At 36.7% G+C, this 503,624-nt stretch overlaps 3 protein-coding genes and 1 pseudogene across 13 annotated transcripts in view; 3 read left to right on the top strand and 1 right to left on the bottom strand.

Moving 5' to 3' along the window:
* The first annotated feature begins 70,020 nt into the window (after positions 1 to 70,020).
* On the top strand, positions 70,021 to 88,631 carry LOC150106297 (venom protein 302-like). The gene is made up of 4 exons (XM_090392329.1): positions 70,021 to 70,110; positions 73,297 to 73,349; positions 78,851 to 78,968; positions 88,426 to 88,631. Exons 2-4 carry the CDS (start codon positions 73,300 to 73,302, stop codon positions 88,573 to 88,575), a joined length of 318 nt encoding a protein of 105 aa, XP_090248455.1. The 5' UTR covers positions 70,021 to 70,110; positions 73,297 to 73,299; the 3' UTR covers positions 88,576 to 88,631.
* A 25,767-nt stretch (positions 88,632 to 114,398) lies between these two features.
* On the top strand, positions 114,399 to 418,048 carry FipoQ (F-box/LRR-repeat protein FipoQ). Of its 3 annotated transcripts, none has more exons than XM_090393073.1 (7): positions 114,399 to 114,693; positions 203,679 to 203,889; positions 265,347 to 265,610; positions 310,857 to 311,123; positions 334,621 to 334,787; positions 379,735 to 379,937; positions 417,608 to 418,048. In XM_090393073.1, the coding sequence occupies exons 1-7, from the start codon at positions 114,610 to 114,612 to the stop codon at positions 417,957 to 417,959; spliced, it is 1,548 nt and encodes a 515-aa protein (XP_090249199.1). In that variant the 5' UTR covers positions 114,399 to 114,609; the 3' UTR covers positions 417,960 to 418,048. The 3 variants fall into 3 exon arrangements, with proteins under 3 accessions (XP_090249199.1, XP_090249197.1, XP_090249198.1); XM_090393072.1 differs by lacking the exon at positions 114,399 to 114,693 and adding an exon at positions 186,542 to 186,781; XM_090393071.1 differs by lacking the exons at positions 203,679 to 203,889; positions 265,347 to 265,610; positions 310,857 to 311,123; ... (1 more) ...; positions 379,735 to 379,937; positions 417,608 to 418,048 and adding an exon at positions 137,033 to 139,741.
* Positions 418,049 to 446,476: 28,428 nt separating this feature from the next.
* On the bottom strand, positions 446,477 to 497,834 carry LOC150106295 (hexosaminidase D pseudogene; annotated as a pseudogene). Of its 2 annotated transcripts, XR_016548296.1 has the most exons (3): positions 497,708 to 497,828; positions 481,936 to 482,086; positions 446,477 to 448,781 (listed from the first exon to the last, which is right to left on the bottom strand). The product of XR_016548296.1 is annotated as a hexosaminidase D pseudogene, transcript variant X1 (transcript). The 2 variants fall into 2 exon arrangements; XR_016548297.1 differs by lacking the exon at positions 481,936 to 482,086 and having other exon boundaries at positions 497,708 to 497,834.
* A 108-nt stretch (positions 497,835 to 497,942) lies between these two features.
* LOC150106294 (N-acetyl-D-glucosamine kinase-like) overlaps positions 497,943 to 503,624 on the top strand; it is a 285,728-nt gene continuing 280,046 nt past the window's right edge. For 2 of the 7 annotated variants that reach the window (XM_090392323.1, XM_090392321.1), the window contains exon 1: positions 497,943 to 498,194. In XM_090392323.1, coding sequence (XP_090248449.1) covers positions 498,151 to 498,194 — 44 coding nt within the window. In that variant the 5' untranslated portion in view covers positions 497,943 to 498,150. Of the gene's footprint in view, positions 498,195 to 498,428; positions 498,476 to 498,505; positions 498,931 to 503,624 lie in introns of those variants that run through there. The other 5 variants (XM_090392325.1, XM_090392318.1, XM_090392319.1 and 2 more) reach the window with 5 other exon arrangements.

The raw sequence follows: 503,624 nt of genomic DNA, 5'->3' as shown, positions 1-503,624 counted from the left end.
TTATTATTATTCAGGTCTCCATGGAGTCAAAGGACTCATTGTGGGAGATCTTTCCTAGGAAACACAGTCTATCATACCACTCCTTGAACTCATTGACCATTCTTGCTCTCACCACTCTATCAGGCAACTGCATTCCACGATTCAACCACCCTCCATGCAAAGAAACCACTTCTCACCCTCTTGCTCACAGCTTCCTTTTGCAACTTCCAGGGGTGAAACCTTGTCATCGCTCCTTTCCGCTGTTCCACCTAGCGAAAGAACTCCCCAGTGTCAACCCTGTAACTACCTTTCAACTGTTTAAAAGTCTCAATCATATCACCTCTCCTTCTATCTACCAAACTCTGCGGTCCACATTCCCTCAGTCGATCCTCATAACTAACATTGTACGGTCCTGAAACCATGTTTGTTATCTGCCTCTGTACCCTTTCCACAGTTAATTTATCCCCTTCAAATCCTGGGGAACAAATTTGAGACCAATAGTCTAAGTGTGGTCTGATCAGGTTCTTATACAACGGAACAATAACTCTTTTATCTCTGCAGGTCAGCATCCTTCTCAGTATCGCAGCAATATTCTGGGTTACCTTCACCACCTTTGCAATATGTTCCCTGAATTTTGGTTTTCTATCAATCATCACCCCCCAGATCTCTTGTCTCCCCTACTTCCTCCAGTACAGCTCCTCCAATTGAGTATGCAGTCTCCCATTGATGTATCCCAAACTTCAAGACTTTTGCTGCATTAAACTGACACCCCCATTCATTTGCCATTTGTCTAGTTTATTCAAATCCTCTTGCAGGGCTGCTGCATCTGCACTGTTACTAATAACCCTTCTCAGCTTCACATCATCTCTGCAAACAACTGAATATCCCCTGCAATCCACTGGCAATGTCATTAATATAAATGATAAACATCCAGTACTGAGCCCTGTAGGGCCCCACTTGTAACATTCTGTTTCCTTGATACTGCCCCACCATAAATAACTCTCTGAATATCTGTCAGACAGCCAATCCTGAATCCATTTGACTAACCCAACATCTAAACCCATGTGCTGCAACTTAAATATCAGCTTATTATGTGGCACGTCAAATGCCTTTGCAAAATCCAAAAAAAAAAAAAAAAATGGCAGTATACACCTTTCCCTCATCAACTGCTCTTGTCACTTTATTATAAAAGGCAATCTTACTAAATTAAGAGCACCTCCCCAACAAATCCAAGTTGACTCTCACTGATAACATTACCCTCATCTGCATATGGTCCCTCACTAATTTTTCCAAGATATTAACAACTACTGATGAAACACAAACTGGCCTATAGTTAGAACATCCAATACTAATCAAAATTAATTTAGGGCAGTCAAGTAATGGTTCACAGAATTCCAAGTGATCATTAAATTTGAATTGCATTCTATGAAGTTTGTCATCTAAGAACTTGACTTTTGTGTTTTTCAGTCATGCAGCAAATTCAGCTAAGCATCCACCTTAGCTGGCACAACCAAGAAATTTGGTAAATGAAAGGAAAGGAAATAGATAAAAGAGACAAGAAATAATAAGTATTAATAAAAATATGAATATACTATGGAAATCTCAAAAAAAATATTAATATTAGAAGAGAAAATAGACTATATATTAAAGATTAAAAAAAAAAGTCTAGAGAAAGGGCTAGACCAGAGGTGGGGGAACCAGTGATCTTTTGATGTTTCCAGCACCCTGATGTACTTGTTTTTCTTCACTTTTTTGAATAAATTAACGCTGTTCACTAATAATGTAATGATTATATAAATACTAACTTATAAAATTATTATTATATAAATATTTGTATATTAATTGGCCTTATGAGATTCCTCTGAAATGGGATGTGGCCTACAGATTAAATAGGTTCTCCAACTGTCAACTAGACAGTATTTTTGGAATTAGAGTACCATAAGCACTGCAGAAACCAGAAGACGATGAGAGTATCAAGAAATCCAACTGTCTAAAATAGAACAAGGAATGAAAGATATGAAATATAATATAAAGCTAGGAGAAGACAGAATTACATCAAAATGATTAAAGCAGATAGAGAAATATTAACAGAAGAACTAAAAAATCTCTTTAATAAATGCCTATAAGAGAAAGAAATACCAAACAACTAGAACAATGCATATCATGATACTCTTGTTTAAAAAGGCTAATGAGAAAATGAAAATTACAGGCTAAGACTACTTTCACAAATATATAAACTATTTTTTTAAATGATAACAAACAGAATCTAGATTATTAGACAAAGCCTAATGAACAAGCTGCTGGGTTAAGCACAATTGACAATCTGCAAACGATGAATAAACTAATAGAAAATTGAAGAGAACACAATTTATCATTGTACTTAGGTTTCATAGACTATAAAAATGTCTTTGATTTTGTTGAAAAACATGCAACCTTAACAGAAATGAAGAAACATGAAGCCAAAATTATATACAGGTAGTTCTCACTTTACAAATTCCCGTTTATGAATTTTTTGGATCAGAATTTTTATTTTAGATTGTGTGTGGTGAATGTGATTAGGGGCATGTATAGGGAATTATGCAGCATGTAATGACCAGTTAGAATGAGCCACAGTCATTCACGAGTCTTGGCGATGCAAGTGTGTTATCCGTAGTTTTCATCAATCACACCTGATTTTTTATTTCATTTTCTTTTTAACTATAACCCTTTCACTTTTCCAACATGTCAAAAATAAGCAACAGTGGAAAACCAGAAAATGAGGAAAAGAAACAAAGAAAACCAATTACATTAGAGAAACAATACAAAATTATTACCAGCCATCAACCATTTCTGAGAAATTTTCACTTGCCACTTCTACAGTTTGCATCATTTTAAAGGATAAAGAAAATATTTGAAAGAAGCAAAAAATGCCCAATCTATACATTCTACATGGTTGGTTGCATAATAAAGAAACAGGCAGTATAATTCCTCACATGGAAAAACTATTGATTGCTTGGATGAGTGACCAAACTCAATGATTAAACATGCCTATTACCTATGCAACAATGAGGACAAACTTTCTCCTCAGTTTAATGATAATTTCGAAGGTTTTGAAGGCCCAACAAAGATTGCCACTTCTGAAAATCAAGCGATCTTAGGTATGACAAACCAGTTGCAAATGGAAGTTTCGGAAGGTGATGTTAATAAGCTGCTTCAATCTCACACTATGCAACTCACCCAATGATCTCCTTGAATTATTATTATTATTTAGGTCTCCAATCCAAGGAGTCAAAAGACTCATTGCAGGAGGTCCTTCCTAGGAAACACAAAGCCTATCAAGACTCTTCGTGGGAGGTCCCTCCAAGGAAACACAAAGTCTACCATACCACTCCTTAAACTCATTGACGGTCTCACTCTCACCACTCTATCAGGCAATGCATTCCATGGTTCAACCACCCTCCATGCAAAGAAACCATTCCTCATCCTCTTGCTCACAGTTTCCTTTCGTAACTTCCAGGGATGGTCCCTTGTCATTACCTTGTCTAACCTTCCTGCTGTTCAACCAAGCGAAAGAACTCCCCAGTGTCAACCATGTAACCACTTCTCAACAGTTTAAAAGTCTCAATCATATCACCTCTCATACTTCTATCCACCGAACTCAGCAGTCCACATTCCATCAGCCTATCCTCATAACTAACATTGTACAGTCCTGAAACCATCTTTGTTATCAGCCTTTGTACTCCTTCCACAGTTAATTTATCCCCTTCAAATACTTCCTCCAGTACAGCTCCTCCAATAGAATATGCAGTGTCCCATACCTCAAGACCTTACATTTTGATGCATTAAACCGACACCTCATTCATTTGCCCAACTATCTAGCTTATTTAAATCCTCTTGCAGGGCTACCACATCTGCACTATTACTAATAATCCTTCCCAGCTTCACATCATCTGCAAACAACTGAATATCTACTTGCAATCCACTAGCAATGTCATTGATATAAAGGTTAAACAATATAGGTCCTAGTACTGAGTCCTGTGGGACCCCACTTGTAACCCTCTGCCTCCTTGAAACTGCTCCACCATACACAACTCTCTGATACCTATCAGACAGCCAATCCTGAATCCAGTTGACCAATCTGACATCCAGACTCATGTGCTGCAACTTAAATATCAGCTTATCATGTGGCACCCTGTCAAATGCCTTCGCTAAGTCTAAGAAAATTGCAGTATATGCCTTTCCCTCATCTAATGTTCTTGTAACTTTATTATAAAAGGCTAGCATGCTAAAACAAGAGCGCCCTTTCACAAATCCATGTTGACTCTCACAGATAACATTACCCTCATCTGCCCCAATGCTGTATACGGTCCCTCACTACTTTCTCCAAGATCTTAACAACTACTGATGACACACAAACTGGCCTATAATTAGACACTTCCAGTCTGTTACCACCCTTATGCAATCTTACCTTCCTTCCATTCCCTGGGCACCTTTCCTGTAGCCAGACTTTCATCAAAAAGCCAGGTTAAAGGCACTGTCAGTTCCCTAGCACATTCTCTCAAAACTCGTGGTGAAATGCCATCCAGTCCCAAAGCTTTACTAACATCCAGAGTACTCAGTATCTGAAAAACACTCTCCTCCTGTACCTCTAAACCTCGAACTTGCCCTATCCCTCTAGTATTAAAATTTACTCCTCCTGGATGAAATACAACAATAAAGTGTTTATTGAACAATTCAGCTATGTCTTCTGCATCTGTCACTCTATTTCCATTTTTATCTGGCAGTGTCATTCTTCCGCAATCATTTCTCCTCCTACTGGCCACATAGCTAAAAAATTCCCTAGGATTTTCTTTGGATCTTAGGGTCAATCTCTTCTCATATTCCAGTTTCGCCTTCCTTACCATACTACTCACTCTCCTGGCCTGTGTCTTATATTCTTCATGCATCTGCTCTTCACCTGTCTCCTTATATCTCTTCCATAGCCTCTTTTTCACATGTAGTTCCTGTTTAACATTGTTTGTCATCGACTTTACATCAAATTGTGTCCTCTTCTTCACTTGTGGAATACAGGTTACTATTGCTGCTAACAAATATTCCCTCACAATTTCCCAAGCACTAATGACCTGGCCTTCCAATTCCTCCTTCCATGAAACTTCCTCAAGTTGATGTCTAAGACTGTTATAATGACCTGCCTTATCCATATATGTTCCCATTAGAGGAACAAGAAAGAAAACGAAGAAAAAAAAGACAAAGAAGATAAGTAATATGAAGCTCCAACTGGGTTTTTCACTTGAAAAAGCCTAGAAGAAGCATTTAAACTTCTCGAAAAAACTCGAGCAATCTTTGAATCACAAGATTCAGACTTGGATTTATTTAGTAAATTTTCCTGTGAAATGAATAATGCTTCTGCTTGCTATGCGCTATTTTAATCAAAAAGATGCAAAAGTCAATGAAGCAGATGACACTCGAAGCCTTATTTGAAAAAAAAGATGTGCTATAGCTTCCTAATATATCTCCTACTACCTCGACAGCTGCCAATTCACACAGTGATATAAAAATGAGCTAATTTTTTTTTTTTTCAAAGAATCTTTTTTAATTTAAAATTTCTCTTATGTTATTTTTTAAATACAGTATGTAAATCTTTGACTAGTAAATTATTTTCTTAACATTTAATATTCATTTTATATATTCCTTCTTACAAACGTAATTCTTGCTTATAGCATTATTTCTAAGGCAAATAAACTTCCGCTTTATGAATTCCTGGTTTATGAACAGTCACCAGGAACCAATTAATTCATAAAGGTGGGCACTAGCTGTATACAGGCAATAAACAAAATATATGAAAAAAAGCAACTACTAGTATCCTTATATATAAATAAAACAGTCTATTTAAAATATTAAATAAAGGCGTGCATCAAGATACAATTTTGTCCAAATTATTCAATGTCATATTGAAATGTGCGAATGATAAAGGGATTAATATCAACTGTAAAAAACTGAAATGTTTATAATACTGATGATATTGTGGTAATAGCAAACAATAAAATAGAGCTAGAAGAAATTATTATTATTCAGAATCTCCATGGAGTCACAACTCATAGGAGACCAAGACAACACAAAACTATCACAGAGTTAAAATTTCTAGCTTGTTGTATCTATGTTTGTTAATAACTGGCAAAAACTACATAAAAAGAAAAGTAAAGCACTTTAATAAATTAAATTATTAGTTTCATACAACATTATTGTGTACTTCTTAAGATTTGAACAAAACAGAAATAAAAAAGAAGTATTTACAAAGATTTTCTGAATTAACAACTGTCATTTTTTAATTCATTCAACATGCAACAGATGTTATTATTATTATTATTATTATTATTATTATTATTATTGTTCCGGGAAACTCCAAGGAGTCGACAGACTCATCGAGGGAGGCCCTAACATCATGTCTGGAACAACTATTCAACATTTACACAGTATCTATCATATCTTGACTTGAACTCATTCACGGTCGTAGCACCCACAACAGACTCTGGAAGCTTATTCCACTCATTCACCACTCTCCAAGTAAAAAACCTAGCTCTAACACCCTTGTCAACCACGCTCTTGCCCAGCTTCCATGCATGGCCCCTAGTCCTCCCACCACCAGTCATATTTTCAAAAATATCTTCTGGATCAATCTTATAAAAACCCTTCAGTAATTTGAATGTCTCAATCATATCACCCCTCCTTCGCCTATCGTCCAATTTCTGCAACCCACAAATCCTCAACCTATTCTCATAAGGTTCATTCCACAGACCTGCTATCATCTTGGTCACTCGTCTCTGGACCCTCTCCACTTCCTCCCCATCACGAAGAAACCCTGGTGCCCATAACTGGGCACAGAAGTCCAGATGGGGTCTTATCAAGGCTCGATACAGAGGAACAACAACTTGCTTCTCTCTGCATGTTAAAGTATTTTTCATAAGCCAAGTGATTTGGTGAGCTGTTTTAGTTACTTTTGCAATGTGCCCCCTAAACTTCAACTCCCTATCCACCAGTACTCCCAAATCCCTGGCCTCATCAATCTCCTGGAGTACGGTTCCACCTATGCAATATACTGCTGCTATTCTTTTCACCCCAAAGTGCATAACCTTACACTTTGCCACATTAAACTGACATCCATTTTTCCTAGCCCAGTCCTCCAAATTATCCAAATCATCCTGTAAAATTTTGACATCCTGTGCACTCACAATTGCTCTACCCAACTTTGCATCATCAGCAAACAAGTGAACACTTCCTCTCAAATCCTTTCCAATATCATTGATGAACAAATTGAAAAGCAGTGGTCCAAGAACAGAGCCCTGTGGCACTCCACTAGTCACAAGACGTCTTTTTGACTCCACTCCTGATATTGTTGATATCATGTATATGATATCCCATTTGTTACAAGTATTGCATAGCTTGTCTCATAGCTTAATTCATTAATATGTAGTTCATTTACATATGCCACCCAGAGATGATTTAAGATTAGATCCTGGTTTTTATTACACTGGATCAGACATTGTATCATCTCATTTATCTCCTTAAATCTAAGTACATAATTATTAAATTCTACACATGCATATTTAGTGAGTTGCCAATTAGCTTGATGTTTATCAATGTTGGTGTGAAAAGCTGGTCCAGATTTCTGTGCCTGTTTTTTTTTTCGATGCCACTAATTCATCTCTTTTATTCCTGATACTCCTGGCATTTGTATAAAGAAACATCAACAAATTGTCAGTATTTCTAGACCTATTATTATTCCTTCCAGATTCCATCTGACTCTGTATAACACCATACGTTCCTCCATATTCTGCATATCTATTCCCACAAGAAGTCACCCCAGCTTCCATCCACCTTGACAACTCTAGTTCCAATGCATTAATACTTTCACTTGCCCCAAGAATAACATTCTCCCTAGATGCCTACATCCTTCCTTGTTCAAATGCAGTCCATTCATCACATACAGCTCTTTTCTATCCTCAAATTCACTTCAAGTACACATGATCCAATCCTCTCTTTCGACACATTCTCACTATCATGTTATTCATCACTGATGCTCTTTTCCCTCATCTCTTCATTATCATCACTAGATAACATGCATTACTATCTTGCTTCTCACACATTTCTGTTGTACAGCTTCAAGGATAAATCTCAAATCTCTTGCCACCCAATCTACACTATCTCTGAGGTCATTTTGTACCCACCATCACAACTGTCTCATCCAATCTTTCACCTCATTTAATTGCCATAGTCATGCTCTCTATCATCATTCCAGGCAAGCACTTCTCTGTCATTCTATCTTAAACTCCATGAATCACCGAATTTCCATACATCACACCTCTTACTGCTCCATTCATTTCATGCTCAGCTGTATCCCTAACTCTCTCCCTCTCTCTCTCTCTCCTTGCATTCCTACATACATTCCTGTCATCACTCCACACCTAGCTCCTGCACTATTTTGCCTTCCTCTCAATCCCCCTCCTATCCCTTGGAATTCTTCCCTTCTATCATTCTCATAAGCCACTCTCATTCCCTACCTTATTTATCTCACATCAGTCAGCCTTTCCAGCATCCTAATATCCTCTTTCATGCTTCTGAACTCATTCTTTGTACATTCCATCTCCTCTCTCTCAGTCTCTCTCTCTCCAAGAAACCTACTCTCACTCAACATTCACCGATCCAATCATCGTCATCCTCTAAATCTACTACGTTTGTTTCCACATGAGGCTCATCTTACTTACCCTTGATGAAGCTACTCGTCTCTCTCTGGAATTCACTTATTTCTGACACGGTGATACCATAGTCACTAAAATATAAGCGATAAAGGTTGCCAAGCTCCTCCCATTTCCTATATTCCATGAAGACGTCCACTCCCTGATTGCTGTACCCATTTTTTAAAAGAATGGCAGGCACATGAACAGGCCAGAAGGGAAACTAGTGTGGTAAGAAAGGCAAAAGCATATTATGAAAGGAAGTTAGCAATGAAGGATAAAGAGAATCCTAAACAGTTCTTTCGATATGCTGCAAGTGAACGAAAGAATGTATTTGGCAAAATGATTTTAATGAATGCTGATGGTAGGGAGGTAACTGAATCAGCCAAAATAGTAGAATTACTAAGTGAACACTTTGCAAGAGTATATCATCCAGGTGGTGATATTGCAGGAACAAGGGAGCCAAAGGCTTATACAGGAACTGAGGTAAATGAAACTCGAGTTGGCATAGCAGCATATACCAGCTCGAGTTTTATGTGAAGTGTCGAAGGAATTGTCAATTCCCTTGACCATATTGTTTAATCTAAGTCTAAGCTCTGGGTTAGTTCCAAGGGGGTGAAAAGAGGGGAAATAGTTCCATTGCATAAAGGAGGCTCAAGGACTGATGTAACAAATTATCGACTGACAGCATATCAGGAGTTGTTATCAGAGTATTGGAGAAGATGGAGAAGAGCAAAATACAGGAATGGATGAATGGAAATGGGATACTGTAAGGGGGACCATGGTTTCGTGAAGGGTAAGTCATGCCTCAGTAACTTGTTCATTTTATAATACAGTGAGAGCTGAGTTGGATGAAGGAAATTGGTTTAGTGATACTGCTGAACTTTGCAAAGGCCTTTAACAGAATACCACATGGAATTCTAATCAGTAAACTGCAGTACATGGGGATGGATATAGGGTTGGTGAGATGGATAGGAGGGTGGCTGATGGAGAGATATCAGAGTAATTTATTCAGGAGTAGAGTCCAAAAGAAGGCCTGTGACTAGTGGCATGTTGCAGGATTCTGTTCTTGGACTGCTACTGTTTAATTTGTTCATTAACAATAACAATATAGGAAAGGATCTGAGAGGAACTGTTCAATTATTTGCCGATGATGCAAAGTTGGGTAGAGTAATAATTAAGTATTGCTCTCCTCAATAATACAGATGATGTCATAATTTTGAAGGGTAATTTGCATAGATTGACAGACTGAGCAAAGTAGAATGGATGTTTAATGCGGCAAAGTGTAAGGTTATGCATTTTGGGGTGAAAAGATTACCAGCTGTATACCACATTGGTGGAGCTATACTCCAGGAGATTAACGAAGACAGGGACTTGGAAGTGTTAGTGGATAAGAAGGTAAAGTTTAGGGGTCTTATAGCAAAAGTGGCTAAGCAGCTCATGAGATCACTTGGTTACTGAAAAATACTTTAATGAGCAGAGACATGCAGGTTATTGTTCCTCTTTATCGAGCCTTGATAAGACCCCATCTTGACTAGTGTGTGCAGATCTGGGTGCCAGGGTTTCTTGGTGATGAGGAGGAGATGGTAGAAGGACCATGGAATGAACCTTACAAGAATAGGTTGAAGATTTGCAAGTTACAGAAATTTACAAGTTACAGAAAACTTTGATAGGCGGAAAAGGGGTGATATGATTAAGACACACAAATTACTGAAGGGTTTTTACAAGATTATTTCAGAGGAAATTTTTCCGAACAGGTCTTGTGGTTGGTGAAGTAGGGGCCATCCATGGAAAATGAGCAAGAGTGTTAGAAATGGTTTTTTTGCTTGGAGAGTAGTGAATGAGTTGAATAGGTTGCCAGAGTCTGTTGTTTGTGACATGACTGTGAATAAGATCAAATCAAAGTATGATAGATACTGTGCAAATGTTGGATAGTTTTTGACATGATGTTTAGGTCCTCCATCAAGGAGTCTAAGGACTCCTTGAGTTGCCCATAATAATAATAAGCTTTTTTTGTTGTTTTTTTTAAGATTGCCTGTTTTTTTAACTAAACCAAAGGCTTTCTATAGTCTACGAAACCTAAGTATTGTAAATTGTACTCTCTGCATTTTTTTCTTAGAATATGGAAAGATATCTTATAAGACATCTTTCCACCTGATACTTACATTTTTCAAACATTATTTAGAGAGCACTTTCTTAAAATTTCTGGATTGTTGTTTTGAACAGTCTGAAGGACTGGCCATGGACACCGCAATTTCTCCACACTTAGCCATTTACCTTTGCCTATACTGCTAGTCTATTTAGATCTTCCTGCAGGATCTCTGCATCTCCTTCATTTACTATAGCTCTTCCCAGTTTAACATCATCAGCAAACAACTGAATATTTCCCATCAAATAATTTCCTATATCACTGATGTACAAATTAAACAGCAGAGGACCAAGTACGAAGTCCTGTAGTGCATCACTAATTATCTAGAGCTAGACATTCTGCTGGAGTCGACTCATCCATAAACCATTCCTTCATATCTGTCCATCAGCCACTTTCATATCCAGATATCCCTGAAAGTGTCCCTTTAATGGATATTAGAAAGATGATAACATATCTCTCTCTCTCTGCTTTGAAGAGAACCAGGGACACATTAGCATCCCTCTATATGTGAAAGGGACACTTATGGTGGAGGTAGTGTGACAGTTTTGGGAGGCATCTCACTGGATGGACACACCAACCTATATGTGCTTCCTAGTGGAACTGTGAATATTACAACTTATAGAAATTGGGTCCCAGACTCCTATCTTTGCTTGTATGCTAGTGCAATAGGGGAGGCATTTATCCTACAAGACAATAATTCTCATGGAGTGAAGCCAGTCGAACAATATCTTTAAGAAGGACTACAGCAAGGTGACAAATACCTTGGACAGGGGAGATGCATATACAGTAGTGTACTTAGATTTTGCAAAGGCTTTTGATAGACTGCCACAAGACAAGCTCTTAAATAAACTGAAACAGATGGGATTGGATAACAGACTTCTGAGTTGGATCAGTGACTGGCTGTCAGATAGGTATCGGAAAGTTGTATATGGGGGTGTGGTATCCTAAAAGAGAAAAGTCACTAGTGGTGTGCTGCAGGGATCAATTTTGGGGGCCATTGTTGTTCAATTTGCATGTTAATGATGTTGGGATAGGTTTAACTAGTGATATGCAGCTGTTTGCAGATGATGCAAAACTGGGGAGAGCAATACAGAGTCAAGTGGATGTTATGGCTTTACAAGAGGACTTAAGAGATTGCATGAATGGGGAGGTAAGTGGAACTGTTAGTTCAATGTTAGAAAGTGTTGGATTTTGAGATTTGGAAACCAACTATGGGATGCAAAGTATACACTTGGTGGGGAAACTTTAAAGGAAGCAGAGGAGATGACAGATCTAGGAGCGATGGTGGACAAGGACCTGAAATTCAAGGGCTACATTGCACAAGTTGCAAAGATGTCATACTGGATAATAGCAATGATGTGTAGGACCCTAACATGCAGAAATAGAGAGGTTATGATTCCATTGGATAAGGGTTTTTGATCAGGCCTCAAATGGATTATTGTGAACAGATTTGGTTGCTGGGTTTTCATGGTGATGAGGATATGTTGGAAAGGGTCCAGATAAGATTCACAAAGGTGGTCAGTGGTCTTTGGAATGTGGAGTATGAGGACAGATTGAGAGAATGTAATTTGCAGAGCCTTGTGAATAAGAGGAAGGGGGGGGGGTATGATTAAGACACATAAGCTGGTCAGCAGCTGTTATCAGGTTGACATGGAAGAGATTTCTCATAGAATGGGAGAGGGGAGTAAAACAAGAGGCCATCACTGGAAACTGTTCAAGGAGGGTGTGAGCAGAATAGTGAGGAGTAGGTTCTTTGCATGGAGAGTGGTTGGTGAGTGGGATGCATTGCCTGAGTGTGTTGTGTGTGTAAACACACTGAATCAGTTTAAGCCACGATTGGGTGAGCATTGTGTGCAACAATGTGTACCTCCCACGATGAGTCTCCGACTCCATGGAGGTCAGATGTTAATAATAATATGGACTGTCCAGCCAGTTCTTGTGACCTTAATCATATTGAGCATGTCTGGGATGCTGTAGGTGGACATGTTGCTGCTCTCATCCCCCCCCCTCCCCAAATTCTTGAGGAACTTAAAAAAGCTCTGCAGAGGCAATGGTTATTATTACTAAATGAGTTACTGAGAGTGCATTTTGTATGCACACATTTTTGTTCTGAACTCTGTATTGCTGGGAAGGGGTGAACGCATTTCTTACTGAGGCACTCTGACAATATTATTTTGCCCTCGTTTTTTTTTTTTTGTTCCTTAATTTATGGAAATCAGTACACATCAGATTGCATTACTGTAGTTTATTATTGGTGGCAATGATAATTTTTTAATTGAATTTTTGAAAGTATATTTGATTGCTTTGCAGATGTTATCAGTATTAATCAGTCATTTAAAACGAGGTGTCATTTTTTTCAGTAATTTTAAACAAAAAAAAGGTGTCAATGGACTGACCTTCCTTCTTGCAAAGTGAAATGTATTGATGGATAGCCATGACTATGCAAGCAAATGTCAGGTGAAAGCAGGATATGTAGAGAGCATCAGAGGCTGAGAAGGGAAATGAAAAGCATGAAAACTGAGATGAGGATGGAGAGATAGAGACATCAGAGGTTAACTAGTGCAAGACAACAAGAGCAGGCAAGGGGAAGAAACTGAGAGTGAGAGAGAAAGGGGGGGGGAGAATGGAAGAGGCAAAGAGAAAAATGTACGAGGGAAAGAAAAAAAATGAGAGAGATGGAGTTTGGGATGCAAGGGATGGAGATATAAGCAGAAAGTGAAAGATATAGAGAAATGAGAGGCAGAGAGAGAGTGCACAATTAAACAGAAAGGGGTGAGACAGGTGGCAGTGGGAGAAGGAGTGTATGAAGAATCGATGATTTTTGAGAATGCAGATTACAGTGTTAGATGAGTGCATGCCTAGAGAGATAACCATGTGTTGATAGCAATGAAGCAAGGTAAACATGTGGATGAGATTAGAGTTGGTATGAATGACCAGAGAGGTAGCGTTTATGTTGGTACAAAGGACCTGAGAGTTTGGAATACCTGTGCGCTTGTAGTACATTTGATGATAGAAGAGAGCCATATTTAATAGCATTTGAATACAAAAGAATGCAAGCATCTGCATATATATAATAGACAGTAAATATAATAGATTGTATGAATGGGAAGCAGTATGGAACTGTCAATTTATTTTCGCCAAGTGTATGGTTCTGAAATTTGGTAGGCAACAATGGGATGCAAACTATACACTTTGGTGGGGAAATTTTGAAAGAAGATGAGGGTAAAAAGAGACTGGAATGGTGACCATGTGTTTTAAGGAACTAGTCATGCAACTAATCTGGCTGTTTAATGAAATTTTCCTTCCACTACCCCATTGCAAGTGCTTGAGGAATGGAAGATAGTGACATTGTATAAGGATAGTGATACAATGAAGGCATTAAATTCTAGACTGTTGGAAGTTTTTCCACTTGGTTATATTATAAATTAAAGATACCAAGAAATTATATACTTGATTTAATCCTTTATCCACATGTAAGCAAACAAAGTTTGCACCTGAAGTATTTTCAGGACTGGGGCAACTAGTATATAGAAGCTAATGACTTCACATCGATTGCCTTAGTATCCCATAATGCAAAGCCAGTCTGGGTGGTAGTGACCCTACATGTATAAAGACTTCAATAAAGGTTGAAACCGGTCTGGAGAGTGACCCTTCCCATAATGCATAGCATTATGGGAAGAGCCTCTGTAGCGCAATTGAAGAACGACGGTACATTGCACCCTTCGATTGGAAAATGCCTAAGTTCGATTCTCGTCATGATGGGAGGAATCTTTATATGGACTTTTTCAATCAAATCTGAGTTAGCCGATCTCATACGGAGGTAGCAAGGTTTTTTCCTCCCAGAAACTCGGGTTTTTCATCCTACATACAGCCAAATCAACCTTTCAGACCACATGCAATTTACAGACAAAAAAATACTAGCAGTGGTGGTGGTGGCAGGCAATAGATGCCACTGATATAGTTGATTGGTAGTAGAGGTTTGGTGTAGTGGTGGAGACGAAGAGTTGTACAATGGGTGTCCTCTCAAGATGAGTCTTTCGGACTCCTTGGAGGTGTCATGAATAATAATAATTATACATGTCTGCAAGGATATGTACTTTGCATTATGGGATACTAAGGCAAGTGATGTGAAGTCATTAGCTTCTATATATGAGTTGTCCTAGTCCTGAAAATACTTCAGGCACAAACTTTGCTTACAGGATAAAGGATTAAACCAAGTATATAATTTCTTGGTATCTTTAATGTAAACTCTAGAATGGTTTGTATTTCTCCTGTGTTTCTTTTGGAAATATTGGTAAGAGCTTATATTGAGCAGATTAGGGCAATATTATTTATGAAGGACAGCATGGATCTGTTAAGGAGCACTAATATTTTAGTAATCTGGATGCTTTTTATAATAAAATAACAAGAGCAGTGGATGAAGGGAAAGAAGCACACACTGTCACTTTTCTGGATATTCAAAATCATTTGATAGGATGTCACATCAAAAGTTAATACATAAGTTGCAGTATGGGATCAGACAACAAGTTAGTGGACTGGATTGGAAACTGGTTTTCTGATAGCTATAAGTGAGATGCGTGTTGGGGAGGGACAATGTTGGGGGTAGAAAGGTTGTTACTATTATACAATAATAGTAATAATAATAATCAATAATAATAAAAATTTTTATTTTTATTAATGGTTTATTAATGTTTGTTGGATATCCGATAAGTATCCCTATGCTAAAATTATTGGTTTTTCATCTTCTACACCTCGTAATTACATACTATCTCAGTCTTGATCCAAGTACTGTCCAACCAGATTTGCAAGACCCCTCAATACTTCTGCACATGGCAGAAGAAGCATAATCAATGTGTTTCATGGGATGAGTGTTTATTATTATACGTTGGAAAATCAGCTTTTCTTTTGTGAAAATTCTAGTTTTTAAAGTGGTAACTATTTTGCTTGTACAACAGTTAAAAATTTTACATATAAAGCACATAATTTCGCGTGTTGGTGAACAAATCTGTACATCGCCTTATTAGTTTCTCCCTTTCACTATGAATTGACTCTTCTTGGAATTGTGCAAGACAGGGTTCTGGCATCTGTGGTTGGAAAGCACTATATATTATCTTTACCTTCAAAAAAATGCACACAGTTTTTTCAAATTAATAATCTTTATTTAATATAATCCCATTCATTTAGCCTCATTGTAACTTTGTTCGATTAATAAAAAAAAGGGTGTTCCATTACCAAAAATAACGTTGCTTTTATTGCTTAATATAAAAAATAAGCGCCTCCATAATGCAATTGGAAGAACGACGGCACATTGCCCCTTCAATTGGAATAGGCCTAAGTTCGATTCTTGTCGCGATGGCAGGAATCTTTATCTGGATAATTTTCAATCGAAGGTGAGTTAGCCGATCTCATACGAAGGTAGCAGGGTTTTTTCTCCCGAAAACTCTGGTTTTTCATCACACATACAGACAAATCGGCCCTTCAGAACAAAAGCAATTTACAGACATAGAATACTAGTTGTAGTGGTGGTGGAGGTGAGCGGTAGATGGTATTGATGGAGATGACTTGTTGTAGAGGTTCAGTGTAGTGGTTGAGAAAGTTGTATCAGTTGAGACAGTTGTAGTGTCCTCCCGCAAATGAGTCTTCGGACTCCTTGGAGGTGTCAGGAATAATAAAAATAAAAAAAAAGGAGCATCATGATTTGCAAAATTTAAAGCTTTAAATCATTCTGATTGTATGCCTATATCAAAATTCTAGGAAGTCACCATCTTGAACAATCATTAATTTTTTTTTTTTTTGATAAAAAAACACTGACCAGGCATGTAAATCAGGAATACATATCCGTACATGAAGTAGAAAAAGCCATCAAAAGCCTGAATTGTGGAAAGGCAGCAGGAGTAGATGATATTCGACCAGAAATGCTCAAGTATGGAGGTATAAAAGTCTTGCAGTGACTGCACTGCATAGTTCAAACAGCCTGGACACAGGGACAAATTCCAGATGATTGGACTAGAGCTCTCATAGTATCCATATACAAAAAAGGAAATAAAACTGAATGTGAGAATTATAGAGGTTTTCCCCTACAGTATTCTGGTAAGATTTATGCAATTACACTTGAGAAATGAGTTATGTTGTGAGATAGAGATGGGCAAGACGGGATATTTAGTGGGGTGTTGCTACAAACCAAGGAGCACAGAGTGTGGGGACCGGGAGATGTTTAGACAGTTGAGCTTGGCAAGTGCAAGAATAATGATTGTTATAAATTCAAATTGAGGAGAGGAAGATGTAGCAATAAGGGAATGGAATTTCTAGAAGTCTTGAGAGACAAATGTCTTAGGCAACATGTAATAGAGGAAACAAGAGGTTCAAGAGTTTTGAATTTGGTCATACCATCAGAAGAGTTGATAATAACTGAAATGACATCTCTCCCACCAGTTGGAGAGAGTGACCATGTGGTTTTTATTTGGAAAATGAATAGACATGCAGGAGTATCAAAGAGACGGGAGCATATGTGGAATTATAAGGCAGGTGATTATAATAGTTTTAGACATCAACTTGGGAAAGTTTCATGGAGGGAGGAATTGGAAGGCCAGGATATCATTAGTACTTGGGAAATTGCGAAGGAATATTTGTTAGCAGCAATAGTAAGCTGTATTCCACAAGTGAATAGGAGGACACAATTTAGTGTAAAGTGGATGACAAACAATATTAAACAGGAACTGTATGTGAAAAAGAGGCTATGGAAGAGATATAAGAATACAGGTGAACAGCAGATGCATGAAGAATATAAGACAGGCCAGGAGAGTGACTAGTATGGTAAGGAAGGCAAAACTGGAATATGAGAAGAGATTGGTTCTCAGATTCAAAGAAAATCCTAGGGAATTTTTTGCTATGCGGCCAGTAGGAGGAGAAATGATTGTATAATTATGAGATAAAAATGGGAATAGAGTGACTGATGCAGAGGACATAGTGGAATTGTTCAATAACCACTTTATTGGTGTATTTCATCCTGGAGGAGTAAATTTTAATACTAGATGGATAGGGCAGGTTCGAGGATTAGAGGTGGAGGACAGTGTGTTCCAAATACTGAGTGCTCTGGATGTCAGTAAAGCTATGGGACTGAATGGTATTTCGCCACAAGTTTTGAAAGAATGTGCTAAAGAACTGACAGCTCCTTTGACCTGGCTTTTCAATGAAAGTCTGGCTACAGGAAAGGTGATCATGGAATGGAAGGAGGGTAAGATAGTGCCACTGCATAAGGGCAGTAGCAGACTAGCAGTGTCTAATTATAGACCAGTTTGTGTGTCATCAGTAGTTAAGATCTTGGAGAAATTAGTTACGGACCGTATACAGCATTGGGCAGATGAGGATAATGTTATTTGTGAGAATCAACATAGATTTGTGAAGGGGCGCTTTTGTTTTAGTCATATGCTAGCCTTTTATAATAAAGTTATAAGAGCAGTAGATGAGGGAAAGTCATATACTGTCATTTTCTTGGATTTAGCGAAGCCATTTGACAGGGTGCCACATGATAAGCTGATATTTAAGTAGCAGCACATGGGTTTGGATGTCAGGTTGGTCAACTGGATTCAGGATTGGCTGTCTGATAGGTATCAGAGTTGTGTATGGCGGTGCAGTTTTGAGGAGGCAGAGGGTTACAAGTAGGGTCCCACAATGCTGAGTACTGGGACCTATATTGTTTAACCTTTGTATCAATGACATTGTCAGTGGATTGCAGGGAGATATTCAGTTGCTTGCAGATGATGTGATGCTGGGAAGGGTTATTAGTAATAGTGCATATGTGGTAGCCCTGCAAGAGGATTTGAATAAGCTAGACAGATGAGCAAATGAATGGGGGTATCGGTTTAATGCACCAAAATGTAAGGTGTTGAGGTTTGGGACATATCGATGGGATGCTGCATATTCTATTATGAGGATAGGCTGAGGGAATGTGGACTGCAGAGTTTGGTGGATAGAAGGAGAGGTGATATGACTGAGACTTTTAATCTGTTGAGAGGTGGTTATAACACTGACACTGGGAAGTTCTTTCACTTGGTTGAACAGCACGAAGGAGTGATGATAAGGGGCCATCCCTGGAACTTACGAAAGGAAACTGTGAGAAAGAGGGTGAGGAGTGGTTTCTTTGCATGGAGGGTGGTTGAACCGTGGAATGCTTTGCCTGATAGAGTGGTTGAACCGTGGAATGCATTGTCTGATAGAGTGGTGAGAGCTAGAATGGTCAATGAGTTTAAGCAGTGGTATGATAGACTTTGTGTTTCCTAGGAGGGACCTCACACGATGAGTCTTTTGACACCTTGGAGGGGCCTAAATAATGCATACTTACATACATATACATCTTCAAGGCCCACTTTTCCTAATTGGGTTGTGGGGGCAACAGCTGCAAGAGGAACTTCCAATGGTCACGATCCTCTGCCACCAAGCTCAGGTGTTCTGGTGGGATTCCCAAACGTGTCCACCCAAGGTTTTGGATATGATCTATCCAGCGAGACCTTGGCCTTCCACGTGGCCTCCCACCCTCTGGCTTGGCAAAGAGGGCCTGCTGAGGGAGCCTCTCTTGTGGCATTCTGACCAGGTGCCCGTACCAACGTAACTGTGATCTCTCAACACGGAGAAGCAGCGGATGAGTATTGAGGGTTTCCCAAATTGTAGAGCTTCTGACTCTGTCGAGGTTTGTCAGCCCCGCAACCCCTCGAAGGAACCTCATTTCAGCCGCTTGGATTCGTGTCCGCATTCTTTCGGTCATTACCCAACTCTCATGACCATAGGTGAGGATGGGGACATAAACTGTATTGAAGACAGCCAGCTTTGCCTTCTGGCTTAACTCCCGCTTCAATACTACCTAACGGCCAAGCTCGTGCAATATTGAGTTTGCTAAGCCAATTTGAGTATCTAGCTCTACGTCCCATTTTCCATCATTTGTGAATATGGACCCAAGGTATTTACTTCTCCACCTGACTCATTGGGACTCCACTTACATTTAGAGTGCACTGGGAAGGTTGTCTTGAGACCACAAATGTTTAAAACCTATCCAGTTTTGGCCACACTGATCTTCATTCCGGCATCTGCATAAACAGCTACAAACCTATCCAGGGTCCACTGGAAGTCATCTGTGGAAGAGCTAAGCAGAACTAGGTCATCTGCAAAAAGCAGATGTCCAATGCTACATTTTCCAATTCTGACACACTCACTACCTCGGCTGTGCCTATCAATCCAGTCCATAAATATTATGAAAAGGAGAGGTGACAGAACACACCCTTGAAGGAGGCCAACGGAGACTGTGAAAGGTTCAGACTTTGTGCTGTTTACCCTGACACAAAACTCTGGGCATTCATACAGGGACTTGATGGCAGATAATAGTTGACCATCCACTCCATACAGCTGTACTACTTGCCAAAGCTTATCCCGAGGAACCCGGTCATATGCCTTCTCCAAGTCCACAAAACATGTGTAGACATTCTTGGCATATTCCCAAGATTTCTCAGACTTGCCTTAAAGTGAAGATTTGGTCAGTTGTGCTTCTACCAGGACGAAAGCCACATTGTTCTTCCTGGAACTTTGACTCAACTATGCTCCTGCACCGTCTTTCCAAGCACTTAGCATACACTTTCCCAGGCAGGCTGAGCAGAGAGATGCCACGATAGTTACTGCAATCCTTCTGGTCTCCCTTCTGGTCTCCCTGTCTGCCATTGCTTTGGTGCTCGCCCAGATATCCAAGCAGCCTGACACACTCGAGTCAGCCAGAGAAAACCGTCTCAATTTAAGGCTTTTAGCATTTCACTCCGAATTTCATCATCGCCAGCAGCCTTGCCCGATTTTAGCGATTTTATTGCTAAATGGACCTCTTCTGCTGTGAGACTAGTCATTGCCCAGATCTGCACCTCTTGGATGTCCACAACTGCTGGGCCACCTGGGTTAAGAAGGCTCTCAAAGTATTCCCTCCATCTGTGGAGGATATCCTTCTCTGTTGTTAAAAGTGCACCATCAGAGGCCTTAATTGCCCTTGCTATGCACGATTTCCTCCCTCGAAAGCAGCGGATGGTCTGCCAGAATACTTTGATTGTATTTGCATAGGATGAGTCTAATCTTTCTCCAAAGGATTCCCAAGCCTTCTACTTTGCTGTCTTTACTGCTAAGGCAGTAAAGACAGCAAAGTAGAAGCTGAGGCACAAAAAGCACAGCTTTTTGTGCCTCAGCATACCGCAAACGCATCTCAGGTGACCTGACTCTAAGCCATGTTAGGTAGGACTCCTTTTTTGCCCGGAAAGTTTTTCAGACTTCTTGGTTCCACCAAGGTGTCCTTTTCTCACTGCCCATTGCCACGCCGAGCAGCTTTCTGCCACACCATGAGAGTGCAGAGGCAGTGACAGCTGTTCTGAACAACTTCCATTCCTCCTCAACATCTGCAGTATGCTTGGGAATCTCTTTGAACCTGGAGGAAATGTCATCTGCAAAATTCTTCCTCACAACCTCATTTTCCAATGTCTCCCATTTCACGCAGTATAGCTGCTTAGGCCTACCAGTGTTGATGGTAGCATCTGGTTTCTGAAGCCGTACAGTGCACACAACAAGGTGGTGGTCAGTTGACAGTTCTGCCCCTCTTCTCACACGAACGTCCAACACTGAGGAAAAGAGGTCTGCTGAGACTATAAAGAAGTCAATCAGAGACCTTTGTTCTAGTGTATCCCTGTACCAGGTATACTTATGGACTTCTCGGTGCTGGAAGGTATTCATTATGGACAGGCTGTTAGTACAGCAGAAATCAAATCCAAGAATTTCAACCCATTCGCGTTAAAGTCAGGAGCACCGTTCCTCCCAACCACACCCCTCCATAATAATTAAAAATTAAATAATAATAATAATAATAATTAAAAAGGTTTGTGGAAGAGAAGCTTGGTGAAGCGCAAGCTGGATTCATGCAAATAGAAGCTGTCAGGATCAGATTTTTACTTTACGACAGATAGTTGAGAAATCATGGGGATATAACAAAAATCTGTATTTAAATTTTGTAGATCTGGAAAAAGCATATGACAAGGCGCCAAGAGAGAAGCAATTCAAAACACTACAGTTTGGTGTTAGTGGGGAATTATATCAAGCAATACTTAGTCTTTATTTGAGTTGTAAGTCAGCAGTTAGAATTGAAGGAAGTACAGGAAGGTGATTTAATGTTAAATCTGGTGTCAAACAAGGATGTACATTATCCGTCTGTTATTCATTATCTATATGGATCGCATTATGAAGGAAAGTGGTATTAAACATGATATCAAAATTGGAGATGTTAATGCCAGCTCTTTGCTTTATGCAGATGATGTTATACTTCTAAATAAATCTGCTACAAGTCTGCAAGATTCCCTGACTAAATTGAATAACTGTTGTAATAGATATGGTATGAAGGTCAGCAATAACAAGACAAAGAGACAATGAAAATAGGCAGAAGCATTGAAAATATCAACTGCATCGTAAATAGAGAACTTATAAAACAATTAAAACACTTCAGCTACCTAGGCACAATTTTTAGTGACATCAGTAAATTAAATATAGAAATAAACAACAGAATCAACAAAGCTGGTATAGTAGGAAGTCAACTGAATAAATTTATATGGAATAAGAGAGAAATTAGTCAAAACACTAAATTAGCTATATACAAGACAGAGTTCAAACCAATTTTAACTTATGGATCTGAGAGCAGTGCTAGAAATAAAACACTTGACCAAAGACTGGAGACCGCAGATATGAGGGTCCTGAGAAAGATCATGGGCGTGAACAGATGCCGTCAATGGCAACATCATATTAAAAACGAGGAAATTAGGAAAACTTTTACATTGTTAGCATCCAGGAATGTGTTGGCAGAGCTAATTTCAGGTGGTATGGTCAATTAAACAAAATGGGAGAGGAAAGATTAGCAAAACAAATGTTCTCTGCCAGTTTGGCAGGAAAAAGGCCCAGAGGAAGACCAAGATATAGGTGGATTGATATGGTAAAAAGTGCCTTAGAAGATAGAAATATAAGATCTTACAATGTTGGAGTCTTGACAGGTAACAGATTGATTTGGAGGAAAATTGTAGATAGGAAGTTAGTAATGATGTAAATTTTTCCTGTAGTACTATCATATCCTGTACATCCCCCCCTTGAAGGTACATGTCAGGAATTTGATGATGATGATATGTTTATATAGATATTAATTTAATAGTTCTGTTAGAACAACAGTGCATCTTCTGTATGTGCAACTGTGATCTAGAGTTATATAGCCAATGCATCTAATGCATAACAACACTCACCATTTTGTTTGTGATGTATCATTTTTCTCATTCATGGTATAATATTTCAAGATAGCACCAATGTTTGTTTTTCATTATCTAGCACAATGGACCACAAGTCTATCACAAGAAGAAGTGAAATAAAGTTTTTAGATGCTATTTATAAATTCACATACATTAACTAGCTATAGTAATTAATCAGGATGCTGTGGAATGATGTGTTTATTATGAAATAATTAGAGATATTGTATTCATCTGGAGTATTTTTGCTGTATATTCTATACTGCACTTGAGTGAATTATGTAAATGCTTTTGTGATGTATCATTTTTCTCATTCATGGTATAATATTTCAAGATAGCACCAATGTTTGTTTTTAATTATCTAGCATAATGGACCACAAGTCTATCACAATTTGAAGAATTTTGAAAGATCCAGTTAAAAATTTGATAACATGCTCCATGTACAGTATATGTGTGTTTCCTGATTATTGAAAATGTAGCATGAAAGGCATGCAAATATTTATGTTTGTCAAAAATGTAGGAAATGGAAAGACTGAGAGCCATGAGTAAAACTTTCTGGATGGAACAAAAGTGGAAAAAATGAGCTGAAGTGGGGATGAATGGTTCTTAGTAACCATACCAATGACTTTAAACTGAGAGAACCGAACATCACGATAAAGAGTGACCATAGCATTTGGGTTGTTAAGAATTACAGGCAAAGCAACTAAGGCTATAGAGAATAGTTGATTATGTCTGGCAACTGCATGTGTTCTCCTGGCTGGTTTGTGGTGTGGGAAGAAAAATTCCATTCTTTAGGAGGAGAAACCTAGCAACATCTATATTTATTAAGAAAAATATCTTAAGAAGATTAAAGATAGCAAAATTCTTGCTAAAACCTAGAGGAAAACCAAGAATAAGACTGATAGATACCATTTGGCAAGATAGCAATGCAATATTGTAATATCCAAACTGGAGAAGTAAGGTCTTGGAAAGACGTGGTTGGAGACAACAAATCCAGGAGGAGAAGGCTTAATTTGGGCTGTGGAACCATAGGAGGCAGAAGAAGAAGAAGAAGAGATATATTATTATTGCTGCTATGTGACACCTCCAAGGAGTTCAAAGATTCATCGAGGGAGGGCACCCACTCTACAACTCTCCGTCTTCACTACTCAATCCACCAATTACATTGAACTACATCATATACACCAACGTCATCCACTGCCCACCACCACTAGTAATTTCACAGACAATCACAAACAACCATGCCCACAGTGGGATTCAAATCGGCAGCCTTTTGGTTGGAGAATGGATACACTAACCACTCAGCCCACCAGGGTGGCATATATGTATGTACACCAGATGAAGATCTTAATGTAAAGGCAGAAGCAACATACAAACTGTGCAAATAAGAGTGGAAGGTATTGTGCTGTCATAATATTTGCATTTATTTTCTTAACTGTGCTTTCAATTATGCTTTCAGAAAGCATAATTGAAATGGGTAACCCAGTATATATTTATACTGGGTTACCCATGCATAAATCTTCATGTCATCTGTCCTTCAATGTGTTAGATTACTTCTAACTTACTGAATCAACTTCTCATCGTCTGCTTTCATTCCATCAATCTCCGTTCTTTGGAACATAATTCCCTCAGTGTTTTCCTCAAGGACAATGATATCCAGCAATTCAAGAAATCTATCAGCAGGTGCACACATGTAAATGCTTTTATGAGTTTGTGATGTATCATTTTTCTCATTCATGGTATAATATTTCAAGATAGCACCAATGTTTGTTTTTAATTATCTAGCACAATGGACCACAAGTCTATCACAATTTGAAGAATTTTGAAAGATCCAGTTAAAAATTTGATAACATGCTCCATGTACAGTATATGTATGTTGCCTGATTATTGAAAATGTAGCATGAAAGGCATGCAAATATTTATGTTTGTCAAAAATGTAGGAAATGGAAAGACTGAGAGCCAGGTTATGCAAGTTTAACAAGTTTTTGCATAAACTCTTGCAAGTTTATATATATATATATATATATATATATATATATATATATATTTATTTATTTATTTATTTATTTATAACTGACGAAAATACTATCATTGGTCTCAAGGTATCAGTTACTGAATGGGAAAAATGTCAACAATGCATGGGAATCTTTGAAAAGGTGCTTAAATAAGATGGTATTTGAAAGTATCCCTACTGTTCAAAAAATAAATAGGTTGGGAGTAAAACGGATGTGCAACCAACCTTATTAAGCAAGAGATCTACAAGTTGAAGATGATGTGGAAAGAATATTATGAGAATAAGGGTGAGAGGAGTTATGAAATATAAAAAGTAGAGGACAGAAAAGTTACAAGTATTGTGTGCAAAGCTAAACCATAGTATGAAAATAAATTGACTATGAAGGCTAAAGGCAATAATCCAAAAGAATTTTATTGTTATGCTACAAGCAAAAGAAAGAATGAACATGGAAGAATGAACTACTGAAAGAATAACTTTACTGAATTTACTGAATGCAGTACCGACCTCACTTTCCTAAGATGTATCAACCAGGTGTATGTAACATGTTACACAGTACTACTTCTACATTGGATGAAGAATTAGAGTGCATGAAAATGAGGTTGAAGAGTTGCTGCATAACCTAGACAAGAATTTGTCAATAGGGACAGATGGAATATCAGCATGTTTGCTAAAGGAATGTTCAACCGAATTGGCTCGGCCTTTCACATGTTTGTGCGAGTTGAGTCTCAGCTTAGGAATGATACCACAGGAATGTATGATAGTTCCACTGTACAAGGATGGTCAAAAACTGATGTGTTTTACTACCGACCTAACAGTATCTCTGATGTGGTAATGAAGAAGAAGAGAAGTTGGCAAGAACCCATATAGAGAAATTGGTCTACTCTGCAAGGAGCAGCATGGATTTACTTAAAGGAAGGTCATGTTCTAGCAATTTGCTCATATTTTATAACAATGTTATGGCTGAGTTGGATAAAGGGAATAGATCTATAATAATGTTGGATTTTAATAAGGAATTTGAGAGGATATGACACAAAAGGTTGTTGCATAAACTGGAGAATACGGGATTGGAATATAAACTCTTGACTTGGATCGGTGGATGGTTGACAGACATATCAAAAAGTGGTATACAGTGGGTGTGAATCTGCCATATTTAAGGTGACCAATGGTGTAAATAATCATTCACTACTTTTGCCATTGTTATTCAATCTATACATTAATGACATTCGGAAGGGTCTAACAGGAAACGTGCAACTGTTTGCCGATAATGTGAAGATAGGAAGCGCAATCAGAGATGCAACTGATACTCAGCACTTACAAAACGATTTGAATAGGCTGGAAATTTGGACAAAACAAAAATTGGCAGTCAATTTAATGTTAGTAAGTGTAAAATTATGCACTTCGGTGCGATCAGATTTCCAGCAGCATATTATCTTAGCAGGGTTATGCTACAAGAAACTGATGAGACTAGGGATCTTGGCATAATGGTGAATATGAATTTGAAGTTCAAATGTCACATAGTCAAAGTTGCAAATACAAGTCAGAGGATAATTGTGTTGTTGACGTGAACCTTGGCATGTAAGGATAAGGAAGTCATTTTGCCATGATAAGAACACACCTGGATTATTGTGTGTGCAAATTTGGTCTCCTAGGTTCTAAGGAGATAAGGCTGTGGAAAGGGTGTAAAGATGAGTTACAAATATTATATCCGGATTATTAGTGATGGAAAGTGTGCTGAAAATGCTATAAAAGTGAGGGTCAAATGTGCAGGCAGGTTGCAAGATTGAAGCAGTGGACGGGACAGAGAAACTGAGTGCAAATGTCTGTGATGGTGTAATGGTAGATAGAACTGAAACAGGGTTAAAAGTCACATGATTGAGAGAGAGCAAAAATGTTGATCAAAAGAATAGCAGCATGATGGATGTAAAGAATGAAGTTGGCTGTAAAGAGGTGAAGTGGAGTCATGCACAGGACGAAATGGGAGATGCAATAAATACAGGTGACCCATTCGCCAAACAAAAATGTTTGGTGAGTGGGTCACCTGATATCAGAAAGAAAGAAGTGCGAGAAAAGAGAACTGAATGCTTGAAAAAGAGAGAAGGAAAAATCAAGGAATGAGTCTTTTATGGCAATTCTATCACAAGAGGTGTGATTTGCTTCTCACAAGCAAAAATTACTGATGTTAGTGAGGCTATTAGAGTGCAAAAGGATAAAGTTAACGAGTTGAATGATTTGAAAGGAGAAATGTATGGCAAGAGGGAGGACCATAATAGCAATTATGATGCGTATTTTATGCAGGAGGAATCTATATATGAACTGACTTTGATGGGTGAAAAGACTTATACAAGAAGGATGGTTTGCATCTAAATGAATTCGGAGTTCAGAGTCTTGAAAAAAAGTTGTTGAATGAAGTGGATGTGCAAAATCAGGGAAACTAGAGCTTTAAGGGGAAAAGCTGTTCAGTGGATATGCAGATATCAGTGAAACAGTTGAGTGTAAGAATGTGCATAAAATGCCTAATTTAGTACCACTGGTAACAAACCATAATGGGATAGTTAATATAAAGTGTCAGGATAATGGTGGACCTAAGGGACTTTTGCACTTATGTACACTAATGCCAGGAGCATTCGGAATAAGCAGAAGGAATTTCTAGCACTGGTCAGTTCATCCTGGCCAAAGTTTATTGGATGGCTAACAGAAGAATATATGGTTAGTGGGATAGAATATGAAATGTATAGTGTATTCATAGAGAGCAGATAATGGGGGGAGGGTAGCGTTATTGATGATAACCGATGAAATGCTGTAATAGATGCTGTCTGCTGGTTATATTTATATATACCGTTATTGTAATATTTTCTTTTATTCTTTATTTACTAATTAGTAGTGCACGCTTTTCCTCTGGTGACCTTTCTCACTTATTCTACTGCATATTATGTTTTTCCACCTTCCGTATTTACTAGTCGAATGTCTAGGAACACTGAAAAATTTATTTAGACTGCGCCATTAGCGTATCAATTATTCGGCATAAGACTAAATTAAACTTCCGGTAGATCTCCCTCTCTCTTACTAGCGAAATTTCCTTTAACAAAGTTTACATTAACAGTCATGGTTCGCAAGTAACTAAACTGCGCTTTTATTGCCTTAATTGTTTCCCGCTCACAAGTCCGATTATTTTTAGAAACAGTGGAGTTGTATAATAAAGAATCAGGCAGCACTCTTTTAACAAATACTTAAAACACATTTATTTACATATTATACATGAATTGAACAATAGGGAGATTGCTTTCGCTATCCATTTATAAAATCTTTAGCATAAAATTAGAACCCTTTTAGTTTAACATTAAATAATCTCTTTAACTCAAAAACTTATTTACTCTCTGCGTACAATTTCAACTTATTAAACTCCTAGTTTACCCGCAAAGAGGCTAGCTAACTCTCTGTTAAATTATTTTTACAATTTTTGATATCAACTTCCAACATGCCAATTAATTCTCTTAAAGACACTTCTTATTACTACTAAACAAATTCTTAATAGTCCATCTATAACATACTATAAAGAGGAACTGTACAAAAGGATGTAACTTACAAAGGCTTTGTATCGCACATTCAGTCAAAAGTCTTGCACAAAAGTTTTTATGACATTTCTTTCATTTCCGATCTCTTCTCGAGCTTCCTTCAGGAAATCTGGCATCAGCAGTATCTTCGTTGGGAAAATAGTGGGCTGTGGACTGTGACCTGCGGTACTCATACAGCTCTGCAAAAGGTTGTTCTCCCATGGCAAAAAGAAAAACTTCCGAGCAAAGCTACTTCAGGTAATTTACATCGGCTTTTTTCCTCTCAAGCTTGGACTCAATGAAATGCCTGTAGGACTGGCTCTTCTATCCGCTGTCTCTAAGAGCTGAAACTACCGCAAACTCTGTCTGACAACCAGGATCTCTCTATCTTCTAGGCAAATGGAAGCCCTTTCTGCTCGTCCCTTTTTATTATGCCTTCTCTGAGACCTTGCACGAAGGGTTGTAACCAGTGATGAGCTATAAGGGGCTCGCGCGAGCCCTTTGTTAAATTTTTCTCAAATTTGCGAGCCCCTTGTTCATCTTGTAGAACTAGAAAATACCACCATGGAATGTATACATGCTACTATAATTGCTACTTTAAATTCATATGGATTTTCTGATAACTATATAAAAAATCATCTCATTGCATTTTGTTCTGATGGAGCTAGTGTAATGTTAGGAAACAAATCAGGTGTTGCAATCAAACGTCTACAAAAATTTCCCAACGTTGTGATTTGGCATTGTGTAGCTCATCGTTTACACTTAGCATTAGACGATTTGATAAAAAAACATTAAAGAAATAAATCATTTTGAAATATTTATGGATAAATTATATGCTTTTTATCATCAATCACTAAAAAATCAACGAGAATTAAATACGATTGCAAAAGACCTTGGTATCGAAATTTTAAAGATCGGTGCCATGTGTTTGGACCACGATGGGCAGCTTGCAGTTTACGAATGGAACGGCTCTTGCTTTGTGGAGAAATTACCCAACTTTATGCATGCATTTTGCATCGAACGATAAATATAAGAGCTTTTTAAACTGACTTCTAAATTTGGAATTTTTAAAAGATCTAGCATTAATGATTGATATCCTACAGAAATTACAGGGTGTTCGGGATAAATTTGACATATTTATAATTAATTATATTTTTCCGTAAGTTACATGTATTAACACACACTTCTCTTCATTTAAAAGGTTGGACCCTTCTTCATTCATATACAAGATGTCAGAAAGGATGGATAGCTGGAACCCACCTGAATCATGGAAGAGAATAACTTGTATCATGATGATTCGTGCCGGCCATCAAAATAAGGATATTTCGACTGCTGCCCAATGCTCCCTGAATACAGTAAAAACAATCAGGCATGAACTAGAGACTTGCAATGGTGACTACGAGGATGTAGAAAGAAGAAAGATCCCTAGCAGACGATCTGATTGCGTTCGTACAGCAGAATTCCTCGCAAATCTGCAGGAACAGGTGTTGAAGATCCCTGGCATTGGAATTCGGGCTTTGTCACGTGAAATGAATGTTGCAGCCTCTACTATGAAGCTTGCACTCAATGAAGACCTCCGCTACTACTCATACAAGCGCCGCAAAGGTCAGCTGCTTACAGAAAAGGCCCGTGAAAAACGTTTGATAAACGCGAAGAAACTTCTAAGCAAAGTGAAACATCCTGCGGAACCACAAACAATCTGGTTCTTTTCCGATGAGAAAAACTTTTGCCAGGATCAAAAACACAACACGCAGAATAACAGATGGCTTGCATACAGTACAAAGGACATTCCTCGTGTAATGCAGACTAAATTTCCCCAAACTGTGATGGTTTTTGGATGTGTATCCTCTGAAGGCAATGTGATGCCTCCGCATTTTTTCCAAGAGGGCCTCAGGTTGACTTCAGATGGCTACGTGGAGTTGCTAAACACTGTAGTCAAGCCCTGGATAACAAGGGTAGCCAATGGTAGGCCGTATGTATGGCAGCAGGATTCGGCCCCTTGCCACACCTCTGGGAAAAGTCAAAAATGGTTGTCTGAAAATTTCTACGACTTCACCAGTCCAAATGTTTGGCCTCCAAACTCCCCAGACCTTAACCCCATGGATTATTTTGTATGCGGCGCAGTTGAAAAAGACACCAAACGCACTTCCAGTAATACAAAAGCCCAGTTAATGGATAAAATTAAAACAGTTTTTGCGGCCCTTCCCAGGGAGACTGTAGCATCAGCTTGTTCGAGGTTCCGAAGCAGGATTGAAGCTGTGATCGATGCTAATGGTGGTTATTTTGAGTAAATCTTGTTGATAGTATTGTAATTAACTCTGCCTGTAATGTTTTTTGTCAATTCATTAAATTTAATAGATACAAAGAAGATTTTCTTTTTCCTTACGAAACTGTCAAATTTATCCCAAAAACCCTGTATATCTGTCAGAAGCTCTACAAAGTATTATAAGGGCTAAGTTAGGCTGCTTTTTTTTTTTTTTTTTTTTTTTTTTTTGCTCGACGATGCGAGCCCTTTGTTAAAATTTCCATAGCTCACCACTGGTTGTAATCCCCCAAGAATTCGTCACGACTCTTTCATTTTCTTTTAAGTTCAACCTGCTCTTCGTTCTAGTCCATGTACCCTTTTGATCGTAAGTTGCCGGCCAGTGGAAAGTTGTTTGAACCTTTCAGACTGACTTTGGAGGTGTTTATGCGCAAAGCTTGTAAGCACTTTCTCATACACAAGAGTCATATACAACCTTTCTTATGCCCTCAAAGAGAACTACTACACAACGTTCCGGCGGCAAAACATTGCCTTTGTTTTTAACACTCTAAAATATTCTTGTTAAAGGAGTATTTACGGTTAATTTCCAAAGGGTTATTTACAATAATATCTAGCAAAAAATATACAGATACAAACAAGGCTAATTTTACAATATTCTCATGGGATTCAAACTCTGTTGTTATGTCGCCGCCTCGTCACTTTTACTTTTATTCTTATGTTATATTATTCTATATGTATTATTTATCTCTCATGCATATCAGTTATTTCATTGGCGACAAATTTATATTTTGTTTAGAACGACTGCGCCAGCTGGCAACTAAACTGATATTCAAATAAATAACGCTAAACAACAAAGGGATCACGCGATGTGCAGTCGTGGCTCCCCCCCCCCTTTTCTTTCTTACGTAAATTGCTTCCCCCTTCACTCATACAGGTCCGAAAGTTTTATAAGTGGTAATTCAATCTCAGAAACAACAGACTCATTAACTTTGACATAAAGAAATACATTTATTGTAAATACTTACACTTGCATAGATACACTTTAAGTAATAATTTCAATGCTAGAGAGTCTGAACTCCCCCCCCCCCCTTTAGGTTAAGATATCCAAAATTTCAATTCTTATGTTTAAATGAAACAATCCTATATCTCTGTTATATTATTATGTTCAGACACGATTATTCCATACAGGGTTACTCAGTGCTCATTTTCTAAGCACAATTAATACACAATCTTTATACTAAGTATGTCAGACGCATTTTGTCTTGTATTTTATCATGGAAAAATAATCTAATTTGTGCTTAAGCTCTATCCCCCCCACAACTTAATTAAAATTCAGGCTAATATCTAACATTACATCATATAGCTTCTTCCTGACAAACAGTTCAGAGGTTAGGTTCCTTTCTCAGCACAAGCTTAGATTGGCACCAGCTTATTTGACACAGACAGATCAGTCCAAGCAGTCTTTTAGGCACTATGGGTAAGTTAATGTGTGGAGCTCCTTAAATCCTTGGCTCCTATTCCTTTTATGATTACAATTCTATAATGAGTATAAAAAATTGTACATTACCACCTTGTTCTTTTCATGGGGTTTCCGTGACTTCCCTCCATGCTTTCACTTCCGATATGCAAGACTTCCGTATTTTCTCACCACGTGTTTCTGTGGCATCAGCGACTCACTTCCACTATCTTCGAAGGTTGCCCTTCGCTGACTTCACGTTGCCATAGCTTACCAACGGCTCTTTACTGGAATTCTGACTTCATTCCTTTGGTGGCTTTGTTCGACTCGGTACAACAGCAACCGGGAGATTGTTGCTGGGCACCGGTGACAAGCTTCCATAGCTATCCAGGATTGGATGGGAACCCAGCAACAGAAAACGAGAGCATTTGAGTCTCGTGCCACGCCTTATATTACAAATGCGAGTGCCCTCTCTCTCTCGGTGACTACGTCATACTCTTAGCCATGGCTGATTGGTCACCGTAACTCCGAACTGTTTTTGACATGGTTCTAATACATAGATCTCTTATGCACATTTAATAATAACAATTTCGGTCCTGAGACACAATTTCCCTTTGCTTATTTTACACAGACATTATCAATTCTAAATACAGATTTCCTAGGTTTACTTAATATTAACAATCTCAGTCGGTTTGATACACTTTTGAGTGAACGTATGTACAACACTCTCTTAGCCCTGTCTCTGGAGACATAAGCATGTCCTTATTCTTAGGTCTAATTGTCGTTGTGTGTTGGGTCGGAAACAAGATGGCTTACAAATAGTGAGTCAGCTCCTTTTCCGACACAACACTGTAAAATCAATGTAAAGCGCTTTAGTATTTTTAAGCTACATCGAATTTTTACAATGCAACCAAAAAGAGTAGAATTTCAACTGTAGGCCAGTGAAAACAGCACATTTTAGGCTATCTGGTGTGAGATAGAGGCCAGCAGAACAAAATATACAGTTAGATGCTTTTATAGACCAGGGGGATGGAAAAGTAATGGGGATAGTATGCATCTTCATATAAGCTGATTGAGTGGAGGGTGGGTAATTATTATGGGGGATTTCAACTATGGGAACATACATTGGAAGGAGGAGAGGACACATGGGAGGAAGGAAATAGACTTTATGCAGTTACTAAGGAATAATTAACTGAGACAGCATGTGATGGAATATACTAGGGGGTTTGAGAGTGCTAACTGGTGAGAGTGATCATATTGTCTTCACCTGGGAGGTGGCTAAATGAATAGAATTTTCACTTAAGAAGGGGTATATGTAGAATTACAGGGATGATAAGTATGATAAGCTTAGCAGATTGCTTGGATCAGTACCATGGCATGTGAAATTGCAAGGGCTGGATGTTGATAGTGCATGGAAAGTAGTAAAGAAGTGTCTGAGAGAAGTAATGGCAGGCTGCATACCTAGAGTCAGGAAAGTAAATCAAGTGGAAATTAAATGGATGAATATCACCATTAAGCTTGAGTTACAAAAAAAGAAAAATTTTCTGGAGGGAATTCAAGGAGAAAGGTGATCAACAGGCACATGAGCAGTACAAAGCACAGGCCAGAAGGATAAGTGTAGTAAGAAAGGCAAATGCAGAGTATGAAAGAAAATTAACAGTGCAGGCAAAAGATAATCCCAAACAGTTCTTTTAACATGCTGCAAGTAAAAGGAAGAATGTTTATGGCAGAATGATCAGTGGAAGTGGTGTTCATACTCCTCAGCACTAAACCGCCCGAAGACTGAGTTTAAGTCAAGTCAACGACTAGAGAAATTTTTACCAAGCTTTTTTCGACTAGTTCTCAAGTTAGTCGATTTCTGGTATGGGCAAGCGGGTTTTTTCTTCTGGAACTTGAGATTTTCATCCCGTAAACTCAAGAAAATTGACCTTAGAATCCACACTATTTCAGACATTAAAAGGGTTAGGGACCACAAAATGGTGGCACTTGTTGAGCTGTGTCTTCACTGTGCGCTGCTTAATTAGTGATAGCCTTGGGCCAGCTATATCTGATTGGCTACCAGTGGAGACTGAACTGCCCATTCGGTCTCCAAAAGTTAGATAGGGCTAAAAAACGGCCTACTTTATATATGGGAATAAAAAAGTGTTAGCTGATGCTGACTTATATGGGAACTGAGGTAAATGAAATGGAGGTGCATAGCATATTACAGAACCATGATGTGAATACAGATATAGGATTAGATGGTATTCCAGCTCAGGAGTTGTTGTCAAGGTACTGGAGAAGTTAGTGAAGAGCAAAATACAGGCATTAACCCCCCCCCCAACCGGCCACGACGTCTCTAGTCGTTGAGCTAAATCTGGATACGAAGCTCTAAAACCCATTAAATAACATGGATAAGAAGTGCAATTTGTTGTCACTATTTCATCTACATTGTTAATATAGTTAATATTAATTTAATATTAACTTATATATAACAATAATAATACAGTATCCTATTTTCATCTATTAACCTCCCTAGAGATTGTTAATATTAAGTAAACCTAGGAAATCTGTATTTAGAATTGATAATGTCTATGTAAAATAAGCAAAGGGAAATTGTGTCTCAGGACCGAAATTGTTATTATTAAATGTGCATAAGAGATCTATGTATTAGAACCATGTCAAAAACAGTTCGGAGTTACGGTGACCAATCAGCCATGGCTAAGAGTATGACGTAGTCACCGAGAGAGAGAGGGCACTCGCATTTGTAATATAAGGCGTGGCACGAGACTCAAATGCTCTCGTAGGGAGGTTAATAGATGAAAATAGGATACTGTATTGGGGGAGGGGGGGCATGGTTTTGTGAAGGGTAGGTTGTGCCTCAGTAACCTACTCACATTTTATATTAGTGACAGCTGAGCTGGATAAAGGTAATAGGTTTACAGTGATACAGCTAGACTTCGCAAAAGCCTCTGACAGGATATCACATGCAATGTTAATTAATCAACTGCAGCACATGGGTATGAATATAGGGTTGGTGAGGTGGATAAGAGGGTGGTTGATGGAAAGATATCAAAGAGTAATTTCTACAGGAATAGAGTCCAGAAGAAGAAGGCCTATGACTAGTGGCATGCCACAGGGCTCTGTTCTTGGGTTGCTACTGTTTAATTTGCACAATAATGATACAAGAAAGGATCTGAGAGGAATTGTTCAGTTGTTTGCCAATGTGCAAAATTGGGTGGTGCAACAGTTAATACAGACGATGTTAAAATTTTGCTGGATGATTTGGATAGAATGGCAGTCTGGGCAAAGGAGACTGGATGTTAGTTTAATGTGGCAAAGTGTAAGGTTATGCATTTTAGGATGAAAAGATTACCAACTGTACACTACACTGATGGAACTGTACTCCAGGAAACTGACAAAGCTATTTATTTTCGAGTGTCGGTGAATAGGGATTTGAGGTTTAGAGGGCACATAGCAAAAGTAGCTAAAGAAGCTCATCAGATTATTTGGTTACTAAAGAATACTTTGACAAGTAGAGACAAGCATGTTATTATTCCTATTTATTGAACGTTGATAACACCCAATCTTGACTACTGTGTGCAGATGTGGTTGCCTAGGTTTCTTGCAATGAGGAAAAGGTGGAGAGAATCCAGAGTCGCATGACCAAGATGGTAGCAGTTGTATAGAATGAACCAAGAACAGGTTGAAGATTTATGGGATACACAAATTGGTTGACAGGCAGAAAAGGGGCAATATGACTGAGACATACAAATTACTGGTGGTGAAAAAACTAGGGTCCATCCTTGGAAAATGAGCAAGAGTGTAGTTAGCAGGGGGTGTTAGAACTAGATGTTTTGCTGGCAGAGTGGTGAATAAGTAGAATAGGTTACCAGAGTTTGTTGTGGATGCCATGACTGTGAACAAGTTCAAAGCAGAGTATGAGAGATACTGCGCCATGTTTGAACAGTGCTTGGTATGTTTCAGCTACTTCGATGAGTCCAAGAACTCCATGGAGTAGCTCATAATAATAATAATTATGGGTTTCAGATCATGCGAATAGATTGTGAGTAGGTGGATAACAGACTCTGGTTAACAGGATAAAGAGGGGTGATATGATAGAGGTCTATAAACTTTTGAATGGGTATTATCTGATGAAATTTTTCATTATATGGAAGGTGGGGAGAGAACAATGGGGTATCCATGGAAGTTAATTTTGTTTGCAATCAAGAAAAGAGTAAGAGCTAGGTTTCTCTTATAGAGCAGTGAGTGAGTGGAATAGTTTGCCTTTAGGGTAGTGAGTGCATCTAGTATGAAGGAATTTAAGGAAAGGTATGACAGCTGGTTTTGGTGATGAGTCCTTGACTCCATGGAAGTCTCAGATGATAATAATAATAATAATAATAATAATATATATATATATATAGGGGTTATGCAACCTCTCTCTCTCTCTCTCTTTCTTGCAAGTTTATATATATAAATAATATACATAAATAAGATCACTGTCATCCACTCAATCACCATCATTTTCAGCCATTTTCTGGCCATTGATGGACAGAAAGCCTTCCCCCAAAGTGCTCCATTCAGTCCTATACTGACCTTTTTTATGCTACTGAGTTCCAGCCCATCACTTATCTCATCCTCCCACCATCTCTTTGGTCTTCCGGTAGCTCTCTTTCCATCTCTGGTATACCATTCAAATATCAATTTTGTCCATTTTTGAGTGTTACTTCTTGCAATATGAGTTATCCATTGACACTGTATCTTTTATTGGGTGTTAGAATGTCTCTCACTCTAGTATAGTGTTTAATGATCTTTTCATTTTCCTCTGGGTAATCCTTAAGTTATTGGTCAATTTTTAGTCAAAGTCCACGTTTCACTTCTATGTGTCATGACTGGAAGTATAAAATTGTTGGGTATTTTTCTTTTAAGGAAGATTGGGATTTTTCCTTTGAGCACTTCATGGCATTTTCCAAAGGTTATCCAACCAGATTGAATTCTACATATAATTTCTTTACTTATTGTGATCTTTTGTCCTAGGATCCTGGTGTTCCATTTCTACTGGCTTTTTGGTGTATTTATTATGCATTATTTTTGTTTTATCTTTGTTTATATTTAATCTTTTATTTTATCTTTCTTTATATTTTCTTTTTACTTTCTGCATTCAATTCATTGATCATTTGTTGAAGTTCTTCTGCAGAGTTTTCTAAAAGAACAATGTTATCAGCAAATTGTATGTGATTTAGTTCCTTCTCCATTTACTGTAATTCCTCTGTTTTTTCCAATTCAGAAAATTTCTGCTAGAGTTGCTGTAAATGGTTTAGGTGAAATGGCATCTGCCTGACTATCCCTTTTTGATAGGAAATTGCATATTTGTTCCTGATTTTATAGATGCAGTTGAATTTTTATATCTACGACTAAGTATATCAACATAACAGACCGAAAAGATAGAAGATGGCGTAAATGAAAGAAATGGAAATGAAACAAATGATAGTGAAACTGAGGGAGTGAAAGAATGTGGAAGCAAAAGTTAGTGATAAGGGAGCAAAAGAAACTATGAATGAGGAAACGGAAGTAAAGTGTAGCAGAACAAGAGGTAGAGAGACTGCGGGAGTCAAGTGTTGGAATGCAAGATTTGAATGAAAATGAAAAATGAAATGAGGAATAAGCAGCGTGATGCAACATTTAGTGGAAACTAATGAAGGCATGGAAGAGAATAGAATGAAAGAAAAAAAAAGAGTAAAAGAGGTGATGAGTGATTTCAGGAAAGCAGTATATGGAGCTTCCATAGTTAGAGGATTAGTTAATGAGAAAGTTCATAAGGTCTGCTATCCAGGAGGGAGAATGAGTAGGATAATTCAGACGTTGAACATGAGGAAGAAACATGCAAGAGAATTAGTGATGATTGTGAGGACAAATAATCTAAGTGGACATAAGGAGCATGTGAAGACAAATATCAAGAGGTTATTGAGAAGAGTGAAAGATAATGGTGTGGTGGAAAAAGGTGTCAGTGTGTTGCCGAGGTACGACAATGATGAGTTGCGATGGAGAGCCAAAATCATGAATGGCATGCTAGTGGAGCTGTATGAGGAGAAGGAAGTACAGTTTAACTCAGAAAAACTAACTGCAGAACACATGATAATATATTATAGTTAGGATTAAGAACACAAGACGCAACAACCTACTATTGCCATATTCTTGTGTCACTTTCACATAATCACAGCAGCTAGAAAATATCACTGTCTAGCAAAGACAAGGATGAAGACAGGCCACCAATGAATTTCCAAAACTTATGACTAAAGTGCATCACCTATTCCCTTTAGAAAATGAACAGATGTAGATAATTTATTTATTTATTCACTCATTAGGAATTATTCAAATATTTATCCAATGAACATACTTGTTAAGTATGTTTATTGGATTGCATTATTATTATTATTATTGTGTCTCCATGAGGTCAGAAGACTCATTGCGGCAGCCACAAAATTGACGCACTAATCGTTATTCCCACAATACCTATTATACTTCTCCTTAAATTCATTAACAGAAGAGGCATTCACAACCACTAATCCTACTAACTTCAGCAATATTTGACATACAGTTATTCCTTACATTGCTTATGCTCTCGGGATTCAGCTCAAGGATATAAAAATAGTGTATTGGGGCAGAGTGAGAGTTGTTTCCTAACACCTCTAGAGAACACATCGTTCAACCGATTTCGATTAAATTTGGAATATAGCTGTTTTGTGACATTGCTTAATGTCTTCTGAAAAGTCAGCCCAGTCAGACAAAATTTCAAATCGTATTTTATGTTGTTAAAGATTACCTCAGAAATTAGGATAATCGAACCATAATGATGGGAAGGGAAAATTCAATAAAGGCCCTTTCTCTGATAGACATTACAGGTTGTATCATTCCAACTAAATTTGTAACACATGCTGTTTCATATGCTGGACACGAAATGAATGGAGGAGCTTCAAAGAATAAAGAGAAGAACATAAAATAAATACCTAAGGCTATATACGTAACGGTTTAACCGGGACAGTACCGGCTTCGGATTATTTGTCTCAGTGTCTCAAAAGATAGTGGTTATGCCTCAGTTTTTGAATACAGAAATTTAAAAAAAAAAAAAAAAAGTTAGGTCATCTCGAATACATTGTATAGTATTAAAATTATATCAAATCCAAGAAATAATAATACATAGGAAAATATCAACATTAACATGGCATTCTCTTTCAAATTACAGAAACAGTTCATTTGTTTATTTATTTACTTACTTCTGGTAAACGGCCCTGTTCGGGCAAGCTCATGTGTATGACTGACAGTCTACGAACCGAACAATCAGACCAGTCAGAGCGATAATACGAAGTTACTAATTACAAATTGCATTTACTTTCAGTTCACGATGGACCAACAGCTCAACCGAGTACTTCGTATTGTAAACAATATTTGGACCAAAGATTAAAAACAGAGTGAGTATGAATATTGTTAAAGCAATAATTTCAGTGAACGTTAAATGTTATTTAGACTTTTATAGCAATGTCAAAGGATACAAATTTCCTCCGAAATATATATAATTCAGAAGAATATGTTATTAATTATACTTTATAAATATAATTTTGTCTAAAGTACCTATGTAATAATAAAATGTTCCACAGTACAGTATATATCATATACAGTCAAATAGGCCATGAGAACACACGCAATTCACAGACAAAAGATACTATTGATGGTAGTAATTGTGTCGTGTAGATGGAAGATTAAGTAGGGGAGATGGTGAGCTGTGCGTAGTGGAAGTAGTGGCCTCCTATGATGAGTACTTAGAGCTCTTGGAGGTGTCACGTACAGGGGCGGCTCGTGCATAGGCACTGCAGAACGGCAGTACCCCCAATTAAAGGATTTAATGTAATGTCCAAAAATTGTAAATCCATTCCTTTAATTACAATTAAAGGAATGAATTTTTTATTTTTAAGTAATTTTGAATTATACTAAACTATATAATTTTATCGATAATAAACAATATTTTTTTCATTTAAAATTTTTTTTTTTTTAATTTTTACCATATTTCGAAAGTTGCAGCACAACCACGATTTCAAGCCACGAGCCACCGCTAGCCACGTATATGTCTTTTTTGTTTGTTTGTTTTTGTTTTTGAGTCTATGTTTGTCTTTCTAAAAATCTGATCACCTTAACAGACACTGCAACAGTCGCATCGTTCAATTGATATCAACGAGTTATTCTCCGACTGTTTTACCTACCTCATCTTAAAACAAGTGGTAATTCATAAAGAAATATTTGATATACAAAGTAGCGAGCCGAGTAATAATTGCCTGCAATTTATAAGAATTTTTTACTTAGCTGAACATAAAACTTATATTTGTTTCAATCATTAAACGATACCTAATAAGCTTATATTTGTACAAAACAAGAACCTCCGCAGCTCAGTCGGAAAGACCTGGGTTCGATTCTTGTCCATCACCGTGAGGAACCTTTATCTGGTCTCTTCCGACTAAAGGTGAGTTAGCCAGTCTCATACAGAGGAGGAGAATTTTTCTCACGGAAACTCGGGTTTTTTGTCCCTCAGAACAGGCAAACCGGTCACGTGAACACACATAGACAGACATAAATACCTTTTTCCCCAACGTTAGGCTCTGCAACAAGTTAGTTGGGATCGCGTAAAGTCACATCATGTAAAAGGCTGACCTCAAATAGATGGGAAAAGGCACATGAAGAAGAAGATTTGTACATAAAAAATTTACAAATGTATGTATATTTGTCTTTGTTTATTTATATTTTATCTCTAAGCATCTGACAGCTAGTCGTTTGGCCTAGTTATGAAACCAGTTAGTTATTTTCAGGATAGCAGTTCGTGATACCACAGGATATGTTTCCTGCAACAACAGTCGATGACTGCCTGCGTAACAGGGCGAATAATAATAATAATAACAAAAAGGATGAGCAGTAGAGAGACGGGCGCTAGTGTAATTATAGAAATTCAATATATATATATATATATATATATATATATATATATATATATATATATATATATATATATATATATATATATATATATATATATATATATATATATATATATATATATATTTAAAAAAAATTCAGCCTATTTTTCTACCCACTGCAGGGTGAAGGCCTCTCCCATTGTGGGAGGTTTTTGGGTCTACTGCTACCAATATGGTGACTCAGTCCATATTGGGAGAGGACATATATATATACAGTATATATATACAGGGTGTTCGGGATAAATTTGACATATTTATAATTAATTATATTTTTCCGTAAGTTACATGTATTAACACACACTTCTCTTCATTTAAAAGTTTGGACCCTTCTTCATTCATATACAAGATGTCAGAAAGGATGGATAGCTGGAACCCACCTGAATCATGGAAGAGAATAACTTGTATCATGATGATTCGTGCCCGCCATCAAAATAAGGATATTACGACTGCTGCCCAATGCTCCCTGAATACAGTAAAAACAATCAGGCATGAACTAGAGACTTGCAATGGTGACTACGAGGATGTAGCAAGAAGAAAGATCCCTAGCAGACGATCTGATTGCGTTCGTACAGCAGAATTCCTCGCAAATCTGCAGGAACAGGTGTTGAAGAACCCTGGCATTGGAATTCGGGCTTTGTTCGTGGAGTTGCTAACTGTAGTCAAGCCCTGGATAACAAGGGTAGCCAATGGTAGGCCGTATGTATGGCAGCAGGATTCGGCCCCTTGCCACACCTCTGGGAAAAGTCAAAAATGGTTGTCTGAAAATTTCTACGACTTCACCAGTCCAAATGTTTGGCCTCCAAACTCCCCAGACCTTAACCCCATGGATTATTTTGTATGGGGCGCAGTTGAAAAAGACACCAATCGCACTTCCAGTAATACAAAAGCCCAGTTAATGGATAAAATTAAAACAGTTTTTGCGGCCCTTCCCAGGGAGACTGTAGCATCAGCTTGTTCGAGGTTCCGAAGCAGAATTGAAGCTGTGATCGATGCTAATGGTGGTTATTTTGAGTAAATCTTGTTGATAGTATTGTAATTAACTCTGCCTGTAATGTTTTTTTGTCAATTCATTAAATTTAATAGATACAAAGAAGATTTTCTTTTTCCTTACGAAACTGTCAAATTTATCCCGAACACCCTGTATATATATATATATATATATATTTTTTTTTTTTTTTTTTAATTTTTAAACAAAAGCTTTTGCATTTGTACTTCTTTTTGCAGAGTGCGCTTCCGCGATGAGTCCTTGGAGGTCTCACGTTATAATAATAATAATAATAATAATAATAATAATAATAATAATAATTTCAGCGCCTGTGCTGTGACCTCCCATCTGGGCTGCTGTGTATATTCTCAACACTGTCCCCATGATGAATGTAAACCTTTCCTCTCTCTTTAAACAAGATCACATAATTTACGGGTTTGCGCTTTTTTGTTATTTAACTGAAAATTCGAATAATATTTCGATTGTATTTTTTCGGATGGAGAGAATTTCACATAAACAATAATAACATAAATAAATAATAAAAAAATTAATAAAAAAATGAGAAAAATCCTTAGCACACTCATTTCGTGAGTGAAAAAGAAAAAGAAGAAAAAAAAACTCATCACTTGCTATAGTCTGTCCCTCGCTTTCCAGGTCAACTTTTGAGTGGCATTCACTAAGGTAACTGGTTAGTTAGAGGACAAATTTGTGAGATTTTTTTCTATAATTGAATCACTACTTTACGTACATTATACTTAAGTTAACATTTCTTCCACCTTCTTCTAGCACACGTCCATTCCAACAATGGTATCTATTCATTGTTGGAATGGACGAATACCCAGAATACCCAGACGAAAATGCAAAGGAGGGTTATCGCAATTTCAGCAAGTTGCAGCTGTTTATCATTTCCTGCATATGCAGAATGTCTGAATTTATCTACACAGCAAGCTGAATAGTTTGGATATCATCTTCAATATGATATCCACACGCACATATCATATACCAAGCTACTTTTAAACCTGGTTTTAATCCATTTCCCAAGTAAGCAAACAGACAAGAAAGTCAAGTTTGCGCCTGCAAGTAGTGCAAGTCTAGGTGACACGCACGTAGTGCAAGTCTTACGCAACTCGTGGTAAAGGTGGAATAAGCTCTGATCACTATTCTTAATATTTACCCTTAATGCAAAGCACATCTCCTTGAGGAGATGTATGATGCTATGCATTAAAGGCAAGGGGGCCCACTACCCAGATCGGTTTCGACCTTTCCTGAGGTCTCATCAGTGGGAGCCAGGCTTAGAAATACCAAGGTTAAGTAATACAGAGCTTATAAGTATTTTACCAAATCAAGTTACCACAAGGTGCTCTGACCTTATTAAATAAAAATCTCAGGATGAGAGATAGATGTAAAAAGTTTTTTACCTTGGGTATAATATACGTTAAAGATACCAGGCTATTTAAACCTGGTTTTAATCCATTTCCCAAGTAAGCAAATAGACAAGAAAGTCAAGTTTGCGCCTGTAAGTAGTGCAAGTCTTAGGCAACTCGTGCTCTGATCACTATTCTTAATATTTACCCTTAATGCAAAGCACATTTCCTTGAGGAGATGTATGATGCTATGCATTAATTTTTTGCGCGATTCTTTGATTGTGAAGCACGGCACTAGCAAGCGTGTTTGTTTACCAGGCACAACGCTTATTTTGGGGCCCGTTTAGTCTGGCTCAATCACTGCGTTTGTATGTAAATAGCGCGCGATTCTTTCATTGTCTTATTATTTATTCTCGTTGTTGATCCGTTTTATTGTTTTTATTGTGTTAAATTATTGTTGTCGATTTTTGTTTTATAATTTATTTTAAAATTTAAATTTTTATTACTCCATAAATAGTACAATTTAACTATGAACAAAATCGATAGTTTATTGGAAAAACGTTTCTCTTTATTAAGTCTAGAAGAAAAATTGGTAATCAAAAGACTTGGCGCATACCGACCCAGAGATGTGCGTATTACTCAACAAGATGGTAAAATAACAAGAACATTTTATTGTAACCTGGTTTGACAAGAAATCATGGCTTAGTGTGAGTTTCATATAAACAGTGCGGTGCACTGTTTATATGAAACTTCAAAATGAACATCTTATCTTCCATTATCCTAACAATTTTAAAAAACTAATAGCTCAATGCATCAGTGGATTCTGACTAAATAATATTGCAATAGAAATAATAACTATAAATCAATAATAGAACCCACTATATAAATATAAAAATTAAGTTGTTTTTGGCCCCTGGCCCATCTGTTTCTATTGTCACCAGCCGCCATTATTACTATTCGATAGTTTATTGGAAAAAAAAAACGTTTCTCTTTATTAAGTCTAGAAGAAAAATTGGTAATCAAAAGACTTGGCGCATACCGACCCAGAGATGTGCGTATTACTCATATATATATATATATATTCACTTTCCTCGTTACTTTTGAGGAAGTTCCGATATAAATGGAGGTTATTGAACCCGACATATGTGATCCTAGCACTGGGTTAACCTTCTTAACTCGAAGCAACTCCTGATTTTTCGCAAGTAATTAATTTTATCCTCATTTTCATCTTGGGGGAATAAACAGGTTTCTACTTCCTGTTTATATCCCATCCGTCATGTAAATTGCTTAATCAATGCTTATAATAGTGTAGAATTTTTTTTGGAGGGGGACGGAGAAAAAAAAAGGTAATGAGAATAGTTGGAAGAGTGAGCAGATATTTCATACTTCGACATGCCAATTTGTTGACAAGTGTTATTATTTATTACTATTTTATAAATAATAACACTTGTCAACAAATTAAAATGTATTTATTGTAAATGAAGTTAACTTAATGAAATTCAGGAGCAGAAAGATAGGCACATGTTAGTGCAGAGCAAAAAAAAAAAAAAAAAACAGTTTTTTCGTAAACAGCAACTTCCAACCTCTCGCCACACAATAAAGTTGACTTTTGCAAACGTCTCCAAATTGACAAAAAAAAAGCAGTAAGATAGATTACCATTAGAACATTTGGGGCAATTTAAAAGTAACTATATGGTAAGAGGGCTGGGTTAGGCAGTTTGGAATTACGGGAAAAGCAATTAAGACTATGAAGCCAATGTATTATGTCTGCTAATTACATGTGGTTTTCTGAGGCTGATTTGCTTGGAAGGAGGTAAACCTTGAGTTAGCAGAGTTTACTTTCTTTCTGAGGATAAACCCTGCTAACAACAACAGGGGTGGCAGTGTTTCCCTTCAAGAGACCAACTGAGTCACCTTCAGTCGAAAACCCTTATAAAGGTTGTTCTTATCCTATAAGGGATTCGAACACAGCACAGGTCTTTACCAAAGGGCATCGTCATTACGACTGAGCCACAGAGGCTCAAGCGAAGAGGATTTAGAGAATACTGCTGATTTGCATGCTTATGGAATATGGGAACAACGAAGGAATATTAAATAAAATGAATGCGGCCTTTCTGACAATATTTTATGCCAGGGTATGACAATATAAAACAAAATTCTTCTCATTTGTTCCAAGAAAACATTTCAGCCACCACTGCACGGTACACTAAGGCTCATGAAAATCATTGTTAAAAAAAAAAAAAAAGAGGACCTGTGTTCTTTTGACTGGCTTCAAGATTTGGAAATCTTGAAGCTAGTCAAAAAACTTCTGGAAGCCTGGAAAGATGTAGTTTAAGATTTTTAGAATAACAATAAAGCTGAAAATGATAAGCGGTTACTTAATCATTTTCAGCTTTATAACCACAAGTACCAAAAGAATGGGGGGGGGGGGGTCAGGATGTCATTTAAGATTCCCTTCTTTCATTCTCATCCAGCTTTCTTTTTGGAAGACCTTGATGTAGTGACGAGGAGAATAAATCATGACAGTAGGACATAGTGGTAATGGTCATTGGATAAATGAATGCTTCTATGGCAGGAGACTATTACTGATTTTTCAAAGAAGAAATGTGAGGATACTCGCAAGATAAACTGACATATTTATAAGCACTTAAATCTGAATATAATTTCTGGCTTGTGGAAATGCGTTTCTATCCATAGCGTCAAACTGCCCAAAGAAAGGCCGTTCTAAGTTCGATGACTAAAGGAAGTTTTTCTACCGGTTTCCAAGTTACCGAAGGGAAGGGTTTTTCTCCAGGAAATTTGGGGTTTTAATCCTGCAACTTAAGAAAATTTACCATAGAGTTCACACTATTGTAGACAACAATGAATTGGTTAGGGACTATGTGATGGTGGCAATTGTCGACCATGCTCTCTTCACCGGATGCTATTTAAAGTCATTGGTAATTTGGAACAAGTATGTCTGATTGGCTAACGATAGAGATTGAGACTACCCCTCAGTCTCCAAAATGTTAGATAATACTAAAGTGGCTTCCCTTTGGGGAATAAAAGGCATTAGTGGATATTTTTATATATCTATTTTTATTTTCTTACCTATTATAAATGGGGTAGAATATATAAGTACCTGCTTGGAAATTTAAGTTCAATTCACGTGGTTGTCTTCTGTGTGGCCCCTGGGGAAATGATCCACGAAGAAAGATCATTCTTAATACTATTCTACTCCCAAAGAGGAACTTTTCTAGGTCTTTCTTTGGCCGATTTTCGAGTTAGTCAATCACACATCTCAAAAAACTGCCGTAAAACTCACACTATTAGAGACAATAACATGTTAGGGTTAAAGGCCACAGTTGTCTGTCGTACTCTCTTTTTCAAAAGCTTTTGTTCAATGATAACTCAAACTCGCCATCACTGAAGCCTAAATGAGCTCCACCAAAATGAGCACCTTGGGAATAAAAACCGTTAGGTTTTTATTCCCAAAAGGGATTTATTTATCTATATTAAATTCAATTCAAAAAATAATTTTTCACTTGAAGAAAAAAAAATCATTGAACAAGTCTACTTTATTATTATTACGTGACACTTGCAGGGAGTTCAAGGACTCATCGCACCCAGGTTTCCCAAGCGCTCATCCTCCTAAGTACTAACTGGGTTAAGGTTTGCTTAACTTCAGTGATCAAACGAGAACTGGTGCTTTCAAACCGATTTTATTTTATTAAACAATAACAAGTATATGCATCGTAATAAAATATTTACATAATAAATAGATTTTATACATAGAGATATATGCATATTATATTGACATCTGCTTAACCCTCCTTCCGGGTTTCACCATTTGTTACGAACATTCATACTTGTGCATATGCTAAGTGAACTTTAAGGATTTGAAATATGTAATCAGAAAATGTGATAAAATGGCTAACAATTAAAATGTTTAATAACAGTAATACAAGGATATTAAGATTTACAACCTGAATGTAACTAATCATGTAACTGTTAACTGTCTACAAGAAGTAATTTCACACAATGAATTACTTGTAACAGATAGTGATACAGTACCCCTAAAGAGGTTAAAACAAATGTAAATATATGATGTGTATATATGTATATTACTACTATGTAAATTGTTATTGTTCTACTAGCAGTAAAACAAAGGTATTAAGATTTAAAACCTGAAGGTAACTAATCATGAACTGTCAGTAACAGTTCACTGTTATTTACATCAAATATTTACATCATATAATGTAAATATATGATGTATATATCTAGTCAATATGCACTTGTTTTACTGTTATGCATTTATATTTAGTTGTATAATAACAGCAAAACAAAGGTATTAAGAGCTAAACCTGATTGTAAACAATCATAAAACGTCATGTAACTTATCACTGTTAAAAACTATGAAAAATGAATTCTCAAAATTAACAACCTATAACAAATAATAATAATTAACCTAAGGAGGTTAAAATAAATGTAATTACTTGATGTATGGATCTTCTTAGGATGTGTTTATTTTTACTACAATCTACTTGTGATTAGTTTAATAACAGTAATACACAGGTGTTAAGAATTAAAACTTGAATATGTCTAATAATGTAATGTCATGTAACGATTCACTGTTAATGATTGTACGAAGTAAATTGAAAAAACGGTGCTTTCAAACCGATCTGGCCGCTGGCTTATCCAGTCATATTTTGTCATACTTATTGCCATACTTATGGTTATTACAAAAAAAGGATGCAGATCTTTTTTTATATATATAACGAAAACAGAGTCATACATGATCGTAAGAGTAGATCACTAAAATTATATATTAAAAAATGCATAATCAACGTTCCGTATCATTTAGTTAGGGTTGCTCTTTTTATTTGTAAACATGTATGAATGGATCTAAGGGGAGACTGGTGAGTCAAATAAATTATGGATCATAGAACATAAAGTAGCAGATTCAGCCCACTTCTTTATTCAATGACAAAGGAGGACTGTGTTGGTGGGTGTAATTACGACTGAGGCACTAAAGACATAAAACTAGTATGTCATGGATGATAATTGCGTGTTCGCCAGCTGTTTCGGACATGCCACTGCAGAGGCATTTTCGGAATAAGAAGTAACTGTTTCTTAGGTTGATTAAAGCTATCCGAGAATTTCAGAATGGAGAGAGATTATAAAGAAGGGGGAGAGAGGGAGCAGGGGCGCGCCAGTAGTGGCCGGCGCCTATGTGCAAAACTTTAGTTGGAGCCCCTATACCAAGTAGCACGCTAGTAGTGTCCGGCGCCTGTGTGCAAAACTTTATTTGGCGCCCCCCCCCCCCAATAAAAAAATCACTTTAAAAAAACGTTTTTTTTTTTAAGTATTCCCTCCTCTTTGGCACCTGTGTGCGTCACACACATTGCACATATGGCCGGCGCGCCCCTGAGAGGGAGATAGAAAGTAAAATGCCATAAGCAAAGCTACAGTCGCATTGGTCAACTTATTTACTGGATTTACTTACTTCATCCTTAAAAACTAGTCATTATTCTAAAACATCTCATATGTAAAAAGGAAGAAAAAAAAAAGAACCAAAGTACTGAGGGAATACGAGGTTACTTACCGTAGAAAAGTGGCTGACGTGAAAGCTTTCGCATCGTTCAGTAAGTTACATTCTCAACATTTAAAACAATAATGTCAGTCAAGTAGTCACTTCTGAATTGCTACAGAGAAGTCTCAGGAACATAACCAAGTCCTGGAGACTTCCTAGTCATATTTCTTTCTGATATTTCTATGCCTAAGGGACCTGAGGTCTGGAATTTTACTTCACATCATGAAAGCATTCTCTGTAGTTTATTATTACATGTAAGGAGTATTTTAATGCTTTTAGTGTACCCCAAATAAGGTTGGACCTGTTCTCAAAATTTATAGTACTAGCCATAACAAACAGTAATCTTAAGCATCTGCTGAATAAGTAGAGATATGTACAGCATAACTATTTGTTGTGTCCTGAATCCCTGCTTTGACTTTTTTGTTATGTAGATGTTTGATAACATCACAGCATTCAGCTTTCTTTATCAGCATTGGTAATTTTCATCAGTAAAAAATCTCAGTCGCAGCTCTTGAGAGAGAGTGCATCGTGTTCTAAAATAGTCATATAATGGTACTCAATTCAAGTAATATCAGTATATATACGGAGGGCTACACTATATTATCAAATGTTATAATTAAATGACATAAAAAATGCATGTTCATTCCGAGTGACTTACCTTTCGTGGTGTATCTTTTGATTTCCTCTCTTCAACTGTCCCAGAGAGTCAAAATACACAGGGAAAGAAGCCCCTAAGTCGGTCATCCATCCCACACACGGCTTCTGGACTGAAAACTAATTGACCAAAGTAGTACCCGGCAGGGGATATTTCAAGAAGCACTACTTTCTTCGACCTCATTTCAATTTGACCTAGTGGAGGCAGCATTTCTCCCGATCATCTGATGCGTCTCGAATACTTTATTATTGAAATACATGACGGTGAACATAGAGTGAGAAATCTTAAAATGTGATTTCGTTAAGAACAAATCGAAGAAGGCCAAGGATCTAAATGTAAGACCAGGACAAGGAAAAAAGAAAAGTTGCATTTATTGCGCAATCAATAAATTGTGTAATAAAGATGATCCTAGTTACGATACAGATAGGCATAGCTATAATGACTTTGTAACCATAATGTGATATAATATTTTGGATATATCGATATAGCCCATCAACATATGAATTTTATACAATCAGCGAGTTTGTATTTAAGTTTGGTACAAATTGTTGAAACTTGGCATACATAGACTTAAATCATACGCAGAATTAATTCTTGAAACCATTGACAATAACGCGAAGTCAGTGGATCAACATGAGAATTACCATTATTACTTTCAAATTTCTGCGGAAATTATATATATATATATATATATATATATAATTTCTATAATATATATAATTAAAATTATATATTAAAATATATTAAAATTATATATAATAATATATATAATTATATATAATAATATATATATTCCCGTCTCCGACGTGAGGAGCTTAAGGATCTTTCTCAGACATAGTCAAGTTAGCCGGTCTTGGACGTGGACAGCAGTGTTTTTTCCCTCCCGCAAGTAGGCAAACCGGCCCAGAGACTAGCTGTGTGCCTCCGGAATATATACCGGGAGGCATAGGACTAGTCACCTTATCCTCGGGACGGGTACGACTTAGAAGAGTTCAAGTCAGCTCTGTAACAGGCCAGTAAGCCTAATTCGTAGTAGGGAGAAGAAGAAGAATAAACTGCATCAGTGTTATACTTAAGACAGAACCTTGGGAAACAACTGTTTTTGATAATATGACTGAGACAGCATGCTTCCCACTCTAAGTTGGAAAACTGGGAGAGACAGAAAGTTTTTAAAAAATACTTTTTAAAAGGTGTTCTCTGAGACCTACTTTATAGAAGTCATTTATGCCATATCTCCAGGCTGCGTCATAATCTTTTTCCATGTCAAAGAATGCTGAAACCAGATATCGTGTTTTCAGGAATACGTTTCTTATACAAGTTTTTAAACGGACCAATGGTCCAAAGTCGAACGATGCCTTCGAAAGTCACAATGTGAATTGGAGAGAAGACTGTTGCTTTCTAAATATCAGAGAATTCTGGCATTAACCACACGAAGCTGCCCTTGAAGGTGATCGAAATTGGACGCATGCTTTGTCTCCTAGTGTCGATTTATATATATTGTATTCTTTTGATATTGACACTGACTCACGACAAATTAAACACACTTGCTTATCGTCGATCGGCACAAAAAAAGTACAAATTGGTCCACTTTTCATTAAAAACCCGACAAGAATCACTTGATTTACTCTTTTTACTCATAGACGGATAGTGATGGAAGGTGAACCCAAAAATGATCCAAAATGGGCGTGTAATGGTTATTATTATTATTATTACGTAACACCTCCAGGGAGTCCAAAGACTCATCAAGGGAGGGCACTTGCTCTACAACTTTCCGTCTGCACCAATCCACCAACCGCAACTACCTTCATCATCTACCGCTGACAACCACCACTAGTATTTTCACAGACAATCACAAAGGTCCATGCCCATGGAGGGATTCGAACCTGCAGCCTTTGGTCGGAGAGCGGATATGCTAACCACTCGGTCAACCAGGCCAGCATTATCCACTGAATATGTCTTGCACTGATGAAAAAAGTCTGGCAATATAAAACCACAATAGGCTATGGCTGACACGACGAATCTGTGTGCGCTTAAACACCAATATCAGACTGTTCAACTGACTGTGGATGAGATCCTCTTGTATTTATATGAAAATAACGAAGTATCGAGAACCTTCGAGGTGTATCTGGAAGGTACTAGATAGCGCACTCGAACGAACTACTGCTTCAGCCATCTACCTGCGACGTTAGTACCAGTATACTTAAGTACCGCTTGGCGCTAGTAGATGGCTGAAGAAGCATGTCTATTTAATATTTATTTTTATAGGATTTTATGTAAAGTATCAAATGCACAGCGTTCCTTGTGAATCTGGAAAGCATCTTACAATTCTAATTACCGCAGTATAGCTTAGTGGCCCGCGGGCTTCATTGAAATTATTTTTTTATTTAATCGCGTTTTAATGTTAAGTAGTTATTTTTTCAAAATGGCCGGCGGGCCATTGTTGAAGACCCCCTGTCTTAAGTATTGATCTCTTCGCAATTCTCCGGGGGGATAAGGACATTCTAATGAACTTCATTGCTACCAAAACACACTCCTGTATTATTAAAAAGGGAAAAACCTTTTACCTGACTTCCTCATAATTTAGATAATACCCGAATCTCCAGTCAAGATCACTTGACTGAGATGTCTCTTCTCAGGCTGAATTACGTATCTCGCCTGTCCCAGTATAAACTAGTCATATCTACAGTCTACTCAGCCTCGAAAAACACTGGTGTTCTCTTCAGTTCAAGACACTTCTCACCTATGCAGCTCCTAACAATATATAAATATCAAATTCGCCCCAACTTAGAATAGTGTTTTTATTTTCAGGATGGCACATGAAAACCTCATTATGAATGACTGATGCTATCCAGAAGAGGACAATCCACTTAACTATCTCTCATATACTAACTCCAATCACTTTCTTATATATTCTTTTTCTGCTATTTCTTCAGGTATTTTCATGGGCGCTGCTTCGCCCGTATTCTTCCGCTTTCTTCTAAACATATAAAAACAAGAAAAGCCATATACAGTTCCGCTTCAAACTTGCAGAACAACAATCTCATCCTCCACTGTCCTTCCATCTACCTCTGTTCTTTGGAACAATCTTTTTTGTTACCATGTAGAATGATGCCAAAACATACTGCGGATATCCAGAACTTCCTAATATTCGACGGTACAACAGTAAAGTAGTTCTGTAGGCTGGCCGCAGATTAGTGTACTGGACCGAACTAGATGGCAGCACGTATAGCAGGCTTTCTGATCAGCTCGAGAATAATCTCAGTTATTTATATTGCCAGATCATGCTTGGAGGGAGGATATGTAATAGTATGCGAGGAGCACTGTTGAGGCCGCTTTATGTCATGGAGACTTGACTTTTTCCAGTCTTCTGGTGTCCATTCACGGTGTTCCTGACACCACTATAGACGAAACCACAGAAATCAGTGGTTTCCGTATAAGTATGCGACTGCCAATATCGATCCCTCTTCAATTCCGTGCGCATAGTTCGGTGAGATATGGGTCGGGAACAGCCATCAATACTTCGTTTAACTGCTGCACACAGGAAGTTCTGTTTGTCCGTACACGCCTTCTCAGAAGACGGAAATCTCGTTCCTGACTGACTTAGAACCATAGTTCCACCTCTAAGACAAGCAATGTGGATTATTTTTACACTGATTAAATACCCCGGATATCTCACCTTTGAGAAACTAGTCAGCTCTGCTGTTTTCAAAATCATAGCCCCAACTAGACGGGCACCCACGAGGAGTCCTTTATCGAACTCTAGAAGATCCTTTGTTTTTCCTATTTTGATCAACACTGTTGACGATTATTGCCGCTTGTCAATAGGCAACTTAAACAGTTGCCTAGAATAAGTGGTGATGAACGTGACCAAGTATTTCGCGTATACGCTGCGAAGTTACGTTTATGTATATCTGCATAAAGGTTTCTAATTCAGTGGCCGGTGTGTGTGTGTGTGTGTGTGTGTGTGTGTGTGTGTGTGTGTGTGTGTGTGTGTGTGTGTGTGTGTGTGTGTGTGTGTGTGTGTGTGTGTGTGTGCGTGTGCGTGCGCGTGTGTGTGTGTGTGCGTGTGCGTGCGCGTGCGTGCGTGTGTGTGTGTGCGTGCGTGCGTGTGCGTGTGTGTGTGTGTGCGTGTGTGTGTGTGAAGTTATCATTCATCCCAAATTATTAAATTCTCTGTTCTGTATGATGTAAAATCTGGATCCTGTCATGGGTACATTTCTACTGACGTTATTTTATAAACCACAATTGTTAAATTGTTGTCTGAAAGGATGTTTAAGAGGTTTCTTGTTTCCGAGTCAACTTGGTAATTTTTATAGTAGGTATAAATTAATATAAAAACAGCATAAAAAGTGTAGTTACTATAAAATCAAATCGACATTATCTGAAGATAAGTTTAATAGCTTTGTGAATATTTTCTATATTGGAAAATGTTCATAAAGCTAATAATCACCTTAGTCCGGACTAAGTGAATACAGTTTTGTTGGCACGTAAAAGATCGATTTTCTGTAAATTGGGATTAACATGTTGTTACAAGATGAAAATGTAATCAAGTTCACGCTAATTAACATTTAGCTAGGTATACAGGTATAAAATATAGCCTCCACACACGAGAGGTTTCAAAACTTAAAGTTTGCCACACATCAGTTTAAAGTTTTAAACACAGAAGTGTGGGGCGGGAAAGGATAAGATTTATAGTTAGAGAAGAACATTTGTTCACAGGAGTGAGCAATAGCATAGAGCAGAAGTGGTAGAAACAATTTAATAGTTAATATGTAATGTGATAAGTAGTGATTACTTGTACTCCTCTGCAACATTTAAGAAGTATAATTATATTGCTACACTTTGCTTCTTTACCTATTAGGTATCATATTAGATTATATCTTTAAAGTATCTTTAAGGGCATTAAGAATTAGAGTTAATAACACGTAAGGTCAAGAAAGAGATACTGAAATAACTAAAACCAATTACCCAGCTCATTAGAACATATCTAGCAGCTTCGCGGAGTCAGCTCCATGTAGTTTCTTTATCATAAAAATAGCCGTCTCTTACAAATATTTAACTTACTTATCAAAAGAAAAAGAAGAAGTAATCAGCCTAATCCCATACTGGACATAATTTAAAAAAAATCCGGCAAAAATGTCATTGGTTGTCCTCTTACCAATGATAGATTCTGAGTTTTAGTTAAAGGCTACGAAAGCAGATTTCAATTATGGGCTGCCTTCATGGCATCGGCATTGGATTACATCAACAAACATGCTTTTCATGGTGCTTATCGTATATAAAGCAACGCTGCCGCCCCCTAACTTATCTTCATCCGAATTTAAACCACTTTCCAAGAAACAATAACCTAATAATAACCCAGTAGATAAACGAAGAAGACTTGTTATACAGGACAAATATTATGGAAAATCGTCATCTAACATCATTCCACTTACCAATGTATCTCAAGAAACTTGATGCAATCTCAGATCTACAAATTAATCTTACGAAAAGGAATTTTAAAAAATGTAAGATTAGAACACACTTTCCTGGAGATCCTGGAATGTGTGGGCTACTTAAAATTCATAAAGTTAATATTTCCACTGAGACCAGTAGTGGATTTTTTTAAGGTATCCAACATATAATCTAGGGAAGCAACTATCGTTAAGCCTCTCTGGCTAAATGCAAATACTCCTCTCATATATAAATACCGAAAACTTCGGAAATAAGATAGCTAATCATCTCTTGTCTGTTACGGATATCGTTATCAGTTTCATATCGTTTCATTTTACAAATATTCCCTAGGCTGATTTTCCTTCTGACATTTTATTTTCAAACTATCTGAGTTTGTAATCAATGCTGACTGACATTGATACGAGTATTTCAGAGCTAAATACATAATATAAACAAGTTGGAACTACTATGTATTCGCTTGTCTCAACTACTATGTGAACTTTGAAAAGTATATCATCCATCACTACTCGACATTCTATATGGATACCTTACGTTGAAAATGTTTTTGCCATACGATAATCCTCTCCAATCAGAACTTCAAAAATTTCTACATGAAATCAAATCCATCCCATCCAGCAGAAATGTTCTTCAAATGATACAGCATCACTAATCACGTTATGCAAATACCGTTGACTTATTGGGATATATATAAAAAAATAGAGAGATCTCGGTTGAGTACATATTTTTCGTGGCGAGTAGGATTTTGCATAATTTGTCGATCCCTAGTTATAGTCATTAGAAAGAATATAACATTCACCTCATAAACTAATTACAATAAGAAGAAGCAACTTCACCCACTGTCCTCTACCTCCTTAAGATCGGCTTTCGTTTGCATGTCCGCCGAGTTTCTATTCCTTGCGTCCAATATGTTTCTCAGAAGATAGCAAGACTTCTACGCTCTGAAAAATTCATGTCTTCTCATTTCACTGTGGCCTCAGGTTATCTTCCTTCTTTCGTTCTCCTTAACACAAGTTAAATTCATATTCATTTTCTGTAAGAGAGTTTACAAGATATCCCGCCCTTATATCCTTCATATTTTAAGCCGTTTAGGCCTTCATTTTCTTAGGAGAAAAGAATCATGTACTATCGATATACAGAGTCCGAGATGTTCGGTCTTGCTCAGCATACTATCTCTGCCAAACAAGTTTCAACGGAATACAATCAAAGTTTTTCAAAAAGGCAGCGTCTTCAAGCAAGGACTTCCCAAAATGTGCAGTGAATCATTGTTCCACAAAACAAATTTAAACGGGATGACAGTTCAGGTTTTCCCAATTTTGGGAAACTCCGTTAAACATCCAGTATTAGTGTTAATTTTAATTTACCTAGTAATAACCCACTGAAACCCAATGGTATTTTAGATCCAGCTCATTAATGATCTGTACTGTCACGCGAATCACATTATGTCTTATAATTAAACATTATATTCCTAAGTGTTTATTATTTTAGCTTAAAATGCATCCTATAGAAGATAGCTTCAATATGCAAAAAAAATCGACTTCTAATTAACATTACCGTAAGTTGTAATAGACGACGATAAAAAAAAAAAGCATATACAGTATATTGAAGTACATCGAGCAAGATTTAGTAGCATATAAAGAGAGTTTTTAAGAATACAATGCAATGATAAATGGTATAACGGTTTTCTTTATTTCGCTGAAACTATTTTCCTGCACCATTTCTGAAAAATTTTATAAGCAAACGTATATCGATTTTACTCGCTTGAAAACTGCTATAGTAATGTAATCCATGATGAGAAGAAATAAAGGACTGTTCGGAAGGTGGAATATTATTGCAGGTATTACGGCTGCGAGAATAATTGGGAAGCAGTGGTTCCTCAACACATACGCAATTCCAATTTTTGTTTCAATCGGGCGGTTTTCAGGGGAACACGTGTCGGATTTTGTATTTACGCCACTATGATGGAATTTGATAATTAACATTTGGGATGTACACAAGATATCAATCTGATTCAATTTTGGTTTTAAATGAATCATTCTGCCAATAAAAATTATCCGACTGAAACGAAATGTTATGTGCGAGGATTTGTGGAAGGCATGTAATCTGCAGTGTCATAGATAGATGATAGATGACAAAGAAAGATATGATAGAGAACTTTTGAGAGGCATTTATCGAATAAATATAGAAGACATTTTTCAAAAGGTAGAATAGGAAAAGGAATACAAGAACTAGGGACATTTTTAAAAGTTGTGAACAAATGAGTGAGAGTAATTCATCGATCGAATGTACTGTACTGTGAACGCTAAGAGTGTGAATAAATTTAAGATTAGGCATGATACGTATGTAATAAGTAGAATATACCTTCCACCATAAGTTTCTTGTAATAATCAGTATCGTAATCAAAATCATCTCCCTCGATGAGTACTTGATTCCTGGAGAACTGTAATAATAATCCATCCATCCATCTGTTCATTGAACATCAAGATTGAGCTGAAGTGTTCTTAATGATCTCACACTTCGACCTGACTTAACTTTATCAAGGATTTGTTCTCATTCTTCTTTGTCATTACAAAGGAATACTGTATCATCAGCGTACCTCAGATTACTAATCGATCTACTACATATCCTAATTCATGTCTTAAGCTCATCCAATGCTACACGCATGATGTCTTCAGCATAGATACTTAACAGTATCTATCCTTGTCTACTTTCTCCTCACTACGGAAAACTAGAAAGCTACCTTTCTCGTTTTCCGACATGAATCCAACCAGTTAATCCAACATCTGTTCTTACCATGGCGTTTTGCTTACTGTTGAAGTTAGCTATCAACCTGATAATATGTTGAGGAAAACTCATTATTTTCATTACTTCCCACAGTTTCATATGTTGAACACAGTCAAAGGTTTTGGAGTAGTCTGTGAAACACATTACCATAAGGAGTCTAAATTCTTTATACTTTTCGATGATCTGTCTTAGGCAAAGGATCTAATCTCTGATACCCTTGCCATTGCAAAACCAACTTGTCCCTCCAGGATCTTTGCCTCCACTTTGGCATCATTCTATTTAGAATGATATTCAGAACACACGTAATTTACAGACAAAAATACTGTTCTTGGCGATGATGGGCGGTAGATGGCGTTGGTGATAGTAGTATGGTAGAGAATTAAATAGTGGTGGAGAGGGTGACATGTATTTAGTGAAGTAGAGTGTCCTCCCGTGATAAGTCCTTGGACTCCATGGAGGTGTCACGTAATAAGAATAATATTTAATAAAATTTTGCTTCTATGAGAGATTAAACTAATAGTTCTATGGTTCTTGAAATCCTTCGCATCTGCCTTCTTGTGTAGTGGTATGAAAACTGACTTCTTCCAGTCTTTAGGCCATGATCCTGTCTCCCATATCCTTATAATCAATCTATGACACACTCTTATCTCTTCATCCCCTGTGGCCTTAATTAACTCTTCTGGGATTCCATCTTCACACGGGGCCTTATTGTTGTTACGCAACTTAACTGCTCTTTCAACCTCATGCCTAAGTGAAAGAGGTTAGAGGTAGGAGGGCTCCAAGTTTTCCTTATCTTCTCTGCTGTACAGTTCCTTACAGTATTCTTTCCATCTGTTTTTGATTTCCAGTTCTTCTATTAGTAATAATAATAACAATAAATTGAACCACATGAATACCAGTATATAAGTAGAATACATCCTAAAATTCATGTGTAATAGCGACAGAATTAGATAAAACAAAATTATGTTCAAAGCACACATGCCAAAAGAGAAAAAGAAGCATATATGCTCTTTTCTCATTTGATAAACCTTACACTTCACAATCAGAAATTTAAAATATACCACTATCTTAATTAGATATAGATTTCCATACCAGTTCAATGGTTTATTTCCAAAAGCTAGTCTAAAGATTGATGATGGTCCCTTATTTAATTTTCGCCGTTCTGAAATTTACAAATAAAGAAATAAATTTAATAAATAAAATCCGCTAACGCCTTTTATTACCCTATAGGAAGTAGGCGAGGTTGTTTAGCCATATCTAATTTTTGGAGACTGAAGCTTTAATTTCTAAACTCTATATCGGAACAAACTTAAATTTCAGATTTTAAAAATTCATATTTTATTCAAATTTTTACAAATAACATATTCATTCATTGGCAATACTAACAGGACGTAAGGGATCACGACCTGAGAAATAACCTTGGCTTGCATAACTATCACTTTAATAAGATAAGGTAGGTTAGTCTCATATCTATAAATAAGTCTTGGTGCGTAAATTGATCATGTGTTCTCTTCGGTTTGTCCTATTGCGGGAAGGAAAACCCTGCCTTCCTTATGATGTTGGCTAACTCATTTTCAGCTGAAAAGCCCTTAGAAAAATCTACACGAGATACGAACCCAAGTCTTACCTGTCGTGTAAATATTCATCACCTATTGTTACTTCAATAGTTGCTTATTGAAATCGTGGAAATAACCACAGTAAAAAGGTGATACACATGCATTTAGTAGAAATAATAATAATGGATATTTTCCTATCAACAACCAAACAAACACGTACAGTTCTCAGGGATTAAATATAAAGCTCTTTCTCTTCCCCCCCCCCCCTACTATGTTTATCAACTGCGTGCTCTCACCAGCTTACAGGACAAAGAAATCTTTCAGCCCTATCTAAGTGAAACTAATTTACTCCTGCCTGAAAAAGGCCTTGGAACTTTCTTCAGTCTAGACGGAATTTGAACCCAGATCTCTTTTTTAGGAAAATGACGTGGGTTCTGTAAGTCACATGAGATATTATACTTAAAAGACACGAATTCTGTCCAAGAACCCAATATTTGCTTTTATCGGTGGAAAGGTTTTCACCTTTTCCAGGCGTCAGTGGCCTCTTGATTGATACCTAATTCGAAGTTAATGAATGAAATAGATCAGAAGATGGCAATGTCCTCTTCGAAACATGTGCAACATTGTTTTGCTTATTTACTATGATATAACGATCCTATCTTTTTTTTTAAAAAAAAAAAAAAGAAAAGAAAAAAAGTCAGACGTTTTAGGCTCTTCTCCCCATTAATTACGGTCTGCACACAGATCCAGAGCTCATTTAAGAAAAAAAATGCATATAACTTGCAATCATAAGCTATTACAGTATTTCTCCCCCCTTGATCTTTGATGAAAACTAACAAATCAAAATAGCTAAGCGGTGTATTTAAGCACGGTCTATTTATTTCTACATCGCAATTTCAGAACCTGTAATTCACTTTAAAAAAAAATTACAAAGAATTCATTTAAAGAGTAGATTCCTGACTAGACCGTGTCTTTTAATTAGCAGAAAATGCGTATTGCAACTTTTAGTGGGCAAACATTATTGCCAGCTTGGTATAAAATATTCATCCCTTGTATTCTTCAGTATGTAAGTGACAGGATTGAGTTACATTCCAGAATGTTTCTTTGTAATTTTACTAGTTCGAGTTTATCTCTATGTTATCAAATGTTTATATTAGCAAAACAGAAGTCTTTTAACTTAGTTTTACACAGAATATGCAGATCAGAGATTCCGTAGCTTACTCGGTCTCGATAATGCCCTTTGGCTGGAGAGTCCTGAGCTTGAATCCGGTCTAGGAAGTAAGGAACTTTATATGGGATTTTCAAATGAAGGTTAGCCGGTCTTGTAAGGAGATGTACAAGATATGTTTTTCTCTGGTAGAAATTATGGATTTTCATCCCATAGAATGCTATGACATTAATTACATGAAGCCAAGTTACTTGGTTGTAACAGACCATTGAACCTAACACATTAAGAAAAGATGAGATTAGAATATGCAGATTTAAAAAAATAAAAACTCCTTCAGGTTGTAAATCAACTGTAAGTTATGTCCTCAGGAGTCACTGGCTCACCTACAGTACTGGTGTATAATAGGATTTTCACAGTGGTTGGGATTGCTATAAAAAATCCTACATCGCATTTGGTTTAATGTTAAAAACGTGCTCATATACTAACATGCTTTTAATAGAGCCAGTATTTTAGCCTCTCGAGTATAAACTATTTAGCCATCATATTACCTATTGTGATAACTATTTATTACGTGCCAGAGATCGTCGAACCTGCACCTGCTAAGTCAGTGTTGAAGCAGGTGCTCCCCTAAACGTCATGTCAAGCACTCTCTCTCTCTCTCTCTCTCTCACACACACACACACACACACACACACACATTTTTATCATTCTGATATTTTTAAATGATGCTCGCTATTTAATAAGTCCAAAGTTATTGCAAACAAGAAGAAGGAGGTAAAAAATTGCATCGAGCAGTTGGAAAATAGAAAATTATATATATTTTTCTTACTGCACATCCTCTTTCATTCTTACTCAGAAGGCTAAAGAACATCTTAACTCCACATCTAAGTCTGATTTACAGGAAAAATTGAAGAAACAACTGAGGTACCCGAGATACTACTCAGGTACTAAGGCAACGCCATCGCTTTTTACAGTTTTTTATACTTTCTTTTATACGTTTTATACTAGTTTTTTAAACTAGTTTTAGTTTTTTTTCCTATTTAATGTGATAATTATGCGTATGAGAAGAAATTTTAGTTTTAAATATATTAGTAAATGTCAGTATAGTTGTTCTTTAATGTTCGTATAGTTCAGTACTAAAGATGTATTTATTTAGATAGATACGAAAAATTTTTCGTATCGAGAAGCCATATAGGGAATAATTTACAGTAAGCATCATCAGAAGAAGTTGCACAAAAACAAAACCCATTCCTCAAAAAAGAAAAAAAGGAACTGAGTACACACAGTATATTGAGAGAATGTTTTCTGAAGCTTATCAGTTGCCAGATGTTTTAAAATATCAATAATTTTATTCTCATGCGTTAAGTCATTTGCCATATTCCGCATCTTAACGTGTATTATCCTTCAATCAAACTGTCTTAACTTCCTCTACCTAAAAACTTGCGAAACAGTTATTAAATTCTCTTCCACTATCGCAATATTTGGTTTTTATTATAAAAATACTGAGGTGTGATCTCTTAGCCTATAACTTAATTATAGCTTAAAATAGTTAATTCAACGATTTCGTTAATAATAACTGTGGTTGTATTAATCAGTTATCAGCTGATTTTTTTTTCCAGATCTATATTTCCCGAGGTTTTTTTATTGACCTATTTCTTTGAGAACTCGACTGCTCGTTCAGCCGACTCAAGTCATATGAGCTTTTAACTTTGCTTCTCAGAATAAACTAAAATGTCTTATTATGCAAGACATCTTCAATTAATTCTCATTTGTTATGAATATTCCTTCGATATACACTCACTTTCAATTTTAAAGAATCATATTTATTAAACACTATAACATCTTAAACTCCTCTTCCATACATGGATTTATTATGTCGTGAATTCATTAAATCGATTAATGAAATTCCTTATAAGCAGTATACCGCTCTTCATCCATTTTTAACTAGTAGGTCTCTCCTTGACAATGTTATATTCTCATTACTTACTTTCTCATCAAGAGTCTCACCATTAACCCAAGTTTTAGAAACTCCTAGAATATGAGACTAACTATGACGATAGTAACTAATCTGAACTATAGAATGTTATTTCTTAAACTTTGTGCATTTGTATATAGAAGTGCTATAACTTTCGAATCATTCCTTTCAATATCGTGAATTCCTTATATATCTTCACCGATTTCTGACACACTTTTCTTCTTATCCTATTCTCGGTCGATTGCAGTGACTACTCTTTCTACTGAAAAAATTTTTGTAAATGTTACAGCTCTTCTGGCCTTACAGAACTTAGTAGATCCTTCAGCAAAATGTACTCAATCGCTAAGAAAACATTTCCTGTTCATAAGAAATCGATTCCATAAATTGGCATCCCAATCTGCTGCGCTCTTCTGATCACTGAACTTTCATTATCAATTCTAGGCATAATATTAATATTAATAAAATTTACTTCGAATTCGCAGCTATGAGTGCTAGGAAATCCTCTTCTATTTTTTTTTAAATGTGATATTCGATATCCTTTTCATATCTGTCCAGCAGCCACCCTCGTAACCGCTTAACCTGTGTCATATCCATCCCCATTTGTTCTAATTTGCGTAACAGAGTTCCATATGGTATTCTGTCAAATGCCTTTGCAAAATTCAGCAGAATCATCGTGTTACCCATTTCCTTTATCCAACTCAGCAGTTACTCTATCATACAAAGGCATGACGAGTCCTTCACAATGCCCTGTTGATCCTCATCCATTATCATATTTTTATCCACCCATTCTTTAATTCTCTTTTTCACCAATTTTTCCAGTACTTTTATCACCAAGCCTGAGATACTGATTCTTCTATAATTTGTTACTATAATCTTAGAACCTCCCTTATGCAAGGGAATTATTTTGCCTACTTTCGACTCCCTTTGAACTCTACCATAGCTGAGACTTAAGTAAAAGAGCCTAGTCAGAGGCACTGTCAGTTCCCTTGCGCAAAATTCGAGCTGATATCTCATCTGATCCCACAGCTGCGTTTAAATTGAGATTCTGCAATATCCTAAGAACCTTCATTTCATCCACCTCTGTGACCACTTGGATGATATACCTTTGCAAAGTGATCACTCAGTAACTGAACTATTTTATCTGCATCTGTCACCTCGTGATCATCACCACTCATCCAGGTTAATCTTCCATAGGCATTCTTCCTCTTACTCGCCACGTAACGAAAGAACTCTTTGGGATTTCCTTAGGCCTGTTCGGTTGGATTCTTCTCGTAATCTGATTTTGCCTTCCTTACCATACTAGTCACCTTTCTTGTATGAGCGTTGCCCTGTTCATGAGTTTGCTGGTCACCCTTCTCCTTATACACCCTCCACATTTTTTCTTCTGCGGCTCATGCTTAATGATATTACTCAGCCATATAATTCCTACCTGACTAACTCTCCTTACCTGCTTTCTCTAGATGCCCCTTGTAACTGTCCCCCATTTACTACTAACATCCTTCCATTGTAGTGTTTTATTCCATGACACAGATTCAAGCTACCTTCTAAGTTTGTCATAATCACCTACCTTGTAATTTCATATCTGAGGCATCACTGAGACCCAGCGGTTGACTGAAAATGACATAGTTACAGGGATAGAATGCAAAGAGTATTGTATTTTCAGGGAGGATAGAAGCAACAGGACAGGAGATGGGGTATTGCTGATGAAGGTTGTAGAATATAACCAACAAAATTAGAAGTTAAAGAGGATATTAAGTCTGAGGGAGATGGTTCATTGAGGCTGTTTGGCGTGAGATAGAGGCAAATAGGACCAAATACGTTTTTGGGAGCTGCTACAGACCAGGAGGTTGACATGAAGATGTAGATGCCATGTGTCGGCAAATCAACACAATGAGTGTAGACCAAACAATTATTATGGGAGACTTTAACTATGAGGACATCGATTGCAGGGAGGAAAGGAAGCATGCCAAGATGGAACTGGGATGTATACATTTGCTGATGGATAATTACATGAAACAGCATGTCATAGAGGGGGGGGATAAGGGGTTTGAGGGTATTGGATCTCATAATAGCATCAGATGTATCCATAAACAAGGTGCCTCCAATTGGGGAGAGTGACCATGCAGTCTTGTTCTGGGAGGTTGCCAAACATGTGGAGTTCTCTGTCAAGAAGGATGTTCAACTATAAGGCTAGTGATTATGAGAGACTCAGGAATCATGTTGGAACAGTGCCATGGCTAGAGAAGCTACAAGGAAATAATGTCAGTAGTGCATGAGAAGTGGCCAGAAACTGCTTGAGGGTAGCAGTATCGGACTGCATACCCAAGGTCAGGAGGATAAACCAAATTGAAATTAAGTGTATGAGTAGGGATATAAGGCAAGAGCTGCAAAAAAAAGAAAACATTGTGGAAGAAATATAAAGAAAATGTGATCAACATACTTATGAGCAGTACAAAGTTCAAGCAAGAAGGGTAACTAGTATGGTAAGGAAGGCTAAATCAGGTTATGAGAGAGAATTAGCCAAACAGGCCAAAGTAAACCCAAAAGTTTTTTGTCACGTAGCAAGTAAGAGGTAAAATGACTATGGTAGAATGGCTTTAAACAATGCTCATTGTAGGAAGGTGACTGAACCAAAAGAAATAGTTGAATTGCTGAGTGATCATTTTGCATAGGTGTATCATCCAGGTGGTGATTTTACAGATGCTGCTGTTACAGATATTACAGAGATACATATCAACATTGAAATAGATAAACAGGAAGTGTTCAGCATATTAAAAAATATGAATGTGATACAGCAATGCGGCTGGATGACATATCAGCCAGTGTACTAGGTGAATATGCAAGAGGTAGCAAACTGCAGACCGGGAGTGGTTGTTAAAGTATTGGAAAAGTTGGTGAAAGGTAAAATACAACAATGGGTGGATTGGGATGCGATACTCTATATCGGGCAGCATGGCTTTGTAAAGAGTAAGTCTTGTCTTAGTAGCTTATTCACATTTTATAATAATAATATGACAGCAGAATTGGAGAAAGGTAATGATTACACCGCGGCTCGACTTTGCCAAGGCATTTAAGAGCATACCACATCGAAAACTATTACAAAAACTAGAGAGGATGGCAATGGACATGAGGCTAGTAGCATGGATAGGGGGATGGCTGACGAACATACACGAGAGAGTGGTATATGGTGGAGTGGAGTCTAGGAGAATGATAGTGACTAGTGGAGTACCTCAGGGTTCGGTATTAGGGCGACTGCTATTTAATTTGTATACCAATGACATAGGGAAAGAATTAAGAGGGGATATTCAGTTGTTTGATGATGATGTAAAACTTGAGATAAAGTTGATAAAGGTGATGTAGATATCCTGCTGGATGATTTTAATAAATTGGCATCGTGGGAAAAGGATAATGATTGTCAATTTAATATTGCAAAATTTAAGGTTATGCACTTCGGGCTGAGAAGGTTGCATATTGTGTATCATATTGATGGTATTGATTTGCAAGAAAGTGATGAGGCTAGGGACTTGAGGTAATGGTGGACAAAGAATTGAAGTTCCGAGGGCATATTGCAAAAGTTGGTAAAATAGCTCAATGAATTACTTGGATGTTGAAAAACACGATAACAAGTGATAAGGAAGTTATTATCCCTCTTTATAAGACTATGATTCGCCCATATCTTGACTACTGCGCACATATTTGGTCATCTGGATTTCTTGAGGGACCAGGAGGTGGTCGAAAATATTCAGAGACAAGTTACCGAGATGGTGACAGGTCTGTAGAATACTCCCTACGATGATAGGTTGAAGGTTTGTGGGTTACAAAGTTTAGTTGATAGGCGGAAATAGGGGGAATGATAGAGACTTTTAAGACATTAAAAGGGTTTCATAAAATTGACGCAAGTGAATTTTCAATATATGACAAACAATCAAGAGCCTGTGTAGCTCAGTGGATGTGGCGTTTACACACCACCGCGCTAGGCCGCACGAAGGAAGTCTTGGTTTCGAGTCTAGTCGGCGACTAGAGGAAATTTTTCTAAGCCTTTTTTCGACCGGTTCCCGAGTTAGTCGATCTCTGGCACGGGCAAGCAGGTTTTTCCTCCCGGAAACTCGGGTTTTTCGTCCTGTAAACTCAAGAAAATCGACCGTAGAACCCACATTATTTCAGACATTAAATATATTGTGTTAGGGTTAGAGACCACGAGATGGCGGCACATTTGAGCCGTCTCTCTTCACTGCGTACCGCTTAATTAGTGATAGCCTTGGGCCACCTGTCTCTGATTGGGTACCAGTGGAGATTGAACTGCCCACTCAGTCTCCAAAAGTTAGATAGGGCTAAATGGCCTCGCCTACTCCCGTATATACGGGAATAAAAAGGCGTTAGCTGATTTTTTTTTTTTTTTTTTTTTTGACAAACAATCAGAGAACTAGGGGCCATCCATGGAAGTTGTGCAAGAGTGTGGTTAGTAGGTGTGTACGGACCAGATTTTTTGCGTAAAGAGTGGAATGGATTGCCAGAATTGATTGTGAATTCCTGACGGTGAATAGATTTAAGGAGAGGTATGATAGGATTTGTGTGTACGATGGCTGATTTTAGCCTCCGTAGTTCAGTCGAATATCGCTCATCGAATCCACCCGTAGCTGGGTTCGATGCCGTCAGTGACGTGAGGAATCTTTATCTGGTCTCTTTCGACGAAAGGTGAGTTAGCCGGTCTCATGCAGAGGTAGGTTTTTTTTTACCCGGAAACTCGGATTCTTCGTTCCCCAGAACAGACAAACCAGCCTCGTGAATACATGTAGATTACAGTCATGAATACGTCCCAGACATATGCCGGTCCCGGGCCTGGAAAAAATTGGAGGGGGGGGGAAAGCAATGGTGAACAATGGAAGCAATGGTAAAAACCTTACCAGAAACACTTTGTGGGCAAAGTCTACAAAGTCACCTAGGGTCGGAAACGACTGAAAAGGAAAAACCACCAACATGACAGGATTTGTGTGTGTATGATGGCTGATTTGGGTCTCACGCGAAGAGTCTCCGGACTCCATGCCGTAAATAATAATAATAATAATAATAATATACACCCCTTCTTGACAGAATATTCGTCATGTTTTGCAATCTCCCAAGTCAATACCGCACAGTCACTTTCACTCGGAAGCGATGTGGCCACCTTGGTTACGGATAGCTTTTCTGATCCTATGATCAGGTCAAATATTTTCACACCTCTGGTCTCCTCCATCACATACTGCCTCAAGTAATTATCTCTCAGTAGGTGTATAAATTCAATTCCATTTCCTTCCCGCCATGTGATCTTTCTTCCTTCCAGTCTATACCTCCATAGTTGAAGTCCCCCATAATAATCACTCCACCTATACTCATTGTACTAATTTGCCGATGCATGTCTTCCATATAATCCGTGGAATCCCCTGGCCTATAGCAACAACCAACTATATTTTATCTTACTGGCCTTGATCTCACACCAGACTTCTTCAAATGAACAGCCACCCTCCTGCTTATCTCCTATTCTTTCTGGCTGCAATTCATCCGCTCTCATCAGCAGTACAATATATCCCTACCCGATCCTATTTTCTCTGTCTTTCCCGAAAACTAAACTTCACATTCTATCCTTGTAACCGCATCATCTGCTGTTAGCGAAGTCCCACTAATGCCTATAACCTTTGGTGAGGTTGCACTAACGAATGCCCAAAACTTCTTCCTCTTGTTCCTGATAATATATTAATAATATCAAGGGACGGCCGGAAAGCATTGATAAACACCTAGAACAAAAATGATAAAGCAACTGATATATCCACAAGAAAGAACATACTAGTAGCAGAATTATGAAGCTAACTTATGTTCTGAATTACCTGCCTTATGTATTTAACAAACGTGGAACACTTGTAAACAATAAAAAATTACAATTCAGCAAAGAAGAATATATTGTGCAAAGATCAATAAGCTTGCAGTCGCTTCAGTTACATACACGCCTATATAAACGTAATTTTTAAACTTAAAATTTGCCCTTTTTTTTAGCCTTTTTTATAGTGCTGGAATACAAAAGACGTACATTTTGATTGGAAAGGCCTGCTTCTAAATCCTGTACAGAACGCGAAGGACTTTTCGACTAGTAAGGTTAGCCAGTGTTATAAGGAGACGATAGGATTTTTCCTCCTAAAAATTTGGCCCTCCCTGCTTCATACACACAAACCAACCAAAGTCCACAAATGATAGACGTAATACACGTGGCTCATAGCGTCAGATATCTTTCGTCATGACCTCTTAAAATCTTGATTAAATTAATTTTATATGAAAGCAAAGTCTGCGGATTTGTATTGTATTGTTACTGGCTGCCAGCTGAGCACTGCTGTATACAAAAATAAACAAATAAATAACATATAATAAATTAATAAATAAATAAATAAAATATAAAATAAAATAAAGACTATCTCTTTAATTTGTTGTACATTTGTACGAATATTAGAAGATATTTTGATTTCCAAAATTATCTCAATAATACACTGCTACAGTTAGCCGGGTGGCCGGTCTCATACGGAGGTAGAGGTTTTTTTCTCCTGGTAACTCGGGTTTTTTGTCCCTCAGAACAGGGACATTCAAGTGTATGAAAAAACAGGTTGAGCCCTCCTAATCTTGGAGGGCTCAACCTGTCCTAAGGGGCGGTCGAGGATACCCTACACGAATAAATTAAAAAACTACTACAGTTAATATGTAGCATCTGAAAGAGTCATTCTGATCACAATTTATCAGTTCAGTCTCGAGGACAAACTTTATCACGTATTAATCTTTAAACTAACCCACATATGTAATATATTTGCCCATTACAAAATATAGTGACTTAAGTGCTGCAACAAGAATAATGTAATATACATTCCCACTTCTTTGATAATGGTACCCTCATCTGGTAAAGATCTCACGGAAGCTATTCAAAGTACAAGTACGTTATCAAAGCTTTTTGTTGTTTTAATATGCTAGAAAGTGATTCTTTCCCACTGAGACCCATGCCCATGTGATTCTTTAATGGTATTCCTACCCCCCCCCCCCACATCATCTAACAAATTGTAAAAAACATGCAGACGCAAACACATATATAACCGCTCTAGTGTACGTTCTTCTTTTTCTTATTCCTCCTTTCCTTTCCGCCTGAACCGCTGTTTTCTCAATCAATAAAAGGTAAAGATCAAATTATTATAACAAATTAATGTTCATTTTAGTAACTTAGTGAAATCATACTCAAATTTGCTCTTAGAAAATATCAAAGTTAGAAGTTATATTGTATTCATTCTTTGGCATTTCGGTTTTATTGCAAAAAAGCCATTTTTTTTTAAGAAACAGGTATTTATCCTCTTATAAGTCTGCTAAATATTTTAATATTTATGTAAAATAAGACATTGTCCATGTCGATAATGTCTGCAAAGGTGATTATGAATATAAAGGAAATTAAGTAAGAATTTTCATGGAGGGAAAAAATCTACTAGACTATACATATTGCATCTCTTACCGTCCATATTCCAAGTCTTCTAAAATAAAATGTTCATACTGAAAAAGTGGAACTGGTAGTTTCATCAGCTATGTTGCTTGTGTCTTCAAATTTTGGCTTTGCTGAAAATACCTTGAATACAGACTTAGCCCTGTCATAGGACACACCAGGTTCAAGACTACTGTCGTACAGCGAACCCCTGTCCTTTTTTCCTTCTTTTTTTCTTTCACTTGTAGATGCATAGTGATTTAAAGTTTTAAGAAGTATTATATGGGTTTAAAAAAAAAAAAAAAGCCTTCATTTCTGTCAGATATACGAACGAAAATTTTAGAATAAGTTTCGCAAAACGAAAAACGTATTCTGAATGGCTTGGCTTAATGGAACATCCCAACCAGTTTGGTCAGCAGTCTACACCATTAATAGGTTTTCGATTTCCGCAATAAAATTATCAGGTTTACAATAACCATAGTATTAAGTAATGTTAGCACTTTTCACTTCACTAAGAACTTTTTTTAGTATTATTTAAAGCAAAAAAAGTTGACTAAGAACGTTTTGTTTTTAACAACCGTAACCAAAGTAGTACGAGGTAAAATTAGCCTGCAGTTTAGTGAGGATGGCGTATCGAACGCCATCCTCACTAAATTCACCAATTTTAATATTTTAGTATGTCATGTAACAGGTTTATGCGTCTTCTCACTGGAAGCAACAACAGTTACCTTACTTTGAATTTTTTATGCTATTATTAACAACAATAAAATAAAATTAATCGTTATAAAATGTTCATAATTCACAGCGCAACGCCAAAAACGCAGAGATGTAACGAGCAACGACGACGTAAACAAACAGTTCAAGAAAACTGCAGATCGGTTGAACTGCTAAAACCGTCTTATGAGCGAATGCGTCATATAAATATGCAAAGCGTTGTATGAGCAGATCGTCGTAAGACAGACATTACTGTACTTGGGGAAAAATGTATGCCAGTAAACTGTTACGTAATGTTCTGATGTATTATTTTTTATTGTAACGGGATATTTGGTTAGAAAACATATTTTGTCAGTAATCGCAAAGATTTGGAAATTTGTGATTAATATATTATATTTTCTAAATATTTCGTTAATTCATTTATTATCTTCTTAGTGGGTAGCATGAGCGTCCATTTTCGATGTCACTCATGTATTGGGTTCTTGGTCTCCCTCTACTAGGTCTTCTGTCCATCATTCCCCCAATCAAATCTGTAGACCAATCCGAGTGTCTTAGTAGTATCCTATCATGTTATTACTCCTTTTTTCTAACGTACGGGTATTTGTCTTTTTTCTTTTGTCTTTCTTAATACCTCTTCATTTGTAGCTCTTTCTGTCCATGAGATCTTTTACATTCGGCATCAACAACACATTTCGAATGCCAAACCTTGATTTGTCTCATAGCATACTCTTTGATATTAGTATTCTTTTCTTGTTAAATGTGCTATTCTTATTCTTACATGTCTTCCGCTTTTCCCATCTGATGTTATTAGCCTCCTAGGTAGGTAAATTCTTTTACTTGCATTATTTTCCCTTCGAGTGAGATATTTATAATTTGCTCTCCATTCTTGGTCCATTTTTTTTTTACTTTTTTTTTCTCATTGATTTTCATTTTGTATCTTTCATTAAGAAGTTGATTCATCTTTGCAAGCGATTCTTTCCGTTTTCTGCAATTAAGGCTATCTCGTTTGCAAATCGTATTCTATTATAAAGCCTTTTTTTCCACTACTGAGTTTTTTAAATTCCTTCATAGACTCTTCGATGTAAATATTAAAAATGTAGTAGTGAGAGAACACACCTTTGATCAGCGCCTTTTCTTATTTTAACTTCTTTCCCTTGTTTTCCCATGACTGCGGTTTGAATTTTACGAGCTGTATATCAACTCGTATATAGTCGATAAATTAGTCTTCTGTCATTGTAATCTATCTTCAGATTTCTTAGGACTTTGAATATGTATTCCAATCAGTGTTGTCAAAAACGATTTCTATATCGATGAATACTATGGTGTGGGTTGTTTATTCCAAGTGCTTGTTCTAAGATCATTCGTAGATTTAGTATAGCTTCTTTTGTCTTATTTCTTCTGAATCCAAACTGGTCATCGTAGATGTTCTTAAAAATTTCTTTCGTTACGCCATTGATAAGTCTAGTTAGGATTTTAAGACTGTGAGGTAACAGACTCAACATGCGGTGATCCGCGTGTGATTGTGCTTAGACTTTCTTTTTGGAAATGTTTTGCTCAAAATCTTTTGGAATTTTCCAGTCGTGTACATTTGACGGATCATTTTAAACAGATCACTTTTATGCTTCTTCGCCTAATGCTTGTAAAATTTCTCCTAGGATTTGGTCTATTCTTGGTACTTTAGACTGGTTCAGCTTTTTAAGAGCATTGTCAAATTCTGACATTAAGAAAGATGGTCCTTTCTCATCCTGCGCTACTGGCATTTCATCCTATAGGAGCGATTTATGTAACTTTTCTCATTTATACACTATAAATTATAGTGTATAATGTTTATACAATATACTCTATAGAGGATATATCTCTATATATAGCATATAGGGATATATGCTCTTTCAGTGGTACCTTTACCCCGTATATTTGTTGAATCCATTTTTTCTTTTTTTTTGCTTTCTTGGTTTTTCTGTTTATTATTAATTCATTGTTATATATCATATCACTTATTTTATATATATATATATATATATATATATATATATATATATATATATATATATATATCATATCACTTATTTTATATATATATATATATATATATATATATATATATATATATATATAATATCATTTATTCAAAATAATATAATTCACTTGATCTAATTTAATTTTAATTAATTTCACAGGAAATGAATTATTTCATGCTTACAGCTGGACTTCTTCTTTTATGTGCAGTGAGGTTAGTAAATTTGCTTTAAACAGTGCATTTGTAGTGCCAAATAGAATACTTTATTTTACTGACTAAAGATTTGGTGGCGTATCTCTCTTTTTACTGTGATGACCATTGGCGCACCCGGGGAGGGGGCCAAGGGGCCCTGCCCCCCCCCCCCAAGGAAAAAACATTAGAAAAATTTCCAAAAATCTTTTCCTAATTAAAATCCATTTTTTTTAAAAAATTATGTTGTGTCGTGTCTTCTATTTCTATGTTACTTATGAATTAGCGGTCACATAAGGTGGGAATACCTTATAGTGCTCGGGAATCCTCGCCGCTGTGAACGCAAGGCGAACGAAGTAGTGCTCGGGCGCTACTTCGTTTGCCCGAGGCGGGCCAGAGGAGATCACGGGTATCATGTATTGGCGATCACTGCAGATGCTCAGTCATAGCTCGTATGCAATGCGTAGTGTGTATTCTCAAATCGTCTACTCCAGTGCTTCCCAAACTGTGGGCCGCGGCCACCTTGAGGGGGAGTAGGTTTTGTTGGGGGTATGTGAAATAAAACATTTAATTTGTTTTTATGAATGTTATTAAGTCTTAGATTGCTTTTTATCTTAAAAGAAACGTATTTAATTTTTATTTATTTTTTATATTTTAATGGAAAAAAATTACACATTGGTGTGCGGGTTTACAAATTTTGCTTCCTGCGTATTTCGGCGCTTAATGAATATTAGTAAATATATTCTTATTCATGTAAGTTTCATTTCAAAGCAGAAAACTAAGAATTGCAGTTTTAAATATTTCACCGGATACTGACTTTTTTTGTAGCAGTACTGAAACATCCATCACAATAAATTGTTATTAAACTCTTTTATGTTCTTAATTCTTTCTTTATTACTAATCGTTTTACGTTTCATGTGTTTGTACTGCAAATGTAGAATAACAATATGTCTATCTATATAAAAATCTGAGATAATATGGCATGTCAATTGTGTATGTAAGATGCTAAAATGTAATATTTGTATTTGATTTTTGCAATATTCGCTGTGTATGTTTTGTATTGAATATAAATATTATAATAATATAAGTCTACATTACGATTTTGTTTTCGAGGGGAGCTGTGAAATATTTTAATTTTTCAAGAGGGGCCCTGACATCCAGAAGTTTGGGAAGCACTGGTCTACTCAACTCGCCCCCCCCCAAGATTAAATCTTGAGTACTCTTCCCCCTCCAAGATTGAGTGCGCCACATTACTTTACCGCAACTGTAGGATGATAAAAACCGTAGAAACTACAAAATACAGTAAGAATGATCATATGATAGGATAGGATTTAATTTCAAGAAGCAACTATTTTTCACATCAAATTGAACTTGCGAAATCGCAGCACGGAACTTTTTTTTGCAGAGAATCTCTTATTTTCACCCGATGTTTTTCTTTGTTGGCATTATACAAAGATATCACGAATAAAACTCCTTTCTCTCCAGGAAATAATGGCAATGATTTTTCAAGAAGTAATTTTGAACCGTGATATTTTTTGGGAATGAAGAAAGATAAATCCATACTACACAAGTAAACTCTCTCTCTTTCTCGAGATTCAGAGGTGAAGTCTGGACAACTTCTGAGCCAGAGTCCATAGTTGGAGAATCAAATAGCATGCAACGAAATTTTTGTGTTAATGAGTGTACCTAAACACGCAATGAATGACTAGGAAAAAAATAATTGACGACCAACCGCAAAAGGTAGTTCATAATACGATAGTTCGTATTATGAACTACCTTTTTGCGGTTGGATAGTTCGATGGGGCGTACGCCCCACGTTGAGAAACACTGGCCTAACCGAACTAAAATGAAAACATTGGGCCCTTTCTCCGAGGACACCTCCGTAGGTCTCCACGGCTGATTTCGACTAATATATAATTATTGTTTACACTCCCATAAGAATTTCAGTCCGATCCGACAAAACTAGTGGTGGCGTTTTTAGGAGGAGACTATGCTTTTTGCCGACACTTTTACAGGTAACAACTGACTTCATCCAGATGGAATATATCTGTTTATAACATCACTAAAGACCCTCTGAAAATTTCAATTAAATTGGACTAAAGTGAAGGAGATTGTAGTAGACGAGAAGCCACGTTCTACGCAGACACCTATTGATCAAACGTTTAAACGCTTTTGTTTGAAATATATGTGACCACTAAAGCAAGCTAAATTCGGTCCATTATTTATGCACCCATGAGCATTCCAGCCCAACGAACAAACAACAAAGAGCAACTAGAGGTGCAGTAGCGCACTCAGAATTTAATCTTGGGGGGGGGGGGGTTGAGTAGACGATTTGAGAATACACACTACGCATCGCATACAACCTACGACTGAGCATCTGCAATGTTCGTCAATACATGATACCCGTGATCTCTCTGGTCCGGCTCGGGCAAATGAAGTAACGCTCGGTCCGCTGAGCACTACTTCGTTCGTTCGCCTTGTTCACAGCGGCCGTGATTCCCGTGAGCTATAGGGTATTCCCACCTTATGTGACCGCTAATTGATAATTAGTATAGAAATAGAAAACACGACACAACATAAATAAAAAAAATGAATTTTAATTAGCAAAAGATTTTTGGAAATTTTTCTAGTGTTTTTTTTCCTTAGTCTTTGCGGGGGTGCCAGGGTCGCTTGGCCACCTCCCCTCTGGGTGCGCCACTGTGGAGGTGAGTCGCATCAATCGGAGACATTCGACAAGTTACATTGCTAACCAATTTCCACGAAATCTGTAATATAGCTATTTCTTAGTTGCTAAATATCTCCTGAGGAATTCAGCGTAAGTGAATTAAAATAAAGGAGGAGGATGGATCAGTGGCGTAGCTAGGGGGTCGGAGGGATGGTCCACCCCGGGCGGCACTTTTCACATGAAACAATTTTTTATTTTAATTTTTTAGTGTTTTAATTTATTTCCCTATATGTCGTTTTGACTTTTCGTAGTATTTTTTTGTGTGTATTGAGAGGGGCGACAAACTCAGGAACCGCCAGGCGACAAAAGCTCTAGCTACGCCACGGGGATGGCTTCAACGAAGGCATTGTTATTGGAGTAACCCTCTCATCAGACACCTAAGATATTATCATATAGCAGTTTTCTTGTTTTCAGAAATTTGTTTTTCCTTATGCTGTTTAAAATCGCATGATAATTTCTACTCAACTGGACCAAATGGAGAGCGGGCTATAAAGGGAAAAAAAAAAAAAATCGCAGAACAAACATTTAATGACGTACTTTTGCGGTTACAGACAAAAGTGTAATAACGTATGAAAGATTCTCATCCCAAGTACCAGTTCCGTATGGCAATGTTTCCACCTTCGAGCTTCACATAATCTGCCCACATATTCAGCAGCGTTACAGCTCGTGATGTTAATTTGATTCGAAAACGTTGTTCTGATATTGTGAATATCTAATTGACTATTTGATATCGTATTTGTTTTCACTTAAGTATATAATTAAGAGGCTGATAACTAACACGTTGCTCGTTTAACAAATTATTTTTGTATAAAGGATTGAAATGTAACAGAACATTGATTTCAATTCTAAGCATTGCATGAATACGCACGGATTTCTCAGTCAATTGTAATGTAGCTAACATACGAATCTTAAGTTTCTTACGAGCAGCTACTATAGACATTGGTGTTCAGACTAATCGGCGAATATCCTCTATCAAAGTCCAATTTAAAAATAAAAAAAAAGTTTAATTAATTCACTATGAAAACGAAACTCTGTGATGAGTCAATGATTAACATTATAATAATATAAATCATAATAAGAGCTTTTCTGTTATATTCATGACAGAAGTAATTTTAGGAGCATTTCACAAAATGCGTTAAGCGAATAATGTTACTTTGTCTATTCATCTGGATGTCGTATACATCGTTCAGATAGTGATTCGCAAAATTGCGCAGCTATAAATAGCTGCACAGATTCTGAAGAAATTAGAAATTCATATTCAGATCACTAGTAAAATTGTTGAGCTATTTCAATGAAACCCAATAACTTTAATTAACTAAATCATGCGAAATAATGTAAAGTACCGTATTTGCCAGCCTATAAGACGCACCCTCTTTTGTGTACACATTTTTTAGGAAAAAACTTTAGCACTGAATATTATAATAAATTTACAGTATTTCAGATATAAAGTAATAAGTAGGTCTACTTTCAGATTCTGATGTAGAAGAGGTTTCAAGTGTCTCTTCATTTAGCTCTGGAGATGAATTTCTGGGCTAAATGAAGAGACACTTGAAACCACTTCTAAATTAGAATCTGAGTTCTCATACAACAAATTGTCCTCTGTACCATCCAGTGCATTACTGATGGCGTAACCTCAAAATCAGAAGACTGCATCCACTTCTCCTTCATAAATCCCTTAAATGGTTTATTAATACAGACATCTAAAGGTTGAAGCTGACTAATTAGACATTCTGGAATTACAGCTAACTGAGTTTTCAATTCCTTGAGTTTATTTTTAACATCTTCTGTTCTGCGAGAACGAAACTGATCCCACACCAGCATGGCAGGCCACAGAAAAGAGGGACTTTCAGTCCCGCTTTTCTGTGGTCTAAAATCCAAGTATGCAGTTCTGAACATTTTGCAGTTCCACTTCGTAGGTTATATTTACTGTGAGTTGCTTTTTTTAGATCCTCTTCCTGATTCCGCCACGTTCTTATCATTTTATCAGTTGGGGATGGCTCGAAATGTCTCTGCAGCCCTGTTTCCATGTTTTTTAGCATACGCAATCACATGTAGCTTGTATGCAATATTGTAGCAATGCCGACGTTTTTCAGCTATAATTTTCCAAGAAATTTAGATATCAATTAACAGCAGATCTGATTTAAACAGCTGCGATAGTCGATGACAGGGCATGCGCATCCATTGAACTCTACGTAACTGGAATGCTCTCATACACCGCAAGGAAGCAAGAAAGAAATCGCGTAACTCTGAATAGAGAAAATTTCCAGAAATGAAAGTCGGCGTATAAGACGCACCCTCTTTTTCACACCACTTTTCAAAGGGAAAAAAGTGCGTCTTATATGTAGGCAAATAAGGTATATTGTGCACTGCTGGGAGGCAGTGTAGCAATGAAAGTATGAAATTACTACAAAAATGACTGCATTCTGTCTCTCATGCGCGCGACTGACATCATTTTGATGCTGTGTTCAGTCAAAACACAATGTAAACATAAACAAAATAAGCCATGGTGGTGAGTGACATTTTCGCAGTAAATACGTAACTTAGTTTTAATGTTGATGCCATGAAGCGCATGCGCGACAAGACCAGAAAGAAAACAATTTTGACATGAAACTTACTTTTTTCGTGTGCCACAAAATTATATTTATTATTTTTTTATTTTTTTCATTTCTTCACTCTTCCATTCCTTTAATACAATCACGAAATCTTTGTTGCGCAGGCCAAATAATATTCATATAAGCTTCCTGATCTTCACTATAAATGCATATTATCTAATTTATATATATATATATTTTTTCCTCAGCACACTGGCCTTGGATTGTCCAGAATGTGATAGATCCACATGCCCATATCTTGACAAAGCTAAATGTAGACGAGGTGTTACTACTGATGTATGTGCATGCTGTGATGTTTGCTATAAGGTAATTATTTTTCTAATCAGTTAATGACTATTGCAATGGTAGGATTTGGAGGGAATAAAACAAGTGACGAAAGCATTAAAAAAGTAGTTGGAGTTTATAATTTAATTAAGTATAATTAACAAGTATAATTGTATTAAACTACGTTATTAAGTATATAACTTAAATAATTAGGTTCAACCTTTGCTATTGTCCTACCATTATGAACCAAATTTAACAAAGAATTAACGTAAGGAATAAGCAAAGATAAGAAAAAAATTTCCCAAGGAGGGAAAATATCCAGATACTTTTCCCGACTGACAGATCGCACATCACTGCCCAGCATAGCTATACGTGAATCTCAGGTATATGTTTAAGGCTGCGAGCTCTCTTCCGAATCTCGGATATGTTCTGATAAGCTGGAGAGCGGATACGCTCTCCAGCCAAAAGACTGGGGTTCGAATCCTACCGTGGGCATGGATGTTTGTGGTTGTCTGTGAAAATAGTGGTAGTGGTGATGGTCGGCGGTAGATGGCGCTGGTATAGATGATGACTGTAGTTGAAGTTAATGGAGTGGTGGAAACGAAGAGCTGTAGAGCAGGCGCCCTCCCTCGATAAGTCTTTGGACTCCCTGGAGGTGTTATATAATAATAATAATAAATGAGGTTCAAGATAGAGGGCTAATAAAAGATAAGTAGACTCCTGGATGGGGGAAAGGCAAAACTAATCCTTGGTTTAGCAAATAAAGGAAATTCTTATTTTAGTAAACAGTTTTAAATGGGTAATACTACATTTATGCAAAACTTTGGATATTTTTATGGGATTTATTTTACCGTTAGTGAGGACTAAAGAATTTTAATCATCGCTTAATGTAAAATCAGTTTTTTTTCCTCCAAGAATTTGACGATTCTGTTAAGTAGGACTACCAACAGAATCAACTATCTTAAAAGACAACCTGATTTCTGAAATCTTGTAAGACCATTCTGGATAAGCTAGCATAATGTCCTGTGTGACTATCGTTTTGATGTTCAATGAGTTTATTAAGTTCGTTGAGCTATTTGACGGAATCCTTGTAAAAGAACATTTCATTTTTCTTCTTTATGCGTTGTAATCCATGACTAAAGTAATGACCTTTTCCCGCTCTGATAATAATTATTATTTTTCTATTTTAAGGAACAAAGAGCTTTCACTATAGCATCAATTATGTTTAATCTAAATGTGTCTGAATCGTAATAAAAGGCGTTAACAATTTCTATGCACAACTTCCATACATGCCACTAAAAAAAAAAATGACTAATGATCCATGACCATGAGAAAGTACATTTAGTTCATCCTTTATTAAAGCACTATTAGAGAAAGGAAGAACGGGCTTTTTTTTTTTTTTCCTTTTCTTTTTTGTTGTTGTTATGAAGCGAACTCTCCACAGTACAGAACGTTTTTGGATACAGTCGCCTTAAATTAATTTACTGAAAGTAAGATTTATTATTGCGTTATTTAAAGAAAATAATAATATAATGATGTCATTTGCCTACCATTGGCAGGTAACTTAATTTTCAGTCTTTTCAAGGAAAAAGTCATTAGAAATATGAAATTCAAAATTATGTAAAGAATATGGAATAAGAATAATAAAATTCTGGAATAAATTGGGAATAAAATTATAATATGAAAATAATACAAGATAAAAATATAGCGAATGTCACCAGATAAGAAATAAAATATAAGAATAATATAGTGAATATGATCAAACTAGGAATAAAGAGAATATATAGAACCAGAATATATATTATATTACCACATACATACATATATATAAAATGTTGGTGTACAATTTAAAATAATGTTAAAGAATGAACCTGTCCACCTCCGGTTTCACACGGAAGTGGACAGGTTCGACCTGACTGGCCAGGTCATCAACCCAGTAGGCCGTGGATTCGAATTCTACCGTGGGAATGGATGTTTTGTGAATATTTGTAGATGACAGATGAACTGATGCCTAATGTAAGAAACTCCCAGCTTATTCGGGTGGTGGTGGTGAAAATTCCATGTTTGGTCTCTAAATCACTTCCGGATTATATAACCTTTAGCCCCCACTCACGATACTAATGTGAATAGGTTTCAACCTTTTGTGGATTAGTTTAACATAATAACTTTGGTATGGTGGCTTTACCGAAATGTAACCCAAACTTCAGTTTAAAACTGGGTTTACTAGTTACATAACATATACTGCATCTTTAAACATGTACAAATAAATTGTTATTTTCTATAATAAAGAAAGAATAAGCTTATACATTTCGAATGAAATACCGTATCACAATAATAGTATCATCGTATTGGTTCTGTCTTTCATCCACCCTTATATTTGCTAGCTGTTGGTTGACCCCACATTCAAACATAAAGAAAATTATTATACTGCGCCACTCTATGTTTGAATTCACACAATTATTGTGAAGGAATCGAGCATCAAATAGCACAACAACAACATGAACTTGCTATAGGCAAATTTTTTTTTTTTATATACATGGGGTTTTCCGCAAGATTCATATTTCAATGAGCGATGCAATAAAACTGAAATTAGGCAAGCATAAGAATGAAGTTAAACATGATATTTAATTCTCTCACAAAATTATTCTTACATAAGAAACAAGAACTCTATTAGGATCAATACAATTAGAAAATAATTTATGCTTTCTACAAAGAATTTAGATTATACTCAGCTGAGTGTGTCATTTACTGCTAGAACTTATAAGGCTTTCACAATTCTCATCCGTGGATTTCAACTTAGATTCACTTTAAACAACATCAATATTCAGCAAAACACTTAAAATTTAATTCCTTTTAGTCTCATAGAATAATCATAAACTTCAATTTTTATCAAACACTTAGCTGGCATCATCAGTATCTATCAGAGGATTAAAATAGTTTTTAAAAGACTCAGTCTTGAATTTACATATACATTGTGAGATAATACATTCAAACACGAACTATTTCTTCAATGAAGTTTCTCACATTGGTTTCACAAGGAAAATGTTTTATAATATCACTCATTCAAGCTTGACTAGCTGGCTCCAGCAACACGAAATTTGACCGAGTCTCCGGACACAAGCAACACTATCACACGTTAGTTATAGAATAGATATTCTTACCGGTATGATCATCATAGCTTGCACATTATGGAAAACTCCTACAACACTTCTAGGCACTCGATAATCTTCCACTATAGGCAACACAAACCTTATAGTATCCCTGAGTTCAATAACTTATTTGTTAAGACTGGAAAATGTATTATCTTGCTCGTAATAACTTATCTTACGATAAATCTCGATCATATTATTATCCTTTCACTCGGGTAAATTCCTTTACAAGGTGACAGGAAACTATAAATAAATATGAGTTCGAAGTAAGATTCATTAAAATCGGAACAAGTTTCCAAATCTTTGTTACGTCATACGATCCCAGGTTAGATCACATCTCACGACCTTCCCACACTCTCTCCAATTTCCTTCTGGTTCCTTCATCCAATTTTTCATAAATCCTCTTTCTTTTTTCCGCCCCAACTTTTTTTTTTCTTCGCTCGTTCAGTTTACAGCGAAATTCCCACGTGATTGTTGTACAGTTCCCAAGGCTAAGGCACGCGCTATCTCGAAATAACTTATTTTTCTGACAGCAGCCAATCAAATCATATTAGCATAGTCCCTTAGAAACACTTTCAATAACAACAAATAAAATGCATATATTACAGTTCACTTAGGATACATTTATTACAACTTATATAAAGAATTTATACAAGATAAAATAACTAAAAAAAATTACAATTATTATTTCAATGAACAAATAACAGTAAGTGTTTAAATTGCAATTTACTTAGGAGCAAAATTAGCTCAGAACATGCAATTCATGTTAAATCATGAATGAAGTATTAATAATAATAAAATTCTTCATTCACAATTTAACAAAATAAATCTTTATTTTCTATAATAAAGAAAGAATAAGCTTATACATTATGAATGAAATACAGTATCACAATAATAGTATCATCGTATTGGTTCCCTTGCATATCGGATACTGCGCTAATCCAGATATTGTACTGTGTTATAATAGAGGAAAGACTTCTTTCTTTTATTTAAGTTATAAAAGACGGCGAAAGAATCCAAAAATTGTGAGATGATTTCGACGTATTTGCCTCTATTGTGGTATTCTTTAAATTCATCCTTGACTGGCTGGTATTTTTACGACAAGACATCCAATTGTTATGCGTGTAACCCTCGAGTTCCATTTTCGATCGAAATACTAAACGATTACGCACTATCCAAAGTATATTTGAATTTAATTAGGTCTTAATAAAGATCTAAAGTTTTTTAGAGCATCAGTTAATAAAATTCGGCTTCTCAGATTAACACATTTATTCCTCTGTACTCGAAGCACTTTGAACAACCCGTTATATTCTCTGGCTGTTCTAAGGTTTGTCTGTTTGTGGAATGTTTACAGGATTATGGGATGGGTTGTAGGATTATTTCCAGGGGGAATAAACTTACAGCTTCGGCATGAGAACTCTTCGTTGAAAAAAGCATTTTTATTTCATATAAATGTTCCTCACTTCGTTGTCTAAAATTGAACGCAAAGAATGCACGTCGCATTTTCCTGAGTGCGCTATAGAGTTAACTTCCTCTTTAGCAAATTAGGTCATGCATTATTTCTCATTTCACTAATTACTCGGCTTTACATGGTATCTATGAAGTCACCAATATCAGACGATAAAGATTTTGATGCAAAAGATAGGAAGGGATTCCTATTGAAATGTCTGCAGGTCGATGAAAACAGAAGGAAATATGCAGTTACCAAACCAATAAATAAATGTTAAATAATTGGAATAGGAGAAAGGTAAACCTGCGTATCCAATGTGAAAAGAAGTACGTTTTGTTTCCTACCGTCTCATAGCTGCAAAATATTGGATTAAAGTTCTGATTATAATTAAGTTTATTAGGTTGGAATTTTAAGCTTTGTTTCAACAGATTTATAAATATATATTATCATCATCATACGTATCAAGGATTTAGGCCTAGTATGGCCTGTTCCGGCCTTAGAAGTCATCGTTTAAGAGGACGTCCTGTTTTCTTTTTCCTCATGGCTTGTACTTTAAGGCTTGTTTTGGTAATCTTTGTTTTCATTCTTTGAACGTGTTCCATCCATCTATGTTTATATTTTTTAATTTTTTCAATTACTGGTTCTTGGTTTAATTCTTTCATAATATCTTCGTTTCTTTTGTGATCAAATAGGGTATACTTTGCAGTTTTTCTCATAAACTTCATTTCTGCTGTTGTTAATATTTGTTTGTCTTTTTGTTTTATTGTCCAGATTGCGCTTCCATACATTAAGACCGGTAGGGATAATGTATTGTATACTTTTAGCCTGGTTTGTTTTTGAACTAGGTTTGGTTTAAATATAGAGTTAATTACTCCTGTTATTTTTAAATATTTTGCAATTTTTATGTTTATATCTTTTTCATTTTCATAAGTGATCATACATCCTAGGTAGTTAAATGAATTCACCTGTTCTAAGATCTTGTTATCTAATACTATTTTAGTTCTTGCTGGATCTTGTCCTTTAAAGGCCATAGTTTTTGAATTTTCCGTTGATATTATCATACCATAATCTTTGGCTATCTCATTTAGATTTAAAATAGCTTTCTGTAAGTTATCTTCAGAATTTGTAATTATTATTTGGTCGTCTGCAAAGAGGAGAGTGTTTAAGTTAACTGTAGGTGAAAGTTTAATTCCTTGATGTAAATTTTTACTCCATTTTATTATTATTTCATTTAAGTAGATATTAAAAAGAGTTGCTGAGAGGGGACATCCCTGTCGGACCCCTTGGTTTATCTCTCTTGTATATGATAGCTCATGATTTAATTTTATTTGTATTTGATTATTTTCATATATATACTTGTGACAGCTTTTAGGATATTATTTGGTATTTGTCTTTCTTTTAATATGTTAAATAATATGTTTCTTTTAACTTTGTCAAATGCTTTTTCAAAGTCAATAAATGCAATATATGTTTCTCAATTGTATTCTCTTCTTTTCTCTATTATTAATTTTAGGCAGAAGGCTGGGTTCATACATGATCGTCCTTTTCTAAATCCATTTTGTACCTCTAGAATAAAGTTTTCGGAATATTTCATTAGTTTGTTATTTAAGCTTCTGCTGTATATTTTGTAACATGAATTTAGTATACTGATACCTCTATAGTTTTTAGGGTCATCTCTATTACCTTTCTTAAAGATAGGAATCACAATTGCTTTTTTCCATTCTATTGAGGGGATACCAGTTGAGTAAATTTTATTTAAAAATAATAAGAGTCTTCCTTTGAATCTTGTTCCTGCGTATTTATATAGTTCTGAACCTAGCTTATCTTCTCCAGGTGATTTTCTGTTTCTTGTTTCTTTCAGGCTGATTTCTAATTCTTCTTCAGTTATTTCCTTTTCATTTTCGTTAATTGTTTGCCAGTTTTAAAATATTTGTCTGTCCACAGTTCTGTGTAGTAATTTAGAAATTCTTCTAATTTCAATTCAGTGTTTAATTTTATGTTTTCTTTGGTATCTGCATTTAGGTGTTTCAAAATCTTATATACATTGGGTCTTATTTTATATAAATCATGTTCTAAATTAGAAACAAATGTATTCCATGATTCTGTCTTTTTCTGGCTTCTCTTTTAGCTATGGCTCTTATTCTTTTATATTCTATTTCATCTTCTAATCTTTTACTGCTTAACCATTTGTGATAGGCTTCTTTTTTCTTTTTGATTATTTCTTTGATTGTATCATCCCAGATCTTCAGTGTTTTTCTTTTATTGAATTTTTTGGTCTTTCCTAAGCTTTCATTTGCTGCTGCATTTAGTATCGTTTTTATATTAAGCCATTCTATTTCTATTTCTTCATTTTGTTTTATTTTATCTAGATACTGGTTAATTCTTTGTTCATATAGCCATTGTACATTTGTGTCATTCAATAGTCTAGTTTTATAAACAAATGTTTCAATTTTTCTTTCTGTTCTTGTTACTTGTAGCCATTTAGGTGGTAATCTTAATTTTATTTTAACAAGGAAGTGGTCACTGCTTATTTCATATCCTCTGTGAACTCTAACATCTAGTGAAAATTTTGATGTCTTTTCATTTAATATGAAATAATCTAATATTGATTTCCATCCTCTTGCTGCCCAAGTATATTTATGTATGCCTTTATGTTTATAGAAGGAATTCATTATTTTTAGGGTATTATAAACTACAAAGTCAATCAATTTTTTACCATTTCTGTTTAGAGTGTGTTCTCCATGTATTCCTATATTATTATTAATTTTCGTGTTTCCAATTCTTGCATTTAAGTCTCCTGCTAAAATTATGTAATCATTTTTATTTATTTTATTATATATGTTTTGTAGCTGATTATAAAAATCAATATTATCCTGTTCTCTTCCTTCTTCTGGGGCATATAAACCAATTATTGTTAAATAGCCTCTATCTATTTTTATTCTAGCTTCTATTATTCTTTCATTCCATAATTTATAATGTTTTAACTGTTTTGAAAGGGAGTTATGAATCCAAATCATGACTCTTGCTTGTGCTCTTTGGTTTCTGTCGACTCCACTGTATATCACATTAAAATTTTCAGTTCTCATAGTTCCTTTTAATTTCTTTTTTGTTTCATTGATTACTGCTATTTTAAAATTTCTTTCATTTAATAACTGGTCTAATTCTATTTCTTTATATGCTATTCCTCTTACATTCCAGTTTGCTATGTGTATTATATTTTGTCGTTTCCATTTTCGTTTTCCCTTTTCCATTCCAGGGTCGTTTCCCATAGATTCAATACGATTATCTTTTTCTGTCAGCTTACAAGTATGGTTATGTTCTCCATGTCAGGGGACTAGCCTGACAATGGAATAGTTCAGTGGTAGGGCTGCTACCTTAATGCTTCTGAACTCGCCTTCTTCCGAATTTAAACCCATAGGAGGAATAGGGTATATTGAAGGGGAAAGGGTAGATTATAGAAGAAATATAGTAAGGTTTATAGAGAGGACATAGTTGTAAGGCCAGAAATGGAAAGACCCCATGGCCCTCGAGTACTCTAATAGCACAAGGGTCAAAGTAAGAAGAGTTGGCTGATAAGGCCTTATAGGAAAGATTAAAGTAAGTGGGTCTTCCTCAAAGTAGAAGGAGAGGATAGATCCAGCTAGGGGTCCATGGGAGTGCCGCTTCCCTTACAATCAAGATGATGGCCCTGTTGGTCCACGAGTCCTTATTCAGTATATTCGGTATTCGGACCACCCCACCATATATATATATATATATATATATATATATATATATATATATATATATATACGCACGCACGCGCATGTACACCCACACACATGGTGGGCTCCCCTATCCGCCACCCAGGGGACGCGCTCTCTAGGGGTTACAGGGTCCCCTGAGAGAAATATATATATATTGATTATGATTATGAAAAAAAAAATATATTATGATTTTAAATATTATCTTCAAACTATCTGTATCTTGAAAATGGGTGTGCAGACATCACAACTTCGAGAATACGGATTTATTTTTCTTTTATTATTATTCAAAGAAGTAAGACTTGTATTGGGAAATTTCTTTTTTAAAACGTGCTACGTTTCTTGTTCAGCAAAGATGGAGCCTTAAAATAGGTTGAAGTCCTACTATATGCTTATTAAGCTTATAATACTACAATTACCTAAATTCCTTCCTAAAATAAAGACTATCGCGTAAAAGAATAAAGTGCAATTTACATAAGCAGCGTGTATTGGGATGTAACGCTGTTCATGATAGAAAATTAATGTTTAACCAGAATTGATAGTTTGGAGGTGAACATGCCGAGATATTATAATGTTAAAGCCGGAAAATTCCTCAAATTCAAAAATTCGGATTTAGTTGATGTTTTTAAGCGTGCTTAATTTTCAAGAAGTGCGTGCAGTTCACTAACATTCATTTCTCGCATGTTTTGCGTTAGTATTCTCTCTCTCTCTCTCTCTCTCTTTCTTTTACGTCCTCCAGGAAGCGTGCAGTTGTGCAATAACAAAAGCATATAATTAAATGTTGTTTAAAAACACAGAGTTAAATTTACAGCACAGCCTTAAATAGCATGGACGATGTGCAACATGTACATGCAACGTTTAAGTGTCTGCGATAGATTCTCAGTACTAAAAGCAGCAAAATTTTAAAATCTGTAAACTTGCTTGGGTACTGGATCGCAAATTTCTGGCGGTTTTATTGTTTAACTGTAACAAATATGCAACGTAACTGTTTTTTTTTTTTTTTTTTTTTTAATAATTTTAACTATTAACTAAGAAATTTAACTATACTCATAGTTAACTTTCATATTTGAAAGTAACGTGTGTGCTCTGTATTTGGCCATTGTCATGTAAGGATATAAGAAAAAATGGTACTCAATGAATTGTATTTTTATTTGCAGAACTTTGGCGAAGAATGCGGAGGTCCATGGAATGTACATGGTCAGTGTGGTCACGGCCTAGTCTGTTTGAAGCCGATTCCACCAAGTGAGAAAGATGATGATGTTGTTTTTGAATTTAATGCAAAGGGAAAATGCGTCATTCCTGTGTAGACAATTTCACAGGAAAAAAATTTACGTTACTTGAATAAAGCATGTTATGTAGTCAACTTAGCTTATTTAACGGTTGCACAACTTCAAACACCACTTCTAATTTGTAATTTTTCAGTTATTTAAGTTCATGAACTTCATAAGGAATGTACATGATGAGTGACCTATTTTGACGTGAACGGACGTATTATTTTAGGCTGTGCGTGATTAGTTTGTTTACAAGGTTTTTCACGAAACGCGCACTGCACTGGCGCAGACAGTTTGTTTCCTACTCTCTCCCCTTCTGCATAAAACATGCAAGAGGTCTAATGCCGACAGGCCCCACTCGCAATAAGGACCAGTGGTGGATTTATGGTTTTATTTAGGGAGGTAGGATTTCAATTTGTAGCTAAGTGATTTCGTGACACTCCTTTTCCCTATCATAGGACAGCTAGTTGTATTTTATTATTTATTATGTGACACCTGCAGGGAGTCTAAAGACTCATCGAGGGAGAATGTGGCAACAACATCGAACGATTGTTCCCCTTCCAACTACTAACTGCGCTCAAATTAGCTTAACTTTTTGCTAGCCATTAGTAGCAGAGGCTCTACCAATCGACTTACCAACCTTTGCTGGCAGACACCTAAAGAGTGTCTACGGGATTTGCTAGTGGACCCTCAAAAGTCCACAGGATTATCTTTAACCTGCTCGGGACACCTGAGCAATCTCTACTCTTTCTCCATCTGTGTCTTAACACATTTCTAAATTATTGTCATGACAAAACTTCTGAATGAGGCCAAATTCGAGGAAGTATACATGGAATTCCTCAGACTAGGAAAGCTGCTGAGTGATAATTGGCCAGGAAAAGTCAAGCTCTTTGACACATCTCCCCCCCCCCCCACACACACACAGCAGTCACAGAGGACAATATGGATGACATAAGTGAAGAGCCAATAACTCTGACGCAATCAGATTTTGCACTCCCCAACTAGGGAAGATGCTACATCCCAAGACAGCAGTTATCATACCTTGGAAACAGATACAGAGTTCCAAATGGTCAAAAAGAAGAGGAAAATCTCCACCAATGTGGAAGAACCCAAAACAACAGAGATAGAAGCACTCAATGGTCCTAAAGAAAAGATACCACCAGTCATATTAAGGGATAAGGAAAAATAGATCCCTGTCTCGACAGCCCTCAGAGAACAAAACATCTCATTCTCATGGGCCAAAAACTCAGATGAGGTAGTTAAAATACAACCCACTACTGTCATGGATTACAGACAGATGACCAGATTTATGGACAATGCTAACGTCCCATATCACACCTTCACTTTACCCAGCAAAAAGAACCTGAAAGTATACTTTCAGCTATCCCACGTAGAACCTACATGGGATAGCTGAAGGACCATTGAAGATGTGAGCACCGATCTCTCTAGACAGGGCCTGTCCCCAGTAAAAGTGAGCAGGATGCTCAGATCTGATAAAAGACCAATGCCTTTGGTGCTGGTGGAAATAAGCAACACACAAAAAGCAGATCTATGAACTGATAGTAGTATGCAGATCTTCGCCGCACTTCAAGCACCTGAAGGCTGCCTTACATAATTTTTGGGCATGTCCAAACCTTTGGCATCTACGACACTGACCAGCAGATCTCTTTTCCTAAGAGGCTCAGTCATGCCCAAAAATTATGTAAGGCAGCCTTCAGGTGCTTGAGGTGCGGCGAGGGACACGAGACCATCACATGCACCAAGCCACGCACAACTCCAGCATGCTGTGCAAACTGCAGAGGACCTCACCCCGCCAACTATAAGTGATGCCTTTACAATCCAAAAAATCGAGGATCAACAAAATTCAATCTTGCTCCTCCACGTAACAACGTTTTAAGCAACCAAACAGGATCGTCCTCCAGTCCGAAACACCTCGCCTTCAACCTCACAGGAAGGAACAACCATGACCAAAACATATGCTGAGGTTCCAAGAACTAAGCTTCCTACATTTCTCGAGCTAGAAAGCTCCAACACAACATCCATTTTAACAGCCTCACTTGCCACCATGCTGCAGGAATTCAGCAAGACATGCCCCTCACCATCTTCCAGAAAGAGATTCCTGCAAGGCACTCAAAACATTATAACAGCCATCTGTCATGAGTAATAAATTTAAACCAAAATCTCTTAAGATAATCGCATGGAATGCAAATGGATTGATGAACAAGGTTTTGGAACTTCAAGAATTTGCAGTGCTGATATCATCTTGATTGGTGAAACACACCTAAGACCAGCTAATAACCCAAAAATCCGTGGATACACTATGTACAGAAACGACAGAATTGGCACAAGAGGTGGAGCACAGCCATATATATTAAGAGTTATTTGAATCATAATACAATAGACAAGCCCCAAACAGTAAACCTGGAGGTGACCGGTGTGGAGGTATATACCTTCAATGCTGGGAGTCTCAAGATCTATGTTGGTTATAACCCTCCGAGCATTCCTCTGCTGACAACAGATCTGGACTCACTCCATACTTGGTCCAAATGACTCCATAATAATAGCAGGAGATCTCAACTCAAAACACACAGCTTGATACAGCTCATCAACTAACACCAAAGGCCACACTTTTCAACTACGTAATGCTCAACTCTGTTGTTGTGGCCGACCCTACCTAGCCCACCCACTTCAGCCCTTCGGGTGGCTCGGATGTACTAGACATTGCCATCTTTAAAAATTTAAGATACCAATTCAAACTGGAATCAGTCAACGAATTATATTCTGACCACATTCCCATAATGCTTAATCTAGGTTCATCAGATCAATTCTCTCCTCTGCACACATTCATACCATGGGACAAGTTAGCCAAGGTTCTTCCCGATCATATTGGTCCGGTGCCCAATATCAGTAAAAAGGAAGAGATTGACACAGCAGTAAATAACTTAACCATACAAATTCAGAAAGCAATAGAATCAGTCAGACAATCCACTGTCTTCCACCCAACCAACCGTATCCCTGAAGAAATCATGGAGCTAATTAGGGCAAAAATTAGAGCCAGAAAGAGATACCACAATACCAGAGCCCCACAAGATAAAACAGTATTGAACAATCTAAACAGGCAAGTCCGGGAAGCTCTTCAAAAACACAGAAACCATCAATGGGAAACCAAATTGGCTAACATCAATACTGAAGATCATCCTGTATGGAAATTCTTAAGAGCAATCCGCACCAAAAAGCAACTCATATCCCCTATACAAACCAAGAAACGGACAGTTCACAAAGATGAAGAGAAAGCCGAAGCATTAGTAGATAACCTAAAATCTCAGTGCAAGCCATCTTATACAAATCTAAATATCAACCTTATGTACAAGATTCATCGTCATGTTAAGACAACCTTAAGACAGAAGACTGTTAACTCCGAACATATCACTCCTACAAATCCGGCAGAAATGATAAATATCATCTCCCATCATCTAAACAGTAAAAAAGCTCCAGGACCGGATGGCATAACTAACAGAATAGTAAAACTATTTCCAAGAAAGGCCATAGTCCATCTCGTCAACATTACAAATGCGATCTTTAGATTCCAGCATTTCCCTACTACACGGGAAACAGCCAACATCATGCCATTGAAGAAGCCAGGAAAAAATCCTCACTTTCCCGAAAGCTACAGACCCATAAGCCTATTGTCCTACCTCGGAAAGGTGACAGAGAAAGTGATCCTCTCAAGATTCCAAGCAGAAACAGATAAGTTAGGAATTTTGCCTAATGAACAGTTCGGCTTCCGTAGAAAAAGGCTGGTAGAAATCATTACTAAAGGTTTTAACTGGAAACTCAATACAGCTGCCATCTTCATCGACGCAGAGAAGGCGTTTAACAAAGTATGGCATCAAGGCCTTTTCTACAAACTGATAAAATTTTACTTGCCAGTCATGTTAATAAAAATAATACATTCTTACCTGAAAGACAGATATATGCAGGTCAGGGTGGGCGAAACGGTTTCGACCAGACGTACCTCAGGGATCTCTTCTGGCACCTCTCCTGTTCTCAATCTATGTAGCGGACATCCCTCTGAACCCAAGAACAACATTCACTGCATTATATGCAGATGATACTGCACTGATGGCAAGATCACTCAGCCCAAAACTGGCAACTAAAAGACTTCAAACCAGCATACATATTTTAGAAAAGTGAATGGTAGACTGGAGGATCCAAGTTAACCCCCAGAAAAACTCAGCTATATTGTTTACTAGAAAGAAAACCCCTACCATGGAGGATATTTATTTATTGGGTGTAAAGATTCTATGGCAGACTGAAGTTAAATATCTTGGAGTGATTCTTGATAGTAAACTCCTATTCAACAAACATATTACATTACCTCAAAGACATCCAAAGTCTTAGCACAGCTCTACCCTATGATCAACAGACAAAGTAAACTGGACACGCAAACAAAAGTAACAATTTACAAGATGGTAATTCGACCGGTCATCACTTACGCATCCCCAGCGTGGAGCCACACCGCGAATTCAAACATTCTAAAACTTCACAGCTTATTCTGTAATCTCTGAATGCTCCTAAGGATGATTCTGGATGCCCCTTGGTTTATAAGAAACACCCAGATCCATAGAGAAGTTAATATCCTTTATGTCTTCCCTTCTCCTAAATCTAGCTGAGAAGTTCTTTACCAAGACAAGTAACCATCCAAACCCGTTAATCAAGGAAGCCTTGGAATATAATGAAGCAGAAAGTTACAAATATAAAAGACCAAAGTCTATCTTAAGTTCAGCTGAACGCAACTAACTTCACTGCCCTCAATGGGCGAGCATATAGCTCACAAACACTCCATTCAAAGTTCTTTCATTACAAAACAAAGGGGAATATGAAAAGCAATTTTGCTTCAGCCATCTAACCAGAAATGTTAATGTTAAAAGGAATATACATGCAGTATTCAGGTATTATTTCATTTGTAGCCAAACCAGTTTTTAGAGGAAGTTGTGATATCGACGAAACAGTATACAAGCAAGTGGATAAAAGAAAGTTCATTAATGAGATATACACCAAAATATTTCGATCCAAAACTCACTGTAAAAAAAAAAAAGGGTAAGATAACAACAATAGACATCAAAAAGATACAAGCCACTTGCTAGAGTGATAAAGCACAGTTAGATATAAGGGGTTGATACATGTGTACGATTAAAAAATGTTATTCTTTAAAATTAATAAGGATCGGAATTTCCCAAATTTTTGGTAAGTATACAGGGACGAATGCTGCTCTTGCAATTCAAGCTTGCTCTTGTTATCATTGATTGAAGTCTGATTAGCAGAATAATAAATTACTGACCATTTAAAACTACATAATTAGAAATTTATGTACATTTAACCATACAAATACAACATTTATTTTACAAACGAGATTCTATCTTTTTCAATTTATCTACTTGAATACAAATTCTACCCTACGGTTCTTCTTTATGAACTGGTCAATAACATCGCCATAAAAAGTTGGTTGTAACTTAATTTTCCCAAGCAACACGCACACTTGTAAAGGCTGACTGAAGCTCAATGGCTATAGCTACTTTCACTGCGTATGGCCTGTGTTTAAGACGACGTGCAGGGAACGGAAATGGCTATACGCGCGCATGAAATCACAATGCTGTAGTGAGGACCTGGAAGCTCCAACAACGGAGCAAGCCAAGGCTTTAACTAGACGAGCAAGCATCGGCCTTCGATACACAACGCAAAGCTCAATTATTGTGGAAATAATTGAGACGTCTTAAGCGCAAGCTTAAGACGTCTTCTGTCTACAAAAATAAAAGTCTAAATGGAATGCTTACAGATGCATGCATTTATTAACAAATAAATATTACTTCTTTCTCAAGTAATGAGCTTGCGCAGCAAGCATAGTAAGCATGGAGAATTCCCCCCCCCCCTCTAAGTATACAGTACAGCCATTCACGTTAGGCCTATGTAGTAAGCGCTTTGCCACTCTCCTTGAACAAGCGCTAAAATTAAAAAGAGCATCAATGTAAAAGATGGGCCTTCTACTAGACGATTCCGAAGTCAGTATAGACTACATACTTCAGCTAGCCTACACTTTTTGTATTTTCTAGCGAATGTAGGGCTGATGTTCTTTCAACCTCTTCTCAACAGATCATCCTGTTTGTCAATGTATGAGAGAAGACAATTACAAGGATCCTGGTAAGCACCTGAAGGGAAAGAGATTGTTTTTCCTTGGTGGAAGGTAATAACATGGAAGAGTTTATTGATAGAAAAGAAAGTAGGCACCAAGTTTATATATATCTACAACTCTCCGTCTCCGCCACTCATTCCAATTACACCGAAAGGCAACTACTACTCCAACGCCATCTACTGCCCACCACCACCACTAGTAATTTCACAGACAATCACAAACATCCATTCCCACGGCAGGATTCGAACCCGCAGTCTTTTGGCTGCAAAAGTGTATACGCTAACCACTTGGCCCAACCCAGACCGGCGGATGAAGGAGAATGCCATTGGTTGATCTATTTGAATTACTCAAACATGTAAATATTGGTACCATCATTAATAAGTCATGTGAGAATGGAAAATGTAAAGGAAAGAATAAATGTGAGTAGAAATACTTTCATTAATGGCAAACGAATTATTAATAATTGATATTTGTGATTATTTGTGTCCTATACTTGCGGTAGAGCGAATAGTATGTGATTCTATTAAGTCTACACATGAATAAGTGAATTTATGATGGCATAATTAAAAAAAAAAATAAACTTATGAGAAGAGGGAAGGAGATTTGTTTGCAAAGCATTAGTAACTAACCAATAATAAACAGCCACTATAGGGAGAGGCCAATCCAATGAACTAATAATGTTGATCAGGTGATTCATATAGGCGTGGCAGGAATGCATGTGGTTTGATGGAGCAGCAAATCACCTCGTAAAATTTGTTGTGCATGTTATGCGTATTTCTTGGGAGTTATTGAGTCTCAGTAAACAAATGAAAATTCGTTTCAATTTTCTTTTGTTTACTGAGACTCAGTATGCATTTTACGCAATAATAGGATACATAATATCCGATCATTATCGGAATTATCCACACTTTCGGGAATCCTACATTCGTTAATTTTTTTTTTTTTTTTTTTTTTGTCAGCGTCTCTTGTCTTGTCAATAATAAATATCTCACATGTGCTAGTATTTTGTTGTAGATGAACAATCTCTTTTAATACACAGAAGTATTTATTTTTATTCAGAAATGGATACATTTTTACTACGTCTGTTGTTTAGAGAGCAGAATAGCATAAAAATGTTATACCGTTAAAAAACTTTCCGACCTCAACAGATGCTATATTGCACAAGCAAGAAAAACAAGTAGCTTTGTAATTACTTTGTTTATCAATCGAACGAATGGAAAATGAATCCTCTCCAGCAGACTATGCTGCATGCATGCGTCAGACACAATAACCAATCGCAGCCACTGGGGGCTATTGTCTCAGTGCTACCTTGCCTCGCCTTCTGGGCTGTTTAAAACCACTGGAACGCTAAGAATTTGACCCGCTGCGTCATCTGTACGTCTGTTCAAAGAGCTTAAAGGTGTGTGTATTTGTAACCGCAAACCCCGGCTATGAACGCGAATGTGATGCAATGTTTCAGCGTCGAAAAGTGTATCTTCAAGAAGTAATTAATTTTAGGAATCACTATATAGTGATTCCTAAAATTATATCACTATATATATAATATTTAAATTAATAGATATAATTAAATTAATAATTATATTAATCGATAAATTAAAGTATTAAAACTTATCCTACAATTAAATGCATTGGACCAATTAAGATGAGTGCTAATGCGCTATGTACTCTTAAAACTTTCATACATCGTTAAATATGCAGTCATACGGTCAAATTGACGTGCATTTTGCAGCACGGGTTGTATAAGCCACACGATAACACACACCCACACTGAATGAGCACGCGATGCCACTGATATATATATATAAGTCTCTACATGCTCTAAATGGTAATCTGTCTCCTTGAGCAAATTACTGGAGGGTAGAGGTGTAGACTCTTCCTGGCACTATCTTCTATTTGCTTATAAATTTTGTTTTTACAGATAAAGAAGCCTAAATGCCTGTCATCTCGAACAGTTTAATTACATCTGGAAAAAACACTTGAAGCAACAATTTAAGGAAACATCAATAAATAAAGATTAAACGTCGAAACTTGCCATATCTGTAGGTTGTAAAAATAAGTTTATTTATTTTTGCCAAGAAATCTGGCGTTTTTTACAAACGGATGGGAGTGGCTAATAAGAGTGCCTAAAAGTCATGACAGAAACTCTGCTAAACAGTAAGTAGAGAGTCAAAGAAAGAAAGAAGCTATTATTATTACTGCAATTAGTATTATATTATTACTATTAATGCTATTAGTATTATATTTAAAGACCTGCAGATTTCTCTCTCTCTCTCTCTCTCTCTAGGAAATAGACAGAGGAGAGATTATTCCGAAAGAAGCAGAAAGAATGACTGAAGAGGATTATTTTTTTTCCCTGTAAATTTGGAGCTCAGTTCTTGAAGGAACAATGAGTACCTATAGCACGTGCTTTAACAAAAAAAAAAAAATCTCGGCTTGTCCAGAGATATGGGTGTTGTTAAAAGTAAAACTGGTAGATTTTTTTTTTTTTTTTTTTCGCAATGAATAAGAGAGGAATGTGTTTTGATAGCACAAAAACTGAATGGTTTGAAGATTAGTATTTAGGATTGCAGAAGTTAATATTCTGGGCGATTACATATATATACATACTAGGGGGGATCCTCCCCCCCCTTGGCGCCTACGGCACCCAACTCCTCGAGTTCCGGGCTGGTAAGCTGGAACTCGAGGAGTAAGAGCCGGTAAGTTGGTAAGACAAAAAACGTGACATAAAAACGTTCCAAATTTCTGCTTATCTTTTTATATATATAACAGGAGAGACAGAGCGTTGTGGAACATCAACATTAGTTGCAAAGTTTGAGGATCCCTCTGCCATAACACATAATATGCATCCTGATAGTAACTAACAGCTCTACTGAAGAAGCCACAAGCCAGATCATATGATGGAAATAGACTTTTGTGTCAAGCAAGACGAAATGCCTTTGAGATATCAAAAGCGACCACTTTTGATATCTTTTGGAAAACTTTTTTTTAAGGTTTACAAGAGCAGAAAACCCAGTTGATGATACATGCAAGGGTGGCTGAATAATACCTGAGAACCCTTACAATGAGATACGAATGATTACGAAATTTAGCGGAGGGTTCCGAAAGCGTTCGAACTATTTGAATTTAAACTTTTAATGCAAACATTTCAAACCACGCGGATGGAACTTACTCAGGCGCGGCCTTAACGGAGGCCAAGTCGATATATGCCAAAAAACACATTTTGTATAAAACTTCCTTTATATTTTTTAGTTATTGAAAAATTAATTATAGAATGGGTCTGCAGTATCTGCGAAAATATGGCGACAAAAACATAAAAGATAAAAAAATGGGTAATGTAATTTAAAAAAAAAAAAAGTGTGTCGTACCCTCTGAAGACTTCTCGAGTATCCCTGGGACTACGAGTACACACTTTAGGAAACACTGCAATAGAGGATAAGAGTTCCGTTGTTAGATACCAGATAATAATAGTGATTACGAAATGTAATGAAAAATTCGACTGAATTTTTCAGTACATCACCTATCAAGTGAATAATGAATTCAATGAATAATTAAGTTCTTGCAACTACGAGAGAGAGAGTATTGATATGATAAATGAAAGAGACAACTAGCGTTAACTAAGTTTTTATTTAAAATTTTATAAAACAAAATTTAAATTACGGCTATCTAGGAAATGCGAAGTTGAATACGAAATACTTTTGTAGATAAGACAAATGGGATAAGGACAATCGAAAACGAATTCACGAGAGCAATGTTGGATGATCTCGCTAATGCTGTAGAAGAATTAATTTTTTCTGCTGTTGAATGTTGCTGCAGAATTAAAAAAATGAGTAACACTGTTTTATATGCAATCCCTGAGAAAAGAATAATGTTGTTGGAATAGTCCACATAATAATTAATTATATATTACATTAAACTTGATAAGTTACACCATAGGTCAGGGGTTCTCAAACTTTTTAAATTTTGTACCACATAAATAAGAATCAAAAAATATATGTACCACCATAAAAGCATTTCCCGATTAAAAATCAATACATCCCAAATGGAGTGTTTATAATCAAAGAATAAAACATTTTAAATTTATATTATTTATTTATATTCGTAAATTGAAACTTTTGCATTATAATGAAATATAGTAAATGGTGGGTAATAAATACATTTTTCTGAACATTTATTTAAATATTTTGTGTAAAAATTGTACCACCAAAAATAACGTAATGTACCATTAGTGGTACATGTGCCACAGTTTGAGAAACGATGCCATAGGTTATTTTAATATTATTATTAAAAAAAAAAAAAAAAACTATTTCTTTGTCCCAAACCCATTTCTTAAGAATTTATTTATCTAGATGCAAGATATACTGATATCCCCTAATTTTTTGAAGAAACCTTTCTTTCATGTTAATCAAGGAAGAAAAGAAAACACGAGTAAAAAAAAATATATATATATATAAAAAACTATCCAAACAGGCTTGTTCCCTATTTAGATACAAGCAGCGTTTTTCTCGACGTCCTAGTGAGAAGCACGTCCGGCATCCGACTAGGTACCCGGGACTGTCATTAGTATAAAAATACTAGCCAACGCTGGAACGCCGTTTGCCTCTTTATAGAGCGCTCCTTCTCGTGTTGGTGAAGTTTACCACTTCTTCTAGGCATCAATGTTAAACAACTTTTAACAATAGTAACATGGGTGGTTCACCAATGAAAATAGTTCATATGACAATGCCGGATGAAAAGCCTAAAGGCTAAGGAAAATGACTTTTAACACATGGAACTTATCCCAGAATTGATTTGTAATGCTTGAAGAAGTAAGGGGAAAAATTACGTCTACTAACCTGTACTTTCAGGCCCTATATTCAACTATTACGCTGCTAATTCTTATCAATCGAAATTCACCTAGAATTGCTTCAGTACTTTCTTATGTTTTAGTAGAGAAAAATTTCTATGCCACTGTTAAGATGGTCCAAATAAAGTGCTACATCTACAATAATCGTGCGCTGCAAAATCGTTTCCAGAACAGATGCAAAATTTTCATAATAACTTCCTTTTTATATAAGAATTATTCTATATAAAAACGAAAGTTATTATGAAAACTGTTTTTTTTCTTCTTATTTTGAATATAAAAAAATGTAGTGATAGAGTTGAAATGCTGGAAATATAAGGAGATCGCATTTACCTAAATAACGAAGAACATGAAATTGGCGATTTTTCAAGACACAGTATTTCAAGACACAATCACGGAGATGGAAACTGCAGTTCAGCGTTTCATATTTATTTACATGGAAAGATGAAGGCAGAGCATACTGAATTAATGGATGCTGCTATAAACCAAAATTTTATTTCTTCCGCCTTCACTACGCTTAATTGCGGAGTAAAATCCAAAGCACACCTCCCAACAGTGCCCCCTCGGGAAATACTGGCTTCTTCAAATAGTCTAACGTGGCTGATGAAGCATATCAGGGCTAATTACTCGTTATGCAAATTTTTGCTGATTAACAGGAATAAAAGATACAGAAAAAGCATGTGGCCTTCGAGTTATGAAGCCTTCGAGGACGTCCACACGGTAAAGCAAAAATAAGTAGGCACTCAAAACATTAACTCTAGAGAAGCCCACTCATTGTATCCACTTACAATGTTCGTACCATCTTGATATGTGGTAATGTCACATTTTACAGTCAACAACCCTTGATGTAGCTTATATCCAAGAACACAGGTGGAGAACAGACTTTTTATTGCAATAAAATCACGTTAATCTGAATTTAAAAAAAATTACATCTATAAATCAGAGACATTGGTAATGGAGGAATCGGAATCCGAGTGGACAAAATGATCTATAGTTGCATCTCATCTATCGCCAAAATCTCTGATAGAATAATGACTATATTTCTAAACTCAAACCCCAAATCAACAATACCTGCACCTACTAAAACTTCAGATGAAAACTCAACAATGAAATTTCTACATAATATATTGGATGGGATTTTCATGCACAGATAGGATAAAATGTTTTAGAAATCACACAAAAAAAAAGGACTTTTCACGTACCGCAATAAAACAAATGACAATGGACATTTTCTAGCTTAATTATGCAACACTCATAACTATCAATTTACAGAGCATATTTCCATATAAAAATGGAAGAAAATGGACCTGGAAACATCTTGCCCACTTTCGATGGAAAGTGGGCAAGATCAGTTCAAACTTGAAGAACTTACAATAGTGCAGAACTAAACTCCTATTCTTGGAGTTTAAGACAGTAAGCGCACACACGAGTATAAATCGTCTCAGCCCTTTTAAACCTAAAACAAGCACAGTAAATAAATATCACTGGAATGACTGAACTCGTCTATACCAACCCAGCATAGAAAAGCACTGCAAAACAAAGTAATCGAAGGCCCAATGCCTTAAGAACTACCTCCAAATGTTTCACTTATATTGCGCAGCCTATCCATGAAGTACAACCAGCAACAAAATAAAGTAACAAAAACCTGAAGAATTAATAACGCAATGACCTAGGCAGCAATATAGGAATCACAGGAAGCACAGTCTACATACTCAGCGAAAAGAACTAAATAATCAAGTATATACACTCTTGGAAAGAATTTAACGGACACGCCCATGGGTAAGGTGAATCGTGCTATGTAAAGAGTCATGTGTTTGTAGTCGCTATAATATGCTCCCAAGTCAGTTGTACTGACTTGGGAGAGAAGGGAACTCACGGAGTTTGGAAGAGGCGTTGTGATAGGATGCCAAGTTGCACGTCTATCTGTTCGACAAACTGGGCCATACCATGTCAAAAATAAGTGATACTTACTGAGATGGAAGCGCAGGGAGTCAACTGCAAGTGCTACCCGCAGCGGAAGACCTACCACACTCACCGAACGTAACCGTAGGGTGCTACGAAGGATAATATGTGAAAACCGCCATTCGTCGACCGACACATTGAACGCGAAGTTCCGGGCATCAACTGAAACATAAATGTGCACAAAAACATTCAGAAGCTAGACTCACAACATGGGTTTCATGGTAGGACCGCAGTATGCAAGACCCACATTACCAGAACCAACATACAGCGTCGTCTTCAGTGAAGCAAAGAGCGTGTACAGTAGGACGGGGAAGTTTGGAAAGCTGTGTTATGGAGCAAGGAATCAAGCAACATCCTCTACTGAGCAGATGGATGGTTTGGGTGTGGCGGTGAATGTCTCTTACCAGAGTGCGTAACCCCAACTATGAAATTCGGAGGTGGCGATGAGATGGTACGGACCTGTTTTTCCTGGTTTGGCCTCGAACCTCTATTGTGCCACGAACATTCTGGACAATGCAATGCTTCCTGCTTTATGGCGTTTCTATGGAAATGCCCACTGTCTCTTTCAGCAAAGCAATGCACTGTGTCATAAGCTGCTTTTGTAACTGCGTGGGTTGTGCACGTGAATGTCACCACACTTTACTGGCCTCCACAGAGCCCTGATCTCAACCCTATTGAATATCTGTGGGATGAACTGGAGCGTCGGATAAGATCAAGGGGTCCGCCCCACAACAGTCCAGGACCTCATTACCTGCACACAGGAAAAAAATGGTCCAAAATTCCCATTGATCGCTATCGTACGCTTGTGGAAAGTGTGCACCCGTAGGATTGTTCCAGTGATCCCAGCGAAAGGAGGGCTTGCATCTTATTAAAGTAGGCGCTATGGCTGTTCCTCACAAAGTATGGTGTCCGTTAATGTCTTTTCAAGGCGTGTGTATAAAAAGTATTTATTTATTTATTTTATTTTATTTTTATTTTATTTATTTATTTCTACCAGAGGTCAGGCTAGAATAACCGAATATCAAAGCGGTTAGATTCAGCTTTTAGTGTCATGTAGCTTGTGTTTTGTTCATATGTATGTTTTCCTGGTGATGATGACCTCGATATAAAGGCCGAAACACGTGGAGTGTTGTTTTCCTAATTATAAGTAAAGTAATTGCTCTAACACCTATGTTTTCGTCTCCATAAATTCTATAAATTGAATGCAGACCTCCAAGTAACCTCGAAAGAAAGATATATTTATATGAGTGTTCATTATAATTTGTCATCGTTCTTTGAAAGCAAAAACTGATACGTTCAAACATTAACCTGACCTTAAAATCAGTGAAGATACCATTTCATGAGGGGGAAAAACAAAGGATATCCTTGACCCATGTGTCGACAATATATAAAGTCATGCAGCTAGGAATAGCAGCCACATAAAAAAAAAAAATTAAAAAAAAAGTTGATCTCTTTTCCTTTATTTTCCATTTAAAGGCCAATTTTGTTATTATACTAGAATTGCAGAATAACCTCCTTTTCCTCCTCTAGCTCGTCACATTGTTCATTGTAATCACCATCTGATTCGTATGATCTTGGAAGTAAGGCACCATTGATACGAGTAAATATCAAAACAGTCTAACGCGCCAAATCAAGTTCAATACTAGAATTCGCTTAAAACACTTCGCAATAAATCTTTCAAAATATGGCAAATAAATAAATAAATAAATAAAATCTTTACCAAGTGCTAAAATTTGCATATACTCCTTGTTACTTAATCCTTATAGAATACTTTGCATTCGAAACTAATTTAATATGATGCAGAACCGAGTTATGAACCAAGTGAAGTTGAACACACAGTCACGATTAAAAATTTCAATTATGCTCTCTGGTTAACGGATGAAAAATACTAGTCTTGTTCAACCTTTTTATCACATTTGCTACAAAAGTTTTTGGCTTATACAAAACATATTCGCCATATGCAATTCAATATCAAATTATAAAAATTAACCTTCTTCAACGATAGGTTGATTTTTATACGGCGAATATCAAAAGGTAGTAACTGATATAATAAAATTTTAAACTATATTCCTAATTTAATTTAATAATAAAATTAAATTTCTTAACAAAAATTATTTTTATTAAGGACTTTTAGTTTACAACGCAGAATTTTAATCCTATATATTAGCGACTGCGTACATAGATTTTTTTTATTATTTTAATATTACAGAATTACACAATAACGTTAGTATTCGAAATATAAATTTGTCAACCCATCTCAACCAAACTGCAAGGGCCCAGGAGGCCAAACGTGAAATTATATACCGCATTTGTTTCGTTCTGGAAGGTTTTAATAAAATTTGGTTTTAGGTCGTACAAGATTATATCTATGCAGTTCATTTTTGGTTTCAACGGAATCGTAATTATTAGCAAAATCTGACAAAACGATTCGGGCAGACAGTAAAAATTCCTCTCTTGATGGATAGAATTGAATGAAATTTGGTATTCAGAATAGCCATTAAAATGTGTCGAATTGTTTCAGTTCTGGTTTCAATCACACTATTTGGTGAGATAAAATTAGTCAAAATAAAATTACATAAGTCAAAAAAGGATCGACATTGAATAAACGCATTATATTTGGCGCTCGTCCGTTCGTACAGATACCACAGCTGTTCTCACGAAAAAAAATGACGGAAATACCAACAATCGAAAATTCAACTCTGAACAATTTTAAAGTATGTAATAAATGAACTCGTTAATGTGATGTGTATCCATATAAATATGCCACGATGTGCTGGCTTTTAGTCATAGGTACAAGGTTGGTGAGCACGGTTTATTATTAGTAGTAGTTAGGGCCGTCGCCAGATTAGATCGCGTCCTGAAACAAACAATTAAATATCGCCTCTGATGGATTATAAGACAAAAATATAAGAAACCTTCAATTGCTATTTTGTTTTTATTACAAGAGAAACATTAATGCAAAACAATTACATACTAATATTAATTAAATGTTTACTCTACGGGGAATATATAAACAGAGCTAAAGATAAAGCTTATAAACAATAACTGTTTATAAGCTCTTCTAAATTAAAATTATATGCGATGTTCGCCTCTATCGATATAGTTGCTAGACCAACCAACCAATATTTCTTGGGTCATTGCTGTTCTCAAATAATTTTTAATCAGTTTTTAAGCTTGGAAAAACTTCTTTCCGCACTTACTACGCAAACAATTCCTGTTAGCGTAGCGACGGCGCCTACTGCAATATGGCTGAACGAGCGCCCTTATTAAGCCGTGCCGTGAGGCAGGCTGCCTCTATGCTACACCCTGTCGACGGTACTGTTAGTAGTATTAAAGTTCAATACTGATTAATAAATAAGTATTTTCTGTTTTGTTTTTTTTTCTGTTTTCGCTCTAACTGGAATTTCATCGTCTGATTCTGCCTCCGGTGTAATCGGTTGCGCCGTGGGTGGCGACGTTTCTTTGTTCTCTCTGCAGTATAGACACTTCCATTCCTCTCATTTTGCATTGGATTTGCCTTGCCATGTTGTTTCTGAAATTACGGAGATGTAAAGTGAAGATTCCTAAGGCATTTCCTTCAGGTTATGTAATTTCCGTCGGACGATAAATCCTTCAGGCACTTCATGACTCACTTTTCTTCCCTTGAGCAACTTTAAAAATGGCGGCGTTCTTTGCTCGTTGCTGACCACGAGCAAAGAACTTTGTTCTGATTGACCACGGTGAACTGTGTTCAATGTTCAGCACTCAAAATTTGGATTCTGCTTGGTCGATTTCGGTGAATTATATATCACTGTCTTTAGCGTGACAAGTAGAATTACTTCATAACACTTTTAAATTAAAAACAGGAGTTAGAACTACTTTAAAACTATAAAAAACTGGAGCAGCGATACCACATTTCAGCCGCTCATATGCCTAGCCTACCATATGATAATATGGTAGGCATATGATAATATGAATACCATATAATAATAATAATAATAATAACAATTATTTATTGATTTCGAAAATATTCACATAATTACAATAATCATCTTTAGTGACATTCCAGCTCGTAATTTTTACAAAATTCAGCACTAAGTGCTGCACATGTGTTTCATTTTCTACATTGCATTTCAATTAAATTTTTGATAATAATACGTTTTTGTTTGCATCTATATTTACAACACGTGTTCTTCTAATATTAACAATGAAGATTACACGGAATTTTTGAATAATGGATTATAATAATAATAATATGATAATGTCCGAGATAAATAACATACATCTGATTATTACAGACATTTTGGCATGCTTACACATTACGTATAAAATAACATTTTTTCTATTTTCATCGTACAGAGTATTTACATATTTACAATTAATGCATATTACACTTGATGCTCTTACATCGCGCTGTTGAGCGGAGCGATACATAGAGCAAAGCGGCAGCTGGAGCGTATGCACAAATGTCTACCGAGTGTACCAGCCAATAAAAAAAAGTATGATAGGAAAAATAAGAGCATGATTGTGAACGTAAACAAAATGAAGGAGCGAGTGCTGTATGGAGATTCGTTAGTATGAGGTGTGATAGTAGAGACTTTGACAAAATCGTACCAACCTGGTGCGACCATTAAGGACGTAAGTGAGTCTATTAGGGAGCAAAAGCAAAGGGCGAAAGAAATAATAGTGGTGGCAGGTACAAATGATTTGAAAAGAATAAAATGGAAATGATAGAGGAGCTGAATGAATTGTTTGAGGTAGCAAAAGAGAAGAGTGAGAGAGTTTGGATGATTAGCCTTTTTCCAGCAGTATGACAGTGAAGAGTTTAGGAGGGCCATAATTGCAAATGACTTTATGCGTGGGTTATGCAGGATGAGTGGTGTGGAATTTGTAAACGTGTGGAGTAAGTTCGATGGGCGAAAGGATCTATATAAGATGGATGGTTTGCATTTAAATGGATTCGGTGGAAGGGGACTTGAAAAAGTGTTGTTGAATGGAGTGGATGTGCAGAATCAGGAAAACTAGATTTATTAAGGGAGGGGGGGGGAGTAGATATACAGACCTTAAGGAAGCAGTTGGGTGTATGAGTATAATATGCCCGAGCAAATAAGGACAACAAATCAGAATGGGATAGTTAGTATAAGGCATCAAGGTAGGGATGGGGCTAACAGGGGGTCCGCAATTCAGGTACACTAATGCTAGGAGTATCAGGAACAAGAAGGAAAAATTTTTGGGCTTGTTTGGCACTTCCAGACCACAGGTTATTGGCATTAGTGAAACATAGCTGACCGAAGATGATATAGCTAGTAGGATTGAATGTGAGGGGTATAGTGTGTTCAGGAATGACAGGGAGAATAAAATGGGAGGAGGAGTATTGTTGATGATAGCTGATGAACTGCAGCCAAGGAGAATAGAAGATGAATTGCAGAATAGAGAAAAGAGCACATTTGAGGCCATTTGGTGTGAGATTGAGGCTAGCAGAACAAAATATAAAATTATTATAGAACAAAATATAAAATTGCTATAGACCAGGTGATGGAAAAGATGGTGGAGATAGTATGCATAAGCAAATAGAAGAAACGAGTGGAAGGAGGGTGATTATTATGGGAGATTTCAACTATGGTAGCATTGATTGGAGGGAGGAAGGAATTCGGTTTTATGCAGTTATTAAGGGATAACTATCTGCAACAGCAGGTAATGGAAAATACTAGGGGTCAGACAGTGCTTGACCCACTAATTGCACCTGAGGATTTGGCTGTAATGAATATGACCAGATTGCCACCAATTGGTTAGAGTGATCATAGGGTCTTGACTTGGGAGGTGGCTAAAGGTGTGGAATTTACAATTAAGATAGGGTGGTAAGTATGACAAGCTTAGGAGATTAATTGGTTCTGTGCCATGGCATGTAAAACTGCAAGGGCTGGATGTTGATAGTGCATGGGAGGCGGTTAAGAAGTGTTTGCATGAAGCAATGGCTGACTGTACACCTAGAGTCCGAATAATAAATCAAGTAGGGATTAAATGGATGAATAACAGTATTAAGCTTGAGATGAAAAAAAAAAGAAACAACTGTGGAGAGAATTTAAGGAGAAAGGTGACCTGCAGGCACATGAATGGTATAAAGCCCAGGTCAGAAGGGTAACAAGTGTGGTAAGAAAAGCAAAAGCAGATTATGAAAGAACATTCGCCATGCAGGCTAAAGAGAATCCCAACCAGTTTTTTCGATATGTTGCAAGTAAAGGAAAAAATGTATATGGCAAATTGATTTTAAAGAATGCCGATGGTAGGTGGGTAACCGAATCAGTTTATATAGTAGAATTACTGAGTGAGCACTTTGCAAGGGTATATCATCCATGTGGTGACATTGTAGAAATGGAAGAACCAACGGCTTGTACGGGAATTGTGGTGAATAGAGTGGAGGTGAATAGTCTATTGCAAAACCTCAATGTCAATACATCCGTGGGATTGGATGGTATACCAGCTCGTGTCATACGAGAAGCGGCTAAAGAATTGTCAGTGCCTTTGACCATTTTGTGTAATTTGAGTCTCCGGTCTGGGTTAGTCCTAAAGGGGGGAAAAGAGGGGAAAATAGTTCCACTGCATAAAGGAGGTTAAAAGACTGCTGTTGAAAATTACCGGCCGATCAGCATATCAGGAATTGTTGTCAAGGTCTTGGAGAAAATAGTCACGAGGAAAATACAAGATTGGACAGATGAAAATGGGATACTCTATGGGGGACAGCATGGTTTTGTGAAGGGTGGATCATGCCTCAGTAATCCATGGAAGCTTGGTAAGAATGTGGTTAGCAAGGGTTAAAGCTAGGATTTTTACTTGGGGAGTGATAAATGAGTGGAATAAGCTGCCAGAGTCTGTTGTGGTTGCAATGGCTGTAAATGAGTTCAAGGTGAAGTATGATAGATACTGTGTGAATACTGAATAGTTGTTCTTGACATGATGTTGGGCCTCCCTCGATGAGTCTAAGTACTCCTTGGAGTACTTAGATTCATCAAGGGAAACCCAACATTGAGCTGCCCGTAATAATAATAATAATAATTATTATTATTATTATTATTATACTGTATGCAGTTTAAGGCACATTATTTCTTTTCAATATTTTTTTCTTTGGCTACAAATTCATATACTTTTATATATATATATATATATCTGTATCTTCATTATTATTATACACCGTACTGACTATTTTGCTACTTAATTTGCAGTCATTGATTATGAGGATTACATGTGGATGAATGAGGCGGATTAATCCCACCTACTTCGAAGTTTGGGTTAGCTTTTATAAAGAGAGTGGGATTAGCCTTCACTATTTATGTTGTTGTTGTTACTGATTATCGATGGGATGTAGGCATTGGATGCTGGTGATTTGTGATGTATATGTTAGTGTTAATGTATATTAACATTGCTGGTATATTTTCCAGAGTTCGTGTTTTAATGTTCTGTAGTTGTCTATGTAGAGCCGCCGAGAGGGGTGATATCTGAGACTTTTGTCACGGAACCTGCATCGAAAAGGGCTCGACCGACGGGCCCCGACGTGTCACATAACTTGTGTTGATAATGCATGGTTTTAATTCTCGTAACAATACAACGATGATAAAGGATAATGGCATATCGAGAATGATACTGTGTTTTGTTTTAGATAGACGGTTACGCGCTTTAGCTCGTCGTGAGTGTCCGGAAGATACTGAATCTCTCGGCGTGGATCGCTGTAGTTATAGCGGGTGATGACATTAATAGGCGTTCCTGTAAGGCTGTTGTAGTCGGCTGCGCTAGCGCTAGCTAGTAATTGCATTCACAGTAATGTTCCCTGCCAGAAAGAAGCGTTCTGGCAGGTGATTAAAGATTTCGCTAACCATAAAGTGAGGAAGTGGATGAGGCTGATGAAGTAATAAAAATTTTTAAATTCTCTTTTTTATTTAATGTCTGTATTTTGTATGGTATGTAATGTATCGAATTTTGAATTTATTGTAAATAAATGTTTAATGTTTTGTATGACTTTTTTTTGTTAAACAAAAGTGATGCACTTTTTTAAGTGGGGCCCGGACCACAGACTTCTCACGGGCCCCACTTAAAACAAGCAGGGCCCGCTTTTTTAAGTGGGTCCGTGACAGGGTCTCGGAGGCCACATACACACAGGGTCTCGGCGGCCCTGTGTGTATGTGTTTTAAATTTCTTGGTAGGTTGTTGAGTAGCGTGAGTATCTGATGTGATACTCACCGTAGAACCATATGAGATGCTGAAGGGTGTGGGGATGTAGAAAGTTGTTCTGAGTCGTGTTATACGATATGTGTTTCTGTTGTTTCGATAGGTGATGTTAAGTAATTCCTTAGTAATATTATGTAGTGTTTCAGATTTTTAATGCTCAGGATTCTGTGTATCGCTGTGTGCTGGTCGGATATTGGCTGTTGTGTATAATGTGTCCAAATCACTGTTGACACGATTTTCCTATGTAATATTTCTAATTTTGTTAGATGGATGTTTGATGTTTGCATAGATTGTTATATCGTATCTGAGTAGGGATTCGCAGATACCCTGAGGAGTGTTTTTATGTTAGATGGAATAATGCCTTTTACTTTGAAGAGTTTCGCTGCGATGATGCGGAGTTTAGTATGTAGGTATTCCATATGTTTGTCCATTTAAGGTGGCATCTATGTAAAGACCAAGGTCTTTTGCATGTATTACAAGTTTAATTTCGGGAGATGGCAGGTTTTTTTGTTATTAATGCAGTGGTATGTGTGACAGTGTATCGATAGTGGTGAGGGGCGCATGATTCTCGGGTTGTGTATTATTAACATCTGTGTTTTGGTCCCGTTGATTACAATTGCGTTTTGGTAGAATTATATTGCGATTTCATTTAGGTCTTGTTGTGCTTTGGAGAGAGCCGTGTTGATGTCTGTGTGGATTGCTAGTAGTGCGGTGTCATCTGCGTAGTGAAATATTTGACTTCTTATGGCCAGGTTATGAACATCGTTAATGTATATGTTGAACAGGGTGGGTTATAATTTGGCGCCTTGAGGGATACCGTGTTTTATTTGTATACCCCGGCTGTGACATGTACCTATTTTTGTTACTTGTGTTCTGTTTGAGAGATAGTTCCTGAACTAGGTATGCAGTGTTCCTCTTATACCTATTGAGTATAGTTTGGTGAGTAGTATGTCATGTTCAAGTGTATAAAACGCTTTGGTTAAGTCAAGCAGTATAAGGACGGCGTACTTGTTTTTGTTGAGAGCTTTGTTTATTGCGTTGGCGATGTCTTCTAATAAAGTGATGGTGGTGTTTGTTTTCTGAACGCCGTATTTGTTTTATGAGATGATGAGAAAATAACACACACACACCAGACTACAGAACTATCTACAGACTAGTGTGTGTGTTATTTTTTCTAGAATTTTTGAAATGACTGGTAGGGTAGTATTGGTGTGTAGTTCTGAGTATCGTTTCTTTTACCATGTTTTTAAATTGGCGTAATTATTGAAGTTTTTAGTTGTGGAATAATACCAGTGTCGAATATTGTGTTCACGACTTTCAAAAGTATTGGATTTATTTATTCAAAGTGTGTTAAAAGGTCTGTGAGTCTTATTTTGTCTATTCCTGGAGTGGTCTTTGGTTTTAGCTGTAAGAGTGTTTCTTTCAGCTTCTGATTTGTTACGGGTGGGAAATACATCGTTTGTTGTTGACTTTGTGTCGGTAGTTTTTTGTTGATCTTTGGTAGAGTGTCTTTTTTGAGTTGTGTGATATTGTTTGTGAAGGCATGGTTGAATGAGTCTGCTAGTTCCTCTTGGTTTGTATCCTGACCGAAACTTTTTGCAATAAAATCTTGGGCTGAAGTTTTCTTGTTTCGAGTTACTAAGTTTTTATTTATTTATTTATTTTTTTTATATAGTTTATTATCTCTCAAATAATTACATCAATATACCAATATTTAGGCAACAATGCATCTTTTTCTTGCAAAATGGTTCAGTAAGAATTATAATTACTCTGAATATCATTATCATTTGCAGAATTTTTCATTGACACAAGAGTAAAAAGTGTGTATTATTACCATTAATAATAATCATAGTAATCGTGTGTATTATTAATGACTCACAAGTTAAACAATATTATTTATGTTGCAGTTTACATAATAATAATAATAATAATAATAATAATAATAATAATAATAATAATAATAATAATAATAATAATAATAATTTAACAGTGTAAGAAGGCTTGCAAACTGTAAAATATATCAAAATTAGTGTTAATGTAATAACTGACAGACAACATAATCTGATGAAAGAGACATCCGAACTCCGTCAAGAACTAAATTCCCTAAAACAATAATATGAACTTTTAAATCAGCAACAATAAATCTTGCCATAAATGGTCTCCTTGAAATTGTGCATTACAGAAAATCTCAGACACGTAGTTTTAAATTAAGGCCATGCTATTGACATCTGTTTACAGCCTAACGACATTCAGACCGTAAATTGCATTCCTCAGAAAAGCAAAAGACAAGGCTTGCCACGACCCACTCCTGTCGTAATTCTTTTCCAACCAAAACCACAAGAAATAATCTCATAAAAGCCAGCAGACTGAAAAAAGAAAAAAAAAAAAAGTTGCGAAGGACTTGAAGTCATCACAAGATAATACATCAATCTTCCTATTTGAGTATTCGTTCTACCAGAATCTGTTGTACCAAAAAAAAAAAAAAAATTACCAATTGTTGTGGATCAGAGATGATAAGATATTCTTGAGGAAGTTACAAATTTCAAAGTCTGTACAAATCAAAAGCTCAGAAGACATAGATAGGCTGCCATAGTGAAAACAAAAGATTCATAATTACATCAAAAAAGAAGACTTCAATACAACAACAACAATAAAAAAAAAGAATATGAATCATCAAACAGATGTAATAATACCAGAATATACCAACAATTGTACATTTGACTCGCTTGACGCATGGAAGTAACATATAGTTCAAACCAGAAGACGCTCTCCATCTTGCATATTAATATCAGAAGCATCCGAAAACATTAGCTAATGTTACAGGCTTATCTCAAGAATTATACCGGTATTATTGATATACTAGTGATAACGGAAGTTCTGTTACTGGAAAAAAAAACACTCGAAGCTTCTACATTCCGAATATGGTACCTTTTGAATACAGAAACCTTACAAACTACAGCAACATAAAAAGGGCCCTAAGATGAAATGTCACTTCAGGCTTTTCAGTTCAGTAAACGCGTCATGGGATTCCTAATTCACGTGCGCGCGCGCGTGTGTGTGTGTGTGTGTGTTAATGCTTATATTACGTGTAGCTTACAAATACTGATTAACATTTATATTTAAATTTTTGTATCAATATTCATGTGTGTGTGTGTGTGTGAATTTCTTATTCAATGGATGTGGTAAATAATAGATCTATCAAGCGTCAGTCTACTTCCAACACAGCAAGCAATAAACAACTAACCGGTGTCATTCTCATATAAGCTGAATAAAAAGCATCGAGGATGGCAGCTGAGACATGACACCTCAACTGGGATCAACACACACACACACACAAAAAAAAAAAACATTTGTTACAACTACAAGATTTAAATGCATTAAAAAAATAATAATAAACGTCTTAAAGCAAAATTTGTAAATATAATTTATTGTTAGTGTATATATACTGTAAAAATGTAATTTTATTCGACTGCAACTATATATATAATAAAACTCTGTATCTTCATTGGTAATATTAGAGCAATATGCGTTGTAAATACATACTATATGAGAAGAAAAATGTTTTTAAAAATTACTGAAATGTAATGTAGGAAAATGAACCATATATGCAGCACTTAGATTGAACTGTGTAAAATAATATGTTGAAATATCACTCAAAACGATTATTGCACATATGTAAATATTTTATAAATAAATAAATATATTATTATATTATTGAGATTATATTATTATTATTATTGAGATATGCACAAATCACTGCGGTCATCCGCTGGCGATCAGGTTGCAATCTACTCTGGTATGAATTATAATAAACAGGTTTGTATAAATATGTTGAAAAGGGGAACGTACTGTTTCTTATTTCTTAATTCAAATTAAGTCTGTTATTATTTTATGATGATTTCAATGAAGTTGTTTACATCTTTATGAGATCATCTAGCTGCTTTTCGGAATCATCTGTTGGAAGTCACTGTTGCTATAATTACAACATTCACGAGCTCCTAATCATGTAGTTAATAAAAGAAAAATAATCATCCAGAAAACCAATATAATATGAATGGAATAAATTGCTATATAATTGATATGAGAGACTGTATTTAGCTGAAGAGTGAATGATCTGATGTTTATTAATAAAATCATGAAAAAAAAAATATATATATATTAATTTGTAATACAATGATAAATTTATAAAAGAAATTAAATAATAATTAGGAAATGATGTGCTTTCTATCAGAAAAAAAAGTAAAAACAAAATGACCCAACAAATAATGCCTGGCAGAATTAACATAATTATAGTAAAAGCAAACAAGTCAATTCGATAACCATTTGTGAATAACGTGTGAATATTTTCTAAAATAACAGCAAATGCTAATAGATCAAGTCCAGGTAAAAAGAAATACAGTATATTACGATACGATTACTTTGAGATGTGAAATGAAATTCTGAGTTAGGGTTATGAACTTGTACTAGAGTTCTATCTCCACAAGTCGACTGTCCTGTTTGTGTGTAGATACAGAAGTGCAACATGTCTTTAATTCTTTCATTAGATGCTATCATTAGTTACAAGAGCAACACTCCTCCCTATTGTCTAGGCCAATGAGCTGGCTGTAAGCCAGAAAGACAGCCGTAGAAAGCTGCTGAGATAGCCACTTTAAACATCCTGCTGAAGAAATGAACAATTGAGAGATGTTTGCAAGGCATGGGGCATTGTAATAGCTCTCCCTAGATAGATCCTATGCGATATGAACCTAGTTCCAGGGATGCACTTGTAGGGATAAGCTGTGTGCGATATGCTTCACTTTTTTAGTTATATAAGACAGTGTTAATTATATTTATTGTGCTATTTACGTTAAATTATAATCCCCCTCCTTTCTGAGCGAACATGGATAAAGCTTTAGCACGTGCATTAGTGGAAAAAAAGGCTCATCTAAACGGTGGTATAAGTTCTCCATTATCTGACCTCACGGTAAGTTATTTTTTAAACAAACGATATTACACTAATTTCACCCCACTGAGCGGTGAAATTAGTGTAATATTTAGGGATACTTTTCATACAAATGCATTCAAATTAATTGATATATATATATATATATATATATATACAGTATATATATATATATATATACACACACACACACACACAGAAGTTGAAAGAACAGTTTCTAGATAACAACAATGAAAACCTTTGAAACTTTTAAAATTGTTTATGGATATTCCCAATTCACCATCTGCACAAGTAAACACGCACGCATGCACGCGCGCACGCGCACACACACTGAAAGTGATACGGAGATGACAGTGATATTTTCCTGCCGAAACTGGGGTTTTTCATCCCGCAAGACAGGAAAACTAATCAGCAACTTATGCACATAATTTATACACTTGCTTCAATCGCAGTCGCAAAACAACAAAAACACACGCCTGAGTTTTGTTTTACATGAAGGTCTGAAACGAAAATAGATAAATCTGATAATTTTTCCATGCTGAATCCGAGCTTGATGCCCTTCAACCTCCACTTTTTCAAAAATCAGAATTACGTGTAGTCATATTGCACTTAACTATACCATTTTTTAAAATATATTAGTTTGGAAAGATTGCCTTAAGGTCTTCTGCTTTGTTTTGCATACAACTAGTATCCGCAGTTTCTTCGATTAAAAAACGAACAAAAAATCAGCAAACATGAATTTCTCATGCCAGGATACTTGTTCAATGCGGTAACTCTGTTGCCTTGCATACCTATAGCATATCTTCTGAATCTCTGTAATTGTCATTTTGAGTAGCTGCAAATATTTTGTTGGCTTTGAAATTTGCTTTCTTCTCTTTTCTTTTCCTTTTAATGTCACTTATGATTTCATCAAAAAAAAAAAAAAAAGAATTATGATAAATTACTTGGAAATTTGTCCTTTTAAAACTGTTTTTATTCAAGGACCACGAATCTTTTCATCAAACCGAGTTTGTTAACACTTTCATTGCCAAGCTGAAAATTGGAATTTCTTGTGGTGGCCAAATTCTTTTTATTTTTTTATTTAGTTAGCGACGTCCACGCGATAACGCGTGATCGGCCGTTTGGTGAGAGCTCGCATCGCGCGATTGGCAATGAACGTGTTAACGAGACATAGAGAGAGAGAGAGAGTCTCGAGAAAGAACATCGGCTAACCTAATAATAACCTAAAGAGAGAGCGAGAGAGAGAGAGAGAGAGAGAGAGAGAAGCCTTTCTTCTTCAAAGAAAATCGTTCTCTACGCTTCACAAGGGAGGGGAGGGTGTTGATAACGAAATCTGATCTTTTGAACCTCATAACAGCGATGTTTAGCTGAAATATGCCGACTTGGTTGGCCGAGTGGTTAGAGTATCCGCTCTCCAGCCAAAAGGCTGCGGGTTCGAATTCCGTCGTAGGCATGGATGCTTGTGATTGTCTGTGAAAATACTAGTGGTAGTGGTGGCCAATAGATGGCGTTTGTAGTAGTTGGGGTTCGCCGCTACTTGGTGGATAGAATGCTGGAGACGGAGAACTATGGAGGGATGCCCTCCCTCGATGAATCTTTGGACTCTTTGGAGGTGTCACGAAATAATAATAATAATAAACTCGAGATTTAAAGAGAAAAAAAGTCATTTTCTTATCACATCGGCTAACCTAATGATGAAAAAAAACAACAACAACGATATCACTTATCATTATAGTTGAAACTGATAGCAGTGTATATGAACAAAACTCTCCCACTGAAGTGACATATGCATACATGCATTTAATCACATAATGCAGTGGAATAATCCTGCACTTGCATGTTCTGGACATTGTTTCACTAGTTTGAAGTGACTCAGTGTAACTTAACGCTGACAACTTATGCCAACCAAAAGATTTTTTTTTTTTTTTTCCCATTAAGAATGCTGTAGTTCAGAGAACAACCTGGACCTAACTTTGTATTTAGCTCATACTTTTATCTCGGGCCCTAGAAGAGATTTGAACATTTCAAATTCCTTCTAGGACCAGGAATACATAATATAGGCTTATAAATTGAAGGCGAGTTAGCCAGCCTTGTACGGTGGCGGAAGTATGTTCTTTCTCGAGAATCGAGTTTTTTTTTTTTTTTATGGAGAAGAAATTGACAAACTGGCAGAAAACAGAAGCAGTTAACAGACGTGTTATACTGGCCTCATATTACAGTCAAACGAAACCAAAAGCCTGAAAATAGACAAATTTTGGTGTTGTACAGCGTAATTACTTCTTGTGGGTCTGGGCTTATTTTTAACACACACACACACACACACACACACACACACACACACACACACACACACACACACACACACACACACACACACACACACACACACACACACACACACAGGATTCTTCTTCCCCCCATCCCCCCACTCTCCTTCCGGAGAGAATGAAAATGCTGATGTTTAATCAGTAATAACGAGCTTGTGAACGTTGATGAACTAGCAGCAGAAGTATCAAAACAAAATTTATGCTGCTCAATCTGTTACACAATCAAGTTATAGACGTCAAAGAATCAAGTTTTAATAATCTTAATTTGGAACTGACTAGAAGAAGGGTGGCTAGTAAAGAACAGCCATATAAAGTAGGGAACCTTTTATAATCCGGATGATAGAGTTGGGAAGTTGCTCTTTAAATACTTCTGTCTGATGAAAGACTGGATTCGCGTATTTGTGTCGTAGTACATTCACGAATTCACACTGTGCAAAACTGCATATTACAAGGACAAAGCGATCCGGTTTCTCAACGGAAGTTTATGGTACAAGATCAAAAGATCCTAAATAAAATTTAGAGTGATTTCGAAATAACCTATGGCGAAACGAATAATTTTCTGTTAAGAAGAAAGGTGCTACGTATTACCCGCATCCTGAAAGTAAACTTTGCCCTTTATGGATGCTAAATTGCAGATGACACCGTTGCTCAATATTGAGGTAACTCTGACCTAATATATCGGCATCAAGGGTAACGAGTCAAATAGTGTCATGAGAAATTATAAACAACACCACAATGTACTAGCAGGTTAGCCAGTTTTCGCATATAAATGTTGCAATTTTGCATTGACCGAAACACACTGATGTAACAATTAGCATAACCCTCAACAGAAGTTCAAGGAAGATACTTCATCGGACCACATTACCCTATCTAGTAAATAACTTTCATCTCGCAAGAATGAATGACCTTGCAAAACTGTACTCCTGTATCATTCTTCATTTGGTACAGATAATCCATAATTTGTGATTAAATACTTTAAAAATACAATGAAAATTAGGTGACCGTATTTCGCGTACTTCATTCAAGATTACCCTTCTTCTAGGCAGATTTATTTATTTATTATTATTATTTTATTATTATTATTATTATTTTTTTTGAGCTAGTAGACATGTTACAGTGGAATTCACGTTGAAGTTTTCAGGATCAGTTTCTTTCCAGGAATGTTCGACATACTGCGAAACATCATCGCCATCAAAACAGTAATATGGATAATAGACGTTTCATCAGTTCTGGAATATGAATCTGATAATACGGCTCAAATATTACTGTAATAAATTCTTTTCATCGCTTTATTTGTGTTGTATATCTTTGACTTATAAGAAAGAAACAAATCTAGCTTACAAATAAAGGAATAACAGGAAGCCCGTGGTGCAGTGTATATCAAACCCTAATATGTACTTTAAATCATCTCGGCTGTAAAAATCTTATCTAAAACAACGCCTCTTCCTGAGCACAAAGTTATGAATATGAGTAAATGAATTCATTTAGAAACAAAACTGATTCAGGAACAAACCTTTTTCGTTGCATGCTCTCAAGCAGAATTATTTGGTAGTATGCATTGCAACGATAATGAAGATTATTTGTACAGAATGTTAAAATGCGCTTATGAGTATAAAAAGTATTGATAGTTTCCAAATATAAATTCGGAAAGTTCTGTAGCGAATATATATACAATTTGGGGCTCCAGCATACTGCTTGTACGACGAAACGTGAATTTTCAGCATACTACTATTACTTCACTGAAATGTTATCACGAATTAGTATACACGTGCGCCGTTTGCTTGCTAACATCTTATCGCATCAACATTTCGGATAGTTTTGCATTAAAAAAAAAATCATAATGCGAATGCGATACATTGTTTAAAAAAAACACGTGAAAATTAATGTTTCTCATTCTCACTGTCACACAGCGAACCCTTTACACTTTCAAATGTACCTCCACTTTGCAATGCTTTCCTTTTGCTGCTTCAGCTGTCTATGCCTTGTCGTAACTTGGAAAACCAATTCTTGGATAATTCTAAGAGTCATAAGTATCGCCTTATATTTTATCTTCTCTGAACCTTTACCTTTGTTTTGCACAATTTCCATTGTTATGATCCACCATCATTATGTCGATAAAGTTAATTTTGGATACGAATAGGAATGTGGTCCCTGCTTGCAAAATGCTATTCTGTGCAAAACAGAATCACTTATTTCTGCTGTTTCTACAATTAATAAAATTGCAAACCACACTGACAAAATACATTAATTCAGAAGAATTAGGTATTTATTACTCTGATGGGGGGGGGATAGCTAAGTCTAGCAACCATTATCAGTCTAGCATCCCAACATTACCGAACCGATTTTGGACTACGCACTGCGGAAGTTAAGTGATTGTTGTTTGTAACGTATGCAGTGGTCCACAGATTGTAATTCAGCACTATAATTCTTACAGAAGTGGGGAAGACAGTCACGCTTCTTTGTGCAATGTGGCATAAACAGTTCGTAGTTCAATTTTTATTTCTAGAGCGCAGTATTACTATTAGCAACAGCTGTAAGGGAAATTAATAGTATGACAGATATTCATAGATACGTTCATTTAATAGACCACGAGTCCTCAAGTTGCTATCTCTGTGCAAAATTTCAAAGGTCTAACTCAATTGTGAAAATTATTATTATTATTAAAAAACCTCCAAGGAATCAGGAACTCATCGAGGGAGGCCATACTATTCGTACCAGCTTTCATACCTGTTCTAGAATAAATTTTTGCTGCTTGCACACACAACATCCAAGCAATCCATTCGAATCACGCACTACTCTATGAGAGAAAAATCTAGCCCAAATCCCCTTCCCCCTTCTTGACAGCATTCATTTTCAACTTCCATGGATGCTCTTGCGTCCTTTCCCCACCTTCCATAAAATGAAAAATTCCATTTACTGAAATTCTGTATAACTCTTTCAGACGACATCCTTCCCATCCAATAACTGATACCATGGCACAGAACCCAGCATACCCCTCAGGTGGTCATAATTTCCTGCTTTGTAGTTCAGCACGTAACATTCATAATCTTAGCCACTTCCCACTGAGTACCGCATGATCACCTTCACAACTGGAAGCAAGATAGTTGCGTCTTTAACTGAAACCCCCTCTGACACTACAATCAGATCTGACAATCTTTGATCTCGAGTTCCTTCTGTCACATGCTGCTTGAGGAAGTTGTCTCGCAACAGCACAATGCATTCAGTTACATTCTTCTCATGTGATTTCATAGCTATTCAATCAATGTTCGGATCATTAAAGTTTCCCATTATGATTAATCTTTTCGCACCCATCGTATTTATTTGTTGATGCATTTCTTCGTCATTAGCAATCGATCCAACAACAGACGGCTTGATTGGCCGAGAGGTTAGCGTATCCGTTCTCAGCCAAAAGGCTGCGGGTTCGAATCCCGCCGTGGGCATGGATGTTTGTGATTTTCGGTGGAAATACTTGTGGTAGTGGCGAGCGGTAGATGGCATTGGTGTAGTTGCGGTTAGTAGATTTCAGTAATGAAGACAGAGAGATGTAGAGTAGATGTCCTCCCTCGATGAGTCTTTGGACTCCCTGGAGGTGTCACGTAATAATAATAATAATATTGCAGTCATAGATCTCAGCTCTAACTGGATTTAAGACATTTCATATCATTGGAGCACCCTCCTCCTCTCCTTTTCTCTATATCCTTCCAAAAAATGCTGTACTCTTTGCACTCGATATCAGTTAGTACGTCTGCTTCTGACAGTCAAGTGTCACTAATGTCTACAGCATGAGGTCGCAATATATTAAACAAGGCAACAAACTCTACTACTTTGTTTCTGATACTCCCAGCATTCGTGTACATACAGAATAAATTACCTGCATGCTCTTTTGCATACAGTTGTCTGTGGTCTGCATGACACAGTTCGACAACTAGCAGATCTCTGTTCTTTTTTTTTTTTTTTTTTTTTTTATCTAGTTCCTTACTTATGCATACATCGTTACACATGCTTCACAGGTCCGAACCGGACGAACACAGAATCGTTCTCTCTTCATAATCATTTCCATAATTATTATATTATTATTATGTGACACCTCCAGGGAGTCCAAAGAGTCATCGAGGAAGAGTGTGCCAACAGCATCGAATGATTGAACCCCTTCCAACTACTAACCGCGCTCAAACTTGCTTAATTTTGAGCGCGGTAGTAGCAGAGGCTCTACCAATTGACCAACCTTTGCTAATAACCATTCTCATCATTAACACGTATTAGACACATGAATATTGAGATCCAGCATTGTAGTGAATTCTAATCTATGATCAAAATGTTAGTAGCAGTATGTAAGCAATGATATGTTACGATACGAGTGATTCAATAATTTCAAAAATTATAGTGTTATGTGCAGTACAGCTATCTTAATTACTATTCTTCTGTAATTAAACTATTTATTACTGAGACGTTCATATTAGCTTTTACCTAGAATACTTATCGTGCATGTTTACTGATGCCAGAGACATCGACATCGGGAATGAAAACGAGAAATCCTCGGCATTAGTAGAACCAAAAATGATTGGCAATAGTAATAAGACCTGATTGACAGAAGAGGACATCCTTATAGGGATATAATATGATGGGTATAATGTATTCAGGGTAGACATGCAGAAAAATATGGGAGGCTAATTATTACTAATGACTGTAAATGAATCGCAGCCAACTAAAGAAGATGTTGGGAAAGAATGAGATACATAAAAATAAAAATTAAAAAAGTTAACCTATATCGTGAGAAATGTGATGGGTACGCATGAGTCTGATATAAAAACAGGCAGGAAAGTGACATCCATGGCAAGGAAGGTAAAATCAAGGAAGGTAAAGCAAAATAAGCCAAAGGAAATTCGAAAGAATTCTTTCACCATGTGACGAGTGAAAGGAAAGACAAATGTATGTAAGGATTCCAAATATTAAAATACTAAATATGCCCATCCTGAAAATTGCCGCCAGAGACAAAACAACAACAACAACAACAAAAAAAAGCTCTTAGTGTTTACGCATCTCACGAATCGCGCCGTAAAACTATACATCTAAACAAATAAACATGATACCATTTCTAAGGATACAATGGACAGTTTAATAAATGTGTCTCCTACATAATTATACAGAAATCATTACGCAGGTTCCGATAATGCTATAATCAGGGTTGAATATTCCAAAAGTGCGGAAACTTGCTGATAGTGCCTCCGTGTAAGCGTAGAAAATGATACTAAATTATTATATATCATCGCATCTGCTTGCATTAATGACGTTTCAGAATAGTGTCTCACCTGGGGTTATTAAAAATCTAAATCTAAATCACATTAAAACTGTTTTCAATATGAAATTAAACTTGGGCCTTTCATTATAATTTCTATTAAATTTTATTATGGCTAATAAAAATGCAAAATTCTTACTTGACTACATTTCGATTGTCCTGAAATATTAGAAAATACCTTCAGATAGCTGTCTTATAAAACTATAAAAACAACAAAAAAGAAGAAGAATATAACACTTCAGCACTGACCACTAAATAAGTGCAATAAATAACTCCTTCCTGTACATTCGAAGATGCGCTAATACTCTCGCACCGGTAGTTAAGTATGCGAAATTGAAAGAACTTTTCAGACAGCGTCCCCTAGCAGCAGAGCTTGAAGTTTAACTTTCTGTAGCCCTAAGCTTTCTCGAGTTCAATAAGAGTTTGTAAAAATTAGAATTATATTAATTATTCCTGTGAAAAGTTTTCGAAATGAATAAAAACGGCGCATCTTCTGTTGCTGTTTTTTTTTTTTTCTTTTTCACAAAAGCAACAATCAAAGGTTTATTATTTTACAGAGTATTTACACATAAAAAGTTAAATAACACTGTTACTTTTTTGGGTTAAAATTTAGCACAGGATACAATTCGTTCATTTTTAGTTATGAATAATAATAGCCTATGTAGCTCAGTGGATGTGGGGTTTGCACACCACAGCGCTTGACCGCACGAAGGAAGACTTCCTTTCCAATCTAATTGCCGACTAGAGGAAATTTTTGTAAGCCTTTTTTCGACCGGTTCCCGAGTTTGTCGATTTCTGGCACGAGCAATCGGGTTTTTTCTTCCAGAAACTCGGGTTTTTCGTCCCGTAAACTCAAGAAAATTGACCATAGAACCCACATCATTTCAGACATTAAATATATTGTGTTAGGGTTAGGGACCACGAGATGGCGGCATTTGTTGAGCCGTCTCTCTCTCTCTCTTCACTGCCTGCCGCTTAATTAGTGATAGCTTTGTGATAGCTATTACTCATTGGCTGCCAGTGGAGATTGAACTGCCCACTCAATCTCCAAAAGTTAAACAGGGCTAAAACGGCCTCGCCTACTCCCTATATGGGAAAAAAAAGCCGTTAGCTGATTTTTTTTCTGATAATTTTTTTCTTTTATTTTAATTTTTTTCCAAACTTTATTATTTATAATATATTACATGAACATATATATAGAATAACAATAGATATAATTTCTCTATATAATATTTTTTTGAATAATAATTTTTTTCTATTATTATCACACAGAGTATTTACTAGGTTGTTGAGTAGTGTAGGTATCAGGTGTGATCTCGCAAAAGAACCATGTGCCTTGTTGAAGGGTCTAAGGATGTAAAAAGTTGTTGTGGGTCGTGTTATGTGATATTTTTCTCTGTTGTTACGATCGGTGATGTTGAAGTAATTCCTTAGTGATATTATGTAGGGCTTCATATTTTTAATGCTCAGGATTCTGTGTATCGCCATTAGCGGTACAGATATTGGCTGTTGTATATAAGGTCTCCAAATCACTGTTGACACAATTTTCCTATGCAATGTTTATGATTTTGTTAGGTGGCTGTTTGATGTGTTGGTGTAGACCGTTATACCATACCTGAGTATACATTCGCAAATACTGTGATATAGGAGGTTTTTTATTTTTATTTTAAATGGAATCACATCTTTTAATTGGAAGTGTTTTTCTGCGATGATGCGAAGCTTAGTATGCAGATACTCTACTCTCGTATATGTTTGTCCATTTCAGGTGACAATCTATGTAAAGGTGACAACCTAACATTACTCAAGGACAAGCTATCCAAAAAAAGTTAGCCTTGCTTACACATTGCATCAGGTCCGGTTACTTCAAATTTCAAGATAATATATACAAACAAAATCATGGACTGGCTATGGGTAATCCTTTATCCCCTGTACTCGCAAATATTTACTTAGAGGATTTTGAAACCAAGGCTATCTCTTCCTTTATTTTAACACCTAAAGTTTGGAAACGTTATGTGGATGATGTCTTCATTGGTTGGAGCCATGGACATGAATCCCTTATGGTTTTCCTCGAACATCTCAATAGCCGACATCAAAGTATTAAGTTTACTACTGAGCTTGAAACGGATAATTCCTTGCCTTTTCTTGATGTCAAACTGACTCGCTCTTCTGGTAAACTAAAAATATCGATATATAGAAAGCCCACACATACCAACAGATATCTGCACAGTCAGTCTCATCATTTCCCTCCTCATAAACTTGGAATAATTTCCGCCTTGGGACATAGAGCCCGTTCTCTTCTTGATGACCCAAATGGACTGCTTAGAAATAAACCATCTGAAAACTTCTTCTCTGGACTCAAAATCACCCCAGAACCATTCAGAAAGAAAGCATCTCCTGGGCAGTGCTACCGATGCCAAAAATTTGGCCATGCCCAGAAGCTATGCAAAGCTCATTTCAGATGCCTAACATGTGGCGAGAATCACCCCAAAAAACAAGCCAAAATCCACCCCAACTAAGTGCTCTAATTGTGGGGGTCCTCACCCTGCTAATTTTAGAGGGTGTATACATCACCCCAAAAACAGATGCAATGATCCAAATCATCAATCTACCTCGTCATCTTGTGCGAGTGTTCCTGTAGCTCAGGCTCCTCAGTTCTCCAAGAGTGAGATCATGACAACAGGTTCTCGCCCATCATTAACTGAACCCCTTAAGAAAACGAATCTTCAACATCAAGCGATAAGAACATATGCTGACGTGGTCTGCTCCAAACAGATAGTACAAACCCAGAACCTGAATAATCCACATTCAAATCTATCAGCTATTATCACCTCTTCTCTTGCAAACATGCTGCAGGATTTCAGCAACTCAAATCCATCCCTAAGTGTCACAAAAAGATTCTTACAGCAAACCCAATCCATATTATCTGCACTCTCTGATGCATAGGAAAAAAATCTCCCCAAATTCTCTTAGGATTATTGCTTGGAATGCCAAAGGTATAAAAAATAAACTGTTAGAAATCCAGGAATTTAATAATAGATACAACCCAGATATATTGCTAATTAATGAAACTCACCTGACGCCTGTTGACACCCTGAAAATCAGAGGGCACCAGATTTACAGAAACGACATGGAGGTGCAGCCGCCCTTATCAAAAACTATATCAATCATCATTCAATAACCAACCCTACTACCGCCAACCTCGAAATCACAGGAATTAAAGTCCTCACCAACTCAATTGGAAACCTTAAAATTTTTTCTGCGTACAACCCTCCATTAAAGACATTATTGACCTCAGATCTGGATGCCATCCTTGGAGTAAAAGGACCAGTCGTCATCGCTGGAGATTTCAATGCAAAACATCATACGTGGAACAGCATATCTACAAATAAAAATAGTCGCATCCTTTCTAGCTACACAGGATCAAACTATGCTGTTGTGGCTGGACCTACTGAACCAACTCATCTCAGTACGTCTGGCACTGCTGACATCCTGGTTATAGCTATCCTGCAAGACATTAAACTACAGTACAGCCTTATATCACTAAACGAGCTGTCGTCGGATCACAACTCAATTCTACTGCAATTGGGAGAACAAGAATGCCTGTCTCCTCCCTCTCATTCAGGCATATCGTGGGAGAGATTGTCCAAAGCACTTAGGGATCAAATTGGACCCGTCCCCCACATATGCACACCAGAAGATGTGAAATCTGCAGTGACTAGCTTCGCCCAACAGATTAAGTCCGCTATAACGGTTGCAACCTTCCAGAAACCTGTTCCCAAGCCTGATAGTTTGCCTGAGGACATTATGGACCTGATCAGAGAGAAGAGCAGATCTAGGAAGAGATTTCATAACGCTCGTGCTCCTCAAGACAAGACAGTGCCTAATAGATTGAATGAAGCAGTAAGAGATGCACTTAAAACTCATAGAAACCAAGTTTGGGATAAAAAGTTAGCCTCTATCTCACCTATTGATCACTCTATCTGGGGACTACTGAAAAAAAAACATCAAAAAAAAAACATCCCTTCCCCCCATGATCTCAAAACAGGGCCTAGTCCACACAGGTGTAGATAAGGCAGAAGCCATACTAAAAAAATCTTGAGGATCAATACAAACCTTCTTATAACAACTTAGATTTCCATCATCTGTACAAAATCCACAGACAGGTTAGGCATGCATTAAACCTCCCAGATACCAGTGCTGACCATATTGCACCCACTTCACCTGTTGAATTATATGATATTATTAAAAAAACTTAAGAACAAAGCTCCTGGACCAGACAGAATCTCAAACAGCGTGATCAAGCTGATGCCTTGAAAAGCTATAGTGCACCTGACCAGTATAATAAATGCAATCGTAAGACCTCACTATTTTCCTTCCATCTGGAAACTGGCTGATGTGATTCCTATACATAAGCCAGGCAAAGACCCACAATTACCGCAGAATTATCGTCCAATCAGTCTCATCTCCAATCTGGGTAAGGTTGCAGAGAAGGTCATCCTCTCACGACTCCAAACCTCAGTAAATGACCTAAACATCCTCCCTAAAGAATAGTTTGGATTTCGACAACACCATAGTACTACCCAGGAAATCCACAGAATTGTGGAATATATCACCACCAGTTACAACTGGCGCCAGTGCACAGGAGCTGTTTTCCTAGACCTATCCAAAGCATGTGACAAAATCTGGCATTTTGGACTCCTGCACAAACTTATCTCAGTCGGTACCTCACTAAAAATGGTTCATCTAATCCATTCATATCTTCAGAATAGATCAATGCAAGTTAAAATCAACGGTCCTACATCGTCCCAGCGCCATATCTTTGCTGGAGTGCCGCAGGGATCTCTACTGGCTCCATTGCTGTTTTCTGTATACATGTCAGACATCCCACACAATCCGATGACTTCCATTTTGGCCCTATATGCGGACGATACGGCAATACTAACCAGATCTCTCAGACCCCATTTCATTACCAGAAAGCGTCAAGAAAAACTTCTAAAGCTGGAGGGTTGGTTCTCCAAGTGGAGATTGGAAGTCAACCCCCTGAAAAGCTCAGCCGTTCTTTTCTCAAAAAGGTCAATGTCTCCTGCAGGAGATGTGTTACTATTCAATACTAAAATTCCATGGCAGACAGAAACAAATTACCTGGGTGTGATTCTCGACAAAAAGCTATCGTTCAACCAACACATCAAATCTGCGTGCGCAAAAGCATCTAAAGCCATAGCTCAGATCTATACGCTAATTAATAGAAATAGCAAGCTCAGCAACAGAATCAAATCGCAACTATACCAGATGACGGTTCGTCCTATAATCACCTATGCCTCTCCGGCCTGGAGCCACACCTCTAATGATAACATTATCAAAATACAGCGAGTGCAGAACTAGTGCTTGAGAATGATTCTGAACGCCCCGTGGTATGTTAGGAACAATCAACTCCACACACACACACAAATATTCCCTATATTCTCTCTTTTCTACAATCCTTAGCATCCAAGTTTTTCCTAAAGACGTCCACATATCCCAACGATTTGGTTCAGCAAGCTGCAGCATACGAGCCAACGGACATATTCTAATATAGAACACCAAAAGCTATATTAGCCTCCTATAACGATGCATAATCTCCATGCCCATTCAGGGCGAGCAAACTGTTCGTAAATTTTACCCTCACTGTAACCACAACAGATAGCGGGGAATATGAAAAGCACTTTGCTTCATCCCTAAAGACATAAATGTCAATTGTCAATTGAGATAACTCTGAATACTTTAATTTATCAATTAATATGCAGATATTTACATTAATTTATCAATTAATGTAAATATCTGCATAGAATGGGACACAATTTGTTTGTTTCAAGATATATTATAAAACAATAATGAAGGAGAAGTCTATATTTTTTGTATATTTGAATTACTCAAAGATTTTTTGGAAGAGCCTCGAGGATTACTTCATTCAACCACAATCATGCAATTCGCAAAATCACTGGCAAAAAATCGGATATTCAGTAGATCGTCAACAATGTTTCCTATTGTAAATATGGGCAAAAAAATTATAAATTATTTATCGTAAAATAATATACAGTAGAATCCGCTTATTGTGATCGCGGATAATATTATCAATCGGCTATTTTTATCAAAATCAGTCCGTCCCAAAACATATCATTTAAAATGAATTAAAAATAATCCATCTATTATAATCAAAGTTCCGGTTATTGTGATCAAAATCCTCGAATGTTTTGCCTTTTGTGTCTCAGAATTCTAAGAAATAAGGGTTAATCAGGAGAAAATTTGATTTGACAAAAAAAAAAACATTTGTCGAAATCTGACTTTTCTGTTAATCTTCCTTTAATCTTATTCTTCCGTAAATCTTATATCTTCCACGCAAATGCAGATGGGTAATCTTAATCTTTCGTAAATTTTAAATCTTCCAGGTAAATGCAGGGGGGGGTATATAATTACAGGCTAATTGTGATTTTTCAAGTTTATTTTCGTGCTTTCCTTCAGTAAGTGAATTTGACTTTAAATGCTCGTTAAAACAGCTCTTTCACTTGCTTCTGCCAGAAGCAAGTGAAAAACTTGCTTCTGATATTGTGCTATGATAATTTGCCCAAATTGAGTCAGCATAGTGTGGCTATACATTTAAAATTTTCAAGATCTTAAAAAACAGATCAAACATTGAAACTTCAGCTCTTACTTACTAATGAAAACATCTATCGGAAGAGAAGAGCTCGATCTCGTAAGGATACTCAAGTAGAATCAGCATTAAATTTGGTTTAGTAATGATCCTGAAAAGAATGCTTCGATTAATCGGCCTTTGATGCTTCAAAGAGCAGAACTTGCAAAAACAATGGGAAAGAAAATTTTACAGCAACTGATGGATGTTTGTTTGACATGATGGATGGATGTTTAACAGGTGGAAAAAGCGAGAGAATATTGTGCACAAGCGTATTCATGGTGAAGAAAAAAGTGCTGATTTTTTATCAGCTGATGCGTGGATTAAGACCGAATGGCCAAAAAATATGAGGATATTTACAATACAGCGAAACAGGACTCTATTTTCGTGCAATGCATGAGCATACTTATTTGTTTAAAAATGAAAGTACTAAAGGATTTAAATTCTCAAAAGAGCGACTGATAGTTCTGTTGTACTAATATGAAAGGTGAAAAACGAGAGCTCCTAGTGATTGGAAAAAGTAAAAATCCTCGGTGTTTTAAAGGTGTTCAAAAATTTGCCTCTTGACTACTGTTCTAGTGCAAATGCTTGGATGACTAATGATATTTTGAACAATTGGCTAGTTAAGTAGGATCTTAAATTAAAGCAAAAAATTGTCTTGTTAGTAGACAACAGCACTGTACACAATTTAACTTCAACAATTTATCGTTGAAGAACATCAAAGTAATTTTCTTGCCTTCGAACACTACATCGTTACTTCAATCATGTGACCAAGGCATCATACGAGTTTTAAAAGCTTATTATCACAAAGAAGTTCGTGCGAGAATTATAGCTGAACTTGATTATATAAAAGAGCACAATCTGATGCAAGTGCAATTGCAAAAAAGATTTCCCTTCTTGATGCATTGCATTTGGTAGCAATGTCATGGAAGCAAGACTCAGAGAAGACTATTAAAACTGTTTCCAAAAAAGGTGAATTTTTTAAGACAAACTCTGAAACTCCTTCCAAAGAATTTGAATATCTTACAAATGAAATTTTTCATAAAACGCCAGACGGTATGTCAAAAGAAGAATTTTAAAATTGGTTGGATATTGATAACAATGCTGAAGTGGTGGCTACAATGACAGTGTCGGAAATATGTCAAGCTGCTTCCGATGATGAGAACTTTCAACTAATAGAAGAAAGTTAACCTAATACAAGCAGAATAACAAATTTTAGAAGCTCCACGAATACTTCGTCGCTTTGTGCAACATAGAGCGACAATCCAACACGAGACATTCGACACTAGATAATTTTTTAAAATAAGTTTTATGCTGTTGCTTATTAAAAAGTTGTTTATAACAATAAATTAAATTAAATAATGTTCATAACAATAAATTGAAATAAATGATGCAATTTTTTATATATAATTTGCTTAATGTTATCAGCCGGTTATTGTTACCGAAAAACGACTGTCCCAAAATGATCACAATAAGTTGCGTCTACTATATTAGAAACGTTTATATCGGCGGTGTTCAAAATACGTCAGTTCACACTTCACGCACGCAAAACAGATGAAATTAAAATTAAAAAAAAAAAAAAAAAGAGAAGCAACTCATGACAAATGGCAACGTTCGGTTGGTTTGGTTTAAAAAATAATCAATCATAGCCACTGATTTCTCGGTGCTATTCTCTCAGTGCACACCGTGCCTCATCTTCTGTTGGTTCCTGGAAGGCTAAGAATTTAACCCGATGCACCATCTGTACGTCTGTTCAAACGGTTCAACAAAGGTGTCTGTATTTAAGCGAATGTGATGCAATGTTTATGAGGCGAAAAGTGTCCTCTTCATGAACCATTAGTACATTGTGTTTAATTTTAGGTCTCACGTGAAGCCACAAAATATTTAGGGGAGTATTTAACGGGAATAAATGCAAAAATATTGTTATTATTATTATGTGACACCTCCAGGGAGTCACATAATACCTAATAATAACACCAAAGACTCATCGAGGGAGGGCACCCACTCCACAACTCTTCATCTCCATCAGCAAACCACATCATCTACACTAATGCCATCTCATTTAGACTGCTAAATCCATCCTTCTACGTTTGGATGAACACCGTAGAGATATCTCCTATAACAGGACTAGAGCTAGCGCTCTCTCTAGCCACGTTCTCTTTTCAGCTAACTCAGACGAAGGCCGCCAGCACATTGTAAACGGGACTGAAACTTCTAACATCCATGTGTGCTACGATGAACTCGAAAGAAAGATTGTTGAATCTAGAGAAATTTCTCTAGATTCCTCTCATATCAACAACAGCCTGAGTTACAATCTCTCTGACGCACACGTTGCTTCTGTTCAGTACTGGCGCACTCGCGACAGCACGTAGTATGCGTTTGTTTGGAACTCAAGCTCGCATTTTATTTTCAAACACGCTACTGTCTTTTTATACTTGTTCTGTTATTACAATTTTAAGTCTCTGTAATTTTTTATGTACTTCTTTGATTGTGATACCTGAGGATGAAACTAGTAAACTAGTAGTATCTTTTTTAAATATATCTTGTCATCTTTTTATCTCTCGGTAACAGTCATTAAAGCTTTTTTATAATATTCCAACCGAGTAAAAATGAATTTAAAAAAAAAAAAAAAATATATATATATATATATATATTGAGAGGTTTTTTACCTTGGATTTATTATACGTTAAAGATAGCAAAAAATTTTATACCGTATTTAATCATTTTAGCAAGGAAACAAAACAATGTTTTGGCATGAATATATTCACGTCTGAGCTACGAATATATAGAGGCTAATGACTTCATATCGTTTGCCTTAGTATGTATCCCATAATGCAAAGCACACCAACTTTTCGAACATGTATAATGCTATGCATAATAGGAAGGGCCACTAACCCATACCGGTTTCGACCTTTATTAAGGTCTCATCAGTGGGAGCCAGACCCGAGAGAGAGAGAGAGAGAGACACCAAGGTTGAAGTAATGAAAATAGGGTGTGATTTGCATTATGGGATAAAAAGGCAAGTGATATGAAGTCATTAGCCTTTATAACAAAGCAGCTCAGACATAAATATATTTCAAGTGCAAGACATTGTTTTGTTTCCTTGGGAAAAGGATTAAAACCAAGTATAAAATTTCTTTGCATCTTTAACACACACACACACACACACACACACACACACACACACACACACACACACACACACACACACACACACACACACACACACACACACACACACACACACACACACACACACACACACACACACACACACACACACTGCTCAAAACAATTAGGAGATATTTTGATATTCTTGTAAATTATAAAGTAGTTATAAAAAGGATTGATTTACAAATTTAACACATTTATTTTAAAATATTCTTAATATACAACGGTGTAGAACACGAAACTGCATAAAAAAATCATGTTAAGCCTTGTCGAAACGTGCCTTAGCCGTATTAGCACGTCGGGAGGGTGTAAAAGCGTGGCTTGTTGCGCTCACTTCCACAGCGCATAATTATCACTTTAATTGTAAACTTGTGTCATCTACCACCCATTATTTTGTTAAAAATGACAGAGCAACATGATATCCCGGAATCCATGGCTTGGAGCCATCGGTCGATTAGAAGCTGAACAAACGTTCAAGCGTGTCATGTATCTCAAAGCGTAATTTCGCGATTTTGGAATCGCTTTCTGGAGACGGGAAATGTTTGAGGAGGACAAGGTTAAGGCCGTCCATCAATAACTCCAACAGACGATCGGTATTTGTCATTACTTGCCAGAAGAAATCGAACATTTAACGCAACATGACTTCGAAGCGAACTTGCCACAGCAACGGGGAGGCTGGTGTCGACACAGACAGTACGAAATCGTCTTCATGTCATGGATGATAGATTTATATGCTGAAAACAAAGTGTTTCCATTCCACTTTCTGCAAATCGCAAAAGAGCCTGAAGAATTTGGATACAAGAACACCGCAATTGGACAAATGAGGATTGGGCTCGTGTACTTTTTAGTGATGGAACCAGGTTCTACAACCAGATAACCGACGTATCTTGATATGGCGTGAGAGCGGAACAAGAAATAACCCAGTTTGTTCGTGAAAGACCCCAACATCAAGGTGGGAGTCTGATGGTATTTGCTAAAATAAGTGTAGGTGGCCATATTGATCTATATGGCCATATAGAAAAATGAACATATCCCAACCTAGGGATTGGGATATGTTCATTTTTCTAAATTAACTGACTTAAAACCTGAGAATTATAACACAATGACATTTATTTGAAAAAACGCAACATGTTTCGTCAAGAATGACTTCATCAGGCGATAAGAACATAGAAAGAACATATAAATAAAACCTAAAAAAGGCCTGTGTAGCTCAGTGGAAGTGATGCTTGCGTCCTCTGTGCTTGGCCACTTGAAGCTACTAGACCTAGGTTCTAGTCTAGTCGCTGACTAGAGGAACTTTTTCTAAGCCTATCTTTGACCGGTTCCGGAGTTAGTCGATCTCTGTCACAGGCAAACGGATTTTTTTCCTGAAGAAAATCGACCGTAGTACCCACATTATTTCAGACAATGACATATCTTGATAGGGTTAGGTACCAAGAGATGGCAGCACTTGTTTGCCTCTTCATCTGTGGCTGCTAAAATTAGTGATAGACATGGGCCAGCTATCTCTGATTGGCTACCGTTGGAGATTGAACTACCCACTCAGTCTCCAAAAGCTAGATAGGGTATAAAGTCATCGCCTACTCTCTATTAGGGAATAGAAGGCGTTAGTTGATTTTATTTTATAAAACCTAGTGAAAAATCACAGAAAAAAGGCGAGCAATTGATCTTGAAATGAAGTTGCAAGTTCAACGTTAGTGATGATACTACAACAAGGTCCTATCAGTGATTGGAAAAGCTACTTCCACCATGCTTAGATAGGGTTCCCAGACGTCCCGTAAAATACGGTATCGTCCCGTTGTCCCGAGAAAGCTCTTCGGGACAGCTTTTTGTCGCGTATTTTAGAGTTCAAGACTGAATAACAAAGTCGATGAGTTACAATTTCTATTTTATTACAAACATCGCTCTCCGTTGTTATTTTCTCAAGGCGAGTGATGGCAACACTGCAACAATGATAAGTTCGTTGGAACAGTGCGCATGTGCATTGACATTTTGGCGTGTGCCGTGATATTGGCTCAGCTTTAAATAGCACGGAACAGTCCGCTTGGCCCACGCCATTTTAGAAGCTTGCTCCAAGAGAAATAGGTCGATGCTTGCAGGGTACTAAGTACTGTACGACTGCTGTTAAAATGTATGGTTTTTCAATTCTCCTGTGGCCCCGTTGAACGTTGAAAATGTCGAAAAAGAAGTGTGATTATACAGACGCTTTAAAAACTCAATTTCCGTTTAAAAAAAAAATATCTACTAAATTGGGCGTGACAGATAAAGTGGAGTGTACGGTTTCTGGTGGTTTATTTAGCGTTGAGCATGGCGGATAGTCCGACATTATCCAGCTCTTTGATATAAAAAGAGATAAATCTGCATCGCAAGCTAGTACAAGTGCAAAAGTCAGTGATTTCTTTACCAAGAAACAGATGGTGGAAGTGAGAGAAAATCTTGCTGCAAAAGAAGCAACTTTCGCGTATCACACGTGTATTCACAACCAGAGTTTTCGATCAATGGATTGTACATCTAAAATAATACGTAAGCTATATGATAGAAAATCTACGTGTGGACAAACAAAAACACAAGCATTAATTATAAATGTTTCAGCTCCATTTGCAAGCAAGCAATTCAAACTGGAAATGGAGAAAGCAAATTATATGTCTATCCTGATTGACGCTCATACCATGGTGCTTCCACATTTGTAAGACTGGCATATGTGGAAGCACCATGGTATGAAGCGTCAATCAGGATAGACATATAATTTGCTTTCTCCATTTCCAGTTTGAATTGCTTGCTTGCAAATGGAGCTGAAACATTACAGCAAAAATACGGGACACTTATGACTGAGGGTGAGTTTACTATGCGCATCCATCATAAGTGTCGCGTATTTTTTTCCAATGTATCTGGGATCACTATGCTGCTTACAGGACCTGAACCAAAAACGCATACCGCTTAGCACTATGACCATAACCACTAAAGCACTAAGTCTCTTCAGCATATTGACGGAGAAAGAAGGACCTGATTACGACTACGAATTCAATGCTTCCTCTGGTTGGTTTATGAAATTCAAGTAGCGTTTTGAACTGCATAATGTGAAAATGTATGGTGAATCTGCAATTTCCGATGAGACGGCTGCCAAGGAGTTTGTGAAGAAATTGGATAAAATTATTACGGAGGAAAATTATTTGCCACAGCAAATTTTTAATAAGGATGAGATCTCCTTGTTTCGGACAAAAATGTGAGAGTGGACAATTCATGCACAAAAAGCTAAAATCTATGCCTGGTTTCAAATCTCTTAAAGACCGTGCTACGATTCTGTTAGGGGGGATTGTAACTGGATATAAACTGAAACCATTTGTGCTATGGCACAGTGAGAATCCATGAGCTTCAAAATCATTAGGAAGCATACTCTTTCAGTTCATTGGTGGAGATATAAGAAATCGTCGATGACTCAAAAATTTGCGGATACCTTAGTCAACTGTTATGCGAGTGAAATGGAAAGCAATTATGTAAAAGAAAATGTAGAATTTAAAATTTTATTAATTCTAGATAATGCTCCAGGTCATCTGTCTTATATCGGTGATATTCACCAAGTTCAAGGTCATGTTTCTCTCCCAAACACTACTTCATTGATTCAAAGGATGGATCAGGGAATTCTAATAGTGTTTAATGTTTATTATCTATGGAGAACTTTTTACAAGCCATTTCTGCTAATGAAGAAAACGACCACACTCTCATGCAATTCTGGAAAGCATTCAATATTTATCATGCTATTAAAAATAATGCTGTAGTTTGGGACGAAGTGATCTCTCAATGTATGAGTGGCATGTTGCAGAAGAGGAAGAACGAGAAACGGAAGAGGAAAAAGTGAAACAAGGTATGATAGTTAAACAATTCATAGTGAAAGGTCTTGCAGAAATGTTCTCAGCAGTTAGCAATGTTTTCAAAATAGATGAAGACATGGACCCTAATGTTGAACACTACTTATTAGTAGAAAGCAAAGTACATGATGCGTTTGCTTGTTATAAAGAAATTTACGATGAAAAGAAGAAAAGGAATAAGAAAAGCACATCGGCCATTTTCATCAAAAAAACAAAGGTTACACCAAAATAGCCACAGCCTGGTCCTATCATAGGGAAGGTAATGAAGATATGATTGTGGAGGAGATTTGGTTTTAATTTTTAATTGGTAGTAACGCAGTTTAAAAATTAAAATGACAATTCACTTATTACAGTTAAGTCCTAACTTTTACAACTCTGTTGATTTAATGTATCGACTTACGTCCTGCCTTATTGAACGGAAGTCAGACATTAGTCGAGGGATGACTGTATATAAAACAGCTAACGGCTTTTTGTTTCCGCATAGGGAGTAGGCGAGGCCATTTCAGCCCTATCACACTTTTGGAGCCTGAGTGGGCAGTTCAATCTCCACTGGCAGCCAATAAGGGAGCCAGTCGAGAAAAGGCTTAGAAAATGTTCCTCTAAATGCCGAGTAGATTTGAAAAACCCGCTTTCCCGTGCCAGAGATCGACTAACTCAGGACTCTAGTCGCCGACTAGAGGCCTGGATATCATGGATATCATAAATAGAGTAACCCACGTTACTGGGTTTCAACTTCTGGAAGACAAAATGATGTAAAGCTTAAACACATTGATATATAGATGAAAGAATCACTGGTTAAATAAATGAATAAACAAAATAAAAACATGTTTTGTGCAATATTTATCAAAGATTGTAGAGAATTAGCTATTTTATCAGTGTTTATTTGAAGATTATTCTAATGACTGAATGATATTTCAACCGATTTTTTTTATATTATTTACCTGTGATGTTTATTTTAAACATTATATTGGCGATATAATAATATCGATATAAAAATTAAAAATCACAAGTATGTTTTATTTTTGTTCAACAGATGGCGGTAAATGACGGAACATCTCGTGACATCTTTTCGTGAAGTTTGCTGATGTTTGAATCGTTGAATGATGTTTCTTTTGTCGACATTTTTTTATTTTTCATATTTCTTAAATATGGCAGCATGTAGAAAATACGTGCCTACTTAAAATCGAGTGCGTGCAGTGATATTAATGCAATAAGTGAAAACGTCAGTGAAGTAATGCATTTTTTTTTTTTTAGTACTGGAGATTTCCCTTTAATTACAGAACGGTAGGCTTAGAGTATTATGTACAGTTTTCAGTTTATAGAACGAATTGTCAACTGGTGAATATTTCATAGATAAAGGAACAAATACGCCAGCGCATTTTGAGTAGTCTTAAAATGGCGACATGTACGGAAAGTTCATTATTTGTAGACGCTCAGCTTTTGTTTGAGAAACTGAGAAGTATTGGCGATAAGTACTCAAAAATAGTGGAATCCAAGAATATATTAGCAACTTACAGGCAGTGCATATTTATTTGGCATGCCGAAGAACATTGCATTTTATTAGTAAAATTAAAGAATTCTGCTCAAGAGGAAATTAAGAGTCAACGATTACAGACTTTGTGCCTTACCAATCCCCCTCTGTTCGAAATTGATGAGATTTCGGTTAATCATTTAGGTAGTCTTTTAGCACTCAGCGGCCGTAATGGAGTAATGGTGGTAAAATTACCGTTCCAGTGGGACAGACTAGAAATTTTTGATAGAACTAGTGAGAAAATATTTTGTAGATCATGGAATATTGCCGAACGTTTTTTCGTTTGTACTAACCACATCAGTATATCTAAAGCTGCATGGTATCCAGGTAGTAACAATTATGCTCATATTACAATCCTTAGTACTGATAACTACCTAAGAATTTATGATGTAACTGACCCACAAACTCCTCAACAAGCAATTTCTCTTAGTACTTTGACAAGTTACTTTCTATCGGCAGAATCCGATTTATCTTTTTCTGCATGTCTTGGAGAGACAGCAGTAAGTTTTGATTTTGGTCCTTCAGTTTACCAACATTCAGAAAGTGCTGCTGATGATGTAGTGTGGCCAATTTATATACTTAAAGGCAATGGTGATGTTTATTTAATAAAGTCAGCTCTGACAAAGAGCAGAAATAAAAAGTATAAAGTTGAGGGACCCTTAACAATGTATCCACCAGCAGAAGATAATTATGGCGTGGATGCATGCAATTTGATTTGTTTAGTTTCTACACCACCGATTATTGTAATATCCATGGCTTCTGGAATGTTATATCACTGTTTGATCCTGGATAGTGATAGCTGTTCTAAATCTGAAGATCTAACAGATTCAGAATATTTGTCATCACAAAATGCAGAAAATAGTGACAGTTCATCACTGTCACTATACGTTTATGAAAGCATCCATTTGGCTCCCTCTTTGACAGATGTTAATTTAGAAGACAGTTCTTGGCCTATTAAGTTACATAAAGACATATCTGATTATTCTAGATACTACTGCACTCATGTTGCAGGTATCTATTCAGTACAGTTGCCCATTGTACTACTCTTAGAAGAATATGCTGTAACAGAAGATGCAAATAGCTGGTTACCACAGTTGCAAGGTAGACAGTGTATAGTAGAGCATCTATTGTGTTCACAACCATTATCAGATATTGATGCAATTCCCATTCTTGGTTTAGCAGTTGCTGCAACACCTGTAGGAGCAACACTTATCTCTCTCCTTGCATCATGGGATTTTATTTGTTTTCCTATAGTTCCAACATATCACACACCTTTACCTTCACTATTATCCTCAAAATCAGAAGTAACTTCACCACTTTCTAGCCTTATAGATAACACTTTTGACCACCATATTAAACAGCTGCTGCAACGTTCTATTAGTACACCAATTATAAAATCTGTCCCATCTTCAACCTCTCAGACTTCACATCAACAGTGGTTAGAACTCCTTTGTAACATTACTCATAGATTTAGAGAAGAATATATACAACGTCTTGATGCAGTTCAAATTCAAATTGAACGGCGAATTAAAGTATTACAGCAGCAGAAACAGCAACAGGTGCAAGATCTTGGAAAATATTTAAAAGAAAAGGAAGATTTACGTGAGTCAGCAGAGAGATTAGCAGAAAAATACGATGATGTTTATACTAATCAGCAGAAACTTGTTATGAGGACCGAGCAAATACTACATCATTTGCTTCGTCAACTTCCTGTTGTTTCTAATGCAGAAATGAATATGAAGGAAGAACTAAAAGCCATAAGGGAAAAGCTTCATGGTTTTCAGACCTCTCTTCAGCAGGTACGAGTTAAGCAAGAGTATCAGGCAAAAAGAATGAAAGAACAGATGGTTAGTGAAATCTTGAAAGACAAACTTGTAATAGAAGAAAAAAATATTGGAAAAACTCAGCTTCAATACTTGAAAGATATACTTGCAAAAGAAGGTGAAAGAATTGGAGATCTCATAAAAAAAGTGAAATGGATTAAAAAAGAAACAGATATATAATATTTTTAAAAGTAGTCGAAACTTCATTTTTTGCTACCTTCTGTTCCATGCATTGATTTGCTTAAAGCATTGAATCAGAATTCAAGAGACTAAGACTTTTAGTATGTGATAAGGTTGTAAATCAATAAAAACTGCAACAGATAAAAATTAATACTGTATGAAAAGCACAAATGTAAATTTTGCCAGAAATAAATTATTTTTTTTTTTGAAGGAATATCCTATAAGATTGAAGTGGTTTTTTTTTTTTTTCTTTCATAATGAACTCTAAATACTACTTAAGAGTGCAAAAGGCAGTTTCTCCAAAATTGGTATGAAATTCCATCTAACAATTGTGTGTAGAAAGAATGCATATCTTTTTTAACTCTATTTATATGTAGAAGTGATTATAAGTGTAAATATTAATGAAAAAAAGTTATTAGTAATCTAGCCAATATATCTTCAGAGCAAATTAAATTTTAGACATGATCATGCAATCCGACAACATAGTAACTATCTAGCCATTCTATAGAATAGGCAAACATCCCTGTAGTTTCAGCATGTTAATTGCCATAGTTAAGGAGAACAGTTTTTCAAAAACTATTCTCCATAACTATGCATGATTTATTTACATTGAAAAAGGTTTTTTTTTTTTTTTTTTTCATATGATTCGTTCAATGGATATAACTTCTAGTGTGTTCTGATGGTGTGAAACATGATTTACATGTTTTTAAAAAAATTAGGTAAAAATTTATTCTTAATGATGACAGGTATTCATCCTGTTTATTTTCATTGTTACTAAACTTTCTGAATTTAGTAATTCAGGAAAATGAAACAAATTTTCTAAGTCTAAAGATAAGTAGTTTATAGATTTCATCTTTTGAGTAATCTCAGGTGGAAGATGAATATCATTGTTTTTGTGAGACCACTGCCTTGCTTATTGTGAAGGCCTGAAGTTGCTTGAAAAGTTTCCATGTTTGGTCTCTATAATAGAGATTCAGCACTAGGTAAAAAATGAATAAAAATCACACAATCAAAATAGAAATAATCTTTATAGAGACACTGCTTGGAAAGAATTTCACACATCATAGTGTGAGGAACAAATTGCCATGGTTTCCATCTTAAGATATAGGACCACTGATGACTGCATCAGTATGTATGCCATCCTATGAGGCATACTTTCTGCAAGCATACTATAGTGATCAATGGGAATTTTGGACCATTCTTCCTGTAAGCATGTAATGAGGTCCTGGACTGTTTTGGAGCAGAAGTCCCTTTACCTCACCCAATGCTCCAGTTCATCCCACAGATGTTTAATAGGGCTCGGATCAGGACTATGGAGATCAGTCAAGAGTAGTGATGTTGATGTCCACAAACCATGCAGTTATGACACATTGCATTGTCTTGCTGAAAGAGACAATAGTCAGTTCTGTAGAAATGTAGGAAGCATTGCATTGTCCAGAATGTTCAGTTACCTCTCCGAGTCCAAGGTCAAACCAGGACCATACCATCATGTCGCTATCTCTGAATTTCATTGTTGGGGTTACACACTCTGATAAGAGACATTCATCGGGCATCCACCATACCCACACTTATCCATCTGCTCAGTAGAGGATATAGTGGTTAATTGCTCCATATTGCAGTTTTCCAAGCTTCCATTTCCCACTGTACATGCTCTTTGCATTACTGAAGACAATGTATATTGGTTTAGATAATGTGGGGCTTGCATATTGTAGTCCTACCATGGAAACCCATGTTGTGAGCCTTGGTTTTTGAATATTTTTATGCAGATTCGTGTTCCAATCAATGCTCAGAAACCTGCATCAGCTGATGAATAGTGGTTTTTACACAATATCCTTTGTAGTACCCTATGGTCAGGTTTGGTAAGTCTGGTGGGTCATTCACTGTGGGTAGCACTTGTAGTCGACTCCATGTGCTTCCATCTCAGTATATGGCATCACTGATTGTTCACCTGAGATAGCTCAAATTTTCAACAGTTTGCTGAACATATAGACTTGCAATACAGCATTCTATCACAATGCCTCTTTCAAACTCTGTCAGTGCCCTTCTCACAGTTATTTCACCTGGATGCAGTTGCAATGACTTGAAAGCATCATCTTCCACCAATTTATATCAGCTACAAACATGGGTATCATTACATGGCATGATACACATTCCTCATGGGAGTGTCTGATGTTTTCTTTCCGAGCAGTGTACACACACACACACACACACACACACACAGTCACTTAATCAAAATAGAAAGAAAAATCCTTATCCTACTCATGGTGTGAATGCACAAGAGATTTACAAATAAACTTTTTATGGGTGGGAGCCATATGAAAAAAAGTGATAAGGTAGTTATGACTGAGTGAGTGATTTATTAAATCTTGAATTTATTCAGTAGGAGTCGGGGGAAACCTGTTAGTTGTAGAGTATCATCTCTTTTAAAATTTTGTCATTAGATAAGAAAAAAACAAAAAAAGGAAACAAATATATGTATTCTCTGCTGTCCCTAAAATAGTAGCTGTGGCACCTATCTGTGTTTATTGCAAACACAATTATGGAATAACAAGTTAACATATACATGTAAGTACAAGTGTTATTAAACCCCATGTAGGTTTACAGTTCATTTTGAAATAAGCAATTACAAAGTTTTTTTTTTAAGTTTTGTAAAGTACCAGTAAAGTAAAGAGAAGTGCAAAGAAATAGATTTAACGAAGACTGAGAGAATCAATAAAGCACATGACATTGAGTGAGTTGATGCAAAAAGGAAAGGCAAAAGGACTAATTGTCTTGGTTACTGCAAGTGTTTGAGAGATGAGAAATATTCTATGAGGGAGAATGTAAAGAAGTTGTTAGAAGAAGCAAAACCGAAGAGCAAGAAGGTGAAGATTGTAAGTCTTTTGCCAGGCTATGATAGAGGCAAACTGAGGAGGAGGATGTTGGTAGCAAATGAATCGATATGTAGGATTTGTAGATCTGTAGTCTGTGTTTAACAGAAAGGATTTGTATAATGCTGATGGACTGCATTTAAATTGGTGTTATGTATCTAGAGAGCTTTGTAAACCGAGTAGGCTGAATCGCAAATTCAAGTAAACTTGAGGAATCTGGATGAAAGTGGGTGAGAATGACCCCGTGCAGAATCTAGTCTCTCAAGCAAAAATATTGAACAGGATAGTCAATTCAGGAAGTAAAGGTGGATGGAGCCTTAATGGGATGCTGCAATTTCTATATATAGACTAATGCCAGAAGTATCAGGAATAGGAGGGAGTTTTTGGCATTGGTTAGTGCAACCTCACCAAAAGTTATAGGCATTAGTGAGACATGGCTAACAGCAGATGATGTAGTTACAGGGATAGAATGTGGAGGGTTTAGTATTTTCATGGAAAATACTAAACCCTCCACATTCTATCCCTGTGGGGTTGGGTGGGGGGTATTGCTGATAAGAGCAGACGAATTGCAGCCAAAAAAAATAGGAGATAGACGGGACAGATGGCTGTTCATTTGAAGCAGTCTGGTGTGGAATTGAGGCAGTAAGACAAAATAAATATACAGGTGGTTGTTGCTATAGCCCAGGGGGTTCCATGGATAATCTGGTAGACATGCATAGGCAAATTAGTACAATTAGCAGTGATGAGTTGTGTCGTGTCTTCTATTTCTATACTTATTAGCAATCATTGCAGATGCTCAGTCATAGGTCGTATACGATGTGCGTATTCTCAAATCATCTACTCAACTTCCTCCCCCCCCCAAAAAAAATAAGAATAAATCTTGAGTGTGCTGCTGCAGAAGGAAATGGAATTTATACACTTACTGAGATAATTACTTGAATGATTGCTAAACAAAATGTCTTCTAACCAAGCATTCATAACATTCCCTCAGAATTACAAAAATATTCATGAAATATAACTAAATCATGCTTATTCAATATCACAAAGGACATGTATGAAACTGAAAGCATTCCTAAAGAATACACAATGCTCTGTCATTCCTCAAGAAACCCAGGAGATGAGGAAAAGGTGGAGAATATTCAGAGGCTGAATCTTCACCAACTAAGATGGTGAGTGGTCTGTGGAATGTTCCCTATGAGGATAGATGGAAGGTGTGTGGATTGCAGAAGTTGGTTGATAGGAGAAAAAGAAGGGAATATAGAAACATTTAAGTTGCTTAAAGGAATTTATAGGATCGATGTAGGGGAAATGTTTCAGCATTTGGCTAGAGGGGCTATAACAAGAGGTCATCCTTGGAAGTTTAATACAGGTGTGGTTAGTAGGGTATGTGAGGATGCTATATTTTTTGTTTGGAGAGTGGTGAATGAATGGAATGGCTTGCCAGAGCCAGTTGTGCTTTGTCTGTTATTGGCTCAAGGAGAAGTATGATAGATTGTGTAGATAGTTTGTCTCTTCCATGATGAGTCTTCGGACTCCATGGAGGTGCTCGTATAATATAATAATAATTATAAAAGGAGTGAGTCAGCAGAATAAAAGTAGCACAGCTATTAAAAATAAACATCTGAACATTCTTTATAGATAAAGAAGAAATTTCTGAAAAATGGAAGGAGTACCTAGTCCTAGAAGAACTCTAAAGGATAACATCTAGACAATGAGGCTGTAGAAGATGAAACAAGACTTGATGCAGAAGAAATTGGACCAACTGTATTACAAGATGAATTCGAATGGTTGCTAAACAAAATGCCTTCTAACAAGGCACCAGGCATTCATAACATTCCCTCAGAATTACAAAAATATTCATGAAATATAACGAAATCATGCTTATTCAATATTATAAAAGATATGTCTGAAACAAATCATTCCTAAAGACTACACAGTGCTCTGTCATTCCCATTTCTAAAATAACACAGTCAAGTGTGAAAATCATTGAACCATAAGTCTAATATCACATGCTTCAAAAGTATTACTAAAAGTTATACCAAAAATTTAACAAATAAGGCTGAAGAATATATCAGCATTGACTAGTTTGAGTTCAGGAAACAAGGGACAAGAGATGCAATCCTAGCTCTTAGTACAATTATAGAAAGAAGATTTGAAAAGAATAAAAATACTCTGATAATTTTCCTTGACCTGGAGAAAACCTGTGATAGTCTTGACTGTTACCAAATGTTTCAAATCTTAAAAACAAAAGTAGATTGGATAGATAGGAGGCTCGTATTTAATCTCTGCAAGTACCAAATAGAAACAATCAGCAAGAATACATAAAGGTGAAAGGTGAAGAAGCAATAAACAAATTAACAGAACTAATAGAAACAGGAATTAAGATAAATTTAATTGAAATTAACTGGCTATATATAGCAGTTATCACTGATAATCAGGGGTGTGCCAGCAATGTGTGCAATGCACACAGGCACCAAAGAGGAGGAAATACTTTAAAAAAAAACGTTTTTTAAAGTGATTTTTTTATTGGAGAAGGGGGGGGTGCCAACTAAAGTTTTGCACACAGGCACCGGACACTACTGTCGCGCCCCTGCTGATGATGAAGATAAACTAAAATCCATCTTGACCAAGTTGGAAGAAATTTTCACACAGTACAACCTAAAAATGAATTACAAGAAAACTAAACTACTAATCACAAGTAAAGGGAGTTCCATAAAAATAGACTTGAAAATAACAAACCAATATAACAAGTAACTTCCTTTAATTTGCTTGGTTGTCTCATCACGGAGGATGGAAGAAGCTAATCAGATACAAAAGCAAAAAAAAACTTGGCCAGACTAAAAAAAGAGACTGGTGAAAACATACATATTGAGAATAGCATTACATGGATGTGAGGCTTGGACTTGAACAAAACAAGATACCAAAAAGTTGGAGGCATTTGAACTTTGGTGCTTATGAAGGATTATAAGAATTAGTTGGATAGAAAGAAACACTAATGAGGAAGTGCTAAGCATGGTTCAAGAAGAGTGGTTACTACTGAACCACATGAATAAGAAAAAAAAAAAAGGCCAATTGGACACCACCTAAGCATTGAGGACTGTTTACAGTAATAAAGGATGGGATGTTAAGAAGGAAAGAAGCCAAGAGGCAGATCAAGAGTCTCTTATATAAACAACAGTAATAACTGGGGTTAAAAGGCTACAAAGAAATAAAAGGGCAAGCACAAGATAGGACACTATGAGATACTGTTGACGCCATCCAATCTTCAGATTGTCACACCTAAGAGAAGAAAGTAACAGATTCAAAGGTGTATCCAATTTTTTTTATCCTACACATGGGAGGTACAAGAACCTATAGCACATCAGTGCCATATGTGAGGTGGAGGTAATGGAAAGTAATGGCTTATTATTATTACTGTCACAAACACAATAGTATGTTATTTATATATATATATATAGAAACATGAGCACTGGATACTTGATGTGTATTTTTGGAATACTTGGCCCAGCTCTGTTATATTATTGCAGACAAATTTACCATGACAAACTCAAATAATATTAGTATGCACCCTTGCAAATAATGGGCAGTTATTTTAATTATATCCACATAAAATCGTTTTTCCTACCTTCTTGTTTTATTATAAGTGGTCTTAATAATTTCAATAATTACACCATGATTGCCATCTCAGACAGGTAGAGGCCATGTGCACCACTATACCTTGAGAGTGAACCATTATATTAGTGTTGATTCATCTGCCCAGGCCAAAATATGTATTTTTAATAAATTCTATGAAATTTTATTCAGAGGCAAAACAGAACTTTTGCAAGACACTTGAGGTCACCAGTAAGAGTTGTGGTGTTAAGCCAAACAGTGAAAATCATCTGTTAATTGACATTCACAAACTTGTAAGTTGGAAAAGTGGTGAAGACGGGCTGACACAATGGCATGCAGGAGGACGCTAAGTTATATGTTATGCACAAAGGTATTATATATAATAAGTCACATGATTAGGGCCCACCAAATTATCTAAAACTCTCCTTGTCAAGCAAAAAGTTACTTGCTGCAGACCTCCCAATTGTTTTTTAAAATAGGTGAAAAAAATAATGTTTTTGACCCTACATATTCTCTATTTGGTTAATCAGGAGGAATGTTTATAACTTCTGGAACTTACAGTAGAATTTAGAAAAAACTATATCAACATAGGTATAGGACCAAACAATTATGTAATTAAAAAAAAAATGACTGTGCAATTTTTAATGATAAAAAAGAAAAGAAAACTTTTTTTTATAAAAGCACCACACAAATTACCTTCCACTACATGAGAGGTGAAATGTAGAGCACAACAGTGCCATATATAGGCAAGGAGGAGAAAAAAGGAACCTGTTGATGTTTCATGAATAGCTGGAGGTTGTAGTTAGAATGTTGTTTCAGTAAGCTGAACTAAATATGGATGTTGACTAGTAACATCTTCCTTGTTCAGAGAAAAGATGAGAAATGGCAAGGCAGTTTGAAGCAGTATTTCTGAAAATACTGGTAGAAAAGGCAAAAGATGGAAACAGAACGTCATGTGTAAGAGGTCATCAATTAAGCAGATGACTTCTATTAGTATTGTATAAAAAAAAATACTTATAGGCTATATTTATAATTATTACAGAGAAAGAAAGAGGGCAACACATTTCATCACCTGAGATGAAATGTGTAGTGAAATAGCATATAACATCCAGATCTAGCGCTGTTTACAAAACATCCAACAACACCTCATTCCCAGGGTAAGCCAGTTGAGAATAATTAGATTTTATGATCAAAATCAGAACCAAGATCCATTTTGACAACAAATGCAGAACATCTCATTAAATCAGAGGTGGGGCTAAACAGAGCTTTAAATCAAAAATGGAACTGGTTTCGAAAGTACATTAATTGGTATATCAGATTTCATGTAACTTGCCTTTCATAAATACTACACACACATAAAAAGGGTGATCTCTTAATGGAGGGGTAATTGACAGAGTGCATAATTTACCAGTTCTCTAACCAACAGGCTATGGTTTTTAATCTAAGTTTGGGCATGGATGTCTGTGAATGGTTTTCACCTGGTGTGAAACTGCCACCCTGCCTATTGGAGGTTGAACTAGTTTAAAAAAAAAAAGTTCCATGTTGGTGTCTCTGAAGCAGGGTTGCCAAATTATCTAATCCTTAGCCTGCCCATCCACAGTATTAAATGTAATAAGTTTACGACCTTCTGTGAATGAGATTCACACTAGTTTCACATATTAATTCACTTGTGGACTGGTTAATGGGGGAGTACCTATATAGCCGTATAGAAATAGCTATCCGATCACTAAATTTGAATTGAATCTGGTTGCTGACTATAGTAACTTTTTCTTTAACCATTTCCTGAGTTTGTCAATCTCTTGGCATGGGCAAATAGTTTTTGGAGCCAAAAACCTGTGTTAACCCAATATCTCAAAAAAAAAAAAAAAAAAAAAAAAAAAAAAGCAACTATAGAACTAGCATGGAATGCATTGACTGATGGAGTGGTGAGAGTGAGAACAGTCAATGAGTTTAAGGAGTGGGGTGATAGACTTTGTGTTTCTTGGTGGGGGGGGACCTCCCCTCGATGAGTCTTGATAGACTTTGTGCTTCTTAGGAAGGACCTCCCACAATGAGTCTTTTGACTCCATGGAGGCCTGGATAATAATAATAATAATAGAACTAGCACTATACCAGACAATAATGTGAATGTTAGAACCACAAGATGGTGGCATTTGTTTTTCCTAAAAGAACTTAAATACTTGAATATACAGGGTGTTGAAAACTCTGAAAGCATGATTTATTTATAAATAATGTTAGTTACCTTTTCAAATATGCTCAGTATTTGAAACATTTTCCTTCAACCTTCAGATACATTTGCAGACAAAGAAAAACGGTTTCTCTGTCTTTAACTGAGCATATCAAGATAATGTTGATTCTTAATAATTTATCATTGATCCCCCCCCCTCTCTGTCTTCAAACTTATAGGACACCCTGTATATTTAGGTATAAGACTGACCACCTTATCCTAAAAAAATGATGGCTGTGAAGAACAATCTGGGAAGGATCTTAACAGCCTTTAAGTATTGCACACTGCTTATGTGGTACTTAAAATGTTTGTCTGTGTGCACACACACACACACACACACACACACTCATATGCAGTGATCCATAACGATATAGTAATCCATAAACATGACCACCAATATTGTTTGTCCTATTAAAACTGTTATAATTGCTTAGTTTCAGTTTTTGATATTATTATTGCAGAGGCACTTCCATGGAGTCCTAAGACTCATTGTGGGAGACTCAAACTATCAACACAATATCTATTCTACCCACCTTGAAATCATTAACAGACAACTGACTCAACTTTGCATCATCAGTAAACAACTGAATATCTCCCTTCAAATTATTTCCTGTATCATTTATGTACAAATTAAACAGTAATCCAAGCAGAGAACCCTGCAAGCACGCCACTAGTCACCTGCCTTCTATATTTTACTCCTCCATATATTACTTTCTGGTATCTGTCCATCAGCCACCCTTTTATCCATATCACCAGTTCATATCCATCCCCCATTTGTTGCAGTTTGTGTAATAGAGTTTCGTGTGATATCCTATCAAACACCTTTGCAAAATCCAGCAGTATCATTGTGTAGCCATTCCCTTTATCCAGCTCAGCTATCATCCTATTATAAAAAGTTTATAGATTACTAGAGCATGACTTACCATTCACAAAGCCATTCTTCCCCCTCATAAAATATCATATTCTTATCCACCCATTCTGAATTCTCTTTTCAACTAACTTTCCTAGTACTTTTACCATCACCCCTGAGTAGGGTTACCATATTCTAAAATGCCAAAATGCTGACACCCAATCGCCTGATCAACTCATTCCAGACACAAACATCTAACACAAAAATAAATACATATGTTTGAAATCTTTACCTCTGTAAGCTTTTCATTAATTAGATGTGATGAGTATGCTTATTAGAACACACAAAAATATAAGATTTTAAGTGTCATAAGTTCAATGAAACAAGAGTAGGCCTACATGAAAAAGAATTAGACTTATCACACTACATACATTACATTGCAGCCCATGCATATTTTTCACTAGACCTAATTTTCTTTAGCAGTTCTTTGTTTTGACACAAATAGTCGCATATTTTACAGGTAAAGTGTCTGTAATTAAATTTAACTATATCAAGACCTTTCACAGATTCTATGGTAAGTCTATTTCTTTCCTTGGTGTCCACTGAGCTTGTATTAATGAAAAGAGCCTTTCAACACTGGCAAATATTTTCATTATCAAAATGCAGACATGTCTGCATAAATGCTGATATGATAACCCTACCCCTGAGATACTGATTGGTCTATAATTTGCTACCACAGACTTAGATTCTCCTTTATACAAAGGAATTATTTTGTCCTCCTTCTACTCACTTGGGACTTTGCTAGAGCTGAGACTTAGATTAAACAGCCTGGTCTAAAACTTTCCCAGTTCCCCTGCACATTCTCTTAAAATGCAAGCCAATATCCCACCCAATCCCACAACTGTATTTGCATTTAGATTCTGCAGTATCCTAAGTACCTCCAATTCAACCTCTGTTCTCATATCAATCCTCGTCGCCTCTGTCATAACAATATCTTCCCTTGAATTATACACTTGCAAAATGATCACTCAGTAGCTCAATAATTTCATCTACCTCTGTTACCTCTCTTCCATCTGCACTCATTAAAGTTATCCTTCCATAGTCATTCTTCCTCCTGTTTGCCACATAACAAATAAATTCTTTGGGATTTCCTTTTGCCTGTCAGATATTTTTTTCTCATAATCTGATTTTGTCTTCCTTACCATGCTTGTCACCTGTCTCCTTATATACCCTCCACAACATTTTATTTTTTGCAGCTCATGCTTAATCATACTACTCATCCATTTAACTCCTACCTGATTTACCTTCTTGACCTTGAATATACAGTGGGATATTGCTTCTTCTTCCAGATATCCCTTAACTATCTCCCAAGTACTCCGAACATCTTTGCCGTGCAGAACCAGTGTTGGGTCACTCCAATACTGGGAAGAAAATTAATCAGCCGAGATATGATGGTGGTGATGGGTTCATTGAAAGGATCTGATCAGACTACATGGATTACTGTGATCAGATCTGGTCACTGGGATTTGAAGGGAATCAAGAAACTTTAGAGATAGTAGAAAGGCAGGTAACAAAAATTACATCAGTACTGTGTAAATGGTGGTTATGAGGATTTATGAGGTTTTGCAGAGAGAGAGTTTATAATCTGCAGTCTAGTGAGCAGAAGAGGACAAAGGATGATATGGAGGCAACACAAGGGGAGTGGTAATAATCAATTCCATGAGAAATACAAAGAACAAGCAAGAAGGGTGATTCAGATAAGGATGGCAAAAGTTCAATATGAGAAGCAGTTAGCTAATGAAGCCAAAAAAAAAAAAAAAAAAAAATCTTAGGGAGTTCTTTCGATATGTAGCCATCAGAAAAAAAAAGAATGATTATGGTAGGATGGCACTGATTGGAGAAATTGGTATAAAGACAACTGTGGAGAATATAGTTGAAATATTTCATGAGCAGTTCATAAAGATCTTTCATCTTTGTGAATGCGACATCATGTAGAGTTTGAGAGCAGTGGATGATGAGGAGGAGAGACTAACTGTGAGTGAGGAAGAGGTATTATGCAATTTTTTTTGAAGGAATGTATGTATGTATTTTGAAGGAATGTACCAGTGAGTTGACATTTGCCTTGACATATTTGTTTAATATGAGTCTTAAATTGGTTCAAGCTTCAGAAACCCTGCTCTAGAGACAAATGCTTTTTTCAAGCCACTTCATGCCTACAATAAGTGGGAATGTGATCTCACACCAAGCAATGAATTCATCTCCCGCCTAAAGACAATCACAAACATCCATGCCCAAAGAGTGACTCGAACCAGCAGCCTTGGTAGAGTAGGTATGCTAACCACTTGTCTAACCAGGTAATCGATTCTTGAGATTTTAGTATGTCCAAGGCCTGGTGAGTGCGATTATCCACCAATGATCTAGAGGGGAATTAGAATTGGAGAGACTGAGAGCTTGTTGCTGAGAGGCAATGAATTAAATATGATCACTTTTCAAAATAAGCACAAACATGGCATATTCTATATGCTGCCTTAGGTGGCTGAGTGTAAAGCGTTTCCTCCTTCACCAGTAGTTCATGGGTTTGAATCTTACTGCAAATATGAGCGTTTGTGAATTTCCTTAGGTACAAGATTATTTCATCGTCCAATACTTGTTAAAGGCCTGAAGTAGCCTAATAAAGTTCAACGTTTGGTTGAACTTTATTATTCTCTTAGCCAATACTGTGCCAACAGGTATTGGCTAACTCAACTTTACATGGGTAGAATTCATATCAAATAAGAAGTATATTGTAATGTTAAAAATATTGTCTGTTTATAATGCCATGTTTATATTCAAACAACAGCAATAAATTATTAATAAAAATATACGAACATTCTTATTATAATTTTAATAAATAATGATTTTCAAGTATGTAAGATAATTGTTTAAATAATTAAATGACAATCAATTATGGTTCTAAGTGGGATTTTTCTCCTGGAAACTCTGGGTTTTCTTCCTGTAAACTCAAGAAAATCATTGTTGCATACAGTAACACAACCTTTTAGGATTAGGTACTAAGAGATGGCAACAATTGTTTGCTGGTCTCTTCATCGGTTGCCACTTATAATTAGTGATAGTCATGGGAGCTATCTCTAATTGGCTACTGGTGGAGATAGATAGGGTAGCACAACATTACTTCTTTACTCCCCATCCCCAATTTTATCAGGGCTCAGGACCGGCATATGGCTGGGATGTATTCATGACAGTAAACCATGTGTGTTCATGGGCTGGTTTGCCTGTTCTGGGGGACAAAAATCACGAGTCTCCAGGTGAAAAACCCTTACCTCCGTATGAGACCGGCTAACTCACCTTTCATCGAAAGAGACCAGATAAAGGTTCCTCACTTCACTGATGGGAATCGAACCCAGGTCTTTCCGACCAAGGGGCTTTGTCTGTGCTGACTGAGCTATGGAAGCTCTTGAAGAACATGGATACCAAAGTAGATTGATCATGCAAAACTTTATGTACTTTCAATCAATTTTGACTACTCATTGCTGGAAGTCAGCAGTTAGATGTAATTGGTTATTATTCCATTGCCCATTGTGCTGGACCAAATAACACTTACTTTCGCCTGGAGACCTCGAGGCCTGATAAAAACTTTTTTTTTTTCATTTGTTAGTTTTGAACCATCAGTCTTTAGGACCTGTTCTTTCTACTCGGCTAACAACCAAAGATAGTATGTGCTCCTTGTATGTGATGTACTTTATTCAGATAATTACCAAACTCGTTCTGTGTTGCAGAAGGGTAAGAACACCATAGCATTAAGGCAGTTTCCAAGCACACCAAACGGAGCTAGTGACAGGATATTTTAACAGTTATTGAAATTGTTACATTGAAAAGGTGTGTAGCTGCAAATTTACCAATGTTGGCAGTGACTTGGCTAAGCTACTGCTGTGATGTCCTATATATCATCATCATCATCATCAAATTCCTGCCATGTACCCTCAAGGGGTGTACAGGATATAACAGTACTACATGAAAAAATTACATCATTACTAACTTCCTATCTACAATTTTCCTCCAAATCAGTCTGTTACTTGTCAAGACTCCAACATTATATCAGATCTTATATTTCTATCGTCTAAGGCACTTTGTACCGTATCAATCCTCCTATATCTTAGTCTTCCTCTGGGTCGTTTTCCTGCCAACCTGGCAGAGAACACTTGTTTTGCTAATCTTTCCTCTCCCATTCTATTTAAGTGACCATACCATCTGAGATTAGATCTGCTAACGCATTCCTGGATGCTGAAAATGTCAAGTTCTTTCCTAATATCCTCATTTTTAATATGATATTGCCATTGATGCCATCTGTTCATGCCTCTAATCTTTCTCAGGACTCTCATATCTGCGGTCTGTAGTCTTTGGTCAAGTGTTTTACTTCTGACCCAGCTCTCAGATCCATAAGTTAAAATTGGTTTGAACACAGCTTGTATACAGCTAATTTAGTGTTCCGACTAATTTCTTTCTTATTCCATATGAATTTATTCAATTGACTTCCCACGATACCAGCTTTGCTGATTCTGTTGTCTATTTCTATATTTAGTTTACCATCTTCAGTAAAAATTGTGCCTAAGTAGCTGAAATGTTTTACTTGTTCCACAGGTTCTCCATTCACAACACAGTTGACATTTTCAATGATTCTGCCTATTTTCATTGTCTTTGTCTTTTTATTGCTGACCTTCATACCATATCTATTACAACAGCTATTCAATTTAGTCAGAGAATCTTACAGACTTGTAGCGGATTTATTTAGAAGTATAACATCATCCGCATAAAGCAAAGAGCTGACATTAACATCTCCAATTTTGATATCAGGTTTAATACCACATTCCTTCATAATGTGATCCATATAGATAATGAATAACAGAGGGGATAATGTACATCCTTGTGTCACACCAGATTTAACATTAAACCATCTTCCTGTACTTCCTTCAATTCTAACTGCTGACTCACAACTCAAATAAAGACCAAGTATTGCTTGATATAATGCCCCACTGACACCATATAACTGCAGCGTATTGAACAGCTTCCTTCTTGGCACCATGTCATATGCCTTTTCCAAATCGACAAAACTTAAATACAGATCTTTGTTATATTCCCATGCTTTCTCGACTATTTGTCGTAAAGTGAAGATCTGATCCTGACAGCCTCTATTTGGCCTGAATCCAGCTTGTTCTTCTGGCGAAAACAACGGGGGCCTTGTTTAACCGGGCGATGCCCCAGCCGGCATGAAATTTTGTCATGTTGTACCGTCATTTTTTATTTTGGTTTAACCAGTAAGAATACAATTTGGTCAGCTAAATCCCAAATTGACAGCCCATCCTCGTTCGTTCAGTATCAAAGTAGATACCCAACAGGGTGCACCACGAGAAGGTGAGGATTGGACATTAGGTCAGAAGCCCTGGTCGGTTCTCCGCATTCCTTTAAAGGCTATGTGGAGGTCTCCTCTCAGTTATACAGCTTTGACCCTTAAGCACCCCTGACCCTTTAGCACCCCCTGTCCTATATATATATATATATATTATGTTATGTTTATATATATATATGTATATATACATTAAAGATACCGAGAAATATTATACTGTACTTGGTTTTAATACTTTTCCCAAGTAAGCAACACAAAGTTTTGCACGTGAAATATATTCATGTCTCAGCTACTTGTATATAGAGGCTAATGACTTCATATCACTTGCCTTAGTATATATCTCATAATGCAAAGCACACCCCCTTGCAAGCATAATGGTAAGGGCCACTACCCAGACCGGTTTCAACCTTTATTGAGGTCTCTTCAGTGGGAGCCAGACCTGGGAGAGATACCAAGGTTTTTTAACAGGTCTAACACTACTGTCATAATGGGTGAAGCAAAAATGCTTTTCATATTCCCCTTTGTGAAGGAAAGGGAGCTTTAAGCTTGCCCTCTGGGGAAAGTTGTATTAGTTATGATCAGCTGGGAGTAGAATAGCCTTCGGTCTTTTGTATTTGTAGTACTCTGTTTCGTTGTAATTGACAGCTTGTACGATCAGCTGGTTTGAATGCAAACTTGACTTGACAAAGAATTTTTCTGCAAGATCACGAAGAAGGGAGGAGATGTATGGAATGCCGGTTTCTTGATGAATCTGTGAATTTCTGATAAACCATGGGGCATCTAGAATCATCCTTGGGCACTTATTTTGGATTCTTTGTAGTTTTAAAATGTGTGATAGTGAAGTGGTGTGATTTCATGCTTGTGAGGCATGGGTAATAACTGGACGTATAACCATCTAGTGAAGTAGTAATTTATTTTGTAAGTTCAGTTTACTCTTGCGGTTGACCATTGGGTAGAGTTGAGCTATTACTATGGATGTCTTGGAGCCAATGAGATTGATGTGCTTGTTAAAAAGGAGTTTCTTATCCAGTAGTACCCCAAGATATTTGGTCTCTGATTGCCATGGGATCTTTTGACCAGAGAGCAAGATGTCTTCTTTAATGAAGACCTTTTTTTTTTTTTCTAGAGAATAACATGGCTGAGCTTTTAAGGGGGTTTACTTGAATCCTCCAGTTGGTGAACCATTTTTCCAGTGCATTAATACTTCCTTGCAGTCTACTGATTCCCAGGCGATGGCCGAGAGACCTTGCTAGAATAGCGTTGTCTTTGGCATAAAGGGCCGTAATAGTTGTTCTTGAATTTAGAGGGATGTCTGATATATATAAATTGTGAAGAGTAGTGGGACCAGAAGAACCAGCTAGAATTTTGCGCCTTCATGAAACAATTCTGTTGAGTTTTACTTGCATGTATCTTTCGCTAAGGTATAAGTTGATAAGTTTTACTAGTTTAATTGGGATGTTGTTTTCAATAAGTTTGAAGATAAGGCTTTGATGCCAGACTTTATCAAAGGCCTTGGCAATGTCCAAGAACACAGCAGCAGGGAGGTGCCAGTTGAAACCGTGGATGATGTGTTCTGTTAATTGGTGAATTTGTTGCACTGTGCTGTGAGCTTTGCAAAAACCAAATTGCTCATTTGGGATTATTTTATGTTTGTCCACTGCAAATTGTAGCCTTGTTAGGATGACTTTTTCTGTTATTTTACCGAGGCAGGAAAGAAGACTGAAGTGCCTGTAGCTTTGCTGGAGTTGTGGGTTATTACCACACTTTTTCAGAGGGATGATGTCAGCAGTTTTCCAAGCTGTGGGAAAGTACTGGAGTCTTAATATGGAATTATATGAACCAGATGAATTATGGCCTTCCTTGGAAGTAATTTTATTATTCTATTGGTGATGCCGTCGGGACCAGGAGCCTTTTTATTCTTCAATTGGGATATAACGCTGATTATTTCTGTTGGAGTAGTGGGGGATGATGAGATCTGAATTATCCTTAGGTTGTCTTAAGGCTTTTCTGACCCGACGATGAACTTTATTAATGAGATTAATATTTAAGTTTTCGTAAGATGGGCTGCATTGATTTTCCAGGTTGTCAATTACGGCTTCTACTTTTTCTTCATCTGAGTGTGCAATTCCATGTTTGGTCTTCAAAAAACACTGGAATTCCAATTCAGAATTCCTGTGTTTCCGGAGAGCTTCTCGAACCTGTCTGTTCAAGTTGTTTAAGTTTGTTTTGTCCTGCAGTGCTCTCATGTTGTGGTTTTGCTCTCTGGTTTTGTTTTTAGTTCTGGTCAGGTTCATAATCTCTTCCGGAATCCGACTGGACTAGTGGAAGACAGTGGTTTATGTAGCTGATGCTATTGCTGTGTTAATTTGTCTTGTTAGGTTGCTTACAGCTAAATCCATTTCTCCTTTTTTGTGAATGACAGGAGGTGGGCCGATGTGCTCTGGGAGAATCTTAGAGAGCGTATCCCATGCTATAAAAGAGGGTTGATCCTGGGTACCTAACTTGAGCTAGATAGGATTATGATCTGAAGTAAGCTCTTCTAATGTCTCCAGCTGATATTGATATCTGATGTTTCTGAGGATGACTATGTCTAGTACATCCAAACTTCCTGATGGGCTGTGGTGGGTGGGATCGGTAGGTCCAGCTACTATTGATGAGTTGAGTTGAGTGATGTGTAGTTAAATAAAGTATGGCCTTTGGAGTTGATTGATGAACTGAAACAAGCTGTATGTTTGGAGTTGAGGTCTCCTACTATAATTATGGAATCCGTGGAGTCGAGGATGGAGTCTAAATCTGATATCAGTAGTGGAATGCTGGTAGGATTGTACGCTGCATAGACTTTAATTCCATCTGCGTTGTTGATGTGCACCTCCACACCTGTCACTTCAAGGTTTAAAGTTTGAGGGTCGGTTAAAACTTTGTAGCTTAAATAATTTTTAATAATTTTTATTAAAAATTATTAAAAATGGTTGTGCCACCACCACTAGAGTTAAGTTTGTCTGTCCTATATAGTATATGTCTTCTTAATCTTGGGTTATTAGATGGTCTGAGGTGTGATTCACTGATCAAGATTATGTGTGGATTGTATCTGTTTGCAAATTCTTATAGTTTCAGAATTTTATTTGTCAGCTCATTACCATTCATGCTACTGTATAATCATGAGGGAGTTTGGTTTGAATTTTTTATACATTGTAGAGAGCTGTCAATATGGATTGGGTTTCTAGATAGAATCTCTTTCTGGAAGATGGTGAGATGCTTGCTTTGCTGAATTCATGCAGCAGGTGGCAATTGAAGCAGTTAGAACTGATGTTATTAACTTGGAGCTTGTTTGCTCTTGAGATGAAGGAATCTGAGTTCGTGCTGCCTCTGCGTATGTTTTGGTCATGGATGAAAGTTGCATATGCCTTCCTATGCTGCTGAATGTGCGGTATTTAGAACAGGAGGGTGACCTGCTTGGTTGATTATGGTGTCATTGCATGGGGGAGCAGGGTTCACTCTTGTTGACCCATGATTTTTTGGGTGGAAAAGGCATCCCTTGTAATTTCAGACATACATAGGCAGTTCTGCACAACTTTTGGATGTGCCCGAATTTTTGGCATATATGGTATTGCCCTACTGATGCCTTCTTCCTCAGAAGCTCGGTTGTAATTTTGAGCCTGCAAATATCTGTCACTTCATATATCCTTTTCCGTGTGTTGCTGATTTCTACCAACACCAGCAGCATTGGCCTTTTGTCAGATCTCAGCATCCTGCTGACTTTGATTGGGGTCAGTCCTTGACTGATGAGGTCAGCAGTGATCTCATCAGTTCTGATGCCCTCAGCAACCCTTCTAAGCACCACTTTAAGATTTTTCCTCGCTTGCTAGTGCGAAGGTATGGAAGGGCAATTTGGAGTTGTCCAGCATTTTCGTCATCTTATGATAATCTGAAACAGTAGCAGGATGAATCTTTACACCCCCATCAGTGTTTCTTGCCCTGGAGAAATTGATGTTTTGTTCTCCTAGGGACCTTCAGATCCACTTCTCTTTGTCTTGGAGGATAACTGGAGGGATCTTTTCTTTTCTGTCTTGAGTATCATGTGTTGCTACATTCTCTTCCACATGATCTTCAGATGTTCTTCGCTTTTTGTTTGATTGTTCCTCCTGAGAACAATCATATTGTCAGGGAGTCTTTGGTGGGTGGGACAGGTGTGAAGTCTCCTTCAGTGTCTACATCACTTTTTTCCATGTCATTAATCTGAGTGTAAATATTCAGGAAGCTGGGATATACTGCCTCAAATTTCTCCTAGTGAAACTGTAGCAAAACTGTCGTGAAACTGTAGACTACTGATTAAAATCCCAAAGATCTTCCAGCACAGTCCCATAGACATACAAATGTGTCTACCAGCAAATCAATATTTAAGTTTAAAATACCCTAATTCATGGGAAAGGAGTCTCAAGAATTCACTTGGCCACAGGATAAAAACCTACCTCCCTAAAAAAACATAAATCCACCACTGGTCCTCATTTTGGGTGGGGCCTACACGGCCATCAGACCTTGTGCATTTTTTATGCAGAGGGGGAGACAGTAGAGATCAAACTGTGTCAGCGCCAGTGCAATGTGAGATTCCCAAAAAACCTTGTATGAAATCTAATCACGCTCAATCTAAAATAACACGTCTGATCTCGTCAAAAGTCCAAGCAAAACTTTCCATCCTATCCCTACTCCGATACCAACGTCAATGATCAACGATCAACATTACTGGCATAAAGGGTGAAGCAAATGCTTTTCATATTCCCAGCTATCTGGTAAGGAAACGGTGAGTGGGGGAAAATTTATGGGCCAATTGCTCGCCCTGGGCGGGCTTGAAGATTAAATGTTAGAATTGGAGTTTAAGATGACTTTTGGTCTTTTGTGTTTGAAGTAGCCTGTTGCATCATAATTTCCAGTTAGTTGAACCAATTTGTTATGGTGTACAGATGCTTTTTCGAAGAATTTTGTTGCTATAGTCTGCATGAAAGCGTAAATATAGGGGACTTCTGTGGCTCGATAGAGTTGCACATTTCGCATGAACCATGGTGCATTAAGGATCATTCATAGACATTTGTTTTCTACACGTTGTAACTTGAGAATATTAGTATCAGAGGTGTGGCTCCAAGCCGGAGAGGCATAAGTCAGTATAGGACGAACCATCAGTTTGTAGATAAGTAATTTGATTCTGGTGTTCAGAATCAAATTACTGATTGCTATGTTTTTCTGGGGGTTCACTTTCAGTCTCCATGTTGCAAATCGCCTTTCAACCAGTAGTAAGTTTTCTTGCAGTTTCTTGATGGCAAGATGCAGCTGTAGAGCTCTGGCTAATATCGCTGTATCATCCACATAAAGGGCTTTGATAGATGACAATGGATTGTGCAAGATATCGTACATGTATAATAATATTTGTATTTTAAATATATAAGTTTGATCACAAAAGAAACGAAGATATTATCAAAGAATTAAACCAAGAAACAGTAATAGAAAAAATTAAAAAATATAAACATAAATGGATGGAACACGTTCAAAGAATGAAAACAGAAAGATTACCAAAACAAGCCTTAAAGTACAAGCCATTAGGAAAAAGAAAACCAGGACGTCCTCTTAAACGATTCAACGATGACTTCTAAGGCCGGAACAGGCCATGCTAGGCCTAAATCATTGATAGGTATGATGATGATGAATATATAAGTTGTCCCACTTAGCTGTAAATCGGGAGGCCGAAATTTTTTTTAAAATTTGGGATGTCCTGCCTAATTTGGGACAGGTGGCAACCCTACTTTGTGCAGATGTTGAGATGTTGAATGGGTGGCTTTCCCCACAGTTTAGACATTTAAACTCAGCCTTACACATCTTCTGGGTGTGTCCAAATTTTTGACATCTGTGGAACTGTCTTGTTGAAATCCTTTTCCTTAAGGGTTCTAGGCTGATTTTCAGCCCACAGATGGACGTCAGGTCGTATATGTATTTATAAGCTTGACCGGTCTCCACTAATACCATTGGCATCGGAGACTTGTCTTTCTTGGTCATTCTGCTGACCTTAATAGGTGGTAAGTCTTGCTGATTTAGTTCAGCAGCCACTTCTTCTGTGGATACATCTTCAGATACTCCTCTAAACACTACCTTCAGATTTTTCTCTGATCCAAGTGAAAAGGTGTGATACTGAATGGCTCTGGCATTCATTTCACCTGAAAGTTTATGGTAGTCCATCACTGTGGTGGGCTGAATCTTGATGCTGTCAGTGACATTTTTTGCATATTTGTAAGATATCTGTAGATTGGACATGGTAGCTCTTAGAGACATCTATTTACGTTTTTTATGCAAAATAATTAGGGGTATATTCTCTCTAGTGGATATATAAGATCCAAAACAGGACTGTCTTCCTCAATTCCATCCTCTTTTGAAGGTTCGGAGGCCGTGATTTTGCGCTTTTTGTGCGCGAGGACCTCCGTGAAGTCTGAGGGGGCGGAGATCACTAAGTCCTGCCTCTTATCCGCCAGAGCACTGTCGTCTTCCTCATCATCATCCCCCTACATAGTTATTATTATTATTATTATTAGACACCTCCAGGGAATCCAAAGACTCATCGAGGGAGAGTGTGCCAACAGCATCGAACGATTGGTTCCCTTCCAACTACTAACCGCACTCAAACTTACTTAACTGAGCCATTAGTAGCAGAGGCTCTACCAATCGACCAACCTTTGTTAAGCTCAAATTTTTGAGGATCTTTTTTAGTATATTAATGGCCAGTCCTCTGTCCAGTGACTCCACCAAGGCGTTGGCGTCCATATCGCACTCATACTGGGAGAACAAGGTGCGAAATCACTGCTTAAGATCGTGGGTTTTTGAGTCTGCATAGATATCCTGTAGACCCAATCAGTGGTCTACCCGCAAAGAAAATCCCGCAGCCGTAAAAGACAAGCGTTAGAAAAACGCGCGAAGTAATCGCACTTTTAGTTTCATCGTACCCTAATAAATGGGAAAAGGAGTCGAAAACTCACTTGGCCACAGAGTAAAACCTACCTCCATAAAAAACCATACATCCACCACTGGTCCTCTTTTCGGGTGGGGCCTACATGGCCATCAGACCTCCTGTATGTTTCATGCAGAGGGGGAGACAGTAGGTTTCAAACTATGTTAGTTCCAGTGCAATGTGAGTTTCACGAGAAACCTTATATAATTCAATCAGGTACAGACTATAATAACACGTCCGGTCACATCAAAAGTCACAAGCGAATCTCCCCGATACCAAGGCTGAAGTAATGCAGAAGTCATATATATCTCATATACAAGTAGACAAAAGGTGCTTAACCTTCTTAATAAAAATCTCTGGACGAGAGAAAGATGTAGAAATTTTTTTTTACCTTGGGTGTAATATACGTTAACGATACCAAGAAATTTTATACCAAGTTTTATTTTTATTAAGAAGGTCAAGCACCTTTTGTTTACTTGTATATTAGATATACAAGTCTTTATGGAGAAACTTGAAAGTTAAAATTTTTCTCAACTAGACCCTAAACTCACAGTGTGTGGAGATATGTGGATGATATTTTCATTGTATGGAAAAACACAGAAAAGGATCTGTCTGATTTTCTTACCAAGATCAACTCCTTCCATCACAAAATTAAATTCACCTTAGAACTTGAGAAAGAAAAACGATTACCATTTCTGGACACTTTAATTAAGAAACAATTAGATGGACGCATCAGCCTTACAGTCCATCGCAAACCAACCAACACAGGTCGATACTTGCACTTCACTTCTTCACCACATTTCTCAGAAACTTAGCATCGCACACATGCTAAAAAATAGAGCCTCTCTCATCACTACAGAATATAAAGACCTCAAAGATGAACTATCCCTGATATCAAAAAACCTTATAAACAATGGTTACTCAAGAAAATTGATCCACAAGATACTTTTCTGTGACCCCCCACAACGACAACTGAAGAAATAAATTATAATTCCACTATCGCGATTCTGTATACGGGGACAGTTTCCAATAAGATTGCTACACTCCTCAAGCCACATGGAATATGAGTGGCTTTTAAACCTTCTAAGACCATCCGCCAATTCTTAAGATCTCCGAAAGACAGTCATCCTTTCTTCAAATATGCCGGAGTCTACAACATCCCTTGTTCGTACGGATTAAGTATATTGGTCAGACCTCTAGAAGTTTTGAAATCAGAAAAAAGGAACACGTAGGAGACGTAAACAATAACAGAGAAGACAAATCGCGGTTAGCATTTCATTTCTCCAGGACAAACCATACCATAGAATGGGACAAAAGCTCCATGCCCTACTTAGAGGGCATGGAGCTTTTGTACCCGCTCCCGAATCATAAAAGAAGCCATAACAGTGATCCGTAAGCGTTCTTTTGTTTTTTCTAAAAAATACAATTTTATTCGGTTCTTCCTTCATTAATAGTTTTAGTTAACAGTTTTAGCGTTTAAGTTGTTTTACATCTAATTTTATCCCGAAGAAGCCAAACAGCTAAGTTGGCGAAACTTGTCGGTATTTTCTTACTTAGTTTCAAATAAATTTGACCTATATGAACCAAAACTGAAGTCCATCTCTCTCGTAGTTCTTTTGATCAAAAATAACTTTTTTTATCATTATGTTCTAGTAATAATAAGTAATAAGAAAATAAGAAACAAAGATCCTATTTACAAGCCATCTATCTCTCGATATACTGAAGTACAAGTTTCATCCAGTTCAGTTGTTGCATCATTCATCAGGCAGCCAGAGGTGACGTGACTCCTTTCGTGGCAGAACACGAAAACATATTCAAATAAACTTGTAGATACTTTCGTGGATAAATAACAATCAACTGCATTTCAAAATGGATGATTTAGAAATGCAGTTGATTGATTTTCAAAGTAGCTCAATTTAGACGCAGAAATTTGTTGATCTCAGAGTTGACTTGGAAAATATCGAAAAGGAGCGATTAGAGTCGGAAGTAACAGAGAAAAGTGCGGAAAAAGAGGTAAAGAACTTGGAATGCTATTCCCGAAATATTTGTATGTTTAAAATCCCTTGCAACAGCATTATTATCCATTTTTGCATCTATATATTCTTGTGAATTATTGTTCTCAGTGATGAACTTTGTTAAGTCTCGTAACAGGAGTAGCCTTACAGATGAAATTAGTAGTGCATGTACATCTCTACAGGTTATAAAATATAAACCTGATATAAACTATCTGTCATTAGTGATGCAACAACAGCAGAAGTCTCACTGATGCTAAATAAATAAAATGTCCACTATTTTTCTTTCTCTAGTTTTGATTTGATGTTTTCAGCTAAAAATGGTAAAAATTAATTTCTGTTTAATATATTATGTAGGTAAAATAACAATTTATCTGTATAAGGGATTAAGAAGAAATAAAATTATATCTTTAATTTTATTTTCTTTTATTGTGCTTTAGTAAAACGATTATGAGACTGTGCACTGTAATATATTGGAAAAACTTGAAAAAACTTGTCTGATTGATCTTTATAAAAAAAAATTCATAATTATTGTTTACTCTCGCTGATGTTAAAAATTGCGTCTTTAAATTGTGCGGCTTTATATGTCAGCTAGAATTACACTTAAATGCAAATAAAAAATATTCACGCTATCAACATGGTAGAAGGACTTTTAAGTAAAAATTCCGTCACTAATTTTTACATTCATTTAATCTTATATGACTTACAATAATCACTCTTACAATATACTCTTACTCTTACAACTCTTACTCTCATTCTTACAAGAACGACGGTACGCTGAGCCCTTCGATTGGAAAAGGATTAAGTTCGATTCTCGTCATGACGGGAGAAATCTTTATATGGACTTTTTCAATCGAAGGTGAGTTAACCGATCTCATACGGAGGTAGCAGGGTTTTTTTCTTGAGCGCGAGTTTTTCATCCCTCATACAGACAAATCGGCCCTTCAGAACACACGCAATTTACAGACAAAAAAATACCAGCTGTGGTGGTGATGGGCGGTGGATGGCGCTGATGTTGTTGATTGATGGTAGAGGTGCGGTGGTAGTGAAGAAGACAGAGAGTCGTAAAATAGGCGTCCTCCCGTGATGAGTCTTCGGACTCCTTGGGGGTGTCACGAAAAAAAAAAATCAGCTAACGCCTTTTTATTCCCGTATATACGGGAGTAGGCGAGGCCATTTAGCCCTATCTAACTTTTGGAGACTGAGTGGGCAGTTCAATCTCCACTGGCACCCAATCAGAGACAGATGGCCCAAAGCTATCACTAATTAAGCGGTACGCAGTGAAGAGAGACGGCTCAAATGTGCCGCCATCTCGTGGTCCCTAACCCTAACACAATGTATTTAATGTCTGAAATAATGTTAGTTCTCCGGTCGAGTTTCTTGAGTTTACAGGACGAAAAACCCGAGTTTCCGGGAGGAAAAACCTGCTTGCTTGTGCCAGAGATCGACTAACTCGGGAACCGGTCGAAAAAAAGGCTTAGAAAAATTTCCTCTAGTCGCCGACTAGACTCGAAACGAAGTCTTCCTTCGTGCGGCCAAGCGCGATGGTGTGCAAACGCCACATCAACTGAGCTACACAGGCTCCTGGGTGTCATGAATAATAATGATAATAATAGTAATAATAATAATAAATTATTATTATTATTATTATTATTATTATTATTATTATTATTATTATTATTATTATTATTATTATTATTATTATTATTATTATTTGATTTTACCATTTTAGTGTGATTCTTGATTATTTGAAAAGATCTTCCCAATACTTAAAAGACACAAAACAATAATATGTACCCCAAAATTTCGGTTGGCACGTGAGAAAATTTTGCATCAAAGATTTGGCGATTTAGGCATGCACACTAAAAAGAATTGCTCACCCCTGGTGTCGAGGCTAGATTTAAACAAATCAATCATACTGCTGCGCATTTGGAAGTTTACGGCTATCAGGGAGCTGCAGCGAAAACGCCCACCAATCTGACCAGTGGTGATGTGACTAAGCTTCAGATTGTCAGAAATGCTATACGTCTTTTTGATTTTTTTTTTTTGTAATATTTTTGGTGTGTATTGAGAAGGGTGGCAAACTCAGGGACCGCCCCGGGCGGCAAAAGCTCTAGCTACGCCAATGTATAATAATACATTTAATATATATACATATTTAAACAGAATGGGAGAGGAGAGATTAGCAAAACAAGTGTTCTCTGCCATATTTACAGAAAAAAAGACCCAGAGGAAGACCAAGTTATAGCTGGAGTGATACAGTAAAAAGTGCCTTAGAAGATAGAAATATAAAATCTGATAATGTTGGAGTCCTGACAGGTAACAGATTGATTTGGAGGAAAATTGTAGTTAGGAAGTTAGCAATGATGGAAGTTTTTCATGTAGTATAAATGCCAGCAAAGGTTGGTCGATTGGTAGGGTCTCTGCTACTAATGGCTCACGCAAAAAGGTAAGCAAGTTTGAGCGCGGTTAGTAGTTGGAATGGGCTGATCGTTCGATGCTGTTGGCGCACTCTCTCTCGATGAGTCTTTGGACTCCCTGGAGGTGTTATATAATAATAATCTAATAATTTAATAATATCCTGTAAGTCCCCTTGAGGGTAGATGTCAGAAATTTGATGATGATGATGATGATGATGATGATAGATAGATACATTTGGTTTCCTTGCAGCCGCTAGTTTTAAGTGAATATAAAGTACCAGTATAGGAGGGCCGATTTAATCATAGAAAGGCAACACACTATTAAAGATAAATGTTAATGCTGAAACTGAATGTGATTGGTTTAATAGGTGACAAGAAACGGACTTTTTTAGATGACCTGCGGGCCACCAAACGGGGCTCCAAATAGTGTGTGTGTGTGTGTGCGCGCGCGCGCGCGCCTGCTTCAGAGAGAGATATAAACTGGCACAGATAAAACCTGAAATAAGAGGAAAAGGCTGGGAGATAAAAACAAAACAAAACAAGAAATTGTGATGTGCGGAGATTCAATAATTATGATCCTGAAATGATGCTTGAATAATCAAATCATATTTTCCTAGAACAAACAGGATATAACTGAAACTATGAAGTTACAGAACAATCTAGTGAAAGGTATAGTAGTGGTAGGCTTGCCAGACGTCCCGGTATATACTGGACTGTCCCGTATTTTGTGTCGAATTTTGCTGTCCCTTATTGTACTTATAGGGATAGCCTAATGTCCCGTACTTTTAATGAAAAGATAAAATTATAAATATTATGTTAAACAATTATAGTTTCGATATTCTTTTCGAATAATCCAATGTAGATTGATTTGTAAGCCATAAAAACTGACAATTCGAGGAAATTAATTGTGTTTACAGTTTACGGCGGTGGCATGGTAGCGAGGTCTCTTTCATTTAGTATAAGCATTTTATTTATAATTCTGTACAGATATATTGCATTTGCTTATTTTCAAAGAGTTCTTATTTGGACATTGTGCAGTGAGGTATCTGTACAGTACGTGGATTTTATTTCAATAATTATTAAAAAATAATATATCGCCTTTTTCGAATGTGCGATATTTGGTTAATACATAAAATATATAATTAAAGGTAAATTAATTAATTAATTATACACAGCTAAATTAAATTTTGTTTCTTTTCTTAAGCCCTTAACATTGCCAAAACGAAAGTGCGTTTTTAAATGATTATTCGAAAGAATGGAATTTTATTGCAAAAGGAAAACATAACGACGAAGTTGAATGCAAAATCTGTAGATGAACGTTTAGTATTGCACATCGGGAACAATCGGATATTACAGAACACATTAACACTCAGAAACACAAATTGAGCATTTCGAGTTCCAGTTCAGTATTGATACTTATTTTGTAAAACCAAATACAGCAATGAAAGAAAAGTTACTGCAGCCGAAATAACTGTAGCATTTCATGGCATAAATCATCATCATTCTTTTGGTCACCCATGTTCCGTATTTGGTTTTCCAAAATTTGGCAACCCTAAGTAGTGGGAACTAATGATTTGGATAGTGAAATATTTTCTTAGAGGAAGGGTACGAAAGAGCTGTCAAAAGTGAATGAAAAGAAAGAAGAAAGATTTATGAGTGTTCTACGTAGGTATAAGCAGTGAGTTAAAGAGAACAGGAATTATTGTGAATGATATGAAGTTGGGGTTGTATAAGAAATGGAACGGATTCGTTTTATGAATGCTTGCGATGAGCTTGATAACAACAGCAAAAAAATGATAATAATAAACAAATAACACAAAATTATGGCTTGCACTTAAACTGGTTTGGCGCTTGATATTTAGATCATCTGTTGATAAAGGAAAGAGTGAATGGACAGAAATAGGGAAATGGACACTTGTTGGCTATGAGGTAGACAAGGTTCTCGGTAAATAGACCAAAAGTCAGTAATCTGTACGTGTTGGATGGAATTTTGCCAGAATCGAACTTTTGTAAGGAACTTAGTTCAGAATCGATTCCTTTCATGTTGGTGGAAGGGACAGTTGTCGGTGAAGTCAAATTAGGTTACAAATAATATGGGTCATCTATGAACAAAGCATACGGTTAATTTGAGGTCTGAGATTATACACACATCTATGTATACTGATGCTTGTAGTGTTGGAAAGAAATCGGGGAAATTGTAACATTAATTAAGTTAATTTAGCCGAGAAATTTTATGCAGAATAAATTGTGCTTGTCAGGGAACAACATTGTGTCGATATAGAATGTGCTAGCTACAATATATTTTAGACAGTATAGACTCTTTTGATAAAGGGAATCCTAATCAGTATTTTAGACCCTGTTGGAAGCAGAGTTTTGTTATTATGAAAGGAAGTTAGCAACGCAAGCTAAAGAGAATCCTAAACAGCATTCTCTTTAGCTTGCGTTGATATGCTGCAAGTAAAAGAAAAAATGTATAGGCAGGATGATTTTAAGGAATGCTGATGGTAGGGAGGGTAACTGGATCAGTCAAAATAGTAGAATTACTAAGTGAACACTTTGCAAGAGTAATATCATCCAGGCAGTGATATTGCAGGAATGAGGGAACTGATTGATGGTTATACTGGAACTGAGGTAAATGAAATGAAGGTGAATAGCAAATTACAGAACCTTAATGTGAAAACATCTGTGGGATTGGATGATTTACCAGCTCGCGTCTTACGTGAAGCCGCAAAGGAACTGTCAGTGCCCTTCACCATATTGTTTAATCTAAGTCTCAGCTCTGAGTTAGTCCCGAGGACGTGGAAAGAGGGAAAAATAGTTCCATTAGATAAACGAGGTTCCAAGAATAATGTAGAAAATTACCGACCGATCAAGATATTAGGAGTCGTTGTCAAAGTATTGGAGAAGTTGGTCAAAAGCAAAATACAGGAACTGATAGATGGAAATGAGATGCTGTGTGTGTGTGTGTGAGGGGGGGGGAGGCCTTTGAGAGGATACCGCATGGAATCCTAATCAGTAAACTACAGCACATGGGAATGGATATAGGGTTGGTAAGATGGATAGGAGGGTGGTTGATGGAGTGATATCAGAGAGTAGTTTATTCAGGAGTAAAGTCCAAACGAAGGCCTATTACTAGTGGTGTGCAGCAGGGTTCTGTTCTTGGACCACTGCTATTTAATTTGTTCATTAAAGCTATAGGAAAGGATCTGAGAGGAAGTGTTCAGTTATTTGCCGATAATGCAATGTTGGGAAGAGCAATAGTTAATACACATGATGAAAAAATTTTGCAGGATGATTTGGATAGATTGGCAGACTGGGCTAAGGAGAATGGATGGCAGTTCAATGTGGCAAAGTGTAAAGTTATGCATTTTGGGGTGAAAAGATTATCAGCAGTATATCATATTGGTGGAACCGTACTCCAGGAAATTGAAGCAGAAACTTGGGAGTGTTAGTAGATAGGGAATTAAAGTTTAAGGGGCACATAGCAAAAGTGGCTAAAGTAGCTCATCAGATCAGTTACTGAAGAATACTTTGACGAGTAGAGACATGCAGGTTATTGCTCTTCTTTATCGAACCTTGATAAGACTCTATCTTGACTACTGTATGCAGGTCTGGGCATCAGGGTTTCTTGGTGATAGGAGGAGATAGAGAGGGTCCAGAGGCGAGTGACCAAGATGGTAGCAGGTCTATGGAATGAACCTTACGAGAACAGGTTGAAGATTTGTGGGTCACAGAAACTGGTTGTTTGGTGGAAAATGAATGATTTGATTGAGACATTCAAATTACCAACGGGTTTTTACAAGATTCATTCAGAGGAAAGTTTTCAGAACAGGTGTGGTGGTGGGAGAACTATGGGCATCCATGGAAACTGAGCAAGAGCTTAGTTAGCAAAGGGTGTTAGAACTAGTTTTTTTATTTGGAGAGTGGTGAATCAGTGGAATAAGCTGCCAGAGTTTGTTGTGGTTACCGTTACTGTGAAAGAGTTCAAAACAAAATATGATAGATACTGTGCAAATTCTGAATAGTTCTTGATATGATGTTTAGGGCCTCCCTCGATGAGTCTAAGGACTCCATGGAGTTTCCCGTAATAATAATAATAATAATAATAATAATTTTTTTTTTTTTTTTTTTTTTTTTTTTTTTTTTTAAACATTTTATTATGTCTCAGTATAAATTACATACAATAATAATATTTACAATATTTAAAATAAGGTTTATACAGAATTTTTTAATTTAGAATATAATAATAATATTTTTTTTTTTTTTTTTTATAAACGACTTATTTGTTTTTGTTTTTACAATGAAAATGATAAGGTTTACTATCACACAGAGTATCTGCACACACACAATGAAAAACATATTATCTTTTCTGTACAGTACGAAAATTTGATATACAAAATGCAGTGTACATTTTATAAATATGAGTATACATTTTTTTTTTTAAACTAGCTAAATATGGATTGGCATCAATGTGCACTCAATTCACGATACAATGCAGTAATGCAGCATACACTCACAATTCAATAGTAATAATAATAATTTTTTTTTTACATTTCATTATGTCTCAGTATAAGTTACATACAATAATAATATTTACAGTATTTACAATATGGATTATATACATTTTTTTTTTTTTTTTTTTTTTTTTTTTTTATGTCTCAGATGAATTGCATACATAGTTGCTGTAGTAATTATATGTATATAATATTTATAACGCATTACAAGTGTATAACAGATACTTGCAAGTTAGTAATTTTCTTCCTCGAAGCTTAGCAGAGCTTATCTGAGGAAGATAATAGATGACAGAGGGTGGTGGTTTTATGGTTGTGTTCCTATAGTGGTCACAAGCCAGGTGTTGATTTTACTGTTTGTTGGTACATGCTTAAGACTTCGACTGCTATTACAGTTTAACTTTTTTTTTTTTTTTTTTTTTTTGTGAAAATAGGGTTGGATTTAGACATGGTGTGTTTGTTGCTTTGTGTTCTTGTAGTGATAGTTTTTGGAGAGGGGGGGTTGTCATAGGTTTTTGTGTGTGTGTGTGTGTGTGTGTGTGTGTGTGTGTGTGTGTGTGTGTGGTGGGGGAGAGAGAAACAGGAATTGCTCTAATTTTCATTCTCACTATAATATTTATATAGTGCCTGTTTCAGCTCTCTGTATGTTCCTAGGTTTCTGTTGTCGAACGGCAGTTTGTTTATCATGTCAGGTACGTAGAAGTTTCGGGTGGCTTTGCCGTGGTGATTGTTGTACTTATATGTTATGTAGTTTGTTGACTGTGGTCTTGTTATTTGATATGTTGTTCTGGTTACTCTATATGTTGGACTGTAGTAGTGTTTTAACATGACTGTGTAGTGGCGTAATTGTTTCACCTTAAATATTTTGTGTTTTGTCCGTGCTTCGTGCATAAGAGTGGGTTGTTCCCAGAATATCAGTTTTATCATTTTATCTTGCAACCATTGTAGCCTGTTAAGTCTGCAGTCTGCGCAGAATGCGTATGATGTGATTGCATATCTTAAAATGTTTTCACATAATGCTTTATAGATTAGTATTTTTATGTGGGTTGGGGCAATGTCTTTTAATCTGTATAGTTTGCTTGCTATTATCCTAAGCTTGGTATGTAGGTAGTTTGTATGGCTATTCCAACTTTGATCTGCATCGAAGTGAAGTCCAAGGTAGCGTGTTGTTTTCACCTGTGTGATGGTTGTGATTTTAGGTTCTGCACTTTGTGTATAGGAGGATGAATGTTTGATAGTGAGATATTTTGTTTCTATGGGCAGGGTTTGGGGGTTTTTGAATATCATTAGCTTTGTTTTTCCAGGGTTTATATATATGCCGTTTTCGGTTAACCAGTTAGTGATTTGATTGATGTCGTGTTGCATATTTTTGTAAGCGATTTTTGCAGTGTTGTGAATGGATACTATGGCAGTGTCGTCTGCATACTGGAAGATTTTACTTTTTAGGGGGAGTTGGCTTATGTCGTGTGTGTATATGTTAAATAGAATGGGAGATAGGACAGCTCCTTGCGGTACTCCACAGGTTACTTGTACCTCTTTGCTGTGTGCTGATCCTATACGTGTGATGTGCTTTCTGTTTTTCGTGTATGCTTTAAACCACTGGAGTAGACGACCTCCAATTCCGATATGGGTAAGTTTCGTTAACAAGGTTTTATGTGTTAGTGTGTCAAATGCTTTTGTTAGGTCAATGAATACCACTAATGTTATTCTGTTTTTATCCAATGCAGAGTTTATTAGATCTGTGAAATCTTCCAGGAGTGTTGCTGTTCCTTTATTTTTTTTGAAAGCCATATTGTGTTTTGGGTATGATTTGAAATTTTTCAACGTATGTGGAGAGTTTCTGATGTACAATGCGCTCCATGATTTGGTTGATTACAGGCAGCGTGGCGATAGGTCTGTAATTACTTATTATGTTTCTTTTTCCCTGTTTGTGTATGGGTGTGATTAGTGCAGTCTTCAGTGTTTCAGGTATGTGTCCCGTTTCGAACATTTTATTTAACAGTTTTTGTATAACTGGGAGTAGGTCGGTTGAGTGTTTCTTGATGTCTTTTGGTCTGATTCCGTCTATCCCCGGTCCTTTGTTAGGATTAATTTGTTGAATTGCCAGTGATAGTTCTTCTTTTGTTACTGTGGGGAACCACATCGACTGGGTTGCTCGTGGACCTAGTGGAGAATGTTCGTGTGTGTGAGGAAAGGTTGTTTCTTGTAGCTTTTGGACAGAGTTCACGAAGTGCTGATTAAAGTTGTTTGCCAACTGTTTGAGGGATTTGGGGTCGCAGGCAAAGCTGTGTTTTATTGTTTCTGTGGCAGTGGTTCTGTGTATATTGTCCAGCATTTCGTTAATCAGGTGCCAGGTTTCCTTTATGTCGTTCTGTGCTGTTGTTAATTTGTTGCTGTAATAGTTTCTTTTTGCCGTTCGAATCTGGGTTGTTAGGAGATTCCGTTTTCTTTTGTATTCAGTTTTTAAAGCGATATTGTTCGGTGACTTCTTAAGTTGTTTCCATAGGGCATCTTTTCTTTGTATGTCTGTTAGTATGTTGTCTGTTATCCATGGATTTTGTTTCGTTTGGGGGCGTATTTTTATTTTTGTTAATGCTTTGTTGTATATTTTGTTAAATGCAAGTTTAAGATTATTATATACAGCTTCAGCAGAGTCTAAAGATGCTATCTGCATCCAGTCTGTTTTTCTGATTTCATCGTTCACTATTGCTTCGTTTACAATGCTATGATATTGTTTTGTAGTCTCAGTGATTTTTATGGGTTCTGGTTCAGTGTGTAACTGCAATGCTGTGAAATAATGGTCTGCTAGTTTGCATGTTATGACGGCTGCTGTGTGGCTGTTTGGAGGGGCCCTTATATTTATATGATCAATGCAGGTTGAGGTTGTTGTGTTTCCGACTATCTCTTCTCGTGTATACGACTGTATGGATGGGGTTATGTTGTATGCCGATAATAGGTCTAGGTATTGTTCTGTGTTGTTATTTATGTTCCTAATGTTTATATTAATGTCTCCTATTATTATCAAATATTTTGAGATGCCTACTTTCGTGGCTGAAAGCCATCTGTTTAGTTCTTCTAGGAATTTTGTGGTGCTTAAGTTGGGTGGTCTGTATATTGCGTTTAATATCACGGAGTTTTCTTGTTTGATGTTTTTAATTTCGATGCATATGTTTTCTGCGTATTCTAATTTATAGTTTATTTCTGTTACTTCTAGTTTATGTTTGGTAATTATTATTATACCACCGCCTCGTTTTGTTTGTCTGCAGTGTTTGTGTTGTTGGAAGTGTGGCATTTGGTAGGAGGATGCCTCTTCGTTTGTCGTAGATACTTCAGTCAGTATTAAAATGTCTATTTCGTCTATATCTTCCTTCAGATAAGCTTGCAGGGTCAGCCAGTATTTTTGAATGCTTCTGATGTTGATGTGGAGAATAGATAGTCCTTTTTTGGGGATTGTCAGTTGTTTCCATTCTGATATTGATTTCAGAATGTGGCAATTATCATGTTCCAGGGTGATTTCGTCTGCTTGATGGTGTGCATTCATGTTGGTTGGGGTGCTGGTCCTTCTTTACGAGTTGTCGATATTCCTTTCAATGTGACAGCCTGTTGAGGTCATCTACGGATTTTATTTCGATTGGTTTTGAGTCTTGTGTCTTTCTAAGGAATATTTTGCTGTCTCTTATCCATATAAACTGGTAATTGTTTTCTGTTTTTACTTTCCTTGCTTGGTAGAATATTTTCTGATAGTGTGGAGTAAGGTATTCAGACAAGTATATTGGGGTGTTGTCGTGGTCTCCTTTCAGATCCTTTACTACTGGATTTTTAATCTTGCTAGCTTTTATAAGCGTAGTTTTTGTTAGGCTGTTGGTGAGTCGCACTACGACGGGAGGTGGACGGGTATTATTTTCTCTTTTCCTTTTTTGTGGTAACCGATGCACTGACTGGATGTCTCTTGGTTCAATGGGGGAGCCGATTTTTTGGCTTAGTTGTATTACAGTGTCTCTTAGAGGTTCCGTAGCTATTTCTGGGAGACCATTTATGAGGAGGTCGTTTTTGTGCTGCTGTTGGTTTGAGAGCTCGTACTGTTGCTTTAGAGAGTTTAGTTCTTGCCGTAGGTCCGTTGTTTCTTTAATTAAATTATGCTGTCTTTCAGTTAGCTCTTTGATGCAGTTTTTAATTTCTCTAACGGTATGTAACATATCTTCTATCGAGTTATTATTAAATTTAATAAATGCCTCGTATTGGTTAAATTTTTCTGTAATTTGCGCGGTATGTTTTTTAAATAGTTCTCCAACAAAATCGATTAAACAGTCTTTTAGGTTTTGTAATCTATTTTCGAGTAATGCATTTAAAGATGGCTCACCTGGGTTTCCGTTGTTGATTTCTTTGTTTTTATTTCCCTCTGTTGTTGATAGCTGTTTACTGCCTGCGGTTGTTTTCTGCGTTGGCTGTTTTCCGCCTGCGGTCGAAGGCGAGGTTCCTTTGTTATCTCTGCAATGGGGACACTTCCACTCGTCACGATTCTTGTTTGATTTTCGCTGCCAGGTAGTCTCGGACAATCCTGAACATAAAAAATGCATGTTTCTTTGGCAGTTCCTACATGTTACGTGGTTTTCTTCGCCCGTTAGGTCTTCTTGGCATTTGTAGCACTTCATACTTCTTGTTTGACGATCTTGCTGTATTTTCTAATATGGCGTCCTCCTTTGTTCTCTTCTCGCGTAGTTGACCAACGTATACTTCGAACTTTGAATACTTATATTTTACTTATTACTTAACAGATACTTACAGTTTTTACATCTATATGTTCGTCTTGAAGAACGGCGTTCACTGATGTGCTTTAAATTTTAATTCACAAGAAAAGATCTACTTTGCAACTTAAAATATGGGAGCATCGAAATAACGTGCTTGCGACTGCTTGCTGCTAAAGCGCCCTCTTTTCAAGAATAATAATAATTTCAATAATAATAATAATAATAATAATTGTTATTATTATTATTAATTAACAAAAGACGTGCCTCTGAGAATGCAGGATCTGGAAGGAGTGGCAATAATATCGACGTTATTTTGTGCTAAGCATAAGTAAATGGATCGAATATTTGAAGAGTGTTTGTACAGCGTATGATAAATTGAAAGTAATTTGAATAAAAATGCTTTAACAGGTGATTATTATGCGAACTTTATGCGAAAGCTAACAGAGGGCATAAATAGCACATAGGGGTATAAAATTGTCTTTAAGTTACTGAGAGACCATTATTTACAGGGCTTTCGGTAGTGTAGGTTATTAGATCGCAGGAAGTGATAATGAATGAAATAGAATGAAAAGTGGTTGAGGAATGAAATTCGATTGGAAATGAATATGAAGAAAATACTTTCGAAGAGGTGGTCAGCTGCCATTACATGGTGAATTTTAACTAGGAGGGTAACAAGTATAGTAAGAAAAAGAAATTAGAATACGAAAGATGACTGACAAGTAAGCAGAATCCTAAGGAGTTTTTAGTTATGTATAAGTAAACAAATGTTTACTACTGGAGAAAAAAGATTTATTACTAAAAACTGTTCGCGCGGTTAGCCTAGTGGCTATGCGCTTCGCAACCATATGCCTGGGGAAGGAGTGTCCCGGATTCGATACCCGTCGGCGACGTGAGGAGCTTAAGGATCTTCCTCAGCCATAGCCAAGTTAGCCGGTCTTGGGAGTGGACAGCAGGGTTTTTTCCCCAGTTTATCTGGGGTTTTTCATCCCGCAAGCAGGCAAACCGGTCCCGTGAACACACACACGAATACAGTCAGGAATACCTAAAACAATCCCTCCAGCCATAGGTCTGAATTGTCAGCTATGCCGGTCCTGAGCCCGGATAAAAATATGGGGGATTGAGGTGGTGCCATACCTCCCCGTAAAAGGGGCTCACGGCCGTTGAATCACCATACGAAATGAAATGAATGAACTGAAAACTAGCTTAGTGAATAAGAGGAAGACAGTAGAAATACTCAATAACTATTCCATGTTAATGTGAATATGTTAGCATCGAATATATATATATATATATATATATACAGAGGCGGACTGGAACTAAATATATTGGTTGCCAGGAGACAAAGGGGGCCCACCGACAACTATAAGTCTATCATTTAATTTTTATAAGAAATAAATAAAATTTGAAAAAATACAAGTTGAAAAAAGGTACAATTAAAATTTTTGGGAAATAAATGCATATATTTTTAGTAATTACAGTGTACATGTATTGTACATATTACTGGCAGTATAAAGTAGATACTAAATTTAAATACAGATTGTTATAATTGAATTTTTTAATTATTATTTTTTTAATTTTAAATAAATGGTGGATATTTTTAAATAGTTTGCTTGTACTGAACATTTTACACATTATCAGGTAACTCAAAAGTATATTTCATGCAGTCCACTATATTATGAGCAATCGTTTGAATTCACTAGATGATTGTGCGAATCTGTCAATTATTCCTTTGCATCCAATTCATCTAACAATTCCTTTTCAATTTATAGCAACATGTATGATCCCAAGTTCTTCTCAGACAGTGAATTTCTTAGCCTTGTCTTTATGATCTTTAGCTTTGAAAAGGTCCTCTCACATTGGACTTGAGCAACTGATTGTGTGCAGATGACTTTATAAAGTTCATAAAGGTTATCATATGCTATGTCATGAAGTCTGTTGGATGGCAGAATTTTTAGTACACACGATGGGCAAGTGCTGCAAATTTTACACTTGTTGCAACTGGAATCCATATTCTCACCATCATTAAGCAATAGCTTTAATACATCAAAGTTGAGAGCAAAAGAAAAGAATTCCAATATTGCTTGATCTTTGCTAATTTGTGGAGACAGCTTAATACCTTCCAATGCTTCATCTTCAAGTCCCTTCTCTGCAATAGTTTTAAACTTTGCTGCGTCCAAGCAGGATAAATCTTTATACAACATTTTGTGTTTTACGAAGCATAAATCTAGTGAAATCATGAAAATTCTGAATGAATGAATCTGGACAATGCGATCCATTATTAGGTTAAACACATTTACTCAAAAATTAGCTAGGGAATCTGAGGAATTCCCTTCATCATCTATAAGCTTATCTGCCATTCTTTTCTTCTTCCTCTGCCTCTTAACTGACAATGCTGTTTCCAAAAGGGTCAATTTCCAATATTTGATTTTCATCCATATTCAACTGTGAAATCTTGTCATTACATTTATTTACAAATTCCAGTGCCTTGCTGTGAACGTTATCAAATGTTCTTGTCTGTTCCTTCAACTTTGTTGTAGCTGAATCTATTAAACTCCATGCAGCACACATAAACCACTTGTCTGTAAATAACTTGATAACGGGGCTGTAGTTTCAAATATATACAAGTAATTAAATACTGTCAATATTGTTTCAAACTTTAGAAGACTTTGAAGTAAAACATTTGTTTCTTGTTTTGTTTTTGCATCAAACTTGTCTGAATCTGGTATCGTTGATAAGCATGTCAATAGATTTATAAAAGTACTGACAGTGGCATCATCAAAACGTCCAAATATAGGTGTTGCTGCATTGGATTTTCTTGACCATCTTGTTTCACCAATTAACTTTAATCAGTTCATTTTTTCTTGTCCTAGATGTTTTCCAACAGCTTCTATCCACACAGCCATTCTCGAATATGATGTTTTCACAAAAGCTGCTAAATTCTGGAGCAAATTGAAAAAAGAAACTGGAGGCAATCAACATTTTGTTGTTTCAGTTATCACCAGATTCAAGACATGGGCATAGCACCATATATGAACATGATGATCAGCCACATCAGTAATTTTACTTTGTAAACCATTATACTGGGCATGGTAGCTTGCAGCTCCATCTGTACTATCAGATAAACATTTTTGGGACCAATTTTAAGATGCTGTAATGTTTCAATCAATAGATCAAAAAGTCTCTGTCCTGTACCATCATTACTTGGCACAACTGGAAGTAGCCACTCACAGATAACACCTCTAAGCACATACTGAATAATAATGCTAAACTGATTGATGGATGAATTATCTTGTGTTGAATCAACTTAAATAGAATAATATTTTGCTTGAGAAACTTCACGACTAATTCTTTCATTTATCACATTCTCCATAATTTGGATTAACATGTTAATAGTTGTTTTACCCAAGTATGTAACAAGTCCACCATGGCCTTTACTTTGAGCCTTTGCTTGTTGTTCTAATCGTTTGATTCTTTGTGTAGACTTGTTTTGTACTGCATAAACGTGAGCTGCCATAATGGGGTCATATTTTGCCATCAACTGCACTGTAGCTAAAAAATTACCATGATTCAGAACCTTATTATCCAGAGTGCAGGCCGATTCAATTCTGTGTCCTCCAAAAGGAATTGTTTGCTTGCCTAACATCTTTATGATGTCTATAATCTTCATGACAATACTCCTCTGCTTCAACCCTTCTTCTTTCTTTTTAATTAGAGAAGATGCAAAAAAATTATCTAAGATGCCATCATTAACCACACTGATAAATTGCTGAACTTTTATGATATGTGTTGTCGATTCATGTAAAGCCTCTGGCTAATACGCCTGTAGTCACTAAACCCACATACAAAGGGTGATGGATTACAAGTGTTGGGAGACTCAAAGGCCAAGCAGTATGAACAATATAAGCACCTATTTTCATTATTATATGTTAGCCAATTTCTTGGAACTAAGTCATTCATAATTTTCCTCTCATACAAACGAGCATCAAATGAAAGATCATCAAGTGGCTGAAATGGATGTTCAGCAAAAACCTGTTTCAGATTTGCTCGTATGGATATTGGAAGATTCCAGCAGTTGATCTTTCATTTTTTTGTCTAGGTTCATTTATAGGATGTGCTTCAGAAACCAAGTCATGTATGCTTGAAGGTATATCTGAATCCCTGTAACTGGTTGAAGCTATGTGTTCAGATGTTGCAACTACAGGTAGTGAAGATACCGGAACAATGAAGCCAGAAGAAGTACTGGGCCTAGGTTGGGGAGTAAAGAATGCTATTGTATTTGTCTCTACATTCAAAGTAGCTCTTTCCAGTTCTTGTAACTCACAAGTCATTGCATCATCACCTTGAGTATTGTTTCTTGCTTCTTGATTATTTGTTGCGAAACTGTACATCGATGTGGATGGTGGTTGTGGTATTATAAAATTTGTAATAGGCATGCACCGCTTGGCTGATTCCTGCCTTTCTGCTTCTTGTCGCTCTTTGCATTTCAGTGATCCAGATGTATACTTTTTCTTTTCCATGCTGGTACGGATAATATTCCTGAAATTAAAACTTAATTATAAATAATCCACATTGGGAAAAATGAACATCTACAATTTACAATTACGCCGCAAGAACACATCAATGGAAATATGCTTTATAGATGCATATATTATTAACAACAATTTTAACAATCACAGTAATTTTAACTGTAGAGTAAATAAAAGGTATCATTATTTATTGAACTTGCATTATGCGTATATATTATTATTTGAGACTGCAGCTTAAATATATTTACTATCTAGTATTTTTATACAAATTTTATACAATGAAAGAAAATACATTATATTTAAAGGACATAGTATATAAAAATATTAATTAAATACATACCTTTTATAAAACACATAAAACACAGCGAGCACGAGGTGAAGAGCTGACGAAGCACACTCAAATTGAGGTCGACGCAATGAAAAATATTTGCTGTCTTTTCAATGTATGCAATAGCTCGATACAAAGTTGACTCTGGCTGTACGTCACGATCCCAAGCTGGGATTCTCAGCTACGCTTCATTGCGCAGTCGCAATATTAAAGATCCGAGCCTATATAACATTATAATAAAACATGCAGTTTCAAAATTCTAAATTTAACATTTCACAGTCTTTAAAGAATTGAAGAAACAGCATTCACACAAATATTTAACTTACTGTATTATAGACCAATTTATTTATTTTATTTAGGGAATGATGCGAATTTAGCGCTAAACAGACCAGTGTAAGAAGGGTAAAGAAATGCGAGATTGTTCTCTCACAATGCTGCATAAAATGGCATTCATTAAGGATTAGGATAGATTACTATAGTTGAAACCACAACCATATAGGAGTACATAAAAATGTAGATATCCATGTGCTCCAGAATTTAAGATTTTTAAAATCATATTTCACGATGATTTCCATGCGTACACAGGTAGATATAATCACAAATACATAATAATCATAACATTCATTCTCATTATTTCTTAATGAGATATCGTTAAGCGGTATCCATATACAATATTCACAGCTTTTAATATCTCAATATAAACACGCTTGATCGTATTTCTTGGACTACTACTAATGCATATCTCGACATATTTTACAACGTATCATGATCATATAATTCACTACTAATAAACTCACTAACACAATCACGCATCTATCATATGAACATCTGGTTTCTTATCAACACATACATATCACCTGTAATCATCAAGATCTTACCACTACACAATAGCAACAACGTTTAACTAAGCTACCGCCTATTCCTTTAGTCCCTACAAAACCTCGCTAGGCAAAAACCCGACCAGATTATTATCGCAAAAAGAAGAATCACTAACATTTAAAACAAATAAATAAATTAATTAATTTAAAAAAAAAAGCTGGAACAGATTGCTTAAAATGACCCACTACTTTTATATACAATATTGCAAAGTGAAAAGGGAAATGTAAATTGCCAACGTATAATAAATAGTGACGTATAAACTGATTGAAAAAAAAAATCACTAGTGTGTGTGGGGGGGGGGGGGGTAGAAACGCAGATGGAAATGGGTTGTACACGTACTGAGAACGGACAAAGATTCTAAGAATAGCTTGGATGGATTAATGGATAAGGAAAAAGGAAAAGCTGAAAGCTTAAATTAACTTGGCAGAGAATGCTAGAAAATGAAAGAAGAATAGCTGGAAGGGTGAGTTGAAGAGAAGCTGAATTAGGGACACAAGACAGAGGAATATCTGAAAGATGTGTATCTCAGCCTTATGTGCCATCAGAGCCGGCGGAAGTGGGGCATGCGATGCATGCGGGCGTCAATACGATGGGGGTACTGCCGCCGGGGCACAGTTCATAAGTTCATTTTTAATAAACAAAATTTTTATCATAAAAACAAAAAATTATTAGAATGATCAATATTAAAATAAATAAGACTGGATACACTGAATAAAAATTTAAGCGTCATGCTGCGAAAGAAGCAAATATTAAGAAACAAACTGGGGCTCTTAATAAATTTGTTAAAATATTAAAATATTCTGATGCAGATTGTAACCAACTTGATTCATCAGAAATCAGAGATGATGAACCGTGAACATCATCCAGTTTGTATGAAAGTAATATTGCAACTATTGAACAAGATAACAAGATGCACGATTTAAGTGAAAAACAGTTAGGAGAAAATTTAGTTGTAGTTGACCACGAAGCTAACACATTGTTAGTCTCTGTAAATTTAGAAGATCCAGGTGAATGGGGAAATATTGATGAAAAATTACGAGTTGTTTTAATTGAAATGGGGCCTGTTCAAAATAAAAATATAATATATCCCAGAGATACATATGGTCGTAAATTTGGCGACACGTATTATAATAGAAAAATGGAAAACGGGGAGCTCCTGCCAAGAACATGGCTCATTCATTCTGAAACTTTAAATTCTGTTTTTTTTGCTTTTGTTGCAAACTTTTCGCACCTACTGAATCAAGTAGTCTTGTAGAAGGTTATAACGATTGGCGAAATGCAAATACAACTTTGCATATGATACATACATTACGTACATTTGATTACATATGATACATAACATTACTTACATTTGATTACATATGATACTTACATAACATTACTTACATTTGATTACATATGATACTTACATAACATGCATTTGATTGCATATGATACATTCTTGATTACATATTTTTCTTTTAAAAAAATTCAATCCTCTTTTTTATTATTAAAATTATGATTATATATTGTGATTACATATTTACAACACATAAGATTACATATTTACAAACGGTTTAATTGTTTTTTTTTTGTAACAATGAAATTTGTACAGTTTTTTCTTTCTTTTCTTTTTTTCCCCCTGTATAATGTATTAACAATAATAATACAGCATTTATTCATTTAACAATGAGTTATATATATTTACAATTTAGATTTTTAGTATATTTAAGCACTGTAACTACAGCACTTAAATGTGATACATGGATTTGGATCCCCCCCCCCTTTTTTATATTGATCTTGGATGAGATGTAATTTCTCAGCTTTCATCCTCGAAGCTTATTTGTTAGGCTTATCTAAGGATGACACCAGTTAGTTATTATTTATTGGTTTCTTTGCTGTGTTGGGAAGTAGACTGATGTTTAATAGGCTTTATTTCCACTGCAGCCATTGATTGAGAAATTCGCGCACGCACGCACGCACGCACGCACGCGCACACACACACACACACACACACACACACACACACACACACACACACACACACACACACACACACACACACACACACACACACACACACACACACACACACACACACTGGCAGCCTATATATGTCTTCCAGGCTTTTTTTTGTATCGACGTTGATGTTTGTGACTTTCTCAAGAATATCTTGCTGTGTCTGATCCACAAAAATTTATAATTTTTTTCTGTTTTTACTTTTCATGTTTGGTACAACAGATTCTGATTGAATGGGGTTTAATACTGATAGAAAGATTGGGGGATTGTCTTGTGATGTGTTTAATTCCTTGGCAACTGTTTTTTTCAGTCTGCTGGCTTTTATAAATTGTCTCTTGTGGACGTCCTTGTCAGACGAACTATGACTGGTGCAGGTGGTGGCAAGTATTGTTTCTTGTTCTTCCTGGGAATCCGATGTACGGTCTGAATGTCATTATGGTGTATGGGGATATCAAGTTCATGGCCTAACTTTAAAACTACGTCTCGAGATTTTCTGTGGATGCAGTTTCCTGAAAACCGTTTATGACAAGGTCTTCTTAATGTTGTTGTTGATTTAAAGGTTCGTATTGTAGTTTTAGGGAATTATGTTCTTGACGGAGTTCGGATGTGTCTTTCATCAATTTGTGTTGCCTGTCAGTTAGTACGTTAATGCTAATTTTAATGTCTTTTACTGTTCACAAAACTTCTTCGACTGTTGAATTATTATATTTAACAAACTGTTTATATTCGCAATTTTTTTTTATTTGTTTATTCTGTTTATCAAAGAGTTCTTGGACAATATCTAATAAGCTGCTTATATACTCTACACCTTTTTCTAGTAATAAATTTACGAAATTTAGAATTCAAATTATAAGACTCACCAGTATTTATTTGTCTGTTCAGTTCATCGTCTGATTCTGCATCCAGTGTAATCGGTTGCGCCCTGGGTTGCGGCCTTTCTTTGTTCTCTCTGTAGTATAGGCACTTCCATTCCTTTCGTTTGGCATTGGATTTGCGTTGCATGTTATTTCTGAAAATCCGGAACATGTAAAGATTCCTAAGGCATTTCCTGCAGGTTATATGACTTCGGTCGGACGATAAATCCTTCAGGCACTTGTTGCACTCCATGACTCACTTTTCTTCCCTTGAGCAACTGTAAAGATGGAGACGTCCTTTTTTCTAAGTTCGTTAGTAACCACGATGAACTCTGTTCAATTTCCAGCACACTCAAAATTTGGACTACACTTGGCCGATTTTGCTGAATTATATATCACTGTCGTCAGCGTGACAAATAGAATTACTTTATCATTATTATTATTATTATTATTATTATTATTATTATTATTATTATGTGTGGCGTTTGCATACCACGGCGCTTGGCCGCACGAAGGAAGACTTGGTTTCGAGTCTAGTCGGTGACTAGAGGAAATTTTTCTAAGCCTTTTGTTTTCGACCGGTTCCCGAGTTAGTCTATCTCTGGCACGGGCAAGCGGGTTTTTTCTCCCAAAAACTCGGGTTTTTCGTCCTGTAAACTCAAGAAAATTGACCGTAGAACCCACATTATTTCAGACATTAAATACGAGTGTTAGGGTTAGGGACCACGAGATGGCGGCACCTGTAGAGCCGTCTCTCTTCACTGGGTGCTGCTTAATTAGTGATAGCCTTGGGCCAGCTAACTCTGATTGGTACCAGTGGAGATTGAACTGCCCACTCAGTCTCCAAAAGTTAAATAGGGCTAAACGGCCTCGCCTACTCCCTATATACGGGGACTAAAAAGGCGTGAGCTGATTTTTTTAAATTTATTATTATTATGTTACACCTCCAAGGAGTCCAAAGACTCATTTCTAAGTTCGTTCGATGTGACAACAGCATCGAACGATTGATTCTTTCCAACGACTAACCGCGCTCAAACTTACTTAACTTTTTGTGTGAGCCATTAGTAGCAGAAGCTCTACCAATCGACCAACCTTTGCTAGCTTATGACGCTTTTAAATTAAAAACAAGAGCCAGAACCACTTTAAAAATATAAAAAAGTAATAAAGTTCAAAGAAATATTTAACATATATTCAAAGTATTTGAAGCATTTTTTTATATATTAAAGTATTCGATGAATCTGAATATTTGAAAGTATTTGACATATATTCAAATTCATAAACAATTTCTGGCAGATTCGTGGAAAATTTTATATTCCACGAATCATTTATTCGCAAATATTTAATGGTTTCCGCATTCACAAATATTTAATCGTTTGTTTATTCATAAAATGAAATAAGAAAAAAAATATATATTTAAAAAAAAATAAAAATCAGCAGAAAAAAACAACAACAACAACAACAGTTGAGTTAGTACCTAAAAAGGCTTCATTGTCTGTCTACTAAGATAAAGTAGTTTTCCTGACGCTCTCGGTTGGCTTTCTCACCATTATCTGGCCCAAACTTTCTCGAGTATCTTGGCATTGTACTATGAAGTTCAACTAAACTTCTGAAAAATGAGGTTCAGTTGACCTTCGTAGTGTAATTATTTTGATAAGCCCTCTTGTAGAAAGGCAAACAAATCAACTATGAACTTTTTTTTCTTTTTTTTTGGTTAGCCTTGCAGTTAACTGCGCAAATATAATTTATTGCAAATATTACATGTTATTATTGCTATGATAATAAAGTTTCCTCATGAATTACATGAATTAAGAACTTGAAGTAATGTTTCGCTTTTTCGATTATCGGTCAAGATTATATTCCCTTGACAGTGCTTAATATTCCTCTCCTCAAAAGTCTGTTATCATTTAAACACTGAGTCCAAAGAAGTGGTGTGTGTGTGTGTGTGTGTGTGTGTGTGTGTGTGTGTGTGTGTGTGTGTGTGTGTGTGTGTGTGTGTGTGTGTGTGTGTGTGTGTGTGTGTGTGTGCGCGTGTGCGTGTGATTATTTGCAAATTAGTGAATAAACTTGATATAGGCTTTCTAATTTAGACCTTTTTAACTGTTTGTATCTTTTTGCATATAGCGATCTTGATTACTAGAAAGATAAAAAAATAACTCAATATGATTCATCACATCCTCAGAGTGGTATGTTACGCGAATAAAGTACTCAAATATTCCAAAACGAACAATTAGTGATCATTTACGAATATCTGCTTTCTTTCACACACGACTGTAACTTGATACAATTCCAGTCTAACCTCGCATCTCAGACGATTGTTTACCAAATTTAGAAATCGCAAATTTCGTTAATTAAAAGATAAATAAAATTCAGCATATTTAACTAAAATATATATATGAATGTTTTTAATTTGAATATTGAATTTATGAATTACAGTAAGTATTTTAATTATTGTAATTGCTTCAAATTTTCGTTAAGAGAGGCCGTGATTGACTAATATATACTATAATAGCTTGTAATATTTCTATGCTAAAAAGAATAGTTCGCCATTAACAAATATTTAACAAAAACAAAATACTGTGAGTACAAGAGAAGAGACTTGTATTTTTCATATCTTAGTATTGTAGTTCATATGTCGAGGAGCATTCCATTTTCGTTGGCGGAGCTGGTAATATCAACTTAAGGATAAAAATAGCACTTCTCCAACTAGTGGGAAGATGCATGACGTGGAGTAAGAAGTTTACTTTCCGCTAGAAGTTAGTCTTTTTTTTTTTTTTTCTTTCATTCTTTTTGTCACTGTTGGCAGAATAGTAGGAGAAACTTATAATTAAAGAAGCAAGGAACAAAGAAAAAAATTTCAAAAAGGTTGCCAAATTGTCCTGTATAAAAGGGCTTTGAGGTGGCACAATGGATCGTCGTTTGTCAATGTGGGCCATCACGCAAGATGTGTCTACTGCTGCCATTTCGAGTATTAAAGACAAGGAATCTGGTTATAGTAAAAATGGCGGATACATCTACGTGCCTTCTGCGGTGAGTATATGTATATATTAATACTTAGAAATCAATGAATTTTTCTCTTCATTTATTTAGATTCAACACGCGTAAACACACATAAGTTGTGTTTAATAAAATTCTCTCTTGTATAATGAAACCTGTGGAGTATCCATAACTATAGAATAATGTTATTCTATAGTTAATAAAATTCTAACATCTGAGAGTTTTGCGTCAGATGAATAATGAGAATATATGTTAGCAGTCCATACTTGCTTTTCTAGGGTAAGATGGGGAGTGGGGGGAATAACTTACGTATACATTTTGTAATGATGAGTACATATTTTTAAAATATCTTTTTTTAGGGTAGTGGCATTTTAAGCACCTCGAATTCATTAGACCTTCGCTGGTCTAAGAGATATCATGTGAATATGATATCTCTTAGCGTCTACTTAATGAGTTAATGTTATTTTGAGATTACTGGATATCTATTAATTCTCGGAGTTCATGTGTTATGCAGGTTTATCGATAATTATAAATGTAACGAAATTTGAATTTAGGTATTATTATTATATAAGCTGCAAAGATCTAAGAATGCACTAGCTTCTCACCCTTGTATGCTAAGTCCCGATTATAATATGAGGCAATTAAGGCCACATAAGACAGTATGATGTTTGTTGTCACCTGTGTGCATCCTTGGTTTTAGACGGGCGAATACAGATGATCGTCCTTCCTCAGAAATTAAAATAATAAAAAAAAAAATGTTTACATTTTTATATTGTAACAAAAAATGAGTCATATATGAATAATATAAAATAAATAAAAAAATTTGTCACAATAATAACAACAGCGCGAATTTTTATTTTTGTTTCATGTTGATCACATAAGCAAGAGGTCACACGACCCAATAATACAAAAGTACTATATGGGGAAAGGATTAAAGAGAAAGAAGGAATCTGTTAACAAGCTTATTGAAAAGCTTGGGGGAGGGGGGTTATGTTCATGGGGGAAAACAGTACGCGAGAGGTACTTTTAACGAAAAGACATCACAAGTAGATGAAATGAAGGGAATTATGAGAAGCTGTTTCGCTATGAACCAAAGTAATAGAGTGAACTGTATATATATATATTGTCGAATGGCTACTCGTATTCTTATATGATTAGAAGAAAGCAGAAGAATGGTAGTGGCCATTTCGGTAGAACAACCCATGAAAATACCTATTTAAAAAGTTATAATGCTGAAACATTATATTTAGCCTATGAAAAAGTAACTGATGGAGTCTGTGAACGAGGTCACTTATTTAGGAGGAGTGTCCTCCTGTGCATTGAAATCAAGAATTCTTTTGGATGTGTGGAGTTCGCAACTCTAAATGTAACATCATTCTAAGTTTGGTCAGATGCGAGATTTATGAAGCGCTAGAAGTTGTAAGAAAAAAGTAGTGTTTTGAACGAAAAGGAATAGAACGAAAAAGAAAAGAACGAAAACCAAGGTCTTTTTTTTTTTTTTTTTTTTTTTTTTTTTTTTTGAGATTGAGGAGACTATGGAATAAGAGAAACTGATCTTGGCTGGTGACTGAATGTCATCAAAAGTGACAGAGAATGAAGCATGGTTTCTGTTCCGCCCAATAAGACAGGATTGTGTTCTAGTAGCATAATAATATGCTAAATTACGAGGGTGGTCTGAAAAGTTCTCGGCCTAACATTGAAAACGAATTTATAATTTCAAAATTATTTTTATTTTTCACCATAATCTCGCTTAAGACTAACACATTTATTCCACCGATGATCGAGCGCCATTATCCCGTCCCTGTAGTGGTTCTCAGTAATATCTGTAAAATACCCCTGTACAACTGCACCTCTTGATTCGAAGAAAAACGCTGATCAGCGAGGAAGAGTTTTAATTTTGGGAAGAGATAGAAGTCAGAGGGAGCCAAATCTGGGGAATAGGGTGGATGTTCCAACAATTCATAGTGAAGATCCCTTAATTTTCCCATTGCCAAACACCTTGTGGGCAGGTGCGTTGTCCTGATGACAGATGATATTTATCTTCTGCAAACCGGGTCTTTTCTCAGGAATTTCTTCGTCTAGTCTGGTTAAAAGATCGGAATAATATTCCCCGGTTATTGTTTTACCCTTTTCAAGATAACTAATAAACAAAATGCCTTTAGCATCCAAAAACACCGATACCATGACGTTTCCTGCTGATGGAACCGACTTTGTCTTCTTTGGCGTTGATTAACCGGTTTCTGTCCACTGTTTTGACTGCTGTTTGGATTCTGGTGTGTAATGGTAAATCCAAGTCTCATCTATAGTAATAAATCGATGCACAAAATCAGTTTTATTCTTTTTAAAACGCTCCAAGCACTCTTCACAGATTTTCATGCGAGTGCGTTTTTGATCTGCTGTGAAGAAGCGTGGCACCCGTCTTATACAAAGCTTTTTCATTTGCAATTCTTCATGCAGAATATATCCTACACTTTCTTTTGAAATGCCTATAGTCTCAGCAATTTCACGCACTTTGACTTGCCGGTCATCTAATACCATAGCGTGCACTTGATCATTGATTTCTGGTGTTGTTACACTTTTTGGACGTCCTTCACTTGGATCATCTTCAAGGCTGTTACAGCCACGTTTAAACTTGCTAGCCCATTTCTTAATTGTCGAAAAGGAAGGAGAAGAGTGCTTATAAACTTTTCTGAACTTCAAATGAATTTCTTTTGTCAGTGAACCTTCTTTTACAAAGAATTTTATAACCGCACGATACTCAATTTTATCTATTTCAAGGGATACAAACAACACTTTTGCTTCAGACAGCTGTATAAAACAAGCTACTTGATATCATGACTTGCAATTTCACATGGATGCTTATGACAGATGTACCACCTTTGAAAAAAAAAGTCTTGCCGATAGCGTTGCCATCTATGGTCGAGGCCGAGAACTTTTCGGACCACCCTCGTATCTTCACCCACTTGAGAATGTCTGGAAAATCGGTGCGTAAAAACCATCGGTCATAGAAGATTTTGAAGCTTGAGTCATCTGAGTACTAAAAGGATTTTGTGAACGACAAAGAGGAAGGGAGTGTACTGTCATCAGCAAAACTAGGAACAGGAGTGACTGTCAGTGAGAGATCGTTGATACATATACGAGAAAGAGGATAGGTGAAATGGTCGAATACCCAAGGCACAGAGCCTTGGGTATTCGACCATTGATGGAAAAGTCAGATGAGAGTGTGCCATCCACCATGACACAGTGGACGACCAGAGAGAGAGAGAGAGAGAGAGAGAGAGAGAATTTGGCAGTCCACTCACAAAGAGGAAGAGGGAGACCATACGATTGTAGCTTGTTGAGAGGGCCTCGATGCCAAACTCAATCAAATGTCTTATTACATGGCATGGAAATATCTAGAGCCATTAAGTGTCTTCAGATCTCTCCATGGCCTGCGCCCAAAGGTGGACAAAGTTAGTGAGGAGGCCTGCTGCAATACGTGAATAGGGAATCTATACTGATAATTACTTAACTGGTGTTGTTATTCAGTTAGTGAGGAGGCTGGTCGTTGAAGCCCTCAATCACTATCGAGAGTATTGAAGTGAAGACAATGAGACCTATTTTGCCGGATGACTTTTTTTCTCCCCATTTCTAGGGAGATGCTAGACAGATGTTTGCTTCCATGCTAATGCGTAGATGTCCCAGTAGTAAGACATCTTATACTGATGATATATGACGGGATGACTGTGATTTCAATGCTTCTTTTTTGTGGTCAGAATACCGATTCCATTCTTGGGATCCAAACATGGCTTCTGCTGAATAACAAATAGTCCTTGGTAGAATGAGTGCCTCCTTTCCACAACCCCCCCACCCCCCTCCCTAGCCATTATCCAAGCTTTCGTTCTCCAAGTATGCCAACGCAGTCAAAAATTTAGCATACCTCAAATGGCTCAAGAAAACTTCATCGTTGTATTCCAACGACACTACAGGAGCATCATAGTAAAAAACAATAATAATAATAAAAAAATCTAAATGGCTTTGAAATGGTCAAATACAGAAACTATTTGCTGTGTTTATTGGTAGTCAAGAGATCTGGTCCCTCACCTTAGCAAGGTAACAGAAGTCTCAACTGCCATTCAACTTCTCCCCTTCCATGTTGCACATCTCTCATATTTCTGATAACGATACCATGCTAATCATCCGAAGATAAGACTGACCTCTTGGTGTCAGTGTTCTTCTTTTTCCCACAAACAGCTTACTGTATGCCTCGTTTAATCTTTCCAAAAAAGTCAGAAAATCTTCATTATCCTATACCAAGAAGTCTCCTGTTCCACATTTTATTCATCCAAAATACATTTCCAGGAATAGTACCCATTCTATATCAGCGATACAGACTGTTGTAGTCGTCTTGCGTCCACCAACGAATGAAAAAAGGTCTATATTAGCACACCTCAGAAACAGGGGATAAGAATCAGCCATTACCGTCACGATCAGTCTCCTGAAATTAATGAAGAAAATTGTTAACACCCATTTTTTTTTATTACTTGACAATTAACAATTGACATTTATGTCTTTAGGGGTGAAGCAAGATGCTTTTCATATTCCCCGCTATCTGTTGTGGTTACAGTGAGGGTAAAATTTATGAGCAGTTTGCTCGCCTTGAATGGGCATGGACATTATGCATCGTTATAGGAGGCTAATATAGCTTTTGGTCTTCTATATTTGAATATGTCCGTTGCCTCGTATGCTGCAGCTTGCTGAACCAAATCGTTGGGATGTGTGGACGTCTTTAGGAAAAACTTGGATGCTAAGGATTGTTGAAAAGAGAAAATATAGGGAATATTTGTGTCTCTATGAAGTTGATTGTTTCTAACATACCACGCGGCGTTCAGAATCATTCTCAAGCACTTGTTCTGCACTCGCTGTATTTTGATAATGTTAGGATCAGAGGTGTGGCTCCATGCCGGAGAGGCATAGAGGATTATAGGACAAATCGTCATCTGGTATAGTTGCAATTTGATTCTGTTGCTATTTCAATTAAATAGCGGATAGATCTGAGCTATGGCTGTAGATGTCTTTGCGCACGCAGACTTGATGTGTTGGTTGAAAGATAGCTTTTTTGTCGAGAATCACAGCCAGGTAATTTGTTTCTGTCTGCCAGAGAATTTTAGTATTGAATAGTAACACATCTCCTGCAGGAGACATTGGTCTTTTTGAGAAAAGAACGGCTGAGCTTTTCAGGGGGTTGACTTCCAATCTCCACTTGGAGAACCAACCCTCCAGCTTTAGAAGGTTTTTCTTGAAGCTTTCTGGTAACGAAATGGGGTCGGAGAGATCTGGTTAGTATTGCTGTATCGTCCGCATACAAGACCAAAATGGAAGACATCGGATTGTGCGGGATGTCTGACATGTATACAGAAAACAGCAATGGAGCCAGTAGAGATCCCTGCGGCACTCCAGCAAAGATATGGCGCTGGGACGATGTAGGACCGTTGATTTTAACTTGCATTGATCTATTCTGAAGATATGAATGGATTAGATGAACCATTTTTAGTGAGGTACCGGCCGAGATAAGTTTGTGCAGGAGTCCAAAATGCCAGATTTTGTCACATGCTTGAGATAGGTCTAGGAAAACAGTTCATGTGTACTGGCGCCAGTTATAGCTGGTGGTGATATATTCCACAATTCTGTGGATTTGCTGGGTAGTACTATGGTGTTGCCGAAAACCAAACTGTTCTTTAGGGAGGATGTTTAGGTCATTTACTGAGGTTTGGATCGTGAGAGGATGACCTTCTCTGCAACCTTACCCAGATTAGAGATAAGACTGACTGAACGAATTTTTGTTACTTATTGGTTCACCAGTCGTTTTAAGAAATTCATTTTTGCTTTCGACATTTCCATCAAGGTATTTATACTGTGACAATTTCTGTACCCCAGCGCACTCCCTACAGAATTGAGCGAGACCGGTTCCGTTAGTGGCGCTGTGCGCAGCTAACCTTTGCGTGTTTATCATTAGAGCACATATGTGCAACCCCCGGCCCTCTACTTCTTTTGATCCGGCCTAATCTATTTCAGCGAAGTATGCCTGATTCATGGTGGGAGGAAACATGGTGTGTTCTACTAACTCACATTAAGCCGAGGCTTATGACTTGCGCAAAACACACTATGTTTTCTCCAACCAAGGTCTCTTTCTCACTTTGACTAGCGGCGTGTGTGACCGTGTTACAACGTGTCAGTTCGGTACTTGCGTTGGTGTTGTGCTTTGTTCGGTGCCTGCATTGATGTTATGTTCTGTTCGGTGCCTTCGTTGATTTTGTATTCAGTTCAGTGCCTATGGTGTAGAAGACAGTTTTGTTTGACAATTCTGAATATCGCTTATAAATTTTTGGACAATGTCAGGGGTTATTGCAAAAAAAGAAAGAGAAGTAGATGCGGAGAATCTTCAATTTCAAGACAACTGAACGGAGGATTATTATTTTATTCTGAATAAAGGTTTGCTTGTATGTTTGCTGCGCAACGAATCCGTATTCGTCAACAAAGAATACAGAGGGCAAAACAGCAGCAAGAGCGTATGAGCAAAAGTCGACTGAATGAACCAGCCAATAATAAAAAGTATGACAGGAAAAATAGACGTATGAGTGTGAACATGAACAAAATGAAGGATCGAGTGCTGTATGGAGACCCGTTAGTACGAGGTGTGATAGTAGAGGATTTGACAAAATCGTACCAACCTGGTGCGACCATAAAGGATGTAACTGAGTCTATTAGAGAGCAAAAGGAAAGGGTGAAAGTAATGATTGTTGTGGCAGGTACGAATGATTTGAAAGGAGACAAAATGGAAATGATAGAAGACCTGAATGAATTGTTTGAGGTAGCAAAAGAAAAAAGTGAGAGAGTTAGAATGATTAGTCTTTTGCCACGGTATGACAATGAAATGTTTAAAAGGAGGGCCATAATTGCGAATGACTTTATGCGTGGGTTATGTATGACGAGTGGTGATGAATTTGTGGACGTATGGAGGGAGTTCGATGGGCGAAAGGATCTATATAATATGATGGTTTGCATTTGAATCGTTACGGTGCGAGAAGACTTGAGAAAGTGTTGCTGAATGTGGTGGATGTGCAAATTCAGGGAAACTAGATTTATTAAGGGGGGGGGGAGTAGATATACAGTCCTTAGGGAGGCAGTTGAATGTAAGAATGAATATAATATGCCCGAGCAAATAAGGACAACAAATCAGAATGGGAGATAGTTAATATAAGGCATCAAGGTAGGGTTGGGGATAATGGGGATCTTAAATTCATGTACACTAATGCTAGGAGTATTAGGAACAAGAAGGAAGAGTTTTTGGCCATGGTTGGCACAGGTTATTGGTATTAGTGAAACATGGCTGACTGTAGATGATATAGCTAGTGGGACTGAATATGATGGGTATAGTGTCTTCAGGAATGACAGGGAGAATAACATGGGGGGAGGAGTATTGTTGATGGTAGCTGATGAGCTGCAGCCAAAGAGAATAGAAGTTGAATTGCAGGATAGAGAAAAGAGCACATTTGAGGCCATTTGGTGTGAGATTGTGGCTAGCAGAACTAAATATACAATTGGGTGCTGCTATAGACCAGGTGATGGAAAAGATGGTGGTGACAGTATGCACAAGCAAATAGAAGAAATGAGTGGAACGAGGGTGATTATTATGGGAGATTTCAACCATGGTCGCATTGATGGGAGTGAGGAGAGGACACACGGGAGGAAGGAATTAGATTTTATGCGGTTATTAAGGAATAACTATCTGCGACAGCATGTAATGGAAAATACTAGGGGTCAGAGAGTGCTTGACCTAGTAATCACATCTGAAGATTTGGCTGTAACAAATATGACCACATTGCCACCAATCGGTGAGAGTGATCATAGGGTCTTGACTTGGGAGGTGGCTAAAGGTGTAGAATTTTCGATTAAGACAGGGTACGTGTGGAATTATCGGGCTGGAAAGTATGACAAGCTTAGGAGTTTGATTGGTTCAGTGCCATGGCATGTACAACTGCAAGGACTAGAAGTCGATAGTGCATGGGAAGTAGTTAATAAGTGTTTGCATGAAGCAATGGCTGACTGTATACCTAGAGTCCGAATAATAAATTAACTAGGGGTTAAATGGATGAATAACACCATTAAGCTTGAGCTGCAAAAAAAGAAACTATGGAGGGAATTTAAGGAGAAAGGTGACCGGCAAGCACACGAACGGTATAAAGCGCAGGCCAGAAGGGTGACGAGTGTGGTAAGAAAAGCAAAAAAGGATTACGAAAGAACGTTTGCTATGCAGGCTAAAGAGAATCCTAAACAGTTTTTTAGATATGTAACAAGTAAAAGGAAAAATGTACATGGCCGAATGATTTTAAAGAATGCCGATGGTAAGGAGGTAACTGAATCAGTTGATATAGTTGAGTTACTGAGTGAGCACTTTGCAAGAATATATCATCCAGGTGGTGACATTGCAGAAACGAATGTACCAGTAGATTATATGGGAATTGTGGTGAATGAAGTGGAGGTGAGTAGTCTATTGCATAACCTCAATGTCAATACATCTGTGGGATTGGATGGTATACCAGCTCGTGTTGTACGAGAAGCAGCTAAAGAATTGTCAGTACCCTTAACCATTTTGTTTAATTTGAGTCTCGGGTCTGGGTTAGTCCCGAGGGAGTGGAAAGAGGCGAAAATAGTTCCACTTCATAAAGGTGGTTCCAAGACTGCTGTTGTAAATTACAGACCGATTAGCATATCAGGAATCATTGTCAAGGTCTTAGAGAAATTAGTCAAGAAAAGAATACAGGATTGGATAGATGAAAATGGGATATTGTATGGGGGACAACATGGTTTTTTGAAGGGTAGATCATGCCTCAGTAACTTACTCACGTTTTATAACACAGTGACGGCTGAACTGGATAGGGGTAATGGGTTTACAGTAATACTACTGGACCTTGCCAAGGCTTTTGATAGGATACCACATAGAACTCTAATCAGTAAACTGGAGCAGAAGCGGATAGATATAGGGTTGGTGAGATGGATAGGAGGGTGGTTGAAGAAGAGATACCAGAGAGTGGTTTTATCAGGAGTGGAGTCTAAAAGAAGGCTTGTGACTAGTGGAGTGCCACAGGGCTCTGTTCTTGGACCACTGCTTTTCAATTTGTTCGTCAATAATTTGGGAAAGGATTTGAGAGGAATTGTTCACTTGTTTGCTGATGATGCAAAGTTGGGTAGAGCAATTATGAGTGCACAGGATGTCAAAATTTTACAGGATGATTTGGAGAGTTTGGAGGACTGGGATAGGAAAAATGGATGTCAATTTAATGTGGCAAAGTGTAAGGTTATGCACTTTGGGGTGAAAAGAATAGCAGCAGTATATCACATTGGTGGAACCGTACTCCAGGAGATTGATGAGGCCAGTGATTTGGGAGTGTTGGTGAATAGGGAATTGAAGTTTAGGGGGCACATTGCAAAAGTGACTAAAACAGCTCACCAAATCACTTGGCTTCTGAAAAATACTTTAACATGCAGAGACAAACAAGTTGTTGTTCCTCTGTATCGAGTCTTGATAAGACCCCTTCTGGACTACTGTGCCCAGTTATGGACACCAGGGTTTCTTCGTGATGGGGAAGAAGTGGAGAGGATCCAGAGACGAGTGACCAAGATGATAGCAGGTCTGTGGAATGAACCTTATGAGAATAGGTTGAAGATTTGTGGGTTGCAGAAATTGGTTGATAGGCGAAGGAGGGGTGATATGATTGAGACATTCAAATTACTGTAGGGTTTCTATAAGATTGATCCAGAAGATATTTTTGAAAATATGACTGGTGGTGGGAGGACTAGGGGCCATGAATGGAAGCTGGGCAAGAGCGTGGTTGACAAGGGTGTTAGAGCTAGGTTTTTTACTTGGAGAGTAGTGAATGAGTGGAATAAGCTTCCAGGGTCTGTTGTGGGTGCTACGACCGTGAATGAGTTCAAGGCAAGGTATGATAGATACTGTGTTAATGTCGAATAGTTGTTCTTGACATGATGTTAGGGCCTCCCTCGATGAGTCTGTCGTCTCCTTGGAGTTGCCCGGAACAATAATAATAATAATAACACAACTTGAAGAGACACTTTACTTCGAGACATGCGGATCACACAAAACTTGATGCATAACTACGAAAAGATGAAATACAGAAGTTGAAGAAGAACTTGTATACCCAGCAGAAAACGTTCAACAAGCAAAGAACGCAGCACCACAGCATTGTCAAAGCCAACTTTGTGGTAAGCGAAAAAATCGCTAAGCATTCTAAGTCATTTGGTGAAGGAGAATTTATCAAAGAATGTCTGCTGGATGTTGCAAGTATAATATGTCCTGAAAAGAAAAAAGACTTCGAGAATATTCGTTTGTCGAGACGTGCTGTTGTCCGACGGATAGAAATTATGGCTGATGATATCAAAAAAAGTTTAAAAGAGAAGATTGCTAGATTGGAAGCATTTTCAATTGCTTTGGATCACAGCACCGATGCCTCCGATACAGCACAACTAGCAATATTTATTCGAGGAGTTGATGCGGATTTCACCATCACAGAATAATTATTGGCGCTTCGGCCGTTAAAAGGAACAACTACCGGTGAAGATATATTTGAAACAGTCAACACAATCTTCGAGAGATTTGGGCTTAAATGGAGTTCACTATCTGGCATATGCACTGATGTAGCCCCTGCAATGGTTGGTGCACAGAAGGGATTTATTGGAATAGTTCATGAAAGAGCAATAGAACTACAGATCCATCCGGAAAATTTACCAATTTTTCACTGCATTATCCACCAACAAAATCTGTGTGCAAAATCGATTAAATTCACAAATGTTATGGAAGTTGTAGTAGCCAGTATTAACTTTATTAAGTCATGTGCACTTAATCACCGCCAATTTAAGGAGTATTTGGCAGACCTATTTTCGGATTATGAAGATGTGTCTTATTATTGTGAAGTGAGGTGATTGAGTAAAGGTAAAATGTTAAAACGATTTTATGATCTGAGACAAGGTATTGCAGATTTTATGGACATAAAGGGAAACACAATTAACCACGTAAAAGATGATGAGTGGGTGTGCGATTTAGCAGTCCTTGTAGATGTCACCTGATACCTAAACGAACTGAATCTTAAATTGCAGAAACAAGGACAATTGGTTCATTAACTGCATGGACATGTCAAAGCTTTTTGTAATAAACTAAGATTGTTGGAAAGTCAGATAAGAGCTAAAAATTGTAATCATTTTCCTACTCTAGCAACTCATAAAAATATCCCTTATAATTGTTATGGAGATGAACTGAAGGCACTAATAGAGCAATTTGATACAAGGTTTGCCGACTTCAAAAACAAAGACTCCACATTCGCTATGTTTCCTCGTCTGATGGATGCTGATGTAAATAATGTGCCAGAAAACTTACAGATGGAACTTATTGAGCTTCGGGCGGATTTAGTGCTAAAATCACAATTTAACAACATTGCTTTGACGGATTTTTATAAATTTTATTTGGTGTAAGAAAAATATACAAATTTACACGCCTTTTCAAGAAAAATCATTTGTCTTTTCGGAAGCACATGAACAGTTTGTGTGAACAGTTTTTTTCGAGGATGAAATACAATAAATCAAAAATTCGGACAAGAATAACGGACGAAAACCTCGAAAATTCTATGCGATTATCCTTAAGTAATATTAACGTCAATATTGATAGTCTCGTAGTTGAAGTACAATGCAAATCTTCACATTAAATTATGTCGTTCATTATATTATAAAATTTATGTAGAGCTTTATACCAAAACATTATATTATAAATAAATGAAATATGAAGCAGCAACTTGTTTTAATTCATTTAACATTAATTTATTTTATTTAATAATTTGGTCCGGCCCTTGACTCGGAGACAGAATGATAATTTGGCCCCCGAAATAGGAAAGGTTGCCCATGCCTGCATTAGAGAGTGGTCTAGTTGTATGGGTTAACATGCAGTGGGGAGATTATGACAACCGTGTAGCTGTAATAGCACTTGACGTTGTTGGAATACAGATACCTGTTTTTTTTAACACACTAAAACACTAGGGATCAGTAGGATGTTTGTGTATCGGACTATTAAGCGTTAAAACGATACAGTAGACGTATCTAACCGGCAAAGAACGCGTAGACCAACCTACTTTAAAACAACAGCTTGTGAGGGTTGCGAAAACTAGCATTTCCTGTAATCCTGTGAAAACGGAGAAAATGTTCTCGCGAGAGATGAATGTTTCGCAGAGAACGATGTCACGTGTACTAACCGACGACCTTTGGGTAAGAACCAATCATCATTCTACTGGACACTTCCTAACACCACAACTTATGCGACAGAGAGTGATAAAATCAAAAGGCACTTCTCCAGCAGTACGCCAATTAAATTTGATTTGAGAGCAGAGAATGGTCAAAACGACGTAGGGAAAGAAATTAAAACACTATATTTGTTTATTTTAGTTGTAAGTATAGTTGTTGAAAACTAATTATTAATTAAGTAATCAAATTACTAAGTTAACATAAATAAAATAATCGTTCAAAATATAAAATTGTCTCACGTGAAAAGTGCAGCTCGGGGCGGACTTCCCCCTCCGTACCCCCCTAGCTACACCACTGGGGGAGTGTTATTGATGATAGCCGATGAAATGCAACCAAAGAGAGTAGAATTTCAACTTGACAATGAAAATAGCATATTTGAGGCTATCTGGTGTGAGACAGAGGCCTGCAGAACAAAATATACAGTTACATGCTTTTAGAGACCAGGGGGATAGTATGCATCTGCAAATAAGCTTAATGAGTGGAGGGTGGGTAATTATTATGGGGGATTTCAACTATGGGAACATAAGTTGAAAAGAGGAAAGGACACATGCAAGGAAGGAAATAGAATTTATGCAGTTACTAAGGAATAATTATCTGAGACAGCATGTGATGGAATATACTAGGGGTTTGAAAGTGTTCCATCTCGCAATTGCATCTGAGAATTTGTATATAACCAATAGGACCACGTTGCCACCAATTGGTCAGAGCGATCATATGGTCTTGACCTGGGACGTGGCTAAATGTGTGAAATTTTCAATTAAGAATGAATATATGTGAAATTACATTACCTTCAGGCACTGTAATTTCACATATGTTCATTTCTTGTATATATGTGAAACGGCTTTTTTTTGCCATTTCACGGATTTCTTGTACCGTGCCATGGCATGTGAAACTGCGTGGGCTGGTTGATGGTAGTGCATAGGAAGTGGTAAAGGAGTGTTTGAGGAAAGTAATGGCAGACTGCATACCTAGTCAGGAGAGTAAATCAAGTGGGAGTTAAATGGATGAATATAATAATTAAGATGTAGCTATAAAAATATGTTGAGGGAATACAAGGAGAAAAGTAACTAGCTGGCACATTAACAGTACAAAGCACAGGCCAGTAGGGTAACCAGTTTGGCAAGAAAGGCAAAAGCAGAGTATGAAAGGAAATTAACAGTGCAGGTCAAAGATAATCCCAAACAGTTCTTTCGATATGCTGCAAGTAAAAGAAAGAATGCTTACAGCAGAATGATTTGAATGAATGCCGATGGCAGGGAGTTAACTGAATCAGGCGAAATAGTAGAATTACTAAGTTTAATATAATAAATTTAGTTTAATCCTTTATCCAAGTGTGTGCAAACAAAGTTTGCGCCTGAAAGTATCTTCAGAACTGGGGGTAAAGTGGTACAACACCGGGCAACTCGTTGCAAAGGTGGAGCAAGCCACCAACACTCCCATCTCAGTATCTCCCATAATGCAAAACACATCTCCTTGCGGATATGTATAATATTATGCATTAAGGGAAGAGCCACTTCCCAGACTAGTTTCGACCTTTATTGAAGTCTCTTCAGTGGGAACCAGGCCCAAGTGGAGATACAGGCAAAAGCATTAGCAAGGTCATCTTCTCCTATAGGAGTTGCCAAAAGGTGTGCCACCTTTTTATTAAATTACTCTGGATTTAGAGAAAGATGTTGAAAGTTTATTTTTCACTTGGTCAGACTATAATAAATTTAGTTTAATCCTTTATCCAAGTGTGTGCAAACAAAGTTTGCACCTGAAAGTATCTTCAGGACTGGGGGTAAAGTGGTACAACACCGGGCCAAAAAATTTTTTTTTTCATCAAGAATTACTAAGTGAACACTTTCCAAAAGTATATCACACAAGAGGAGATGATGCAGTACCGAGCGAGGTGACGGCTTGTATGGGAACCGAGGTAAATGAAATGGTGGTGCATAGCATATTGCAGAACTTTAATGTGAATACAGTTATGGAATTAAATGTTATACCAACTCCACTTTTACGTGAAGGTGCTAGAGAATTGTCAGTGCCCTTGATCACATTGTTAATCTAAGTCTCAGCTGTGGGTTAGTCAAAGAGAGGAAATTGTTCCATTGCATAAAGGAGGCTTAACACGTTCATTGCTAATCACGCGATATCGCGTGTTGCGAGTTCTCACCAGTCGGCCGATCACGCGTTATCGCGTAGACGTCGCTAACTAAATAAAAAAATTTTAAAAATTTGGCCACCACACGAAATTCCAATTTTCAGCTTGGCAATGAACGTGTTAAAGACTGTTGTAGCAAATTACCGACCGTTGAGCATATTAAGAGTTGTTGTCAAGGTACTGGAAAAGTTGGTCAAGAGCAAAATATAAGAATGTATAGATGGAAATGGGATACTGTATGGGAGCAACATGGTTTTGTGAAGGATAGGTTATACCTCAGTAACTTGCTCATGTTTTATAATACAATGACAGCTGAGTTGGGTTTACAGTAATGCTGCTGGACTTTGAAAAAGCTTTGACAGGATACCACATGGAATTCTTTTGGTAGGTAGGTAGGTAGGTATGGTGGCTATCAGGAGAACATTTTTTACAAGAGTAATAGGCTTCCCTTAGTTTGGACAAAGACCTATTGTCATAGTGCTCTGAGCACTGTGAGAAATGAAGTTTGGACATTGTATTGACATTCTGGTCCCTTATTGTTACATGCACTGTGGAGGGTGTATAGAATGATCTAGTTAATTATCAATATATAATACGGCATGTTAAACTGCAACGGGTGTAGCAATGTAGTTTCAGGAAATGGAAGTGTGATGGACTGACAGGTCAATGGCTGTTGGATTCTATGAATAGTTATTCTATGAATTGTTGTGGGCGAAAATATGTCTACCATCACTGTAAAACTGAATACAAATTTGATGGAGAAATTATCAAAATACTTGTTTTCATTTATCAACATTTAGTGGAAATTCTATCCAGGACGTTTGGATCTGTAATTGGGGTCAGTGATATACTGAGGTTTTACATTTTATATGGTGTCCTAGTTTAGAAATATGCATTGGGCCGTACATTTCAAAAGAAACTTATCTACTATGCACTATTAATGCAGTGAAACACTCTGCAGTGGTATTATAAAACTATTGAATTATAATAAATTATAAAAAAATTACATGAAAACATTTTTTTTTGGATTTGACACTTGATTATTCATTAATTATTTTACTGCGAAAAAGGGTAGAATAGTAACTTGGCGATATATTAGTCACTGGTTGCATAAATTGTCTTCTAAAATTACCGAAATGCACCAATAGGCGCAGGCCGCATAATGAACTGGTGGAACTATTTCTTGATTATTATCATTATTACGTGACATCTTCAAGTATTTTTCACGGGAGGGCACTCCACTCTACGCAGTACTCTACTACTTAAACCTTCATGTATACATAACGCCACTATCTACACAAAAACTCCACAAAGCACCGTCTACTGCCACTAATAGTATTTTTGTCTATAAATTGCTTATGTACTTGGGTCGATTTGCCTGTATGCGGGATGAAAAATTCGCGTTCGTCGGAGAAAAACCCTGCTACCGCCGTATGAGTTCGGCTAAACCTTCATTTGAAAAAGTCCATATGAAGATTCTCTTCATGACGAGAATCAAACTGAAGTTTTTTCAGACGAAGGACGCAATGTTCTTCGACTGGAAGTGCGCATGTCTACTTCCTGTGTTGATATGGCAGGAAGAGAGAAAGTATGCAAATTTGGCATAAAATAAATAAAGTAAAAACATACCACAGAGAAACGATCATAACACTGACATTGTTGTATAAAGTTTATTTTGGGGACTTCCAATTTTACCCAAGGCTAAAATTTATGAATTGCCAAAATTACGAAGAAAAAATAATGAAACTAAAAAGTGTGTCGAGAACTAGCTAATTCACCCGTGTTATTCGCCTACATGAACAGGAAGGCAACCTCGCATATATTTTCCTTACTTTAATTATTTTAATTCTAACACTTTATTTTGGCTATACCAAAATAAAGAAGTCAGTACTAAAATCTATAATATTTCTTACATTTTAGCACTTCATGTTGAATATCAATTATGTATAAACTAACTAATATTCAACGCTCGATGTGATTCCATTAGCACTGTTAATTAACGGAGAGTGAGAGTTCATTGTATAGCATGTTGATGAAATTCGCCAGTATAACTAAAAATATATATTTAAAAAAATGAAGGTCTATTAAAAACAGCAAGTAACAACAACAACACAACGAAAACTCATAGGTCCTTGTGATTAATGGGAGACAGTGGCTTAACGTATCAGAAATGGGAGTAAAGTGTTACAGCTATCAGATTTTCTAATCCTTTCCGCTGTTTTTATTGGAGGGAGAGGCTGAAATTACTTTTTACATCGTTTAAATAAGTGAGGGCTTTCCAGTATTTCATGCATTAGATATAAATTGCCACTTTTTAATTTGATTATTTTTATTTTTACTTGTCGTGGTACACAGGACTAGCAACTTAAACACCAATAATCCAGTTATACTTAAAATAACACGAGGCAATTGATCTAAAAATAATTTTGTTCTTTTCAGACGATTGAAAAACTTCCAGATAAGGTTCTTCTGAAAATATTTGGATACCTTCCACATAATGAAGTGGGTAGATTGGCTCGTGTCTGCAAGAAATGGAGGATGATTTCATGTGATTCTCGCCTATGGAGCAATGTTTCATTAAGGCCAGAAGTTTCGGGACTTCATGTTTCAAGCATTGAATCATTGCTAGCTTTAATCGCAATTCGTTTTGGTAAGTATATAGGTATGCTTTTGTCGGAGTAAATATTTTATTTCTGAAAAAGGTTGTTCAGAGACGTATTGAAACATTATTATTCAACTCCCAGGATTATCTTTTCTACCTTCTCTTGCAGCTGAGAAGTGAACATTTTCTGACGTATTCCCTCTTATAAAAATCTTCACTTTATATTTTAGGTGTGTAGTTCATGAACGCGTGATGTGTGTAAAATGTGTGTTGAGCGGTGAGAAGGCAGAAACGTTGAGTGAAAGAAACGACTGTGTTGGTCTAGCAAAGGATCCTAAAGGTAAGAAATTTGTAATGATATGATTAACGAATCGTTGTTGGAAGTAACGAAAGATTAAAAGCATTGTGACAATAAATTGTGAGATTGCAAATCTGTCGATTCAGTATGACTGAAACAATCGAGAAGGGATGTGAAAGCGTCCGACTTCATTGGGGACTTCCAATTTTACCCAAAGCTAAAAATTTATGAATTCCCAAAATTTTCAGATATTTTGGTATAATAAAATGTGGGAAAGAAATTATTATTATTATTATCTGAAACCTCCAGGGAGTCAAAGACTCATCGAGGGAAGCTGCAAATTATCCAACCCAGCTATCATACCTTCCCTTAAATTCATTTACACTAGATGCACTCACTACCCCTAAGGTCAAATTATTCCACTCACTTACTGCTCTCTGGGAGAAAAACCTAGCTCTTACCCCTTTCTTGACTGGAAAATAACCTTAACTTCCATGGATACTCTCATGTTCTCTCCCCGCCTTCCATATAATGAAAACTTTCATCATTTAAAATGCTATAACACCCATTCAAAAGTTTATAGACCTCTATCATATCACCCCTCTTTCTTCTGTTAACCCGAGTCTGTAATTCATATGCAATCTGTCCTCATAATCTAAATCCCATAATCCGGATATAATCTTTGTAACTCTTCTTTGCACTCTTTCCACAGCTTCTTTATCCCCTTGGAACCCGGGAGACCAAATCTGTGCACAGTAATCCAGGTGTGGTCTTATCAAAGCCTTATAAAGAGGAAAAATTACTTCCTTATCCTTACATGTCAAGGTTCGCTTCAACATAGCAATTATCCTCTGAGTTGTATTTGCAACTTTTGCTATGTGACTTTTGAACTTTAAATTCTTATCCACCAATACACCAAGATCGCTTGTCTGTTCAGTTTCTTGTAGCATAACCCAGCTATATAATATGCTGCTGGAACTCTAATCACGCCAAAGTGCATAACTTGACACTTACTAACATTAAACTGATAGCCATTTCCATTTGCCCAGATTTCCATTCTATTCAAATCATTTTGTAATTGCTGAATATCAGTAGCATCCCTGATTGTCCTGCCTCTCTTTGCACCATCAGCAAACAATTGCACATCTGATGATAGACCCTGCTTGATGTCATTAATGTATAGATTGAACAATAATGGCCCAAGGACTGAACCCTGAGGCATACCACTGGTTACCTTAAATCTGGCAGATTCACACCCACTGTATACCACTTTTTGATATCTGTCTGTCAACAATCCCCTGATCTAAGTCAATAGATTATATTCCAATCCCATATTCTCCAGTTTACGCAATGGCCTGTCGTGTGGTATCCTATCAAATGCCTTAAAAAAATCCAACATTATCATAGTGTATCCATTCCCTTTATCCAACTCGGCCGTAACATTGTTATGAAATATGAACAAATTATTAAAACACGACCTTCATTTAGTAAAGATATGCTCTTCCCTGCAGAGTATAGAATGCTTGTCTACCCATTTCTGTATGCGAGTTCTTACCAACTTCTCTAAAATCTTCACTACCACACCAGTGATACAACTATTTCTGCTTACTTAGAAAGTATTTATTGCATACGTTTCAGTATTTTACCACTGGTCTAGCGACAACACTTGTTCTTCCATTTTTTCTTGCATATTATATTAGCAGAATGGTTATTAATTGAATAGGGTTGCATTTACTGAAAGCAGTAACTGTAAAAATGCAAGAACAAGTGTTGTCGCTAGTTACATACGTTCCAGTGGTAAAATACTGAAACGTATGTAATAAATACTTTCTAAATAAGCAGAGATAGTTATATCTGCTTACTTAGAAAGTATTTATTGCGTACGTTTCACTGATTAGAGTGGACAGCTATCCCTTTCAGAAGTATCAGGAATATGGAACAAACTGTTCGTTGCATAGAAGATACTAATCGCGCAAGTGTAGTCTTTCGTCTTGTTAATGTTTTAAGCAACCCTCCCGATCCATATTTCCAGTTCCTCACCTTGCTTGTTACTGGCTCAATGTATGCTCTGACGCTTCCGTTCTCAGGTCAGTTTGTCATATTTCCTGGATGCAAAACCCTGGCAGTGATCTGTACAGGATCGGATAACCCAGTCTAGAAAGCCTTTTTATTTCTTAGAGATGTTCATCGCGTTAATGAAAATGTAAACATGTGAATGAAAATTCACAGAGCATGCGCATCACTACTCATCCTACGGTGCCCTGGTAGTTCAATAATAAAAACTAGAGTAGGACAGATACAGATCCCATCATGAAAAATTTTAACCTATTATGCATGATTCTGGTGAGGGTGGGATAAAGATTCTAGATAATCAATAAATAGGCTGACCATATTTCCTTGAGACAAAAACGGGACATTGGGATGGCAAAAACGGGACGGGGGTTATGTAATATTCTGTATTTATGAAAAAGTAAGACGATAAAAAAAGTTTTATTACATAAACATATTGAGCTTATCATTATTCTTCAGTGACAGCATACAAAAATTTAGGTAGATGTAGAGGAGACTGTATTTCAGGTAAGGAAATAAAGTCTATAATTTTGTCTCGAACACCGCAATTTAGCAAAACGTGCCGCACAACGATTGGAAAAAGTTTGCTGTCTTTTTTTTGTTTGATGCATCTAAACTGACTGTAAGGCTTTTTGTATTATTCAAATCCTGTATTACTTTGCGCAATATCTATGGTGATAAAACGTTGGTAACTATTGCTTCTGATTTGGCACGTGCGGAAGAAAATTTTCGTTCATAAATTTTATTCATCAATGTCGACAAGCATTCATTTGCGCGAAAACTTTGGCAGTGACTCACAATATGATAAGCAACAAGAGCTTCATTTGCTGCAATTTTATCGAATTTCAAATTTCATTATCACCGCTCACCATAAACGAGCTGATGTTTTTAACTGAAGTCTTTTCAGCATCCTTATGTTTCTGGCTACATAGATGTTGGTTGATGTCGCTTCTGCCTCCATGAGGAACAAAAAAATAGACATTACAATGTTGGTACAAAAGAATCGTCAGAAGGCTGTCTTCTTGTTCCCCTTTCTCAAGTCATAAAACGTGCAAGTGCAATTGCGGGCGTATCGGGGTCGACTGTTAAAAGAATTCGTAGGGAATCAAAAGGTGAAGGTAAGCCAAAATTTAAATCTCCTAAAAAAAAAAAAAAGCGCCAAAGAAAGAAAACCATCGAAACCGTAGCTTTGAATGATTTTGATGTAGACGTTATAAGAAGAGCTATTCACGAATTTTACGTGGTCGAGAAAAGAGTGCCAACTGTTCCGAAATTGATTCCTGTGCATAAAGAAAAAAATAATTTTCCTTGGAAAAGAGAAACTTTAAGGAAAATACTTCATGAAATCGGATTTTGTTTTAAAAAGTCCCAGAATAAAAGGAAACTTATCATGGAGCGAAGTGACATTGTTTTATGTAGAACGCAGTATTTGCACGTATTAACACTCTACGTACATTTTCCCAACTGTTATACAAGCAAAATAGTTACACTTTAAAAACAGCAATGTTCGTAAAAGAAAAGCTAAATTTTCCGACCTGTAATAATAAACAAGCTCAGTTTGTTTACTATTACATCCCAGAAGACAGACTGATTACCCTATTATCGGAATGGATTCTCCTTTTTCTGACATGCGCAGAAGTGTCGAGGGACCTCAAATCGGTGGGCGAACTATATTGATATACGATTATAGATTATGAATAATAATTTATGATTGACCAATATTAAAGTATATTTATAGTTTTTATTAAAAACGGGACAAAATTGACATTTTTATGAAAACTACAGGACGGCCGGGAAGTACGAAACAAACGGTACTGTACCGTTCAAAACGGTACGTATTGTCAGCCTATCCATAAACTCTGATTTTGAACCAATCGAAGTTTTTAAGCGCTTTAGGTTTTCAGCAAGTAGAGTAACGGTATTCTGACATCATGATATGATTTTGAAGTCTCATCTAATTTTTTTTTTTCGAAGGAGACAAAAAGAACAAAGTGTTCTTTGTGTGTATGGGGGGGGGGAAGGATTACTGCTAATGATGGCAAAATGATTCGATCCAACAGGAATTCAGAATGAAGGAGATAGCGTGGGATAGAGAGGCAACAAACTTGACATTATTTGGTGCCAGTAATAGCAATGGATTGTAAAAAAGTGGAATGAATGTAATTGTGTAAGAACATTGGTTCCTGGAGTAGACAAAGTAATCATTATAGAGAATATTGATTAGAAAACTATAATAGAAAATGCACAGAAAAGAAAAGGAATTCATAGAGGTTCAAAGTTAACTCTTAAATCGACCATAGAACCAACACTGCTTCAGGTGTTTTGCGGGTGACAGATGCAGAAACCTGCTCAGCTATTTGTCCCTTTTACTACGAACTTCAACCTAGTGTATGCATCATGTAGTTCAGTGCCTCTACACTGGATGACCGTTTTAGTTATCTTCCATTAGCTACTAAGGTTGCGCTTTTTAGAATTGGCTGTTATTATTTAATTGCCTATTCTATATCTCTGTGCTGAAGCTGTTTGTGACACTTGGACGAAATTTTTACCTAATTATCTACGTTTTAATGTGAGTTTTCCTTTGTTTAATACTTATTATTAGTTAAATCATTTATACCACCGAGAATTAGCATCTCTTTTACTTTCTTTTCTGTTTTTGAATTGCGCTTGTTATATTTTTAATTTTCGCTCCTGTAAACTCGACTGTCATCAGTGGCATATTTGGAACTGCCGTACCATATCCTTTTTAATGTTCTACTTTACTCACATGACCATTACTCACCTACTTCAGTGCGTTGTTGTTGTTGTTGTTGTTTCTCCTTTTGCCGCTTGATTTTCTTTGTCCTTGTAATAATTAGCTTTAGTCTTGAGATTTCTTAAGTTAAATGATTTTTAATAACTTCATTTGTTTCAAACACCTGGTATGCTATTGTTTAATGGGGGATAAGCTTATTTAATCTTCACCACTCAGATTAGTGTTTTTTCCTTTCTTGCTGTTCTGGTTTTTGTGTTTATGAAGCTATTTCATGGCATTACTTTTATATTGCAATACCTCAACAATCATATCATGAAATATGTAAAAATAAAAAATAAAAAAATAAAAACATGAAACAGATAAAAAAATTATCTATTTTACAGGAGTGCTGAACAAACAGGCATTTAAAGATATAGATTTAAACTCTAATTTTTGTTCTGATAAAAGTATTGCTTTATGAGAGACTTCGGAATTCTGAAGCATTTCTGGAGAAATTCCTGATTGTGTTTGCAGATAATATTTTGGAAGCTGAACCAATTGATATAGCTGATAAATTAAGAGGAATTTTAGCGAAATCTACCAACACAAACCGGTAGCGCTTTATAATGAAGTTTTAGTAATAGACCCGAAATTCTGTTGAAAATCTTCCAGTATTTTGGATTTTTGAAAGGACAACTAAGGCTTTCCTGGTTGGCCAAATAGTTAGCATATCCGCTCTTCAGCCAAGTGGCTGCAGGTTCTCTGGAAATGGATTATGGGACCCTGCCGATTCTTCTATCAGAAGGGGGCTTCACTCCAAAAATCTAATGAGGCACAGGAGTGACTATACGGCGTAAAACTGACATCTGATCTGATCCTGTGGCTTCCTCTCTTTGAGAGGGTTGCAGCTGATTACATCAAATGTGACAAATGCAGCTGATTACATCAAATTATCAGTTATTCACATCAGATGTGAATAACTAATAACTAAAGGAAAACCATCTTAAGCACTATGTAATGGAGGGTACACAAGATCGAGAGTTCAGATCTGATCTTATTATTGGAGAATGCGATTGTGAATGGGGCACCCCCGTCTCCGTCAATTTGGCGGTGATCATGGGGTAATCTCCTTGTAGTGGCAGCTATATGAAACATCTTTAAGAAAATTATATATATAGAACTACAGGGTATGAAGGTAAAGACAGCAGAAGTACATTATGACCAGAAGCACGGCAAGTCAATTAGGACAACAATGACAAGCTGAGAGCTTTCAGCAGTGCAATGGCATAAGAATTTGTAGGGAAGAGATGTTGGTAGTCAAGGAGTATTTGAAGAAAGCAGTATCAGAATGTATACCCAGAGTCATCAGATGGATAAATTGGGTAGGAGTTAGCTAGAATTAAGATTAAGTGGCTCCATGACAGAAGTATCAAATTATAGGCCAATCAGTATCTCAGGAGTGGTGCTTAAGGTAATGGAGAATTGGATGGATAGAAATATGATACTCTATAAGGGAACGTGGTTTTGCGAAGGATTGCTCTTGCCTTAGTAATTTGTTTACTTTTTATAATTATCTGACAGTGGAGTTGGATAAGGAAAATAGTTCCCAAAGCCATTATAATGCACCCCACCCACCCACACACACACACAAACTTTTGGCCAATACGAATCGCCTTATTTCCCTGACGAGTAGTTTTACATGACCAGCAAAAAATTTAAGACATCCTCTTATGTGAAGTTCTGCCCGATATCTATAAACAGTCCAATCCACGATGTCAGTCATAAAGTGGCATCCACGTGGTCGTGCGCATTTTCCCGCCAGCGACCGTATGCTGCATATACTGTATGCATGTGATTTGTACTAATCGTGTTATGATGGTGGTTTTAATTATATCCGCCCTGGTTCTTCTAGAGGCACAATCGTGGTCATTGTAAATCTGGCAGATTCATTAATCGTGTGGTGGTTTTATTTATATCCGTCCTGTGTGCTGCTTGTATTCATTACGTTATGATGTTTGTTTCTGCATAATCCATGACCGTACGGATCTTGTTGTCTGCATGCGATGGATTCGGTGTTCTCAGCCGCATATTCCCGCAAGCGACCGTACTAGTTACGGAACTTCGCTAAACGGGACGTGGGCAGCTATCCTCCTCGCCAGCAGAGCTGAGCGTCACTGTGATGTCACTTTGCATAACTTTCGTTTCATCTCGATTTTGTCCGATTTTGGAAATGGATTAATTCCAAACCCGTAACGACAATAATCGGAAACTGTAGTACAATAAATAATGCGATATAATTATGTTACTACTTACTTTTAATGAGATGGCTCAGCTTCTCGGCCTTTGTAGAGTTGCTGGATATCTGGCTCGATATTGGTCAACTTCAGTCGAAGATCCACACACACACACACACACACACACACACACACACACACACACACACACACACACACACACACACACACACACACACACACACACACACACACACACACACACACACACACACACACACACACACACACACACACACACACACACACACACACACACACACACACACACACACACACACACACACACACACACACACACACACACACACACACACACACACACACACACACACACACACACACACACACACACACACACACACACACACACACACACACACCACACACACACACACACACACACACACACACACACACACACACACACACACACACACACACACACACACACACACACACACACACACACACACACACACACACACACACACACACACACACACACACACACACACACACACACACACACACACACACACACACACACACACACACACACACACACACACACACACACACACACACACACACACACACACACACACACACACACACACACACACACACACACACACACACACACACACACACACACACACACACACACACACACACACACACACACACACACACACACACACACACACACACACACACACACACACACACACACACACACACACACACACACACACACACACACACACACACACACACACACACACACACACACACACACACACACACACACACACACACACACACACACACACACACACACACACACACACACACACACACACACACACACACACACACACACACACACACACACACACACACACACACACACACACACACACACACACACACACACACACACACACACACACACACACACACACACACACACACACACACACACACACACACACACACACACACACACACACACACACACACACACACACACACACACACACACACACACACACACACACACACACACACACACACACACACACACACACACACACACACACACACACACACACACACACACACACACACACACACACACACACACACACACACACACACACACACACACACACACACACACACACACACACACACACACACACACACACACACACACACACACACACACACACACACACACACACACACACACACACACACACACACACACACACACACACACACACACACACACACACACACACACACACACACACACACACACACACACACACACACACACACACACACACACACACACACACACACACACACACACACACACACACACACACACACACACACACACACACACACACACACACACACACACACACACACACACACACACACACACACACACACACACACACACACACACACACACACACACACACACACACACACACACACACACACACACACACACACACACACACACACACACACACACACACACACACACACACACACACACACACACACACACACACACACACACACACACACACACACACACACACACACACACACACACACACACACACACACACACACACACACACACACACACACACACACACACACACACACACACACACACACACACACACACACACACACACACACACACACACACACACACACACACACACACACACACACACACACACACACACACACACACACACAGACGATTTTTGTATTTTGTGTTTACTTGAAGGAGCGATGAAAATCCTTTCTCACAAAAATAGGTTGTAGAAAATTGCATGATGATTTTCATCTTCTTCAGATAATTAGAAATTCACTTCTCACTGAAGGCGAGATCCAGAATCAAGCCAAACCAAGATCACGGAATTGCATTTTAACTGTTAATTAACTGTTATATTTTTGATAACGAAAGGTCGTTATCGTGACTATAATCCTGAATTAGATCTTGAACCCACAGAAATTTCTTATAAAAGTTATTCGGAAAATATGTTTCCAAATTCTGTTTCAGAGTTTTGAGATGGTCACAAACCCTTTCCAGAAACTCAGAATCAACAAAAAGATCATTTTCCCTAAAAAGATTCCAATGTTGGAAAAGGTGCAAATTATCTGTCTTTTACATAACTAATGCACAACACCAGTTGTTTTTTTCTCTCGAATGCCTTTATTTTGTCGTAGGCATCAAGAACAGTTAAAGAATTTCCCTGAAGGGAGAGATGTAGTTAATTTAATTTTCGAAAAAAATGTTTGAAAGATAGGACAATGCTGATAACCATGCTTCGTCAACAAGGAGAGACGCAAAATTAGAATTATGTTCATTTACAAACAATAAAACTTCGTGCCTTAATTGAAAATAATCTTGTTAGTACTTTGCCCCTGGAAAGCCAGCGAATTTCAGAATGAAGCAAAAGTTGCATATATTCACTGCCCATTTCATCGCAGAGTACTGAAAATAACCTGTTATTTAGCGGTCGAGCCTTAATAAAATTAACTAGTTTTACATCATTGTATAGCACAGTTTTAAATTCTGGTGGCAATCCTTTGGAGGCCAACCTTTTCCTATGTCATACATTGTTTCATAAACAATATGCCCGATTCATATCCAGAGCCACTTCCTTAACCATAGAAACAACCCCCTACTATGCCTGCCTGTAAGGGCTCGAGCTCCATCCGAACAAAAGCCCGTGCATTTTTCCTACTGGATCCCTTTGTGTATTATATAATTATTGAGAGTGAAATATTTTTTCTCCAGTTGTTCGAGATGACAAAGTTCCACAAAACAGAATATCATCATGAATGTTGTTATCATGTACATATCTTATGTAGCATATTAACTACGCATCATCTGTAACATCAGTAGTCTCATCTATTTGTAATGCATAATAAGGGCTCTTCTTAACTCTTTCGATTAACTGAGATTCTACGTCACCTCCCATATCATTAATTCTGCGACCTACAGTGTCATTGAAAGAGGAGTCAAATTAACATCTTTTAGTAACTTGTTGCCAAACATAGTTTTTACCACATACTTTATAGCTGGAAGTAGTAAATGTTCCCTGATAGAATGAGGTTTCCCTGTTTTTGCTATATACAAGCTTAAGAGATTGATGCTTCCAGTGCCTTGCTATTAATCGATCCCATGGCCGAAATACATCTTTATATGATTTAATGTCGCTAATCGTCGCTGAAATTGGCTTTTTTCCCCACAATTTGCTTATTTTTCACATCACAATGTTTAGTTTCTAAATGTCGGAGTTTTCCGGGTTTCATGTACTTGTTCGACAACACTTCATAACACAAAACACATTGAGGTTTCTGTTCACTTTCATCTCCACACCAAGTAAACCCGAATTCCAAATATGAACTGTTATATTTCCTGCTGTATTTTTTCTTTGAACTGCTTGTTTCTTCTACTTTAATAGTATCAGATTTACTTTCCGTTACAATATGTGTATCACAATTAGGGTTAGCATCAGAACTAGGACTTTTCAAAGTCCTAGTTCTAAGCTACTTTTCCATTATTAAAAATACATTTCCGAAAAATATATAAATATATAAATACTGGGGTTAACTCATGACACACTTTGTCCCAGTGGCGTAGCTACGGGGGTGCGGAGGGACGGTCCGCCCCGAGTGGCACTTTCAACCTTTTTGAACCTTTGCAGTTAATTCTAAAATACAGTCTCGAGAACTCAGTTCCAAGTATTGGAATCCTACTGCGAATTTTCCTCAGAATTGCTGTAACTGTTGCTAGTTGTGAGAGGAGTTTTTCTAAATAACATTTGATTAAGAATTATCTACATTACTATGAAATCGACTTCACCAATGTCATCTTGCTAACAGAAAAGCAAGAAAAATAACATTTTAGAATGTTGAAATTAAGTTTTATTTCAATATTAAATAATAAATTTAATTTAATTCCCTATACATCGTTTTGACTTTTTGTAGTATTTTTGTGTGTATTGAGAGGGGGCAGCAAACTCAGGGACTGCCCCTGGCGGCAACAGCTCTAGCTATGCCGCTGCTTTGTCCAAGTATCATTTAGCACTTCTGAAGGTATACTGAGTTTTGGTTGAAGGAAGAAAACCTTCAGTAATAAAACTAAATATACAACAAGCAATGGTTGAAATGTGGATAACACATGTTCACTTCAAATCTGACAAAACAGCAAGGGAAGGTGGAAGCAATAAAACTATATTGTTGTTCACTTCACCCCTCTAATTATTCATCATTCTGCCAAAATGTCGAGTAATAAAAGAGGGGGTGAGGTGAACAACAATATAGTTTTATTGCTTCCACCTTTGAACTTTCTGACGCTATTTTTTTAAAGTCTCTATTTGATTTCAATAATTTTTACTTATTCAATTTTAATTTGTTTGGATAACTAAAAAAATATATTTATTTAATGAATTTATGTCTGCCTGCGGACCACCTGTTTCATCGTCCACAGGTGGTCCATGGACCACACGATGAGAAACACTGAGGTAGTCGATATGATTATATGCTGCATTTTCGGTTTAGTACAGAATGTTAGATAACAACAACAACGACAACAACAACAACAACAACAACAACAATAATAATAATAATAATAATAATAATAATAATAATAATAATAATAATAATTATTATTATTATTATTATTATTATTATTATTATTATTATTATTATTATTATTATTATTATTATTATTATTATTATTATTATCGGTTAAGGTATTGTGTCTTTGAAGTTAATTGTAGTGATTGACTAATGAGAATTATTTGATTAAGCCATGCTAATCCCACCTACTTCGAAACTAGGGTTAGCTTTTATGAAGAGAGTGGGATTAGCATACACTATTTATATTTGTTATTTTTTATGGGTGGAAAGCAGGCATTGCATTGAATGCTGGTGGTTTGGGAAGTGAAAAATAGGCGTGAATGCTATATTAATTGTTGGTATAACTTCCACAGTGCATGTTTTAATGTTTTGTAATTGTCTTTGTGTTTTAAATTTTGTGGTAGGTTGTTGAGTAGCATGGGTATGAGATGTGATCTCACTGCAGAACTTTATGAGTTGTTGAAAGTTGTTGGAATATAAAGAGTTATGGTACGTTGTGTTATGCAATGCTTGTCTCTGTTGTTATGATAGGTGCTGAAGTAATTCTTTACTAACATTAAGTAGTGTTTCAGATTTTTTATGCTCAGGAATTTGTGCTTCGCCATATATGGTTTGGTTATTGGCTGTTGTACGCGAGTCCTCTAAATCACTGTTGAAATCATTTTCTGATTTAATGTTTCTATTTTCACTAGATGGCTGTTTTTTGATGTGTTAGCATAGATTGTTATGCCATACCTGAGTAGCGATTCACAGATAACATGATATAGGAGTTTTCTTACTTTATATGGGATCATGTCTTTTACTTGGAAAAGTTTTGCTGCAATGTTTCGTGTGGTCAAGATGTGAATGTCGTTAATATATATATTGAACAGGGCAGGTGATAATATAGCACCTTGTGGGACTCCGTGTTTTATCTTTATATCCCGGCTGTAATGTGTGCCTATTTTTTGTCACTTGTGTTCTGTTTCAGAGATAGTTCCTGACCCAGGTATACAGAGTTCCTCTTATTCCGAATGAATGTAGTTTGGTCAGCAGTATATTATGTTCAAGTGTATCAAGAGTTTTAGTTAAGTCAATAACGATAAAGACGGTAAACTTGTTTTTATTAAGAGCTATGTTTATAGCATCAGCAATATCTTCTAATAAGGCGATGGTGCTTTTTTGTTTTCTAGAAGCAGTATTTGGTTTTCTGATATAATGTTGTACTTTTGTAAATAGTTCTGTAGTCTAGTGTGTGTGTGTTATTTTTTCGAGGATTTTGGAGTTGACTGGTAGGTCAGCTATTGTTCTGTAGTTCTGTGTATCGTTTCTTTTGCAACGATGATGATGATGATAATGATTATTATTATAATTATTATTATTATAGAAAAAAATTATTATTACTTTATTCACATAATTGATACACAGTCAAAACAAGATATCATTTAAACAACAATTTGACTGGTGATACGGAACAATTCTGATTCTACCCAAGTATCTAAGAATAGTCTGCCAGGTAGCGTCGTAAAATATGGACTGTTCCAAGTAATGGTGTTTTTTTGTAGGTCATGTGGGGTAACTTCATTGATGTTTAATTATTATTATATAATTATTATCATAATTATTAATATAGTATTAATATATTAATATATAATAATAATTATTATTATATTGATTATTATTATATAATTATATATATATATATATATATTTTTTTTTTTTTTTTTTTTTTTTATGCTAGAATATTTATACATACAATAAACATCTTGTGTGACATTGCACCTTATAATGTTACAGAGTTCAGCACTAAGTGCTGCAATTCCTACATTGGATTTCAATTAACATTTTTAATAATACTTTTTTGCCTTTATATTATGTATTTACAACACATTTTCTTCTAATATTAACAATGAAGATTATACAGAATTTTTTGTATAATTTTTTATTTTTTATTTTATTTTTATTTTTTTTTAAGTTTGAGAAAGAGTGATTATACATACAAATTTCTGCATTTGCTTATAAGGATTACTTGTAAATGAGTGAAGCAAGTTAATCCTACCTACTTCGAAGCTTGGGTTAGCTTTTATGAAGAGAGTGGAATTTAGCCTTCACTATTTGTGTTGTTGCTACTGTTTATGTATGGGATGTAGGCATTGGATGCTGGTGATTTGTGATGTGTATATTAGTGTTAATGGTTTCTTAACTTTGTTGGTATATTTTCCAGAGTTCGTATTTTAATGTTCTGTAGTTACCTACGTGTTTTAACTTTCTTGGTAGGTTGTTGAATTGCGTAGGTATCTGATGTGATCTCACAAAAGAACCGTATGAGTTGTTGAAGGGTGTGGGGATGTAGAGAGTTGTTGTAGGTCGTGTTATACGATATGTGTCTCTGTTGTTTCGATAGGTAATGTTGAAGTAATTCCTTGTTAATGTCATGTAGTGTTTCAGGTTTTTAATGCTCAGAATTCTTTGTATCGCCATGTGCTTCTCGGATATTGGTTGTTGCGTGTAAGGTGTCCAAATCACTGTTGACATGAGTTTCCTGTGTAGTGTTTCTAATTTTGTTAGGTGGCTGTTTGATGTATTTGCATATACTGTTATTTCGTATCTGAGTAGGGATCCGCAGAGACCGTGATATAGGAGTTTTTTTATGTTGGGTGGAATAATGTCTTTAACTTGGAAGAGTTTTGCTGTGACAATCCGGAGATTGGTGTGTAGGTATTCTATATGTTTTGTCCATTTAAGGTGGGAATCTAGAGAACGAGGTATTTTGCGTGTGTTACAGGTTTGATTTCGGAACATTGGCAGGTATTTTTGTTGTTAATGCAGCGGTATGTGTGACAATGTATCGATAATGATGCGGGACGTATGATTCTTGGGGTGTGTATTATCAACATCTGTGTTTTGGTGCCGTTGATTAGAATTGCTTTTTGGTGGAAGTATGTTGTGATTTTGTTTAGGTCTTGTTGTGCTTTGCAGAGAGCTGTGTTAATGTCTGTGTGGATTGCTAGTAGTTCAGTGTCATCTGCGTATTGAAATATTTGACTTCTTATGGACATGTTATGAACATCGTTAATGTATATGTTGAATAGAGTGGGTGATAATATGGTACCTTGAGGTACACCATGTTTTACTTGTATACTTCCGACTGTGACATGTACCTATTTTTGTTACTTGTGTTCTGTTTGAGAGGTAGTTCTTGAACCATGTATGCAGTGTTCCTCTTATACCTACTGAGTATAGTTTGGTGAGTAGTATGTCATGTTCAAGTGTGTCAAATGCTTTGGTTAGGCAACTAAAGTTGAAAATTCTCGTATAATGTTACAGGATCATTTATTTTACAGGATCATTCCAGTCTGTATTTTTTACTTGGTTATCGACAATGCTCTTTAGTATGATCAAGTTTGTCGACTTTTGTGGTGGTGGTAGGGGGGGGGGGTAGGAAACGTAATAAAACGAAGTTGAGACAAAGTAGTGATCGGCAGTTTTTACGTTAATTACTGATGATGTATATGTATGGATGTGAGTCCATATGTTGATATGATCAATGCATGATTGTGTTAGTGAGTTATTGAGTATTTCTTCTCTTGTTGGGGAGTTAATGGTAGGGTTTATGTTGTACTGACTTAGTATATCAAGATATGTGTTAGTGGTTGAAAAAGCTTGGTCAAGAGTATTTATGTTAATATCTCCTATTAGGATGAGCCTGTGTGTTGTACGCGGTTCGATGCTGCTTAACTATGTTTCTAACTCGTGAAGAAAACTGACTGGATTATTATCTGGGGGTCTGTATATTGTGTTTATTGTGTATTTGATACTATTGTGGCTATTTGTGATTTCCAAAATTAGTGTTTCCGCATGTTCGAAGTGAGTTTGTTTTTCTGTCACATTGTATTTTTCTTTGATAAATGCCACAATGCCACCTTCTCTTTTGTTTGGTCTACATAAGTTGTAGGGTTGATAATTATTTATGTTGTATGCGTAAATTTCTGTGTCGTTTATTGCAACTTCGGTCAGTATTAGCGCATCTATATTTATCATGGTATAATTGAGCTGTGTTATCAATGTAAGCCAGTGTTTTTTTTTAACTTCTTATGTTTGTGTGTATGATAGTGAAGTTGGTGTTGGTGGAAATGTTGTCTGACCATTTCTTCAAAGAGTCAAAGACCTTGAAGTTTATGTTGTCTGACTGGACATGTTCGCCTAATATAATAATAATAATAATATATTTTTTTAAACACTTTATTTTCTTTGCATGCATATAATAATTACATTATAAATTAGAGAAATTACAAAATTTAAAGATTATAAAAATTACATTGATTTCTGAAATCTTTTTTACACAATTACAATAATTGTCTTTAATCACATTTCAGTTTGTAATTTTTAAAAATTCAGCAATGAGTGCTGCATGTGTGATTCATTTTTTATATTACATTTCAATTAAAATTTTGATAATAATACTTTTATGCGTATATATTTACAACACGTGTTCTTCTAATATAACAATGAAGATTAAATGGAATTTTTGAATAATGGATAATAATAATAATATAATGTCTAATATTAATTACATATATATGATTATTACAGATATCTTTTTGCATGTTTACACATTATGTATAAAATAAGAATTTTTCTATTTTCATCGTACAGAGTATTTACATATTTACAATTAATGAAATTACACTTGATGCTCTGTACATTATACTGTACACAGTTTAAGGCACATTATTTCTTTTCAGTATTTTTTATTTGGATAAAATTCATGTACTTTTTTTTTAATATTCTGTATCTTTGTTATAATTATACACCGTACTGACTGTTTTGTAACATAATTTGCAGCCTTTGATTATGAGGACACGTGTGGATGAGTGAGGCAGATTAATTCCACCTACTTTGAAGCTTGGGTTAGCTTTTATGAAGAGAGTGGGATTAGCCTTCACTATTTTTTATTGTTGTTACTGTTTATGAATGGAATGTAGGCATTGGATACTGGTGATTTGTGATGTGTATATCGGTGTTAATGGTATATTAACTTTGTTGGTTTATTTTCCAGAGTTCGTGTTTTTGTTTTAATGTTCTGTAGTTATCTATATCTTTTAAATTTCTTGGTAGGATGTTGAGTAGCGTGGGTATCTGATGTGATATCACAAAAGAACCGTATGAGTTGTTGAAGGGTGTAGGGATGTAGAGAGTTGTTGTAGGTCATGTTATATGATATGTGTTTCTGTTGTTTCGATAGGTGATGTTGAAGTAATTCCTTATTAATGATATCTAGTGTTTCAGATTTTTAATGCTCAGGATTCTGTGTATCACTATGTGCTGCTTGGATATTAGTTGTGGCGTATAAGGTGTCCAAATCACTGTTGACACAATTTTCCTATGTAATATTTCTAATTTTATTAGGTGGCTGTTTGATGTGTTTGCATAGACTGTTATACTATCTGAGCAGGGATTGGCAGATGCCATGATACAGGAGTTTTTTTATATTAGATGGAATAATGTCTTTTAGTTGGAAGAGTTTTGCGGCGATGATCTGGAGTTTGGTATGTAGGTATTCTATATGTTTTGTCCATTTTAGATGGCAATCTATATAGAGACCAAGGTATTTTGCATGTGTTACCGGTTTGATTTTGGGACATTAGCAAGTTTTTTGTTGTTAATGCAGCGGTATATGTCACAGTGTATCAATAGTGGTGCGGGGCGCATGATTCTTGGGTTGTGTATTATCAACATCTGTGTTTTGGTGCCGTTGATTACAATTGCGTTTTGGTAGAAGTATATTGTGATTTCATTTTAGTTCTTGTTGTGCTTTGGAGAGAGCCATGTTGATGTCTGTGTGGATTGCTAATTGTGCGGTGTCATCTATGTACTAAAATATTTGATTTCTTATGGCCAGGTTATGAACATCGTTAATGTATATGTTGAATAGAGTGGGTGATAATATGGCGCCTTGAGGGATACCGTGTTTTATTTGTATACCCCGGCTGTGACATGTGCCTATTTTTGTTACTTGTGTTCTGTTTGAGAGGTAGTTCATGAACCATATATGCAGTGTTCCTCTTATACCTACTGAGTATAGTTTGGTGAGTAGTATATCATGTTCAAGTGTATCAAATGCTTTGGTTAAGTCAAGCAGTATAAGGACAGCGTACTTGTTTTGTCGAGACCTTTGTTTATTGCGTCGGCGATGCTTTCTAATAATGTGATGGTGCTTTTTGTTTTCTGAAAGCCGTATTGGTTTTGTGAGATCATGTTGTACTTGTGTATATAGTTCTGTAATCTGGTGTGTGTTATTTTTTCTAGAATTTTCGAAATGACTGGTAGGGTAGCTATTGTTCTGTAGTTCTGAGTATCGTTTCTTTTGCCATGTTTTTAAATTGGTGTAATCATTGCAGTTTTTAGTTGTTGCGGAATAATGCCAGTATTATTCCACAACAGTTATTCAGTATCAAAAGTATTGGATTTATTTGTTTTGTTAAAAGGTCTGTGAGTCTTATTTTGTCTATTCCTGGAGTGGTCTTTGATTTTAGTTGTAAGAGTGCTTCTTTCAGTTCCTGTTTTGTTACGGGTGGAAAATACATTGTTTGTTGTTGACTTCGTTGGGTAGTTTTTTGTTGATCGTTGGCAGATTTTCTTTTCTGAGTTGTGTGATATTGTTTGTGAAGGTATAGTTGAATAAGTCTGCTAGTTCCTCTTGGTTTGTGTCCTGACCAAAACTTTTTGCAATAAAATCTTGTGCTGAAGTTTTCTTTTTTCGAGTTACTAATTCGTTGAGTGTATCCCATTTGTGCTTCACGTTGTCGTTATATTCTATGCATTTTTGGAAGTAGTAGTGTCTTTTTGTCCTACGAATTTTTGTTGTTAGTTATTTCTTGTGTTTTTGTATAAGGTTTGTAAATGTGTATTACTGGGTGACTTTTTAAGTTTTTTCCATAGATTTTCTTTTATAGTTATACTATTTAGTATGTCGCCATTTATCCATGGATTGTTGTCTGTTTGTCGCCTCGTTTGTGTAGGCTTTGTTACTTTTTTTGTATATTTCTGTGAACATTAGTTGGAAATTTTCATATAATGTTACAGGATCAGTTACTTAAAGTAGGAAATTTCAATCTGTATTTTTTACATGGTTATCGACAGTGCTCATTAATATGATCGAATTTTGTCGACTTTTGTGGTGGTGGGAGTGGGGGTAGGCAACGTAATAAAACGAAATTGAGACAAAGTAGTGATCGGCAATTTTGAGGTTATTAACTGATGATATGTATGTATGGATGGCAGCCCATATGTTGATATGATCAATGCATGATTTTGTTATTGAATTGTTGAGTATTTTTCTTTTCTTGTTGGGGAGTTAATTGTAAGGTTTATGTTGTTCTGACTTAATATATCAAGGTATGTGGTAGTGGTTGAAGAAATGTGGTCAAGCGTATTTATATTAATGATCCTATTAGGATCAACCTATTTGTTCTACGGAGTTCGATGCCGATTAGCCATGCTTCTAACTCATGAAGAAAACTGAGTGGATTATTATATCTGGGGGTCTGTATACTATGTTTATTGTATATTTGATACTCTGTTTGTGGCTATTTGTGATTTCCAAAATTAGTGTTTCCGCATGTTTGAAATGAGTTTGTTTTTCACTCATATTGTATTTTTCTTTGATAAGTGCCTTTGATAAGTCCTCTTTTGTTTGGTCTACATAAGTTGTAGGTTTTGTAATTATTAATGTTGTATGAGTAAATTTCTGTGTTGTTTATTGGAATTCAGTCAGTATTAGGTTTGTCATGGCGTAGTTGAGCAGTGTTATCAATGTAAGCCAGTGTTTTTTTTATACTTCTTATGTTTGTGTGTACGATAGTGAAGTCGATATTGGTGGAAATGTTGTCTGACCATTTCTTCAAGGAGTCAAAGACCTTGAAGTTTATATTGTCTGACTGGATATGTTTGCCTATGTTTGAGATCTCCATTATATAGTTTTTAAGTTGTTTCTAATCTTGTTCTTAAGGATGTGAAGAGTTAGTGTTTATTTATTGGTAGGCTGTGTAGGTCAGATTCTCTTGCAGTTATGTAAACTCGAGTGTTTTCATTCTTTCTCATAAATATCTGTGAATCCTTAGTCCACAGGAACTTGTAGTTTTTCTCTGTTTTTGTCTTCCTTGCTTGGTGTAAAAGATTTTTAAAGTATGATTTAAGGATCGACGTTGTGAGCCTTGTTTTCTTGCTTGCTGCAAGAATGGAGTCTCTCAGACTTCTTTTGGTAAAACGAGCGATGATTGGTGGCGGTCTCTCTTTATTTTTTTTTGTGGGCCTCGGTTAATAGAGGCGATGTCTGTGGTTGCGACTTGAATGCCAATTTTGCTGCCGATCAGTTGCATTATGTTGCTTAGATGGCTTTTCATTTGCTATTCCCTCAATTTGAAGTTCTTTTTTCTTTCATTTTGTAACATATGCTCCATTTGACACCTGAGCGTGTTTACCTCTTTCCGCAGTTTTCGTGCTTGAGTGTTTCTATTGCTATCGTTAATTTTGTCTTTATTTCTCGCATGGTTCCTATAACATTTCTTCAGAGGTCATGTTATTAAACTGTATGTAATGTTCATACTCCTCAAATTTTTTGTTGATTTGTTCCATGTGTGTATTTAGCACGTCTTTAACCATGAGTTTGAATGAATCAAAGTTATCTGTAATTGTTGCTTTTCTTTGGTGTCTGTTCTTTGTTCTTCATTTTCTCACGGCATTGTAGACAGCACCATTCGGTTCATTTCGTGGCTCCTTTTGCTTTCCACGTGCTTTCTGAGATTCCAGAACATTGGTATTGTCATCTTTTTCCACATCCAGAACAATGCGGCCCATCCCCTTCGTCGCTTAGTGGTTTATTGCACTTGTTACAGCTCATTGTGCTTGACCATTTTAAAAGTCGTTAGCGACTTTTAAAATGGCAACGTCGTTTGTTCTATGTTGGTTGGTGACAGCAGTTCCCACTATGACTTTCAACACTGAAAATTTGGATATTACTTAGCCGATTTTGATGATTTAAATGTCCCTGTCTTTAAATCATGAGTAGAAGAATTAAATAGCAGCACTTTCAAATTAAACACGAGTTAAACCACTTTAAACCTATAAAAACTGGAGCAATAATGATAATAATAATAATAATAATAATAATAATAATAATAATAATAATAATAATAATAATAATAATAATAATAATAATAATAATAATATGGGATGTAGAAGAAAGGGTGATTATTGTAAGATGATCTAATAGACAAATTATAAATTCATAACTGCTGTAGTGGATGTACTTGAGGCAGCATCGAGATGTGTCATACTCAGTGTGACATCATGAGAAGCTTACAGTAGAATAGTGTTTCCCAAAGTGTGGTAAATGCTACATTTTTTTAAATTAGTTTCTTATTCTTTTTACATTTGGTCGGCATAATATAATGTCACAAATAAGTGCAACTGTGTTCTGTAATTAATTAAAAAAAAAATCTAAAGGAAGCTTTAAACAAAATGTGTTTCTTGGCATATATTAACTGACAACATGACATTCAATGTATGCCAAGAGATACATTTTGTTTAAAACATTTTGTACAATATATTGTTGGTGCTTCATCTGGTTGACTGCATGATTGCATTTCAACCACGTGGTCCGAACTGTTTGCATTAAAAGTTTAATTTTAAATAGTTCGAACCACACTGTTGTTTCACTACCGATGTGTGCATTTATACCTGTTTTACCATGTTTGGGTCATTAGCTGCCTGCATGATATATATATATATATATATACAATGTATATATATATATACAGGGTGGTCCAAAATTCCACGTACAAACTTTGAAGGGAGGTAGAAAACATCAAAATCAATCATATTCACATAGGAAAGCATGACTGGAAACACTGCCCGAAAGTGATAGGTGGCGCTGTTCGCCAGTGCTCCAGGTGAGAAATCAGGGTTTCCTCATTCAAGCTTTCAACATTGTACAAAGAACATGTCATCTCAGTATTTGTTTTACGAACGCTGAGGTGTATCACGTACCATTTATCGCGAAAGGTATCCAAACAGACATGTACCATATCACCAAATGCTTGTACATTTGCATCAGAATTTGTGTGACTATGGATCATTCAGAGATCACAGGCATGATAGTGGGCGGCCACGATCGATGCGAAATCCCTCCATGGAAGAGGAGGTGTTGCATGTGATGGACAATAATCCAGAGACAAGCACACATGCCATTGCCTCTGCTATAGGAGTATCTAGATCCAGTGCATTGCGCGTTTTGCACTCTGAGTCCTTACATCCATTTCATCTGCAACGGGTCCAGTTACTGATGGCCGAAGATTATCCTCGACATGTGGAATTCTGCAGAAATGCAGTGGTTTCTGCAGAAAAGCCGTAGACTTGGATTTTCCAACTTGTGTTTTGTTCAGAGATGAAGTTTCATTTACCTGCGAAGGGGTCTTCAATCACCACAATGCTCATTTGTGTGGGCCCATGAGAACCCATACGCTGTGCAATCACATGCTGCACAACAACACCTCACCATTAATGTATGGGCAGGTATCGTCGTCGCTGACTATTTAGTCTGCTCAAACCTGTTACCACCCCGACTGGATTCCCAGAAGTATCGGACCTTTCTGGAAGAAGTTCTGCCGGATTTACTGAACAATGTTCCAATGACTGTACATCAGCAGGTGTGGTTTCAACACAACGGGGCTCCAGCCCATTTTGGTATTTCTGTGAATCACTATTTGGACAGGTCGTTTGGGGATAGATGAATGGATTGGGTGTGATAGACCTGTCGAATGGCCCCACGCTGACCTGATTTATCGAGCATTGATTTCTTTCTGCGGGGAACCCTTAAAGCTATGGTGTAAAAAATGCCTGTTGCCTCTGACATGGACCTTGTGGCAAGAATCGCCATCGCCACTGCTAATAACCAGGAAACTCCAGGTATTTTCGAAAATGTACGGCAATCATGCATCGTCAGTGTCAATGCTAATGGTTGTAACTGCTAATGGTTGTAACTTTGAGCAGCTGATGTGAAACCATATTATATATCCAACATTGAACTGTTCAGTTAAGCCTAATAAAGTTTTTTTACACTACTTACTGCCTTGTGTTATTTCTGTATCTTTGTGTTCCTGTTAGTACCTTCCATTGGCATTTCCGGTCATGCTTTCCTATGTGAATATTGTTTATTTTGATGTTCTCTACCTCCCCTCAAAGTTTGTATGTGGAATTTTAAACCACCCTGTATATATATATACGTGTGCGTGTGTGAAAAGTTTTTTACCTTGGGTATAATATATGTTAAAGAGATGTGTTTTACATTTATGGGAAATACTAAGGAAAGTGATCAGAACTTAATCCATCTTTACCACGAGTTGCCTTGGTGTTGCACAACCACCATAAGTCTTGAACGACGTTCAGGCACAAACTTGACTTACTTGTCTGTTTGCTTATTTGGGAAAAAGGATTAAAACCAAGGTTATAAAATTACTTGGTATCTTTAACACACACACACACACACACACACACACACACACACACACACACACACACACACACACACACATATATATATATATAGGGAGAAGGGCAGCAGTTTAGCCCTATCTAACTTTTGAAGACTTTAGGGAAAGTTTAACGTCCACCGGTAGCCAATCAGAGATAGCTGCCGAAGGCTATCACTACTTTTACATGACATCCGATGGAACGAGGCAACTAGAAAGTACTGCCGTCTCATGGTCGCTAATCCTAACACTATCTTTATTGTCTGAAAAATAGTGAGTTCTGCAGTCGACTCTTTTTTTTTTTTTTATACTCAAATATTTAAAAATAAACACTTTTGTAACTGTTCGTGTTTGAATGAAATCTTATTATAGCTTCTGCAATCGTCTTTACACTGATCTTAAAACATCATCAGTGTATCTATAAAAACAATAATAGAAATTGAACACAAACAACAGAAAACCGTATGGATTGCATCCTTTTAACGACTGGAATAAAGCCACCTATTGGGATATGCATGCCGTCGCTTACACACACACACACACACACAAACACACAAACACAAATTATATAATACAGCTGAGGATCATTTCTGAACTTTTTGGAATTGACAGGTGCGGATTAAGCCGATTGAGGACCACTGGCTGTAAAATTTATGGGGCTCCTAAAAAAAACGTGTATATATGTATAAGCTACAAAGAGAACTAGGACTTGACTATAACAAAAAATTAAACACAATATGTGATTTAATATTTTTATTTATAATAGCTATATATATATATATATATATATATATATATTTTTTTTTTTGGTCCTTTTTCCCAAATAAGCAAACAGACAAGTAAGTCAAGTTTGTGCCTGAACGTGGTTCAAGACTTATGGTGGTGGTGCAACACCAAGGCAACTCGTGGTAAAGATGGATTAAGTTCTGATCACTTTCCTTAGTATTTCCCATAAATGTAAAACACATCTCTTTAACATATATTATACCCAAGGTAAAAAACTTTTCACACACGCACACACCATTATCACCAACACACACACATATATATATATATATATATATATATATGTTGGTGATAATGGGCACTAGTTGGAGAATTAAGTAGTAGTAGAGAGGATGAGATGTATTTAGCAAAGAAGAGTAGTGTGCCCTCCCACGATGAGTCCTTGGATTCCCTAGAAGTTTCATGTAATAATAATAATATTAATAACAAAATCATAAAATATTTTAAGAAATAAAAGAAAGAAATATATTTAAGTTGGAGTAAAGAGTGAAGTAAATTTTTTCCTCGATTTTTCTCTAGCAAATTCATGAATTATTTTCGAAGTATGGGTGTTATTAAATATTTCTTGTTTCATATACAATAGTGCTATACTGTTTAACCTTTCTTCTGACGTACTTCTTAGGTAGTTTTTTTACCCTTTTTAAGACAGAGAAAGATCTTTCTCCCGATGAATAGGAAATAGAAATATTTAAAAAAAAAGTTTAAATGATTTCTACATTTGGAAAAGTTAACACTCAGGGCTCCCTTTGAGCTCAGACTTCTGCCATCAACAGGTCTTACACCCACTTGATCTGCCTCTGGGAATAGAAAGAAAGTTATTTTGATTTAAGTTAGGGCAATGAAGCCCAAGCCTCTGGATTTCTTTTCAAATTTAAAAGCACAGTCATGTGAAAGTTTAGTATTGGCTAGTGTTATCACTTCCATATTGAGTGACACCATATCAGATTTATGATTGGTGATCTGGATATGGCTCTAGTGTTCTGTAATATTTTTTGACATTTTAATTTAAAATAATCTTTTTGACTAACCTTTTCACCAAAATAAGGCAGGCTGCAAGAACATCGACAACCAGGTAACTTGGTAAATAAATCAGGTAGTAGTAATGGCGACAGAATTGCACATTGAGTTGATAGGTTTGAAGATAGTGATGAGTCGGAATTTTTTCAAAATCTTTGCCATCTTTTCAGAAACGGTTTTAATATTGATGGTGGTGATAGTGAAATGTATAGTCAAATTAGCCAATCAGATAAGAAAAGGGTGATCATTATGGGTGATTTAATTATGGCAATATAGACTGGAATGATGAGATAGCAACTGGAAGTAAAGAAAATGAGTTTCTTGTGTTTTTGAGGAATAACTACCTCAGACAGTATGTAACAGAGGGCACATGAGGATTAAGGATCTTGGATTTGGTCATCTCATCAGAGGATGTAATTATAAATGAGGTGTCAAATCATCCACCAATTGGTGGGAGTGACCATGAGGTGATTATCTGGGTGGTTGCCAGCAGTGCGAGGACCCCAGTGAAAAAACGGTATATGTGGAACTACAAGGGGGGGGGGGTGATTATGAAGAGCTTAGGAGACAGCTTGCGGGTGTAGTGTGGAATGAGGAGTTAGCTGGAAAAGAGATCAATGCAGCTTGGGGGATTTTCAAAAACTATCTAGTAGATGCAATGTCTAAATGTATTCCAAGGGTGAGAAGGTTAAATAAGGTAGGTGTGAGATGAATGAATAAAGAGATTAAGCATGTGATACAGAGAAAAGGGGCATTGTGGAGGCAGCATAAGAGAAGTGGAAATAACCAATTTCATGAGGCTTACAAAGACCAGGCAAGGAGAGTGGCTTGGTTGGTGAGAGTAGCTAAAGAGAGGTATGAACAGAAGTTAGCTAATGAAGTCAAAAAGAATCCTAGGGAGTTCTTTTGATCTGTGGCCAGCAAAAGAAAGAATGATTATGCAAGAATGACACCTGATTGGAGAAAATGGTATAAAGACAGCTGTTGTAGAATGTGTGGGAGATACTTAATGAGCAGTTCATAAAGATCTTTCAATCTTGTGAATGTGACTTCATGGAGAGATTGAGAGCAGTTGATGATGGGGAGGAGAGACTGACTGTAAGTGAGCAAGAGGTGTTTGGGGAATTGAGTAAATTAGATGTAAATAAGGCTGTGGGACTTGATAATATATCACAGCGTATTCTGATGAAATGTGCTAGGGAGTTGACACCTGCCTTGACATATTTTTTTAATAATCGTCTTGCACTTGGTCAAGTTCCTAAGGAGTGGAAGGAGGGCAAGATTGTGCCACTTCGTAAAGGAGGTGATCGAATTCAAGCATCAAACTATAGGCCTATCTGTGTGTTAGGTGTTGTGGTTAAGTTGTTGTGAGAACTAGGATCCAGAATTCGGTTGACAACAATGGCATTATCTTTGATGGACAGCATGGATTTGCTAAAGGGAGGTTATGTTTTAGTAATCTACTTACTTATTACAATAAAGTGACTGCTTCTTGGACAGAGGAGAAGGACACACAGTAATATACTTGTTGTTTTAAGGATACTTGCGACATAAGACTGAATGATATAATCACGTAATCACAAGAAAGATATTTATTTAACCAAATATTTCGGTCTGGAAATAGCAGACCATCGTCGGTGGTATTACAAGAACAGTTTAAAAAATATACAAGCTAGAATACTAATAATAGATCGTTGAAATTAGAACATGCCGCGTGATGTTATATCACTAAGTATGAAACGAAATATTTTGAAGTAGAAACATGATTGAATTTGCTATTTAAAAAAAAAAAAAAAAAAAAAAAAAAATTAATGAGTAATCTTGATTAGGCTTTCCCAGATTTTTGATATAGATATGCAGTCATTACGATTCAGGTTGGGATGATGGAGCAGGCCTCCACGCTTTCCTTGAACAGACGTTCGAACCTATAACGCGATCTATGTAAGAGGCGCGTTTTGGACCAAAGGATGCTGTGGTCAGTTTCAATCCCGTGTTGAGCCAAACCAGACTTTTCAGGTTTATTGTGAAGAATGGATGATTGATGTTCTTGGATTCTTTTTTCAAGAGAACGTCCAGTCTGTCCAAAGTAAGAGAGATCACAGTTGCAAGGAATTTGATAAACTCCAGGAAGAGATAAAGTTGAGCGTTTGTCTTTAGGAGAAGGAAAATGAGAAGACAATTTGTTAATAGGAGAATACGTAGCTGTTAAATCATATTTCTTCAAAATTCTTGCGATAGGTTCTGAAATACCGGAGATATAAGGAATAGGTACTCGACGTATTGAATCTTTGTATTGAATCAACACATGAAACTCAATGGCTTTTCTGAAAAAAGTATTCAATGTCTTCTTACATCTTATAATCCTCCACAAAACAACAAAGATTCAATACGTCGAGTACCTATTCCTTATATCTCCGGTATTTCAGAACCTATCGCAAGAATTTTGAAGAAATATGATTTAACAGCTACGTATTCTCCTATTAACAAATTGTCTTCTCATTTTCCTTCTCCTAAAGACAAACGCTCAACTTTATCTCTTCCTGGAGTTTATCAAATTCCTTGCAACTGTGATCTCTCTTACTTTGGACAGACTGGACGTTCTCTTGAAAAAAGAATCCAAGAACATCAATCATCCATTCTTCACAATAAACCTGAAAAGTCTGGTTTGGCTCAACACGGGATTGAAACTGACCACAGCATCCTTTGGTCCAAAACGCGCCTCTTACATAGATCGCGTTATAGGTTCGAACGTCTGTTCAAGGAAAGCGTGGAGGCCTTGCTCCATCATCCCAACCTGAATCGTAATGACTGCATATCTATATCAAAAATCTGGGAAAGCCTAATCAAGATTACTCATTAATTTTTTTTTTTTTTTTTTTTTTTTTTTAAATAGCAAATTCAATCATGTTTCTACTTCAAAATATTTCGTTTCATACTTAGTGATATAACATCACGCGGCATGTTCTAATTTCAACGATCTATTGTTAGTATTCTAGCTTGTATATTTTTTAAACTGTTCTTGTAATACCACCGACGATGGTCTGCTATTTCCAGACCGAAATATTTGGTTAAATAAATATCTTTCTTGTGATTACGTGATTATATCATTCAGTAATATACTTGGATTTCGCAAAGGCTTTTAATAGAGTACCTTATGATAAGTTGACAGTCAAACTAGAGCAGATGGGGTTGGATATTAGATTAGATCCAATGTAATTAGATTAGATTACATTGGATTGGAGACCGACTATCTGATAGGTATCAACAAATTGTGTATGGGGGGGGGTGCGATATCCAGGAAAAGGAAAGTCACTAGTGGAGTGCCTCAGGGGGTCTATTTTAGGGCCATTACTGTTTAACTTGTATATTAATGATATTGGCAAAGATTTGGATGGAGATATTCAGTTGTTTGCAGATGATGCAAACCATAAAGAGTAGTAAAGATGTTGTGGCCTTGTAAGAAGACTTGAATAAATTGAGTGATTGGGCACAGAAATGGAGATGTGAGTTCAATGTTGCAAAATGAAGGTTTTAAAATTTGGAAAACAAAGATGGGATGCAGAATTTATGCTTGGTGAGAATACATTGTTGGAGGTAGAGAAAATAAGAGATCTGGGGGGGGTGATAGTGGATAAGGATCTAAAATTTAGGGGACACATTACCAAAATTGTGAAGGTAACACAAAGGCTTCTGGGAATGATGCGGAGGTCACTGACGTATAGAAGTAGGGAGATTCTTGTTCCGTTGTATAAGGCTTTGATTAGGTCACACATGGGCTATTGTGCCCAGATTTGGTCACGGATTTTCAGAAGGATGAAGAGATGTTGGAAAGGTTTCAAAGGTGACTGACTAAGGTAGTTTCTGACCTCTGGAATGTTGAGTATGAGGAAGATTGAGAAGATGTAATTTTCAGAGTCTGGTGGAGAGGAGGAAGAGGGAAGATATGATAGAGACCTACAAGTTGGGAAGGGATTGTTATAAGATCAATGGTGGAGAAGTTCTACAGAGAATAGTGGGAGAACCAGAGGTCATCCCTGGAAACTGTATAAAGAGGGTGTGAGTAAGGGAGTGAGAGGCAGTTTTTTTTCGTGCAGAGTTGTGAATGATTGGAATGCCTTGCCTGAGAGTGTGGTGTCTGCAAGGAGTTTGAGTGTGCTTAAGACACTGTATGATGAGATGTGTGTGTGTGATAAAAGGACCTCCCAGATGAGCCTTTGACTCCATGAGGTCTTGGGGTAATAATAATAATAATAATAAAAGAAATAGGAGTCCTGCATACTTTTTTCCTACCTTGGAGGATGAGGGAAACTGTCAGTGGTTTTATGTGAATTCAGGACCACCGCCAGATCAGATCGCGCCCTGAGGCAAACAATTAAATATTGCCCCTAATGGATTATAAGACAAAAATATAAGAAAATCATTTGCTAGTTTGTTTTTTTATTACAAGAGAAACGATTATATAATAATATTAATTAAATGTTTGCTCTACAGGGATAATCGCACAATAAAACTATTTATAAGCTCTTCTAAATTTAAATTATAAGCTATGTGTGCCTGTGTTGATAGAGTTAAGAGACCAACCAATCTTTCTTGGATTATTGCTGTTCGCAAATAATTTTTAATCAGTTTAAGGTTGGAAAAAGTCTTTCTGCACTTGCTATGCTAACAATTCCTGTTAGCGTAGCCATGCCGCTTACCTCAATATGGCTGAATGAGCGCCCTTATTAAGCTGCGCTGTGAGGCAGGCTGCCTCTATGCTACACCCTGTCGACGGTACTGTGTGTATTCTTGGATTATAAATGTTTAATAGGACAATTTTTTTTAGTGTTTAATTCTTGTAGAAGAGATACTTCAGAGTAGCAAATTTTATATGCTCTAAATACTAAGGACGTTATTATTATTCTTATTGTTATTACATGACACCACCAATGTGTCCAAGGACTCATCAGGGGGGAGAGCACTCTACCCTAGAATTCTCTATCTCCCCCCCCCCCCTTTAATCCACCAACTACACAGAACTGCTATTACCATCATCATCTACCATAAGTACCATAGTTTTTTTTTTATCCAAGTTATGGTAGTAAACTGTCCACTACTACTACTACTAATATTTTTTGTCTATAAATTGGTGTGTTCTAAAGGTCAATTTGTCTGTATGTGGGATTAAAAACCCTGATACTACTGAATGAGATCTGAAACATTATCTCTTGAGTATTTTCCATTCGAAGGGCACAACATGCAGTCATTCTTCCAATTGTGCTACGGAGGTACATGTACACGGTATTCCACATTGGACCTCCCTGGTTTCAAAGAATGGTAAAAAATCAAAATGCGGAAATATGTAACATGTTCAAACATCCTAGAGACTCTACAAGTTTCATCCAGAATTTTTTTTATAAAAACTTGGTGATTTTGACACTATGGTCCATACACTTAAGTAGTAACACATTGAAATTAGAGAGGTCCAATGTGGACAACCTGTATCATAATTCCATATTATTGAGATGGATGGTGTGCAGATGAAATAGGAATATAGCAACTTGTGAAAGTTGGTTTATGGTAGACAGAAGTTAAAAGCAACTCACAAATTCTCATTTGATGTACACGTCTAAAAAAGATATTCCTCTTTTCAACTCTTTCTCTAAAGTAAATGTGATTCAAAAATGTAAATTATTAATTTTATGAAGAAACGAAAGGTGAAATGTCCATAAGTAATCATAAATGAATGTTATATCACAGTGCCATAAGCTTCCTGTTTCTCCTTAACCAGTTTCCTTTTTTAGATTTTTTACATAGCACAGAAAGGAATATTGGTCATCTCTACTTAGGCCAACAGCCTTCATTTCGAATTCGGTACCAACCACCCTCCTGAACTAAATTTTACCTTCAGAATTAAACACACTAAGATAGCTATAATGCAACGTTGTCATTGTGTAAGCTAACAAAGGCAACATCACTATTGTTTCAGACTCTAAAGCTTATGATGGTAAGCTTTGGAGTCTGAAAAATCAGTTTGCTTCTTCGAGGTTGAAATATTTATTCTGTGATTAGTAGTGATCCTACCAAGTAGATAAGTAAGATAAACAAGTATATAAATAAGGTAAACAAGTTATTAGATAAGATCACATCCATTGATCAAGGAATTCTAAAAGAAATGTAATAAATAAAAAAAACCCTCTGAACATACCAGAAGGCCCCATAGAATCGAGTGGTGTGCACTTAAACTACATAAAAAATAATTGTCCCATTAGACCTATTGTTGACAAGTTGTTGACAATTTGTAAATGTTGTTTATGCTTTCCACATCCTCTCATTGGTCACTCAGTATTTTTGATAGAAAAATTTGACAAAATTTCACTCAAAAATAAAATACATAAAACTTGAATCTTCAGATGTTATGATAAATTTTGGCATTGTATTCCTTTTCAAAAATATTCCTCATACTGAGACAATGAAATATCCATCTGATATTATTGACATGTTCAAAGTTATGATCTCTGGATTTTTCGCCTGGAAAGATAAAGTTTATGAACAAGTTGAAGAAACTGCAATAGGCTAAAGCTTATCACTGAATTTGATTTTTTATTTGGTGCACCTTTAAGAAAGAATTTTAACTATCTATTCTAAACCTTCTTTCAGGCTACACTATATGGATGATGTTTTGGCTATTTGGAGTTTCTCTGAATTAGGGCTCCTTTCCTTTCTTCATAAAATGAATCATTTTTATCCTTGAATCAAATATCTTTGGATAAAGAATTGTCAGGAGGAATATCTTTTTGTTAGATGTACATCAAATGAAAATTTGATGAACTCTTTATTCTTGTCACTCAGGACTTCCAGAAATTCAATTTCCTTACCAAACGTTGATTCATTTTCAAATTGATATTCCTCTTCTTCAACCTGTCTGTCCCTGAAGATGGATAGAGTCTCCTGATTAGGGGGGTCTCTGCTACATCCCCAAAGGGCAAATATTTATGCTTGTAGATCTATATTCATTGGAATGCTTTTCAAGTTCTGAGGGATGAAAACCTGAATTTCTGGGAGCAAAAACCCTCTACCGCCATACAAGACTGGCTAACTCCCCATTTTATTATTATTATTACGTGACACCTCTAAGGAGTCGAGGGAGGGTACCTACTCCACAACTCTCCATCTCCACCACTCAATCCACCAACTAAAGCAAAACACATCATCTATACCAATGCCATCTTCTGCCCACTACCACCACTAGTATTTTCACAAACAGTCACAAACATCCATGTCCACGGCAGGATTCGAACCTGCAGCCTTTTGGCTGGAGAGCCTATATGCTAACCACTGAGCCAACCAGGCTGGCCTGATAAAGGTTCCTCACGTTATAGACAGGATTTGAACTTAGGACTTTTCAACTAAAGGACTCATCTACATCAACTGTGCTAAGGACTCTCTAATGAGTATTATCATGGTTGAAATCTTCCATCATGATAATCTATCCCACAGTTGCTAAGTGAATTTCTTTAAACATCTCAATTGTTACCTACTGTTCTACTAAATAAATACTCAATATCCTACTAAATATTCTTTCCTGCTCTGCCTCATTTGATATACTGTAAAACTAATGATGAAATTTTCCTCCTATTTTCCTACCTCAATGGATACCACTCTTCTTCTACTTCTTTTATTATAAGTATGTGATTTTATTTTATTATTATTATGTGACACCTCCAGGGAGTCCAAGGACTCATCGAGGGAGGGCACCTACTCTACAACTCTGTCTCCATCACTCAACCCGCCAACGAACTGCAACCACACCAATGCCATCTACCACCCATCACCACTATTTTCACAATCACAAACATCCATGCCCACAGTGGATTCGAACCCGCAGCCTTTTGGCTAGAGAGCAGATACGCTAACCACATGGACAACATATCATCCTCCCTATCCCAACACTTTTTCCCTGTTCTCCGAAAAATGCTAGGTCCTTTAAAGGACTTATTTTTCTGTCAAGATGCAATTTTCTGTTAATCACATTTCACTAATGATAATAATCCTCCCACAATGAGTCTTGATAGACTTTGTGTTTCCTAGGAAGGACCTCCTGCGACGAGTCTTTTGACTTCATGGAGGCCTGAATAATAATAATAATAATCTTCAGATGGACAGCCTATCAATAACAAACCCATTCCTGTTAGTCTTATACTTTAATTTATATGGCCCAAAGCCAGTTTTTTTCATCTTCTTTGATTTTCTTTGTTATGGTTAGAATAGTATTTTTGTAAGTGTAGTATTATATTGACAGAATGACTGTACTAATTATTATTATTATCACCAAGCCGCAATTAATTCAAGACTCATCATGGGATCATGTTCATCAAACCACACCTTAAACTAATTTACTGTTTTTGCACTTGCCACATACTCAGGCAATACATTCTACTCACCCACTCTCTAATCAAACCATCTCCTCACTGTCTTGTTTACCTCATCCTCTGTACAATGTCCAGAGATAGGTGGAAGTTGTACAAGTTCTGCTGCCCCCTCATCTCCTCCCACTTTATAAAAAAATTGTTCTTAATAAATGTTTTGCAAATCCATTGCCAACTTATATGTCTCATATTTTAACCTCCTAGTAAGTTATGATTTTATCTTACCTTATGAATCAAAGCTGTAGATTTTGTAGATTTTCTTTTCTCAATCTGTTCTCACACCAAATATTGAGATCTGACATTGTCTAGTCACTTTTCTCTGGACTCTTCCAAAATCTGTTCATCTTGAAAACCAGATATATATATATATATATATATATATTATTATTATTATTATTATTATTATACAATCACTTACCAACTTATTGACCACAATATTTGATATTAATAATAATTATATACAGTGTTGTGGTCAGTAAGTTATTATTATTACTATTATTATTAATGTATGGGCACCTCGATGGAGTTTAAAGATTCATCATGAGAGACCCAAACTATCCACACAATCTTATCAATCATACTGCTCCCTGAACCCATTATTATTATGATGATGATTCAGGCATCCATGGAGTCAAAAGACTCATCGTAGGAGGCCAATCCTAGAAAACACAATGTCTATCATACCACTCCTTGAACTCATTGACCATTTGTTCTCTCACCACTCTAGCAGGTGATGAATTCCACAGTTCAACCACCCTCCATGCAAAGAAACCACTCCTTATCTTCTTGCTCACAACTTTTTTAATAACTTTCAGGGATGGTCCCTTGTCCTTGCTCCTTCCCTCTGTTCCAACAAGCGAAAGAACTCCCCACTGTCAACCCTGTAACCACCTCTAAACATTTTAAAAGTGTCAATCATATTACCTCTCTTTCTATCCACCAAATTTTGTAGTCCACATTCCCTCAGCAGGTCTTCATAACTAACATTGTACAGTCCTGATACTAGCAGAGATGCCATCTCAGTTATTATCAGCTCTTCTGATGCTATGACCAAATCCAGAACTCATGAACCTCGTGTTCCTTCTACTACATGTTGCCTAAGACATTTATCCCTCAAGAATTCATAGAAATTCCATTGCCTTATTACTACATGCAGTTTCCTCTTTCCGATTTATACTGCTGTAGTTAAAATCTCCCATAACCATCGTTATTCTTGCACTTGCCAAGCTCAGCTGAATAAAGATCTCCTGCTCCTTGTGCTTTATGCTCCCTAGCATGTAGCAACACTCCCACTAAATATCCTGTCTTGCTCATCCCTTCCTCACACCATAAGCTTTCAAATTCATTAGTGCCATTTCCCTCCAAATCCTACACTCTTAGAGAACATAAGTCATCACTTACCATAAGCAGTACTCCACCATCGCATTTTCCCTTCCTATCCTGTTGAAAAATGCTGTATCCTGTTACTTCTATTCCTGTTAGTATATCATCTTTCCTCAACCTCGTCTCAGAGATCACAATAATCTTTGAACTGACTAATGCTATCAGCACCACCAATTCGTTTCCTTTATTCTGGATACTCCTGGCATTAGTATAAAGAATAAAAATGTCACTGTTTCTATACCTATCACTATCCCCTCCAGATGTCACTGAAATTGGAATTACCTGATGTATTCCCCCTTCTCCCAAGCATCTATTCCCACAAGAGGCCACCCTGATAATTCTAGTTTCCCTGCACTGACACACTGACTCATTCAGAGAACAGCAATCTCTCTAGATGCTGACATTCTTCCTGATTCAAATGCAAGTGGTCTCTCACATACAGTCCCTTTCTGTCCTTAAATACCTTCCAACCATCCACGTACTCCAAGCTTCTCTTTTGACACCTTCTTGCTAGCATACCATTCATTATTAATGCTGTTCTCCTCAGCTCTTTATTATCATACATGGACAATCCACATTACCTTCCATCTCTCTGAGTCTTCTTCCCTACAACCTCAAGCATGTATCTCAGATCTCTTGCCACCCGATTCATACTGCCTCTTAGGTCATTCATGCCCACCATCACAATCATTTCATCCACCCTTTCACCCCCACTTAAATGCCATAGCCACACTTTCTATCGTTCATCCAGGCATACACTTCTCAGGCATTCTATCTTGCATACTACAGATCATCGAGTCACCATTCATCATACCTCTTGCCACTCTGTTCCTTCCTTGCTCACCTGTATCCCTCACTCTCTCCCTCTTACACTTTCTTTCTTTGTTCCCCTACTTACCTGCTGTCCTGGCATCTCTCTCTCTCTCTCTATCCCTGGTTCATTCCAGCACTCCCTTGCATTTTTCTTATTAATCTCTTCGCTTAATCTCTTCTTTCAGACTTTTCAACTCATCCCTGAGACATTCGATTTCCTCTTTCAGATCTATCTCTCTCTCTCTGCAAGCTACTCACTATTGCTTGCCATTCATCCTCCCAACTAAGACCATCTCTGAAAACTTCACAATGATTCAGACTTTCCACACTCCCCACTTTTATTTTTTTATTTACATTCCGCTCATTATTCTTGCAGCTTTGTTGGTTGAGTGGTTAGTGTATCTGCTCTCCAGCCAAAAAGCTGGAGAGCAGATACACTAGCCACTCATCCTTCGGTGGGGAGGGTAGGTAGGAGCCAACACTTTAAAATCTGTTGCCCATGTCCTAGTGTATTCTTGTGCAGAATACTGTGCTCCAGTGTGGCATTCAAGTCACTATGTCAGCAAGGTAGATGTGCAACTTAATGATACCATGAGAATTATCATGGGTTGCATAAAGTCTACACCTGTTGAGTGGCTACCAACACTCTCTAACATCATACCATCAGACATAAGGAGGAAAGCTGCTGCTAACAGAGAGTGGATAAAATGTATGGAAAAAAAACTTACTCATCCATAAGGACTTCCAAAATCTATCACCTATTCACTTAAAGTCCAGCAACCCAATCTGGAAAACTCAGCAACCAGATACATATTCTCCTGAAACTGAATGGAAGAATTGCTGGCTTACTTCAACAATAAAAAATGGACACCTCATTACAGATCTCACAACAGAGGCCCCTGGCTTTGACCTGCCCAGACGACAATGGAGCACACTCAACCGCTTGAGGACAGGTCATGCCAGATGATTATTACTATTCAAGCCTCCATGGAGTCAAAAGACTCATTGTGGGAGGTCCTTCCTAAGAAACACAAAGTCTATCAAGACTCATCGAGGGGAGGTCCCCCCCTAAGAAACATAAAGTCTATCATACCACTCTTTAAACTCAGTGACCGTTCTTGTTCTCACCACTCCATCAGGCAATGCATTCCATGGTTCAACCACCCTCCATGCAAAGAAACCACTCCTCATCCTCTTATTCACAGTTTCCTTTCGTAACTTCCAGGGATGGGTGCTACCATGATGTACAAGTGGGACTTGTGTCAATCCATTACTGACTGTCAATCATATTTCCAGGACTGTCCACTGCAAAGTTTTAAGGGCATATTGATGGACCTGTTCCAGGCTATCCCAGATGCAGTCTAATAGATTAGACAATCTGAACTTAAATTTGTTATTTTTAGTATCTAGTGTTAGTATATATATATTCATTTTTCTGTTTTTATCTTTCTATTTGCACAAATGCAACCCATACAAAATGTATATATATATATATATATGAAAATGAATTTTTAACTTGGGGATATTGTATATTAGGATAACCAAGTAATTTTATAAGCTTGGTTATTTTTACTCCTAATCCCAAGTAAGCAAACATTTAAGTTTGCGCCTGAAACGTAGTTCAAGTCTAAAGATGGTACAACACCAGGGCAACTCATTGTAAAGGTGGGTAAAGCTCTGATCACTATTCTTAGTATACTCACTGAGGAGACCTCAAAAAAGGTTGAAACCGGTCTGGGTAGTGACCCCACCCATAATGTATTGCAGTATAGATCTTTTAGTGAGATGTGCTTTACATTATGGGAAATACTAAGAATAGTGATCAGAGCTTTACCCACCTTTACAATGAGTTGCCCTGGTGTTGTACCATCTTTAGACTTGAACTACGTTTCAGGCAAACTTAACTGTTTGCTTACTTGGGATTTGGAGTAAAAATAACCAAGCTTATAAAATTACTTGGTTATCCTAATATATATATATATATATGATGATTAGTACTATTAACTCGGGGTTGGGATATGTTCATTTTTCTAAATTAACTGACTTAAAACCCGAGAATTATAACAAATAATTTCAAATAAATTTTTAAAATAAACGTCATTGTGTTATAATTCTCGGGTTTTAAGTCAGTTAATTTAGAAAAATGAATATATATATATATATATATATATATATATATATATATATATATATATATATATATATATATATATACAGTATCATATTTTTATCCACCCATTCTTGAATTTTCTTTTTGAACCATTTTTCCAGTACTACTTTTACCACTATGCCTGAGATACTGATCGGTCTATAATTTGCTGCTACAGTCTTAGAACTTCCCTTATGTAAGGGAATTATTTTGTCCTCTACCAGAGCTGACTTAAAGAGCCTAGAAGAGGCATTGCCAGTTTCCTTCACATTCCTGCAAAACCCACAGTGATATTCCATCTAATCCCACATCTGTATTTACATTGAAATTCAGCAATATCCTTAGACCCTCCAGTTTACCCACGTCTGTTCTCACATCAGTCTTTCACCTATTACGGTAACCTTACGTGAATAATATAACCTTGCAAAGTGGTCATTCAGTAATTCAACTATTTTATCCGCTTCTGTCACCTTGTGACCATCATCACTTTTTAAGGTTAATATCCCATAGTCATTCTTCCTCTTACTTGCCACATAATGAAAGAACTCTTTGGCATTTCCTTTGGCCTTCTTGGCTATATTTTTCTCGTAATCTGATTTTGCTTTCCTTGCCATGATGGTCATCTTTCTTGCCTGAGCTTTGTACTGTTCATGAGATTGCTGGTCACCTTTCTCCTTATATACCCTCCACAACATTTCTTCTTCTACAGCTCATGTTGAATGAGTTGTGGTTATGGATAGCACTTCTGATCCTATAACCAAGTCCAATACTCTCACACCCCTACTCCCATCCATCACATGCTGCCTCAAGTAATTATCTCTCACTAGGTATACAAATTCTCTTTCCTTCCTGCCATATGATCTTTCTTGTTTCCAGTTTATATATCCACAGTTGAAGTCCCCCATAATAATCACTCAACCTGTACTCATTGCACTAATTTGGCAATGCATGTTTTTCCAGATCATCTGTGGAACCCCCTGACCTATTGCAACATCTACTATCCGTGATCTCACACCAGACTACTTCAAATGAACAGCCACCCTCCCACCTATCTCCTATTCTTTTTGGCTGCAATTCATACACTATCACCATCATCATCATTATCTCTCCCCTATCCTATTTCCTCTATCTTCCCTGAAAATACTAATCCATTTACATTCTATCCCTGTAACTACATCATATGCTGCTAACCAAGTCTCACTAATGGCTATAACTTTTGGTGAGGTTGCACTAACCAATGCCAAACACTCATTACTCTTGTTCTTGATGCTTCTGGCATTAGTATATAGAAACTGCTAGCAAAGTCTCACAATTGCCTATAACTTTTGTGAGGTTTCACTAAATAATGCCCAAAACTCCTTCCTCTTGTTCCTGATGCTTTTGACATTAGTATATAGAAACTGCAGCATCCCTTTAGACTCCCACCCACCTTTACTTCCTGACTTGACTACCTTATTCAATATTTTTGCTTGAGAGATTAGATTCCGAACTTGATCATTCTCATACTCATTCACCTCATGGGTGCCTTCACACAAACTTACCTGCTTCCACCCCAATTGCTTAAGTTTATTTGAATTTTCACTTCAGCATGCTCAGTAAACAAAGCTCTCTCTAAACATGTAACACCAATTTAGATGCAGTCTATCAGCATTATATAAATCCTTCTTTCCCTCAATGTTCTCATTGAGGGAAAGAAGGATTTATATTCTCAAGGGACTACATTCTCAAGGGACTACAAATCCACAAACCCCCACATCATTCCTTCTGCAAGTTGACAAGTGCTTGTATGCGTGTATAATAATAATTATATATGTATATATATGTGTATGTGTGTAGCTTGATCAAGGCTTTTTCAACTTGAAAAAGCCTTGATCAAGCCAAATATGTACAGATTTGGTCACCTGGTTTTCAAGAAGATGATGAGATTTGTTGTCAAGTTGACATTGTGCTGTATTTCTAATAAATTTAAGTTTCTTGAGTGATCTCTTCAGTTCAAAGAAAAAAAAAAACAATGAAATAAATGGACATCTCTCTCTCTCTCTCTCTCTCTCTCTCTCTTTCTCTACTGATACATTTCAGTATCCAGTATTCAGTTCTAAGAGGATTCGCTCTTTTAGTGCTAAGTATGTATAAAAGAAGAAAAGTATAATAAAGTGATTGCTTGTATAAATTCCAGCATTAATGTTAATCCCCTGTCAATTTCTCAACAGAAAACTACACTGCTGGTGACTGAGACAGCTCATATCACACAAGTGCAGTGAGTTGTTGTGTCCTGAAAAATTCAATAATGGGCTATGCTACTATTATTATTATTTTTTATTATTAAGTGACACCTCAAAGGAGTCCAAGGACCCATTGCAGGAGGGCACTCTACTTCACTCCGCTACACACAACTACCATCAACGTCATTTACCACCCATCACAACCACCAACAGTGTTTTTGTCTGTAAATTGCATGTGTGCTGATGTTCTGTATGTGGGATGAAAACCTGAGTTTCTAGGAGCTAAAAACCATGCTACTTCTGTATGAGATTGGCTAACTCATCTTCAGTTGAAAAAAACTATATAAAGATTCCTCTCATCACAACAATGTACAGTCGTTCTTCCAACTTCTCTACGGAGGTGCTTACTAGTGCTCTGGTATCTCAGAAACTACCTGGAAAAACAAAGGAAGTTACCAAACATACACAGAATTGTCTACCCATATTGTCTCAAAAAAATGAAAAACTAAAGACAATCACCATGCAAAAACCATTAAATTATTTCAGGAAATTACAACGTATACTAAATATTAATTAAAAGAAAACTTTAAACGATACTTCCTATATTTCGGCAACGTAACATTGCTGAAATATAGGAAGTATTGATTAAAGTTTTCTTTTAATAAATATTTAGTATACATTGTAATTTCCTGAAATGATTTAATAGTCATATGTTACCAATGTATAAGCTTATCAACAAGAATCATCATGCAAAAACAATGAAATACAGCACGGCAAGTGTCCTTCCTGATTTCTTCAATGCTAATAATTTAGAGTCATTCAAACACACTGTTTAAGATATATATACATAATTCCCATATGGTAAAGAATATGTACATAATTTTATAATGTATGTACTTTTTGAAGAATTTTATGCATTTCACCAAAAATTTATTTAATTAGTGATACTGAAAGTAATGCATATTAATTATCAAGGTGGTTAGTAGAGTTTTAGTAAGTTGTTAGTAGATTTTGTAGTGAATTTTATGCATGACAGTTAACAGAAGTAAAAATGGTGGTAAGAACTAGGACAACCAGATGCACATTGCAAAAATTGGGTGTGCTGAATGGTCTGGGTTTTAATAAGATAATTTGTTCTCAGAAGTGTGATATGTATGTCTGGGGGAATGTGTTTATTGAGAGATTAAACAAGAAAATTGAATGAGTGAGGATTTGTAGAAAGAGTGATAAGTTAATGGACTGCAGTGATTTGAATGAAAACTGGGAACTAGAAGTGAAGAATACCAGACTAAATACAAAAGGGTGATGGATGTAAGACTAAGAATGAGGAAGAAGAGTGAATGTGATAGTGAATAGAGAAATTATTAAAAAAGGAAAACTGGGCATAATTATGGAAGCAGACCATTAAAATAACAGCTGGTGTGATTGCAGGAATAGAAGAAAGTCTGACTGATGAAGCAATAGCAGGAATGATAACTAGAATGCAAGAATTGAAGAATGAAATGATTAAGATGAGGAATGAGATGAAGTGTGTACAGAATAAAATTAGAAGAGTGTGAAACAATAAAATAAAAGATAGTGGAGAAAAAGAAGTAGCAAATGACTGAAGAGTAGCACTAAATGGAGATTCTATCATAAAAGGTGTGGTGGATGAGAGGGGACACAAAGTAAGTTTTCCAGGGGGGAGAGAGAGAGAGAGAGAGAGAATGCATAGAGTAACTGAGGTGCTGGATATGAGAAGTAAGTATGTGAGGGAGTTAGTGGTTTTGTTAGAATGAATGATTTCATTGGGTATAGGGAGAATGTGAGATTGGATATCAGAATATTATTGAGGAGAATAAAAGACAACAGTGTGATAGGATGGATAGTTTGTGTGTTGCCCAGGTATGACAGTTGCTTGATGTGGAGAGCAAAAATCTTGAATGGAATTCTAACAGAAATGTCAGAAGAGAAAGGAGTGCAATTTGTGAATGTGTGGGATGAGTCTGAAAGAAGAATGGAACTGTATAAGAGTGATGGACTGCATCTGAATGGTTTTGGAGTGAGTCATTTGGAAAGTTTGCTGCTGGAATGAAGTGTAATGAGTGATGCAAACAGGGCTGTCGCCAGATTAGATCGCACCCCTGAGGCAAACAATTAAATATCACCCCAAAAATATAAGATAATATCCAATTGCTATTTTGTTTTTATTACAAGAGAAATATTAATGCAAAATGATTACATAATAATATTAATTAAATGTTTGCTCTATGGGGATATCGCACAATAAAACTGTTTATAAGCTCTTCTAAATTTAAATTTAAATAAGCTATATCCGCCTCTATCGATATAGTTGCTAGAACAACCAATCTTTCTTAGGTGTAATCTAATCCTGTGGCCTCCTCTTTAAGAGGTTTGCAGCTGATGAACAGTCCACTTCCATGCCTCTCTATCTCTTGCTTCTGTAAGATTCTTGCCCGTCCAATTTTTGATGTTGTCTTTCCATTGCAGTCGGGGTCTATCTCTTTCTCTCTTTCTTTGGTCATTGCTGTTTAATAATAATTAATCAGTTTAAGCTTTGAAAAACGTCTTCCTGCACTTGCTACGCTAACAGGAATTGTTAGCATAGTGATGGCACCTACTGCAATATGGCTGAATGAGTGCCCTTATTAAGCTGCGCCGTGAGGCAGGTTGCCTCTATGCTACACCCTGTCGACAGTACTGGATGCAAACACGGTATTAGTAAAGTTAGAGATGATGTGAATGAGCAGAAGACTGAACCAGGTGGACTGATGTGGTTGTGAATGGAGAATGTGAGAACAAGAATGCAAGTTGGACATGGAAATGGGGTGGTCCAGAGAGGTCAGGGAAACATGGTGTAATTAGAGTGCATTCTGAATGCAGTAATGAATGCATGTATGTGGATAGTTAGCATAGGAATGGAATGGCCTGGAATACACAGAGGTTTGAGTCTGGGGGAGGGAATATATAGGACAGAAGGTAAGCAGACAGGAGTAAGTGAGGAGAAGTCACAGATGGGGACAGCATAAGTAGAACTGGTTATAGACAAGAAATGAATTGTTATGCTTATTTACAAATGCCAGGAATATCCGAAATAAGGATGATGAAATTGTTGCATTCGTTAAGTTTATGTGCCTGAAAATAATTCAAATAAGTGAAACATGATCGGATGAGAATGACATCTTGATGGAAATAGAAATGGAAGGACATGATGTATTTTGTTAAGATAGGAAGGGTAAGAAGTTATAATAATAATAATAATAATAATAATAATAATAATAATAATAATTATTATTATTATTATTATTATTATTATTATTATTATTATGTGACATCTCCAAGGGGTTCAAAGACTCATCGCAGGAGGGCATCTACTTTTACAACTCTCCATCTTCTTCATCACTTAACCCACCAACCATTCTGAATCGCAACTACCATCATCTACATCAATGCCATCTACTGCGCACTTCCACCACTAGTATTTTGGTCTATAAATTGCATGTGTTCTCAAGGCTGATTTGTCTGCATATGGGATGAAAAACCCGAGTTTCCAGGAAAAAAACTCCTGCTACCTCCATATGTGATTGGCTAACTCACCTTCAACTGAAAAAGCCCATATTAAGATTTCTCTCATCATGACGAGAATCAAACTCAGGCCTTGTCCCCAATCGAAGGGTGCAATCTACCGTCGTTCTTCTAATTGCGCTATGAAGGTGCATACAAGGGGAAAAGGTGGCAGTGGGTTTGAAGTGAAGCAGTGGCGGCCGGTGAAAATTTTAATTAGGGGTGCTGCATATACAAAATAATAATAAAAAAAAATATTTTTTTCCTAATCAGTAACCAATTTATTAATAAATATATTTACATATTAAAAAATTGCTTTATTAAAAATATTTCACCCTCCCCACGAACAAACACCAATAATAAAAGTTTCGTATCGCACAGAAATAACGTGCGCAAGCATACGATATACTGCCCAAATGAGCAGTGTCAGAATCACTTGTAACGTGCAATGAGTAGCGCAAACGAATATCGGCGAGATTAGCTGCAATGTGATAATGTGATCTAACACAGTGTCTGAATGTGATAATTCCAATGCTGTGTTAGATCACAGTGCATTTGTGTCATAATCTAAAGCGTTAATCGAACAATTCCAATTATTAACTATTCAATCAATGTCAAAACATAAGCTGTAATAACCTTTAACATGTTTTATTACATTTATATAATGTTGTATGTATTGTTATTATTTATAAACACAAACAAAATTAAAAAATTTTATTTTTTCCTTGGGGATGCTGCAGTGTCGCAGTGCTTATGTATGAGCCGCCACCGAAGTGAAGTGAAGTGGAAGTTGACAGAATGAAATATTTGGTTGGTTGTTGCTACAGGCCATGGAATGTGGAAGGTGAAGATAAAGAAATGTATAGGCCACTAAGCTTAGTGGGAAAGCGAAGGGCGATCATTATGAATGATTTCAGTTACTACAGTGTTGATTGGAATGAAAAGATACTGTCAGGGAACAAGGAAATTAATTTCTCGAGTTCTTAAGGGATAACAATATTAGGTAATATGTAATGGAGGACACACGAGGATTAAGAGTCTCAGATCTGGTTATATCATCAGGGATGTGATAGTGAATGTAGTGTCTAATCTTCCCCAAGTTTGTGAGAGTGACCATGAAGTGATTACCTAGGATGCAGCCAGTCATGTAACAACTTCTATAAAGAAGGGATATACATGGAACTACAAGGCTAATGCACTGTATGGGCATTGATCAACAGCTGTTTAATAGCAACAATGTCTGAATGTATTCCAAAGGTGAAAAGGCTAAAGAAGGCAGAGTAAAACGGATGAAGAAAGAAATTAAGTATGAAATCTGGAAGAAGACATTATTTAGGCAACACAAGAAGAATGCTAGTAATCCTTGTTGAATGCTAGTAATCCCTGCATCCTTGTTTAATTTGAGTCTCGGGTCTGGGTTAGTCCCGAGGGGGTGGAAAGAAAGGAAAATAGTTCCACTGCATAAAGGTGGTTCCAAGACTGCTGTTGTAAATTACCGACCGATTAGCATTTCAGGAATCGTTGTCAATGTCTTAGAGAAATTAGTCAAGAAAAGAATACAGGATTGGATAGATGAAAATGGGATATTATATAGGGGACAACATGGTTTTGTGAAGGGTAGATCATGCCTCAGTAACTTGCTCACGTTTTATAACACAGTGACGGCTGAACTGGATAAGGGTAATGGGTTTACAGTGATTCTACTGGACCTTGCCAAGGCCTTTGACAGGATACCACATGGAACCCTAATCTGTAAACTGGTGCAGATGGGGATGGATATAGGATTGGTGAGATGGATAGGAGGGTGGTTGATGGAGAGATACCAGAGAGTGGTTTATTCAGGAGTTGAGTCTAAAAGACGGCTTGTGATTAGTGGTGTGCCGCAGGGCTCTGTTCTTGGACCACTACTTTTCAATTTATTCATCAATGATATAGGAAAGGATCTGAGAGGAAGTGTTCACTTGTTTTCTGATGATGCAAGGTTGGGTAGAGCAATTGTGAGTGTACAGGATGTCAAAATTTTACAGGACGATTTGGATAGTTTGGAGGACTGGGCTAGGAAAAATGGATGTCAGTTTAATGTGGCAAAGTGTAAGGTTATGCACTTTGGGGTGAAAAGAATAGCAGCAGTATATCGCATTGGTGGAACCGTACTCCAGGAGATTGATGAGGCCAGGGATTTGGGAGTGTTGGTGGATAGGGAATTGAAGTTTAGTGGCACATTGCAAAAGTGGCTAAATCAGCTCATCAAATCACTTGGCTTCCGAAAAATACTTTAACATGCAGAGACAAACAAGTTATTGTTCCTCTATATCGAGCCTTGATAAGACCCCCATCTGGAGTACCATGCCCAGTTATGGGCACCAGGGTTTCTGATGGGGAGGAAGTGGAGAGGATCCAGAGACGAGTGTCCAAGATGATAGCAGGTCTGTGGAATGAACCTTATGAGAATAGGTTGAAGATTTGTGGGTTGCAAAAATTGGTCGATAGGCAGAAAAGGGGTGATATGATTGAAACATTCAAATTATTGAAGGGTTACTATAATATTAATCCAGAAGATATTTTTGAAAATAGGACTGGTGGTGGGAAGACTAGGGTGTTAGAGCTAGGTTTTTTACTTGGAGAGTGGTGAATGAGTGGAATAAGCTGCCAGAGTCTGTGGTGGGGTGCTACGACCGTGAATGAGTTCAAGGCAAGGTATGATAGATACTGCGTGAATGTCGAATAGTTGTTCTTGACATGATGTTAGGGCCTCCCTCGATGAGTCTGTCGACTCCCTGGAGTTGCCCGGAATAATAATAATAATAATGACCAGTTACATGAAGAGTACAAAGAGCAGGCCAGAAAGGTGAGTCAGTTGGTAGAGACAGCAGAAGTGCAGAATGAGAAGAAATTAGCCAATCAATTTAAGAAAAATGTGGCAAGCAGAAATAAAAATGACTATTGGAGGATGATGCTAGTTGGTGACATTGGCAGAATGGTAACTAATGCAGAGGATATGGTTGAAGTATTTAATGATCAGTTTATTAGTGTATTTCCTCCTTGTGGATGCAGCACTATGAACTGGAGTATGGAGAAGGAAGGACTGGTGGAGAATGAGCAGGACATATAGTACATTTAGTCATCCTCATTTGCCTTGATTCCACTCCACCATACACCACACTCTGATATCTGTCTATTAGCCACCTGCCTATACATGTTACCAGCTTCATATCCATTCCCATTTGCCCCAACTTATATAATAGTTTTCCATGCAGTATTCTGTCAAATGACTTTTAAATGTCCAGCAGTATCATGGTATAGCGATTTCCTTTATCCAATTCTGCTGTCATCTTATTATAAAATATGAATAAATTACTGAGGCAGGACCTACCTTTCACAAAGCCATGCTGCTGCTGCCTGTAAAGTGGCATATTCCTATCCACTCATTCCCGAATTTTACTTTTAATCAACTTTTGCAATATTTTAACCACCACCCTAGAGATACTAACTGGTCTGTAATTTGCTACCTCTGTCTTGGAGCCACCTTTATGTAATGGAACTATCTTATCCTGTTTCTACTTCCTTCGAATCTTGATAGAGCTGAGACCTAGATTAAACAACTTTAATGTCAGAGGCACTGCCAGTTCACTTGCACATTCTCATAGCACGTGACCAGACATACCATCTAGGCCCACTGCTGCATTCACATTGATATTTTTCAATATCCTGAGTACCTCCAGTTCATCTACCTCAATTCTCACATCAGTCTCTCTCACGTCAGTAACTGCAAAGTCACCACCTGGATGATATACTCTTGCAAAGTTATCACTTAGTAACTGAAGTATTTCTTCTGCTTCTTTCACTTTTCTAACATCAGCACTGTGTAAAAGTTATCTTTCGATAATCATTATTTCTCTTACTTTCTGTGTAGCGAAAAAACTCTTTTGGAATTATTTTGGCCTGCTCAGCTAATTTTCTCTTGAAATCTTATTTACCCTTCCTTACCATAGTTACCCTTCTTGCTTGTGCTTTATACTGCTCATGGGCAAGCCTTTGATGTCTATCAGCCACCCACCTATCCATGTCACCACCTCATATCCATTGTTGTCAAACACCTTGTTGTTTACATTCCTTCCACAATGTTTTCTTTTCTTTTTTTTTTTTTTTTGCAGCTCCTGCTTTATATTGCTAGTCATCCACTGGATCCCTACTCGGTTTATCCTCCTAACCTTGGGTATGCACTCTGATACTGCCTCACTGAAATAATCCTTGATCACTTTGCATGCACTAATATTGACATTCATTCCATGTAGTTTCTTATGCTGTGGCACTACTCCAAGTTGCCTCCTAAGTCCATCATAACTGCCAGCTTTGTAGTTCTGCATAAACCCTTTCTTTGACTGAAATTTCCACATGTTGAGCAACCTCCCAGGACAAGACTGCATGGTCACTTTCCACAATTAGAGATTAGAGATGCTACTGCTGTTATAGATAGAGTTTCTGATGCTATTACGAGATCCCACATTCTCAAATCCCTGGTCCCTTCCATCATGTACTGTTTCAGGTAATTATCTCTTAGTAACTGTATAAATTCCATTTCTGTTTTACCATGTGCCCTTTCCTGCTTCCAATCTATATTGGAAGTCTCCCATTTGAAGTCTCCCATTATAATTGCTTGGTCTGCACTCATTGTGCTAATGTGCTGATGCATGTCTTTCACACTTTCTTCAGGACCCCAAGATCTATAGCAGCAACCAACAATATATTGTGTCCTATTGGCCTCTATCTCACACCAGATAGCCTCAAATAAATCATTTTCATAAGATCTACAATCGTCCTTAACTTCTATTTTTGTCGGTTGAAGTTCTTCAGCTGTCATTAATAATAGCCCTCCTCCTCCTCCTGCCTATTTGTTCTATCTGCTCAGAAAATACAATATCCATTACATTCTATCCCTGTAACTACATCATTCTCTGACAATGAGGTCGTCTTGCTGATGGCAATAATTTTTGGTCAAGTTGAACTGACAATGCTAAAAACTCCTCTACTTTATTTCTGATACTTTGGGTATTCGTGTACATACATTTCAACATCCCCCTTGGGCCCACAGTCACCCTTACATAACATGTCATTACCTGCCCATTCAGATTTGAAACCTGAGAAACTGCTCCCAGCTCTTCATAATTATTCTTGCACTCATACATACCTATCCCAGGTGTCTGGACACATGCTTGATTGCTTCCCCCCCCCCTCCCCCCCAATATTCCAGGCACCTAACTCCAATACCATTTAAGTGCAGTCCATATACAGGTCCTTACATCCATCAGATTCACTCTGCACATTTATAAACTGCACACCATTCCTCCTGCACAATCTTCTGATTGACTCCTTGGTAATCATGGCCCTCATACCGAGGCAGTAGACTCACAATCTTCACTCTCTTACTCTTCATTATGTCCAAGCAAGTTAGAGATGCAGGGGAGAAATAATGGTACTGGTTTTGAGGCAGTATGGTATGGTGTGAGATAGAGGTGAATAGAATGAAATACTTTGTTAGATGTTGCTATAGACCTAGTAATGTGGAGGGTAGTGGCCAGGAAATGTATAAGCAAATTAGCAAAGCAATTGGAAAAGGGTGATTATTATGGATGATTTTAATTACTGCAGTATAGATTGGGATGATGCAAACTGGAAGTAAAGAAAATGAGTTTCTTTTGAGGGACAACTACTTCAGGCACAGAGGGCATGTGAGGATTGAGGGGTCTTGGATTTGATCATCTCATCAGAGGATGTTATCATAAATGAGGTGTCAAATCTCTTCCAGTTGGTGAGAGTGACCATGCAGTGATTACTTGTGTGGTTGTAAACCATGTGGGGACTTCTGTGAGGAAAGAGTATATGGGTAATTATGGTGACAAGGTTGATGATTATGTAAAGCTAGGAGACATCTTGCAGCTGTAGCATGGAATGAAAAATTGAGTAGAAAGGAAATCAATGTTGCTTTGGTGACATTCAAGAACTGTCTAGTAGAAGCAGTGTCTAAATGTATTCCAAAGGTCAGAAGGTTAAATAAGTTTTTCTTCATGTTTGTTCTTGAATGGCATTGCTATTCTTCCTTTTGTTGATCATTATTGCCAGAATATAACACCCTATACTTATTATTTAGTATAGGGTGTTATATTCATCCTATATTAAATATATAGTATAGCCAGTTATGAAACTGTTACTGTTCTAGAGTAAAGCAAGAAAGCAAAGCTGATGAATTCAGCTCTCAGTATAAACAATTCCAAACTGTACATAACAGAATACTGAACTCCATACTAGTTATTGGTTCTAGTAAGAAAAAAAAATAGAAAAATAAATAAAACTGTTTCTGTGGACTAAGAAGAACATGCAGATATCTCCGAGAACAGAGGAAAATACTTGTGCTAATGTTCTTTCACATGAATCTGACCTAATCAACCTTCCTGTATAGTGGTTAACCCCTACCCTCAAACTTCAGAGAAGCAATTTTAAGAACTGCAAACAATTAAGGATAGAAATTAAGCATGTGGATAGGATTAAGGGAGGCTGTGCATTTGAAGTTATCCAGTTTGAGATAAAAGACAGGAGGAAGGAGGGGGAATATGATAGAGACCTACGAGTTGGTAAGGGGTTGTTATAGGATCAATGCTGGAGAAGTTTTACAGAGAATAATGGGAGATCAGGGGAGAACTAGAGGTCATCCCTGGAAACTGTATAAAGAAGGTGTGAGTAGGGGGAGTGAGAGGCAGGTTTTTTTCGTGCAGAGTTGTGAATGATTGGAATGCCTTGCCTGAGAATGTGGTGTCTGCAAAGAGTTTGAATGTGTTTAAAACACGGTATGATGAGCTGTGTGTGTGTGTGTGTGTGTGTGAGAGAGAGAGAGAGAGAGAGAGAGAGAGATAAAAGGACCTCCCAGATGAGTCTTTGACTCCATGAGGTCTTGGGGTGGTAATAATAAGACAATGGGACAAAATATAGTTGGTTGCTGCCACATGCCAGGTGTTGCAAAAGAAGATGTAGATGACATATTGGATTAGCTCAATGAAGAGGGAAAGTAATCATTGTGGGAGACTTCAACTAAGGAAGATAGCAGCTGCTTTCTTCCTTCTAAGCTAGACAATTGCCTAACACAACGTGATGGAAGAGACTTGAAGTTTGAGAGTATTGGATCTGGTGACAGCATCGGAGAATTTGTATATAAACAATGTGACCACTGAATGGAAGAGTGAGTAGCTTCTGAATGGGAAAGGGGATTATGCAGTCTTGACCTAGGATGTCTTTAATCATGTAGAATTTCAGTTAAGAAGGGATATGTGAAACTACAAAGCAGGTAATCATGACAACCTCCCAAGGTAGCTTTGGAGCAGTACAATGGCTTGAGAAACTGCAAATGTTAATAATGCATGAAAAATTATCAGGAGAATAGAGCTGAAAAAGAAGTAAATGTTGTGGATGTATATAAGGAGAATGGTTATTAACCGACTCATGAGCAGTACAAAGGTAAGAAAAGCGATCAACATGTTGAGGAAGGCAAAATCAGATTATGAGAGAAAATTAGTCAAGCAGGCAAAAGTATATTGTAAAGAGTTCCCAAATAGCAAAAGGAAGAATGATTATGGAAGTGAAGAGAAAGAGAAGAAATAATTGAATGGTTGAAATGACTACTTGGTGAGTGTGTGTCATTCAGGTGAAGCTATTGTAGTTGCAGATATAACAAAGATGGAGTGAGAATAGAGGTAGATGAAATTAAGATGTTTGAGAAATCTCAATGTAAATCCAGTTGTGAGGTTGGATGAAATATAAAGAAGCATGAAAATGGCAGTGACCTCACAAGTGCAGTGATTTCACACTGCACTCTGTCAGTATTTAGATCTTAACACTGACAGAGTGAAAGGAAATTGGCCAGAACAGTTCTATTACACAAAGGAGATTTGAAGATAGCAGTAGAAAATTATAGACTGATTACTATATCAGGATTGATAGTTAAAGTATTATAAATTTTGATTAATTGCAGAATTCAGGAATGGGTGGACAGGGCGAACTTTGCATCATCTGAAAACAACTGTATATCACTATGTAAGCCCTTTCCAATGTCATTTACATACAAATTAAATGACAATGACCCTAAAACATACCTCTGGAGTATGCCACTAGTGGCTTTCTTCTTCTGGGATATCAGTTCCCCATACACAACCAGTTGATGCCTATCATACAGCCAATCTCCATTCCAATGCACTAATCTACTATCCAACACTAACACTGTCTGTTCCAATTTAACTAGTTTGTCATGTGGTAATCTATTGAAAGTCTTTGCAAAATTTAAATATACTACTGTATATGCTTCCCTCTTGTCCAATGTATTCTTCACTTTGTTATAATAAATAAGCAGATTGCTAAAACAATCTTTCTTCAGCAAACCCATGCTGTCCATTAAAGAGAATTCTACTGCTATTCACCCAGTTCTGAATCCCTGTCCTCACTAGCTTCTCTACCAGCTTGACCACAACTTCAGACAGGTAGATTGGCCTATAATTTGAAGCCTTTAGTCTTATCACCTCCTTTATGAAACAGAACAATTTTGCTATCTTTCCATTCCTTTGGGACCTGGGCTAATCTAAGACTCGTTAACGATGTATGTTAAAGCTATTATTAACTCCCTAGAACATTCCCTCAAGACATGAGGTGATATACCATCAAGTCCCATGGTCTAATTGACATTAAGTTCATTCAATTTCTGATATACCTCCTGCTCATTCACTCACCATCAGTGATTCCTCTCCCATTCCCGCTGCTCTCAAATTCTGCATTATGTTACAATCATAAGGATGGAATACTTTAATGAACTGCTCATTTAACACCTCTACTATATTCTCCTCAGTGTTTTATCATCCTTCCATAATCATTTTTCCTTCCACTTGCCACATATTGAATAAAACTCCCTAGGATTTCTTTTAGCATCATATGCTAACTCATTGCTGCTCCTACTGCACTTTTGTTATCCTTACTGAGTCAGCTTCCTTGCTTGCTTTTTGTACTCCTCATGTAACTGATTATCTCCACTCATCTTATGCTGCTTCCACAATGCCTTTTTATTCGAAATTGCATGCAACACCTCTTTAGTCATCCATTTTATATCTAGCTTATTTAATCTCCTGACCTTTGGAATATACTCAGTCATTGCCTCTACCAGATGATTCCTGAGTATAGACAAAGCAGCATTGATTTCCTTCCCATGCAGTTCCTCATTCCATGATATTGTTGCAAGCTTCCTCCTGAGTTTGCCATAATCACCTGTCTTATAGTTCCACATATAGCCCTTTTTCACAAAAGTCCTGATATGGCTGGCCACACCCAAGTGATCACTTCATGGTCTGTTTCACTAACTGGAGAAAGATGTGACACTTCATTTACAACAATATTATTATTTTTATTATTATTCAGGCCCCCATTGAGTCAAAAGACTCTCGTGGGAGGTCCTTCCTAAGAACATAAAGTCCGAGGGGAGGTCCCCCCTAAGAAACACAAAGTCTATCATACCACTCCTTAAACTCATTGATCGTTCTCGCTCTCACCACTCCATCAGGCAATGCATTCACGATTCAACCACCCTCCATGCAAAGAAACCACTTGCTCACAGTTTCCTTTTGTAACTTCCAGGGATGGCCTCTTGTCATCATTCTTTCCCGCTGTTAAACCAAGCGAAAGAACTCCCCAGTGTCAACCCTGTAACCACCTCTCAACAGTTTAAAAGTCTCAATCATATCACCTCTCCTTCTTCCATCCACCACTCTGCAGTCTACATTCCCTCAGCCGATCCTCATAACCAAAATTGTACAGTCCTGAAACCATCTTTGTCATCTGTCTTTGTACCCTTTCCACAGTTCATTTATCCCCTTCAAATCCTGGGGACCAAATCTGAGAACAATAGTCTAAGTGTGGTCTGATCAGAGACATATACAACGGAATGATAACTCTTTTATCTCTGCAGGTCAGTGTCCTTCTCATAATTGCAGCAATCCTCTGTGTTACTTTCACCACCTTTGCAATATGTCCCCTAAATTTCAGGTTTCTATCAATTATCAACCCCAGATCTCTTGTCTCCCCTACTTCCTCCAGTATAACTCCTCCAATAGAGTATGCAGCATCCCATCGATGTTTCCCAAACTTCAAACCTTACATTTTGCTGCATTAAACTGAGACCCCCATTCATTTGCCCATCTGTCTAGCTTATTCAAATCCTCATGCAGGGCTACCACATCTGCACTGTTACTAATAATCCTTCCCAGCTTCGCATCATCTGCAAACAACTGAATATCCCTTGCAATCCACTGGCAATGTCATTGATATAAAGGTTAAACAATATAGGTCCTAGTACTGAGCCATGTGGGACCCCACTTATAACCTTCTTCCTCCTTGAAACTGCTCCACCATACACAACTCTCTGACAACCAATCCTGAATGCAGTTGACCAATCTGACATCCAGACCCATGTGTTGCAACTTAAATATCAGCTTATCATGTGGCACCCTGTCAAATGCCTTCGCTAAGTCTAAGAAAATTGCAGTATATGCCTTTCCCTCATCTAATGTTCTTGTAACTCTATTATAAAAGGCTAGCATATTGTTAAAACAAGAGCACCCTTTCACAAATCCATGTTGACTCTCACAGATAACATTACCCTCATCTGCCCAGTACTGTATACGGTCCCTTACTACTTTCTCCAAGATCTTAACAACTACTGATGACACACAAACTGGCCTATAATTAGACACTTCCAGTCTGTTACCACCCTGATGCAATGGCACTATCTTACCTTCCTTCCATTCCCTGGGCACCTTTCCCACAGCCAGACTTTCATTGAAAAGCCAGGTTGAAGGCACTGTCAGTTCCCTAGCACATTCTCTCAAAATGCATGGTGAAATACCATCCAGTCCGACAGCTTTACTGACATCCAGAGTACTCAGTATTTGAAACACACTCTCCTCCTGTACCTCTAAACCTTGAAACTGCCCTATCCCTCTAGCATTAAAACTAACTCCTCTAGGATGAAATACTCCAATAAAGTGTTCATTGAACAATTCCACTATGTCCTCTGCATCAGTCACTCTATTCCCATTTTTATCCCACAATATCATTCTTCCACAGTCATTTCTCCTCTTACTGACCACATAGCTAAAAAATTCCCCTAGGATTTTCTTTTGATCTTAGGGCCAATCTCCTCTCATATTCCAGTTTCGCTTTCCTTACTACACTAGTCACTCTTCTGGCCTGTGTCTTATATTCTTCATGCATCTTCTCTTCACCTGTCTCCTTATATCTCTTCCATAGCCTCTTTTTCACATGCAATTCCTGTTTAATATTGTTTGTCATCCACTTTACTCCAAATTGTGTCCTCTTCTTCACTCATGGTATGCAACTTACCATTGCTGCTAACATATATTCTTTCACAATTTCCCACGCACTAATGATATCCCGGCCTTCCAATTCCTCCCTCCATGAAACTTCCCGAAGTTGACGTCTAAGACTATTATAATCACCTGCTTTATAATTTCACATAAGTTCCCATCTCTTTGATACTCCTGCATGTCTATTCATTTTCCAAGTCAAAACCATATGGTCACTCTCTCCAACTGGTGGGAGAGATGTCATCTCAGTTATTATCAACTCTTCTGATGCTATAACCAAATCCAAAACTCTTGATCCTCTTGTTCCCTCTGTTACATGTTGCCTAAGACTTTTGTCCCTCAAGAATTCTAGAAATTCCCTTCCCCTATTAATACATGCATCTTCCTCTCTCCAATTTATACTACTGTAGTTAAAATCTCCCATAACAATCATTCTTCTTGCACTTGCCAAACTTAACTGTCTAAACATTTCCTGGTCTCCATCCTCTGTGCTCCTGGGTCTGTAGCAACACCCCACTAAATATCCTGTATTGCCCACCTCTACCTCACACCATATGCTCTCAAAATCATTTGTCTCACTGCCTTCCAAAGCCTCCACTCTTAGAGGACATAGGTCGTCACTTATCATAAGCAGTACTCCACCACCACGCTTTCCCCTCCTATCCTGCTGAAAAATTCTCTACCCAGTGACTTCTATTCCTGTTATTTTATCCTTTTCTGTCAACCCCGTCTCAGTGGTCCCAATAATTTTTGGCCAGGCTGATGCTATCTGCACCACCAATTCCTCTCCCTTATTCCGGATACTCCAGACATTAGTATAAAGCATATAAATGCCATTGTTTCTATACCCAGCATTATCCCCTCTAGACTCCACTGGGCTCAGTGTTACCTGATGTCGTCTCCCATCTCCCAAGTATCCATTCCCACAAGAGGCCACCCCTGCTATCATCCTCCCTGGGACACACTGACTCGTTCAGAACAGCAATCTCTCCAGATGCCTATGTCCTTCCTCATTCAAATGTAAGCGGTCTCTCACATACAGTTCCTCTCTTTCCTCAAACGCACTCCAAGCATCCACATATATTAGTCCTCTCTTGTCACACATTTTAGTTATTATGTCATTCAATATTACTGCTCTTCTGCTCAGCTCGTCATTATCATACCTATGCAAGACGCACACTATTTTTTCCTCTCTCTGTCTTCTTCCGTACAGCCTCAAGCAAAAATCTCATATCTCTCGCTGCCCGACTTACATTACCACTCAAGTCATTTGTTCCTACCATCACAATCTTCTCATCCACCCTTTCACCTCTCTTAATTGCCATAGCCACCCTTTCTATTGTTCCTCCTGGCAAACACTCCTCACGCATCCTATCTTGAACACCATGGATCATTGAGTCACCATACATTATACCTCTTACTATTCCCGCTCTCCTATTGTTTCCATTCTCTCCTCTTCTTTCATTCTCATAGGTCTCTCTCATTCCCTCTCCTCTTCTGCTATTTTCTCTTCTAGCATTCCCATACCTCTCTCTTCTACTACTGTTTCCATTCTCTCCTCTTCTAGCACTCCCATACATCTCTCTCATTCCCCCTCTCCTACTGTTTCCATTTTCTTCACTTCTAACACTTCCATATCCCTCTCTCATTCTGTCTCTCCTACTACTGTTTCCATCCTCTCATCTTCTAGCATTCCCATACCTCTCTCTCATTACATCTCCTACCGTTTCCATTCTCTCCTCTTCTAGCACTTCCATATCTCTCTCTCATTCCGTCTCTCCTACTGTTTCCATCCTCTCATTGCTAGCGTTCCCATACCTCTCACTCATTCCCTCTCTTCTACTGTTTGCTATCTCTCCTCTTCTAACACTCCCAAAATTCTCTCTCTCCCCTACTCTGATTCACCTTGCATTTATCTCTTCCATTCTCCTAATCTTATCTTTCATACTTCTGCTCTCATTCACAAGACATTCCACCTCCTCTTTCAGCTCATCTGTCTCCCTGTGCAGGTTAGTCACTTTTAATCTAAATTCATTCTCCCAAACAAAACCATCTCCTAAACTTTCACAGTCACTCACACCTTCCACACTATCAATATTATTTTCTCATTCTCTCCTATCACACTACTTGTCTTCCTACATTCATTCCCCGTTCCTGGAGCAACAAGGTCGGATATTGATATTTCTAATGCACTTATTTCCTCCAACTGCCTGCATTTTGTGCACATACGTTCTCCGCTCTCTTTCACAAGTCACATATCCAATTCCCGAGACACATACATGCCACAAGTACTGCATGCCACAAAGTCCCTTATGATATTGCTTATAATAGAGTTCTTAAATGGAGGAGGACTTGGCGATATGCTACTTGCGACTACAGCTGAATCTGCCATCATTCCTTACTGCCGGGTAGCGTAATCTTTAATAATTATTCAATTAATAAATTCCATTAAATAAAGAAGAAAAAAAAAGTACAAACAATTACAAGCAAAACAAAACATTTAAGTACACTAAATATAATTAAATAAAATGAAATATAACTAAATACAGTAATGAAAACTGAGCTTCGTTTTGTCTTCCACCGTTATGCTTCGATTCCGACGGTAACCAAAATATATTATATCTCGACTGCAACTAACTTCCAAAAAACAACTACTGAAGTACACTCGTATTCATAGAAACAATTTAGCACTCAAAAGCGTAGAAAAACAGGAAAAAAAAAACGGACTATTCGATTAAAAATCACTTTCTTCTGCACAGCTCAAATTCACTGCCACGTGCTCTGATATCTGATGAGATAATCAAATCCAAGATGGTCAATCCACATGTGGCCTCTGTTATGTACTGCTTAAGATAATTATCCCTTAAAAACTCAAGAAATTCATTGTCTTTGGTTCCTGATGCTGTCTCTTCATTCCAGTCTATGTTACCATAATTGAAATCCCATAACAATCACCCTTTTTCTTATTAGACAGACCAGTTGGTCTAAACATTTCCTTCTCACTGCCTTCCACATTACCAGGTCTATAGCAACACCCTACTATACATTTCATCCTGTCCACCTCCACTTCACACCATGCTGCTTCAACGTTACTGTCAGTATTTGCTCAATGCATCTCCAGCCAACATGTGCACAAATTCTCTGCCATTATCAGTAACACTCCCCCTCCTCCTCCCTTTTGCTTTGTCTGTCTTTGTTAAAGACTACATATCCCTCCATCTCTGTTCCTGAATGTCATCCTCATTCAACCATGTCTCATTTATAGAAACACTTTTTGGGTGAATGAACTCTATGAATGCTACAATTTCATTCCCCTTGTTTCGAATACTTCTGGCATTTGTAAACATACACACAGTGGTAGCTTGTGGCTTGAAATCGTGGTGGTGCTGCAACTTTTGAAATATACATACACACTGTAAGTACAGTTTATATGCGTTTGGATAAAGTATCAAAATTATGGTAAAAATTTAAAAAAAAATTAAACATGAAAAAATATTGTTTATTATTGATACAATTATACAGTTTGGTATTATTCAAAATTACTTAAAAATAAAATATATTCTTCTTGTTTTTTGTTTCATGAAAAAAATATTGTTTATTATCAATAAAATTATAGTTTAGTATAATTCAAAATTACTTAAAAATAAAATCCATTCCTATAATTGTAATTAAAGGAATGGCTTTACAATTTTTGGACATTACAATTAAATCCTTTGTCCAAATATTTAAAGAGATGGAGTAAACATGATAAGCACTACGAACACTCTACTACTGGCGCAAACTGCATGTAAACAACAGTGGAACTGCACGATGGACAGTGCCGCATTATGCTAATAGCTCGCATCTCACTATGATGTGCATATGCTTGCATGCATAGCAATATGACACTGTGGTAAACACAGTGCTGCTAGCATCCTTCGCCCTCCTAAGTGCTACAGGATGGATTTTTATTATTTTTTATGGAAAATAAGAGAATTATATAGGATCGTTGATGATAAAATTAAAGATTACAAGCAAATATAAAACAATTAATAAATATATTAATGAGCCGTCTCTGCATACACACTAGCTCATTTCTGTTTTTATAACAAGTCCTGCTAACCCCATTTCTCAGACATTACTCCTCTACACTCTCCCGTATCCATATCTGTTTTTCATCACTGATATTACACCCCTTCTCAGACCTATATGTTTCACCACTGATATTACACCCCCACATCTTTGACTGTCTTAATCCTTTCTTGTGCACTCACATATCTATTCCTGAAACCATCATCTACACTTTTTCATGCAGTGTTCCCCCATCCGTTGACCTCCCCCATTTTCCTGTTCACTTTATGTTCCTTCTCCCTTATTCTGTTCACTTGCACTACTCACCTCTCCATTCACAAACTTGCCTACCTTACTCTCCTTCTCTTCCACAACACCACTTGCTTCCTCAGGTCTTTCATTCACTTCAGTCATTTTCTCTTGTAGCAACAGTTTATCCAACAGACTTACACCAAATCCATTCAAATGTAGTCCATCTCTTTTATACAACTTTCTCTGCCCCTCAAGCTCATCCTAGACATTCACAAAATGAACTCCTTTCTCCTCACACAACTTTGCTAGCATACTGTTCATAATCTTTTCTCCCCTTCTCAACTCATCATGATAATGATGAGTATGATAATACCTGTGCAACATGCTGACTACCTTACTCACCACACTGTTATCTTTCACTCTCTTTAACAACCTCATGACATCCCTCCTTACATTCTTCTTGTTACCAGTCAAGTTGTTCATGCCAGCTACCACTACCAACTCTTTTGCTCACGTACTCCTCTTATCCAATGCTTCCACCACCTTGCTCTCTTTCTACCTCCCAGAAAACATACTTTGTACACTTTTTCATTTACCACACCTCTTATCATTGAATCTCCGTATATTGCTACTCTCAAATCATTCAATATTTCTTTCAAATCTTTCATGCCGTTCTTCCTCACCATGCAAATCCGTAATTCTCCCCAGTTCATTCCTCATACGTTTAATCTCTTGCCTCATCTTTGCCAACTCTGCTTTCATATCTTGAATTAGTTTTTCAATGCCATTTTCATCACCTTACATGTCTGCTGTCTTATTGTTCTTCAGCACTAACTTTCCACTGGTTTCCATACTGCTTACTACTGCTAACTCACCATTATCTACACACGCTGTCTTACCAATGAACATTGCTAACCGATCGCCACTGTCTTACCGTTACTGCTCAAGCACTCAGCCGTATACTGTCAACTCCACTTACATTCAATGATTTCTCATAATCCATAAGTATGTTGCACTTCTTACACACCAAAACTTTCTCTATTGTGTTTATAAAGATCTTCAATCTCTCCCCAAGCATACATACTGCATTCACAGCAACTCACCATTTTTGAAAAATCCATGCCACTTGCATTCATCTTTCCCACCAATCTTATGTTTCTTTGCCATTTCACTCATGCTCAAAGCTACACACAAGAAACACAAAAAATATAATAAATACAGAATTATAACTACACTGAACACCGTACCAATCACAACTATCACACAACAATATTTAAAATTCTAATTATTGCTAATGCCACACACAATTTTAAATTTTAAACTTATCTTTTCACAGCGATCTCAACAATCACAACTCTTTGTCGCCTGTTATTATTATAATAATAACAACATAATAATACTAATAATAATAATAACATTCCCTAAAGCCAGAAAAGCATTTTGGTGCCTCAACAATGAAGATTAATTATAAGTTCTGGATTCTATAATGAATCCTTGCTACATCTATGCTTTAAAAAAATATATATATATATAGTTGTCTTGGCTTTGCAATTTTAGGTAAATCAACCAATATGATAAATTATGATATTAATTAAATATGATATTAAATAAATGAAGTAACTTTTTCTCTGATCTACCAAATATTGATTATTAAAACAAAACATGTTTTGTGACATTAATAAATCAGATTTTCTTAGACATTTTTGAATTAAAGATATTTCACAATTATAAACAATTATTATTAGGCTTATAATCAGTTCTTTAGTGTCCTACTGAACAGTATCACAATAGCAATGAAATGAGTATTATTTTATTTTTCTTGTAATAAAAATATTTTTTCTATGTTTAGGTCCTTCTTTAAGGTATATTGAACTTCCAATTGAGCTGATTACACATACAGTCCTCCATGAACTTGCAAACAAGTGCACCTCACTTACTCATATGCTGTTGGACTTTTCTACTGCTATGCAACTGCACGATTTTAGTGATCTTCAGACATTTCCAACAAAGCTTCGCATCATGTGTATCTGTTTATCAGAAGTAATTTTCATGGAGGGTTTCATGAGAAAAATATATAATTTCATCAATGGTTTGGAAGTTCTTCATCTCATAGGTATGTAAAAATGTTATATATGCAATTATATTAACTAGGTAGTCAAGAAGCATATCAGCAAAATATTTTCAAAATTATTATTATTATTATTATTTTCTTGACCTCCCTAAAGTCCAAGCTTCACTATGGGTGGTCAATGCTAGTCAATATAAAGTCTGTCATACCACTTCTTAAACTCATCCACTGTATGTACTTGCACCATCTTATTATACAGCACATTCTCTTACTCTTATACTCTTACCACTCTCCTATGCAAAAAACTTACTTATCCTTTTTCTCACTTTACTTCCTTTTACAGCTCCCAGGAATGGCCTCTTGTCCTTGTTCCTTCCCCTCATTCTACCATATGAAAAATCTCCCAAGTGTCAATCTAATAATAACCCTTCAACAGCTTAAACGTCTAAGTCATATCTGATCAAATCAGATTTTGAGAAGACCTTAGCCAAGGAGATCAAGGGTAATCTCAAAGAGTTCTTATGTTATGTGGCAAGTAAAAGGAAGAATGACTTCGGAAGGATAACTTTAGTGGGTGCTGATGGTATTGAGGTGGCAAATTCAGATGTAATAGTAGAGTTATTGAGTGATCACTTTTCAAAAGTCTATCACCCAAGTGAGGATATCTCTGTACTTGTAGCAATAACTAATGTGAGAATTGAAGTTAAGAAATCAGAAGTACTTAGTATATTGCAAAATTTAAATGCAAACACTGCTGTAGGTTTAGATGGAATATCAGCTTGGGTGTTGCGTGAATGTGCAAAGGAATTGTCAATGCCTCTTATTTGGTTATTTAACTTAAGTTTGAACTCTGGTATGGTTCCTAGGGAGTGGAAGGAAGGCAAAGTAGTTCCTTTGCATAAAGCAACTCTAAAACTGCGGTAGTTAATTACAGACCAGTCACCATCTCAGGAGTGGTGGTAAAAGTATTTGGAAAAGTTGGTTAAAGACAAAATTTAAGAATGGGTGGATCACGATATGATACTCTATAGGGACATACATGGTTTTGTTAAAGGTTGATCCTGCCTTAGCGATTTATTAACTTTTTATAATAGAATGACATCTGAGTTGGACAAAGGAAATGGCTACATACTTTTCCAACAGTATCCCCATGGAATACTGTTGCACAAGTTGGAGCAGATGGGGATGGATATGGATACTAAACTGGTGATATGATAGGAGAATGGCTCAGGGAGAGATACCAGAAGGTGGTGTATGGAGGAAAAGAGTCCAGGATGGGGCAGGTGACCAGTGGTGTGCCTCAGGGCTGTGTGCTTGGGCCATTGTTGTTTAATTTGTACATAAATGATATAGGAAATGGCTTAATGGGAGATATTCAGTTGTTTGCCGATGATACTAAATTGGGAAGCAATAAAAAATCAAGCTTCCAATTTTGTTGGAAGCTTGATTTTAAGAGTTTGCAGGATGATTTAAATAAGCTGGCAAAATGGGCAAAAGGTTATGGATATCAGTTCAATGTGGAAAAGTGTAAAGTTATGCATTTTGGGATTAAAAGATTACCAGCTGTGTACTACATCGATGGAATGGTACTCCAAGAGATTGATGAGGGCTAGAGACTTAGGGGTGTTGGTGGATAGGGAGATGAAGTTCAGGGAACACATTGCTAAGGTGTCCAAGATTGCACATAAGATTACTTGGTTATTGAGGAACACACTAACATCCAGAGATAAAGAGGTTATTATTCCCCTTTATAAAGCATTGATACTTTCACATTTGGATTACTGTGCTCAAGTCTGGTCACCTGGATTCCTTGGAGATGAGGATGTTGTGGAGAGTGTTCAGAGGAGAGTGACTAAGTTGGTGAGTGATGTAAAAAATGCTCCCTACATTGATAGATTGAGAGCTTGTGGGTTGCAGAGGTTGGTTGATAGGCAGAGAACAGGGGGGATATGATAGAAACATTTAAATTACTAATAGGTTTTTATAAGATTGATGCAGGGGAAATGTTTCAGCTGTGTGATAGTGATGGAAGAACAAGAGGTCATCCCTGGAAATTAAGGAAAAGCGTGGTTAACAAGGATGTGAGAACAAGGTTTTTCACCTGGATGGTGGTGAATGAGTGGAATGCATTGTCTGTCTCAGCTGTGAGTTCTTTGTCTGTAAATGAATTCAAGAAGAGATATGATAGATATTGTTTTGATAGTTTGGGTCTTCCGCAATGAGTCAACTGACTCCATGGAGATACTCGTAATAATAATAATAATAATAAATATTCCCTGATACTGCTCCTCATATACAAAACACCACTGATGTCTATCAGAAAGCCAGTTACCAATCCAATCCACTAACCCAACATCCAGATCCATATGTTGCAATTTAAAAACCAACTTGTCATGTGGTATTCTGTAAAATGCCTTTGCAAAAAAAAAAAAAAAGAAAAAAAAAGACACCATATACCTTACCCTCATCCAGTGCTCTTGTTACTCTGTTATAAAAGGTAACCAGATTATTAAAATAAAAGTGCTCCTAAACAAGAGCCATACAGCTTCATTTCAACAAATTAAACTTGCTATTTAAAATTCAACATTATTTCAAAGCTGAATATAGGTAGAAATTTCGAAAGTTTTGAAATTTTGACCAGAGAGCTTATGAGAATACAATCTGCAGCATCGAGTTGTATTAGCTTGCATTACTTAAAATACATGAGCACTGCCCAAGCGTCCATATCTTTGCCTTTTATTAGTGCATGTTAATGGTTTCATTATCCTGATAGCTGTTTCAAGCTAGTTAGTTCTCTTTGGAGACCAGATTTGTTTAAGTGCAGGCCTTCTCCAAAAATTAGGTTATCTTTCAGATCACCCAGTCAGTGAGTGGCCCAAAGATTCACTCATTAATTCATCCATTATTCTACTCAGTGACAGGTTCACCCTACCACTAAGCAGGACCACTCATATTCCAGGGGAAAGCATCCACCAAAGCGACCCCGATAAAGGCTACCACAATGGATCCCAATCTGTGGAGGTTCAAGAGAGCAAGAACTCTCCAGGTGATGTAAAAGTAAAGGCCTCTAAAAACTCGGGCGATCCCTCGGGTGACCAAAAGATCATTTACATTCTACTCATTGACAGGCTCATTCTACCACAGAGTGGAACCACTCAAATTCCAAAGAAAAGCATCCACTGAAACAGCCCCAATAAGGGCCATGTCAGCTGACTCTCCATGGAAGCTCAAGAGAGTAAAAACTCTCATTCAGTACTAAAGAAATCTGATGTGAGAGTTTTATTTTTCCTAAGTGAACTATTGGTCAGTATGTAATAGTAATTTTCAAAAGAAAGAAAAATACAGCTTCATTTCAGCAAAGTAAATTATATAGAAATAGTGGATATTTAAGATCCAATATTATTTCAAAGCCAAATGTATGCATAAACTTTGAAAGTTTCAAACTTTTGACAGTGGTATGAGAATACAATCTTCCACATCAGAGTTGCCTTAGCTTGCACTGAGTGCTGCCCAAGCATCCATATATTTGTCTTTTACTAGTGCATTTGATAACAGTTTCAATGGCCTATTTCAGCAAAGTAAATTATATAGAAATAGAAATTGGCTTTTGAATGGGTTGGTTCTCTTTAGAGACTGAATGAGAATGTATGAATATCAAATAGAATATCTCGCTCTCTCTCTTTTCAGAATATTCGATATAGAATGGAATATTGAATATCTCTCTTCAGAGAATGTATGTAGAAACTTTTGAAGTTTCTACATACATTCTCTGAAGTTTGATATACCTCCATTCCACCATAATCTTTATGCAATGACACTATCTTACCCTTCTTCCACTCTCGAGTAACCTGTCTCGTAGCAAGACTTTCATCAAACAGCTAAATTAAAGGCACTGTCAGTTCCACAGCACATTCCATTAAAACACACTGTGAAATTTTATATAGTCCTCCTGCCTTACTGACATTTAACATACTCAGTTTTCTGAATACATCTGCTTCATTCACTTCTAATACTTCACTGTTCCTTATTCCTCTAGGAACAAAGCCTGCTATACCTCCATGGAGCCACTACATGCATCTCACTGTCTCCCTTACTACTAAATCCTTGAACTACACATAATTCATCATTACCACCACCTAATTCTCAAAGAACACACAACACCATTCTAGGACCACCAACGACAATAGTAATTTTTGTCTGTAAATTGTGTGTGTGTGTGTTCTCATGGCCGATTTTCTTGTATATGGGATGGAAAAAAACCATCTACCTCCATATGAGCTCAGCTAACTCATCTTCAACTGTGAAAAAGCTCATAATAAAGATTTGTCTCATCATGGTGAATTGAACTTGGATCTTTTCCAGTCAAAGGGTGAGGGAAAAATATCCTATTGTTCTTCCAATTGCAGTGTGAAGGTGCTTCCCAAGATCCTTTACCTCCTCCACTTTTCTAATATAGTTCTACAAGTAGACTATGCAACTTTCTATCATTGGATCCCTGATTTAGTTCCCTAATTTGGATCCCTAAATTAGTTGAGCATGTAAAAAGAAGGTGATCCTGATGGGAGACTTTAATTACAGACTGGAAGGAGGAGATAGTGTATGGGAATAAGGAGAGCGAGTTTGTGGAATTTCTGAGAGATAAGTATCTCGAGCAGCATGTGATTGAAGCAACTAGAGACTTTAATGTTTTGGATTTGGTGATAACTTCACAAGATGTAATTGTTAATGAAGTGTTGACACTACTGCCGGTTGGTGAGAGTGATCGTGAGGTACTGGTTTGGGAAGTGATTAAACAAGAAAAGGTCATTGACAAAAATGGATACATGTGGAAGTATAAAGCAAGTGATTATAGGAAACTTTGTAGTCAGTTAATTAACATCAGTACGTTGGGTAGATGAGCTGAGCGAAAAATGTTAACAATGCATGGAAACTCACAAGGCAGTATCTGACAAAAGCAATGTATGACTACATACCAAGGGTTAAGCGAGTAAATAAAGTGGGAGTGATAATGAAGTGTTGACACTACTGCCGGTTGGTGAGAGTGATCGTGAGGTACTGGTTTGGGAAGTGATTAAACAAGAAAAGGTCATTGACAAAAATGGATACATGTGGATAAAGCAAGTGATTATAGGAAACTTTGTAGTCAGTTAATTAACATCAGTACATTGGGTAGATGAGCTGAGCGAAAAATGTTAACAATGCATGGAAACTCACAAGGCAGTATCTGACAAAAGCAATGTATGACTACATACCAAGGGTTAAGCGAGTAAATAGAGTGGGAGTGAAATGGATGAACAGTGAAATCAAGCAAGCAGTGCTAGAAAAGAAAATGTTATGGAGGAGATACAAGACAGTTGGTGGTGATCAGATCCACGAAGAGTATAAAGTGCAGGCTAGAAAGGTGATGAGCACAGTAAGGAAGAAAGAAAAGGAGCAGTATGAGGAGATTGGCTGGTCAGGCGTAAGCTAACCCAAGTGAATTTTTCCGCAACATGGCAAGCAAGAAGAAGAATACTTATGGCAGACTAACATTGGTGGATAGTCATGGCAGCAGACTAACAGCTGCAAAGGATATAGTGGAATTATTGAACGAGCACTTTATCAGCGTATTATACTGGTGTAAATGATGCAGTGCAATATATAGAAGGAAGACAAGTATTAGGACAATTGAATGTTAAAGAATCAGAGGTATACCAGATGTTGATTGGGTTAGATGTTAATAAGGCTGTGGTAATGGATGACATATCACTGCATATTTTTCAGGAATGTACACAACAGTTGGCTGTACCCCTTGACCTGGTTATTTAGTGAAAGCCTTGCAGTAGGTAAGTTCATAACAAAGTTCATAACAGTGGTGGCTGGTACATAAGCACTGCGACACTGCAGCACCCTCAAGGAAGGTGTAATAATAATAATAATAATTTTAAGATTATTGTATTATTATTTTGTATTTATATATTATATATTATTAAGTTGTATTTAATATACAACTTGTTTCTTCTAGACAAAAAGCTTATACTCACAAGTCATATTAAATACCATGCCCCTGGACAGTCTGGACTTGCGGAGCATGCTATAGACACTAAACAGAGAGTTCATTTAAACAAGAGAAGAGTCCTTCATAAAAGTCATTTCCTCATAGAACATCTTTATAAAGAAACATGAAACTTTACTTCATTGTCCTAACTTAAACATATCCAATTCTCTACAACTATCCTCTTTGTGGGAGATAGATCCAATTCCTATGTGAATTGGATCTACTATGTATTGGATCTGCTATATCCGCAGGTAACATCTACTATGTTATCTGCAGAGTTGTCTACAGTATCATTCTTCCATAATCATTTCTCCTCCTCCCACTGGCCACATTATGAAAGAAAGTCCTAAGAATTTCCCTTGGATCATAGGGATAATCTCTTCTTTTTTTTACTTTTGCCTTTCTTACTCTACTAGTCTCTTTCCCAGCTGGAGTCTGATATTTCTCATGCAACCTCTCCACCACTCTCTTTATACTTTTTCCATAACGCCTTTTTTTTTTTTTTTTCATCTGCAGTTCCTGTTTGTTTTAATTAGTCTTCCACTTTATGCCAAAATGTGTTATCTTTTTTTACTTGAGCTATGCAACCTGCCATTGCTACTGATTAGGGTTGCTAGATTTTGGAAAACCAAATACGGGACATTGGTGACCAAAAGAATTATGATGCTTTATGCCATGAAATGCCATAGTTATTTTGGTAGCAATAACTTTTCTTTCATTGCTGGTATTTGGTTTTACAAAATATGTATTAATATTTTTGGAAAGCCCGCAATGCTCAATTTATGTTTCCGAGTGTTGTGTAATATCCGATCGTCCCCCATGTATAATACTAAACATTCGTCTACAGGTTTTGCATTGAACTTTGTCATTATGTTTTCCTTTTGCAATAAAATTCCATTCTTTCGAATAATTATTAAAAACGCACTTTCATTTTGGCATTGTGAAGGGCTTAAGGAAAGAAACAAAATTTGATTTACCTTTCTATAATTAATAAAGAAAATTAATTTACCTTTACTTATATAGGTACATTAATAAATAAACTAATTTACCTATATAAGTAAAATTTACTTATATAGGTAAATTAATAAATATTTTTATAACTTTATAATTTAAATAAATTATAAAAATAATTTACAAATGTAACACACATTTATTTTAAAATATTCTTAATATACAACAGTGTAGAAAACAACAACTGTGTACAAAATCATGTTAAGACTTTTTGACACGTGTCTTAGCCGTATTAGCATGTGGGGGATACAAAAGCATAACTTGTTGCATTCACTTCCACAGTGCATAATCATTTTATCACCTACCTTTTATCACCTACCACCCATTATTTTGTTAAAAATGGCAGAGCAACAATGATATCCCAGAATCCCATGGCTTGGAGAACCATTGGTAGATTAGAAGCTGGACAAATGCAGCAAGTTGTCGCTCAAGCATGTCATGTATCTCAAAGCGTAATTTTGTGACTTTGGAATCACTTTCTGGAGACAGGAAATGTTTGAAATCATCTTCATGCCATAGGTTTATATGCTCGAAGACCAATGGTTTGCATTCCACTTACTGCAAATCACAAAAGAGCCTGAAGAATTTGGGCACAGGAACGTCACAATTGGACAAATGAGGATTGGGCTCGTGTACGTTTTAGTGACGAGTCCAGGTTCAGTCTGCAACCAGATAACCGACGTATCTTGATATGGCATGAAAGTGGAACAAGAAATAATCCACAGTTTGTTCATGAAAGACCCCAACATCAAGGTGGGAGTTTGATGGTATGGGCTGGAATAAGTATAGGTGGCCATATTGATCTCTATTTTATCAGAAACGGTTCCTTAACAGCCCAAAGGTATTGCAATGAGATTTTGGAACCTATAGTTCATCCATATGCTGCTGCAATTGGATAAGAATTCATTTTTATGGATTACAATGCTCGTCCACACCGTGTAAATTTGGTACAAGAGTGGTATGAGGAAGAAGGTATTGAATGAATGGACTAATTCCCTGTTCACCGGATTGTAATTCAATTGAACATTATTATTATTATTATTATTATTATTATTATTATTCAGGCCTCCAAGGAGTCAAAAGACTCATCGAGGGAGGTCCTTCCTAAGACATAAAGTCTGTCAAGACTCACTGAGGGGAGGTCCCCCCCCTGAGAAACACAAAGTCTATCATACCACTCTTTAAACTCACTGACCGTTCTCACTCCCACCACTCCATCAGGCAATGCATTCTACGGCTCAACCACCCTCCACACAAAGAAACCACTCCTTACCCTCTTGCTCACAGTTTCCTTTCGTAACTTCCAGGGATGGCCTCTTGTCATCACTCCTTCCCGCTGATCAACCAAGCGAAAGAACTCACCAATGTCAACCCTGTAACCACCTCTGAACAGTTTAAAAGTCTCAATCATATCACCTCTCCTTCTTCTATCCACCAAACTCTGCAGTCCACATTCTCTCAGCCGATCCTCATAACTATCCTTATACAGTCCTGAAACCATCTTTGTCATCCGTCTTTGTATCCTTTCCACAGTTAATTTATCCCCTTCAAATCCTGGGGACCAAATCTGAGAACAATAATCCAAGTGTGGTCTGATCAGAGACTTATACAACGGAATGATAACCCTCTTATCTCTGCAGGTCAGTGTCCTTCTCATAATAGCAGCAATCCTCTGTGTTACCTTCACCACCTTTGCAATATGTCCCCTAAACTTCAGGTTTCTATCAATCATCAACCCCAGATCTCTTGTCTCCCCTACTTCCTCCAGTATAACTCCTCCCATAGAGTATGCAGCATCCCATCGATGTTTCCCAAACCTCAAGACCTTACATTTTGCTGCATTAAACTGACACCCCCATTCATTTGCCCATCTATCTAGCTTATTTAAATCCTCTTGCAGGGCTACCACATCTGCACTATTACTAATAATCCTTCCCAGCTTCGCATCATCTGCAAACAACTGAATATCTCCCTGCAATCCACTGGCTATGTCATTGATATAAAGGTTAAACAATATAGGTCCTAGTACTGAGCCCTGTGGGACCCCACTTGTAACCCTCTACCTCCTGGAAACTGCTCCACCATACACAACTCTCTGATACCTATCAGACAGCCAATCCTGAATCCAGTTGACCAATCTGACATCCAGACCCATGTGCTGCAACTTAAATATCAGCTTATCATGTGGCACCCTGTCAAATGCCTTCGCCAAGTCTAAGAAAATTGCAGTATATGCCTTTCCCTCATCTAATGTTCTTGTAACTTTATTATAAAAGGCTAGCATATTGCTAAAACAAGAGCGTCCTTTCACAAATCCATGTTGATTCTCACAGATAACATTACCCTCATCTGCCCAATGCTGTACACGGTCCCTCACTACTTTCTCCAAGATCTTAACAACTACTGATGACACACAGACTGGCCTATAATTAGACACTTCCAGTCTGTTACCACCCTTATGCAATGGCACTATCTTACCTTCCTTCCATTCCCTGGGCACCTTTGCCAAAGCCAGACTTTCATACCTGGGATGCTTTAGGTATGCACATTTCTGCTCAACTGGTGCCACCACAATCGCTTCAGGAGCTCGAAATTGCTCTCACAGAAGAGTGGGCACAGGAATTATTTCACAAGAAGTGTTTGATCATCTTATCCGGTCCATGCAATCAAGATGTACTGCTGTTTTTGGCTGTTAATGGAGATCATACGCCCTATTAAAAATTAACAAAAGCATTTCTGGATATTCTTGTTATTATTCTTGTTAAAATTATTTCATGCTAAAATGTATTTGTTAAATTTGTAATAAATATCGATTATTTAAATAATATCTCATCAATTACACCCTATCCATAAGTAAGAAATATTTATTCATGTATAAAGCACCCAATAGTTACAATTATTTGCAGAAATTTATAATTATCCGACAGAAACTAAAATATCCCTTAATTGTTTGGAGCAGTGTAAGGTTCAAAGTTATATAACTGAGAGGAGACCTCTACATAGCCTTTAAAGGAATGTGGAGAACCGACCAGGGCTTCTGACCTAATGTCCAATCCTCACCTTCTCATGATGCACCCTGTTGGGTATCTACCTGGATAATGAACGCACGAGGATGGGCTGGCAATTTGGGATTTAGCCCACCAAATTGTATTCTTATTGGCTTAAATCAAAATACAAAATGATGGTACAACATGACAAAATTTCATGCCGGCTGGAGCGTAGCCCACTTAAACAAGGCTCCCATTGTTTTCGCCAGGGAACCAGGGCGAACAGTGAAAAGTCAGCTACTGGAACAAATCTGAAAATTCACTCCAACTCAACATCACCAGAGTTAAAGATTGGTACTATCAACATAAGAAGCCTGAATGGCAAAGAAATGGAGCTAGCTGAGGAATTAGATAAGTACCAGATTGACATAATAGGGGTGACTGAAACAAAAAAGACAAAAATTGGTGTGAGATCTTTCTGAGCAATAAATACAAAATGTTATATTCAAGTTATAACACATCAAGTTATAACTTGATGTTATATAATATCAAGTCATTATAACAAAATGTTATAATGACTTAATCATCATTATATTAATGACAATCAAGGAAAGGAAGAAGTAGCCATAGTATTCAACACTAAATACGAGGCTAATCTTCTTGAATGGCAGGCAGTCTCAAGTAGAGTGATGTGGGCAAATATGAGAATGGGGAACTGGACAGTGAGACTTATTTCTGCCTATGGTCTCACAGAAGGTTCTACTAAGGTAGAGGTGGAGGAATTTTTTGATGCTTTAGAAAAAGCAACTGACACAATGAAAAAGGAAAAGTTGATCCTTGTTGGGGATCAAAATAGCAGAGTAGGAAATGATTGTCAGACATAAAAAAATATTTTGGGAAAATTTGGAGAAAAGAACAAAGTAAATAATAATGGCAGATACCTGTTGAATTTCTGCTTAGGACATGCACTGGTTATTACTAACACCATGTTCCAACATAAAAATGTGCACAAATTCACATGGAGATAAGAGGCAAAGAATTAGAAAAGTCTCATTGACTATGTTATTGTTGATAGTGTACAGAGGATTTGAAATTGGAAGTGATCACTATTTAGTCTTGAGCAGGATAAAATTGAATTTCATATTGAAAAGAATAACATGTAAGAAAGTTTTAAAGAGAATAAAAGTTGATTAGCTCTCAGATGTGAACTGTAGACTAAAATACACAAAGATTATTGAAAAAAAGAAAGAGTTTGAGAACAGCAACCAAACTTTCTTCACTGGCAAGCCTTGAAGAAAACACTGATTGATTCAGCCAGAGAGGCATGTAGTGAGGTTGTCTGCAAGGATAGAAAAATCAGAACTCCATGGTGAACACAGGAAGTTAAAGAGGCAGTGAAGGAAAAGAAGAAAGCATATCAAAAGTTCCTGGCAAAGGTTGGTCGATTGGTAGAGCCTCTGCTACTAATGGCTCAGTTAAGTAAGTTTGATCGCAGTTAGTAGTTGGAAGGGGCCAATCGTTCGATGCTGTTGCCACACTCTCCCTCGATGAGTCTTTGGACTCCCTGGAGGTGTCAAATAATAATAATAATAATATTAATAATAATAAATAAGTCAGCTTGTGCTCTGAGAGAATACAGAGACAAATGTAAGAAAGCTAAACACTGTGTAAAACTAGCTAAACAAAAGTCATTGGAGGACTTTGGCAAAAGCATAGAAAATAAATATCAAGAAGGTGGTAAGATATTATGGAGGTTGTTGAAGAAGCTTAGAAATGGAGGAAAGAGTGCTGTAAAAGGAGTTAGAGATGATAAAGGTGACATGAAAATGGGAGAAAAAGATATCCTTGAAGTATGGAGTAATTAATTCGAAAAATTGGTAAATGAAACGAAAAGTGATAGCACAGTGGTAAAAAACACTCTACAGGCATACAATCAGGAATACATATCCATACTTGAAGTAGAAAAAGCCATCAAAGGCTTGAAATGTGGAAAGGCAGCAGGAGTAGATGATATTCGACCAGAAATGCTCAAGTATGGTGATATAAAAGTCTTACTGTGGCTGCACTGCATAGTTCAAAAAGCCTGGACAGAGGGACGAATTCCCGATGATTGGAGTAGAGCTCTCATAGTACCCATATATAAAAAGGGAAATAAAACTGAATGTGAGAATTACAGAGGTATTTCCCTACTGAGTGTTCCTGGCAAGATTTATGCAAGTATACTTGAGAAATGGTTGAGAAGAATTTTGGAAGAAAAGCTTGGTGAAGAACAAGCTGGATTTAGGCCAAATAGAGGCTGTCAGGATCAGATCTTCACTTTACGACAAATAGTTGAGAAAGCATGGGATTATAACAAAGAGATATATTTAAATTTTGTCGATCTGGAAAAGGCATATGACAAGGTGCCAAGAGAGAAACTATTCAATATGCTACAGTTATATGGTGTCAATGGGACATTATATCAAGCAATGCTTAGTCTATATTTGAGTTGTAAGTCAGCAGTTAGAATTGAAGGAAGTACATGAAGATGGTTTCATGTTAAATCTGGTGTGAGACAGGGATGTACATTATCCCCTCTGTTATTTATTATCTATATGGATCACATTATGAAGGAAAGTGGTATTAAACATTATATCAAAATTGGAGATGTTAATGTCAGCTCTTTGCTTTATGCAGATGATGTTATACTTCTAAATAAATCTGCTACAGGTCTGCAGGATTCCTTGACTAAATTGAATAACTGTTGTGATAGATATGTATGAAGGTCAGCAATAAAAAGACAAAGACAATGAAAATTGGCAGAATCGTTGAAAATGTCATCTGCATTGTGAACGAAGAACCTCTGGAACAAGTATAACATTTCAGCTACTTAGGCACAATTTTTAGTGAAGATGGTAAATTAAATATGGAAATAGACAATAGAATCAATAAAGCTGGTATGGTAGGAAGTCAATTGAATAAATTCATATGGAATATGAGAGAAATTAGTCGGAACACTAAATTAGCTGTATACAAGACAGTGTTCAAACTAATTTTAACTTATGGATCTGAGAGCTGGGTCAGAAGTAAAACACTTGACTAAAGACTGGAGACAGCAGATATGAGAGTCCTGAGAAAGATTAGAAGCGTGAACAGATGGCATCAATGGCAATATCATATTAAAAATGAGGATATTAGGAAAGAACTTGACATTGTCAGCATCCAGGAATTCGTTAGCAGAGCTAATCTAAGGTGGTATGGTCGCTTAAACAGAATGGGCGAGGAAAGATTATTAAAGCAAATTTTCTCTGCCAGGGTGGCAGGAAAACGACCCAGAGGAAAACCAAGACATAGGTGGATTGATACTGTACAAATTTCCTTAGATGATAGAAATATAAGATCTGATAATGTTGATGTCTTGACAAGTAACAGACTAATTTGGAGGAAAATTGTAGATAGGAAGTTAGTAATGATGTAAATTTTTCATGTAGTACTATCATATCCTGTACACCCCTTGAGGGTACATGGCAGGAATTTGATGATGATGATGATGATGACCAAATATCACACATTCATTCGAAAAAGGCAAGATATTATTTTTTAATGATTATTGAAATAACATCCACGTACTGTACCAATACCGCACTGCATAATGTCCAAATAAGAACTGTTTGAAAATAAGCAAATTCAATATATCTGTACAGAATTATAAATAAAATGCTTATACTAAATAAAAAGTGACAAATGAAAGGGAGTGTCGCCGCCATAAACTGTAAACACAATTAATTTCCTCAAATTCTAGTTTTTTTGCTGTCCAGATTATTATAATTATTATAATTATAATAATCTTATAATTCCACATTAATTCCTTTCTCCTTGATACTTTTGCATGTCTATTGATCCTCTAAGTGAAGACCACATGGTCACTCTTGTCAACCAAGGAGCAAGGATAATATCTTACTTATTATCAGATTCTCTAATTAGAAGAAACACACGTATAAACCACAGTGAAAATTATTTAATTGTAAATATTTCATCCTAAGTATCTTAGGACATCATCAGTACAGTATTTAAACAAAATTAGGAATAACATACAGTTAGGGCGCATGATTACAATAGAATCTCATGAAAACGCATAACGTGTTAAAGTAGTACAAAAAAAAAAAAAAACATTAATTATTTAACACAATTTTGTATGATAATTTCCCATACTTTAGGAATGGTAAGAATGTCGTTGCGGTTTAGGTTTGGTCTGTGTAGTAGGGCTTCAGAACTTTCTTTGTATAAACGTTCATGTTTAAATAAAGATCTATGTAAAAGTTTAGCCTTTTCCCAATGGATCCTATGGTTTGGTTACAAATGATAAATGGATTTTATTCCTTCACGGGGAAATGACAGCGCAAAAGACAAACTTACTAGGAAAACTGCAGTTAAAACAGGGTAAGCTATGAGCTAGAATATCTTTTTTAAAAAAGTGCAGACGTGATAATCTTATTCCAACCTTTGCAAAACTGAAAGAAACCATCAAATCTCCAGGTGCCCATAAAATCTATCAAAAAGCAAGTCATTCCTTACTACTCAATCAGTTACGAGTGTCTAAGCATGAACTAGCAACAAACAATTTAAATATTACAGAACTAGAAACAGGTTTGTCAAATACGTTAAATCAAGAATTGCTACAATTAATTATAACTGTCTCAAAGAATTCGAGAAAAAAAGCTTTTGATAAAAGCAATAGTGCTTTACATATTAAATACCTTAATCTATTAAATCGATCAAAAAAGATCACTAACAAATTACCAACGGAAAAATGGGTAGTCAATTTATCTAACCGTCAACTAACAAAAGATGAATTAAATATTCCAGCAAGAGGCCATAAATTTGTGATTTCACCAAAGTGTTTCCCATATTTAGACTTTATACATAATATAGAAAGAAACATCAAGCATCTCTCCAGTATTGAAGCCAACAAACTTCGTTTCGAAGTAGCTAAAGTGATCTACAATGCCAAACCTTCAGAATTAAATATCCCACCGTCGGAATTGAAAGCTATTATTTCCTTAAAACGTAACAGAAATTTAATCATTACTAGAGCTGATAAAGGAAATACCACTGTGGTTCTTGATACCAATTCATATGACCGAAAAATGAATTTACTCCTTCGAGATTGTAATACTTCCTCCAAATTGGATTTTGATCCTACGAATCGTCAACTCAGAAAATTAAATAAGCTACTTAATGAAACTTCCTCCTTAGATGAAGAAACAACCAAAAAACTTAAGACATACCATGCAAGACCTCCTAGAATTTATGGCTTACCTAAGCTACACAAAACTAATGTTCCACTTAGACCCATCGTAGACTGTATCAGCTGTCCAACGTACAAGTTATCAAGATTCTTATCTAACCTTCTCCACCCTCACATAGGCCATTCAGTCTCTTCAATCAAAAATTCTACTGAGTTTCACACAAAAATTAAAGACATTCAACTATCAAAAACTGACTTGTTAATCAGCTTTGACATTGTCTCCCTCTTCACAAACATTCCCCATAAAGAAACAATAGAATTACTAACTCAAAAATTTCCGTCTGATATAGTTGAATTGTTCAAGTTTGTTATTGCATCAGGTTACTTCACCTGGAAAAGTCAAATTTACAAGCAAGAGGAAAGAACAGCAATGGGATCTCCTTTATCACCAAACCTAGCAAATTTGTTTCTAGAACACCTTGAGGAAAAAATATTCACTTTTGAACCCAAACCAAAAATTTGGCTAAGATATGTCGATGACGTATTTGCAGTCTGGAATCATCCCGAACCTGAATTACAACTGTTTCTAGATAAAATTAACCTTCTTCATCATCGCATCAACTTTATGTTAGAAAAAGAATCTCCACAGGGTATCTCTTTTTTGGATTTACACATCCAAAGAAAAAAAGACGGTTCCATCGCCACGTCCGTCTTTCGCAAGCCTACATTCTCAGGTCACTACATTCACAATTCTTCTGCTCATCATCCATCTCAGAAATCTGGCATTATTAAATCACTAGTTTCCAGAGCACACAAATTCTGCTCCTCTGTAGAATCTTTAAACCAGGAATTAGAAGTTATCAAAAATACAGCCATCCTAAATGGATATAATCCCAAAACAACTCAAAAAATCATCAGTCACTTCTGCATACATCAAACCAGACAGGAAGAAGTGCATAGGATTCCCATACCTTACATTAAAGGCATCTCAGAACGTCTTTCTAAAATTATGAAGAAATACAATTTTGCCACTACTTACAAACCTATCAACCAAATTTACAACTTATTACCTTCTCCTAAGGACAAATTCTCACCCTTGATGTTACCTGGTGTTTATGAGATTCCATGCTCATGCAAATTATCTTACTTTGGACAGACAGGTAGGTCTGTTCAGAAACGCATCTTGGAACATCAAGACGACATTCGTCTTCTTAAACTGCAGAAATCTGGCCTCTCTGAACACGGAATTGAAAATCCAAACCATAGGATCCATTGGGAAAAGGCTAAACTTTTACATAGATCTTTATTTAAACATAAACGTTTATACAAAGAAAGTTCTGAAGCCCTACTACACAGACCAAACCTAAACCGCAACGACGTTCTTACTATTCCTAAAGTATGGGAAATTATCATACAAAATTGTGTTAAATAATTAATGGTTTTTTTTTTTTTTTTTTTTTTTTTTTTTTGTACTACTTTAACACGTTATGCACGTTTTCATGAGATTCTATTGTAATCATGTGCCCTAACTGTATGTTATTCCTAATTTTGTTTAAATACTGTACTGATGATGTCCTAAGATACTTAGGATGAAATATTTACAATTAAATAATTTTCACTGTGGTTTATACGTGTGTTTCTTCTAATTATGAACGCACCACAGGTTTCGTTATTTAAAAAAAAAAAAAATATCAGATTCTCTGCTGCCGGAACTAAATTGAAAACTGTTGAACCTTGTGTTTTCCAACAAATGCCCACTGCTACATGTTGCAGTGTGCATTTGTCCCTGGAGATTTTCAGAAATTCAGCTCCTCAAACTGTACATTGTTTCTTCTTCCCAGTTTGTACTGCTATAGTTAAAATCTCCCATAATCTTCCACACTCATTTTACACTTGCCAAACATCTGCCAAAACATTTCATGTTTTGTGTTCCTTGGCCTATAGCAACATCTGAGTAAATATCTTGTCCTGCCCACCTCCACCTCACGCATACACTTTCAAAATTATTAGTACTTTAAAATTCTCCTCTCTGAGAGGACTCAGTCCATCACTTGTCATAGGTAACAATCCCATTTGTCCTTCCTATCATGCCAAAATATGCTATGCTATTCAGTCAGGACATCATCTTCTGTCAACTATATTTCACTGATTCCAATAATCTTTAGACACATAGGCTATTAATGCCACCAGTTCACTCCCTTTATTCCTCATACTCCTGGATTTGTATAAAGAAACAGCAATGCATTGTTACCATTTCTATATCTATTATTATTCCCTCCAGACTCTATTTGATTCTGCAGTACACTGTACATTCTCACATCTCTCAAGTGACTATCCCTAAGAGGCCACCCCTACTACCATCCACCATGACAACTCTAGTTTCCCTGCCCTAACACTCTCACTTGCCTAGAGACAACATTCTCCAAAGATGCCTACAGCCTACCTTCTATCTTCTATCTCTGCCATCTCTTCTATCCTCAAATGCACTCCAGGCAGCCATATATTCCAAGCTCTATTTTGAGTTGGTAAGAACTCACACACACAAATGGGTTGACAGACAAGCTATACTCTGCAAGGAACAGCCATGGGTTTAAAGGGAGGTCATGTTTTAGTAATTTGTTCATATTTTATAACAATATTATGACTGAGTTGGATAAAGGGAATTGATACACAATGATACTGTTGGAGTAGCTGGCTAAGGCATTTGATAGAATACCACATTGAAAGACTGTTGCGTAAACTGGAGAATATGTGACTGGAATATAAACTCTTGACTCAGATAAGTAGAAGATTGATGGGCAAGTATCAGAAAGGGGGTATATGGTGGATGTGAACTGCTAGATTTAAGATGACCAGTGGTATATCCCATGTATCAGTCCTTGGATCATTGTTATTCAATTTATACATTAATGATATTGTAATATTGAGGAGGGTTTTTTTTTATGTTTATGTGGTCAATACAGGATGAAGTGATAATGTTTTCAACTATCTCTTCTCGTGTATATAACAGTATAGATGGGGTTAAATTATATGCTGATAGGAGATCTAGATATTGTTCTGTGTTGTTGTTTGTGTTCATAATGTTTATATTTATGTTACCTATTACTGTCAGGTATTCTGAGGCCTTCTCTTCTGTAATTACTAAAAGAAAGAGCCATAAGGCTTCATTTCGGTCATGTAAAATTACATAGGCAAAGTGGATACTAGGTCCAACATTATTTCAAAGCTGAATGTTTGTAGAAACTGTAAAAGTTTCGTAAGTTGACCTGATAGCTTATGAGAATACAATCCTTGGCATCTCCGAGTTCGGGGATGATGAGGATTGTATTCTCATAAGTTTCTACAAACATTCAACTTTGAAGAAGTAATGTCGAATCTACTATCCACTTTGCTTATGTCTTTCTTTTGTGGTAGAAAGCCATCTGTTTAATTCATCAAGAAATTTTATGGTGTGTTTAAATTTGTTTAAATTGGGTGGTCTGTAAACAGCATTTAATATCAAGGAGTACTCTTGTTTGGTATTTTTTACTTCAATGCATATATTTCCCGCAAATTCTAATGTATAGTTTATTTTGTTCTAATTTTTGCTTGTTAAATATTATTATACCACCACCACCACCACCACCACCACCTCATTTAATTTGTCTACAGTGCTTGTGTTGTTGAAAGTTTGGTATTTGATAACTGGTTAGATGAGGATGACATCCTGACAGGAATAGAGATGGAAAGGTATGATGTGTTTCGTGAGGATAGAAGGGGTAAAAAGGGAGGGGGAGTGCTATTGATGATAGAGAAAGAGTTATGTCCATACAAGGTAGAGATGCAAGAGGGAAATGGGGCCAGTGGTTTTGAGGCAGTATGGTGTGAGATAGAGGTGAATAGAATCAAATACTTGGTGGGATGTTGTTATAGACCTGGTAATGTGGATGGTGGTGATAGTGAAATGTATAGTCAAATAAGCCAAGCAAATAAGAAAAGGGTGATCATTATGGGTGATTTTAATTATGGCAATATAGACTGGAATGAAGAGATAGCAACTGGAAGTAAAGAAAATGAGTTTCTTGAGTTTTTGAGGGATAACTACCTCAGACAGTATGTAACAGAGGGCACAAGAGGATTAAGGGTCTTGGATTTGGTCATCTCATCGGAGGATGTAATTTTCAATGAGGTATCAAATCATCCACCAATTGGTGAAAGTGACCATGAGGTGATTACTTGGGTGGTTGCCAGCAGTGCAAGGACCCCTGTGAAAAAAGGGTATATGTGGAACTACAAGGGGGGGTGATTATGAAGAGCTCAGGAGATAGCTTGCAGGTGTAGCATGGAATGAGGAGTTAGCTGGAAAAGAGATCAATGCAGCTTGGGGGATTTTCAAAAAATATTTAGTGGATGCAATGTCTAAATGTATACCACGGGTGAGAAGGTTAAATAAGTTAGGTGTGAGATGGATGAATAAAGAGATTAAGCATGCAATACAGAGAAAAAGGGCATTGTGGAGGCAGCATAAGAGAAGTGGAAGTAACCAATTTCATGAGTTCTACAAAGACCAGGCAAGGAGAGTGACTTGGTTGGTGAGAGTAGCTAAAGAGAGGTATGAACAGCAGTTAGCTAATGAAGCTAAAAAGAATCCTAGGGAGTTCTTTCGATATGTAGCCAGCAAAAGAAAGAATGATTATGGAAGGATGACATTGATTGGAGGAAATGGTATAAAGACAGCTGTTGCAGAATGTGTGGTGGAGATACTTAATGAGCAGTTCATAAAGATCTTTCAATCTTGTGAATGTGACTTCATGGAGAGATTAAGAGCAGTTGATGATGGGGAGGAGAGACTGACTGTAAGTGAGCAAGAGGTGTTTGGGGAGTTGAGTAAACTAGATGTAAATAAGGCTGTGGGACTTGATAATATATCACCGCATATTCTGAAGGAATGTGCCAGAGAGGTGACACCTGCCTTGACATATTTTTTTAATACGAGTCTTGCACTTGGTCAAGTCCCTAAAGAGTGGAAGGAGGGCAAGATTGTGCCACTTCATAAAGGAGGTGATCGAACTCAAGCATCAAACTATAGGCCTATCTGTGTGTCAGGTGTTGTGGTTAAGTTGTTGGAGAAGCTTGTGAGAACTAGGATCCAGAGTTGGGTTGACAACAATGGTATAATCTTTGATGGACAGCATGGATTTGCTAAAGGGAGGTCGTGTTTTAGTAATCTGCTTACTTATTACAATAAAGTGACTGCTTCCTTGGACAGAGGAGAAGGATACACAGTAATATACTTGGATTTTGCAAAAGCTTTTGATAGAGTACCTCATGATAAGTTGACAGTCAAACTAGAGCAGATGGGGTTGGATATTAGATTAGTGCATTGGATTGGAGACTGGCTATCTGATAGGTATCAACAAGTTGTGTATGGGGGTGCAATATCCAGGAAAAGGAAAGTCACTAGTGGAGTGCCTCAGGGATCTGTTTTAGGGCCATTACTATTTAACTTGTATATTAATGATATTGGCGAAGATTTGGATGGAGATATTCAGTTGTTTGCAGATGATGCAAAGTTGGGACGAACCATAAAGAGTAATGAAGATGTTGTGGCCTTGCAAGAAGACTTGAATAAATTGAGTGATTGGGCAAGCAAATGGGAATGTGAGTTCAATGTTGCAAAATGTAAGGTTTTAAAATTTGGAAAACAAAGATGGGATGCAGAATTTATGCTTGGTGAGAATATATTGTTGGAAGTAGAGGAAATAAGAGATCTGGGAGTGATAGTGGATAAGGATCTAAAATTTAGGGGACACATCTCCAAAATTGTGAAGACAACACAAAGACTTCTGGGAATGATGAGGAAGACACTGACGTGTAGAAGTAGGGAGATTCTTGTTCCATTGTATAAGGCTTTGATTAGGCCACACATGGACTATTGTGCCCAGATTTGGTCACCTGGTTTTCAGAAGGATGAAGAGATGTTGGAAAGGGTGCAAAGGCGACTGACTAAGGTAGTTTCTGACCTCTGGAATGTCGAGTATGAGGAAAGATTGAGAAGATGTAATTTGCAGAGTCTAGTGGAGAGAAGGAAGAGGGGAGATATGATAGAGACCTACAAGTTGGTAAGGGGTTGTTATAGGATCAATGGTGGAGAAGTTCTACAGAGAATAGTGGGAGATCAGGGGAGAACCAGAGGTCATACCTGGAAACTGTATAAAGAGGGTGTGAGCAGGGGAGTGAGAGGCAGGTTTTTTTCGTGCAGAGTTGTGAATGATTGGAATGCCTTGCCTGAGAGTGTGGTGTCTGCAAGGAGTTTGAATGTGTTTAAGACCCGGTATGATGAGATGTGTGTGAGATAAAAGGACCTCCTAGATGAGTCTTTGACTCCATGAGGTCTTGTTTTAATAATAATAAAATAATAATCATTCATAGCCAGCCTAGTTGGCTGAGTGGTTAAGGTATCCGCTCTCCAGCCAAAAGGCTACAGGTTCGAATCCTGCTGTAGTATGGATGTTTGAAAATGTCTGTGAAAATACTAGTGGTAGTGGTGGACAGTAGATGGAGTTGGTGTAGATGATGCGTTTGGTGGATGAGGTTGATTAATGGAGAGGGAGTGTTGTAGAGTAGATACCCTCCCTCAATGAGTCTTGGACTCCCTGGAGGTGTCAAATAATAACAATAATAATAATTTGATGTGGATACTTCTGTCAATACTAAAATATCTATGTTGCCTATATCTTCTTTCAGATAAGCTTGGAGGGTAAGCCATTATTTTTGAATGCTGCTGATTAGATATGGAGAATGGACAGTCTCTTGTTTCCATTCAGTTATCAAGTTTAGAATGTGGCAGCTGTCTTATTCTGGGGTGATTAGGTCTGCTTGGAGATCTGTATTCATGTGAACTGGTATGTTTTTTCCTTCTCTAAGATGCATTAGTATGTGGTAGCCTGTTTAGATCTAAGAATTTTATTTGGATCGGCTTTGCATTTTGTCTTTTTTTAAGGAATATTTTGTTTTCTCTTACTCATAGAAACTGCTAGTTTTTTTTTCTGTTTTTACTTTACTTGTATGGTAGAATAGATTCTGGTAATAGATTCTGGTAATTCTGGTAATATGGTAAAATGGAATCCACAACCATACTACAGGTAGACTGTAGTATGGTTGTGGGTTCCATTTAGATCCTTGGCTACTAGTTTTTTTATTGTGCTGGCTTTTATAAGGTTATCTTTTGTCGAGCTGTTTATGAGTTGCAATATGATGGGAGGAGGTTGGGGCAGACCTTCTCTTTTACTTGTTTGAGGTAATCAGTGAACTAACTGGGTATCTTTTGAAAGTTTATTTTTCAGTTGGTTAGAGTATAATAAATTTAGTTTAATCCTTTATCCAAGTGTGAGCAAACAAAGTTTGCACCTGAAAGTATCTTCAGGACTGGGGTAAGGTGGTACAACACCAGGGCACTCCTTGCAAAGGTGGAGCAAGCTACCAACACTCCTATCTCAGTATCTCCCATAATGCAAAACACATCTCCTCAATAAAGGTCGAAACTAGTCTGGGTTGTGGCCCTTCCCTTAATGCATAACATTAGACATATCCGCAAGAAGATGTGTTTTGCATTATGGGAGATACTGAGATAGGAGTGTTGGTAGCTTGCTCCACCTTCGCAAGGAGTGTCCTGGTGTTGTACCACCTTACCCCAGTCCTGAAGATACTTTCAGGCACAAACTTTGTTTTGCGTCAAGTGTGAGCAAACTTTGTTTGCTCACACTTGGGTATCTTTTGGTTCAATGGGGGTGCCAGTTTTCTGGCTTGATTGAACTACTCTGTCTCTTAAATGTTCAGACGATGCAATTTTTGGAAGACCATCTGTGAGGAGACCATTTTTATGCTGTTGTTAGTTTAGGAGTGTGTAATGCAGTGTTAGAGAATTTAGTTCTTTCCGTTGTTCCGTTCTCTCTTTAAGTTATGCTACTTTTCTATTAGCACTTTTATACTGTTTTTAATTTCTCTGATAGTCAACAGTACTTCTTCTGCAGAATTATTATTAAACTTAATAAACTCCTTGTATTTGTTGATTTTTTCTGTAATGTGTGTGGTGGTAGTCTCCTTTCTTGAACAAATGTGATTAAGCAGTCTTTTAAGTTTTGTAGACTATTTTCATAATTTAATAATAATAATAATAATCATAATAATAATAATGTTGGGGGTGGGGGAGATGATGGGAAAGTTTGTGAATGTGTTGACCTGTGTGAGTAGGTTTTCTGTAAACTCAGAAAGGAAGAGTACCATTAGAGAAATGTGTGATTAAATTGTCTAGAAAAAAACATACTGTTGTTATTTTCTTATTTTATATGAATCAAAAGACTGATTGTGGGTGATCTCACATAGTCACACACAAAACTCATTCTACCATGCTTTACACCCATTCACTGTGTCGTTCTTTTAAATAACATGAAATGAACATAAGGAATAAGTAATACTATATATTTAAGCCACATATTACAGCCTGAATATTACAGGCCATCATCAGTGGCAACGATCGTTAATTACAAGGTAGAAAGCAAACAATGAAGTGATTTGAAAAAGTAAGTGAGACCACTATATCCTATGGCCTGAAACATGCTTTTTTCATCAATGTCAGTATAAACTTGAATGTTTGTTTAATGAAAGTGCTGAGGCCTTACTTCACCCTCCTAGTTTTAACTGGTTAAGAAATGTTCATTAACAGCAGTTGGCAAATTGAATAACTTGAGTGAAAAAAAAAAAAAAAAGAGATAAAGCAGTTTGTGTTTTTGGATGACTACAGAATTTAAACAGGAACTGCAGATGAAAAATAGGTTATGGAAAAAAGTATATAGAGAAAGAATATAGAACAGCTGCATAAAAATAAACTAGGAATATGACCAGTCTAGTAAGGAGGGAAAAAAAATTGAATATCACAGGAAACTAGCACTGTGATTCAAGAAAAATCCTAAAGCGTTCTTTTGCTATCTGGACAGTAGTAGGAGGAATGATTTTAGATGGAGATGGTAGTGGAGTGATCATTGTAGATAATGTAGTAGAATTATTCAATAATTGCTTTATTAGGGTGCTTCATCCTGCTAAAACAGATTTTATTCCTAAAGGGATATGGAAGGTTGAAGGATTAGAAGTGAATGAAGAGGATTTGTTTTGAATACTGAGCACTCTAGTTGTTGGCGAGGCAGTGGTATTAGATGGAATTTTGCCACATAGGGAATCTACTAAGAAACTGACCATGCCATTGAACTGTTTAATGAAAGTCTTGCAGCAAGACAAGTTTCTAAGGAATAGAAAGAAGATAAGATAGTGCTATTGCATAACAGCAATGGTATAATGGAAGTATCAAACTATAGACCAGTTTGTATTACTTCTCTAGTTGTCAAGATTTTGGAAAACTTCATACGAGCTCATGAAGGACATCACAGGATTAGACAAAATGAGGGTAATATTATTTCTGACAGCCACTATGGATTTGCTAAGGGATTAAGAAAAGGCTTTGTTTTAGAAATCTGGTTGCTGATTATAATGTTGGTCGATTGGTAGAGCCTCTGTTACTAATGGCTCAGTTAAGTAAGTTTGAGCGCAGTTAGTAGTTAGAAGAGGACCAATCATTCGATGCTATTGGCACACTCTCCCTTGATGAGTCTTTGGATTCCCTGGAGGTGTCAAATAATAATAATAATAATAATAATAATAATAAAGTAACTTGCAAAAAAAAAAAAAAAAAAGGATCAATGAGGGTAATATTATTTCTGAAGGCTAGTATGGATTTGTTAAGGAAAACTCTTGTTTAAGAAATTTGGGTTGCCTTTTATACTAAAGTAACAAGAGAAGTTGATGAAGGAAAGACATACTGGAATTTTTTGAATTTTGTGAAGATGCTTGAGAGTAAGTTGCAACATAGGGTTTGGATATCAGGTTAGGGAAGAGCACTGAAAATTGGTTTTCCAACAGATAGCAGAGTTATATATAGGAGAGCAGTATCAGAACTGTGACTATCACTGTTCAACCTTCATGTCAATGAAATTGTCACTGAATTATGGAGATTTCAGTGTTGCTCACAGGTGAGAAGATGGGAAGCATTATTCTTAGTAGTGCTGATGTTGTGGCTCTATAGGAGAATTAGAATAAGCTGGCAAGGTGGGGATATATACACATTGCTTGGAAAGAAATTAGTGGACATTCCCGTGGGCAAGGTGCATTGTGCCATGTAATGAGTTAGGTGTTTGTAACTGGTATAAATTGGAGGAATATGATGCTCCGAAGTCAGTACAACTGTGTCCGGGTGAAAGGGTTGTGAGAAGGGAACCGATGAAGTCTGAACAAAGCATTGTGATAGGATGCAATGTTGCAGGCCTATCTTTGGCAAACTGTTGACAAATTGGATCATTTCAGGTCAAAAATCAGTCATACCATGATGAGATGGAGGTGCAGGGAGTCAACTGCAAGTGCTACCTGCAGTGGATGACCCACCATACTCACCGAATGTGATTGTAGGATGCTACAAAGGATATGTAAAAACTGCCTTTATTGGCTGACACATAGAATGCAGAGTTCCAGGCATCGACTGCAACATGAATCTGCACAAAAATATTCAGAACCAGGGCCCATAACATGGATTTCGATGGTGGGAGTGCAATATGCAAACCCCCACATTACCCAAATCAACATACAGCATCTGCAGTGGTACCAAGAGCACGTACATTGGGACATGGAAGCTTGGGAAAGCTGTATTATGGAGCAACAGATCACACTACACCCTCTACTGAGCAGATGGATAGGTGTGCGTGTGTCAGATGCCTGGCAAACGTCTAACCAAAGTGAAAAATCCCAACTATAACATTCGGAGATGGCGGTGTGATGATATGGTCCTATTTTTCCTGGTTTGGCCTTGGACCTCTGTTTGTGGCACCACGAATATTGAACTCTGAGAGGAATCTGAACATTCTGGACAATGCAATGCTTCCTACTTTGTGGTGTTTCTATGGAACTGAAAATTATCTCTTTTTAGCAAGACAAATGCACCATGTTATAAGGCTGCTGCTGTAACTGTGTGGTTTGTTGACATGAATGTCACCACACTTGACTGACTTCCACAAAACTCTGATTACAACCCTATTGAACATCTGTGAGATGAACTGGAGTGAAGGATGAGGCTAAAGGATATCCAACCCACAACAATCCATGACTCATTATACACCTACAGGAAGAATTGGCCAAAATTCCCATTGATCACTATTGTACTCTTGTGGAAAATATGTCATATAAGATTGCTGCAGTCATCACAGCTAAAGGAGGTCCTACATCTTTGGGCACTATGGCTGTTTGTTCCTCACACTGTGGTGTCTTCCGTTGACTTCTTTTCAAGCAGTGTACATGCAAGTTGAATGGAGATATAAGTTCAGTATGACAAAATGTAAGATTTTGAACTTTCGGTGGGAGACTGCACACTGTTCTAGTAGAGTTATAGAAAAAGTGGAGGGAGCAAGGAATTTGGGGTGATAGTGGATAAAAATTTGATGGCAGAGGACATATTGCAAGGGTTGTGATTACAATCCAGAGGACTGCTGCAGTACTGAGGAGGATGTTGACAGCAGAGATGAGAGGTGGTAGTTCCATTGCATAAAGTGATGATCAGACCATATCAGAATTCATCTCAGACCATATCAGACCATATCAGAATTCATCTCAGATCTGGTCACTGTGACAGTGACCAGATCTGAGACCAGAAGGAAATGAAGTATTTATGAAAAAGGTACAGAGAGGTGGATAAAAACATAATATTGGGACTGCAGAACATTGTCATGAGGATAGACTGAGAATGTGCAATCTGTGAAGTCTGGTGGAAAGAAGAATGGGTGATATGATTGAGATATTTAAGCAGTTGAAAGCTATTTTCTGGTTTGATACCAAGGTGAACTTGAATTCTCACTCAGGCTATTTAAGTTTTATAATATGATTTGGAAAGAAGGAAAATGCCCACAAGATTGGACAAAAGCAATAGTTATTCCCATCTACAAATGAAATGAAACACAAATCTGATTGTAACAATTATCGTGGCATCAGCTTACTTAGTACGTGTCATAAAGTATATGCAAAAATCTTAGCATATGAACTTAAACGTATAGTAGATCCAAAATAATAGAAGAACAAAATGGATTCAGATAACATAAATGCTGCATAGACTCAGCATTTATGTTAAAATTACTAATTGAAAAACACAGAGAAATTAACATAGAAACACACATAGCTGATATAGATTTAACCAAAGCATTTGATAAAATTATCAGAGAAAAGCTATGGAAATCCTAAAAAGAATATGAAATACCAAACTAACTCTTTAGAGCCTTATTTAATATATATCAAGATAATAAAATATCTGTGAAGTACAATAATTTAACATCATCATGGAAACCAATAAATAGAGGAGTACATCAGGGTTGTCCTCTCCCATCTGTTTTATTTAGTATATACATAGATAAAATCATAAAATAATGGAAGATAACTAATGAAGGAGGATTCAAGATAAACTATAACAACAGATTAGCTACTCTAATCTTTGATGATGACCAAATAATCCTTGAAGCAATGAAGATGAACTACAAAAATCATTATGCAGTATAAATAACCTGATAAAAACATATGGTATGGAAATATCAACAGATCAAACAAAAGTCATGGCTTTCAAAGGTGTAAAGTGTAGAGTAGTGGTAAAAGTATTGGAAAAGTTGGTTAAAGACAAAATTCAAGAATGGGTGGATCAGGATATGATACTCTATAGAGGCCAACATGGTTTTGTTAAAGGTAGATCCTGCCTTAGCAATCTATTAACTATCCATAATAGAATAACATCAGAGTTGGACAAAGGAACTGGCTACACAGTGGTACTTCTGGATTTTGCGAAGGCTTTTGACAGGATACCCCATAGAACACTGTTACGCAAATTGGAGCAGATGGGAATGGATATTAAATTGGTGATATGGATAGGAGAATGGCTCAGGGAGAGATACCATAAGGTGGTGTATGGAGGAGCCGAGTCCAGAATGAGGCAGGTGACCAGTGGTGTGCCTCAGGGCTCTGTGCTTGGGCCAATGTTGTTTAATTTGTATATAAATGATATAGGAAACGGCTTAAAGGGAGATATTCAGTTGTTTGCTGATGATGCAAAGTTGTGTAGTGCAATAAAAAATCAAGCTGATGTTGAAAGTTTGCAGGAGGATTTAAATAAGCTGGTAAAATGGGCAAAAGAAAATGGATGTCAGTTCAATGTGGAAAAGTGTAAAGTCTTGCATTTTGGGATTAAAAGATTACTACTACATAGATGGAAAGGTACTCCAAGAGATTGATGAGGCTAGGGACTTAGGGGTATTGGTAGATAAGGAGATGAAGTTCAGAGGACACATTGCTAAGGTGTCCAAGATTGCACATAGGATTACTTGGTTGTTGAGGAACACACTGGCATCCAGAGATAAAGAGGTTATTATTCCCCTTTATAAAGCATTGATACTTCCACATTTGGATTACTGTGCTCAGGTCTGGTCACCTGGATTCCTTGGAGATGAGGAGGCTGTGGAGAGGGTTCAGAGAAGAGTGACCAAGTTGGTGAGTGATATAAAAAATGTTCCCTACGTTGATAGATTGAGAGCTTGTGGATTGCAGAGATTGGTTGATAGGCGAAGAAGAGGGGATATGATAGAAACATTCAAATTACTAAAAGGTTTTTATAGGATTGATGCAGGGGAAATGTTTCAGCTGTGTGATAGTGATGGAAGAACAAGAGGTCATCTCTGGAAATTAAAGAAGAGTGTGGTTAACAAAGGTGTCAGAACAAGGTTTTTTGCCTGGAGGGTGGTGAATGAGTGGAATTCATTGCCTGACTTTGTTGTGAGCTCTTCATCTGTAAATGAATTCAAGAAGAGATATGACAGATATTGTTTTGCTAGTTTGGGTCTCCCGCGATGAGTCTACTGACTCCATGGAGATACCCGTAATAATAATAATAATAATAATAATAATAATAATAATAAACCCAATAAGAAGCAAAATAGTAATAAACAACAAAATAATAGAGCAAGTAAATACATTTAAATAGATGCACAATGTCATATGAAAATGAAGCTGATAAAGAACCGAAACTATCAAACTTTTTAAAAGTAACAGGCATTATAAATAAATTTTTTAAACCCAATTATGTACACACGAATAAGAATCTACAATACAGTTGCTAAACCTACCTTACTTTATGGCAGTGAGATATGGACAATAAAAAAAGCAGACGAAAGAAGAACTGAAACAGCCGAAAGGAAATTTCTGCACAGAACTGAAGGAGTCACAATAATGGACAAAATGAAAAGTAACGAAATCAGAAATAAACACAGAATTACAAACTCCCTAAATGAAACAGTTATTTCCATTAGATCCAATATAATAGAAGAACAAAATGGATTCAGAAAACATAAATGCTGCATAGCCTCAGCATTTATGTTAAAATTACTAATTGAAAAACACAGAGAAATTAACATAGAAACACACATAGCTGATATAGATTTAAAACCGGAGAGAGAGGAAGATGCATGTAGCAAAAGGGGAATGGAATTTCTAGAATTCTTGAGGGACAAATGTCTTAGGCAACATGTAACAGAGGGAACAAGAGGTTCAAAAATTTTGGATTTGATTATAGCATCAGAAGAGTTGATAATAACTGAGTTGACGTCTCTCCCACCAGTTGAAGAGAGTGACCATATGGTGTTGACTTGGAAAATGAATAGACATGCAGGAGTATCAAAGAGATGGGAACTTATGTGGAATTATAAGGCAGGTGATTATAATAGTCTTAGACGTCAACTTCGGGAAGTTTCATGGAGGGAGGAATTGGAAGGCCGGGATATCACCAGTGCGTGGGAAATTGTGAAAGAATATTTGTTATCAGCAATGGTAAGTTGTATACCACGAGTGAAGAAGAGGACGCAATTTGGAGTAAAGTGGATGACAAACAATATTAAACAGGAATTGCATGCGAAAAAGAGGCTATGGAAGAGATATAAGGAGATAGGTGAAGAGATGCATGAGGAATATAAGACACAGGCCAGAAGAGTGACTAGTGTGGTAAGGAAAGCGAAACTGGAATATGAGAGGAGATTGGCCCTAAGGTCCAAAGAAAATCCTAGGGAATTTTTTAGCTATGTGGCCAGTAGGAGGAAAAATGACTGTGGAAGAATGATATTGTGGGATAAAAATGGGAATAGAGTGACTGATGCAGAGGACATAGTGGAATTGTTCAATGAACACTTTATTGGTGTATTTCATCCTAGAGGAGTCAGTTTTAATGCTAGAGGGATAGGACTGGTGCGAGGTCTGGAGGTACAGGAGGAGAGTGTGTTTCAGATACTGAGTACTCTGGATGTCAGTAAAGCTGTGGGACTGGATGGTATTTCGCCACGAGTTTTGAGAGAATGTGCTAGGGAATTCACAGTACCTTTAACGTGGCTTTTCAATGAAAGTCTGGCCTTGGCAAAGGTGCCCAGGGAATGGAAGAAAGGTAAGATAGTGCCATTGCATAAGGGTGGTAACAGACTGGAAGTGTCTAATTATAGGCCAGTCTGTGTGTCATCAGTAGTTGTTAAGATCTTGGAGAAAGTAGTGAGGGACCGTGTACAGCATTGGGCAGATGAGGGTAATGTTATCTGTGAGAATCAACATGGATTTGTGAAAGGACGCTCTTGTTTTAGCAATATGCTAGCCTTTTATAATAAAGTTACAAGAACATCAGATGAGGGAAAAGCATAAACTGCAATTTTCTTAGACTTGGCGAAGGCATTTGACAGGGTGCCACATGATTAGCTGATATTTAAGTTGCAGCACATGGGTCTGGATGTCAGATTGGTCAACTGGATTCAGGATTGGCTGTCTGATAGGTATCAGAGAGTTGTGTATGGTGGAGCAGTTTCCAGGAGGCAGAGGGTTACAAGTGGGGTCCCACAGGGCTCAGTACTAGGACCTATATTGTTTAACCTTTATATCAATGACATAGCCAGTGGATTGCAGGGGGATATTCAGTTGTTTGCGGATGATGCGAAGCTGGGAAGGATTATTAGTAATAGTGCAGATGTGGTAGCCCTGCAAGAGGATTTAAATAAGCTAGATAGATGGGCAAATGAATGGGGGTGTCAGTTTAATGCAGCAAAATGTAAGGTCTTGAGGTTTGGGAAACATCGATGGGATGCTGCATACTCTATGGGAGGAGTTATACTGGAGGAAGTAGGGGAGACAAGAGATCTGGGGTTGATGATTGATAGAAACCTGAAGTTTAGGGGACATATTGCAAAGGTGGTGAAGGTAACACAGAGGATTGCTGCTATTATGAGAAGGACACTGACCTGCAGAGATAAGAGGGTTATCATTCCGTTGTATAAGTCCCTGATCAGACCACACTTGGACTATTGTTCTCAGATTTGGTCCCCAGGATTTGAAGGGGATAAATTAACTGTGGAAAGGATAAAGATGGTTTCAGGACTGTAGAAGGATAGTTATGAGGATCGGCTGAGAGAATGTGGACTGCAGAGTTTGGTGGATAGAAGAAGGAGAGGTGATATGATTGAGACTTTTAAACTGTTGAGAGGTGGTTACAGGGTTGACACTGGGGAGTTCTTTCGCTTGGTTGATCAGCGGGAAGGAGTGATGAGAAGAGGCCATCCCTGGAAGTTACGAAAGGAAACTGTGAGCAAGAGGGTAAGGAGTGGTTTCTTTGTGTGGAGGGTGGTTGAGCTGTGGAATGCATTGCCTGATGGAGTGGTTGGAGCGAGAACGGTCAGTGAGTTTAAAGAGTGGTATGATAGACCTTGTGTTTCTCAGGGGGGGACCTCCCCTCAGTGAGTCTTGACAGACTTTATGTCTTAGGAAGGACCTCCCTCGAAGAGTCTTTTGACTCCTTGGAGGCCTGAATAATAATAATAATAATAATAATAATTTGCTACACAGAAAAATAGGAAGAACACGTACTCAGAATGAATAGAAACAGGATACCTAAACAAATTCTAAATTATCACTCAAAAGGTACCCGACACAGAGGAAGACCCTTAAAAAGATGGAATTAAGTCCAGAACAGGCCACTTGGCCTATAAACCTGGAAAGGAAGAAGAAGATACCTTGTTTCTGTATGTGGTAGGACAAAGGGCAGGAACAAGGATAAGAGGCCATTCCTGGAAGTTGTTGCAAAAGAAAGTAGTGCGCAAGAAGGGTAAGAAGTAAGTTTTTTGCATGGAGAGTGGTAAGAGCATGTATTGCTTGAGAGGGTGGTTAGATAAGAGTGCAGACAGTGAATGATATTCTTTGTGTTGTCTAAGCTGGATCTCCCATGATGAATCTTATAATTCCGTGGAGGTACAGAATAATAATAATAACAATCATATCCTCTTCCTATTAACAAGTCTCTGAAAATAGCATTCCTCAAACTGTCTTCATGACTAGCACTATACAGACCAGACACCACCTTAATCAATCCTCCCAAATCTTCTTCAAGATGTCCTCATTTCCTTAACAAACCAGGCAAGCAGATCTGCATATAGTAATCCATGTGACCTGATCAAGGTCATATACAATGCATCCATAATGTCTCCTTCTTCATTTCGAGATCCTCCTCACTGCTACCATAATTTGTTATGACGATGACCACTCAGTATTATCATTGTGACCCATTACTTTAGGTTCCTCTCTTCCCCCATTCATAGGTGGCAGAGAGGGACTTGCCTACTGGTGGATGTCCTACTAATGATATACTTTTTATCCCATTCATGCCTCCCAAATTTCAAAACTACACTTTGCAGTAATGAATTCGTACTGTCATATACACTTAGATTGATCTTCCTACAAGGCATGCACACAACATCTTCTTTACTCTTCATATGTTTTTCCAACTTTTCATCATCTGCAAAAAATTACAGAATATAGACTGGAACGATGAGAAAGTGTGGGAACAAGATAAGTGAGTTTGTTGAGTTTCTGAGAGATAAATATCTTAAGCAGCATGTGACTGAACAACTAGAAACTTTAATGGTTTGATTTGGAGATAACTTCACAAGATGTAGTTGTTAATGAGCTACTTACACTGCAACCAGTTGTCACAAGTGATCATGAGGTTTCATGTTTGGGAAGTGATGAAACAAGAAAAGGTTAATTCCAATAATGGATATATGTGGAAGTATGATGTGGATGATTATGGGAAGCTCTGTAGTCAACTAGCATCAATATGTTAGGTAGATGACCTGTGCTGAAAAGATGTTGACAGTGCATGGAAATTCATAAGTATTCAACAAAAGTAATGTACAACTTCATACCAAGGGTTAAGTGAGTAAATAGAGTAGGAGTGAAATCAAGCAAGCTGTGTTGTAAAAGAAAATGCTATGGAGGAGATACAAGACAGTTGGTGGTGATCAGATCCATGAAGTGTATAAAGTGCAGGCTAGAAAGGTGACAAGTATGGTAAAGAAAGAAAAGGTGCAGAATGAGAGGAGATTGGCTGGTCAGGATAAGGTTAACTCAAGGGAATTTTTTCGTTGTATTAGTCAAGCAAGAGAAACAATAATTATGGCAGGTTGACACTGGTGGATAGTCATGGCAGTAGAAATAACAGTTGCAAAGGATATAGTGGAATTATTTAACAGGCATTTTATCAGCACCAGTATATCATACTGGTGTAAATGATGCAGTGCAATATATAGAAGGAAGGCAAGTATTAGGAGAATTGAATGTAAAAGAATCAGAGGTATATCAGGTGTTGATTGGGTTAGATGTTAATAAAGCTGTGGGAATGGATGACATATCACTGAGTATTCTTCAGTAATGTACACAACAGTTCACTGTACCCTTGACCTGGTTATTTAGTGAAAGTCTTGCAGTGGGTAGGGTTCATAACAGTGACGGCTGGTGCATAAGCACTGTGACACTGCAGCACCCCAAGGAAAAAATGAAAAAATTAAATTTTGTTTGTGTTTATAAATAATAACAATGCTTACAACATTAATAAATGCAATACAACATGTTAAAGGTTACAGCTTATGTTTCAACATTGGAATTGTTTGATCAAAGCTTTAGATTACTGAACAAATGCACTGTGATCTAACGCAGTGTCGGAATTATCACGTTCAGTCAGTTACGGCTAGACTCGCCGATATTCATTTGCACTTGTCACTGCATGTAACAAGTAAATCCGTCACTGCTCAATGAGCAGTGTTGCTATAGGTAAATTGCATGCTTGCATATGTTATTTCTGTGAGATACGAAACTTTTATTATTGGTGTGTGTTCGTGGTGAGGGTGAAATATTTTTGGTAAATCTTATTTTATTCTATTAAAATAACATGAATGAATTATAATGAGTGTCACTGTTGAAAATATGTAAAGAATTATATTTTCTCAATTATCGCTTCACGAAACAAATGCACTGCGATCTAACGCAGTGTCGGAATTATCACATTTGGTCAGCTGCGGTTAGACTCGCTGATATTCATTTCCACTTGTTACTGCATGTAACAAGTGAATCTGACACTGCTCATTGAGCATTGTTATTATTATTATTATTATTATTTGACACCTCCAGGGAGTCCAAAGACTCATCGAAGGAGAGTGTGCCAACAGCATCGAACGATTGGTCCCTTCCAACTACTAACCGCGCTCATACTTACTTAACTGAGCTATTAGTAGCAGAGGCTCTACCAATCGACCAAACTACAGATAAATTGTATGCTTGGGTGCAAAAATATTATTAAAATTTTTATTAATGTTAAATTTAATATATAATATTAAAAATGTTAAAAATATTATTTTCAAATAATATTTTTAATAAAGCAAATTTTTTGATATATAAATTTACTTATATTAAATTTAAGTATTAGGAGAATTGAAAAGATTAGGAAATTGAAATTTCCTAATCTTTACTGATTTGGAAATTTCAATTTCCTAATCAGTAAAAAATGGTGTACATTTTTTACTGATTAGGAAAAAATGAATTATTTTCCTTATTTTGTATATGCAGCACCCTCCACTTAAAATTTTCACTAGCTGCCATTGGTTCCTAAGGAGTGGAAAGAAGGCATAATAGTACCACTCCACAAGCATGGTTCTATGACAGAAATTTCCAATTATAAACCAGTCTGTATAACTGCTGTTGTGTTAAGGTGTTGGAGAGATTGGTTAGGAATAGAATACAAGATTGGGTTCATGGACATAGTATTATTTATGATGATCAGTCCTGTTTTAGCAGTTTACTTGCATTTTATGATATGATGGCATGTGTTTGTTGTTTTAAGGATACTTGCGACATAAGACTGAATGATATAATCACGTAATCACAAGAAAGATATTTATTTAACCAAATATTTCGGTCTGGAAATAGCAGACCATCGTCGGTGGTATTACAAGAACAGTTTAAAAAAAATATACAAGCTAGAATACTAACAATAGATCGTTGAAATTAGAACATGCCGCGTGATGTTATATCACTAAGTATGAAACGAAATATTTTGAAGTAGAAACATGATTGAATTTGCTATAAAAAAAAAAAAAAAAAAAAAAAAATTAATGAGTAATCTTGATTAGGCTTTCCCAGATTTTTGATATAGATATGCAGTCATTACGATTCAGGTTGGGATGATGGAGCAAGGCCTCCACGCTTTCCTTGAACAAACGTTCGAACCTATAACGGGATCTATGTAAGAGGCGAGTTTTGGACCAAAGGATGCTGTGGTCAGTTTCAATCCCGTGTTGAGCCAAACCAGAATTGAAAAAAGAATCCAAGAACATCAATCATCCATTCTTCACAATAAACCTGAAAAGTCTGGTTTGGCTCAACACGGGATTGAAACTGACCACAGCATCCTTTGGTCCAAAACTCGCCTCTTACATAGATCCCGTTATAGGTTCGAACGTTTGTTCAAGGAAAGCGTGGAGGCCTTGCTCCATCATCCCAACCTGAATCGTAATGACTGCATATCTATATCAAAAATCTGGGAAAGCCTAATCAAGATTACTCATTAATTTTTTTTTTTATTTTTTTATTTTTTTTTTATAGCAAATTCAATCATGTTTCTACTTCAAAATATTTCGTTTCATACTTAGTGATATAACATCACGCGGCATGTTCTAATTTCAACGATCTATTGTTAGTATTCTAGCTTGTATATTTTTTTTAAACTGTTCTTGTAATACCACCGACGATGGTCTGCTATTTCCAGACCGAAATATTTGGTTAAATAAATATCTTTCTTGTGATTACGTGATTATATCATTCTGATGGCATGTGTGTTAGATAAGGGAGAATCATATACAGTGATATTCTTGGACTTTGCAAAAGAGTGTGATAGATTATCACATGATAAGTTGGTGTACAAGCTGCAGAGGATGGTAATATATAGTATACTGGATAGATGGATTTGAGACTGGCTCTCTGAACAATATCAGCAGGTTGTTTATGATGGAGCAGTGTCTCAAAAAAAGGAGAGTAACCAGTGGCATGCCCCAAGTTATCATGTGGACTGACTGGGGATCATCAGTTGTTTGCTGATGATGCAAAGTTGGGGAGAATTATCAGTGGCACTGCTGATGTTAATTCCCTTCAGAAAGTTTTGAATAAACTTTAGACTAGGAAAAATGAGTGTGGTTGTAGTAATATTAATAAGTGCAAGGTGTTTCATTTTAGCTTTCAGATATAAGGCTGTGTACTGTACTACAGGAAGTGGATGAGATTCGAGATTTGGGAGTGATTGTTAACTGTAGACTGAAGTTTAGAGGGCATGTTTCAAGTGTTGCAAAGGCCACACATCGTATTGCTGCTATGATAAATACTGTAACATGTAGGGATAAGGAAGTGGTTGTGCTACTGTAAAAAAGCTGGTCAGACCACACTTGGACTATTGTGCTCAAATTTGGTCACCTGGTTGTCAGTGCGATGTGGAAACATTGCAGAGGGTCCAGAGATAAGTCATCATTCCAAAGTCCTTTGGAATCAGAACTTTGGAATGTTCGCTATAGAGAGAGGTTGAAGAAATGTGGATTGCAGAGTTTGGTGGATAGGAGGAAAAGAGCTGATGTGATAGACACATTTAACACGTTCGCTGCCACGCTACTTCGGCATAATCTGTTCCCGTACGCCGAGCAATTTCACTTCTTCAAGGTCAGTACGGTAATCTCGTTGCCGGCGGTAAGCGTCATACGAGTATACTCGTAGTTGGCTTGTGCAGAGCATATACCATCTATGAGAATACACAGTTTTGATGCTAGCTCCACAAGCCAAGCAATTTCACTTCTTCAAGGTCAGTACGGTAATCTCATTGCTGGCAGTAAGCGTCATACGAGTATACTCGTAGCTGGCTGGTTTACCAACTACGAGTATACTCGTAGTTGGCAGCGAACATGTTAAGTTAATGAAAGGAAGTTATCGGATTAATTCAGATGGGATTATAAAAAGAGTAGAAGGCAGGAAGGGAAAAACCAGAGGACATCTCTGGAAGTTATGCAAGAGTGTGGTGAAGAGTTGTGTAATTAGTAGATTTTTTTGCATGGGGAATTGTTAATGAATGGAACACATTACTAGTATGTGTTGTTAATGCAAGGAGTGTTAAGTTTTTTAAGATTCAGTATAATAAATATTTTGTCAGTTGAATAATCCTCCCATGATGGGTCTACCAAGTTCATGGAGAGTACAATAATAATAATAATAATAATAGTAATAATAATAATATCATTAACATATGAGTTGAACAATAATGGTTCCAAAACAGACCTCTAGGGCTCACCATTAGTGACCTCCTCTTCTGGGATTCTAACCCCCTCTCCTGTACACACAACTTTGCCTGTCTGATATCCACTCACTTTTCCAACTAACTAATTTATTATCTAATTGCATCTGTTTCAATTTAGTTACCAGTTTTTCCCATGACAGTCTATCAGAAGCCTTTGCAAAATCTAAATATACCATTGTACATACATCTCTGTTATCCAGTAAATCAAAGATGAGCCAATTTTGGTGATACTTAATATTTAAGATGGCTTTGAGCAAAAATTGTCAAGCAGTTGTAATTTTTGTTAAAATGGAATTACCACTTTACATGAAGTCCAAAGATATTTTTTGCTCCATAAGTGATGCAAGTAATTTCACAACAAGAGCTCGAATCCCACTGTGGGCATGGATGTTTGTGATTGTCTGTGAAAATACTAGTGTTGTGGGTGGTAGATGGCATTGGTGTAGATGATTATTATTATTATTATTATTATTCAGGCCTCCAAGGAGTCAAAAGACTCATCGAGGGAAGTCCTTCCTAAGACATAAAGTCTGTCAAGTCTCATCGAGGGGAGGTCCCCCCCTGAGAAACACAAAGTTTATCATACCACTCTTTAAAGTCACTGACCGTTCTCGCTCCCACCACTCCATCAGGCAATGCATTCCACTGCTCAACCACCCTCCACACAAAGAAATCACTCCTTAACCTCTTGCTCACAGTTTCCTTTCGTAACTTCCAGGGATGGCCTCTTCTCATCACTCCTTCCCGCTGATCAACCAAGCGAAAGAACTCCCCAGTGTCAACCCTGTAACCACCTCTCAACAGTTTAAAAGTCTCAATCATATCACCTCTCCTTCTTCTATCCACCAAACTCTGCAGTCCACATTCTCTCAGCCGATCCTCATAACTATCCTTGTACAGTCCTGAAACTATCTTTGTCATCCGTCTTTGTATCCTTTCCACAGTTAATTTATCCCCTTCAAATCCCAGGGACCAAATCTGAGAACAATAGTCCAAGTGTGGTCTGATCAGAGACTTATACAACGGAATGATAACCCTCTTATCTCTGCAGGTCAGTGTCCTTCTCATAATAGCAGCAATCCTCTGTGTTACCTTCACCACCTTTGCAATATGTCCCCTAAACTTCAGGTTTCTATCAATCATCAACCCCAGATCTCTTGTCTCCCCTACTTCCTCCAGTATAACTCCTCCCATAGAGTATGCAGCATCCCATCGATGTTTCCCAAACCTCAAGACCTTACATTTTGCTGCATTAAACTGACACCCCCATTCATTTGCCCATCTATCTAGCTTATTTAAATCCTCTTGCAGGGCTACCACATCTGCGTTATTACTAATAATCCTTCCCAGCTTCGCATCATCCGCAAACAACTGAATATCCCCCTGCAATCCACTGGCTATGTCATTGATATAAAGGTTAAACAATATAGGTCCTAGTACTGAGCCCTGTGGGACCCCACTTGTAACCCTCTGCCTCCTGGAAACTGCTCCACCATACACAACTGATACTTATCAGACAGCCAATCCTGAATCCAGTTGACCAATCTAACATCCAGACCCATGTGCTGTAACTTAAATATCAGCTTATCATGTGGCACCCTGTCAAATGCCTTCGCCAAGTCTAAGAAAATTGCAGTATATGCCTTTCCCTCATCTAATGCTCTTGTAACTTTATTATAAAAGGCTAGCATATTGCTAAAACAAGAGCGTCCTTTCACAAATCCATGTTGATTCTCACAGATAACATTACCCTCATCTGCCCAATGCTGTACACGGTCCCTCAGTACTTTCTCCAAGATCTTAACAACTACTGATGACACACAGACTGGCCTATAATTAGACACTTCCAGTCTGTTACCACCCTTATGCAATGGCACTATCTTACCTTCCTTCCATTCCCTGGGCACCTTTGCCAAAGCCAGACTTTCATTGTAAAGCCACGTTAAAGGTATTGTCAATTCGCTAGCACATTCTCTTAAAACTCGTGGTGAAATACCATCCAGTCCCACAGCTTTACTGACATCCAGAGTACTCAGTATCTGAAACACACTCTCCTCCTGTACCTCCAGACCTCGTACCAGTCCTATCCCTCTAGCATTAAAACTGACTCCTCTAGGATGAAATACTCCAATAAAGTGTTCATTGAACAATTCCACTATGTCCTCTGCATCAGTCACTCTATTCCCATTTTTATCCCACAATATCATTCTTCCACAGTCATTTCTCCTCCTACTGGCCACATAGCTAAAAAATTCCCTAGGATTTTCTTTGGATCTTAGGGCCAATCTCCTCTCATATTCCAGTTTCGCTTTCCTTACCACACGAGTCACTCTTCTGGCCTGTGTCTTATATTCTTCACCCATCCTCTCTTCACCTGTCTCCTTATATCTCTTCCATAGCCTCTTTTTCGCATGCAGTTCCTGTTTAATGTTGTTTGTCATCCACTTTACTCCAAATTGCGCCCTCTTCTTCACTCGTGGTATACAACTTACCATTGCTGATAACAAATATTCTTTCACAATTTCCCACGCACTGGTGATATCCCGGCCGTCCAATTCCTCCCTCCATGAAACTTCCCGAAGTTGACGTCTAAGACTATTATAATCACCTGCCTTATAATTCCACATAAGTTCCCGTCTCTTTGATACTCCTGCATGTCTATTCATTTTCCATGTCAACACCATATGGTCACTCTCTCCAACTGGTGGGAGAGACGTCAACTCAGTTATTATCAACTCTTCTGATGCTATAACCAAATCCAAAATTTTTGAACCTCTTGTTCCCTCTGTTACATGTTGCCTAAGACATTTGTCCCTCAAGAAGTCTAGAAATTCCATTCCCCTATTGTTACATGCATCTTCCTCTCTCCAATTTACACTACTGAAGTTAAAATCTCCCATAACAATCATTCTTCTTGCACTTGCCAAACTTAGCTGTCTAAACATCTCCTGGTCCCCATCCTCTGTGCTCCTGGGTCTGTAGCAACACCCCACTAAATATCCTGTCTTGCCTACCTCTACCTCACACCATACGCTCTCAAAATCATTTGTCTCAATTCCTTCCAAATTCTCCACTCTTAGAGGACATAGGTCATCACTTATCATAAGCAGCACCCCACCACCACGCTTTCCCCTCCTATCCTGACAAAAAATGCTATACCCAGCGACTTCTATTCCTCTTGTTATATCCCCTTCTGTCAACCACGTCTCAGTGATCGCAATAATTTTTGGCCAGGCTGATGCTATCTGCGCCACCAATTCCTCTCCCTTATTCCGGATACTCCTGGCATTAGTATACAGCATATAAATGCCATTGTTTCTATTATACCCAGCCTTATCCCTTCTAGACTCCACTGGGCTCAGTGTTACCTGACATTGTGTCCCTTCTCCCAAGTATCCATTCCCACAAGAGGCCACCCCTGCTATCATCCTCCCTGGGACACACTGACTCGTTCAGAACAGCAATCTCTCCAGATGCCTACGTCCTTCCTCATTCAAATGTAAACGGTCTCTCGCATACAACTCCTCTCTTTCCTCAAACGCACTCCAAGCATCCACATATACCAGTCCTCTCTTGTCACACATTCTCGCTATTATGCCATTCAATATCACCGCTCTTCTGCTCAGCTCATCATTATCATACCTAGGCAACACGCACACTATTTTTCCTCTCTCTGTCTTCTTCCTTACAGTCTCAAGCAAAAATCTCATATCTCTCGCTGCCCGACTTACATTACCACTCAAGTCATTTGTTCCTACCATCACAATCATCTCATCCACCCTTTCACCTCTCTTAATGATTGTATGATTGTAGTTGGTGAATTGAGTGGTGAAGACAGTGTTGTAGAGGAGGTGCCTTCCCTCGATGAGTCTTTGGACTCCCTGGAGGTGTCATGTAATAATAATATTATTACATGACACCTCCATGTAATAATATTATTATTACATGGAGGTAATAATAATATGACACATAATAATAACAAGAAAAATTACTTGCATCACTGCATCGGTCTACTGCTGGACGGTCTACCCCAATTTTCTCCATTCCATTCTATTTCCAGCTATTCTCATCCACTGAATTCCAGCAAATCCTAACAATTTCATCTTGCCATCTCTTCCTTGGTCTTCCCCATTGTTTACAACCATTGATATATCTCCATTTTGTGAGTAATTTAGGCCATCTTGTAATGTATCATCCCATCTAATCTACCTAACTATCTGTCTAACATCTATCCAATAGCGCACTAATCTGTTATTATATTTTATTATAGCAGTCATTATTTTCTAGACTTGTTGGCCAAGTAGATAATGTTTCCATTATCCTACCCCCTACACACACACTGTGCAGTATTGTTTTTGAATGGTAAATGATTTTCATTGCCTAGTGCGAGACTGCCTTTTCATTTGGAGACCTGAATTGTCTTGGAAAAATTATACCTTTGCTTTCTAGAGCAGGTTTTATGGGTCACCTGACTTTAGCTCATTCATGGTACTACTCTACATGGTTTATAACCTTTTGGGTATGATGTGCATTTAAAAAAAAAAAAAATTATTTGTTGCCTGAGATGAGAGAATTCAATACTGAATTCTTGCACTCAGTGAATGGTTTTTCATATTACATCATATTAATCTTCTTGCATTTCATTTATTAAGTAGCCATGGTTAATTAACTTATCTTAATATTGTAGAAAGTATTTTTAACTTGGGTATAGTTATGTTAAAGATACCAAGCAATTTTAAACCTGGTTTTACTCCATTTTTCCCAAGTAAGCAAACAGACAAAATGTCAAGTTTGCGCCTGCAATTGATGCAAGACTAGCTGATCCCACAGGTAGTGCAAGACCAAGGCAACTCATGGTAAAGGTGGAGCAAGATCTGATCACTAATCTTAATATTTACCCTTAATGCCAAAACACATCTCCAAGAAGGGGATCTATGATGTTTTGTATTAAAGGCAAGGGGCCACTACCCAGACTGGTTTCGACCTTTATTGAGGTCTCATCAGTGGAAGCCAGGCTAGAAATACCAAGATTTAGTATACCAAGATTTAGTAATGCAGAGCTTGTAAGTATTTTACCAAAACAAGTTACCATAAGGTGTTATAACCTTATTAAATAAAAATCTCAGGAGGAGATATAAATGTAGAAAGTATTTTTAACTTGGGAGTAAAACCAGGTTTAAAATTGCTTGGTATCTTTAACATAACTATACCCAAGTTAAAAATACTTTCTACATTTATATCTCCTCCTGAGATTTTTATTTAATAAGGTTATAACACCTTATGGTAACTTGTTTTGGTAAAATACTTACAAGCTCTGCATTACTAAATCTTGGTATTTCTAGCCTGGCTCCCACTGATGAGACCTCAATAAAGGTTGAAACCGGTCTGGGTAGTGGCCCCCTTGCCTTTAATACAAAACATCATAGATCCCCTTCTTGGAGATGTGTTTTGGCATTAAGGGTAAATATTAAGATTAGTGATCAGAGCTTGCTCCACCTTTACCACGAGTTGCCTTGGTCTTGCACTACCTGTGGGATCAGCTAGTCTTGCATCAATTGCAGGCGCAAACTTGACATTTTGTCTGTTTGCTTACTTGGGAAAAATGGAGTAAAACCAGGTTTAAAATTGCTTGGTATCTTTAGCATTATCTTAATATTATGTTGTACACACATACATTTCCTAATGTGGATGGTATTAAAGTATTATTTTTGAGAATGATTAATGTGCACAAGATGATAAAGGGATTTTATTCTTAAAAATTCTGCCTATATCCTTGTACTGGTGTAAAATCTTTGCTTAAACTTTACTCTCCCTTGCAATGAATTAAAAGCTAATTTTTGTTAACATGTTTTTGTTAACATTAAAAGCTAATTTTTGTTACTGATTTCAAATACAATAACATTAACAATTTCAAAGTCATTGTATTCCTTACTGTTGTGATTTTTAGGAACTGTTTAACTGTGATATGAGAGATTGTTAAATCGTTAAACAGTGCATCATAGAACATTTAAAAACCGTAAACAAAGTTTCCGTATTTGATTTGGGTATTTTTTCCCTTAATACCTTACATTTTGCAACATTGAAGTGGTATTCCCACTCCCTTGTCCATTCACTTAGTCTGTTCAAGTCTTCTTGTAAGGCCACATCTGCTCTACTCCTCATAATTAGTCCCAACTTTGCAACATTTACAAACAACTGACTATCCTCATCCAAATTTTCCCCAATATCATTAACATACAGATTAAACAACAATGTCCCTAAAACAGACCCCTGAGGCACACTGCTAGTGACTTTCCTCTTCTTGGATATTGCTATCCCATATACAACTTATTGATACTTATCAGACAGTCAGTCTTAGGTCCAATGCACTAGTCTAAAATCCAGCCCCCCCCCCCCCTCTGGTTTGACTATCAACTCATCATGCAATAATGTATTGAAAGCCTTAGCAAAATCAAAGTATACTACTGGGAATCCATCTCCTTTGTCCAATGAAACCATCACTTCATTATAATAAGTTAGATGATTACGAAAGCATGACTTTCCTTTAGCAAATCCATGCTGTCAATCAAAAATAATACCATTGTTGTCAAACCAATTCGGGATCCTGATTCTCACCAGCCTCTCTCTTAGAGCATCAACCTTTCTCATGCTGTTCCGCTGTCCATCCTGAGTGTTCTCATTGTGCTGTCAGTCTTGCAGACTTGTTCTGTCATTCTCTATGCTCATTACCCACTTCAATCTCTCCTTTCTTACTCTCCCGCTCTTTCACATCGCTTCTTACTTTCTCAGATTCATTCTCTGCACTCATCGTCTTTCATCCAGCAGCAGTCTGTCTCTCCAGATGACTCACACCAAAAACCATTCAAATGCAGTCCATCATCATCATCATCATCCTTTACAGTTCAATTTGTCCTTCAAATTCATTTATACATCAACAGACTGCTCTTGTTCCTACTCACACATTTCTGCTAATATATCATTCATAATTCTTGCCCTCCACCTCATCTCGTCACTGTCATACCAGAGCAACACTGACTACCTTTCCACACTATTATCACAATATCACACTATTATCTTTTATCTTTCTCGACAACCTCCTGATATCCAATTAATATAGGCATTGACATTTTATTTCAAATTTCATACATTAGTTATATAAATATAAAGATGTTGTTTGCTGAAGTGAGACTTCCTTAGATGAGTCTTAATATTTATTTTTCATATTATTTCCTATTTTCAGGTACCTATGAGAAAGTAGCTGAAGAGGAAGAAGAAATATATGAAGTAATTAACATACACAAACTGAAGAGTGCTGTTCCAAATCTCAGAGTTGTTAATTTATATGGGATCATTTTTGTGGATGACAGTCATGTAGAGGCATTTAGTAGCAATTGTATTCAACTGGAATGCTTAGCCCTTAATTATTGTCAAAAGTTTACAGGTTCAACCTTAAAGCTTCTCCTATCACGCTGTAAAAAACTCAAGTGTCTTCTAATGCACCAGACAGGTATTTGTTTAATGCATGCCAGAATAAACAGATGTTTTAAAATTGTTTAAGAAATAACATTTTAGATTATTTTATCATGCTCTCATACATATTTCTTTTAGCTTGCAACTGATGTAATTATCCACTTTGTGTGTGTATTCGAGTCCATTACATGTTAAAATGGTGCTATAGTGAGCTGTAAAAGAGAGAAACAGCATTCATTTTGTAATAATGGAATCAAGAGTCACAAGCAGTGAATCTTGGTTCCAGTAAGCCAGTTATGCAGAATCAAGCCAGATGCTAGAGAGTCATTTTTTAGGTGTAGATAAAGCAGTTACTGATGAGCAAATAGAGGTACATGAACTGGTGGTACTCAGAATATTATGAACTCTTGATGCCAATATGCCATGGGATTAGACAGGATATTGACTCATGTATTATGAGACAGTACAAGAGAATTTGGCAGTGCCTGTTATCAGGGTGCTTAATATACAGTCCTCTCCATGTGAGGCACCCACCTGTACATCGTGGAGAGGACCTCCTAGTGTTGGTACTGGCCCTTCTAATTGGTCCTCTTTTTTTTGCTATTCTTCCCATATTCTTCACTCAACTTCTCCTGAGCTTTTTTACTATCCCATCTTCCAGACTACGATCAATGGGATCTAATACCTTGCTGCATGTTTGCCATACAGTGCAACTTATAGATATCCGGAAAGGGAGATCCTGGTAGTCTTGCACTACTTTGGCCTCTGCTTCAGCAAGATTGGTGGTCCTGGATGGCCCAGCCAGGATCAGTCGGCTAGTGGGCTTGTCTGCAAGGGTCATGAGTGTTGCTCTAAGGCTCCTTCCCCCATGGTTAAGGGACAGAGTCCAAGGCTTGCTGTGGTTTTTGTATAGTGTCTGGAGTGGCATTCTGCTTCTGAGTGCAGTTATTGCTTGCCAGTCAGTGGGCATCCATGTGTGGCTGTGTGGGTGATGCGCTCTGGCACTGAACTAAATACTTCCTGAGAATGAATACTTCTTCATCTTCTTGTCTATCAGGGAGCCCTCAACAAACCCAACCAAGTTCAGAAACTATATTATCATCAACAGAGAACCAAAGTAAGAAACAAAAAACATCAGAAGCTGCAATAAATAACACCACCGTTCTTAATATTGCATTCAGCAAGTGAACATCCAATTGGAAAAATGTCACCCTTCTTCATCCAGAAGGGTTTGGAAGGTTTAGCAGGATCTCCAAAAGATGTAAAGAGTTTAGGAGATATTATTGAAGCAGCTACTGTAGCACAATCAGAAAAATTACTCCATGCAACATCTGTCGGGCACAATACTGACCAGTCACCCTGCACAAAACTTTAAACTTTTCTACAGGTGTAATATCTGAGTGGGGCCTCCTTGATGTTCCTGATGAAGTTCTGAACTCAAGGAACAAGGAGTGACAGCTATAAGAAGAATCCTGGTACATAGAGATGGACATCTGGTTCCCACCAGAAACATCATCTGTACCTTTAACAAACCCAAACCACTAACATTTGTCAAAGCAGGATATTCTTAACTGTCCAGTATGGCTCTATACCCCAAACCCGTTATGGTGCTTTAAATGCTAGAAATATGATTATTCTCAAACTGCCTGTCATAGTTCAGCCATCTGTGCCCAGGGTAAAGAACATGAGAATAAAGACTATAAGAGCAAAACACCAAAATGCTCTTAACTGCACATGCTTGGGAGTATGCTGGGGCATACTCCCAAGCATGGCAAAGATGGAAGAATGAAAAGGAAATACAAAAGTTAAAAACAGAGCAATGCATCACATAGCAGGAGGCAAAGAGTCAATATACCCAACAGTAACAACAACATCTGCTAAATTCTCTTACACTGAGAAGGCAAGTAAAGAAAGTGTCACTTGGGACATTGACAAGGATGTCAATCACACCTTCTTTATAGTCACAGCTACAACATCTTTGAAATATATGATTTGCTTGCTATCTTCTTTGAGCAATTGAAAGAGAGAAATCATTATGGGCACACTTCTGAAGATTATGCCTAAAATGGTCCCAATACATGAAAATTCTCTTATTAAAAAAAATAATGGAATGTGCTCCACAGAGTATCAAATACATTCCTCCAGACCCTTTATTAGATTGCCCATCAACAGATAGCATGGATACCCCCCCCCCCCAGGAAGATAAAGTAATTAATATGCCAAGTGCCCTGGATGTGCAATTTGATGACCTCTTGGATATTTCTCCAGAAGAAGAAGAAATGATGGATACTGGCCATCCATAATTCCCAAAAAAGAAAAAATCCAAGACTAATGAAAACAAAGTTTGATCTTTTATATCCACTTTTCCTATGTAATTTTCCATTGCCATAATGAAGTCGTATGGCTCTTTCTTCAGTAATAATGGAAACATTCTTTCTACAATGAAATTGTCATGGATTCTGGCAAAATCTGGATGACATGAAGACTCTCTTTCATAAGTATAATCCTATATACTTCTGCTTACAAAAAACATACCTAAAGCCAAGTGATGAACCGATTCTCCATAATGTTCAATATTTTTTCGACTTTCAGTCATATGAAAACTATAGATTTACACATATATTTCAGTTTTTCAAGGTTGGATGATAGAAGTTATTTTATTTAACAGTTTGTTAGCTTGATTTATAACTGTTAATTATTTAGGCATGTGGTATGTGGGCCTAGAATAGATAATATTCTATTCTAGGTAATAATAGATAATATTCCAGGAATAAGAATAGATAATATTCCAGGAGTGTTGATATAATAATAACTAACTAATAAATTCCTAAATTCTGGCTTAACCAATTTTCCAACAACAATAACACTGCTGTGATACTGAGAAATATAATTTGTTACTTATGTCTAATATGCAATCTTGCCCTCTTTTCTCTCCTTTGGTGACTACCAAAGCTGCGACTTGAATTAAAAAACCTGGAAAGAGGCACTGCCAATTCGCTTACACCTCCTCTTGATACTCAGATCTTTTTATTTTGTTTATGCTATTCTCACATCAGTCACTGCACAATCTCCACCTCTCTGACACACCTTTGCTGTCTGATCAGTGATCGCATAATGATTCAACTTTGTCTTATCATGCTACATCACCTTCCTTTCATCTTCATTCATTAATTCCTGTTATAATCTGATTTTGCCAATCTTATTAAGCTGGTCACTTTTCTACTTGCATTTTGTTTTCACGAGTTGGTGATTGCATTTCTCCTTATATTTATTCCATAAGTCTTTGTCGCTGACCGTCTTAGTAACAGCACTTATCCATTTAATTCTCATCTGATTTATCCTTCTGACCATGGGTATGCATTCTGATACTGCTTTCCTCAAACATCCTTAGACTTTACTTTCTTCTGGTTAAGTCTTTTCAAGTTACTCTTAAATTTGTCATAATCTCCCACTCTGAAGAAACTTAGGTGTCAAACATTATTCAACTTTGCTTTTTAACATTTACACCATACCAGTACAATAAGTAATAAAAAAAGATACTAACTGGCTCATATTTTGCTGGATTTCAAAACAGAATCTTTGGAATACAAGTATTTTTTTTTTACAATACACAAGCAATAATGATTACAGAAAGCATTTCAAATTGTAACATACAAAAAACCGAGTTGTTAATTTGGATCCTGTAATATTGTATAAATAGAAATATTTTAACATTTGTTGGGTTGGAGTTAAATTTCATTATTATTATTATTACAGCCTCCATGAAGTTGGCAGACTCATCGTGGTAGGTTCATTCAACTGACAACATATTTATCATAACGAATCTTAAAATACTTAACACTCCTTGCATTAATAACACATTCTGATAATGCGTTCCATTCACTGACAATTCTCCGTGTAAAAAATCTATTCCTCATACCCATCTTCACCACACTCTTATATAACTTCCAGGGATGGCCTCTGGTTTATCCCCTCTCACCTTCTAATCTTTTTATAATCCCATCTGGATTAATCCGAGAGATCCTCTCAATAACTTAAATGTCTCTATCATATCATATCATATCATATCATAATCATATCATATCATATCATATCATATCATATCATATCATATCATATCATATCATATCATATCATATCATATCACCTCTTATCCTCCTATCCACCAAACTCTGCAATCCACATTTCTTCAACCTCTCTCTTTCTCCACAGCCAGCATTCCAAAGTCCTGATATTCTCTTAGTCACTCTTCTCTAGATCCTCTCCAATTTTTCCACATCACACTGAAAACTAGTTACTAACTATTATAATAACGGAATTAACTCATGTAAATTATTCCTTATTCGTAGAATTTTCACCTTAGTATCACAGGCATCATGTGGGAGATAGTACTATATAAAGCAGCAAATCTTTCCTAACATATAATTGTATACACATATATATATTTAAAAAAAAATATATATATATATATATATATTATAATTGAATAATTAAATAATTATTATTTAATAATTAAATAACTTAATAATTAAATAACTAAATAATTAAATTTAAATAATATAAATAAATAAATAATTAAATTTAAATAATATAAATAAATAAATAATAATAATAATAATTAAATAAATTTAGGAAATTTAACCTTAGCTATTTAGGTAGCGCTTTGTGAATATAATAGTTATTGCTTAATTAGCCTTGTACTTGTACTGATGATGCCTGTGATACTCAGGTGAAAATTCTATGAATAAAGAATAATTTACGTGAGTTGATTCCGTTATTATAATAGTTAGTAATATGTCTGCTCACAGTATTTCCTTATTGAAACTAAAAACTAGGTGATCATATTTGAGCACAATAGTCCAATTTTGGTGTGAGAAGTGCTTTGTATAGTGGCACAACCACTTCCTTATTCCTATATTTTAGAGTACTTCTTATCATAACAGCACCACTATGTACAGCCTTTGCAACACTAGGAATATGTCCTCTAAACTTCAGTCTACTGTCTACCATCACTCCTAAATTGCAAATCTAATCCACTTCTTGGAGTACAGCACCGTCAGTATAGTACACAGTCTTATATTTCTGCACTCCAAAATGCAACACCTTGCAGTTATTAATATTAAAACTACAATCCCACTCCTTTGTTCAAGACAAAAGTCTATTCAAATCTCCCTAAAGATTAATATCAGTGGTGCTTCTTATAAGTCTCCCCAACTTTGCATCATCAGCAAACAACTGAAGGTCCCCAATTAGTCCACAAAATATATCATTTACAAACAAGTTAAACAGCAGGGACCCAAGAACAGAATTCTGGGACATGCCACTGGTTACCTTCCTTTTTTTGAGACACTGCTCCATCATACAAAACTTGCTGGTATCATTCAGGGAGCGAATCTCCAATCTCATCTAACCAACATACTATTTTTTTTTTTTTTAAATAACAAAACCTGTGGTGTGATCATAATTAAAAGAAACACACATATTAACCACAGTGAAAATTATTTAATTGTAAGTATTTCATCCTAAGTATCTTAGGACATCATAAGTACAACAGTTTAAAACAATAATAGGAATAACATACAGTTAAGGTGCATGATTACAATAGAATCTCATTAAACATGCGTAACGTGTTACAGAAAAAAAAAAAAAAAATTAATTATTTAACACAATTTTGTATGACAATTTCCCATACTTTAGGAATAGTAAGAACGTCGTTGCGGTTTAAGTTTGGTCTGTGTAGTAGGGCTTCAGAACTTTCTTTGTATAAACGTTCATGTTTATATAAAGATCTATGCAAAAGTTTAGACTTTTCCCGATGGATCCTATGGTTTGGATTTTTAATTCCGTGTTGAGAGAGGCCAGATTTCTGCGGTTTAAAAATATGAATGTGGTCTTGATGTTCTGAGATGCGTTTCTGAACAAACCTACCTGTCTGTCCAAAGTAAGACAATTTGCATGAGCATGGAATTTCATAAACACCAGGCAACATCAAAGGTGAGAGTTTGTCCTTAGGAGAAGGTAACAAGTTGTAAATTTGGTTGATAGGTTTGTAAGTAGTGGCAAAATTGTATTTCTTCATAATTTTAGAAAGACGATCGAAGATGCCTTTGATGTAAGGTATGGGAATCTTATGGTTTCTCTCAACACAGAATTGAAAATCCAAACCATAGGATCCATCGGGGAAAAGTCTAAACTTTTACATAGATCTGTATATAAACATGAACATTTATACAAAGAAAGTTCTGAAGCCCTACTAAACAGACCAAACTTAAACCGCAATGACGTTCTTACTATTCCTAAAGTATGGGAAATTGTCATACAAAATTGTGTTAAATAATTAATTTTTTTTTTTTCTGTAACACGTTATGCACGTTTAATGAGATTCTATTGTAATCATGTGCCCCCCCCTAACTGTATGTTATTCCTATTATTGTTTTAAACTACTGTACTGATGATGTCCTAAGATACTTAGGATGAAATATTTACAATTAAATAATTTTCACTGTGGTTAATACGTGTGTTTCTTTTAATTAACATACTATTTATTCCCATTGTCTGGAGCTTGTACACCAACTTATCATATAATCTATCAAATACTTTTGCAGTCAAAGAATATCACTGTATATGATTCTCCCTTATCTAACATACATGTCATCCTATTATAAGATGCAAGTAAACTGCTAAAACAAGACTGACCCCTTAGAAATCCATGCTGCCCATCATAAATAATACTATGTCCACCAACCCAATCTCATATTTTATTACTAATCAGTTTATCCAACATCTTGACACAACCGCAGTTATACAGACTGGTCTATAATTGGAAATTTCTGTCCAAGAACCATGCTTGTGGAGTGGTACTATTTTGCCTTCTTTCCACTCCTTAGCAAACCTACCCACTGCAAGGCTTTCGCTAAATGACCAGGTCAAGGGCACAGCCAACTGTTGTGTACATTACTGAAGAATACTCAGTGATATGTCATCCATTCCCATAGTCTTGTTAACATCTAACCCAATCAACACGTGATATCCCTCTGATTCTTTTACATCCAATTCTCCTAATACTCGCCTTCCTTCTATATATTGCACCACATCATTTACACCAGTATGATATACACTGATAAGATGCTTGTTCAATAATTCCATTATATTCCACTACTGCCGACCACTAGCACTATCCCCTCCATGTGGGGCACCTGTTTGTGGTGGAGGGGGACCTCCTAGCAATGGTACTGGCCCTTTTCATTCTTCCTCTTTTTTCTTTGCTCTACTTCTCCTGAGTCTTTTTCACTATCATTTTTCCAGACCACCATCACTGGGATCCAACGCCCTGCCACCGCGTTTGCCGTGCGGTGCAACCCCGTGGACATCCGGAAAGGGGGATCCTAGTAGTCTTGCACTACCAGGATCCCCCTTTACAAAATTCCTCATCCCCTGCTTCGGCAGGACTGGTGGTCCTGGATGGCCCAGCCAGGATCAATCAGCTAGTGGGCTTGCCTGCAAGGGTCAACAGTATTGCAGTAAGTCTCTCACTCCATGGTCTGGGGTCAGGATCCTAGACCTGCTGCAGTGCCGGTATAGCGTCCAGGGTAGCCCTTGTGTTCCACTCCTGAGCGCAGTCTTTGCTTGCCGGGTAGTGGGCGTCCATGTGTTGCTCCATGGTGGGTGGGGAGCTCTGCCGCCGAATTAAAAATTCCTTAAATATGACTTCTTCATCCTCAAATGTTTCAGGGACCCTAACAAAGTCCTAATCAAGTACTGATAATATAGATACAGCATATGGAAACAGAAGTAAGAAACAAAAGATATTGGATACTAACATAAATGTACCAACCTTTTTAATCATTCGTGCGACAGGCGAAAAACCAATTGGGAAAATGTCACCCTTCTTTATCCAAAAAGGTTTAGAAGGACTGGCAGGACCTCCCAGTCCTAAACCAGGGATCCTAGACCTGCTGCAGTGCCAGTATAGCATCCATGGTAGCCCTTGTGTTCCACTCCTGAGTGCATTCTTTGCTTGCCGGGTAGTGGGCAGCCATGTGTTGCTCCATGGTGGGTAGGGAGCTCTGCCGCCGAATTAAAAATTCCTTAAATATGAATTCTTCATCCTCAAATGTTTCAGGGACCCTAACAAAGTCCTAACCAAGTACTGATAATATAGATACAGCATATGGAAACAGAAGTAAGAAACAAAAGATATCGGATACTAACATAAATGTACCAACCTTTTTAATCATTCATGCAAGGTGAAAAACCAATTGGGAAAATGTCACCCTTCTTTATCCAAAAAAGTTTAGAAGGACTGGCAGGGCCTCCCAAAACTGTCAAGAAATTGCATTCTGGTGTTATCCTAGTGGAAACAATGTGCAAACAACATTCTGAGAAACTACTGAGAGCAACGACAAATGGTGGAATACAAATTGCAGTAACGCCTCACAGAACACTCAATTCCAGTAGAGGAGTGATATCAGAATGGGATCTTCTTGATGTTCCAGATGAGGAGATATGTTCAGAGCTTAAAGATCAAGGAGTGACAGGTGTGAGGCGCATCCTGATACACAGGGATGGTCGCCTGGTCTCAACCAAGAACATCATTCTTACTTTTGATGCACCTAGGCCTCCGACATCTGTAAAAGCAGAGTATCTCAGCTGTCCTGTTAGAATGTACATCCCTAACCCGCTGAGATGCTTTAAATGTCAAAGATATGGACATGCCCAAACTGCCTGTCATGGTTCTATTACCTGTACCCAATGTGGTAGTAAATAACATGATAATAAATCTTGCTGTGAAAAAAAAGCTAAATGTGTCAATTGTCAGGGAGATCATCCAGCATACTCTCATGCATGTCAGAAATGGAAAGATGAAAAAGAGATACAAAAAATTAAAACAGAACAAAACATAACATATCAGGATGCAAAAAGAAAGCTGGCCACCATTACACCTGTTCTACGATCTCCTCTTATGCTGAAAAAGTAACAATTAAAAAAGTGCCAACAGCAACTCAAACATGTATGTCTATTCCACCATTTGATAATTTCACCATACCTGAACTTTACGATCACAAGTGCTTCTCTGTTGAGCGCATTAATCAAGCACATTATATGGCCTTACTCCAGAGACAACTTCAAAAATGGTCCCAATCGATGAAAACTCACATGTCAAAAAAATTATGGTGGAGACTTCACTCAAAGATAAACCACCAGACACTCACACAGAAAAAATGGATACCTCGATACCCACTGAAAGCCAACTAAACATACCAACTGACCCTAACACATTTGATGTTTTGAACACTCTACCAGAGGAAGAGATGGACACACTAACCGTCCATACTTCCCTAAAACAGTGGATAAATATAAATCTGACAAAGGTAAGCCCTCAACCTCTCGAAAACCAGACAAGTCAATAAAATCAAGACAATAGAAAAATTTTTACAATGGGACTGTTGTGGGATCCGCCAGAATGTTGACGATATCAAGATGTTGTTGCAGAAACACAAACCTTTCTGTTTCTGTCTACAGGAAACTTACTTAAGACCCAATGAGGACCGTACCTTTAAGAATTTCACTGTTGTACATAAGGATAGAACTGGAGATGGTCCTGCTCATAGAGGAGTAGCTATCCTAGTGGGCAGCCATATTCCTTTCCATCAGGTCCAATTTAATATTTCTCTGGAAGCTGTAGTGATTCGCTTCTCTGTGGGATTTCTTATTACAGTATGTTCAATTTATTTACCACCAAATGCTGAGTTAAATGAAATTGATCTTGATAACCTTATCTCGCAATTGTCTGAACCCATACTTTTGATGGGTGACTTTAATGGTCACAATATTCTATGGGATAATGCCAACACTAATAGACGAGGTTGAATCGTTGAAAAAATTCTTGATAATAATAACCTTTCCCTTCTAAATAATAAACTCAATACTTTCTTTCATATGCCTACCCACTCATATTCTGCAATTGATCTTACAATCTGTACCCCTTCCATTCTTCCACTGCTCATGTGGGACGTTGAAGAGAACATATATGGAAGTGATCACTTTCCTGTTCTTTGTACAATGTCTTCACAGGAACCATGTTCACCCACATGGATACCTATATGGAAAATGGACCAGGCTGACTGGAACACTTTCTCTCATCTTGCAAAATTTAATGCTGATGCCATCAGTCAAACACCTATCAATGAAGCTGTAAAATATATAACAGAATGCATTGTCCAAGCAGCAACAACCTCCATCCCAAAAACATCATCTCGATTTCCAGTCTATCCAATGTCAAGCAGCCAAAAAAGATCAACACAGAGCATGGAGCATACTTCATAGATACCCCACCGCATCAAATTTAATAACTTTCAAGCATGCTTGAGCCAAAGCACGTTTTGTAAGACATCAAAGTCAAAAACAATCATGGATCCAATTTACTACATCAGTTAATCAAATAACCAGTCCAAAAATTGTATGGGATAAAATCAGGAAAATGAAAAGCAGATATAGTACACACTGTTTGTCCACCTTAGACTATAATGGAAGTGTTCTTGCTGATCCCAAAGCTATTGCAGATGCTTTGGGAGAAACTTTTGCTAAAATCTCAGCAACAGCTCCATATTCTCCTGAATTTTTAATACTGAAAGAGCAGCAAGAGAAACAAAGGCTTAATTTTTCTACCAACATTCTTCAGCCATATAATCAGCCATTTGTCAAGGAGGAACTAAAAAGAGCTCTCCTACAATCTCACCCTAGTGCAGTAGGACCTGATGACATCCATTATGAAATGATAAAACATCTACCATCATCTTCTATGGACCTTCTTCTCTTATTATACAATAGAATACTTGCAGAGGAAGAGTTTCCAAATTCTTGGCATAAGTCAATTGTCATTGCTATCCCAAAACCAGGAAAAGATCCAACACAAGCAAATAATTATCAACCCATTGCTCGGACCAGCTGTCTTTGTAAGATACTAGAGAAAATGGTTGATGCCAGACTTCGCTGGTATTTAGAAAGCAACAGTCTTCTCTCCAATACACAATGTGGTTTCCGTAGACATCGATCAACTTTAGACCATTTAGTTCGGTTAGAAACTTGTATAAGAGATGCATTTCTGAAGCGAGAACATCTTGTCTCAGTTTTTTTTGATATGGATAAAGTTATTACACAGCCTGGAGATATGGCATATTAAAGGACCTGTATAACCTAGGTCTCAAAGGACACCTCCCTATATTTATTAAAAACTTTCTGTCCAGGCAAACTTTCCAAGTCAGAGTGGGAAGTACGCTATTTCAACCATATCATCAAGAACAAGGTGTTCCCCAAGGCTCTGTCTTAAGTGTAACCCTTTTTGCTATTAAAATTAACTCAATCATTGAACAGCTTCCTCCCACTGTAGACAATGCTCTATATGTTGATGACTTCACAATTTACTGTCACTCACATAACATGAGGGTAATTGAAAGACAACTTCAGCAAGCAATTGATCATGTCTCTCTGTGGGCTCTTAATAATGGGTTTAGGTTTTCAACAGAAAAAAGTGTCTGTCTACACTTCTGTCAAAAACGCACTCATCACCCAGATCCTGAACTAAGAATGGGACCTACTGTTATTCCAGTAGCTACAGAAACCAAGTTCTACAGAAACTAAGAGAAAAGTGCAAAAGAACTTTGAACCTCCTTCGCACTCTATCCTCTACTGAGTGGGGGTGCTGATCGAGCTTCATTGCTCCATCTTTATCGTGCACTGATACGTTCAAAGCTGGATTATGGGTCCCAAGTCTATGGTTCGGCAAGACAGAGTAACCTACGATGGTTGGATTCCATCTATCATCAGGGTATACGGATAGCTACTGGTGCCTTTCGCGCCTCACCCACTCAAAGTCTCTATGTTGAAGCAAGTGAACTGACTTTATCACTTCAACAGAAACAGTTGTCTCATAATTATGCCCTAAAAATAAAATCTCTCCCAGATCACCCTACATAGAATAGTATCTTCTCTCTGCATTGGGAAGCTCAATATCACACACATCAAACTGCTATACATTCTTTTGGTATGAGTATTAAAGAAACTGTGCAAGCTGTTAGTATAAATGTTGATAGCATTAGCTACACTAAACATAACAGCATTCCTCCATGGCAGGTTTGCACACCATCCTGTAACCTTTCACTTTGTCAGCTACAGAAATCTTATACCCCCATTATCCATTTACCTGCAATTGTTTAATGCACACAGAGCAGCACATGCTAATTTCTTACCCATCTATACTGATGGTTCAAGAACTAACACCTCTGTTGGCTGTGCTGCTGTGTTTCCTGACATTATTATCTCAAATCAGATCCCACCAGACTGCAGTAATTATACAGCAGAGTTACATGCCATTCAGCTTGCACTTGTGCATATAAAAGAAAACTGCTACCAAAAGTGTATAATAATTTATACAGACTCATTGAGCGCTGGATTCCCAGCCACATCAGAATCAAAGGAAATGAGGCTGTAGCTGCAGCTGCTAAATCAGCTCATACCTTCTCCACATGCTGTTTGACATTTCCATATACAGACTACAGACAACTTATAAGATCAAAGCTAATTGCTCAATGGGAGTTAACATGGCAAGAAGCATCAACAAACAAATTATATAACATTAAACCTGAAATTAAACACTGGCATTCTAGTCAACGTACAAAGAGAAGGGAGGAGGTTGTCCTTGCTAAGCTCCGCATAGGTCACAGTCACCTTAACCATTCTCATTTACTGAGAGCTGATGACCCTCCCATATGTGAAAAATGCAACACACATCTCACTATTCATCATATTCTGGTATTCTCGTGGAAAGGCTTAGACGTTGGTTATGCATTTTCACTATATAATTTAAGGAAATTACAACGTACTAGGATATACATTAAAATAAATTTTAAATTTTAATATATTTCAATATTTTGACAACGTCACGTTGCCATTTTCAAGAACTTAAGTACAAGACACGTGGATGCAGGCACAACAAAACAGTAAGTGAGGAAGAAGTAGGAAGCTATTATTTCTCCTAAAGTCCTGATTGTGCCCTCTAGTGGGCAATGTTGGTATTCTTGGGCGATCGGGCTGAAGGTCTTCTGATATAGGTTTCCCAAATTTGAGGAAGTCTCATGCAGCCAAATTTGTTGAGGTTTGGATCGTTTCTTAGGGCTGAAGCTGATTCCATGAAAAGCCTTTCATATCTGTATTTGCTACAGTGTATTATCCTGGCTTTCTTCCACCGTATTCTATGGAAGATATCCAGCGCATGGTCAGCAAGACCAGAGTGGCTGTATTGGTGAAACCACCAATACAGCTTTGTGACCAGAGTTTGAGACCAGAGTGGCTGTATTGGTGAAAACCACCAATACAGCTTTGTGACCAGAGTTTGAGACCAGAGTGGCTGTATTGGTGAAAACCACCAATACAGCTTTGTGACCAGAGTGGCTGTATTGGTTTCACCAATACAGCCACTCTGGTCTTGCTGACCATGCGCTGGATACCTTCCATAGAATACGGTGGAAGAAAGCCAGGATAATACACCGTAGCAAATACAGATATGAAAGGCTTTTCATGGAATCAGCTTGAGCCCTAAGAAACGATCCAAACCTCAACAAATTTGGCTGCATGAGACTTCCTCAAATTTGAGAAACCTACATCAGAAGACCTTCAGCCCAATCGCCCAAGAATACCAACATTGCCTGCTAGAGGGCACAATCAGGACTTTAGGAGAAATAATAGCTTCCTACTTCTTCCTCACTTACTGTTTTGTTGTGCCTGCATGCATGTGTCTTGTACTTAAGTTCTTGAAAATGGCAACGTGACGTTGCCGAAATATTGAAATATATTAAAATTTAAAATTTATTTTAATGTATATCCTAGTACGTTGTAATTTCCTTAAATCATATTCTGGTAGATTGTCAAAATTTACACGAGAGAGGAATGAAATTTTCACCTATCTAACCAAGCCATATACACTCAGGGAAATTCTAGCAGAATCAGGCAAATTGCATGATGTTTTTAATTTTTTAGAAAGAATTAATTTGTGCAAACACATTTGACCATAAATTTGTTTATTATTATTATTATTATTATTACCACCCCAAGACCTCATGGAGTCAAAGACTCATCTGGGAGGTCCTTTATCACACACACACAGCTCATCATACTGTGTTTTAAACACATTCAAACTCTTTGCAGACACCACATTCTCAGGCAAAGCATTCCAATCATTCACAACTCTGCACAAAAAAAACCTGCCTCTCACTCCCCTACTCACACCCTCTTTATATAGTTTCCAGGGATGACCTCTGGTTCTCCCCTGATCTCTCACTATTCTCTGTAAAACTTCTCCAACATTGATCCTATAACAACTCCTTACCAACTTATAGGTCTCTATCATATCTCCCCTCTTCCTCCTGTCCACCAGACTCTGCAAATTACATCTCAATCTTTCCTCATACTCGACATTCCAGAGGTCAGAAACTACTTATATGTAAATACTTTTTTGCTTAACTTAACTTTTATACATACATATTATTCATTAGGTTAAATCTGGCCAATTATGTATTACCATATGCCTTGATCTTGTATATTTGTATCACCCTGCTGTAATTTTGTTAATATGTAAATACCATAATGCTAAAGTTAAATTTTATGCATCATTGCTGTATAATAATTCCTTTCTGGCTCTTTAAATATTAGTATAATAATGTTTGTTGTAATCCTACTAGATGTAGACACTGCTTTCCTTGACTTGTTTTGTATATACATATGTTAACCTATAGTTATCTATTTATGTACTGCTGAAACTTCTGCAGTAATTTTGTTTATATGTAGATACTGCATCACTTAACATACATTTTGTGTATGCATCTTATTTACTACTTTCTTTTTCGAATAATCATGTAGTGCTGTAGGACATCTTACCTATTTGTGTACTTTCTAGTAATTCTGTTTATATGTATTGCTAAATTCTGTTTAGTTTATACTGCATTGCTAAATTTAATTTTCATCCATGCATATTGCATAATAATCCCTTTTTGCCTATTTTTATACTGCTATAAAGGCATCTATTATGATTTTACTTATATGTAAATACTGCATTTCTTGGCTTAGTGTTTCATATATTATTATTAACTTATATTGTTAACAGTCTTTGCACTACTGTAATAACCTCTGACCTTGTGTGTTGCTGTGCCCTCTGCAGCAGTTCTATTTACCTAGAGATGCTGCTTTGTGAAACTAGATTCTTGTAGAGACATATTGTTTACAATTTTCTATAAATGCTAATGTTGTAACCTTTAGTATGGCACAGTATGACCCTTGTAGTTTTTGTGCCAAATAAACTATAAACAAACCAACCAACCAACTACCACTATACTAGTGGTAGTAGTTGGAGGTAGATGGCGTTGGTGTAGTTGCGGTCATTTTGTGGATGAGTGATGGAGACAGAGTTGTACAGCAGGTGCCCTCCCTTGATGAGTCTTTGGACTCCCTGGGGGTGTCGTGTAATAATAATAATAATAATAATAATAATAATAATAATAATAATACCCTTTACAACTGTTATTCTACTGCCATGACTATCCACCAGTGTCAACCTGCTATAATTATTGTTTCTCTTGCTTGCCTAATACAGCGAAAAAATTCCCTTGAGTTAACCTTATCCTGACCAGCCAATCACCTCTCATACTGCACCTTTTCTTTCTTTACCATACTCATCACCTTTCTAGCCCACACTTTATACTCTTCATGGATCTGATCACCACTAACTGTCTTGTATCTCCTCCATAGCATTTTCTTTTCCAACACAGCTTGCTTGATTTCACTCCTACTTTTATACATTGCTTTTGTTGGATACTTCCTTATGAATTTCCATGCACTGTCAACATCTTTTCAGCACAGGTCATCTACCCAGCGTATTTGTGCTACCACATATATCCATTTTTGGAATTAACCATTTCTTGTTTCATCACTTCCCAAACATGAAACATCATGATCACTTGCATCAACTGATGGCAGTGAAGGTAGCTCATTAACAACTACATCTTGTGAAGTTATCACCAAATCAAAACATTAAAGCTGCTTTAGTCATTCAAGTTTCTTAAGTCACATCCTGCTTAAGATATTTATCTTCAGAAATTCAACAAACTCACTCTCAATGAGCTCATACATTATCTTCTCTTTCCATTCTATATTCCCATAATTAAAGTCTCCCATCAGGTTCACCTTCTTTTTACATGCCCAACTAATTTGCCTAAACATTGAGGACAGATATTGAGAGAATTTAAATTCAAAACCTCGGGGATATGATTGAGACATATAAGCTAGTTAGGGGTTGTTATCAGGTTGACATGGAAGAGATTTTACATAGAATGAGAGAGGGGAGTAGAACAAGAGCCCATCACTGGAAACTGTATAAAGAGGGTATGAGGAGAAGGTTCTTTGCATGGAGAATGGTTGGTGAGTGGAATGCATTGCCTGAGTGTGTTGTGAATGTAGACACATTAAATCATTTTAAGGCATGGTTGGATGAGCATTGTGTGCAATAGTTTTTAAAACCTATGATGAGTCTCTGATACTGCAGAGATCGGATCATAATAATAATAATAATATTTTGCAATGAGTATTCTCTACATTCACTGGCCTATAACAGTATCCTGTCAGATATACTAGCCTGTTAATTTCAACTTAACACCACACAGATTCAAAATCTGCACATGTATAATAAATTCCACACTTTTGGACACAATTCCTCTTCAATCATTAACAGCACTCTCCCTCCTCTTTTTACCTTCCTATCCTTCCAGAAAACTGTATATTCCTTCCATTTCTATTGCTGACATCATCCTCAAGCAACCAAGTTTCACTTATACAAATTATCTTTTTCACATACTGACTCAATCAATGCAACAAACTCAGCTCTCTTATTTTAAATACTCCTTACATTTGTATACAGACATAACAATCCCTTTGTCTTTGACAGGAGTGGATGAAGTTGGCTTGGGGGGGGGCTCTTGGCAGTAAAATTTATGGGGTCCTAAAAGTGTTTATATATATGTATATTCTAGAAAAAGGACTAGGGCTTCACTATAACAAAAAATTAAACACATAATGTGTGATTTAATAGTTTTATTTGAGAACATTGCAATAAATTTTTCTTTATAATAACATCAGGCATAAAATATATAAAAAATATAAAAATGATAAAAAAATGACAACAAAATAATAAAATATCTTAAGAAAAAAAGAAAGAAATATATTTAAGTTGGAGTAAGAAGTTAAATAAATTATTTTCTCTAGGAAATTCATCAATTATTTTCGAAGTATCAATGTTATTTAATACTTCTTGTTCCATATATGATGCTACCTAAGAAGTACAATACATGGTACTTTTTAGGAGTTAGATTTTTACCCTTTTTAAGACAGAGAAAGTCTTTCTTCTGATGAATTCGAAATAGGAATAGTCAAAAAAATTTTTTTAATAATTTCTACATTTGGAAAAGTTGACAACATTTCTCTTGCAGCCTCGTATACTTGTGTGTTAGTATTGAATTTGTCTTTATCTTCTTTTAGAAATAGTAGAAACTGTTCCAATTCATCATCAAAATGTGTAATATCTGTATCGTTCTTATAGATCTCTTTTAATTTTTCTACATGGTTCATTTTTTCTAGATTAGGCAAGCTTAAATCAAAGAATATTATGGTCCCAATCTTTTTTTTTTGTCTGAGCTACGGGTCACCCTTCAAGCTCGGGGCATTGGGCTGTCAGGTCTGACACCTGCTTGATTTGCCTCTGGTGTCTGAGGTCATTCTACCAGCAACAACATTCTCTATTCTAGCTGCTATATCATACTCCTTTCTTCTGTCTAACCATGCCCATTTCCTGATCCTGACTCTGATTGCCATTCATACCTCTCTCATCCTCACCTTTATGCATTTCATCACCTTGTACTGCAATGAGGTTGACCACATCTTCAACCTCATATCCATCTTCTTCCTGTTGTTAGGGCTGGTTTTATCATTAAGCGAACCTAGGCAATCGCCTAGGGGTGCTAAGTAAATATCCACATGTGTAGGTGTACGTGTGCTTGTGTATGACAAAATATATATAGAGAGGCAATGCATAGGGGTGCCTAAATTTTCTTTGCCTAGGGGCATCAGATACTCTCGGACTGGCCCTGCTTGTTGTACAACCCGTTTAGCTGTGCTGTCCTGCTTCACAGGTACCCTTAGATCACTAGCTATATTAACCTCTTGATTCTGTGCCTTTTTCGAAAACAGTAGCTTTCTAAATGCCCAACACCTCTTCTCTTTCTTCTTCTTCTTCTTCTTCTTCAGCTGCTCCGATTTCTATATGGGTCACTGTTTCTGATGAGTCTTCTCCACTAGTTTCTATTGTAGACTTCATCTTTGTCAAAGTTTTTCTCCTTCAGATCTTCCTCTATATTATCTTTCCACCTCTTCTTTGGTCTCCCTTCTTCTTCTTCCTTCATGTATTTCCATCATCATGATGCTTTGTCCATCATATTCTTGCTATTCATTATCTCTGCTCTCTCCTCAATTCATTACTGTCCTATCTGGGCAACACACTAACAACTTTTCCATCTACTATTATCCTTTATCTGCTGCAACAACTTCCTCATGTCTCTATCAGCATTTTTTTTTTTCACCAACTAGGTCATTTGTGCCTACAACTGCCACTAATTCTGGTGCCAGCTCTTTCCTTCTCTGCCAAGCATCAGTTGTTTATATACAAATGCTAGAAGTGTAAGAAACAAGGCAAATGAAATGGTTGCACTAATTGAGTCTGTTAACCCAAAAATTGTTGGAATAAGTGAGACATGGTTAGATGAGGACGACATCCTGACAGGAATAGAGATGGAAGGATATGATGTGTTTTGTGAGGATAGAAGGGGTAAAAAAGGGAGGGGGAGTGCTATTGATGATAGAGAAAGAGATATGTCCATACAAAGTAGAGATACAAGAGGGAAATAGTGCCAGTGGTTTTGAGGCAGTATGGTGTGAGATAGAGGTGAATGGAATGAAATACTTGGTTGGATGTTGTTATAGACCAGGAAATGTGGATGGTAGTGACTATGAAATGTATAATCAAATTAGCCAAGCAAATAAGAAAAGAGTGATCATTATGGATGATTTTAATTATGACAATATAGACTGGGATGATGAGATAACAACTGGAAGTAAAGAAAAGGAGTTTCTTGAGTTTTTGAGGGATAACTACCTCAGACAGTATGTAACAGAGGGCACACGAGGATTGAAGGTCTTGGATTTGGTCATATCATCAGAGGATGTAATTATAAATGAAGTGTCAAATCACCCACCAATTGATGAGAGTGATCATGAGGTGATTACCTGGGTGGTTGTCAGCAGTGTGAGGACCACTGTCAGGTGGTCCTCACACAGGGTATATGTGGAACTACAAGGGGAGTGATTATGAAGAGCTCAGGAGACAGCTTGCAGGTGTAGCATGAAATGAGATCAATGCAGCTTGGGGGATTTCAAAAACTATCTAGTAGATGCAATGTCTAAATGTATTCGAAGGGTGAGAAGGTTAAATAAGGTAGGTGTGAAATGGATGAATAAAGAGATCAGTGGCGGCCCGTACATAAGCACTGCAACACTGCAGCATCCCCAAGGAAAAAATTAAAAATTTAAATTTTGTTTGTGTTTATAAATAATAACAATGCTTACAACATTATATAAATGCAATACAACATGTTAAAGTTTATAGCTTATGTTTTGACATTGATTGAATAGTCAATAAATGGAATTGTTCGATTAACGCTTTAGATTATAAAACAGATGCGCTGCGATCTAACGCCGATATTCGTTTGCACTTGTCATTGCACGTTACAACATTCAGACACTGCCCAAACGGCAGTGTATTTTTAGTATCCTTATGCATGTTATTTATGTGAGATATGAAACGTTTATTATTGGTGTGTGTACGTGGTGAACTATTTTTTGTAAATCTTATTTTATTTTGTTAAAATAACATATAATTATTTATTTATTATAGATACAAGGCTGAATTATGATGAGTGTCACTGTTCAAAATATGAAAAGAATTATATTTTTTCAATTATCATTACACAAAACAAATGCACTGCGATCTAACGCCGATATTCGTTTGCGCTTGTCATTTCTATTGATACAAAACTTTTATTATTGGTGTTTGTTTGTGGTGAGGATGAATTATTTTTAATAAAGCAATTTTTAAAATGTAAATTTATTTATTAATAAATTCGTTACTGATTAGGAAAAAAAAGTTTTTTTTATTTTTATTAAAAAAAATTTTTTTTTATATGCACACTCCCACTTAAAATTTTCACCAGCCGCCACTGAAAGAGATTAAGCATGCGATACAGAGAAAAAGGACATTATGGAGGCAGCATAAGAGAAGTGGAAATAACCAATTCCATGAGGACTACAAAGACCAGGCAAGGCAGGTGACTTGGTTGGTGAGGGTAGCTAAAGAGAGGTATGAACAGCAGCTAGCTAATGAAGACAAAAACAATCCTAAGGAGTCTTTTTGATATGTAGCCAGAAAAAGAAAGAATGATTATGGAAGGATGCCATTGATTGGAGAAAATGGTATAAAGACAGCTGTTGTAGAAGGTGTGGTGGAGATACTTAATGAGCAGTTCATTAAGGTCTTTCAATGTTGTGAATGTGACTTCATGGAGAGATTGAGAGCAGTTGATGATGGGGAAGAGAGAGACTGACTGTAAGTGAGCAAGAGGTGTATGGGGAGTTGAGCAAACTAGATGTAAATAAGACTGTGGGACTTGATAATATATCACCACGTATTGTGAAGGAATGTGCCAGGGAGTTGATGCTGGCCTTGACATACTTTTATAATCCGAGTCTTGTACTCGGTCAAGTTCCCAAGGAGTGGAAGGAGGGCAAGATTGTGCGACTTCATAAAGAACTCATAGAACTCGAGTTCTATGAGTTCTTCATAGAACTCGAGCATCAAACTATAGGCCTATCTGTGTGTCACAAGTTGTAGTTAAGTTGTTGGAGAAGCTTGTGAAAACTAGCATCCAGAATTCGGTTGACAACAATGGTCTTATCTTTGATGGACAGCATGGATTTGCTAAAGGGAGGTCATGTTTTAGTAATCTACTTACTTATTACAATAAAGTGACTGCTTTCATGGACAGAGGAGAAGGATACACAGTAATATACTTAGATTTTGCAAAGGCTCTTGATAGATTTGATAGATTTCTTACTATTTTGATAGATTTTGATAGATAAGTTGATAGTCAAACTGGAGTGGATGGGGTTGGATATTATATTGGTGCATTGGATTGGAGACTGGCTATCTGATATGTATCAATAAGTTGTGTATGGGGGAGTGATATACAGGAAAAGGAAAGTTACTAGTGGTGTGCCTCAGGGGTCTATTTTCGGATCATTGCTGTTTAACTTGTATATTAATGATATTGGTGAAGATTTGGATTGAGATATTCAGTTGTTTGCAGATGATGCAAAGTTGGGTTGAACCATGAAGAGTAGAGAGGATGTTGTGGCCTTACAAAAAGACTTGAATAAATTGAGTGATTGGGCTCAGGAATGGGGATCGAGTTCAATGTTGCAAAATGTAAGGTTTTAAAATTTGGGGAAAAAAATGGAATGCAGAATTTATGCTTGGTGAGGATATATTGTCGGAGGTGGAAGAAATAAGAGATCTGGGGGTGATAGTGGATATGGATCTGAAATTTAGGGGACACATAGCCAAAATTGTGAAGACAACATTAAGGCTTCTGGAAATGATGCAGAGGATACAGGAATCTCCCTACTTGTAGAAGTAGGGAGATTCTTGTTCCATTGTATAAGGCTTTGATTAGACCACACATGGACTATTGTGCCCAGATTTGTTCACCTGGTTTTCAGAAGGATGAAGAGATGTTGGAGAGGGTCCAGAGGTGACTGACTGAGGTAGTTTCTGACCTCTGGAATGTCGAGTATGAGGAAAGATTGAGAAGATGCAACTTTCAGAGTCTGGTGGACAGGAGGAGGAGGGGAGATATGATATAGACCTACAAGTTATTAAGGAGTTGTTATAGGATCAATGCTGGAGAGGTTCTATAGAAAATAGTGGAAGATGAGGGAAGAACCAGAGGTCATCATGGAAGCTATATAAGGAGGGTGTGAGTAGGCGAGTGAGAAGCAGATTTTTTTCATGCAGAGTTGTGAATGATTGGAATGCCTTGCCTGAGAGAGTGGTGTCTGCAAAGAATTTGAGTGTATTTAAAGCAACGTATGATGAGCTGTGTGTTTGATAAAAGGACCTCCTAGATGAGTCTTTGATTCCATGGGGTCTTGGGTAATAATAATAATAACTTGTTTCTTTTTTCCTGCAGGAAAGTATGACATCTGTAATGATCGAGTTCCCATACAATGATATAGAATTATCATTTGACTCTTTCTTCGTAACACTAACTTCCTCCTTCTCATTCACATCAGCCAACCTCTTCTTTAGGTGTTTAATCTCATCTAGATGCTTTATTTCACCACATTTCACTTCATTTTCAATAACTCTTGTCTAAGCTCTTCTGCTACAGTCCTGACTCTAGCTCCCATTTCTGATTACTCTAACTATGAATACAGTTTTCACATACATTAATGATTTCCTTCTTTTCATTCACTCTAACAGTCCATAAAATTTTCACATTTTGTGGTACATACATTAAGCAATTTTCAGAATGCATCCACTGGGAAATATCCAGGGCAGAACTCAACTTTTGTGCTGAAGCTTTCCATGCCACTGACACACTTTTCTTTAGACACCATTTTCTTAAGCAGTAGGAACAAGTAGAAAAAACACAATAAACAGAAACAACCAAAACAACCAATGACAGGTACCCTTAGATCATTAGCTATATTAACCTCTTGATTCTGTGCCTTCTGAAAAACACTACTGAAGGATACTTGTATCCAGCATGAAAAGAATAAAAGCCACACTATACACTATTTAAAAACACTTTTCTTAGCACAGCTCAAATATATACCAGTACATTCACTTACGACACTTTATTATTAACGCTTGACCTTCGCAGAGTCAAAGTACTCATTGTGGGAGGTCCACACATTTTCATGCAAAAAAGATCATTAAGCAGTGCCTTAAATCCATTCACTCACAGGATGCATTCCCCTCATCAGTCACTCTCCATGCAAAGAACCTGCTTCTCATTGACCTGCTTACAGCTTCTGAGGATGGCTTCTTGTTCTACCCTTTTCTCCCTCTACTCTATGAAAAATCTCCTCCACATTAATCTGGTAACAATCCCTCACCAATGACTGATTTCCAAATTTTTGGCAGATTAATGCAGCTGTACTTATTGGCTTTCCAATCAAAGGGCTTTGTTGATACAGAGTGACATGAATTTAATCATAAATTTAAATTATATAAGAAGTGAACAGTTTAATAGATTTTTTATTGCCCAGTTTATATTTATTTTGGATGAAATTAGAGTGTGACATTATTTCTGTTGATGTAGGTTTAAAAAGTGAACATGTAACAGCAGCAGAATGGGAAAAAACAAATCTACAAGAATTAGACATCACTGCAACGGAACTAACAACAGAGTGCCTTATTGACTTGTTAACTCGTATCCCTGCTCTTCGTTACCTTAGTGCTGGCCAACAAGATGGCTTTACTGATCAGGTTGGTTATCTTTCACATAGGCTGTTTAGTTAATACTTTGTGCCTGCCTCACCTATTCACATGAAATGTCTCTCTTTAGATATTATTGTTATTATTATTGCTATAACAGACCTCCATGAAGTCGGAAGCTTATTTTCCACTTGGTTAGACTATAATATAATAAATTTAGTTTAATCCTTTACCCAAGTGTAGGCAAACAAAGTTTGCACCTGAAGTAGTTCAGGACTGAGGCAAGGAGTGATGAGACCAAGCTCTCATCACTCCTTGTCTCAGTATCTCCCATAATGCAAAACACATCTCCTTGCAGACATGTATAAAACTATGCATTAAGGAAAGGGCCACTACCCAGACCGGTTTCGACCTTTATTGAAGTCTTATCAGTGGGAGGCAGACCCAGAAGTGGTGATTCTAAGGCAGAAGCAATGGAGAGGTCATATTTACTTATACGAGTTGCCAAAAGGTGTACCACCTTATTATTAATTTACTCTGGATTTAGAGAAAGATGTTGGAAGCTTATTTTCCACTCTGGAAAATAAGCTGATGAGACTTCAATAAAGGTCGAAAGGTCACTACCCGGTCTGGGTAGTGGCCCTTCCCTTAATGCATAGCTTTATACATGTCTGCAAGGAGATGTGCTTTGCATTATGGGAGATACTGAGACAAGGAGTGATGAGAGTTTGGTCCACCTTTGCTACAAGTTGCCTCAGTCCTGAACTACTTCAGGCACAAACTTTGTTTGCCTACACTTGGGTAAAGGATTAAACTAAATTTATTATACTCCATGAAGTCAACTGACTCATCACAAGAGATCTCACTCAGTGAGCATCATATACATCAAATTAAATCTTAAACTCATCCTAATATTCATAACACATTTAGGCAATGCATTTCACTCACCCCATTTTCTGTGTAAAGAATCTTCTATACTTCCTTCTTTATTATAGCTTAGCAATTTCTACTTAGCTATTTTCAGTGGATCCTGAACTTTACAATTATCCAAATTCACTAACGTTATTCTTCAATTACACTGGTCAAGAAAATAATTTTTTTTTTCTGCTGATTATGATCTGACACTTGTTTTTTTACTAATTTGGGTGTGCTGATTTCAAATATCAAACCCATTTTTCTCTATCATGTCAGGTTTTTCCTCTATGGCATTTTCTTTTTGCTAATTTGTAAGTTTTTGATAGTTTTAAGGAGGCAGTACTATTTAGAGGATCAAAAAAATCGATTTTTTAATATTATTTTCTGAAAGTATGTACTTTTAAAAATCTGTTCCTAACTTTGTATCAAGAAATTCGAAAAATTCCCAAAGATATAGCCTATTATTCAAAGCGGTGCGCAGATCAGAATCGGAGCGCTCACAGCTTTCGCTTGTTAGTAAACGAATAAATGCGTAAGCACCTGCAACGGCACGTACTGGCGCTTTGAATGCGAGAGAGGCCGATAACCGACCTAATACATTAGGTGATGAAAAGTAGGCAATGACAACTGCCTAAAACAAATGAATGCTATATGCGTCATAGCGGACAAAGAACGATCGAAATCAGTCAATCGTTAATCGATCGTGAAAGTATGATGAGCGCTTTTAACGTTTCAATAAAGTCTCTGGTTTTTTTTGTCGTGTTAATTGTATGTTAGTCGGCAGTGAAGAAAATACATCATGTCTACTACTCGAAATTGTGTCAATAGATTCCTTCTGCTACATTTGTGGCAGCTTTACTGTTCCCAGTCAAAGGACAAATATCACTGATTTCGTTAAGAAAGTGTACTTTGCATACTTTGACGTAAAAATTGCAGATCAGGACAAGTCATGTCCTGGTCTTCTCCAAATAAAGTCATCTCCAAATAAAGTGTATAAGTCATGTGTAGAAAATTTACGACAGTGGAGCAAGGGAAAATGCCAAAAATTAGCTTTAGGAATTCCAGTGATTTGGCGTGAACCGAAAAATCACATAGATGATTGCTATTTTTGTTTAGTTCAGACTTCTGGTTATAATAAGAAGAATAAGAAAAAAATTGTGTATCCAAATCTCGACTCAGTAATTCGGCCAGTTGCTTATTCCAATGAAATAGCTGTGCCAATTTATAAAGGACTTCCTTTACTTGAGAACAAGCATGATCGGGATATGCCAGATGTTCTTGAGGAGCAAGACCCGGATGTTGATTTAGACAATGAAAATTTAATTTCTAGTTCTGGACCGCAGCGTTTTACTCAAGCAGAATTGAATGACTTAGTAAGAGATTTGGGCCTATCAAAGGAATCATCGGAATTGTTAGCTTCAAGATTAAATGAAAAAACTTACTGGAGCAAGATACGAAGATAACTTTTTATTGTAGCAGGAAAAGTAATCTTGTACAATATTTTAAACACGAGTGTGCGTTTGTTTACTGTAACAATGTGTCAGGTTTACTAACTGAAATGAGTGTTGTACAATATCATCCAAATGAGTGGTGTTTATTTATCGACAGTTCAAGCAGAAGTGTCAAGTGTGTTTTACTACACAATGGGAATGCATATGGCTCAATTCCTATTGGCTATTCAGTCCACTTAAAGGAAACATATGAGGACATTAAAAAGGTTCTGAAGTTATTAAAATATACAGACCATAACTGGATCATGTGTGTGTGGATCTTAAAATGGTGAACTTTTTACTTGGCTTTCAAAGAGGATATACAAAGTTTCCATGTTTTCTATGCTTCTGGGATAGTCGAGCTAGAAACCAACACTGGAGTCAGAAACATTGGCCTTTTAGAATATCCTTAAATGTTGGAGAACAGAATGTTATAAATCAACCTTTAATCGACAGAGAAAAAATCATTTTTCCACCTCTACACATCAAACTAGGTCTTATGAAGCAGTATGTTAAAGCTTTAGATTTACATGGTGACTGTTTCCAATACATATGTGAAAAATTTCCACGACTTAGTTATGAAAAAATTAAAGCCGGTGTATTTGATGGACCGCAAATTAGAACTTTAATGAGAGACCCAAATTTCATCAACTCTATGAACGAAATTGAGAAAGAGGCCTGGACTTCATTTACGATGGTTGCGAATAATTTTCTTGGAAACAAAAAAGCGTGCAATTACAAAGATCTAGTGGAAACAATGCTGAAAATTTCCAGCGCCTAGGTTGCAACATGAGCATAAAGCTTCATTTCCTCTACAATCATCTTGATAGATTTCCCGAGAATTTAGGTGCTGTAAGCGATGAACAAGGCGAAAGATTTCATCAAGACTTTAAAACTATGGAAGATCGGTACCAAGGAAGATGGGATTCTCACATGATGTCCGACTACTGTTGGAGTATTCAAAGGGATTGCCAAAACAGAACACACAGCAGAAATTGCTACAAACAAAAATTTATTCCCTGAAACTCATGTGTAAGTAAAATTGTTATTTTTTTATAAATATTCTTGTAATTTTTAATGAATATTGTTAAGTAGTTATGTATCTAATTATCAGCCTCTCTCGCATTCAAAGCGCCAGTACGTGCCGTTGCAGGTTCTTACGCATTTATTCGTTTACTAACAAGCGAGAATGGTGAGCGCTCCGATTCTGATCTGTGCACCGCTTTGAATAATAGACTATATCTTCGGGAATTTTTCGAATTTCTTGATAAAAAGTTAGGAACAAATTTTTAAAAGTACATACTTTCAGAAAATAATATTAAAAAATCTGTTTTTTTTGATCCTCTAAATAGTACTGCCTCCTTAAAACTATCAAAAACTTACAAATTAGCAAAAAGAAAATGCCATAGAGGAAAAACTTGACGTGATAGAGAAAAATGGGTTTGATATTTGAAATCAGCGCACCCAAATTAGTAAAAAACAAGTCTCATATAAAAGTCAGCAAAAATTGTGTTGGTCAGTGTTATCATTCTTCCTTTTATTTGTCATATATTGAAAACATTTTATATGATTTTCCATTATCCTATTTGGATAACTTTTCATATTCTGATTTCGCCTTCATTATCATGCCTGCCATCTTTCTAGTCTGCTTTCTCCTTTTTGTTCTCTCCCTGGGCTTGGTCATCACCCTTCTCCCAATCCTGGATCTATAATATTTTATCTGTATGCAGCTCTTGGATAATGAATAATGGACATTCATTATTCATGAATGTCCATGTACCTTTCATGTGATTTATTCTCCCAACTATGGGGATGCAGTCAGATATAGACATTTTCATATATTCTTTGACTACTTTCCATGCACTGCTATTCCTCTAACATGAAGTTCCTTAATTCAGGGCACTGAGGCAATCTGCCTTTTACAGTTGATCATACTCATCTACCTTACAGTTCTTCATACACCCCATTCTTAATTAAAACTCTTCCCCTCCTAAGTCAAAACTTTATGATCACTTTCACCAATTGGAGCCATAAGAGTTATCTCATTTAGAGATATTCTCAGATACTATTACGAGATCCAATATTCTTACACCTTGAGTCCTGTTCCTCACATGCTGCTTTCTCCTCCCTCCACTCTATATTAGAAATATTTGTAAACATCAGATTAAAAATATTGATATGTCAAAAGTTTTGAGCAGCCACTAAGAGTAAATGCCAGTGGTACCACTTAGTGTATATGAATTTTTTATTTTGAATTGTACTTTTTATTAATTATTATTATTATCATTCGACACCTCCAGGGAGTCCAAGGACGCATTGAGGGAGGGCACCTGCTCTACAACTCCGTCTCCACCATTCCATCACCAACCAACTGACCACACCAATGTCATCTACCACTGATATTTCCACCAACAATCACAAACATCCATATCCACGGCTGGATTCGAACCCGCAGCCTTTTGGCTGGAGAGAGCGGAGACACTATCCACTTGGCCAACCAGGCTATAAATTTTAATTGTAAATATGAACATATAATTTAAGTGATAATTAGCAAAAAAGTAGATGTTTATATGCATGAACATTCTGTATCTAACAACTTATTAAGTAGATAAGGGGAAATTAGTGCTGATCAGATTGCTTCTTGTTACATTGCCACCCAAAGCAGAAATAAACATAAACTTCATCAGATTAAATGCCAGTGGTACCACTTAGTGTATATGAATTTTTTATTTTGAATTGTACTTTTTATTAATTATTATTATTATCATTTGACACCTCCAGGGAGTCCAAGGACGCATTGAGGGAGGGCACCTGCTCTCCCTCAATGCGTCCTTTCACATAATCCTTTCAAAATTTCAAAAAATCCTTTCACATAAGTAATATGTGAAAGGATTTTTTCTTTTCAAAGTAAATCTGTACCTTAAACTCTTTTGAAGACTAGTGGTCACACAGTCTGCTGCTGTAACTCTTCTCCATTGCTAGTAATAATGTTCATTTTCAGCAGTGATGAGAAAAGTAGATGTATATGGAAGTTTGGTCCATTGTATGTTAAATTTAATATATTTATGAGGATATTGTACTACTCCTGATTGTTAAAAAACATGACAATTTATCTTTATTAAAATTTTGCTGAAGTTTATGCAGATATCATTTCTTTCTTTTATATTTATTTATTTATTTATTTTTGCACCAAGCACCAAGCAGTTTCATGGAGAACTTAGAAGTTCCTCTATGCACCTTCTTGCTTTTCCTTAACTTGCCAAAGTAGTTATAGTGCAATTAACAAATGTTATGAAATCATTAATTCTGCATTATTGTTAAGAAAATATAGTTATAGCCTTTGATTATGGTTATAGCACAAAGCAGCAGTAGAGTCAGATGGAATATCCCGCATATGTTCAGGTAATATGTAAGTGAATTGATAATGTCTTTGATATAGTTGTTTAATTTGAGTCTTAACACGAGCAGGATTCTCCAAAAATGGAATGAGGTCAAAATAATCCAGATGCACCAAATTAGTACTGAAACAGATGCTGTAGACACACTATTGCATCTCTTTTACTCTAGAGTGGTAACTAAGGTAAAAAGAAAGCATGATTGTAGAACAATAGGCATATTCAGTATAGATGGTAGGAAACTAAGAGTTGCAGAGGAACCACATGAATTATTAAATGGCTGTTTTGAATGGCAAATAACATGTTACTTGATTCTGTAGTGTGATTAAATTAGTGAGTGTTACTATAGGCAAGGGAATGTGATGGGAGATGACTCTGCAAAGTGTAGGTGAATGAGTCTAGTGAGTGATAAGTCAGTGATAATAATGGATGACTTTAACTATGAAAATGTTGACTGGAAGCAAGAAAGAACATGTGGAACAAGAGAGAATGAATTCCATGAATTGTCTTACACATAATCTACTACCAGAAATTCAACAAATGTTGGATTTCTGGTAAGAAATATTTCAAGTTGAGGATAATGTTGAATAGGATCAATGCTGGAGAGGTTCTACAGAAAATAGTGGGAGATCAGGGAAGAACCAGAGGTCATCCCTGGAAGCTGTATAAGGAGGGTGTGAGTAGGGGAGTGAGAGGCAGGTTTTTTTCAAGCAGAGTTGTGAATGATTGGAATGCCTTACCTGAGAGTGTGGTGTCTGCAGAGAATTTGAGAGTGTTTAAGAGACACAGCTCATCACAGTATGATGAGCTGTGTGTTTGATAAAAGGACTCCTAGATGAGTCTTTGACTCCATGGGGTCTTGGTTAATAATAATAATAATAAAAAGAGGTGATACCAGCAGTTAGAAAAGTGAAGTATGGAATTTTAAATAACTTGATATTAATAAGACTGTAAGACTGGATAGGATATCACCACATATATTAAGGGAATGCACAAGGTAGCTAACAGCACTCTTGACTTAGTTGTTCAACAAAAGTCTGGGAATAGGAACAGTACCATAAAAATGGGTGGAAGAAAAAAACAATACTACTGCATAAAGGAGAATCCAGGTCAGTGGTATCAAACTATAGGCCAGTTTGTGCATTATATGTAATGGTGAAAGTGTTAGAGAATCTAGTTCAGAATAAAATACAAACTTGGATGATGAGAACAAACATTTTTCTAGATCAGAGTATGGGTTTACGGAAGATCTTGTTTCGGTAACCTCTTTACATTTTATAATAGAGTGATGAGTGTATTGGACAGGAGAGATACTCATATGACAATTTTTCTTGATTTTACAATAGGTCCATTGTATAAGATACAAAATTAGGCCACATATGGATTTCTGTGTGCAGATTCTGTTCAACTGGATATTTGTATGATAAGAATTTAGAAAGAGTGTAGAGGCAAGTAACTAAGACTATCTCAGGACTCTGGAATGTTAAGTGCAAAGAACATGCTCTACTGAGTTTGGCAAATAGGAGGAGAATAGTTGATATGATTGAGACATATAAATTGATGAAAGGAGCTTATTAGGCAGATGGAAGATATTCTATAAGATGGTGGAAGAAAGAGAGGTCATTCTGGAAATTGTATGTGCTATGTCAGTAAGGAAGTGAATTTATATTTTTTGCATAGTGAATGAGTGAAATGAATTACCAAAGCTTTTGGTGAATGCTCTGGTGAAAAAAAAAAACTTCCACAACAATGCTAGAGTCCAGTTATTATTATTATCTATTTGGTTACAAAAAGAAATTAAGCTAGAGTAAGGTCTTGAGGTTTGGGAAAAATCGATGGGATGCTGCATACTCTATGGGAGGAGTTATACTGGAGGAAGTTGGGGAGACAAGAGATCTGGGGTTGATGATTGATAGAAACCTGAAATTTAGGGTACATATTGCAAAGGTGGTGAAGGTAACACAGAGGATTGCTGCAATAATGAGAAGAACACTAATCTGCAGAGATAAAAGGGTTATCATTCTGTTGTATAAGACTCTGATCAGACCACACTTAGACTATTGTTCTCAGATTTGGTCCCCAGGATTTGAAGGGGATAAATTAACTGTGGAAAGGGTACAGAGACAGATAACAAAGATAGTTTCAGGACTGCACAATGTTAGTTATGAGGATGGGCTGAGGGAATGTGGACTGCAGAGTTTGGTGGATAGAAGAAGGAGAGGTGATATGATATGATTGAGACTTTTAAACTGTCGTGAAAGATGGTTACAGGGTTGACGGTGGGGAATTCTTTCGCTTGGTTGAACAGCTGGAAGGAGTGATGACAAGAGGCCATCCCTGGAAGTTACAAAAGGAAACCGTGAGCAAGAGGGTGAGGAGTGCTTTCTTTGCATAAAGGGTGGTTTGCCATGGAATGCATTGCATGATGGAGTAGCGAGAGTGAGAATGGTCAATGAGTTTAAGGAGTGGTATGATAGACTTTGTATTTCTTGGGAGGGGGGGGGGACCTCCCCTCGATGAGTCTCGATAGACTTTGTGTTTCTTAGGAAGGACCTCCCACGATGAGTCTTTTGACTCCATGGAGGTCTCGATAATAATAATAATAATAACATGTTCACACAAAAGTTACTCATATAAGTATACATATAAATTAAAACAAACCAAAAAAGCTGAAAAATTGCTTAGAGTTCCTGAAGTCAGGGTTTGCTGGAAAACTTGAAGAACTAAGAGGACTGAACGTGTGCCATCCAAATTCTGGGGATTTTTATGCTACCATTATTGTTAAGATTAAGTCGGTTAATCAAAATATCACAGGCTTCTTTGAATTTCTGTTTATACCAGGTTTTTGTATGATGTAAAGAACAAGTCAAAATATCACCTTACACCAGTCAATTTGATATAGGGTGTTAAGAGCATGATCTCAGAGGCCTGCTTCACTGAAATTAAATTTAATGTGTCATTTGTGTTATTTTTTACGGATAGAGATTGTACGTGCAGTTTCCTCAGTATAAGGTAAGTTACAAGTGCAATGGATACAACAATAAACTCAGGGGTGAGCCAATGGGGGGAGGATCCTTAGAGGAGTTGAATATGTTTTTAGTTTTATAGGTGGTTTAAAAGCGGCATTAAAATTATAATGGTGTAGAATTCTATTAATTTTTTTCTGAGAACCCTTTGTATGAGATAGCTATGGTTTTACTGTAATCTACATTATTTTTTGATGAAGTTTTATGAATTTTATTAATAGTATTTTTGCTTTAGCCATTATTTATAAATGTATTGCTAATGTTTTGTAATTCTTGTTTAATAGCCTGTTCATTATAGCAAATTGTTATAGCTCTGTTTTTGAGGGTGTTAATGACTCCAAGATTTTGCGAAGGAGTGATATGAGTTAGCATGTATATTGGCCAGTATGTGTAAGCGTGCGGTAAACAGTGAAGGAAAGACTGCCTGAGGGAAGACATGTGATCAGTGTATCCAGGAAAGGAAGCGATTTCTGATTTTCAATTTCAATAGTAAATTGTATGCACTCATGTTGTTTGTTCAGGTGGCTAAGAAATATGTATAATATTTGGCAGGGGTGTGGCCAGATAACGAAAACATTGTCAGTGCATCTAAGCCAAACTGTAGGTTTTAAAGTAAAGAAATCTAGAGCATCTTGCTCAAAAGCTTCCATATAAAAATCATCAATTGGAATGTCAGGCAGGAATTTGTTCTGTAAGAGAATTCTACGCCATTATAATCCCAATTAATTCCACTTTTAAACCACCTATAAACTAAAAAACATATTCAACTTCTCTAACGATCCTCCCCCCCCCCCCCCCCCCCAATTGGCTCACCTTGGAGTTTATTGTATCTGTTGCACTCGTAACTTACCTTATACTGAGGAAACTGGACGTACAATCCCTTTGCATAAAAAAGAACACAAATAACACATTAAATTTAATAATTTTGGTGAAGCAGGCCTCTCATATCACACTCTTGACACTGTACACCAAATTGATTGGAAAAGTTATAGTGCTTGTTCTTTACATCATACAAAAACCTGGTATGAACGGAAATTTAAAGAAGCCTGTGAAATTTTGATTAACAGCCTAATCTTAACAATAATGGTGGCATAAAAATCCCAAGAATTTGGATGGTACTTTGTATATTATTATTATTATTATTAACATTTGACCTCCATGGAGCCAGATACTCATAGTGAGAGGTGCACACTATTGCACACATTGCTCATCCAGCCATACCTTAAACTGATTCAATGCGTCTACACCCACAACACACTCAGGCAATGCATTTCAATCACCAACCGCTCTCTGTGCAAAGTACCTACTCCTCGCTCCTCCCTCCTTATGCAATTTCCAGCAATGGCTTCTTGTTCTACTCCTCCTCTCCCATTCTATGAAAAATCTCTTCCATGTTGACCCAATAACAACCTCTGAATAGCGTATATATATATATATATATATATATATATATATATATCGCAATCATATCCCCCCTTCCTCCTATTCATAAGGCTCTGCAACTTACATTCTCTCAATCTGTCATGTTCCATGTAGTGTACGAGGACTACCTGACTACCTTTGTGAATCTTCTCTGAATCCTTTCCAACATATCCTCATCACCATGAAAACCCGGCAACCAAATCTGTAAACTGATCTGTAATAATCCATTTAAGGCCTTATACAATGAAATCATAATCACTTTATCACTGCATGCCAGGGTTCTTCGCATCATTGCCATTATCTGATGTGATGTCTTCACAACTTGTGCAATGTGGCCGCTAAATTTCAGATCCTTGTCTGCCATCACTCCTAGATCTCTCATCTCCTCTACTTCTATTAAAGTTTCCCCAACAAGTGTATACTTTGCATCCCATTGTTGCTTACCAAATCTCAAACCTTAAACTTTGCAACATTGAACCGATAGTTCCACTTACCATTCATGCAATCTATTCAAGTCCTCTTGTAAGGCCTAACATCTGCTTGACTCTGCATTGCTCTTCCCAGTTTTGCATCATCTGCAAACAGCTGCATATCACTAGTTAAATCCAACCTAATATCATTAACATACAAATTGAACAACAATGGCCCCAAAACTGATCCCTTCGGCACACTGCTAGTGACCTTTTCTCTTTTGGGATACCGCAGCACCATATACAACTTTCTGATACCTATCTGCCAGCCAGTCACTGTCACTGATCCAACCCAGAAGTCTGTTATCCAATCCCATCTGTTTCAATTTATTTCACAGCTTGTCGTGTGGCAGTCTATCAAAAGCCTTTGCAAATTCTAAATACACCACTGTATATGCATCTTCCCTGTCCAAGGTATTTGTAACCTTATTGTAGTACATAAATAAGTTAGTGAAACATGATCTCCCCTTTATAAACCCATGCTGATAGCCACAGAGAATACTGCTGTTATCAACCCATTTCTGTATCTTACTTCTCACCAATCTCTCCATGATCTTCACCACAACTCCAGATATACAGACCAGCCTATAACTTGAAGCTACAGCCTCATCACCACCTTTCTGCAGTGGAACAATTTTATCCTCTTTCCACTCCCTTGGAACCTGTGCTGTGAAAGAAAATGGATAAAAGAGGTGACAAGTGATTCAAGAATAGCAGTGTATTGAGATTCCATTATTAAAGATGAGTCTTTGACTCCATGAGGTCTTGGGGTAATAATAATAATAATGTTAATGCTACTGCCAATTCCCTGGAATATCCCCTTAAGATGCATGATGATATGTCATCAAATCCTATTGCCTTATTGACATGGAGGTTATTTATTTCCTCAAATCACTCACAATTAAGCCATCCCCACCTATGTCATCTACACTTAATTTCCTCATGATTTCACCCTGATCAGGATGAAACACCCTTAGAAATTGATCACTGAATATCTCAACAATGTCCTCTGCAGCAGTTACCATTCTACCACTTTCATACCTTAACTTCATGATCATCCTTTCTACTTGCCACATATCTAAAAAAGTTCTCTAGGGTTTTTCTTTGCCTAATTTGATAATTTCTGCTCATACTCTACTTTTGTTTACCCTACTAAATGAGTTAATCTTCTGAGTTATTCTTTATACTTTTCATGTGACTGATTATTACCATTATTCATCTTGTACTTCCTTCAAAGTACTTTCTTTTTCCAGATTTCATGCTTAAGTTCCACATTCATCCATTTTACACCAACCTTATTCATCCTTTTGGTCATTGATGCTGTTATGTATTTCTTTGTCAGTTCCCATGCAGCATTTGTTTCTTTACCACTCAACTCCTCATTCCATGTTATAGCTCCAAGCTGTCTCCAAAGCTTGTCATAATCACCAGTCTTATGATTCCACATATATCCTTTCCTCATAGAAGTCTGCATATGACTAGCCACAATGTAGGGGATTACTCCATGATCACTTTCACCAACTGGAGGAAAGTGCGAAACCCATCTCACAACTACATCTTCTGATGAAATTATGAGATCTAGAGCTCTTGATCCTTGGCTGCCCTTCTTGATATGCTGCATAAGATAGTTATCTCTCAAGAACTCGAGAAATTCATTTTCCTTATTCCCAAATGCTATCTCTTCATTCCAATCTATACCACCATAATTAAAATCACTCATAATAATTACCCTTCCTTTGTTCACTAATCCAAGTCGTGTATACATTTCTTCATCACTACCTTCCACATTCCCAGGCCTATAGCAACATCCAACTAAATATGTCTTCCCTCTCAACCGCCATGTTACACCACACTGCCTCATAACCATTGACACTATTTCCCCATTTCATGTCTACCTTATGGGGACATAATATCCCTGCTATCATCAACAGTACTCCACCTCCATTCTTGCCCTTTCTATCCTCATGAAAAATACTGTACCCTTCCATTACGATATCATCGTCATTCAACCATGTTTCACTTATTCTAATGATTTTGGGGTGAATAAATCATCCCATATAGATGCAATGTCTAAATGCAAATTGGCAAAAGGTTCAGAAGGTTAAATAAAGTAGGTGTGAAATGGATGAATAAAGAGATTATGCATGTGATACAGAAAAAAAGGCATTATGGAAGCAGCATAAGAGAAGTGGAAGTAACCAATTCCATGAGGATTACAATGACCAGGCAAGGCAGGTGACTTGGTTGGTAAGGGTAGCAAAGTCTTGCACCGGGTAAAGTTCTTAAGAAGTGGAAGGAGGGCAAGATTGTGCCACTTCATAAAGGAGGTGATCAAACTCAAGCATCAAACTATAAGCCTATCTGTGTGTCAGGTGTTGTAGTTAAGTTGTTGGAAAACCTTGTGAGAACTAGGATCCAGAATTCGGTTGACAATAATGTATTATCTTTGATGGATAGCATGGATTTGCTAAAGGGAGGTCATGTTTTAGTAATCTACTTACTTATTACAATAAGGTGACTGCTTCCTGGGAAAGAGGAGAAGGATATACAGTAATATACTTAGATTTTGCAAAGGCTTTTGATAGAGTGGATGGGGTTGGCTATTAGATTAGTGCATTGGATCGGAAACTGGCTATCTGATAGGTATCAATAAGTTGTGTATGGGGGAGCGATATTCAGGAAAAGGAAAGTCAGTAGTGGTGTGCCTCAGGGCTCTGTTTTAGGGCCATTACTGTTGAGCTTGTATATTAATGATATTGGTGAAGATTTGGATGGAGATATTCAGTTGTTTGCAGATGATGCAAAGTTGGGACAAACCATGAAGAGTAGAGAAGCTGTTGAATAGAGAAGATGAAGCCTTACAAGAAGATTTGAATAAATTGAGTGATTGGGCATGGGAATGGGGATATGAGTTCAATGTTGCAGAATGTAAGGTTTTAAAATTTGGGAAACAAAGATGGGCTGCAGAAGTTGTGATTGGTGAGGATATATTGTCGGAGGTGGAAGAAATAAGAGTTCTGAGGGTGATAGTGGATAAGGATCTGAAATTTAGGGGACACTTAGCTAAAATTGTGAAGACAACACAAAGGCTTCTGGGAATGATGTGGAGGACACTGACTTGTAGAAGTAGGGAGATTCTTGTTCCATTGTATAAGGCTTTGATTAGTAACTTGCTAACTTGTAGGTCTATATCATATCTCCCCTCTTCCTCCTGTCCACCAGACTCTGCAAACTGCATCTTCTCAATCTTTTCTCATATTCGACATTCCAGAGGTTAGAAACTACCTTAGTCAGTCACCTCTGGACCCTTTCAAACATCTCTTCGTCCATCTATTGTGCCCAGATTTGGTCAACTGGTTTTCAGATGGACGAAGAGATGTTTGAAAGGGTCCAGAGGTGACTGACTAAGGTAGTTTCTAACCTCTGGAATGTCGAATATGAGAAAAGATTGAGAAGATGCAGTTTGCAGAGTCTGGTGGACAGGAGGAAGAGGGGAGATATGATATAGACCTACAAGTTAGTAAGGGTTTGTTATAGGATCAATGTGGAAGAGGTTCTACAGAAAATAGTGGGAGATCAGGGGAGAACCAGAGGTCATCCCTGGAAACTGTATAAAGAGGACATGAGTAGGGGAGTGAGAAGATGGTGTTTTTCATGTAGAGTTGTGAATGATTGGAATGCCCTGCCTGAGAGTGAAATGTCTGGTGTCTGTAGAGAATTTGAGTGTGTTTAAAGCATGGTATGATGAGCTGTGTGTATGATAAAAGGACCTCCCAGATGAGTCTTTGACTCCATGGGGTCTTGGGTAATAATAATAATAATAATAATAATAATAATAATCTCAATCACTGAAGCCATTTCATCCCCTTTATTTCTGATACTTCTGGCTTTTGTAAACAAACACAGCAGTTCATTTTTAGGTCTGTAGCCACTCCTATTCAAGCCATGTGTTGGTTGTGATTTCCGCACTACACCTGCCCAATCACCTTTATCACCGCTTATTACATATATCTGCTCAGTCTCAACTTCTCCATCCACATCGCAGTATACTCCATCTTCATACACACGTTCACTTCCACGTTCAACATCTACTCTCCCTACGCCATGTCTCCCTGTCTACCCAAGCTGTCCCCGTTTCCCTGTTCCTCTTGTATTCCCATTCTCTCTTCCTCTCTTACACTACTACTAGTTCCACTGCCTAGCAGTTCTCTCTCTCTTCAGTACCACTCTTCTGATTTTTCTCTTGTTCTCTTTCTTCTGATCTCTGGCATGCATCACACATTATACTTCCACACACTATACTTTCATCAAGCAACACTTTCTCCAGTACACTCACTACACATATATGTGTACTCCAGATGATGATGACCTTAATGTGAATATCAAAATGTTGAGTGATTATTTTAGTTTATATTAAACTGAAGTTTTACTCTGACACAGTAGTTGTTTCCATAATTTTTGAAGATGTATTCTGATCAACGTGTAAGCATGAAGGAAAGGAGGTACACAATGTTATGCACAAAGCCTATCAAACCATGCTTGAAACTCATTCAGTGTATCCATCCTCACTGTTCACCAAAGTCTCAGGCAATGCATTCCATTAACTGGTCACTCTCCATGCAAAGAACATGCTCCTTATGCCCCTCCTCACACCCTCCTTATACAGCTTCCAAGAATGTCTTCTTATTCTATCCTCTTCTCCCATTCTAAAAAAAATTTCTTCCACATTAACCGGTAACATCCCTTTAGCAACTGAAATGTCTAAATCATATCCTCTCTCTTACTCCTATTCACAGGGCTTTGCAAATTGCATTTGTTCAATCTATCTTCATATATATACCACATCCCAATGACCACTTACTACACCCTTTCCAGTATATCCTCATCACTATGAAAACCAGGGGACAAAATCTGTGCACAGTAATCCATATGAGGCCTGATCAAGACCTTATACAATGGAACCAGAACCCTTTTTTATTTCTGCATGTTAAGGTTCTTTGCATCATTGCCCATAATCTGATGTGATAACTTCATAATTTGTGCATTGCAACTTCTGAATTTCAGATCCTTGTCCATCACCACCACCACTCCAAGGTTTCTTTCAGAATCTTATGCTTTGCATCATTGAATTGACAGCTCCATATTGTTTCCCACTCATATAATCTATTCAAATCCTCCTGTAAGGCCACCACATCTGCTTCATTCCTCATCACGTTCCCCAGTTTTGCATCATCTGCAAACAGTTACCAAATCCATTAAAACACATGCAGCTACCACCCAAATTCCTTCACAGTCAAACTCCACACTCATAGAACAAGTTTCTACTTCATTTCTGCTGCTGCTATATTGTGGACCAGCCTTCCCTCCCACCCAAGGAATACAATGCACAGGCCTTCAAATCTAATGTGAACAAGTTCCACATTTTTCAATTCTGTTCCCATGCATATGGACCAAAATAAAAGTTAAACCCATCCCGATATCATTAATATACAAATTAAATAACAGTAGTCCCAAAACAGTTAGAGGATGAATATTTATTTTGGAATACAAATTTTGAGCACACTTGTTGTGATATCATGTTGCTGGCCTGGTTGGCTGAGTAGTTAACGTATCTGCTCTCCAGCCAAAAGCCTGCAGGTTTGAATCCTGCCATGGGCATGAATGTTTGTGATTGTCTGTGAAAATAGTGGTGGTGGTCGGCAGTAATGGCGTTGGTGTAGATGAAGGTCATTTCAGTTGGTGGGGTGGTGGAGATGGAGAGTTGTAGAGTAGGTGCCCTCCCTCGATGAGTCTTTGGACACCCTGGAGGTGTGATGTCGTAATAATAATAATAATAATAATAATAATAATAATAATCATTGGTCAAGAGCATATTTAACAGCACAAGTATCTAAGTATATTCCAAAGGTGAAAACTACAGAAGGTAGGAGTAAAATTGATGAAAGACATTATTAGCATGAAACCTGAAAGGAGGAGGCATTGTGGAGGCAACACAAGATGAAGGTTGGTAATAATCAGTTGCATGAAGAGTACGAAGAGCAGGCTGAGAAGGTGTCTTGGTTATTCAAATCAGCAAAAGAACAATGTGAGCAGACATTAGCCAATCCCATATGCAGCAGGTAGAAGAAAGAATAACTATGGGAAGATGATGTTAGTTGATAGCAATAGCAGATGGTAAACGATGCAGAGGATGTAGTTCAAATATTCAATGAGTAGTTTATTAGGGTATTTCATCCTTGTAAAGTTGGCATCATGAGAGGCTGGAACATAGAAGGTATTGTGGAGGGGATACCGACAGTAAGTAAGTAAGCAGGAGGTATATGAGGAATTAAGTAAACTTGATGCTAATAAAGCAGTAGGACTTGACAATATATCATGACATTTCTTGAAAGAATGCTGCAGGTCATTAATGGTACTCTTAGCACACCTGTTTAACATAAATTTTGCAACAGGATGAGTCCCAAAGGAGCGGAAAGTGTAGAAAAATTGTTCCCCTTCACAAAAAAAGGGGAGGGGGAACAAGACCGAAGGTATAAATTATAGACCAGTTTGTGTTTCTGAAATTGTTGTGTGGTAGAGAGGTTGTTGAGGACTATCATTCAAAATTGGGTTGATAATAGCAGTATTTTCTAGGATGGTCAGCATAGGTTTGTTAGGGAGAAATCATGTTTTAGCACTCTGCTTACATATTACAAAAAAGTGATAAAAGATGATGAATTCAATGGATAATGATGATGCATATACCATGGTATACGTGGAGTTTTCAGAGGCCTAAACTAAATTGGATAAGAAATTAATGAGTTGGATAGCTGATTACTTCTCAGACGTCAGCAGATTTGGTTTGTGTATGAAGAATGGTATACCAAAAGAGGGAGATCAATACTGGAGCACCTGCAGGAGCTGTTATATTTAATGATATTGGGCAGGTTTAACTGGAAATATGCAGCCGTTCCTATGATGCAAAGCTGGGAAGAACTATGAGGAGGAGATTAAATGGTGTGGCTTTGCATGAGGATCTCAGCAGGCTATGTAAGTAGAGCTATCGGTATAATGTCAACAAGTGTAAGGTCTTGAAATTTGGTGAGAAAGGTTGGGGTGCGGAATATACAATTAATGAGAACATTTTAATGGTGGTGGAGGAAATGAGTGATCTGGAAGTGATGGTGGACAGAAACAAAGTTTAGGAGTCACATTGCTAAAATTGTTAGACTATCACAACAGATTATGGCAATAAAGAGGAGGTCATTGACATGGAGAAACTAAGAGGTTATGGGTCTCTTGTATAAGGTTTTGATCAGGCCACATATGGACTACTGTGCACAGACTTGGTTGCCTAGTTTTCAAGGGGGATGAGGATGTATTAAATAGGATCCAGAGAAGGTTCACTAAGTCAGTGTCACATCTATGGAATGTAGAATATGATGACAATTTGATGGAATGCAATGTATAGAGCTTTGTGAGTAGAAGAAGGAGAGGGATATGAGTGAGATATATAAGTTGATGAGGGGTTGTTATTAATTAATATGAAGGAGATTTTTCATAGAGTAGAAAGAGACAAGAGTAGAACACGGCCATTCCTGGAAACTATATAAGGTGGGTTCTTTGCATGGAGAGTGACTGATGAGTGGAACTCATTGTTGGAAAATATGATGGATGCAGGAACCATGAATGGAACCTCTCCACAATGAGTCCTTTGACTCCATGTAGGTCTGATGTTAAGAATAAGAATAATAATAACATTATCTGGATCAGGAGATACTGTTATCCAGAATAATGAGGATTAATCCCAGAATAACGAGGATTAATGCCAGCCTGGCTGGTCGAGTGGTTAGAGTATCCACTCTCCAGTCAAGAGGCTGCCGGTTCAAATCCTGTTGTGGGCATGGATGTTTGTGATTGTTCTGTGGAAATGCTAGTGGTGGTGGTAGATGGCATTGGCATAGTTGCGGTCAGTTGGTGGATTGTGAGTGGTGGAGGTAGAGTTGTAGAGTAGATGCCCTCTTTCGATGAGTCTTTGGACTCCCTGAAGGTGACAAATAACAATAATAATAATCTGAGTTGTGTTTCTGGTGAAAGACAGATGAGCATGCAGTGGGCTGTTTTTTTTTGGTATAGTGGGAGGTGATTTTCCATAGTTCTCTATATACAGGAGTTGGAGAAAAAAGACTGATGTTAGGAGGCCATTTTTTTTTTGTTGTTGTTGTTGTTGTTTTTGGATGATGTTACCACAAAACTATTTGGATGTGAGGGAGATGAAAGCATGGAAGAGAAATTATGTCCAGCAGCCTTGGTAAAGATTAAATTTGGACTTCCATTTGCTCAGGAAGCAATGTTTTATGCCTTAGGCCATTTCAGAGTCTGATTTGGATTTTTTTTTTATTAAAAAAATCAGATGTTACATGCTACAGTGCAAGGGTGTGAATCTGTGGTTTCTGACTTTAGTTATTTTAGATATCTGAATTTTTATATTTATTTTAACTCACATGTTTAAAAAACAAGCTTGGATTATGGTTAGGGGTTTTGTGTGGGATGGAGGATGAAAACCCTTTTTCGAACGGGAATGAGGATTATTCTGATTATATATAATTTCTTGGTTCCAAGTATGTAATTTCAATTATTCAGAACAGATATTTAGATTAGGAGAGCAGAAAGAATAATCAAACCATGGAAATAGACATAGAAATCATGAATGTCATCCCATTTAGTACTGTCAAAGAGTCTCAAAATATGAAGCTGACACTGGCTGGGTGAAGGTCAATTTGCAGAAAAGGCAATGTGGGTAAGGCTAGGGTTAGAGTTACCAAGAGGCAATTTCTCATCTACTGTATGTTTGGACGGAGAGCCTTAATATAATATCCAGGATGTTGGTAGAATGAAAAGGGTTATCTTGTGTTTTGGTTAACAAATAGACTACCAGAGTAAGATCATTACCAACAGCAACTACTTCAGCTTTATCTGCAAAGTTAGAAAAGGAGGATAGTTGATATCGGTCGCTACCCAGACTAGTTATGACCTTTATTAAGCTCTCACAGTGGGATCCAGACCCAGAAGAGATACCAAGGTCCAATTAATGCAAAAATGATATATTTTAATATAGATTTACAATATACAAAGTAAATTACCCTTGCCCAAAAATCATATTCTTGTATAATCCTTTATCCAAGTGTAAGCAAACACTTGCACGTGAAGCATTTGTTTTTCTGCTGTCTGTCAATGTTGTTTTGAAAATATCTTTCAAATATCTTCAAAATATCTTTCAAAATTTGCTAATTCACTATTCATGCATGGCTTCAACAGCATCTCCTGATATGTTGCTATTAAGTTTGATCCCATGTACCAATAGTGGCCTTCAGAACACTTTACTGCCACACTCTCAAACAAGGGAGCTAGTATCTCCTGCTCCCTGCTTAATTACAATGTACTGAGCATGTCCGCAAAGAGTGGCACCTGCCTTCATAAATGTGTGTGTGGAGAAAGAGAGAGAAACTGAAGACTCTACACTGGATATCAAACATAACAGCAGCTGCTTCAGGCCTCCAATAAACAGAGTGGTGGTGCTTCATTGGATGATGAAAAATCATCTGCTACCTAGAAATGCATTATGTAAGAATGTGATCAGTGTAGAAACAATGAATAAAATTAAGGTGCTATTTGATGAGCTTTGTATAAGATAGTGAGGACCTCACATGATGAGTTTCGACTCTGTGTGAGATCTAATTATAATTGCTGTCTTTGTCAGTCTAGTTGGTCAAGTGGTTAGCATATCCACTCTCCAACCAATAGGCTGCAGGTTCAAATCCTACTATGGGCACGGATGTTTGTGAGTGTCTTTATGTGATGAGAAGAATGAGAGATGAATATCATCGCCTGGTATAAGACCACAGCACTGCTTACAGGAGATCAGAAGTGGCTTGAAAAACTGCCATGTTTGGTCTCAGAGCAGGGTTTCTGGATTATGTAAAAATTTAAAAAAAATATGAAAAAATATAAAATTAATAAAATAAAATAAAAAAAATCCTTAGCACAACCTTGGTGTTAATGTAGTATAGATTTACAATCTATTTTCATACATGGATGTTGCATTAAAAAAACATCTGATGAGACCTCAATAAAAAAGGTCAAAACCAGTCTGGTAGTGGCCCTCACCATTATTCATAGCATTATACAAGTCTGAAAGGGAGTGTGCTTTGCATTATGGGATACATACTAAAACAAGTGATATGAAGTCATTAGCCTCTATATACAAGTAGCTCAGATGTGAATATATTTCACATGCAAAACATTGTTTTGCTTCCTTGGGAAAAGGATTAAAAACAAGTATATAATTTCTTGGTATCTTTAACGTTTAATAAACCCAAGGTAAAAAACTTTCTACACACGCACGCACATATATACATATGTTAAAGATACCAAGAAATTTTATACTTGGTTTTTAATCCTTTTCCCAAGTAAGCAAAACAAATTTTCGCACGTGAAATATATCACATCTGAGCTACTTGTATATAGATGCTAATGACTTCATATCGCTGCCTTAATATGTATCCCATAATGCAAAGCACACCTATTTTTTGGGCATGTATAATGCAGTGCATAATGGGAAGGGTCACTACCCAGACCGGTATCGACCTTTATTGAGGTCTCATCAGTGGGAGCCAGACCCAGGAAAGATATCAAGTTTGAAGTGATGCAGAAATCATATATATCTCATATACAAGTAGACAAAAGGTGCTTGACCTTATTAATAAAAATCTCTGGATGAGAGAATGATATAGAATTTTTTACCTTGGGTTATTTATTTATTTATTCGTATGGCATGAATATCAAAACATGCAGTACAATACACTTTAATAACATATAAAATTAAAAGTCAAAAATCATTTTAAAAACCAATAAAATTAAAAGGTTACATCCATATTGGTCAGATAGTTCATAGCTTCAGGTGTAGCACTTAAAAAGTCCAATTTGTCTCTTGAATATGCTCTGAGATAACACTGAGTCACAATATGGTTCACAGTTTGTCTCTGAGCTCCACAATCACAATGCGGGGATGGTCGTTTACCCCATTTAAAAAGCATGTCCACACATACACCATGACCAGTTCGTATTCTATTAAGCTGAGTCCAGGATTTTCGTGGGAGGTGTGAGCAAGCATCAAAACTTTCTTGTAATTCATTGGGAGAAAATTTTGTAATATCATCTGTATGGCTCTCCCGCTGTTCTTGCCACTTTTGCTTCAAGTCAAAGTTAGAATGTAGTAGTAGTTGGGCTAATTGTAGTGGTGGATGTCTTGATCTCAATCATCGTACACTTAAGTCTGGGAGACCTAAATGTATTGGTAGGGCTGTGTTCTCCAAGATTTTCTTATACGCCTGTAAGAGAGCCTTAGTCCTGCGCAGATTCGGTGGAACAATGTTACTAAGAGCTGGAAGCCAGTGTGTGGGCGTTGATTTAATTGTGCCAGAAATCAGTCTCATTGTATTATTTAGTTGGCTATCAACAAGTTTAACATGTGTGCTATTTAGCCACACTGGTGAGCAATATTCGGCAACAGAGAAAACTGGACCAAGAGCAGTAATCCGCAGATTATCGGCTGTTGCTCCCCATGTCGTGCCTATTAGTTTTTGTATTATGTTGTTACGGGTTCTTAACTTAGCAGAAACGTTTGTTAGGTGTTGCTTGTAAAAGAGCGTGTGGTCCAGGGTAACGCCCAAATACTTTGGAAACTTATTGTGTCGTAGTAAACACCCTTCAAAGAAGATATGTAAAGGGACATTTGCCATGTGATTATTAAAGTGAAAGCTTGATACTTCTGTTTTTTCTGGATTGAGCTGGAGCCTCCATTTCTTATAATATTCACCTATAGTTTTCAGATCTTTTGTAAGTACATCTTCAGCCTGACTCATGTTTTTGTGTCGAATGGCAATTACAGTGTCATCAGCATAACAGAACTTGCGTGAGATGGTAGCAGGCAAGTCATATGTGTATAGGTTATAAAGTAAGGGTGCCAATACTGACCTTTGTGGAAGACCATTATTAAGTTTTTGTTGTCGAGACATTTTATTTCCTAATATAACTTGAAAGAAACGTTCAGTGAGCATGGAGGAAATTAAGTGTGCAGTCCGTTTACATGGGACAATGCTAAGAAATTTGCATATAAGACCTTCACGCCATACTGTATCATAGGCTGCTGTTAGGTCCAAGAAGACAGCTGATGTTTTATCTTGCTTCTATGTATGATGTTAAAGTGAGCAATTGATCACAGCAACCACATTTTTCTCTAAAACCAGCTTGCTCAATTGGGACATGCTGCATAATTGGTGTGGACAATCTGTTGTACAGAAGGCACTCTAACATTTTATTGGTGCAACTCAATAAAGCAATAGGTCTGTAACTTTTTGCCTCCTGGGGTGGTTTTCCAGGTTTAAGAATAGCAACTATTTTTGACTTCTTAAACTGGCTAGGTAGTTGGCCAGTCAATAATATATCAGAAAAGAATTCACAGAGCCATTTTATAGTATTTGGCCCGCTATTAATCAGAAATTCAGGATGGACACCGTCGAAGCCTGGGGCCTTGCCTGCTTTGATATCTTTTATGACGGCTTTTACTTCATCTATAGTGAAGATTGAGGCATATTGTGAAAAGCAGGGGCATTTATTTATAAAGCTCTAAGTTCTTTCTTAACTTTCTTGGTATGTTCACGGTCCCTAGGTGCCCTTGATATATTAACGATTTGATTAGCTATTTTCTCAGGGGAGATGATTGTGCTTTTTCTTTTAGGTAGATTAGTTGTGGATAGTTGTTGGAGAAGATTCCAAGCTTTTCTACTTGATCGTTTGAAGTCAAGGTTTTCAACCGTATCAATCCATTTTGTTTTTCGAGATGAGTTCAGGCTATGTAATAATTCATCTGCTATTTCAGGATCTTCACTTTTCAGGAACTCTCTGTAGAGATGTTCACTCTCTTCATTCCATCTGGGGACATAATCTTTTCTGTAACCTCTAGGGATATTTTTTTTCGCAGTTGATATGATTGCTCCTACAAATCTCTTGTACTCTGCAACTCTAGCAGGTATCCACCGAACACATTTATCCAATTCATTCGCAAAATTTCTCCAATTTGCTTTTTTAAAATTCCAACGTGGTCACGGAAAGGATCTTGCTATAGGTAGTGTCATACCAATTTCCAGTAACACTGGTCGATGTTGACTGTGTGGGAAGTTAGAAAGTACATATCGTTTTGCTGGTAATGTTTGCCCTTCTGTGTTTATTGAAACAAAACATAAGTCTAAAGGTGTTTCTATCTTTGGCATCAAATACAAGGTGTATATTATTTATTTCTGCCCATTGAACGAGGGTAGCCCGCAGTCGTTGTTATCACGGTACTTCCATTCTTCATGATGGCTATTAAAATCACCAATCCATACTGTTGGATTGTATTATTGTATTTACCTTGGGTGTATTATATTAATGATACCAAGAACACACAGATATATATATAACTGATCTATAAATAATGCCACTACTCTTAAGGGGCACCAACATAGATGGGAAATTTGAAGAACGTTTGACCAATAAAATGTGATGAATAAATTTGTTTTTTTATTTAGTTGTTAGGAATTACATAAATACATACAAAATTAAAAAGAAACTGACTAGTTTAATTACAGATTATTTGTAGCTTCTTCAGGGTAAAATATGTAAATGTATAGTAAGCAATTACAAAATATAAATTAGTTAAGAAATAAAGCTAGCAAGAACCACTGTAGCATAAATAATAATAAAAAAACACATGGAGGCAGTGAATTTGGTACTAGTCATCTGTTTCCCATGATCGCTTAGAGATGATTATCTGTTTTGAGAGTTGAATATGCTAGTATATGAAGAGATCTATTAAAATATTTCCAAATGTCATTTAAAATCAGTCCTTGATTCTTGTTGAGTGAGCCATGTGAAAAAATTACAGTGGTGGATTCTTTGATATGATGAGAGAGAGAGTTTTCATCTATTAATAGATAAGACATGGATTTCCTATAATAAATTTAGTTTAATCCTTTATCCAAGTAAGCAAACAAAGTTTGTGCCTGAAGTATCTTCAGGACTGAGGCAACTCGTGGTAAAGGTGGACCAAGCTCTCATCACTCATCTTAGTATCTCCCATAATGCAAAGCACATCTCCTTGTGGACATGTATAATGCTATAGTCTAACCAAGTGTGTGTGTGGGGGGGGGGAATCCCAACGTTTTTCTCTAAATCCAGAGTAATTATTAATAAAGGTGAGACACTTTTGGCAACGCGTATAGATAAATACGACTTCTCCATTCCACCTTGGTATCACCGCCTCTGGGTCCTGCTGACGAGACCTTAATAAAGGTCAAAAACGGTCTGGGTAGTGGCCCTTCCTTTAGTGCATAGCATTATACATGTCTGCAAGGAGATGTGCTTTGCATTATGGGAGATACTAAGACAAGGAGTGATGAGAGCTTGGTCCACCTTTACCACGAGTTGCCTCAGTCCTGAAGATACTTCAGGTGCAAACTTTGTTTGCTTACGCATGGATAGGCTTATGTGTTCGTCAGACATGTTGTAATAGATTTCACGGTATGATATGAACACAGATGGATAAGAAAATAACTATTTATTAACTTAGAAGCTAATATTTCGCTGGTATTATATCCAGCATCTTCAGAGCACACAACACAAAGTTCGTTACAAAAGCAAGACAATCACAATCTGGTGTAACAGTGGGGCTAGTATAAGTAATTGCAGTGTGCAACACAAGACTCAAGTCCTAATATGGCGCCATCTAGGTAAAAAAAAAAAAAAAATTCAAAGTTTTGAAATAGTAGTCCAAATGATAGTCTTAGAAAGTTTTAAAAAATAAAATAAAATAAAAGTAATAAATATTAATTTGATCTTAGGATGACTGTCTCCCAAATCTTTGGTAGATTTATACAGTCATACTTGTTAAAGTTTGGAGTATGTTTTAAGGTTTCTGTTGATTCCAGGAACAACCTCTCTGTCTTGTAGAAGCTTCTGTGCATTACTTTGGTTTCTTTCCAATTGATTTCCAATTTTGTTTGCTTACACTTGAATAAAGGATTAAACTAAATTTATTATAGTCTAACCAAGTGGAAAAAAAAAAAACCTTCCAGCATCTTTCTCTAAATCCAGAGTAATTTATTAATAAGGTGAGACATCTTTTGGTAACTCACATAGGTAAATATGACTTCTCCATTGCTTTCACCTTGGTATCACCACCTCTGGGTCTGGCTCCCACTGACAAGACCTCAATAAAGGTCGAAACCAGTTGGAAGCTTGGGTGATGAATGGCAATGCTGTAGCCCATGAAGTTAACTGAGGCATGGCTGTTGCTTTTACCCCCTCAGATGACATATGAGCAAATGAGCGGCTCTGCTCGGTGGTGGGGTGAGCCTGTCACGGGGTAGAGCTAATGCTGAAAGTTCTTGGTGGCAGGGTGAGTCTGTTACTGAGGGGAACAACTCTGAGTTTTGGAGTTTGACCTGTACTTGAACATTCAATAAAGGTCGAAACCGGTCTGGGTAGTGGCCCTTCCTTTAATGCATAGCATTATACATGTCTGCAAGGAGATGTGCTTTGCATTATGGGAGATACTAAGACAAGGAGTGATGAGAGCTTGGTCCACCTTTACCACAAGTTGCCTCAGTCCTGAAGATACTTCAGGCACAAACTTTGGTTGCTTACACTTGGATAAAGGATTAAACTAAATTTATTCTAGTCTAAGTGGGGAAAAAAAAAACACTTCCAACATGGATTTCCTGTTCCACTCAATACGTAAAGTGTATAGGAAGAGTGATAAGCTAAACCTAAACTTTCTTTCCTATTATGAGCCACATCACTGACCTATGTAAGAAAGGCCACAAGAACAAGGAATTTTCTAAAATCCAAAATGTTTGTAGAAGACAGTTATTGTCTTTGGGAGATTGGAGAAAGCTACATATAGTAAGAGTAGGTTTAAATGCCACTCTGATGTTATGAGATTTGAGAAGGTTGGTAAGTTTAGTTGAAATACTATTGATGTAATGGATCGAAACTAAATCTCTTCCCTGAATCTTTGTACTGCATGTCAGAATTTGGCTGAGAAGAAAATTATTAGGGAATAAACTTTTTGGACTAATTTCCTTGGATATCCATCGAGAATGAATTGGTTCAGTAGATCTTTGACTCAATATGGTCTTAGGATAATAATAATAATAATAATAATAATAATAATAATTCATGTTTTCTGTCTTCATCTGTAAAGATAGAGATGGCATTTTGATTGTTGATATTTGGTCCTTTTTACTAAATATAAGACATTTTCTTTGGATTTTATTGGATCATGATTTTTTATATAAATATATGTATACAATCATCAACCAGTTTTGCCAGCTTGGGTCTGTCCTGAAGAAGTGATAAAGAAGAAGAAGAAGGTTGACGATTGTATACATATATTTATATAAAAAATCATGGTCCAATAAAATCCAAAGAAAATGTCTCATATAGAGATGGCATGTTATTTGATTATGAATTTTCTTTTCTTTATGAGGAATGTTGAAGAGATGATGAATGAAGGTAACATCCATTATGAGTGGCTTGCAGCAAATGTCTCATGTGAAACTATTCTCACCCCATCTGCTTTCCCAAAGACAATAACCCCTTGTACAAACATCTTGGGGTTTACAAAATACCTTGTTCTTGTGGCGTTCCCTACATAGGTCAGACTTCTGGACGTTTGTTTTAAGATAAGAAAACAGGAACATCTCAGTAATGTGGCTTATAATTTGTAAGAACAATCATGTGTGGCTTATCAATCTTCCCATCCACATCATGACATCAGTTGGAATGAGACTTCCATGCCTTATCTAGAGAATAACTTTCTTCCTCTCTCACTAGATAAAAAATTCAGTCATTTTTTCAAATGGCTCACTCAACAAGAATCAAGGGCTGATTCTAAGTGGCATTTGGAAATCTTTTAGCAGATCTCTTTATATGCTAAAATTAAACTTTTCAATTAATTATCTTCAAAAAATCATCTCATGCAACTATTCACTGTTTCCACATGTTTGTCTATTATTTATACTACAATGGAAGCTTTGCTTGTGAATTTATATTTTGTATTTGCCAAACTACATGCTTATATACTACATGCTCGGGAATTAGTTATGTGGCTTGTGAAAGACAGCGGAGAGCGTATATGTGCAAAATGCAGGCAGTTGGAGTAAATAAGTGCGTTAGAAATATCGATATCCGACTTTGTTGCTCCAGGAACGGGGAATGAATGTAGGAAGACAAGTAGTGTGATAGGAGAGAATGAAAAAAAAGATATATATGAATGAGAAAATAATAGTTGATAGTGTGGAAGGTGTGAGTGACTGTGAAAGTTTAGGAGATGGTTTTGTTTGGGAGAGTGAATTTAGATTAAGAGTGACTGACCTGCAGAGGGAGATAGATGAGTTGAAAGAGGAGGTGGAATATCTTGTGAATGAGAGCAGAAGTATGAAAGATAAGATTAGGAGAATGGAAGAGATAAATGCAAGGAGAATCAGAGTAGGAGAGAGAGAGATAATTTAGGGAGTATGAGTGAGAGGTATGGGGGTGCTAGAAGAGGAGAGAATGGTAACAGTAGAAGAGAGGGAATGAGAGAGAGGTATGGGAATGCTAGCAGACGAGAGGATGGAAATGGTAGGAGAGATGGAATGAGAGAGAAGTATGGGAATGCTAGAAGACGAGAGGATGGAAACAGTAGGAGAGACAGAATGAGAGAGGGATATGGAAGTGCTAGAAGTGGAGAAAATGGAAACAGTAGGAGAAAGGAAATGAGAGAGATGTGAGTGCTTGAAGAGGAGAGAATGAAAACAGTAGGGGAGAGAGAGAGAGAGGTATGGGAATGCTAGAAGAGAGAATAACAGTAGAGGAGAGGGAATGAGAGAGACCTATGGGAATGAAAGAAGAGGAGAGAATGGAAACAATAGGAGAGAGGGAATGGTAAGAGGTATAATGTATGGCGACTCAATGATCCGTGGTGTTCAAGATAGGATGCGTGAGGAGTGTTTGCCAGGAGGAACAATAGAAAGGGTGGCTATGGCAATTAAGAGAGGTGAAAGGGTGGATGAGATGATTGTGATGGCAGGAACGAATGACTTGAGTGGTAATGTAAGTCGGGCAGCGAGAGATATGAGGTTTTTCTTTGAGACTGTACGGAAGAAGACAGAGAGAGGAAAAATAGTGCGTGTGTTGCCTAGGTATGATAATGATGAGCTGAGCAGAGGAGCGGTGATATTGAATGGCATAATAGCAAGAATGTGTGACAAGAGAGGACTGGTATATGTGGATGCTTCGAGTGTGTTTGAGGAAAGAGAGGAATTGTATGTGAGAGACCGTTTACATTTGAATGAGGAAGGACGTAGGCATCTGGAGAGATTGCTGTTCTGAAAGAGTAAGTGTGTCCCAGGGAGGAGGATAGCAGGGGTGGCCTCTTGTGGGAATGGATACTTGGGAGAAGGGAGATGACATCAGGTAACACTGAGCCCAGTGGAGTCTAGAGGGGATAATGCTGGGTATAGAAACAAAGCATATAAAGCATTTATATGCTTTATACTAATGCCAGGAGTATCCGGAATAAGGGAGAGGAATTGGTGGCGCAGATAGCATCAGCCTGGCCAAAAATTATTGGGATCACTGAGACGTGGTTGACATAATAATAACAGGGGATATAATAACAGGAATAGAAGTCGCTGGGTATAGCATTTTTCGTCAGGATAGGAGGGGAAAGCGTGGTTGTGGTGGGGTACTGCTTATGATAAGTGATGACCTATGTCCTCTAAAAGTGGAGGCTTTGGAAGGAAGTGAGACAAATGATTTTGAGAGCGTATGGTGTAAGGTAGAGGTAGGCAAGACAGGATATTTAGTGGGGGTGTTGCTACAGACCCAGGAGCACAGAGGATGGGGACCAGGAGATGTTTAGACAGCTAAGTTTGGCAAGTGCAAGAAGAATGATTGTTATGGGAGATTTTAACTACAGTAGTATAAATTGGAGAGAGGAAGATGCATGTAGCAATAGTGGAATGGAATTTCTAGAATTCTTGAGGGACAAATGTCTTAGGCAACATGTAACAGAGGGAACAAGAGGTTCAAGAGTTTTTGATTTGGTTATAGCATCAGAAGAGTTGATAATAACTGAGATGACATCTCTCCCACCAGTTGGAGAGAGTGACCATATGGTTTTGACTTGGAAAATGAATAGACATGCAGGAGTATGAAAGAGACAGGAACTTATGTGGAATTATAATGCAGGTGATTATAATAGTCTTAGACGTCAACTTCAGGAAGTTTCATGGAGGGAGGAATTGGAAGGCCAGGATATCGTTAGTGCGTGAGAAATTGTGAAAGAATATTTTTAGCAGCAATGGTAAGTTGTATACCACGAGTGAAGAAGAGGACACAATTTGGAGTAAAGTGGATGACAAACAATATTAAACAGGAATTGCATGTGAGAAAGAGGCTGTGGAAGAGATATAAGGAGACAGGTGAAGAGAAGATGCGTGAAGAATATAAGACACAGGCCAGAAGAGTGATTAGTGTGGTAAGGAAAGTGAAACTGGAATATCAGAGGAGATTGGCCCTAAGATCCAAAGAAAATCCTAGGGAATTTTTTAGCTATGTGGCCAGTAGGAGGAGAAATGACTGTGGAAGAATGATATTGTGGGATAAAAATGGGAATAGAGTGACTGATGCAGAGGACATAGTGGAATTGTTCAATGACCACTTTATTGGAGTATTTCATCCTGGAGGAGTCAGTTTTAATGCTAGAGGGAGAGGGCAGGTTCAAGGTTTAGAGGTACAGGAGGAGAGTATGTTTCAGATACTGAGAACTCTGGATGTCAATAAAGCTTTTGGACTGGATGGTATTTCACCACGAGTTTTGAGAGAATGTGCTAGGGAACTGTCTAGGCTTCGGGAAAGGTGCACAGGGAATGGAAGGAAGGTAAGATAGTGCCATCGCATAAGGGTGGTAACAGACTGGAAGTGTCTAATTATAGACCAGTCTGTGTGTCATCAGTAGTTGTTAAGATCTTGGAGAAAGTAGTGAGGGACCGTATACAGCACTGGGCAGAATAGGGTAATGTTATCTGTGAGAGTCAACATGGATTTGTGAAAGGGCACTCTTGTTTTAGCAATATGCTAGCCTTTTATAATAAAGTTACAAGAACATTAGATGAAGGAAAGGCATATACTGCAATTTTCTTAGACTTAGCAAAGGCATTTGACAGGGTGCCACATGATAAGCTGATATTTAAGTTGCAACACATGGGTCTGGATGTCAGATTGGTCAACTGGATTCAGGATTGGCTGTCTGATAGGTATCAGAGAGTTGTGTATGGTGGAGCAGTTTCAAGGAGACAGAAGGTTACAAGTGGGGTCCCACAGGGCTCAGTACTAGGACCTATATTGTTTAACCTTTATATCAATGACATTGCCATTGGATTGCAAGGGGATATTCAGTTGTTTGCAGATGATGCGAAGCTGGGAAGGATTATTAGTAATAGTGCAGATGTGGTAACCCTGCAAGAGGATTTGAATAAGCTAGATAGATGGGCAAATGAATGGGGGTTTCAGTTTAATGTAGCAAAATGTAAGGTCTCGAGGTTTGGGAAACATCGATGGGATGCTGCATACTCTATGGGAGGAGTTATACTGGAGGAAGTTGGGGAGACAAGAGATCTGGGGTTGATGATTGATAGAAACCTGAAGTTTAGGGGACATATTGCAAAGGTGGTGAAGGTAACACAGAGGATTGCTGCAATTATGAGAAGGACACTGACCTGCAGAGATAAGAGGGTTATCATTCCGTTGTATAAGTCTCTGATCAGACCACACTTGGACTATTGTTCTCAGATTTGGTCCCCAGGATTTGAAGGGGATAAATTAACTGTGGAAAGGATACAAAGACGGATGACAAAGATGGTCTCAGGACTGTACAAGGATAGTTATGAGAATTTGCTGAGGGAATGTGGACTGCAGAGTTTGGCGGATAGAAGAAGGAGAGGTGATATGATTGAGACTTTTAAACTGTTGAGAGGTGGTTACAGGGTTGACACTGGGGAGTTCTTTCACTTGGCTGAACAGTGGGAAGGAGTGATGACAAGAGGCCATTCCTGGAAGTTACGAAAGGAAACTGTGAGGAAGAGGGTGAGGAGTGGTTTCTTTGCATGGAGGGTGGTTGAGCCGTGGAATGCATTGCCTGATAGAGTGGTGAGAGCAAGAACGGTCAATGAGTTTAAGGGGTGGTATGATAGATTTTGTGTTTCTTAGGGGGAACCTCCCCTTGATGAGTCTTGACAGACTTTATGTTCTTAGGAAGGACCTCCCACGATGAGTCTTTTGACTCCATGGAGGCCTGAATAATAATAATAATAATAATAATAATAATAATATATTTTACCAAGAAGAAGCCACAAATAACCTGGAGCAAAACTAGTCACTTTCTTTTAATTTTCTATGTATTTTTTAATTTCTAATAACCAAATAAAAGCCTCAATTTATTCTTTAGATGGCACATTGTATAAGAAAGCTGTGAGCAAGGAAGTTAAATGCAGGTTTTTTGCATGAAGAATGGGAATGCATTGCCACGCTGTGCTGAGCACGAAAACAGCAAATGGGTTTAAATTCGATGTGTGATGCCTGCAGACTTGGTGCTGGGCATAGTTAAGATGAGATCTGGATTCAAATTCTTATTTTCTTCTAGAAACCCAAATTTCCCATTCTGTAAGACAGATAAAACCATCCAGACAATACATACAGTTAACAGACACGGCATGCTACATGACAGGATGGTTAATCCTGTATACAGCGTTAATTAGGTTTCTAAGAATATAGTTACTTGGTTTTCACAGGCCATTGAGTACAACAAGTAAAGGGAAGATAATGGATTTATTAGTTATTGAAATTACACAGTGATAAGTCATTCCATTCAATAGCCTTAGTAATATCTAGCCTAATCACTGCTTCATACAATTTTGGTTTCTTCATTTCTATTCTCCTGGCATCTGTTCTGAGTGTTGCACAGCATTGTTCACACCAGTATGTTACTTGTATATGTTGAAACATGCATATGAAATAATTCTGCTACATACAGTAGAGAACAAATTAATCTGAATGAGCCAAATTTTTATCAGGTTTTTGATTTTGTTTTGGTTTTTGTTTCAGTTCACAATAATTTTGGTTTTGGTTTACTATTTCTGGTTTTGGTTTTAGTTCACTATTTTGTTTGTGTGCTTCATGTTTTAACTGTCTCTACGATGTTTAATAATAGTGTTGTGCATTTTTAATAGTGTAAACAAGTTGACCTTCATAGTGTTTTATTCATTTTGTGTAGCTGTAAAATGGATACATCACCAAGAAATCTCTCAAAAATATATACTCTTCCTCAGCACACATCCACCCAGCACCACACTCATTGGCAAATTGCCAATGAGTGTGGTGCTGGGTGGATGCTGTTAATGCAATTTTAAAGAGGTTTAGGAAGACAGGTACCTTTTGTCCTGACAGAAAAGTCAGGGGGAAAGAAAAATGTTGGTGAAAAAGGAAAATTATGCTTACTCGAGATCGTTTACTAATTAGGAAAAGCAAACTGAATCCAAGATTGCCTGCTGTAGACTTAAATAGAAACTTGGCAGCTAGTGGGATTAATGTTTCTGACATGACAATCCATTGAAGATTGTTGGAAGCAGGGAGGGCTGCCCAAAGACCAAAAAGAAACAACTGTTGAAGTACCATATGTTTGCAAAAACAGCAGCTGAGAAGACTTCTCTTGCCCACCTTCAACAAAAACCCAGCTAAAAAGATGTTCTGAGGTTATTTTACACATGACAGTCCAGGATCACTTTTGCCTGTTGACAATATGAAGAAAAGTAACCAAGGCATAAAAATATTGCAGAAAAGAATGGTCCAACAGATCCAGAAAGACAAAGAACTCATTTTCCAACAAGATCTCACTCCATGCCACACTTCCAAAAAAAAAAAACGTTCTTCAAAAATCACAACATGCAATTGTTTCAGTGTCCAGGTAATGCTTCTGACATTAACACAATAGAAAATTTGTGGGACATAGTGAAAAAGAGACTTGGAAAATTAAATTGTGATACAAAGAATAACTTAATACAATCTGTTCTACATTGGTAGAGTCCATGCCTAAGCAAATTAATGAACTTATTAGGAACAGAGGAGCACATATAAATTATTAGGTAAAGTTGGAGGTTAATTTTTTGTATACTTATTTGCTTGCAAAATGAAAATTTTTCTTTAAAATGTGAGTGTTTGGATTAATTTGTTCACTACTGTACTCTGCAGTGGTCACTTTGCTATCATCACCATCTACCAGTATCACTCTTCTGTAATTATTCTTCCTCTTGTTTGCTATATAATGGAAGAATTCCTTTGAAAACTTGAGTTTTTGTGGGATCATGTTCAAGTGGTATGTAGGTAGTGCGATCACGGAGAATAATATTCGTTTTCCGATTATATCTGAGGCATTAAGAACGACTGAGGCGTTACCCTTATCAGCTCTGGTGATGACAATACTTTTTTCTTTCTGTAATTTTTGAGGGCAGAGAGTTGTCTGGAAGATCAATTAATTTTTGGAGGTGGCTAACATCCTCTCCCGGTCGTAACCTCCAAAAATTAATTGATCTTCCAGACAACTCTCTGCCCTCAGAAAATTACAGAAAGAAAAAAGTATTGACATCACCAGAGCTGATAAGGGTAATGTCGTTCTTAATGCCTCAGAATATAATCGGAAAATGAATATTATTCCCATTGATCGCACTACATACATACCACTTGAACATGATCCCACAAAAACTCAAGTTAAAAAATTAAAAAACCTACTTAAAAAAATGTCCTCTTGGCCTCCTGACATTACAAAAAAACTCAAACCATTCGGTTCTCGTCCCCCCCCCCCATATATACGACTTACCAAAAATTCACAAACCTAATTCTAACCTAAGACCTACAGTAGATGCCACCAAATTGTCAAAGTAGCTAGCTAACTATTTGACACCCCCCCCTTCACTGGTCTTACTATATCTCATGTAAAAAACTCTACCCACTTTAAAAACTTAATTGAAAATCTGACTTTAAATAATACAGACATATTGGTCAGCTTTGACATCATCTCATTGTTTACCAATATTCCCCTAACTGACACCTTAAAAAACGTTTATCCTTCTGATATCTTAGAACTCTTTTCCTTTTCCATCTACTCTGGTTATTTTTCTTGGAAGAACAAAATCTACAAACAGATAGAGGGAACTGCCATGGGTTCCCCCCCCTCTTGCCAATTTTTACATGGAGAATTTTGAAAAACAAGCCTTAGACTCTTCCCCTCTAAAACCTTCTATCTGACTAAGATATGTAGATGATGTATTCTCTATTTGGCCTCATGGCCCAGACACATTAGATTCTTTCCTCTAGTGCCTGGAGTATATAGAGTACCTTGTGCCTGTAAACTGGCTTACTTCGGACAGACAGGCAGATCAGCAACTATCCGGTTAGAAGAACACAAGTCATACATCTGCAATCATGATTATGGTCAATCTGGCCTTGCAGACCATGTTTTGGATACAACCCACAGGATCTCCCAAAAAAAAACCCACCATTCTCCACCATAATAAATTCAAAAAAAAAAAGAAAGACTATTCTTTGAATCTGCATCTGCACTCAGGAATCAACTGAATTTAAACAAATACAGTTGCATTAAACTTCCAAAAAATTTGGGAAACGTTAATTATCAGAGATCCCTCTTTACATCCTGGCCACCTGCTAATGCCCATAGAGGCGCGCCACCTGGATAGGACTTTAGTTTCACTTACTATTGTATTATATTGGTCTGTGTGTTATTACAAAAGGTTTTTTTGTAAATCCTGAAGATGTCTGTGACAGAGACGAAATATTGGAAGTATTAAATTGTTTTTAATCCTTTCTCAGTGCTGATAATACTTCATTAAACCTCTTACATGAATTCCCTGTATTACGTGCAGAGTTACCTCTCCAAAATCTTGTGAAATCACCCAACAACGAGCGACCCAAAGGATCAAATCTCAGTGTTGTTCCCCCTGTTCTTTTCAGTGACAGGCTTACGTTGTCACTGAAAAGAACTCTCAGCATTTGGCTCTACCCAGTGGCAGGCTCACCCCCACCACTGAGCAGAACCGCTCATATTTCATCTGAGGGGTAACAGCAACAGCCATGCCTCAGTAACTTCATTGGCTACAGCAGGGCTATCCAACCTTAGGTAATCAGAGGGCTGCATTAGAAAAAAAAATTATCCCAGATTACTAAATACGCATCACAATGCGTATTTAGTAATTTGGTGAGTAGCAACGACACAACCTCGAAAGCTGAACAAACGAACAACAATGATTGCGCACTAATCGCACGCTCACGTTCCCCATGAGCGCCCAGAGCATGCACGTTGGAACAAAACAGTGCAAGAACGCTTCTTTGACACATCTAATATTTGAAAAACAGTGTTGTTTTTTAGTGTTGTTCGTTTGTTCAGCTTTTGAAGTTGTGTCGCTGCTACTCACCAAATTACTAGATACGCATTGTGATGCAGCCCTCGGATAAATTTTTTTTCTAATGCAGCCCTCGCTATATAGTGTTGTAAAAATGCCAAATAAAATTACAAACATCGAGATTATCGATTAGTGATAGAATTAAAATATCTAATATGCATTCAATTCAAATTGTTTTTTATTTTTTTTTGCTCGTGAAAATCATAATCCACAGGCAGGCCACCCAAAATTGCACTGCGGGTCGCATGCGGCCCGTGGGCAGTACTTTGGACAGCCCTGGATACAGCTACACTTTTGCCAACTCATATAGGTAAATATGACTTCTGCATTGCTTCAACCTTGGTATCACCTCTGGGTCTGGCTCCCACTGAAGAGACCTCAATAAAGGTCGAAACAGGTCTGGGTAGTGCCCCTTCCCATAATGCATAGCATTATACATGTCTGCAAGGAGATGTGCTTTGCATTATGGGATACTAAGGCAAGTGATGTGAAGTTTGTCCACCTTTGTCATGAGTTGCCTCAGTTCTGAAGATACTTCAGGCGCAAACTTTGTTTGCTTACACTTGGATAAAGGATTAAATTAAATATATAATTTATAGTTCTAACCAAGGAGGAAAACTTCCAGCATCGTTCTCTAATCCAAGAATTACATTAAAAAAAAAATAGTGTGCACTTACATCGGAATCCCTTTATGTATACAGTAGCATGTTTAAGGACTAAATACTAATGGGCTGTAATTAAATCAAATTAAAACTGATAAATTTATTTTATACAGCTGAGGATAACATCCCAGACTTTTGAGATAGTGAGACAGTCATTACGTTTAAGATTGGGTCTGTGACGTAATTCTTCAGCACTTTCTTTATACAAATGCTCATGTTTATATATATGGATCAATGTAGTAGCTTCATGCATTGCCACTGGATCCTGTGGTGGGCATTTTCAACTCCATGTTGTACAAGACCAAATTTATGAGGTTTGATAAAATGGATGTAGTCTTGATGTTTAGAGATGCGTTTATTTACAGATTTTTTTGTTTGTCCATAGTAAGACAAGTTACAAGAACATAGCACTTTGTATATGCCAGGTATCATCAGTGGTGAGAGTTTGTCTTTTGGAGAAGGTAACAAATTGTGAATTTGTTTTATTAGTTTATAGGTAGCAGCAAGTTTGTATTTCTTCAAAATTTTTTGACAAACATTCAGGGATATCTTTGATATATATGATATAGGAGTCCTGTGGGTTTCTTCGTGTCTAGGTTGATGTTTTGGAGGGTGGCTAATAATTTTTTGAGTTGATATTGAATTAAATCCATTTAATATGGCTGTATCTTTGATAATTTCCAAATCTTGTTTTAAAGATTCTTCAGAGGAAGAAAATTTGTGTGAACAATGTAAGCATGCACACTAATGTGGTTTTATTTTTGAATGTAATTCCTATTGTTGTTTATTAACTGTACTGATGATGTTTTATAATACTTAAGATGAAATATTTACATATTATTAAAAAGTTAATTACTGTGGCATATTTGTGAATTTATAGTCATGAATACTCCACAGGTTTCTCTTTATAAGAAATGCTTTAACCTCTGTGGCAGACACTAATGTGTGAACAGAGGTGGATGAATTGGAATTTTTAGGATATTTAGGATTTTGCAGAATCTCAATGTAAATACAGCTATGGAATTAGATGGGATATTATTATTATTATTATGTGACACCTCCAGGGAGTCCAAAGACTCATTGAGGGAGAGTGTGCCAACAGCATTGAATGATTGATCCCCCATCCAACTACTAACCGCGTTCAAGCTTGTTTAATTTTTGCATGAGCCATTAGTAGCAGAGGCTCTACCAATCGACGAACTTTTGCTCAGATAAGGTTTTGTATGAATGTGTAAGGGAACTGGCAAAGCCTTTGACTAGGCTGTTTAATTTAAGTATCAGCTGTAGCAGAGTTCCAATGGAGTGGAAAGAGGGCAAAATAATTCCTTTGCATAAGAGAGGTTCTAAGACTGCAGTAGCAAATTATAGACCAATCAGTATCTCAGATGTGGTAGTAAAAGGACTAGAAAAATTGGTCAAAAAAGATTTCAAGAATGGGTAGAATATGATTATGGGTAGATAATGCATTCAAGGAGAGGTATGATAGATTGTGTGGATAGATTGGATCTCCTGCGATGAGCTCATATAATAGTAATAATAATAATAATAATAATGGGGTGATTATGAAGAGCTCAGGAGACAGCTTGCGGGTGTAGCATGGAATGAGGAGTTAACTGGAAAAGAGATCAATGCAGCTTGGAGGATTTTCAAAAACTATCTAGAAGATGCAATGTCTAAATGTATTCCAAGGGTGAGAAGGTTAAATAAGGTAGGTGTGAGATAGATGAATAAAGAGATTAAGCATGCGATACAGAGAAAAAGGGCATTGTGGAGGCAGCATAAGAGAAGTGGAAATAACCAGTTCTATGAGGTCTACAAAGAGGCTGACTTGGTTGGTGAGGGAGCTAAAGAGAGGTATGAACAGCAGTTGGCTAATGAAGCCAAAAAGAATCCTAAGGAGTTTATTTGATATGTAGCAAGCAAAAGAAAGAATGATTATGGAAGAATGAAATTGATTGGAGAAAATGGTATAAAGACAGCTGTTGGGAATGTGTGGCAGAGATACTTAATGAGCAGTTCATAAAGGTCTTTCAATCTTGTGAATGTGACTTCATGGAGAGATTGAGAACAGTTGATGATGGGGAGGAGAGACTGACTGTAAGTGAGCAAGAGGTGTATAGGGAGTTGAGTAAACTAGATGTTAATAAGTCTGTGGGACTTGATAATATATCACCACGTATTCTGAAGGAATGTGCCAGGGAGTTGACACCTGCTTTGACATATTTTTTTAATATGAGTCTTGCACTTGGTCAAGTTCCTAAGGAGTGGAAGGAGGGCAAGATTGTGCCACTTTATAAAGGAAGTGATAGAACTCAAACATCAAACTATAGGCCTATCTGTGTGTCAGGTGTTGTGGTTAAGTTGTTGGAGAAGCTTGTGAGAACTAGAATCCAGAGTTGGATTCGCAAAAATGGTATTATCTTTCAAGGACAGCATGGATTTACTAAAGGGAGGTCATGTTTTTAGTAATCTACTTACTTATTACAATAAGGTGACTGCTTCCATGGACAACAAAGCTTGAAACCGGTCTGGGTAGTGACCTCTCCTCATAATGTAAGGCAGTATTACATCTCCTAGGAGCTGTGTTTTACATTATGAGAAAATATCAAGGATAGTGAGGGAGCTTGCTCCACATTTGCTTCGAGTTGCCTTGGTGTTGTACTACCAGGTTTCACTTACACTTGGATTCACCAATAGTTCTTTGGCATGAAACTCTTAGATCGTAGTTTTCGATCTCAGAGTTTCGCATACTGGCTGTAAAATAATAAGGAATTTTTAAAAGTTAGGTATTGTTGTTATATCCATTATTTTTATATCTATGCATATGTGTTATTTTTTTTGCATAGCATAGATTTAGTATTTACACGAATTACCCTAATTAAAAGTGATTAGCCCCAATTTTAATTAATTGTTAATTTTGCATTTTTTTAAATTTTAGGATTGTTAAAATTGCTATCATTTAAAATCATGGAACCAGCAACAAAACGAAGAAAGTATGAAGCTCGATTTAAAATAAGGGTAATCGAAATGGCAAACTAATAATTGTGCTGCTGCAAGAAAGTTTGACATAACTGAGCAGATGGTAAGAGAATGGAGGAAGAAAGAAGATATTTTAAAAAAATGTGTGATGAGAATGGGGATTACCCGATGGCCGCAACTGGAAAATCATGTTGCAGATGGGTATTCGACCAAAGGAAGAATGGTTGTCTTGTTACAAGAAATATGATTAGAGCATATGCACTAAAATGGTCAAGATTGAATCCTGATGAAAGTATAGAATTTCAAGCTACTTCAGGATGGTGTAATCGTTTAACTTCAAACGGTGGATCTATGTGCACTGCATCACTTGATATGTTGTGCAATTTTGTGATCAAAGCATGGAATAAAGTAAAAGTAGAGACTGTATTAAAATCATTTAAATAGTGTGGTATCTCTAATCTTATGGGTATGGAACATGATCTGTTGTGGGACACTGATGACAATGAAAATGAAATCAATTCACCGGATTCAAACTGGGATCCATATGATGATCATTTAAACAATGAATCTGAAGAACTATTTTCAACAGATGATGAAGAAAATTAACATGAAAATTGAGGTTAATAATTATTATTTGTTTTTTAAGACTTACATCTATTGTAATATTTTAAATTTATGTAACAAAAAATTAATCTGATTTGTTTATAAACACTGCCTATTTTCTTATATAACAATGTATTGTAATATTGTAACTACCTAAATGTTCATCCAAGAAATTAAGTTTCCCTTTTTATACTCACCATATAAGATGACCCATGATTTCAAAGGGGTTTTCTGTAGTATTTGAGAGTCATCTTATACGACAACATAAACACATACGGTATATATATATATATGATAAAATTTGGTGAGGTCCACTTTTCTCTTGTATTATTGTTGACATAATTTTTAATTCTTCAAATAAATGTATTGCATCTACATCAGATGTTGTTAAATATCTTGTTGCCCTAATAAGGCACCTACTGTAATATGGCTGAACGAGGGCCCTTAATTAAGCAGTGCTGTGAGGCAGGCTGCCTCTATGCTACACCCTGTCGACGGTACTGGATGCAGTGTTTCATGTCTCTTCTACAGGCACTTCCATGGTCACTGAATTGGCAAACATCATTCCTCTACTTGCTGTTAGGCTTGTTACAAGAGCAACAGCTACACAACATTACTTTTTCCATACAAATGTAAACACATTGAACCTACTTCTTCTCTTCGTTCTTCCTCATAGTGCACTTCACAATAACTTCAATCACTAACTCTTTAAAAAATGTCAACAGATTTCTTCTTTCTGTTTTATAATTATGACTTGAAGACTATAAATTAAAGATGCCAAGAAATTATATTCTTGGTTTAATCCTTTATCCAAACGTAAGCAAATATAATTTGCATCTCAAGTATTTTCAAGACACTGGGTAACTCATATATAGAGGCTAATGACTTCACATCACTTGCCTTAGTATCCCATAATGCAAAGCACATAGATGCCAGACCTAGATGCCAAGGTTGAAGTAATGCAGAAGTCATATTTTTCTATACCAGTTGCCAAACGATGTCACACCTTATTAAATTACTCTGGATTAGAGAAAGGTTGTTGGAAGTTTTTTCACTTGGTTATACTATAAATTAAAGCTACCAAGAAATTATATACTTGGTTTAGTCCTTTATCCAAGTGTAAGCAAACACAGTTTGCACCTTTAGTATTTTCAGGGCCAAGCATTTTTGGGACTTCTGCATTACCTTCACCCTTGATATCACCTCGGGGTCTGGTTCATACTGATGATAAAGGTCAAAACTGGTCTAGGTAGTGACCCTTCCCATAATGCATAGCATTATACATGTCTGTAAGGATATGTGCTTTGCATTATGGAGTACTAAGCCATGTGATGCGAAGTCATTAGCCTCTATATACGAGTTGCCTGGTCCTGAAAATAATTCAGGCGTAAACTGTGTTTGCTTATGTAATTAAAGCAATTAAAGATGCCAAGAATATAATTTCTTGGTATCTTTAATTTATAGTATAAATTAAAAGATAAATGTAAATCTACTATAAATTTACAGTATTTGCAAAAACTTCCGACTTTGACCACTAAAATGTGCTAATCCCAAGCTGTTTATTTATTCTTTCTCCTTCTATTAAAATAATTCTACATCTTTGGAACTTTTGCTGATATGTGAGGAACATACTGGAAGAGGTTATCACTTTTCCATTATGATACAGAGCCAGCAAGGCAAAGGATGAAGAATGTCAACATCTTTACTTGTATAAATTAAATAGAAATTAAAGATATTAAGAAATTATATTCTTGGTTTTATTCTTTATCCAAGTGTAAGTAAACAGAGTTTGCATGTTAAGTATCATCACGACTGGACTAATTGTATATAGAGACTAATGAGTTTACATCAGTTGCCTTAGTACAGTACTTTCAACATCTTTACTTGTATCTTTTATGGAAGCCTGACTAAATTTTAAGAATAATTTTAGAAGGCTGTTGTTAATTTCATGAAATCATTATGTCACAAACACTGAAATCTGCCATCTTAAAATCAAACCTTATTTTTCACATTTCTTTACTGCAGATATATTTTCAATATATCTCTGTTTTATTAATTTTTAACTCTTCTCCCACAAGATATAGTTATTTCTCATGGAGACAATTTTGTCACTTATATGTGGAACTACAAGGGGGGGGGTGATTATGAAGAGCTCAGGAGACAGCTTGCAGGTGTAGCATGGAATGAGGAGTTAGCTGGAAAAGAGATCAGTTCAGCTTGGGGGATTTTCAAAAACTATATGGTAGATGCAATGTTTAAATGTATTCCAAGGGTGAGAAGGTTCAATAAGGTAGGTGTGAGATGGATGAATAAAGAGATCAAGCATGCGATACAGAGAAAAGGGGCATTGTGGAGGCAGCATAAGAGAAGTGGAAATAACCAATTTCATGAGGCCTACAAAGACCAGGCAAGGAGAGTGGCTTGGTTGGTGAGAGTAGCTAAAGAGAGGTATGAACAGAAGTTAGCTAATGAAGTCAAAAAGAATCCTAGGGAGTTCTTTTGATCTGTGGCCAGCAAAAGAAAGAATGATTATGCAAGAATGACACTGATTGGAGAAAATGGTATAAAGACAGCTGTTGTAGAATGTGTGGGAGATACTTAATGAGCAGTTCATAAAGGTCTTTCCTTTTGAATGTGACTTCATGGAGAGAGAGATTGAGAACAGGAGTGGAAGGAAGGCAAGATTGTGCCACTTCATAAAGGAGGTGATAGAACTCAAGCATCAAACTATAGGCCTATCTATATGTCAGGTGTTGTAGTTAAATTGCTGGAGAAGCTTGTGAGAACTAAGATCCAGAATTCAGTTGACAACAATGGTATTATCTTTCATGGACATCATGGATTTACTAAAGGGAGGTCATGTTTTAGTAATCTACTTACTTATTACAATAAGGTGACTGCTTCTATGGACAGAAGAGAAGGATACACAGTAATATACTTAGATTTCGCAAAGGCTTTTGATAGATTACTGCATGATATAATCAAATTAGAGTGGATGGGGTTGGATATTGGATTGGGGACTGGCTATCTGATAGGTATCAACAAGTTGTGTATGTTGGAGTGATATCCAGGAAAAGGAAAGTTACTAGTGGTGTGCCTCAAGTGTCTGTTTTAGGGCCATTGCTGTTTAACTTGTATATTAATGATATTAGTGAAGATTTGGATGGAGATTTCAGTTATTTGCAGATGATGCAAAGTTGGGAAGAACCATGAAGAGTGGAGAAGATGTTGTTACCTTACAAGAAGACTTGAATAAATTTAGTGATTGGGCACGGAATGGGGATTTGAGTTCAATGTTGCAAAATGTAAAGTTTTAAAATTTGGAAAACAAAAATGGGATGCAGAATTTATGCTTGGTGAGGATATATTGTCGGAGGTGGAGGAAATAAGAGACCTGGGGGTGATAGTGGATAAGGATCTGAAATTTAGGGGCAGATTGTCAAAACTGTGAAGACAACACAAAGGCTTCTGGGAATGATGTGGAGGACACTGACTTGTAGAAGTAGGAAGATTCTTGTTCCATTGTATAAGGCTTTGATTAGGCCACACATGGACTGTTGTGCCCAGATTTTGGTCACCTGGTTTTCAGAAGGATGAAGAGTTGTTGGAAAGGGTCCAGAGGTGACTGACTAAGGTAGTTTCTAACCTCTGGAATGTCGAGTATGAGGAAAGTTTGAGAAGATGCAACTTTCAGTGTCTGATGAACAGGAGGAAGAGGTGAGATATGATAGAGACCTACAAGTTATTAAGGGGTTGTTATAGGATCAATGCTGGAGAGGTTCTACAGAAAATAGTGGGAGATCAGGGGAGAACCAGAGGTCATCCCTGGAAACTGTATAAAGAGGGTGTGAATAGGGGAGTGCAAAGCAGGTTTTTTTTATGTAAAGGTGTGAATGATTGGAATGCCTTGCCTGAGAGTGTGGTGTCTGCAGGGAATTTGAGTGTGTTTAAAGCATGGTATGATGAGCTGTGTGTATGATAAAAGATGAGTCTTTGTCTCCATGGGGTCGTGGGTAATAATAATAATAATAATATTTTGCTTAATTTTTTCTGGGGGGGGGAAGATGTAGATACAATACCATGCAAGGGATATTTGTATTCAGAATACTTTTAATCTTTGATTGCTATCATGTTTAATTTTTGAAGTTCATTATGTAAATTTTGCCATCTAATATGAACAATGTGGTACATTTAATTCTCTTAGAGAATTATGGCATATTTAGAAATTATAGCAAACAATTATAGCTATGTAGATGAAGTAGTAATGCTAAATCAATTGAGGCTTTAAATCTCTTATTTTTGTTAACAGAGCCATGACTGCTAGGTCAAATTAGAAGCATATTATATAATCATATTTCAGAGATGTGCTTTAAAAAAAATCATAGGCTTTCTATATAACTATCTGCATATCATTTAGCAGAAACTTTTTTTTTTTTTTAAGGTATTGAAGGAGTTCATAGAGAAAGGTGGTGCGAAAAGTCTTATTGCGTTGGATCTTGACAGAAATGAAAATATTTCCGAGGAGATTTTGTTAAAATTCATTAAGATTCAAGGTCCAATGCTGCGAGGATTAGCTCTTTCAGGAATACCGCATATAACAGAACATTTCTGGAATGCTGCTCTTCCCTTTTTGAAGCATTCTAAGTAAGTATAGCTCAACATCTAGCATTTATTCTTTTGTTACCATGAATGATAAACCTTAGATTTAATACAGAGGATTGTTAAGATATTTAAGCATCATAACATGATTTTGTTTTTGGAAAATATTATTGTTAGTTTAGGTAATCGAAGATGAAATAAAAGATGTATAAAAATATCCTACGTTGATAAAATTATGTTAAAATAATATTTAATGTAAGAAGAATATAGCAGCAGTGCTTCTTGTTTCACTATTAGTGGTTGACTGGTGAGACCACCATTAAGCCTGACCATGCTTCATGGCTGTATCATAGATGGAATCAACTGATCATTTAACAGCAGCACAATGAACTGGTAAGATGTACATGCCTTCTATGCCATCAGAATTAAAATACCTGTACACGTTTTTTTTATATTTAGTGCAATGAAATAATTATCAGGTGGAAAAGAAACTACATCACACCACAAATAAACTTATCCACTATTACTGAAAAAACTCCTCTTTGCTGTTTGTGATACCCAGGTGTTTGACGTTATTTCATGCAGTCGCAAATTTGAGAGAATACAGCATATGCCCAACTGTGATTTGAAAATGATCAGCTGAAGGATGGACGAGCGAGTGAGAGAGAGAGAGAGAGAGAGAGAGAGAAAGAGACATAAAAAAATAGAACGGATAGAAGAATATAAGGGAGAATTGGAAATAACTCCCTTTAAGAAATAAGGAAAAATACAGGGTCGGCCAATAGTCATGAAGGGGTTTCATTATTTAATAACTCCTTTATTTTTTGTTTTAAATTTACAATACCATAGCATCATATACAGGAAATAAATTTTCACTAGGTGTGAAAAATCAAAGCTTGTAAATGGCTTCCATTTTCTGCTTTGCACAAACATGTCCTTTCTAAGGCGTTTTTCATGACCCTTCTTAGTGTTTCAGGTTCCAGTGCTCTGATTTTGGCCCAAATATTGTTATTCAACTGTTGGAGTGTCTAAGGCTTGTTAACATAAACTTTTTCTTTGAGATAATCCCATAGAAAGAAATCAGGAGTCTTCAGATCTGGAGAACGCAATGGCCAGCTTATGTCACAACCTCGGGAAATTATTCTGCACTCAAAAATGTGCCTGAGCAGTTGGATTGTGGCCCTTGCTGTGTGAGCTGTCACTCCGTCCTGTTGAAACCACATGTTATGTTTATCTTGAACTACTGGGTAAAAACTTTTCGATCATAGACCAATATTCATCTCCTGTGACATTAACAAAGTTTCCAACATGGTCTTCAAAAAGTAAGGTCTGATCACTTCTTCCTCCGTCACATCAACCACACCATACACTTAAAGGGGTGCAATTCCCTCTGGTGAATTGCTTTAGGATTTTCTGAACCTAAAATCCTGCAGTTTTGTTTATTAATGAAGCCATTCAAATGAAAATGTGCTTCATCTGACATTATCAGTTTGTGGATAAATTCGGGATCTCTCCTTGCTAATTCTTGAAATCTGTGGACATAATCTGCTGGCTTCAGCTGTTGCACCAACTGGATTTTATACAGAAACAGGTTCAAGGTTTTCAGAATACACTGGAGTGACGTCTGAGAGACTCCAATCTGTCCAGACCACCTTCGAGCTGATGTGCTCTGTTTTCTGCAACACTCTCCCTTACATGCTCAACTGTGGCTTCGTTCATAACCAAGTGCAGTCTGCCTATTCGTGGAGGGTTGCTTACTGAACCCTGTTCCTCAAAACGACCAATCAAACATTTAATCATTGATTCGCTTGGAGACTCTCTCATGCCATAATGGTGACGATATGCTTGTTGGATCAGAATTATTGATCCTTGATTTTGATAGTAAAATTTCACACTTTGTGTTTGCTGTTCGGTCATGAATTTTTCAATGGTTAATCTCCAAGGTTTTCTTTATAAAATCTGTAAATAAAAAAAATTATTTAAAAAAAGTTATTAAGACTTCAGACCCCTTTGTGACTTTTGACCCACCCTGTATAAGGAATGAATGGCTGCATTTTGTACATTCCTTATATACCCAAGTTCCTATTGAGAAATTCATTTACCTTCACTGTTGTAATTTTTGGTTTTTTGAGTGTAGATTAGATGAAAAGCTATTCTTTGTTTTCTGTTTTATTTCTGGATAGCTGTATTTTATGAAGAAAACTATTAACATTTTTGTTTTCAGTTTTAACCAATGCATGAATTAAAGCTTGTTTTAAGTTTTAATCGATGCACGAATTAAAGCATATGTTGTATACACAGGTATAAGAAAATGACAACTTATACTTGTATACACAAGTATAAGTTGTCATTTATAAATTATAAGTTGTAATTTTCTTGTGCAAGAAAATTTGATCTGCTGTTTCCTTTGATGGAAAACGCTTAAGTACTTTCCGTTTAGGAAAGTACTTAAGGATCGATGAGAAACTTGTTCATTGATTTTCCAGAAAGATTTTCGAGTTTTCTATGAATGTCTGTTTGAGTCTGTAAGATGTGTTAACTTCTGCCTTTGCAAATATTTTGTATTTAATACTAGCAGATCGAATATTTTAAGGTCATGCTTGTGAGTGTGAGTGAGTAAAAGGGGTCACTATTGTTTTAATATGCTTTGCAAATGAGACATAAAATGTTATGGGATAAATCGGCACTATTACACCGTTGCTATGATACAATGGAGAGAAATATCTAGGAGTCTTTGGAAATGGCATTAGATCCTAAACAACTAAATAATAACCCAACAATGTGGTAGGATGGCCAAGCAGTCTAAGGCACTGGTTTTATGCATCAGTCTCTTCGGAGGCGAGGGTTCGAATCCCACCCATGCCAGGGTATTTTTGCTGGCATGGTTGGCCAAGTGGTTAGCGTATCCGCTCTCCAGCCAAAAGGCTGCAGATTCGAATCCTGCCATGGGCATGGATGTTTGTGATTGTCTGTGAAAGTACTAGTGGTGGTAGTCGGTGGTAGATGGCGCTGATGTTATATGATGAAGGTTTGCGGAGTAGTGAGACGAGGAGTTGTAGAGTAGATGCCCTCCCTCGATGAGTCTTTGGACTCCCTGAAGGTGTGATGTAATAATAATAATAATAACCAGAATCAACTTGTCCGAATACATCCTAGATATCATTCGCTAAACACGTGCACGCGAATGTGTAAACACACACACACACACACACAACGTACTGAACAATGCAGCTTACAATTAGAAATATTCTAAAATAAGATCAGTTTCATCTTTAACTGCATAATTGTTGTCACATGTGTTAGTCTTTACTGTTTTTTACTTAGTCTCTACTAGTTTGTATGTTTGCACCTGAAGAAATCCTTTGCAATTAGGATGAAATGTTTTGTTAATTAAAATAAATGTTATTATCTTATTCCGGTGTTCTGCCTTATAAACTCTTAGTTATATACTAATCATGAACCAGCAGTCTAAATATATAGAAAGTGTTTCAGGAAGAACAGTAAATAGTTTGGTAGGTGGTAGTATCGATTATCCTGAGTAAAAAAGTTCATGTGAAATTGTGTCTAATTGTTAACTGTTTCTTTAACTTTGGTTGAAAAGCTCTTATAAAGATTCTTTGTGACCACATGAGATTTGGACATGGATATTTCCAAGCAGGGAGCATTGTTGGGACTGGCTGAGGTTGATCAAAATGAGCTGATGAGTTGCATATGGAGTGTAATATCTCGACAGGGAAACATGACAGTTATATGTCACAAGGTTGTGTTCCAGGACCACTGTTGTTTACATATGAACAATATAGTTCAAGAATTTGAGGAGATATTCAGGTGTCTGTTCATAATGCTACAGTACTGTAATAGTTAATCTGTAAAAGGATTCTGTAAAAACAGAGTAAAATAGATCATTTATTTACAATACTTCTCATTGGAGAAAAATATAGCGAACAGACTAGTATTTTATTATTATCATTATCATTACAAAACACCCCAGGGAGTCCAAAGACTCATTGAGGGAGGGCACCTACTGTACAACTCTCTGTCTCCACCCACTACAATGAACCGCAATTACAACAATGCCATCTACTGCCCACAACCACTAGTATTTTCACAGTCAATAACAAACATCCATGCCCAAGTCGGTATTTGAACCTGCAGCCTTTTCGCTGGAGAGTAGATACGCTAACCATCCGGTCAACCAGGACGGCATGTCACAATTTTATAGATATACACAAGGCCTTTGATTCAATATGGGGTGAGGCACCATTGAGAATATTGAACCAGTATGGAATAGTTAATAAAATAGTACATCTAATTAAAACTCTTTACTGTTCCTCAGAAATGTTAATAGAAATCAATGGCAACTACAGCAAGCCTTTCAAAATGAAAAGAAGTGTTCATCAAGGCTGCATACTTTTTCCAATGCATTTTAACCTTTATTTGGAATATATAATAAACTTAGCCTTGGGAAATGGTATTGGAATTACAGTTGGTGGCAAAAAAAAAAAAAAATCAATAATCTCAGATTTGCCGATGACATTGACCTAATAGCGGAGAATGAGCATCAGTCATTCGTCAGTCAAGAAATCATGCTTTTGGTGATGCTTTTTAACTTTATTTGGAATATTGAAAGTTTTTTCCACTGGTTTATACTATAAATTAAAGATGCCAAGAAATTATATTCTTGATTTAATCCTTTATGCAAGCATAAGCAAACGAAGTTTGTGTGTGAAGTCACTTCACGACTAGGCTACTTGTATATAGAAACTAATGACATCACACAGTGGTGTAGCTAGAACTTTTGTTGCCCGGGACGGTGCCTGAGTTTGCCACCCCTCTCAATACACCCCAAAAATACTACAAAACGACGTATAGGGAAATAAATTAAAACACTATGTTTATGTTTATTTTAGTTGTAAGTATAGTTGTTAAAAACTAATTATTAATTAAGTAATAAAAATTACTAAGTTAACATAAATAAAAGAATTGTCAAAAAATATGTCTCACGTGAAAGTGCTGCCCGGGGCGAACCTCCCCCTCCGTCCCCCTCTAGCTACGCCACTGACTTCACATCAATTGCCTTAGTATCCCATAATGCAGTGCACTATGGGAAGGGCGACTACCCAGACCAAGTAATGAGACCAAAAGTTGAAGTAATGCAGAAGTCATATTTCCATATACAAGTAGTCAAAAAGTGTCACACTTTATTACTAAAATACTCTGGATTAGAGATATTGATCTGGATTAGAGATTAGAGATGTTGAAAGCCTTTTCACTTGGTTATACTATAAATTAAAGATGCCAAGAAATTTATATGCTTGGTTTAATCCTTTATCCAAATGTAAGCAAACAAAGTTATTAGCCTCTATATACAAGTAGCCTAGTTGTGAAGTCACTTCATGTGCAAACTTTGTTTGCTTACACTTGGATAAAGGATTAAATCAAGAATATAATTTTTTGGCATCTTTAATTTATAGTATAACCAAATGAAAAAAAACTTTCAACATCTATCTCTAATCCAGAGGTATTTTACTAATAAGATAAGACACCTTTTGATAGAAATATGACTTGTGCATTACTTTGACCTTGGTATCATTTCTGGGTCTGGCTGCCACTGATGAAACCACTGCATGGAAAAAGTAGAGATATATTCTGGACCATGGAGACTTCCACCAAATTTTCCATTAATCTTTTCAACGAAATTCCAGGTCCTCTGTTCAAATTGGAATAATGTTACCTGGAATTGGGATATGTGGTTAAAATTCAAAGTAGCAGTAAAGCAGAATATGATAGAATGGGGAAAGGAACAGGCTTTCCTTGAAAGGAAAAAGTTGAAAGACCTGTATAAAGAGAGAAGCTGGTTTGTAACAAACCAACGCAATGGTATAGAATGTAGCAACATCATTACGTAGAAAAAATCAAGTAGAAAAAAGAAATTTTAACATAAGAATAAACTTAGCAGATAGCCCTCCAGCTGTCTTGGAACATTAATAATTGAAATTGAAATTGAAATATTGAAATCAAATTTCTAATTCCACATCTGAATCATCATCATTGCTTGGTATATCTGATGAAGCAACTGGCAACACTTCCTCTAAAGAACGACATCTTTTTCTTCCTGTCATTAATTATCCAAAATATCCACAGAAAAAAAAAATCTATAAACACAACAGAAAAATAAACATATCACAAAACAAACCTACAAATTTAGTAGCAATGAAGAAAAACAGCAATAAACATGGCAGATATAAAAAAAATTATATTTTTTTATAGGTGGTATACATCCTATATACCACCATTATATACCATCTATAAAAAATTATATTTTTTTTATAGGTCATATACATCCTAGATATCATTGGAGACCTATTTCTCTATTTATAAAGATTAAAAAAAAAGATAATAGTTCGTAATTCGCAAGACAATATCAAATATGAAAACCATAAACACTTACCACTAATTCAATAAAAACCATATCTTACTTCTTTGAAACTCAAGCAAAGACTGAATTGAAACTGCATCAAATCATTTTAGAGATAATGAAATTATGCTACAGTGTACAACAGTAAGCCGAACAAAAAATGAAGAAAAATATATATGCTCATACAAGAATCATACATAGTTCCAAAGCGAATATGGTAGCAAAGCAAAAAATATATAAAATATACATTTCAGGCAACAGGAATGTAAATACAAAACAAACTATGGAAAAATACTAATGCAACTGCTTACAAAAAAATGGTTTTTGTATGGAGAATATCGGGGTGCATATGCACTTCTGTACATGGTTAAACGCTCAGGTGCCTTTGAAGGCTTACTACATTCAAATTCACTGATTTCAATGAATTTTTTTTTAATTGTGTGTGAAACATTTCACACATAACATTCCTAAGAAAACATTGGAAAATTTCCATTCAGAAACTTTTTATTTACGCTTTTATTAGCCTGGGGTGTGTTTGCACCCCAATACATAGAGAGAAGGTAAAGTTAGTGAGAGGATTTTATCAGATTAATCCAGAAGGGATCATAAAAAGAGTAGAAGACGAGAGGAAAGGACCAGGAGGTCATTCCCGGAAGTTATGTAAAAGTGTATTGAAGAGGAGTCTGAGGAGTAATTTTTTTATGTGGAGAATTGTCAGTGAATGGAATGCATTACCAGAATGAGTTAATGCAAGGAGTGTAGTTAATGCAAGAATGACTGGAGAGAAATCCCAGGCAGAGAAGGACAACTCAAGGCAGTTAACCCAGATGGGGCTAACCACCTGTATCAGCACAAAGATGACTGGTATCAGTCATCTTTGTGCTTTAATTTCAATTGGTCTTTTGGTTGTTCATCTATATGAGATTAGTGAAAAAAAGGAAAACTGATAGCCTTTGGCTATATGATGATATAAAAGAGCTGAGGCCTTTTCTCTCTCATGCTATCTATCTGTCTTTGTTTCTCCTAATACCATCAGGCTCTCTCGCACTCCTATTCTAACCACTCTAGGCCTATGATGAGCAACCCTTTACTTTTTCACCAAGATAAAGGTTGAAACCGGTCTGGGTAGTGGCCCTTCCCATAATGCATAGCATTAAGGTAATACTATGTCATGGTGGTCTGGATGTCAGATTGGTCAACTGGATTCAGGATTGGCTATTCAATAGGTATCAGCGAGTTGTGTATGGTGGGGCAGTTTCAAGGAGGTAGAGGGTTACAAGTGGGGGGTCCCACATGGCTCAGTACTAGGACCTATATTGTTTAACCTTTATATCAATGACATTGTCATTGGATTGCAGGGGGATATTCAGTTGTTTGCAGATGATGCAAAACTGGGAAGGGTTATTAGTAATAGTGCAGATGTGGTAGCCCTGCGAGAGGATTTGAATAAGCTAGACAGATGGGCAAATGAATTGGGGGCATCGATTTAATGTGGCAAAATGTAAAGTCTTGAAGTTTGGGATACATTGATGGGACGGTGCATACTCTATGGGAGGAGCTCTACTGGAGGAAGTAGGGGAGACAAGAGATCTGAGGTTGATGATTGATAGAAACCTGAAATTAAGGGGACATATTGCAAAGGTGGTGAAGGTACACAGAGGACTGCTGCAATAATAAGAAGGACACTGACCTGCAGAGATAAAAGAGTTATCATTCCGTTGTATAAGACTCTGATCAGACCACACTCAGACTATTGTTCTCAGATTTGGTCTCCAGGATTTGAAGGAGATAAATTAACTGTGGAAAGGGGACAAAGGCTGATAACAAAGATGATTTCAGGACTTTACAATGTTAGTTATGAGGATCGTCTGAGGGAATGTGGACTGCAGAGTTTGGTGGATAGAAGAAGGAGAGGTGATATGATTGAGACTTTTAAACTGTTGAGAGGTGGTTACAGGGTTGACACTGGGGGGTTCTTTCGCTTGGTTGAACAGCGGGAAGGAGTGATGACAAGGGGCCATTCCTGGAAGTTACGAAAGAAAACTGTGAGCAAGAGGATGAGGAGTAGTTTCTTTGCATGGAGGGTGGTTTGCCATGGAATGTATTGCCTGATGGAGTGGTGAGAGTGAGAACGGTCAATGAGTTTAAGGAGTGGGATGATAGACTTTGTGTTTCTTAGGAAGGACCTCCCACGATGAGTCTTTTGACTGCATAGAGGCCTCAATAATAATAATAATAATAATTATACATGACCTTAAGGATATGTGTGTTGCATTATGGGATACCGAGGCAAATTTTGTGAAGTCATTAGCCTCTATATACAAGTAACCTAGTCGTAAAGTGACTTCACATGCAAAGTTTGTTTGCTTACACTTGGATAATGGATTAAACCAAGAATATAATTTTTTGGCTTCCTTAATTTATTTGGAATATATAATAAACTTAACCTTGGAAAAAGATATTGGAATTACAGTTGGTGGCAAAAAAATCAATGGTCTCAGATTTTCTGATGACATCAACCTAATGGCAAAGAATGAACATCAGTTACAAGCAGGGGCGGCTCGTGCATAGGCACTGCAGAACTGCAGCATCCCCAATTTTTCTCGATATATATAAATATATTTATTAATTTATTTATATTTGTTTGTAATGTTTTTACAAGCAAATATATTTTGCTAGTAAATATTTTTATATATATAATTATTTTATTCTGTAAGCTTCACATCCTAGTACAAAATTTTGACAATCATGTGTAACCTAAGAGCAACAGGTCGTCTAGGTTATGATATATGCATAAAGTTACAAAACATTAAGTAATGCATTATCATTATGTACATCCACAGTGGCGGATGTTCAGTCCTATGCAGTGCAAATCCTATACAATACTCTTATTTTGTATAAAAAAATCTATCTTGTAGCACTTAAGAGGGTGAAGGACGCTAGCAGCACTGTGTTTACCACAGTGTCATATTGCTACACGCGCAAGCATATGCACGTCATAGTGATAAGCGAGTTATTAGTGTAATATACACTGTCCATTGCATAGTTCCACTGTTGTTTATATGCAGTTTGCGCCAGTAGTAGAGTGTTCGTAGTGCTTATCGTGTTTATTCTGACTCTTTAAATATTTGGACATTACAATTAAAGGATTTAATTGTAATGTCCAAAAATTACAATTAAAGGAATGGATTTTATTTTTAAGTAATTTCGAATTATACTAAACTGTATAATTTTATCGATAATAAACAATATTTTTTCATGAAAAAACAAGAAGAATATATTTTAAGTAATTTTGAATTATACCAAACTGTATAATTTTATCAATATTAAACAATATTTTTCATGTTTAATTTTTTTTTAATTTACCATAATTCTGATATTTTATTCAAACACATATAGACTACACTTAAAGTGTATGTATATTTTGAAAGTTGCAGAGCCCCCCCCCCCCATGATTTCCAGCCACAAGATGCCATTGGTTACAAGCATTAACAGAGTTTCTAAGGCATTCAGTGATTATAGATTAAAAATCAGCATTCACAAATCAAACACGTTGTTGTCAGGAAATAACCTATTTAAATTTCAGTTAATGATGAAAAATTGGAATAAGTAGAAAGATTTGCCCACTTGAGAAACATAGACATTGCTAAAGCAGCTGTTGTCCTTCAGAGATTACAGCTACTTTGGAAGCAGAATAGACTACAGCTAAATGCAAGACTCTACCTCATTGATACTCTTATTAATTCTTACTATATGGATGTGAGAGTTGGATATTTTCAAAGGACAATGAGAAAAGACTATTAGCCTTCAATATGAAGTGCTAAAGAAAATACCATTTTGAAGATACCATACACAGCACATGTAACAAATGATGAAGTTAGAAGGAAAATCCTCTCTGTTGCTAGAGCACAAGAAAATATTATCACTATCGTATGTCAAAAACATCTCTGTGGCTGGGCCACATAGCTAGATCACATAACTTACCTAAATTGGCACTAGGGGGCTTGACTTCTGTTAAAAGACACTAGCGGTGACCTAGAATCCCCTGGATAGATAATATTAGAAAATTGACTAATTCTTCATTCTCCACTTTGTTAAGGATATCTCAAGACAGAAGCATCTGTCTTTGGTGTTCTGCAAGCTCAAATAGGCTGATAGTATGAAAATATATAAGGTTATGCACTTTATGATGAAAAAATTACAAGTTGTGTACTACAATGATGGAACTGACCCCTGGAAGTTGTTGATGCTAAGGATATATGAGTGATAGTATATAGAAAGTTGAAGTTGAGAAGTTGCAAAGGTGTCGAGAATAGCTCAATAAAATACTAGGTTATTGAAGAAAATACTCACAAGCAGGAATAAGGATGCTATTAATACAATGGATTACTGAAAATCATGCTCCTTGAAATGTTTACAATATGAAACAAAAAGATAAGCTATTATTGGCAATGAAGCATTCTGTTTTTAAACGACTAGGCTTAAACAGTTCAATTTAATAAGGTTTAAAAATAAGTATATTAATTAACATACATGTGTTTTGAAGGTAAGTATGGTGAAAATTTGACTAAAGGATGTTATTTTTTGTAGGTACTTATATGGCTTACACATGTAGAAAAATATAGAATTTTATTCAAAAATTCCCATATGTATCATCCAACATAACATGGACATCATCATCATCGTGGAGAAAGGCCAATAACTACATTCAGAATATGAATGATAAGAATGAGTCTTTAAGCATGTACTTAACTAGCTGTTGTCTTGGTCACAGCTGAGATGACAGAATTTCGCTATTAGAGTTCAAAGGAATAATTGTAAAAGTTGTTTACATTAAAAAAAAATTAACAAAGAAATAAATTATGAACAATTAATTGTAATCGCTTTTCAAAACTTGAAAACTGTCATACAGTCAGAGCAGTTAGGGTTCAGACAATTTCATAGTGTTTCAGATGTTTCAAGGAAAATATGATGAAATATGAACCTGCTGGAATGAAGAATCTTTGTCTGGTTTCAAAGAACTTTCTGCCTAGTGTCAACAGCACAAGAAACAAGGTTGGATTTGTCGGATTCCAAAAATGCAGTATAATCGTGATGTTCTTGCAGTCTAATCTAAGCAGAGTGACCAATCTATCCAAAATAAAGATGACATGAGCAGGGTATTTGATGGATACCTGTTAAGGAAAGAGGTGGTAATGGATCCTTTGTAGATGGTAAGAAAAAGGCAGTTTCCAAGCTGGTTTGAAGGAAGTGTAGAGATTGAATTTGCAAAGAATTTGTGCTATTTGTTGTGATGGGAGGCTGCATACTTGAGTAGAGGAGCTGTACTGGAGGAAGTAGGTGAGACAAGAGATCTGGGGGGGGGGGGGAGATGATTGATAGAAACCTGAAATTTAGGGAGCATATTGCAAAGGTGGTGAAGGTAACCCAGAGGACTGTGCAATACTGAGAAGGATGCTGACCTGCAGAGATAAAAGAGTTATCATTCCATTGTATAAGACCCTGATTAGACCACACTTCAACTATTGTTCTCAAATTTGGTCCCCAGGATTTGAAGGGAATAAATTAACTGTGGAAAGGGTACAGAGGCAGATCTTCATAACAACTGTACAATGTTAGTTATGAAGATCGGCTGATGGAATGTGGACTGCAGAGTTTGGCAGATAGAAGAAGGAGAGGTGATATGATCGAGACTTTTAAACTGTTGAGAGGCAGTTACAGGGTGGACACTGGGTAGTTCTTTCGCTTGGTGGAACAGCAGGAAGGAGTGATGACAAGGGGTCATCCCTGGAAGTTACGGAAGGAAGCTGTGAGGAGTGGTTTCTTTGTATGGAGGGTGGTTGAACCGTGGAATGCATTGCATGATAGAGTGGCGAGAGCAAGAACGAACAAGGAGTGGTATGATAGACTGTGTTTTCTAAGAAGGACCTCCCCACGATGAGTCTGTTGACTCCATGGAGGCCTAAATAATATAATATTAATAATTTTACCTACTAATATTTCACTGGTTTTCTATGTAGCATCATCAGAGCACAATGATAACTATGGCGGGTACACAGCACTAAACTAAGTAATTGTAGAAACAATTTAAATTGTAACTGACACTAAATATCCTTCCATGACACCCTCTATGGGTAGGATAACTAACTAACTAGTTAGTTATCTGACTAACTAACTAGTCGGATAATTAAAGAGGGATGGTAGGGTGAAAGTTATGTGTGATGTTCCTGTGATAAAGAAGTGTTTGGTAGTGTGACAAAATCATATTTTAGAGGTGTGAAGATTAAAGCTTTTGGGTGCATAGAGGAAAATGAAAGAGATGATTGTTTTGGGAGGTAGAAATAATCTAGCAGATGATGTGTGGTATGCTGGAAGATATGAAAGAGTTGCTGGAAAAAACAAAAGTAAGAGAGAAAAGATTGTGAGTCTACTGCTACAGTATGATTGAGACCAGTTTAAAAAAGGACCATCATAAAAATTATGGAAACAACTACCATGTTAGAGTAAATCTTCAGTTTAATATAAACCAAAATAATCGATTGACATTCTGACCTTCACATTAAGATCATCATCTGGAGTATACACACATATATACAAGTTGCAGTATAGTCTAGATAGTATGCTGAAGTTACATTGATTTGGTCAACCGTTAAAACTATTGGCCTGACCTCTAGTGAAAAAAAGAAAAACCTTACTACATCAATGCTAGAGTCCTGTTATTATTATTATTATTATTATTATTATTATCTATTTGGTTACAAAAATAAATTAAGCTAGAGAGCAACATGTTCATCCATAAGTTATTGATGAACTTATGGATGAAAGTTATGTGTGGTGTTCCTGTGATAAAGTTATGTGTAATTTAATTTATAAGTATACATATAAATTAAAATAGTATGGATAGTGGCCAATAAAAGCTGAAATAATTGCTTAGAGTCCTAAAGTCAGGGTCTTTTGGATCAAAAACTTGGAGTCATTAACATCCTCAAAAACAGAGCTATAACAATTTACTCTGATGAACAAGCTCTTAAAAAACAAGAATTACAAATGATTAGCAATACATTTATAAATAATGGTTATAGCAAAAATACTATCAATAAAGTTCTTAAAACTTCATCAAAAAATACATATAATATAGATTATAGTAAGCTCACAGCTATCCCATACATTAAAGGGTTATCAGAAAAAAATTAATAGAATTCTACACTTGATTTTTTAACGATACTTGTGACATAATGATTAGAAATATATACACGTTAGCACAAGAATAATGTTTAATTTGCCAAATATTTCGGTCTGAATATTACAGACCATCTTCAGTGGAATAGTTTTTTTAAAAAAAAACAAAGTGGAATACGAACAATTGATCATTCATACATAGAACGCGCCGCGTGATGTCATATCGCTAAGTATTAGAAGAGTAAACATTAAAAAAAAAAAAAAAACAACCATAATTAAAGATACTAATGCAGAAATTCACATAATGATCTTAAATAACATTATACTGATTAAAAAAACATTAATGTGTTATCCTGATTAAACTTTCCCAAATTTTTGATATAGATATACAGTCATTACCAGTCAAGTTAGGATGTTGAAGTAAGGCCTCTACACTTTCTTTAAATAAACGTTCAAATTTGTAGCGACATCTGTGTAGGAGGAGAGTTTTGGACCAAAGGATGTTGTGGTTTGTTTCTAATCCATGCTGAGCTAATCCAGATTTCTCAGGTTTTGTTGTTATTGTTGAATTGATGACTGATGCTCTTGAATTCTTTTTTCTATGGAACATCCAGTTTGTCCAAAGTAAGAAAGATTACAATTACAAGGAACTTGATACACACCAGGTAGAGATAAGGTTGAGCGTTTATCTTTAGATGAAGGAAAATGGGTGGATAATTTGTTAATAGGTGTATAAGTGGCTGTTAAATCATATTTCTTTAGAATTCTCGAAATTGGTTTTGAAATCCTGGAAATGTAAGGAATTGGAACTCGACGTATTGAATCTTTGCTGTTCTCTGTTGGATTGTAAGAATCGAAAAGATCATGTGTACTCTTTTCAGAGAATTCATTTAGTTTCATAGTTGAAAAAAAAAAGTTTCATAGTGATGTTTGATAGTCGAAAGTTCCTTCTGTAACTTCTTAAGGAACGTATAGCTTTCTTTTCAGAAGGAGATATGTTCGAAGGAGGAAGCTTGGCTTTAAGTAGCGAAGATGCAACTTCTTCGCTACTTAGACGGAGAGCATTAGCTTTTCCACTTGACAGATGAATGAGGTTTCATTCGATATTAACTTGAAAATCTAGATATGGAATCTTTTTTGGGACAATAGAGAAATCATGTCCTATGGAGAGGATGAGTTTTATTATCGGTTAGAGGCCGACCAGATACGTTGACGATCCAATTATCTGGAACTTGGAAAGGCTTGATTTGTTTAGAAACAAGAACATCATATTTGTGGTTTAGATGTTGATTCTGTTTTTTATAAGAACATTGTAAAGAACGTTTAGCTACATCCAGAACTATGTTTGAAAGATGTGGTTCTAAGTTTGTGGAGATATTGATACGGAGATCAGAAACTAGCTGAATGTTAATAGCCAGATCATGTTTAGCAGCTTTGAGTTGATTACGGATTAAAGATAAACTGGTGTTCCTGTTTTAAAAAGATGATCCTTGTTCATAACTTACCTTGAATTACTGATAGTTTGCCTAATTTACTGGGGTTTTTTGGTGAAGTTTTCCCCGTGGAGGAATAAAATTTGATTTTTTAATGATACTTGTGACATAATGATTGAAATATATACACATTAGCACAAGAATAATGTTTAATTTGCCAAATATTTTGGTCTGAAAATATTTGGCAAATTAAACATTATTCTTATGCTAACATGTATATATTTCTAAGAATTCTACACCATTTAAATACAAGTCCTCTAAGGATTCTCTCGCCACATTGGCTCATCCCGGAGTTTATCATATCTACTGCACCTGTAACTTACCTTATATTGGTGAAACTGGACGTACAATCCCTATGCATAAAAAAGAACACAAACAACACATTAAATTTAATCATTTTGGTGAAGCAGGCCTCTCATATCACACTCTTAACACTGTACACCAAATTGATTGCAATCCTATCCAAACAAAAAGACACAAACTACAAATTAAATTTAATGAAATTTAGTGAAGCAAGCCTCTCAGATCATGCTCTTATGGGATGGCTACACCAAATTGACTGGAAAAATACATATTCTTTACATCACACAGAAACTTGGCATGAACAGAAATTTAAAGAAGTCTGTGAAATTTTGATTCACCATCCTAATCTTAACAATAATGGTGGCATAAAAATTCCAACAATTTGCATGGCACATGTTCAGCCTACTTAGTTTCTTCAAGTTTTCCAGCAAACCCTGACTTGAGGACTCTAAGCAATTTTTCAGCTTTGATTGGCCACCATCCATACTGTTATTTTTTAAAATTTATATGTATACTTATATGAGTAACTTTTGTGTGAACATATTGCTCTCTAACTTAATTTATTTTTGTAACCAAATAGATCATAATAATCACAGGATGATAGCGTTGATGTGGTAAGGTTTTCTTTTTACTAGAGGTGAGGGCAATAGTTTTAACAGTTGACCAAATCAATGTAACTTTAGCATACCATGTAGAGTGTAGTGCAGCTTGTTTCTTTGTATTTTTGTGTATATACTCCAGATGATGATCTTAATGTGAAAGTCAAAATGTCAAGTGATTATTTTGGTTTACATTAAACTGAAGTTTTACTCTAACATGGTAGTTGTTTCCATAATTTTTATGATGAATTCTCATCACCATGTAACCATGAATGAAAAAAATAAAGGACCATGATTGCAAGTTTTTCACTGCATGAGTAATGCAAGAGGAATAGCATGCAGTTTATGGAAATGTAGAGTATATTTTATATTTGATGAAAGGACTTCTATATACAATATATACATTAGTGATGGGTTGCATTTGAATGGATTTGTAGTTAGACAGATATATCTAGAGAAGATGTTTTGTGAGTGTAGAATCAGGAAAACTAGAGCTTTTTTTGAGGGGGGGGGAATGCACAACTGTGGTTTTAATACACCTTTGAAGAACATGAGTGAGAGAATGATAAAAAAATGCTGAATGTAGTTTCTTAGATCTTCAATTGAGTGAACTATTGAGACGTGGTTGATGGAAGGTGATATAATAACAGGAATAGAAGTAGCTGGGTACATTTTTCAAAAGGATAGGAAGGGAAAACTGGTGGTGGAGTACTGCTTATGAAAAGTGATGACTTATCTCCTGTCAGAGTGGAGGCTTTGGAGAGAAGTAACACTGATGGTTTTGAAAGCATATGGTATGAGGTAGAGGTGAGAAAGACAGGATATTTAGTAGGGTGTTGCTACAAGCCAAGGAGCACAGAGGATGAGAAGCGAGAAATATTCAGGCAGTTGAGTTTGGTAAGTGCAAGAAGAATAATTGTTATGGGAGATTTTAACTACAGCAGTATAAATTGGGAAGAGGAAAATGCATGTACTAATAAGGAAATGGAATTTCTAGAATTCTTGAGGGACAAATGTCTTAGGCAACATGTAATAGAAGGAACAAGAGGTTCAAGAGTTTTGTATTTGGTCATAGCATCAGAAGAGCTGATTATAACTGAGATGGCATCTCTTCCCCCAGTTGGAGAGAGTGGCCATGCAGTTTTGACTTGGAAGATAAATAGACAAGCAAGAATATCAAAGAGAAGGGAAATATATGTGGAATTATAAGGTGGGTTATTATGATAGGCTTAGATATCAACTTGGGGCAGTTCCATGGAGAGAGGAATTGGAAGGGCGAGATATCATTAGTGGAATTATGAACAGAAATTATGAAGGAATATTTGTTAGCAGCAATAGTAAGCTGTATTCCATGAGTGAAGAAGTGGACACGATTCGGTGTAAAGTGGATGACAAACAATATCAAACAGGAACTGCAGGTGAAAAAGAGGTTATGGAAGAGATATAAGGAGAGGGATGGAGAGCAGATGCATGAAGAATATAAAACCCAGTCTAGGAGAGGGAGTAGTATGGTAAAGAAGGCAAAACGGGAATGTGAAGAGATTGGCCCTAAGATCCAAAGGAAATCCTAGCGAATTTTTTTTTAGCTATGTGGCCAGTAGGAGGAGAAATGATTGTCGAAGAAGGACATTGCGGGATAAAAATGGAAATAGACTGACTGATGCAGAGGACATAGTGGAGTTGTTCAATGAGCACTTTATTGGAGTATTTCATCCTGGAGAAGTAGGTTTTAATATTTGAGAGATAGGACAGGTTCGAGGTTTAGAGGTGCAAGAGGAGAGAGTGTTTCAAATATTGAAACACTCCTGTGGGAATGGATGGAATTTCACCATGGGTTTTGAGAGAATGTGCTATAGAACTGACAGCTCCATTGACCTGGCTTTTCAGTGAAAGTCTTGCTATGGGAAAGGTACCCAAAGAATGGATGGAACGTAAGATAGTGCCATTGCATAAGGGTGGTAGCAGACTGAAGTGTCAAATTATAGACCAGTTTGTGTTTCATCAGTGGTTAAGATCTTAGAGAAATTTGTGTGGGACCATATACAGTGTTGGACAGATGAGGGTAATGTTATCTGTGAGAGTCAACATTGGTTTGTTAAAGGTGCTCTTGCTTTAGTAATGATTGCCTTTTATAATAACATGACAAGAGCGGTTAATGAGGGAAAGGCATATTCTGGCATTTTTTTTTGGATTTTTGAAAGGCATTTGACAGGGTTCCACATGATAAACTGATATTTAAGTTGTAGCACAAGGGTTCAGATTTCAGGCTAGTCAACTGGATTCAGGATTTGCTATCTATGAAAGAGTTGTATATGGTGGGGCAAAATCAAGGAGGCAGAAGGTTGCATGTGGGGTCCGACAGGGTTCAGTACTGGGACGTATTGTTTAACCTTTATATCAATGACATTCTCAGTGGATTGCAGGGGAATATTCAGTTGTTGAATATAGGAAGGGTTATTAGTAACAGTGCAGATGTGGTAGCCCTGCAAGAGGATTTGAATAAACTGGACAGATGGGCAAATGAATGGAGCGTGTTAGTTTAATGCAAAATTTAGTCTTGAAGTTTGGGATGCATCAATGTAGGTATACTCTGTTGGAGTAGCTTTACTGGAGGATGTATGGGAGACCAGAGATCTGGGAAAGATGACTGATAGCAACCTGAAATTCAGGGAACATATTTCAAAGGTGGTGAAGGTAACCGAGAGGATTGCTGCAATACTCAGAAGGATGTTGACCTGCTGAGATAAAAGAGTTGTCATTCTATTGTATAAAGCCCTGATCAGACCACACTTGGACCATTGTTCTCAAATTTGGTCCCCGGGATTTGAAGGGGATAAATTAACTGTGGAAAGGGTACAGAGACGGATAACAAAGATGGTTTCAGGACTATTCAATGTTGGTTATGAGGATCAGCTGAAGGAATGTGGACTGCAGAGTTTGGTAGATAGAAGGAGATATGATATGATTGAGACTTTTAAACTGTTGAGAGGTGTTCTTTTGCTTGGGCGAACAGTGGGAGGGAGTGAGGACAAGGGGCCATCCCTGGAAGTTATGAAAGCAATCTGTGAGGAAGAGGGTGAGGAGTGGTTTCTTTGCATGAAGGGTGGTTGAACCGTGGAATGCATTGCTTGATAGCATGGTGAGAGCATGAATGGCCAATGAGTTCAAGGAGTGGTATGATAGTATGATAGACTTTGTGTTTTCTAGGAATGAACTCCAATAATGAGTCTTTTGACTCCATGGAAGCCTGAATCCTAATAATAATAATATTCAATAATACACAGCATTAGAATGATTGTGGACCTGATGGGGGGGGGGGAATACCACAATTTATGTCTACTAATGTCAGAAGCATGCATGTGGAATAAGGAGGAGATGGAGTTTTGGGCATTAGTTGAACTTGGACAAATTAATAGGCACTCATGAGACTTGAAGTTGAAGGATGATATAGTGATAGAAAGTAAAGGGTATAGTGCTTTCAGTGATGATGACAGGAACAAGATGGGGAAGGAATTTTGCTAATAATAGCAGAAATGCAACCAAATGAGTAAGAGTTAAGCAATTTATTAAGTAGTAAATGAGAGGCTATCTAATGTTATAGAGGCCAACAGGAAAGAACATGTAGATGGCTGCTACAGACCAAGGCTGCAAGGAAGGATGTAGATCATGTGCACTGGGAAATTCACACAGGGAGTGCAGGGTGAGTAATTATATAGGGAAGAAATATAAAGGTAATTATAAAGGTCACTGAATAAAAGGAAACAAAATTTATTCAGCAACTGAGAGATAATTACCTGTGACAGCATGTGATGGAAGAAACTCAATGACTAAATATGCTGAATCCAACAATAACATCATCACAGCATTTGTCAGTAACTAAGGTATTCATGTTATCTCTGATTGGGAGGAAATTTCATGCCAATCTTGAGGGACAAATGTCTTAGGCAACATGTAACAGAGGGAACAAGAGGTTCAAAAATTTTGGATTTGGTTATAGCATCAGAAGAGTTGATAATAACTGAGTTGACGTCTCTCCCACCAGTTGGAGAGAGTGACCATATGGTGTTGACATGGAAAATGAATAGACATGCAGGAGTATCAAAGAGACGGGAACTTATGTGGAATTATAAGGCAGGTGATTATAATAGTCTTAGACGTCAACTTCGGGAAGTTTCATGGAGGGAGGAATTGGACGGCCGGGATATCACCAGTGCGTGGGAAATTGTGAAAGAATATTTGTTATCAGCAATGGTAAGTTGTATACAACGAGTGAAGAAGAGGGCGCAATTTGGAGTAAAGTGGATGACAAACAACATTAAACAGGAACTGCATGCGAAAAAGAGGCTATGGAAGAGATATAAGGAGACAGGTGAAGAGAGGATGGGTGAAGAATATAAGACACAGGCCAGAAGAGTGACTCGTGTGGTAAGGAAAGCGAAACTGGAATATGAGAGGAGATTGGCCCTAAGATCCAAAGAAAATCCTAGGGAATTTTTTAGCTATGTGGCCAGTAGGAGGAGAAATGACTGTGGAAGAATGATATTGTGGGATAAAAATGGGAATAGAGTGACTGATGCAGAGGACATAGTGGAATTGTTCAATGAACACTTTATTGGAGTATTTCATCCTAGAGGAGTCAGTTTTAATGCTAGAGGGATAGGACTGGTACGAGGTCTGGAGGTACAGGAGGAGAGTGTGTTTCAGATACTGAGTACTCTGGATGTCAGTAAAGCTGTGGGACTGGATGGTATTTCGCCACGAGTTTTGAGAGAATGTGCTAGCGAATTGACAATACCTTTAACGTGGCTTTACAATGAAAGTCTGGCTTTGGCAAAGGTGCCCAGGGAATGGAAGGAAGGTAAGATAGTGCCATTGCATAAGGGTGGTAACAGACTGGAAGTGTCTAATTATAGGCCAGTCTGTGTGTCATCAGTAGTTGTTAAGATCTTGGAGAAAGTAGTGAGGGACCATGTACAGCATTGGGCAGATGAGGGTAATGTTATCTGTGAGAATCAACATGGATTTGTGAAAGGACGCTCTTGTTTTAGCAATATGCTAGCCTTTTATAATAAAGTTACAAGAGCATTAGATGATGGAAAGGCATATACTGCAATTTTCTTAGACATGGCGAAGGCATTTGACAGGGTGCCACATGATAAGCTGATATTTAAGTTGCAGCACATGGGTCTGGATGTCAGATTGGTCAACTGGATTCAGGATTGGCTGTCTGATAGGTATCAGAGAGTTGTGTATGGTGGAGCAGTTTCCAGGAGGCAGAGGGTTACAAGTGGGGTACCACAGGGCTCAGTACTAGGACCTATATTGTTTAACCTTTATATCAATGACATAGCCAGTGGATTGCAGGGGGATATTCAGTTGTTTGCGGATGATGCGAAGCTGGGAAGGATTATTAGTAATAGCGCAGATGTGGTAGCCCTGCAAGAGGATTTAAATAAGCTAGATAGATGGGCAAATGAATGGGGGTGTCAGTTTAATGCAGCAAAATGTAAGGTCTTGAGGTTTGGGAAACATCGATGGGATGCTGCATACTCTATGGGAGGAGTTATACTGGAGGAAGTAGGGGAGACAAGAGATCTGGGGTTGATGATTGATAGAAACCTGAAGTTTAGGGGACATATTGCAAAGGTGGTGAAGGTAACACAGAGGATTGCTATTATGAGAAGGACACTGACCTGCAGAGATAAGAGGGTTATCATTCCGTTGTATAAGTCTCTGATCAGACCACACTTGGACTATTGTTCTCAGATTTGGTCCCCAGGATTTGAAGGGGATAAATTAACTGTGGAAAGGATACAAAGACGGATGACAAAGATGGTTTCAGGACTGTACAATGATAGCTATGAGGATCGGCTGAGAGAATGTGGACTGCAGAGTTTGGCGGATAGAAGAAGGAGAGGTGATATGATTGAGACTTTTAAACTGTTGAGAGGTGGTTACAGGGTTGACACTGGGGAGTTCTTTCGCTTGGTTGATCAGCGGGAAGGAGTGATGACAAGAGGCCATCCCTGGAAGTTACGAAAGGAAACTGTGAGCAAGAGGGTAAGGAGTGGTTTCTTTGTGTGGAGGGTGGTTGAGCCGTGGAATGCATTGCCTGATGGAGTGGTGGGAGCGAGAACGGTCAGTGACTTTAAAGAGTGGTATGATAAACTTTGTGTTTCTCAGGGGGGGACATCCCCTCGATGAGTCTTGACAGACTTTATGTCTTAGGAAGGACCTCCCTCGAAGAGTCTTTTGACTCCTTGGAGGCCTGAATAATAATAATAATAATAATAATCTTGAACTGCAGAGCAGGTAATTAACCAGGAGACTAAGTGATTAGAAGAGAGCTTGGAACAGTGCTGTGGCATAAGAACCAGCAAAGAAAAGAGCAATATGCTGAAAGATAGTCAAGAGATGTGTAATAGAAGTAGTCAGATTGTATACCCAAAATCAGTAGGATAAATCAGATAGCAGTTGGATGGCATCATTAAAAAAGAAAATGTTGTATGTTGTAGAGTATACAACCAGGAGAAAAGTTGTTGGCATAAGCACAAGCAAGAAGTTCAACTAAAATATGGTAATGCAAAATCTGATTATGAGAGAAAATTAGCCCAGAAGATCAAAGGATATCCCATAGTGTTCTGTTACAAGATCGTAAGTAAACGGAAGAATGATTATGGAAGGATAACTAACAAATGCTGATGATAGGGAGATAACATAAGCATACAAAACTGTTGAATTACTGAGTGATCACTCTGCAAGTGTGTACCGTTCGGTGAAGATATTGCTGTCCCAGATGTGACAGAGATGAATACGAGGCAATTAGGATACTGCAAAATCTTAATGTGAATATGAATAGTGAATTGTGCTATATTTTTCTCAGTAATACAAGTGTCCTCTAGAGGTGCTGCTTTCCGAGTTATTTTTGGTTACCGAGAAGGTGAGGTCAGAGTCGGACGCATCTGCGGTGGAATAGAAGGATTAGTTTTCATTATTTAGTATAGTATATTATAGTATCATGTAAGTAAATTAGCTTATAGTAAAGTGTATAACATAGTATAGTAGAGCATTTAGTTGTAGTAGTTCCTCGGCACTATTTGAATGATGGCAGCGGCCATAGCTCCAATTACAAATGATGTATCACCAAGTCCTACCCAATTTAAGGACTATATTTTGCGTAACATACTACAGGATTCTGTGGCATGTGGTGCTTCTGGTATGTATGTATGCGTCCTGGCAGTTGGATATATGCCGGGTGAGAGAAGGGAGAGTACCTATATGCACAAAATGTAGGCAATGGGAAGAACTTAGTGAATTAGAGATTACTATAACCAACCTTGTTGCATCAGGGGCGGGAGAATCTCAATCTAGAGAGATGAGTAGTGTGATACAGGGTGAGAATAACGAGTGAAATATGGAAAAAATAAGAGTGGGGAGCGTGGAAAGTTTGAATAATTGTGAAGTTTTTGGAGATGGTCTTAAATGGGAGCACGAATGACGAGCAAGAGATAGATGAGCTGAAAGAGGAGGCGGAATGTCTTGGAAATGAGATGAGAAGTGTGAAAGATGAGAATAGGCGAATGGAAGGGATAACTGCAAGGCGAATCAGAAAAGGAGTGAGAGAGTTAGGGGAATGATAGAAGAGGAGAGAATAGAACAATAGTAGAGAGAGTGAGAGAGTTATGAGAATGATAGAAGAGGAGAGAATAGAAACAGTAGAAGAGATGGAATGAGAAAGTTATGGGAATGATAGAAGAGGAGAGAACAGAAACAGTAAGAGAGAGGGAATGTAAGAGTTATGAGAATGATAGAAGAGGAGAGAACAGAAACAGTAGTAGAGAGGGAATGGAAGAGTTATGGGAACAAAGAAGAGGAGAGAATAGAAACAGTAGGAGAGAGGGAATGAGAAGAATGTGAGGGAGTGCTGGAACTAGAGATAGAGTGATGCTAGGACAGCAGGTAAGTAGGGGAACAGAGAGAAAGTGCAAGAGGAAAGAGACAGTGAGGGATGCAGGTGAGCAGTGGCACACCCAGGATTTAACCTTGGGGGAGGGGGCCGAGTTGAACGGATAAAAATATTTTTATCCGTTCAACTAAAATTCGTTAAATTTCATTCATTCAATAAAATTCATTAGGTGATTATAAAAATTTATTTAAAGAATAAAATCCAGTTTTCTTTTCTTTTTACAAAGCTCTTGAATTATTTCATTCATGGTTACATTAATTTCCCTGTGTATATACAGCAAAGCCAGTCCATTCAATCGTGATTGTGTCATGGTAGATCTTAAATAGGTTTTTAAAAGGCGTAAGTTAGAAAATGACCTTTCACTGATGCATGTTGTTACCAGAAGAGTTGCAAATATTTTTAATAAGTTATAGATGTTAGGATATATCATTTTGTCACACTTTGAAACTGCATCAATGGCATTTTTGCATGGAGCTACTGCAAATGGTTTTTCAAATTTCTTATACCACAACTTGAATTTGGTGTTCAAAATTGCTGGATTTGTATAAGGCAAATCACCGGCATAAAATTCACACAACTGATGAAAATCTTCCATTGCAAATGCTGTTGGAGCATCTTTTCCATTTGGTAGAAGAGAAAAAAATTTTTTTTCAAAATGTTGCGGTGCCGAGTGAAATGTTCCTGAAGTTGAGTCAATATTTGGTCAATAAATGGAATTGAAAATAGTTCTCCTGAAATACTCTTCAACAGAATAGGCTGGAACATTGGACCTTAATGTTTGTTTTGATGTAGTCCTTGGCTTTTTAATGTCAATATTAAAATTATTGGCTTTTATACATGCTTCATCATAAATATCTTTAAATAAAGAATCTGGTGTTTGATGAATGGTATTCAATTGAGCCATAACATCATCAACAAAATTTAGGTCAATTAAGAGGTCACTGTCAGATTTTTGCATTATTTTAGACAATGGTAAGGTGTATGCAAATATTTTTTGCAAGCTAAATAAAGATATTATAAAACCAAATTCACACAATGAATTATTCAAAAGTTTTGCGTTAGAGGACGAGTCTCTGTCTTCCCAAGAAATGATTGTTTCAAGACTATGAATCACTGCATCATATAATTCCACCATGGTCATGATGGCTTCATGGCGTTCCACCCACCTATTCAGGCAAACTTGGCATGGTTTCTGTCTCTTACATTCTGGTGTATATTTATCAATGTTGTCAACAAGGACGTCCTGTCTCTTAGTGATATTAAAGAAATTGTGTACCTTTTCAATTATGCCAATGCAATTTCTTATTTCATTCACAGATACAGCATTTCCAATTGCCAAATTCAAACTTGTGATGCACAATGAACATATAAAGCTTGTGGATATATATAGCTGATATGTGAGATTGGACACCATTAAACTTTCTGCTCATTGATGTGGCACTGTCGTAACCTTGCCCATGTAAATATGACAAATCGATGCCATAATTATTTACGCTTTCTAATATTATATTTTGTCGGATACGTTTTTTTCCTGTAGTGCTTGTTACAGGAACAAATTGTAAAATTGTTCACAAACTTTGTTGTCATTTTCTTCATCTAAATACCTGGCACACAAGGAAAGATGTTCAGTGGTAGAAATGTCACAAGTTTCATTGGCAAGAATTGAAAAACATTTCGCCGAAATAATTTTTTCGACCAAATATGGTTCAAAATTATTTCATTATATGCATTTATAATTTGATTTTGTATGTTCCAGCTAATGTAGATAGCATTTTTGGCAGAATGTTTAAAATGTTCAGTCAAGTTTTCATCGGCTGCATCGATTCTTGTTCTTAACAAAGCTCGAAAATTGCCTTATTGCCGATTGGCTCCTGTTCAAATGAAAATTCTCCATAATCATGATGTCCTCTGAAGGGTATATTTTGCTGACCACATAAAATTAGTTTTTATAATCAGCTCTAATCATTTCCGATTAACTGCAACTGTGATGCACTAGCTACATCAATTTGTCGATTGATTGGAATACATTTTCCATCTCAAATATTGTTTAGCCTTTCTTAAGTCATAACAGCCATTATATGATATTTTGGTTTTTGATGATTATTAAATTTCTCAATAGCTTTCTTCCAATTATTATAACCTTGCGTAACTAACTGCCCAGGTACTTCCGATTTAGATTTTCCAACATTAGCAGGTGCAAAAAACACAATATTTACAGTATGCACTATTTTCAACTCGAGAGTACACAAGCCATGTAAATTTTTCAAACCATGTGTATTGAAATGAAAACTTCGGTTGTGAATTGCAGCACAGGTTGCAGGAAAATTAAAATTTGGTTCTGGTTTCCACAACTTTTTCACAATATCTAAATTATTGTCAGAATTAAATGTTTGTTCTTTCAACAATGCGATGTTGTGAGAATTATTAATAACTAAGGAAGTACTTTCTTCTGGATAATTCGATGGTTTTGTCTGACCTACGACTGGGGAAACCGAATCCAAATCGGCACTGACAATATTAATAGCACCAACATTGCTACTAACATTTGAATCATCCTTTTTTGGTTTTGGTTTTTTTTTTGAAAAAGTTCAATAAAATACTCTGCGTACGTTTTTCAGACATAATTTGAAGCACAAAATCCAAAAAATAAAATAAAATCTTTTACAAATTTAACTTTAAAATGTTATTGAAGAATTTATGTATGGTAAATGTTACTCTTCAGAGATGGAAAGCTAAGTTTCAAGTTCAAGACATAATTTTCAACAAATTCAATATGCAAAATAGCACAGAATACGAGCATATAGCACACGACCTATGACTGAGCATCTGCAATGATTCGTGAATACATGATACCCGTGATCCTCCCTGGTCCGCCTCGGACAGCATTTCTAAGCCCAAGGACCAGTAAAATGCCTAAAACAATTCTATGGACCACTATGTAATTTTTTTAAAAACGTATATGGGGTTTACCAACATTTAAGAAAAACTGTGCCATTTATAACATAAATCTAAAAGCATGTTTTGAATATATATGGAAACATAATTAACATGGAAGTAAATGATTAAAAGTGTATTATCATTGAACAAAGTTTTAATTTTTATTAAACAAATAAATATGATATAATTATGTTACTATTTACTTTTAATGAGATAGATGAGCTTCTCGGCCTTGCAAAGTTTCTGGATATCTGGCTCAATATTGGTCGACTTCAGTCGAAGATCGGCACACACACTAAGATGAATTCTGTAATTTGTTTTTATTTGAAGGAGCGATGAAAATCCTTTATCACAAAGATAGGTTGTAGAAAACTGCATGACGATTTTCGATGCTTCAGATAATTCGGGAAATTCACTTCTCACTGAAGGCGAGATCCAGAATTGAGCCAAACCGCGATCATAGAATTGCATTTTAAGCCCACTGTCACTTGAAAGCTCAATTAGCTGTTCTTTTTTCGATAACGAATGGTCGTTCTCGTGACTGCAAGCCTGACATGGATTGTGAACCCACAGAAATTTCTTATAAAAGTTATTCGGAAAATATGTTTCCAAATTCTGTTTCAGAGTTTTGAGGTGGGCACAAACCCTTTCTCAGTGGTTAAATTCTAAACTTATCAGTTTTAGGGCACTATACCAAATAACCAATTGTATTTACCTTTTGAATACTATCCAGGGATGCTCCAAACCTCCCCGTCAGTTTCATCACTTGTTCGTAATCAGGCTACTGTTGATATTGATATACACATCCAAAACTGTAACCAGTTGTCGAATAATAACACAATAATGTAGACATAATTACCGTAAAGGGAGAAAAGTCACAAAACAGAAAAATGTTCCAACAAAATAATCAATTGTATTTACCTTTGAATGCGATCCACTGGTCGAGTGTCCAGCAAGTCAGCAAATCTTTCCTTTCGTTCAGATAATTAATATTATCGCATTGCAACTGATGGGAATTCTGTGTTTCTGTGGATTCGTTACAGACCTTTCCCTTCAGAAACTACACACAAATTGTCATTGAACTCGTTTTGTATTATCACTGTCATCCGAGCTATTTTTCTGTATAAAGAAGATACCAATGTACTTATCCATAATTGAAATACCATACTTACTCGAAAATAACTCGCACCCCTGATTTTACTTTTTGAAAAAAGAAATTAAAGTTTCGCATATACCTCGCAAATGAAAAAAAGCTGAAACACATTCAGAGCAGAGCGATAGTAACTTGCTCCTGTGGTAAACAACATGCCCTCCCCAATAGCCACTATATTGCAGAGGCAAGAAAAACAAGTAATTTTATTATATCAGTTAATAAGGTACCAGCAGTCTGTATAATAAAATTACTTGTTTTTCTCAACAAATAGTGCAATTAGAGACAACTGGTATAAAAACGACTAATTAATGAATCACATGTCCCCTCATACAGAAACTATGCTGTATAGACTCAAGCAAAACTATATGTTGCACCGGCAAACACAGTATCTAACTAAAAACTATTATTATTTAGATGCGTGTGAGTTCGCTCACCGCAGAACAGCAATAACATTCAACCAAACGTGTTAAAACTAAGAAATATACATATAGTGAATGTTGTTATGGCAGTTTCACATATTATTGGAATTCGGTTGAAGAGTTAGCATTTCAACTCAATTGTCAGCTTGCTTTTATCTTTCCGTTGCGCGATTTCCGAAAAATATATAAATACTGAGGTTAACTCAAACACACTTTGTCCAAGTATTACTTGGCACTTCTGAAGATATATTGAGTCTTGGGTGAAGGAGGAAAACCTTCAACAATAAAAATCAATAAACAAGCAATGGTTGAAATGTGGTCATATGGATAACACATGTTCACTTCAAATTTGACAAAACAGCAAGGGAAGTGGAAGCAATAAAACCATATTGTTGTTCACTTCACCCCTCTTTTATTACTTGTCATTCTGCTGCTACAAATTAAAATAGTGGCAGAATGTTCAAGGAATGAACATTCTGCCGCTATTTTTTTTTTTTAAATATCCATTTTATTTCAATAATTTTTACTTACTTATTCAATTTTAATGTTTTGTTTGGATTATTAAAATATATATATATGTTTATTTGGTTAATTTAAGTCTGCCTGTGGACCAGACCACGTGTCCCATTGTTGCAGACCATAGGTTGAGAAACACTGCTATAGGGTACTCTCACCTTGTGACCCCTAATTCATAAGTAGTATAGAAAGAGAAAACATGATACAACATAAATAAAAAAAAAAAATTTTAATTAGGAAAATTTTCTAGTGTTTTTTTATCTTTTTCTTTGGGGGGGGGGGGGGGGATCCCTTGGTCTCCCCTGGGTTTACCACTGCAGGTGAGCAATCAAGGGACAGCGTGGTAAGAGGTGTGATGTATGGAGACTCGATGATCTGTAGTATGCAAGATAGAATGCCTGAGGAGTGTATGCCTGGACAAACGATAGAAAGTGTGGCTATGGCAATTAAGCGGGGTGAAAGTGTGGATGCAATGATTGTGGTGGTTTTTCACAAATGACTTGGGGCAGTATAAATAGGGCCACAAGAAATCTGAGATTTATGCTTGAGGTTGTACAAAAGAAAATGCAGAGAGGAAATATAGGGTGTGTGTGTGTGTGTTGCCCAGGTATGATAATGACGAGCTGAGCAGAAGTGACACTAATGCTTTTGAAAGCATATGGTGTAAGATAGAGGTGGGAAAGACAGGATATTTAGTGAGTGGGGTGTTGCTACAAGCCAAGGAGCACAAAGGGTGGGAAGCAGGAGATGTTTAGGCATTTGAGCTAGGCAAGTGCAAGAAGAATGATTGTTATGGAAGATTTTAACTACAGCAGTATAAATTGGGAAGAGGAAAATGCATGTACTAATAAGGGAATGGAATTTCTAGAATTCTTGAGGGACAAATATCTTAGGCAACATGTAATAGAAGGAACAAGAGGCTCAAGAGTTTTGGATTTGGTCATAGCATCATTATTATTACTATTATTACTGATAATAATAGTAATAATAGTAATAATAATGATGCTATAAAATGATAGTAATAATGAATAGCATGTTAGTCAGAAGAGAGGATTGGAATATGTTGATGCTTGGAGGGCATTTGATGACAGAAAGGAACTGTATGCAAGAAACCGCTTGCATTTGATTGAGGGAGGATCTGGATAGATTGCTGTTTTCTGAACAAGTTGGTGAATTAGTGCAGGAAAACTAGAATTCCTAGGGCAGATAGTAGCAGGGTGGCCTCTTGTGGGTAGGGGACAACATCAGGTAACGCTGAGTTCAGTGGACTCTGGAGGGGATAATGATAGGTATAGAAATAGTGACATTTTTATGCATTATATTAATGCCAGGAGTATCCAGAATAAAGGAGATGAATTGGTGGCACTAATAGCATCAGCCTGTCCAAAGATTATTGGGATCTCTTAGGTGTGGTTGACGGAAGATATAATAACAGGAATAGAAGTAGCAGTGTACAGCATTTTTCGAAAGGATAGGAAGGGAAAACGTGGTGGTGGATTACTGCTTATGAAAAGTGATGACTTATGTCCTCTCAGAGTGGAGGGCAGTGACACTAATGCTTTTGAAAGCATATAGTGTAAGATAGAGGAGGAAAAGAAAGGATATTTAGTGAGTGGGGTGTTGCTACAAGCCAAGGAGCACAGAGATGTTTAGGCATTTGAACTATGCAAGTGCAAGAAGAATGATTGTTATGGAAGATTTTAACTACAGCAGTATAAATTAGGAAGAGGAAAATGCATATACTAATAAGGGAATGGAATTTCTAGAATTCTTGAAGGACAAATGTCTTAGGCAACATGTAATAGAAGGAACAAGAGGTTCAAGAGTTTTTGATTTGGTCATAGCATCAGAAGAGTTGATTATAACTGAGATGACATCTCTTCCCCCAGTTGGAGAGAGTGATCATGCAGTTTTGACTTGGAAGATGAATATAAACATGCAGGATTATCAAAGAGAAGGGAATATATGTGGAATTATAAGGCAGGTGATTATAATATTCATAGATATCAATTAGGGCAGTTCCATGGAGGGTGGAATTGGAAGGCCGGGTACATTAGTGCTTGGGAAATTGTGAAGGGATATTTGTTAGCAGCAATAGTAAGCTGTATTCCACGAGTGAATAAGACGACACAATTTGGTGCAAAGTGGATGACAAACAACCAAACAGGAACTGCAAGTGAAAAAGAGGTTATGGAAGAGATATAAGCAGAGGGGTGGAGAGCAGACGCATGAAGAATATAAGACTCAGTCCAGGAGAGTGACTAGTATGGTGAGGAATGCAAAACTGGAATATGAGAAGAGATATGGCCATGAATTCCAAAGAAAATCCTAGGGAAATTATTTAGCTAGGTAGCCATTAGGAGGAGAAATGATTGTGGAAGAATGACATTGTGGGATAAAAATGGATATAGACTGGTAGCAGACTGGATGTGTCAAATTATAGGTCAGTTTGTGTTTTATTAGAGGCTGTTAAGATTTTGGAGAAATTAGTGAGGAACCATATACACCATTGGACAGATGAGGGTAATATTATCTGTCAGAGTCAACATGGATTGGTTAAGAGGTGCTCTTGCTTTAGTAATATGATTGCCTTTTATAATAAAGTGACAAGAGCAGTTGATAAGGTCAAGGCATATACTGCCATTTCAGTGATTTCGCAAAGGCATTTGACAGGGTGTCACATGATAAGCTGATATTTAAGTTGCAGAACATGGGTTTAGAGGTCCGGTTAGTTAACTGGATTCAGGATTGGCTGTCTGATAAGTATCAGAGAATTGTGCATGGTGGGGCAATATCAAGGTGGCAGAAGGTTACAAGTGTGGTCCCCACAGGTCTCAGTACTGGGACCCGTATGGTTTAACCTTTATATCAATGACATTGCCAGTGGATTACAGGGGATTATTCAGTTGTTTGCAGATGTGGCAGCCCTACAAGAGGATTTGAATAAACTGGACAGATGGGCAAATGAATAGGGGTGTCGGTTTAATGCTGTAACATCTCCAAGTTTGAGATACATCGATGGGAGGCTGCATACTCGATTGGAGGAGCTATACTGGACCAAGTAGGGGAGACAAGAGATCTGGGGTGATGGGTGATTGAATCCTGAAATTCAGGGAACATTGCAAAGGTGATGAAAGTAACCCAGAGGATTGCTGCAATACTAAGGACACTGATATGCAGTGATAAAATAGTTATCCTTCCATTGTACAGGACTCTGATCAGACCACATTTAGACTATTGTTCACAAATTTGGTCCTCAGAATTTGAAGGGGATAAATTAAATGTGGAAAGGGAACAGAGGCAGATAACAAAGATGGTTTCAGGAATGTACAATGTTAGTTATGAGGATTGGCTGAGGGAATGTAGACTGCAGAGTTTGGTAGGTAGAAGGAGGAGAGGTGATATGATTGAGACTTAAACTGTTGAGAGATAGTTACAGGGTTGACATCAGGGAGTTCTTTCACTTGGTGGAACATCCGGAAGAAGCGATTACAAGGGGCCATCCCTGGAAGTTACAAAAGAAAGCTGTGAGCAAAAGGGTGAGGAGTGGCATCTTTTCATGGAGAGTGGTTGAAACGTGGAATGCATTGTCTGATACTGGTCAGAGCAAGAACGGTTAATGAGTTCAAGGAGTGGTATGATAGACTTTGTGTTTCCTAGGATGGACCTCCCACAATGAGTCTTTCGACTCCATGGACACCTTAATAATAATAATAATATAGTCAGGTCATTAAATGGGATGGCAGTCCTGTGTATTATGAGAACATGCAAGAAATTGCCAGCACCTCTGGCCAAGCTGTTTAATTTAAATCTCAATTGTGGGCAGGGGTTACAGAAGTGTAGAAAGAAGCAAAATAGTTCTTTCTTAACATGGCTCTGAGACAGATATAGCCAATTATATGCAGATCAGTATCTCAGGAGTTGAAATGGATGGATGGGAATACCTCTGACAATACAAGTTTATGAGGGAGTATTTCTTGCCTTACTTTTTTTAATAAACAGTTGAGATGAAAAAGAAAATGACTTCACCATGATATCTGCTAGATTTAACAAATGCATTTTACATTATTCCAAACATTTGAGCAAATGGAAATAGACATGAAGCTGGTGATACGGACAAGATGGATGATTTGAATTCAAAAGGTTGGTGACTAGTTGTGTGCCACATGGCTCTGTACTTGGGTTTTTACAATTTAATTTGTACATCAGTGTTATTGGAAATGAAGGGCAATTATGATGGTGGTCTGAAAAGTTCTTGGCCTAACAATGAAAAAACAAATTTATAATTTCAAAATTATTTTTATTTTTCAACATAATCTCGCTTAAGACTAATACATTTTTTCCAGCGATGCTCCAGCGCCATTATCCCATCCTTGTAGTGGTTCTCAGTAAGATCTTCAAAAAACCCCTCTACAGCTGCAATCACCTCTTGATTCGAAGAAAAACACTGACCAGCGAGAAAGAGTTTTAGTTTTGGGAAGAAATAGAAGTCAGAGGGAGCCAAATCTGGGGAATAGGGTGGATGTTCCAACAATTCATAGTGCTGATCCCTTAATTTTTCAATTGCTAAAACACCTTTGTGGGCGGGTGCATTTTCCTGATGAAAGATGATTTTTTTTCTTCTGCAAACCTGGTCTTTTCTCATGAATTTTTTCGTCTAGTCTGGTTAAAAGATCGGAATAATATTCCCCGGTTATTGTTTTACCCTTTTCAAGATAATTAATAAACAAAATGCCTTTAGCATCCCAAAACACCGATGACATGACGTTTCCTGCTGATGGAACCGACTTTGTCTTCTTTGGCGTTGATTAACCGGTTTCTGTCCACTGTATTACTATGGATAAATCAACACACAAAATCAGTTTTATTCTTGTTAAAATGCTCCAAGCACTGTTCAGAGATTTTCATGCGAGTGTGTTTTTGATCTACTGTGAAGAAGCGCAGCATGCATCTTGTGCAATGCTTTTACATTTGCAATTCTTCATGCAAAATATATCCTATAGCAGGCGTTCCCAACCCTTTGCCCGCGGGTACCATGGCGCCCATTGAACAATATGCGTGTGCCCGCCACTGTTCAACCATGGGCTGTATAGTTTGAAATAATCACGTGCACATTACACAACGATTCATTTCACTGGCCAATGAAATGCAGTGCCAAAGATCACACTAACTTACATACATATATATATATATATATATTTAAATTTTTATATAATGTAAACTTTTAAGTGGTAAAACATTTGATTATAATGTAAACTTTGTATGTATTCATTTAACAAAAAAATTCAAAAAATTTGCTTGAAAAAATTGATGGTGTCTGTCGCCCTACCAGTATTTTAGAATGTGCTCTAGGAAACAAAAAGGTTGGAAACCCCTGTCCTATAGTCTCAACAATTTCACGCACTTTGACTCGCTGGTCATCCAATACCATATCGTGTACTTGATCAATCATTTCTGGTGTAATTACACTTATTATTATTACTCTGGTGTTATTGCACTTGATCAATGATTTCTGGTGTTATTACACTTTTTGACATCCTTCACATGGTTCATCTTCAAAGCTGGTACGACCACGTTTAAACTCAGCAGCAGCCCATTGCTTAATTGTCAAAAACGAAGGAGAAGAGTGCCATAAACTTTTATGAACTTCGAATGAATTTCTTTTGCCGTTAAATCTTTTTTTACAAAGAATTTTATAACCGCACAATACTCAATTTTATCCATTTCAAGGGATACAGACAACACTTTTGCTTCCGATAGCTGTATAAAACAAACTACTTGATAGAATGGCTTGCAATTTCACATGGATGCTTATGACAGATGTACCAACTTATAAAAAAAAATCTTGCCAATAGTGTTGCCTTCTATGGTCGAGGCCAAGAACTTTTCAGATAACCCTCGTATCTATGCAGGTCTTGCCATAAATATTACAACTTCCATGTGTTGCGCATAGAATTGCGCGAGCCCAGTTCTGTTAGTGGCATTGTGCACAGCCAACATTCGTGTGTTTATTAGTAGAGAGAGTTTTCCAGATTAACATGGAGTGGGGAGATTATGAGACACTTGATACACTTTAGCAGAGATTTTGATCCTCTTACAGAAATGCAATTTGAATACCCCTGATATGTCACACTCCCTCCCCACCAAACCATCACTGATGCAGGGTGATTAAGTCTTTGAATCCTGGGTACTATGTCACATGCTGTGCAATCAAGTATATGCTCTGGATGGTTGCACAGCATATGACATAGCACACAGGATTCAAAGACTTCATCACCCTGCATCAGTGATGGTTAGGTTGGGAGGGAGTGTGACATATCAGGGGTATTCAAATTGCATTTCTGCAAGAAAGGGATCAAAACCTCTGCTGAAGCGTATCAAGATTGTGCTGGAACTTGTGGCACCACCCTCGAACAACACCATTTACAGTAGGCAGTGGACCTTCCAACATGATTCAGTCCCTGCACAACATGGAAAGGAGAACCACACAAAGTGATTGGGGGTAAATGAGCCCAACCACATATCACTACTTAATTGGTTATCTGGAAGTCGTGATCTGAATCATTTGGATTTCAAATTGTGGTTGGAGCTTGAGAGAGCAGCATGCAAGAAATGACATCCCAGCAAGCAGTGGCTGTGTTTCTGCTGGATGTTGTGCATTCTGCCATTGATATGTGGCCTCACAGACTTTGGGCATGTGAAGGCAAAATGGTGACATTTCAAACATTGTGTGCTGCTATATGCATATTATACATGTGGTTTGTATGTACTGAAAGCTGTAAATGATTTAATGATAGATGAAAGGTTTATGTGCTGTTCAAGTTGGAACAGTATTTACTGCTAGACTAGGTGCTTATTTGCTGATGATACAAAACTGTGTTGAGCAACAGTTAATAAAGGTGAAGATTCTGCAGGATGATTTAAACAGACTGCCAGTATGGGCAATGGATAACAGTAGCCAGTTTAATGTGACAAAATGTAAGATTATGCACTTTGGGATGTAAAGATTAAATGCTGTCAGTATAGTGAGGAAATTGGATGGCAAAAAAAACCCCCCGATGAGGCTTGAGATTTGGAGATCATTGCAGAAGTTGCCAAAATAATTAAATGAATTACATGATTTTTTTAAATGAATTAAATGATTTTGAAGAATACACAGAGATAAAAAAAATAATAACCCCATTTTCTCTGATATGGAGAGATAATGAGGTTATTGTCACTCTTTGGAAGGTTTTGAATATGGCTACCTCTGTACTACTGCATACAGGTCTGTTTGTCTGGATTCCTTGGAGATGAGGTATTGGTAGAGATAATTCAGCAAAGACATCAGGACTAGCTTTTTTCACTTGCTGAGAATCTCCATGGAGTCCAAAAAATCATTACGGAAGAATTAACTCCATCCATTGCCTGTCATACCTCTCCTTGAACATATTCTACTCATTCATCACTCTTCAAGTTAGAAATCTAGTCCTGATATCCTTGCTGACCAGACTCTTACTCAATTTCAGGGGTAACCCTATTGTTCTGAACCTTCTAATCACGTACTAAAAATCCTCTGCATCAATTTCACTTTCCCTTGAGTAATTTATGTTTCTATCATATCTCTTGTTTTCCACCTATCTGCAATTTGCAAACTTCAGTCTATTCTTGTATAGAGAATTCTACAGACCACTCACTGCCACTACTTTCTCACAGCCAAGAAACCCAGATGTGGCATGGCCAAAGCCTTAAAAAAAAAAAAAAAAAAAAAAGATCTCTACTTGTAACACACTTCTTCAATGACCAAGTAATCCAAAGTTATTGTTTAGGTTATATTTGGTCATTCAAACATATAATTAAATTGTAATATATTGATCTTTAATTGACCATGATTTATAAACATCTAATACCAACACGTTTTGCCAACGGGGGCTGTCCGGCTTCTTTAGGGCTTATAACAGTAAGAGAAAAAAAACTCAAAGTGGCTAGTATAGAGAAAATGGAGTAACACTATCATATAAATTAAACATTAAAACAGAACGCATAATATTACACGCATGGAGCATGTTGTGTTAGTCACTGTTATGAGAGCACGTTCTGTAGTTTTGATAACAGTGACTAACACAACACGATCCATGCGTATGTTATGCATTCTGTTTTAATGTTTAATTTATACGATAGTGTTACTCCATTTTCTCAGTACTAGCCACCTTGAATTTTTTCTCTTACCGTTATAAGCCCTGAAGAAGCCTGTTGGTATTAGATGTTTATAAATCATGGTCCATTAAAGATCAATATATTACAATTTAATTATAATCCAAAGTTACTTTCCAATATCTGCCTTTCCTTTGTCCACCAACTTCAATTTTTTTAATTCCATCAATGCTGTATACATATAGTATTTAACCTTTACATCCCAAAAATGCATACCGTTACACTTTCACATTAAAACTGACTTTAATGGCAATTGACATAGTAGAAAGATCCCTGGAAACATGTTGACACAAGAAATTTAATAATACAGCGATCGTTATACAGCATATAAGGTGTGATTAGTTTTCCAAATTTCGTGTGACTGACTAACTGATGTTTGCCTTCTTTTTCTCTTAATAACGGGATCTTTAAAGCCATTGTATTTTGCATATTATTAATTTAATTTATAAAATAACCAACAGTTACAATGGTTGCATTTTATTAGAGATACTGTAATCACCAAATGAATTGTTATTTTTAATTATTTTATTTTTACTTAGGATCTTAATAATGGGAATGCCCGAGGGTTGCTGCCAAAAAATTCATCAAAAAATTCATATCGACTCCCTGGTGGAATCTATTGCAAATAACTGTTCTAGTTTAGAACGACTGGAATTACGATGGGATGCTGACACTCTTCGTTTCAGTGATCGCAGTAGTAAAGCTATTGATCTGATCCGAGTTAAATGTTTGAGACTGCGTTGTATGACTTTAGCTGATGGCAAATATTTTGAGTTAGTAAAATCCAACTTTGAACGTGCAGATCGCCAAACTGTTGTAAGGACAACAACTAACTGCAGAGTCACATTATGTTATCTGCTTCAGTTCTACAAAGACTTGCTTTTCAATTGACTGGCTATCAATCCTCCTGTTTTAACTAATTTAAATTTCATATACCAGTGTACAACATGATAAAATAAATGCATATGTAAGTCATTCAATTTCTAGTTCTTTCCCCATTATTATTATTTTTTTTTATAATTTACTCCTTAATATTAACCAAAATAAAAAAAAAATACAGTATTGTTTTAGTAGCAAATCAAAGAAATTCTGAAAAAAAATAAAAAAATAAAGGGTGCTTTTATTTTTTTTTTTTCTGTGGAATGATATTAAAATTAAACTTAGAATATAAATTAATATTTTAACTTCACTGGATAAAACTACCATTTTTACTGAAACACAGAAAGCAACTTTTTCTTCCCCCTTTACTAGTTACATTGTGATAACACTTTACAAATGAATATGTATTTTAATTGTTATATAATAGTAAAATATTTATGTTTAATTTATTTTTTTCAACTAATTACTGAACAAGTCAAAAGTTATAATAAATTTAGTTTAATCCTTTATCCAAGTGTGAACAAACAAACTTTATGCCTGAAAGTATCTTCAGGACTGGGGTAAGGTAGTACAACACTGGGCAACTCTTAGCAAAGGTGGACCAAGCTAACAATACTCCTATCTCAGTATCTCCCATAATGCAAAACACATCTCCTTGCAATATGTATAATGTTATGCATTAAGGGAAGGGCCACTACCCAGACTAGTTTCGACCTTTATTGAGGTCTCTTCAGTGGGAGCCAGGCCCAGAAGTGGAGATATCAGGCAGAAGCAATGGCGAGGTCATCTTTACCTATAGGAGTTGCCAAATGGTGTGCCACCTTTTTATTAAATTACTCTGGATTTAGAGAAAGATGTTGAAAGTTTATTTTTCACTTGGTTAGACTATAATAAATTTAGTTTAATCCTTTATCCGAGTGTGAGCAAACAAAGTTTGCGCCTGGATCTTCAGGACTGGGGTAAGGTAGTACAACAGCAGGCAACTCATAGCAAAGGTGGACCAAGCTAACATCACTCCTAGCTCAGTATCTCCCATAATGCAAAACACATCTCCTTGCAGATATGTATAATTGATACAAAATTAATAACAGAAAAAACTCACGTACAAAGATTATTTAATAGTACAGGGTGTCCCAAAATTCACGCAAGATTTAAATTTAGCGCCATTTGTGCGGTAAAGTGTTGACGAGAAAAAAAAGACAGCGTGACAGCTGACAGTTCAGGGTTATTAAAAATGACCATACACAGCGAAGAGAGTTCGTTGAATGGATTATGGAACAACAACAAGTGGATGCTTATTTTTCGAACAAAATCATCTTCAGCGATGAGGCTCATTTTCATCTTGATGGCTTCGTTAATCGACAAAATTGTCGCATTTGGGGTTCAGAAAATCCACGAGTGATTATTGAGAAACAAATGCATCCACGTGTCACTGTTTGGTGCAGATTTTGGGCTGGAGGCATCATCGGTCCATTCTTCTTCGAAAATGCGGCTGGTAAGGCAATAACAGTTATGGTGCTCGCTATCGCGACATGATAATCCAGTTTTTTGTGCCTAAATTGCAAGATATGGATGTGGATGACATGTGGTTTCAACAAGATGGTGCCACATGCCATACAGTCCGAGAAACAATTCAATTACTGCACGAGTCATTTCCTGGTCGTGTAATTTCCCGTTTTGGTGATCAGAATTGGCCACCCAGATCATGTGACTTAAGGCCGTTGGACTTTTTTCTTTGGGGTTTTTTGAAGTCTAAGGTTTATGCCAACAAGCCCACAACCACCATGTCTTGAAGGAGGAAATTGAGCTCTGTATCAACGAAATTCAGCCACATTTATGCAAAACGGTCATGGAAAATTTCGACAAAAGAGTGCGCATGTGCCAGCAAAGCCGTGGAGGCCATTTACCCGATATGCTATTCCATGCATAACCCTATACTGTATACTTTATGAATCAATAAGAAATTACAATTTTTAATTAAAAACCTGTGTTTTCTATCAAAATTACTTCTTGCGTGAATTTTGGGACATGTTGTATAATTTTCGCCTGTGTGTCACAGGCATCTTCAGTACATTAAGTTCAAATTAAACAATAACTTACAATTCCAAAAAGCGCCACCTAAGTAGCTGGTGTAAGATAACTAAAAAAAGGTCAATAAATTTACTAAAAAAAAAAAAAAAATTAATACAATAAAAAGTTAGGAAAGATTAGCTGATTTGTAAAGTACTATCTCCCATAAAAGGGATAGACGTAAGCCGTTGGATCTGTTTAAGTTAGGAGAATGGAGTAGAGTTTCACATGTTTCTTTATAAAGGCATTCCATGAGAAACTGACTTTTGTGAAGAACTCTTGTCTTTCTCCAATGAACTCTGTGTCTAGTGAAGATGGCATGTTCTGCAAGTCCAGACTTTTCAGGTTTAAAGTATTCAATATAAGATTGGTGTTCTTCTAGCTGAATAGAGGCAGATATTCCTGTTTGTTCGAAATAAGATAATCCACAAGAGCATGGAATCTGGTAGACACATGGATGATTAAGATGTGGAAGCTTGTCCTTAGGAGAAGTGAGAAAGGTTGAGATTTTTCTAAACGGTCAAAAGGCAACAAAAATATTCAGTGGTTTTAAAACTTTTGCTATACGTTCACTGATGCCTTGTACATAAGGGATAGTAATGCGCGTTATTTCTTCTGTTTGAAGAGGAAGACATCTTAAAACTACTCAAAGTTCTTTTAATGAGGCAATTCTTATAACCATTAGATAGAAAGAAAGTAGTTATACATTGTAATTCTTTCTGTAAAAGATCATTTGAAGAACAAAAGGAGTGGGCCCGATGAACCAGCGTTTTAATAGTTCCTGCCTTTTGACTGGAACAGTGATGAGATTCTGCATGGATATAATGGCCTGTACGAGTCTTCTTTCTATAAACTGAGAAATGTAGGTTACCATCTGGTTGGTGAAGAATTAGAAGATCTAAAAAAGCTAACTGCTTATTTGATTCTACTTCTAGGGTAAACTTGATCCTAGGATGAAATGCATTTAACTTAGTGAGAAATTGTTGAAGTTCATCCGAAGAGCCATTCCATACAGCAAAAATGTCATTGACATATCTGAACCAATGAGTAGGTCTGGGAGAAATGTTGTCAAAGATACGCTGTTCAAAATGTTCCATAAAGAAATTGGAGATAGCAGGAGAAAGAGGATTACCCATTGCTGTTCCTTCAATTTGTTGATACAACTTATTTTTAAAGGAAAAATAACCAGAATTTATTACAAAATCAAATGCCTTTATAAAGAAACATGTGAAACTCTACTTCATTCTCCTAACTTAAACAGATCCGACGGCTTACGTCTATCCCCTTTATGGGAGATAGTACTTTACAAATCAGCTAATCTTTCCTAACTTTTTATTGTATTAATTTTTTTTTTTTAGGAAATTTATTTACCTTTTTAGTTATCTTACACCAGCTACTTAGGTGGTGCTTTTTGAAATTGTCAGTTATTGTTTAATTTAAGCTTAATGTACTGAAGATGCCTGTGACACACAGGCGAAAATTATACTATTAAATAATCTTTGTACGTGAGTTTTTCCCATTATTAATTTTGTATCGATATGTCTACTCACGGTATACCTCTTTTAAAACTTAGATATGTATAATGTTATGCATTAAGGGAAGGGCCACTACCCAGACTAGTTTTGACCTTTATTGAGGTCTCTTCAGTGGAAGCCAGGCCCAGAAGTGGAGATACCAGGCAGAAGCAATGGCGAGGTCATCTTTACCTATAGGAGTTGCCAAATGGTGTGCCACCTTTTTATTAAATTACTCTGGATTTAGAGAAAGATGTTGAAAGTTTATTTTTCACTTGGTTAGACTATAATATATTTAGTTTAATTCTTTATTATTATCCCAAGACCTCATGGAGTGAGCAAACAAAGTTTGCACCTGAAAGTATCTTCAGTGGGAGCCAGGCCCAGAAGTGGAGATACCAGGCAGAAGCAATGGCAAGGTCATCTTTACCTATAGGAGTTGCCAAATGGTGTGCCACCTTTTTATTAACAAATTCGCTGCCAACTACGAGTATACTCGTAGTTGGTATATGAGCTACACAAGCCAGCTACGAGTATACTCGTATGACGCTTACCGCCGACAATGTGATTACCATACTGACTTTGAAGAAGTGAAAATGCTTGGCTTGTGGAGCTAGCAGCAAAACTGTGTATACTCATAGATGGTATATGCTCTGCACCAACTATGAGTATACTCGTATGACGCTTACTGCCAGCAACGAGATTACCGTACTGACCTTGAAGTGAAATTACTCGTCGTACGGGAACAGACTATGCCGAAATAGCATGGCAGCGAATGTGTTAAATTACTCTGGATTTACAGAAAGATGTTGAAAGTTTATTTTTCACTTGGTTAGATTTCAAAGTCAATAGTTAATTTATAGACAAAGCCTGTAAATTAATTATTAACTTGATGTTGAAGCCTAATGCAAACCCACTCTTTTCAGTCCATTCAAAAAAAAAAATAAAAAAAAATAAAAAAAAATCAGGATTTACTGATAAATTAACAATTGAACAGTACATAAAGAATTTTTTGTACAAATTATGATAATGATCAATATAGTGAAAAATTTGTTATATCAAAATGTAGTACAGATGTAGGCATTTGCCATATTATCTTTTACTGATATTTTTATTTCATAATATCAGTGGCGGATTAAGGATAGTTGGGGCCCCTAGGCCAATTATATTTGGGACCCCCCCCCCCCCAAAGAAATAATAAAAAAAATAAGTTAGGTGGAAAATAAATGAAATTTTGTACTCTTGAATTTTTTGAACTTCTGGATTTTTCTGTCTGTTAAAGGATGATAAATAATAAAACTTTTTAGTTTAACGAATAATTCTTTTCGTCGTTTTTACAAATTTCCTTTGCAAATTTTAGAATTCGCGAATTTATTATGTCTTCAAAGTTTATTTTTTTGGCAAACTTGTGTTCAATGGAAATTAGGGATAAGGCATTTAATCGCTCTTGGCTCATTACAGCCCTGTTTTGATTTTTTATTAATGCCATCTTAGAAAAAGATTGCTCACCTTCACACACTCCACACGCCAATGTCAAATATAGTCGAAATGCGATACGTTTGGATAGCATTTCATGGACAAAATTTTTTTAAACATGTCTATGAAATTCCCTTCATTAGGAAAATATCTTGGCTTGGGGCTCCAAGGCACGTGCCTCATTGCCTTAATGGGTAATCCACCACTGAATAATATGCACCATGAACAGGATACTATAATCTACTACATAATTTACACTGCTGCTAGCTTCCTATCAACACTTTTCTACCAAATTAATCATGTTTGACAATATAATAATGGCAGATTTTATGTTGCAATTTTGTAAGACCCTATACACTTGGAACTACTATGGGTCTCTTTCTTAGCATTATGCTCCTGTTTTGCTGTTTCCTCTATCTCTCTCTCTCTCTCTCCCTTCTTCTGTTTAAACAATCATACCATCTTAGCTCTACATACCCATTCTTGAAGGCAAGCGATGTCATATTAATTTCTAATATTTTGATTTTTATTATGATTTTACCACTGATATCATCTGTTCACTTCAATATGTTAAAAAGTTTAAGTGTTGGTGATTATTCATTTTATATTTAACAGAATGAATACAAGACCTGAAGGACAAAATAAATCATACAGTGGTCAAGATTCTAAACAAATATAATCTCCACATAATAAAGTAAATTATGCTTGCAAAGAAATTATATTCTTGTTTTAATTTTATCTAGGTTTAAGCAAACAAAGTTTGTCTGTGAAGAATATGACTAGGCAGCTTGTACACTAGAGGCTAATGACTTCTCATCAGTTGCAATAATATATGTAGGTAGATTAGTTGTGAAGATACTTCATGTGCAAACTTTTTGTTTACACTTGGATAAAGGATTAAACAATAATATAATTTCTCATCATCATCATCAAATTCGTGCCATGTACCCTCAAGGGGTGTACAGGATATGATAGTACTACATGAAAAAAATTACATCATTACTAACTTCCTATCTACAATTTTCCTCCAAATCAGTCTGTTACTTGTCAAGACTCCAACATTATCAGATCTCATATTTCTATCGTCTAAGGCACTTTGTACCATATCAATCCACCTATATCTTGGTCTTCCTCTGGGTCGTTTCCTTCCCTGGCAGAGAACACTTGTTTTGCTAATCTTTCCTCACCCATTCTGTTTAAGTGACCATACCACCTGAGATTAGCTCTGCTAACGCATTCCTGGATGCTGACAATGTGAAGTTCTTTCCTAATATCCTCGTTTTTAATATGATATTGCCATTGATGCCATTTGTTCACGCCTATAATCTTTCTCAGGACTCTCATATCTGCAGTCTCTAGTCTTTGGTCAAGTGTTTTACTTCTGACCCAGCTCTCAGATCCATAAGTTAAAACTGGTTTGAACACTGTCTTGTATATATACAGCTAATTTAGTGTTCCGACTAATTTCTCTCTTATTCCATATGAATTTATTCAATTGACTTCACACCATACCAGCTTTGCTGATTCTGTTGTCTATTTCTATATTTAATTTACCATCTTCACTAAAAATCATGCCTAAGTAGCTGAAATGTTTTACTTGTTCCACAGGTTCTCCATTCACAACATAGTTGACATTTTCAATGATTCTGCCTATTTTCATTGTCTTTGTCTTTTTATTGCTGACCTTCATACCATATCTAATACAACAGCTATTCAATTTAGTCAATGAATCTTGCAGACTTGTAGCGGATTTATTTAGAAGTATAACATCATCTGCATAAAGCAAAGAGCTGACATTAACATCTCCAATTTTGATATCATGTTTAATACCACTTTCCTTCATAATGTGATCCATATAGATAATGAATAACAGAGGGGATAATGCACATCCTTGTCTCACACCAGATTTAACATTAAACCATCTTCCTGTACTTCCTTCAATTCTAACTGCTGACTTACAACTCAAATAAAGACCAAGTATTGCTTGATATAATACCCCACTGACACCATATAACTGCAGCGTATTGAACAGCTTCCTTCTTGGCACCATCTCATATGCCTTTTCCAAATGGACTAAACTTAAATACAGATATTGAACAGCTTCCTTCTTGGCACCATCTCATATGCCTTTTCCAAATGGACTAAACTTAAATACAGATCTTTGTTATATTCCCATGCTTTCTCGACTATTTGTCGTAAAGTGAAGATCTGATCCTGACAGCCTCTATTTTGTCTGAATCCAGCTTGTTCTTCACCAAGCTTTTCTTCCACAATTCTTCTCAACCATTTCTCAAGTATACTTGCATAGATCTTGCCAGGAACACTCAGTAGGGAAATACGCCTGTAATTCACACATTGTTTTATTTCCCTTTTTATATATGGGTACTATGACAGCTCTACTCCAATCATCGGGAATTTGTCCCTCTGTCCAGGCTTTCTGAACTATGCAGTGCAGCCACTGTAAGACTCTTATACCACCATACTTCAGCATTTCTGGTCGAATATCATCTACTCCTGCTGCCTTTCCACATTTCAAGCCTTTGATGGCTTTTTCTACTTCAAGTATGGATATGTATTCTTGACTGCATGCCTGGTCTGTGTTTTTTATCACTGTGCTGTCATCACTGCTTGTTTCATTTAGCAGTTTTTCAAAGTAATTACTCCATACCTCAAAGATATCTTTTTCTCCCGTTTTTATGTCGCCTTTATCATCTCTAACTCCTTTTACAGCCCCCTTTCCTCCATTCCTAAGCTTCTTCAACAACCTCCAGAATATTTTGCCACCTTCTTGATATTTATTTTCTATATTCTTGCCAAAGTCCTCCCATGACTTTTGTTTAGCATGCATTTGTCTCTGTATTTTCTAAGAGCACAAGCTGACTTATTTGCCAGGAACTTTTGATATGCTTTCTTCTTTTCCTTCACTGCCTCTTTAACTTCCTGTGTCCACCAGGGAGTTCTAATTTTTTTATCCTTGTAGACAACCTCACCACATGGCTCTCTGCCAGAATCAATCAATGTTTTCTTCAGAGTTTGCCACTGAATCTCCAAGGTTTGATTCCTGTTCTCAAACTCTTTCATTTTTTCTTCAATAATCTTTGTGTATTTTAGTCTACAGTTCACATCTGAGAGCTGCTCAACTTTTATTTGCTTTAGAACTTTCTTACATGTTATTCTTTTCAATATGAAATTCAATTTTATCCTGCTCAAGACTAAATAGTGATCACTTCCAATTTCAAATCCTCTCTACACTCTGGTGTCCTGCACCAGGGAGAAAACATCACTATCAACAATAACATAGTCAATGAGACTTTTCTTATTCCTAGCCTCTTCTGTCCATGTGAATTTGTGCACATTTTTATGTTGGAACATGGTGTTAGTAATAACCAGTCCATGTCCTGAGCAGAAATCCAACAGATATTTGCCATTATTATTAGCTTTGCTCTTTTCTCCAAATTTTCCCAAAATATTTTTGTATGTCTCACAATCATTTCCTACTCTGCTATTTAGATCCCCAACAAGGACCAACTTTTCCTTTTTCATTGTGTCAGTTGCTTTTTCTAAAGCCTCAAAAAATTCCTCCACTTCTACCTTAGTAGAACCTTCTGTGGGACCATAGGCACAAATAAGTCTCATTGTCCAGTTCCCCATTCTCATATTTGCCCACATTACTCTACTTGAGACTGATTGCCATTCAAGAAGATTAGCCTCGTATTTTGTGTTGAATACTACGACTACTTCTTTTCCTTGATTGTCATTGCCTGAATATAACATTTTGTATTTATTGTTCAGAAAGATCTCACCAAGTTTTGTCTTTTTTGTTTCAGTCACCCTTATTATGTCAATCTGGTACTTATCTAATTCCTCAGCTAGCTCCATTTCTTTGCCATTCAGGCTTCTGATGTTGATAATACTGATCTTTAACTCTGGTGATGTTGAGTTGGGGTTTGTTTTCAGATTTGTTTCAGTAGCTGACTTTTCGCCCTGGTTCTTTGGTGAAAACAACGGGGGCCTTGTTTAAACGGGCAACGCCCCAGCCGGCATGATATTTTGTCATGTTGTACCATCATTTTTTATTTTGGTTTAACCAATAAGAATACAATTTGGTCGGCTAAATCCCATATTGCCAGCCCCTCCTCATTCGTTCAGTATCCAAGTAGATACCCAACAGGGTGCACCATGAGGTGAGGATTGGACATTAGGTCACAAGCCCTGGTCGTTCTCCGCATTCCTTTAAAGGCTATGTGGAAGTCTCCTCTCAGTTATACAGCTTTGACCCTTAAGCACCCCCTAATAATAATATAATTTCTTGGTAGGTATAATTCACTTCGTACCCAAGTGAAGAAAAAATCTACAACTAAATTCTGATCCAGAGAATTTTAATAAGGTGATGCCCCTTGTTAATTCATGTATATGGGAAATGTGATTTTTGCATTAATTCCATTCCACTTTAATATTTTTCCGAGTCTGACTCCCACTTCAAGAAAGGTTGAAGCTGGTCTGGGTAGTGATTCCCCCCCCCCCCCCAGTATACAAAGTTAGTAATTAGATGGGTGAAAAGCAGCATCTTGAGCGGAAAAGTATGCCTATTTTTGGAGGCCAAAGAAACTAGCGAGTGATTCTGGTAGAAAGGTTTATACATTGGCTATTCATGACTGTATTTTTTAAGAAAATTATAATATAGAATAAATATTAATTATAGTAAATGTAATTAATATTTTTTTCTGATATTTTGACAAAATCAGATTCTCTCATCAGGGGAACACAGTACAGTATATGTGCACAGAGCAAAGCATTATGCATATCCATAAGAAAGTGTGTTTTGCAATATGGATACTAAGGCAAATGATGTGAAGTCATTAGCCTCTATACAAGTTGTTGTCGTGAAGATATTTTATGCATAATCTTTGTTTGTTTACACTTGGATAATTTTAAACAAGAAATACTTGACAAGTATAATTTACTTTGTAACCAAGCAAAAAATCTTTCTAAGATTTTTCTTGGTTCAGCATGGTGTCTAACTATCACAGACACTTTCACAAACCTTTGAAAAGAGCCTGTTGATAATTAAAAAAAAAAAAAAAAAAAAAAAAAAAAAAAAAAATTAAATTTCAGGCATAAACACTTGTTTAATGAGAAAGCTAAAATTCTGTTACATTGCCCAGTTGGAACAGTACATTATCCACTGGATACTTAGATGTTGATGTTGAATAGAGAAAACCCACATCTAAAACCAGTAATTAACTCAATTTCTTTAGCTAATTAGATTATACACCAAAATTTTTTTTGTTCACAAGGCATCTTCACAGGCACAAAGATATGGATACTAAGGCAAATTATGCAAATAAGCACATAAGCAAACAGACTGATTTCAAAAGGCAGGTTTTCCCACAGTCACAGCTGGTGGCTTCTATGGGTATGGTGGTGGAATCTTGTTGAAGGTCTCACAATGGTCTTCCAGATTTCTGGCAATGTAATGCAGCAAAATTTGTTTAGGTTTGGAGAATGCTGTACAGCTGTGGCAGATTCCAGAAATCTCTATGATGTATATATCTGTTTCTGTATAAGGAGGTTTCCCCGCATTAAATCCAGTGATCTGTATCCATGGCAAGGTCTGCCACTCCAGAATGACTGTAATGAAGATAGTGGACATACTTTGTGTTCTTCCAGCTCTTCTACTAAGGCAAAATATTGGCTTGTATGTAAGTAAATTTAGTTAATTATTTTTAGACATGTTTCTCCATAAAATATCAACAGGAATGGATTATCCATTCCAGAAGAAATTATTTTCTTGATTGGTTAATGTATTATACTGTTTTATATTAGTTCGTATGAAGGGATTCTGGCTGTTGACCACACATCTCTGATATGCAGCACTTGAGTAAACAGTTGTCGAAAATTTTCTACAACTGTTTCTGATCCAATAAGCGATACACCTTTTTTTTGCTACTTGTATATGAAAAATATGACTTTTGCATTAATTCAACCTTGGTATCTTCTGGGTCTGCTCCCAATAATGAGATCTCAAGAGAAACGTTGCAACACCAGTCTGGGTAGTTACATTAAGTACAGCAATATACAAACTCAAAAGGAAGTGTGTGCTTTGCATTATGGGAAACTGAGGCAAGTGATGTGAAAGTCAACAGCCTCTATATCCAGGTAGCCTACTTTGAAGATAGTTCACATGCAAGTATCTTCACATACTTATACTTGGGAAAGGATTAAACAATGATATAATTTCTTGGCTAGTATAATTTATTTTGATACACTAATTACATACTACTTTTTACTTATTCATTCATATTTGAACTCTGATACAAATAAGATTTGTTTTCTAAATATCTGATGAACAGATCTGGAACACAACATTGACTATATAAAGGCACATCATAAAATAGAAGACAAAAGACTACTTTCTGAGGCTGCAAAATGGTTTGGTTGTTTAATTGCTGATGTTCAAGATTTATATTTCTATATCTAACAGTATTTAATCACGTATGTAAATTAGGCTTTTCACTACTCAGCAGAATCACGAAAGTAGATTATGTTATTCTGGGAGACAATATTTTAAAACCAGCAGAAAACACATATAGACACAGACTACCCATCTATTAGATGATAGAAAAACGGTTCATTCCTGACAATAATATAACCATTATTGAGGCATGACTGAAAAACTATTATTATCTGAGACCTCCAGAGAGTCAAGGACTCATTGAGCAAGGCTATAAATAAACCAAATCAGCTATCATACTATCCATTAAATCCATCACTCCAAGAGGCAAACTATTACACTCATTCATTGCTCTGTGAGAGAAATATCTAGCTCCTACCCGTCTCTTAACCATGAAAAAAAAAGTTTCATGGATGCTCCATGTTCTCTCCTCACTTTCCATATGATGTAAGATTATCAGACAATACCCTTTAACACCTATTCAGAAGTTTATAGACCTCTATTATATCACTTCTCTTTCTTCTGTTAACTAGAGTTTGTAGTCCACATACTCTCAATCTGTCATCATAATCTACATTCCGTAATTCCAATATAATCTTTGTAACTCTTCTTTGTACCCTTTTCCACAGCTTTTTTTATCCCCTTGGAACCCGGGAGTCCAGATACGGTCTTACAAGGCCTTGTAAATGGGCAAAACGACTTCCTTATCATTACATGTCAAGGTCCACTTCAACATTGCAATTATCCCGAGTGGCAGTCCCGTCCACCAAGATCCTCAGCCTCATCAGTTTCTTGTAGCATAACCCCACTATTACAATATGCTGTTGGAAATCTCATCATACCGAAGTTCATAACTTTACATTTACTAACACTGAACTAGCAGTCCAAATTTCCAGTCTATTCAAATCATTCTGCAAGTGATGAATATCAGTGACATCTCTGATTACCCTGTTCATCATCAGCAAACAATTGAGAGATTGAACAACAATGGTGCAAGAACTGATCCCTAGGGTATACCACTCCATCCATCCATCCATCCATCTGTTCACTGGACATCAACAGATGCTGTATGGTCATTCAGATGCTCAGTAATGTGCCCCACCAGTCACATCATCTATCTCATTGATGGTCTGCTCCTTTATCCAGGAACGTTACCTTCTGATTCCGTTTTGAGAAGTACTCCATCTTTTCACTGTGTCCAAAGTATTTCAACTTTTTTCTGTCAATATCCTTAAGGAGCCTTAAAAGCTCTACCGATTCTTTCTAGTACCCATCCATCCATTTGTCTGCCTTTCAGTATATGCTATCATCAACAGCCTTCTGTAACACCACATCTCAAAAGCAGCCATCCTATTCCTATTAGACTTCTTTAGGTTCCAAGTCTCACATCCATAATCCTAAACTTTGTTCCCATGGAGATAGATCCATCCTCCCAGATTTTAGACACATCTCTGACTGTTGTTTTAGCCATTCTTAATCTTCTTCTGACATCTTATGAACAGCAATTATTCAACTTAATAATGGTCCCAGTACTCAAACTTCCTGACTTCTTCAATTCTTTCTCCATTAAGGTACACTTGTTTCCCAGGAGCTTCACTGTCTGTATTTCCTTTGAGAACCATAATCTTTGTCTTGCTAGGATTGAGCTGAAGTCCTTTGTTCTTATGGATCTTGTTAACTTTGTCATAGTTCTTCCTTGTCAATACAGAGGAACACTATACCATCAGCATAGTGCTCCTCTGTATTGACAATCTACCACCTATCATAATTCCTGTCTTGAGCTCACCCAATGCTACAGACATGATATGTCCTCAAGCATAGATACTAAACAAGTGAAGAGAAAGTAAACATCCTTGCCTTTCTTTCTAACCCGAAACTAATAATTTACACTGCTGGTCAGCTTAAATCTGTAAGATTCACACCTATCATATTTCACATTTTGATACCTATCTGTCAACCATCCACTTATCTAAGTCAAAAGTTTATATTCCAAACCCATATTCTCCAGTTTATGCAACAGCCTTTTGTGTGATATCCTCTTAAATACCTTAATAAAATCCAACAGTATCATGTGTATCTATTCCTTTTACCCAACTCAGCTGCAACAGGCACACATGCTTTCCATTCCTGTGGTATCTTTCCTGAGCTGAGACAAGGCAAATTTCGGCTGAAGATTCCTTTAGCATATGTGTTGACATTTCTTCTATTCTTATTGCTGAATTCTTATCCAGATTATACAACTGCTCTTCAACCTCATTTTCATGCACCTCTATCTCTCTTCATGCAATATAGTAGTAGCACTGTTCATTATGTTAACATATACCTGGTTGATACATCTTAGCAAAGTGAGCACTCATTATTTGAATAATCTCATTAGCTTCTGACTCAAGAGTACCATCTGCATTCAGTCAAGTTATTTTTCCACATTCAATTTTTTTTTTTTTTTTTACTTGTGGCATAATGATAAAATTCTTTTGGATTGCTTTTTAGCTGCATAACCAATTTCTCTTCATACTCTGATTTAGCGTTCTGCATAATACTTGTAACTTTTCTGGCTTATGCTTTATATATTTCATAACTCCTCTCGCTCTTATTCTCACGATATTCCTTCCACATCATCTTCTTATGGATCCTTTGCTTAATAAGGTTGCACACCCATTTCACACTTATCCTATTTGTTCTTCAAATTCTAGGGATACATTCAGATACTGCCTCATTTAAACACTTTTTCCAACATGCCCATGAATTGCTGATATCATTTCCATTCAGTAACTGATACCATGGGTACAAAGATGGTATTCTCCTGAGCTGGTTATAATTTCCAACTTTGTAGTTCAGCATGTAACATGATCATTATCACCAACTGGTGGCAAAACATTCACATATTTAAAAGACCTCTTCTGAGGTTATGATCAAATCTAATACTCTCTGACTTTAAGTTCCTTCTTTCGCATGCTACTTGAGAAAATTGTCTTGCAACAGGTCAGTAAATTCTCCTTCAGTTCTTATCACGAGATTTCTCTTCTATCCAATTTAATGTTTGGAAAATTTAAGTCAACCATAATAATTACTTGCGTAGTAGTTATCAGCATAATTTGGCAATGCAACTGAATTGACCAGATCAGCAATACCCCACCTATTAGCCTCACATTCACTACTACATGGGACATTATTATTGCCTTTATGAGTTTATATCTTAACTGGACATAAATAAATCATCTGATCTCATTTAGTAGTGCTCCCTCTTCTTCTGTCATTCCTAAAAATACTATATCCTTTATACAAAATCAAAGTTACAAAGTGATTTTGATAGCTAGGTTTCACTAATGCAAACAATCTTAATCCACAACATATTCAATAAAGCAACAAACTCAACCCTTTTGATCCTAATGCTCCTGGCATTTGTGTATGGACAAAAATTATTACCTGGCTTTTTCTTATAGTTCGATCTGCACTATGCTTGGTCCTGTTGGACAACTTTCTCTTTTCCCTCCCCAGATAAACTCAAAAGATCCAAATCCAAAGCATAAATTTTCATCCCTTCGCCAGATGCATACCTATGCTCAATGCCATTCATATCATCATGCTTACATACCATAGCTGAACTTACACACAGGCATTCTTGCTATTCTTCCTGTGATGATCTAGTTTCCCCAACTGTCTGCATTAGGTCTCATCCCAATAAATAACTCCAGGCTCCAGATGCCAACTCCATTCAAGTGCAAGCTGTCCCTCTTATACAAGTCTTTTCTACCATCAACTGCACATTAAAAAACTCGCATCCATTTCTTCTACACAACCTGCAAGTTGAATCATTTGTTATCACAGCCTTCCTTCTTAACTTGGTACTACTGTATCTCAGTAGCAAAGCAACTATTTTTTACTCTCTCACTTCTCTTTCTTGCTTCTTCCAACAGACCTTTCTTATTCTCTCTCGGACGATATTTGTCACTACTTAAATCATTAGTTCTTTTCTATTATGTTTGTCATATCTTTATTAGCCAACCTTCTTTTTAAAAGTACTGATTTAGTTCACAAATCAGACAAGAATATATAACAACAGCCAAAATCACACATCTTACAAAAGAATAATTTGTTGTTAAAGGCTGTTAAATATTCATAAACTTTCAAAACTGAAGTTTGCACAGTGTTGATTAAAAAAAAAAAAAAAAAGTGTTCACATATAGCATGTTTGCACAGTGTTGATAAAAGTGTTCAAGTATAGTATATTTAAGTTCAAAACATGAGGTTTCTAAATAAGTTTAATAGAGCCTCAGGAACAACATTACAATAACAGATTTTGTATAAACTTTATAAAAAAAATAACATAATGAATACAGAAAACAAAAATATTAATAAAATGACCACATACTAAATTAAAATTTATTTTATATACATATTTTGTACTTTAAAACACTCAGAAATACATTTAGACATCATCCAAAAAGGTGGCCAAAGCTTGTATTTAAGAAATTAAACCAGCAACTGAAAAATAATGTTCAGGGACATACAACTTTCATTTCTTTCTATACAATTAGTTATGCAAATATTAATGAATTTATTATTAAATTAAGGGTAACTAATCCTGAAATTAAAAAAAAAAAAATGAATATTTCCAAACTATACACATAACAGCTATAGTACAAAAAGCATGTGTATGTTTTTTTTTTTAAAAAAACATAAGCATTTATGTTTTTCAAAACTTAAAAAGCAATTTTAAGTTTTTAAATGCTAAAACTTCTGTTTTGAGTTATTCTTTGGATTTATGAAACTAATATTAAAATACACTTTGTGTAAAATGAATAAATGGCACTGTGTAAGTGATATAAAAATAATATTACAATTATATGTGGTCTTGTAGGACAGAAGACAGCAGTAACACAACTTTAAAAAAATTAAGTTTCTTCATAGAAATGATCTAATTTTGTGGCATACTGAAAAGGAACACATGCAATGCAAGTGCATTTTGACAACATATCACAACAACATAGTCTTTGCCTATGTAAATAAGATCTAAGCAAATGCTGAATATATTTTGAGTACATCAAGTACATTTTGAAATATTTAAGAAAATCCATTTTTATTTATGCATATTAACTAGCAATGCATGCATGAGCACACATATATCAAAAGTTTTCTGCTAACATCAATAATGACTCCAAGGAATGAACCTAAATGATTATATCGACTTCTGATCAATTCATTTGGTTGGATTTGATAATGTTAATTAGATTTCAATTCTTAAAATGACAGTTTCTGTGAATCTGAAATCTGGCTTTTTAAAATTTTTAAATATTAAAGATACAACTTAAGGATAAATTAAAAAAGCAAAATTAGGAATTATCACAGTACCTAGGACTTATAAAGTTCACCAGTTGTTCTTAATTAAGGGAGTTATATGCAAAGGGATGTAAGCACACACCAGTTTCTATTTTATATCACAAATATTTATATTTATAATCTACATTGCTTTTAAGCATTAAACTAAATTAGTGAAATGTTATTTGAACAATTTTGCATCATGCCTTATTATATTATAGGCAGACTGCCTAACACTTCAATAATTGTATTATTATTAAGTACAGTAATCTACTGTTTATCTGACCATATTGGGAAGACAATTAGTTCTTCTGATATTGGAAGGTTCAGATCACTGAAGTACAATTACATGGTGCCCTACCAGAATTCGGTTAACATGCAAGTCATTGTTTTGAATGTTGGATAAACGGTAGGCGACTGTATAAAAAACAGATTATTTTGACTGAAGTATTATACAGATGTAATACAAAGATCTAGCTAGTATTCATTCTTTTAAGATTACACTGTGATCAGCATTCATATTTATAGATTTAGGGACACAAAAACACGCATGTTGAAAAGATTATTTTATTAATTATTAATAAAATACCACTTGACGTTTTGACTCCTGTATTGAGGTCATCATCATCAGAAGGATACACATGTATAGGGAACCAAGCTACATGCTCTAGCCTTGTATACTGGTAAACTGAATCTACGTTGTTAATTAATATTTTTCCTAGTCTGACTTCTAGCGATAATTAAATAAAATAACATTAAAAAAATAAATAAAATAAAATAAAGATAAAATTTTTTTTTTTTTTTTTATTATATTTCATCATCATGTGTATCAAGGATTTAGGCCTAGCGTGGCCTGTTCCGGCCTTAGAAGTCATCACTGAATTGTTTAAGAGGATGTCCTGGTTTTCTTTTTCCTAATGGCTTGTACTTTAAGGCTTGTTTTGGTAATCTTTCTGTTTTCATTCTTTGCACATGTTCTATCCATTTATATTTATATTTTTTAATTTTTTCTATTACTAGTTCTTGGTTTAATTCTTTCATAATTTCTTCATTTCTTTTGTGATCAAATAGGGTATACTTTGCAGTTTTTCTCATAAACTTCATTTCTGCTGTTGTTAATCTTTGTCTTTTTTGTTTTATTGTCCAGATTTCGCTTCCATACATTATATTTATTATTATTATTTTTTTATCATTATTTTATTTATTTTTGATGTTATTTTATTTAATTATCGCAAGAGGTGAGGCTAGGAGAAATATTAATTAACAGCGTAGATTCAGTTTATCAGTATACAAGGCTAGAGCATATATCTTGGTTCCTATACGCGTGTATCCTTCTGATGATGATGATGACCTCAATACAGAGGTCGAAACGTCAAGTGGTATTTTATTAATAATTAATAAAATAATCTTTTCAACACGTGTGTTTTTGTGTCTATAAATATGATAGCTAGTATTCAATTCTTTAAGATAGCAGCCATTCCTCCCAAGTCATTTCCAATTTCAGTAAGGTGCCTTTTCTAATTCTGGTTATTTTCTCTCGAAAATCCGGCTTCCACTTCTTCCACCTTAATCATCCAAGAAACTTTCATGTGACTTGGAGAAATTCTTTTTAAACATACAGTACTTCATGGTTAATTCTGCAGCTTCTAATGTATAAACATACACTGTTTAAGGACTATTTTTCTAAATCTTTCATATGAAACAGCACCACACAAATACTCAAATTTATTATATATTACTTGTATTTTTTTTAATGCAACAATTTGCCAATTATCCAAACACCCATTCATCAAATCAGCAGTTAATCTTTAACCTAATTTTCTTGCTCTCTGACAGACTGCTTGGAATTTTTTTTTTTTTTAAATATTAAAAACCATTGCACAATATAATTAATTAGTGCTTGGCTTTAACATTATTTTATTATTAACACAAGTCCTGCATGGAACTAAAAGACCTCATTGCAGGAGGTATACTCTTTTACACATAAAGCTTATCAAACTTTTTTGAACTCCATTGTGCCTGGATTCATCATCTGTGGTGTACAAGCTGCTGGATTCAATCTAGAGAAAAAAGTGATTAGCAATGCATTCCACTCTCCATGCAAAAAAAAAAAAAAAAACTGCTCATACTCTTCTCATACAGTTTCCAGGGTGGCTCCCTGTTTTATCCCCAATTATTTCATTTGTAAAACAGTACCCAAATAAATTTACAGAAAATAATGTTACTTCATATTGGAGCACCAACCAAAAAAAAAAAGCACACTGCAAATAAGATATGCACAAGAATATTAGGAAAATGTGATAGAGGCTTCTAAGTGCTAAATGATTTCTTTTACTTAATGTGATGATACCACTCTGTTTATCTACCCTTCTCCAGCTGGTAGTACTGATGTATTGTCGACTTACAATTTATTTTACAACAAAATTCAATACAATTATAAAATTTCTGGAAGAGAAGTAAACATAGATGAAAGGGTGTGATGTATGTATGTAAAGAAATCAAAACATTTCGCATGTACCTCACACATAAAAAAAGTTTAAAACTTTTATTAATAATAGATAGTGAATGTTATGGCAGTTTCAGATATTTTGCGATTTGGTTGACGAGAATCAGCATTTTAACTCGACTATCATTAGACTGCCTTTGTTGTTGAGAAGTGCGATCTTTTGTTAATACTGCACCAATCATATGCACAGCTCCATATTATCTCTACTGACCTAACATTGTCATCCATTTTGCACCCCGCTTTTACTTCTCATGCTCTATTTGCATTAGTCATTTGTGAAGGAGTGTTCATAGCATATCTAAAGTCTTGTAAATTACTGGTAATTTTTGCTTGATATGTTCAAGTTACATATTTCAAGCAAAAATTACCAGTAATTTTCACGACTTGAGATACATTATGAATGACTAATGAGAAGTGAAAGTGGAGTGCGAAATGGACAACAATGTTAGGTCAGTAGAGATAATGAAGCTATGGAGACTTGCATATGATTGGTACGGTCTTAACAACAGATTGCATGCCTCAACAACAAAGGCAAGCTGGTGATTGTTGAGTTGAAATGCCGATTCTCTTTAACCAAATTCCAAAATATCTTTTAGTTTTAAACATAATATTTTTCAAAATATCTTTTAGTTTTACACTCAGTTATTGATTTTGCAGAAAAACATGGCAATTGAGCAGCAGGGTGTGAGTTTATAATGACTAAGTTTAATGTGTGATATTGGCATAAACAGAAACTTGCATTACAAAATACAAATAAGTCAAGAAAAGAATTCTGAAGACCTAAAAGTGGAAAGTTTCCTGCACTAACAGGACAAGTTATTTGAACATGTGTTAGATTTGTGTAACGATGGTTGCTGTGTTTTGCACGAAATGTTACATTTCGAAGCGCATGAGCTAGCTACATTGTCACTAAAGATTCAAATATATCACCGTGATGAAGGTGAGCAGTTGATCGCATAAATAATGTTGATAATTAAAATTTAAATGCATTCATTTTATAAATAACTTGGGAAATTATAAATTATAATGAATACTGAGGATTTAATTATAAACATCAATTTAGTTTTTTCCTGAAAAACTTTAGTTTCCAAAAATCCCTAAACATATCTTGCACCATGATTTTTTAACTTTCATTTTTGGGAAAAAACTGCAAGTTATATTTGAGTAAATACAGTATAGACTAAGCTAGTAACAGGGTTTCTATTATGTGCAAAGCCATATCCTGCTCTATATGGTTTAATCCTTTATCCAAGTGTAAGCAAACAAAGCTTGTGCCTGAAGTATCCTCAGGACTGGGCAACTTGTATATAGAGGCCAATGACTTCACATCATTTGACTTAGTATCCCATAATACATAGCATTATGTCTGAAAAGATATGTGCTTTGTATTATGAGATAATGAGGCAAGTGATGTGAAGTCATCAGCCTCTATATACGAGTTGCCCTTTCCTGAAGATATTCAGGCGCAAACTTTGTTTGCTTACACTTGGATAAAGGATTAAACCAAGAATATAATTTCTTGTAATCTTTAATTTATAGCATAAAGGGTAGCTTACTTATAATTACACCATCACCTATTCTCCTCATGCAGAGCTTATTCTTAATGCACTTAGGGGTAAAAACTTAAAAAAACTCGAGAAGCTATAAAAATTAACAAAAAAAACCCATGCCTTATGCAGGATTCTAATCCACGTATTTTAAAATAAACATGTATCAGCTTTTACCACTAAGCCACCAATGACAGGCATTTTTTTTTTTTTTTTGCAAATGCCAGAAATGGCATCAGTACCAATAACAGAATAAATTTACTCTTCTATTTCTGATCCAAAATATAATTATAACATTAGAAACTGCCAAAATACTTTTAAAACTGCCATGTACATATTTTTATGCATGCAACACTAGCTACATGACTGCATGGCTACTCTCATGCATAAATTTTATGATGGGCGTAGGCATTACAGTTTCTGGAATGTAGATAAATACTTTTTTTGAAAAATCACATAAAGGCTTTCAAACTGAAAAATATTACATAATTCAAGTTTTCAATGAGTCGTAATAGGGAAATTTTGAAGGTGGAAGAGATGAGAGATCTGGGAGTGATGACAGACAGATACTTGAAGTTTAAGGGTCACATTCCAAAAATTGTAAGAATATCACAATGGATTATGACAATAATGAGGAGGACATTGACATGTGGAAGCAGAAAGTTCTGTTTTCCTTTGTATAAAGCATTGATTAAGCTGCATACAGACAGCTTTGATTGTAAGGTTTCAAGGTTTCAAATAGTAAGATAGGATATAATTAAGACATGCAAGTTGGTGAGGAGTTGTTAACAGATTCATGTGGAGGAGATTTTTCATAGAGTAGAGGAAGAGAAGGGTAGAACAAGAGGCATCCCTGGAAGCTGAATATGGTGTGAGAAACAGATTATTTGCATGGAGTGACTGGTGAGTGGAATATATTACCTGAAACTGTGAATGGGTTTAAGCATGGTTCAATTATCTTTCTGCAAGAGACCTCCTGCAACGAGTCTTTTGACTCTGTGGAGGTCCGATGTTAATAACATCGGTCACTCAATTCTAACAGTTGCACACTCAATGATATAGAATGTACCTGGTGCTGCTTTATACTGATATTTCACAAATGAATTCTTTAAGAGAGAGAGAAACACATTTTTGCTGCAGCAGCCAGAAATGCTAAAAGAGTAGCTGTGATCCCCCATAGTGCCTGTTAATTTTTAATTCTGCAGAGATGAATTAAGAACTATAGTGGTAGTTAAGTACTATTACTCAAAACATTATGGCAACTGCAGGATAAGCATCACTTTACTAGTCCACCTATTCTGTGGGTAAACCAACAAATGCTATGGATTTATCATGGAAGTTTTATATATCTCTCTATAAAGAATTATTGTGATTTGCTAAAATTTGCTTGTGGTTCTTAAATATTATTTTTTGAATACAATTCCTTTCTTGCGTCTAACAGATTTCTAAGTTCATTATAATTACCACCAGCTCTCCATGTAGTCAAAAGATTTGTAGGAGATCCTTACTCTCAAACATGTTCATTACTGTTTCTGCAATCAACACTTCAGGCAATGCATTCAACTGACAAAACAAAAAAACCTGCTCATTGCTTTCTTCTTCAAAACATTCTTATACAATTTGAAGAGATGTTGTTTTTCACATCAATCTCATCTGCATCAATATGTACAAACTTCTCACAATCCAGTGAGAAGTTTGTACTCTACTTAAATTACTCATCTCGAGAATCTTTTCTGGAAACTCTTCATTTTCTTGAAAACCAGGTGAATCTGTGCATAGTGCTTAACCTTTTCTTTTCCATAGATTATGTCAATGCCCTCCTAATCCACTGTGCTGTCCTCACAATTTTGAAATGTATAACTAAGCCAACAATAAAACTGAAAAATAACAGGAGATAGATAAGATCATCAATTCTTATGTTATTATCTTCTTTAGAAGTATTTTCCTCCCACTTATCATACAGACAAACCTTATCATACAGGTAATATAAGACAGACATCTTTGAAACCCATTTCAGCAAATGTAATATACATAATGCTTCTGTTAAATTGTGCCTTAGTTATGATATTAATTATATGATAACTAAGTGATATGTTAGTAAGTATAATCTGAAAAACAATGAAGAATTGAAAAAAAAAATTATACTAATTAGGTTTGAAACTACTTTATGTTAGCTCATTGCATATTAATTTTCAAATACAATCAAGAAAAACAGGAGTTCAAAACATTTCCCAACAACATTTTACTAAACTGTTTCTGTTTACCAAGCATATGAAATGCAAAAATAATACAGATGAAAAGGATACAAAGCTGGCAAACATGAAATCTGATGAAGATACCTGTGGAAACTCCCAAATATAATTTATATTTGAAATTTGTGTGAAAGCAAGTTACATCACTGGGCAAGCATTTCAATTTTCAAAATGCTCTTTTTCTAAAGATCCTAATTCCAAGAGTGTGACATACTTCTATAATATCAAATGTCTTTTATTGTGAGACTTGTTAACTATTTTCCAACAGACACAATGCTAATTTTTCTAAATGCTTAATATGTGAAAATCTTGATCAGCCATAAGAGTCTAAAAACTGTCTCCAAACACCACAGAAGTCTAATGCTACAAATTCCCCCTTCCCCACAACATATAATTAGTGCATTTTATCATCTCTTCATTGTAACATCCAAACTGAGCTATAATCCTCTTACCTTGGTATCTTAGTATTCTATGGATTTTATATTCCTGTATGCTTGTCCTATCTTTACATTCTGTTCATGTACTTTTCCATTCCTACATATCAAAGTAAGTTTCTTCCAAGTTATATCTTTTTGTTTATTTCTGAATTTGTTGGGATGTGTGCATTTATTTGTAACTTAATATTTTTTAATTCTCAATTTTGTTTTTCTATTTTAATTTCTTCTGTTATTAGATCATTCTGTTATCTGGGACACTTAATCTAAATCTATTAGAGGCTACCTCAAATATCAAATCATAATTAACAATGCCAATTATGATCTAAAATAATTTAAAAACACTAGAAAGTTTTCATTATACAATGAAAATTCTCCTGTAAAAAAATTCCATGATCTGGCTGGTGGATAGGGCCTTTCCAACTTCATTATTCATACTAGTTCCATCCATATGCATATAATGTGGCTGAATAAACATAATGTTATAAAACTTGTTATTCAAGAGCTCTACAATTTACTGACACTGTTTTCAGTTTACATTTAAACAAGCTGAGAGAATGTGTGTGAATTTAGGAAGAATGCTTTGCATTCTTAATGAGCTTTGCCTTATAGAAAACTTCAAATGCACTCTGAAATTTGACCCTTTTTCTGAGATACTCTCCTCCCCTTTCTTCTTTAGAAAATTGCATTTTCAATTCATTTGGAAGTGAAGCTTTTCTCAGTGATGGTATATTTACTCACTGGACAAGTCATTTTTATGTTTAAAGATCTACTGAGTAAAGTCAAAAAGGGATGTGTCAAAAGTAATGCACATTTTTCAAATATAGTAACTTGCTCAATGAGTTATATGATAAATCATACTTGTCACTTATTTTATTTAGCAATTTCTTCAAATTTCCACTCCAATAATATCAATCTAACCCATTCCAACTTGATACACTCTAATTAGTTACTTTTGGCCTACAATGTGTGGGAAAACTGATGCTGATGCAAGTTGCAGAGGCATATTTATTTGGAGTTTATTGTCTAGACAGTAGTCATGTAAACTTGTGCAAATGGTGATGGATTTCTGTAGATAAGTGAAATAACTTAGTGCTTCATTATAGCTAGAAGGAAAAAGGGGAAACATTAATAATGAGAAATTTTGCATTAGCAGTTTTAGTGCATTGATTCCTCAAAATGTCACTGTCAAAATTGAAGCAAAAAAGAACTGCAAATTTGTTTATAAACTGCATGTATACGCAAATATTAAAGTAGCTAAAGGAGTCAGCATTTAGGTATAGATTATACGAATATTTCAGTTTAAGTATCTTAAACCATCAGTGTAGCAAATATAATTTGAGAAATTCAAACAGCACCAATGTAGGTGCATGGAGAATGGCATCTTTTTTATGTGCAATCATGAGGAAGCTAGATAAATATAATACTATTAGGACCCAAAAGAGATGTATGAGAGTGTACTTCATCGCAATTGCACATGAAAATGATAACGTTCCCCATGTATTTTGATTTCTCCAATTCTATCTGTTTAACTTAGTATTAATTATATATCTTGTCACTGGGTTTCATGTTTGTATTTTTTACATTTTTTAATGGATTCACAGTTATCTCTACACTGATGATTTCAAGAGACAAAAGAATATATAGTTAATAAAGTTGATTAAACTGAGAACTGGTCTTGCAGAAAAAAATATGTGATTAAAGAGATACAATGTGAGGAAAGGTGCAAAGTAGGAAGGTGACAAATACAGTAAGACTGACAAAGGATAAGAAGTACTGGTAAGTTGTTTGCTACATAGCCACTATGAGACCCCCCCCCCCAAGCAACTTCGTGCCTCTTATTAATAAAATGATAGCATCATCATCATCTTGCTAAGAGGAGCCACATCCACATCACTGTCAACTGGTAAGAAAACCATAAATGCCATGCACACTGAAGTATTTCTATTTAGGTTACATTTTACAAACAATATTTACTGAGATCAGTAAATATGAATGTGTTTAACAATAATATTCACAATAGCAAGAAAATAAAGAAACTAAGAATAAATATAAGATAAGATACAAAAATAATCTCAAATTCAGTTTTCAGATAATAACTAAATATCATCTAAATATTCTTCAACTGCAAGAATAAATTATTAGCACTTGTTTCAATAAATTGCTTCATTGCTCAGAACGTATTCTAATTTTAAATCTCACCTTCTAAATACCAAGTGAACTTTTGACCCCTAAATAGTTAATAACATTAAGTAGAGACAGACAAATCCAAAGTACACAGTCGCCAAGGCACCAGAAAATTCCACCTAGTGCAGTGTGTCTTCAAATTCTCTTCTGAAAGTTTTATTTTTCAAAATTTGGATTTCTATTATGAAGCATCAATCTCTTAAATAAAGCAACAAGTACATATGTAAGTTTTTTCTGTTTGTGATTTATTTTTATAAAATAAAATCAGAATAATGAAGATACCAATGTCAATTTTTACACTATCACCAGCAGAGTTATGCATTTTGTAGCAATATGGCAGTAGCAATTCATGATCATCAGAGGATGGTAGAGTGCCAGAATGCTTGGTTTTCAATTTCTGGAAAGGAAAACTCTCAATAAATCTTGTCACAGTTACATTCCTATGCCTTGTTGGTCTGACATGTTTAGCAAAACATATTAATTTGAAGTGGGATCCCTCATAAAAATTAAACAGCAAAAACGGACTGTCATGAGTAAAAAATGGTATATACTTACTGATTTCTTTGTAAATAATTAATCTGTGAACATGAAACAAACTGATATCAATAGTATTGATTGTACTTAGTAATGCTTGTTCTAGTTTGAAGCTACAACTCTAGTTCTCTCAATCTTCAAAACAAAGTTAAACTTTCTGAACTGAAAACCTATTTCAAAATATAACTATTAATACAAGTTATGCATTTCCTAGTTTAAACTGTAGATTTTGCATTGAATTATTCATTATCTGTGATATTTTATAGTGCAAAAATGGTGTATGTGATTTGAGAATTTGATGACTAATGCTACGAATCATCTAAAATGGAAGTGGTTCAAAGAAATTATTTGTCTTTCAAGTTTTGTTAACAGTTTACTGTTAATATTTTGAGAAATTTCATAAATATATACCCATCCACACTACATATTAATTGGTTTATCAGGGTCTCAAATTTTCTGGACTCATACCTTATATTTCAATATGAAAATGAGGATGCAGAGTTAATGAAATTGACTTACACTTATCTTTGACACACATCATCCCAAAACAATTTTCTATTCATTCATTCATTTCTGTAATTAGCTTTAAGAGTTAATTTTACTAAGAAAACATAATCACATTTTATCTAATGAAATAATATGAAAATGGTTAAACCCTTTCACAAAAAGCAACATGGATACAGCCATCAATGTTTGTCACAGTTTAACTGAAAGTATATTATTAAGAAACTTCATGGCACCAGCAGAAAGGACTCAATAAGCACATCTGCTCCTCACCATATTTAGGAATGGCTCTTTGTTCCTTTTAGTTTTTTCTTAGTTTAGTCTTTTTTTTTTTTTTCAGGGGAAAATGTTCAAACAGCAATTAAAAAAAATAAAAATTACACAGCAAATATCATAATTAAAATTAATATCACAATACAGCCACAACCTATATTGTTTTAATCCGAAAATAAATGTGGAAATTATGTATCAAATTATGATATTAATGGTAATGATTTTCCCAAGCAATTTCAATAATTTCTAATAGATATTTCTTTAAAAACCTTCCTCTGGGGAAAAAAAAAAAAAAAAAAATCAATCATAAATTAATGAGTCCCATTTATAATGTCAGATTTCTCCTTAATTCAAAACAACTTTGGCAAAGATTTATTTGCAATTAGAAATAACTGCATTATTTACCCATTACAAAAAGATTGCTATACAATTAGTATTGGACAAATAATTAGGCTACTGAATTTCTTCTAACAGCAGACTATTTTTCTTGAGACTCATGTTAGAAAATAGATGAATAAAAACAGCTGTAAGGTAGTGATGAAATAGTGATGTACAAATGGGAGTGTTGGTGGATAGGGAGTTGAAGTTTAGAGAGCACATTGCAAAAGTGGCTAAATCAGCTCATCAAATCACTTGGTTACTGAAGAATACTTTAACGAGCAGAGACAAGCAAGTTATTGTTCCTCTGTATCGAGCCTTGATAAGACCCCATCTTGACTACTGTGCCCAGATCTGGGTGCCAGGGTTTCTTCTTGATGGGGAGGAGGTGGAGAGGATCCAGAGGCAAGTGACCAAGATGATAGCAGGTCTATGAAATGAACCGTATGAGAACAGGTTGAAGATTTGTAGGTTGCAGGAAATTAGTTGATAGGTGGAAAAGGGGTGATATGATTGAGACATTCAAATTACTGAAGGGTTTCTATAAGATTAATTCAGAGGATATTTTTCAGAACAGGACTGGTGGTGGGAGGACTAGGGGCCATCCATGGAAACTGGGCAAGGGTGGGTGTTAGAACTAGGTTTTTTACTTGGAGGGTGGTGAATGAGTGGAATAAGCTGCCAGAGTCTGTTGTGTGTGTGCCATGACTGTGAATGAGTTCAAGGCAAAGTATGATAGATACTGTGAGGATGTTGAATAGTTGTTCTTGACATGATGTTTAGGGCCTCCCTCGATGAGTCTAAGGACTCTTTGGAGTTGCCCGTAATAATAATAACAAAATACTTTACCACAACATTGTATATATCTATAATATTCAAAATGAACATAAGTGCCAATAATGATGCTGTTTATAAAATTATATCACAGACTAGCCTGAAATGTTTTAAAAATAAGAGCATAATCAACAAAAAAATTAACATTTAAACATATTATATCTATGAAAAAAAAAAATTGGAAACTTTAAAGTTGTTTTCAACTACTGCCAGTTGATCATGTACAATTTTCAAACAGCAAAAAAGACAAAATTCAATATTCCTATATTATAACAATAAATATCTGGAACAACCATGAGATGTATACACTATTCAATGATACATAGAAGACATACAGTAATTTAGAAAATTTCACTATTACAGTAAGCAGCTTTCTATATTCAGAGCTGCATATTAGAGAATTGAGCAACTTTGCACTTTTAACTTTGCTAATAATTTTATTGAACACTATTACTGAAATAGATCCACTGGTTTTGATATTCATTATAACATAATGAAACACTTAAGATTTTTTACATTAAATTTATCACTAACCTTTATTTTGTTTACATATGTAAGATTTTTTTCTCATTAAACTTTGAATTATACAGCATACAGTTATCCTTTAAGGATCAATGGCCTTCTTGGCCAAGAAGAATATTTAAGCAAGCTATTTGCATTGGTTTTAATTTGATCAAGCTGAGTCATCATAGGATCCATGAAAGTCTGCAGCCATTCTTCTATTGTGTACTTATCATAGATCTCTGGCATGATATTTTGCATGAATGTATATAGGAGAGTAGCATTAGTCATGACAGCATCCAGATCACGTGTACCTAATTCAACATGGGCTGGACTAGAAAATACCATTTGTATATTATAATCGCTCAACCATCCAACAATATGATTGTTTTTCAATAATTTCTTTAATTGAAGATGTAGCCGAGCCAATCTCTGAGCACCTTTAAAGACCTTGCTGCCTGGGTAATTACATACTACTTCCTCAGTACTATAGTTTACAGAGAGGGTAAGATGTTCATCACACTGAAGAATTTCTCTTGTCTTCTGAAGAATTCCAGAATCCATTCTTCCTTCTTCCAAGAAAAGAAGATTTAATGCCAACGAAGGAATTGCAGCAGGGAAAAGTTCACAGAGAACAGCAAAATGATCATAGCGCTGCCAGCCTGTTATTGCAATTCCTTTAAAAGGAATTTTCTTATAATATTTATTTAATACCTCCATCCATGAAATATGGTTTTCTAAATGATATGAAATATCAGGAAGAAATTGTTTTGGACCTGTGGCTCCTTTGAAGGCACTAGCTATCCAAATTCCACCAAAAAATTTGGCATACTTTTCCCAAGCATCAGGAGTAATCTTCATTTCTACTATCGGTCCATACTGCCATGCCATAATATCAACATATTTCCATATTTCAGATTTACCAAGAATTTCATCTGGTACCATACGGAACATATCGTCCCACATTATTGGTTGAATTCTGTATTTATCTTTTATATACCTTGCTACACTTTTGACATGATCTATAAAAAGATCCTCTTTATCCATGAACATCTTGTGCATTTTTTTTTTACAGCGATCACACTCACCAATATAGTACACTTCATCAGATCCAATGTGCAAATATTTAATATCTGGGTGAAGACCAATAACTTGATTTATCATCTGCTTTATAAGCATTTGGGAAGCATTATTTGTTGGGCAGATTACTTGTGGATATGCTGGCACCTCTCTTAAATCTTGATATTTTAACTGTTTCAATACAAATTCCATATGACCAAAAGTTTGAATTAATGGAATGATTTCAAGGTGATGCTTTTTAGCTAACTGAAGAATAGTAGCAAGATCACTTTTTGTATAAGCATTATGAGCAGTTAAAGATTCTAGAGGTCCATAGTAAGGAAACATATCTTCATATTCAATAAGTAACCCAGTTGCACCAAGAACCTGCAGCAATGGAAACAACTTGTGATAATAGCTGACAAGCAATGGTGCTCCTTTTAAATCCAAGTGAACAAATCGTTCACGAATGTGAAAATTTTCCTCCTCATTATTGTCTTTTGGTAAACCTTTTGATACCATTTGGTTTAAGGACATTCCAGAGGTATCAAAATTTTGAATATCATCTATTTGAGAGAAATCCCTCATAGAAGCATCAGTTCCTAGTGAACTCGGCCCACCTCTGCCTTTATGCCATAAATTCTGTCTTATTTTAGCATGTACCTCTGCTTCTCGCAGTCTTTGTCTTTCCAAATGCTGCTGTGATTGAGTTACTGGCATAAGATCATTAATGTTTTCCAGAGGTTTAATTCTAGGAATAAAAATTCTCTTTCCTCCTTTAGTATCACTAGTAAAGCCAAATTTATTTACTATTTCTGGTTCTTCCTCTCCTGTTAATGTTTTATAAAGAACTAAAAATATCAATCCTGAACTTGCAATTAGTAACAAATAAACACGAAATTTAGCAAGCATAATGACTGTTGTGCAGTGATGAAACTATATGCCACTTTGTTCATAACTAGATGCCATCTGAATTAAAATATCTGTTGTATCTGGAAAGAAAGGAAGGTGGCTATTAGTATATGTTGTCATGTAAAGAATGCCCACCAGTAATGAGTCCAGATCTACTTAGGAGGATTCTAAATCTTAAGAAAGGAGAGTAAATCCAGCTAGAGAAACAAAGGCAGTGTCTCTTTTAATATTCTCTCTCTCTCTCCCCCTTATATATATATATATATATATATATATATATGCAAGATTTCCTCTGGTAGATCCTAAATTCAATACCAGGGGCAAATATATATGCAAGCAAGATTTTCTCTGTACTACTAGAGACAAACAATAATTTAGCACTAAACTTTGAAGCAAATACCAGACATTCTACATTTTTTCTGTTTGTATTACAAAATCATTATCTTTTTCAGGTACAAGCAATTCAACCTGAATTAATATCAAGCAAAGCACCAAAGATCAGACTGCCAGAAATTAGAAACCATGTTCCAAAAACTAGAAAACATATTAAAAAACTTGAAACTAAAGACATTTTAGGTTTCACAAAATGAATCTACTCTTTAAAAAAAAAGCACCTTTGATCATCTTATTGTCTTATATTAGTGCTACCCCATTAGGACAATGAAGCAGCCTTAATATAAGAAACTAAGTGGCTAACTGATAAACCTCAAATGATGCTAATTAGTCCTATATATCAAGTAACAAGCAAGAAAATTATTAAAAATAACCATTAAAAGCTACATTTGCAACACACTCTGTATGCTGATATTCATTAACAATAATCTAAATCAAAATGGATATGACAAGACATATTTTAGTAGAGATTCTAAATATATTCAACATAATTCCTGATACGAACCCTCAAGGACGTACATGAATACTATGATCAGTGGCGGCCTGTACATAAGCACTGCGACACCCTCAAGGAAAAAATTAAATTTTGTTTGTGTTTATAAATAATAACAATGCTTACAACATGTTAAAGGTTACAGCTTATGTTTTGCCATTGATTGAATAGTTAATAATTGGAATTGTTCGATTAACGCTTTAGATTATGAAACAAATGCACTGCGATCTAATGGCGATATTCGTTTGCTCTTGTCATTGCACGCTATGTCATTCCCAACTGTAACTGCTCAAACGGCAGTGTATTTTTATTAAGCTTATGCGCCTTATTTCTGTGAGATATGAAACATTTATTATTGGTGCATGTGCCTGGTGAACTATTTTTTGTATATCTTATTTTATTTTGTTAAAATAACATATAATTATTTATTTATTATAGATACAAGGCTGAATTATGACAAGTGTCACTGTTGAAAATATGAAAAAAATAATATTTTTTCAATTATCGTTACACGAAACAAATGCACTGCAATCTAACGCCAATATTCTTTTGCTGTCGTTGCACGTTACGTCATTAGATACACTGCCGCTTGGGCGGTGTATCTTATGCCTGTGCTCATTATTTCTGTGAGATATTATTATTATTATTATGTAACACCTCCAGGGAGTCCAAAGACTCATTGAGGGAGGGCACCTACTTTACTACTCTCCATTTCCAGCATTCAATCCACCAAAGAAAGCACTGTGTACATGTACAATGTATATATAAACATGCACACAAGGCAAGACAAAAAAGAAACAGGACTACTGAGAACATTAAGAGTTTGATTGTGATCAACTTTTCCATTCTCTTTTTTTTAATGCATTGAAACAAAATTGAGAAGACTTCTTTTGATCTGTCAAAATGGGTTCCCCCTCATAAAAATTTTTTGATTCAAAAAATTTTGGTTTGGCAAACAGAAAAAAATGCCATAAGAGACTAAATCTCATGAATATGGTAGGTGCATCACTATTGTGATTTGCTTATGAGCCAAAAATTGATTCACTAATAACATTATGACTTTTTTTTTTTTAATGCTCTGAAACAATTTTATAGTTCTACCAGTGGACTGTTTTTTTTTTTTTTTGTTGGAAAATATTCATGGCATCAATGTTACTTTGAATCTGAACATTTGGACCTTGTTCATTTGGATGTAGCCATTGTCAAGTGGTGGCTCTGTCCTTTAGCTTTGCAGTCATATTGGATTAGAAATAAATTAGTTCATCAGCCAACAACAACACATAGCAAATTTCTGAGGAATATTATGCACATTAACATCATTAGCAGAACCATATGAACTATACTATTCAAGATTATGTAAAAAGTGCTAATCTGAAGTAGTCACTAAAACAGAATACCTGATGCAAAATAAATGTTTGAAAGAAAAATGGCAGGAAAAAGATCCAGATGAAGAGCAAGTTATTGGTGGCTGGATTCTGCTTTAGATGAGTGACATATAAATAGTTAAGATACTACTTTGGATGAAAGGTGTTGGTTAGAAAGTAATCATGAAAACTTCATTCTGTTACTGTCATAATAGTTTAATTTACAAAGGTTGGTCAATTGGTAGAGCCTCTGCTACTAATGGTTCATGAAAAAAGTTAAGCAAGTTTGAGCACAGTTAGCAGTTGGAAGGTGATCAATCGTTCGATGCTGTTGGCAAATTCCTTTGATCTTTGGACTCCCTGGAGGTGTCACATAATAATAATAATAATACAAGGAGTAAACATAAGAAAATGGTTTTTATCAAGTTCTTTATGAGTTGCAGAGTTTGAGTGATCTCTTAAGAGATATATTGGAAAGCCCATGCCATCCAGAGTGAGTCTAAACATGATTTTGTTACACAGCATGATTGAAGGATCAGTGAACATTCTGGATTTTAATCTTTCTTAGATCTTTGGACCATTTCAGAAAATTATTTGCCTTTTGGTCTTTTGATGTGTGCACCATTGAGATCCATTTTAGAATAAGTAGAGCAGTTGCTGACATTTTGTAATTTTGTTCTCATTATCTGTGTTAAGGATCACTGTGAAGTTTCATATATCTGCCTGTCATGTTTTTTTTTTTTTTTTTTTTTTTTTTTTTTAAATAACTGATTGAGCACATATCTATTGGTGAGGAAAGGGAATTCACTTGTAAAAGAACTAGCAATGCTTGTAACCAAAACATTGTACATGTACACAGTCCTTTCTTTGGTGGATTAAATGCTGGAAATGGAGAGCAGTAGAGTAGTGGCTCTTTCTGCTGTTTTCATGATATCTATCTTAAATATTAGTTTCTGTTGTATCACTAGTCATTATATTTTTAGTTAGTAATTTCTGTTCTTGGGGATTTTTTCCCCTCTTTTTTGGATTGGGCTATTGAATTTGAGTGTTTGTTAACATAGATGATATAGTATGTCTTTATCTATTATTTTTATTATTAAAGAGGAACCTCTGCCAGAGTCAAAAGATTCATTACAGGAGTTTCACACTAATTATTTTATACAATAATTGTCATATCTCATGTTAAACTCCTTTGATTACAAAGCACTCATTGCTTCTTCCAACCCATTTCACTCATTCATCACTCTTCAAGCAGAACAAAAATAGTCCCCATGTCCTTGTAACAAGGGGTGACCCCTGTTTATCTCTCCTGCCCTGTTGTGTATCAGAACATTTTTTTTCAGTATGTTCAATAAAATTCCTTGGCAACATATTTCTATCTTATCCTTGTTCTATCATCAGCTAAACTTTTTAACCTAAGCTTCTAGCTTAGACCAGTCACCATTTTGGTTATTTGCCTCTGAATCTTTTCTGGCACACTTCCACATTTCCAATAAAATCTGTGCACAGTAGGTCAGATGTGGCCATATCAAAGCTTCATAGAGAGGAATAACTCCTTACCTCTATTTGTGTTTATATCACCGGCCTGGTTGGCCGAGTGGTTAGAGTATCAGCTCTCCAGTCAAAAGGCTGCGGGTTCAAATCCCGCCATGGGCATGGATGTTGTGATTGTCTGTGAAAATACTAGTGGTAGTGGTTGGTGGTAGATGGCGTTGCAGTTCGTTGTAGTTGGTGGATTGAGTGCTGGAAATGGAGGGCAGTAGAGTAAGTGCCCTCCCTCGATGAGTTTTTGGACTCCCCGGAGGTGTTACATAATAATATGAAATGTTTATTATTGGCGCATGTTCGTGGTGAACTATTTTTTGGTAAATCTTATTTTATTTTGTTAAAATAACGTATAATTATTTATTTATTACAGGGCTGAATTATGACAAGTGTCACTGTTGAAAATATGAAAAGAATTATTTTTTCAATTATCGTTACATGAAACAAATGCATTGCGATCTAATGCCGATATTCGTTTGCACTTGTCATTGCTATTGATACGAAAATTTTATTATTGGTATTTGTTCGTGGTGAGGATGAAATATTTTTAATAAAGCAATTTTTAATATGTAAATTTATTTATTAATAAATTCGTTACTGATTAGGAAAAAAATTTTTTTTTTTTTTTTTTGTATATGCAGCACTCCCACTTAAAATTTTCACCGGCTGCCACTGACTATGATAGTAATAACAATCTTTCATGTAGTAGTAATGTCTCGCCAATTTCCCTCCAAATTAGTCTTATTTGTCAGGACTCCAATATTCCCCGATCTTATATTTCTGTCTTCTAAGATATCTCTAACTGCATCAATCCATCTAGATATTGGTTTTCCTTTGGGACTTTACCTATCATCAAACACCTTCTAACCCAATTTTCAGATACATCTTTTATTGTGCACAAATAGCTGAAATGTTTTACTTCTGTAAGTTTTCCATTCAGGATGCAGCTGATGTTTTCAATGTTCTTCCTGCCTATTTTGTTTTTTTCTTTTGCTTAATTTCATATGAACTGCAACATTTTTTTTTAGGTGGTAGATGAATTTTATTGCATGGTGTGAGACCACCGCCCCACTTATTGGAAGCCTGAAGTGGCGCTTGAAAAAGTTCCATGTTTGGTCAGTAGAGCAAGGTTTCTGGATTATGTAAAAAATAAATTAAAAATCCTTAACCTTCCCATGGTACAAAATGTACTATAAGTTTGCAAATAACTTGGGTAGGAGCAACATAAAAACAGCAGTTATTTATGTTGAAGTTTATGAAATAAAGGCTGCATGGAACTGGAATGAAAATAATCGTTAAATAAAATAATTATTTATATGCTCACGTTTAGACAGCTTTGGTTGGCATAAAAGGCCCACACTCAGCAAAAACTAAGAACGAAGTCACCTCAAGATCAAGTACAGGCACATGTATGAAAAGTGACAGGGTGAGGAACCAACATTTGTGTAGGATTATACTATCACCAGGATCCCTTTTCAGTGCACATAATGAACTGCTTTTCCTCTTCCTCTTATTCTATCTACCTCTGTTTTTCAGAACAGCCATCTCATACTTATCACTGATATGCTTAATGTTCTTTGACTGCTCATGTATATCCCAGACATGAGAAGTCGCATATTAAAAAAATAAAAATAAAAACCAAGAGCGTCATGTGAAACATCTTTCCTTATCTAGTAAACTTGTATCCAATTTTAGCATATGTGCTTTAGACATATAATATCCATTAGCATAATTTTGCTGATACATATGATGAAATTAAATCTTCAAAGCCCTGTTTTTCAGAATATCAATAACACCAAGTTTTTGTGTTGGGTGGTGGTGGTGGTAGGAGTTTGTGTGTATGTATTGGCCAGTGTGTCAGTTTCTGGTAAACAGTGAAGGAAAGACTGCCAGAAGAAAGACGTGTGACAAGTGCATCTAGAAACAGAAGTGTGTTCTGCTTTTCAATCTCAATTGTGAACTGTATGTGTTTGTGTTGTTTGTTTAGGTGGCTAAGGAAAGTGTCTGTGTCTGGTGGCCATGGGGCCATATCGCAAAAACATCTAGAGCATGTTGCTCTAGATGTTCCATATAAAAGTTAGCAATGGGGGGGAGGGGAGATAATGGCGAGCCCATGGCTGTGCCTTCTTTTCATAGGTAGAAAGTGTTTTACCATTCAAAATAACCAGAACATAATACATGCGCAAAGAGCAGCGTGATATCTGGAGGGAATTTGTCGTGTAAAAGAAGGATTGTGTCACTGATTGGTTGGGACATTCGTAAAGAGGTCAGAGACGTCAAAACCGACTAATAAATCATCTTTTTCTAATGTAATGTCTTTGATTATGTTTATGAAGTGTTGTGTTTCTGATATAGGAGGGGGAATGACCTACCAACTCCTTGAGTGTTGATGCTAATTTCTTGGCTAGGTGATAATTCGGGCTGTCTATACCTTCGACTATCGACTATAGTGATGTTTTGTTTGTGTATCTTTGATAGATACACAAAGTAGATATCTTTGGTAGACCATAAATTTGTCGGAGAACGAGTGTAGTGCAGAAGTAATTTTTTGACTGTATCTTGAGGCCACGGAGTAACTGATTTAGTAGCTTCTCATTTTTTCTTTTTTTTATTCTTGTTAACTACGACCCCTACCAATAGAAACCAACACATACTGGCCAATATATACACATAAAACTCCTACCACCACCAGCCAACACAAAAACTAGGTGTCATTAATACTCTAAAAAACAGGATTTTGAAGATTTGGTCCAATGAACAAGCGCTTAAAGAAGAATTTAAAGTTATCAGCAATACTTTCATAAAAAAATGGTTACAGCCAAAACACTATTAACAAAATTCTCTACAAAACCTCAAAAAAAAAAAAAAAAGATAAACCAGACTACAATAAAACTATAACCATTCCTTACATTAAAGGGACATCAGATAAAATAAACAGAATACTATAGAAATACAATCTCAAAGCCACCTTTAAACCTCCTGCAAAATTAAAAAGCTTACTCAACTCATCCAAAGACCCACTCCCTCTGCTGGCCCACCCTGGAGTACACTGTATTTATTGCACCTGTAATCTACCATATATAGAGGAAACAGGATGCACAATTCCTATCAGACAAAAAGAACATAAACAACACATTAAATATAATAACTATGGTGAAGCTGGCCTTTGATCATGCCCTGACACTTTACATAGAACTGACTGGAAAAGCACCAGTTGTTTAAATCACACCAAAACATGGTATGAACATAAATTTAAGGAAGCCTGTGAGATTCTTATCAACCACCCTAATCTGAACAATAGCGATGGTCTAAAAATTCCAAACATATGGAAGGCACATATTCTACCCTTTCTCCCTAAGAGTTAACTATAAACAGGACTGTAGATAATCCAGAATCTTAAATCTAATATAACAATTGTCATGTTAAATTAGGACATGATTGTTACTGTAAGAAAACTATCTATATGAAAGAATGTTTCTCTTATGTTATCTTAAATAGAATTTAGCTTTGAGGTAGTTTCTAATTAATTAATTTTATGTTTTTTTTTATTATATATATACATATAAAATTTTTTTAAATATATTATATATATACATATAATTTTTTTTAATATATTACATTTTCACTAGAGGTCATGCCAGTAGAATAACTGTTGATCAAATCATTTTCTCTTTAGCATACTGTGTGAAATGTAACTCAGCTTGTCCTTGTATATTTGTATATACTCCAGATGATGACCTTCATACGAATGTCGAAACATTGGGAAATTAAAATAGTTATTTATAACACGGTTGTAAAGTCCATAATTTCTAAAATGAATGCTGATCACTGTGCGACACTAAAAGAAAGGATTCTTTTGGCACCAGCTTCCAGCATATTATTCACCAACAGCATTTTTTCAGGAGGGAAAGAAACCAGATGTAGGCTTCTCCCCCCAAAAAAGGTGAAAAAATTATTTTCCTATCTCATAATTTATCATGAATTTTCATTCTGATTAATAATCCATAATTATTCTCTATATTTCACTATTTAAAATAAAAGTTCTATTAATAATTGATTTTATTTGAGGAAATAAGTGAAATAAATATTCTGATTTTTATGGTGCAATTTTTTTTATAATAAATATTCCCTATAAAATGTAATGACAGTTTGATTATACTGAAATGGAGAATGTTATGGATCCAACTATATTTTATAGCCAAGTGTAGAAAGAAACTTTAAAGTTTGAAAATTTACCTGAGAGCTCACAAGAACATAGCCTTTGGCAGCAGAGTTGCCTAGGTTTGGAGTATTTAAATGATATGAACTCTGTGCAGGGGCCTATATATTCGCCTTTTATTAGGACACTGATTAGGTTTTACTTGCAACATGATAAATATTATGAACTGTTGGATCTCATCATAGACACCATAAAACTTTTAAAAAAAGCAACAACACTGCATCAAATATTCCATATGTCAAAAAGTTAAATTCATCCTAAGTGAACTCTTGGTAGGTGAATAATCAAATATTAAAGCATGAAGCAAAGAAACTTTAATTTGGAATACTAAGAAACTATAATAGAGAATATTATGGGAACATTTGTACCATCCAAATTTTAAAAAGTTATATGTTTTGAAACATTATTACAGAACTTATGAGAAAGTTATGTGTTTCTGTGCTCTGGTAAGTTTTTTTTTTTTTTGCTATAAAATTTGGATGGATCCATAATATCCTCCTTTTTAGTATCTTGCTAATGTCAAATTGAAGCCTCTTGGCTATACTTTTAATATCTGACGATATTATTATATTTATGGTAAGCAAAATATTTTATTTCACTTTTTATCAAAGAAGGGCCTAAAAGTCTTCATTTCTGTATTGCAAAATAATAATAATAAACAGAAATAGAAGATACTAACGATTCCTGCTTATGTCATAACTGAATATACATATAAAATTAAGAAGTTTAGAATAGAGACCAAACCTTGAGCAGAGTTGCCTTAGTCTGCACTACTTAAAACCTTTCAGTGATTATACATATTCAGTTTGAAATATAGATTGATCCAATTATTTTACAATGCTGAAATGAAGACTTTTAAAGCTCTTCTCTGGTAATTACTCTTACATGCTAATGACAGTTCACTTATGAAAAATATAATTTTCTGACACAGGACTGTTTTGGTGTTGAATGAGAGCTTCTATCCTGTTAAGGTTTCCTCCTGATCTCTGATGAAAATCAACAGTTTAAAATACCTGTAAAGACAAAAAAAACTTTAAACCTTATAAAAGATCCATGAAAGGTGAATATACAGGTGCCTGTGCAGTGCTTGTGTCTTTTATTAGTCCAAACTAAGGCCAACACCAATGCCACAGGCTTATTATAAGCTATCTGGTCTTTTTTCAAAATTTACCAAGTTTCTATATATTATTATTATTATTATTCATGACACCTCCAAGGAGTCTGAGGAGTCATCGCAGAAGGACACCTACTGTACAACTCTTTGTCTCCACCACTACACCGAACCTCTACTACCAATCATCTATGTCAACGCCATCTACTGCCCACTACCACTACAACTAGTATTTTTTTTGTCTGTAAATTGCGCACGTTCTGAAGGGCTGATTTGTATGTATGCAGGATGAAAAACCAAAGTTTCCAGGAGAAAAAACCCTGCTACCTCCATATGAGATTGGCTAACTCACCTTCAATTGAAAAAGTCCATATAAAGATTCCTCCCTTCAAGACGAGAATCAAACTTAAGCATTTTCTAATTGAAGGGTGCAACATACCATTGTTCTTCCAATTGTGCTATGGAGATGCTTATCAAATATATATACACTTAGTTATGAAATAAGGATGGCTCCCCCCCCCATTTTTCATGTGTTTACATAGGTGAAGTATAATCACATATTTTTCGATCTTTCTTCATTCTGTAATTAGGCAAAAGCATGCTGAATAAAATTTTATAACAAATTGAGTGTATGTATTTTTTTTTTTTTTAAACATTTGTTTATAAAATTTAATTCAGTATGCTTTGGCTGAATAGTTGGTGCATCCCTAATAAGAAGTATCAGATATCTGGGAGGTGGTGCTAAGTTTGGAGAGTGATTTAATTGTGTGTACAAGGATTAGTGGGATATGTAAAACTATCATATAATATGTAAACAGAGATAAGATGGGATAAATGGATAAGGAATCTCCTGGGAGGACAGGAAGGTGAAAAGAGAGGGAGGTGCTGAGAGATGAGAGCAGGGCAGGGAAAAAAACAGCAGTAGAGATGATGGCTTTAAGACTTTTAGTGTGAGAATGGATAAACAGAATATCTAATAGGGTGTTGTTTATAGAAATTGTAGCAATTTAAAATGTTACAAGAACTGAGTGGAAAAGTAAAATGAGGTAATTTTAACTATGAGAATAAGAACTGGCAAGAGAAAACAGTGTATGGAAGCAAAGAGTGATATTAAATCGGAGGATAATTTAAATCCATCCATATTTTATAACAAAATACAAAAAGATACTGAAGTTTTGAAATTTACCACAGAGCATAAGAGAATATAATCTTTGGCATCGGAGATGACTTGGTTGCATTACTTAAAAGACAAAAGCTCTGGACAGCAGACTTATGTTCACCTTTTAGTAGTGCTTAAATTATGTCTTACTTGTGTCAAATTGAAGCTTTTTTGGCTCTATACTTTAGTAAAACAAAGAATATGAATTTCTAAAGTTGTGTGTATTTACTTGGTAGAGGGAAGCACAGTACATGTGATAACTTTGTAATATATGATGGAAGCATTATTAGGTTTCAAAGTGTTTGATTGGTTATAGTCTTAAATGATGTTCACTGTTGGTGTGAGTGATCCATGAAGCATTTGAGATGCAACTAAGCAGGTGAAGATTTCATTCAAGAAGGGAAATGTGTGGTATTATAAGGCAGGGTGATTATGGGTGAGTTTTAATTATGGTTGTAGAAGCTAAGGCTATGACTCCAGTGTATGTCTGTTAATTGCATGTGTTCTAGTCATTTTCCTGTTTTGCAAGATGAAAAATCTGAGTTCATAGGAGGAAAAATCCCTATCACCTCTATATAAGACCAGCTAACCAATCTTCAGATGAAAAGCGCATCATGATGCTTATGGAAAGCTTTGTGGTCGACACGCAATTCATACAACAGGATAATGAGCTGTAAGGAAAAGTTTAGGACATCTTCACAGCTTATACAGACAATACTACTACTGTAATGTATAAGACAAATGGTATTAATGTCATCAACTGAATGGGAAGAAGTTAATGGACTATGAAAGAGGTGTTATCACAAGATAACATATTAGAGCTATTATGTTCATGACAAAACATAAGCAATATTATCAACCAATGGAAATGGCTGATAATATTGCTTACAGTCTGTACCGTCGACAGGGTGTAGCATAGAGGCAGCCTACCTCACGGCGCCGCTTAATAAGGGCACTCGTTCAGCCATATCGCAGTAGGCGCCGTATTACGGCAACAAGATATTTTAGAAATATACGGCATTTAGTTTGGTTATGTGCTTATTATATTTTAATCATCTTCGTAGAGCAAACCTTTAATTAATATTATTATGTAATCATTTTGCATTAATGTTTCTCTTGTAATAAAAACAAATTAGCAACTGGAGATTTTCTTATATTTTTTCTTATAATCCATCAGTGGCAATATTTAATTGTTTGCCTCAGGGCACGATCTAATCTGGTGATGGCTCTGCTTACAGTTGATGGGTGCCACCTCAAATATGCACAGAGAGCCTAGGAAACTAACAACAAGAGACTGACAGGGTGACCAGAAAGGTGATGCAGAAATATTAGCAGTCTAATGTTGAAAGGATCAACCAGAAGGTCAGAGTCTATATGGATTCAAGTTAGTAGCATGATATCATGTAAAGGCAGCTGCACCAGTGTAAAGAACATGTTATAAGGAGCAGTGAATTATGCCCCACTGTTTTCCTTATTGCATGAGCTATAATGGTTTGGCAGATTTTTCTCCTGATATAGATAGATATTTTTTTGGGTGCAGTATTTGAAAGGATGAATGACGACATATTTTCAATACTTCTACAGAGATCGATGTCTTTTTCAACGCAACAATGCACTATTTATGCAACACAGCTTGAGGAAAAATTATTGGAAAACTCTGACTCCCTGCAATGAAACAATGAATGGTACATGAACTGGGGAGTGGGGGGGGGGGAGCAGGTCCAAAACCGATATTATAGCAGACTACTGAAGGAGTCCTAAAACAGCGAAAAATATTATTAGATTGGGGAATGAGTAGCCAACTAATTTTGGTTACTTTGAAATACAATGCTATCTCAATACCACTGTCAACATCATGCATATAAAACTATAAATAATAAATTACACGATAACCACAGTAATTAACTTCAATGAAATAAAGGTACAAATATTAAAGATATGCACATAAAACTGTAGTGGAATAATAAATTTAGATAGCAGATCATAAATTTTGAAAATTATGGTTGATCTGAATTGCCACACTACACCTTCCCCAACCCATTCTAATAAAAATCTCTACATGGCAAGTTACATTGGTTGAGTGGATAGCATCCCTCCATTGTAGCAAACAGATTATGGATTTAATGCCACTATGACATGAGTGTTTTTTGTGAACAAAAATTATCTGTAATAGATAATTTTTGCTGAATGGCACAAAAGTGCCACCATCCTGCTTATTGGAGTATTAAAGCGTGTAGCCGAAAAGGATGTGGTCCTTGAATTATTTAATCCTTATCCTATCCGCATTACTGGATGTGCTCTAAGTTACCAATGTCAACTGCATATTATAATGAACAATTTGCAGTGCAGATAACTAACTCTCATCAAGTTCTAATATAAATCCTCAAAGGGTGCACAAGACAATTATCACAGTATCAACTACCATAATGAAAGTCGATATTTCTTCCAAATTAATCTGTTATTTGCCTCAGATGATTAAGGCATTACTGACTACATCAATCCACACACCTAGATCTTCTTCCAGATCTGTTTCCAGACAGGAAGGAACAGTTTTGCTAATTGTTCCTCATCTCCCATTCTGTTTAAGAATTGCACCAATTCAGTTTGATCTACTCACACATTCTTGAATACCAATAATGACAAGCTTCTATTCAATATCTTCATTTTTAATGCAGTTTTGCAATTAAAACAAGAACCCCAGCTCCATACTCAGCCTATAGTGAAGTATGCTATAGGTGCAAATCAACTGTAACAAACTGAAATCTGACTTCCTAAAAGCCAACAGCAGTAAATTTACCTCCTTTCCAAATGGAAGCTGTGTGCTCTGGTCCCTTGTAGGCCATTAGACATAACTTACACCTGTGTTCCCACCATTGTCATCCAGATTGCACTGCTGTTACAGCACCTAAAGATAAAACTGATTTCCTGGTATTAATCTTTTCCTTCAAATGTGCACAGATGTCCAAGGCAAAATGGCTTTACCATAGCAGAAACAGTGCACAATATGCCTCCTGTAGTTTTTGGACAAAGGCATCAGAAGAATACTAAATAACTTAGACACTAAAGTCTTCTGATCCAAATGGCATCTTTCCAATAGTACTCAATATGGTGCTTGAGAACTAATACCTATCCCATATCAGCTCTACAACCAACAGCTGGCAGTTGTGTTGAAGCAGGCATATATCCAAGCTATTCCAAAAATGGGAGATGGTTTGCCATTCAACTGATTGTCATCAGTAGCTTCAACAGTATCATGAATGCACCTTAGCACTTTTAAAATGACCCCCCCCCTGCACGAAGGTCTTTGGAAGAACAAAATATACACAGGTACAGCAACAGGTTCTTGCCAATTTTCACATGGAGTTTTGAAAAGCAGGCCCTTGACACATCCTAACTTAACCCATCTATTTCTGGCTATATCTTTACCACTCTTCATGTGTTTTCTTCTACTGTTCCATTGTCTTTCACATCTTCCTCTGTCTTACTACACCCTGCTCTGTTATTCACTACGTTTGTTATTCTTGACTTGAAATGATGATCCAAGTGGAACAAGATAACATTAATAACGTTAAACTGGATGTAGCCAGTGTACATACAAAACCACCAAAAAGCAACCTCTCAAGGAAGGAAGGAATATAAAGTTCTATTGAAAATAAAAAAACAGCAGAATAATAATTATGAAAGCAGATAAATGGAGAATGTCAACTGTAGTTTTAAAGCCCAAAGATTAAACATATACACTTGAATCTTTGCTTAGAGATCACTCTACCTACCTTCTTTTAGTCTCTATGATACCACCAATACAAAGATCAGAACACTTCAGTCTCCTTAAAAAGGTCACTTCTTGCCTATGGAGATCACCATTAATTCTAGACCCCCCCCCCAGATATATGGATTACCAAAAAATCCACAAACAAAATGTGCCATTACTAATCGTTGTAGATGATACTGATTCACCCATATACAAATCAGCCAAACATTTAGCCCAAGTGCTCTCATAACAGACAACATTCCTTCACACACACACACAAAAACTCAGTCAACTTCTAAATCCAGCATAGAAAACTTCGCACTCCAAAACACTGACATAATGGATAGTTTTAACGTCTCTCCTCTCTCTCACCAATGTATCGCTTAAAGACACCTTAAATCTTACTCCTGCTATATTTCTTCACAATATCCCATTCCTTTTTCAGTTTATTCACCACAAACTCTTGCTATTTTGTTTGACAAGGAAAATTCTACAATTAAAGGGGACATCCCCTTCCCCAGGCCAACTACTTCATGAAGACCTTCAATGAGAAAGCTTTAAATTCTGACCAACACAAGCCCACTGTTTGGCCTATGCTATACATATGTGTTTTCCATTTGGCCAGATGGAAAAATTAACAAAAGTCCTAAAGAAATATGACATTACAACCACTTAGACCATGTCAAAAAATTGGCATCCCTTATTTGCTATACCAAAGACCAGCCACATTCCTTAGATCTACCAGGTTCCTTGCAGTTGCACACTGCTCTACTATGGTCAAACAGGCAGGAGAGCCAACATCCTTGTACTAAGGCTTAAGTGCTGGAAAAAACTCATGATAAAAGTTTAATGGAGTGAAACAGTATAACAAAACAATTAAAAATAGTTGGATTACCTAAACAAAATCAATTCATTCACCATACTATCAAATTCACACTAGAACTTGAAAAGGACAAACTACCACCATTCCTGGACATCATAATAAAGAAACAAGAAAATAACAGTGTCAACTTATCTGTTTATAGAAAACCTACAAATACTGGACGCTATCTACACTTCAGCTCATCACACCACGTCTCAAAAATTTAGCATTATTCATATGCTAAAGAAAAGAGCTATACAGTTTACTACGGATCAAAATGAGCTACAAGAAGAATTGACTACAATATCTAACAACCTATCCTTAAATGGCTACCCTAGAAGACTCATCAACAAGATTCTCTTCTCTGACATACCACAAAGACAATGTGATGTCACCCAATATATCACCACTATAACTATTCCATATGTTGGTACCATTTCCAAAAAACTGGCTCTCCTCCGAAAACCACACAATATTAGAGTGACCTTCAAGCCAATTGAAACTATTCAGAAATTTCTAAGATCACCGAAAGACTTCCATCCTTTCTACAAGTATGCTGGAGTTTACAACATCCCTTGTTCCTGTGGTCTTAGTTACATTGGTCAGACGTCTTCGAAATGAGACAAAAGGAACACATCAGTTATGCAAGAAATAACAAACAAGATATATCTGGCCTTTCTTCCCACTTCTCTACAACCAACCACTTTATTGAATGGAATAAAAGTTATATGCCTTATATAGAAGAAAACAACCATTTCAGAATCTTCAAAGAAGCAGCTACAGTCGCCCGTTCCACAAAAAACCTCAACAGGAATCAAGGTTTAATCCTACCTGGTATATGGAAGACCTTAATCAGATCACTAAACACACGAAATGAACTCCAGCACCAACTACAAAATGTTTCTCAACAAGTAAATCATGTATCCGTGCCATGTGTATTATTTCACGCTCAGTACTATTTTGTTATTGAATTAGAATTGTTAGTTAACATCTAGTGTGTAATTTACTTTGCTTACCTTATTTGTACCCTGAAGATGCCGACAGCAATAGCCGGCGAAACTAGTTGATTATTAAATAGTTTATTAACACTTGACCAATACTTCTAAATAAGAGTTAGTTATTCATTAATCTCTGTGGTCAAGAATTATAACAATTTCAATTAAAAATAGTATTTAATGCTTCTATGGACACCTGTCAGTGGCAGGTGTCCATAGGATGTAAACTCGGATCTCGAAGTATTAGTGTTTCCCATATTTTGGGAAGTTTGATGCAATCATATTCATTCAAATTACGCTGATTGCTAAGAGCAGCTATGGATTCTAAAAAATCTTTCTCTTCTAAATTTACTGTGATGAAGAGTGATTGTCTTTTTCCACTTGATTCTGAGCTATATCCAAAGCATGGTCTGCAAGGCAAGATTGACCAGAGTCATAACTGCAGATGCATTTTTTATGTTCTTCCATTCAGATGGTAGCTGATCTTCTTGTCTGTCCATAGCAGGCCAACTTTGAGAAACAAGGATCTCTATATGCACCTGGAGATCACTGTCAGGAGAGGCAATTTCTCTTTAATGGAGCAGATAAGGGTAGCTAGTTTTAAGTGGGGATCGAAAGTGGTGCAAAGATTGTATTTCTTTAAGATCCTGGATATTTTTCCTGATGTGCCTTAGACATAGGGGATGGTGATAGCATTACTAAAATCTTTCTGAAAAGAAGGTAGTGGACAGGAGAAAGAATTGATTTTTTTTTTTTTTTTTTTATATTGTGGGAAATGCAGCCATTAGATAAAAAAGTGTGGTGTATTACACATGCAAAATGGATACTAGATCCAACATTATTTCAGAACCGAATGTTTGTAAAAACTATGAAAGTTTTGTAAGTTGAACTGAGAGCTTCCTGAGGCTTAATGAATTATCAGGCTAAGTACACCACAAAGCATAAACAAATTCCTATACAACCTTCTTTTCTACAACATACAGTTCCCCCTTTTTCTCCTTGCTTTAGCTCTAAAGTCCTTTCCTTTAATGTAACTTGATTAACTAGAAAGTTCCTTGCACGAACACGAATAATCCCTCTTAGTACTTAAGCTTAATAGAACAAAATTTCAACATTACCAGGGACTCCAGAAATACATCGTCTTCTTCTCATTCGTCTATGGAGTGCTTTCGTCTCGATGATCAGGTGTCTGCTTGATCTTATCTGAAGGAATCAACTGGAGGGCTTGGAAATGGCTCACTTATTTCGATGTAAGCTAATCTAGTCTGCAGCTATCGGATCAGGTGGCTCGGCATAACTTGTCGGTCTGCGCTGTCTTCCGCATGGCCGAAGTCTGTACTCGCTGAACTGCTGCTTGACCGGTGGGCAGCCTCACTACACATCTACACACTCCTGCAACGTTCCTCGAGAATCCCGGAACTTGAATCCGTAGAACGAAGAAAAAGGAAAAAGTCCCGAGCTGGTGCTGCCAAGCTCTATATATCCGAGGCGCGATGTCTCTCTTCCTATGCCATGTTCTCTTCTTTTTTGCTCTCGTCACCTAACTTATCCAGCACGCAGTGCTGCCACTTCACCCAACGTGCTTCACCGGAGACTTCCGCAAGCAATTCAACTCTGATAAATGTGTTCGTCTCAGGTCTTCAATGCTTAATCCGATTACCTAGCTTGCATTATGACTGATAGTTACACATTAACACAAGGTTCACATATTTTTAACTTCTGGTAAATTTAACAATGACCAACAACAGTAAAATGGATAGAGAAAAATACTTGAATTATAAACGGTGTCGGTAATTTACATTCAGCTTTCTGTTCTCTGATGCACAATTATTAGCTCCAGGAATGTTGTTACTCGTTAAATCTAAATGAAATAATTATGAAATAAATTCTCTTTCATTCAGAATTTAAAGAAAGGCTTATCCTTCTACAAATTTTTTATTTTCATTTTTTTTTGGATGCTCCTGAACAATCTCGGGGGGGGGGGGGGGGGAGAGCTGTCTACTTTTGTCTGGGTCTCAGGTCATATCTTGTTTGAACAAAATTTTTTGTTTCATCATTTAGGCATCCTTCCATTTTCTTATTTTCATTTAAGGCTCTTTCATCCTTATGATCTGAGCCAGCATAGGTCCTATATTTGTTATAACTAGAGAATTGTTCATATGCTTCACCTTGTCAGCACTTTACAAGTGGTTGTTTACTCTGAGAGAGTTTCCCCTCTTTCCCCCACACCCTTTCTATCGAGTCTCCTAGACAAACCAATCGGTCTGGCCTGCTCTTAGACAATTTCAGTCTGTCGGAGTGTACAGTTAGCGTTTTTTCTTGGTTTGTCATTTCTTTTATTTTGAAGTTCACCGGGGATGTTCTCGACAATTTTATATGGTCCTGCAGCACTTTTCCCTAGTTTTCCTCCCCTCCTATTGTTAGAGTGTTGTTCTAGGAGGACAAGGTTTCCTGGTTTTAGATCCTTATATCTCCATAGTTTATTTGCGAATGCTCTTGCTCATTGTGAGCTGTTGTTACTAGATTCCACCACCAATTCAAATACTATTTTATTTTCCATTATTATATTATTTAGATATTCATCAATGTCAGGGAATCATGTATTTGCCCGCAAGCTTCTACATTCGTTGGGGAACAATGGTCCAAACCCATACAGTATGACTGCAGGGGCTTCCTTGATAGCAGCATGTAGAGCAGTTCTACAAGCAAAGAGGGTGTGTGAGATAGTCATCCCTGTTCGATATCTGACTGTTAGCTAGTTTGGAGAGTGTCTGTTTCAAGGTCCTATTCAACCTCTCACACACATCCCGTTCCTCTGGGGGTGATAAGGAGTGGTGAACAGTTTTTTTATCTTTAGTAACTTGCATAGCTGAAGCATGACCTCAGCAGTAAAGTTCGAGCCCTGGTCCGAGAGGAGTGTTTGGGGGGGTTCCATATCTGGAAATAATTAGTTTGAACAGTTTGTTTGCCACAGTTCATGCTGTTTGGTCTTTCATAGCTGTGGCCTCAGGGAATCTAGAAAACATATCTATTACAACTAATATATATTTGTTTCCTTTCGAGCTAGTTGGAAGAGACCCTATGATGTCCATGGCCACAGCCTGAAACGGACGTGTGGGGATAGGGAAAGGATGGAGGGAGGCCCTTCCTCCGCAGCTTGACTTTTTCTGGCATAAATGGCAGGAGGATGCACAGGCCTCGCCATCCCCCCTCATCCCCTTCCACACGTATCTATCTCTTATTCTTTTCCACGTTCTATAGAACCCCTGACGACCCACCAAATCCATGTCATGAAACGTGTGTAGCACCCAAGGAATCATGACTACCGGAATTAATATTTTATCTTTCCATCTCCCAGTGATGTCGTTTTGACAACAGAAGACCATCACTGTCTATATGCAAGGTATGCAGAAACGAATATTCCTCTGTGAGTTTCTCACCTTTCAATACTTCCTGATACCCCCCCCCCCCATATTGGGCCTTGTCTCTGTGCCTCTAAAATGATGGGTTTTTCCCAAACTTGAAGATGGGGGTTTATTTTTGTTCTCCTCCATCTCTTCAGCTTTGTGTATTGAATTGACAATCTCCCCATCTGGACAGTCGCTCTCCTCTGATTCAGTGTCCAAGGACCTAGATAGATAGTCTGCTACTACGTTGTTTTTTACCAGGGATATAATTTATTTTGACCTCGAGCTCCTGCATCTCCAGAGCCCAACGAATAATCCTCTGGTTCTCATCCTTCATGGATGATAGGAAAGACAGAGGTTTATGATCGGATCTCAGGATTACCTTTTGTCCCAACAACATGTACTTAAACTTTCTGAGGGCATGCACAATTGCCAGTGTTTCCTTTTCTATGACCGAGTAATTTTTTTTTTTGGAGGACGAGAGTTTCCTGCTGAGGAAGGCCTAAATTCTTCCCCTTGTTCCACGACTGATGCAATGGTATCATTTGAGGCATCCGCCGATAGGTAAAATGATTTTTCCAAGTAAGTGAGGACCGGAGACCTAGTCAAGGCCAGGTTTAAGGATTGGTAGGCACACCATTGTTCTGCCCCCATATAAATTTCACCCCTTTTTTTGGTTAGTTTCACTATAGGTTCCATCAATTTTGAGCACTCGGGAATGAATTTCCTATAGAAATTTATCATTCCTAAGTATCTCCGAACTTGCCTCACAGATGTGGGGATTCTCACCTTTAGTATTGCGGTCACATTCTCTTGAGTAGGGACTATCCCAGCCTCACAATATGTCCCAAATGCTCGACCTCCTTCAGGAAGAACTGACATTTTGAGCATTTCGAAAAGATTTGTGCTTTGGTCAACCTGTCCAGAACGCCCAACAGAATCTCCTTGTGTGTTTTCAAATCTGGCGAGTAAATCAACAGGTCGTCCCGGAAGCATATGACTCCCCTCCCCAACCTGAGAGAAAACAGAGTTCATTAGACACTGAAAACTCACAGCTGAGTTTCTGGCTCCCTGAGGAAGTCGACAGAGTTGATACTTTTGCCATCGTATGGTGAAGGCAAAGTATTTTCCTTCCTAAGGGGAATCAGAAAATAGCCTGAGTTCAAGTCTAACGTTGAGAAGTATTTTGCTCCCTCTAGACTTAACAAAAATTCCTCGATGTTGCAAAGAGAAAAGTCAATGGGTTTGGTGACTTTGTTAACCTCTCGTAAATCTAATACAAATCTCAGATTTCCATTAGGCTTCTCCACCAAAATGAAAGGGCTATTCCACTGGGAATTTGATTTTTCTATGATACCAGCCCTTTCATAATTTTGTAACAGCTCTTGAAGTTTATCCAGGTACTTAAGGGGGGGGGGGGGGTCTGATACTGTTTAACATACACGGGAGAATCCGTCATGATCTGGACAGCATGTTTCACTTTGTCAGTACAAGATAATGAGCTAACATCCTCTGTGAATACAAGAGGATAGCGCTGGAACATCAAATGAACAAATTCCCCAATTTCTATCTTATCTTGCTCTGACCTCGATGAGCTGATGGCATCGAGTAATAATTTCCCTTTCCTATTTTAATATCCCTCCCCTGAGTTTGTCGACTCTATTTCTAATGCTTCACGCGCTCCCCTTTAATTCCCTGTCTTAAATTTTGGTTGGTACTTCTTTCCACACAGGGATATAGTTCTGGTGGCAAAATCGCACATGAATTGATATTTCTCCAGGAAATCGAGAACTAAAATGATCTGGTTACTTGTGTAAGCGACCTCCGGGAGGACAAGGAGTTAATGTGAGAAGCTCACTGGAAAACAGGGTATGGAGAGTCTCACACTCACTCTCATCAATACTAGAAGATCAACCTAGCAATTCCAGTTATCTTAACGGGATAACCTGGTGGTGTTATCAGGGAACTTGTCAATGAACTCCTTAACCAGAGAAATGGGAATGACAGACATGAGCCCCAGTGATATCCTGCTCGACACATGAGCCCCAGTGTCGAGCAGGATATCACAAGGGATATCTTCAACTAATCCCCATACAAGTGATAAGGGTTGCCGTCCACTCAGTTCTAGTATCATCACATTTTGCATTCTGTAGGTATTGTAATTAGGTGAATTTGGCCTGAGGGCTGTATCATCAGAGAGCGCAACAAGGGCCCTTCATTTCTACATGAATCCAACCCTATTTCATTCCCTTTTCTCTGTGGGATATCTTGTACATAGGAGTTTATTCCTACACAGAGATTAGCAGAATTTATCAGCTCTGGATCTGTTGCATGTTCTAAGCCTGAAATAGGGAGCAGTCTGAAGTGTACTTGTGAATTGAAAGGGGGGGGGGGGCACCTGTGCACCACAGTCTCGCAGTAGCAATCATCTCATGGAAGAACCTGAGCTACTTCTTCTAGTACCCTTTCCCTAGCTAAACCATAACATCCTTCCAAGTTTTTAGCTCGCTTCTTGTAGATTACTTCCCTCAATTCGTCATGTAACCCCGATCTAAATTGCTGGAAGGTGATCCATTCCAGATGAGGTTTCTCCTCAGGGGACACCCTCATGGATCGAGCAATGGATAATAATCTATTAAAGCAGTTAGTTACATTCTCCTCATCACCTTGCACACATCCGTAAAGCTGTCACAAGGTTTGGATGGGACCCTTTTTACAGGAGAACTCTGAGATTAACAGCTCCTTAAATTTTGAATAGTTTAAAGTCTCCTTCAATATTGGAGAAGAATATAGGAAGCTCCTCGCTTTGCCTGTTAGTTTACTCCTAAGTAAAATGAGCAACTTAAAGTCAGTCCAATTTCCTATTTTTCTCAGTTCCTCGACGTAGGCAAAAAATGCCAATACGTCATCAGATTCCTCCCCAGAAAACTTGCTGTAGATTTATTGCTTTAAAGAACTCGCCATCATCCATTCCCGAACTAGATGGTTGAACCATAATTGTATATCAGTTTACAATATCCTTTTTCTTCTTCACAAAATTTATATTTTAAAACTCTTAATATCAAACCTGCCCGATCTCAACCTATAACTTGCTCACTTTGATTCACTTGTTTTAAACCAGTGAACCAAATCCTGTTGGCTACACCACTGTAATACAGTGGGTGATCGGTTAACGAACAGTTCGGACTGCGAACAAATCGGACAACGAACACTTTCATGAAAGATTTTTATGTTCAGATAACGAACACCTCACAGAACAAACACAAGAAGAAGCGACAGTATGTAATATATTTGTAGAACAGTATTTTACTGCCATCTATGAATGGTTTCTGGAACGAGACTTTGAGAGTTGTATACATAACCTTTTTGTGTGCTAGTTGATTTCTGTTCTCTGAATTTTTGTAAGTGCTTTTCTGAACTTTTTATTTAAAAAAAACTGATAATATTATGGGGCCTAAAAGGAGTGGAGTGTCAAGAACTGTGCTCACCATAGAAACCAAGCAAGAGATAATAGCCAAAATAGAGAGTGGGCAGATGATGTCTGATGTTGCTAGGCAGTATGGCTTGAACAGGTCTACAGGGCACAATCTTAGCTAAGAAAAATATAATCAAGAAGACTCAAACAGCTAAAGGAGTAATGAAAATCACATCTGAGAAACAAAGATGTGCCATCCATGAAAAAATGGAGAGATTGCTTGTAGTTTGGATAAAAGAAAGGGAAATGAAAAGAGATGTAACTAGTATGACTATCATTCAAGAGAAGGCTGGAGAAATTTTTGAAGAACTGAAGAAACAAACTCCACATTCGTCACATGAGGATATAGAATTCAAGGCTATCACTGGATGGTTTGCAAAGTTTAGAAGGAGATCTGGCAATAAACATGTGGTAATGCACGGTGAGTCTGATAGTGCAGATAAAGAAGAAGCTGAGAAGTTCTGTCTCAAATTTCAAGAATTCATTAAAAAAAAATATTGTCCACAACAAATTTTCAATTGTGATGAAACTGGTTTATTTTGGAAGCGCATGCCAAACCGTACCTACATCACGAAAGATGAGAAAAATATTCCTGGGCATAAACCCATGAAAGACCGATTGACGTTACTTTTGGGAGCTAACACTAGTGGTGATATGAAGTTTAAACCACTTCTTGTCTATCACTCTGAGAACCCTAGAGCATTCAACAAAAATTCCATAATTAAAGAAAGACTGTCAGTGATGCAGAGATGTTTTCTCTCTCTTTTTTAGAAGTTCTTTTTGAATGTTGTCTGTGCCTGGTGCTTTATTATTTTTCATTTGTTTGAATGCTCTATGTATTTCTTCATTTAGTAAAAGAAGTTTCTTCTGGGTTCAAGGCGTCTTGATCTACGTTTTCTTCGGCTGCAAATTGGTCCATATTTCTTTTGTTTCATGGCTACTTGTTGTGACTCCATCTTTTTGCAATATTGAAAGTGGGTTGGGTGAGTATGTTCTAGTTATCTCTTTAACTATTTCATAGGTCTTGGAGTCATGTTTTTTGTATGCTTCTTCGCATATTCCTGCTTTTTCTTGTAAATATGTGAGTTTTGCTAATCTGCATTTTTTGCCTATTTCTTTTTTCAAATTTTTGTATAATATTCTGTTTTCTTCATTATCTTCTTTTGAGAAGTTAGTGTTGAATATATTTTTTTTTCTCCTATAAGTCCAAAACCTCTGGCGTAAGCCAATCATTATTTACTCTTGTCTGGTAGCCCAGGTGTTTTGTTGCTGTTTCTTTAATAATTTCATTACCTTTTTCTTTCCCCAAGACTCCGAGACTGTATCTAAAGCAAGATTATTTAATTTTTCTATTAATGTTCTCTGATAGTTAGATCTTGTCAAGCTATCGTTGAGTTTTGAGATGTCTTTCTTCTTTTGTTTTTGGTGGTTTATTCTCTTTCTTTTGAAACTGATTTTTAGTTTGGCTGATAGTAGTTCATGGTCTGTATCCATGTCAATCTTTTTTAATGTTTTGACATTTTGGAAGGAATGTTTCCATTTCTTATTAACAATTATATAGTTTTTGATTTCACTGTTTGGTGATGTCCAGGTGTATTTGTGTTGTGGCCTGTGGTGTGATTAACAGTTGATTTATTTTGCAAAAATTAATAGAGTCCTCTCCTCTCTCATTCATATCTCCATGACCTAATTTTCCCCATTACTTCTGTTTTATCTCACAGTACTGACCGATCTTTGCATTAAAATCTCCCATAATAATCAGGATATCTCTTGTACTTGTTTGCCAGATTTCTTCTTGCAGTTGTTCAAGAAATTGGCTATATTCCTGCTCTTCATGTGGTCTGGGGCATAAACTTCTATTATTTTTATATATATTCTTTTTTCTTTTGTTTTGAATCTTACTGAGATGATTCTAGAGGAAATTGATCTTACATCAACTATTGAGTTCAGGAGCCATATTTTAATGATTAGTGCTACACCTTCTCTGTGATGGTTATCTTTCCTTCCTGATATGCTTGCGTTTTTTATGTTGATTTTTCCCTCACTTGTCCAGTGGGTCTCTGCAACTCCCACTATTTCCCATTTAAACAGTTCAAATTCTCTCTCTATCAGTTTTAATTTTCCAGGTTTGTACAGCGTTCTGATGTTGATGGTTGAAATATTATATATGCAGTTTGTGTTCTGCATTGCTGTCTTCTCACCTACTCTATGTGGGCTTGAGTTAGGTGCGTCAACTCTCCCACACGCGGTAGCATTATTTGTGCTTCTATTTGCTGGCCGATTCATCTTTAAAGATTGACTGACTCTACGATGTTTATTAATAGTGTTGTGCATTTTTAATAGTGTAAACAAGTTGACATTCAGTGTTTTATTCATTTTATGTAGCTATAAAATGGATACATCTCCAAGAAAGCATTCATGACTCAAAGACAAATTGCCAATGAGTGTGGTGTTGGTTTGGGTACTGTTAATGCAAATTTTAAAGACGTTTAAGGAGACAGGTACCTTTTTTCCTGACAGAAAAGGAAAATGTGGGTGAAAAAGGAAAACTACACTTACTCAAAATCATTTACTAGTTAAGAAAAGCAAAATTAGCTAAAGATTGTCTGCTGTAAATTGAGACTTGGCAGCTAGGGGATTAATTTTTCTGACATGATAGTCCATTGAAGATTTTTGGAAGTAGGGAAGACTGCCCACAGACCAAAAAAGAAAACTGTTTACGAAGATTATGCAGAAAAAAGAGGCTCCAGTGGACAAAAGTGTACAAAGATTGGACTGTTGAGAATAGAAGGTGGTCATATTCTCAGATGAGAGCCATTTCTTCGTCCAAGGACAGCAAGTACCCTGTATTTGCAAATCAGCAGCTGAGAAGACTTCTCCTGCCCACCTTCAACAAGCTACTAAACATCCAGCTCAAAAGACTTTGGTACAGATGGGAAAGAAATCAAGTGTTCTGCTATATGAAGATTAAAATAATCACATGTAGATGAATGAATGACAGAGTGTGAGACTTTCTTAGTTGGCACACAAGGAGGGATTGCATGATGGAGTTTAAACTTTTTATGGGATGATGCTGTTATGTTTGGTGTGGGTAATGTCAGCAAACAGCTTGCATAATCAAAAAAGAAAACTGTTTACGAAGATTATGCAGAAAAAAGAGGCTCCAGTGGACAAAAGTGTACAAAGATTGGACTGTTGAGAATAGAAGGTGGTCATATTCTCAGATGAGAGCCATTTCTTCGTCCAAGGACAGCAAGTACCCTGTGTTCGCAAATCAGCGGCTGAGAAGACTTCTCCTGCCCACCTTCAACAAGCTACTAAACATCCAGCTCAAAAGACTTTGGTACAGATGGGAAAGAAATCAAGTGTTCTGCTATATGAAGATTAAAATAATCACATGTAGATGAATGAATGACAGAGTGTGAGACTTCCTTAGTTGGCACACAATGAGGGATTGCATGATGGAGTTTAAACTTTTTATGGGATGATGCTGTTATGTTTGGTGTGGGTAATGTCAGCAAACAGCTTGCATAATCTCTTTACCATGCCTACCAAAGGAACATATGGCAGTCTACGTGTATACTATTGAGCCTCCCAAGGTAAAGAAAAGATACTAGCCCATGTAGGATACTCTGGAAAAGACTATTTTCAAGTCACAATTAAGAAATAACTGTTTTTGTCTAAGCGAGAGCAGATTCTTTGACACAAAGACTTTGAATGAGCAATGTGAAAAACAGAGCAGGCTATTCTGCCTTGTAAAACTGTAGACTTGGAACCCAAAATCCAAAGATTTGAATGTACAAGTGCACGATCAAGATCAAGCAACGAAGATTGATCTGCACCCTTCAGAAGTGGATAGTGAAGGAAATTCAATGCTCCATTGCACTTTTCCCTTAGTTGATGAAAGTGTGCAAGAAATGTAAGCTTTCTGCCAAAGATGAGTCCTAAGAACTTCACTTCTGTTGTTACTTGAATAATACTCTGATTCTTAACTTTGGATTTGGGTAAAAGTGCAATTTCAGCAGAATTGTATACAAACACTTTTTTTCTGCTGAAAATCTGAACCCATTACAAAGAGTTCATGAAGAGATGTGATCAACTGCCTGTTGAAATTGTCTTCACAATCAGCATTAATGAGACAAAGACAATGAAAATAGGCAGAAACATTGAAAATATCAACTGCATCATGAATGGAGGACCTATAAAACAATTATTTATGCTTACAAGTCACACTGTATAGAAAATATTGAGATAGGGCATTGGATCCCAGTGGTGGTCTGGAAAACAGGATAATAAAGACTCGGGAGAAGTACAGCAAAGAATACAGGAAGAAAAACAGAGAAAAATAGGAAGAATGTAAAGGACTAGTGTCCTCACTGGGAGTTCCCCTCCACCACAAACAGGTGCCTAATGTGGAGTGGTGGGGGGGGGGGAGGAAACGGAAGGCTGTGATAGAAGTTGGTTGATTCTGCCTATACCTCTTACGTTGATGGTGCCTATCTGGAATTCTTCCAATAGACTGAAGTTTGTTCCAGTAGCTAACTTTTCACTGTTCACTCTTGATTTCCTAATAAAAACAGCAGGTGACCTTGTTTAACTGGACAATGCTCCAGCTGTCATGACATCCATCCTATTGTACCATCATTGTTTTAAACCAAAAGAAGCCAATAAGAATAGAATTTGGTTGGCACAATTGCCACACATCTTTGTTCATTCAGTAACCAGGTAGATACCTACTAAGGAATGCACCGTGAGAAGGTGAGAACTGGATATTAGGTCAACATCCCTGGTTAGTTCCTTCTATGCATTCTTTGAGAGGAAGTCTTCTTCCAGCTATGTAGCTTTGGTCCTTAAGCAATCATGTAAATTTATGCATATTTTAAAACTTTCTAGCTAGTAGTCTTTCACTTAGATTAGTATTTTCTGTAATTTGAGCAAGTAAAAATCAGTACAAATATTGAAGCTCCAATTGTTTGAGTATCGTTTCATACATATGATGACATGATGCAAATTTTCTTATGGGACTTCCGTATTTATACAAAACATGCATGCCATAACAAAATAATAATCATTAGCCAAAAATATTGTTACACATATTGTAAATTATTTCAGTTAGTTGAAAAAATAATAAACATTTGAATACAAAAGAACAGAAAAATGTATGCATTACATCAGAATCCTTTTAAACATGCAGTAATATGGTAACTAAGATAAAACACAATTCAGATGTATATGTACGAGGATGGTCCGAAAAGTTCTCTGCCTCGACCATAGATGGCAACACTATCAGCAAGTTTTTCTTTCTAAGTTGGTACATCTATCATAAGCATCCCTGTGAAACTGCAAGTGATTCTATCAAATAGTTTGCTTTATACAGCTGTCTGAAGCAAAAGTGTTGTCTGTATCCCTTGAAATGGATAAAATTGAGCATCGTGTGGTTATAAAATTCTTTGTAAAAGAAGGCTCAAAAGAAATTCATTCGAAGTTCATGAGCACTCGTCTCCTTCATTTTCGACAATTAAGAAATGGGCTGCCAAGTTTAAACGTGGCTGTACCAGCCTTGAAGATGATCCACGTGAAGGACGTCCAAAAAGTGTAACACCACCAAAAATCGATTAAGTGCATGATATGGTATCAGATGACCGGTGAGTCAAAGTGCGTGAAATTGCTGAGACTATAGGCATTTCAAAAGAAAAATCCAGCCACTGGGGTGGGAAAACCAGCTCATCTCGGTGCTGATCCCAAGCCCGGATAAATGCAGAGGGTTGGCATGAGGAAGGGCATCCGGCCATAAAAAAAAAAAAAACATGCCAAAACCAAGGATAACGGAGAAAGGACAACGGCTAGGGCGTTCCCCATAAGCGATGCGCAGTTCCGTCGCCCAAGGACTGTGAGAAGTGGGCTTTGGCTACTGAACCAAGGACGGGTTTGACTAAAGAAGCGAGTCCAACAGAAAAAGAGAATGTGTAAAGTAAGAATCGGGTCGCTGAATGTGGGTACAATGAATGAGAAGAGCAGGGAGATAGCAGACATGACAAAAAGGAAGCTGAAGATCTTGTGCGTGCAGGAGACAAGGTGGAAGGGCAACAAAGCAAAGGAGCTGGCTGAAGGATAGAAACTGTTTTACAGTGGGGTAAATGAGAATGGAAGAAACGGAGTTGGAATCATCATCTACAAGGAGCTGAAGAGTGGAATCTGTGAGGTGGGCCAGAAGAACGATCAGATTATGAGTGTTAAGCTTGAGATTGGAGGAAGTGTGGCTGTGATAGTGTGTGGCAAAGCTCCACAAGTAGGTTGTGATGAGGAGGTGAAAGAGGCATTCTGAAGAGAACTTGACCAGGTTGTAATGGGAATTCCTGATGGTGAGAGAGTGATCATTGGAGCAGACCTGAATAGGCATGTAGGAAGATGACGAAGTGGTGAAGAAAGGGTGCACGGAGGTTGGAGTAGTGGTGAAAGAAACGAAGGTAAAAGAATCGTAGAGTATGCTGTGGCCTTCGACCTGGCTATAGCTAACACGTGGTTTAAGAAGAGAGTTGGACACCTGATAACCTATAAGAGCGGGGATAGAATGAGTCAGATTGACTTATATTATGTGCATGTAGGAAACATCTGTAGGAGGTGAAAAACTGTAAAGTGATTAACTTTACAGTTAATCACTTTAATTAATCATATCAGTTAATCACAGAAGTGGCAAAAAGATAGGAAAATAAAGTGGTGGAAATTGGAAGAGGAAGGCCCAACGAATAAGTTTAAAGAAAAGGTACAGAAAGAAATGAAGTTACCAGAGGATGTGGAATGTAAATAGTCAGATTATTAGAAAAATTGGAGAAGAGGTGCTCGGTATAACATCAGGAAAGGGGCCGCCCGAGGATAAGGAGGTATGGTGGTGGAATGAGGAGGTTAAGTTGTTAAGCAGTTGGAGATTAAGGAAAAGAAAGAGGCAAAGAAAAAATGGGACATGACTGGAACTAGAGCCGACAAGGAGGCATATAGAGTAGCGAAGAAAAATGCAAAAAGAGCTGTGGCAGGGGCGAAGGCAGTTGACGAGGTTTATGAAGTACTGGAGAGAAACGGTGGTGAAGCTCAGTTGTTGAGAATAGCAAAAGCTAGAGGCCTCAAAAGACATAACATCAGTCAAGCAGCTAAAGGACGCCTCAGGAGTAGAACTACAAGAGGAGGACAAAAATCATAGGAAGATGGAAAGAATATTTCCGTAATCTGCTATATGAGGAGAATCCAAGAGAGAGGTGTGAGGATGGACAGGCAAACGAGGGATCGGTGCAGGACATCAGCAGAGGGGAAGTGCTTTGGGTAATGAGAAAAACGAAGAACGGAAAGGCTGTGGGAGTGGACCAGATACCTGGGGAAGTGTGGAAAAGTCTGGGCAGCAAGGGTGCAGACATGTTATGAGATTTAATGAAGAAAATAGCCCAACAGGAAAAGATACCAGAGGAATGGAGGAAAAGTATTCTCGTCCCAATCTATAAAGGAAAAGGAGATGTTCAGGACTATGGCAACTATAGAGGGATCAAGCTGATATCACACACTTTGAAGATATGGGAAAGAGTAATTGAAGGAAGGATACGGCGGGAAACAAAAATTGGCGAGAAGCAGTTTGGATTTATGCCAGGAAGAGGGACAACGGATGCGATATTTGCGCTAAGGTGACTAATGGAGAAATATAGGGAGATGCAGGTGGAGCTGCATATGGAGTTTATTGACCTGGAAAAGGCGTACGACAGAGTGGTCAGGGCAGGAGGTGTATGAGGAAGAAGGGAGTGTCAGAGAAGTAAGATGAGGTTGGTGAAGGAGATGTATGAGGGAGCAAAACTCAGGCCAGGTCTAGTGTCGGCATGACAGAGGGGTTCCCCATTGTCGTCGGGCTCCACCAAGGATCAGCCCTGAGTCCCTACCTCTTTGACCTGGTCATGGATGTACTAGTGGAGGATGTTAAGAGGGAGGTGCCATGGAACATGATGTTTGCTGACGACATTGTTCTTTGCAAATCATCCTGAGAGAAGCTTGAAAAGACCCTGGAAGAGTGGAGAAAGGTACTGGAAGCAAGAGGCATGAGAATTAACTGGTAAAGACTGAATATATATCAACGGGGAGTGCCGAGGATATGGTTATGCGACTCCAGGGTGAAAGGTTAATTTCAGGGAAGAAATTTAAGTACCTCAGGTTAGTTGTCGAGAGGAATGGAGACCTGGATGAGGAAATACAGCACCGAATAACATGCGGCTGGATGAACTGGAAGAAGATGAGTGGGGTCCTGTGCAACAAGAGAGTGAGTTGTAAGATGAAAAGAAAGCTGTATAAGATGGTAGCGAGGCCGGCGATGCTTCATGGCACGGAGATGTGGCCTATAACAAAGGCACAGGAGAGGAAGATGGAGGTGGAGGAGATACAGATGTTGAGATGAATGAGTGGTGTGACAAAGAAGGACAGGATAAGGAATGATTAAGGTCGGACCAATCGGTAAGAAGGAGGCAAAGAGGCAGGCCCAAGCTCAGGTGGAAAGATAAGGTGGCAGAGGATCTTAGGGAGAAAGGATGGAGTCGGGAAGATGCCCTTGACCGGAGAACCTGGAGGAAGAAGATTAAAGATGGGAACGCCGACCCTGTTTAATATGGGATAAAGGTATAGTGAAAGAAGAAGAAGATAGGCATTTCAAAGAATATGTAGGATATATTCTGCATGAAGAATTGCAAATGTAAAAGCTTTTGCGCAAGATGGGTGCCACAATTGCTCACAGCAGATCAAAAACACACATGCATGAAAATCTCTGAACAGTGCATCGAGCATTTTGACAAGAATAAAACTTTTGCGTGTCAATTTATAACTATGGATGAGACTTGGATTCATCATTACACACCAGAATCCAAGCAGCAGTCAAAACAGTGGACAGAAGCCAGTTGTTCAGTGCCAAAGCACATGATGTCAGTTCCATCAGCAGGAAAGGTCATGGCATCAATGTTTTGGAATGCTAAAGGCATTTTGTTTATTAGGAAAATTAAGAGATCTGCACTATGAATTGTTGGCACATCTGCCCTATTCCTCAGATTTGGCTCCCTCTGACTTACCAAAACCAAAACTCTTCCTTGCTGGTCAGCATTTTTCTTCAAATCAAGAGGTGATTGCAAGGCTGTAGAGGGATATTTTGCAGATCTTATTGAGAACCACTACAGGAATGGGATAATGGTGATGGAACATTGGAATAAATGTATTAGTCTTAAGGGAGATTATGTTGAAAAATAAAAATAATTTTTAAATTATAAATTCGTATTTTTCATTGTTAGGCTGAGAACTTTTCAGACCACCCTCACATATATTAAAAAATAATAATAATACAATTTTGGAAAATGAGTTTAGATATTAGGTTACTGGACTGGATTAGAAACTGGCTGCCTGATATCTATTAGACAGCCAATTGTGTATGGATATGGAGGAGCAGTATCAATGAAAAGGAAAGTCAGAAGTCAGTCTCTGGAGGATTAGCACTTGGATCAGGGCTGCATAAATCCACTCACCATGGGTGAGTTATCAATGACAAGTGAATTTTCAGCCTTGTTGATAATGTGTTCAAAATGTATTGCCTTATTTTCTTTGCATAAGTTACACTATTTTTTTTTTTTTCATTTATAAAAATCATCTTATTCATTATCAAATTATCTGATCACAGGGAGCCTCCAATGAATGCAATAAAGAAGTTTCATTTTCAACCAGGAGGTAATTTTTTTTGTAATTGCCAAAAGTTAGTTTGTGCAGAGATGCTCTCAAAGATGCCTTGCTAGTGTTTCTAAAATGTGAAGTAATTTCTATCCATGATAAGATGTGGCACTATTTATCTCTTGCCCTCTGTTACAAATAAAATATAGTAGTAGTTGATGGACAGATATCAAAGAGTGGTTTATGAAGAAGCTGAGTCCAGGTGGCAGGTGACTAGTGGTGTACCTCAGGGCTCAGTATTTGGCCATCTGTTGTTTAATTAACATTAATGATATTGGAAATAATTTGGCAGGATATATCTACTTGTTTGATGATGATGCAAAACTGGGAAAAGCAATAGTCAATGAAGGTGATATAGATATCTTGCAGGACGACTAAAATATGCTGGTGGTATGGGCAAAGATAAATGACTATCAGTTGAACATGGCTAAGTGTAAGGTGATGCACTTTGGGAGGATGAGATTACATGCTGTGTACTATATTAATGGAATTAAACTGCAAGAAGTTGATGAGGCAAGGGACTTGGGGATTATTATAGACAGAGAACTGAAGTTTAGAAGGCATATTGCAAAGGTGGCCAAAAAAGCACATCAAATTACATGGTTGTTGAAGAACACACTAACAAGCAGGATAGGTTATAATTGATTGTTATAAATTCCCTATCCCTTATAAATTCTTCTAAAGTGAAATTTATTGTTCCACTTTATAAGGCATTAATGAAGCCATACCTGGACTATTGCACACAGATCTGGTCACCTGGATTCCTTGGTGATGAAGGAGTGGTGGATAGGTTCCAGAGGCAAGTAACAAAGATTGTTGCAGGTCTGTGGAATGTTTCCTATGAGGATTGACTGAAAGTCTGTGGGCTCCAAAAACTAGCTGATAGGAAAAAGAAAGAAGAGAATGAGGGATCATGCCTGGAAATTGTGTAAGAGTGTGGTTAACAAGTGTGTTAGGACTAGATATTTTGCTTGGAGGGTGGTAAATGTGTGGATGCGTTGACAGAGATGGGTAAGAGTGCTTCATCTGCGAATGAGTTTAAGAAGTATGATAAGTATTGTGTGAATAATGGTTAGTGTGTTAATGTAGAGTGTCTCACAATGAGTCTTCCGACCTATGGAGACACCATTATAATAATAATAACAACATCTATCATGCATCTATAGATTTATTATGAAATAAATAGGTCATGTATTCACAAATATTTAATTTTGCATAACTTGTAAGTCATCACCACTCTTATAGAAATCAGAGATCTTACTAAAAAAAAAAAATTCATTTAATAAGATGATTGTTTCACTGCCAAGTGTAATTCTTCCAGTACCCTCTGTAATCATTAAGCTGGCATGCAGTTGTAATGATAATATTGTTGTATGTTTATTATCTTAATTCACAACATGAATTACTTACTACTTATCCTCTTCATGGCACATAAGACCGAGAGTTGTTTCTTCCATATACCTCTGTCCTGAGCCACCAAGTTCTGCTTCTCTCCAGCTCTTCCAGCCAGTCTTCTTATCTTTTGTCATTCTCTGCCAAGCTCATTTAAGCCATTCCTTTACTGTTTTCCTTCTGGGATGCACGATAAAGCCACTCTAGGAATCTCTGTGCTGTCCATTCTCAGTATGTGTCCAATCCATTTCTATCTGCATTTTTTATTTGATGTTTTTTAACACAGTTAGCTTATATAAGTCATTGTTTGTTATATGTTCGTGCCAAAATATTTTATGCAGATATTTTGTTTGAAAATTTGTTTAGTATCTATGCTGAGGGCATCATGCATGTAGCATTGGATGAAAGGTGGTGAAGGTAACCCAGAAGACTACAGCAATACTAAGTACAAACTTCAACCAGCAAAGATAAAAAATAACAGAGTGGCAATTCCATTATATAAAGTCCTGATCCGGTGAGATCTGGATTATCTGCTCCGATCAGGTCAGCAGATAACAAAATGATATCAGGACTCTACAATGTTAGTTATGAGGATAGACTGAGGGCAAACTATAGTATTTAGTGAGATAAATGGCTTTTTCTTTGAATAAATTTATAAGTGCAGCGATGCAAAAGTTTGGTATTATTCTACTGGATCCTAGACTTGTGTTCTCAATTCCATGTTGAGCTAGACCAGCTCAACTTAAAAGGGAGACGTCTGCAAAACTCCTATTCTTTATGTTATAGACCTTTCTGAATGTGTATTCTGGAGTTTACCAAGTTCTATATTCTTGCAATTTGCCCTGTTTTGGTCAAACATAAAGATCAGTTAAAAAACATATTTCAGAACACCAGAGTCATATCCTGCGATTATCAAATCTCATAGATTTGATAATGGTGGGATATGGCTATGTGGAACTGACAACGCTAGCCACAGGATTCAATGGGATAATACCAACTTTTACATAACTATACTTATAAATTTGAATGCTCATTCGAAGAAAATGCTGACGCCTTACTCCATCGCATAAGCTTAAATTGCAATGACCGTCTTTCTGTTCCAAAATTTGGGAAATTGTTATCCTCAAATTGTATTAATTTTTTATGCAACTTCCACCTGAAAGGTTGTAGAATACATAGCACTGTAGGTGAACTGAGGGTTTTTTCTATTTTTTATATAGTCCAGAAGCTTTGCTCTAGGAGAAGACTAAACATGGAACCTATTTCAAGCTACCTCAGGCATCCAATAAGCAGGGGGATGGTTTTGCATCCATCGCCCTGCTTATTGGATGCTGAAATTTGTCTCCCACTTAAAGACAATTGCAAGCACCAATGCTGGGATTTAAACCAGCTACCTGATAGTTGGATATGCTAACCACATTTTTAACATGCCCGTGTGAATGCACCCACCCACACACACACAAAATTTTAATTATCCTAATTATGATGTAATTGCATTTTTAGATGGATTTTATTACAACGTACATCCATGTCTCAGGTGGTTTAGGAGAGGGCAACATATTATTGCAAGATATTAATCTAACAACTCATAACTATTTCACTACTACAAGTACCGAAGTTAGAAAAATGCAGAAAGTGGATCTTTAATACCATGATGCATCTTACTGCTTATGCAATGTGTCACATCTACAAGATTTCCAACTTATTTTTAACAGGTCCTCAAAAAATGTATATGAATTCTTATAATATTCTATGCTGTTTTCTCAGTATCACATAATGTTATCAATAGAACTATACTTCAATGCTATTTTTAATTATTGCATAATTTAATCTCAGGAAATTGTTTTCAATATAGCAAACCATTACCATTATTAAACCATTATTTAGAACTTAGCAAATCTTAAATGTGAAGCAGGCAGCACGAGAACTTTTTTGAGGCTTCCCAAAAGCTAATATGAAACACTTTTTTTCTCCTGAAACTAAAACCAGTGAAGATTTTAGTTCACTTACGATTGTCAGCAAATGAAACTCATTAGCTAAACCATCCTACTTGCATAAAAATGCAAGTATTACATAAAGCCTAGCTACATGCTCATTAAAAGAGTTAACATTTGGAGATCAGTGAAAATGTTCCACCTATATTCAAGTATAGTTAAGTATTTAAGAAGCAAAGCCACACCATCATATGAAAGGTGTTTAGCAAGTATAAGGCACTTTTTTTTCTTTTTTAAATTTTGATTTTTTAAAAACGTACTTTTATATTTTTGTAGCCATATTGTGGCAGATAATTGCAAGTCTATTCTATACATTAATTTTTCGATAATTTAAAAAATCTAAAGGAATTTTTAAACAAAGTAAGTCTCTTGGCACGTATTGACTGATGTTCATTAGAGCTGCATCTGGGTTTTAATTGTTGTGATGTTTGTTGTGATCAATGAAGGATGAATCCTTCATTCATCACAACAAGCCTAAAAAAATCTGGATTGGCTCAGCACGGGATAGAAACTAACCACAACATCCTTTGATCAAAAACTCCTCTTACATAGATCCCACTATAAATTTGAACGTTTATTCAAAGAAAGTGTAGAGGCCTTACTCCATCATCCTAACCTGGATTGGAATGACTGTATATCTGTATCAAAAATCTGGGAAAGTCTTATCAGGATAACTCATTAATTCATATTAATTTTATGTTATTTAATATTAGTAATTAATATCTTTATTTCAATCATGTCTCTGCTTAAAAATATTCCCTTTAATACTTAGCGATATAACATCACGCAGCTTGTTCTATTTTTAAATGATCTATTGTTAGTATTCCACCTTGTATTTTCTAAAACTGTTCTTGTAGTGCCACTGAAGATGGTCTGCAATTTTCAGACTGAAATATTTGGCTAATTAAATATCTTTCTTGTGTTTACTTGCTTATATTATTCTATTTAATAGCTTGTCATTTGGCAGTCTATCAAAAGCCTTTGCAAAATCTAAGTACGCCACTGTATATGCATCTCCCCTGTTCAAGGTATTTATCACCTTGTTATAGTACATAAGTTAGTGAAACATGATCTCCCCTTTACAAACCCATGCTAATAACCACAGAGAATACTGCTGTTATCAACCCATTTCTGCATCCTACTTCTCACCAATTTCTCCAGGACCTTCACCACAAGTTGAGATATACAGACCAGGCTATAATTTGAAACTACAGCCTTATCACCATCTTTATGCAGTAGAACAATTTTACCCTCCTGCTCTTAGAACCGTGTAAACCTAAAAGAAAGGGTTCCTCCAAAGTACTTTCTTTTTCCAGATTTCATACTTAAGCTTCACATTCATCATCTTATTCAGCCTTTTGGCCTTCAGAATACATTCGCACATTGATGCTGTTATGTATTTCTTTGTCAGTTCCCATGCAGCATTTATTTCCTTACTGCTCGAATCCTCGTTCCATGTTATAGCTCCAAGCTGTCTCCTAAGCTTGTCATAATCACCAGTCTTATAATTCCACATATATCCTTTCCTCACAATATGACTAGCCACATAGTAATCATTACTATTACTATTATTACGGGCAACTCCAGGGAGTCATTAGACTCATCGAGGGAGGCCCCAAATCATATTTATCACAACTATTCGACATTCATACAGTATCTATCATACCACGCTTTAAACTCATTCACTGTCACAGCATCCACCACAGACTCAGGGAGCGCATTCCACTCATTCACTACTCTAAAAGTAAAGAACCCAGCTCTAACACCTTTACTAACCACACTTTTGCCCAGTTTCCATGGATGTCCCCTAGTCCTCCCACAACCAGCCCTGTTCTCAAAAATATCTTCTGAATTAATTTTATAGAAACCCTTCAGTAATTTGAATGTCTCAATCATATCTCCCCTCCTCTGCCTATCAACCAATTTTTGCAACCCACAAATCCTCAACCTGTTCTCATAAGGTTCATTCCACAGACCTGCTATCATATTGGTCACTCGCCTCTGGATCCTCTCCACCTCCTCCCCATCAAGAAGAAACCTAGGTGACCAAATCTGAGCACAGTAGTCGAGATGGGGTCTTATCAAGGCTCGATACAGAGGAACAATAACCTGCTTGTCTCTGCTTGTCAACGTATTCTTCAGCAACCAAGTGATTTGATGAGCTGATTTGGCCACTTTTGCAATGTGTCACCTAAATTTCAATTCCTTATCCACCAACACTCCTAAATCTCGTGCCTCATCAATTTCCTGGAGCACGGTTCCACCAATGCAGTAAACTGTGCCAATCTTTTCAACCCAAAATGCATAACCTTACATTTTGCCACATTAAATTGACATCCATTCTCCTTAGCCCAGACCTCCAATCTATCCAATTCATCCTGCAAAATTTTGACGTCATCTGCATTCACTATTGCCCTACCCAACTTCGCATCATCCGCAAACAAATGAACTGTTCCTCTCAGATCCTTTCCTATATCATTTATGTACAAATTAAACAGCAGTGGTCCAAGAACAGATCCTTGTGGCACACCACTAGTCACAGGCCGTCTTGTGGACTCTACTCCTGAGTAAACCACTCTCTGATATCTCTCCATCAACCACCCTCTTATCCATCTCACCAACCCTATGTCCATCCCCATATGCTGCAATTTACTGATTAGAATTCCATGTGGTATCCTGTCAAAGGCCTTAGCAAGGTCCAGTAGAATCACTGTAAACCCATTACCCTTATCCAGTTCAGCCGTCACTGTGTTATAATACGTGAGCAAGTTACTGAGGCATGACCTACCCTTCACAAAACCATGCTGTCCCCGATACAGTATCCCATTTTCTTCTATCCAATCTTGTATTTTCCTCTTGACTATTTTCTCTAAGACCTTGATAATGATTCCTGTTATGCTGATTGGCTGGTAATTTTCAACAGCAGCCTTGGAACCACCTTTGTGCAGCAGAACTATTTTCCCCTCTTTCCACCCCCTTGGGACTGACCCAGTCCTGAGGCTCAAATTAAACAAATTGGTCAAGGGCACTGACAATTCTTTAGCCGCTTCACGTACAACACGAGCTGGTATACCATCCAATCCCACAGATGTATTGACATTGAGGTTCTGTAATAGACTAGTTACCTCTACTTCATTCATCACAATTCCAGTATAAGCTGTTGTTTCTTCCATTCCAGCAAAGTCACCACCTGGATGATATACTCTTGCAAAGTGCTCGCTCAGTAATTCCACAATATCGACTGATTCGGTTAACTCCCTACCCTCAGCATTTTTTAAGATCATTCTACCATGAGCATTTTTCCTTTTACTTGCAACATATTGAAAAAACTGTTTGGGATTCTCTTTAGCCTGCGTGGCCAATTTCCTTTCGTAATCTGCTTTTGCTTTTCTTACCACCCTTGTTACCATCCTGGCCTGAGCTTTATACTGTTCCTGCACCTGATGGTCACCCTTCTCCTTAAATTCCCTCCACAATTGTTTCTTTTTTTGCAGCTCAAGCTTAATAGTGTTATTCATCCATTTAACCCCTACTTGATTTATTATTCGGACTCTTGGTATACAGTCAACCATTGCCTCCTGCAAACAGTTCTTAACCACCTCCCATGCACTATCAACATCCAGCCCTTGCAGTTTTACATGCCATGGCATTGAGCCAAGCACACACCTAAGCTTGTCATACTTACCAGCCCGGTAATTCCACATGCATCCTGTCTTAATTGTAAATTCGACTCCTTTAGCCACCTCCCAAGTCATGACCTTATGGTCACTCTCACCAATTGGCGGTAACATGGTCATGTTCGTTACAGCCACATTCTCAATTGCAATTACTAGGTCCAGCACTCTCTGTCCCCTGGTATTTTCCACTACATGTTGCTGTAGATAATTGTCCCTTAATAACCGCATAAAATCCAATTCCTTCCTCCCATGTGCCCTCTCCTCTTTCCAGTCAATGTTACCATAATTGAAATCACCCATAATAATTACCCTCCTTCCACTCATTTCTTCTATTTGCTTATGCATACTATCCCCACCATCTATTCCATCACCTGGTCTATAGCAGCACCCAATTGTATATTTTGTTCTGCTAGATTCTATCTCACACCAAACAGCCTCAAATGTGCTTTTTTCCCCATCCTGCAGTTCAACTTCTACACTCCTTGGCTGAAGCTCATCAGCTATCATCAATAACACTCCTCTCCCCTTTTTATTCACCCTGAACACGCTATACCCGTCGCATTCAATCCCACTAGCTTTATCATTTTCTGTCAGCCATGTTTCACTAATACCAACAACCTGTGGCCTGGAAGTGCCAACCATGGCCAAAAACTCTTCCTTCTTGTTCCTAATACTCCTGGCATTAGTGTTCATGAATCGCAGAAGCCCATTTGTCCCATCCCTACTTTGATGCCTTATACTAACTATCCCATTCTGATTTGTTGTCCGTCGTACTCGCTCAGGCATAATATACTCCTTCATACACTTAACTGCCTCCCTAAAGTCTGCATATCTACTCCCCCCTCTTAATAAATCTAGTTTCCCTGAGTCTGTACATCCACTTCCACATCATTCATCAACACTTTTTCAAGTCTCCGTACACCAACTCCATTCAAATGTAACCCATCCATCTTATATAAGTCCTTTCGCCTATCGAACTCATTCCACACATCCACAAATTCCACATCACTCTCCATGCATAACCCACGCATAAAGTCATTGGCAATTATGGCCCTCCTTCTAAACACTTCGCTGTCATACCGCGGTAAGATACTCACCATCCTAACTCTCTCACTCTTCTCTTTTGCTACCTCAAATAACTCCCTCATATCCTCTATCATTTCCATTTTGTCCTCTTTCAAATCATTCGTTCCTGCCACGATTATCATCTCTTTCACCCTCTGTTTTTGCAGTCGAATAGATTCGCTGACGTCCTTTATGTTCGCACCCGGCTGGTACGACTTCGTTAAACTCTCAATTATTACACCTCTTAATAGCGAATCCCCATACAGCACTCGCTCCTTCATTTTATTGACGTTTATGAACATTCTATTATTTGCCGGTACGTTCAACACACATTTTTCCATACGCTCCAGTTGTCTTTTAGCTCTGTGTATCGCACCGTTCAAATGGGCAATTTCGCTACTCGCATTTATCTCACCATTTTCATTATCGATCAAATCATCCATTCTTTCTGTATTTCTACCTTCATTTACACTTTCAGCGATGCTCTCACACCGATCTGGCACTACCATGCAATTCTCTAGCACACCACCATTTTCTACATTCTGACTATTGTTAACGATATCACTCTCGACACACGAAACACGCTTGAAATCCTCATTCTCTTTACACTTTCTGCACATATTAACTCCACTATCACTTTCTAACCAGACTCCCACTGCTCTTCGCAAGGCATACATCTCACAGACAGCACATTGCATAAATTTGTTTACATCAAAACTCTTAAACAAACATGGCGACCTGGCCGCCATTTTTTTCTTTATCGTTGCCATGTGTACGCTATCTTATCTTAAAGATAATAATTAAAATAACAGAAAACATGCAAAAATTTCACAGACACACCAAGAAACAAAAAGCAAACAATATACTTAAAATTCTAGTAAAATATCTAATGTTAACACAAAATACTACAAATCTTTTCAGGAGCTCTCGACAAGCCGACGATCTAATCAGTGCGACACCAAAGTAATCATGAAAGTGATTACTTCATGATCACTTTCACCAGCCAGAGAAAAGTGTGAAACCACTCTCACAATTACATCCTCTGATGAAATGATGAGATCTAGAACTCTTGATCCTCGTGTGCCCTTCTTTACATGCTGCCTGAGATAGTTCTCTCTCAGGAACTTGAGAAATTCATTTTCTTTATTCCCAAATGCTATCTCTTCATTCCAATCTATACCATCATAATTAAAATCACCCATAATAATTACTCTTCCTTTGTTCAATAATCCAAGTTGTTTATACATTTCTTCATCACCACCTTCCACATTCCTAGGCCTATAGCAACATTCAACTAAATATGTCTTCCTCTCAACCTCCATGTTACAACACAATGCCTCATAACCATTGCAACTATTTCCCCATTTCATGTCTACCTTATGCGGACTTAATTCCCCTGCTATCATCAGCAGCACTCCCCCTCCCTTCTTGTCCTTTCTATTCTCGCGAAAAATACTGTACCCTTCCATTTCTATTACGATATCATCTTCATTCAATCATGTTTCACTTATTCCAATGATTTTGGGATGATTTCATCCCCTTTATTTCTGATACTTCTGGCTTTTGTAAACAAACAGCACTTCATTTTTAGGTCTGTAGCCAGTCCTATCCAAGCCATGTGTTGGTTGTGATTTCCCCCATTACACCTGCCCAATCACCTTTATCACCGATTACTACACATATATCTGCCCAGTCTCAACTTCTCCACCCACATCGCAATATACTCCATCTTCATACACACATTCACTGCCACTTTCAACATCTACTCTCCCTGTCCACCCAAGCTGTTTTCCCTGTTCGTCTTGTATTCCCGTTCTCATTTCCTCTCTCACACTACTACTGTTTCCACTGCCAAGCTCTTCTGTCTATTCAGTAACAGTCTCCTGATTTTTCCCCTTGATCTGTTTCTTCTGATCTCTGGCATGCATCAGACACTGTACTTCCACATACTATACTTTCATCCAGCAACACTTCTCCAGTACACTCACTCCAAAGCCATTTAAATGTAACCCATCATGCCTATATAATTTCATTTTTCTCTCAAACACATGCCATACATCCACAAATTCCACTCCTTTCTCCTCACACAGCTCTGCTAGCATACCACTCATGATTTTGGCTCTCCATAGCAACTCATCATCTCATCGTCATATCTGGATAACACACTGACATCTTTCACTCTTCTTGATAGTCTCCTGATGTTCGTCCTCACATCCTTCTTATGTTCACTTAGATCACTCATCCCTACAATCACAACTAACTCTCTTGCTTGTTTCTTTCTCATGTCCAACACCTTAATTATTGTACTCATTCTTCCACCCGGATAGCTGACCTTACGGACTCTCTCAGTAACTAGCTTCTAATTATGGAGTCTCAATATACTGCCATCCTGGAATCACTAGTCACTTCTTTTTTCTTTCTACTCTTTTTCTCTCTACTCTTTCTTCTTTCATTCTGTTCTCTTGCACACTTTCATGAGTTTCCACCAGACGTCTGACATCACTCCACATATTCTTCATTTCATTTTTAATTTCCAATAACTGTTTCATTAAATCTTGCATTCCACAAATTTCACCCTACCTCTTGTTCTGCCACATTTCCGTTTCCTCATTCATACTTTCTTTTGCTCCCTTATTATTAACTTTCACTTCTACATCTTCGCATTCTCTCACTCCTTCAGTTTCTCCAGCTTTCATTTCATTTCCGTTTTTTGCAACTTTTTGTAACTTTCGCTTTTACATCTTTGCATATTTATGAGCTCCTGGTGATTTAGTGACTTCTTTAAACTTAGCAAAAGTGGGTTTAGTATGTCTGTACTTCTTTAAAAGAGAGATTCTGGCAAGCAGCTTACCTTGTTTCAATTTTAGCTTTCCTAATAAGCTGCTCATCTGTGCTGTCGACTCTTCATGAAGGAATAAGACTTTCTTGTATAATGAAACCTGTGGAGTATCCATAACTATAGAATAACAGGAGTATTCATAGTTATCCAACAAGGAGAACTCCATAGTTACGGAGTATCCATAATTATAGAATACTAGAATATTTTACTGTGGCATACATGTTATTGTATAGTTATGGATACTCTACAGGTTTCATTACACAAGAATTTTTTCCTTGATAGAACCTTCTGTGGGACCATAAGCACAAATGAGTCTCATTGTCCAGTTCTCCGCTCTGACATTTTACCAAATCACTCTACCTGATATTGCCTGCCATTCAAGAAGATTATCCTCATGTTTAGTGTTGAATATTATAGCTACTCCTTTTCTCTGATTGTTATTGCCTGAAAGAGCCTCCATGGCTCAGTCAGTATAGATGAAGCCCTTTGGTTGGAAAGACCCAGGTTCAATTCCCATCCATGATGTTAGGAACCATTATCTGGTCTCTTTCGACTAAAGGTGAATTAGCCAGTCTCATACAGCGGTAGAGGGTTTTTCACCTGGAAAATCAGGTTTTTTGTCCCTCAGAACAAGCAAACCAGCCTAGGAGGGCTCACCCAGTCCTAACGGATGGTAGAGGAACCCATACGAATAAATAAGTTGCCTGAAGATAACATTTTGTATTCGTCACTTAGAAATATCTCGCCTGCTTTTGTCTTCATTTCAGTCATGCCATTATGGTGATCTGACAACTCTTCAATTCTTTTGCTAGTTCCATTTCTTTTCTATTGATGTTTCTCATGTTGACAGTACCAATCTTGAACTCTGTTGATGCTGAGTTGGGACATGTTCAGGGATTTGCTCCAGTAACTGTCTTTTTGCAATTCACCCTGGTTCTTTGATGAAAACAATCAGGGCCTTCTTTAATCAGATGACACCCAAGCTGGCATGAAATTCCGTCATGTTAATACCATTATTTTACATTGCGATTTAGGCCAATAAGAAAACAATTTGGTTGGCTAAATCCAAAATTGCCAGCCCATCCTCATCCATTCAGTATCCAGGTAGATTCCTAACAGGGTACACCACGAGAAGGTGAGGACTGGACATCAGGTCAGAAGCCCCAATCAGTTCTCTGTATTCCTTAAAAGGCTACATATCTTCCTTTTCTGGATGTTTTCATTTTACATTAACGAAATAGTCTACAGTTCTCAATATATAGAAAACCCAACTCATACTGGTAAATACCTTGATTCTAACTCATGTCATCACCCTTGTCAGAAATATGGTGTAATCAAATCTTTAGTGAACGGCATAAAATACGTTCTTCAGATTCTCTTCTAAACAAAGAACCCTTTATTATTATGAGAACTCCCTTTATTTCTAATGGTTATGATACAAAAAAAAATATCAATAAAATAATCGATAATTATAGCCGTCTTAACCCACCTGAAGAAGAAATTACCGAAATTTGTATTCCATATGCTAAAGGACTTTCACCAAAAACAGCAAGACTACTTCAACAGACTGACTTACAAGTCCCTTTCCATACAGTTAGCAAATTTAATATCTTTGTTATCTCTCCTAAAGATAAATATACTCCTCTTTCTTATCCTGGAGTTTACAGAATTCCGTGCTCCTGCAGCTTATGTTATTATAAAGAGGCTGGTTGTTCTGCACAGATTCATCTTGAAAAACATCTGGAATACATTTCACTTAAAGAACCGAACAAATTTGGTTTAGCAAGCCGTGCATTATCTACAAAACACAATTCAGTGGAACAAAACCAAAATGTTTACACAAGAGTTATTTCTTCTGGAAAGACTGTACAAAGAGAGCTGAGAAGCACACATTCACATCAAATCAGAACAAAAACAAAAACTTTCTCGATTTTGGGAAGTTATGCTGACTAATATTCACCATTCATGTGTTCTTAATTTGCAATTAATTTATTGTTTATATTTAAACTAAAATTTAAACCAAAATAATTTATTAACTAAATTATTTTATTGTAATTTACTTTGTATATCTATTAATGCAGATGGGACTGTTCTCCTGCAGCATATACACATAATATAACGTGCTTTCAATTGAACTGTTCTCTTTTTGTGTGTGTGTGTTTTCCTACAACTGTACTGACAATGGCTATGGAACTTAGCCAAAAATTTTACAAATAAAGACATTTAAATTAACATAAGTGATTTTGTTATTAATATGTTATGAATAAAATTTTAAACTGAAATAATTCAAACCATTAATTGAAAATTCTCTGCTAAATTTCATTCATCTTGTTAAACTTCTTTTTTTATTGAAGAAAATTTAAATTTCATGATGTCTGCTTTTATTCTATGTATATCAGATTTACACAACTAAAAATTTAATGATTCAAAAATGTTTCATGTCTTTGTTTTATTTTAATGCAAATGCTAAAAAATAAATACCTTTATAATTTACTAAAATAAAGAGCCAAAAGGCTTCAGTTTGGTGATGCAAATAGTATATAAGTAAAGTGGATATTAGATCCAGCATTATTTCAAAGCCAAATGTAAAAACTATGAAAGTTTCATAAAAATAAGTTGACCAGAGAGCTCACTGGCATTCACGAGTTGCCTTTACAGACTACTTAGAAAACATAAACACTGCCCAGGCGTCTATATATTTGCTTTTTATTAGTCCATTTTGATAAGGTTTCACTGGTTGGTTCTCCTCAGAGACCAGGCAGAAACCTTACGAGAGCAAAAACTCTCATTCAGTACTAAGAAACTTATTTTTTACAAAACTTTCATAGTTTCTACATTTGGCTTTGAAATAATGCTGGATCTAATATCCACTTTACTTATATAATAACCTTTATAATTATTTGTATTCAAATTAAATATTACAATTTCTCTCAAAGTGCCTTTGTCTAAGAGTGAGTACATCAGTGTTAGAAAAATTTTAAAAGGAGTATGTCGGTACTGAAAGCAATGGTCTCATGGCAAGTTTGGGTATATTACATCTTCTGACTTTACACTGAAGCCAAAGACATTTCTTCGAGAGAAGTAGCAATCAACTTCATGGTGCCTGGCCCAACTGGCACTAACAAATGTATATCCTTTATCCATTCTCTTAAATAATGTACATGTGTATTGCAATAAATGGGGAACAAGTGAGATTCCCATTCTGCATCCAAAGTACAACTCTGCTCCCTTGATAAGAGGCATGAATTTGACACACAGATTTTAATGGCACTTTGCCACAAGTGACAAAGTGATTGTACACTGTTCGTATGCTAACAAGACATTAAGTGACCTCAGGCAGTGATCCAAACAACACCATCCTTTATACAATAAAATGCTGAACACCAATTAATCATGTATGCGATCACTATACCATTAAGAAACAAATCAAGCGCACACACTTGCTGAAATTATAATAAAATGGAATAAAAATTTACATCAAGGAATTAAACTTTCTCCTACAGTGAACTTAAACACTCCTTTTTGCCGATGACCAAATAACAAGTATAAATTCTGAAGATAACTTACAGAAAGCTATTTTAGATCTAAATAAGATAGCCAAAGATTATGGTATGATAATATCAATAGAAAAATCAAAAACTATGGCCTTTAAAGGACAAGATCCAACAAGAACAAAATGAGTAATAGATAACAAGATCTTAGAACAGGTGAATTCATTTAACTACCTAGGATGCATGATCACATATGAAAATGAAAAAGATATAAACGTAAAAATTGCAAAATATTTAAAAATAACAGGTGTAATTAACTCTATATTTAAACCAAATCTAGTTCAAAAACAAACCAGACTAAAAGTATACAATACATTAGCCCTACCAGTCTTAACGTATGGAAGCGAAATCTGGACAATAAAACAAAAAGACAAACAAAGATTAACAACAGCAGAAATGAAGTTTATGAGAAAAACTGCAAAGTATACCCTATTTGATCACAAAAGAAATGAAGAAATTATGAAAGAATTAAACCAAGAACCAGTAATAGAAAAAATATAAACATAAATGAATGGAACACATTCAAAGAATGAAAACAGAAAGATTACCAAAAGCCTTAAAGTACAAGCCATTAGGAAAAAGAAAACCAGGACATCCTCTTAAACGATTCAATGATGACTTCTATGGCCGGAACAGGCCATGCTAAGCCTAAATCCTTGATATGCATGATGATGATGACACTCGCTGGTAGTTTCCTTAAGTTACCTCCAGAATGCTGATATAATTTTGAAAAATGTGAGAAACAAATAGAAATATCGAAACAATGGAACTTAATTGGTAATTCCATTTCAAACCCCAAGGTTTTTTCGTATTGGTATCCCCCCCCGCCCACACACAAATGTCATAAGTTCATATATGTGCTCGACTCACAGTTTTGCAAGCTGGAGAGTAGCTGCTGAATTAGCAAAATGGAGTATTTTTTATTTAATAATAAATAACTTCTCTAACCTATATATATATATATATATATATCATCATCACAAACCATGGGCTCATTGCCCGTTGGTGTCTGATGCCTCATTCACTATCTTCTTACACCTTTCTTTGTCCAGTGCACAGTGTCGCAATTTCTGTACACCTATTCCACACCAGTCCTTTATGTCGTCTATCCATTCTCTCTATGATCTACCTCTTCTCCATAATACCAAACATGAATGTCTTTATCTTCCAGTCCTCACTCATTCTGCAGATGTGTCCAAATAATTGCAGCTTCCATTTTATAATCTTCTGCATTAGATTCTTCTTTGGTTGTATCTTCTGATAGAGCTCTTCATTTGTAATTTTCTGTACCCATCCTATTCTTAGCATCTTCCTATAACAAGTTCTGCCAAAATTCTTTTTCTTGGCATTTGAAAATATGGATGATTCCATATTTATCATCCATGTTTCAGACCCATACAGTACACCACTAAAGATGCATGTTTCCTGCACTCTTAGTTTTGTTTGTAGCTGATCACCTTCCTTTTCCAGATGATATCCATGGCCTTCAGATTAGTTCTTCCCTTGGCATCCTGATCCTGATCTTTATTTCTTTTTCAAGTCCAAATCATATGTCATTTTACTTCCCAAATATGTGAATTGTTCTATATTTTCCATATCAATTCCCTCCACTTGTATCTTTTGTTTCAAGTTCTTCTCACCAAATAGCATTGCCTTTTTTTTTTTTCAAGTTCATAACAAGTCCAAATCTCTTTCCTTCTTCATTTAACAGTTTAAATGTTTTTTTGTAGTTCTCTTCAGTCTTCTTCAATAATAACAATGTCATCTGCAATTTATTTATTGCGTGGTCGACAATTTTGCATCATTTGTCGACCTCTGTGTGTATATTTGCTCATCATCGATTCCCCTCTCCCGACAAAAATGTTATATATATATATATATATATATATACACACACACACACATATACATATAATTTCAATATTTTATTTTATTTGCGATTGTGTCAATAGCGTTGTAGTGTAAGATGACTAGATACTTACATTGCCTGAGCTAAATTTCTTGCATTCACACCTTCATAATAATTTATCACCATACCTCATAACCATAACATGATAAATTACTAAAACGGCCACACTATTTAGCATATATCACCGACATAAGCAGAAGCCTTACATCAAACTTACACTTAAAAGCTAAGGATCCAGTTCCATTTTTGAAGAGCGCCCTCTAAAGTGAATAGTTAGTAAGAAAATTTTGAAGAATTTAGGTATTTTAACGCATTCATGTTCGTAGGGAAATTTTTCGTTTGACAGTAACGATGATAAGACGTTGTCATATGTGAATACATGTGCAAAATCAACTTCCAGATATTGTTTACCGCGCAAAAATATTTGTAAAATGCTATAAACAAACACGTAAGTTTAAAAATTTATAACAGTGATTTTTTTTTTTTAAGAATCATTGATGGCGGAAAATATTGTGTATGGTGGACTGGAAGGGTATGTTGACAAAAAGTGGAATTGTTTTGTGCGTATTATTGCTTTGTATATATTACAGTACTTTGCTTAATTAATACTTTATTCTCATTTATAAATTTAATTTAATTTAACACTTCATTTATTTTTGCACGTTTTAACTTATTTTCTGAATATCATAAAATATAATCTGAAAATATTAAATTGCAGAATTTTTTCTATCTAAAAAAAACATAAAAAACCCAGTGCAACCAATCTCCCCCCCCCGCATCTTTGCATACCTGACGTAAGATGGCGCCAGTATCGACTTATATAGAAGATCCTTTTTCCAGGGTATTGAACTGGTTATAGTTCTTTGTTATGTTACATGTACCATTCTTTCTTCTGTTGTTTACTGCTCTGAGTTCTTCCTATCCATTTCACGATTCAGTTGTCTTTGGATATTATTCTTCATCTAACATTGCCGTAATTTACCTCATTTACTTTGCATCAGGTTTCTCGAACGCGAGTTTCTCCATTACCCATTTCTTGGTAGAGGCTCTGCTACCAATGACTCAAGCAAAAGTTAAGCAAGTTTGAGCGCGGTTAGTAGTTGGAAGAGAGTGAATCGTTCGATTCTGTTGGCACACTCCCTCGCTGAGTCTTTGGACTCTGGAGGTGTCACATAATAATAATAATCTCGACAAGCTGCAATCCCTTGTTGATTATGCTTTCGTCAACATCCAATTGTGTTATCTCTTACAGATCTCAAAGATTTGTATCTTGATCTGTTGTATTTCGTCTCACATGTAAGTCCAGTGATCGTCCTCTGTGCCTGTTTTAATTTGCAAGATAATGAATGAAAAAAATGTATTGGGTGAATAAATTTTAGCTTGCTTTTCTATATACCTTTTTTATTTCTTTTTTATTTATACTAATTTTATTATCTCGAATAATCGCAGTTCGATGATATTTGAATTCAGAAAGTGGCACTTTAAAATTTCTGAAAATGGGAAATCGATTATTTTCCATAGTGCAGTGGAAGAACAAAGGGATGTGTTCTCTGCAGTTAGAAATTACCCAAAATTTATCTTCAGTTGAATAGTGAGTTAGTAGCTCTCATATAGAAGCAGTAGGTTTTTTTCTTGCATGATTGCCCTCTGCAGACACTCAGTACAGGCAAATTGGCCAGAGAATACATGCAGTTAACAGACAGAAATAGTACTAGTGGGTTATGTATGGTGTAGTATCTAGATTGTGTAGATAAAGGATAAAGTAGTGTGGAGAGTGGATTGTATGTGTTGAGTCATACTCCATAGAGGTGCTGTGTAATAACTTTCTCCAACTGTCATCTGTATATCCGGATATAACTGTACACATTTGTACTTTTTCAATGAATGCTGTCATATACATTTTTATAATCTATAAATAGAATATGGACATGGTTATTTTCTTTTTTTTTCCCCTCAGAATGTTTTAATTTAAAAAAAATTAAAATAAATGAAATCCCAAATATAAACCCAGATTCATATCCATTTCGCACACACCTGTAGTCTTAACACCAATTTAAACACTCTGCACTAGTACATACAGACATTTAAACCTGATCTACAATTCCCAACTGAACCTTAGCTAGCAGCTTCAATCTTTGTTGTCTGCCTCAGATTTTGTAATTACATTTTGCACAATTCCTTATGCACAATTGACTTGTGCATTTGTGAACTTATACATTCCATGCCAGAGAATGACAAACCACTTTGTGATATATTGTGGCTTATATACTTTTCTTTTTTTTGCCCTGCTGAACTGTCCATCACTCCACTTTCTTCTAATAATTCAACTAGAGCAGCCAGTGGTCAATACCTATACACTCTCCAACCCCAAACAAACTTCTCATCTTCTTTCATTTCACCCACCTCTGTTCTTTGGAACAGATTGTTCCAAATATATTTTCCTGGATTGATTTATACCTTTTAACCTCGCCTTGCATAAGCACATCACATCTGTACTTTCCCCCTTCCTGCATCAAAAAAATTAGGTGTATTTTTCTACTCAAGACATTTCTCACCAGTACATTTCCTAACTATGAATTCCAAATTCACCTTACTTGTAGAATATAATTCTTACATATGGGATTGTGCAACCAAAAATAAATAAAAATGCTTAATCCTGTCCAGAGGAGGGCAAGTTAAGTAGCAATCCTCATCTTGCTGACTTACTCCAGTCATAGATGCACTGTTTCTACTTTGTGCCTCTTTTGTAGGTATTTATGGAAAATGTTCTGAACTGGCCAACACCATTCCTCTGCTTTCCAGGCAAAAATGGAATACAAGGAGTGATTACAGTCCAGGGAATTATTTTTATGGCAGTAGGAAATATTGTGAATGAATAACTTATTAAATGGAAAAGGAGATAAAGTAGATTATATAGTGGTGCTGTTTAATAATCAGTTTATCGAGACATTTCCTTCTGGAAAATCAGATTTTATACCTGGAGGAATGGGAAGAAGTGAAGGCTTAAAACCGCATAAGGAGAATGCATTTTGAATACTAAGTACTCTGGAAGTCAATAAGGCAGTGTGACTGGATGGGAATCACATCTCTTGAGAGAATGTAGTTATCAGAATGGGTTGGTTAAAGGGAGATCATGTTTCACTAACTTACTTATGACTATAACAAGGTGACAAATACCTTGGACAGGGAAGATGCATATATACAGTGCCGTACTTAGATTTTGCAAAGGCTTTTGATAGACTGCCACACGACAAGCTGTTAAATAAATTGAAACAGATGGAATTGGATAACAGACTTCTGAGTTGGATCAGTGACTGACTGTCGGATAGGTATCAGAAAGTTGTATATGGGGTGCGGTATTCCGAAAGAGAAAGGTTACTAGTGGCGTGGGCAGGGGTCAGTTTTAGGGCCATTGTTGTTCAGTTTGTATGTTAATGATATTGGGTTGGGTTTAACTAGTGATATGCAGCTGTTTGCAGATGATGCAAAACTGGGAAAAGCAATGCAGAGTCAAGTGGATGTTATTGCATTACAAGATGACTTCAATAGATTGCGTGAATGGGCTGATAAGTGGAACTGTCAGTTCAATGTTTCAAAAGTGTAAGGTTTTGAGATTAGGTAAGCAACGATGGGAAGCAAAGTATACACTTGGTGGGGAAACTTTAACAGAAGTAGAGGAGATGAGAGATCCAGGAGTGATGGTGGACAAGGGCCTGAAATTCAGGGGCCACATTGCACAAGTTGTGAAGACATCACACCGGATAATGGGCAATGATTCCATTGTAAGGCCTTAATCCAGCTTCATATGGATTATTGTGCATAGATTTGGTTGCTGGATTTTCATGGCGATGAGGACATGTTAGAAAGGGTCTAGAGAAGATTCACAAAGGTAGTCAGTGGTCTTTGGAATGTGGAGTACGAGGACAGATTAAGAGAATGTAAGTTGCAGAGCCTTGTGAATAAGAGGAGGGGGGGATACGATTGAGACATATAAGCTAGTCAGGAGTTGTTATCGGGTCGACATGGAAGAGAATTTTCATAGAATGGGAGAGGGAAGTAGAACAAGAGGCCATTGCTGGAAACTATAAGGAGGGTGTAAACAGATGAGTGATGTGCAGGTTCTTTACATGGAGAGTAATTGGTTAGTTGAATGCATTGCCTGGGTGTGTTGTGAATGTAGACACATTGAATCAGATTAAGGCCTGGTTGGATGAACTTATTGGGCAATAGTGTGTACCTTCCACGATGAATCTCTGACTCCATGGAGGTCAGATGTTAATAATAATAATGTGCTAAGGAACTGATAGCTCCATTGACCTGACTGTTAATGAAAGCCTAGCTACTGGAACAGTATGCAGTGAAAAGAGGGTATTACGATGCTGTTTCACTAGAGTGGTGGTAGAATGCAGTTATGTATACGACTTTAAGATTTTGGAGAAATTAGTAAGGGATTATATATGAAAATGCACAGATAAGGACAATATATTTGAAAGTCGGTATGGATTTGTTAAAGGGTGCTCTTGTTTCAGTAATTTCAGTAATTTGTATTCCCTTTAGAGTAAAGTGAAAGGAGCATTTGAAGGGGAAAGATATGCACTGCATTTTGCAAAGGCATTTGGTAGTATGTCACAACATAATAAGCTGATATTTAAGTTGCAACATGTGGGGTTAAATATCAGATTAGCAAAGTGCATTGGAAGTTGTCTGTCTGATAGATATCAGAGAGTTGACTTTGAAATAATGCTGGATCTTTAATAACCACTTTTTCTAAGCAATTGGTCTCAGAGTGGATATGTGTTGGATTAATAATAAACTTGTTCCGCCTTGTGCTCTGCAAATTAGAAACTTTCCTCTTCACTGAGGGCACCCAGGAGACTCTGTACTTTCTGTGAGTATGTAGCAAGTCTTTCACCTCTAATTGCATTCTCCCTATTCTGTATTTAAATGTTACACCAACACCAACAGTGAACAACAATACTATATATATATATTGTATTGTGTATGTGTGTGTGTACACACACTATCTACCAATAATTGTCTGGACAACCCTGTTATTTGAAGTTATGGAACATTTATAGAGAAACATTAAAATACAGAATAGGGAGAATACAATTAGAGGTGAATTAGACTTGCTACATACTCACAGAAAGTACCGAGTCTCCTGGGTACCCTCTGTGAAGAGGAAAGTTTCTAATGTTATGGTTTGTTAATTGCATAAATAAAAACCAGTGTAGAGATATTAGGAAGCAGTATTTCATCTCAGCAGTTGATACAGGTAGTATGGCAATACAATGTGAACTCAGTGACTTTGAGAGAGGCATCATCGTAGGCTGTCACATTGGTGGCATGTCCATATGTGCCATTGCTACTCAATTGTAGCATCCCAAATCAACGGTTGGCAATGTGGTCAACAAATGGAGACATTCTGCCATCACTACTGCAGGAAAACACTCAGGGCAGTTGCCAAAAATGACTGACAGGGACAGAAGGGTGTTAAAATGGGTGACATGCAAAAGCAAGCTAGAATTGGCACAGACCATCTGTGATGAGTTTCAGAGCACCAGTAGCAACACGGCAAGCACTAATAATGTATGAAAAAAACTCCATTTATTGGGTTTCCACAGAAGAGCAGCAGTGCACAAGCTGAACACTACAAAAATGAACAAGGCAGCTCATCTGGTCTGGCGCATGTGTAAACAACCGGACAATTGACCAATAGAAAATGGTACTCTGGAGCAATGAATCAAGGTTCACCTGTTTCCAGTCTGATGGTAGGGTGTGGAGTCAGCCTGGTGAACGCTTGTTACCACAGTGTGTTGTACCCACAGTGAATTTTGGTGGTGGAGTGTGCATTCAACTGGTTTGGAGTGGGACCATTGGTTGTTGTCTGTGGTTCCATGAAGGCAGCTCAGTACCTTGATATTCTGGATAATCGGGTGCTGCCTGCACTGTGGAGTTTTTATGGAACGGATCCGTGTTACTATCAAGAC

Source organism: Typopeltis vanoorti, chromosome 5, assembly GCF_054136105.1.
Source record: "Typopeltis vanoorti isolate ZY-2024b chromosome 5, IOZ_Tvanoo_1.0, whole genome shotgun sequence".
NCBI lineage: Eukaryota > Metazoa > Arthropoda > Arachnida > Uropygi > Thelyphonidae > Typopeltis > Typopeltis vanoorti.
Note: the sequence above shows the minus strand (reverse complement) of the source record. Positions and strands in the feature narration are given on the sequence as shown.

Bases quoted from the DNA above. Each gene is read 5' to 3' on its own strand.
- LOC150106297 (XM_090392329.1), top strand. From the start codon at position 73,300: ATGAATTATTTCATGCTTACAGCTGGACTTCTTCTTTTATGTGCAGTG. The intron at 73,350-78,850 runs GTTAGTAAATTT...TTTTTTCCTCAG, and splicing joins CTTCTTTTATGTGCAGTGAG to CACACTGGCCTTGGATTGTC. The intron at 78,969-88,425 runs GTAATTATTTTT...TTTTATTTGCAG, and splicing joins GCTGTGATGTTTGCTATAAG to AACTTTGGCGAAGAATGCGG.
- FipoQ (XM_090393071.1), top strand. From the start codon at position 137,395: ATGGCGACATGTACGGAAAGTTCATTATTTGTAGACGCTCAGCTTTTG.